The 555,518-nt window shown below is 40.0% G+C and overlaps 5 protein-coding genes, 4 long non-coding RNA genes and 1 pseudogene across 25 annotated transcripts; 5 read left to right on the top strand and 5 right to left on the bottom strand.

Moving 5' to 3' along the window:
- Positions 1-6,572: 6,572 nt before the first annotated feature.
- On the bottom strand, positions 6,573-46,978 carry SPNS3 (SPNS lysolipid transporter 3, sphingosine-1-phosphate (putative)). The gene is made up of 12 exons (XM_077163111.1): positions 46,731-46,978; positions 43,375-43,440; positions 36,435-36,571; positions 35,788-35,939; positions 35,014-35,080; positions 33,755-33,903; positions 32,788-32,940; positions 30,015-30,204; positions 14,224-14,289; positions 7,816-7,914; positions 7,516-7,687; positions 6,573-6,942 (listed from the first exon to the last, which is right to left on the bottom strand). The coding sequence occupies exons 1-12, from the start codon at positions 46,939-46,941 to the stop codon at positions 6,815-6,817; spliced, it is 1,590 nt and encodes a 529-aa protein (XP_077019226.1). The 5' UTR covers positions 46,942-46,978; the 3' UTR covers positions 6,573-6,814.
- Positions 46,979-69,630: 22,652 nt separating this feature from the next.
- Positions 69,631-73,012, top strand: LOC143686680 (small ribosomal subunit protein uS17 pseudogene; annotated as a pseudogene).
- Positions 73,013-91,433: 18,421 nt separating this feature from the next.
- Positions 91,434-108,752, bottom strand: LOC143688054 (uncharacterized). 2 transcript variants are annotated; one of them, XR_013177805.1, is made up of 4 exons: positions 107,580-108,752; positions 107,071-107,143; positions 103,014-103,100; positions 91,434-93,728 (listed from the first exon to the last, which is right to left on the bottom strand). It is a non-coding gene; the product is annotated as an uncharacterized LOC143688054 (long non-coding RNA). The 2 variants fall into 2 exon arrangements; XR_013177804.1 differs by lacking the exon at positions 103,014-103,100.
- On the top strand, positions 108,049-229,488 carry UBE2G1 (ubiquitin conjugating enzyme E2 G1). Of its 2 annotated transcripts, XM_077165598.1 has the most exons (7): positions 108,049-108,204; positions 180,471-180,506; positions 190,796-190,898; positions 199,855-199,952; positions 206,517-206,695; positions 210,093-210,216; positions 226,491-229,488. In XM_077165598.1, the coding sequence occupies exons 1-6, from the start codon at positions 108,159-108,161 to the stop codon at positions 210,177-210,179; spliced, it is 549 nt and encodes a 182-aa protein (XP_077021713.1). In that variant the 5' UTR covers positions 108,049-108,158; the 3' UTR covers positions 210,180-210,216; positions 226,491-229,488. The 2 variants fall into 2 exon arrangements, with proteins under 2 accessions (XP_077021713.1, XP_077021714.1); XM_077165599.1 differs by lacking the exon at positions 180,471-180,506.
- On the top strand, positions 108,743-172,117 carry LOC143688056 (uncharacterized). Its single transcript, XR_013177806.1, has 3 exons — positions 108,743-109,375; positions 161,029-161,174; positions 162,030-172,117. It is a non-coding gene; the product is annotated as an uncharacterized LOC143688056 (long non-coding RNA).
- Positions 229,489-231,392: 1,904 nt separating the features above from the next.
- Positions 231,393-341,340, top strand: ANKFY1 (ankyrin repeat and FYVE domain containing 1). 4 transcript variants are annotated; one of them, XM_077165592.1, is made up of 25 exons: positions 231,393-231,454; positions 252,811-253,003; positions 260,127-260,245; positions 283,728-283,863; positions 290,694-290,817; positions 291,909-292,058; positions 293,312-293,477; positions 313,363-313,567; positions 315,022-315,090; positions 315,317-315,516; positions 317,009-317,106; positions 319,860-320,088; positions 321,019-321,117; positions 321,369-321,522; positions 323,322-323,490; positions 324,296-324,414; positions 325,111-325,267; positions 325,964-326,164; positions 327,930-328,106; positions 332,046-332,193; positions 332,636-332,726; positions 333,036-333,160; positions 334,855-335,001; positions 336,493-336,583; positions 337,285-341,340. In XM_077165592.1, the coding sequence occupies exons 1-25, from the start codon at positions 231,445-231,447 to the stop codon at positions 337,415-337,417; spliced, it is 3,510 nt and encodes a 1,169-aa protein (XP_077021707.1). In that variant the 5' UTR covers positions 231,393-231,444; the 3' UTR covers positions 337,418-341,340. The 4 variants fall into 4 exon arrangements, with proteins under 4 accessions (XP_077021707.1, XP_077021706.1, XP_077021708.1 ...); XM_077165591.1 differs by having other exon boundaries at positions 323,319-323,490; XM_077165593.1 differs by lacking the exon at positions 231,393-231,454 and adding an exon at positions 232,063-232,930 and having other exon boundaries at positions 323,319-323,490.
- LOC143688052 (uncharacterized) lies at positions 338,649-344,307 on the bottom strand. The gene is made up of 2 exons (XR_013177803.1): positions 341,799-344,307; positions 338,649-340,500 (listed from the first exon to the last, which is right to left on the bottom strand). It is a non-coding gene; the product is annotated as an uncharacterized LOC143688052 (long non-coding RNA).
- Positions 344,308-345,334: 1,027 nt separating this feature from the next.
- On the bottom strand, positions 345,335-367,333 carry CYB5D2 (cytochrome b5 domain containing 2). Of its 4 annotated transcripts, XR_013177799.1 has the most exons (6): positions 366,595-367,333; positions 362,575-362,715; positions 349,072-349,258; positions 348,657-348,790; positions 346,577-346,697; positions 346,375-346,488 (listed from the first exon to the last, which is right to left on the bottom strand). XR_013177799.1 is itself a non-coding variant. In XM_077165597.1 (5 exons), exons 1-5 carry the CDS (start codon positions 366,848-366,850, stop codon positions 346,478-346,480), a joined length of 729 nt encoding a protein of 242 aa, XP_077021712.1. In that variant the 5' UTR covers positions 366,851-367,333; the 3' UTR covers positions 346,355-346,477. The 4 variants fall into 4 exon arrangements, 3 of the variants coding, with proteins under 3 accessions (XP_077021710.1, XP_077021712.1, XP_077021711.1); XM_077165597.1 differs by lacking the exon at positions 346,577-346,697 and having other exon boundaries at positions 346,355-346,488; XM_077165595.1 differs by lacking the exons at positions 346,577-346,697; positions 348,657-348,790 and having other exon boundaries at positions 345,335-346,488; positions 366,595-367,329.
- A 7-nt stretch (positions 367,334-367,340) lies between these two features.
- ZZEF1 (zinc finger ZZ-type and EF-hand domain containing 1) lies at positions 367,341-537,595 on the top strand. Of its 8 annotated transcripts, none has more exons than XM_077165584.1 (55): positions 367,341-367,806; positions 383,192-383,336; positions 386,337-386,531; positions 396,765-396,936; positions 397,933-398,132; positions 399,554-399,764; positions 408,056-408,172; positions 409,214-409,392; positions 410,805-410,903; positions 418,442-418,533; positions 419,365-419,513; positions 428,831-428,942; positions 430,002-430,217; positions 431,906-432,006; positions 432,502-432,671; positions 437,216-437,349; positions 444,058-444,125; positions 445,819-445,933; positions 449,151-449,310; positions 450,030-450,151; positions 450,260-450,382; positions 451,429-451,595; positions 451,679-451,760; positions 453,813-454,014; positions 455,088-455,236; positions 456,933-457,173; positions 460,150-460,229; positions 462,778-462,871; positions 463,632-464,100; positions 464,657-464,821; positions 467,532-467,651; positions 468,384-468,545; positions 470,603-470,732; positions 472,472-472,610; positions 486,475-486,640; positions 487,550-487,812; positions 489,352-489,521; positions 494,448-494,595; positions 497,162-497,343; positions 499,001-499,278; positions 499,863-500,037; positions 500,470-500,602; positions 503,241-503,449; positions 505,089-505,208; positions 506,763-506,954; positions 521,144-521,244; positions 522,566-522,701; positions 522,803-523,162; positions 525,509-525,652; positions 527,148-527,316; positions 527,496-527,594; positions 528,047-528,212; positions 531,411-531,564; positions 532,272-532,343; positions 534,161-537,595. In XM_077165584.1, exons 1-55 carry the CDS (start codon positions 367,453-367,455, stop codon positions 534,239-534,241), a joined length of 8,952 nt encoding a protein of 2,983 aa, XP_077021699.1. In that variant the 5' UTR covers positions 367,341-367,452; the 3' UTR covers positions 534,242-537,595. The 8 variants fall into 8 exon arrangements, with proteins under 8 accessions (XP_077021699.1, XP_077021701.1, XP_077021698.1 ...); XM_077165586.1 differs by having other exon boundaries at positions 444,055-444,125; positions 489,352-489,497; positions 534,161-537,594; XM_077165583.1 differs by having other exon boundaries at positions 444,055-444,125; positions 534,161-537,594.
- LOC143688051 (uncharacterized) lies at positions 411,551-447,037 on the bottom strand. 2 transcript variants are annotated; one of them, XR_013177800.1, is made up of 3 exons: positions 446,932-447,037; positions 431,339-431,486; positions 411,551-411,702 (listed from the first exon to the last, which is right to left on the bottom strand). It is a non-coding gene; the product is annotated as an uncharacterized LOC143688051 (long non-coding RNA). The 2 variants fall into 2 exon arrangements; XR_013177801.1 differs by lacking the exon at positions 411,551-411,702 and adding an exon at positions 429,437-430,248.
- Positions 537,596-555,518: the final 17,923 nt, after the last annotated feature.

Raw genomic sequence — 555,518 nt, 5'->3', positions numbered from 1 at the left:
GAGCCCCGGCCCCTGCCCCATACAGAGCCACTCCTGGCAGGGAAAGCCCACCGAGGACAGGGAGTTAAGAAAGGGCCTCCCCTCCGGAGGGCACAGCATCCCCAGGCTGCAGGCTTCCAGTTGTGCACATGGGAGGGCCAAAGCGTCAAGGGGAAGAGAAGAGGCGGAGTCTTATCCTTGCTCTCCCCCTACGTGCGGCAGAACCTTGGATAAGACCAAGTCTCTCTCTGGATCTCAGTTTCTCCATCTGGGAGTAGGTAGGATGGTGGGCTTCAGACTGTCTGGAAGTCTCTGACTGTTCCCATCCAGCCCCCACCCCCTTATGTGGGGAAGGAGTTTGGAAGGGGAGGGAGACCTGTCTCTCATACAGAGTGGGCAGGTAGCTTCTGTGTTCAGGCAGCTCTGACCCACCTCAGAGGAGCTGCGGCTCCGAGTAGCGCCCCCCCCATGGCCCTCCCCAACTCTCGTCTGTGTAGGGGCTTTGAAAGTAAAAGCTGGTACAAATAAAGCTCAGAAGACAGAGCATTAGACCTGGACAGAGCCTCAGAAGCCAAATAATTATTCCAGACAAGTCCCAGACCGTGGAAATAACCCCACCATGGATAGGCAACCAGTCCCAGTGGCAGGGTTGGGGCTGACCCAGGGCTCTCTGACACCATCTTATCAGGCCAGGAGCTTGGTTCTACTGCAGGCTGCTCCCGAACCCTACGTTGTCGGGCAGGCGCACCTCGTGAAGGTGTCGGTCTCGGTGAGTCATGGCACAGCTGATGGGTGTCACAGTACAGAGCACTACACACACACACTGTCTCTTGTGAGCAGAGTTCGTCCCCAAGCTGGTGTTTCTTGGCGCCTTCGAGGTGTATTTTAAATTCTGCGAAGTGACTAAAAATATGCTTCAGCGTGTTGGATATGAATGACTGTGACAGGAGAGTTAGGAAAACAGATTTCATTCTGAAAGTTGCCTTGCTGCCTCTTTCCAGCTTGCTGAGCTTGGGTCTGCAAAAACTGGATGGGGAGAAGTTCCACTAGGTGGCCTGAGATGGCAGGTGATTAACAAGCAAGGATAGACCCAGGAGCTTCATGCAGTTGGGCTGGGGCCCTGGCAACAACCCTCGTAACTGTGGGATGGTGCTAGCTGGAGGATGCTGCCCAGCTGTGGGACGCTGCCCAGCTGTGGGACTTTCTTTAGGTATGAAGGAGGCATACCCATAACTGTAAGGCCAATTCCAAGTTCCCTTCCCACACACCAAAACTCCTCAATGTTTACACCCACAGCCCTGCCCAGGGCATCCCATGGCCCTCATTTTCCACTGCTGGGTAAACCCTGGAACAAAGGAAGAGGGCAGAGTTTTGAGCCTTTCAAACCTGGGGGACCTCTGAGCTGCCATCAAGCAAGCCAGCCATCCCCACTGTGTGGGTTTTATTAGGGTTTAACTCAAAGGCAAGTGCTAGAGCAGTTCTGTGTGGGATAAGGGGCCACCAAAGGCAGGGTGATGAGTAGGACAATAAGCCCTTTCTGGCTACATGGGCCTGGGCAAATCATGGTGGCCTTCTGAGAGTTTCTTGCAGTATCCTGAGACCATCAGCTAAATAGGATTTGTAGGGTTCTTATTTATATTGCATTTCACAGGTGAAGACGCTGAGGCCAAGATCATATACCTAGTTGTGTCTACCTCTTAACGTAGTTCTTCCTGTGCTGCCCTGTAATGCTGCTCCTAGTTCCTCCAGAACTCATGCTGATGTTATCGCAATGTCCATCTATAGATCTGGCCTCACCTCTAAGCAACAGATTCATAGGTCCATTAGTCTTCTGCATACTGACTCGCAGACATCCCACAGGTACCTTAAGCTTGGCAAATCCAAAACTGGACTTATCGTCTTCTCCCCAATCCTTCTACAACCCCTGGTATCATTTAATAGCACTGTCATCCACTTTATCAAACCAAAATCCTGGGGATCATTCAGAACTCCTTCTCCCTCAATCCTACATCTAGGGCCTGTCATTTTCTCCTCTTTAATATGTACTAATATCCCCATTGCCAGTTGACCAAAATGTCTCCATCTCTCATCTGGACCCTTGTAAATTTCAATACTACCTGCCTCAACATCTCCTTCCAGTCTTTTCTCCATATTGCTTGTCAGAGAGATTTTCTAAATTACATATATGTTACCATAACTAACTTGTTCAAAATTTTTCCATAGCTCCAGCTGCTAATAGAATTAAAAAAAAAAAAAAAAAAACCCACCGAGTTCTCTAACATGACTTCCGAGACCTTTCATAATACATTCAGTTTCTAGCCTCAGATTCTGCTACCTGTTTCTCAAAATTACACTCCCATAACATGAACATGGAGCTCTGGAATTCATTCCCTGTTATTATACATCCCATAGCTTGGGGAAGTGGCAGGAATTGGGGACACTGGTCTGCAGCCCTGCCCTCCCCTCAACAGAAAAGCCTTTTCCTACTAGCGCAATGATGATTCAGGACCACGGAGAGCGTCACACTGCAACTCCACCCCCTCACCACCATTACCCCCACCCTTTGGTCGGGCTCTTCCTATGCTGCCTGCCTAGCTCACTCCTCCCACTTGTGGTCCTTGAGAAACCCAGCACAGATATGACTTCCTCCAGGAAGCCTTCCCTGACCCACCTGGACTCAGTCATTTCCTCCTCTAGGCTACTTGAGGAACTTGTGCATCCCTCCATCACACCAAACTCATTATGCTGATTGAGCATGTTTGTATATGAGTCTACCCCCACCCTGCAACAGACCATGCACCTTGAGGGCCCATCCCCTGTCTGATTCATCACCACGATCCAGTTCAGAGGAGATGCTTAGAGAATGTGTTTGTTGGTTGAACGTGTAAATGACATTTAGCAGGTGCCCAGGAAATACATGTTGATTTGCATCATGTATCTGTTACTCTGAATGACTCATAACCAGGCAGATTCTTCTCTTGGCCCCCTGGAAAAGGCATTTTCTCCGTGAATGACTCCACCCTCCATTGGCCTCCACCTGCCATTTGCCTCCACCCTTTGATTAGTCTCTCCTGCAGGTCACCACCCACGGATGGGGAGAGAAAACACCTCTCTGCTCTGCTGTTGCCAAGCTGAGTACTTGTTGGAGGCTCCTCAACCCCAAGCCTGGGTCTGCCTCACGAATTCTGCTCAGAACACTTCGTCTCTGCCTCTCTCTCCTGCTCTGAACAGATGGCTCTGGGTCCCTATTAATACAGAAGCTCCTGTTCTGTCATTTGAACATTTTTAACACTTTCTAAATTGTACCTGGCTCAGTCTCCTTTGCTCATGGACTCAGACTACCAGAGATGAAGAATCCCTTAGAGAACATCGAGTCCAGAGAGGGGTGGTAGCCTACCCAAGATCATTATAGCAGACACTGGCTTTCTGCTTTTTTAAAAAAATTTTGTTTTGTTTTGATTATCAGAACCCATTTCTCTTCCACAATACCCCGGTTTCCTGGTTTTAATGGAGCTAGAAATCAAGGCTTGGACTAGCCCAACTGGACTCTCTTTCCCAAGACTTTAAATCTTGAGTCGAGTGACAAAAGAATGGGGAAAATGTCTGAAACGCTGATGAAGACCCCAGATAAGACAGCCCAGGAGCCTGGAATCTCAGACCTTTCCATCAACTCTGTGAGTTCCTAACATACTCCCAGCAAGTCGCTTTCCTGCGAAAGATCACCAGTGTCTGTTGCATACAACCTTCCAACCCTAACTGAAATGGTCACACGTGCAGTCATACCATCTCCCTGGCTGACCCCTCCTCATAGGGGATAAGGCCTGACTCCAGCAACCTCTGGTTGCCTCCCGCCAGCTCTGTCTTTAGAGGCTGCATTAGACCAAATGGCCTCACTGGGCCACCCAGACTTAGAGGAAAGTCAAGCGCTGCAGGGAATGAATTAGGCAGACTGGTGTCTGGTGTTGCAGGGAAATAAGCAAGATTGGGGTGAAGGTCTGGACACACATGCTCAACCCTCCAAGCCTGAGGTTAAAGTTGAAGAACTTTTATCAATACCATATAAACATTCTGTGGTGGGTGGAATTATGTACCCCAACACATGTTCTTAATCTTAATCCACACCCCTGTGGGTGTGAACCCATTGTAAATTGGATCTTCTGAAGACGCTATTTTTAGTCAAGGTGTGGCAAACTGAACCAGGGTAGGCCTTAATCTGGATTACTAGAAGCCTCATAAAGAGAAAGCCACAGGGAAGAGCTAGACGTCATCAGAAATCAGAAGAGAGGGAGGTAGGAGAGGACATGGCCATGTGACATGAGGCAGAGATGCAAGCCAAGGAACCCCAAGGAAGCAAGCTCTCTAACCTCCAAAACATGACGCAATAAATTCCTATGGCTTACGTCAGCCCATTGTGGGATATTTGTGATAGCAGCTCAGGCAAACTGAAGCACACACCCTCGTGTACTTTCACACCAATAATAAAGAGCTGAATGCATGCACAGTGACCCACGCACCTGCATGCCAGATAAATACCTGGGAGCTGGAATGCAGAACGTGTCTGAGAAGAGTAATTAACACTTAAAGCAGAGGATAAAGCTTAAGGACTTTGTCCTGCCCAGCAGTGTTTTCCCCCATTGACATTCCCAATAAATACCTCTGGAGTATCAGGGACTGGAATTACCCAACAGGAGCCCTTTCTTTAATTTACCAGATTCCTCCACTCTGGCTTAAGCAGCCAAGCCTTTATGGGTTCTCACAGAGCACCCCTTGTAACCTTAGCCCTCCAGGCCTGGCCCCTCCTGGGAGGCAGGAGGTGGATGCTGAGTATAGCTGGGGTCAGCTGCAAAGGAAATGCTGGTCTGTGTCAGCCTTGGGGACTGCTAGCCTGGAACCTCTGTCTTGGGTGATAATAGCCTAGACCATTCCTTCCTGCCTGGACATTTCATCTCTTTCAGTCCCAGGAAGCACCAGCATTCCATCCAGCCACCCCCGTACCAGCAAGCACTTGAGCCTGGAGAAACTACTCTGGATTATGTGATTAAACTACCCTGGATTCATCCCTTCCTTTGCCCATAGGCTGTGTCCTTCAGCAGGAGCTCAGCTTGGCCTAAACAAGCATCTCCCTGAACTGCCTTGGGCAGTGAGAATGGAGGGCAGGAGTGGAGTCTGAGCCATTGGCTGACACCAAGATGGGCACCTGGTAATACCAATACCTATTAGTGGGATTGAGGCAAATGTGGTTTCTGATGTCGCTCCGAAGCCAGTGGGCTCTAAGGAGGTGGGGTGGCTAACATCCTGACTCTGGGGAAGCCCTTGCCCATTTCTGCCTCACCGTCTAGGAGCTGAGCCTCACAGGGGTCCCCTTAGAGCTGCTGGGAGAACAGTTCACAGCCTGGGTCTGGGCATCTATGGGCCTTGGCCCAGCCTGTGAGACCCATAGGAGGCCTGGGCTGCAAAAGCCACATCCAACACACCTCTGTATAGCAGGGGAGTCTGCAGCTCAGAGAAAGGCAGGCAGAGGCCTGAATCACACAGCCAGTGAATGTCAAGGGGGACGGTGGCATCCTGGCTGCAGCTCAGACTGGCTGCCTCCTTCCCAGGATATTCTCATGCAATCTCTTCCTTGCAATTGGGTCAGCCCAGTTCATGAGTTCCAAGGATCAAATGGTAGGTCAAGGAATTGGGCAGCCTGGTAGTACCAGCTCCCGAGGGAGGGCCGAGACTGGGGGGCAAGCATGGGGAGAGCTGGAGAGCCCAGCTCCTGGAGCTTGTCACAACCAACAGTACAATGAGGGGTAGGGAGCACACCCCAGGAAGCAGGGATTGAGCAAGCAAAGGTCAGGAGGTGCCCACGAGGCCGGTTGCTGCTCCTCCCACGGCTGTTGGGAGTCAGGCACGGCCTGGCACTGCGAAGGTGGTGCTCAGCAAGCAAACAAGTGACCTCCTGGCTGGGTACCAGGGGAGGGGAGAGAAGTTCATGCTCCCGGGTAGAAGGAGCATGCCCTCCTACTGCCGCCTACCTGGAAGCTGGTGAGCTCCCACAGGGCCCGCTAAGCCCAGCTGCTCTGAACCCAGTGGCAAGTATGGGTCCCCCAGAGCCATCCCTCCCTGAGAGCCGTGCTGGGGGAGGGCGGTCAGAGCGCGGGTGGGAGGGATGTGGAACAGGGCACAGCCGGGAGGATGTGTGCACAGCCACGTGAGCGCCTCGGCGTGGTGCCGTGGGCAGCAGTCTGTGAAGGTGTAGGCTGGAGAGCTCCTCTGCAAGGTGCCAGGGAACTTGGAGCATCAGAGTGGAAGTCTGTCTCCAAGACCACCCCCTTGGCACCCACCTTTTGTTCAGAGGGTGAATTCACTCGGAGGGTGTCTGGGTCAGACTGAGTCTGAGCATGTCACAGCTGGGAAGCCCAGCGGTGGGGACACGTACAGACCCAGGCCGAGCATCCCCCCCCTCATTCCCCCTACATCAGGGGGTAGCCCTGCATCCTTGGCCCAGACTGCCCACCTCCTCCTGCCCCCTTTCCACTCCCCCTCCCAGCAGAGGCACCCGTGAGGCTATAAATGATATGATCGTCTGAAGGCCTGAAATCCATGGGTTGTACTGACCCTGCTTTAATGGGGGCCCCCCATTAAAGCTGCAGAGCCCAGGCTGGGGTGGCCTAGAACTGAATGCAGGCACAGGTCCAGGCCCCCCATGGAGGGTGCTGACAGCTCAATTCCCTGCCTGGCCGCCGGGCCCTGCCAGCTCTCTGGCTGGGAGTGAAGACGCGGCAGGTGCAGCTCGGCCAGGGTCCTGAGCCACAGCCAAATGTCGGCAGAGGCGCTGCCACTGTTGGGTCTAACTGGGACCTGCAGGCAAGGTGGGTGAGGTGCCCTCGCTGCCGGGCAGGGGTCTCGGGTCCTTGGCGGAAACACTGGTGCCAGAAAGCAGGCTTTGGCTCTCTGCGTCCTTGCTGTCCAGATGCCCTGTGGGAAGAAAGAAACTTGTCCAGCCCCAAAAGAGGCCGGCAATGCTTTGAGTTCAAGCCCTGGGCACCCTCTTTCGTGAATCCTCCAAGTTCCGTTTGCAAAATAAATTCTGAATCCTACCGTTTCTCACCACCTTCACTGCCACCGCCACGGTCTTAGCTCCACCTTCTCTCTCCTGGGTCATCCACAGCCTCCGAAGTTCTCACTGCTTTAACTCTGAACCCTACTGTCTTCACTCAACACGGAACCAGAGTGATGCTTTCACACTGCAAACCTGACTGCCTTGCCACCCCTACCATGGAAACCCCACTGCAGCTCCCGTCTCACTCAGCACAAGGCCCAGGGCCCACCAGGTCCCTCACAGTGGGACCCTGTCCTGCTCTGCCCTCACCCCATACCACTCCCCCCAGCCCCCTTTGCTCCTGCTCCAGCCACTCTGGCCTCCTTACCGCTGCTCAAACACACCAGCGACACCCTACCCCAGGTCCTTTGCATAGGCTTTTCCCTTTGTCAGGAGCATTCTTTCCCAGGTCGCTGACTCACCTCCTCCCAGTGTTTGCCCTGATGTACCTGCACCAGACTGCAGGACCTGAGCCTGGTCTCTCTCCAGGTGCAGTGCTGTCAGCAGGAAGCAGCCGCCTCCCAGCGCAATGACGAAGGCACAGCACAAGAAGCTCTGTTGCAGGCTGAGGAAGCGCTGCAGGTAGGAGTCGGGGCGCCCGGCCCGCAGGGCACTGGCAATCTGCAGAGAAGGAAGGCTGGGTCTGCCAGGCCCACTAGGCCGACTTCCAGGGCTCCCCCAGACCCTTCCCATCCCCTCTTCCCCCCAACTCAGGCATGCCTGGAACCCGGCAACCCTTCCACCCTTACAAGTCCTGTGAGGTAGGGGCTGCCAGCGTCTCCCAGCACATGGCCCACGGTGATCTGAAGTGCCTCGGCCGTGCCCCGGCACTTGGGCACCACCACAGACTGCAAAACACAGGAGCACCGGGGAAGCTCCCCCAGTAAGGGTGGAGAGTGGGTGCCCACCACACCCACATGCCGTTCCCTACCTGCCGAGGACAAAGGCCTAGAGAGGGGATGGGTTGGCCAGATGAAGGGGGTAGGAGGAAGTGACTGGCCCCCACTACCTGAAACTCTCCCATTAGGGCACAATGAAGCCTCCCAGCGTCCAGGCTGTAGGGACAAGCTTGGCTGTGACAGGAGTGACGGGGCTGGGCCATCCCAGCTCAGGGCCCAGGAGGCGGTGGCGAAGGCCGGCGGGCAGGAGTAGGTGCACAGCCAGGGGGCTGCGCGTGGAGGCAGGTGGGGGCGGGTGGCCAGAATGGTACGGACAGCGCAGCCCTTCTCTTGGGAAGTTCAAGCCCAGGTGGGCAGAGACCAAAGGCAGCCCTGCCGGAGGGGCCCCCATCACCCCATACCCTGACAGTGCCGGTTACTTGGGGCGGGGGCGGGGTGAGGAGTGCAGCAGTTAAGATTAGGAATTCTGGAGTCAGACTGTCTGGGTCCCAATCCCAGGTACCCACCCAAGGTGTGTGACTCACTTTACCTTCCCGTGCCTCAGCCTCCTCTTCCCCCAAATTTAGAGATGTAAACACAGCTTACTTTGAGCATTAGGTTAATTATCATTATTAATCTGGTACCCAGAGGCTTTGTATAGACATCAGATCAAAATAACACCCTGTGACTCCAGGAGGCAGAATACTCCTGGGCACCTGCTTGTGCTGTGCCTTCTGCCCAGCGTGTCTTCCCCTCTCTGGGCCAACTGGGACTTCCTTCTCTGTCCTTCAGCACTTAGTTTTGGGGTCACCTCCTCTGAGAAGCCTTCCCCAAGGGAGTGCGTGTCACCCAGGACTGGTTGGGTTCCTTTCTTTGTCTGCTTCCTCTCACCCTCCACACTCTCCAGGCAGCATCTCAGTGGCAAAGCCTTTGGTCCAGTGGGGCACCAAGCACAGAGGGGACTGGCTGGGAGTTGCCACCCAAGTAAGTCAAGGGGAACTATCTGGAACATTGGTTCCCAGAGAAACTCCTGCCAGAACTCAAGGCTGCAGGAGGGCGGGGGAGGAGAGGGGAGGGATGGGGGAGGAGAGGAAGGGGTTTGAGCAGAAGCCACGCAGTGCAGCCACAGAGGAGCTTCCCAGTCCAGAGATCATCCCCAAGGCTTAAGTGTCCATAAAACTGACCCCTGCAGAGAATCATAATAATGATAATAATTGCTAACAGGTATTGAGTGCTTCCTCCATACATTTTATATTTGAACTCAAATAACCCACAAGGGAGATACAATTACTATCCACATATTACAGGCATGGAAACTGAGGAGGTTAGGTAACCAGCCCAGGTCATCCAGCCAGGAAACAGCAGGGCTAAGATTTTATCCCAGACTCTCTCCTTCCGGGGCCCGGACTTTTGACCACTCCACTGACACGGGTTGATGTGTTCATTACTGAACATTTGGAAAACGGAGAGAAGAGAAAAGAGGACAAGTTCCTCCCCAGTCTTGCATCTGCGTAGCACAATTATGGGTAATTGGCAGAGGGGTGGGGACGGGCACTCCAGACAGGGGTCGATCCCCGCAGATTCGGTGAGCGGGGGCCTGTGGGTGGGCAGGGGACCTGGTGGGTGCTGGCAGGATGGGGCTGGCCCCGGGCAGCCACTGAGCTGGTAGTGAGAGCAGCTGAGCCTCCCGCCCAGCAGCGACCTGCCAACCGGCCTGAGAAGGAACTGGCCACAGCTTTGCACCTTCTCCAAGTGCTTCCTTCTCAGCCCATAATTATGTGATCCCGCACAGGTGGCTGTGGGAAGATGGGCAGGCCCTACCAAACGGTGGGCCCTGGACATCCACAAAGGTTCACACTGCGGGGCAGGGGGCACTGCTTGGTCCCTGGGAGCCCCTTCCTCTCCCAGACCAGCCGCTGCTGCCCCCAGCCCGCTCGAGGACCCCATTGACTCAGGGGGCTGAGGCTGGACCCCACCCACAGCTAAAGAGCCCAGGGGGTAATTTTAGAAGTGAGAGGCTTTTGGGTTCCCAAAACTCCATGATGGCGCTCTTTAGAAACAGAAACACCTCTGTTTTGGGTTCTCCCTTCTTGGAAGAGCCGGTTCCTTTATAACCGGAGGCAGAACCAGCTTCGACCACAGGCCGCTGGCAGAAAGTGTGGGCGGCCCCCCAGATGCAGGCTCCCGGGTGGGTGCCTCCCCCTCCCCACTCAGCCCTCAAACCCAGACAGCCCTGGGAGCTGAGACAGGCGGGCGAGCGAGCAGACGGCTGCCTGTAGGCCATAGGGCTGAGCAGGGAAGCCCCGAGACTTGGAGTGGGGGGAACAGGGAGGGTGATAACCCTCCAGAGGATTTGGGAAAGTCCGCTGGGGAGGTGGGAGATGAGCCTGGTGCTGGAGTCCAGAACCCCAGAGCACAGACCTGGGAAGGAGGGAGCGTGCTCTCCCCCCTCTGCTCTACTCTCACTGCCAGAGGGTGGGGTGAGCTGGCTCTGTGCCTCCCTGGGGTAGGGCAGACAGACAGGAGGTTAGGAGCAGGAGACCCCCCGGTGGGTTTTGGGAGGCAGGGAGCTCTAGGGAGAAGCAGGCTCGGAAGACAAGATCCCAGTGTTGCAGGGACCAGGACTGGTCCTGGATGGCTGAGCCGGGCCAGGCTGGGGGTGGAGGTTGCCAGAGGCAGGTCTTAGCTGTGACAGCTTCCGGGAGGCTGGGGTTGCCTGGGATAAAGGGGGTGAGCTCCCCAGCACAGGGGTTTGTGAGTGGGGGCAGGACTGTGCTAGTTGGGATTTTGCAAAGAATTAACAGATGGGGAAGCTTAGCTGGGCTAGACCAGTGTTTCTCAAAGTGTACTGTGAGGAACACCTAGGTCAAAATTACATAGGAAGTTCCTTAGAAATGCAGATCCCTGGGCTCCAACACAGACCCACTGAATTAGACTGAGGATAGAAGGACTGGAACCTGAATTTGTAACAAGCACCCCGTAACCTCAGATAATTCTTATGCACAGTCAAGTTTGAGAACCACTGGCCCAGACAACCCCTGAGGTTCCTCTCCCAGAGAGAATCTGGATTCTCCAACTTGTGGACAGGTGGACCAGAGGCAAGACTGACCACCCCCACACCCCCTTGGAATAATCAAGATGCAATAATCAAATTCTGCCTATTTACAACAGAAAAGGCCCAGAGAAGTTAAGCCACTTGGTCAGGGTCACACAGCTAACAACTGGCAGGACTGGGAGTTAACATAGGTGGTCTGTCCCAGAGGCTTAGCTCCTGGGCTGTGCTGCCCTCTCACCCTCCAGCTCCACCTACATGCTCCCAATTCCCCAGAGACTTGCAGTCTCTCCACCCCTGTCTTCTCGTCAGCCCCTCTTGGCTTCCTTTCCAGTCCATCCTTGTTCATCGGAATGTGTCCCAGCTGTCATTCCCCTGCTCCCCCTGCACACACACACATGCCCCCCCCACCCCACCCCCGCCTTCTCACACCCTGAGGCATTGACTATAAGAAGCTAGTCTCCTACCTCCAGGAGCAAGGGCAGCCCAGTGCTTGGAGCCTCCTGCACTTCCTGCCACTCATCTCCTTCCCTGCACACTTCCTGTCCCGACACCTGGCCCTGTTTCCTGCTTCCTCGCTGAGGCTACGAATCCCCCAACCTGATCCTACCCCAGGAGCTCCCTCTCTCCACCCTGGATCCTCAAGGGCTCTCAGTGCTCCCTCCCTGCCCCCAGAGGCCTGCTCTTATCTCACTTCCCCCCCACCCCCCACAGGCAAGCACTGGGAATCGAACCGGGTCTTTGGCATGGCAGGTGAGAACTCTGCCACCGAACCACCGAACCACCGTGCCCCCCCCCATCTCACTTTTTAACAGGTAACACCAGTTTCCTGTGGTCCTCGATCAACTCCAGCTCCACCCTGTCTCTCCTGACTTCTCAACACAGCTTCTAGAGAGGTCTGTTCACACTCCGCGCCCTGCTTCACCAATCCCGCTCCCCTCCCGTGGTCCAACCTGCCATCTGCCCCTCCACACCCTGCAGGCCTGCAGAGCAGGGATGCACACTCGCCCACGCCCGTGTGTACACCCACAGGCACGCCCACATTCAGGCACTGGCGCCCAAACATGCGTCACACACTTACTCCCAGGCGCATCATTTTCTCTTTCATACTCATACCAAACCTCCAAAGTCTTTCGTGAAAATCAACCCTACAGCAGGCTTCAAATCTTTCTGGGCAGCACCTAACACGGTGCTCCTTGCCTACTTGGAATAACAGTAACCTTCTTGTGAGAGTTCTTACAACCTGCCACCGGCGTGTGTGTATGGCCACGCCCCCTTTCTTTGTTTGGAAAGCAACAATATGGATAGAAAGTGTTGTGTGCCCAGGAGCTTCAGAGAGGTGGGAAGGGGGTGGTGTGCAAAGAAGCTTTCCTGGGGGGCAGGAGGAACTGTGCTAAGCTGTGGGAGAGGAGGTCACCAGGTCAGAGAGGGAGAAGGAGAGTGGGCTGGATCGAGTCCAGTCCTACTCCCTAGGCAGCTCCCCAGCAGAGCCAGAAGGGTCAAGCTGTGGCTGGCTGGCCCCGCCGCATCCCCCCACCCCATCCCAGACAGACAGACAGACAGACAGACACACACACACACACACACACACACACACTCCTCATGAGCTCTCCCAGGTTAATCATTCTTGCAAACACAGACACTGGGGGACCCAGGCACAGTCTTCACATATCTGAGGGGCTGTCATGTGGAAAAGAGAGCAGTGCGGTGGGGGCAGGGGGTGGGCAGTGGGGGGCACGAAGAGGAACATGCAGGGGGCAGGTTTTAGCTCCATCTGCCTGATTGAGAAGGGGCTATGTTGGAGAGGGGGAGGCGTTCAGCTCCCTGTGCCCCAAAGTGGGTCACACAGAGCAGTTACCAGCGCTTTCCCTTTTATCAAGGGCTTTCCCACAGGCCCGTTCACCCTCTCACGTAGGTTATGATTAACCCTTTTTATAGACAAGGAAACTGAGGCCCAAGGCCACACATGGCAAGTCTGTGGCTGAGTCTTGCCTGGAGCCCAAGTCTCCTCTCTAGGAAGAGGGACAGAGAAGTCAGCCCTGCAGCTGGCACACCCACCCAGGAGCCACAGACAGTGTCTTCCTTGTCCACACTGGACCACGGGGGTGGGAGGATAATAAGAACATTGCATCAGAAAGTGAGCTCCCCATCAACAGCGGTATTCAAGCAGGCCTGCTTGGATAATTAAATGACTACATGTCCCCATGGCCAGGACTGCTTTGGGGGATAGAAGATGAGAAAGTGGAAGCCCCTGAATCACTATCGAAGGTCGTTCTCTGTGCCGAGCACTGGGCAAAATTCATTTCACTCTCACAAGACCCATGGAGTAGGTACTATTACCATCCCCATTTTCCACATAGGGAAACTGAGGGTCAGAGTCACAAAGTGACCCGCCTGAGGCTGCACAGAGAGTAAGCGGCAGAGCCTGAACCCCAGGTGGGCTTCGCAAGCCCAGCCCTGTGCTCCCACCCTGGGCCAAATCAGTTCTCAGTCAAGCGCCAGTACCTCTACTTCCCATGTGCACAGCACTGGACTGTGCCAGGGACCCAGGAGGCAGGAGCAGTGGTCTCAGGGTGTTCCCTGTGCTATCCACAAACGCATAACCCTTCACAATATTCCAAGGCCTTCCCTGCATGTCTCCCAGGACACAGGGAGGTTGGAAGGAAGCAGGGAGGGGCCATGCTGGACTCTGGACTTAGCAGAGTCACGTGGTCAGGAGTGTCAGGTCTCCATACAGCCCCATCGGGCCCCCAGCACTGCAGCCCATGACATGGGAGCTGGAGCAGCCTGGGCCCACTCAAGCTCAGCAGCTACAGTCCTGAAGTCAGGCAACACCATCTCACACCCCAGACTGAAGGCCCAGGAGCCTGCTTGGTGAAAAGGGCGATGGTAAAGAAAAGGGGGCTGGGGGGAGAGCCTGGATTTAAAAACCTAGGTTCCAGTCCTGGTTCAGCAAATTGGTGCGCTGTGTGATCTTGCTCCAGGAACCTGACATCTCTGAGCCTCCACTTGCTCATCTGCAAATACTAGTGATGGCCAGCAGAAATGTTGTGTGAGCTATATCAAAGAAGCCCCTGGTCCAAGGTAACTACCCTATGGTCACTGAAGCCCCTCCCTCCCCACAGGCCACTCAGTGGCAGAAGTCCAGCTCTGAGCTGGGCAGATTCCATCTCCCCCTGCTTAAGAACCTCCAGGATCAGCTCCCCCATCCTGACACCCACACTTACCAGCAGGATGTCAGCAACCACTGCCCAGTTGCAGGACAGAAGCAGCTCCCCAAGGGCCAAGAACACCTGCGGACAGAGGGCGGCCTGGGTGAGCCTCCCTGACCTCAGTCACTGACCCTTCCCTGCACTGCCCGCTGCTTGCTTGAGGTCTCTTCCCAGATCAAAGCTCCATAGAGGAAAACACCATCAAGGCACATTGGGCTGGCTGAGATCTGGAACTGATTTTCCAGTTCCAGCAGGCTTGAGGGTGGATGGACTGTCCCATCGGCCAGGCCGGTACCCGCGACCCAGAGGTGAGGGCCAGGCTCGAATCTGGGCTCAGCAATGGATGGCCCTCCAGGTCCAGCCCTTGGAGCCTACCTGAGGGACCCCAATAGGAGGAGGAGAAGGCTCACAAGCCCTTTGAAAGGTGGAGAAGCAGAACCTGAGGGGAGAAGCCCAGGGTCTGCTCAGAGCTCACCCTGCCATATGTTGCTTTTCCCTGAGGCCTGCATATGCGTAGGTGCCCAGCGTGTGCCAGACAGCCTGCTGGCCCAGCCACGCTCGCCTCCACCTGTCCCCCAGCCCAGCCCTGCGGACCGTCCCCCTCCCACAGCCTCAGGGTAGCCCAGGGAGGTGAGTAGGGCTAACAACAACCATTGCACAGACAGCGAAACTGAGCCCCGGCTGGGGCCAGGGCTGGTCTTCAGGCAAAGCTGGCCTGGAACCCAAATCTTCCAGCCCCTGGCCAGTGCCAACCCCTGCCCTGGGCGTCTTTGGGGCTGGAACAACTTTCTGTGATACCCCCTGCCCTGCTGCCAGTGTCCTCCAGTGACCACAGGCCACTGTAGACACATCTCATCCAGCTCCCTTGACCGCCTCACCCCCACCTCGTGTCCAGGGATTAGGGCAATCCTCATTCCCCTCACTCAAGAGCAGTTTAATAAGAAAACAAGATGGGGGGTGGGGTGGAATTCTCATTTCTCAGAGCTTCCAAGAGCTTATTGCTGGAGCAGAATTAGTCATTTCTAGAGTCACGGGGCTGTGGCAGGGGGGCAGCCTGGACTCTGGCACCAGTACCTGAGGTCCAGAGGCTCACGAGCCCCGGGCACAGGAAGCGAAGGCGCTCTCCCCGCACCCCTAAAATGCACGGGGCACCCTTCACTCTCATGACCTCTGCTAACCTCTCAGCCCCTGCCCCGGTAAGGCAGAAGGCAGATGGCATCACCCCCATGCCACAGTCACACGTCAGGCCGCTTCCCTCTGGCTGGCCCCCCATGCAGGGTGGGGGTGGGAGGCAGGCGGGGGCCGGGGAGAGCTCCGGGGGGCCTCCAGCACCCCCCGCGATGCCTGGATGGGAGGCAGGGGCTGGGCAGGGCAGGCGCCAAGCACAAGCCTGAAGGACGGACAGGATTAGGAGGGGCCAGAGGGACAGCCAGGCCTCGCCAAGCAGAGAACCCCCCGAGGGCAGGGGCAAGGGGGCCGCCGGGCATGCTGGAGACCAAATACGGCCCAGCTGAGGAGGGACAGCAGCTGTGAGTGTGCCCAGTCTAAACTGACTCCCTGTGGGTGCAGCTCTGGACCCTCCAAGGCCAAACTTGGGGGGTAAGGGTGGGCCCTGAGGGCAGGGCCGAGGGCCTGGGGCTGGGCACCCACAGGGGGTGGGAATCAGGAAGTCGCTGGCGGGCGGGTCCCAGGCGGGCCCCAGGCAGGCCGCAGACCTGCATTCCAGCTCGGCAGGCCCTGCCAACCCCGGCCTCCTGGGGCCACATGAAAGCCCAGCGCAGCTCGCCCCAGCCCAGGGCCCCTCCACCTGGAACGCCAGGCCGCTCCCCTCCCCGCCCCTCCAGCTTGCACCTGGCCCTGTTCCATCCACCCAGAGCCGCTCGCTGCTTGCGCTGCCGCCTCCCCTTCTGTCCCTCCCCGCACCCCCGCACCCACAGGACATACCGAACTATACCTTTTCCTTCCTCCATCTGGGGCAGGGTGGATCCCGACCCCGAAATAGAGCTAGCCTAAAGGGAGGCGGCAGCCACAATGGGGCCTTTCAGGCTGAGCCAGCCTCCCGAACATGCCAGCTTTCCTCGGACACACCTGGAAACCGGCACCGCGCCACCAACCACCCGGCAGCTTCGGGGGGCCGCCTAGGGACGGGCTGCCTCCTAATCCCGTAATTACTGTCCCCACAGGAGCCCGCCCTCGCTGCCTCAGCTCAAGGAGGGGCTGTCCAGCAAAGGGCTGCGGCCTCCTGGGGTGGATGGGCACCCTGAGAGGTCACCACTGCCCCCTGGGCCTCAGTTTCCCCAACTGTACAATGATGGCGGTACTGCCAACACCCCGGGCCTCTAAGGCCGGTAAAGCTCTTTTTGCTTGTCGCAGGCCGGCTGCAAACTGGAACTCCGACTTCAATGACTCCCATGACCGATCCAGACTTGGGTTCCGTAATTAAAAAGCAAAGCGAGCAAACACAAATAATGGTGATGAAAGAGGTCCCGGTTTGAAATAAAGTCACCGTGAAGAATTTCAGTAACGTCTTCAGAGCTACCCCAACATGGGCGTCTCAGCCCCAGGCCCCCCTGAATGGGGGCTGCAGGCACCTCCCACTGAACAAGTGCCCCCAAATCATCCTCGTCCCCGCCCCCCTCCCAATCATCTCCTTGCTGGTGGGGCTCACCCAGGGGCTCCTCCATGCCCCACTGGCCCTCATCCTGCCCCTCCGGTCACCGACACCTGCCCATTAAAATCCCTCCAACCGGCCCCCTCCGCTCAACCTCTGCTGCTGGTCAGGCCCAGGCCCCAGCCTCTCTCCCCTCCTCACAGTTTCCCTGCACTGACCCGCCCCCCAGCAGCTCCTGCGGCCCTTCCAATAGGGACATCTGACTCTGCCCCAGGCTCTTGAGAGCCCCTCCAGGCTGCCCTGCACCCTGACTCAGCCCCTCTCGGGTGACAGGGCCAGGGAGAGCTTCCGGAGCCCGGGAAATGCGCAGCCCCTCCGCCCTGGCCACGTGCACTTCAGAGGGAGGAAAATTCCTCCCTGGAGCTGGGCAGAAGCATGAACATGCCTGGCCTCTGCTGCCCCTGGCCAGAGAGGTGTGCAAACACACACACACACACACACACACACACACACACATGCTAACACTGTCACTCACAGCCACGCACTCAGGTGCTGCCCCACACAAGTACGCACATACACGGCCACACACGTGTGCCTTCCCGCACGTGTACACCCACATGGACGTACCTATAAACTCGCACCACGGCACACACACATATGCATGAAACAGGGGTGACTTCAAAATTTTCAAGTGTGAGGCAAGAGCACCACCAGCTGAACAGATGGCATCTGTAAACACCCTACAGGCTTGCTGGGGCGTCCTCACCAAATAACAGCATTATGTCCTAACATGGACATAATCTACGAAGAAATTTTTGCACACACAACCATACTTGTACACACGCATATACCTGTACACGAATGGGTATGTGCCCTCTTGGTCATGCACAGGTGTGCACATGTGTGTGCACACTCAGATCTTCACACACTCACGAATACCTCTCCTCAGGTATTCCCGCACACACAGGGTGGCATGAGGAAGAAGCAAGAAGGAAGACGGAGCATCAGCCATAGAGAAGGGGCAGCTCCTGTGGAGTGGAGAAAGGCAGACTTACTAAGTCTTAGCTTTTTGCCATCACAGCCTTCCAACTGGCCAGTAGTGACCGGTCCTGAACTGTATAGAATGCACTCTAAGCCCCTGGCAAGAAGAGAAAATGCAACCACCCCCCATGGGGTCATGGAGACGGTCAGAGCCTGGGCCCAATCCTTCTCATCACAGATCCACTCCTCACCCAGCATGGCTGAGCCAGTCAGGACATAGTCCTGGGGCACAGACTGGCCGCCAGCAAGCTGCCGCACCAGCTGGCACACTTTGCCCCTGGGCCTGCCAATCTGTAAGTGCAGGACGGGCATCAGGGCACAAGGGCACCATCTGGTTTCCAGGGGCCGGCAGCAGCCCCACAACCTGGCCGGCAGGCAGGCGGGGCGGGAGGCGGGGAAGGCAGCAAAGCTCTGGCTGGGATGGTGGGCTCTGTAAGCGGGCCTGCCGCCCACCCAAGGAGAAGCACCTGTTAGATCCTGGCAGGAAGGTGGAGCCCCAGAGGAAGGACAGTGGGGCCTCTCTCTGTCCCTCCAAGGCAGCCCTGGTAGAGCCTGGTCACTCCAGCCCAGGAAGCAAGGGAAAAAGAGCATCTCAGAGAAGCACCTCCAATGGCCAAGTCTGGGGGAGTGGTGGGAGAGGCTCCAGAGCTGGGACACCGGCACAGACCAACTGTCAGAGCTTCCCTGGAGACCAGCGTGGATCCCATAGCCATCCCCAGAATCCTTGGCTGATCTTGACTGAGTCTCTGCTGGATGCGCCCTGGCTGTTCCCTGCCAAACACCTTACAAGGCCCTTCCCTGGGCACCAGACAGGGCGGCTGCTGGGCCTCCGTCCTGGACCTCACTTAGAAGAAGGGTGGATCCCCTCTCAGATGACAGCTGTAGAGGCCTCAGTGACAGCCAAGCTGGCTCTGCGTAGTGTGCTGGTGTCCACACCTCTCCATGGGCAAGGAGGGAACACACAGTCATGAGCAAGTTTGGACTGGAAGGCACCTTTAAGGTCATCTGGGGGCAACTTCTGGGTAAAAGTGGAGGATTGAAATTGCATCATAAACTTTCCTTCTCTCCCCACCCCCCAAAAATATAAAAGCCAGTAAAAAAGTTAGGTTTTCACCAAAGAAAAGAACAAAATGTAATGAAATAAATACCATTAGCAACCAAGAAACAAATGATTCTAGAGTAGAGAGTATATTCCTTCTCAACTACCCCTCCCCAAAGCCTTTCACCAAAACCCCAAGACATGGAGGGAAATAAACTGAGTGCGGGTCCTTAGTTCTCACTTTTAACTGAGAGCCGGTGAAAAGCTGCCAGGAAGAAATGGGTAAAAGTGGAGAAAATGAACAATGACTGCAGTCACTGGCTCCATTCAAGACCCGAGTGTACCCCCATCCCAGGAGGGATGCTCCCAGTAATTAGGCAGAATGGGCCCTGTTATAGAGCATTTACCTAAATCCCTGAAGACAGAGTGGAGCTCAGGTGTCCTAACAAAGACTCCTCACTGCCTCACCTGAGCCCTGCAATTCCCTCCAGCGACAAAAAAAAAAAAAAAGTCTGTAGAAACTGCTGCCCAGCTCTGCAGCCTCTTTGGAGAAGAGAATGGTCCCAGAGAATTGTTCCCCAAGCTGGGAGAAGGCATTCAATATGTAAACCATGCAAACACACTATAGCAGGGGGGAGGAGGGGAGGAGAGAGGGAGGAAAAAAGGAAAAGGAAAAAGAAAAGAAAGGAGGGAGAGGTGGAAGGAAGAAAAAGAATCCAATCTAGACAGATGACAGGAGAAGGAGCAGAAGGAAATTACTTATAATTGCTTCAAGCTACTGAACAATAGTAAGAATATTAATCCAATAAAAAAAGAGCTCTAAGGTGAAATGAAGACCCAGTAGAATAAGATGAAAGGGATATTGCAGATCCAAGGAAATAAATGGGTGGGGGGGGACAACACTATTATAGAACAAATAAATGAAAAAATAGCTAGAAACAGAATAGACACCAATGAAAATAGAATTACTGATATTGAGAAAAGATTTAAGATAATTTCATTGACTAAAGATTAAAATAAAAAAGAAGAAGACAGTGAGAATAAAATCATTAGGAGCCAATGCTTAGGGAGACAGATAAAGACACAAGGACACTGAGCTGGGACAAGGGTGAGGCAAGGCAGACACCTAGGACACAAAATTTAGGGAAGACACTCACCCGCAGGGTTGTACAAAAGCAGAGTTGGCACCTGAGTGTGAATGCCACCTTAAATTTTGTGTCCTAGGTGTCATGCTTGCCTCACCCTATTGCAGCCCTGAAAATGATCCAACATATGTAAAAAAACACAGCAACAAATGAAAGGAAGAGATATGCATAAAGGTAAAATACAGGAGGGGGAGATATACAATATTGATTCAGCAGATAGTACACTGTTATGAGGAAATGTTGGTATTATATGGAAAATGTAACTTTGAGACATATCCTAGCTGTGGCAAGCCCCTTCTGACAGCCCCCAATGAGCCCCACCTCCTGTTATTCAACCCTTGGCATGATCTCCTACCCTTGAGTGTGGGCCAGACCAAGTGACTTGCTTCTAACAAAGAGAATACCACCGAAGTAATGGATGTCACATCTGTGATTGTGAAAGAATGTGACTGCCTTCTCATGGGACTCTATTTGCCTCCTTAGCCTGCAAGCTTTGGTGCAGCAAGCTGTCCATGTAACAAGGAGTCAAGTGCAGGCTCCAGCTAACAGCCAGTGAGGAACTGAGGGCCTCCATCCATCAAACCATAAGGAACTGAATGCTGCCAATGACCATCAAGTGATCTTGGTAGTGGCTCCTTCCCTGATCGAGCCTCCAGATGAGACAACAAATGCTGGGCCAAATACCTTGATTGTGGCTGTGAGAGAAACCTGAAGTAGAGGACCCAATTGAGCTCTGACCAAATCCCTGACCCACAGAAACTGTCAGATAAAGAAGTGTGTTGCTTTAAAACATGGAGTTTTGGGATAATTTGTTACCCAGCAATAGATAACTAATACACTAAGTCAAGCTATCGAATTTCAACAATAAATAATGAAATCTTAAGGTATACAGACAGAAAAGGTGAATCAACACTAAGGTTAAAAAATAAATCAGATTCCCCAATAAATCCCAGAGTGATTTGAACAGTGAATAAAAAAGTATTTGCAAAGTCCCCTTTGGGGAATGGTGAGAAAAGGGAGAAATTCAACTTCCCCAAGTTGAATTCTTGATATTCTCACAAGCAGCGCGGACAACCAAAGCTATAGGCTGAGCCCCCAGTCTTGGTGTTTGTCCATATGAAACTTAACCCCACAAAGGAGAGGTCAAGCCTACTTAAAATTAGGCCTAAGAGTCACCCCCAAGAGAGCCTCTTCTGTTGCTCAGATGTGGCCTCTCTCTCCAGCCAACACAACAAACAAACTCACCACCCTCCTCCTGTCTATGTGAGACATGGCTCCCAAGGGGTGTGGACCTTCCTGGCAACATGGGACAGAAATCCTAGAATGAGCTGAGACTCAGCATCAAGGGATTGAGAAAACCCCTAAAATGAGCTGAGACTCAGCATCAAGGAATTGAGAAAACCTTCTCAACCAAAAGGGGGAAGAGTGAAATAAGACAAAATGAAGTGTTAATGCTGAGAGATTCCAGAGTCAAGAGGTTATCCTGGAGGTTATTCTTATGCACTCAATAGATATCACCTTGTTAGTTAAGATGTGAGGGAGAGGCTGGAGGGAACTGCCTGAAAATGTAGAGCTGTGTTCCAGTAGCCATGTCTCTTGAAGATGATTATATAATGATATAGCTTTCACAATGTGATGGTGTGATTGTGAAAACCTTGTGTCTGGTGTGCCTTTTATCTACCTTATCAACAGATGAGTAAACATATGGAATAAAAATAAATAATAGGGGGAACAAATGTTAAAATAAATTTAGTTTGAAATGCTAGTGATCAATGAAAGGGAGGGGTAAGGGCTATGGTATGTATGAATTTTTTTTCTGTTTTCTCTTAATTTCTTTTTCTGAATAGATGCAAGTGTTCCAAGAAATGATCGTGATGATGAATATGCAACTATGTGATGATATTGTGAATTACTGATTATATATGTAGAACAGAATGATCAGAAGTTAAGAATGTTTGGATTTGTTTGGTGTTCTTTGGTATTTAAAAAAAATTTTAAATTAATAAAAAACAAACAAACAATAAATAAATAAATAAATCAGGCAACAACTCTGCAAGTCCCCCCTATATGGGACATGACATCCAGGGGTGAAAGTCTCCCTGGGCGACGTGGGAGATGTCTCCCAGGGATGAATTGGACCCTGGCAATGTGGGATCAACAACTCCATCCTGACCAAAAGGGGATAAAGAAGTGTAACTAATAAAGTATCAGTGGCAGAGAGAGTTCAAATAGAGTTGAGAGGCTACTCCAGAGGTTGCTTTTACACAAGCTTCAAGTAGACCTTGCTACCTATCATAACCTGCCAGCCCCCAACCAGGACTCTTCCAGCCAATCCTAAAGAACACCCAGGGCAATATATAAGATTCCACAAGGGTTCCAGGCACTAGAGTAATTTTCCAGAAACCTACAAACTCCAGATAAGTCCTGAAACCTAGAGGACCCAGCCTCTCCAGAACTCTCCAGATAGTTCCATCTCCCTACCCCATATTAGTGACAGCCCCTTCCAACATGAAAAAGTTAGAATGGCCATAGCCCAAACACCCCTAAAGAAAGGGATAGAAAGATCAAAGGTGATGGTGGAGTTATACAGAGAAGATAGGATTTAACAAATGAGTATGATTACTGAACCATTAAATTCATATCTCTTTTAGTCTCTAGTGTCTTAGAGCAGCTAGAAGTAAAAACCTGAAATTGTGGAATTGTAACCCATGTCAAACTCTGAAATATGTTCTACAACTAATTGTGGTGCTTTGAAATTTATTGCTTTTTTGTATATATGATATTTTTCACAAAAAAAGAAAGAAAAAAAGTTGATTATGGTGATAAAAAAAATATTTAAGCCCTCTAGCCTCCTATATTCTGGAGCAGCTAGAAGGAAAAATCTGAAAGGATTGTATGGTAGCCCATGACAAACTCTGGGATCTGTCCTGTAACTACTTGTTGAAGAGTGCTTTGAAAACCAATGCTTTTTTATTTCTTTGCTTTATATATATGTTATACTATACAATTTTTTAAAAGTTAAAAAAAATAAGTAAATAAATAAATTGGGCTAGTTCTATTCTCCAAGGCCATATTTGATACCAAAAGACAAATGCTTGCAAAGTAATGAGGGAAAGGAAATGTGACCCAAAAATGTTATATACAGTTAGATGTTGTTCAAATAAAGAGTTAAAGAAGGGAAGACAATCTCAACCATGAATGAACCAAAGAAAATATGTGTGGCCTTTTTGGGGGGAAATAAAAAGGCTGCTTAAATCACAAAATCTACCCAGTTAGGAGTTGAGGCAAAATTAGGAATCTGGGAATGGAGACTCTATATAAATTGATTGATAATGAGCATTTGATCTATTTAAAGATTGATCTACTGCAGACAAATAAAAGGATTATGCTTAGAAAACAGACCGTGAATGTTATTAACCTACAAAACGTAAAAATAATTTAACTAATAAATATCAGGAAGTTGGGGAAGAGAAGAAGGAAGGAGGTATGAGAAGGCCGATGTTCTCTTTCCTAGCTGGAATTCATTATACAGCCCAAAATTTCAAAATGAATTTAAAGGTTGATAATTCCTCCAATCTCACTTCAATTTATTCGAGTAAACTCAAACAAATCAATCAAAACAGTTTTATAAAAATTGTACTATAAGCAAAAGATCTGAATAGGCATTTCTCCAAAGAAGATGCACAAATGGCCAATAAGCTTAATCCTTAGATCCTTTCCTCTTTCCTATGTTCACTCCCTTGGTGATCTCATTCCATCTCCTGGCTTTAAATCACCACCTTGAACCTCTCTTTAAACTCCAGGCTCATATATCCAACTGCCACTTACCATGTCATTTATGTCCTAATAGGCAACTCAAATTTAGCAGGCCTAAAACTGGACTCCTTATTCTTGCCTCCATCCAAAACAAATCCCTGCTCCGCCCTCTCTCTTTCCCCTCTCTGTAAATGGCCACTCCATGCTTCCAGAGGCTCAGGCCAAAAGCCATGGAACCACCCTCGACTCCTCCCTTTTTGTCACACTTCACATCCAATCCGTCAGGAAATCCTGTTGATTCTATTTCCAAAATACACCAGAATCTGACCACTTCCCCACGCTTCCTCCGTAACTACCCTCATTCCAGTCCCTGCTACGTCACGCCTGTCTTGTTGAAAAGCTTCCTAATTTGCTTCTGACTTTCTCCAACTTTGCTCTGTTCTCAACGCAGCAGCCAGAGAGATTCTGTCCAACTTTATGGTAGATCTTACAAAAATGGTCCCCAATTCATCCAGTACACACACCCTCGCACAGTGAATCTGGGCTGGCCTCACAACCTGCTTGACCAATAAAGCAGAAACCAGGCTATGTGAGTTCCTGGGCTAGGCCTCAAGAGACTTTGCAGTTTCTGTTTCTGCTTTCTTGGAATGCAGAAGATCTTGCCTTAAGATCACCGTGTAAGTAAGCGGTCCAGCCTATTGGAGGATGAGAGGCCCCACGGAGGAGAACCAAGGAGTTCCGGTGGACACACAGACGTCGGTGAGGCCAAGCTTGGACATTCCAGCCTGGCTGACCGTCCAGGTGAAGACAGCCGCATGAGGGGACCCAGGTGAAGCCAGCAAAGAAACAGTCCAGCCAAACCAGGGAACCATAAGAAATAATAAAACACTGTTATTTTAAAGCCACCAAGTTTGGGGATGGTTTGTTATGCAGCAGTAGATAACTAATACAAATTATAATTCAGATCATTTCACTTCTCTAATGGTTTCCCCCTTCACTTAAATTTGAAATCAAAGTGATTATATGTCTAATGTCCTATGCAATATACAACGCCATCCCCCACTGCTCTATCTGCTATACCTTTCCCGGGCTTTCCCCACTCCAATCACATTTCCTCCAACACACCAGCCATCCTTTCAGCTCAAAGCCTTTGCACTTGCTGTTCCCTCTGCCTGAAGGACTCTTCTCCACCCACCCCACCCCCATATCTGCATGGCTCCTTCCCTCACTTACTTCAGGTCACTACTGAAGTGCCACGGTCTGGGTGAACCCTTCCCTGACCTCCTTGCACTGTCCCACCTGCTCTGCTTGTCTTCTTTCCCTGCCCTATTATTCGCCATGGGTCTCGTTCCCATGTAGCATACTATTTATTTTATATTTTTATTTTATCACATGCCTACTTCTGCCTGTTTTACTCAGTACTGCATCCCTAGTACCTGGAACAGCATTTGACACACAAGAGGTGCTCGGTAAACACTTGATAAATAAGTAAACATTGCTGGGACCTGCGTCCCATCCACCCGATCACGCCCCAAGGCTCTGTTCCCTGCAACCTTGGACACACCTGCTCCCTCAGCACCTGAGACTCAGTAGGGCTTTGAGGGTGAAGTCTTAAGCCCCAGGTTTCTCATCTATGGGCCTGGAAGGGCAGCATGCAACCAGAGGCTCACCTGGGAGGCAGCCCACATGCACAGACACTCTTTCCTGCAATGTCAGACATCATACAGTGGAGGAGTCCTTAGACATAGGGCGGATTTTATTTTCAAGAAATGTCCTCTGCAGTATTTCCTGCTGCCCATGCTCTTTCCAATCGCTGGGACTCCCAATAAAACGATGGAGTCCCTTTCCTCTCCCCTTGAACTTGAGCAGGAATCTATGGCTGCTTCTAAGAACTAAATGCAGCAGAAGTGACACTGCGTAACTTTTAAGTCCAGACCATAACAAGCAATACAGCTTCAGCTACTTGCTCTCTTTGGATGTGAGTCCTCGGGAAATAGTCACCATATCATGAGGAAGCCCAGGCCACACGGAGAGGCCACGGGTAGGTAGGTGTTCCAGCCCCAGCTAAAGTGCCACCCAATAGCCAGCATTCACTGCCGGACAGGCTAGCCAAAGCCAAGTGTAACAGAGATAAGTTATCCTCTCCAAGCCTGGCCCAAAATGCAATTTCAAAATAGATATTTTTATTTTTTAAGCCACTAAGTTTTGTTACACATCCATAGGAACTGGAACAGGCCCCAAAGTGCCTACAAGGAAACCAAGAGTTAAGTATTAGTACTCCCATTTGATAGCTGAGAACACTGAGGTTCATCGAAATCAAGGTCTTGCCCTAGGTCACACACTGAAGAATAGGGAATGGTGCCCAGGTCTCTCAGGCCCACCAGTGAGGGCTCTCTCCTACCCCACCCCTCCCCAGCTCTCCATCTGAGCACAAAGCCCACCAAGGAGGGACCGCCAAGATCCAGACATGTCCTCCAACTACCTGGCTGGCAATGGTGAGAAGTTTTGTTCTCTCGAGTCCCTGCCTCAGGCTCAGTTCCTCCTCTGAGCATAAACCCCTTCTTCTCTGAAGGACAGAAGCTCTCTGGGAAGAAGGCCAAGGAAGGGGTGTGAGCCAAGACCTGCTGTGTGTGTCTGGATCCCAATTAACAGCCGGAAAGTCCACTTCCCCTGCCAAGAGGACTGGAAGGTGGGAAGAGATGGAAGCCTGCACCCTTGCAGGTGGGCTCAGGGTATGAGCTTCCCCAGGGAAGGCCCCAGACCAGACTTTAAGTGCACAGGAAACCTCATTTGCGTGAAACACGTAGCACAACTTGGCCCTCACTTCAGGAAATTTGAGGGCAGCGTCATGGTGCTGCCAAAAACTCCTTCCCATGCAATGCAGATACGGCCACAAAGGCGGTGGGAACAAAGCTGTCCTCAGCTGCAAACACTCATGTGTGCACACATCCCACCGAATTACCTGTATACCCTGAAATACATGCGTGTGCACACTCGTGCACAGACTTGTATGCAAATCAGCACGTGGACACACTTGGATACATCATGGTGCATATATGTGTGCCCACATATGTGCACAAATTTGCATGAACAGGCATGTACACACACAAACAGATGCATATACACAGGAGTACACACATATATACACCCATACTCAGATCTGAATACATTCACACACCACTGTACTTGCACATTCACACACATGCCCACATTCCCATGGGCCCATCTCAAGATCTAGAGACCTATCAATCTCCCCAGGACTTACTCCTTCAGCAGCAGAGATAGTGAGGAGGGACTTTGGTTCCTGGAATTTGAGAAAGTTCCTGGATAAATGGATGGATGGATGGATGGATGGATGGATGGATGGATGGATGGAAGGAAGAGACTAAAGTGACACTTCCTATTTGGAAGCCTAACAGAAATCAATTTGCCAGCCCCTTTGCACCCCTTTTCTAATGCTGACACCAGAACTCCACAAGCCCTCGTGTTATACTTCATGGGGGGCTGCAGTCAGAGCCTGCCTATTGAGATCTCAGGAATGGCGCCATGTTCCCTGGACTCCAGGCTCTCGGATCCAACTCTCTACTAAACACCTCCACCTGGGAGCCAACCTCCTACCATCGTTCAGAATGTAGAAAACCAAGCTGTTGATCTTTCCCCAAAGCCTACTTCTTCTGCCTATCTCAATCAATGCCCTCTCCGTCCTTCCAGCTGTTAAGGTCAATAACTTAGATCTCACTTTTGGTTGTTCTTTCTCCCATACCCCAGATCAAATCTATCCAGAAATTCTGGCAGCTTTATCCTCAAAATATATCCTTAATACACTTCTCATCACCTTCACTGCTGCCTTTGGGATCCAAGCCATCACCATCTCTCACCTGGAGTAGAGAAGTAACCTAACTCTTCTCTCTGCTTCTGCCGTTGCTTCCAGGTCTATTCTAACAGAGTAGCCAGAGTGATTCTATTAAACATAAGTCGATAATGGGAAAACAAGAGACAGAAACAATGAAACTAAGAATCGGTACTTTGAAAGATCAAGGAAATTGACTTGGTCTGGGGACATCAAAGGAAATGTCCCCACCTTTCCTTGACCAAGAAAAAGGAGACAAGATGCATATGACTAAAATCAGGAATGAAGGAGGGGACATTATTATTGACCTTACAGAAATTAAAAGAATTATAAGAGCATACTATGCACAAGTCTAGACTACCCAATTAGATAACTTAGATGAAATGGACAAATTCCTAGAAAGACACAAATTACTGAAAGTGACTCAAGAAGAAATAGAAAATTTTGAAGAGACCTAAAACAAGCAAAGAGATTGAATTAGTAATCAAAACACATCCCAGAAAGAAAAGCCCAGGGGTAGGTAGCTTCATTGGTGATTTCAACCAAATGCTTAAGGAAGAATTAACACCAATCCTTCACAAACTCTTCCAAAATATAAAAGAGAAAAAAACATTTTCCAACTCGTCCTATGAAGCCATCATCCTACTAAAATCAGACCAAGACATCCAAGAAAACTACACACCAAAATTCCTTGTGTACACAGATGTAAAAATTCTCAACAAAAATACTAAAAAACTAATTCAGCAACACATGAAAATAATTATATATTCCTGATCCATGCACTTTCCAAAAATAAACACATAAACAAAAAAATTCAACAAATGGTGCTGCAATAATGGGATACTCACATGGGAAAAAAATGAAATGTGATCCCACCATACAACACACAAAAAATAAAATAATAAAAAATAAATTTTAAAATAATGATGATACACCATGAGCAAGGGGGTTTATCCTGGGAATGCAAGGTTGGTTCAATATACAAATATCAATCAATGTACTATACCATATTAGTAGAATAAAGGACAAAACCACATTTTCATCTCAACAAACTTAGAAAACACAAGCCAACAACAGCTTGGGCCCCAGGACTTCTGTCTCTGAGGGTGTCGATGCCCGTGCAGCCTGGCCTGGAGGGCAGGTCAACAACAGCTTTATTGTCCCCCTGGTTTGGTGGGTTTCCACCCACGACCAGACGCCAGAGCTCTTCTGGTCACATTCATGAATGAAAAAGTACGGGACATTTAAATGGTAACTTTGGATATGCTTCCAAATAAAGCTTCTATCCAAGCCCAGAAAATTTCACTGGGACGAGAGGGTGAGCTGCAGTCCGGTTTCATTCTGGACAAAGGATTACCTGTATCAGAAGTGATTTGGGCTGACTGTCCCTCCCTGTGGCAGGTACCCAAATGCTGGCCCAAGTTCAGGGTTGGATGGGCAGGGACGACCCAGGACCACAGGACTGGGGGAGGGTTCCAGCCCATCGGGCTGGGGCTGGGCTGGTACCAGCTTCCTGGAAGCGGCTACTGCTCCCTACCTGGGGAGACAGGCAGGGCTGGGGCATCGGGAACCAGGGGTATTGCTGCACACAAGGATGGTTAAGACCTGGTCCCTGCCCCTTTGTGCTTCCCATCTGTGGACACACCACACACAGGGGCTCACGGGGCCCCCGTGCACACAGAGCCGGGATGGAAGCAGAAGTGAGTTCTGCCCAGAGGGCCAAGTAGGGTGGGTGGGCCTTTGGGTTGGGTCTTGCAGGAGGATTTCGGGGCACCCAGAAGAGGGGAGCAGTACCTCCAGTGGTAGGAACGGGCATAAGCACAGCCAGAGGCACGGGCACTGGGGTCGCCAGTACAACCAGAGGGAGGAGCCGGAAGGGATGTGAAGGGATGAGGATCTGGAAAACTTGAGAGAACCATGCTGTCTTCAGGGCAGTGTCTACACTGGCTATGACCCTTCTGGACCTGTTCCTCATCTGGGCCCTGGGGAGACCTGCCCTGCTTCTTCTCAGGCTCACATGCCCTGGGAATAAATGCACGCCCAGGAAAGGGCCCGATGTGGTTATTTCAATTCAGAGCATTAACCAAGAGCTCAATGACACACTTTAGAGCTGGAGAGTCTTGGGTTCAAATCCCAGCTCTGCCCCTTTCTAATGGTATTAACTCTGGGCCAGCCCAGCTGATGGGATGGGTAACTTCATCCGAGCCTCAGTTTACTCATCTGTAAGATGGGGACAACACGATCTACCTGGAAGAAACAATAAACATAATGTACGGGAAGACCTGGCACGAGGCACAGCCTGTGCTCAGCACGAAATCCTCACCCTCTGCTGTGACCCACCCCCCCCCAGGGGCCCTCACTCACGTAGGAGGCCAGAAGGGTGGTGGGGGCCAGGACGAGAGCCAGGTAGAGGCAGGGGGCAGCAGCAAGCAGGCTGGAGGCGCAGATGAGGGGCTCAGCCCTCGGGTTGACTTTCTTGTACCTCCTCGAGGCCTCTGCCCCCAGTATGACCCCAATGATGCCGGTCACGACAGTCAGTGCCCCAAAGATCAGGCTGATGGGAAGAAAAGCAGAAAGGGATAGGTCAGTTGGGTGGGGTCCTCTACGCCCCCCCACCCCACCCCAGGTTCAGCCTCCTGCTCCTGGCTCATGGTCTGGTTCCTACAGGAATGTAGCTGTGCTCTGCTCTGACCTTCCACTGCCCCTCCCTCCTGACCACCGCTCCTGGGGTCTCGGGACACCCTGATCAGGGGCACTGCACCCCGTTCCCAGCCTGTCCTCAGGCAGCTGAAAGGTGCTCATCGAGCTTTTGTGGCCTCCCAAGCTGTGCAAGGAACTGGCTCAGCCTAGTCAAGTGACCCCAAATCCCAAATGAATGCCACCCAACTCCAAGCCCTGATCTGAACCAGCCTTGACAGGTTCTCCAGACCTTTGTGATACTTGGGATTGATCTTCAGTCAGCCAATCCAATTGGAGCCCTTCCACCGGCCTCTGAGCAGGAGGTGTGGTCAGAGGACTTGCCCTAGCATCAAGCCCTGCACTTCCCTCCTTTGGAGGGTCTCCCAACGCCATCCCCACAAGCCCTTCCCAGAATCAGAGACTCACAAAGCCAAGAGGGCACTTTTAGACTTGATCCCCTGAACAATGGCCTTGGCACTTGACAAGTGGTGCCCAACCTCTATTTACATGCCCCCAAGGATGGGCAGGTCACTACCCCACATTCCAATGGGTCAGCTCTCCCTTAGGCTGAGCTGGTCTGTGTCCTGCAGCCTCCTGCCCCTACCCCCCACCCTCACTTTTGGCCTTATTCTAGCCGAGCAGAGTGCATTAATAGCTGAGGACTGTGTAGAATTCCACACGGGGACCTTCTACCCACTCTGTTAGCAGGCTAAATAATGGCCCCCAAGATGTCTACATTCTAATCCCAGGAACCTATGAATGTTACCTTTTATGGAAAAAAAGAGTGGAGTTCTTTCAGATGTGATAAAGTTAAGGATCTTGAGATGATCCCAGTAGGCCCTAAATGCTTAAGGGGTTCTGACCATTCCTCCCCAGTCTCCCAGCATCTTCCCTTCTTAGGGCTCTCAGCACCTCAAATGAGGTATAGGCATGAAATCCCTAAACCAGATAAGGAATGCTGGTGAGCCATGCTTTTCAGCACCTTAATTTGCTGTCTGTAAAATGAATTGCCTCTCCCAGAGTTTAATTAGCAGATAATCAAAAAGTATTGGCAAAGTCCCCTGAGGGATGGGAGAAAAGATATGGAACTTCACCAACAGGGAAACCCCTGATACTGTTTCAAACATTAGAGACACCAAAATCAATAAGCCAAGCCCTTGATCTTGAGGCTTGCTCTTGTGAAATTTATATATGTTGTAGAGAAGCTTAATCTACCCATAGGTACGCCTAAGAGTTACTTCAGGAGGACCTCTTTTGTTGCTCAGATGTGGCCTCACTCTCTCTAAGCCCAACTCTGCAAGTGAAACCATTGCCCTCCCCCCTACGTGGGACATGACACCCAAGGGTGAAAGTCTCCCTGGCAGTGTGGGAGAGGGCTCCCAGGGATGAGCCTGGCCCTGGCACCATGGGATCGACAATGCCATCCTAACCTAAAAGTGGAAAAGAAGTGTAACAGATAAAGTTTCAGTGGCTGAGAGAGTTCAGATAGAGTCGAGAGGCTACTCTGGAGGTCAGTCATATGCAAGCTTCAGTTAGACATTGCTACCTACCAAAACTTGCCAAACCCCAACCAAACCCTAAGAACCCTAAGAACACCTAGGGCAATATATTAGATTCTGAAACAGTTCCATGCACTAGGGAAACTTTCTAGAAACTTGCAACCTCCAGATGGGTCCCTAGACCAGATAAATCCTGAAATGCAGAGGGGCCGGCTTCTCCAGAACATCAACTAGTTCCATTCCCCATATTATTACCAGCCCCTTCCAACATGAAAAAGTTAGAATGGCCATAGCCCAAATATCCCTAAAGAGTGGGAGAAAGATCAAAGGTGATGGTGGGGTTATACAGAGAAGATAGGGTGTAACAAACCAGTACTATTGCTGAATCATTCTATTGATATTTCTTTTAGTCTCCAGTATCTTAGAGCAGCTAGAAGTAAAAACCTGAAATTGTGGAATTGTAACCTACACCAAACTCTGAAATCTGCTCTACAACTAATTGTTGTGATGTGCTTTGAAATTTGTTTGCTTTTTTTGAATATATGTTTTTTCACAAGAAAGAAAAAAAGTAGATTGTGATGATAAAATAAATAAATAAAATGAAACCTATTGTAAAAAAAAAAAAAAGATTGCCTCACAGCAGACGAGGTTGCCCAAGGGCTCCGTCATCCCAAAGCACCCCCTCCAGTGCCTTCCAGCACCCTCCATGGTAGCCCAAGAGTGGCAAGACAGTTCCTGGGGCCCAGAGAGAGCCAGGGAGGGGTCTATGGGACTGGAGTCGAGCCAGAGCTAGAACCAGGGCTCCTGCCTGCCAGCCGGGTACCCGGGCCCTGCTTTCTCCACAGAACATCAAGTGCCCAGAAAGATTAAGTTGTGTGGCTCAGAGCCCCCAGGGAATTTCCTTGCTGGGTGTCCCCCTCACCTGGGCCAAATGCCCAGGACTCCCAGGGGCCCCTCACCTGTCCTGGCTGTTGCACGGCTCCTGGAAACAGGGACACTGCTCCCCATGGACCACCCGGGCCTCGAACAGAAACTTGGGGACCCAGAAGCCCAGGGCCCCAGTCACAAAGGCCATGGCTGTCACTCCAAGGGTTGACCACACGAAACTCCAGCTGTAAGAGAAGGTGCCCTGGCTGGAGCCAGCAAAGGGAGGGCCAAATGTGCCCGTCCACCCCCTCCTTCTCCTGGGTGTGCAGGTCGCAGCAGGCTCCAGCCCCTGGGTGCTCCCCAGCTGCCGCCTGAGCTCTAGCCTCCCCAACATTCCCTGAGGACACCTGCATCCCACCTCCACGCCTTCGCTCATACTGAGCCTTCCTCCATCCTCTCTGCAGGACCAGATCTCCTTCTCCTGAGGCCCTAATCCAACAGCACATTCTCCGCATTCTGCCCACTTCTTCCTCTGTCCCCTCAACTGGCCTATGACCTCGTAACAAAGAGACTTGCACACTGTCCATGCCCCACATTTTGTGTCAACCATGACACCCCAGGAGGGGAGGCAGTTGACTACCATTTGTGTCTCCCACCATGCCTGGACAGAGGATGACGCAGTCCCCTGATGCATGGAGCTGACTGATTAACTCCCAGCAACTCCAAGAAGCTGGCAAGGCCAAGGGTTACGTCCTTTGAGTAAAGTTGGAAAGCAAGGCTCCCAATCTAAGAGTAACCCAGGGTAGGTTGATGGCAGAACCAAGGCTGGACCTCATGCTGCCTGCCTCACTCCACATCCCTGTCCCAGGGCTAGGTGATGGGGGCTGAGTCCCAAGGTAGAGAGAGGCAGGTCCTGTTGGTGAGATGGGAATGCAGAGGAGAAAGAGGGCTGTGAACATTGGGGCAATCAAGGAGGACTCCCTGGAGGTGGTGAGAGGGAGGTTGGTGATGCTGAAGCAGGGAGCGGGCTTTTCTGCGGCAGGAAGCAGGGACACTCACTTTCTCCCCAGGTATCTGACATCCTCATACCAGCTGCTCCTCACGTCCCCGACGGCCACCTCCCCCTGCTTCTCAGCAGCTCCCCGGGGCAGGTCTGGAACCAGCAGGATGAGCAGGATCAAGGCCACAGCCTCCATGCAGGGCATGATCTGGGGACAAGAGAGCCCGGGAAGCTCAGGAGATGCTGGAAGCAACTGGCCGCAGTGCCAGCCACGGGGTCTGAGCTCTGGGGTCCAGGCTCATATGCAATATGCCCTTGCAGGATGGCAGAGATTCATTTTCTGGGTGCTGGTTATACATGGAGCTGACATATCACTGTTTCCTTCTCTCCTCCCCACTCCCACGGAACACAGTCTCTCTGAGAAGTGAGGACCCCCTGGGACCTGTCTGGCCAGTGCAGATGCTGCTCTCCCAATATCATTGGGCCTGAGACGGCTGAAGGCTGAATCTCTCACTACATTGGCCAAATGTTGAGTGCACTGGCCCCGGCTGCCCCGAGAACTACCCTTTTTTACTCCTGGCCCATGTCTCCATTTGCCACACCCCAGTTCTGTCTTAGCAGCCCCCTTGCTCAGAACCCAAGAATGGGGAGCTCACTACCTGGCTTGGGGAAGACTTTAAACAGCCCAGACCACGAGAAGGTTCTTGTTCAGGCCAAGCTCAGGCATGCCCCCCATGAAGCTCACCCACCCCAGGTCCCGACTCTGCTTTCCCTGGCTCAAACCTGTCAGCTCCCTTGGGGCAGGTGGCCTGGCAGGAGCCCACCCTCAGAGACCGCAGTTCTTCTTCTATGGGACTATACCCCTGCCCAAGTTTGATCCAGCGGTGGCTGATGCATCCCAACAGGGTCCCCTAGCAGATACTTTTCACATACTCCCAGGTGTCCTGCCTTTACTAGCTGAGTGACCCGATGGTGTGTCCTGGCCCAGAAACCTTCCATGCCTGTCCCATGAATCCTCATGTTTCGATAAGGTAGCATTTTCTAAGCCCACTTTACAGATAGGTAAACTGAGGCTCAGAAGAAGGGGGCCAAGTTGCTTGAGGTCATGCCACTGGTAAACTGAGCAATCAAGACTTAAACTCAGGCCCACAAGTTCCACAGCCCCAGTCCCATAAACCGCCTCAATGCTTGCATCTCCCGACATCTGACCATCCCCCATGGCGCCGGTCACTGTGCCAAATGGCTAAGGCCACCCAGGGCTGGAAAGTCCCTGCCGGCCCAGGGGAAAGCAGAGGGAAGAGAAGGAAGCCGGACTCACTCGGAGGGCCCAACGCCAGTTCCCAGTCAGCGTCGTCACTGCCGACCCCAGGATGTATCCCAAACCACTGCAACAAGGGAAATGGAAAGTGAAGTGGCAGGCAAGGAGGCAGGGCGAAGGCCCCAAGGCCTGTGGCCTGACCCGGAGGGCCCCCCCACCCCACCCCAGGGAGCCGGCCCTTGGCAGACTCATTGCCCTCTGCAAACATCAGAAGAGAGGCCCGGATGTCCACTGCCCTTGGGCATTTACCAGTGACCTCTGGCTCCTAGCCCACCCCCAGCACTGCCCCCTCCCCATATGAGCCCCACCCCTATTCCACCTCCCCCCACCCCAGGCTCCGCACTGCCTGAGTCAGATGATTTCAGGACACCAGGATCAGAGTTCAGAGGCCTGTCTGTAAACCCCACTGTGTGCTTCTCCGTTTTGGGGTGCAGGGCCCTGCTTCTACTGCAAGGAAGCATCACCTGCCAGAGCCAGCCCCGCCCTGAACAGATCACCCAGCTCTTTCTCACCCTTTCCGGGAGTGAGCTGATTGTATGGAGCAGCCTGATAGCTCTAATGGCCACCGCAGCTGTCAGTCAATGCGCTCGTTCCCATTTACAGATGAGTAAACCCAGGCTCAGAGAGACAAAGTGGCATGGTCTCCAAGGGGCAGAGTTGGAAGTCAAAGCTCAGCCCTCATGCTCTGACCTCTCTTCCCACAGCCCAGACTCTGTTTCGACTCTTTGGGCCTCAGTTTACCACCTGGGAAATGGACCCAGTGGTAATACCAACCTTCCCACAGGGATGAAGATGTAGAAGATGGCCAGCACCCGGGTCCGCTGGTCCCCCACGAAGAGGTCTGCCAGGACGGTGGGCGCAATGGTGGAGTAGCTGGCCGTGCCAGCACCCACCACTCCCCGGGACAGGAAGAAGAGCCAGGAATACTGGGTGAGTGGGCACAGGACCACAGTGAGTTCCAGAAATCACCCAAGGGGCAAGGGACGCCGGGATGTGACGAGGAGAGGGTGAGGGGACCAGGGCTCTTGTCCAGCTACACCAGGTTCCCCAAATCACACAGGAGCCTCCTGCTATTGCCTGCAGGCACCACCTCCCTAAGCCCAGGGGCGTCCTTCTCCTGGTCACCTTTGCTAACCAGGCCAGTTTTCCAGGACAGTAGCTGTCACTGCCACCACCACTCCCAACAGAGTCTGGCTGAAATGAAGCTACAAGTGGAGCCTCCTCTTAAGAAAGTCTAACCAGCTCTGGCTCCTGCCCAGGCCCCTGTCTACAAGCTGTGCCCTTACCTTCCCTCTTCCTGAGCCAGGAGCCTGGAATGGAGCAGAACCATCCCCATCCAGCTCCGATGGGATTGGACCACGAAGGAAGCAGGTGCGGGGAGGGGAGGTTCCCAAGGGCCTTACAGGTGTGTGGGCACCTACCTGGGGGGGAATGAAGGAGCTGGAGAGGCCAGCCCCTGACCAAAGCAGGATTCCCAAGCTCAGCGTGGCCTTGCGGCTGTGTCGGTCGCCCAGGTAGCCAAACACAGGTGCAGACAGCAGGAGGCAACTGATAAAGACTGGTGGAGGCATGACACAAAAGGGGCATGATGCGATGTGTGGGCAGATGGGCCCAGCAGGCTCAGAGAAGAGGTCTGGACCAGATGCCACAAGCTGGCACCAGACCAGTGGGTCCAGGGCACAAGAAGGAAAAGCTAAGGCCAATCTCTAATCTCTGTACAACCCACTCCCTACTACCCAGAGTGGGGACACCTGGGAAATGTGTGGGGACCTGGGCCCAGGTTCAAACCCCAGCTCTGTCCCTTGCTTGCTGTGTGACCTTGGGAAACTCACTCTACCTCTCTGAGCATCATTTGAACAATGGAGACGTTAACAACCCTTGTGAAGTTTTGTAGAGTCAAAGTGAACTATGGATCTGGCACCCCTGGTAGGGAGCCTGAGGTGCTCAATCAATGCCAGTTTCCTATCAGGATGTTGGACTGGTCTGATGTCTCACTCACACACCTGGTGGAGGGAGGGTGGCGGTAGAGGGGTGACAGAGGGAAAGGGCCTGCCTTCACCAGCAGATGAGCTTGGGTTAGAAGAAGCGCGTGGTTAAAGGCCCTATCCCAGGAAGCTGGGAATGGGTTGGTTTCCCCAAGTAGGTAAAACATTCCCCTGACACTAACAGTGGTATTCACTCAATCAATTTTTTAAAGTAAACCCTCACTAATATAAGCCACTGAATTAATGAATGCGGCTGGCTTTTCTGTGAAGACAAAGAAACCACCACGTGGTTGCCGCACAGGGAGGGTACCTGCGCACAAGGCTACATGCCTCAAAGAAAATCACCTCCAACCTTTGGGGAGGTGGGCTCACTGCCCCTGCCCGGCTTCCCGGCCACAGCCGGCAGGCAGAGAAGGGACTCTCAGGCCCTTCTCCACCACGTCCTCAGTCCAAGGGCCCCGAGCTTTTGAGGGCCCCATCCACGCTCCAGGTCTCCAATGTCATCCGAGCATAGATGATTGACATGTGCACAGCCCAATGAATGACCAGATTCTTCCCAGCTCAGATTCCAGCCCCTCCCACCCTCCCTGACCTGCTCTGGAATCCCTTTGAGCCATATGTGCTTGCCAGAATTAGGCCAGTTTTGACCTACAAAAATGGCAATTTAATATGGTTCCACTTAATACTTTCGCAGAGAATGATCTTTGATATCGAGAATAGGCTTACACACTCTCTTTCTCTCTAAGCCAACTCAGCAAGTAAACTCACTGCCCTTCTCATCTCTACGTGGGACATGACTCCCAGGGGTGTAAATTGGCAACATGGGACAAAACTCCAGGAATGAGCTGGGACCTGGCATCATGGGATTGAGAAAACCTTCTCGACCAAAAGGAAGAGGAGAAAATGAGACGAAATAAAATGTCAGTGGCTGAGAGATTTCAAACAGAGTTGAGAGGTTATTATTCTTATGCATTATATAGATAATCCCTTTTTTATTGTGTGTTGGAGTGGCTGGAGTGAAGTATTTGAAACTGTAGAGCTGTGTTCCAGTAGCCTTGATTCTTAAAGATGATTGTATAATGACAGCTTTTATAATGTGACTATGTGATTGTGAAAACCTTGTGTTTGATGCTCCTTTTATCCAGTGTATTGGCAGATGAGTAAAATAATAAGGATAAAAAATAAATAAATAAGGGGGGAGGGTAAAAAAATTGGGTAGATTGAAACGCTAGTGGTCAATGAGAGGGAGGGTAAGGGGTAGGGGATGTGTGACGGTTTTTTCCTTTTTATTTATTTTTCTGGAGTGATGCAAATGTTCTAAAAATGATCATGTTGATGATTATACAATTATGTGATGATATTGTGAGCCATTGATTGTACACCATGTAGGAACTGTACGTGTGTGAACATTTCTCAATAAAAATATGTAAAAAAACAAAACAATAGGCCTCCAGAGGAATTGTGTCAATTGACACTTGCGTGGAATATATGCCAGCACCCTTGCTGACATTTGATGCGATCCGTCATTTTGTTTTTGTCAGTCTGGTGCTTGAAAAAAAAGGTATCTGGCTGATATTTTAATTTGCATTGATCTTATTCCCTGGCAAACTGGTTTCTGGTTTGTGTGACGTGCCCATTTTCTATATTTTGGAAGTAAATTCTTCCTGTACTTTGTGTTTTTTTTTTTAAAATGTGATCTCTGGGAATTAAATTTCCTGGGTTGGAATCCCGGGTCCACAACTTCCTGAATCTCTCCATGCCTTCCTTTCCTCAACCATCAAATGGGATAGTAAGAATACCTCCCTGATAAGGTGATTGAGAGGATTAAATAAAAAGGACAATGATGACTGCTGAATCATTAAATTGATATCTCTTTTGGTCTCCAGTATTTTAGATTATCGATTGTAGCGATAAACAAATATTTAAGCCCTCTAGCCTGCTATTTTCTGGAGCAGCTAGAAGCAAAAATATGAGATGATGGTATGGAAGCCCATGACAAACTCTGGGATCTGTCCTATAACTACTTGTTGAAGAGTGCTTTGAAAACTCTTGCTTTTTTATTTCTTTGCTTTGTATATATGTTATACTATACAATAAAAAGTTTTTTTTAAAAAAAGGGCAATGAATGCTTTATGTAAATGCTCAATTAACTGTTACTGCATGGATGTGGGGTGGGTGTATTTATAGCTATCGTTGCATTTATAGTTTAATCACCATCACACAGAAATAAAATTATGATACAGTCAAATTTATTAATATGCCTTTATGGTGAGGAGGGGAGCGTTTCACATCTTGTGTATGCGTATATTCTTTACTCAAAGGTTATAAAAAATATTTCTCCAAATCTTCTAATATTTGTATGGTTTTGGAGTCAGGAATCCTTTACACTTTCAACATGATTCCCTGGGATGGGGAGACCTGCCCTCAAAGGGAAGGCAGGCACTCCTCATCCCCTACATCTCAAAATTCAAGTCATTTCTGTGGCAAGGTGGGAGTTATTAATGAGCACAGGGGTTAAGACATGGGCTTTGCATACAGGAACTGTTTAAAAAGTTGAAAAGTGATGAGATATCAAGTAGAGATATGAATGAAGCTGATCAGATGAAAACTAAGGTAAATCAGAATACCGGGTAAAGAATGAAATGGTCTAAACTTTACAACTTCAACTTCTGTGTGCGACTAAAGGGAGAGATGTTTATTTGGTGCAAAATTTATATTTTGGGTAGTGTATTTCCTAATTTAACTTGTATGGAAAGTTTAATTGAACACCATAAGCACATGGAACCTTGAATAGGGAGTGAGATTTTGGTGGTTTGTCCAGGTTGGTATGATGCCCCGATAAATCCCAGAGTGATTTGGCAGTGAATAAAGAAGGATTTGCAAAGTCCCCTGGGGGAATGAGAGAAAGGGGGAAATATTTGACTTCCCCATTTGAAGAATTCCTGATATTCTCGCAAGCAGTGGGGACCACCAAATCAATAGGCCGATCCCTTGACCTTGGGATTCACTCCTATGAAACATTTCCCTGCAAAGGATAGGCTAAGCCTACTTAAAATTAGGCCTAAGAGTCACCCCCAGAGAACCTCTTTCGTTGCTTAGATGGGGCCTCTCTCTCTAAGCCGAAAGGGCAAGTGAACTCTCTGCCCTCCCCCTTTATGTGGGACATGACTCCCAGGGATATAAATCTCCCTGGCAACGTGGGACAGAAATTCTGGGATGAGTCAGGACTCAGCATCAAGGAATTGAGAAAACCTTCTTGACCAAAAGGGGGAAGACAGAAATGAGACAAAATAAAGTGTCAGTGGCTGAGAGATTTCCAACAGAGTTGAAAGATTATCCTGGAGGTTATTCTGATGTGTTATATAGATATCCCTTTTTAGTTTATGCTGTATTGGAGTGGCCAGAGGGAAGTACCTGAAACTGTAGAGCTATGTTCCAGTAGCCTTGTTTCTTGAAGATGATTGTATAGAGCTTTTACAATATGACTGTGTGATTGTGAAAACCTTGTGTCTGGTATTCCTTTTATCTACAGTATGGGCAGATGACTAAAAAATATGGATAAAAAAACAAATAAGCGGGGAAACAAAGGTTAAAATAAATTGAGTAGATGGAAATACTAGTGGTCAATGAGAGGGAGGGGTAAGGGGTATGACGTGTGAGTTTTTTCTTTTTTTTATTTCTTTTGCTGGAGTGATGCAAATGTTAAAAAAATTATCATGGTGAGGAACAGACAACTATGTGATAGTATTGTGAGTCACTGATTGTACACCACGTATGGAACGTTTGTATAAGAATGTATGTCAAGTTTTTACAATAATATATATATATATATATATATATATAAAGACATGGGTTTTGGAGGCGGAATGCCTGGATTCAAATTCCAGCTCTGCCACTTTCCAGTTAGGAGACCTCCAGAGCGTCCCATAACCTCTCTGTGCCTCACGTCCCTCGTCCGTACAACAAAGGGGACAGTAATACCTGCCCCGTGAGATTGTTGTGAAGACTAAGTGAGTTAACATTGTAAAGCACTTAAAAAATTGGGCCTGCCATGCCATATTTGTTTTAAATATTAATTAATTGACAAATTAGTGAACTCTGTCCCGCCGCTTCTCTGCCGTAAGGGGCGGAGGTATCTGACCACATTTCCCTCGGCTCTGACCCGGCTCTGGATCTCGTCCTCTCTGCGCGCTGTGGCCAGGCAGCAGGGGGCGCTCTTAGGGCCCGATGGAAACCCACTGATTAAGTGCTGAGGACAAAGGGTCTTTAGGCCTCCAAGCCCACTGCCCTCTCCACGTACCACCCCAGGGCAGTGCATAGCAAAGATGCACTTTGCATCTTCTGCAAAGATGACCCCTTCCTGCATCTACTCACAGAGACACGTACGCACAACACACACACACACAGCCCCACCACACACAGCCCCACACTCATTACACTCATACACACACACATACTCACACAAGCACACTCCTGCCACATGCACACCCTCCCCCCCACATTCATGCACACACTAACTCATACATTAACATGCCCACACATACCTCCCCATCCCCACACCCATACACACATTAATTCACACATTAACACACTCACACACACTTCTCTCCATGAGGTCTCGCTTATCAGAGGCCTTGTATTCACCATGGTAAGAGACAGGGGAGGGAAGTGTTGACTCAACTACTATTATCTGTTGAATCGAGAAGACTGTGGGTGCTCAGCTGAGATGGACGCACTTTAGCTGCAGACCTGACTGGAAGATGTCCCCAGTCTCTCAGCCCCGAGACCCTGAAGCAATGCGCTTCTAACTTTTTGGCACACATGACTCTTAAAGTGATTGAAAGAACAAAGTGCCCCCTCCCACGTTTTCGGCAGCTATTTAAAATGTTTCTACTGTAATTTTAAATAGTTGCAAAGGATGCACTTTCCAGCATCAGGCTTTTAAATATATTTTCATCCAGATCCTTTGAGCAGATTGCATTCACTCATTCTACGGGAAATGTCCAGTGTAGGGGCTAATTAGCAAAGCCGGTTCTCATTTGCCAAAGCAAAGGGCCAAATCAGACTGACTTTCACTTTTTCATAGAAATGAATATGTTGCCACCTATCCCTGAGCCAACCATCTCAGTTGTGAATTCTAATTCACAGATAAAGATTAGACAGCCACACAGCGGCACAGTCAGCTACAGCTGGCGCTCTGCCACGGGTTTGCAGCAGGAGGAAATATCCCCCAGCCCAGATGCTCTCTCTGCCTTGCTCCTGGGGTGTCCCCACAGAAGCCAAGCATTCACGGAGGGTCTCTGTATTTGGTGTCCTGGAGGTTTTCTATACCCCAGGGCAGTGCATTGCAGTAAAATCTAGGGTGGGGGAAGACGTGTGCCCGTCTGCTGCAAACAGCAGAAAAGGTTGGTATAAAAGGAAAGGTGAGGTTGGTGGCTCAGGGGCAGAGTTCTCACCTGCCGTGCCGGAGACCCGGGTTCAACTCCCTGAGCCTGCCTGTGCCCCCCCCAAAAAAAAGAAAGGAAAAAGAGAAAGTTGGGGGGAGTGGGCAGGAGGAAGTAGAACCCCAGGCAGCCCACAGGCATGTTCTTAGAAAGTTCCATTCTAGGAAAGAAACACAGGTCTTGAGGATGTGGAAATGGAGCCTCTCTTTGCACTCATGTGCCCTCTGGAACGTGTCGTGCACCCCCGGGGCACCATACCGGGTTGAAGAGCCATGTTCCAAAGCCCCGAGGGACTGTTAGGAGGAGGGAGGGGCTGCGAGGAAAACCACATGTGTGCTAGTTACAGGCTGGAGCTGTGCACACACGGGTGTCATGTGCACACCCGAGAGGACGTGTGTGTACAGTGTGTGTCACCATCCAGACGCCCCTGGGGGAGAAGTTAGTGCCTCGTGACCCCAACTGTCCCACCGTGTAATAGGACATGCAGTAGCCCCCTATGGGCCCGTGTGTGTGTGTGTGTGTCAGTGTGCCAGTGTGTGTACATGGGCGTGAGCATCCTCGTGGACAGATTTTTCAGGTCCATGAGAAGAAGGCAGGAATTCTCAAGCCCCAGAGGACAGAATGAGAGACCACTGTCCCTGCCATGGTTGGACGCTCAAGACCCTCTCCAGCCCCACCCCACCCCCGCCGCTCTCCCTGCCACCCCCACACTCGAACCCAAAAGGCCTATTCAAGCTCTGGGTCTTGGCTCCAGCTGTCTCCTTCTCCTCCCCAGACAACCTTCATGCCCCATCCTCACCCATCCTCAGCACCCCTCCTCTGCTCAGCATTTCCTGGGAGCTGGAACTGGGCACAGAGCCAGATCTGCTGAAATCCCCTCCCCCAGCATGGGCCCCTAGTCCCAGGTCCAGGGGTGGGGACTGGCTCCTTACCTGTCTGAAGCAAACCAGCATTGCTATCGCTGATCTGAAAAAACTTCTGCACATCCAGCAGCACCCCTGTGGGCAGAGGGACAGTGCTCAGGAAATGGGCAGAAGCCTGGCTGGGCCCCTAAAGGCAGCCACCCCTGAGTTTGGGACAGGGCCACAGCTGACCACAGCTGACCCCCGGGCCAACTGTTCTGTCCCCTCTCCCACATATGTGTATAACCACATGCACACAGAGACCCAAGAGCAGCACAGAGAGGTGTGTGCACATCAGGCCCACACAGAGACAAGCGCCCAAAGGCTTAAACATAGCCATGCATATTTCCACATACATGCACTCACACACATAGACATGTGCTCGTGGAGACACACAGACATGCATGTATACATGGGAGCACACATGCAAACAGGCATTCCCAGAAAAATACACTTGCAGAGGGACACACACAGGAGACTGCACTAACAGGTCAGTAAACCCAATCTTGTGCATCCAGACACACACACACACACACACACACACACACAAACTGAGATGGACACATAAGGAGGCCCTCACAGGCACGAATGCCGATGCATGTGTGCAGGCATAAGCACACATTGAATGCACATGCATACAGAGGCACCCACCGTCCTCAGAGTGCCTGGCAGCTCCCCATGGCTGCACAGTGCTCAGCCACTCACTTCAACTACAGAGTAAACGTTGTTGTTGTGCAACCCGGCAGCTCTGCTCGTGCACAAACACTGGACATGCAGAGATATGTATATATGCATACAAGGGTGTGCACACAAATAGATACACGTGAGCTGGCCCGCACACCATGCAAGCAAATTCTACCAGAGGCATGTGCACGCGGCATGAGCATGCACATTCAGAGCTTCAGAGACTTACGTCCCCTGGTAATCTGTTCTCTGCCCCGCCTCCCTGAGGGTAGCAAGCTCCTGCTCTGCACCAGCCGGCTCTCTGCAGCTCCTCCAAGCTCTTGTTAAGATAAGGCTGGTGCAGTAGGCACTCCACCTAATGCAGGGAGAGGAAGGGGCCTCCAGACCCCGGGCCCTACTTCCTGAAATTCCCTTGGCCCCTTGGTGGTATAGTGTAGTACAGAAAGGGCTAGTTGGGGCCCACAGCCCCTGCTCATCTGCCATTATCACGAAGGAGGACAGTTGTCACTTCCATTTAATTATGAGATGGCTGAGAGGCAGGCCTGGGTTGGACACTGGCAGTTGCTATGAGGCTAGGATTGTCCCCATTTTACACGTGAGGAACAGAGGTCCCATGGCTCGCCTCTGGACACGCCCAGCTGAAACTGGAGGATCTGGGACTCGAACCCCAGCCAGAGGCAACCCCTCTCTTGCCCAGAACCAGTGGGGGGAAGCAGAAGCCCCCAAATGAGGGACTGCAGAAACACCCACCCAGTGGAGAAAAAGGCCTTGCCCCTCACCTCCAGCTGGTGAAGAAGGATCGAAGAACCAAAGAAGCAAAATAAGAGATTTTTGTGTAGTCATTTAATTTGGGTCCAATTGCTATAGCATCTGGGGATACAAGTCTGTATGTCTTTTTTCATCTTCTAATGTTATTCGTTACACAAATAAGCCCCATTTGTTGGGGGGAAAAATAGACAACACAGGTAGGCAAAATAAATAGCTAAATAAAAATTCTCTTTAATCACACTCATCTTCCACTGTTAGGAATGGGGGTTCGTCCTCTTGTCTTATCTCCTGCTGGGCCCCCTAGTGCCCAAAAGAGGCTGCTTCCCATGAGACAACGTTAGCTGCCCTGTGAACCTCCTGCCTCCAACAGTCCCCCAGGGCTTTGTGTGGTTTCACTTTTCCCATCCTGCCCCCCCATCTGAATGAGCGCCCAGTCTCGCTTCTCCCATATCCGACCGAGGAAGTCCGAAAAGGGAGGAGGCCTTGGGCAGGAGGATTTGGGGTCTCGCAGCCCAGCCGGTGTTCTTCAGGGTGAGTGGCAGGGACAGCTGAGACCCCCATAGGGATGGTGCCTCCGCTGCATCTGCCTCTGGCCTGCCTCCCCTCAACCCACACTCCAGCTCAGGCCTCCTCAGCTCTGTTCTGACCCATTGCAGTAGCCTCTGAACTCACCTCCCGATCTCATTTTGCCTCCATCAGGGCCTCAACCAAAAATAAGTTGGGAAATAAAATCAGGTTTGAGCCCTGATGGCAGCTCCTCGTCACCCAATGGAGAAAGTCCAAGCTCTCCACCCCAACATGCTCTTCTGAATCATTCCCTCCTTGCCCCGTCTCTCACCACCCCTGACCACAGCACACACTTTCACCCCGTGGGCTTGGCTCATGGTGACCCCTCTGTCTGAATGCCCTCCCCTGGCCCCGTCCCCGGCCTGTACAATCTTCTCAGCTCTCAAGGCCCAAACCAAATGCTGCCATCCCTGTGAATTCTGCCTGACCCCCCAGTCAACCGTCCTCGGGGTTCTGTCCAGCTGACACTCACCCCACACTGTCCTGTATGCTACAGGACATGTGGTCTGTCCCTCTGATCTCCTTGAAGACAGGGGTCGGGTCTGGTGATGTCTGCAAACCCCAGATTCCCATTCACGCCACAGCCACTCTCTAGGGTACAGAGTAGGTAACTGAAGAAGCAACGTCCTGGCCTCAGGGATACCCAGCCTCTGCAGGCCCCATAAAGAGCACCCCAGCCAGGGCAGTGCTTCCATCATCTGGCTGCCTCTCTCAGCCTTGCAGGATTCCAGTAAATGAGTCTCCCTCTGCTCCCCGAGATGCTCATTCCTGAGACCAGACAGAAACTACAAATCCGATTCCCCCACCCCCACCCCAGGTTCCCAGAATCCACCAGGGCTAATGCTCAATTGATTTGAATGAGTGAATGAGTGAATGAACGAACAATAGAGTGCCAGGAAGAGAAAAACAAGTTGCGCTCCAGTCGATCTTGAATGAGTGAAGGAGTGAAGGAGGGACAAGGATACAGGAGCAGACTGAGCCCTGAGGCCTGCAGGGAGGAAGGCACAATGTGCAGAGTCTGCAAGCATCAACCCTCCCAGAGACAGAACGACCTCCTGCCCGGGACTGGTCCAGGCTGCCTTGTCCTACACAGCCTCCCCTTCCCCCGCCCCATCCAGAATCTCCTGGAAGGCCCAGACCTCTCTGCTGTCCTCACCCTCCCACCCCCATGGCATCCCCTGCCCCTCATGCCTGCTGTGCCCCCTCTTAGTTGGGGATGCCTTGGGACCTTGGATGGGTGTCTCCATTCAGGAAGGGCTGAAACCTGTCTCCCAGGGTTAGAATACCAGAGAAAGGCTGCTGGACAGAAGGGCCCCCGCTCAGAGCCCCACAGATGCTGGTCCGGGGTGCCCTGCCCCCTCCCTTACCTGCGATGATGAACCAGTTCATGTAGTTTAAAAGGTTGATGTAGCAGAGCACAGCAGTGGCCAGGTACGCCCTCCAGCAGGGCAGGGTCCAAGGAGTGGGTGTGGCTGGAGGGGGGCCCTGGTCTGAGGCCAAGGCCCCATAGAGCCTGCCGGGCTCCCAGGGCCCTCCGAGCAACCCCTCTGCCCCAGGCTCCCGGCTCTCCGTGGACATCCCCGCAGCCGTGCCAGCCTGCAGCGCCTGCTCCAGACCAGGTGCCGGCACGAAGGCACATCAGCTCTGCAGCAAGCCACTTCCTGCGGGCTCCCAGCCTCCGACCTCAGAGCAGCTGCTCTAACTGCTGGGCCACTTATCGCAGGCTCCTGCGCTGCCCACCGCAGGCTCACGGGTGAGATTTCACCATCCGCTGCCTCCAAGGACGGCTGGAGGGGAAGAAGCCACCTCACGCCCCCCACCCCCACCCCCCTCCCGGTGTCCGGATGGCTCTGTGGCCCCCTCGATCTTAGCCTGTGGCTGCAGCAAGGAAGAAAAGCTTCTCGGGACAGGAAATAAGATGACTCTCTGAGCTTCCCGCTCACTGGAGAGAGGGCCGGGCTGCCTCCAGGAGAAGCGGGCTACACACAGGGGTCAGATCGAGCCTAGGTCAGATCAGGGAGGCCAGTACCGAGAGAGCAGCACAGGAACGCGATGGGAAGTAAGGGCTGGCGCCCGCTCAGTACCCCATACTTTATCCGGAGAAAGAAAGAACCGCCAGAGCGAGGCGCCCATGTGGAGATAGCCTGCGGGCAAAACCCATCAAGGGCTGCTAAATCTAGGGAGACTTTTTTGATGAGAGGCAGGATATTGACATGGTCTTAAAGTGCCTCTTTTACAGATTGTTCAGGAGTTGCAGGTGGAAAGGACAGCAACTGCACAGTAGAGAAATCAGTCCACATCCTGGCCTCACACCGTAAAGCAGCATCGCAGCCTAATGTAAACTGTGGACTTCAGTCACTAACGATGCAGCAAGATTGGTTCATGGATGATAAGAAATGTGCCACAAGATTGGTTCATGGATGATAAGAAATGTACCACACGCATACGAGACGTACAGGGAAAATTAGGGGTGGGCAGGGGAGCAGGGTCTCGGGAAGCTGTACTTTCTGCGCAGTTTTTCTGTCAGTCCTAACAGTGCTCTATAACTAAAGGTTAGTATTTAATAAATAAAACATCACCCCCACTGAAGGGCAGGTGGGCTTTGTGTGCCTCCAGATGGGATGTCCTGAGAAGGTCATAAGACTCTACGCAGTTTCCAGGCTGGGAATGTTTATCCTGAATTGGAAATGAGGAAACATCAGACAAGCCTTAAAAGAGGAACATGACTTTTTTTTTTTTAAAAAAACTGTATTATTAAAAAAAAAAGCGAAAACCAAACCCAAGCCCTAAAAGGCTGAGAAGGATGGGGATTGGGGTGGTGCATTGCGTTGTGCAGCCCAGTTTGGATGCATCTGTGGTCTTGGGCCGAACTGGCGGATGTGGATCGATTGTAAACGGGATCTCTTGAAGATGTTATGTCATTTAAGACGTGGCCCCACTGAACGTTTCAAATGGGACGTTCAGCCATATGACTGAAATCCTTTATAAGTAGAAAGAAATTCAGAGAGCGAGAGGCAGAGAGAAGCCAGGAGATGCAAGAAGGGGGAAGTCAAGGGAACCCGGAGGAAAAAGGAGAAGGCATGGCCATGTGCGTTGTCATATGGTAAAAAAGTCAAGGACCAAGGACGGTGGGCAGCCAGCCCCAGGAGGCCGCATGTCCTTGGGAAGAAAGCATTGCCTTGCCGATGCCTCAATTTTGGACGTCTCCTGGTCTCCAAACTGTGAGCCACAAGATTCTCATTGTTTAAGGCAACCCATTTTATGGTATTTGTTTCAGTAGCTGGGAAACTGTTTCAGATTAACAGAGGCAAAAGAGATATAAGTAAGTGCAAACCAGCGTCTCAGACAGGATCCTATACTGGTGGGAAATGTACATTATTGGATCCATTTTATCAATAAAACTGGCATGCAGACAGTAAGTCAGGAGGAAATACATCAATATTGGATTTACTGAAGCTAATAACTGTACTGTGGTTAAGTAAATGACTATCCTTAATTCTGATGCATTTAGGAGTAAAAGGCTATGATGCATGCAATTTGCTCTCAAATAGTTCAGGAAAAAATATGTATATATGTAAAGTAAGAAAACAGACGGGTTAACATGTTAATAATAGGTGATCTGGGTAAAAGGTATATGGGTGGTCTTTGTACTGTCTTGTAACTTCAAGCCAGTTGGAAATTACTTCCAAGTAAAGAGTTACTTGTACACCAGTTTTCATAGCAGCACTATTCACAATGGCCAAAAGGTGGAAACAGTGCAAATGCCCATCAATTGATAAAGAGATAAATAAAATGTAGTATAGCCATACAATGGAATATTATTCATCCATAAAAAAGAGTGATATTCTGATATATGCCGTGACAGGGACAAACCTTGAAAACGTGCTGAGTGAAATAAGCCAGTCACAAAAAGGACAGATGTTGTATGATTCGGCTTATATGAAATAAGAAGAATAAGCAAATTCATTGAGATAGAAAGTAGATTAGAGGTCATCAGAGGCTGGGAGTGGGGGGGGGACAGGAGTTACTGCTTTGTGGGTCCCTTAGTTTACCAAGACTGTTACAGTAAGTACTACAGATGGGTTGACATAAGCAATGGGGATTATCGTCTCATAGTTTTGGAGATGAGAAGCCCAAAATCAAGGCCTCGACAGGCTGTGCTTTCTTCTGGAATCTATAGGATTCCAGCCATCCTCCATCACATCCGTTCTCTCTCTTCTCGTACCTGCTGCTTTGATTTCTGCTGGCTCCTGGCTTCTACTGACCAACTGTATCCAAATTTCCTTTGCTTATAAAGACCCCAGCCATCAGGATTAAGGCCCACCTTAATCTAACTTGGCTTCATCTGCATAGGAACTTTGAAGATCCTATTCATAAATGTGACCATTCTTTAATTCATAATAACATCTTGAAAGGTCCTATTGACAAATGGGGCCAGGAACTAGGATTGAGAATGTCTTGGGGGGGGGGGGCATGATTCAATCTCCAACAATGGATATATAACATTTCTGTTTGGGGTGATGGAAAACGTTTTGGTCACAGAGGGAGGTGATGGTAGCCTGGCATTGTGGATGTAATTAATTTCACTGAACAGTACACATAGAAATCGCCAAAATGCCCACCATCACCCAACCAAAAGAAAAAAAAAAGTTAAAGCAAGCAAACCAAAAACCAGTCTGGTGACGGGCTATCAGTGTGGGCTTTGCAGTCTCAGGTCTGGGTTCAAATTCCAACTTTGCTACTTCCTCGCTGTGTGCCTTTGGTGAGTCCCTCACCACTCTGAGCCTCAGTTATATGGAGAGAATACTAGTAAGTGCTTTGAGAGTAATGGTGAGGACGAGCTCAGAGCACTGCACATCACATTCCTCGCCTAGAGCCTGGCCGGTGGGAGCACTGGGTGAGTGTTACTACTGTTTTTGTTGTTTGTGTGATGACAAAGATGACTGGTCCTTATCATCTGCCATGCAGTTCAACCACATGCCCCACGGGATGCTCTTGGTGAAATGAAGGGAAGTTCAGAATCGGGTCCTCCTGAGCACACAGGGGCAGGCTAGAGTCGTGGCGAAGCTCCTGCACCCCGGAATTACGCTCGCCACTTGCTGGCCATGTGATCTTGGGCAAAGGACGCAACCTTCCTGTGCCTCGGTTTCCTCATTTATAACATGGGGACAATAAGCGTATATATCTATAGGGTTGCTGTGGCTTAAATAAAATATTTGAAAAGTGCTGAGGGCTTTCTCTGACATTGAGAAAGTGCTGTGTAGGTGTTTGTCAAATAAAATGGGATTTTCCCTGGTTCACGTAGAGGAGACTTTGGTCTCAGCCCCTGCCCTCAAGCATTAGCACATGCGTAGGAACCCAGGCACATGAGTGCATGCGTACACACACATTCATGCAAACTGTACGTAGGAACCCAGGCACACACGTGCATGCGTGCACACACATTCATGCAAACTTCACGTAGGAACCCAGGCACATGAGTGCATGCGTGCACACACATTCATGCAAACTGCACGTAGGAACCCGGGCACACATGTGCATGCGTGCACACACATTCATGCGAACTGCACATAGGAGCCCGGGCACACACGTGCATGCGTGCACACGCATTCATGCAAAGTGCCCACAGGGTTGCAGTCGGTAGCACCAAGCTCGCCTCACAGTGGCTGGCTGTCATTTTCCAGGGTCTGGAGAAAAAACAGCAATTGAGGACGACAACGTTGCGTGTGATCCGGAGCCCTCAGTCCCCAGAGGAGGAAACGGGAAAGGGATGGATGGTCTTTGTACTACCTGTAAATCCTTCACCACAGGCGACAGCCCCTCCCAGGCACAACATAACCCAGGCTGCCTGGCACAGCAGAGCCTGCAGTTTTCACACACTTCCATAACACTTCCAAAATCACTTTCCCTTAAAACTGAATGTGTGCTGGCGATGACAGCACAATATTATGAATATCACGAACGGAATTACACCCAGAATGTGATTAAAATGGGAAATTGTGTATATTTATTATGACAATTAAAAGCGTAAAGCCAAAAAAGGTGAATGCGGTATTTTCCCCTGAATTGTATGCTTGAAAGTGTTTAAAATGAGAAATCTCATGCTGTGTGTACATGTTGCCACAATAAATTTTTTAAAAAAACATAGACTGGTACAATACAACATGCGAGCCCTAAGGTAAACTGTATACTTTAGTTAATAGTATAATTATAATAGTATCAGTTCATCCATTGTAGCAAATGTATCACAATTAATCAAAATGTTAATAATCAGGACGGGCCATGGTGGCTCAGCAGGCAAGAATGCTCTCCTGCCATGCCAGAGGACCCGGGTTTGATTCCCGGTGCCTGCCCATGTAAAAAAAAATGTTAATAATAAAGAAAACTTTGTGCGAGATGGGGGATATGGAATATCAGAACTCTGCACTTGCTGGATGATTTTTCCATAAGCCAACATGTATCTACTTTGCAATATACCAGAAACAGAATGGCTTTCAAAAGGGGGAATTTAATGAGTTGCTAGTTTACAGTTCTAAGGCTGAGAAAATGTCCCAATTAAAACAAGTCTATAGAAATGTCCAATCTAAGGCATCCAGGGAAAGATACCTTGGTTCAAGAAGGCCGATGAAGTTCAGGGTTTCTCTCTCAAGTGAGAAGGCACATGGCGAGCATGGCGTCATCTGCTAGCTCCTGGCTTCTGGTTTCATGAAGCTCCCCGGGAGGCATTTACCTTCTTCATCTCCAAATGTTGCTGGCTCATGGACTCTCTGCTTCATGGTGCTGCGGCATTCTTTGCTCTCTCTGAATCTCCCATTCTCCAAATATTTCCTCTTTTATAGGACTCCAGTAAACCAATCAAGACCCACCCAAATGGGTGGAGACATGTCATCACCTAATCCAGTTAACAACCACTGTTGACTAAATCACATCACCCAGGGAGATGATCTGATTACAGTTTCAAACATACAGTATTGAATAGGGATTATTCTGCCTTTATGAAATGGGATTTTTATTAAAACATGGCTTTTCTACCGGGCATACATCCTTTCAAACCAGCACATTACAACTGCCCAAAAAAAATAAAAGTAAGTAATAAATAAACAAATCAATTAGAGAGAACAGTACTTTTTAGAAAAGTAAATGTGGTGTTTGTAAAATCCAACATTCTAGATTTCTGGCTTCAGGGGCTTGGTCAAATAAATAATGGTATTTCCAATACGGTGGGACACCAGACCACCTTTTGCATGATGTTGGTCCATATCGATCTGAAAGGTGTTCAGGAGATGATGGTGAAGTGAAAATAAGAGGGTACAAAACAAAGGTACAGTATGATAAAACTAAGCAAAAGAAAGATGTGTGAAAGTTTGCGAGTCGACCAGCCACAATTCAACTGCACCCTTCCCTCATGACTCTGATTGACAGAGAAGCTCATTTGAGGTTATTTTTAGCAGAAGCCCTTCCAGAGGGGCTCCTGTCAGAGTTTAAATTTGTTTCCCCTTTTTAAACAAAAGTAATTTTCACAGCTCACAGAATAAGAAGTGAACAGAAATCACCTGGGAATCATCTCCAGCAATTCCCAGGAAGTTCTTTTGGAGGATGGGTCAGTAAGGAAGATGTGTTTGGCTACAGATAACAGAAGACCTGACAGCAGTGAAGCAAGGATGTTAAGTATTTCCCATGGTAAGAAGTTAGGAAGAATGTAACTTCAGGGTTGGTTAACTCAGAGGCACCATGACAACAGATTCCGATGTCTTCCATGTTTCCTCTCTGCAATCTTTACTGTGTTGGCCTTTGATTACTTTTCTATCACTGCCTAACCAATTACCTGAAAATGTATGGCTTTATACAATCATCATTCATTACCTTGCATGGTTCAGTGGGTCAGGAATTCAGGGTCTAGTCAGAGGGTTCTGGCCCAGGGCTCCTGTGTGGTTGCAATCCAATGTCAGGTGGTGCTGCAGTCAACTGAAGGTTCGACTGGGGCTTGAGGGCCCATTCCCAAGGTGACTGCCTCACATGGCTGGAAAGACCATGCTGACTGTTGGTGGGAGGTCTCTGTTGCTCTCCACCTGGGCCTCTCCACAAGGCTGCTTGAGCTTCCTCACAGTGTGGTGGCTGACTGCCCCAGGAGGGTAGTGATCCAAGAGAGACCAAGGCAGAAACTTCAAAGCCTTTTGTGATCTGGCCCTGTAGGTCACATGCTGTCTCAGTGTCAAGAGCTGCTATAATAATACGACAAACGGGTTGGCTTAAATAACAGAAATGTATTGATCCACAGTTTCAGAGGTTTTCTTTCTCCCGGGGTCCATAGCCTTCTGTCTGTCTGGCAATCCTTGGGTTTCTCAGCTTTCCCATCCCTTGGCGATATCCTCTCCCTTCTCTTCCAGATTCCCACTGACTTCCAGCTTCTGGCTCCTTCCCATGACTTTCTCTCATTCTGGTTTCCAGTTTCTTTCTCTTCATAAGGACTGAACCACCCTCCCTCAGTTGGGGCACACCTTAACTTAAAACAGCATCTTCTGGGCAGTGCAATGGTGGCTCCGTGGCAGAATTCTCAGCTGCCACGCGGGAGAAGTGGGTTCGATTCCCGGAGCCTGCCCATGCAAAAAAAAAAAAAACCCAGCTTTTTCAAGAGATCCTACTTACAATAGGTTCACACCCACAGAACACAGATTGAGAACAAGAACGTGTCTGAATTGGGGAACATAATTGTGCTGCTTTGAAATGATGTATGTCCCCTAGAAAAGCCATGTTTTAATCCTAATCCCATTTTGTAAAGGCAGCCATTTCTTCTAATCCCTATTCAGCATTGCATGTTTGAAACTGTAATTAGATCTTCTCCCTGGAGATGTGATATAATCGAGAGTGGTTGTTAAACTGGATTAGGTGACGACATATCTCCACCCACTTGGGTGGGTCTTGATTAGTTTCTGAAGTCCTATAAAGAGGAAACATTTTGGAGAATAAGTGATGCAGAGAGAGCAGAGAAGTACAATATAGTCACGAGAATCAGAGAGCCCATGAGCCAGCGACGTTTGGAGATGAAGAGGAAAAATGCCTCCCAGGAACTTCATGAAACAGGAAGCCAGGAGAGAAAGCTAGAAGATGACGCCATGTTCACCATGTGCCCTTCCAGCCAAGAGAGAAACTCTGAACTTCATTGGTCTCCTTGAACCAAGGTGTCTTTCCCTGGATGCCTCTGATTGGACATTTTTATAGACTTGTTTTGATTGGGACATTTCTCAGCCTTAGAACTATAGACTAGCAACTCATTAAATTCCCCCTTTTAAAAGCCATTTTGTTTCTCGTATATTGCATTCCGGCAGCTAGCAAACTAGAACAATAATTCAACCCACCACACACATCTTCACTTTTGCTGTGTGCTCTTGGCCACACAGGCCAGCCCTGATTCACTCTGGAAGGGACTACTCCCAGGAGAGGACACTCATTGAGGGTTATCTTAGAGGCTGGCTACCATATCCTGCATCTTGAAGCTGGCCATCTCATACAAAAGAAGGAAGGGGGTTTCTCCTGAAATGTATTCACAGGTCTTTATCAGGGAGGAAAATGTTTTCTAGGAATTTCCCCGCTGGTGTTCCCTCAGGATCCATTGAGTCAGGATTGGGTCCCATGTCCCTGTTCCAGCTGCAAAGCAAGCTGGGAAAGCGGGCATCCTGAGAGGCCGCCTCTGCCTATGAGGAAGAGGGGAAGGAAAATGGCATCGGCTAAGTAAGCAACGTCGTCCCCAGGTGGTTAAGCAGCTTGGAGCCTGAGAGGATCACCTGCCCTGCAAGAGTGACTGAGCAATCGCATTCCCAAGAAAAGGAGGTGCGTTTGGAAGACTTAAATGAGCTCCTGGTGCAGATTGCCAAGGATGAAAGGAAAATTGAAGTTCTGGACCTAGCAGGTGGCAGGTGCCCGAAGCTGTCTTACTCCAAGGCTCTTGAAGCTAGTGGGCACCCTAGCTAGTGAGAAGTGTACAGGAAAGAGATCTTCTGAGCACTTAAAGCCTTAAGGCTGGAATCTTAAGCCTGGGGCATCTCTAGCAAAGTTCTGCACGTTTTCTAAAAACCTTAGCATCATTCACCAGCATCTTGGGGACCAGATAGGACCAGGCTTCGATGGCGACACCATGTGGTCACGAGAAGCAACAGCAGGTATGAACTATTCCAGGAGTGGAAACTACACGTAAGCGCTCAGGGGTCCTTGGATAATTGAGGGTGGTCTCAAGGACCTCAGTTTCTTGCTAATAATGCACTGCAGGCTTGAGTGGTTAATTGGGAAAATAATAGTTGTGACTGTTTTGTATGTCAAATTGTGAAGCTGACACATTTATACAGTGCACACACACACAGGGAAAGCGTGGAAGAAAAAAATCCCAAAGGGTTAATGGAATTTATCTTAAGATTATAGGGTTACCTTCGGGGAATGGTGAGAAAGGGGGAAAATTCAACTTCCTCAAGTTGAATTCTTGATATTCTCACAAGCAGTGTGGACAGCCAAAGCTATATGTTGAGTCCCCATTCTTGGGGTTTGTTCAAACTTAGCCCCACAAAGGATAGGTTAAGCCTACTTAAAATTAGGCCTAAGAGTCACCTCCAAGAGAACCTCTTAAGTTGCTTAGATGTGGCCTCTCTCTCCAGCCAACACAACAAGCAAACTCACTACCCTACCCCTGTCTACATGGGACATGACTCCCAGGGGTGTGAACCTTCCTGGTAACGTGGGACAGAAATCCCAGAATGAGCTCAGATTCAGCATCAAGGGATTGAGAAAACCTTCTCGACCAAAAGGCGGAAGAGGGAAATGAGACGAAATAAAGTGTCAATGGCTGAGAGATTCCAAGCAGAGTCGAGAGGTTATCCTTACGCATTAAATAGATATCACGTTGTTAGTCAAGATGTAATGGAGAGGCTGGAGGGAACTGCCTAAAAATGTAGAGCTGTGTTCCAGTAGCCATGTTTCTTGATGATGATTGTATAATGATACAGCTTCACAATGTGACTGTATGATTGTGAAAACCTTGTGTCTGATGCTCCTTTTATCTACCTTGTCAGATGAGTAAAACATATGGAATAAAAATAAATAATAGGGGGAAAATGTTAAAATAAATTTAGTTTGAAATGTTAGTGATCAATGAAAAGGAGGGGTAAGGGGTATGGCATTCATATATGAATTTTTTTCTGTTTTCTTTTTATTTCTTTTTCTGAATAGATGCAAATGTTCTAAGAAATAATAATGATGATGAGTATGCAACTATGTGATGATATTGTGAATTACTGATTATATATGTAGAACGGAATGATCAAAAGTTAAGAATGTTTGCATTTGGTGTTCCTTGGTATTTTTAAAAAATAATTTAAAAATTTAAAAAAAGATTTCAGGGTTATAAGTGGATTTTTTCCCCCTTATTTGCCAATAGTAACATTGAACACTAACATAGCACTTACCATATCCTGGGTCCTGCTCACTCAGAACAGGGTTATAACCCCTGTGAAGTGAGTATGGCAATGATCCTATTTCTCAGATGGGAAACTGAGGCACAAAGAGGTCAAATAACTGCTCCAACTCTGTGCTCTTAACTTCTTTGCTATATTATCTCCCTGTCTTATTTTCTGCAGTGTACTACTGGGGATAATAATAATATAAAATGTGGTGGGATGTATAGCTTTTATAATCAGAAAAAAAGAGTGCAATGAAACAAAGCAAAATAAATAAACACTGCATGCCAGACATGTGGCCACAGGATCAGGGCTGCGGGTGCCACGTGGGTATAGCTACACCCGAGAGGTCAGGTATGCACGCCTGCAGAGGCCACGCCGCCTGGGCTCTCCTGATTTGGTGGCAGTTCTGAAAATCCCTCCTTTGCCTCAGAGTCTGTGAATACAGGGATCTAGCTCTCATGAGTGATGGGTCAGGCTGGGGGCACAGAGCTGGGAACCCGAGGGAAGAGTGGGAAAAAGAGGAGCGAAGAAAGAAAAGGCTAGGGGAAGAGGAAGTGGGCAGAGATGGAGACAGCTCCATCTCCTTGAGCTTTCCACACACACCCCATCCACTTCCTGCCCATGTTCCCAGAATCCTCCCAGAGGCCACCTCCTCCAAGAAGCCTGCAGGCTCGATAAGTGCCCATCAGTATCATAGTACTTACTGCTTGTTTTGGTTGTTAAATGCCACCGGAATGCAAGATGCTAGAAATGGAATGGCTTTTTAAAAGGGAATTTATTAAGTTACATGTTTAGTTCTAAGACCATAAAAATGTCCAAACTAAGACATCCAGAGAAAGATGCCTTGACTCAAGAAAGGCCGATGTCTACCACGTGGGAAGATCCATGACTGATATCTGCTGGTACTTGTTCCTGGTTCCATGCTTCCAGCTTCTGATGCCAGTTGTTTCCTCTCTAAGCAACTGGGAGCTTTCACTTAGCTTCTCTTGGGCACAACTCTGGGTTCTGGTTTGCTTAGCATCTCATGGGAAGGCATATGGTAACATCTACTGGGCTCTGCCTCTCCAAACGTCTGTTTCTAAGCATCTGCTCTCTTTGTTGGCATTCCAAGCATCTCCAAATGTCTGTGTCTCTGCCGGCTCTGAAGCAACTGTTCTTCAAGCATCTGCTTCTGAGGTTTCTCCAAAATGTTTCCCCTTTTAAAGGACTCGAGTAGAGAAGATGGCGGCTTAGTAAGACGCGTGGGTCTTAGTTCCTCCTCCAGAACAGCAACTAAAGAAACAGAAACAATACGAAACAGCTCCCGGAACCACGACAGAGACCAAAAAGACAGCGTACCCCATTCTGGAACGGCTGAACGGGCAGGGAGAATCCGCTGCGGTGAGATACCCGAGGGGCGTGCGTTTTCCTGGCCGGGGCGGCTGGCAACTGGGGTCCCCTCCACGCACGTGGCTCCCCGGTCTGACTGGGAACGTTGGATAGCGGGGCCCTCCCACCACGCTTGGCGTCTCGGGCCAGCTGGGCAATTTGGACCGGCACTCCCCCAAGCCGTGGCGGCCAGCGACCCCCCCTCCATGCATGGTTTCCCGGGCTGACTGCGAGATTCGGATTGGCAAGTTAAAGGAGCCACAGCATCTTTTACTGGTGGGACCCGCAGACAGACGAGCGCCACGAGCGCCACCTACTGGGCCGGAAAAGAAAAACAGAGCCCAGAGATTTCACAGAAAAACCTTTCAACCAGCCGGGTCCCACACCCAGGGAAATCTGATCAAATGCCCAGACACCAGCAGAAAATAATGGATGACGCTCGGAAAATTGAAGATATGGCCCAGTCAAAGGAACAAACCAATAGTTCAAATGAGATACAGGAGCTGAGACAACTAATGCTGAATATACGAACAGAAATGGAAAAACTCTTCAAAAACCAAATCAATAAATTGAGGGAGGACATGAAGAAGACATGGGCTGAACAAAAAGAAGAAATAGAAAATCTGAAAAAACAAATCACAGAACTTACGGGAGTGAAGGACAAAGAAGAAAAAATGGAAAAAACAATGGATACCTACAATGGTAGATCTAAAGAGACAGAAGCTACAATTAGTGAACTGGAGGATGGAACATCTGAATTCCAAAAAGAAACAGAAACTATAGGGAAAAGAATGGAAAAACTTGAGCAGGGGATCAGGGAACTGAATGACAATATGAAGCGCACAAATATATGTGTTGTGGGTGTCCCAGAAGGAGAAGAGAAGGGAAAAGGAGGAGAAAAACTAATGGAAGAAATTATCACTGAAAATTTCCCAACTCTTATGAAAGACCTAAATTTACAGATCCAAGAAGCGCAGCGTACCCCAAAGAGAATAGACCCAAATAGGCGTTCTCCAAGATACTTACTAGTTAGAATGTCAGAGGTCAAAGAGAAAGAGAGGATCTTGAAAGCAGCAAGAGAAAAACAACCTGTCACATACAAGGGAAACCCAATAACACTATGTGTAGATTTCTCAGCAGAAACCATGGAAGCTAGAAGACAGTGGGATGATATATTTAAATTACTAAAAGAGAAAAACTGCCAACCAAGACTTCTATATCCAGCAAAATTGTCCTTCAAAAATGAAAGAGAAATTAAAACATTTATAGACAAAAAGTCACTGAGAGAATTTGTGACCAAGAGACCAGCTCAGCAAGAAATACTAAAGGGAGCACTAGAGTCAGATACGAAAAGACAGAAGAGAGAGGTGTGGAGTAAAGTGTAGAAAGAAGGAAAATCAGATATGATATATATAATACAAAAGCCAAAATGGTAGAGGAAAATATTATCCTAACAGTAATAACACTAAAAGTTAATGGACTGAATTTCCCAGTCAAAAGACAGACTGGCAGAATGGATTACGACCCAGCAATACCACTGCTAGGTATCTACTCAAAGGACTTAAGGGCAAAGACACAGACGGACATTTGCACACCAGTGTTTATAGCAGCATTATCTACAATTGCAAAGAGATGGAAACAGCCAAAATGTCCATCAACAGACGAGCGGCTAAACAAACTGTGGCATATACCTACGATGGAATATTATGCAGCTTTAAGACAGACTAAACTTATGAAGCATGTAATAACATGGATGGACCTAGAGAACATTATGCTGAGTGAGTCTAGCCCAAAACTAAAGGACAAATACTGTATGGTCCCACTAATGTGAACCGACATTCAAGAATCAGCTTGGAATATATCATTGGTAACAGAGACCAGCAGGAGTTAGAAACAGGGTAAGATAATGGGTAATTGGAGCTGAAGGGACACAGACTGTGCAACAGGACTAGATACAAAAACTCAAAAATGGACAGCACAATAATACCTAAGTGTAATGTAACTATGTTGGAACACTGAATGAAGCTGCACCTGAAATATAGTTTTTTGTTTGTTTGTTTGTTTGTATCTTTTGTTTTTGTTTTTTCTTTTTCCTTTTATATATATATATTTTTATTAGTATTATTATTTTAATTCTCTTCTCTATATTAACATTCTATATCTTTTTCTGCTGTTTTGCTAGTTCTTTTCCTAAATCGATGCAAATGTACTAAGAAATGATGATCATACATCTATGTGATGATACTAAGAATTACTGAGTGCATGTGTAGAATGGAATGATTTCTAAATGTTGTGTTAATTTCTTTTCTTTTTTTTGATTAATAAAAAAATTTAAAAAAAATAATAAAGGACTCGAGTAAACTTTTCAAGATCCACCTTGAATGGGCAGAGATACATCTCTATCTAATCAAAATGCCATACTCACTATTGGGTGTGTCACAATTCCATGGAAACAATCCAGTCAAAGTTTCCACCCCACAATAAAAAAATTTTAAAAATCAGAATTAAAAAAAAAAATAGCTATCCCACAATATTTGATCAGGAAAAAGGACACGGCTTTTTTGGTGTACACAACTGCTTCAAACTGGCACACTACTCATTATTTGGATTTTCACAAGAGGAAAGAACAGGAGGCTCAGGTTTTAGTTCCAGCTTTGCTTCCATGTGACCCTTGTTCCTGCTGTACCATCTAGGCTCCCAGTTCTGTGGAAGACTACTGCACCACCAAGCCACTGGAGAGATGAGGCACTTGCAGCTGCCTAAGAAAGCAAGTGCCTGAGAAGTTCTCTGCCCCCCTCTTGGCCACATGCCCCTGGCAGCTAAGGCTAAGAGATGCCTGTGGCACCATACCAGTTATCTGTTGCTGCTTAGCAAATCACCCCAAAATTTGTTGGTCTTAAACAATAATAAAAACATATTACATCTCATGGTTTCTGTGGGTCAGGAATTCAGGAGTGGTTTGGCTGGGCACCTAGGCTCAGTGTCTCCCTTAAGCTTGCAGTGATATGCTTGACTGAGGCCGGAGGAAGACCTGCTGGCAAGAGCATTCCCTCGCAGGACTGGCAAGACCATGCTGGCTGTTGGTGAGAGGCCTCAGTTCCTGTCCACATGGGCTCCCCACAGGGCTGCTTGAGCATCCTCATGGTATCCAAAAGACCAGTGCCAACACTGCAATGCCTCCTATGACCTTGTCTTACAACACACTCACCATCCCTTCAGCCATATTCCGTTGGCCATTAAACAGATATCACTTGTTAGTCAAGATGTAACGGAGAGGCTGGAGGGAAGTGCCTGAAAATGTAGAGCTGTGTTCCAGTAGCCATGTTTCTTGAAGATGAATGTATGATGATATGGCTTTCACAATGTGACGGTGTGATTGTGAAAACCTTGTGTCTGATGCTTCTTTTATCTACCTTATGGACAGATGAGTGAAACATATGGATTAAAAATAAATAAATATTAGGGGGAACAAATGTTAAAATAAATTTAGTAGATTGAAATGCTAGTGATCAATGAAAGGGAGGGGTAAGGGGTACAGCATTATGAATTTTTTTCCATTTTCTTCTTATTTCTTTTTCTGAATTGATGCAAATGTTCTAAGATATGATCATGATGATTAATATACAACTATGTGATGAGAAAAAATGAATGTTCATATTGTATATTGATTGGCTTTATTAATAAAATTTTTTTTAATAAAAAAAAATTCAGCTAATAACAATGTTTAAATAAATCAACAGTAAAAAAAAAAAAAATCAGGCACTTGACAGTGCCCACTGAGCCTCCTGTACCCAGAATGGCTATTTCACATCGTCTCCTTTCTCCTCAAGTGCCCATACCCTGTGGCCCCTTCACTTTCAATTAATGCTTTTGCTCCATATATAATTCAGGGGGAGAGGGAAAGAAGTAGCAAACAAAAATAAACCCCTCGTCTTCCTATGGCTCCAATATCCCACCCTTCTTGCATCTCCCCACTCCCTGCATTCCGGGAGTTTCTGAGGAAGAAGGGACCCTACTCCCAATCAAAGGCCAACCCCTCCTCGCAGTCCGAGTTTCACCCTCAGGGACATTGTTCCTAGAATTCCCATAACTGTCCCTAATGGTCCCATTCCTCCAGCTTCAACGATCTCCCTATTGGAGACTGAATCACGATGCCCATGAAAGGCATGTCCAGGTCCCAACCCCTGGTCCTGAGGGTGAGGACCCAGTGTAAACAGGACCTTTGAGGATTATATTAATTAAGCACGGGGTGGGCCTTAATTCGATATGGATGAAACCCTAGAGAGCAAAGAATGTTGGGCACGGAGAGAGAAGCCACAGGGAGCAGCCGGAAGCCAAAGTCAACAGAACTCATAAGAGAGGAGAGAAGACCCCACCATGTGCAATGCCATGTAAGGAAAAGCCAAGGAACCCCAAAGCTCAGTGGCAGCCAACCCCAGAATGCCACGGTCTTTTGGCAGAAAGCATTGCCTTACTGATGCCTCGACTTTGGATTTCTCCTAGCCTCAAAATTGTGAGCTAGTATATTTCGCTGTTTAAGCAATCCGTTGTGTGGTATTTGTCTTAGCAGCCAGGAAACTAAGAATCCTCTTCCGTCTGCCTCCACTGGATGATCCCAAAGCAGAGTCTCAGGATGTACTCTCATCCATTGCTTTAAAAATTTCCCCTAACTCCCTCATGCCCCTCTAATCACTGTGTGCTTTTCTATACCCCTTCACAACACCACCTCGAATCTCTGCGCTCATGGTCTCTATTTCTTCACCTTGTATCCTCACCCCCTACCCCTTCAGCTGAGAAGGCTCAGGGTCTCAGCTTGTCAAGTCACCAAATGCCCTCTTTGCAGCCAAAATGAGTGGTCAGGCTCTGCCTTACTGCTTTTGGCCCCATAACTGGTAGACCCAGCTGACCCCTCCCTTCTCCAAACACCTTTCCGCAGCCTCTGTGACCCACATGCTCTCCTGTTGTCCTCTGAGCTCAGTCCTCAGGGCTGCCCTCTTCCTCTCCCCTCTCCCTGCCCCCAGCCCCTGTCGTCTCAGCAAGCAAGAAGACTTTAAAAGCCATCTCTACAACTCCCCAAATCAGGATCCTCCGCTTCAACTTCTCCCCTGAGCGTCAAACTTAAACTTCTAGCTTGACATCCCCACTGGGATGTGCAACTGGCATCCCAAATGCACAGCGGCCAAAACAGAATCCTCAGTTCCTCCTCCCAAGTGCCTCCCTCTTCCGGCTTCTCACACCTATTAACGTACCACCATGCGCCCAGGTGCCCAAGTCAAAAACTTCTTGGGTCCTCTCTTTCCTTCACTCCACACATCTGGTCCTTGAGCAAATCTTGCCAACCCTGGGTCTAAAACAGACCTTGAATCCATTCTTTTCTCCCCATCTCCTAACATCCTAGTCCGAGCCATCCGAACCACTGCGATGAGATCTTAACTGCTTCCACAATCTACACAGAAGTCAGAGTAGATGCAAAATGGAAACTACGTAGAGTCACTCTCCTGCTTAAAACAGTCCAGCGAGGGAGTCAATTTTCCAAAGACTCCCAACTACATGTAGAGTGAAATCAAATGCCTCTTGGCTTCAGGCCCTTGTGATCTGACCCTACCATTTCGGCCCCACATCACTTGTCACTCTCCCCCCTGCTCACTCTGTTCTGGCCACCATATCTCTCTGTCCCTCAAACATGCCAAATGTCCCCATTTCAGGGAATTTAATAATGCCATGCTTACAATGCCACACAACCAGTTTTTCTCTTCATTCATATATCGGCTCAAGTTCTTGTCACCTCCTTCAAGAAGCCTTCCCTGACCACCCAATTCAAAGTGGTCACCCATTCACCCTCTGTCCTAGCTCCAGTTTAATTCTCTCCATAGTTCCTATCACTGTCTGACATTTCTTCTTGTTTGTTTATTTTCCTTCCCCTCACCTGTCTGTCTTGTCGGCAGTTGTGTTGCCAGTGCCACAGTGCTTGACACTCAGGCTCATTCACATTTTATGAATTAAAAAAAGAATGAATTCCAACAGGTTAGCACTGTCCTGAGTCTGTACTGGATGTGCAGAGTCGAAGTTCTGCTTTTAAGATGAATCAGCGCCTTAATGGGGAGTAGCCATCAGGTGTCGCTAAAGACTAAGAAGAGAACCTTCTTCCCGGAACTGGAGCTCAGAACAATACCTTCCTGGGGCCCCCTGAAGTGATGGTCAGTAAGTCAGCCAGCCAGGCCCAGGCCCCAGGGTTGGACCCTGGGGTGTCTCTGGACATCTGCCCACTGGGTGTAGATTCACTTCCAGGGTCCTCAAGCTCAGACCCTTCCTCTGTGACAGAATCAGGGAGGGGAAAGGTTGACGGAAGATGGGCAGAGTCTCCCCTTCCCTCCCCCTCCCTTCAGTTCCCAAGAACCCTTCCCTGGGGACAGGGACACTTCTTCATCAAGAGCTGTCTTCACACTCTCCTCTAACAGGACGCACAATGCCTTACACCTACAACCAGGTGGAAATAATTGGATTCCTCAGAATTTCCCTTTCGGGGGCTGGGGGATCCCTAGAGTAACAGGGGAGATGTATTTTTCTAAACAGATATTAAAACCATTATTAGCCCAAGGGTTGAACAAAAATAGTCCCCAAGCCAAGCTTGGCCCCAGAGCCAAAGTTTACAAGATCCTTGGTTAGGAGAAACCCCAAAGTAAGCCTTTTGGCACCCCAGACATTTATCTAACAGAGGAGGCTCAGGAAGGGGCATTGACCTGTCTAAGGTCATCATTTTAGTTCCTTTATACAAAAAACACTGGATCAAAATGACAGAGTGAGAAACCCTGAAGTTTTGAATAACCAGAAAGAACTGGAGGCAACATCATTCTCAAAGCTAGCTCATGTTCTCCAAGGAGATCTGGTCCTTGTTCCAGAGAGGGCAGAATAACCCCCTTGCACGTACTAGGAGCACATATGTCTGGCCCTGTCATAGGACATATGTGCTGTGAGTATGTGCGAGTGGCCCAAGGGACTGGCTGTCCAGAACTTGCCCCGCATGTAGAATGCAGCTCACCAAGCTTTCCTACATGATGCTGTGGGAGAGCAGTCAAGTCACGGCCAGCTGGGGCAAGGGACTGCTGGCTGTTTCCTAGGGAAGAGGGATATTTGTACGTACATAAACTGGGGAATTCCTAGAGCCACATGTGCATACCCAAGACAAGGTATATGCTTGGAAAGGACCAGGAAGGCTCCTTTGCTTCAGCCTAGTGCTAGTCTCTAAACTTCTACTTACCCTTGCACAGGTCAATCTGCAAAGAATGGGAAAGCTGTTATATTGGTTAGGGTTCTTTAGGGAAATAGAACCGTAGGAGTTATCTGTAAATATTATGAGATTTTAAAAAAATTGTCTCACACAATTGTAGGGATGCACGAGTCCAAATTCAATAGGGCAGGCTGCAAGCTGGGAAACTCCGATGAAGGTTTTTGATGAATTCCCAAGCAGAAGGTGGCTAGCTGCAGTAGAAATGAAAATTCTCTCTGCTGACTGCTGAAATCACTTCTTTTAAAGCTGCGTTAGTCAGGGCAGTCTAGAGAAACAACACCAACAAGAGATATCTGTAAATATGAGATTCATAAAAGTGTCTCACACAATCATGGGGACATAGAGTTCAAAATCTGTAGGGCAGGCCATGAGCTGGTAGCTCCAATGAAGGTCCTCAAAGAACTCCCCAGGACAGGCTGGCTGGCTGAAGCAGAAAAAGAGATTCTTTTCTGAATTCTCCTTAAAAACCTTCGAGCGATTAAGCGTCACTCATTGCAGGAAACATTCCCTTAGCTAAGTGCAGATGGAAACCAGCCATGGATGCAACCAACATGCTCATGATTTAAACCCATGAAAGGTCCTCATAGCAACAGATAAGCCAGGGCTTGCCTGACCAGACAACTGGGCACCATCACCTGGCCAGGTTGACACATGAACCTGACCATCACAGTCCACCCCTTGTCAACTTGGTGGCTGTGCACATCACCTTAAACCATACTTAATCTCTAAATGGAAAACAATAGCAGACACATTTTTTTCTCACCTAACAATATTCATCTGTGGATACAACCAGTAGCACACTAAAATTCTCAAGAATAGGGTGCAAGTTCTTGGGTAATATTCACTCTTAAACTTGATATCCCACAACTTAAATACTATAATATGAACAATACATATGTCATATGGTAAAGGGAATAAAATACAGAGGAAAACAAAGATAATTGTTTGATGTACAAATACATAAATACTCAAAACAAAGCAAGGAAGGAATATTCATACCATCACAGCCTTCATTTCTGTAACTGGTCACATGGTCGTAGTTCATATTTATCACTCTTGCTTCTTCTACCCATTCCATCTTTCCTTTACCTTCAGCAAGCATCTCAGCTTGCCAGGATTCTTTGCCTCATGGGGTGACACAAACCTTCATTCTTGAGGTTTCTGAGCCATTGGTAGTCCTACCTGGATTGGGTTGTTGCAGTACTTCATTGAGTTTAATCACAGGGCATGGTAGTACTAAGAGACGCCCTAGAGGATCTCCTGTATTCCAGGAAAACTCTTCTTTACCTCTATTCTATAGTTGCAGTCCTATTTCCCCTTGATAGTCAGGGTCAATCACCCCAGCCAGTAAAGTAATCCCCCAAGTGGGAAGGTGGTAGTCTAAGCTTCAGGTTTTAACACAATCATTGCTGTATCTCCTGGTGGAAGCACTCCTCCTTCTGGAGCTAAAACCTGCAGACCAGCAGAGCTCAAGGTTGCAGGAATAGAAAGCAAAAATTTTCCTAGTAGGTCACTAGGGGTGATAGAGAGTGGTGCCACTCCCATTTCCATCCCTTGATTCCTGGACCCGTGAATCCCGGCTAAAAGAGAAACAGCGCTATAGAGTGGATGCTGATTCAGAGCATACACAGCCTCCTGGAAAACATTGCCCCAGTCCTGCAAGGTTTTACCTCATAATTGGCACTCTAGTTGGGTCTTCAAAAGGCCGTTCCATTGCTTTATCAATCCAGCTGCTTCAGGATGATGGGGAACATGGTAAGACCTGAGAACTCCACGAGCCTGTGCCCATTCCTGCACTTCATTTGCTGTGAAGTGGGTTCCTTGATCAGAAGCAATGTGATGTAGGATACCACAATGGTGGATAAGACATTCTATAAGTTTAAGGATGGTAGTTTTGGTAGGATTACATGCAGGGAAGGCAAACCCATATCCAGAGTATGTGTCTATTCCAGTTAGAACAAATTGCTGCCCCTTCCATAATCGAAGTGGTCCAAGGTAATCAATGTGCCACCAGGTAGCAGGCTGATCACCTCGGCGAACAGCACCATATTGGGGGCTGAGTGTAGGTCTCTGCTGCTGGCAGATTGGGCACCCAGCAGTGGCCATAGCCAGGTCAGTCTTGATGAGTGGAAGTCTATGTTGTTGAGTCCCTGAATAACCTCCATCCCTACCACCATGAACACTTTTTTCATGAACCCATTGGGTAAAGATAGGAGTTAACTGGGGAAAGAGGCTGACTGGTATCCACAGAATGGGTTTTTGTATCCACTTAATTGTTAAAACCTTTCTCTGCTGAAGTCACTTTCTAGTGCGCTTTTACATGGAACACAAAAATTTTGTATTTTTTGCCTGCTCAGAAATATCTATCCACTTCCCCAGACCTCTTTGTCACCCAATCTTCCAATCATGCTCTTTCTAAGTCCCTGACTATCCAGCAAACCACTGACAACAGCCCATGAGTCAGAACACAAACGCACCTCCTGTCAGTTCTCCTTCTAAGCAAAATGAACCACCAGGTACACTGCTCAAAGTTCTACCCACTGGAAAGACTTCCCTTCACCAGTGTCCTTCAGGAATATCCCAGAAAGGGGTTGCAAAGCTGCAGCTGTCCATTTTTGGGGTGGCATCTGCATTTTGTGCAGAACCATCTGTAGACTAGGCCCAAGTTTTCTCTTCCTCAGTCAACTGACTGTAAGGAACTCCCCCAAGAAGCTATAGCTCTGGGCTGGGAAAGAGAAGCTAATGTGGCAGGATGGGGCCATGGGCATTTGGGTCACCTCCTCATGTAACTTACTTGTGCCTTCAGGACCTACTCCAGCCCTATCTTTTATATACCATTTCCATTTTATGTTGGAGTGCTGCTATGCATGCCCAACTTCATGGCTTGTGGGTCAGACAACACCCAGCTCATGATAGGCAACTCAGGTCTCATGGTAATCTGGTATCCCATGGTTAATCATTCCTTCTCTACTAAGGCCCAGTAGCAGGCCAAAAGCTCTTTCTCAAAAGGAGAGTAATTATGTCCAATGGATGGCAAGGCCTTACTCCAAAGTCCTAAGGGATCCTGGCAAAGGCTCCAGACAGCATCTCTATGCACCACTGACACTTCCAGCACCATTGGGTCTGCTGGATCATATGGTCCAAGTGGTAGAGCAGCTTGTACAGCAGCCTGGACCTGTTGCAGAGCCTCTTCTTGCTTGGATCCCTACTCAAAAGTAGCTGCTTTTCTCATCACTCATAAATGGGCTGGAGTAGCACACCCAAATGGGGAACATGTTGTCTCTACAAGAGACCAGCCATGTATTATACCTCTTTTTTGGTCATAGGAGGAGCCAGATGCAACAGCTTATCCTTCACCTTAGAAGGGACAGCTCGACATGTCCCACACCACTGGACACCTAGAAATTTCACTGAGGAGGAAGTCCCCTGTATTTTTGTTGGATTTATCTTCCATCCTCTGACACATAAATGCCTTACCAATAAGTCTAGAGTAGTTCTACTTCTCGCTCACTAGGTCCGATCAACATGATATCATGGGAGGCAGAAACCATCAAGTTCTCCGAAGACAAGATTATGATATACAGTTGGAGAGTTGAAATACCTCTGAGGTATGGCAGTGAAAGTGTATTGCTGACCTTACCAGCTGAAAGCAAACCATTTCTGGTGGTCCTTACTAACAGCTATTGCAAAAAAAGCATTAGCCAGATCAATAGCTGCATACCAGGCACTAGGGAATGTGTTGATTTGCTCAAGCAATGGTACTCCATCTAGAACAGCAGCTGCAATTGGAGTCACCATCTGGTTGAGTTTTTGATAATCCACTGCTATCCTCTAAGACCCATCTGTTTTCTGCACAGGCCAAACAGGAGAGCTGACTGGGGACATGGTGGGAATCACCACCCCTGCATCCTTCAGGTCCTTAAGAGTGGCACTAATCTGCAATCCTTCCAGGAACCTGATATTGCTTCTGATTTACACTTTTGCTAGGGAGGGGCAGTTCTAGTGGCTTCCACTTGGCCTTTCCCACCATAATAGCCCTCACTGCACGAGTTAGAGAGCCAATGTGGGGATTCTACCAGTTTCTCATTATATCTATGCCAACTATGCATTCTGGAACTGGGGAAATAACTACAGAATGGTCCAGGGACCCCCTGGACCCACTGTGAGATGGACCTGAGGTAAAACTCCATCTATCACCTGACCTCCATAAGCTCCCACTCTGACTGGTGGACCAGAGTGACATTTTGGGTCCTCTGGAATTAATGTCACTTCTGAGCCAGTGTCTAATAATCCCTGAAATCTCTGATCATTTCCTTTTCCCCAATGCACAGTCACCCCGGTAAAAGGCCATAGATCTCCTTGGGGAAGGCCTGGAGGAAGATTAACAGTATAAATTTGTGGCAGTGTAACAGGGTCCTTCCCCGAGTGAACCCGGCCCTCCCCTCGTTCAAGGGGCTCTGGGTCTATGAAATGTCTCAACTGTGGGAATTGACTGAGGCATGACTCTCTGTTTTTGTAATTGAAGTTAGACTTCTGTTCACTTGACCTAGAGCTCTTCTGCTCATACAGCTCAAACAGGAATGAAGTAGACTGCCCATCTATTGTACTTCTAGGTACCCCATGGTCTACTAGTCAACACCATAGGTCTCTGCGAGTCAGAGTATTTTGACTTCTGCTTTGAGTCTGCTGTCCATTATGATAGCCACGCCCACCTTGTCTTTGGTAATTAAGTGCCACCATCTGACTTCTGCCAACTCGGTATCCAATCATCACCATTGTGTTTAAGGATTCCAGCTCGGTGACAGCAGTTTACACAGTAATATCTGACCTACAGAGAAAGGCGACTTCAGATTTATGGAGCTAGTCTCATAAATTTATTTCTCACAGTTCTAGTAAAAGGTGTATCTTCTGGACGTTCCTGGGATGTGTGAGCAGACCTTCCATGACAAATCCACTCTAACATTCCAATCTCTCTAAGCCTTTGGATCCCCTCATCTACATTATACCAGGGCAGTGCTGGCATTTCAATCTCAGGTCATGTCAGCCACCTTTTGATCCACATTTCGGCTAATCATCCAAACAAACTCTTAATGCCCTTTCTAACACCTCAAGCTACAACAATGAATGCCAAATCTCTGCCATATCAATAAATTCAGCCTGATCCAGCTTTATATTCCTCCCACCATTATCCCACACCCTTAATATCCATTGCCAAACATATTCTACTGATTTCTATCTATATAAATTGGAAAACTCATGCAGTTCTTTTGGAGTATAGTGTATTTCCTCCTGGGTGACATTTTGTACCTCACTTTTGGGGGCCTGTTGGAACTTTAGTCCAGTTATTGGTCTGGAAGAAAAGAGAGGTGGTGGGAGTGAGTGATGAAAAGAATTAGAAGTGTCTTTCAAGCCAATTACCTCAGAGCTTTCCTTGGCAGTTTCAGCTGGTGAAACAGGATTAATCTCTCTAGACAGAGGAGTAAGGAATGTTTCCCCAGGGGAGGTAGTTACATGGCTCACAGGCTGAAGTGTTAATCTCTTTAAATGGAGGTTGGGTGGCTGACTCTTCAGGGCAGACTGGAGATCTAGAAGCCATTTCCACAAGGCAGGCTGGAGGCAGACCTCAGGGCAGATCATTACAAATTTATTTAGAAAAGACCAGCAGAATCTAGGGTTTCAATGTCTCCATCAACTCATATCTCCCTATCCCAATTTTCACATCCCACTCCTTTCCAATTAATGCACTCACTTTGACAGCAGACACCCTGCAAAGTTGAGATTTCGTTTTACATTGTAAATCTGCTATTCTAACAATGAGACTCTGGGTCTGATTTTCAGAGATCTCAAGTCTGGGGCTACAAAAAATAAGACTCCTTCAGGGCAGTCTGTTCTAGTTTGCTAGCTGCCGGAATGTACCACACCAGACACGGATTGGCTTTTAATAAAAGTGGATTTATTTCATTAGTTCTTCAGAGGAAAGGCAGCTAACTTCCCACTGAGGTTCTTTCTTACATGGGAAGGCACAGGATGGTCTCTACCGGCCTTCTCTCCACGTCCCTGGGTTCCAACAACTTTCCCCGGGGTGACTTCTTTCTGCATCTCCCAAAGCCTGGGCTGAGCTGTGAGTGCTGAGATGAGGTATGCTGAGCTGCTTAGGCTGTGCTACATTGCAGTCTCTCATTTAAGCACCAGCCAATTAAGTCAAACGTCCTTCATTGCAGCAGGCATGCCTCCTAGCCAACTGCAGATGTAAATCAGCAACAGATGAGGTTCACATACCATTGACTCGTGTCCGCAGCAACAAAACTAGGTACGCTCACCTGGCCAAGTTGACAACTGAATCTAACTACCACACACTCATATGGCACTTAAGCTGCAAAGTTGAAGCCTTCAGCTCATCCCCTTCTTTTATAACTGTATCCAGAGTATCAAGGAACAACCAGCCAACATAATTATACCTTTTTTTTAAGGAGGTTTTTTTTTTTTTTAATTTGGGAGTACAGGGCCCAGGAGTCAAACCCGGGTCTCCTACTTGGCAGATGAGAATTCTACCACCGAGCTACACTTGCACAGCCCTAATTATACCTTCTAACTCCAAAAATTCTGTTAAAGTGTTAAAAACACTCTTACCCAGAACCCTGCCTCTATATAAGAATACTATTAGCAGAATCAAGCGGTGATATTTTGTGTATCTCTCTTTTCAACTCACCTGATGGACTGTCAGTGCCATCTTGATTACTGGAAACAGAGTCATTAGTGCCTTTAAGTCTAATCAGAGTAGAAAAGCAATTGTAAAAATGCATTTTTAAGATTCTGTTTCTCAAGAACCACCCCACCTCTGATACCAAGCTGTATTAGTCAGAGTTCTCTAGATAAACAGAACCAACAGGAGATATCTGTAAATGTAAGATTTATAAAAGTATCTCACACCACTGTGGGGACATAAGACTCCAAAATCTGTAGAGCGGATTCAGATTCGGGCCCAGGGTGGGAGAGCATTTATGGGGTCAGTCTGGGGACTTTAGGGGTACATCCTGGTAGTTCAGGAACCGATCATGCCTGCCAAAAGCAGCCGATTATCTTCCAAAAGGAGAGGGTCCTGCTTGGAGAAACTGGCAAAGAGAAACTCCCATGTTACTATAAGAATATTGGCCTGGGTTTCAAGACACCCAAGGAGGCTATTGAGGGACATTGATAAGAAATGTCCTTTCACTGACATCTCCATCCAAGGGCGAATCCTATCTGGTATGGTGACCGAGATGAAGATTCAGAGGACCCTTAACATCTGCCAGAACTACCTCCACTCCATCCACAAGTACAACCACTTTGAGACGTGCCATAAGAACATGTCCATGCACCTGTCCCCCCCCCCACACACACATGCTTCAGGGATCTCCAGATTGGCGAAATCTTCATCATGGGCAAGGGCTAGCCCCTGAGCAAGACCATGCTCTTCAACATGCTTAAGGCTACCAAAGCTGCCAGCACCAAGAAGCATTCCAGAAGTTCTGATACTGGACACTTCCTGGCCCCAGCTCAAGAGAAATAAAGTTTATTTTGCCACCCACCAAAAAAATCAGTAGGGCAGGCCACGAGCTGGCAGCTCCAATAAAGGCCTTCAGTGAACTCCCCAGGATAGGCTGGCCGGCTGAAGCAGAAAGAGATTCTCTCTTCCAAATTCTCCTTAAAAGCCTTCGGGTTATTAGATTAAGCAGCAGTCATTGCAGGAGACACTCCCCTTAGCTGACTGAAGATGCAATCAGCCCTAGATACAACCAATGTGCTCATGATCTCATCCATGAAATTACCTCACAGCAACAGATAGGCCAGTACTTGCATGAACAGACAACTGGGCACCATCACCTGGCCAAGGTGACTCATGAACCTGACCATCACAAAAGCTTTCAACTGATTGGATGAAATATTTCTCATCGATGAAGGCAATCTCCTCAGTTGATTTTAGATGTAATCAGCCATAGATACAACTTACTTATTGATGATTTAAGTCCACGAAAAGTCCTCATAATAACTTCTAGTTTGCAAGCTGCTGGAATGCGATATACCAGAAAGGGAACAGATTTTTAAAAGGGGGATTTATTAAGTTGCAAGCTTACAGTTCTAAGGCCGTGAAACTGTTCAAATTAAAGCAAGGCTATAAAAATGTCCAATCTAAGGCATCCAGGGAGAGATATTTTGGTCCAAGAAAGCCAATGGTGTTTAGGGCTTCTCTCTCAACTGGAAAGGCACATGGCAAACATGGCAACATCTGCTAGCTTTCTTTCCAGGCTTCTTGTTTCATGAAGCTCCCCTGAGGGCATTTACCTTCTTCATCTCCAAAGGACTCAGCTGCATGGGCTCTGAAGCCTTTTCCAAAATGGTTCCCTTTTAAAGGGCTCCAGTAAGCAAACCCCACCTTGAATGGATGGAGGCACATCTCCATGGAACCCACCTAATCAAAAGTTACTACCCACATTTGGATGGGTCACATATCCATGGGAACAATCAAAAAGCTCCCACCCGTTTCTATACACTAGCAATGAACAAGCTGAGGGGGAAATCAAGAAACGAATTCCATTTACAATTGCAACTAAAAGAATAAAATACTTAGGAATAAATTTAACTAAAGAGACAAAAGACCTATACAAAGAAAACTACAAAAAACTGTTAAAAGAAATCACAGAAGACCTAAATAGATGGAAGGGCATACCGTGTTCATGGATTGGAAGACTTAATATAGTTAAGATGTCAATTCTACCTAAATTGATTTACAGATTCAACGCAATACCAATCAAAATCCCAACAACTTATTTTTCAGAAATAGAAAAACCAATAAGCAAATTTATCTGGAAGGGCAGGGTGCCCCGAATTGCTAAAAGTATCTTGAGGAAAAAAAACGAAGCTGGAGTTCTCACGCTGCCAGACTTTAAGGCATATTATGAAGCCACAGTGGTCAAAACAGCATGGTACTGCCATAAAGATAGATATATCGACCAATGGAATTGAACAGAGTGCTCAGATATAGACCCTCTCATCTATGGACATTTGATCTTTGATAAGGCAGTCAAGCCAACTCACCTGGGACAGAACAGTCTCTTCAATAAATGGTTTCTAGAGAACTGGATATCCATATGCAAAAGAATGAAAGAGGACCCGTATCTCACACCCTATACAAAAGTTAACTCAAAATGGATCAAAGATCTAAACATTAGGTCTAAGACCATAAAACAGTTAGAGGAAAATGTAGGGAGATATCTTATGATACAATTGGAGGCGGTTTTATGGACCTTAAACCTAAAGCAAGAGCACTGAAGAAAGAAATAAATAAATGGGAGCTCCTCAAAATTAAACACTTTTGTGCATCAAAGAACTTCATCAAGAAAGTAGAAAGACAGCCTACACAATGGGAGACAATATTTGGAAACGATATATCAGATAAAGGTCTAGTATCCAGAATTTATAAAGAGATTGTTCAACTCAACAACAAAACGACAGCCAACCCAATTACAAAATGGGAAAAACTTGAACAGACGCCTCTCAGAAGAGGAAATACAAATGGCCAAAAGACACATGAAGAGATGCTCAATGTCCCTGGCCATTAGAGAAATGCAAATCAAAACCACAATGAGATATCATCTCACACCCACCAGAATGGCCATTATCAACAAAACAAAAAATGACAAGTGCTGGAGAGGATGTGGAGAAAGAGGCACACTTATCCACTGTTGGTGGGAATGTCAAATGGTGCAACCACTGTGGAAGGCAGTTTGGCGGTTCCTCAAAAAGCTGAGTATAGAATTGCCATACAACCCAGCAATACCATTGCTAGGTATCTACTCAAAGGACTTAAGGGCAAAGACACAAACGGACATTTGCACACCAATGTTTATAGCAGCATTATTTACAAATGCAAAGAGATGGAAACAGCCAAAATGTCCATCAACAGACGAGTGGCTCAACAAACTGTGGTATATACATACGATGGAATATTATGCAGCTTTAAGACAGAATAAACTTATGAAGCATGTAATAACATGGATGGACCAAGAGAACACTATGCTGAGTGAGACTACCCAAAAACTAAAGGACAAATACTGTATGGTCCCACTGATGTGAACCGACATTAGAGAATAAACTTGGAATATGTCATTGGTAACAGAGACCATCAGGAGTTAGAAATAGGGTAAGATAATGGGTAATTGGAGCTGAAGGGATACAGACTGTGCAACAGGACTGAATACAAAAACTCAAAAATGGACAGCACAATACTACCTAATTGTAATGTAATTATGTTAAAACACTGAATGAAGCTGCATCTGAGCTATAGTTTTTTTTGTATGTTTTTTTATATATTTGTTGTATTTTTTATTTTTATTTTTTCTCTATATTATCATTTTATTTCTTTTTCTGTTGTCTTGCTATTTCTTTTTCTAAATCGATGAAAATGTACTAAGAAATGATGATCATACATCTATGTGATGATATTAAGAATCACTGATTGGGGGCGGGCCGCGGTGGCTCAGCGGGCAAAGTGCTTGCCTGCTATGCCGGAGGACCTCGGTTCGATTCCCGGCCCCAGCCCATGTAACAAAAACAAAAAAACAAAATACAATAAAACAAGAAAATGTTTAAAGATGTTTCCCTTTAAAAAAAAAAAAAAAAAAAAAAAAAAAAAGAATCACTGATTGCATATGTAGAATGGAATGATTTCTAAATGTTGTGTTAGTTAATTTTTTTTAATAAATAAATAAAAAACTCCCACCCAGCAATACTGAATGAGGATTAAAGGACATGGCTTTTCTGGAGTTCACAACAAATTCAAGCCAGCACAATAACAATTAGGCATTACTTGTCTTTTTCTTTTCTTTTCTTTTCCTTCCTTCCTTCTTTCTTTCTTTCTTTCTTTCTTTCTTTCTTTTTTTTTTTTAGTGCTACCATGCAAGGAAAGTTTTGTGCTAACATTAGATGGAGACAAGTCTGAGGAGCAGATGCCTCAGAGTCTAGACTCCAGCTGCAATACATTAAAATATCAAAACGTCCAGGTTTCAGCAAAAGATCACAAAACACACAAAGAATTAGGAAGCAATGGCCCTGGCAAAGGAGAAGATTAAAGCATTAGAAGTCATCAATGAGGAAAATCAGATATATCAGACAATGATAAAATAGTCCTAAATATGCTCAAAAAACTAAAAGAAATTAGGAAAAGCATAGATGAACACCAAGAGAATATGCATAGAGAAATGGAAATTATGAAAAGGAAACAAACAGAACTGAAGACTACAAAAACAGAAATTTTAAATTCCCTAGAGGTGTTCAGCAGCAGATTGGAGTTGGCAGGGAAAAAAAACAGTGAACTTGAAAATAAGACAATTGAAATCATCCCCTCTGAGAAGCAGAGAGAAGAAAGAATGAAGAAAAGTGGACAGAACCTGAGGAACCTGTGGGATACCATCAAGCACACCAATGTATGCATTGTGAGAGTCCCAGAAGGAGAAGAAAGATAGAAAGAGGCAGAGAGAATAGTCAAAGAAATAATGGCCAAAAACTTCCCAAACTTAATGAAGGACATGAATATACATATACAAGACACTCAATGAACTCCAAATAGGATAAACTCAAATAGATCTATACCACGCCACGTTATAATCAAAGTGTCAAATGCCAGAGATAAAGAGGGAATTTTGAAAGCCACAAGAGAAAAGCCAAGTATCACCTACAAGGGAGCCTCAAGATTAACTGCCAATTTCTCATCAGAAACCATGAAGGCAAGAAGGCAGTGGAATGAAATATTTAAAGCCTGAAAGGAAAATATTGCCAACCAAGAATTCTATACCTGGCAAAACCGTATTTCAAAAATGAAGGAGAGATTTAGACATTCCCTAGATAAACCAAAACTGAGGAAGATCATCACCAATAGACTGACCCTACAAGAGATGTGAAAGAGAGTTCTGCAGGTTGAAGGGAAAAGACAATAGACAATAGATCAATAATGACCTCCAGTGAGAGTGAACAACATGGGTAAATAAAAATGACAGAACTTGTACTAGTTTGCTAAAGCTGCCAGAATGCAATATACCAGAAATGGAATGGCATTTATAAAAAGAAATTTATTAAGTCACAAGTTTACAGTTGTAAGGCTTTAAAAATGTTCAAACTAAGGCATCCAAGTAAGAAACCTTGGCTCAAGAAAGGCTAATGGGTCCAGAACACCTCTGTCATCTGGGAAGGCACGTGGCTGGCATCTGCTGGGGTCTCTGGCTTCTCATTTCAAACAGCTTCCCTAAGGGAATTTTCTTTCTTTGTCTCCGGATGTCTCTGCCTGTGTCTGAAGCTTTTTCCAAAATGGTTCCCTCTTAAAGGGCTTCAGTAGGTGACCCCACCTTGAATGGGTGGAGACACACCTCCATGGAAACCACCTAATCTAAAGGTCCCACCCATAATTGGGTGGGTCACATCTCCATGGAAGCAACTTAATAAAAAGGACCCCACCCAACAATATCGAATGAGGATTAAAAGCCATGGCTTTTCTGGGTACGTAACAGTTTCAAACCAGCACAGTACTATTGTATGTTTGGTTTGTAACCATACTTTTTACTTCCTACAGGATCTAAAAATTGGGACACCTAATGTATGAACATGTAATTTGTGACAAGAATTACAAAAAGGTGTGGGGACAGATGGTAGAGGAACATGTTTGTGTATACTATTGAAGTCAAATTGGTATTAATAAAAAAAAAGATTGTTATAGATTTAGGATGTTAAACTTAAACGTCATGGTAATTACAAAGAAAATGTCAAAGAATATGCAAGCTCACAGAGACATAAGTCAGAGCTTAGCTTGTCAGGGGTGGGGGACAGGAGGAACAGGTGTTAATGCATAAAAGGTGTAGGGTTTCTGTTTGGAAAGTTGGGAAAATTTTAATAATGGAAGGTAGTGAGGTGCTACAGCACGGTTCATGTGATTAATCCCACTGAATGGCATGCTTGGAAGTGGCTAAGATGGGAAAGTTTAAGTTATATACATGTTCTCACAATTAAGATAAAAAGAAAGAGCAACTAAAAAGCAATGACAATTAAATCAAACACATGATCCTGGATGGAATCTGACAAGGGAGGGGAAAAGACTCAAAAGAACATTACTGGGACATATGAAAAATTGGAATGTAGACTGTAAGTTTAGTCCAATGTTAAATTTCTTGAGCTTGATAACTACTCTTAAGGTGGATACGTACATGAATATTCTTGTTCTTTGGAAATGAGCATGGTAGTAGTTCAAGGAGGATGATGTAATCAACCTACACTTAAGGGTTCAGAAAATGGATTGATAGATGGAAGGATGGATAGATAGATCGATATAGATCTCTAGGTAGAATAATACGGCAAATGTGACAAAATGTTAAAATGGGAGAATCTGGGTATCTGGAGGGCAAGGGTATGTTGGAGTTCTCTGCATGGGGTTTGTATTACTTTTGTCAGTGTAAGTTTGAAAATTTTCAAAATAAAAAGTTAAACACACACATGAACACAATATGGTCAACAAACTGCTCAGTGTGTGAGTCCAAGAAAGAGCGCTGTTTGGGCTCTGAAAGGGCAAGAAGAAGGAGGGAGCTAGACACAATAGGAAATGCCTGGTGTATCAGGGTAACTCTTCTCAAGACCCCAAATCTTCAGTGAGGGCAAATTTGACCAGACACATCAAATGGTTCAAGTGGGCAGGTTGTTTATATATCCCTCTTCCCAGAACCCTCGTCCCATCCTGATTCCATCCAGCCACAAAAGAGAAGGCAGAGACCCTTTGGGAGCCACATTCTGAGCCAGGGCTGATGAAAGACCTGGGAAGACAGTTCCAGGGTCCTTGTCAACCCCCACCTGATGACAAGCAGTAGAGGAGCTTCCTTCAAAGTTGGGAGTGACCAGCTTGCTGGGCTCCAGGACTGTTCTCAAGAAGTCAACCTGGAAATAAGAAGGAAGAATAAAATCAAGGCTAATTCACTTTTGCTTTATATATGTATGTACATGTGTATATATAATAGCTTTATTGAGATATACTTCATATACTAGAAATTCACCCATTTCAAGTGTAAATTTTGGTGATTTGTGGTTTATTTACAGAGTTGTGTTAACCATCACCACAATCAACTTGAGAGTATTTCATCACTCCATAAAGAAACCCCATCCCCATTTTCCCAACCTTAGGCAACCACCAATCCACAGTCTGTCTCTATGGATTTGCCTATTCTGGACATTTTATATAAATGGAATCATTTAATGTGTCATCTTTTGTGACTCACTTCTTTCAGTTAGTATAATACTATCCAAGTTCATCTATGTTGTAACAGGTATCAGTACTTCATTCCTTTTTATTGCCAAATAATATTCCATCATATGAATAAACCACATTGTTGCTATCCATTTATGAGTAGATGGATATTTGCATTGTTCCCACATTTGGCTATTATGAAAAACGCTGCCATGAACATTCATGCATCCATTTTTGTGTGGACGTATGCGTTCATTTCTCTTAGGAAATTTTATGCTAGGAGTAAAATTGTTTGTTGGATGGTAATTCCATGTTAAACTGTTTTTTAAACAATTTTTATTGTGAAATATAACATATATACAAAAAACCAATAAATTTCAAAGTTCATTTTAACAAGTAGTTTTAGAAAAGAAGTTCCAGTTTCTTGTTTCATGAAGTTCCCAGGGGAGGCATTTTCCTTCCTCTCCAAAGGTCCCTGGCTGTGTAGGGTCTCCTCGTGGCTCTGATCATTCTGTTGTTATTCTCTGCTCTCAGAATCTCCCATCGTTTTCTTTTATAGGATTCCAGTAAACTAATCAAGTCCTACATAGAATGAGTGGAGACACTTCTCCATCTAAACAAGTTTAATACCCACAATTGATTGAGTCACATCTCCGTGGAGACAACCCAATTAGGTTCCCAACCTATAGTACTGAATAGGGATTAAGAGAAATGTTGGTCCCATAAGACTGATTAGGATTAAAACATGGCTTGTCTAGGGTACATACATCCTTTCAAGCCAGCATACCATATACCCTCCTATTATTAATTCCATGTTAAACTTTTGAGGCACTGCTAGATTGTTTTCCAAAGCAGTTGCACTATTTTACATCCCACGGCAGGGCATGAGGGTTTCAATGTGACCACATCCTCACCACTTGTTCTCTGTCTTTTCTACCATAGCCTTCCTAGTGGGTGTGGCCTCGTGTCTCATGGTTTTAATTTGCATTTCCCTTTGGCTAAGGATGTTGATCATCTTTCCCTGGGCTTACTGGCCATGTGTGTACCTTCTTTGGAGACATGTCTATTCAGACCCTGTGCCGGTTTGAAACTGACGTGTGCCCCAGGAGAGCCACGCTCGTTAGTCCTCAATCAGTATTGCCGGTGGGATCGCTTTTATTGTTTCCATGGAGATATGACCCACCCCATTGTGGGTGATAACTTTTGATTGGATGTTTTCCACGGAGGTGTGTCTCCACCCATTCCAGGCAGGGTTGGATGTTGTGGATATTGATTAAATGTTTTCCATGGAGATGTGTCTCCATCCATTCCAGGTGGGGTTAGATGTTGTGGATATTGATTAGATGTTTTCCATGGAGGTGTGTCTCCACCCATCCCAGGTGGGGTTGCTTACTGGAGCCCTTTAAGAGGGAACCATTTTGGAAAGTACCAGAGATCTTTGGAGATGAAGAAGGAAAATGCCCACAGGGAAGCGTTATGAAATGAGGAGAGAGAACTAGCAGATGTCGCCCTGTGCCTTCCTAGCTGACAGAGGTGTCCAGAAGCCAGAGACCCCAGCAGATGCCAGCCACGTGTCTTCTCAGCTGACAGAAGCGTTCTGGATGGTATTAGCCTTTCCTGGGTGAACGTAACCTCTTGTTGGTGCCTTAATTTGGACATTTTCATGGCCTTAGAACTGTAAACTTGCAACTTAATAAATTACTTTTTTTAAAGTTGTTCTGTTTCTGGTATATTGCATTCTGGCAGCTTTAATAAACTGAATAGATCTTTTGCCCATTGTTTAAATGGATTATTTGCCTTTTTATTTTTGAGTTGTGTGAGTTCCTATATATTCTAGAGACCAGTCCCTTATCAGATACATGATTTGCAAATATATTATCCCATTCTGTGAGTTATCTTTCACTTTGTTTCTTTATATATATTTGAGGCTATCACAACATACAACTTGAGAATTGTTTCATTTTAGTAGGTTGTTCCTATAACCATGATGCAGACCTCCTTGTTTTCCCCGATTAATACTTTTTGTCTTAAATATTCTTTTGTTTGATATTTGTATAGATACACTAGCTTTCTTTCGATTAGTATTTTCCATCCATTTACTTTCAACTTATCATATCCTTATGTTTTAGGAGTGTCTTTCGTAAGCAACATGGATCTGGAATTTTTAATCGAATCTGACAGCCAATCTGGCCAGGTTGGTGCCTTTACAATTTTTGCAACTCAGGCTAATCAGAGGTGCCTGCAGTCTGCCATGGGCCTGACAGGAGGAGAAAAAGAGACTGCTATTTATCAATTATTGGTTGTGTGCCAGCTCTGTGCTGCGTGCGTCCCACTGGTCGCCTTGCCCATCCCCACACCATGTTGACATGAATATCATAACTCCTAGTTTATGGAGATGGGGATTGAGGCTTTGCAGTTAAGTCACCCAAAGTCACACAGCTAGTGAGGGGCAGAGTCGGGTCTCATCTTCACCACCTACAGGGGCGTCCAGGACGCCTCCCAGTGAGGGCAGAAGTTCAGCTGTGCTTTGAAGGTCAGATTGTGAAATCTAGAGAAAGGAAAGTGTTTCCAGCAAAGGGAACAGTTGTGACCGGGAGCACAGATGACAGGGTCCCTGTGCCACTTTCCACACTCACTCCCCCCTCCCTCCCTCCTCCCCATCCATTTCACCTGCCCATAACACCTCTATCCCATTCCCAGAGCCCATCCACAGCAGGTCCAGGCTGAGGACTTCAGCAAAGGCTGGGAAACAAGGTGATTCCAATGGTGTGTAGGTAAATTGTAACAAACTGCTGAGTGGACATGGGGGCATTTGTAGCATTTGCCCGTTTCCTTGGTATGAATACTCCCATCATGCCAAGCTATCAACATGACATTACTAAACACGCACAGTTGGGAAGCTATATCTGCAACAGGCTCTCACAAACTGAGAGGAGCCAATTCCAGCACCACTTCCTCCTGGAGGCATCTGTTAGATGGAGTAGAGGTAGAGCTGCCAGAAACTGTACTTCCCCTTGGCATCTCTCCTCTTCAGATAGGGGCACAAAGGTAGATACAGCCTTATGGTAGTTAGGTTCAGGTGTCAACTTAGCCAGGTGAAGGCACCTAGTTCTGTTGCTGTGGACATGAGCCAATGGTACGTAAACCTCATCTGTTGCTCATTACATCTGCAGTCGGCTAGGAGGCGTGCCTGCTGCAATGAATGATATTTGATTTAATTGACTGGTGCCTAAATGAGAGAGTGCAACGTAGCACAGCCCAAGCAGCTCAGCATACCTCATCTCAGCACTCACAGCTCAGCCCAGGCCTTTGGAGATGCAGAAAGGAATCACCCCGGGGAAAGATGTTGGAACCTAGAGCCCTGGAGAGAAGGTCAGCAGAGATCGCCCTGTGCCTTCCCACATAAGAAAGAACCTCAGTCAAAAGTTAGTTGCCTTTCCTCTGAAGAGCTAATGAAATAAATCCCCTTTTATTAAAAGCCAATCCATCTCTGGTGTGTTGCATTCCGGCAGCTAGCAAACTAGAACAAGTCTATTAGATTGGAGAAAGTAAGGCTGGGACACAGCTTGAAGTTGCCCAGTATGTTGCTGCAGATAACCACGGCAGAACCGTTGGGGCCGTTCTTGAGGTCGAACCAGAATATGGACCTATAAGCAGTGATTAAAAAAATGTGATGCTTAAACAAGGTGCCCTGCGTTAATGATGAACATAACTGTGCCCTAAGCCATCAATTATAAATGGCTTCTCCCTGCCTCTGTTCTTCTGAACCTCATCCTTACCTCTGTCTTCACTGGCACAGGAACTTCAGCCTGCGGGGTCCCCACACGTGACAGGAGACAAATCTAGAAACTGGCTCCTGGGGGGTGGGGCAGACCCATGAGTATTATAGTGTACAGAGAGTCATGGGCAAAACAGGAAGCAAGCGGGAGGAGGCCAGGCGGATGAAGGCTCACCATCATCAGAAGTCAGGCGAGGAGGGGCGGAGCACAGGTGGAACAGGGGTGAGGGGAGGGGAACCTCAGAACCACCAGAAGGGCCCCTGCACCGTTCTGCCTTCCTGCACTGTTGGCCCCACTGCACAGAGGCTTGTGGAAGGCCAGGCGGGGTCTGGGTGGATGGACATTGTATTAGTCAGGAATCTCTAAAGAAACAGAAACAATGGGAGAGATCTGTAAATATGAGATTTATAAAGGTGTCTCCGCTACCATGGGAATGGAAGAGGCCAAAATCTGTAGGGCAGGCTGTGAAGCTAGGAGCGCCAATGAAAGCTCGCGACAGACTCCACAGGAGAAGCTCGCTGGCTGAAGAAGCAGTGAGTCTTTCTTCTTCCTTAAAAGCCTTCAACTTATTGGATTATTCCATGGGAGACATGCCTTAGTTGAGCACAGATGTAATCAGCCACAGGTGCAGTCAGCTGACTGATGATTTAATCCCCCAGCCTTCCGATTTATCAACCAGCCACAAATTATCCTTGCAGCGACGGTCAGGCCAGTGCTTGCCTGTCCAGACAACTGGCCATCATCACTTGGCCAAGTTGACACCAGAACCCAACCATCACAGACCTAGCACCCCAAGGGACCAGTACCCATCAGTTACCAGCTGAACCCATCACTCATAGAGTTTCTAGGCAGTTTCTTGGCTGCAAATGCCTAGGGTAGAGCCTAGGGGAGGGGCTCACTTCAGCTAGCCAGGGAGAGGCTGCTTTCTTAGAAAGGGAACTGGGACCACTGTGCTTCCTGGGGTCCCCAGGCATGGTCCAGCCTTTCCACTCGCCTTGTCCTCAGGACTCCCTCCCCTTTTCTTCCCCTCACTTCTCTTTTCTTGCCCAGTTTCCCTGCCCAGCACCGTCCATCCCTGGTCTGAGCACAATTCTCCCAGAGAATCTGTTAGCAGCCAGGTGCATGGGTGTATCTGTGAGTGTCCGTGTGTACCTGGAGTGCATATGCACCCTTGTGTGTGGTTGCACAAACCTGTGTGTGCCTGTGCATGTGTGTTACACACCCATGTGTGCCTGAACAGTCATGTGCACATGGGTATATATGCCCCCGTGTAAGCCTGTGTGTATGGACTGCAGAGCGGGATCTCGGAGCGCCCCCTTCCCAACCCTCCAAGCCCAGACTTAGTTGCCTCTGCTAGGCTGACCCTGTCCTGACATCCCCTTGTGATGGGGGAGCTGCAGGGCCTTCCTAGAAAAGGCCAGGAGGAGGGACAGCCAGGTGTAGTCCTTCCTGTGTCTATTCCAGAGAATGCCCTGACTCAGGGATGAAGGTCCCACCCCAGAGTGAGGCTGGAATTTTTGTTTTAATTTTTTTTCTAACTTTTCATTGTGAAAAATTACAAACTTAGAGAAAAGCTAAAAAAAAAAAAACGGGTGCAGCTTATATCCCCCATCCAGATTCGACACTTGTTATAGTTTCACCATATTTGCTCTGTCTCGTACACATGTGTGCGGAGGGGAGGTTGGCAGGACCATTTGCAAGTCAATCTCACCTGCAGACATCATGCGTTCCTCTGTCATAGCTGCCCCCTCCCCCCAATTTTGGTGGCCTGGTTAAGCCCAGAGGAAGAACCCCCCACCCCAGCTCAGTAGAGACTTGGGCCTCTGGGTTCTAAGTCCATCCTAATGAACATGATGGGAGTATTTACACCACTGAAATGGGCAAATGCTACAAATCCCCCCACACCCACTCAGCAAGTTTGTTACACTTTACCTACACACCATTGGAATCACCTTGTTTCCCAGACTTCTGCTGAAGTGCTCAGCCTGACTCTGCGGTGGACGGGTTCTGGGGATGGGATAGAGGTGTTATGGGCAGGTGAAATGCAAGGGGATGGGGAGGGGGGAGCGGGGAGTGAGTGTGGGAAGTGGCACAGGGACCCTGTCATCTGTGCTCCCGGTCACAACTGTTCCCTTTGCTGGAAACACTTTCCTTTCTCTAGATTTCACAATCTGACCTTCAAAGCACAGCTGAACTTCTGCCCTCACTGGGAGGCGTCCTGGACGCCCCTGTAGGTGGTGAAGATGAGACCCGACTCTGCCTCCATTCTCCAGGGAGTTTGTTAAAAATGAAGATTCTGATACAGGAATCTTCCCAGGTGATGCTGAGGACGACCCTCAACCTCACCTTGTCATATACTCTATGGGACTGAAAATCTTGCCCCCCACCCCCTTCCTTCATCAGCCCCTCTGCCCACCTGGCCCTCTCAGTGAAGACAGATGGGAGGGGGGCGTGGTGGCTCATGCAAACAGTTGGAGGCAAAAAATATATTAAGAACCACAGAGCCAAGCCACACTGCAGTCCCTTTCTTTTTAAGGTTTATATTGAAGTATATCAAATACAGTACACTGCACGCATCTTAAGTGTACAGAGCAATGAATTTTTGCCTGGGGATCTACCCACGCATATTGGTCTCCTGTGGCTGCTGTAACAACTTACCGCAAATATGATACCTAAAACAATGTTTTAGAGGCCAGAAATCTTGGAGACCAGAAATCCAAAATCAGTGTTACTAGGCTGAAAGTACGATGCTGGCAGGGCTGCCTCCAGAAACTTTAAGGAAGACTCTGTGGACTTCCTCCAGCTTCTGGGGTCTGCAAACACTCCTTGGCTTGTGGCCACATCCCTTCAGTCTCCGCCTCCATCAGCACATGGTCTCCTCTGTCTTATCAAACCTTTGTGTGCCTCTTATAAAGACACTTGTGATTGCATTTAGAGCCCACCACAGTAATGCAGGATGATCAAGAATCTTAACTTAGTTACATCTACAAAGGCCCTTTTCCTGTGTAAGGTAGCATTTACAGGTTCTAGAGATTAGGACTTGATATCTCTGCGGGCTATTATTTAGCTTAATATACCGTGTAGTGCAGCCACCACCCAGACACAAGATTCTCATCACCCCCTGACTCCCAAGTAACTGCTAGTCTGACAATTGCCTCTTTTTGAACTTTATACACTTACATGTATGTAAGTCTGCATTCTTTTGCTCAACATCATATCTGTGAGATTCATCCCTATGATACTGATCAAAAACAGTGTGTTCTCTGTTTTATGCATTCAAATGACCAATTCCTGAGACATGGGGTTCAAACAGAGAAATAGTTGATTGCCAAGTGTGAAGCCGGAGATCAGATGGCCTGTCGGCCCAGAAATCTGTCTCCCCAAACTGCAACAACTCTGATAGTTTTATAGAATCAAAATATTTTAGGATGATGAGCACAATTGTTCGAGATGATGGGGTTAGGGATGATCTAATTATTGAGCACGCACAGATTGATTACATGCTTGGCCACAGAAAAGTATGTAAGAAAATGACAGTCTTAACATGATGATGGCATGATTTCTAGTATTATAATGAGGTACAGGTCACTTCTAGGTTAAAGTTTATACCACTCTGCATGTCAGGCCAATTTTTGGTTAGATTCAGCTCTGTCCAGCAAGATAGTTTTTTAAATTGGGGTGGGTTCATTCTGGGCAGACTCAAGTCCCTTTATTAATAACATTAAAGGCTTTGGTGATCATAAAACTCATAAAACATCATAAAAAAAGTTGAAAAACAGGATAAGGGGGCACAAGTGGAGGTTAGCCACAAGATAAATTTTACAAACACAAAACAAAGACTATATAGTTATACAATCATTATCAGAGATCAAGGCAGCTCAGTTACAGTTCAGCAATTTCAGATATTTCCCCCTGGCTATTCTAATACACTAGAAACTAAAAAGAAATATCTATATAATGATTCAGTAATTATCATCATTTGTTAAATCCTAACATCATAGTTACACATATTGTGCATATAAGTAGCTGTTCTCTTTTTTCTTTCTAACTTTTTTTATTGTGTAATATAACATATATGCAAAGCAAAGAAAGAAAAAAAAGCAATAGTTTTCAAAACACTGTTCAACAAGTAGTTACAGGACAGATCCCAGAGTTTGTCATGGGCTAACATACCATCATCCCAGATTTTCCCTTCTAGCTGCTCCAGAATGTAGGAGGCTAGAAGGAATAAATATTTTTTTTATCATCACAATCAACTTTTTTTTGTGAAAAATAACATATATACAAAAAAGCAATAAATTACAAAGCACAGCACAACAATTAGCTGTAGAACAGATTTTACAGTTTGGTATAGGTTACAATTTCACAATTTTAGGTTTTTAGTTCTAGCAGGTCTAACATAATGGAGACTAAAAGAAATATCAATTTAGTGATTCAGCATTCATATTCATTTGTTAAACCCTACCTTCTCTGTATAACTCCACCATCACCTTTGATCTTTCTGTCCTACTCTTTAGGGATATTTGGGCTATGGCCATTCTAATTTTTTCACATTGGATGGGGCTGTCAATAATATGGGGTTGGGAGATGGAATTAGCTGATATTTTGGAGAGGCTGGGCCCTCTAGGTTTTAGGACTTACCTAGTCCAGGGACCCATCTGAAGGTTGTAGGTTTCTGGAAAGTTACCCTAGTGCATGGAACCTTCGTAGAATCTTATATATTACCCTAGATGTTCTTTAGGACTGGCTGGAATGGTTTTGGTTGGGGTTTGGCAAGTTTAAGTAGCCATTCTTTTAAAAATTTCTAGGTAATATTCCAAGACATGAATTTACAATTATTTATGCATTGTCCTGTCGATGGACATTTGGACTATTTCCAATTTGGGGCCATTCAGTAAAGCTGCTACAAACAATACTGCCCGTGTCTTTTTTTTTTTTCCCTCGCATGGGCAGGCACCAGGAATTGAACCTGGCTATCTGGCATGGCAGGCAAGAACTCTGCCACTGAGCCACCATGGCCTGCCCTGCTGCCTGTGTCTTTTGATGGACATAAACCCTCAGTTCTCTTGGGATATTCTCAGGAATGTATTTGCTGGATTGCAGGGTGAACTATGTTTAACTTTAGCAGAAACTGTCAAAATGCTTTCCTTGTACACTCCCCTGACACTGTATGGGCGTCCCAGGGGCTCTCAAGAAAGTAATTAGCATTCTTCATAAAATACGCGCGTGGTTTTAAGTAGATTTTATTGAGAGTAAGACCTTCTCTGGGAGTTAGATTACACACATACCAACCTCCATCTTGCAAACAGTCTAATGATATTTACCCAAATTATTTTTTAAATCCAGTTTGACAATGATTGTCTAATTTTTTTTTCATATCAAATGTTTCTGCCCAGAGAGAATCTGTGAATTGGATTTTTTTCTAAAGTATCTTTCTTAGCAGCAAATTTGAAATAAAACTTTATCAGATCAACCTGTCTTCTCAGCAGTTTTTACATGACTACACTTTTAGACAGAGCCACTTATGAAGGAAAGTGGTTTTAAAAAACGTTATATTTTAAAAAAAAAGTTGTGTGGGAGGAGTACCTGTATCCTCATCACTTTTTAATTTTTATTTTGTAGCTTTTCAATAGATTCCCCGATTTTCTTTTAAGCAGCTCCTGGAGCTCCGTAAGTCCAGGTGGCCTTAAACACACTCCCCACCCCACCCCCTGCTCCACATGGCACATGAAAAGGGGAAGAGAAACTCAAAATGCAAGTATTCAGTAGCCTTTGCCAACTGCAGGCTCAGAACTTGAGGTTAAGTGTCCGAAAGCATCCTGAGTCAACGGGAAGTACGGTTTGATTTACACAAATCTCATTCTGATCAAAATTTTCTCCAACGTCTTCGCCCTCCGCAGGTGTCCCAAGCCCCTCCCCTCCAGCTGTCACTAACCGCCTTCGGCTTTCTCCGCAGCCTGGCGGGCCTGGGCTCCCCGTTTCCTCCCATCCAAGTCTCATCCAGCCATCTTTCAGACACTCGCTGAGAGCACAGATTGGTTACCACCGTTTGGAATACAATCCAGCAGGAAGTGTCAGGAACTGTAAACCGTTCACACGTTCACACCCACTGGGGTATTACAGGCAGAGCTGGAATGGGCAACCCACGACGAGAGCTCTTTTGCCTGCCGCCCAGCTCTGCCTGCCCTGCCTGTGGGTCCATTCAGGTCCCTAAGCTAGAAGCTCCTGGAACTCCACCAGGGTGGGTCTGCCCTCTTCTGGCCCCCACCCCCACACCCAATGAGAGCACAGGAAATCTCCCAGGGCCCCAAGGGGTCCTATAAACCACTCTCTCCCCCATCTGCTTTCTCTGTCATTCTTATTAACGGCTGTGGACATCTTTGTTAACTGTAGAGGGCTATGCAAATGACCGGGGTTGGTATTGTTATTACTAAGAGGTTCTTGGTTGCAAAATCGCTTTGAATATTCTAGCACCGAGTCTGTTTCTGCAGCTGACTTCCTGGAGGCCTCCACTCTGTTGGCCTTTTTCCTTTTGTGTGAATTGAACCCCACCGCTAAAGCCTTCCTGCTTCAAGAGGGGGTGGTTTGTCAAGCTGCGTGGGGGGTGTGCAGAGAGCTTGAATTTTGGAGACAGACTGGCAAGGGCTGGGATTCTCCTTTGGCTCCTTAATTTCTGCTTGACCTTACAGAAGTCATTTTACCCCTTGGAGCCTCCGTTTTCCCACCTGGGAAAGGGGTGTGAACACCCTCTTTCTGACCTCACAGGACCAGGACCTGGACCTGTGCATGCATCAGGCAGCAGTGGCCATGGCCTCTGCTACGGGAGAACTGGTAGGGTTGCCAGTTTTAGCAAATAAACATACAGGACCCCCAATGAAATTCCAATTTCAGATAAACAACAAAAGGTTTTTTAGTATAAGTATGTTTTTATGCATGTTACACTAATAAACTATTCATTGTTTGTCTGAAATTCACGTTTCTCTGAGCATCCTGTATTTTTTTCTGACAGCCCTAAGAGAGACTAAAGAGCTTCTTATAGGCCGTCCAGCCACAAAGCAAAGAGCCGCACCTCACCGCCACCCTTCTATCCTCCAGCCAGAAGGGCAGAGGATCGAAACAAAGAAAGGAGCTAGACCCCAACTGGTAAACCAGGGTCACTGCCAGGAGGGCTTTGCGTCTCCAGCTCTTTGTTAATGATCTTCCAGGAAACCAGATTGTGTCACTGCAGAGTCTGGAGCGGGATACGCCCAGAGGTGGTTTAGCCTGATGTGGCCAGACAGACCTGAATTTGTCGTCCCTCATTTGGACATATGACCATTCCATGCCTCCGTCCTCTGGGAAAACTTTATCGGACGAACATTTTGTCCTCTGTTTTGGTCATCCCACAGAAGTTTACCCTCATCCTCGCGCCCCCACCCACCCCCGCTTATCCCGAGGCTGCCTGTCTCGCTCCTTCCTGGACCTCACCCGGTCAGCCCCGGGGCCACTGCTGACACATCTCAGGGTCCTTCCCCATTGGGTGGCTCAGACTTCAGCAGCTCTCGTCTTCAGGTGAGCAGCCTCCAATCCTCTCCTCACCTACCCAAGCCCTATTTCCAATAAAAGCAGGTCTCATCTTGCCATTCTCTGGCTGCAAATCCTTCTGTTCTGCATCAGAGGCCAAGTTCCAGCCCTCAGGAACAGGAAAGCAGGACAGACCAGGGTGTCTGAATAAAACATGACTCTTCCTTTTGCCCAGGAGAAACTGTTACTCATCCCAGGAGAGGGGCTGGGAGGGCGCTGCGGCTCAGTATGGGGAAGAGGCCACACCCCAGTCCAGTTGCAAACTGTCCTCCGGGTTTTTGTCTCAGATGCTCAGCCTCGTCCATAATATAAGAAATGTAAATTTAAACTAAGAGATACAGTTTTCCACTTAACAGACTGGCAAAACAAACATACCCAAAAAAGTCAACAACTAACCTACATGCTGGTGAAGCTGGGGGAGGAGGCACCTTCACACACCATTCGAAGAAAATTGGTACTGCCCCACTGAGAAGAAATTGGCAATATCTGCCCCCCCAAAATGAAATATACAAACTCCTTGTTCCGGCAATTCCACTTTCAGAAATTTATCCTACAGGTATACAGGTGCCCAAAGACATATATAATATGCACCAGTTTAGTCAATGCACTGTTGTTTTTGTAACTAAAGTTTGGAACCTACATAGGGGGCTGGTTAAATAAATTATGTTAAAGCCATGCAATTAAATATTATGTTACTATTAAAAGGAGTGATGTAGCCAGGTACCAAAATTAAGTGATCTCCAAGCTATATCATTGCATGCAAAAGCAAAGCGCAGAACAGGAAGTATAGTAAATAAAGTTTGTGATTTAAAAAATATTTATGTTTGTATATTACTCCTAGGGCCACTGTGACAAAATATCACAAACCTAGTGGCTTAAAACAACAGAAATTCATTGTGTCACAGTTCAGGAGGCTAGAAGTTCAAAATCAAGGAGTTGGCAGGGCTCCCTCTGAGACCCACAGGGGAGAATCCATACTTGCCTCTTCCTCGCTTCTGGTGGTTTGCCAGCCATCCATGGCATTCCCTGGCTGGCTAAGCAGCAGCACTTTAATCTCTGCTTCCATCACATGCGGCTTCTTCTCTCATGACTGTGTCTCCGTGTGCAAATTTCCCTCTTCTTATCAAACCACCAGTCATCCTGGATTTGGGCCTCCTTTTAACTAATCACATCTTTGAAGACCCAATTTCCAAAAGAGCCACATTCATGGGACTGGTGGTGAGGAGTTGAGCATATCTTTTGGAGGGACACAATTCAACCCCTAACAGTTTAATATGTCTCTGGACGAATAAATAAGGAAGAGATAACAATGTTGTCCCTAGGTGGGGGTATGGGAGACTGGGGATTGCCTTTTGAATTTTGTATCTTGTTCATGTATTTCATATATACATATATAGTGAGTGATATGTGTATATATTTATTTCATTTTTCATATCCATGTGCATATATGTAAATAATAAGGTAATTTTTCACCACAGTGCTCCACGAGAAAAGATGTAATGAACCTATTATATAGGAGCCCCTCCCTAGCCTCATTTTTCCACCTACAAAATAAGAGTTTTGGACCAGAAGACTCTATTCTTACAGTATTCCTAAGTTGAACAGTCAACAACCAGTTGATTCCCTGGCATGCTGGCCACAGGTGACATCTAATGGCAGGGGAGGGCAGACCGTTTAAAAGTGGCACTGATGAAGCCTGGATGCAGTGCCCATCACCTGACTGACGGGACCATTGCATCTGGCTGGGCCCGAAGAACCTGCCGGGGCCCTGCAGGCCTTGAAGCTTTCGGCTCCACAGGGCTTGGCAGCTTCTCTCCACCTCTGCCCAATGAGGCCCTTGGCTAAGTCAAAGATGGCAGTGGACAGGGTTCTGCTGGGCAGAGGGAAAAGGTGTGGCCTCCTCTCTGGCTGATGTCCTGGCCTTCCTCTTGTTTCCTCCCTACCTGACAGGCTCTGCCTGGGTTACCAGCCTGTCTGCTCAGCTCTCCCGTGCCATGTCAGTGCTGGGGCTCCACCCAGCAACTTTCCCTGAGCCAGGCCTCCCTTTAACCAAAGATGCCTGCATAGGAGGTGGGGAGACCTGATCCCGGCTGGCTACACTGAGTCTCCCCCAGCAGTGCCGTCAGGTACATGCAGAGTCCTGACCACACCAGGAGGACATCTCCCTACAAAGGAAGCCAGGATCAGTCCTGGGCTTTCCCCTAATGTTTGGAATCAAAAGGAAAATATCTGGGATTTGGAGGACTGAAAACTGGGACATGTTTCCTGCTCCTCATTCACTCTCCTTTCCTCCCTGGGGTTTGGAATTAGAGGACCAGAGTTCCTGCCCTAGACCACCCAGGCTCCCTGACGAAGACACTTCCCTTCTAGGAGTCTTATAGCCAGCCCATATGTAAAAAGAGGAGCTTGGGCCCAGAAAGCTGCATGTTAACAGGTGCCCCAGGTGGTTCTGATGCAGGTGGCTGGTGGGCAGGCTTTGAGAAACAGCCCTTTGGTGCATTTGCAAAAAGGATTTGTCTTTATAGTCCTCCTGAGTCATCCAATCAGAAGCTGAGGGTCCAGGTTGAGCAAGCGGGAGGCTGGGGCTTCTGGGAATGAGGCAGATGCTTCTCTTGGCTGGCCTTGACTCTGCAAGCTGCTACCATCATACAGCCTCTACCTGAAACCTGAGAAGGAAGCCAGTGAAAGGAGGTGAGCGGAGACAAGCAGAGAGAGATGGGAACCTGCAGAGTCCTGGGAACATCAACTGTACCCCAATAAACTAAGGAAGCCAGCCCTACCCTTAGGGTTAAGACACTCAATATACATCCTCTGCTTGTTTTAGGCAGTAGGGTTAAATGTTGAGGGATCCCAGCTGTCTGCAACCAAAGAATCCTAATGGATAAAGGACTCTAGTCACATTTTTAACAAAAGGAAGATGATGGGGAGTCATACCTTAAAAAGAACACATGCACATTCTTACCAGTGCAACCCGGGGGTGAGAGCTAACAAAGTTCTTAACAGCCTTAAGAGCCTCTGTTTCTTCATTTGTAAAATGGATGCAATAATACCTACTTTGAAGAACTGTTGTCAGGATGAAACCCAATAACCCAAGTAAAAAACATTGTTCAATAAATTTTTACAGTGATAAATGAACCTTGACTTTTCCCTCACACCATATAAAAAAATTAACTAAAAATGGATCAAAATGTAAGAGCAAAAACTATAAAGCTTCTAGAATAAAATGTGGGAAAACATTAGTGATCTTGGTTTTGGCAGAGATTTCTTGAATATAACCAAAAAATACAACCTCCAAAAGAAAAATATAGATAAATCACGCTTCATCAAAATAAAAAAACTTTTCCTCCTCAAAAGACACTGTTACAAAAATGGAATGGTGAACCACAGCCTGTGAGAAAACATTTGCAGAACATAGATCTAACAAAGGACTTGGATCTTGAGTATTTAAAGAACTTTTACAACTCACTAAAACAAAACTCAATTTAAAAAATGGGCAAAAACTTTTGAACAGATACATCATCAAAGAAGAGAAATGGATGGCAAATAAGCACTTGAAAAAGACACCATTCATCATTAGAAAAGTGCAAAGTTAAAAAAAATCACAATGAGGTCCCACTAGAATGGCTAAAAATGTTTTTTAACTGACCGTACACTGTATTGGTGAAGATGTAGAGAAACTGGAACTCTCATACACTGCTGCTGGAAATGTAAAATGGAAACCAGTTTGGAAAACAGTTTGGCATACAACCAACCCATCCATCCTCTCCTAGGACTCACCCAAGAGAACGGAAAACATGTGTCTGCACAAGGCTTCACGCAGTTTTATTGGTAATAGCCTGATTCTGTTTATCCCACGACAGTGTAAACATTACACCTTTTTCATCAAGAAAGAAACTAGATAAAAAAGAAAAACCAGCCCGATGTACCTCCCTCTTGATGGAAGTACCGAGAACCACATATGAAGTCAGTTTGGAAAGACATTGAACTGAATCTGATCAAATCTCTCGCTCTGACTACCACTTTACAGAAAATAGAGGGAACAGGAGAACATGTGAAATGATACCATGATGACGTAGTCAGTAAAATCCAGATCTTAGGAAACTACATAGGAACAAATGACCAGGTTTCTTCAACCAATATATTGCAAGGAAAGAAAAAAAACGTAGAGGGGGAATCTATAGGTTAAAAGAGTCTTAAGAAACTTATCAGCCAATCAAAAGATAGGGAGTTTATTTAGATCATAATTCAAACAAACTGTAAATAGTAATAATAGTAATAAAACAGTCTATAGATTAAAAGAGTCTTAAGGGATTTATCAGCCAATCAAAAGATCTGGAGCCTATTTAGATCATAATTCAAACAAACTGTAAATAGTAATAATAGTAGTAAAACAGTTGGGGCCATTTAAACACTGACTCAATATCTGGTGATACTGTTAATTTTTTGGATGTGATAATATTGGTATGCTTATGTTTATAAGAGTCTTTTTATTTCAGAGATATTGAATATTTAGAGGTGCAATGGTACCATATCTGGATTTTGCATCAAAATAACTTGGGTGGGTTGGGAGAGGAAATGGATGGGGGTATAGATGAAATAAGATTGGCTATGAAGCGATGCTTGTCAAACCTGGTGGTGGGTACATAGTGGTTGGTTACTCTATTCTCTCTACTTTTATATATGCAACAGTCAAAGCTAAGTAAGTGAAAGAAATAATAAATCAGCACTAAAGTTGGCCTACAACCAGCCCCCAATACCCACACATTCCCCACTCCCACAACAGTGAGTGACTACAAAATTCTTCTGAGTTTTCAGAGCTAAATTAATTGGGGGGGGGGCAGAGGGAGGGCTAGAGAGAGAGAGTACTTCTGATAATATAACGTTTGGATTTTCAAGGGCCCTTTGTGGATGCTGGCAATGTGCCCCTGCCTTAGTTTGGATTCTTCCAGGAGACCTGGAGATAAAGATTTGAATGCAAGAGGCTTAGCTGGGAGGTGATCCCAGGAAACACTTGTAGGGCAGTGGGACTTGAAGCAAGGAAGGGAAGAGCATTGTTAGGAGAGCACTGTTGCCTCTGCCGGCAATTGAGCTCAGTTCCACAGGGACCCATGGGAGCCAGCATAAAACAGGCCCTGTGGAAGGTCAATGAGCTGGGGTAAATAACCAACTCCTGTCAGTCAAGAATGGAGAACTGCGGGGGGTCAGGAAAGTTGTGTTAGTGCTCCTGCACTTTTGGCCAGCCGCGCTGGTAGACTCCAGGCAGAGAAACGCTCCTGCAGAGATGTGGAGGGTGGGGTTGGCAGTGTCCCCCACCTTGGGGAGCCCAAGACATCTGCTGCAGTTCTTCTGCAAGAATTACTGAGATTGTTGTTGATCATAGAATTGTATCGAGATACACATTTCCAGGGTGGGCCATGGTGGTTCAGCAAGCAAGAATGCTCGCCTGCCTATGCCAGAGGACCCGGGTTCAATTCCTGGTGCCTGCCCATGAAAAAAAAAAAGATACCCATTTCCAAAGTAGAGCTAAATAGGGCAAACAGGTGCAGGTATGCTTTTTTTTGGAGGATGAGGTGAGGTTTAGTTGCATACATTGAGTGTTTAGGAAGATTTTATCCAAGATGAATGAGCGTGGGCTTGCTTTTCTCATGCAATTCAGCATGCACTGTCCAGAAACAAGAGCTGTGCCAGGGAGAACACCAGTTCGAGATGAGTTCTGCGAAAAAACTGAAGTACAAATTCTATCTAAATCAGAATCTTTAAAGCACTGGGTTAAATGACTTTGATTTTCTTTGGGAATGACAGCCTCTTAAGGGTCAGATTTTTGTCTGCGTGTAGAGTATGAATTAGGTCCCAAGTGCTCCAAGATTGCCTTTCACCATGAGCTATTTCTCATTTGCACACCCCTGCTGAATGAATGAGTGAAAAATAAGAGGATCGATGACCGAATAAACGATTATCTGAAAGAGCGAAAAAGTGAATTTTCAGTTGTGTCAGGAATATAACAGGGTCCTCATAGAAGAGCATCCTTTGATCCCCCTGAAGTAAACAAACTTTAAAATGTAGGACCAGTTATTTAGAAATGTTAAGTTCAGCACCATAGCATCAGGATTTGAGCCATTAAGAAATCAATTCACAGTCTCTTCATAGCCATCAAACCGTGTTTCCTTTATTCTTGTGTGTGTGTGTGTGTGTCTGTACATGCACACGACTGTAAAAGAGTGGGAAGAAGGCCTTGGGATTCCAGAGGAGGGTTGATTTTGTGTCCAGGTGGGGATGAGATATTAGGGAAATTTAATGTTGACAATTATGTTTGTGTTCAGCCTTGAAAGCCAAAGCAAGAAGGGAATTTCTGAGCATTTGTTGCATGTCAAGTGCTGAACTTTTACCTACATTTCCTCATTTACTCATCACAGTAATCCTATGAGTTTGTGTTCCCCTTTTATTAGATGAGAAAACTGAGTTGGCAGGCAGCAGGTGAGGAGGTAAACATTTAGAGCCACCCTTTGGCCTCAGCACTGTCATTTGGGGGTAGGAGACAAAGGAGTGGATAGTTTCAGCACAAGCACTGCATGTCACGGGACAGGGTTGGGCAACTGCTAACATCCCAGAATCCTGGTAGCCCCAGAAGGGGCCTCTTCTGCCAGGAAGACAATGAAGGCTTGGTTGGCATCACAATGGCCAGAAAGAACACAGCTCCTTCTTGGGCTTCTACAGAATGTGCAGACTCCAAGAATCTGAGGGATTCTGTCCGTTGAAACAGCTGTGGATTTTGACTTGATCTGGTATGCACAGCATGCCCATGAACTTAGAAGAGTGGCATCAAATGCCAATGCCCTGAGCCACAGACCCTGGAAGGCCCCAGGCTGGGCTTGGCCTTTCTCACAGCACACTCAACTTTGGTCATCGTCACTCCTTTTGGGGTCACAAATCCACGCCCTGCATGAGCCATAGGCTTCAGTCATTGGCTCATGGAAGCTGACTTTTATGAAGAAATCATGTTTTTCTGCCCATGTCACCCATAGCACGCCATCAAGGCCACGCCTAAAACACACCCCTGCTGCCGGGAGTTATGTTCCAATATTGAAAAGCCACAAAGGGGTAGAGCAACTCCCAGGTATTTTGTGAAAGGAATCTCAGGTGGCTACAAATACAACAAATTCCATGATATACACTAATCTCTGTTCTGAAACATTTTCTTGCAGCACGTGAACGATTGAGTAATGAAGTTCCTAATAATGGGGTATGCAAAGACATTTAAAGAACCTTGTCTGAGCTTTCCCATCAATGTGAAGAATGAAGCCAATAAAACAGAATCTTCTAATTTATAGTATTGCTGCTGTTTCAGTAACAGGAGCCTCTGGTTCATTATTTCAACCCTTTTGCCAGTATCCTCAAGTCAACTCTCTTGCCCAGTTGCCTTCCTGTCAAACCAGCCCTGAATCATTCCAACTGCCCACCTTCTCTGTGTCTACATCTGGTCAGGTGAACGATGCAGGAAAAAAAAAACACCTGTTTGGGTAGACTGGTGCCACTATACATTTATTCCAATATGAACTGGACTCTCAAGGTTGCCTTGGCCGTCCTTCTTTGTTTCCCTAGTCAGTTCTTTATACTGTTCTCCATAGTGACTCTTACCCCTCCTCCCCTTTATCCTCATGCTCAGAACACATGGAAGAGAACTCCCCCAGCCTCTGCTTCCTCACCTACAAACTCACACCTGCATCCACAGGGTTCCTTCCTCCTTCTCTCTACTTATAAAGGAAGTATTCTTCTTCCTGCTCAAAGTCTACTTCACCTGTGCTCCGGGGCACACCCTCTGCCCTTCTTGAGGGACTTGCTCAGTGTATTACACCCTTATTCTCCTGAATCTTTACCTTTTTTCTTTCTACTGACTCCTGACCACCAGCATTCCAGTTTATTCTCAACTCCCTCATCCTAAAAAGCAATGTTCTAGTTTGCAAGCTGCCGTAATGTAGTATTACCAGAAACAGAATGGCTTTTAAAAAGGGGAATTTAATAAGTTGCAAGTTTACAGTTCTAAGGTTGTGAAAATGTCCAAATTAAAGCAAGGCTATAAAAATGTCCAATCTAATGCATCAGGGAAAGATACCTTGGTTCAAGAAGGCCAATGATATTCAGGGTTTCTCTCACAACTGGAAAGGTACATGGCAAACATGGTGATGTCTACTACCTTTCTCTACAAGCTTCTTGTTTTGTGAAGTTCCCCTAGGGGCATGTTCCTTCTTCATCTCCAAAGGTCTCTGGCTGTGGGCTCTAAAGCTTTTTCCAAAATGGTTCCTTCTTAAAGGGCTCCAGTAAGCAACCCTACCTTGAATGGGTGGAGACACATCTCCATGGAAATCGTCTAATGCAATAAAAAAGATAACACCCAGCAATATTGAATGAAGGTTAGAGGACATGGTTTTCCTGGGGTACACAACAGATTCAAACCAGCACAAACAAGCACCACCAAAACCCAACAATAAAAATCCCTCCTTCAGCCCTACTTTCTATCCATGGCCTTCTATCACTCAAGTCTCTGATAGTTAGATTTCTTGAAAAAGTCACTCTACACTCCTGTCAGGCTTCTACCCCCCTCAATTCTTTGGTCATTGTAATTACTAAGATCAACAACTTCCTTATTGCTAAAGTCTACAAAGAGCTGAGATGGGTAAGGGGCCAGAGCTCAGAGTGGGGGTGGGGGTGGGGGGGTGGCACCTAGAAGAGTAAGGACTGACCTCCTGGAGTCCTAAGCACCTGGGTCAGATGAGAAAGGGACACATTCTCAGGGAAATAGATCCCACAGGCTCTGGAATTCAAGGTCACAGTTTCTGGCCACTGCTTTGTGAAAACACCAGATCATGAAAGCTGAGGCTGGCATTCCAGCTTTGTATTGATCTCTGCTTAGGACTGGCTGTTGGGCATGGATGAGGGGTGGGAGGGTCCAGATCAGCAGTCAGGGGACCTTTAAGGAGACTGTGGCAGTCATTCAGGTTCAGATTAAGGCATGTCTATGGGAATGAAGAGGAGGGAACTGGTTCAAGAAAATGTAGGCCTGGGTGATGGATCAAATGCAGGGGAGTGGGAGGGGGAACACCAAAGTTGAGTGTCCAGTTTCTGATCTTGGTGACTAGGTACCATTTGTTGTGGCAGAGCAAGTCTGGGGAGTAGACCGTGAGTTCACATCAGGACAGTTTGAGCTGCCCATGGGATACTTCTCCACTTCCTAGCCTTACCCGAACCTGGCTGTCTTTTCTCTCATCCGCATGGATCTCAGGGTCAGCAGGTTTTAGCATATTCACCTTGTTCCCTATTGCTGATTCTCAGCCATGTCTCCTCCTTTTCCTGCCCCCAAACTGTAGTTATTTTTAGGTTAATGCCATTCGGCTATACCACTTGCCACTTTCCTTTAGAGCTATTATCTGCTGACCCTTTTACCAGTAATTTTGGCTCCTAGCTAACAGCCTTTCTCTTCAACCTATTCCAGCCCTTGTTCTTGGGGACTTAACAAGGGTTAAGTCTTGTTAAGACTTAACCACATGGTTGACCCATCCAATACACATGGTTGACCCATCCAGTACACCTGCCTGTCACCTTCTTGACTTCCTCTCTTCTGATGATCTTTTTAAAATTATTATTTTTTTTAAATAATCTTTTTACTCTGAATAACTTCAAACTTATACAGGCAGTTGTAAAACAGAACTCCACCATACCCCCCACCCAGGTATCCAGTTCAAATACATTTAACATCTTGACACTTTTGCCATATTATTCTGTCTCTCTCTCTCATCTCTCTCTCTCTAGTTATCTCTATCTTCCTGTCTATTTATAAACACTTGAGTATAGGTTGTATATATCATGCTCCTTGACCATGACATTTTCCAATAGTTTCATTACATTTCCTAAGAACCAGATTATTCACTTACGTAACCACCTTAACTACAGGTATCAAGTTCAGGAAATTTAACACTGATACAAAGCGTACTATCTCTATTCCAATTTTTTCATATGTCCCAATAATCTCCTTTTGGGCATTTTCCCCTTCATTATTGGATTCACTCCAAAATTATGTACTGCATTCAGTTGTTATTACCTCTTTAGGCTCTCTTTTTTAATTATGAAAACATATATACAGCATGAACCTTCCCAACTCAACCACTCTCAAGCATACAATTCAGTGGAATAATCACATTCACAATGATGTGCTATCCTCACCACCATCCATCACCCCAAACACAAATCCTGTACCCATTACCCCTTAATTCTCAATTATCCCTACCCTCCCATGGGGATACTTTCTGTCTCTATGAATTCGCATATTCTAGCTATTTCATATAAGTTCAATCATACTATATCTGTCCCTTCAGGCCTGGCTTATTTCACCAGCATCACCTCCAGTGATCTTCTGCTCCCACCAGCCAGCCACGCTCATGATCACGAGATATACTCACCACCCATAAACATGCCACACCCAAATTCTGGGTTTCAAGCCAACTGCCATAACTACCACTTCCTATCTGTACAGCTCATTCGCTTTAGTGTCCACACCATGCAATTCTTCAACCTCATCAAGACCCCATTTATGTACCTCTTTTTAACAATCCATCATCTTCCTTCTGCTTTTATTTCCTTCTCTATCCAGCTTAGAGAAAGATCCATTATACAATCACTTTCCTCATGTACCCTCAACAAACTTGCCTGTCTGTCTCCAACACTCTATTTTACTTGACTGCTAACACTTTATTGTGAATGAACCCAACTATCAGTCTCTCTGTGCTTGTACCTGAGCAGCTGATTACTGGGAAAAAAAAAACAATTCCACTGGACCTACTGGTTCTACTCTCAGTTCATGAGCACAGGCCTCACATTAGCACTCAACACAGAGATCTCCACTTCCTCACCTCATATTCAGCCTTCAGCCCACTCTGCTTGGTCTGCTGTCAGCAAAACCCTTCTATCAAGGTCAACAACATCCATGTTTCCAAATTCAGTGCATATGTCTCAGCTCTCATCTTTCTCTACCCGCAGCAGCATGTGACAGTTGACCATTCTGTCCTCCAGAGAAAATTTTCCTATATTGGTTTTTGTGGTGCAACACACTGGTTTTCTTCCTCTGCCTACTCTTTCTCAGCCTCCATTGTTGGTTCCTCCTACTCTCCAGACCTCCAAATATATGGTGGCTTCAGGGCTAATTTTTAGGCTTAAAACAAAAACAAAACAAAAACTCTCTCTATGCTCTGTCCCTAGGAAACCTAATGCTGATCTCCCCAAATTTATACGTACAGCTTTGGCCTCTTCTCCGAGCCCCTCCCCAAATTTATACATATAGCTTTGGCCTCTTCTCTGAGCCGCAGTCTTATACATGCACATGCTGATTTGACACCACCACCACTAGGGTGTCAAATAAACAGCTAAAAACTAACACATATGCCCACAAAACTGTTCCTTCCCTTCCTGATTTTGAAATCCAGCTGTTTGTTCCAGGAGTCATAAACCTAGGAGTTATCGTTGATGCTTTCCTTTCCTTTTCACTTGCTGGATGGTCAGCAAGCCCTGTTTTACTTCCAAAATTGATCTCAAACCCATTCCCGCTCTCCCCCCTCCTACTTCCACTTTATCACCTCTGCCTCCATCCTGGCTCAAGCCATCACCATCTCTTGCCTCACCTTCTATGAAGGCTCTCTGACTTGTCTTCCAGCAATCTCTTCTCTTTTCCATATAGCACCAAAGTAAGCTTTAAAAAATGTACATTAGATCATGCCCTTCCTGTGGCTTCCACTGCCGCTAAACTAAATTCCAAATTCTGCTGTGGTCAGTGAGGCCCACTGTGAGATGACTCCTGCCTCTTTCTCTAACCACCTCTCAAAGCCCCTTTTTCAGCAGTCTTCAACAGAGCCACTCCACATGTTGACCTCCTTTCTAGCATGTGGAACAGCTGAACTCTTTCATACCTCAGGGCCTTAGCAGTAGCCGCTTCCTCCGCCTGGAATGCTCTTCCTCAGAATCTTCAAATGACATCTTCTGTTTGTAATTCTGATCTAAACACAAATATAATCTTTTGGCTGAGGACTTCTCTAAGCACTTTATCTGGAAAGGACCCTTTTCTTCAATTATTCACTCATACTAATTTCTATCATAATACTTATCATAATGTAATGCTGACTTGGTTTTAATATTTGTTTACATTTTTTTCTCATTGTGCTCTCTCACTGGATGTTAGTGCCAAGCTCATAAGGACTGGGTCTTTCTAGTTTATTCCTGAACCCCAGGTGAAAGAATAACCTAATCTCTAGCTCACAGTAAGTGCTCAGTAAACATTTGTTAAATAAATGAATACAGAGTTAGACAGTTGGAGCAGATCTGAACCTCTGGTGAAACATTTGGGGTGGAGATAAATGTTTGGAAATTATTATAAAAATTAATCTTAATAAGCTAGCAATAAAAGGGAATCTCCTTGACTTGTTGATGGGTACTTTTTCAAATTTAAACAGATTTTTGGTACCAGAGAAGTGGGGTGCTGCTGCAATTTGCAAATACCAAACATGTTGAAACAGCTTTTTAAATGGATATGAGGAGGATTTTGGAAGAGTTGTGAGGAGGTTGAGAAGGCCTAGAATGCTTTGAAGAGAAAGTTGGTAGAAATGTGGACCCTAAAGATAACTCTGATAAGGCCTTAGGTAGAAATGATGCACATATTATTGCAAACTGGAGGGGAGGCAATCCTTATTTTAAAGTGGCACAGAATCTGGTGAAATTGACAACTGGTTTTGGATGGAAGGCAGATTTTAAAAGCCATGAGCTGGGATATTTAGCAGAAGAGATTTCCAGATAAATTGTGGAAAGTGTAGCCTGGTTTCTCCTTGCAGCTTATAGTGAAATGTGACAGGAAAGAGACAAGCTAAGAAGTAAACTCTTGGGTACAAAGAAACCAGAAATTGATAGTCTGGAAAATTCTGGGCTTTCAGAAATGGAGATCCCAGAGAACAGTGCCCAGGAACCAGTCAGTCATTTCAGAAAAAGCCAGGATTGGAGATGGAGTTATCCAGAAAGGACTTGTGGAGAGTCCTTTGGTCTGATGGCCATGATCCCAGCATACTGCAAAGCATACCAACAAGTGTTGTGGGACCTTTATAAATGGAACCACTGCCAGTATGGACTAAAAGAGACAGAAAAGGGACAGTTCAAAAGAAAAGTGACTTCAAAGGCAGAACCATGAAAGCTAAGGTCTGAAGTCAAGAAACCTCTAGCCAGGAAAGGGGACCCACTCAAGCACTTGGGGCGGGTAAGTTTGCCCCCAAGACAGAGGGTGGGCCTTCCAGCCTGTTCTGAAAGAGTTGTGCCCTAGATGTTGGAGAGGGTGGAGCACATTCCTTGGGGATTGGCGAGAGGCTGGCTATCACCACATTGTTCTGGAGGAGTTGAGCATGTGCTCCAGAGATGGCAGAGAGCCTGGGTATGGCCCCAATATTTGAAGAGAGCAGAGCCAAGAAAAAGGTGGTCTCCCCAATGCCCCCCAAGGTTGCATTTGGAGAGAGCTGGGCCACTGCTGCATAGGGCCTTAGAAAGGGTGGCACTGTTGCTTCCTAAAACTTTGAGGAGAAATGACTTTCAGACTTTGAAATCTAATGGAGTTTGCCCTGCTAGTTTTAGGTACTGTTTGGGTCTGGTGACCCCTGTGTTCCTTCCAATTTCTCTCTGTGGAAACGGGAATGCATATCCCATGACTGCCCTCCTTTGTATATTGGCAGCAGATAATGTGTTCTGAGTTTTATAGGTCCACAGCCAGAGGAAAATTTTGGCTTAGGACAAACCATGCTGTAGCTGACTTTGATGAGATCTGGTACTGTTTCTGACTTTGTATTGTTACTGAGATGGTTTAAGATTTTTCTGATATTATAATGGAATGAATGTATTTTGTATATGGAAAGAACATGTCTTCTGGGGGTCCAAAGGGTGGAAAGAGCTGTTTGAATCTGTTGTGAACCCCAGAAAAGCCATGTTCTTTAATCCTCAATCATTATTGCTGGGTGGGATCTTTTTTATTGTTTCCATGGAGATGTGACCCACCCAATTGTGGGTGGTAACTTTTGAAGAGATGGTTTCCATGGAGCTGCATCTCCACCAATTCAAGGTAGGGTTGTTTATCGGAGCCCTTTAAGAGGGAACCATTTTGGAAAAAGCTTTAGTGCTGACAGCCAGAGATCTTTAGAGATGCAGAAGGAAAATACCCCCAGGAAAGCCTTATGGAATTAGAAGAGAAAGCTAGCAGATGTTGCCATGTGCTTTTCCAGCGGAAAGAGGTATTCTGGACCCACTGGCCTTTCTTGAATCAAGGTATTTTTCCCTGGATGCCTTAGTTTAGATGTTTTCATGGCCTTAGAACTGTAAACTTACAACTTATTAAATTTCCCTTTTTAAAAGCCATTCATTTCTGGTATATTGTATGCTGGCAGCTTTTACAAACTATAATAATGGGCATTTGCAAAGAATATAACGGTATAAGACTTAATAGTGAGATATGGAATGCAGTCCCTTTAAAAATGGAACAAGACAGGGTAGGCTACTACCAGCTCAGCTAGAGAGCTTATGCAACTCAGTGAGGCAAGAAAGAGAAACAAGTTCCAAAAAGAAGAAATACAAATGCCATTATTTGGAAATGACATTGTTTATGAATGAAATGAAAATCATCCACAGATATATTATTAGAATAATGTAGAGTTTAGTGAGGTTGCTAGATCAACATAATAAAATCAATTGCTTAAAATAAAAATTTATAGGGCGGGCCACGGTGGCTCAGCAGGTAAGAATGCTTGCCTGTCAAGCCCGAGGACCGGGTTCGATTCCTGGTGCCTGCCCATGTAAAAAATAAAAAAATAAAAAAACAAATAAAAATAAAAAATAAATAAAAATTTATATAACAGGAAAATGGAGACTACCTCATTTTTCTCAACTTATCTCACTATTTAAATCAAAACAACCATCCTATGGTCACCAAGCTCAGTGTGAGCACAATAAATCAAAACAAAACAAAAAAACCTACATGTAAACTGAGGCATATTATCATGACACTTTAAATTACCAGCGATAACAAGAAAATTCTAAGAATATCTGGAAAAAAAAAACCCACCTTACAAAGGAACGAGAATCAATAGCAACATTGGATACTGGAAGACAATGGCCAGTGCTTTCATATTTTTGAAGGAAAATTATTTGGTTTTAAAAATGAAATTCTATACCCAGCTAAAGTAGCATTAAATCATGGTTGTTTAAAATACAGGCATTTTTGGACATATAAGGACTTAGAAAATTTGCCTCCCATATACTCATCAGAAGCTATCTGATATGTTTCAGCAAAAGAAGAGAGTAAACAAAAAGGTGTTGAGATCCAGAGGAGTTAAAATGGATTGCCTTTGGAAAGCAGGATTAGGAATGGGGAAGGGGTGGGACAAGACCCATTTATTTTTCACTCTAAGCCTTAATGTAGTGTTTATGAACTATGTATAGGCAGTACTTTGATGAATTAAATACTTAAAAAGAACAACTTCTGGTTCATAAAAAAGGATATTTTTGGAAGTAAATTTATGGCAAAACTAACAAAGCTTCAGGACCCATGTGTGGGCTGGACTTTGTTCTAGTGTGGGAGAGAAAGCTGGGTTGTATTCAGACAGCATTTCTGATAACCTGTCTACAGAGATCTCAGAGAAAGGGGCCAATTCTCCTGAGCCTGAAGTTAATTGTTGTGATTTGTTTTGTCATTCTAAATATTCAGTTTCAAACCTTGTTTTTGATTCTGTTCCTTAAAAAGGGTTCCTCAAATTGGGCAAACTTTAGGCCTCGCAAACCTGGGTTAGCTCCGGGTGTGATCCCAAAGGAATTAGTGGTACATTCCTAATGTTTATTTGTTCCTTTAAATTCTTGTTCTTGGGGGAAGAGTGAGGACAGTTTTTTGGGTAATTTTTATAATAAAAAACTGTTGGAATCTGCTTTCCCCCTGTTTGTTTACCTTACCTGGAGCCCTCTGATGGGAGGAACAGAGTTGTATTTCTGTGTCTTCTACAGTCAAGGTACATAAGAATTTAATCTGTGTTGAAGGAACAAATAAATTTGAGTGCGTTTTAGTAGTACTCTTCTTTCTGCTCCATCTCTTTATACAAAGCATAAGGCTCCGGGAATGGGGAATTTGAGGACAGCCAGCAGAGTAAGGTTGATTTTTTCCAAACCCTAGAAAAATGCCTTTCCGAACGACAGTCAGCTCTGTTATGTTTAAGCGTTTCGTACTTGGAGATGCGGAACGTCTGGCTTATTTTAAGATTCTGTGCATTCTTTCTGAAAACTGAATTAGTATGTATCAAGTCTCTGTTTGGGGGGTTCCTTAAAATGGGTCACACTAGCACTAAGTTCGGCTTTCTAACAATGAGCAATTTGCACGCCATGTGTGCAGTATTAGAAGGCTATTGGGTGCTCGCCTACAAGCGCGGCATCTACCACTGCTTTTAATCCCTTCATTCCCAGAGCACCTGCTTCAACCCGGGAGGCGGTGACTTGCCCTTCGCGACCTGTTTGTCATGGCGTCTGCGAGGCATCTACGAGTTAAGACCTCGGTACATAGCCGGGCTTCGACCTTCCCAAGATGGCGGCACCCGTTCTCCTGCGCATAGGGGGCGGGGTTGCGCTGCCGGGGGCGGGGCAGGGAGGCAGAGGGGTCGGGCTAGCAGGCGCACGGCTGCCGAAGCAGGCGGACCCAGTGCGCCTGCGCGGATCGGCCCAAAGCGCAGCCAGGCAGTGGCGGGGGAAGGCACCGGTGGGGCCGACAGGCGGGTTGAAGGAGGGAAGCGGGCGAGCGAAGTCCCAGTGCGCGCCGCGGCGGCCCAGGCACCCTCCCCTTCCGGGCGTGAGGCGCTGTGAGAAGAGCTGGACCGAACGGACTCAAACCGGCAACGCGCAGCGGCTATCGCGCCCCAGCCCGGCCTTTCTCGACTTCGGCGCTCGGGTCTTGGGGTCCCGGGTTCCTCAGCACACCCAGCTTCAGCCGCCCCCGGAGCCTGCCTCCAGTCCTTCGGAAGTCCCGGCGCCAGCCCGGGCCCTTGGCTGGGAGGATGACGGAGCTGCAGTCGGCACTGCTACTGCGAAGACAGCTGGCAGGTGAGCGGGTGGGTGGCGGGGCGCCGGGCCGGGCCGCGATCGCGGCGAGCAGCTGGTTGTTATCTCTTCACCTCCTCCCGGGACGGGCTCCCGACTGGCCAAGGGGGAGCGGGATCCGACAGCGAGCCTGGGTCGAGTCCCGGCCGTGCCCAGCACTTCTTCCCCGGCTTTCTTGAGGGTATTGGGGGCGGGGACGCGCCCCAGCCTCGGACCGGGGACGGGGCCTGGCGCCCTGGGGTAAACAGAGGGGGCTGTCCCTTCCCCCACTGTTAGGTGGGACGTTGCGGGGGAGGGGCCGTGGGTCCCCAGACCCGCCGACCCTCCTTGAAGGGGCGGGTCCCAGGCTCAGGTGCGGCGAAGGCCGCGGGACCTGGGGTCAGGAAGGAGCGTCTGGCCCCCGTACGGCTGCGGGTCTCCGGCACAGAGGAGAAGGGGTGTCCGATCCGTGGGCAGGTAGCGAGGGGTAGAGTGGGCCAGAGGAACTGGCCTCTGGCCGGATAGGTGAGGCACACAAAACTTCTCCCCGGGCAGCGTCCGGTCCGCGGAGTTGTGGCCGACAACAAAAGCGCCGGGCTCTGGGGCCTGGTCGCGGGCGCGCGGGGAGGCTGAGAACCTCGGGGGGTGTGGGATGCCGCCTCCCCTGCCTCCGCCTGGCACCGGCTCCGGCTGCGCCGCCAGGCTGGGGGAGGGTAGGAGCGGGCACACGGGAGAGCGGCTGCTGGCCGGCTCGGGGCTTTGTGTTCAGAGCAATTCCAGCTCCTGCGCAGGCCTGCAGACTCCCAGGACAGCGCCTGCAGTCTCTGGCTTGGGGCGGCGGCAGGGTCTGACCTCCCCAAGGATGTCTGCGTCCCCCCTCCCCCATTGTCCCGGCCTCCGGCCGTTTGCGGCTTCCAGGTTGACTTTTTAGGGGGTTGGCTCCTACTCTGCTAGGACTGTGTGAGCAGAGCATGCGCTTTGGAAACGTACGTGTGCGGAGTGTAAGGGGGGAGGCGGGTTGGTGGCTTCACAATGCCGCCCCACGTGCTGCCAGATTTAAAGAGAAATGAACCAGCAGTTACCCTTGCTGTCCAACGCCCAGCGTGTGTCATTCCCAGTTCTGGCTGATTTAACCCGGCCCGACTCTATAGCCAGTAGCCCCTAGCCCGCGAGAGAAACTAGAGGCTGGAAGGGGGTAAAATCCATTTTTGAAATTGATATGCTGTGAGGTGTCAGTTAAATCACCTTTAGGCCTTCTTAAGGAAAAGGTTGTCAGGGGCTGTTACAGATTGTACGATTAAGTTTATTATTAGATCATGAGCAAGGAGGTTTGGACAAGAATTAAAGTTCTGAATGATCGGGGTAGTTACTTGCAGTGAATGCAGAAGTTCTAGTGATACATATATCCATCACGAAGAATATATTGGAAAAGCAGTGGGCGTAAACAACTTTATTCCATCTTGTACCTGCAAACATACCTTACTTTCACGTGCACTTTGTTTTGGAGGAAGGAGTTAAGATTTTATTTTGTTTCCTTAAGAATTTTTTAATCAGAAGAGGTTTTTATTATGAAGTGAACTATTAAGCAGAGTTAAAATACTAAAACGGTCTTAAAACGGCACTCAACTCTTACATAATGGGAAAGATATACATTTTAAAAGATGTAAAAGAGGTTACGCAGTTATTAAGAAAGTGTAATTGTAAGTATGATTAGTAACAGTGTTAGCAGTAGCAATATTTAAAAACTATTACCCGTTTGTGAAATATTTCTAGATTTTGGTCACTTGGTTCAGTTTTGCAATCTTTTTCGACAAGATTAATCTCAAATATTGTTAAAACAGTTCCCAAATCTCTGTGTTAATGGCTAGCTTTCTGTTAGAGCACTCTAAAATATGCCTTAATGTTAGAGAAACAAAAATTTAATTTGTTAATTTTTCAAGACTTACTATAAAATTACTTTGCTGATTTACATTTCTTGTCTTTTTGATCAGAGATGATGGAAATGTTCCCAATAGTTTCTTAAAATTTTGGAGTTTACAAAATAGTAGGCCAATGCAGTCATTAGTAAGTGAAATGCAAAAATAGTAAGTTTATTGGCAACACTTGATATTGATAACTACATACCAAAGTAGAGGCCCTATTATATTTTAATAGTTTAATGTTTGAACTTTGTGGTACTTCAAATATCATTTTGGAAACAAGAAAGAATTGTAAACTATAATCACCTGAAATCATTTAGTGAACTTAACTTTTGGAAGGCCCAGTCATAAAAGCTTTAAAAATCTTGAAAGTATCGAATTGAATAGGTACCAAGCCTGTAGAGCCATTCTAGCTGCTAGAATTTCAGAAACTTACAACAGTGGCTGATTTATTGAACCCTTAGTCTGCCAGTTCATAATGATTTTACGAAGAGTTTATTGGGCGTTTTGTTTTGTTGCGGAGTTGAGCAAAATGTTTTTATTTGGGTTGCAGAGCTTCTCAATCTTGACATTACTGACATTTTGGACTAGGTTATTTATTGTTGTGGAGGGCTGTCCTGTCCATTATAGGATGTTTAGCAGCATCCCTGGCCTAGTCAGTTGTACCCCTCTCCCCTAATTATGACAACTAAAAATATCACCATTAGCGAATATCCCCTGAGGGACAAAATTGTCCCAGGTTGAAAACTACTGGGTTAAGATGTTTAAGTGAAAATTGTATGGCTGTCGTGTAGGAAGTAAGATTTATGAGTTGGGTACTGTTTTCTTTTTTGGGTATTTAAATTAGAGTATGACTTAATCCTTTGCAGATTCGACAGTGGATTCACAAAGATTAATTTTTAAAAGTTTTATTTTTTTGAAAAGGTATTATAAGCACTGGTTAAAAATGTAAAGAGTACAAAAAGGTAGTCATATTTATATGCCTTTCTACCCCTAACCTCATCCTTTTCAGAGAAGCAGCCGTTAATAATCTATGTGTCTTTTCAGAGATCCTGGTTTATGTGTTTATTTGGAGTAACGTTTATTGAGGCCTAAGAGGTGCAACTGTGTACTGACACTTTACATATATTAACTCATTTAATCCTCTCAGTTGGGGATTAGAGAGGTTAAGTGATTTGCCCCAGGTCACACAGGTAGTAAGGGGTGCTGCTGGATTCTCAAGAATTTGATTTTAGAGATTGTTTTTAATCATTAGAAAGATTGCCTCCCAGGGGGGAATAATTAGCACAATCATGAAATAGGGTTTTATAAATTTAAATATTCAAGGTTAATATACCATTAGCTACCAAAATTAGTTTTCCTATTTTGATAAAATTTATTGTACAGAGTAACACTAATTAAGATCTAAGTGAGATTCTTAAGGTAATCCTAAAAAAATATCTTTTAGCCTTTGTCAATTTAAGGCCATTAGTTTGCAGACTCAAGAAAACTTTTTGAGTTTAATGATAGTAAGAGTAAGCTTTTTGGATGTTGGTAGTGTAGTCCGAGAAAAAATTGTGGACTTCCTAGATTTATTCTCTATCCTAACCCTAATGACAAGCTTCTGTAAGGAATAAGAGGAAATTTTTATAAGATCATTTGAGTTTTCTTTTAACTCTCAGAATATAGATTTCCATTAGTTATATTTTCATAGACACCTGACATTCTAGAATAGGAAGAAGAATCCCTTTATGCAATAATATGAAATAATTGAGCTGCTTGTACTGTAGAAATCTTGATTGTGGATTTTAAAGTATTCTGGAAAATTCCAGAATCTGCATATCCCTGGTTACCCATGTAAGTAAGTTGCTGTGATAAGTTAGTTATATTGGGTCTCAGATTCTCTCTGATTACAGATTCTATCTGTAATAGAATCAGCTGGGGAGTCTGTTAAAAATAGAGATTCCTGGCCTCATTCCCAAAGAGTATTAGTCTACATATCATGATGGGGCCTAAGAATCCAAATTTTAAAGAGAGGCTTTGGGTGATTGTGAAGCTGTTGGTTTTAACCAAGGTATAAGGTGCCCCAAACTATACCCCCACACCCACCTCGGGTCGGGGACCTCCTCAGGTTAACCTAGTTGTTACATTAGCAGACTTGGTGTTTAAAGGATATTTAAGGAATACTCTTCTAAGGAGGAATTAGAAGGATTTAATATTTTTTATTGGCCTTTCTAGAATATATTGGGACTGTTACATAAACACAAGTGGAAATAGAGTAATTGATTGTTGACACCCTAGTGATAATTATTGGCTGATGAGCGTATTATTTAGGTATTATCCGGCATATTTAGAAATGGGTGGTAAGTCCTAAAGTAAAGTTACTTTGTATCAAATTGCTAATGGCTTGACAAAGTTTGGAAATTTTATATCTGGCAGTCATTATACTTTTGCAAAAATAATGCAGTATCCTATTGCAGAAATACTGAGTATTTTCACAAAAATGGCATAAATGAGACAATTTATTGACTGGAGGAGAGAATCAGATGATTTACACTCCTGGTAGTTGGGGAGAGTTAAGAAATAATTATTCATCTGATGTGTCATGCTACAGAATATAAGTAGTATTAAAGTTAGCTTTTTAGTGAATGAGTACATTTTTTAACATTGAGGAGTAAATTATTTTAAGTTACGATTTGTGTAATTTAGTGAATATTTTTGATATTAGAGCAAAATTTAGCTTTTTATTAGTGATCTAATTTTCTATAAATAAAATACCTCAAAATGAAATATACTTTTTAAAATTTATTTTTTATTATCAAACCAAAACAACATACGAACATGAACATTCTTAACATACAAATGTTCCATGCATGGTGTATATTCAGTGGCTCACAATATTATCACATGGTAGTATATTCATCACCATGATATTTTTTTAGAACATTTGCATCACTCCAGAAAAAGAGATAAAAAGAAAAAACTCATACATAAAATACCCCTTACCCCTCCCTCTCATTGACCACTGAAACATACTTTTTTACATTAGTCTTCTTTTGAGGGATGACTTCACTTTCAAAATCTAAAATATTTCTGAACATATTAAAATGTATACTCTATTTGTACTTATTTATTAGTATATTAGCACAATATACTGTATTTATTGTAAAGTGGTACCAAAGTATATAGTTTTATTATAGAGTTTACTTAAGTTAATAAATATTGCATTTTGTAGTACTTCCACATATAGTTGTGAAATTAGTATCAAAATGAGTTTCAATCCTTGGGTTATTTGGTTTTGGGTGCTTCGGGGCCAGGTATTTTTGGGGAGAGGAAAAATGCTTATTTATGGCAAGCTATAGTGAGGGCATATCTTTGATACAAGCAAGTAAACTATTAAGTGTCCTTTTAAGAGATTGTTCAATTTAGAATGAGTAATTTGGCCTCTCTTAAATGTTGAGGTATCTTTTTTTTTTTAGAATTTAAATGATCTCCTAGGGTCTATCTAGTGCCATCTTAAATTGATTCATAAGAAATAAAATTTTAAATAACTTTTCAGAAAAGAAAGCACAATATGTGTTTATGCAACAGCCTGGCAAGATGAATATAATGTACTTATATCTGTGTGTGGCATTCCAGGTATAGAAAAGTACAAATAAGAAAAAGCAAATATGTTCCAAATACTGGTAATGAACGTAAATTGGTATGAACAGATTAATTAGAGTAAGCAATAAATTTTTTTTTCCAGAAAAGAAGATGTTTAAGTGTTAAAATACAGCATTTAATTTATTTCCCCTACTGTAAGATAATATTAGGCTTATTAAAGTAAATCAGAAATTTTTATCAGTGCTATCTCATTGATGGATTCTGGTCTTAAGAGAAATTGCTGGGAAAAAGTTTATTGTTGTAGAGATGTATACCTTTCTTTATGAGATTATGTTCCAGAAAATTTGTAAAAAGTTAATTAAATGGAAATATTTTATCTTTTATTTAAGTTTTATATCAATTTCTAATAACTTTAAAGAAATATTAGCTATTGCTCTTTCTCTGCCTTTGTTAAGCCTTTTTTTAAATACCCCTCCATTAGTTAAGGATCTGTTAATAGTGCAAACGATAAATAACCTATTTAAATTTTACCAGGCAGCTGTTTTGGCTTTAATCTTGTCAAGCAAGCATTTCTTTTAAGGAACAATTTATAAAATAGGAATTTTTTTTTATGATCATTTCATTCCACATATATAATCAGGAATTCACAATATCATCACATAGTTGCATATTCATCATCATGATTATTTCTTAGAACATTTGCATCAATTCAGAAAAAGAAATAAAAAGACAACAGAAAAAAATTCATACATACCATACCCCTTACCCCCCTCCCTTTCATTGATCACTAGTATTTCAATCTAAGTTTATTAAATAGGAATTTTTAAAAAATGTCTTATGTGATGACACACACTATTTGGCTTTTTCTTTTTTTTGGAATTTGGCTTTTGAATGTGCTTACACTTTACCTGCATTATCATTTTCTTATTCTTATCTAAGGTACACTTACTTTGGCTTCTATTTCAAGACAAAGCAATGTTTGAATTCTTAGACATGATGCCAAAAGCATGATCCATAAAAGGAAATCTGATGGACTGGATGGACTTCATCAAAATTAAAAACTTTTGTTCTGTGAAAGACCCTATAAAAGGATGAAAGACAAGCTACAGAATAGAAGAACATATCTGCAAATCACATATCTGATAAAAGATTGTATCTAGAATATATAAAGAGCTCTCAGAAGTCAATAGTAAAAAAGTCGAACAGTACAATTAAAAAATGACCAAAAAATATGATCAAACATTTCACTGAAGAGATTAAGCAAATGAAAAGATGTTCAACATCATTAGACATCAAGGAAGTGCCAAGTTAAAACCAAAATGAGGTAGCATCTCACTCCTTTTAGACTGGCTAACCCAAGCAAACATAAAAATAGTTAGTGGTAATGTCAAATGCTGCCAAGGATGCAGAAAAACTAAATCTTTCATATGTTACTGATGGTAATATGAAATACTGCAGCCATACTGGAAAACAGTTTCTAAAATTAAATAAGCGCTTGCCATATAACCTAGGAGTTACACTCTCAGACATTTATTTCAGAGAAATGAAAACTTAACACAGAAATTTGTATGCAGATGTACAGAGTAGCTTTCATTAATAAAAGCTAGAAACTAAAAACCCAGATGTCTTCCAGCAAGTGAATGGTTAAACTGTGTTGTATACACACCATGGAGTACCACTCTGTAATTGAAAGGAACAAACTGTTGATATATAAAACAATAGTATGATCTCAAGAGAATTATGCTGAGTGGTAAAAGTCAATCTCAAAGATTATGTACTGTATGATTCCATTTATATAACATTCTTTTTTTTTTTATATAACATTCTTGAAATGACAAAATTATAGAGGTGGAGAATAGGTTACTGGTTTCCAGGGACGGGGTCCATTGGGGGGCGGCTAAAGGTGTTAGCTGGCATGAGGGAGCTTTGTGGTGACGGTCCAGTTTTGTATCTTGACTATAGTTAATGTAAATCTCCACTTGTGCTAAAATTGCATGGAGCTACACACACGCACACGCACACACAAAGGATTGTTGAAAGTTGAATAAAGTAGGTGGATTGTCCCATTGTCAGTTTCTTGGGTTTGATATTGTCCTATAGTTATGCAAGATGTTAGTATTAGGGGAAACTAGGTAAAGGGTATGTGAGACACCTCTGGTATTTTTTTGCAATATTCTGTGACTATATTTCAAATAAAGGAGTTTAAAAATTACCTGCAACCAAAGATTTCTTATAAATTCTTTTTCAAGGAGAGCACTCCTATTTTAAATTTACTATTCATAGTTAAAACATAGCAACGTAGTTTCCATATTTACACTTTCAAGAAACAGGAAATTAAAATAGAAAAATCTTTAGTTTGAGAGAAATTCGATCTTGATTTTAAATGATAGTGCCCAATTAAACTTCTTGTATTGGCATTTTGAAAAGGAAAGAAAGGGCCATTATGAAAGTTCGTATTGAATCCTTTATATACAGGTGCATTGAGAAATGCTGGTGGGGGGTGGGGGAGGGAGAGATAAGTGATGTGGTATACCTACCTTGAGGTGCTATATTTAGTAGGAGTTGACAGATATGTAAACAAAGTTATAATGCAATATAAGTACGTATACACATGTCCAAGGAACAGAAAGTAGCGCTGAGGAAGGAGTAATTAATTAGAGAGGGGGAGTATGGGGAGAGCTGGAAAGGCATCATAGGGAAAGGACTATATTTGAGCACAGCAGAATCACCATGTCGGTTCTCTTAGGTTATAAACTTAAAAAAACCCCAGCAACTTTGCATTTATCTACTACAGAGAGACCAGTAATTGGAATTGCTTTGCATGACAGAAAGAAATTGAAAGTCCACAGGTTAATAATGCCTGTCACATATACTTCATGGTCCTAGGACTTTTATATGTGGTCACATTCAGTTTTACATCAAAACTTTGAAGTGAATATTACCACTTTTTTTAGGTAAGGTAATTCAGGTTTAGAGAAATAAATAATTTTGCCAAATTAACCCTACTAAATGGTAATGGAACTGACAGAAACAAGTCTGTCTGCTGATGAAACCTGAGTGGTTTCTTTAACATTGAGGGGTGGGAGGGTGGAGTGTTCCTAGGCTTGTTTGAGTATCTGGTAAGACTTGTAGATCTTCTCCCCAGAAAAGTGCATACACAATTTTGAGTATAATTTCACCAATCATTCAATGAAATTCATTTAAACACGTCTGATGCTGTCTCTTACATCATTCATCCAGCAAACTTGATGTTTGTTGTGTGTACTATAGGGATACCAAATGAGTAAGGTTTTGTTCTTGTGAATCAGGAACTTGCAGTCTGTAGACTGCATGTAGACTGTAAGTCCCATAAGAGAGCGATTTTAAAGTGTTAAAGAAAGTCAGGGAAAGCTCAGTTCTGCTTGTCTGGTTTATTGAATGCTTTGGGGAGAAGTTGGTGGCATTTGTGCCTGACCTTAAAAGGATCTGTAAATTTTTTTTTTTTTAACATGGGCAGGCACTGGGATTCGAACCTGGGTCCTCTGGCATGGCAGGCAAGCATTCTTGCCTGCTGAGCCACCATGGCCCGGATCTGTAAATTTTGATATTAATAGGTTTAGAAGAGTATTAAAGACTGAGCCACAGAAAGCTTGTTTTTGAAGCATATCATTGTAGTTGGGAGTATATGATGAATTAAACTAGTAAGAACTGGTAACTGATGAACTAAACTAATAGGAAAACAATATTGGAAAGGTTGGTGTTTGTAGAAGACTGTAAAAATGCTAGGCATATAGAATTCTCTGATGAGGGAAGAAGTGATCTGATGAAAGTTGTGCTTTAGACCATTGCTTCTCAAATTATTTGTGGTAAAAGATCAGTTTTTAAAAATGTCAGATCCATTATGGACTGATACTTTAGAAGACAATAAATATGAATTACTAGGAAAATTAAATGAAAAAAGACCTACATTGGAGCCCATTTTATAATAGGCTCATCAAATATAAAATGATCATCAAATTGCTGTAAGAGTTTCTGAATGCCTACTCCAATTTATGTTTACTGTGTTGTGGATCAGTAATAGTTTGGTTGGATTGGCATTACTATATGGACCACATTTTTTAAAAATTTAGTTTATTTTGTATTATTATTATCAAACCAAAACAGCATGCAACATGAACATTCTTAACATGCAAACATTCCATGTATGATATACAATCAGTGACTTACAGTATCATCACTTAGTAGTATATTCATCACCATGATCATTTTTTAGAACTTTTGCTTAACTCCAGAAAAAGAAATAAAAAGAAAAAACTCATACATATCATACTCCTAACCCTCCCCTCATTGACCACTACTATTTCCATCTACTCAATAGATTTTAACCTTTGTTCCCCCTATTTTTTTATACCCCTTACTACTCCCTTTCATTGTTCACAAGTATTTTAAGTTATTCAATTTATTTTAACATTTGTTCCCCATATTATTTATTTTTAATTATGGACCACGTTTTGACTGAGTAGCACCACCTCAGTCAGGGTGGAGAATGACAAGGACAGAGATTTTTTTTTTGTCTCTCCAGTGATATATCTATCACAGGTGCCTAGAATGGTGACTGAAACAAAGCAGGTAATCGAACATTTATTGAGTGGATTAGAACTACCAAAAGAGATTGTTTTTCTGAGAGCATAATCACATAGAGAATAAATCTTCTAAGGTATAGAGTAAAATAATTAGTATACTTCCATTCAGTAAACATTTAACTTCTGTATGTCAGGTATTGGTCTAGGGTCTAGGGATAGAAAGAGTCATGTTAAAATCCTTGACTTGACAATATGGTGGGGAAAGACTTTGATTGATTGATTGATTGATTGATATTACAGTATATGTACTTCATCACAATAAGATAGACATTCTTTCCCTTTTTACATATTTTCCATTTACTTGGCTAAAGCATGGCTTTGATCAGATGATGCTTATTGAGACACCTTCATTGTCTGCCAGGTCCTTATTTTTCCCTCAGAGCAGTTTCTTAATGGACAACTCGACTCCACCTACTATGGACTATATACTTTTTCCTAACTCTTTATAATTTATAAATTCAAGATAGTTCCTTCTCTCTCTTTTTTAAGTTTTCTCCCCCCCACCCCCTTCATGTCTTTGAGGTTTCTCTCTGGTTCCCTACCTTAGGCTGTCTACCTAGGTGGCTGAGCACTCTTCAGAAAGAGGAAATGAATGAAGTTTGGTTTATTCACAGTGGTAAAACCCAGTCAGCTAGATTCATGAATGTCTGAGCCTGTACTTTAGCAGTGTTTAAATTAGATCTGCATTAGCGAATATAAAAATTAGTATTGATCCAATTAATACTTTCCTGCTTAGGTCCTAGGGTGCCGGTGGGGTCTAAATCACAAATACCTGTCTATTTCAAGGCTTATGGAGAGAGAAATGTACTCTGAGGCCTTCTTACATTTACTTTCACCCTAACTAGGTAGAGGATAATATTCTTTATCTTTATTATATTAAGCAGTGCCCAGCATGGTTTATATTGTCATCATTAAGAGTCTAGGACTTTAGGCTGTGCCACCTTCTTCTTTTTTTTTTTTTCAAACTGCTGTGAACTTTCGTGGTAATTCCTCCAGGGAAATAGTGTATTTTTATTTTCTCCTCTGGTTGTTTTTACATCTTTCCCTTAGGAGTATACTTTTGCTGCTGCTTCTGCCCTTAGCATTGGCCTGGTAGAAACGGAACAAAACTCATTACCCAGTTTGGTTTATATTTAACTATTGCGGGTGCATCAGTGACACTGATGAGGGTATTGTGCTACTTGCTACCTTATTTTCAAGGTTTAGGGGATGTGGTAAGACTATTGGGAAAGCAATACCCAGTGATGCCTTTTCTTTTTCCTTTTTTTTTTTTTTAATAAACTTTTAATCTCAGAACAATTTTAGATTTACAGAAAAATTCTGATGGTAGTACAGTAAGTTCCTATATATCCTGCAGCCAGTTTCCCCTATTCTTAACATCCTGCATTAATATGGTACATTTATCATAATTAATGAACCAATATATTGATACATTATTATTAACTAAAGTCTATTATTTTATTCAAATTTCCTTAGTTTTTACCTAATGTCCTTTTTCTGTTTCAGGATCCAATCCAGGGTGTCCCACATTGCATTTAGTTGTCATATCTTTGTTTCTTCTGGTCTGTGACAGTTTCTCAGTGTTTTGCAACATTTGCTGGGTTCTCCACTATAAAGTTACTATTTTCTCTTTTTTTTACTCTATTTGTAAGCTTCTCACTAAATTCAGCTCACACTTCCTGAAGGGGTAATATCTACTTAAAATTTTTGTCATTCTTCTGTAAAGAAGATTTATCTTTTCTCTCACATTTATTTGTTTATTCAATATTTATATCAGGATGGACTTGTAAATTTCTTTTGTACTTAGATTTGTAATCCATTACTATGTCATTGATTTTGTTTGTCAGATTGTTCCAGTTTTGGCCATTGGGAGTTCTTTCAGGTTGGCCCTCACTGACAATGTGAAACTAGCTCCCATCACCCACTATTTAAAATCTGTTTCAGGGGCGGTGTGACCTTGGCTCTGTGACAGAATTATCATTTGCCATGGCAGAGACCTGGGTTCAATTCCTGGTGCTTGCCCATGAAAAAAAAAATTCAGTTTCAAGTAAAATCTAAAATTGTGAAGCAGTAACCCATCTCAAACTGTTTTCAATGTACTTTGACATTTAATGCTTTTTTGTATATATGTTATATTTCACAATAATATTTTTATAAAATATTATAAATTTTTAATATATTTTTTATAAAAAGTTAAAAATCAGTTTATAATATTTTATAAAATATAAAATTTTTAAATAAATTTTTTATAAAAAAATAAAAAATCAATTTCAGAACTGTTGTTAATCCATACCCCTGTGGAAAACAACTTTACAGCTAGAATACAGTGTTTATGTGTAGTTCTTTTTGTCCTTATCTTTTCAGTTTACAGTCAGAATCATTTTCCAATTACTAGGTTAGCTCCATTTTTCCTCCTATTCGGTGAGGGTTTGTCATTTGTAATAAATTGTGTGCATTCATCGTGGTTGATTTTTAAAATTTGTTTTGCATTCATTTAAGTTCATTCTTTGGGATGTAAATTTCTATGGATTTTTATAAATTGATAGAGCCAGGTATCTACCATCTCAAGACTATGCAGATTAGTTTTGTCACCTGGATATTTCCCCTGTGTGTCCCCTTTATAGTCAACCATTTATCCACCCCCACCATCAGTCTATAGCAAGCATTGATCTGTTTTCTGTCCTTATAGTTTTTCCTTTCCCAGAATGCTGTATGAATGAAATCATATGATATGTAGCTTCTGGGATCTGGCTTCATTTACTTAACAGATTTCATTTACAGTTCATTCATGGTGCATGTCTCAATAGCTTGTTCTTTTTTATTGCTCAATAGTATTCCATTTTGTACTTTCCATTGTATATATATCATTGTACAGTTTATCCAGTTCTTTGTTGAAGGACAACTTGGTTGTTTCCAGTTTTTAGTGATTTTGAATAAAGTCACTATCAATATTTGTGTACAGCTTTTGTATGAACATGTTTTCAATTCATGTGGATAAATATTAGGAGTGCAATTGCTGGTTGAATGGTAAGACAGTTTAACCTTATAAGAAACTCTCAAAGTGTTTCCAAAGTGGCTGTACCACACATTTTATTTAAAACACAGTATCATCTTTATATGTTGTTCTTTATCTCGATTTTTAACTTAAGATAGTGTGGAATATCTTTCTATCTGGGTATGTAGAGACTTATTTTATTCTTTTATACTACCTGTACAGTATTTCATGGCATGATTAAATCATAATTTATTTTTTATTAAAGTGACTATTTAAATTATCAAAATATCATATATTCATAGTAAAAAATATAAGCTGTACCAAGGTGGACAAAATGAAAAGTCAGTCTTCCTTTCCCCCTCCCCCAACCTCTTCCATTCTCCAGAATGGAATTTAAAATTCATGCTTTTGCATTACCACTATAATTTATATGATACCTCTTAATTCATGAATGTATTTAACTTACCACTATGAAAAATAAAGAATTTAATGTAATGCTACTTCCCCTTCCTAATTTTTGTTATATATTTGTAGATTTTCTGATGGTTGTTTTTATTACTGTTCAAAAAATGGTTTATCAACCTTAATAGAATCTATTGACTCTCTTGCTGTGAAAGGTGAAGAAATTAGCTCATTCAATCTTCAGTGATGTTTTCTCCTCCCTCTACTTCCTAATTTTGTTAATTGTTTTAATAACAAATTATTTTCTATGCTTTAACTAGCCTAAAAAAGCACAACCAGGAGACAGCATTTATATGATAATATTAAAGTATATTATCAATATACTTTATTGATAAATAAAAGCACAAAAATGATGCTTTTGAATGTAAAGAGGAGATAAAATTCTCATCATTGAAGCTTTGCCACATGAGGAAGAATCTTTAAGTATCAAAGTCTTCCTCTCTTCTATTTTCACTTAATCTGGCTCATATTCAGCTACTATATTTCTCCTAATCCATACTGTCGTCTTTCCAATATTTCTTCTTAATTTTTGTAAACAGTGTCAGGATGATAAATTTTGCATCCTTGCATATTGAAGAATACCTTTACTTTATCTTTACATTTGATTGTTAGGTTATCTGTGAAATGAATTCGGGGTTCAAGGTCTTTTCCCCCCGGAAACTTGGATGCCATTTTTCCATCGTCTACAGTATCCAGATCGCTCATGAGAGGAATGAATGAAGAAACAACTTATGCCAGTCAGATTTTTGTTCCTGTGTAGATAACTTTTTGAAATTTTTAAAGATTTTTTTGGTATACTTGGTGCTCTAAAATTTTACCCATATGCGTCTCTAAGTAGATTTTCTTTCATTAATGTTTTTTTAGCTTACAATGGGCTCTTCTAATCTGAAAGCTTAACTCTGTCTTCAGCTCAGAAATTTCCTTCCGTTTTTTTTTTGTCATGCTCTATGTACCTTGGAACTCCTATTAGCCAATTTGAACGCTTTAATTTCTTTGTCTCTTTATGTATGTATTGCCCATCTATCATTTATTACTATATTGTGGAGATTTCTACTTTGATTTTGTGCTTTGCTCTTCAGCTGTTGCCTATTCTGTTATTTAGACTGTCCACTTTAATTTTCCATTTGGTTCTTGTATTTCGATTTTCAAGAACTTGGTCTTGCCTCTTTTTTATAGCAGTTTATTATTTTATTGAGGTTTAATTTATATGCCCTAAACTTCACTCATGTTAAGTGTATAATTTGGTGATTTTCGATAGATTTACAGATTTGAGCACCCATCATCACAATCAATTTTTAGAACATTTCCATAACCCCAAAAAGAAGTCTTGCCCATCTGCAGTTAATCCCCCTTTGAGCAAGCCTGAGGCCCCAGCAAGCACTAATCTACTTTCTCTCTCTATAGGCTTGTCTTTTCTGGACATTTCATACAGAGAGAATAATACCACGTGTGACCCTTTATGTCTGGCTTCTTTAACTTAGCCTTATGTTTTTAAGGTTCATGTTGTAGCATATATCAGCATCATTTTGATGTTGAAAACATCCTTTTCACAGGATGATATTGGAAGTTTTGAAAAACCAGTTGATTGGCTTGTTGACCAGTCTGTTGTGTGGGTTTCTTTGGAGACTCTGTATTCTGTTATATTGATGTATATGTCTATCCTTATGCCGGTATCAATTTCTTGATTATTGCTGTATAGTGGTAGTCCTCAAACATTTTGTTTATGAAAGTTGTTTTGGGTGTTCATGGTCTTCTCAGATCAGCTTATCAATTCCTACAAAAGAGCCTGCAGTAACTTTGATTGGTATTGTGATGAATATATGGAATAATTTAGGAGAATTGACATCTTAATAATGTCATCTCCTCCATGAACATGGTATATCTTTATTTATTTAGGTCTTTTTAAATTTTAGCAAAGTTTGTAGTATTCTATGTATAGGTCTTGCATCTGTTTTGTTAAATGTATCCCTAAGTATTCATGATTTAAAAAAAAACCCTGTTATAAATGTATTATTTAAAATTTATTTTCCAGTTCATTGCACTATATATAGAAATACAATTGATTTTTGTATATTGACTTGTACCCTGTGGCCTTGCTAAATTCAGTTATTATATCTAGTAGCTTTTTAAAAGTATTTTCCTTCAATTTTCCACAAACACAATTATGGTCTGCATCATTTTAGTTCTCCAATTTGTATGCCCTTTATTTATTTTTCTTATCACATTGACTCTGATATCTAGTACAGTTAATATTGCATAGGTGAGATGAAGTGATTTCTTCTTGATGTGATCTTTCTGTATCTGAATCACAGTTCTAGGCTCTGTTCTTGAATTCTTAGCTCTAGGGCTGCTGGTGATCAGTTCTGTTTCTCAAGGAGCCATACTGGAGGTTCTTTTTAGAACTCATTTTTTAATCCTTTCAATAATTTTATAACTACCTAATTCCTCATTAGATCTTTTCTGCTTAAAGTACCTAAAGTATTTTCTGTCCCAAATTCAGACATTCACTGTATAGATCATTCTAGGAGTCCTTGGATGCTATTTCTTTATGAGCCAGTAAATAATTAACATCGGAGTAGAAAAATGAATGTATTCTCACTACTTCCTTTGAATGAACTAGTTACAAATGTTTCCTCTGTAGAAGATGGGAAGACAACATTTCTGTTATATTGTCTCCCCATTTGGTTATATTGTCATCTAAGAATGGTCTAAATAAATAGTGGCCCTGCCATTTAGTTACAGGTTGCTGCTCACTCCCTGGGTGCACATTTTTACTAATAGTTTAATTCGGAGAGTAACAACAGAAAGTAACACTGTGCGAAGCCAAGTATTCTGTGAAAGCTTTATTATTTATTTTTAAATATTCAAGCTGGCATTAAAAATTTTTTTACTTCATTTTTTTAGAGCAGTTTTATGTTTACAGAAAAGTGTGCAGAAAGTACGGATTTTCCATATACTGCCGCTCCCCTCCCACTCTAGGGCATTTGGTATGAACTGCACTGACAGTGTTTTTAGTTACATTAGCCCTACTTTATGGGATAGTATGTGTAATAGAAAGAAGATTCAAAAATTTCTAAGGAGAAGTTGCTCTTGATTAGAGGTAGTTGCATTCTTTAGGTAAATATTTGAATGCTGACTTCAGATACTATTGGGTTTGAAAGACACTGGAGAAATTCTTCCTGTGGGATGTACGTTAGTGTAGTAGGGAAGACAGTCAAACCTAGTAAGTGCCATAATACAGGAGGAATATATAGCCAGAGGGTTTGGGAAAAGCACCACTGAGGAAAGTGATATCTAAGCTTGGACTAAACGATAATTAATAGGAACTAGCCAGGTGTTTGGAAAGGCCCTCAGGGCATTTGGGGAAACTGAAAGAGATCCAGAATGGTTGGGCAAGGGGTTGGAGGGTTGACAGGTGCCAGTGAAGGATATTAAGCCATATTTAGTATCCAGTGGCATAGTGTTCTCTTTAGTCACAAGGCCTCAGTATGACCCTTCAGGATGTCTGCTTTACCCTGGATTTATTGTTGGTTCGCCACATAGAATGTATGTAACTCCGCTGTAGGTATTTGACCATTGTGTGTAGTCTGAGTTTTCTACCACATGCAACCCTGCTAAGATAAATTGTATTTTTTGAGATTTGATGAAAGACTCTGTAGTCAATTTATTCCTCTAGTTCCAGCTTCTTAATCTGATGTCCGCGGTTGGATGTTATAGTCTGAAATGCTTTGAAATTGTATTCAAAATTCTATGTAGGTTTGATGGGGAGAGGAGAGGATTTGTTCCTTTCATATACATTGTCATAAGGTTCTGAAACCATCTGCCTGCTCTTTTCCCTGTTCTTTCTCCCCAACTGCAACAATGTTAAGCATCATTGTTTTGGATACTCTAAACTGCTTCAGCCTAGGTAGAGAGCTGCGCATCTAGGTGTGGAGGTATGCTGTCCGCCCTGTAAACCTCATTTTGGGTATTGTGAAGATGTTGCATTATAGTGTCATTGTTTATGGGGGCTGTCAGGAGTAAATTCATATTGTTGAAGCAGTATAAATCACTTTGATGAGAAAAATAATTTTTTAGCACTCAATTGTGTGACTGATCAGGTTTCCGTTTCATATCATCTGCTAGAAATTTTGAAGGCATTGAACAAATTATTCATCAAAATTATTAAGTGCCTACTGGTTTAGAACTGAAACTGTAGGCTGTTACCTTGTGAATATATTGGACTAATATGAATTTTTATTTTATTCACATTTTTGTTCCCATTTAATGTTCCTATCTTGTTTCTCTTATTTTGTATTTTGTGTATCTCTGTAAAGTACTCTGAACTTGGGGGCAAGGTAGGATATTTAAAAACAAACCCAACCTTTGGAAAAATTTATTTTGCCTTCCTATCTTTCCTTTCCTTATATGGCACATTTTTTCTTATTTGGGGATGTTCCTTTCTTTTCCCCATCTCTGCTTATTAAAATAAAGCCATCCTTTAAGGCTGAAGACAGTTCAACTTTTTTTTGCTGCTTAGAAGTTTCTGACGTCCTATTCCTTGCAAAATTGCTACAAATAACAGGTAACAAAATGAAATATTTGTCTTAAAAATAGCTTTTCTAGCATGAGGTCAAGGAGACCTAGTTTAGCAATAAGTAGCTTGTAGGACGAATACCTATATTGATCACCTTATGCATGTAGTCAGTGATTAAAAACAAACAACAAAAAACCCTAAACTCTCACTGGCTTAAGAACGCAAATATTTATTTATTTCTGTAGTCTCAGCTGATGTTGGCAGGAGTGTCTGCTCATTGAAGTATTCACTAATAGGACAGCCTCCATCTCAAATGTTGCCAGTCACTGCCAGAGAGAGACTTCTGAAAGCTTCTGCACCAGCAAGGAAATGAAATGCTCTGGCCAGAAGTGAATGGAGGCACTTGCACTCACTAGTCATTGGCCAGATCTAGTCATATGGCGCCCCCAACCAACTACAAGGGGCCTAAGAAATGTAATCTCCCTGTGTGCCTACAAGGAGGGAGAACCAGAAATACCTGAGAACCAGAACTAATGACAACTGCATGATATTGCTAGCAAATAGCACAGTACTTGGCATATGATAGGCACTCTGTAAATATAAGCTAAATGAATGGCAATGATCACATAGAAGCTAAATTTTAACCTTTGTAAGGGATAGAAAGAGAATTCCTGAATGAATGGCATTATATTAGGAGGCTAGGGCAGTCCTTTTTTTAAATTTTAATTTCTTTTAATTCTTGAATTTCCACAGTTGTATTTGCTTCCTCAAACATCTTTATTTTCTTTGCTTCTGGTCTGGTCCCTAATGGCCATAATTTATAGAAATGAGACTGCAGGAAACCACTTACTAGTAAAGAACCATAAAACTAAGTGTGTTGTATATCTAATCAATATATTTAGGATTATTTCAGTTTAAGTGTGGATAAATGTTCATACTTATTATTGACTAGCACTAGTATTTGAAGTTGATTAAATTAGTCTGAAGAATGATCTTTGTGTAAAATCTCCAAGTAGGTAGAAAATACACCTAAGATGAGATCTGAATTAGAGTTCAGATTAACATCAGTGAAGCAGATTTGTATTTTACGGATAATAATTTTTATAAAGAGAATAAGTTTTATAGCAGTAATGATCAGTGAAATATCAATGGCGCATAGAATTCTATTAGACAAGTAAAACTGTTTTATTAGTCAAGTTTGAAAAGTGCATCTTTAATTATTCAAGATTTATATCAAAATTATTTGATATCATCATCCATTTTGTGATTTTTCATAGCACCATAGGTTGTCTTCTTCATGTTCTTCCTTCCTCTTCTCAATTTGAGTCCCTGGACTCTGTTCTATTTTTACTTGTGGATCTACATACTGAAGCTGTCTCTGATTTCATGCTCTGAAGATCAACAAGAGAGCACTTCTCTTGTAAGATGAGAATTGTGCAATAGGTGACTATTAGAAGTGTAAACAAGTCTTAGTAAGTCAATCAACATTTATTGAGCAAGTTTTTTTTTTTGTTTGTTTCCTTATAAAATCAATGCTGATATCAAATGTCTCTTGTTCCTGTGACTAAAGATAATCTGATAAATTATCAAATTATCAAATGGCTGGCTTTTTGCAGGGTAATTGGTAGAAGTAATTTTTTTGGTAGTATTGTTGAAACTTTAATTTCTGTATGTTTAGTTCTTTTACTCTTTTTTTAAGGAATCAATGAAAGTAATATGTAGAATATTTACAAATTATTGGAAATAAGCCAGGACTGTTGAATTAAAAACAAAAATTTTTTTACAAAGCATTATTGTATCTTCATTCTCATTATAAAGTGAAAGTAGAACAATATTGTTTAAAATTCAAATTTAGTAACATGCTTTTTCAGGCTTTTAGAATCTGCTTGGGGCTTGGATTAGAAAGATTATTTGATTATTTGCTAGAAGATTACCTTTTGGCTAAACATTACAGAGAAAACCAAATGATACTTTTTTTCCTCAAAAGAAATAATGAACTAAGTTGCTTGTGTGAGGCTGAGACTTTTTAAAAGCCCAACTAGTTCAGTTATTGTACTTGTCCCTTCTGGGTCTCTGGCTCACCATGATATCATATAAGACTTTAATAATAATTTTGCAAGTCTGATTTAAAGATTTCAGATATATATGTTTAATCCATTTACAAGTTTCAGTGAATGGAAGTCGAAGTTGAAGCCTCCATAGAGCAAAACTTGTTTAAATTTTGAATTGTAGGAAATTTTTAAAGGCAGGTGAGGTATTTATTCCGTGTTTTTTTCTTTCTTTCTTTCTTTTTTTTTTTTCTACCATAAATGACGTCACTTTTACTTTTTTAAATTCTGGTTTGCCTGCATGCTCATGGTTTATTATTTGAAATAGGTAAGCTCAACCTTTATTTTCACCTTACAGGGATTTTGTTTCTTCTTAACCTATGGCATCCCTGCCTCCTATAAAAAACTCTGTGTTAAGGTAGGCTTATTAGGCTTGGGTAGATAGATATGAGAAACTTTTGTCTACAAGTTGGATAGCCAGTTGGGTACTTTATGTTCACTCTGTAGTAATGGGGAGAAAAGAGATAGAAAATTTCAGAAGGATGGCCCACGCAGACTGGTATGTTTTAGTAGTAATTTCTCTCTAAAAGGAACCAGGGCTCCATGGAGAAATGACTGATTCTAGGTCTAAGGCTGGAAATATTCAGAGTATCTTATATCAGAAAGCAAGAAAGCTATCAAAGATCACTGGGTAATCAATCAACTTGAAGGGATATCCCACTGGGATAATTTTGTCAGAAAAAAAAACAGTTTTGGATCAAAACACATCAAATATGTGAAAATCCACAAGTTCATAGTACCCGAGTCAAATAGAAGAACAATAAGACATCTTAGTGGTTACCTGTGGAAGATGCTAAAGAACCAAGCTTGTTCTGAGGGAAGGGGAAAGCATCAGGCATTCATCTTTCAAAACTTTCTTGGATTTCCAAATTGTTGATATAGAGTTTTTCCTTCTAGTAGTATTCCAGCCAGTAAATGAAGAAATGAGAGTAGGAATGTCACTGTTTTGCAACCTACAATGAAGTAATCTAGGCAATGGTTACCAATAATTGCTAAACCTTAGAAAGGCTGGCAGCATCTGAAAACATCGTAAAAAGAAGTACCAACCAGACATTTTGTGACTTCTGATGGGATACATTGACTTCATCTATGAAGTTTTCTTGCGAAAAACCAAGTCTGAATTTGATCAGTCCTCTAGGTCTACCAATTTATAGGAAACATTTAGAGGAGCATGTTCAAAGACACCATGGAAAGGTAAAATCGGTAAAGTCTAGATGGGGAAAATCTATAGGGTAAGTGTCTTGGTTTCTTCAACAATTAAATGACAAGAAAAGAAAAAGGCTCAGGGAACCTTTATTTCAAAGAAGAGACATGTTAACCAAATTGGGGATCTTATTTGGAGGTCTCCTGATTCTGACCAGCTATAGGCATACTTCATTTTGTTGTGCTTCACCTTACTGCACTTTGTACGTATTACAATTTTTTTCAAATTGAAGGTTTGCAGTCACCCGGTGTTGAGCAACTCTGTTGGCACCATTTTTCCAACAAGTTGTATTTTGTGTCCCTGTATCACATTTTAAGTAAGGTATGTATATTGTGTTTTTAGACATAATGCTGTTACACACTTAATAGGCTATAGTATAGTATAAACATAACTTTTATATGCACTGGGAAGCCAGAAAAATCATGTGACTCACTTTATTGCAGCAGTCTGGAACCAAACCCACAATATCTCTGAGGTATGCCTTTAATTGTAAAAATAAGACTTATGGAGGAAAAGGGAAAATTTGAGCAACTGATATTTGATACTTACAGATTATTGTTAATCTTTCTTAGGTGTGATAATGATAGGGTTATATTTTAGAGCATGTACTGAAATATTTACAGATAAAATTATGGTATTTGGGTTTTACTTTAAAACCTGGGTGGGGTGGTGTAGTGGTGGCTCAGTGGCAGAATTCTTGCCTGCCATGCTGGCGACCCGTTTTGATTCCCAGAGCCAGCTCATGTCAAAAAAACCCCACCAAAAACCAGGGTTAGGGGAGTGTGAGTGGGGATCTGGTCAAACCAAGGTGAACAATGTGTTGATATTGAACTGGAATTATGAATGGGTTCATGGTAGATTACTTACTATTATACTTTTTTGTTGTTGTTGAAAATTTGTTATTTTCAAGCAAGTCAAATGTTTTAATGATTTGGTCTTCACTGAATTACGTATAATTTAGTTTTATTTATATGAAGTAAATGAGGTTCTCCTAGTTGTTATATTTTTTTCTTGAGGTGTCTATTCAGACTAAGACCAGGAAAACTTTTTGGTGGTAGTATTTATAAACTGAATTATCTCTGAAACTTGAATTCATGCCTTATTTTCCAGAAAGGTAGGGTTGTTTTAAGTTTACTGAAAACTCATGCTTGCCTGTTGGCATGCATTTTAATAAGATGACATAAAACTACAGGATAAGATATGGTGCAGATATCTTGGAACTTCTGATTTATCTGAGTATTCAAGGAAAACCATGGATATTATATTAAACATAGGTGTGTTTTGGAGTTCGAATGAAAATTTTGCTTTAATTTTCAGGATTTGAAGAAATTTTATATTTTTGCATTATTTATGGTCCTCTGTAGATTGGGTTTTTGTTTTGCTACTTTGCTAGTTTATTTCTGTGCCTCATGATTCAGGTAAATAAATAAATAAATAAATGTTAGTAATAAGATTAAAATAACTTCTGAGACCCATTTCTTTAAATTTGATACTTGCCTTTAGTGCTAGGGTAAGTTTCATTGAGAACTTTTTTCATATTGCTTCTTATTGCAGTAGATTCCTTTATGTGTGGACAATTAGGTTGTTGCATGCTCAGATAGTGTTAATTGCTCTAATTACTCTTTTTGCTTGTTTTATTTTTATACTTATTCCTTGTATTAACTTGTATTACTATTGAGGATAACTGCCTGTGCTTTCAAAAAGTGAAGGACTTAGCAGTGGTTTAGAAACCTGCTAGACTACTGAGGTATTTGTTTGCCTTGGTATTTTTTTCCTTTTGGCTAATAGTCATTGCTAGTTTTTTCCAGAGACGTCTCCAGAGTTTAAGTCTCCAGAGTTCATATCTGTTGCAACCAAAGAGGAATTTACTAATAATGCATTTATTTTCCTCTGGAAAAAAGTTTTATAAGAAGAGTATAGAGAAATAGTCCACCAAGAGGTGGACTTGTTTTAAAGTTTTAGGGCATTTAAATCTTAGGATCATGTAAGAACTGTGTATTATATGGCATTTTCAATTTAAAGTGCTGAGATATCAAATTTCATCTTTAAATTTAATTCTACATTTTAAGCAATATTTATGAGTGCCTACTTTTCTAAGCATAGTAATACTTTCAAGAGCAGGACATGAAAATCTTGCTGGCACAGGTTTACATTTAGTGTGTGAAGACTTAATAAACTATAAGACTTAATAAACTATTAACAATGACTATTAGCCAAAAGGAAAGAAAGATAGATAAGTAAGAGAAACAAAAGAAATTATATATTAGGTAGCAATAGTGCCCTGGAGAGAAAATAAAACAGAGAAAGGGGATGAAAAGTTGGGGTGGAGCGTTGATGTCTTGGGGAACAGCTTACCAGGCAGAGGGATTAATAAGTACAAAGGCTCTGAGGTGATATGTCAGCGAACAGCATGTGTGATAAACCAAGAGTAAAATGTCCTTCCTGGTCAGTTTGGTACAATCTGTCAGAATACAGTTTTGTAAGTAGAGCTTTCAGGATTTCTTTTGGGGGGTGGTAGGAGTGGTGGAGGTGAGGCATGTGTATTAGAGAGAAAGTCAAGGTTGACTTCAAAGTCTTTGCCCTGAGCAATCGAAAGGAGTTGTTTGGCCTTAACCAAGACGGATTACTGCTGGAGAAGAGAAGTTACCAGGGACTCAGTTTCAAATATGCTAATTTGAATGGTCTATTAGACATTCAAGTAGAAGTTAAATAGGCAGGCACCTTATCATATATGTTCTGGAATTCGGCAAAGGGGTTTGGCTTAGAAACATAAACAGAAATGTTGTTAGCATGTAGATTGTATGTAAGCCATGAGGCTCGATGGATCCAGTAGGTGTAGATAAAAAAAATAAAAAGAGGGTTAAGGACTGAGTATTGGGACATACTAACATTGAGAAATTACTGGAAAGTAGTGAAGAAGTATGAGGGGAGCGATGAAGTGGTCAGTGAGGTAAGAGAAAAAACAGAATATGGTATGGTGGTCTGTAAGCAAAATGAAGAAAGTTTCAAGGAGGTAAGGGGATCATCAACTGTGTAAAATAAGAGAACAATTAAGATGAGGACTGAAGTGACTGCAAGATATGAATGATGACTTTGAGAAGGATAGTTTCAGTGGAGTGTGGGGGCAAAAACCAGATTGCTTTGAGCTTAAGAGAATAGGAGAAGAGGAATTGAAAACGGGGAATGCAGACGATCCTTAAAAGTAGTGCTGTATTATTTCTGTAGCAGAGAACATAAGCTTCCCTATAGTTATGCCCAAGAATTACTTCCAGAAAACCTCTTTTGTTGCTCAGATGTGGCCTCTCTCTCTCTAAGCCCAACTCTCCAAGGAAAACCATTACCCTCACACCTATGTGGGACATGACTCCCAGGGATGATCCTGGCCCTGGCACCTTGGTGTTGACAATGCCTTCTTGACCAAAAGGGGGAAGAGAATTGTAACAGAATAAGGTATCAGTGGCTAAGAGAGTTCAAATAAAGTCTAGAGGCTATTCTGGAGGTTACTCTTATGCAAGATTCAGCTAGATATTGCTGATTACCACAGTGTGCCAACCCCCAACCAGAACCATTTCTGTTAAGCCTAAAGACACCTAGGGCTCTGAGATTGTACAGAAGTTTCATGCACTAGATTACTTCCCAGAAACCTACAACCTCCACTTGGTTCCTTGGCCAGATAAGTCCTGAAACCCAAAAGTGCCAGCCTTTCCAAGAACATTGACTAGTTCCATACCCTTGTCCCATGTTATCAACACCCCTTTCCAACTGAAAAAGTTAGAATGAGCATAGCCCGCATACCCCTCAAGGTTGGGAGAAAGAAATACTTCTCCAGAGTAGTACAAGCCTCATTGCTTTGATTGTATCAGCATCTGATAAAAGTTGGAGAAGTCATAGCATGTTTGATGCTGAGGGGATTGAATTTTAGTAGAGAGAGAAGTGATGACACAGGAGAGGATAGGAATTTCTGAAGCATTGTCTTTGAGTGGGGGAAAGGAAGCAGGATCACTTACTACCCAGTTTGGAAGCCTTAGCTGAAAACATGGGCAGTTCATCCAAAAGTGATAGGAGAGAAGATAGTATAGTAAATATTTGGCAGAGATACAGGTAAGAAAATAGATCTTTGTAAAATGTGGCGAATTTTAGTACTTCAGCGAAAAAGGCTTCAGGGAGTAAGTATTTTGGGATGACCCTTGAAGATGGAAAATAGAAATTTTTATTTTTTATTACTGGTTTTTAATTGACAGGCCAAAATAACATGTACACATGAACATTCTCTGTTTTTTTTTTTTTAATTTAATTTGTTTTGTATTATCAAACCAAAACATACAAACATGAACATTCTTAACATACAGACATTCTGTGTATGATGTACAATCAAGGCTCACAATATCATCAAATAGTAGTATATTCATCATTTTTTAGAACATTTGCATCACTCCAGAAAAAGAAATAAAAAGAGTCATACATACCATACCCCTTATCCCTCCCTCTCATTGACCCTAGTATTTCTATCTACCCAAAAATATTTTAAGCTTTGTTCCCCCTATTTTTTTCTATACCCCATATCACTCCCTTTCATTGATCACTAGTATTTGTCTACTCAGTTTGTTTTAATATTTATTCCCCCTGTTATTTATTTATTTTTAATCCATTTTTTTCTCATCTGTCCATACTGTAGATAAAAGGAGCATCAGCCCAAGGTTTTCACAATCACACAGTCACATTGTGAAAGCTACCCCCTAAAAAGGGGTTATCTATATAATGCATAAGAATTACCTCCAGGGTAACCTCTCCACACTGTTTGAAATCTCTCAGCCGCTGACACTTTATTTTGTCTCGTTTCTCTCTTCCCCCTTTTGGTCTAGAAGGTTTTCTCAATCCTTTGATGCTGAATCCCAGCTTATTGTAGGATTTCTGTCCCATGTTGCTGGTGTGTTTTACACCCATGGGAGTCATGTCCAGTGAAGAGAGGGAGAGGGCAGTGAGTTTGCTTGCTGTGTTGTTTAAGAGATAAAGAAGCCACATCTGAGCAACAGAAGAGGTTCTCTGTGGGTGACTCTTAGGCCTACTTTTAAGTAGGCATAGCTTATCCTTTGCGGGGATAAGTCTCACATGAACGAACCTCAAAATTAAGGGCTTGGCCTATTGATTTGGTTATCCCCACCGCTTACGAGAATGGAAGATAGAAATTTTAATAAGGATATTTCAGTTAACACTATGCACTATGAGGTAGGAAAAATATCTGTACGTGGCATAAAATTAAATCCTAATAAGAAATTTCTTAAAGCACAGTTCTTCCAGTGGGTGCTTTGAATGCTGTGGATGAGATGAGATACGGTGGGAAAGCGACAAGGGTGAGAGGGAGAAACAGAAATAAACGGTGAAACAGAAATAAGCAGTGGTAGAACAAGCAACCATATAAATAGCTTACTTTTTTTGATTATGAAAGAGAATATACTTGAAATGGATAGGAATGTAAAAATGAAGGAAAAAAGACCGTAATCACTGAGAAAGATTCTGTTAACAATTCGATATGATTAAAATCAAATTTATTTTAGTAAAAATTCACAACATGGTAATCAAATTTTCTTAAAATAAATTTGTAATAAAAATAAAATTTCGTTTAAAATAAATGAGCACAAGGACCCAATAGAAAAATGGACATGGATATGTATGAATAATCTTACTTTGGAAAATTAGGGATCGCTTTGTAAATAATGAAGATGCCTGTTCTACTTTGCTAGCTGCCGAAATACAATATACTAGAAACGAAATGGCTTTTAAAAAGGGGAATTTAATAAGTTGCTAGTTTACAGTTCTAAGGCCAAGAAAATATTCCGATTAAGACAAGATAGTGCCAAGTTGCCCTCTATAAAATATTGTACCAATTTATGTTTTGTTTACAGTCAGGTGATTGGATGTGTTAGCTAATATCTTTGCCAATTCTGGTCAAAATTTATAGTCACTTTCCAATTCTGATGAGTAAAATGATATTTTATTGATATTTTAAAAAATAGTGAGGTTGAACAGTTTTCACGTGTTTATTGAATCTTTGATTTTACTCTGTGAAGACATGTTTAATCTGTTTTTGATTTTATGGTCCCCTTTACTTATTTAGGGATTAACTTGTCAAGTGTTGCAGATATTTTCCCCTCAGTTTGTCTTTTGGGTCCTGCCCCATTCCTCACTTATTTTTAAATCTTTTGGATGTTTAAAGCTTTTGAACAGTCAAGTTTTGATCTTCTTCATTTGTGGCTTCTAGGTTGTATATCTGACTTCAGACTTTTCCTAAGCCAAGATTATAAAAATGGTTCCTCCCCACTCTCCTGTACTTTTTTTTCAGTACTTTATGGTTTTATTATCTACATTTAAAGTTTTGCTCTATTTGGGCTTTTGTTATGAGAATTTAGGTAGAGATTTGGCTTTATTTTGCCAGTGGCTGACCTGTTGTCCTAACTTACCTTTTTTTTTTCTTTTTAATATTTTTATTGAGAAGTTTTCATACACATACAGTCTATACATGGTATACAACCAGTGGCTCACAGTATCATCGCATGGTTGTGTATTCATTACCATGATCATTCTTTGAACATTTGCATCACTCTAGAAGAAGAAATTAAAAAAAAAAAAGGAAAAAACTCATGCATACCCCTCACCCCTCCCTCTCATTGACCACTAGTATTTCAATCTACCCAATGTTTTACCTTTTTATCCCCCCCGTTTTGTATTTACTATCCCTATTTTTTCACTCATCTGTTCAGACCCTGGATAAAAGGAGCATCAGACACAAGGTTTTCATAATCCCATGTTTACATTGAAAAGCTATATAGTTAGACAGTTGTCTTCAAGAAATCAGAACTACTGGAATATAGTTCAACAGTTTCAGGTACTTCATTCCAGCCACTCCAATGCACCATAAACAGAAAAGGGATATCTATATAATGCACAAGAACAGCCTCCAGGGTAACCTCTTTGCTGTTTGAAATCTCTCAGCCACTGAAACTTTATTTTGTCTTAATTTGTCTCTTCCCTTTTTTTGGTCAAGAAGACTTTCTCAATCCCTTGATGCTGGGTCCTGGCTTAGGAGTCCTATTCCACATTGCCGGGGAGATGTACACCCCTGGGCTAACTCACCATTTTTAACTAATCCTTTTTTTTTTCCTGTAAAGCCATCAAATTCAGTATGTTCCAAATTCCCCTATGTATTTTGGTTCATTTGCGTAGTCTTCTGTTCTCTAGATCTTCAAATCTAATCCTTAGGCCAGATTATACTGTTAATTAGTATAATTTTAGGAAAAGTTTTCATGTGTAGATCATCTTATTTTACAGATTTAGTTTTATCAATTATGGGGACATAGATTAAAAGTCGATTCTGAAAGGCTTATAATAGACAGTTACCTTTGTTCCTTTTTACTTGGGAAGTTCAAGACCAATTTTTATGTAAAAAAAGTCATCTGTCAAAATTGAGATATAGTTGATAGATTAGATAAAAAGTATTGTATCAATGTTAAATTTACTGAAGTTGATAATGATAGGCTAGTTATCTAAAGAGAATTTCCCTGTTCTTAGGAAATATACACTAAAAGATTTAGGGGCAAAGTAAAGGGTCATGATGGAGGCAACTTTCTCTTTTAGATTTAAAAAATATGTACATGTACAGAGAGATGATAGAGAGCTCAAATCAAATAGAGTAGAAAGTTAAGAAACAGGTAAATCTGAGTAAAGGGTATATGAATATTTTTTGTACTAATCTTATTCTGGCAACTTTTCTGCGGGTTTGAAGTTATATCCAAATAAGGAATTTTTAAAAAATGAGATCAATTAAGTGAAAAAAGCAAGATTCTGTAAAATCTGAATGATATAATTTCATTGTGTAAATTATAAGTTATAAAACTTAGAGAGAGAGGCAAAATAGAATTACTTTTCTGGAAGTATTTGTGGAGTTAGTATGTGCTTTTTCCATAGCTAGAAAAATTTTCCCTAGGTACTCACAAGTCAAATGGTATAATAGCTGTACTTTGGTTTTTTTTTTTTTTTTTAGATCAAGTTTATAGTTTTTCATTTTTTTGTGTTTTAATTACATTTTTATATAGTGTTTATTTTTAACTTAAAATTGTATAATATAACATATATACAAAACAAGATAGGACAAAGTAATTCTCAAAGCACATTTCAACATGTAGTTACAGAACATATCCCAGAGTTTGTCATGGACTACCATTCCATCTTCTCAGATTTTTCCTTCTAGCTGCTCCAAAACACCAGAGGCTAGAAAGAATATTGGTATAGTGTTTCAGCAGCCATGCTAGTTTGTTAAATTCCATTTTCTCTGTTGTACCTCCTCCTTCAACTTTAATCCTTCTCCCTATTTATAGGATCATTGAGGAATGCCTCTTCTGATTTTTTCATGTTGAGAAAGGATGTCCACACTAAAAGATAGGGGGATGTAATTAATTGGTAATCCTGGAGAAGCTGGTCCCTTTAGATTTCAGGATTTATCTGACCTAGAAACCCTCTGGGAATTTTATATTCCAGGAAGGCAAACCTAGTACATGAAACCTTTATGGAATCTCAGTATGAGCCCTGGATGTTTTTAAGAGTCAACAGGAGTGATACTGATTGGGGTTTAGCAAACCATGTCTATTAGCACTATCTAACTGAAGCTTACCTAAGGGCAGCCTCCAGAACAGCCTCTTGACTCTATTTGATATCTCTTGGCCACTGATGTTTTATTTTATTACACTTCTTTTCCCGCTTCTGGTCAGGAAGGTGTTGCCAATCCCAGGGTGCGATGGCCAGACTCTTACCCTGGAGTCATGCCCCATGTTGTCAGGGAGGCCTGTACCATGTAGGGGGGGAAGGCAATGATTTTCCTTGCAGAGTTGGGCTTAGAGAGAGAGGGGCCACATCTGAGCAACAAAGAGTCTTCGTGGAAGCAGCTCGTAGGTCTCGTGATGAATAGTCTTAGCTTCTCCCCTACAGAAAAAGAAATAAAAGAACAAAAGAAAAACACATGCATCCTATATCCCTTGTACTCCCTCTCATTGACCACTAGTATTTCAATTACCCAATTTTAAAAAATGTAAATCTTATTTTCATTTTACTTGGTTCCGCATTCAAAAGGTACAGAAAAGTATGCCCTACAAAGAAGTTGCCCTCCTCCTGTCCCCCAGCCATCCAGTTGCCAGCAAGCACCCAAAATAACCGTCTTTTTGCTGATGAACTTAAGCCCCACCTCACCTTTTAAATCATGAAAAATTTGAAACCCACAAAAAAGTTAAAAGAGTACAGAAAACCCATTAACCTAGATTTTCAAATTGTTTGTTTTGCAACATTTGCTTTATCTATGTGTGTCCCTGTGCCTCTGTGCATACACACATATACATTCATTCATACATATATGCTTTTTTCTGAACCATTTGAAAGTAATAAGTTGCAGACATCATGTCCTTTTGCCCCTAAATATTTTAGCACGTCTCCTAAGACAAACAACTTTCTTCTCAACAACCATAATTTAGTATTGAGACAATAAAGTTATATCACATTTTACCAGTTATCTCAGTGGTATTACAATGGTTTTTAATTCTGGAATCCAACCAAAGACTACTGGTTTCATCTAGTTGGCACATATTTTTGGTCTGCAGTAGTCCAGATCATTTGTCTTGTAGAGTATCCCTCAATCGGGGTATGTCTGTTTCCTCATGATTAGATTCAAGCCAAACAGTTGTGGCTTGGTACTAACATTGCTTTTTCCCATTATTATTATTATTTTTTTAACAATTTTATTTTATTTTATTTTATTTTATTTTTTTTTAATTTTTTTATTAATCAAATAAAAGAAAAGAAATTAACACAACATTTAGAAATCATTCCATTCTACAAATGCACTCAGTAATTCTTAGTATCATCACATAGATGTATGATCATCATTTCTTAGTACATTTGCATCGATTTAGGAAAAGAACTAGCAAAACAGCAGAAAAAATATAGAATGTTAATATAGAGAAGAGAATTAAAATAATAATACTAATAATATATATATATATATATAAAAAGGAAAAAGAAAAAAAACAAAAACAAAAGATACAAACACACAAACAAACAAAAAACCATATTTCAGGTGCAGCTTCATTCAGTGTCCCAACATAGTTACATTACACTTAGGTATTATTGTGCTGTCCATTTTTGAGTTTTTGTATCTAGTCCTGTTGCACAGTCTGTATCCCTTCAGCTCCAATTACCCATTATCTTACCCTGTTTCTAACTCCTGCTGGTCTCTGTTACCAATGATATATTCCAAGCTGATTCTCAAATGTCGGTTCACATCAGTGGGACCTTACAGTATTTGTCCTTTAGTTTTGGGCTAGACTCACTCAGCATAATGTTCTCTAGGTCCATCCGTGTTATTACATGCTTCATAAGTTTAGTCTGTCTTAAAGCTGCATAATATTCCATCGTAGGTATACGCCACAGTTTGTTTAGCCACTCGTCTGTTGATGAACATTTTGGCTGTTTCCATCTCTTTGCAATTGTAGATAATGCTGCTATAAACACTGGTGTGCAAATGTCCGTCTGTGTCTTTGCCATTAAGTCCCTTGAGTAGATACCTAGCAGTGGTATTGCTGGGTCTTAATCCATTCTGCCATTCTATGTCTTTTGATTGGGAAATTCAGTCCATTAACTTTTAGTATTATTACTGTTTGGATAATATTTTCCTCTACCATTTTGGCTTTTGTATTATATATATCATATCTGATTTTCCTTCTTTCTACACTTTACTCCATACCTCTCTCTTCTGTCTTTTCATATCTGACTCTAGTGCTCCCTTTAGTATTTCTTGCAGAGCTGGTCTCTTGGTCACAAATTCTCTCAGTGACTTTTTGTCTATAAATGTTTTAATTTCTCCTTCATTTTTGAAGGACAATTTTGCTGGATATAGGAGTCTTGGTTGGCAGTTTTTCTCTTTTAGTAATTTAAATATATCATCCCACTGTCTTCTAGCTTCCATGGTTTCTGCTGAGAAATCTACACATAGTGTTATTGGGTTTCCCTTGTATGTGACAGATTGTTTTTCTCTTGCTGCTTTCAAGATCCTCTCTTTCTCTTTGACCTCTGACATTCTAACTAGTAAGTGTCTTGGAGAACGCCTATTTGGGTCTATTCTCTTTGGGGTGCGCTGCACTTCTTGGATCTGTAAATTTAGGTCTTTCATAAGAGTTGGGAAATTTTCAGTGATAATTTCTTCCATTAGTTTTTCTCCTCCTTTTCCCTTCTCTTCTCCCTCTGGGACACCCACAACACGTATATTTGTGCGCTTCATATTGTCATTCAGTTCCCTGATCCCCTGCTCAAGTTTTTCCATTCTTTTCCCTATAGTTTCTGTTTCTTTTTGGAATTCAGATGTTCCATCCTCCAGTTCACTAATTGTAGCTTCTGTCTCTTTAGATCTACCATTGTAGGTATCCATTGTTTTTTCCATTTTTTCTTCTTTGTCCTTCACTCCCATAAGTTCTGTGATTTGTTTTTTCAGATTTTCTATTTCTTCTTTTTGTTCAGCCCATGTCTTCTTCATGTCCTCCCTCAATTTATTGATTTGGTTTTTGAAGAATTTTTCCATTTCTGTTCGTATATTCAGCATTAGTTGTCTCAGCTCCTGTATCTCATTTGAACTATTGGTTTGTTCCTTTGACTGGGCCATATCTTCAATTTTCCGAGCGTCATCCATTATTTTCTGCTGGTGTCTGGGCATTTGATCAGATTTCCCTGGGTGTGGGACCCAGCTGGTTGAAAGCTTTTTCTGTGAAATCTCTGGGCTCTGTTTTTCTTTTCCTGCCCAGTAGGTGGTGCTCGTGGCGCTCGTCTGTCTGCACGGCAGTCGGCCCGGGAAACCGCGCGTGGAGGTGGGGGTCGCTGGCCGCCGCGGCTTGGGAGAATGCCGGTCCTAATTGCCCAGCTGGCCCGAAACGCCAAGCTTGACGGGACGGCCCCGCTATCCAACGTTCCCAGTCAGACCGGGGAGCCACGTGCGTGGAGGGGACCCCAGTCGCCAGCCGCCCCGGCCGGGAAAACGCGCGCCCCTCGGGTAGCTCACCGCAGCAGATTCTCCCTGCCCGTTCAGCTCTTCCAGAATGGGGTACGCTGTCTTTTTGGTCTCTGTCGTGACTCCGGGAGCTGTTTCGTATTGTTTTTTTCTTTTTTTTTTTTCTTTCCCATTATTGGTATGCTGAGTGTGATTACTTGGTTAAGGTGGCATCCCCCAGTTTTTCATTTTAAAGGTTACCTTTTTCCCTTTGTAAAGAGGAAATGATCTCTGGCATGATGCATTCAGACCTTGTGACTCCTGTGCCTCAGCCTCTCATCCAGTGATTTTGAGATTCTGTTGGTCATTGTCACCTGTATTTGCATTGGTAGTTACAAAATGTTGATTTTCTGATTTTATTATCCTTTCTACAATATACTTTTTAACAGTTAAAAAAATGTAATGCAATTTTATTTATATTATATATTCACATACCATGTAATCATTCAAAATGTACAATCAGTAGTTCACAGTATCATTATATAGCTGTGCATTTATCATCACAGTCAACTTTTTTTTTCTTTTTTTTGTGAAGTATAGCATACATAGAAAAGCAATCAATTTCAAAGCACACTGCCAGTTAGTTGTAGAACAGACTTCAGAGTTTGATATGGGTTGCAGTTCCACAATTTTAAGTTTTTATTTACTACTAGCTGCTCCAAGACACTGGAAACTAAAATAAATAGCAATTTGAAGATTCAGCAATCATGCTCATTTGTTAAACTGTATAACAAATGAGTATAACTCCACCATCTCCTTTGATCTTTCACCCACTCTTTAGGAGTATTTGGGCTATGCCTATTTCAACTTTTTCTTGTTTGAGGGGGCTATCAATACTGTGGGATGGGGGATGGAACTAGTTGATGTTCTGTAGAGGCTGGGCCCTCTGCAATTTCAGGACTAGGAACCCATCTGGTGGTTGTAGGAAGGTAATCCTAGTACATGGAACCTTTGTAGAATCTCGTATAACACCCTAGGTATTCTTTAATGTTGGCAGGAATGGATTTGTTTGGGGTTTGGCAAACTATTATAGATAGCAGTGTCTAACTAAGCTTAAAGTTTGCATAACAGTAGCCTCTTGACTCTATTTGGACTCTCAGCCACTGATGCCTTATTTTGTTATGCTTGTTTTCCTCCTTTTGGTCAGGTGGCATTGTTGATACCCTGGCACCAGGTCCAGGCTCATCCTAGGAGTCATATCCCATGTTGCCAGGGAGACTTTCACTCCTGGATGTCATGTCCCATGTAGGGGTAAGGGTAATGATTTCACTTGCAGAGTTGGGCTTAGAGAGAGAGAGGCCACATCTGAACAACAAAAGAGGTCCTCTGCAAGTAACTCTTAGGCATACCTGTAGGTAGGTTAATCTTCTCTGTTACATACATAAGCTTCACAGGGACAAACCTCAAGATCAAGGACTTGACCTATTGATTTGGGTGTCCCTACTGTTTTACTCAGTATAAAGGGTTTCCCTAGTAGTAAAGTTTAATAGTTCCATATTTTTTCTCCCATCTCTCAAGGGACTTGGCCAATACTTGTTGATTATCTGCTTGATGTACTCTGGGATGTGTCCAGGCATTACATTAAGCTATATGGGATTATACGCCATCATTCTTGTTCTGGGCTCCCTGTGTTTGGGTTGTTTAATTTATCTATCCAGACAGGTTGAGTTAGATTATATGCTACAGAAAATTTAGATTTATTTTTGCTTTATTCTTATTTCTCTTATTTGCCTTGAGGTTAGTTTTCTGTTCTTTCTCTAAATTGCCCAACTGAGTGGTTAAATCCTCAAGTTTTGCTCATTTTTGTTTTTTAATACAGGCACTTAGTGCAATAAATTTCCCTCAGCACTGCCTTTGCTTCATCCCTTAAGTTTTGATATGTTGTATTCTCATTATCATTCATCTCCAGATATTTACTGATTTCTCAGCAACTTATTCCTTGACCTACTGATTAAGAGTGTATTCTTTTTTTTTTTTTTTTTTCAGAGTGATTTTCTTTTTACTCGACATAATTTTTTTTGAAAAATTTTAGGTTCTCAGAAAAATGGCAGAGATGGCGCAGAGAATTCCATCTTATTCAGCATCTGCTTTTCCCTATTATTATTTCATATCAGCATGCTACATTTGTCATAATTAACAAACCAATGCTGAGGCATCTGTGTGAGCAGAAGCCTGTACTTCGCTCGGATTTCCTTCATCCTTGCTTCCGTCCTTCCTCTCCACAGTCCCAGCGAGGACCGGGCACTGTGCTCTGTTGTCATGTCTTCAGGCCCCCTTGGCCCAGGCTGCTCCTCAGACCTTCCTTAATTTTTTTTTTTAATTAATTAACGGAAAAAAAGAAATTAACCCAACATTTAGAAATCATACCATTCTACATATGCAATCAGTAATTCTTAACATCATCACATAGATGCATGATCATCGTTTCTTAGTACATTTGCATCGGTTTAGAAGAACTAGCAACACAACAGAAAAAGATATAGAATGTTCATATAGAGAAAAAAATAAAAGTAATAATAATAGTAAAAAAAAAAAAGACAAGCAAACAACCAGACAGACCAAAACAAAACAAAACAAAACAAAACAAAAAAATAGCAAAAAACCACAACAAACAAACAAAAAAACCTATAGCTCAGATGCAGCTTCATTCAGTGTTTTAACATGATTACTTTACAATTAGGTATTATTGTGCTGTCCATTTTTGAGTTTTTGTATCTAGTCCTGTTGCACAGTCTGTATCCCTTCAGCTCCAATTACACATTATCTTACCCTGTTTCTAACTCCTGATGGTCTCTGTTACCAATGACATACTCCAAGTTTATTCTCAAATGTCGGTTCACATCAGTGGGACCATACAGTATTTGTCCTTTAGTTTTTGGCTAGACTCACTCAGCATAATGTTCTCTAGGTCCATCCATGTTATTAGATGCTTCATAAGTTTATCCTGTCTTAAAGCTGCATAGTATTCCATCATATGTATATACCACAGTTTGTTTAGCCACTCTACTGTTGATGGAGATTTCGGCTGTTTCCATCTCTTTGCAATTGTAAATAACGCTGCTATAAACATTGGTGTGCAAATGTCCGTTTGTGTCTTTGCCCTTAAGTCCTTTGAGTATATTCCCAGCAATGGTATTGCTGGGTCGTATGGCAATTCTATATTCAGCTTTTTGAGGAACCGCCAAACTGCCTTCCACAGTGGTTGCACCATTTGACATTCCCACCAACAGTGGATAAGTGTGCCTCTTTCTCCGCATCCTCTCCAGCACTTGTCATTTTCTGTTTTGTTGATAATGGCCATTCTGGTGGGTGTGAGATGATATCTCATTGTGGTTTTGATTTGCATTTCTCTAATGGCCAGGGACATTGAGCATCTCTTCATGTGCCTTTTGGCCATTTGTGTTTCCTCTTCTGAGAGGTGTCTGTTCAAGTCTTTTTCCCATTTTGTAATTGGGTTGGCTGTCTTTTTGTTGTTGAGTTGGAGAATCTCTTCATAAATTCTGGATACTAGACCTTTATCTGATATGTCACTTCCAAATATTGTCTCCCATTGTGTGGGCTGTCTTTCTACTTTCTTAATGAAGTTCTTTGATGCACAAAAGTGTTTAATTTTGAGGAGCTACCATTTATTTATTTCCTTCTTCAGTGCTCTTGCTTTAGGTTTAAGGTCCATAAAACCGCCTCCAATTGTAAGATTCATAAGATATCTCCCAACATTTTCCTCTAACTGTTTTATGGTCTTAGACCTAATGTTTAGATCTTTGATCCATTTTGAGTTAACTTTTGTATAGGGTGTGAGATATGGGTCTTCTTTCATTCTTTTGCATATGGGTATCCAGTTCTCTAGGCACCATTTATTGAAGAGACTGTTCTGTCCCAGGTGAGTTGGCTTGACTGCCTTATCAAAGATCAAATGTCCATAGATGAGAGGGTCTATATCTGAGCACTCTATTCGATTCCATTGGTCGATATATCTATCTTTATGCCAATACCATGCTGTTTTGACCACTGTGGCTTCATAATATGCCTTAAAGTCAGGCAGCGTGAGACCTCCAGCTTCGTTTTTTTTCCTCAAGATGTTTTTAGCAATTTGGGGCACCCTGCCCTTCCAGATAAATTTGCTTATTGGTTTTTCTATTTCCGAAAAATAAGTTGTTGGGATTCTGATTGGTATTGCATTGAATCTGTAAATCAATTTAGGTAGGTTTGACATCTTAACTATATTTAGTTTCCAATCCATGAACATGGTATGCCCTTCCATCTATTTAGGTCTTCTGTGATTTCTTTTAACAGTTTTTTGTAGTTTTCTTTATATAGGTTTTTTGTCTCTTTAGTTAAATTTATTCCTAGGTATTTTATTCTTTTAGTTGCGATTGTAAATGGGATTCGTTTCTTGATTTCCCCCTCTGCTTGTTCATTACTAGTGTATAGAAATGCTACAGATTTTTGAATGTTGATCTTGTACCCTGCTACTTTGCTGTACTCATTTATTAGCTCTAGCAGTTTTGTTGTGGATTTTTCCGGGTTTTCGACATATAGTATCATATCGTCTGCAAACAGTGATAGTTTTACTTCTTCCTTTCCAATTTTGATGCCTTGTATTTCTTTTTCTTGTCTAATTGCTCTGGCTAGAACCTCCAACACAATGTTGAATAATAGTGGTGATAGTGGATATCCTTGTCTTGTTCCTGATCTTAGGGGGGAAAGTTTTTAATTTTTCCCCATTGAGGATGATATTAGCTGTGGGTTTTTCATATATTCCCTGTATCATTTTAAGGAAGTTCCCTTGTATTCCTATCTTTTGAAGTGTTTTCAACAGGAAAGGATGTTGAATCTTGTCAAATGCCTTCTCTGCATCAATTGAGATGATCATGTGATTTTTCTGCTTTGATTTGTTGATATGGTGTATACATTAATTGATTTTCTTATGTTGAACCATCCTTGCATACCTGGGATGAATCCTACTTGGTCATGATGTATAATTCTTTTAATGTGTTGTTGGATACGATTTGCTAGAATTTTATTGAGGATTTTTGCATCTATATTCATTAGAGAGATTGGTCTGTAGTTTTCTTTTTTTGTAATATCTTTGCCTGGTTTTGGTATGAGGGTGATGTTGGCTTCATAGAATGAATTAGGTAGTTTTCCCTCCACTTCGATTTTTTTGAAGAGTTTGAGGAGAGTTGGTACTAATTCTTTCTGGAATGTTTGGTAGAATTCACATGTGAAGCCGTCTGGTCCTGGACTTTTCTTTTTAGGAAGCTTTTGAATGACTAATTCAATTTCTTTACTTGTGATTGGTTTGTTGAGGTCATCTATTTCTTCTTGAGTCAAAGTTGGTTGTTCATGTCTTTCCAGGAACCCGTCCATTTCATCTAAATTGTTGTATTTATTAGCGTAAAGTTGTTCATAGTATCCTGTTATTACCTCCTTTATTTCTGTGAGGTCAGTAGTTATGTCTCCTCTTCCATTTCTGATCTTATTTATTTGCATCCTCTCTCTTCTTCTTTTTGTCAGTCTTGCTAAGGGCCCATCAATCTTATTGATTTTCTCATAGAACCAACTTCTGGTCTTATTGATTTTCTCTATTGTTTTCATGTTTTCAATTTCATTTATTTCTGCTCTAATCTTTGTTATTTCTTTCCTTTTGCTTGCTTTGGGATTAGTTTGCTGTTCTTTCTCCAGTTCTTCCAAGTGGACAGTTAATTCCTGCATTTTCGCCTTTTCTTCTTTTCTGATATAGGCATTTAGGGCAATAAATTTCCCTCTTAGCACTGCCTTTGCTGCGTCCCATAAGTTTTGATATGTTGTGTTTTCATTTTCATTCGCCTCCAGGTATTTACTAATTTCTCTTGCAATTTCTTCTTTGACCCACTGGTTGTTTAAGAGTGTGTTGTTGAGCCTCCACGCATTTGTGAATTTTCTGGCACTCCGCCTATTATTGATTTCCAGCTTCATTCCTTTATGATCCGAGAAAGTGTTGTGTATGATTTCAATCTTTTTAAATTTGTTAAGACTTGCTTTGTGACCCAGCATATGGTCTATCTTTGAGAATGATCCATGAGCACTTGAGAAAAAGGTGTATCCTGCTGTTGTGGGATGTAATGTCCTATAAATGTCTGTTAAGTCTAGCTCATTTATAGTAATATTCAGATTCCCTATTTCTTTATTGATCCTCTGTCTAGATGTTCTGTCCATTGATGAGAGTGGTGAATTGAAGTCTCCAACTATTATGGTATTTGTGTCTATTTCCCTTTTCAGTGTTTGCAGTGTATTCCTCATGTATTTTGGGGCATTCTGGTTCGGTGCGTAAATATTTATGATTGTTATGTCTTCCTGTTTAATTGTTCCTTTTATTAGTATATAGTGTCCTTCTTTGTCTCTTTTAACTGTTTTACATTTGAAGTCTAATTTGTTGGATATTAGTATAGCCACTCCTGCTCTTTTCTGGTTGTTATTTGCATGAAATATCTTTTCCCAACCTTTCACTTTCAACCTATGTTTATCTTTGGGTCTAAGATGTGTTTCCTGTAGACAGCATATGGAAGGATCCTGTTTTTTAATCCATTCTGCCAGTCTATGTGTTTTGATTGGGGAATTCAGTCCATTAACATTTAGTGTTATTACTGTTTGGATAATATTTTCCTCTACCATTTTGCCTTTTGTATTATATATATCATATCTGACTTTCCTTCTTTCTACACTCTTCTCCATACCTCTCTCTTCTGTCTTTTCGTATCTGACTCTAGTGCTCCCTTTAGTATTTCTTGCAGAGCTGGTCTCTTGGTCACAAATTCTCTCAGTGACTTTTTGTCTGAGAATGTTTTAATTTTTCCCTCATTTTTGAAGGACAATTTTGCTGGATATAGGAGTCTTGGTTGGCAGTTTTTCTCTTTTAGTAATTTAAATATATCATCCCACTGTCTTCTAGCTTCCATGGTTTCTGCTGAGAAATCTACACATAGTGTTATTGGGTTTCCCTTGTATGTGACGGATTGTTTTTCTCTTGCTGCTTTCAAGATCCTCTCTTTCTCTTTGACCTCTGACATTCTAACTAGTAAGTGTCTTGGAGAACGCCTATTTGGGTCTAATCTCTTTGGGGTGCGCTGCACTTCTTGGATCTGCAATTTTAGGTCTTTCGTAAGAGTTGGGAAATTTTCAGTGATAATTTCTTCCATTAGTTTTTCTCCTCCTTTTCCTTTTTCTTCTCCTTCTGGGACACCCACAACACGTATATTTGTGCGGTTCATATTGTCCTTGAGTTCCCTGATACCCTGTTCAAATTTTTCCATTCTTTTCTCGATAGTTTCTGTTTCTTTTTGGAATTCAGATGTTCCATCCTCCAGATCACTAATTCTATCTTCTGTCTGTTTAAATCTATCATTGTAGGTATCCATTGTTTTTTCCATCTTTTCTACTTTATCCTTCACTTCCATAAGTTCTGTGATTTGTTTTTTCAGTTTTTCTATTTCTTCTTTTTGTTCAGCCCATGTCTTCTTCATGTCCTCCCTCAATTTATCAATTTGGTTTTTGAAGAGGTTTTCCATTTCTGTTCGTATATTCAGCATTAGTTGTCTCAGCTCCTGTATCTCATTTGAACTATTGGTTTGTTCCTTTGACTGGGCCATATTTTCAATTTTTTTGAGCGTGATCCGTTATCTTCTGCTGGCGTCTGGGCATTTAGTCAGATTTCCCTGGGTATTGGACCCAACAGGTTGAAAGATTTTTCTGTGAAATCTCTGAGTTCTCTTTTTCTTATCCTGGCCAGTAGGTGGCGCTCGTGGCACACGTTTGTCTGCGGGTCCCACCAGTAAAAGGTGCTGTGGGTCCTTTAACTTTGTAAAACTGTCGCCGTCGGGGAGGTTCGCCAGCCGAAGCGGCTTGGAAGAGTGCCAGCCCGCCCGGGGATCCGAACACGGGGAGGGTCGCTGGCCGCCGCAGCCCGGGAGAGCGCCCGTCTGAATTTCCTAGTCGGCCCGGGGCGCCAAGCTTGGCGGGAGGGTACCGGCCGCTGCAGCCCGGGAGAGTGCACCGTTCCCAGCCGCACCGGGGAGTCACGTGTTTGGAAGGGACCCCCCCAGTCACCGTTCTCCGTGGGCTGGGGATTTCCGTTCCAATTCTCTCAGTTGGTCCGGAGGGCCACGCGTGGTGGGGGCGCCAGCCGCCGCGGCTTGAGGGGACCACCTGCCCAATTCTGCCAGCTGGCCCGGGAAGGAGGAAGGGAGGAACTCCGGCCGCTTGCTGCCCCGCCCGGGGAAGCCTGCACCCCTCGGTGATCTCACCGGAGCGGGTTCTCTCAGCCAGTCAGCCGTTCCAGGATGGGGTACGCTGCCTTTTTGATCTCTGTCGTGGCTCCGGGAGCTGTTCTGTATTGTTTCTACTCGCCTAGTAGCTGTTCTGGAGGAGGAACTAAGATCTGCGCGTCTTACTAAGCCGCCATCTTCTCTGGAAGTCTAAGAGTGTATTCTTTAATCCCCATATATTTGTGAAAGCTCTGGTTCTTTGGTGATTGTTAATTTCCAGTTTCAGAGAGTACTTTGGATAATTTCAGTCTAACTAAATTTATAAAGACTCAGGTTTGTTCCCCAGCATATGATCTGTCTTGGAGAATGTTTCATGTGTGCTAGAGAAGAATATATACCCTTGTGTTTTGAGGTGTTAAGTTCTATATTTGTTTACTAGGTCTAATTCATTTGCCCCATTGTTTAGGTTCTCTTTTTCCTTCTTGATCTTCTAGTTGTTCTATCTATATTTGTGTGCTTTGTTTTGTCCATTATTTCCCGAGACCCAATTCAAGTTTTTCTACCTTTTTTTGCTATTTGCTCTTTTGAGTGTTCAAAATCAGTTGTCCTTCCTTTAGTTTGATTATTCTTTCTTCTGTCTCTTCAAATCTGCTGTTGTGTGTCTTTAGCATGTTTTTGATTTGGTCTACAGCATCTGTGTGATATCTGCTATTTTTCTATTTATTCTTTCAAATTCCTCTTCTAGTGTCTCCTTGATCTCCTTTATGTCATTACCCATCTGTGGTGTTAGGTTCAGTTGTCAACTTGGCCAGGTGAAGGTGCCTAGTTTTGTTGCTGTGGACATGAGCCAATGGCGTGTGAAACTCATCTGTTGCTGATTACATCTGCAGTCGGCTAGGAGGCATGCCCGCTGCGATGAATGATGCTTGATTTTATTGGCTGGTGCTTAAATGAGAGAGCACAGTGTAGCACAGCCCAAGCAGCTCAGCATACTTCATCTCAGCACTTGCAACTCTGCCCAGGCCTTTGGAGATACAGAAAGGAATCACCCTGGGGAAAGTTGTTGGAACCCAGAAGCCTGGAGAGAGGGCTAGCAGAGAGCGCCCTGTTCTTTCCATGTAAGAAAGAATCTCAGTTGAAAGTTAGCTGCCTTTTCTCTGAAGAACTATATGTTAACTAAATAAATCCCCTTTTATTGAAAGCCAGTCCATCTCTGGTGTATTGCATTCTGGCAGTTAGCAAGCTGGAACACCATCTCATTTATTTTATTTAGTAGAGTTATATGAACACCTTTGAATAGTTCTTGCAACGTGTCTCCTCTGATGTTTTAATTTAGTCATGAGGCTGGATTATATCTGTCTGCATCAAAGGATATGCCCACGGCCCCAGATATGCTTAGTGATCTGCTGTCTTCATGGCATGTAAATATCTTGATTGGTTTACTTTGGAAGTTGATTTCCTTTAGTAGTCTAAAACCTTGTATTTGCAGGATGAATGTGGAGCAGGATGCAGGGTGCTGGGCAGGTCACAACAGTGCGGTGAGGTGATGCATTGCAGTGCAGGTATAAGTGCAGGTTGGGGATGCCCCACTGGTTGCTTGTGAGCATGGGCACTTGGGCAGGGAGGATGTGGCTGTGCAGGTGTAAGGGTCTGGGGGTGGGGCCGTGGTGTGTGCTGATCTAAGGCGCATGGTCTTTTGTGTGTATGTGCAGAATTAAGGGTAGTAGGTCGGCATTGCACCTACGTGGGCTCTGGGTGGATGTAGCCTAGCTGTGCAGGCCAGCACTTGCCCAGAGCTCGGGGGTGTGTCTGGGGCCTGTGGGCATGTGCAGATCTTGGAGGGCTGTAAACTGATGTAAATGTGTGCAGTGCTCAGGGTGGCTGGGGTGGGGTTGCACGACTGTATGGACTGGGGGCAATTGTAGCCTGGGTCTGGAGGTAAGCACTTGCATTGTTTATGTGCTGATGACCACCTGCAGGGGGCAGTGATAGGGAGGTAGGGCTCGGGAGAGGTGGGTCAAGACTGCACTTTTGCAGGAGAGGTGGGTTGGGCTGGGGCAGGCGTGCGTGAGGTTGGGGTGGGGGTGTGGGGTGGGTTTGTGTGCAAGGGGTTGGCAGGGTGGGGGTACTTGGAGTGTGGGGAGTGGGGCAGGTGATGGGGTTCAGGTGCATGTGGTGTGGGGTGAGTTGAGGGTCACTGGGCTGCACCAGTGAGGGTAGTGTTTTCAAGGAACGTGGCTTGGCTTTCTTCCTGGTCCCCGCCCGTCTCCCTGTCCCTGTACTTCTGAGTGCTCTGGGCTTCCGCATTAGACTGTTTGCATCAGCCAGAAAAAGAAATAAAAAGAAAAAAGAAAAAACTCATTATCCCATACTCTCATTCCTCCCTCTCATTGATCACTAGTGTTTCAGTCCACCCAATTTTTTAAATATCCGTTCTGCCAATCTGAATCTTTTAATTGTTTGGTTTAGTCCATTATGTTCAAGTTAATACTGTAAAAGCAGTTCTTGACTCTGCTATCTTATCCTTTCATTTTTATGTTAGATCTATATATTCTTTTCCTTCTCTGTCTTTTTATCCTTTAAATTACTGTTACTTCTAGGCTTCATTTCTGTGCTTCCTCAGCTCTCCCACTCCTGTCTTTCCTGTCTTTTTTTTTTTTTTTCCAGCTGATATAATTCCCTTTCGTATTCTTGTAGGGCAGGTCTCTTGTTGACTAGTTCCTGGCCCACTGTGGCCAGATGACTGGTCTCTGTCAGTGGGCAGCCCTGAGGGCAACGCTCCGGTGCCCCAAGGGCCTGCTCCCTCCCCTCACTCTTCTTCCCTCAGGTAGAGAATCTGGTCGATTCTGGGCTCCCAGTGGGTGCTGTCAGTTACGACCAGTGCATGGAGGTCTCCTCAGCCAGCAGCTGGGGCAGTCTGTGACTGTTTAGGGTATATGCCCAGGAACTTAATTAATGTCAAGGCAAGAATGTATTCCAGCAAGTAATGGCTTGAATTCAGACTCTGTCCCCTTCCCGTCTCTAGATAGAGAAGCCTCAAGCCAACCTGGCCAATGGATGACCTTCCCCAGACCTGCCAAACCCCACTGAGAGGACTACCTAACTCTAGTAGCTTCTTCATCCTCCTCTTTCCTCGTTCCCTCCCCCCATCTCTCTTCTCCTGTCCCCGTTATTCCTGTGCAATCCTAGGAAATTTTCTGCTGTCCACTTTACACTAAAAACAGCACTTGTTCAAAAGGTAGTGAGTGGCAGACAGCTTTCCTTTCATCATTGGATGATCAAAATGAGATGTGGAAATGATTCTTTAATTTTACTGATTTTAAAAATTGTTAAAAATTCCAAACACCTCAGTTTAAGTACCTGTATTTAATACAGGTAATTTAGGTCTTATGTGAGCAAATACTGAGCTCCTTTTGCTCCAAGACTGTAAGTACTAGAATCACTTTTTCAAATTTTACTCACCACCCTTGGGGGGCCCCAAGAAAAAGCCCTGAAATTTTGGTTGAGTGTATTCAGTTGAATTTACAGATTGATTATGAGAGATTGACATCTTTACAATACTGAATTATCTTTTCCAAGAACAAAATCTGACTTCCTACATATTCACATATTTCAGTGGACTTTTTAATGAGTATTGATTGTAATTTATAGGCTCTATGTTTTCTTTTAGGCTTGAGTTGCTAGTGTGGATAGAATCATTTTCAGCTTTTTTTTTAAAAGTATTTATAAGAAAGTTGTTGATTTGTTTAATTTTATAATTGGTCAGTTTGTTTTAATTTTCCTTTGATTTTATTATTTGTCCTAGCTGCATAATAATCATATTCAAATTTCCTCCTTCTGAGCGTTAGTCACAAGGTTTTCACAATCACATTGTCACACCTTAAAAGCTATATAGTTATACAATCATCTTCAAGAATCAAGGCTATTTTATTACAATTTTGACAGTTTCAGGTATTTTACTCTAATTATTTCAACACACCAAAAACTGAAAAGGGATATCCATATACTGCATTGAGAATAACTTCCACAATGACCTCTTGGTTCTATTTGAAATCCTTCAGCCACTGAAACTTTATTTTGTTTCATTTCTCTTCACTTTTTTTGTCAAGCAGACTTTCTCACTCCCATGATGCCAGGGTCAGGCTCATCTCTGAGAGTCATGCCCTACAAAGAGGGGGAGGACAATGTGTTCATCTGCATAGTTGACATAAAGTGACAGACCACATCTGAGCAACAAAAGAGGTTCTCTGGGGGTGACTTTTAGGTATTATAAGTAGGCTTGGCTTCTCCTTTGCAGAAATAGGTTTCATAAAGGCAAGTCCCAAGATCAAGGGCCTGGCCCAGCAAATTGGCAGTCCCAAATGCTAGTGACAATATCAGGTCTTCCCCACGTAGGAAAGTTTAATATTTCTGCCTTTCTCCCCAGTCCTTCAAAGGGAATTTGCAAATAATCTTCCACCCAGATTATTCTTGGATGTGTTGGGGCATCATACCAACCTGTACAAACAAGATCTCACTCCCTATTCATGGTTCCATGTAATTATGGTTTTGGAGTAAGCTGACCATGCAAGTTAAATTAGATCATGTGCTACCAAAAATGTAAATTTTGTACCAAATAAACATCTCTTCCTTGGTCTCACATAGAAACTGAAGTTTTAAAATATAGACCATATTATCCTTTATGCTTTAGTTTGATTTAGTTTAGTCTTGTTCAGATCTGCTTCATTCTTCTCTCTAATTGGAAGTCTAATCACATTTTTCAGTGTTTTTTATGGTTGCTTTATTGGGTAATGCTGACTTTCATAGCTGTAGAACTCTAGCTCTGAGTCTCAGGTGTCAATAAATACCTGAAGTTCCAGGGGAACTACAGGTTATACATAAAGAGCTTAGCTTCTCAGAATTTAGAAATAATAGCTACAAATCTGAAATAGATGTGACTGCTGTAACAGCTGACAATCTAGGGACCTTTACAGTTGGCCTTCCATGAGAACTTAGATTCTCAAATTCAGTTCTCAGAGTTTGCACATTACAGTTAGTCCATATTAACTATATTTATATGAGGTATATATGGACTATATATGAGGTATTATAATATTTGTCTTTTTGTTTCTGACTTATTTCATTCAACATATACTGAATTCAGTGTTCATTCACCTAGTTGCATGCCTCTCAACTTTATTCCTTCTTACATCCTCTTAGTAGTCCATATATCACAGTTTCCCCTTCTATTCCTCAGTCATTGATGCACTCTTAGGCCATAGTGCTGCCATAAATACCAGTGTGCAAATGTCAATTCCTATCCTGCTATCAGTTCCTCCAAGTTTACAACTAACTATAGGATTGCTGGATCATGTGGCATCCCCGTCCATAGCCTCCTGTGGTACCACCACAGTGCCCTCTAGAGTGGCTGCACCACTCTACTTCCTTAACAACCGTGAATAGGTACATCTCTCTCTCCATTTTTTCTAAGCTAAGTAAAAATAGCAGTGGTTCCCAGTATAATCACGTAGCCAAGCCTTCACTACCGTGGTCTATATGAGAACATTTCCATTTATTCTGCAAAGATTCCCATTTCCCCCTCCCCCTGCAATATCCCTTCCTCCCCCTGAATCAGCATTTAGCTTTGGCATATTACAATGTTAAATGTCAACTATGGACTCTTATTTTGCATTGATTGTATTCCCCTCATACCACTTTGAACCATCTCATTTTCAAATCTTGCAGTGTTGACATTTATTTGCAAAATACATTTATTATGCAAATAACATTGTTATATTTGTACATTTAATCACCATCGTTGTCCACTCTAGGCATTGCTAAGTTATACATCTCAGTCTTTGTCCTCTCTTTTCTTCTGATGTCATAAATGCTCCCAGCCCTCCTTCCTCAACCATACTCACGCTCAACTTTGTTCACTGTACTTATAATATTGTGCTACCATCAGATAGTATTGTGCTATCCATTTTTTGTTCTTTACAGTCAATTCTGTTGAACCTTCTATACTCTTTCAGCATCAAATGCCCAATCGTTACCCTCTTTCTGTCTCCTCTTAACCTGTTTTCTCAACTTTCTCAAAATTCTCCTGTTATTAGTTCACATTAATGAGACCGTACAGTATTTCTCCTTTTGTTTCTAGCTAATTTTACTCAGCATGATGTCCTCAAGTTTCGTTCATGTTGTTATATAACTTTGTCTTACTGCTATGTAAGACATTATATATAATATAATATGTAGGACAATGTAATATTCTGTCATAAGTATATGCCACAGTTTGTTTAGCCACTCATCCGTTGGTGGACATTTGGGCTGCTTCCATCTCTTGGCAATCATATATAATGCTACTATAAACATGGGTTGCAAATTCCTGTTCGCATCCTTCCCTTCAGTTCCTTTGAATATATACGTAGTAATGGAATTGCTGGATCATATAACAATTCTATACTTAGCTTCCTGAGCAACCACCAAACTACCTTCCAGAGCAGTTGCATCATTCCACATTCCTACCAGCAATGAATAAGTGTATTTCTTTCTCCAGGTCCTCTGCAACACTTGTTTTTTTTTGATAATGGCCATTCTAATAGGTATGAGATGGTGGCTTGTTGTGGTTTTGATTTGCATTTCCCTACTAGCCAGTGAGGTTGTGCATCTTTTCATATGTTTTTGAGCCATTTGTGTCCTTTTTGGAAAAGTGTCTGTCCATGTCTTTTGCCTATTTTTTATTTGTGTTGCTTGTCTTTTTGTTGTCAAGTTATAGAATCTCTTTATATATTCTGGATGTTAAACCCTTATCTGATATGTGGTTTCTAAATATTGACCAAGAGCATTCTTAATGCTATCTGTATGTATTGGTTTCGTGAAATGGTTAGGAAGTTTTCTATTTCATAGAATAGTTTAATAAAGGAATAACCTTTGGAAAAACTTAGTATGAAAAAATCTAGGACTGGTGTTCATTGGGGAGATGGCTTCTTGACAGTCGCACAACTCTTTGAAGTTTATTTGTTTTTGTTTCTATTTGATTCCATTTGACAATTTGTATTTTTCTCGAAAAACATCTTTTTTAGCAGTATTTAAAAATTAGTGACTTAAGATTTACTGGAAACTTATTTCCCATTTATTTGATTTCCCTGCATCATCTTATTCTTTATTTTTCAGTCCTAATTTTATATAGTTATGTTTTTTTAGCTTCACTAATGGCTTCTGTTTTCTAATTGCATAGAGAAATTTCTTTTTTGACTTTTTAGTTCATATATTTTCTAACCTTGATTTGAATGCTTTTATACACTTAATTTAACTCTTTTTAAAACATATTTTTATTGAGAAATCTTCACACACATGCACTCCCTACATGATGTACAATCTGTGGCTCACAATTGTTGCCTATTTATCACCATGATCATTATTTTAACTCTTGATCTTTTGAAAGAATAAATCTGTTTGGGTTTGTTAAGGCTGCTGGAATGTAGTATACTAGAAATGGAATGGCTTTTAAACAGAAAATTTATTAAGTTACAAGTTTACAGTTCTAGGGCTGTAAAAATGTTTAAACTGAGGCATCCAGAAAAAGATTCCTTAGTTCAAGGAAGGCTGATCTGGGAAGCTGCGTGGCTGGTGTCTGTTGCTCCATATTCCCAGTTCTGTTGCTTCCAGCTTCCGATGCCAGGGGTTTCCCCTTTAAGCATCTGTGGGCCTTCATTTAGCTTCTCTGGGACACGATTCTGGTTCTGGCTTGCTTAGCATCTCCTGGGAAGGCACATGGCAGTGTCTGCTGGGTTCTGCATCTCCAAATTTCTTCATGTAGGCATGTACTCTCTCTGCCAAGCATATCCAATTGTCTGCGTCTCTGTTGATTCTGAAGCAGCTGGTGTCTCCAGAGGCTTCTGCCTGTGTCTGTAAATTAGCTAATATAAAATTTTATTCTCAGAACACAAAATGTTTCCCCTTTTAAAGGTCTCCAGTAAACTAATCAAGACCCACCTTTAATGGGCAGGTTCACATCTCCATCTAAGCAAAAGGTTATATACCCACTGTTGAGTGGGTCAGTCTCCATGGAAACAATCTAATCAAAGTTTTCCAATATTGAATCAGAATTAAAGGACATGGCTTCTGAGATACATAACAACTTCAAAACTGCCACAGGATCTTCCTCTGAATATAGCTTTATTTGTGTATCAATTTTTTTAATAGGTAAAAGTAGTTTTCTTACAGGAATTTTTTTTTTTTTTTTTTTTTTTTTAAAACATTTTCTTGTTTTATTGTATTTTGTTTGTTTGTTACATGGGCTGGGGCCAGGAATCGAACCGAGGTCCTCCGGCATAGCAGGCAAGCACTTTGCCCGCTGAGCCACCGCGGCCCGCCTTCTTACAGGAATTTTTAATAACTTATTTTCTAGGTAATCTGTTTTTAGTTATGTGTTTATTCTTATAGCATTAATATTTAAAAATGATATCTCTATCAAATAAATTTTTCAGGAATGTTGTTTTTTTAAAAAATATTCTGTACTTATATTCTTGTATGTTTGATAGTCTTTCAGTGACTTTCACATTGAATAAAATTTTGGCCTGTTATGGAATTTTCTGGCTGTATATCCTTTTCCCAGTTGTTCAGTAGATACAATTCCATTAACTCTGGCATCTAAGGTTCCTGTAGAGAAGAAGTCTGGGGTCAGCCTGACTTTTTTTTTCCCTTTGTAGGTCACCTATTTCTTCCTGGGTATTGGTAGAATTCTTTCCTTATCCTTGAAGTTCAGTAACTTCATCAGGATGTATCTTGGTCTTGGTGTGATTCTCTATTATAGTTTCCTGTTACATGGTAAGGCGTTTTGATCTTTGTATCCTGGAATATTTTCTTATATTTCTTTTACTATGTTTTCATTATTATTTTTCTTTCCTTAAGGAACATTGGTTTTATGATGATTTTTCGTTTTCTGTCTTCCATTTCGTTGCTTTTCTAAATGCTTTTTTTTGTTCTCTTCTGCCATGTTCTATGTAATTTCTCAAGATTATCTTTCATTTCATAAATTTGTTTTCATCAATATCAAGTGTATTTTTCATATAAATGCGATTTTCATCTTTCCAGGGGCTTCAGTATTTCACTCAATTTTATTATTTTTTTTATGTCTGCAAGGTGCCCTTTCAACTTGTCTCATTTATTTCTCTCTTTAGAAAAACTTTACATCTTATGGAAAAACAGGTAAAAACCACATTGGTCTTTTATATTAGAAGATTGGTAAAACCAGTTGTAAATTAGCTAATATAAAATTTTATTCTCAGAACACAAAACAAATGTTTAATAAAATTGTTTTATCAAGTTGTGCTGTAAATGAACTTTATAAATGGCATGAAATATGGCTGATATTCATTTTCAGAGTTACTGACATTTCTTTTTGCAGTTAGGTTTCTTTTGTAACTCACAGAATTCTGTTTTTTTGCCATGTGTGTTTTCTGTATGAGGGAGAAGTGTTGCATGATTTTTTTCTGTTACTGACTGAAATTCTATTGAAGATTTTTTCGTTCAGTAACTTTTACTGCAAAATGAAAAGAATCATTTAAATCATTACTGACAGAAGCTCTTTTGTGTGCCACAATAAAAGAACTGCTATGTGAATTTCACCTGAAAGTTGGTTTATTCTTTATTTTATTTTGAAGAAGCTAGGTAGTCAGCACTTGACTCTTTGATCTCCATTCAGATTGAAGGAAATGGTGAATATTCTGAACACATGCAAGTTGTGATTACTGAGAATGAGCCTTTGTTCCTTGTAAAGAAGGCATAAGACTTTTGCACTTAAAACATCTTAGCTGTTCGGGGACAGATTTTCCCAGGAGAATTGTATTGTTTTGTTTTTTAAACAGTGACTGAGATAAAAGCATTCTTTATGTTATTGTTGCTGGTAACAAAGGTTATTTTCCTTATTTTAGTGGACTTGCACATTCAGAGTATGTCAACAACAACGTCAGTATTGCGAATAGCCTCAATTTGATATTCCAGGCTTAAATCATAAGAACTTATCCTCATCAGTTAAAACGATCAGTTTCTTAAGAGTTTCAAACTGTTGTACTTGGTTACCAATAATGTGGCTTCTTCCTAGTATGATGTATTTTTTAGGTAACCATTAATTCAGCAAACATTTACTCAGGGCCTACAAATGCCCGGGACTGTAAAAGGTGCTGGGGCTGCATTAGTAAACAAACAAAAATCCATGCCATCTTAGAGTCTTCATGCTAGTGGGGGTGAGGAAGATGAACAAAAGTAATAAAAAGTTCTGAAGTGCTAAGGAGAAAATAAAAACAGGGAAAGGAGATTAATAGAGTGTGTATGAGGGTGTAGGATTATCATTTAAAATAGAGCGTCATTTGACCAAAGAATTAAGTGAGGGAGTGAATCAGCAGAGGGTCGCACAAGTACAAAAACCTTGAAGTGAAGTCAGACTTGAATACTGGAGATGAGAGAGAGCAGTTAGCTAAAGTCAATTGAACATGACAGAGAGACTAAGGTTTGAGAGGTAAGCTGGTTAGTTCCAAAGACCTTGAGGCCATCACTATGAGTGAGAATGGAAAAGCCTTTGGAGTAGGGACATGATCTGAGTATACATTTTCATAGGGTCATCCTGGTTGCTGAATTGAGAATAAACACTCAATAAGAAAGATATTTTACATAGTACCCCAGTACACACATATAAAGACACATTTGGAAGTGAAATGAAAGTTTCACCTACAGTACCCCTATTTCATTTTTCTTTTCTATTCTGTTAAGAAAAAGAAATGCTGATTATGTCTTATTAGATCTATTTCACGACTGTCTGACATAGCTGAAAAACACTGCCAAATAACAGATAGCCTCTGATTTAGTGAAAAGGAAGTAAACTTTAGAATGTTATGTATTAACGGAAAGTGAACAAAGTGTAATGTGAAAAAGAAAAGTCTTAAAATCAGTACTGTAAAATGCACTTACTTAAAAAAAAATCAAATTAAATACCATTTATACAAAAGGCCTAATAATGTAGAGTCCCGTTCCAGAGGCAACTACTTTAAAAAAACTTTTAGGTTCAAATTTCCTGGGTCTTAACTCCATGTTTCTAAATAATATGCTTATAGTGTTTATTTTTTGATTTATCAACTTTAGACATTATCTGTTGACTTCTTGCTATGACAGATGTTTTCAGTCCCACTTCTCACTACTGACCTTCCTCGTACGACGGTCACTGAACTGGCGCCTCTCTGGGGTTCCACCCAGAAGATTAGCCTCCCTTCTTCGCTGCAGCCCCCTCTGTGAGTATTTTGTTCTTCTGCTCCCTCCACTCTGCTTAATCAGTTCACGTTCTTCCATCTGTTTTTCATCTTTCAGAACCATGGGCAATCTATCTACTCTTTAAAAAAATTTTTTTAAATAAATAATTTTGTAATTTCTTTAGAAAAATTTATTTAAGTCTTTAGGAGGGAGAAGAGATAAGCATATGTGCTCATACTAGCACCTTGAATTGGAAACAGGTTAGAAGATTAGGGCAAAATTTTCTTTTTAAAATATGTGTTCGTGTATTTTTAAGGGTTGGATATATTTACGTTATTTTATCTTAAAAAAACACATTATAAATATTCTCATTTCATAAAACACTTTTGTAAAATACTTTAAATACTGTTCTTTTATTTACTGGTACCATAGTAGTCCTCCAATTTTGACTTTTAGATTTTTAAATTATAAATAATTATAAATTATTTAAATTATAGCCAGTACTTCTGTGGATTTTCCTAATGATATTTCTCTTAGGATAAATTTCTAGGAGTGGTCCTTGCTGAGTCAGACATTTTTTGAGATTCTTAATAAATATCGCTTTTAACCTTCTAGAAAGATTATATTAATTTATATTTCCACTATCATTGTATTAAATTGCCATTTCTGCACTGTGTTCTTAGAACTGTGGGGGGCTTTTAAAAATATTATTTTTAAATTCCCAAGAAGGTTGAACACTTAAAATTTTGTGTGCAGTGTCTTTTGGTTGCTTTAGAGATATGTAAGATCCATTGTTTGCCTTTTACTATTTTATACGTATTTTGAAAGAGAAATTCTATTAATTTTTTATTGTTCCATTAATTAGGCTTTCCTTTGTTTTCCCCCTTTTCTTTAAGCTTAGAATGATGTTTTCCATTCCTAAGGTCAGTTAAGACTATGGGAATTTTGAAGAAAGCTTTGAAGTGGAGGGAAAGTATATGGAAGAAAGTTTTGACAACAATCAGTTGGCCTTTGATTTGGATTGAGAAAATACATCATAATTTAGGTTTTGAGTTGTTGCTGCCTCCAGTTAAGATCAATTGCCTTGTCTATAGAAGTTGTTAAGTATTTAAACACACCATGAAAGTGCTTTATAAAGTGTAAAGCTTTTTTGATGTATAAGATGTCATTACTGCTAATTCATTGTTCTGGATAATCTAGCTAAACTAGTCTTTCTACACAAAGGGGATGATATGTAAGCTTTCTCTTGATAAGTCATGGGATGTCTCTAGGGAATTTCTTACCATTTGGCCTACTTCCACTAGAAAGTTCTGGAGATAATTTAGTCCTTTTGGGGAAAATTAACTTATTAATTTTGGACTAGGAGAATTTTACTGAAATTTTAGGCTATTTATGAGCAGCAGTATATTATAAATGTTGAAAACATATCCTCTATTAAATGTATCTTACTATAAAACTCTGTTAGGTCATGAAAATAAAACGCCTCCAATTAAAAAACACACACACATATCCTCTATAAAATCTAAATGGCAGTGAACTAGGCAACATAGTCAGATTTTATTGGGAAGAGATAAATTGTTTTATGAATTGACTGCAAGAAATAGATTAATATTATTTTGAAGGGATGCTTATTTTCGTGGTTGCTGAAATATCCTTAATCATTAGAAAAATGTCTTGAATTTTCAGTGTATTAAAGTCTCTAAACTATAGAAATGATATCTTGTTTCTGAAGAAGTTGGCTAATAGAGAAAAGAGATGATTTCAATCTCATTTTACCAGTACACAGCCACTTAAGATTTTGGTGTGTTTTCTTCAGCCTTTTTTATATGAATTGGTTTATCTATTTTATAATCATATGTCTGTTACTCCACTTAATGCCATAAATGTTTCCCATTTTACTACAGTGTTGTCGTCATTGTCATTTTTAATGCAGAACAAGAGCCCATCAGTCTTTTGTATACGTTTTAAATTCCAATTTCCCTGTTGAATTTCCTTTATAAATCTGAGCAAATAAAAAGAAGTAATTTCAAGGTTGTCACATGAGTTATTGGTACCACAAGCTGATATAAATTATTTTGTAGCAGTGAGAGTAGACATTGACATAGAGGAATGAAACAAAAAGCAAAGAAGTAAGTATGAGAACATCCATTTGTTTTGTTTCATCACCCTTCCCTCTTTAATAGTCAGGGTCCATGCAGTGACTTCAGAACAATGTCTTAGATTTTACTATATTTCTTGTTAGACAAAACATGCATTAATTCATTTGCCATTTATTATGTCTATTAAACCATGCAAGATGTTAAAAGCTCTTCGGTATGTATAAAGTTTAGTAATGTTTTTGCTGCAAATCCAGTGTCTCTACTTTGAAAAGCATAAAATGATTCCACTTTGTACATTTATTTAAAAAATTAATTTGTGGAAAATATTTCTTGCTTGTCTTTTTAAAAAGTAAAGCAAGATTAGATTGTCTTCATGTGCTGGTTTTAGTTTTAATTTTGATAGTAAATTGGGAGAACCAGACCAGCTGTAATTTTTCTAGTCTTTGGCTTTCCGTTACCAGTCATTAAAATGGTGGCTTACAACTTGGTGAAATTTGATGTCCCTTCCAAACCTAAGTCTGATTTGTTAATGCATTTGGACCCATCTATTGTATGGGTCTTTAACAGTGAGTATGAGGGTATTGGCTCGCTTGAACCTTACATGGACTAAAGTGAGCCTCTCCTCTAGGAAAAGCTCTACAGAAAACAAAGGAAAAAGTGTCCCCATGAAAGAAAGAGGAGATTTGTTTTCATGGGTCACTTATTTTAAGGCAAGGATGGCAAGTGTTTCATCTGCGTACCAGATTTTTTGATTAGTTATGGCTGCCTGAGTTGAGAGAAAAGTGCTGAACTAGAGCATGTTAATCAAGTGGTTTTGATAGCCAGTGTCAGAAGATAGTACCATGTTATTCGGGATGCAATGGGAAGAATTTGGGTGTGTGTTATTAGATAGGGATGATTGAACCCTCGGGATATGGGAGAACAGGATTTCTAGGGCCTGGAGGTGTAGCTAGAGTAGAGAATCTTGAGTGCCCAAGTCTGAAAATATTTTATCTGAGAGACCAGTTAGAGACTAAATCTATACTCTGTTTTGTCCAGGATTAGGAAAGGATGGGATTAAGAGTAAAGTGGATATTACAATTAAATATCTACAAATAAATTTTACTGCAGATGTGAAAGATGTATGTATGCTAAAAGGTATAAAACATCGCTGAAAGAAATGAAAGAATAGTTGTATAAATAGTGTGATATCCCATGTTAATGGATTAGAAGAGGTAAAATTGTTAAGATGTCAGTAACTCCCCAAAGCAATTTGCAGATTCCACACAATCCTGAAAAAAAATTCCAGCAGCCTTTTTTGCAGAAATGGAAAGACTAATCATCAATTACATTTGGAGTTGTTAGGGGCCCTGAATAGCCAAAACAATCTTGAAAAAAAAGAACAAAGTTGGAGGACTCAACACTTCCTTATTTCAAAACTTAGTAGAAAGCTGCAGTAATCAAAAGAGTGTGATACTAGCTTGAGGATAGACATAGACCAATGGGTAGAACTAAGAGTTCAGAAATATATGCACATATCTATGGTCAACTAATTCTTAAAATTATTTTCCTACTTATTTTTGGCAACAGTGCCAAGGCCATTCAATGAGGGAAAGAATGGTCTCTTCAACAAACAGTGCTGGGAAAACTGGATAGCCATATGCAAAAGAATGAAGGTGGATTCCTCCCTCACACCATATACAAACATTATATTAAAATGGACCAATGACTTAAATATAAAAGCTAAAATCATAAAAGCTCTTAAAGGAAAACAGCAGAAAAATCTTCAGGCTCTTGTATTTGGTAAAATGGATTTTTAGATGTGACACCTAAAGCAAGAGCAACAAAAAAAAGTAGTAAAATTGGATTAAAAAAATTAAATAAAAATTTATGTGCATCAAAGGACATTGTCATGAAAGTGGGAAAAAAAAACCCTACAGAATGGGAGAAAATATTTGGAAATCATACATCTGGTAAGAGTTTAATATCTAGGATATATAAAAATTCCTACAACAACAACAAAAAACATGATATATAAATGGCTATTAAGCACATGAAAAGCTGCTCAACCAACATTATTAGCTATTAGGGAAATGAAAATCAAAACTATATAGTTACACTGTTGTCTTCAAGAATCAGGGCTATTTCTTTCTCTAAATCGATGCATATGTACTGAGAAATGATGACCATATACCTATGTGATGATATTAAGAATTACTGATTGCATATGTAGAACGGAATGATTTCTAAATGTTGTGTTAATTTTTTTTAATTAATAAAAAAATTAAAAGAAAAAAAAGAATCAGGGCTAGTGGAATACAGTTTAACAGTTTCAGGTACTTACCTCTAACCACTCCAATACACTGTAAACTAAAAAGGGATATCTGTATAATGCTTAAGAAAAACCTTTCAGGATAACCCTTTGAATCTGTTTGAAATCTCTCAGCCACTGAAACTTTAATTTTGTGTCATTTCTCTCTTCCCCCTTTTGGTCAAGAAGGCTTTTTCAGTCCCATGGTGCCAGGTCCTGGCTCATCTACATCATCATGTAGTGGGGGAGAGCAGTGAGTTCACCTGTAAGTTGGCTTCAAGAGAGAGGCCACATCTGAGCAACAAAAAAGTTCTTGGGGGTGGGGGGGTAGGAGCGGGGTATGACTGTTAGGCCCTTCCCTTTTACTTGATAAGGGATTTTTGAAGATTTTAGTCTACTTGTCATGTAAAATGTCTTACATTGTGGATTTGTCTGATTGTTTTTTTAAGGCATTGTTGGACTTACTCTCATATCTCCTGTATTTTCTGCAAACTGAATGTTAGGTCTAAAACCCTGTTGTCCAATAGAAATATTTTGTAAACCGCAAGTGAAAGCCTAAAATGTAGTTTAAAATAATCTGATAAACACATTTTAAAAGTAAGATTACTTTTAATAATATATTTTATTTAATACCATATTTCTAAGATGTTACTATTTCAACATCTAATCAATATAAGTAAATTATAGATATTTTACATTCCTTTTTTTCACACTAAATTAAAAATTTGGTGTTTATTCGGCACTTTCAGTACATTTCAATTCAGATCAGCTATAATATATGTCCTTGGAAGTCCTATGTAGCAAGTGAATTCTGTATGGGACAGCATACATCTAAAGGTTTGATTTGATTTAGTGTTAACTTTATTTTTACCAAGATTATATCATAGGTGATGCCCTATGTTATGTGATATATCACAGAAAGAGGCATACCTATTGTTGGGTTGCGCTGCTATTAGCTTGACCACTTTCTTTGTTGGCAACTGTCAGATTTTTCCATAGTCAGGATATGTATCATTTTCCCTTTTGTATTGGTATATAATCTGGTAGTCTGTGGTGTGATGCTTGGCTACCATACTAATCTGTTTCCTAGTGATCTTTCACTTAATGGGTTTAGCCTCTGTTTATGATCCTTACCTGAATTTTTATATTATGGTTTGTGATGAAAACATGGTGAAATACACCTATATTTCTGGTTTACCAGGGATTTTTATTTATAAGGCATTTTAAATGTCAGTTACCTAATTATTTAACATTAATAAACTCATTAATGGATGCATTTATGTTGAACACACAGGATCTCATAATATATACTACATTATCAGATAGGAATTAAATTTTCTTTCTGTACTGTAATGAACATGTACTATAATATAAATAAGCCATAGAATAATATGTAAAAGATAAGCAGTAGATGCAAATAATATTAGCAAAATAAAATAAGGCAGTTTAAAAAATGGTAACCAATTAAAAACCTACCTGTTACTCTTGTTGTGTGATAAATGAGTATGAGCTGATGAAGTGAGGTTCAGTTTGTCTAAATGCAAGGAGCTGTTGAGAATAATTTTTTCTGTCTTGAGACTCCATAGGGGAACAATTACAAGCTACCCTCAAAAGCAGTGGAATAAAAACAAAAAAAAAAGCAAAAACAAAAAACCTGCAAAATTCTGACCATGCAGAATTCTTTTAGTATTCCCTTTGATTGTGATTATATAACTCAACATGAGATTGACTGTACTTAAATTGAGTTTTTGAACGTTGTGTTTCTGCTCTTTATGGAATTTAGTTGTAACACCAGTCATTTTGTCAGCATCATCTAAAGCAACTTTTGAAGATTTAGCTTTGAATATTTGGGCTCTGCTTCTTTTTATTCCTTCTAAAAATGAGCTTCAAGTTAAATATTGTCCATGAATTCCATGTAATAGGCCATTGTACACATCAACATTTTCTTCATTACCATGGGTTTATCAGAGTATACCAACAAAGGCTGTAGCTTTATATCTCCTTGAAAGTAGTTTTAGCCTGATACTGTTTGTCTTATGAAATGAAAGTTTAAGATGGCATTTGTTTAAAAAAAAAGTCCGTTTTCACTGATGTTATTTGCTTTTCAGCATTATTGTCTTGATTCATAATTTCTGTAGTTCACTGGGGAAAGCTTGTGGCAGCCTCACTGTCAGCAGATGCTATTTTACAAATGACATTTAACTTAGGTACTCTTGCATTGTTCTTTTTTTCTGCACCTGAAACTTTTATTTATTATATTATTGGCTTTTTTTTAGGTTGGATTTTTTTTAAATCATCACAATTGACTTTTTCTTTTTTTGTGTGAAACAACGTATATACAAAACAAATTTCAAAGCACATCACAACAGTTAGTTGTAGAGCAGATTTTTGAGTTTGGTATGGTTTACAATTCCACAATTTTAAGTTTTCACTTCTAGATGTTCCTAAGATACTGGAAACTAAAAGAAATATCAACATAATGATTAAGCAGTCATGCTTGTATGTTAAACTCTACCTTCTCTGTGTAATTCTACCATCACCTTTGATCTTTCTCCCACTCTTTATGGGTATCTGGATTATGCCCATTCTAACTTTTTCATGTTGGAAGGGGCTGTCAGTAATATGGGATAGGGGGATGGAACCATTTGATGTTCTGGTGAGGCTGGTCCCTCTGCATTTCAGAACTTACCTAGTCCAGGTACCGATCTGGAGGTTGTAGGTTTTTGGAAAGTTACTCCAGTGCATGGAACCCTTGTAGAGTCTTATATAACGCCCTAGGTGTTCTTTAGGATTAGCAGGAATGTTTTGGTTGGGATTTGGCAAGTCATGATAGGTAGTAGGGACTTTTACCCCTGAATTTCATGTCCCATATATAGGGGAATGGTCAACGATTTCACTTTCTTGCACTGTTCTTTAATCTCATACGATTTAAGATTTGCTTTGTAACTCAGCTTTTCCACTGAATTCCTCTCTTTCCTCCATTTCTACCTTTTTTCACACCTTTGAGATAATAAATGCCAATTTTTGAATCCATAATAGTGCTCGGTAGCATCCCATGCTGATTATCATCTATTTACTATAAACATAATTCTCTAATTTCAGGTAGGCATCATGCCATGCCCAACCAATATTACTTTCATCATTTTTATTTTGCTTTCATAGAAACAGATTTATGTTTGGGCTCCCTAATCTAAATAACTTTCATCATTTCCAACTTTTCATGTATGTTTTTTTTTTTTTGGCTCTGAGGCCCACTGGTATTTTCATAGGACATCTCATTGTCTTAGATTCCATTTTGCTTAATGTGTAGAAGATTACAATAATATATAACATGCCTTTCAGTAAAGACTTATTGTACCTACACACAACAAAGTTCTCTCCTTTCACTAATGTGATTGTAATGAGAAAAAGTACATCCAAATAAAGTAAATAGTGATTGAGATTAGACAAATGTGAACTCATAGTATCTCTTTAGGGAAGGTTTAAGGAGGAATTTAAGGTATAATGGGGAGGTGAGACAGAGTGTTAATTAGCAGTATATCACAGGTATTTCCATATAATCACATCCGTTACTCTCTGTCTAGAAGAAACCCTGAATTGGAATCAACTCGGCCTGCTTCTTAGATTATTCTTAGATTTCTTATGCTGAGATGGGTTTTGGGGTCTACTTAAAGGGAGATAGTGGAAGAATACGCAATCATACTGTTTTGATGTACATTTGTTGTGAGATAGAATGTCTTATATTTGTATTACCTATTACAGTTTTGTCTTTGTTTTGTGAATCCACATAATACATGTACTAAAAGTAAACTAACTAAAAGTATATATATAAATATATATTTTTATATAACACTGTCAAATGTTGGCAGTATTTTCTTTTCTCATTTAAATACACATTTTTATATAGAGAAAGCTGTTATTCTGACTTGTGTTACATTTGAGTTTCATGCTATGTTTAATCCAGCCAAAGAATATAAAAATATTGAACTAAATTATTTTAGTAATATGTATTTTATTTTTAAACAAAATATCTTACACCTAGATGTAATTAAAAAATACATATATATTTTTATTAAACCTTAACAAACATACATTCTTGACATACAAACATTCTATACATGGTGTACAATCAGTGGCTCACAATATCATCACATAGTTGTGTATTCATCTCCATGATTGTTCTTTTGAACATTTGTACCACTCCAGCAAAAAAAATAAAGAAAACAGAAAAAACTCACACATCCCATGCCCCTTACCCCTTCCTCTCATTGACCACTAGTATTTCCATCTCCCTAATTTATTTTAACCTTTGTTCCCCCATATATTTTTTTATCCATATTTTTTACATAACCTAGATGTAATTTTGATGTATGATGTGATGTAGATTTGGACTTACCTCTTCCCTCTGCTTCTATGGATAATCCTGCAAATTTGCAGAGTCTGTCTTTTTCTAGCATGTTCCATTGATCTGTTTATTCTGGTAACTTTCCTAGATGGTCTTAATTACTCGGTTGTAAAAACCGTAAAGCTTTCTGTTTCATTTTGAGTCTTTCTATAACTCTGATACTAAAATTTGACAGAGAGCACGGAAGCATACTCTGAACCATCCCAGTATAGATGCCAACTTCCTTTCAGTAAAATTTTAGCAAGTAGAAACCAGCAGAATAGTAAATGACCAATGGGATTCTTTTTAGAAATGCTAAGGAAATCTATTACTCTTACTGTTAATACTACTAGTGTATGTATACTTTAATACATTAAAGAAGAAACGGTCCGTGATTATGGATCAATAATAAATTTTTGTTCAAAAGACATTTGTAAAAGTTGAGCTTCCATTACTAACCTTAAAAAACAAGACAAAAACAAACAAACAAAAAACCCAAAAAAACTTAGAATCCTAGCGGAAGAATGAAACTTCTTTAATGTAACATATAAATTGTTTTTGGAAACCAACGGTAATTGTGTGTGTGTGTCTGTATGAGTGTTTATGTACAAAAGGAATTCCTTTTAAAATTAGGAATAATAAAAAGATTCATTATACTGCTGCTTTTATTTTTTTGGCAAAGTTCTAGCCAATGCAGGAAAATAAGACAAAAAAACAAGACAAATAGTAGAAATAAACTGTACAATTTTATGACAATTACCTGCTATAAAAATATAGGAGAATCAACTGAAAGTTGATTGATTGATATCTGAATATAATATTTATTTTAAAATCATCTGCTATAAAAATACAGGAGAATCAACTGAAAGTTGATTGATTGATACCCGAATATAATATTTATTTTAAAATGGTAATAATAAATGAATTAAGAAAGATGTAAATCTAAAAAAATTAGGTAAATGACAAGAACGGTCATTTAATTGTTAATTAGCATATAAAATAAAGTTCAACTTTAATATAATTTTTTTCCTACTTGTCTAGAATATAAAATATTCTCTGTAATTGCTGCAGATTAAAAGCAACCTAAATAGAAAATTGACCCAATAAAATTTTAACACATATATACTCAGTGAAATATTGTACTGTTGTGGTATAAGTCTACATAAACAATTACTTAAAAATTTTCTATTTACTTACTCTTCATCAGTGATGAAGACTGGGGTGCAAGCAAGCACAGGACGGTTTTGAATGTCTTAACTTCTGGAAATTTTTCATTGATAATTAAAAATTAAATTTGACTGAACTGATGGTACTGGCTTAATAAACTAACATAGGTTTTTTTTTTTTTCCCTAAGAAAAGAGAGTTAAGGACAAAGCAAGAGACTTAATCAGAAGATATTTTCTTGCTTTAATATATTTTGTGTGGGGTTTATTATGGTTGTTTGATCTTATCATTGATTTCAATATTTACAGTTATTAAATGTTAAGATAACTAAAGTGTTGTGCAAGGTTTTATAAAAGTTGGCAGAATTTAAATTGCTTTGATACTGTGGTAAACAGTTTTTGCTGTCAACTTCTACATGCTAGTGTCTCAACTTTGTATAATAGTTGGCTGCTAATTTAAGTAAGTGATGAGAGTTTAGATTCTGTAAATATCAGGTATATTTGACTGTAATTCCTAAACAATTCTGTTACTTTGCAACTTAAGAATTTATCAGGAAAATGGGGGTAGGAGGTTAGTGGATCAGGAGATGACATGGTTTAATGAATGTGTGATCCTAAATGTCACCTGATGACATAAGCTACTGCATTTGATTTCTTTGTGAAATTATTTTCTTTCTTCCCTTTAAAGACCATGAAATACATTTAAGCCAGACCACTAGTTAGTATAACAAATTGGGATTTTCTGTTGGCTAGATGTTCAGTGGTTACCTATACTCTCTAGCATTATGCTTCTTTCTGTTTTATTTTTGTCTATATCTTTGACTATGTATCAAACATTTTATTTGGGCTTTGTATAATATTTTCTTAATTCTTTATTGCAACCATAACTATATTGAAAAGATTATGTGCAGGTAGGAAGTAATTTTAGAAATAGAGGATTGAAATATGCATGTCATTTATAAATTTTTAATTGTTTGCATTAGACTGAAAAAAAAAAAGCCAAGGTAATGTTGGAAAAAAAAAGATTGAACTACAGATGTTTTATTACTATAAGAGATGAATTCCTAACATGGTCCTAAAGTTGAGAGAAGAAAATTATGAAAATGTCTAAAATGTTTTGAGTATTTATTTTTTGGCAGAACTCACTTCTTTCTGTCCCAAATGAGGAAATACACATGTGCACACACACGTACACACCTTCCTACCCATCTCCCTACTCCCTTCTGTTCCCTCTGCTATGTTCCTTTCTCCTGACCACATGTTTCTAGTTCTTTTTGTTAGTTTGTTTTTACATTATTGGTATTTATAATTTTTTTCCCCTTTGCAACAATTCCTGGTGGTTTCATTTTAGGTTATGTATTTACATGAGTTCGGTAATAACACCTGCCCTTGTGTTTTTTCATTACAGAATTCTTTGATTCACTTCCCAGTAATTATTTCAACAAGTGCTACTTAATCTAAATTTTTCAGTACTTGTAAATTCTTATTGCCATCATATTTGGACCTCTTCTTTGGGTTTTAAATTATTTATATCATACTTTTCCTTAGAGTTCTGTAGTTATTCATGTTATTATTATCTGTTGAGTGCTGTGGAAAAATTTGAGGCTGTCCTGATTCCATCCACCTACCTATATTTGACTTGCCTTTTTTTCTGCCCAAATGCCAATGGTATTATTTATTCTTGAAGTTCAGTACCTTTCACTGAAAAGTTTTGTTGGTGTTGTTTATCTGTACCAGTTTTTCTTTGGTTTTGGATTGTGTTTTCAGTCTGCATGTTAGCTATTTATTACAGGAAAGTTTTATATATTTTTAATGGCATTTTTATATTCTCATGTTTAGGGATACAGATTTAACTTATGTTCAAGTAAATATCATTTGTCTTTTACTTTAAGGTATGATTTATTAAAGTTATGACTCATTTGTTTTTAGTTTTTAAAATATCTAACATGACACTCATCCTTATCTTTATTTTTTATTTCTATTTTCTAAGCCCTTACTGCTTGCCTTTAAGGCCCCCTGTTTCTTTATAATGTGTTATTTCAGGTCGGTTTTTTTTTTCTTTTTTGAGATCTTATTTCTGTAATTTTTTTAGACCATTAAAAAAAAATCTCCCTGTTTATATGTATTATTGGATGGTGGAAGTGAATTTGAAGTGAATTGGGACAGAGATTCAATAATCTTACTGCTGTGTTAGAATTTTGAATGTGAATCTATTCACGCAATTGAGAACAACAGTGGGACGGTGAGGAGGACACTTCACTTTGAGGTTGTGGAAGCCATGGGAGCAAGTCAGTTTAGAAAAATGTAAATTTTTATATATTGAAGTAGGGTAACTTGTCTAGTTTATTGTGCACAAACAAGTAGACAAAGAGATAAGAGCAGTTAATAGGTAAGTAAATGGAAATTAGCTGTTGAAAAGTTTATACCCAGGAACCTCAATTTAATGTGAGCAATAATTAAGAAAATAAGGATGAAGTGATAAATGAGTCTCACACACTCCACGCCCTTCCCTATCCCTTCCACGAAGTCCTGTCCCTGCCATCTCTGGCTGAGAATCTCTTGTATCCCTCTTGTGATTGGTCAAGGGCAAATTGAAGGTTGAGAACCACTACTATTATGGTATTAGAGGTGAAACTGACTAGAGATAGTAACCACCTGGGATTTAAGCTTAAAAATATGACTGAAGGGAGGAGACACATCTTTGTTGGAAGTGACAGAAATTGAAATAGAGTAAGTCTAAATAAAAAAGAAAACTTTAAAAATTTATGGAAGGGCAGGAGTGATACCAGGTGTAAGAAACTGGAATTCTGTTGGGACCTCTCTTCTTATTGCTTACTTTTGCTTATTTTTGATTCTTTCTTACCAGCTTTCTCTTTGAGATGTGAAATGTGACTCTTGGTAGCTCTCAGGCTTTTGTATCACAGATTCCTCACAAGCTGAACTTCCCCTCTCCCTTAATTCCAAATTGAAAACTACTCTGGAACACCCCATTTCTTGGCTTAATTCAGATATCCACTTTCCTGTGGCCCTGGAATGTGGGGTCTTAGCTTGGCAGCTCCTACTAGAAACAGTTGAAATTGATGTTTAGGAGTGTTTCCCAAAGAACTATTTCCTAAAGAAGTAGTTAGGTGTGGCTTGTCCTTGAGATTCTAAAGAACATTGACTGAATTCCTCTTATATCATGTAGTCTAAAGAGCAGTTTTAAAAGAAGAAAACGGACAACTAATGTTTATTGTTTCCTAAGATAGGACTGTCTTTTGCATATGCAGTATCTCCTATATGTCTTAAAATATTACATTGTTTTGTTTTTTAACTTTATTGTATAATATAATGTATATATAAAGCAAAGAAAGTAGTTACAGGACAGATCCAGAATTTGCCATGGGCTACCATTCCATCATCTCAAATCTCTCCTTCTAGTTCCCTCTAGAATATAGGAGGCTAAAAGGAATAAATATTTTTTTATCATCACAATTGAACTTTTTTTTTCTTTTCTTTGAAAAGCAACATATATACAAAAAAGCAATAAATTTCAAAGCACAGCACAACAATTAGTAGTAGAACAGATTTCAGAGTTTGGCGTGGTTATAATTCCACAGTTTTAGGTATTTTCTTCTAGCTGCTCTAAGGTACTGGAGACCAAAAGAAATATCAATGTAATGATTCAGTAATCATAGTCATTTGTTAAACCCTCTACCTTCTCTGTATAACTCCACCATCACCTTTGATCTTTGTATCCCGCTCTTTAGGAATATTTGGGCTGTGGCTTTTCTAATTTTAGTCATGTTGGAAGGACTGTCAGTAATATGGGGTAGGGAGATGAAAGTAGCTAATGTCTGAAGAGGAGGGACCCTCTAGGTTTTAGGACTTGTCTGGTCCAGGGACACATCTAGAGGTTGTAGGATTCTGGAAAGTTAACCCTAGTGTGTGGAACCTTTGTAGAATCTTATATATTGCCCTAGGTGTTGTTTAGGATTTGCTGGGATGGTTTTGGTTGGGGTTTGGCAGGTTATGATAGGTAGCAGTGTCTACCTGAAGCTGACCTCCAGAGTAGCCTTTCGACTATATTTGAACTCTCTCTGCTGCTGATACTTTATTAGTTACACTTCTTTCCCCACTTTTTGACAGGATGGAATTGTTCATCCCACAGTGCCAGGGCTGGACTCATCCCTTGGAATTATCTCCCACGCCACCAGGGAGAATTTCACCCCTGGATATCATGTCCCACGTAGGGGGGAGGGCCATGATTTCACTTGCTGAGTTGGGCTTAGAGAGAGTGAGGCCATATCTGAGCAACAGAAGAGGTCCTCCAGAAGGAACTCTTAGACATACTTAGAGGTAGGCTAAGCTTCTCCAGTACCTACATAAGCTTGGCAAGAGCAAGCCTCAAGATCAAAGGCTTGGCCTGTTGATTTGGGTGTCCCTGATGACAAACACAGTATCAGGGGATTCCCTGATGGTAAAGTTAGATAGTTCCATATTTTTTTCTCCCATCCCTCAAGGGACTTTACCAATCCTTTTTTGGTTATCTGCTGAATATATTCTAGGATGTATCCAGGCATTACATTAAGCTATACAGGTTTAAAAGCCCTCATTCTTATTCTGTTTTTCAGTTATTCAAATGAGCTATGCAGACAAGTTGAGTTAAATTATGTGCTACATAAAATTTAGATTCTGGGCAAAATAAACCTTTCTTCCTTTGTTCTCAAAGAGTAGGTACAGTTCTAAAATATAGACAATGCTACATGGGTTTTATTGTACTTGAACTTTACTGGTGAGAAAAATGTGCTGAGAAAGGAGAAGTAACTTGTTTAAAATGATGAGGTCAGTGAGAGAGTCAGGATTCAAATCCAGATCTGACAGACATGATGCCGTGTTCTGTGGCCAAAACTATAGCCCAGTTTCTCTATTATGAAACGAAATTTATTCAGAAGGTGAAAAACCCCTGAATACTTTTCGTTTGATGATCAAATTTATATGTAAGGAATAGGTACGATCAAACTAGATTGATGTTTTTGTAAAACTGGACTATATTTTGAGGGCATATCAGTTTCTGTGCTTTTAGAAATTCTTGTGTCAATTTGGCAGAGATGTATGTATGGTGTTCTAGTTTGCTAGCTGCCGGAATGTAATATACCAGAAACAGAACAGCTTTTAAAAAGGGAAGTTTAATAAGTTGCAAGTTAACAGTTTTTAGGCCATGGAAATGTCCCAATTAAAGCAAGTCTATAGAAATGTCCGATCTAAGGCATCCAGGGAAAGATACCTTGATTCAAGAAGACCAACGAAGTTTAGGGTTTCTCTCTCAAAAAAGGCACATGTCAAACATAGTCAGGGTTTTTCTCTTGACTGGAAGGGCATGTGGTGAACACGGCATCATCTGCTAGGTTTCTCTCCTGGCTTCCTGTTTCATGAAGCTCCCTGGGAGGCATTTCCTTCTTCATCTCCAAGGGTTGCTGGCTGGTGGACTCTCTGCTTCATGGTGCTACAGTGTTCTCTGCTCTCTCTGCATCTCCCCTTTTCTCCAAAATGTTTCCTCTTTTGTAGAATTCCAATAAACTAACCAAGACCCACCCAAACGGGTGGAGACACATTGCTGCCTAATCCAGTTTAACAACCACTCTTGAGTGAGTTACATCTCTGGGGAGATGATCTAATTACAGATTCAAACATACAATATTGAATAGGGATTATTTTGTTTTTATGAAGTGGGATTTTGATTAAAACATGGCTTTTCTAGGGTACGTACATCCTTTCAAACCAGCACATATAGTGATGGCATTGTTACTGTATTTGAAATATATGCTACAATATGGCTTGGGACTTAATGTTGAAGAATGCTTAGATAATTTTTGAAGAGATAAGAGCAAGGTGAAAGCGTAGTGGAATTCCTTAAGTGATATTTTAGAAATGTGTTCCAGAATTCTGCCACGCAAATTTTGAGAAGAGCGAATTGGCAAAATAATTGCAGGATGTAATCTCTGACCTGTTTTGCTAGTCTGCTCTGTATACCTTATGTTTTTGAAGCAAGTAAAATAAATTCATCTAGGTTGAAATTGGTTTGTATTAGAAAATCAGTTAGCCCTAGCCTATGACATGATATAAAAGGAAAAAATTCTAAATTTTAGCAAACTTTTTAAGTCTACCAGAAATCTGTGAAGATGATCACATAGGAAATTTAAATATAACTTTTTAGTTGCTTGCTGATAGGTTGCTTTTTTTTTTCCGATATGGATCACCTAATGGGAAAGCTTGGAGGAAGTGAGTGTTTTCTCAGTTAACTTTGGTGAAGAGGTTTGTGGCCAATTATGTTTTAAAGGAATGATATGATAAGGTCAAAAGTATTTATTTTTATTTTGTTTTATCTAGGGCAAAAGTATTTGACAAACCATCTCAATCCTTAAGATGAATAGTTAGATAGTATCTGGATAAAAGGTTCTATCTGTGATCCAAAAAACACAAAATGAAGCAGACTAAAAATAGCCACTCTACAGAAATGTACCTTATAGCTAGATGGGTGTTATATAAATGAAACTTGACAGGAATGCTCCTTCCCTGAGCAGACCACAACCAGTCAGATACAAAAGAAAATCAGTGCTAGGCTATAAATATCAGGTTGTATTTGTCTTTGTAGCAGTTAGCTTTAGTCTTGGTAAAGTATATTTATAGTTAACGTAGCTTGTTTCCTCAGTAGTCAAATATAAAATAACATGTAGTGGGGTCTTTGAATATTGTTACTCTGAGATCTTGTATTTTTGTTGAGGCTCAGTGAAGGTTTATTTTCATGTAATGATTGACAAAATACCGTAAAACATTATTTTAGACTACACTGAACTTGTCTTTTAATGTCATTATTTTTTAATGTTTTATCGAGAATATTTTCAGGCTTATAATACTAAATCAGGCAGATTAATATAGTGAATTTCCATATATTCACCTAGCCTCAACAGTTAAGAATGTTATTAAGAAACAATCTTGTTTCATCTCTCTCTACCCCTTTCCAAATCCCAGATATCATCATCTGCCTGTAAATATTTATTTCTAAAAAAATTGATGAAAACCCAGTACACTACCATTACCACTCTTAAAGCCAATAGTAATTTCTTAATATCATCTAATATCTAGTCAGTTGTGTCATGAATGTATTTAAAATTTGACTTTAGTTCTCTCTTTTGTTACTCTTGTAGTATATTTGCCGAAGATTCCAGGTCTTGTCCTTTAGAATTTTCCACAGTGCATGTAGATTTTGCCGATTGCATTTGTGAGACTCGGTTAAATCTATTCTGGATTAAGCCTCTAGGCTTAATCATGTTCAGGTTGTGAGTGAGTGAGTGAGGTGAGTTACTTTGTTACTTTGTAAGTGGTGGCATGTTCACTTATCAGGAGACACTTAATATCAGGTTCTATTTCTTTCTATTCCTGTGTTAAAATTGCAAAATGGCGGTATTACCATTTTCCATTTTTTTTTGACTGGAGTATTTCTGTAGAAAAACTGTTCATTTGATCAAATTGCTTTTACTATTTGATTATTTGATGATACAATTTGTATAGGAAAGGTAGGAAAAATCTTTTTTGTATTCACAATAATGAATTGGTTTACTAGCATCTTATAATAATAATCAGTGAGTTTCTTGTTTTTTTTTTTTTTTTTTTTTTTTTTTTTTTTAGGGAGGAAGGGAAGGAAAGACAGAGAGAAGGAAGGAAGGATGGAAGGAAGGAAGGGAGGAAGAAAGGGAAACATCTTTAAACATTTTCTTGTTTTTTTTTTATTGTATTTTGTTTGTTTGTTTGTTTTTTACATGGGCTGGGGCCGGGAATCGAACCGAGGTCCTCCGGCATGGCAGGCAAGCACTTTGCCCGCTGAGCCACCGCGGCCCACCGAGTTTCTTGTTTTTGATACCACAGTTATGAACTTATGGATTTAGACATTTGTGTCTAGATCCTTTGTGGTTATTATCTGTATCAATATTCAGATTCTCCCACATTTGGCCATTGGGAGCCTCTTCACATTGACTCTAGTATATTTTTTTAAATTTTTTTTTAATTTTTATTGAGAAATCTTCACACACATGCAGTCCATACATGGTGTACAATCAGTGGCTCACAATATCATTACATGATTGTGTATTCATCACCCTGATCATTTTTTAGAACATTTGCATCACTCTAGAAAAAGAAATAAAAAAGAAAAAAAGAAAAAACTCATATATACCATATACCTTACCCCTTCCCTTTCATTGACCACTAGTATTTCCATCTACCCAATTTATTTTAACCTTCATCCCCTCTATAATTTATTTTTTTTAAACTGTATTTCTTTTACTCATCTGTCCATGCCCTAGATGATAGGAGCATTAGACGCAAGGTTTTCATAATCACATAGTCATATTGTAAAAGTTAGATCTTTACACAATCATGTTCAAGAACCAAGGCTATTGGAAAACAGCTCAACAGTTTCAGGTATTTCCCTCCAGCCACTCCAATACACCATAAGCTAAAAAGAGATATCTATATAATGCATAAGGATAACTTCCAGGATAACCTCTCAATTTTGTTTGAAATCTCTCGGATACTGAAACCTTAGTTGATCTTATTTCTTTTTCTTCCCTTTTGGTCAAGAAGCCTTTCTCACTTCCATAATGCCAAGTCCCAGCTCATCCTGGGAGTCCTATTCCACATTGGCAGGGCAGTTTACACCCCTGGGTGTCATGTCTCACATAGGGTGGAGGGCAGTGAGTTCACCTGCTGAGTTCACTTAGAGAAAGAGGCCACATCTGAGCAACAAAAGAGGTTCTCTGGGGGTGACTTTTAGGCCTAATTTTAAGTAGGCGTAGCCTGTCCTTTGCGGGAATAAGTTTCATAGGGGTGAATCCCAAGATCGAGGGCTCAGCCTGTTGATTTGGTTGTCCCCACTGCCTGCGAGAATATCAAAAATTCTCCAAATGGGGAAATTGAATATTTCTTCCTTTCTCCCCAGTCCCCAAGTGAACTTTGCAAGTACTTCTTTTTTCATTGCCCAAATTACTCTAGGATATATCAGGGCATCATACTAACCCTGTACAAACCAACAAGATCTCATGCCCTATTCAAGATTCCATGTACTTATGCTATTCACCATAAGTGGAAGAAAAGGACTCTAGTCTTTTTGACAAGACTGTAGTATTTTTGATATCTTCATTTTTATCTGGTATGAATGAGATGAGATTGGAACACTTCCTGTTCCAAATTTGGAATCAGCCTTTTCTCTGAAGAGCCCTAGTCCTTTTCTTATAAATCATATTTAGAGATCATATTTTAGACACTAGGATTGCTCATTGCTACTAGGATGGTCATTTTTTTCCTAGAGCTTTTCAGTGGACAGAGCTAAGAAATAATTTTTTTTTTTTTTTTGCATGGGCAGGCACTGGGAATCGAACCTGGGTCTCCAGCAATGCAGGTGAGAATTCTGCCACTGAGCCACCATTGCACTGCCCAAGAAATACATATTTTAAAACTGTCATTAAATTCGTACTGGAATGAACTCAGAATTGAAGTTTAGAACTATGGGGATTTTATTTTTCATATGCTTGCCCAATTCTGTTATTCTTGATAATGAATCTATTTAAGGAAGTCTGTGTGTCTGCACATGCATTATTTTCCACTGCTTACGTGTCCAGATCACTACTCTTCAAGGACGTTTGTCTCTGATTTCCTCTTTACTCATGGTGTGTAGACCACTGGCTCATGGTGAGTTTCAAATTCATAGCTTTCATTTAGTAATCGTGTGACGCTCCAGGATTTATGAGACTTTTAAATTGAAGGATCACATGCATCTAGGAAGCTATGTAAATGTTACACACAGGACCTCAGTCCCTACTACCCGCACTCCTGTCCCTCTCATGGCTTCAGTTTTCAGCATTGTTCTGATAATTTCAAATTTCTGTCCTTAGCCCTCAAATTTTTAAAAACAAAGTATTTATGCTCCATAAGCATTTAAAATTAAACCCATCGTTTCCTAGCCTCCCCCCTCAAATCAGCACCTCTTCCTGTGTTCTCCATTTCAGTGAATGAACAGACTCCCAACTAATTCCACCACAGAAACCTTTGCATCTTTTTTTTGTATCATTTTTGACTTGTTACTTTAACCCCCACATCACCAAGTTTGGTTGGTTGATTCTGTTTCTTAAATATGCATGTTTTTTGTCACTATTCTCACTACCATTTATTTCAGTTATTACTGTGTAACTACTGGAATAACTTCCTTTTTGGTTTCTTTGTCCTCAACCTGACCTTATTCTATGTCATCCTCCATACACTGCAAAAATAAGGTTTATTTTAAAAATTGTGGTAAAATATGCATAACATAAAAATCGTTTAAAGTGAGCAATTCAATGACATAATTATATAATTTTCCCACTCTTTATTTCCGGAGTATTTTTATCATCTTGAATGGGAACTCTGTACCCATTAAACAACTCACCTATTCCCCTATTCACCCAGCCTGTGGTAGGCATTATACTGCCCTTTTTTTGTCTCTATGAGTTTGCTTATACTGAGAATTTAATATAATTGAAATATCATGTAATATTTTCATTTTGTGTTTGGCTTATTTCATTCAATATGATGTATGGTGTATTCAAGGTTATTCCATGTTGTAGCATGAATCAGAACTTCGTTTTTATGGCTCAATAAATATTCCATTGTATGTTTATAACACATTTTGTTTATTCATTCATCTGTTAATGGACATTTGGTTTCTTCCCACTTTTTTGGATCTTGTTAATAATGCTGCTGTGAACATTGGTATACAAATAACTATTTGAGTCCTTGTTTTCAGTTCTACTGGATAAATATCTAAGAGTAGAATTGTCAGGTCATATGGTAATTCTATGTTTACCTTTCTGAGAAACCCACATAGTATTTTCCACAAAGAATGCACCCGTTTGTATCGCCACCCACAATGCAGGAGGGTCCCTATTTCTCAGCATCCTCACCAAGACATATCACTTTTTTTTTTTTAATAGTCATTCTAATTGATGTGAAGGGATATCTCATTGTGGTTTTGATTTGCATTTCCCTGATAGTAAATAATATCGATGAGTATCTTTTCATGTGCTTAATGGCCATTTATGTATCTTCTTTGAAGAAATATCTATGCAAGTCCTTTACATATTTTAAAATTGGGTTATTTGTCTTTTTGTTATTGAATTATAGTAGTTTTTATTTATTCTGGATATTAAACCCTTATCAGATGTATGATTTCCAATTATTTTCTCACATTTTTTAGGTTGTTTTATTTCTACTTCAATGATAATGCCCTTTGATATGCAAAGGTTTAATTTGATATTTATAAAATACAACTTTTATAAAAGCCCTGGTATTTTTCCTCTATGTTTTTTTTTAATTTTTAAATTTTTTGTATGTTTTCTTCTGAGTTTTATGATTTCAGCTTTTAGATTTAAGTCATTGGTCATTTCGATATGGTTTTTGTGTATGGTGTGAGGTAGGGATCCACTTTCATTCTTCTGCATATGGCTATCCAGTTTTCCCCGCACCCATTTGTTGAAGAGACCATTCTTTCCCCATTGAGTGCCCTTGGCACCTTTGTTAAAGTCTATTGGCCATAGGTGTGTGGATTTATTTCTGAGCTCTGTGTTTTATTCCGTTGGTCTACATCTCTTTGTATACCAGTATTGCACTGTTTTGGTTTTTGTAACTTTGTAGTAAACTCTGAAATCAGAGAGTGTGTGTCCTCCAACTTCTTTTTTCAAGATCGTTTGGCTATTCAGGGCCCTTTGTGATAATATATGAATTTAATGATTGGCTTTTCCATTTTTGCAGAAAATGACTGATGGAATTTTGGTTGGGATTACATTCATTCTGCAGATTAGTTTGGGTTGTATTGACGTATTAATAATATTAAGTCTTCTAACCCTTGAACATGGAATATCTTGCTGTTTATTTAGGTCTTCCTTAATTTCTTTCAACAGTGTTTTGTAGTTTTCAGTTTTTACTTCCTTGGTTAAATTTATTCCTAGGTATTTATTCTTTTGGATGCTATTGTAAATGGAATTGCTTTCTTAATTTCCTTTTTAGATTGTTTGTTATTGTTATATAGAAACACACCTATTTTTGTCTGTTGATCTTATACTCTGCAATTTTGCTGAATTCTTTTACTAGTTCTAGTAGCTTTCTTCTGAATTCTTTGGGAATTTTATATGTAGGACCATGATGATGTAACTGAGAAGTTAGGATTTAAGGGTTGATTATGATTATTGAATTATTATATAGGTATTCCTTTTTACTTTCCTGTATATTGGAGTAGATAGATGGAAATGCCTGATATCTTTGAACTGTAGCTCAGCTGCCTTGATCTCTGATAAAAGATTGTATAGACTTTATCATGTGTCCTTGTGATTGTAAAAACCTTGTGACTAACCTTCACTTGTACATATTTATCCAGTTTTTGACTTTAGAGTCCTGTGATCACTAAAGATAGCCCCTAATATTTATTAATGAAGAGTCTTGGGTCAGCGCAGAACTAACCCACCCTAAGTCCAAAATTATCTTGATCACAGAAACTGGATCTAACCAAAATGGACCCACCTGACACATACAATAGCTTAGACTAACCTGTAAGTCACCTATACCTCATCATAATAGTAAAAATCATGCCCATCATTATATTAAGTCTGCAGTTTTCAGTCATATGTTCTGTGACTAAACATGTAATCAGTCTGTGCATACTCAAAAAATAGATCACCTCTAATTACATTATCTGGAGCCATTGTGGTCATTATCCTAAAATCTGTCCATCTTTTAATGCTAGAAAACTGTCAGAATTATTGCAGTTCGGGGATTCAGAAATTTGGGCCAGTAGGCCAGCTGATCTCCTGCTTTGTGCCTAGCAATAAACTTGTTCTCCTTTTGAAACCCATGTGTCTCAGGAATTGGTCATTTGAGTGCATCGGGCAGAAGAATCTACCACTTTTGTCTGGTAACAATGACATGGCATCTGCAAATATAAATAGTTTTACTTTTTCCTTTCCAATTCGGGTCCCTTTTATTTCTTTTACTTGCCCGACAATACTGTACTGTAGTACAGTATTGACAGTAGTATCGGCTGGCATCCTTGTCTAATTCCTGTGCTTGCAGTTTTCACTGTTAAGTGTAATTGGTTTATAATGTTGTTCAAATTCTCTTTTCTTACTCATCTTCTATCCAGAGGGTCTACCAGTTATTGAAGGTGGTGTATTTAAGTCTCCAATTAATATTGTAAAATTATGTTTTTCCCTTCAGTTTTGTCAATTTTTGCTTTATGTATTTTTGGGGTCTGTTGTTAGGTGTATTTATGTTTATAATTGATAGTGCCTGCTGGATTCAACATTTTATCAATATATAATGTCCTTTGTCTCATGCAACCTTTTTTACTTAGTCTTTTTTGTCTGACAATGGTGTAGCCACCTGGTCCTCTTGATTACTGTTTGTGTGGAACATTTTTTCCCATTCTATTGTTTTAATGGTTTTGTGTCTTTGTTTTAAACATGAGTCTCTTATTGACGGCATTTAGATGGATCATGTATTTTTTTCAATCTTCCAATCTCTTACTTTTCATAGGAGAGTTTTAATCATTTGCATTTAATGTAATTACTGGTAAGGAAGGATTTACTTCTGCTTACGTTTAGCTGTTTGTTTTGTATATGTCTTGGATAGTTTTTGTTACTCCACTACTCCATTACTAATTTTTTTTTGTATTTAATTGTGTTTTTTTTATAATTTGCCAATTAAAATCCTTTCTTTTTTGCTTTTCTCTAAAGTTTTAGTTGCTTTCTTAGATATTTACCTTTGTGGTTACAATTCACACCTTAAACTAGTAACAATGTAGTTTGAATAATATCAACCTAGTTTCAGTATATAAATGCTTTAGTCCTATACATTGCCGTTCCTCTCCCTTTATAACATTGTCTTAGATTATGTCTTTAGACATCATGTGCTCATTAACATAAACTTTAATTATTGTATAACACATTTACCTTTTAAGTTACGTAGGATCAATAAAAGAAATTGTAAACCAAAAGTACAGTAATACATGATTTTATATGTATGTGCTTAGCTTTACTGGTATTCTTTATTTCTTGCCTAGAGTTCTTTTACTTCAGCCTGGAGAGCTCTTTTTTTTTTAATTAAAAATTTTTTTTTAAATACCAAAAAACACCAAACAAACGCAGACTTTCTTAAAACTTTCGATCATTCTGTTCTACATATATAATCAGTAATTCACAATATCATCACATAGTTGAATATTCATCATCATGATCATTTCTTGGAACGTTTGCATCTATTCAGAAAAAGAAATTAAAAGAAAACAGAAAAAAATTCATACATATCATACCCCCTACCCCCCTCCCTTTCACTGATCACTAGCATTTCAAACTAAATTTATTTTAACATTTGTTCCCCCTATTATTTATATTTATTCCATATGTTCTACTCGTCTGTTGACAAGGTGAATAACAGGAGCATCAGACACAAGGTTTTCACAATCACACAGTCACATTGTGAAAGCTATATCATTATACAGTCATCTTCAAAATCATGGCCTCTGGAACACAGCTCTACATTTTCAGGCAGTTCCCTCCAGCCTCTCCATTACATCTTGACTAACAAGGTGATATCTATTTAATGCATAAAAATAACCTCCAGGATAATCTTGCGACTCTGTTTGGAATCTCTCAGCCATTGACACTTTATTTTCTCATTTCACTCTTCCCCCTTTTGGACAAGAAGGTTTTCTCAATCCCTTGATGCTGGGCCTCAGCTCATTCTACAGGTTGTCTCAATCCCTTGATGCTGAGTCTCAGCTCATTCTAGGATTTCTGTCTCACATTGCCAGGAAGGTCCACACCCCTGGGAGTCATGTCCCACGCAGAGAGGGGGAGGGTGGTGAGACTGCTCGTCGTGTTGGTTGGAGAGAGAGGCCACATCTGAGCAACAAAAGAGGCTCTCTTGGAGGTGACTCTTAGGCCTAATTTTAAGTAGGCTTGGCCTCTCCTTTGTGGGATTAAGTTTCATATGAACAAACCCCAAGATTGGGGGCTCAGCCTATAGCTTTGGTTGTCCACACTGCTTGTGAGAAGATCAAGAATTCAATTTGGGGAAGTTGAATTTTTCCCCTCTCTCACCATTCCCCAAAGGGGACTTTGCAAATACTTTTTTATTCACTGTTCAAATCACTCTGGGATTTATTGGGGCATCACTCTGGACAAACCAACAAAATCTCATGTCCTACCCAAGGTTCCAGTGTACTTATGGTGTTGGAGAACTCTCTTGAACACATCTTTCAGGATAGGTCATTTGGTTATGAACTCATTCAACTTTTGTGCATTTTGTAAATGTCTTAATAATGACCTTAATTCTTGTTTTTCCCCTTTACCTTTTTATTTGGAAATAATTTAGTACTTAAAGCACAGTTGCAAAAATACTACAAAACCTTTGCAAGGAACTCCAACAAACTCTGTCCCTTGATATCCAGGTCTCTTTACCTATCTAACTATTTTCCTATCAGTTTCTTAACATCTCAGAATAGGTTGTCATGCTCCTTGAGCATAGTACATTTCTTAAGAACAAGGCTATTTAATTATGTAGCCACCTTAAATATAGTTATCAAGTTTAAGAACTTAACACCGATATAAAGCTTTCAGTCTGTATTCTCATTTTGTCTCAATGATGTCATTTTTTAGGCATTTTTTTACTCCATTATTTGATTCAGTCCAAGATCATGCATTGCTTTTAATTTTCATTGTCTCTTTAGTCGCTCATTTTAAAAAAATGGTAGAAACATATATACAACAACTTTCCCATCCCAAGCACTCCCAAACATATTGTTTAGTAGGGTTAATTATAGTCATAGCATTTTGCTAGCTTCACCACCATCCACTACCAGAATTTCCTAACACTTCAGAGAGAAACTCTATACCCATTATGCATTAACTCTCTACCCCTCCTGACCTGTATTCTGTTCTCTGTGTATTTGTATATTCAAGCTATTCCATACAAGTGAAAGCGTATATATCTGTTCCGTGGTATCTGATTTATTTCACTCAACATGATGTTTGTAATACACGTCCATATAGTGACATTTATTAGGACTTCTTTCTTTTTTTTTTAAGAGAAGTTTCAGATTTACAGAAAAATCATGTAGAACATAACAGCATTTGCTTCATTCCCCTTTCCTCACACACACTGTTTTCCCTATTATCAGTACTGCATTAGTGTGTTACCTTTGTCACAATTCATTAAATAGTCTTATTATAATTATATTATTGACTAGACCATAGTTATATTAGGATTCACTGTGTTGTATTTTTTTTTTAAATCTTTATTCTTAGTAGCATATGTACAGGCTAAAATTTCTCCTATTAACCACATTCAAATGTAAAATTTAGTGCTGTTAAATTCATTCATAATGTTGTGGTACCATCGCAACATCCATTACCAAACCTTTTCTACCACCCCAAACAGATCTTCTGCACCTATTAAGCATTAACGCCCATTCCCTTCCCCTACTCTCACACCTAATAACCTATATTCTAGTTTCTGACTCTATGATTTCAGTTTATTCTAATTATTTCATATCAATGAGATCATACAGTATTTGTCCTTTTGTGTTTGACTTTGTTTGTATTCAACATGATGTGTTAAAGTTCATCGTGCTGTCACGTGTCAGATCTTCATTCCTTTTTATGACTGAATAATATTCCATTGTGTGTGTGTGTGTGTGTGTGTGTGTGTGTGTGTATGTAGTACATTTTGTTTGTCCATTCATCTGTTGATGGTTACTTGTTGCTTCCATCTTTAGGCAGTTGTGAATAATACTGCATGTACATTGGTGTGGAAATATTTGAGTCACTGCTTTAATTTCTTTTGAATCTACCTAAAATTTGGGATTGCTTGGTCATATGGTCATTCAGTACTTAAAACTTTGAGAAATGGCCAAACTGTCTTCCACAGCAGCTATGTCATTTTACATTTCTGCCAACAATTAGCAAGTGTTTCTATTTTTCCACATCCTTTCCAACACTTTTTACTTTTTTTAAAAATAGTTGCTGTTCCATTGGGTGTGAAATACTACACTATCATGGTTTTGATTTGGGTTTCCCTAATGGCTAATGATATTGACTATCTTTTTATGTACTTTTTGGCCATTTGTATATCTTGTTTGGAGAAATGTCTATATAAGCTTTTTGTACACTTTTTTAATGGGTTGAGAACTTGAAATTCTGAGTATTATTTTGTTGTAACTCTGGAAATAGAATTCTCCCACTCCTTTAGAATTGCTAGTTTTTTACTTGTTGAATACTGTAGCCATCTGTCTGTGACTTTTCTGAAAATTAAGTTTTGTTCCCAAATGGGGAAAGAAAGAAAAAAAAATAGGATCCTCTCTCTTTAAGAGTGCTACTTTAGCCTATGGGTTTTGAAACAATGACCACCCTCTCTTCTGCCACCCCAGCCTTCCACCATCAAAAACAGTAACCAGGTCCATAAGAACATCCCTTCCTCAATTTTGAAGATGAGGTCCCTATTGCCTATCCTGCAGCCACACATATACTGTCTGCTATGTGGTTGGGGTGATGGTTGCGTCTATATGCAAGGTGAAATTCACCAATCTTTACCAGTCTTTCATCCCACTCTCCCCTGTATGCTACAAGTGTTTCATTAGATTCCAGAGTCTAAAATAGTTGATTCAGACAGTTTCTGTGAGTTCACTTGTTTTGCTAGAAGAACCAGTTCCTGAAGCTTCCTGCTACATCATCTTCCCACAATCCCTGCAGGTGTTTTAAAATGTGAATTTCAGGAGGTGTCACTTATTGTTATAAAAAATTAAAAGCAGTCAGAGGTTCATCATTGCCTATTGGATAAAATCTAAACTTATATGGCTTATAGAGGCTCTGAATTCTGCCTTGTTTCAACTGCTCCCACTTTGTTATAGTCATGTACTGATCTCTGTATTTTAAGTTTTTATACATGCTCCTCTGTCTAAACTTTGTACCTATCCCCATCTAAATCCTTTATTTTATCTAAGAAGTTTCTTTTCTTTTAGAAGCTTTTTCTGACTCATGATTGTGAATTATATGGGAAACACAGACCTATTCAAACTCCCAGCAAGTCCTAGCAAGTCCTTTCTGAACTACTCTCCCTTCTTAAACCTGCTTTGTCCCATTTCCCAATTTGAGCCAGTTAGCATTCAGCTTTCCTGGCAGGTTAAGCAACTGGTCATTTTGGTGATGGTGGATATATATGCTCACTATTATAAGTATGATGGTTTCTGTTGGGGGTTGAATCATGTTCCCCACAAAAAGGCATGTTTAGGTCCCACCCACAGTCCTATGGGTGTAAACCTTTTGTAAAATAGGACCTTTGAAGATATTATTAGATAAGCTGAGCCCAAACTGAATGAGGGGTCAGTTAATCCAATATGGCTACAATCCTTATAAGCAAAGGGTATTGGACAAAAAAGTAGAAGCCACCGAGAGCAGCCAGAAGCTGAACATCAAGGGAACCTGGAAGAGAAAGTAGAAGACGCTTCCTTGTGCATTGCCATGTGACAGAAAAGCTAATGATCCCCGAAGATGGTCAGCCCCAACCGGCTAGCAAGCCTGGGAAGCCAGTTTTCCAGCCTCTGAAACCATAAGCCAATAAGTTGCTGTTGTTACACCAACCCATTGTATGGATTTGCTTTAGCAGCTTGGGAGCTAATACAGTTTCCCAGGTGTTTACATGCATCAATACTTATTAAGTTGTATACTTTAAATATGGGCAGCACACTGAATGCCAGCTATATTTCATCACAACTGAAAAAAAAATCTCCACACGATCTTTCCATCACCATCACATTACTAAGGCCTTTGTCTCACTCACTCTGGGAACTGTTTAGATTCCATACCACTCTTCTTCCTTTAAGGACCCTCTTGGCCTGTGTTCCTCTGATTCATTAGGTGGTTGTCTTTGATCTTGGCTCTGGACCTCCAGCATCCTCCGTCTGTACCAGAGCACCATGCCAAAGAAAAGAAAATCCTTATGATATTACTGCCATTCCCATAGGTTCCAGCTGTTATTTTAATCCCTTCCTTTGTGATGGAAGTGGTAGCTGGCAGAGAGGCCAACAAACATGGGCAAGACACATGGGGTTTTTGCTCTTTCTGGGCTCAGAGTCTAGGGGCCCTAGACTCCAGGGCCACACATGAATACCCACTGTAGGCATGTATCTTCAGGATACATAAAGGTATGTTAAATAGATATACATGCAAAGTCTAATGAAAATCTGTTAGACCCTCTATTGGTATTTCTTAATAGTAAACTCAGAAGACCACAACTGAAGAATGATCAGGAGTCCTCGTTTGATTTCTCATTTCCCATCGATTCTCTGTATCTGAATCTCTCAAAATGCCTGGATATCTGCATTTACAAACTTACATAAAGACACTATAGGGCTACTTAGAATGTAATGAGTGTAGGTAGAAACTAGGGTAAAAGCAAGAGGATAGTAGGAGTTGGTCTTCTGGATAGTTTGTTTAACCCAGGCTTCCTTGTGTTATAGGAATAGGAATGTTTTGGCCATTAGGTTCCTGGTAAGACATATCCATTTAATGATTTAGAATTTATAACATATGTGCTTGTGTTCTATAATTTATCTGGTGCAAATTACATGCCTAGAATTTTTTTGATCAAAAATTTCTTTTTCTACAGAACTCAACAAAAATCCAGTGGAAGGCTTTTCAGCAGGTTTAATAGATGACAATGATCTGTACCGATGGGAAGTCCTTATTATTGGTCCTCCAGATACTCTTTAGTAAGTATAATGGAACTGGCGTCTTCAAAATGGAGCTCTATTAATTGATTGAAATGTAAAATATAAACTATTTATGTTAATTGAAATATAAACTCAAATGTCATTATTCTTGAAGAGCAGTGAAATGCCTGTATTCACAACCAATCTGTACTGAATTTGATTGTTTAGAATTTTTGTTTTGCTTCAAGATTTAATTTCTAAAATCTGTTGTGTTCTTATACATATAGTTCTCAACTGAATATTTCTGGATATCTAGAGTAAATTTATTTCAGAAATTCTGTGATGTTTTATGTGAATAATATATATTTCTTTACTTGTATCCCAGAAATTGGAGAATTAGTTTCTCTGTTGGAATATTTCTCTTTCTCCCTCCTCTCTTCCTTTGTGCTTGCTGTGCTTTAACCTCCAAAGAGGTTATGATGTTTCATAAGTTTGAGGCTGGAAGGCTTTGCTGTTCTTAATACTTTATCAGTTTAACTAAAGTATATTATTGCGTATTTCAGAGAGATTTCATTCACAACGTATTTTATACATCGGTGTCTTAAGAAGACTGGAGAGAACTTTCAAAAGTGTATTTTTAGTGGTTTTCTAATCAGGTCTCTACAGAATACTGATCAGAACCAAGGTGTTTTGACCCTAAAATGATGTGCTTGTGTTCTATAATTTATCTGGTGCAAATTACATGCCTAGAATGTCAATGGTCACCTCTTCTTAGTTTATTAAAGTGATTGTTGGGGTGCAAGATAATCTTTTACTGAGTACCATTTGTTGAACCAATGATTTTAATATAGACAACAGGATGTAGTGGTTACAAAGAACAATAGAAAAAGAGGGATGGAATTTCTTAAATAGTTCATGTAATACATTTCTATATTCAAAATATTATTTTCTGCTCATATTGTATGTAGAGTACTTCAATTTATTAGTATTTAATTTTTTTGAGAAGCATCTTGGTTTCCTGGTGTTTGTGATTAGTGAAGGTTCAAAACTAGTAATGTATTTCACACTTTTTTTTTTTTTTAACATGGGCAGGCACCGGAAATCGAACCCGGGTCCTCTGGCATGGCAGGCAAGCATTCTTGCCTGCTGAGCCACCGTGGCCCGCCCTATTTCACACTTTTTATAGAAGTTAAGATGTTGGGAAAAAAAGGAAGTGACCTCTTTAAAACCATACATCTGAGTTATAGTAGGGATAGTTTGTTTCTTGGATACTATACTTCCTCATTTAACTTTGGTCCTTCTTGGTACTAAGAAGGCAGAGATTTGGATGCATTAGAATTTTCTCTGTGATTGTCAAGTTGTTGTTTTTAGGTTTTCTAAGATAAAATATCTTTTCTCCCCCATAAAATGGCTAATGGACAAGAAAATTCAAAGCTATTTATATACCAGGGTATATATGAAACATGCAGGGTTGACCTGTATTGAAGATGTTTGGGTTTCCTCTAGACTGTGAAAATGATTTATGTTTGTCACAATTATTGTTCAGCAAAACTTTTGCTAATTTATTTCCCAAATATATGTTTGTACTGGTAATAGCAAACTGAAATAACTCAATTTGTGCATTCTATACATTAGAGTAGATAATAGTTGCCATTTGTTCTAGTTTGCAAGCTGCTGGAATGCGATATATCAGAAATGGAATGACTTTTAAAAAGGGGAATTTATTAAGTTCAAGTTTGCAGTTCTAAGGCTGTGAAAATGTCCAAATTAAGGCAAGACTATGAAGATGTTCAAATGAAGCCACCAACAAGAAGTTACCTTCACTCCAGACAGGCCAATGAAGTTTGGAGTGTCCCTTTCAGCTGGAAAGGCACATGGCAAAGTCTGCTAGCTTTCTCTCCCGGCTTCTTGTTTCATGAAGCTCCCCTGGAAGCATTTTCCTTCTTCATCTCCAAAGGTCTCTGGCTGGATGGGCTCTAAAGCTTTCTCCAAAATGGTTCCCTCTTAAAAGGCTCGAGTAAGCAAGTCCCAGCTTGAATGGGTGGAGACACATCTCCACGGAAAGCATCTAATCAAAAGTTACCATCCACAATTGGGTGGGCCATATCTTCATCGAAACAGTCAAAAAGCTCCTACCAAGCATATTGAATGAGGATTAAAGAACTTGGCTTTTCTAGAGTGTACAACAGATTCAAATTGGCACATCTTTGAAAACCCACATAACATCATTTAAAAGCAAATTTCTTATCAAAGTCTGCTGTAGAAAATCATACATAACACCTTCTCTATGAGCCTGATGAAGTTTAGGCCTGTTCTTTTACATTTTTATGCACAATACATTGCATGAAAAATTTACTCAAGGGAGACACAGTGACATTTCAAAGACAGAATCTTGTTACCCTTACAGTAGTATGAGACAGGGAGAGAAAGTCTATATAAAGGATTGATTGGGGATCCAATCTTGAGCTTCATTTCTAAGGGCCACACTGGATTCTTATACTTTTTTCATGCAATGGTGAAGAATATCTCTGAAATCAGACAAAGGTGGTGGATTCTCTGCCCAATGTGCAGGTTGATTGCATGCTTAGTTACAGAACACAGACACAGTGACATTTCAAAGACAGAATCTTGTTACCCTTACAGTAGTATGAGACAGGGAGAGAAAGTCTATATAAAGGATTGATTGGGGATCCAATCTTGAGCTTCATTTCTAAGGGCCACACTGGATTCTTATACTTTTTTCATGCAATGGTGAAGAATATCTCTGAAATCAGACAAAGGTGGTGGATTCTCTGCCCAATGCGCAGGTTGATTGCATGCTTAGTTACAGAACACATGTAAGAAAATGACAGCATTAATATGATGATAGACATGATTTTTAGTATTATAATGAGATAAAGATCACTGAAAGGTCAAAGTCTAAGCTGCATATGTCAGGTGGGCCAATTGTGGTTAGATCCAGTTTCGATTATAAAGATAACTTTGGATTTGGGGTGGGTTAGTTCTGGGCTAACCTAAAGCCCTTCATTAATAACCGTTAGGGACTGTCTGTATTGATCAGAAAACTCCAAAGTAAAAAAACCTGGTACAAATTTATATTTTGACTAGTGCATCTCCTAATATAACTTATGTAGATAGTTGGTTGAACAACATAAGTAATGGAACTTTGGGTAGGACATGAGATTTTGTTGGTTTGTCCAGGTGATGCCCTGATGAATCCCAGAGTGATTTGATCAGTGAGTGGAAAAATATTTGCAAAGTCCCCTTCAGGGAATGGTGAGAATGGGGGAAAACTCAACTTCCCCAAGTTGAATTCTTGATATTCTCACAAGCAGTGTGGACAACCAAAGCTATAGGCTGAGCCCCCAGTCTTGGGGTTTGTTCATATGAAACCTATCCCCACAGGGGATAGGTCAAGCCTACTTAAAATTAGGCCTAAGAGTCACCCCCAAGAGAACCTCTTTTGTGGTTAGATGTGGCCTCTCTCTCAAGCCAACACGATAAGCAGTCTCACCACCCTCCCCCTGTCTATGTGGGACATGACTCCCAGGGGTGTGGACCTTCCTGGCAACGTGGGTCAGAAATCCCAGAATGAGCTGAGACCCAGCATCAAGGGATTGAGAAAACCTTCTTGACCAAAAGGAGGAAGAGTGAGATGAGACAAAATAAAGTGTCAATGGCTGAGAGATTCCAAACAGAGTCTCGAGGTTATCCTGGAGGTTATTCTTACACATTAAGTAGATATCACCTTGTTATCCAAGATGTAATGGAGAGGCTGGAAGGAACTACCTGAAAATGTAGAGTTGTGTTCCAGTAGCTATGTTTCTTGATGATGATTGTATAATGATATAGCTTTCACAATGTAACTGTGTGATTGTGAAAACCTTGTGTCTGATGCCCCTTTTATCTACCTTGTTGACAGATGAGTAGAACATATGGAATAAAAATAAATAATAGGGGGAACAAATGTTAAAATAAATTTAGTTTGAAATGCTAGTGATCAATAAAAGGGAGGGGTAAGGGGTATGGTATGTAAAATTTTTTTTTCCTGTTTTCGTTTTATTTTTCTGTTGTCTTTTATTTCTTTTTCTGAATTGATGCAAATGTTCTTGGAAATGATGATAATGAATATGCAACTATGATAATATTGTGAATTACTGAGTGTATGTGTAGAGTGGAATGAGCATGTGTTGGAAATGTTTATGTTTCTTTCTTGTAATTTTTTTTTAATTAATAAAAAATTGAAAAAAAAAACCTGGATAAAATGGGTACAAGTGAGGGTCAGTTACCAGGTTTTTACAATGACAAGAGCAAAAAATAGAGGCTCTCATCATCAGAGATCAAGGCAGTTGGATTAAAGTTCAGAGATTTCAGGTATTTTTCTTTGTCTGCTCTTAATGTATGAGAAATTAAAAGAGGAGTATCTAAGTAATGATTTAGTAATCTTAATCATCATCATCTTAATCATCTAATTTCTCAGGTTAGCTTTATATTATTAGCAAGTTTCTATATATTTGCATACTTTCAGCTTCACTAAATGAGAACCAATTTTTAATATATATTGTGCTAATTAGTAGGCCATTCCTTCACCAGTAAAAGCCCATTTCTGGTATTAAGTATATATTTTAAAAAGAGATGTGGGTAGCAGAATTATTTGTGGCACTGTCTCTGGAGTATGTACTTGCTGATGCAACCACTGCATTTTGCCTTCCTGTTTAGAGTGCCTGCAGCACCCCGCTATACTTAAACTCACCTCACACATATTTTTAACATATTGTAACTAGTGAAGCCTTAAAGCAGTTGACAGACACTATAATAATCGAATTTTGCTCAGACATTATAATACAAAATTACTTGGATAGGATTCCTTTTTATTGGTAGCCTTTTCTGATATGCATGTCCTGAAAGTTATTGCATTCTTTTTAAAGCCCTCAAAAAACAGAAGCACTATTTAAGATATATTGTGCCTTTTTCTTTCCTTTTTGGCAGTTTCTTTCTTATGTACATTATGAAAGAGTTGGAATTTATCCTGTGTCCTAAGGACAACATGTGACCACTGAAGAATATTTATTAGGGTGTTGGCAGTTAGATTCATGTTATAGAATAGGTTTCAAATTGTTAAGCATCATCATAACTTTGGGATTTTGAATTTTATTTTGGCTTACTTGTATTTTATTTATGCACTAAAATTTCTTTTTAATAACAGATAATTTCAAAAGAAATCTTTGTCCATTCTGATAATCTCTCTCTACTGGACCAACACTAGTTTATCACCAGGTATAGCCTGTCAATGGCCTTGTGGGGGTCCACAGATAGAACTATAAATGGAATAGGACCACATGGCTAGTTTAGAGTACCTAAGGGCATTTTAGACAGATTGAAAATTGTGTACTTTTAACCTTTAGGACAGTCTTATTAAATTTAACTGATATTTGAAAGCTGGGAAATAATTTAAGGGACTAAGGCAGTTTTTCATGATGGAGATTTTGATCATTTACTATGGTGCTTTTGAGTAGATCTAATCAATTGAAATTAAGGAGCCTAGGATAGCTAGCTAGCTTAATGTTATTGAGAAATAGCTTTACAATAGAAATAAACTGCATGGGCTTTGTGAGAGCTGTTTTGATGTATTTGTTTGTTTGTTTGTTTAATTAGGGATGTTGTAGGCTTGTAGAAAATAGAGTTACCTTTTTCGTGTGTGTGTGTTTTTTTTTTTTTTTAAAGGAAAGACAGAGAGAAGGAAGGAAGGATAGAAGGAAGGAAGGAAGGAAGAAAGGGAAACATCTTTAAACATTTTCTTGTTTTATTGTATTTTGTTTTTCCGTTTTTTGTTACATGGGCTGGGGCCGGGAATCGAACCGAGGTCCTCCGGCATAGCAGGCAAGCACTTTGCCCGCTGAGCCACCGCGGCCCGCCCTGTGTGTGTTTTTAAATTTATTGTTATTAATTAAAAAATTAAGAAACCAAATAAAACATAGAGTTCCCTTTTAACACACACCTGCCTCTGTTTTTAACACTACATTAGCTGATGAAAGAATAATATAATTGTACTATTAAAGTGCATGGTCTACATTAGGGTTCACTGTTTGTGTTACACAGTCCTGTGGTTAAAAAAATTTTTTTAAAATTCTGTAACATTTATACAACCCAAAATTTCCCCTTTTAACAATTTTCAAATATCTGTTTTGTAGTTTTTGCTTTCATGCTGTTTTTCCCACAACCCATAATCAGAAATATTTTATATTAGGGCCTAGTGCATACATATGTGTATGCAGGTTTTCCCACAACCCATAATCAGAAATATTTTATATTAGGGCCTAGTGCATACATATGTGTATGCAGGTTTTCCCACAACCCATAATCAGAAATATTTTATATTAGGGCCTAGTGCATACATATGTGTATGCAGGTTGCTGAACAGAGACATGTATTTGGCTGATATTAAAGAAACAAACTGCTTGTGATAAATTCCCATGTTATCTATTCTCTTTATATGTTGGGAAAAAAAAGTTTTTTTAGACCCAGTTTGAAAAACTACTAGTCCATATAATTATTATATCCTAAGACCAGTGTTGGCACTAACTTATACAGTAACATAGCTTACTGCACTAACTTATCTCAGTAACATAGGCTGAGAAAGTAAACACTAACCTCTTATCAGCGTAATTCATTCTTCACTATAGCCTTTCCATTCTCCATTTCTCTTAGGTGTTCATGTTTTTTTCCCTTCAGTAGGTAACTTCATGAATTATGTAAATAAAGGGGCTAAGACTGACATAAACTGCCATTTTTCTTCCTTTCTGCTCTTGGATATCAGTAATATAAATCTGTTTTTCTTCTGTGTGAAAAGAAAAGATGTTCCTTCTTTTTCATAGTTAAGCCCTCTATTGCCCTTTTTTTATTCCTGTTTCTACCTAATTTTGGTGTTATTCTTTCTTTAGTATTCCTAGGCTTTCTGCCAGTACGTTTCAACCTTCTTGACAGATTAGTTTTTTCCTCTTTTAAAGCCCTCTATTTGTTCAGTTTCTCCATTTAGTTACCATCTTTAACTATTAAACTCTTAACAGATTTTCCTGAGGATTATGATTATGCTTTGTTACCTCATTCTTTCCTAAATTATATGCAGTCTTTTAAACTGTTTCTTCCATCAAAATTGTATTATCAAGGTGAGTAGCTTTGCATTCCAATCTAGTGGCCTTTCTTAAGTATTCAGAATTATTTGGTATTACTGATAGTACCTCTCCTTTTTAAGCTTAACTTCTCAGAATCTTGCTTTTACGGTCAGAAAAGACAATAAAAATTAATACTTGCTTGTGATTAAAAATGCAAATAGTATGTACACAACAGAAAGTAGATCTCATGAACCTGCCCTCCAGATTTAATCACTGCTATACATTGGTTCATGTTTCCAGATATTTTTCTGTTTGTGCACAAACATGCCCCAACTTTTTCTTCTTAAAAACAAATTTGCAGGCGGCGCAATGGTGGCTCAGTGGCAGAATTCTTGCCTGTCATGCTGGAGACCCGGGTTCGATTCACGGTACCTGCCCATGCAAAAATAAATAAATAAATAAATAAATAAATAAAGCAAGCAAGCTTGTTCTATAGATCCTCGCTCCCCCCCCATTTAACAATTGATTGTTCATATCATTCTGTGACAGTACTAATTCCTGAAACTTCTTTGTATTTTACTTCTGCCTCTAGAATGCAAGTTCCATGAAACTAGTGATCTTCTAAGGTCTTGACCTCGGATGTGTTCTTTCACAAAAGAATAGTGCCTGGCACATACTCAGTACTCATTGCATATTTGTTCAGGCAATGAAAACTATTTAATGAGTTAAGAATTTTATTTTTCATTGAAGTGAAGCAATTATGATTATATACCCTGCTCTGATATGTAGCTTACAGAGAACGATGAAAAGAATCGGGTATGAGAATTGCCATTTCAATAATGAAATGAAAAGGGACCTCATGGCTAGTTTAGATCGAATGGTCAGGTAAAATCTTTCTCAGGAGGGAGATACATTTAAATTAAGTTGTAAATAACAATCAGAAAACAAGGGGGGAAGGATATTTCAAACAGAGAAATGTACCTTGATAGTACTAAGACCTTAAGGCAGGAGTCTTGTCATTATTGCTCCTTTAGATTGACTTGATCTCTTTGGTTTTAGTTGTTAATGTATACACCTTATATATAGTTCTTTTGACGGTTCTTCAAGAACTTTTCTAGCTAGATGTCAGTGATGTGGAGATGCACTGTGCAATATGGTAGTCACTAGCCACATGAGGCTATTAAAATTGAATTAAAAGTTGAGTTCTTGTGTTGTATTGGACATATTTCATGTGGCTAGTGGTTACCATATTGGGCAGTGCAAATAGAAAAGATTTCCAGTGTTGCAGAAAATACTTTTGGATGGTATTACTCTAGAAAGTCATTAGGATATATACTTCTTGAGGCCAAAGACTTTATATTTTGTTCACTGCTATACTCCTGGATCTGACACGAGTGTAGAATAAATAAATATTTGCTGTATGATTAAATGAATGGATGAATAGAAGGTCATCATCACATCTTATTCCAGACAGAGAACAACAAAATATGCATAAGTTCTTGAGATGAGAAAAAGCTTGGTGTGTGCTTGAGGAACTGTAAGAAGATTGGCTGTCATGGAGAGAAAAGTGGTTGTGATGAACAGAGAAATGGGCAACTTGAGCACTATAGGCAATGTTAAACCTTCTGAATTTTGTTATAAGTGCAGTGAGGAGTGACAAAAAGGTTTGTAGCATGGTAGTAATATGATCTTCTTATCCAGGTGTCTTTTTAACAAACTGTTTCTTTCATTTTACCAGCTCTTTTGAGAGTTTAATAAGGTGATATTTTATTAAGTAATTATCCACTTGAAATCCAGATTATTCATTTACTTTAATTTTAGTGTTAATGCTAGCATCCTTGTTGCCTACTTATAAGCAGAAACTTATAGGCAAAAATTTGTTTGTCTGTCTGTTTTTTTTTCAGTGAAGGTGGTGTTTTTAAGGCTCATCTTACTTTCCCAAAAGATTATCCCCTCCGGCCTCCTAAAATGAAATTCATTACAGAAATCTGGCATCCGAATGGTAAGTTTATCTAGTTTTCCTTTTACATTTACAAATCTGATGGCTTCTCATTAAAATTTTCATGATCAACAGGAAAGATTTTGTTTTCAGTGAAATTCCTTTGGAACTGTTGTACTTAGTTCATTGTATTTATTGTGCATATGGCCTGGTGCTAGGGTCTTTAAAAGAATAACGGACATTAAATGGAAAAAATGATTTTTAAATTTATTTCCTTTATTTTCAGCTCTTTTTGAGATTCATGATGTTCCAAAATAGAAGTAGGGTTTCTGGGTAATATTCAGCATTAACAGAGCTCTTATATTTGAGGAAATAATTTTCAAGGTACTAGGTACTTCACAGGCTATCAGAAAGAGCATGGAGATCTGGATTTTCTATTTATATTTTCACATCTTAGCTTTTAGACCATGGGTAACTCTACTTTTTAATCTACATTCTGAGTATAAAAAAGGTGACCAATAGGGTCAAGTATGATAAACAGTCATATTTTTAAAAACGTGTAAATCATCCAGTAGTGCTGTGCATGAAATGGTGACATTAACTTTTTCACTCAAAGATTAGCTACTGTTTAAAAGCCACTTTGTGAGCCAAAGGTCAGGCTAGATAAGCTGCATTTATACACTGTCCCCCTGAACTTTTGCTCTTGTTTTGTATGATAGAGCTGGAAAAGATTTCTTTTCTGACTAGTTTGAGTATGCGTAATCAGAGTTGTCTTTTTTTCCCCCTTATCATCAAGACTCCTGGTTGCAAAGAATAGAAATTGATTAGTATTAATTTAAGCAAAAACTAGTAAGAGTAATGAATGAATGAGTGAATGAAATAAAGGATTTATCAGAAGTATGTCGAGTGTATTGTAGAGCCCATTGGCTTAAAAAACAGATGGGTATTTTAAGAGACTGGAACTGGCAAAAAGAAAACTATTGGGAACCAAGGGGACTACCATATTTCATTGCATCTAAGACAGAAGCGATTATAAAAAATATGTTTTTTGTACCAGTAAGAAGGGGAAAGATATTTCTAATAATATAGTTGTGATAGAGACAGCATTAATGATAATCTTATATGATATATGGATGCATGAATTGCTTTGATTGTTGCTTTGATATTTTTTTCATCTATTCTAGGCTTTTGACAGTTTTTCCTGCCTTTACTTGAATTATGTAATGTGTGATAGGAAATATTTTTGCACCTATTTTAAAAGTAGTGAAGCCTCTTTGAGCCTTAATTTCTCTTTTTGGGAAATTTAATTAAGCGCATGTATGTAAACAAATATTTGGGGCTTTTTTTCTATTAAGAGGAAGCATGGCAGTGGTCTACATGGCTTAAGAGAACTGAGGGAAATCAGTTTTGTTTTGTCTTTAAGGTAGAACAGACTCTTGTTTTTATATGCCATAAAAGAGAATGCATTAGAGAGGAAATGATCAAGACTTGTTTTAAGGGAGCAGATAATTTGTAAAGAGAGAATACCTAAAGAGATGTTGTGTGTGGTAGGGATGGCAAGTACCATCCTAAATTTAGACTTAGGACGGATTGAAAAGTCGTTCTGAAATAGGAATGGGAGGGAAACCTGGATAAGCAAGCAAGTACCTGGGTACCCAAGCAAGGTTAAGCAAGTATTTGGATGTCTGCTAGACATGGTACAAAGATGATTAATGAGTTTTGGTCTCTTTCAGTACAGATAACATGGTTTATATAATGGGGGATAGATATGTAAATATAATGATGAAATTATGAGATAATAGTGATGTATGTATAAAGGTGTTTTGGTAACAGAAATGAGAATCAGAACAACAGAATTCTAAATGGCAAATAGCCCTGACTTGGACTTTGTTCTTTAGGCAGTGGGGAAATCATTAAATTAATGTGTTTAAAACGGTATATTAGGTTCATTTTGATTATATTTTCCTTCTACAAAGATTATCTTCATGGAGGAAGAATTAGAAGGGAAAGCCAGACTGATAGCCAGGAGGCAGAGGATTTCATCAGTGGTTCAGATAAGAAACAATCAAAGCTCAAACTGAGAGTAGTGGCAGGAAACATGATTTGGTTACTCTCACTTCTTGACTACCAGATGTGGGTGGTAATGCAGAGATGAGAATTTAGAGTTGTATGGCAATTCAAAAAAATAATTGGAGAATCAAAACACAATGAGATACTACTTCACACACATTAGGATGACTTCCATCAGAAAAAGAGATGACACATATTTGCTAGGATATGGAGAAATTCTGGTCAGAATGTAAAATGGTATAATCACTTTGGAAAATAGTCTGGCAGTTCCTCAAAAAGTTGAACATAATTACATATGACCCTGCAATTCCACTCCTAGTTATATAACCAAGAAAACTGAAAACTTATATCCATACAGAACTTTGTATACTAATGTTTTATAGTAGTGAAAGAAGCCAGTTACCAAAAAATCACAATGTATGATTCTGTTTTTAAGAAATGTCCAGAAGAGGCAAATTTATAGAGGCATAAGTGCATTAGTGGTTATCTAGGGTTAGGGAGAAATAGGACATGATTGATAATAATCAGAACAAGAATTTGTTTTTGGGTTGATGAAAATGTTCTAGAATTTATTGTAGTGGTGGTTATATAACTATGAAGCCATTAAATGGTACATTTAAATGGGTAAATTATAAATAATGGTACATATAAATGGGTGAATATAGGGTTTATGAATTATAAATTATTCAAGTTTGTTAAAAAATACTTATTGGATAAAGATTAACTTTGTGTGGCTTATGTGCATTCATTTTTAGACTTGTTTTTTGTGGAGTACACTTATGCCATAATTACTTAGGTAATTAGATGAAACTAGTCCATGGCTCAGCAGTGAGCTCAAGACGTTGGTAGTTACTGGCATCTAGATGACCAATAACATTGTGATATAATGAAGAAGTTAATTTACCCAGGGAGAAAATAATGTTGGGAATTAGGGCAACATCACAAATCAAACTAAGGAGAAGGAAGACTAGAAAGTGACTAAGAGAGAGAATGGTTTAAGAACCAAAAAAAGAAGGGGACAAAAAAAAAGGGGGTATCATAGAAGCCTAGGAAGGAAAATATGTCCAAGAAGGTACCATCAACTTTATCAGTTGTCTTGGCCCAGAAAGCTTGATTTTAGACAGATAAAAGTGCCCAGAACGTGAGAACGGGGAGAGATTCAACTTCCCCAAGTTGAATTCTTGATATTCTCACAAGCAGTGTGGACAACCAAAGTTATAGGCTGAGCCCCAGTCTTGGGGTTTGTTCATATGAAACTTAACCCCACAAAGGATAGGTCAAATCTACTTAAAATTTAGGGCTAAGAGTCACCCCCAAGAGAGCCTCTTTTGTTGCTCAGATGTGGACTCTCTCTCCAGCCAACAAAACAAGCAAACTCATCACCCTCCCCCTGTCTATGTGGGACTTGACTCCCAGGGGTATGGACCTTCCTGGCAACGTGGGACAGAAATCCTAGATTGAGCTGAGACTCAGCATCAAGGGATTGAGAAAAACCCTAGAATGAGCTCAGACCCAGCATCAAGGGATTGAGAAAACCTGACCAGAAGGGGGAGGAGTGAAATGAGACAATGTGTCAATGGCTGAGAGATTCCAAACAGAGTGGAGAGGTTATCCTGGAGGTTATTCTTACGCATTGAGTAGATATCACCTTGTTATTCAAGATGTAAGGGAGAGGCTGGAGGGAACTGCCTGAAAATGGAACTGTGTTCCAGTAGCCATGTTTCTTGAAGATGACTGAATAATGATACAGCTTTCACAATGTGACTGTGTGATTGTGAAAGCCTTGTGTCTGATGCTCCTTTTATCTACCTTGTCAACAGACGAGTAGAATATATGGAATAAAAATAAATAATGGGGGAACAAATGTTAAAATAAATTTAGTTTGAAATGCTAGTGATCAATGAAAGCGAGGGGTAAGGGGTATGGTAGGTATAATTTTTTTTTTTCTGTTTTCATTTTATTTCTTTTTCTATTGCCTTTTTATTTCTTTTTCTGAATGGATGCAAATGTTCTAAGAAAAGATGAATATGCAACTAAGTGATGATATTGTGAATTACTTATTATCTATGTTAATTTTTACTTCATTTAAGTTTTTTTAAATTAATAAATAAATTTAAAAAAAGAAGTCCCCAGGGCAATATGTTATCTAGACCACCTTTTGAGAACAGTCACAGTGTCCTGGAAGGGGACAGAATCCAGTTTCCAGTAAGATAGAAGAGTGAAAAAAAAAATTGAGTGCAAATAAATTTTTCACATTTTGAGATGCATAGTCTCAAATAGAAAGGCTGTACATTGTTCAGGTTAGTTTTAATATGGATGAAAAGTATTTTCTTGTCAGTGTTTTATGCTGAGACTGTTAGCTAACCATTTATAGAGAAATCAATTTAGAAATTTTATTCGCACCAGACCGCAAAGGGAATTGAAAAGCTAAATGGAATAAAAAGTTAAAAGTGATTTAAAAAAATAGAAGTGAATATAAATTATTTGATGGATATATAGATATTTGGTGGGTGTTGGGGCAGGAGCTTTCTAGTTTTAAAAGCAATAGATAATGAAAGACTGAAAAACCAGACTAAAGAAAAAAGATGACTAACTGTAATTCTTCATTGGATCTTGTAGAACAAAATAAAACCAACTATAAAAAACATTAGGGCATTGAAATGAAAGGAAAAAGTAACAGCAAATAATTACATGGGGAAAATTAAGAAACAGTTTGGCAATTAAAAGAACTAATGTATTTATGTGCATTAACGACTTATGGGGTCAGGCCATGGTGGCTCAGCAAGGCACAGTTCTCACCTGCCATGCCAGAGACCCGGGTTTGATTTCTGGTTCCTGCCTATGCAAACAAAACAAAAACAAACAAACAAAAAAACACTTATGGGAACGTAGAAAAATAAACAAACAAAAAAGAAAATAAAACTTATTGGGGGTACAAGGGTAGTTCAGTGGTAGAATTCTTGCCTGACATGTGGGACATCCAGGCTTGATTCCTGGCCCATGCACGTCCCAAAACAAACAAACAAGCAAACAAAATAAAGAAAAAACAAACAAAAATTCAACAAATGGTGCTGCAATAATACAATACATGGAAAAAGAATGAAATGTGATCCCTGCCATACAGATACAAACAAAACAAACCAAAACAAGAAAAACTTATGTACTTGAGTACCTAAGTGGGTAAATGATAAGAACAGATGTTTCACCAGAGAGAAAATATGTATGTTTTTTTACCTGGAAAATCTTTACTCTCAAAAGTATTTTTAAAATGAATTAACAAACAAACAAAAAAAATCATAAAAAAAAGAAAAAAAAGTGAATTAAACCAGATTTCACTTATAAAATTCAAAAATTGTCAATAAAAATATCTAATCTTGAATGAGAAGGCAATGAAATAATCACCTCATATGTTGGTCTCTGTGTAAATGATACAATCCCTTAAAAATGTAATTTGGTAATAGATACTAAGCAAGACACTAAGCAAAAAAAACCATTCTAAAAAAAATTTATGTTAAAAAAAGGGATGTTAAATTGATTCTCTGATAGAATTCTATACAAACATTTAATACTATGTTTTGAAAGAAATGACTTGGGATAATCGTTACGATTACTGTGTAATGTAAAGAAGACTTAAAAAACTGCTACTGTATAAAATTTTGTTACACTGTTATAAGTTTTGTTGTCACTATACTTTCCTTTTGATCTAGCTATTCTGTTTTAGTTAGTAGCTTTTACTAGGAGGTTGGGATAGTCTGGAAAGAGGAACTATATAATTATAGAAGAAGCTCATGAACAAGACGTTGAAAGCATGGACCTTATTTTACTTTTTTTTTTATCATGTCAAAGTCAGATACAGTTACTTCAACATTTGTCTCCTAAAATTAAGGGTATTTTCTTTTTATTCATACTACTGTAACTTGTGGCTTAAATTTTACAGCAGAGTTATAGAAAAGGGGCTTTATGAATGACATGTACATTGAAGAATTTTCACTGGCAATATGAAATGTTCTTTTTGTGGATCTGAGCGCACTCCTTTCTCAGAAAATATAATTTTGCCTTTTTGTTATGTAAAAAGTACATTATGGTATTCCCCCCTTTTTTTTTCTGAGGAAGACTCTGGATCCCTGACTTTCATCAATTTAAATGAATAAATTACTGGGGAAACTAGGACACCATTACATAGAAATTCAGTTTTTAGAATTTGGGACTGTATATTTCCTGCAAAGTGAGAGATAGATCCAGTAGTTGCCATTTATTCATTTATGTTGTGTTTCCTGAGCACCTTTTACAAGCATGCTAAGTATCTTGAAGTTTTATACAGAAGAAAAAGGTAGTGTACATTCCTAGTGGGTTTGTAAGGTGGATCATGTATATTTGGTAAGTATATGGTCTTTCTAAAAGGTTAGCAGATTCCAATTTGGGAATTAATTACCATATATGTTTAATGTTTTATACAGATGCTGTGAGAATCAAGAACACATTTGTAATACATGTGTTTCGTATGTAACCAAATTAGTGATATTTTAAGCAACAGGATTTTATTCTTTGATTTTTCAGTTGATAAAAATGGTGATGTGTGCATTTCTATTCTTCATGAACCTGGGGAAGATAAATATGGTTATGAAAAGCCAGAGGAGCGCTGGCTCCCTATCCACACAGTGGAAACCATCATGATTAGCGTCATTTCTATGCTGGCAGACCCTAATGGAGACTCACCTGCTAATGTCGATGCTGCGGTAAGGTGGCCTGTACACCCCTCTTACTACCCCACCACTCCAACCAATAAAAATCAGCTGGAACTACAACATCTATATGTGTATATCTGGTTAAGCTCCCCCCTTCATACTTGAATACCAGAATAAGTACATTATCTTACTAACTACAAACCATTGTCATACCTTAGAAAATTTAAGTCCCTATTAAAGTCTATATTATATTACTGTTCCTGGTCTTGCACCACAAATTCTACAAAATTAATTCCAGTCTTTTTCTTGAAACCTACTTTTCTCTTAGCCAATTAGTTGTCTCATATTTAAACCATAACTTTCTTGTAAACAGTTTTGTTTACCTTTCTTATTTGCATTTTCAACTCTTGCATTTTACATATCAGTTATCATTTCTTCATTTTTTTTTTTTTCTTGGAGCTCTCTCTTGGATTCCTCCATCCTCTAGCCCCAAACTAGATTGACTCTCAGCCAGCCTGCTACTTAGCTGCCTTTCTTGGATTTCTCTGTTATTACTCTTCTGAATTGAATCTTCTGTTTCTTGGAACCCCTTCTATTTTTCGTGGTTGATGTGCTCCTTTTACTATATTTCATCTTAGAGTGCTGTCTTAGAAAGATATGTCTGAATTAAATCCTGAGGCCTTACATTATAGAAAAAGTTTTAATCCTTTCCATATACTTGATAAATACACTGTTTATAGTATTCTAGGAGGGAAAAATCAAATTTCAACAAAGTTTATCTTTTAGCATTTATTGTTGTTCCTGTTGAAAAAGGTTGATGTTACACTAAGTCTTCATTTTTAGGTGACCTCTTCTTTTCTTTCTGCTTCCCTTTAGGTTCTTTCTTCTCTTGATTCTTGGTTTTCTGAAATCTCAGTGTTGCATAACCTGTAAGATTTTTTCATCTTTGCGGTTGATGTATATTTCTTATTGAAGACTTCAGCTCCGGGAAATTTCTCTTTTCAATTTCTCTGAGGATTAAAAAAATATATGTTTAATATTCTCTCTTTTTTTAAACTTGTTTTAATTATTACCCAGATTGATCCTGTATTTTATTGTTTTCATCTAAATTAGTCTAGATTTTGAATTTTCCATTTAATTTTCATTTTGACAGTATTTAAATTTTAAAAGCCTGTTCTTTTTTCCATCAATTCCTTATAGTCTTTTATCGCTGTTTAATGAATAGAGTAGTTTCTTGAATTTTGGGAGAGTTCTAATTAAAGACTTTTAAAAGTTACCTCCTGAAGTTTCTTTCTTTGAGATCAGTTTTTCTTTTTTGTTTTGAAGGCAGCTTCACTCTCGACTTTCTATATAGCTATCCATTCATGATTTAAGAAATAAGGTTCTAGGAATGATTAGAGCTTTATGTATATGTATCTGTGGAGCAGATTGGAGTATTTGTTGAAAGGCAGGTTTCACTCAAGGATGTGTGAAGTCGGTTATTAAACTGGAGGGTATGGGTTAGAGGGAGATGGTGCCGCTTAAATGCCAAAATGAAGAGTAATTATTTTTGGTACCTACACCCATACTAGCAAGCCCTTCTTTAGTATAATTATATAAAACCCAAATATCATTGTTATTATTATCATTATCTTAGTAAGGTAAGTTTTAATACTGGCTAAGGGAGTCAGGCTGTTGAATATACAGGTTTTCAATTAGTCTGTTTTTAACCCTTCTTCTTCATTCAGGCTGTTCTTAGATCTGTCAAATTTCAGCTTCTTTAGGGTTCTCCTAAATAGGTCCCCTTCCTCCTTTGCCCTAGTCCCGTTGAAACTTCTAAAGGCTGCTATACTTTCTCTTCTTTGCTGTGTTTCAGAACTCAAACTTTTGGTTTTCCAGAAATTTATTGCCCCACCCTCCCCTACTCCCCCATTATTGGATGACTTCCCTGTCATTTTCTTTGTTATTTGAGGTATAATTCTGGTATGCTCATTTTAATGTGGTCTCAGGATAGAAAGAAGATAAACTTACTGCTGTATTGAATTTATAGGTTCCCTGTATGTAAGATGGGCATGATAACATCACCTATCTGGTAATCTACAGTGTGTGGCAAAATGGACTCAACAAATTGTAGCTATTCCCTACTCTGGAATCACCATCTATCAATCTACTTTTCCTCTAGAAGTCATCCTTGTCCAGTCTTGTATCAGCCACCAGAAAATGTCATTTATATTATATACATCTCTAAATTCCTGTTCATTTCTCTGCCATCAAACTGGGTCCTTTTCCTTTTCATCTCTTACATTATTGTAGTGACATCTGATCTGATCTCCCTGCTTTCAGTCTTAATTTTCTTCCTACAGTGCTGTTCTTGGGTGATTTTTTCCCTTCTTCTTCAGTTTGTCCTTCTCCATGACTGGAATTGCCCTTTTCTTAAAAATGATGAGGTAATTGCAGACAATATAATATTTTATCTATAAATACTTCAACAAACATCTCCAAAAGATCAGGATATTCTCCTACATAATTATAATAGCATCATACCTCACCAAATTAACTGTAAATGTTCAGTTTTATTCATGTATTCCTAATAGTCCCCCAAAGGGTTCAAAACTACTTCCTTTCCCAGACTCCATGATAACTGACAGACTTTCCTGTCCTCTAGGGTAAACTATTTCTCTTCCTCCATAGTTCCATAGTAATCTGTACACACAAATATAATAGTTCATCTCACAATTTATTGTAATGATTGGTTTTCTGGTATGTCTTGCTCTGAGGTCAAAAATTGGTTTTTTACCTTCCTCTGAAAGGATATGATGATTCTATGTAGATGATATTCAAAAAAAGAAAAGAAAAGAGAAAAGACCAGGCAATTTTGTGGGAATTTATATTTACATGTAAAAGCATTTCTTTTCGAATAAGTTTCTTATGCGAAACTATGCTTAGTGCTGCTTTGTGTTCCATCTTAATGGTCCTGGCAATAAAAATGATAGTGTCATTTGTTTTGGTTTGTTTGTTTTCCCTTTTTTGTACTAGAAATAATACTCCATATCATCTCAATTGAGCCAGGTATTTTTCCACCCATGAACCTTATATAGGAGGCACTTTTATGTCCATTTTATTCTCTGGTTGCTTTCAACAGGGAGAATTGGTAATCCTTCAGATATCCTGATTGTCTTATTTGCAAATGGTGGCTTTCTTTTCAGTATAATTCAAAACCATTAATACTCTTGGTGGCTTTTTCCTTTTATTAAGAGAATTCTGTTTTTATAGTTAATTTGAATAGGCTATTTCTGCTCCTCTATTCCAGCACAGTGCCTTGCAAAAGTCTTTTGACTGTTTTTTTTTTACCTTGTCTATTTTTAAAGTGTACAAATTACCAAAGAACTGCATTCAATATTAAAGTTAGTATTTGAGATTTTAAGGGGAATTTGTATAAAACCATTTTATATTACTTTTATTTCTACAGAAGGAATGGCGGGAAGACAGAAATGGAGAATTCAAAAGAAAAGTTGCCCGTTGTGTAAGAAAAAGTCAAGAGACTGCTTTTGAGTGACATTTATTCAGCAGCTAGTAACTTCATTTATATCAGGGTAAGTTCATTTTAAAAATGATTTTAAAGTTTTTTAAAATCATGATTTTCAGTTTTTTATTTTCTTTTAAGAAAGATCATATTTCATAATATATTGCCAAGACCATTAAATATCTTCCTTTCTTGTTTATGTCCTTGTTAATTACTTTTTTTTTATATCCTTGTTAATTATTGATAGGGCCAGTAGGGAAAATTTCCCAATTAATTATAACATCTGACTGCAGTTTATCTTAGGTCTAAGGAGGAATCAAAGATAGCAGGCACCTATTTGACTTCAGAGTAGGACACAGTCTAGATGAATTGACCACACATGTGACATTTCAGTTCTCTGGTTTCTTTTTAAAAAATCTAATATTGAAGTGATAAAAACTATTTATGGGGCGGTGCAACAGTGGCTGTGTGGCAGAATTCTCACCTACCATGCCAGAGACCTGGGTTTGATTCCCGGAGCCTGCCCATTCCAAGAAAAACAAAAACAAAAACAAAACACTGCAAACTATTTATAAAGTATATAAAGAATCAAATTAATACAAAAGTGATATTTAAAATTTAAATTTAATTAAAAAATTAAATACTGGAGTGATAAAAGCTATTTATGAAGTACGTAAAGAATCATGGTATATCCTTGTACCCAACATATATATATTTTGGGGGTGCATGCTCTGGGAATCGAACCTGGGTCTCCTGCATGAAAGGCAAACATTCTACCACTGAACCACCTGTGCATCCCCCACCACCTATTTTAAGATAAAGAACGTTACCTTTTTACATCCTGTTCTTAACTTTCCAGTTCTTCCTGTGTTTGCCATTCCTTTTCTTCATAATTTTACCAAGTTTTATTCCTAAGCAGTGTCTTGCATATATTTGAACTGTATATATGTGGAATTATAGTGTATGAGTTATTTTGTGACTTTTAGTAGTCATCGTTATATTTTTGACATTGATCCATGTTGTGTGTTGCTATATTTAATTTATTTTCATTATCATATAGTATTTCATGAAATGAATTATCTCTCTATTTGATTCTCATTGTGTTATTTTCTGATTTGAATGTAGTTGTTTTTTGTTTTGTTTTGTTTTACTGTTACAAAGACTGGCTATACTTCATTTCTTACTGCACAGGTACTACAAGAGTTTCTCTAGGGTGTACACATAGGGGTAGAATTGTTGAGTTAAATGTACATACACAAATAGTTTTTTTCAAAGTGTTGCATCTATTTATACTCCTCTTGGCAAATACAAGGATTCCATTTGCTCCTTAGCTGCTCCAACATTTGATATTATAAGACATGGGCAAATTTTTAACCCAGAGGATTAAATGTCATGATGTCTTTATGTGCATTGCCCGTGTTATCGATGCAGTTGTATATGATTTCATATGTTTGGCCATCGGTGTTTACTCTGTGAAATGCTTGTTCAGGTATTTAGACTATTTTTCTGTTATGTTGTTGATTTGTAGACTTGTCACTTCACTTTCTTTACTTTCTTAGTGGTATGTTTGGATGAGCCAAAGGTTCTTTTTTTTTTCCCGTGTGTCTCCTTATATATTTGTGTAGATATTTCTGTATCTATACATGAACACACAGATGCAGATAATATGATGTGTATATCATAGGGAATTTTTTTTACAACTTTTTGTGGGGGATGGGAGGGGTAGTGCATGGGCTGGAAATCAAACCTGGATCTCCCTCATGACAGGCACATACTAAATTCAATTTCAGTTGGTTTAAAAGAGAGGTGTAACAATATAAAACTTTGTCTTAATGTAATAAACTGCCATTACCAACCCCCAACCTTCAGCAACCACCACCCCGATAAGTCAGCAGCCATCAACATTGAGACAGGACCTTTCTCCAGCAAAAAGTTTATGACTTGCTGAAGGCTCAGATTAGCATTTTTAGCAATAAAGTATATTTAATTAAGTAAAAAAAGGAAAAAAAGAGAGAGAGGTAACAATATAAAACTTGTAGGAGACAATATGGAACAATTGTGGTTTTGATGGCAGGGAAGGAAAGGATTTCTTAACTAAGACACAAAAAGTAAAATCCATAAAGGAAAAGATTTCCCTCAGCTACATTAAAAGCAGGAACCTCTGCTTTGTACAAGGGTAATTCAGTGATATAATTCTTGCCTGATTCAACTTCATTTCCCTCTGTATGTATTACTGTTGACCTCACCAGTTCTTAACACGTCCATTCTTTCACCACTGATGTGCAGTGCCAGTTATGTTATAAAATCACATTTCCAGGTATGTGTGGATTTGTTTTTGGGCTATTTTTTGTTGGTTTGTCTATCTCTGAACCGGTGTCACACTGCCTTAATTTTTGTTATTTTTGTGATTAAATGAATCAAATGCAAAGGGTGGAAATTAGAAGTCAGGCTAACGTCAGTCTATACACTGCTCGTCCTGTTTTCATTTTTGCTATCTCTAGTTTCTGCTAAGAGTTGTCAGTACTTTTAGACCTCCTTTTGCAAGAGTTGTCAGTACTTTTAGACCTCCTTTTGCTAATCTGAGGCTTAGTGTGCTGAAAATTAAATTTCTTTCTTGTTAGCACCAGATATACTAACAACCTATCAGTCTTCCAATTATTTCTGTTTTTCACCATCTTGTTTATACCTATCTAGTTTATTTCTGTTCTATTTTTTTAACTTTTTTATTAATTAAAAAAAATTAACATACAAAACATTAAGATATCATTCCGTTCTACATATACAATCAGTAATTCTTAATATCATCACATAGTTGCATATTCATCATTTCTTACAACATTTGCATCGATTTAGAAAAAGAAATAAAAAGACAACAGAAAAAGAAATAAAATGATAACAGAGAAAAAAAAAATTATACATACCATACCCCTTACCCCTCGCTTTCATTTACCACTAGCATTTCAAACTAAATTTATTTTAACATTTGTTCCCCCTATTATTTATTTTTATTCCAAATGTTCTACTCTTCTGTTGATATAGTAGCTAACAGGAGCATCAGACACAAGGTTTTCACATTCACAGAGTCTCATTGTGAAAGCTATATCATTGTTCAATCATCATCAAGAAACATGGCTACTGAAACACAGCTCTACATTTTCAGGCAGTTCCCTCCAGCCTCTCTGCTACATCTTGAACAACAAGGTGATATCTACTTAATGCATAAGAATAACCTCCAGGATAACCTCTCAACTCTGTTTGGAATCTCTCAGCCATTGACACTTAAGTCTCATTTCACTCTTCCCCCTTTGCTCGAGAAGGTTCTCTCAATCCCTTGATGTTAATTCTCAGCTCATTCTAGGGTTTTTCTCAGTCCCTTGATGCTGAGTCTCAGCTCATTCCAGGATCTCTGTCCCACCTTGCCAGGAAGGTCCACACCCCTGGGAGTCATGTCTGACGCAGAGAGGGGGAGGGTGGTGAGACTGCTTGTCATGTTGGCTGGAGAGAGAGGCCACATCTGAGCAACAAAAGAGGCTCTCTTGGGGGTGACTCTTAGGCCTAGATTTTAAGTAGACTTGACCTAACCTTTGTGAGGTTAAGTTTCATATGAACAACCCCCAAGACTGGGGGCTCAGCCTATAGCTTTGGTTGTCCACACTGCTTGTGAGAATATCAAGAATTCAACTTGGAGAAGTTGAATTTCTCCCCACTCTCACCATTCCCCGAAGGGGGCTTGCAAATACTTTTCCAGTCACTGATCAAATCACTCTGGGATTCATCGGGGCATCACCCTGGACAAACCAACAAAATCTCATGTCCTACCTGAGATTCCAAGTACTTATGACGTTCAATCAAACTATCTACATGAGTTATATTAGGAAATACCCTAGTCAAAATATAAATTTTGTAACAAATAAACATTTTTTGTTTTAGTCTCACACATAAGGTGACATTTTAAAGTATTAATTATCATCTGTTTTCAGCACCCTGCAATAATGACATTCCTTTGTTCTTCCTCATGCAAAAACATTTTTAAAATTTGTACATTGTACATTTCACTATTATACACTCTAGGCATTGCTAGATTATACCATCTCGATCTTTACCATCTATCTTTCTTTCTGATTTTATTTATGTCCCAAGCTCTCCTCCCTCTATCATTCTCACATGCAGCTTCACTCAGTGTTTTAACATAATTACATTACAGTTAGGTAGTATTGTGCTGTCCATTTCTGAGTTTTTATATTCAGTCCTGTTGCATAATCTGTATCCCTTCAGCTCCAATTACCCAATATCTCACCCTATTTCTATCTCCTGATGGTCTCTGTTACCAAGGAAATATTCCAAGTTTATTCACTAATGTCAGTTCATATCAGTGAGACCGTACAGTATTTGTCCTTTTGTTTCTGGCTAATCACACTCAGCATAATGTCCTTAAGGTCTATTCATGTTGTTACATGCTTCATAACTTTATTCTGTCTTACAGCTGCATAATATTCCATCTTATATAAATGTCACAGATTGTTTGGTCAACTGTCTGTTGATGGACATTTTGGCTGTTTCCATCTCTTGGTAATTGCTAATAATGCTGCTATAAACATTGGTGTGTAAATGTCCATTTGTGTCTTTGGCCTCGTGTCCTTTGAGTAGAAACAGCATATAGATGGGTCCTGTTTTTTAATCCATTCTGCCAGACTATGTCTTTTGATAGGAGAGTTTAATCCATTAACATTCAGTGTTATTACTGCATGGGTAGTACTTTCTTCTGCTATTTTGCCTTCTGGATTTTATATGTCATATCTAATTTTCCTTCTTTTTATCTTTACTCATAGTCTTCCTTTCTACACTCTTCTTCACACCTCTTTCTTTTGTCTCTGTGTCTGTCTCTAGTGTTCCCTTTCGTATTTCTTGCAGAGCTGGTCTCTTGGTCACAAAGTCTCTCAGTGATTTTTTGTCTGAAAATGTTTTAATTTCTCCCTCATTTTTGAAGGACAATTTTGCTGGATATAGAATTCTTGGTTGGCAGTTTTTCTCTTTTAGTAATTTAAATATATTATCCCACTGTCTTCTCACCTCCATGGTTTCTGCTGAGAGATGTGCACATAGTCTTATTGGGCTTCCCTTGTATGTGATGGATTGCTTTTCTCTTGTTGCTTTCAAGATCCTCTCTTTCTCTTTGACCTCTGACATTCTGATTATTAAATGTCTTGGAGTATGTCTATTTGGATCTATTCTCTTTGGGGTACGCTGCACTTCTTGGATCTGTAATTTTAAGTCTTTCCTAAGAGTTGGGAAATTTTCAGTGATAATTTCCTCCATTAGTTTTTCTCCTTCTTTTCCTTTCTCTTCTCCTTCTGGGACACCCACAACACGTATATTCCTGTGCTTCATATTGTCTTTCAGTTCCCTGAGTCCCTGCTCATATTTTTCCATTTTTTTCCTATAGTTTCTGTTTCTTGTCGGATTTCAGATGTTCCGTCCTCCAGTTTTGAAATTCTATGTTCTGTCTCTCGAAATCTACCATTATAGGTTTCCGTTGTTTTTTCATCTCTTCTACTGTGTCTTTCATTCCCATAAGTTCTGTGATTTGTTTTTTCAGACTTTCAGTTTCTTCTTTTTGTTCTTTCTTTGCCTTCTTTATATCCTCCCTCAATTCAATGATTTGGTTTTTGATGATGTTTTCCATGTCTATTCGTACATTCTGAATTAATTGTTTCAGCTCCTGTATGTCATTTGAATTGTTGGTTTGTTCCTTTGACTGGGCCATAGCTTCAATTTTCCCAGTGTGATTTGTTATTTTTTGCTGGTGTCTAGGCATTTAATTACCTTAATTAGTTTATTCTGGAGATTGCTTTCACTTCTTTTATCTAGGGTTTTCTTGCTGGATGAATTTGTTGTCTATCTGTCCTTTGATATTCCATTCAGCTTTATCTGGACCTTTAGCTTAAGTTTTGTTTAACAGAGTAGAATTTTTCAGTTCTTGTTTTCTTGTTTCTTGCCCTGCTTGTGTGATGCCTCTCCCCCCCACACACTTAGGAGGGTCTACTTAGATATTATAGACCCCAGCCAGATTTTCCCAGACCAAACTGGCCTCCTATCAGGAGGAAAGAGTCACCTGTGTCGGTTTTCCCTGAGGGTGAGACCCAGCAGGTTGAAAGACTTTCCTGTGAAGTCTCTGGACTCTGTTTTTCTTATCCTGCCCTGTGTGTGGCGCTTGTCTGACTGCAGGTCCCACCAGCATAAGATGATGTGGTACCTTTAACTTTGGCAGACTCTCCCTACTGGGGGTCTGGTGGAGACAGAGGAGAGGTTGTGGGCTGGTTTTAATGGCTTCAAATTACCAAGCCCTGGTGTCTGAATTCCTTGATGGAGGGATTCCACCTGGTGGGGCTTCACCCCTCCCCTGGGGAAGGCACAAGCTCTAGATAAGCCCCCAAAAGAGCTCCCTTCTGCATATGCCTGGGGCAGCTGCAGCCTGAAAAATCCTGCCGCTGTATCCAGAAGCAGTCAAGCCTTTGTAGATACACAGCTGCAAAAACCTCTCTTTCCTTCTTTTTTCCCCCCTTTTTCTGTCAGTCCTGCCCCCTTGGTGCTGGGGCAAAAATGAGCAACCTCCGCTTTGATCAGGTTCACCTAAGCTGGGGGCCTATTTTTAGTAGTCAGAATTTGTTAATTAGTTCCACAATTGGCGTTTGATTGTGCCCAGTCCCTGCTGCTGGTCAAGTCCTTTCCTTTCCCCTCTGAGAAGCGGCCAGTGGGGGAGGGGCGCTGGCCACCGCAGCTTTGGGAACTCACCGTTCTGGGGGGTTCTCGCACCGGTCCAGCTGGTCCAGACTGGGGTACACTGTTTGTCTGGTCACTGACGTAGCCCCAGGAGCTGTTCTGTACTGTTTCTGGTTATTTAGTAGTTGTTCTGGAGGATGAACTAAAATGCACACTTTGTTAAGCCGCCATCTTGACCCGGAAGTCTTCTGTTCTATTTTTGATAATAATTCTTTCCGTATTTCATTATCATTACATCTTATATCACCTTCACATCTTAGTCGGTAGTCCTTGTATTTGGTCTTCCCCCTTCTTTTTTCCATTCACTTACCTCCATTGTAGATATAAGAACTGCCTTAGTCTCCTGATATTCAGCATCTTCTACACCTGCCTGCATCTCATCCTGGATAGCCATCCTAGACGTAGTTGCCATTTTAGTCTTCACAAGACTCCACTATTGTATTGTTCCTTCTCAGGAACAACAAAGGTCCTCAGGACTTGTTTTCCTTACCCATAGCTGTTTTCCTGTCAGAAAAGAGCTTGGTAACAACAGAGAACTGAAGAGGAGCAAAATAAGCATATTGAAGCCTAAACTTATATATATATTGCTTTATAAATTTAGGAAATAATCAAGAAGTTTAATATATTTACCTTTATGGTATATTGTAAATTAATTGAAGAGTACTATTGAAGCGTTTCAAACAAATAATGAAGTGTTTCAAGTTATCTGCTTTTATAGTAGGATTAGAGTTCATTTATTTTCAAACAATACATATACATGTCTTTTAAGTCCACTTATTAAGATTAAAGGAAACTTACCAAGAAAATATAGACCAAAATAATGTTGGATCAAAATACCTCATTGCATAGAATAGGTTAATTAAAAGCAATATAATACACTGCTAATGATGCAACTAAACTAATAATTTATAATTAAAGAGTAAGAAAGCAATAATTATAAATCTTGACTAACATAGGTCAGCACTGTTCACATATTGATAACAGAGCCTCCTTAGAAGTTACAAGTCCTAGAGATAATTTTGTGCGTGCATTGTAAGAGCAGAACTGTGTGAGAGCTAGAGTTCTTGGTAGAATAGTCTTAAATGTAATTGTTAACAATTAATTTTATTGAATGATTAAGTTTAGTTACCATTCCTAACTTACTTTTTTAGGTTACTATTAAGCTCAGATTTGGGTGTAAGAAAATGTAGTCCTTTGTACTGTGTGTTTTTCACTGATAAGAGCTGAAAAAAAGAATTCATATTTTATCATCGATTTGAAGCTTCTCAGGAGGATCCCTCTTGTCCAGATAGACAAACATTCTTTGGAAAACATTGCATTAATGAATGAGCAGAGTTCTTAAACTATCATTCAAGTACCCAGTGTGTTTCTTGTCTATTGTATGTAAAAATACCTAGAATTTTCCCAGTTTTCCTTGTATGATCCTCTTTCTTTCTAAAATGCATCCACAATTCATTCTAGTATTTCAGTACCAATGAGCTAGTTCCTATGCCAGTAATAGTCTGGAATATTTGTCTTTTGTATTTTATATGTCATATCTAATTTTCCTTCTTTCTACCCTCTTCTCCACACCTCTCTCTTCTGTCTTTTTGTATCTGTCTGTAGTGCTCCCTTTAGTATTTCTTGCAGAGCTGGTCTCTTGGTCACAAAGTCTCTCAGTGATTTTTTATCTGAAAATGTTTTAATTTCTCCCTCATTTTTGAAGGACAGTTTTGCTGGATATAGAATTCTTGGTTGGCAGTTTTTCTCTTTTAGTCATTTAAATATATCATCCCACTGTTTTCTCGCCTCCATGGGTTGTGCTGAGAAATCTACACATAGTCTTATTGGGTTTCCCTTGTATGTGATGGATTGCTTTTCTCTTGCTGCTTTCAAGATCCTCTCTTTCTCTTTGACCTCTGACATTATGACTAGTAAGTGTCTTGGAGAACGTCTGTTTGGATCTATTCTCTTTGGAGTGCGCTGCACTTCTTGGATCTGTAATTTTAGGTCTTTCATAAGAGTTGGGAAATTTTCAGTGATAATTTCTTCCATTAGTTTTTCTCCTCCTTTTCCCTTCTCTTCTCCTTCTGGGACACCCACAACACATATATTTGTGCGCTTCATATTATCATTCAATTCCCTGAGTCCTTGCTCATATTTTTCCATTCCTTTCTCTATAGTTCCTGTTTCTTTTTGGATTTCAGGTGCTCCATCCTGCAGTTCACTATTCCTAACCTCTGTCTCTTGAAATCTACCATTGTAGGTTTCCATTGTTTTTTTTCATCTCTTTTACTGTACCTTTCATTCCCATAAGTTCTGTGATTTGTTTTTTCAGACTTTTGATTTCTTCTTTTTGTTCATTCCTTGCCTTCTTCATATCCTCCCTCAATTCATTGATTTGGTTTTTGATGAGGTTTTCCATGTTGGTTAGTTAGTATATTCTGAATTAATTGTTTCACCTCCTGTATCTCATTTGAACTATTGGTTTGTTCCTTTGACTGGGCCATGTCTTCAATTTTCCTGGTGTGATTTGTTATTTTTTGCTGGTGTCTGGACATTTAATTACCTTAGTTAGTTTATTCTGGAGATTGCTTTCACTTATCTTACCTAGGGTTTTCTTGCTAGATGAGTTTGTTGTCTGTCTGTTCTTTGACCTTCAGTTCAGCTTTTTCTGGACCTCTAGCTTAGGTTTTGTTTAACAGAGGATAATTTTTCAGTTCTTGTTTTCTTGTTTCTTGCCCTGCTTGTAAGGTGCCTTTTCCCTCCCCACGTTTATGAGGGTCTACATAGGTAATGTAGACTCCAGCCAGGTTTTCTCGGACTAAACTGGCCTCCTATCAGGGGGAAGGAGTCACCTGCATCAGTTTTCCCTGAGGGTACGACCCAGCAGGTTAAAAGACTTCCCTGTGAAGTCTCTGGGCTCTGTTTTTCCTATCCTGCCCAGTATGTGGTGCTTGTCTGCCTGTGTGTCCCACCAGCAAAAGATGTTGTGGCACCTTTAAGTTTGGAAGGCTCTCCCTGTTAGGGGCGTGGTGGAGACAGAGGAGAGGTTGTAGGCTGGTTTTAATGGCTTCAAATTGCCAAGCCCTGAGTTCTGAATTCCTTGAGGGAGGGATTCCACCTGAGTTGGGCTTTGCCCCTCGCCTGGGGAAGGCACAGGTGGGAGACAGCCCTGAAAGCAGTCCGTTTCTGCCTATGCCTGGGCCAGTTCCAGCCCGAGTAGTCCCACTGCTGAATCCAGAGGCAGCTAAGCCTCCGTAGAGACTGCCACAAAAACCTCCATTTCGTCCCTTTTCCTCTTTTTCGGTTAGCCCAATAAGTGACCTCCGCCTTGACCAGGTTCGCCTGATTGGGAGCCTATTTTTAGTAGTCAGAATTTGTTAATTAATGCCACAATTGGTGTTTGGTTGGACTCAGTCCCTGCTACTGTTAGAGTGTCTTTCCTTTCCCTCTGGGAAGCCGCCTGTGGGGGAGGGGTGCCAGGTGCCGCAGTTTGGGGAACTCATGGTTCTGGGGAGACTTGCAGCCGGCCCAGCTGGTCCAGGCTGGGGTACGCTGTGTGTGTGGTCACTGTCATGGTTCCGGGAGCTGTTCTGTACTGTTTCTGGTTATTTAGTAGTTGTTCTGCAGGACAAACTAAAACACGCACCTTGCTAAGCCACCATCTTGGCCCCCGGAATATTTGTCTTCCACTTCTTTGGCCACTTATTGAGATGAGGCTCATCTTAAATTCCACTTCTTCGGTGAAGCAATTTTTCTTGACCCCCAAAGAAATTATTCCTTTTCTGATTGTTGGGACTAACTGTCTACCTTTCACTCATTTATGAACTTGAAATCTTTTCTCATTACATATGCTAGGCATATTTGGGAAGTAAGAACCCAGTAAGTACCTGAATCCAACTGTCTTTGAGTTGAACTAAAAGTGAGATTATTTGAAAATTGGATGGAAAAATCATATCAAAACCTATTACATTTAACAAATGTCTTTCTAAAAATGGGTCTTTGTATTCATATACCTGATGCACAGAATATGGTATGCTGTTGGCAAACAAGTGTTTGAATAAATTGGTCAGTGTTCCTTTTTTTGAGGTACACATATAATCGTTAAATGTCATTGTTGTTACATAATTTTTGTGTTTTAGGTCATATCATAGAAACTTGCTGTGCTAAATTTAGCCTATCACTCAAACTTTTCTTAAAGGCTAGCTTTTTTCATGACTTGTTGGCACACATTTTCTGTGCATACTCTGTGCCCTTCATCATGTAATAGGACATAGATGTGAAATAAAACCCATAATAAACACTTGAGAAGTGTACCGTCTGCTTGGGTTTAATGAGTAATCTTACTGAAAGTAAAATTAATTTAAAATTGTTTAAATATATCTTTATCTGTTTCAAAATCCATGACTTATCTGTTTTCTAAAAATGGAAGTATTATAGATGTTACTAGACCCATACTTTTTTTTGTTTGTTTGTTTACTTTTTATTAGTTTTATACCTTGTCCTGTGTAGAGATTGGTAATAAATAGTTTTACCTATCTTCTAGAAATTCATGTGTGGGATGGGAAGAAGAGAGAAAGGAAGAAAAACAGATTCTTCCTTTCCCACAGACCAGCAACATGGCTACATGCTATACCACTGGGCGAGGAGACTATGAGTCTTTTTATTTTATATCAAGGCTACAGACTGTATTAGACTGTATTAATGCTGTGTAACAAATTACCCCAATTTTACTGGCTTCAAACAACATTCATTATCTCATAGCCTACGTGTGTCTGAGTGTGACTTAGTTGAGTTCTCTGGCCTTGGGTCTCTCACGAAACTGCAGTAAAGGTGTCTGCTGGCCCTGCCTTATATTAAGGCGCAGCTAGGGCTGGATCTGCTTCCAGGCTCATGCAAGGGGTGGTTGGCAGGATTCAGTTCCTCACTGACTGTTAGCTGGAGGCCTCCCTTAGGTCTTTGTACCATGGGCCTCTTCATAGGTCAGCTTACAAGATGGCAGTTGTTTTCATCAGAAGAGAGCAAGTGAGAGGGTAAGCTAGATGTAATGGATATTATAGTCTCTTGCCCGGATTCCTCCCCTAAAGAACCAGTCATATCCCACGCTCCTGGAAATGTTGCCTGCTGATAAACTCATAGCTGAGTTCCTTTTGAGGAATTGCCCTTAGCTAAAAAGAGATGACTTGCCTGGGTTAGTCTCCTTTCCTGCGTATCCACTAACTGGTCAGTTGGAGGGTGAGAAAGTTTGGTACAAAGGCTTGGAGCACTGCCTCTCTTGCCTCAACTTGACAATTCTCTGAAAAGCAGTTCAAGTACAATTCATTTCTCACTCTTGTGTCTTGCCAGAACTAAGTAGAAAGTTGCTATCAACGCTTTTTCTTTTCTTCACCTTAGGACAAAATTTGAGACCTTTTAGGTGCCTTCTAGCAAGTCATTCCAATTAAGAACATCTTGGATAAACTAAGCATGTACATACATCTTGGATAACTGAAAACATTATAAATATTCTACCTACCCATCCACCCATCCACCCACCCACCCATCCATCCATCCATACATCCATCTATCCATCTATCCCTAAGCCCTTCTCTTTTCACCACACTCTTGCTTTTAGTCCACAGTCTTTCTTCATATTAGAAAGCAACTGCAGTACCACTCTAAAGAAACTCCTGTCTCTTCTTCTGTTAAATTATCACCCCTCCAAAGGATGAAAAATTCCTGCTTAAAATCCCTCTGCTCGAACTAGCACCAACAGACTTCTTAGAGAAGCATGTATTCACATTCTCCATATTCTGCCAGTCTTCAAAATTTGGCTCATTTTCTTGCCTCTCCACAGAAAATTGGCCTACTAAGGACACTAGGGACTGCCTGTTTGCCACTACTTAATTTCAATTTTGATTCTTAATCTCTGTAGTATTTGATACTACTATTATCCCTCCTAGAAATATTATCAACTTTTACCTCTGTCTTATTTCCTTCTTTCCTTTATCTAAATCTGATTGCTACCTTTAGAGTTTCTTTTACTCCTTTTCTTTACTCTTTGTGGTTGTTCCTCTCTTTCTTTCCTCACTACTTCTATCCCCTAGTTCCCAATTGCAGGAAAAAGCAGGCATTACAGAGAATTTGTAATACAGATACTTCTATATATGAGGAAAAGTGAATCTCTTGCCCATCTCAGCCTCCCAGTTCTACTCCCGGAAGTAAACACTGACAATACTTTAATCTTTCATAAATTGACACCTTCCCCCCACCCCCCACCATAGACACATACACAAACAGGTATATACATGTGTGCTTTATATTTATATAGTATAGTACTTGTGTAAATATATCATGCATTCTGTACTTTTTATTTACATTTATGTCTTGAGATTTTGCTAGCTCAATATAACGTACCTGTTCCCTATTTAACTGCTGCATAATATTAGGAATTAAGAGTTATACCTTGAGATGAGTGATAACATCCAGAATAGGTGGAACCCTGAGTTCATTTCAGTTTATGCTAAGGCTTAATTATTAATCACTTAACATTTGCAAAGGCACTGTTTTCTTGGAGAGGAAGAGTATATATAAGGTACAATAAATACATGATTCTGATAATAAATATGTAAAGAACTTTGAAAAATAAAGAACTTTTTGTCTATCTCTACCAGGCATTAAAAAAAAAAAAGGAAAAGAAACGGTTAAACAGCGTCAAGAGCTCCAGTGGGAGTAGAAGTGGGCGTGGCATAGAGGAGCCAGTACACAAGTAAATATTTACAGGTCATGCCAGAAGTTTAGATGTAGGGCTGCTGGGTGAGATTGGAAGTCTCCAGCGTAGAGATGAAGCGTCATTTGGAAGACATGAGAGTAAGGGCTAAGTACAAGCAAGGTCTTGGGCAATTTCCACATTTAGGAGAGAACAAAGAAACAGAACCGTGAAAACATGGTCACAGGGAGAAGAGCTAGGAGAATGAAGTATTACAGACCTCAGAAAGGAAGTGGGGGTGTATGTGGCCAGGAATATGTTGTTAAAAAAAAAAGTTCAGTTTTTGGGAAATAGACAGTAAATTGGTAAGGAAGAGTGGTCTTTGTTTAGTAGTAGACTGAGGGCAGTGTAGGATGAACTGGAACTGTTGTTAGCTTCTGTATGAAAGTTAACGAGTTAAATTTCCTTGATACTATTTTCCTTAGGAACTACTTTCACTTAAGAATATGAATGGTCAAGATTTTTTTAGTATCTCTGCTAAGAAAGAGATTACTTTTATTATTCTCTTTGATATTAAATAATGGTTTCTATTTGGAAGCACACTATGTGTTATGTATTTTTTAGGATTTTTTAAAAGATTAGGCTGTGTGCCCTGATAGGAAAGGAGTGATTTGATTCTTGATTTAGAAATAAATGTAACAAGACACTCAAGTCCTTTGGAGGTAAACCATCTCCAGATTTGTAGGTTAAAACCCAGGAATTGGTAGGAGAAGGTTTGAAGCAAAGGTAGATATTTAAATTCCTTCATATAAGACATACAGTTGGTAGTATTTCACTTAATAACAAATGTGTGCAATTTTAACAGCAGACAGATAATATTTTTAAGTTAGAAATGGGATATGCTTAAAAAACATAAGTGATTGTCAGGTAAACATTATGTAGAGAGTTATTCAGGTAATTGTTTCCACATTTATCTTTCTAGAGAAAAGAAAGACAGTACGTTTTCTGTACTGAGACCTTTTCTCTGTTTAGAATCATCATCAGTATTTTCCTATTCCTGCTGAAGAAACTAATGCTATATAAAGCTGGGTCCTCACTATTAAAAGACTGGTTTCCCGATTGCAGGAATTTAATGACTTTATGCACTCAGTCTTTTCTGGGGGGTTCTCTTTAAAACCTCAGAAACTGTTTTTCAGTGTTTCTTTTGTGGCCTTGAAATTTCTCACAGGTTGCGTCATGGGGGAATGATTACTGAATGCTCTAGCTATATGCAGTTCTCATTCAGGCCTGAGGGATTGATTAGCCAGGGATTAATTTGGGTGTGGTATTGTTTTTGGAAAAACATTCAAGTAAGACTACCTAAAAGTTACAATACCTACTCCATAATAATGTCTCTTGAGTTTCAGTGTATATCTTTAGATTTTCTAATGAAATACGTACGCACATGCATGTGTCTGTATAAATGGTGGAAACTGACCCTAGTGAAGATAATATATTCAAATTTGATACATTTCATGCTTTGCTGGGGGACATTTATAAAGAAATTTAGCAGTAGTTCTACTTCTTCATCATCTGTACTAGTCTAAATTATGAAACAGGCACATTTAAGGTTGTAGGTTGGCCTACAACTTTCTTTTTACTTAGAATCAATGTTTGGCATGATTCAATTAGGGTGATTTTAGGATTGATGAACCCATTCTGTGCTTTAGAAGACAAATAGAATTTCTATCATATCTGACCTTAGTTGAATAGTTCTTATGACTATAAATATATTTGGCTTCTTTGTCAGGAACTTAAAATTATATCCTTTGAATTCCCAATCATCTTCTGTTTGCATTGTGCTTGGCAGCAAATACACATTTCTAAATTCCTTGGAACACTTGATCTAAAGAGGTCATACATGTTTCCTTTACTGCTGTACCCCATCTCCCATACAAGTATTCAGTATGTACATTAACATAATAAAGACTCTGGACCATCCACTGGTTAAGTAACATTTTCTAAATTTTCTATTTTTTACTTGAGCCCAGTGTTTCCCTATTTTTTCGAGCAGAAAACTGACACTTATTAACTGTGTGATACTATATAACATTTCTCTGCAAAAAGGAAAAAAGAGGACTACTTCATTTGATGATTGTAAGCATTAAATGAGAAAAATTGGGGAGGCTTTTAGCATGCTGCTTGGTAGGAGAGTAATAACCATGAAATTAGATGGTAGTTGATATTTTTTTGGATGTGGTTCTTGAACTTGCTGTCTAATTGAGTGCATGAGACCAGCAGATACAAAACATTTGGAAAGCTGTAATGCAGATGGGGTGGGAAGCTCCAGGAAAAAAATAGATTCAGATTGAATTTAAAGGTTTAGATGGAAATTAGAAAGTTTAAAAGTATGGCAATATTAAATTGCTTCTCTGAATATCCCCAAATGTTTGTAAATTTCCAGATAACTTGACTTTTAAATAATATTAGCATTTAAAAAACTCTATATATAATATAAATGGAAAGACATTTGGAGTTTTGGATTATCTAAGTCAGTGTTGTCCAATAATAATCTAAGTCAGTGCTGTCCAATAAGATTTTCTGTGAAGATGGATTTATTCTATATATACCGCATATCATGGAAGCCACTCACCATATGTGGCTATTTAGCACTTGAAATTTAGCCAGTGTGACTGATGAATTAAATTTTTAATTTTATTTAATATTAATTAATATAAATTTAAAATAAAATAGCTGCATATAGCCACCATATTGGACAGCACAAAAGTGAGCTTAAAGTGAAATTAAGAATTAGTTTCCAAAGTAATAGAGTACAAATAAAAAATTTCTAATTGATTAGTTTATTCTTTCATAATTCATAAACTAATTGTATAATGCTGTTTGTTTTATTGTAGGTCTCCAATTGAGAAACATGGCACTGTTTTTCCTGCACTCTACCCACCTATTGCTGGACTTCTGATGTAACAAGTTGGCAAACACTGGCTGGAACTGGGCTGCAATAAAACATGCCAGTTATCAATGCTGACAAGAGCCTAACAAGTGCCAACTTACAGATGATTACGCATTTTGAATTCTAATGAACTGTTTTAACCTTCAGGAAGAATTGTAAAGACCTGTACATAGCACAACATGATCCGGATAATATATATACTGTTCATGTACATCCACAAATACACCTTGTACCAAATAATGCTTTCTTGTAGTAGAATAAGAATCGTGTAAATTCTAAAAGATTTTAGCAGGTTTTCTTTCCCTATTCATTGTTTCTTATCAGTTTTAAAGGACTCCTTAAAGCATGTCAGATGAAAAGCAATTAGGATTAAAAGTTTCCATTTAATTTCCTTTTAAACCATTGAGGCTTCATTAAACTCTTTTCACTTACTAAACTTTTGTATCTTCTTTGTTTTGACACACTGCCCTTTGCTTTATTCCTTCTATCTGCCAGCAAGTTCTCAATCATCTATTCAAATACTGAAATACTAAATAAGCAATTACTTGATTTTTTATGATGACTTCAGAAGAATGGTCATCACTAGGTGCTTTGTCCCTTTTGTATTCTAGTTGCACCCATCTCTTGGATTGGATGTAGCAATAACATTTTTGGCTATTGAGAGCTCTTGAATCCATCATTACCCCCAAGAACTAAAAAGCATTGATTCTGAATTCAGTATATTGAAATTTACCCCAAACAATGCAAAATTCTTATTTGGTTTCATTTTTGCCCTCCAGTTGCTAATGTTAAGGTTGGATAAATAAAGCATGCACAGCTATAGGCTTTCTACTTAACTTCTGGATTTGCTATTAAAAATGCTGTTTACTCTCATACCTTTCTCCTTGGCCCTTCCTAACTCTTTGCCTCTATTCTTCTATACTGCAGATTTTTCTCGCCTATTGTACAAAGAAATTGTGATGTATATTTTCATGTAATTTGATTTTGAAATTCTGTCACCTTATGTAGTGAGTTCTTCCAAAATATAATTTTTTTCCAATAATTGTCAAGTTGTTGGCTTTTATTGTATTGAATGAAGGTTATAATCCTGAATGCCAGAGAAGTGCAGTTTAGAAAAATCTCAGGTTGATTCCTTATGCAAACAAAACTCAATACTTGAAAAATCATGTGGCCATGGCAGTATATGTATTGGGTTATACCTAGATTCTTATGTGAATCTAAAATCATTAAAGGGGTAAATGGTTTGCTATTTGACATGTAGCGTCTATCTCTGACATAGTACAGATGAATTTGATTAATGTTTGAGCATAAATATATTTCATATCATACAGTTTTCTAAAACAACTTCAGAAAATAGAAATATGAGCATATGCAGTATTAAAGATAGGGCTAGGCTCCTCTGTTTGTTGTGGGGATGGGAGTGGGGCATATAAGGTATAGCACTTGAGGCAGTACCAAATGGAACATCATGTTTGTGAGAATCGATGAAAACTGGTGCATCTCTGCTCTGTAGAGTTTGGAGAAGTGCTTTGGCAGAAGAGGGAAAGGATTCCTGCCAATAGCCTAGGCCTCTACAAGCTTTTCAGGACCTTTTTAAGCAGAAGTAAAATGGTTGAAGGTTTAGTCCACAATAAGAGAGGATTTTTCTAAATCTCAGTATGTTCTCTACTCTAAAGCATTATAAAAACCCATCAGTGTGTAGTAACTAAATGTGAAATTGTTTTATTTGATTTATTGGAGTCCGATTTTCTTCAGAACTTGGTTTGTGACTTGTTTTTTTCAAAGACTCTAAAAATTGTTACCCCAAAGTACCAGCACTGTACACCTACCTGGGACTTGGAATGTAATCCCTTTTACTCTTAAATCAGAATTCATTCACATGGTGGTTGTTTGTGGCAAAATGGAGTCTGAATTTTGCTCTCCTGTTGCTGTAATTCTGCTAGTAATCTGTCAAATCAAAAGGGGATTTGGTCCTCCTGGGAGTAGCAAATGACTTAGTAACTCAGGGACAACTTATTGGACATAGAGTGCCACTTTAATGCAGTTACTTTGGTATAGCCACATGTTTTTTTAGGGCTAGATCTAGGGGAGAGGAAGGGAAAGCGAGGAATGAGTGTACCTTTCTTCATACCCTTTTCCACCTGGTGCTCTGACGGTGGAACATACTGAAACACAGACCTAGATGTCATGACTTCTTTTCCTCTGTGAGAGGTGTCATCTGTGCCTTTTTCAGTGTTCATCTGACAATGTAAATTTAAATGCCTCTACATTTGGTTTTAAACCCCAGTCAGGTGACACTGGTTCAGTGCCTCATCATTAATGTGAGGTGATTCCTCTCTGCTTTAGGAAAAGATGTTTGCCCCTAACTTTGTGCCAACCGTCAGTAACATCTCTATAGTCTTATGGATTGTCGAACTGCTGACTGTTTCATAAACTTATTCCAAGTTCTTAAAAGGTTTATAGATTTCAGTCTGTCCTTGTAATGGGATAGATGATTTCAGTGGCTTTCTTGGCCTCCTTGTGAATTCAAAATGAAGTTGGTTTCCTTGTCATTATTAAGGTCATATCTTTATTAGGTTATTCCACTAGTTCTGTGATCACTTGAGTGTCATAGTACCTTTAATGGCCTTCATTCTTGGTTGTGAAATTTTATTTTATATGCTTATTTGCCCTCTAAATCTGCCCACTTTGGGCTTTGGTTCCTGTGTATCTTTGCCCGTCTGGTGTCCAGTCGGTGGATTAACCTTTTTTGTACCGCCACTTCTCAACATCTTTGAAATTTGACATAATGTTGCTTCATTCCAGTTTTTTTTTTTAGTTCTGTAATTTGTTGATTGTATTTAACTATTGTGAGTTCTGTTGTGATGTTTACTGTATTGTAAAGCACCTCGATCATGTGATGGGTGCTCTATAAATCAATAAATGATGACTTAGAGGCTGTATCATGAGCTATTTTGGTTTTAGGATGCAGGTCTCAAAAGCAAGTTGTGGGATTCTTTCTATATAAACAGCACATGGTGCCAAAGGGTCCACAGGGGAATCTTGATAAATAATTTAAAAACTTTCTTTAAAGAAGGAACCAGAGGGTGGGAAGCTAACTTGACTTTCTACCTGATACAGTGTTTTCACATTTCCAATGCAGAGACAAACAGCATTCTTATACCTTCTGTGCATGGTGATTCATTCTTAAATTGAGTGCATGTTAGAGCTTTCCTGGGGATTTTGTCTTTGGACTATAAAGATAAGCTAAAGAGCAAAGACCCCAGACTGAACTGGAAGAAACCATGGATACCACCTCAGTCACCACCTTTCCTCCATTAAGCAGATGGGGAAACTGGGCCCAAATATCTGCCCCAGGCTCAATAAGTTAGTAGTGAAAGAAGCAAGATGGAGTACCTTCAATTTTTTTTTAAATAGAATATTTAATGTACAGCTTTTCATCCATCTTCATACAGATTTTTTTCAGTATTAGATTTCGGAAGGTTGTTTGTCTTGACATAAGTTGCTAATGCCTATTAAGCTTCATCCTTATAAGCTCTGAAAGAAGTACATGAGGCAGACCTCTTAATCAGAGCTGGGTTAGAAAAAAAATCCTCTGGGAAGATGGGGTATCATTCCCTGAGTCAATATCCCTGCTAAATATATTTGGAATAAAACTATTGTGGAAGGGCCTAGATGCTATCCCTGAATTTTCATTATCAGTTTTATTCAGAATCCTCAAGATACATGGCAAAACAGTCTTATATGTTGCTTCAGATGCAAGTGAACAGGTTTTTGGCTGTGCCTGTTGAAGAAGGACCAGTTGATTCCCCCCTCCCTCTCATAAAGACAGGGCTGGTATCAAGTTTTAATTCCACGTTTTCTGGAAGGATGCACACTCCAACAGGATTCAGTTTACAGAGCAAATTATTTTTTCCAAACTAAGGTACGTCTGGTTACTCAGTTTCAGATGCGTAACCTGGCTTAAAAGATAGGATTAGTTTTTTTGGTTTATTGAGTCAGCACATAAGATTGGTTTTTAGTGAAATGATTAAAGCATTTTGAATCCTGTCCATAAAGAAAGAATAAACTGAATAATAAAAAGGTTTTCACAAAAGACAGCAGTTCTTGTTGGGTATAGGAACTGAAGAGAAAGTCATAGGGAAGATAACTTGCTAAGCAGTATCCTTTAGCAGTAGGTCTTTAGTGACATTTCTTTTGTTGCTAACAGCACTAGAGTCGAACTTATTTACTAAACTCTACTTTGTGGCAGGCTTGTGCTAGGTGTGTTTCACAAAGGATCTAGTCAAATTCGTAACAGGATCCTTCAATGTAATAGTTTTCCATGAGGAAATCTGCTCAGATTTATTGCCGAAGTTCTAAAACAACTAAAATGCATGACCAGGAGTCAATTCCAGGACTTTCCCTACATACAGAGGGCCAGTTACCCCTAGTTTCCAGATAAGTAAACCAGAGATAAGGGACATTGTCTTTTCCAAGGCCACAAAAGAGAGTGTACATGTTGAGGCTGCTACATGAACCCAGTTCATTGGGTTACCAGTGTAGTGAAACCCTTCCCATTAAACTATCCTGCTGAATCCCCCAAAAGAATATCATTCACTGTCCATCCTTTCTGGTGTCCTATCCAGGGCGTGCGATATGGCAGAGTTCAATCAGCCCTTGCTAAATCTCGGGCCTAGAAAGCACCAGGTGAAGAAAGACAAGTCTCTCTCCTTCTTGTGCCCAGTCATCCCTTCCACTTTCATTCACCCTTGTTTCCTAGTCTCGACTCCTCGTTTCCCCTTCCCATCCTTCCGCTCCTAGCCTCATGTGTCTCGCGAGATTTGGTGCCTCCGTTGCACACCGCCCCAGCTGAGAGGCGCACTTCTCGCGAGGCTGTAGGCAGGGCCGAGCCCGACATGGCGGAAGGTAGGGTTTTTGTGGAGCAGCGCGGGAAGGCGCGGCGCGGTGGGGGAGGCTGCTGGCTGGGCGAAGCAGCCGTAGGAGGGAACGGCCGGGCGTGGTCGCATGGGGGCACAGCGGGTCTCGCGAGTCTTCCTTCCAGCCTCTTCGGGGCTCCACGGGCCGGGGTCTCGAGCGCTGTTCCTATGGCAACGCCCCTCGCCGGGGTTCGGGACAGCTGCGAGCCGCGGAGCAGAAGCTGGGAGGTCCTCGGCCGGGTCTGAGTGCAACGATGGAGCTCCTGAGGGCGGCAGGGGAGGCTTCTTTGATGATCGGTGGTGCTGGGACGGCGGGGGAAGTAACCCTTGTTAGGAAATCGAAACTGCTTTCCTGGCACATCCCGCATCCGGAAGGGGTGCATCCCTGTGCTGCGGAAGCGCTTGGACTTTCCTGGGGGTGAGTGGTGGCGGAGAGCCAGGACAGTAACCGGCCAGCGCGCCCAATGTGCACGCATTGTAGCTTCTGGGCCCCCGACCGCCCTCAGTCGCCCGACCCATTCAGGCGACTTTTTCCCCAGGTGTGTAGATAAGGACACAAGTAGGAGGGTTGCTTGATAGAGGGATTTGACCAAGGTCGCACTGCTTGTAAGGAGTGTGCTAAAGCCAGACCTTTGCTACTTTCCCTCAGTCCAGTCCAGAGCGCTTCTCTGGTGCTCTAATTATGACACTGCAGCTGAAGACAATTTGGTCTCTCAGATTCTGCCTCCCTTAACCTAGCAGCATTAGACTCCTGCATTGTCAAAACCGTATTGTATCCAGGTCGGGGAAACAAGGCCCAGGGATGGGCAACTACTTGCCCGGTCGAAATAGTGACAGCGTTGGACCTGGCCAGTGTGTTTCTCCTGTTCGCTGCAATATTGGAATTGGAATCAAAATTGGAAGTTTAACTTCATGTTCGTTGAATGACTGCAGTGTGACTTTTTGTGGTCTGTCTTCTTGGTTTTGAACTAAGCTGGACTGATCCCATTTTAACTTGGACAGCACGTGACAGATTGCTAATGCAGTTTTCTCTATTGCATTAGCCATCAGAACAGTCTTGTGAAGGTCCTCTGTAGATTAAGAAATTAAGGTCAAAGTTGTAGGAATAGGTGGGACTGACACCTAGTTTTCTTCACTCTTTCTACCACTTAGACCCCCTCCAGTAATCCAGGGAGGAAAACATCAGATGAATAAATTAAAAGCAGAGGAAGAAGAAAGGGAACAGAAACAAAGTTAAAGCATCCCCTGAAGTTAGTTTTTGGTGGTGTTTTACCCAGCAGGCAGCCAACGAAATTGAGTTTATTGTTCAGCAATGAGGTCTTTTGTGAGGTAATGGATAGCCCAACCCTTTTACATTAGGAAGGGAAGTTGAGTGTTTGGGGGAGTACATTTCCAAAATTGAATTATGGATAACAACTGGTATTTCATTCAGCAGTTTTCTTGTGAGCACCTGCTGTATTTTGCGGTGAGGTTCCAGCCAGGAGGAGTTCATACTGGTTGAGTTCAGCACTCTCATGATTATTCTGCTTTGAGATATGTATTAGGGTGGCCTTGTCAGACATCTGACCGATTGAGTATGCACCCTAAGCAATAGAACAAAACATCCTTTCAGGATGAAATTGATATTGAACAAATCCTGAGGCACGGGGATTTCAAAAGGAGAAAAGAGTATATTGCTAAACTCAGGGCAGGAGATCAGATGCTTCTGGGCCTAGAAATCTGTCTCCCTGAGTCTTAGGATTTCAGGGCTTTCATGGATTCAAACAAGGTGCATCCATTACAGTAATAATTATAAGCAAACAAGGTGAATCCATTACAATAATAAGTATAAGGAACTACAGTTTAGAAATGTAAAGAACTGACTCAGAATCTTTCATTAACGTTGGGGTCGTCTTTGTGATTATGGACTCTAAAGTTGTAAAACAGGAATGGAGGGTGCAAGGTGGGGCTGCTAGTCATGAGGTTTTTACAATTTGCAGTTTGGTGGGTTTCAGTAATTCCAGGTATTTCCTTTTGGCTATTCTGTAATATACTGGAAAGTAACAAAATGGCATCTATATGATTCAGTCATCATAATTATTTATTAATTTTTAATTTCTTGGTTACAGAATTCTCAAGAGAGGATAAGTAAGCACAGTCGTGAGGTTCTCTGATTTAGCAGTTTTTCTTTTACTTTTTTTATCCAAGTTTTTTGGTTTGTGCTCTTGTTTAAGCTTTTTAGAAACAATGTTGCAAACTTTTAAAAATTTATTTATTAATTAAAAAATTAAGAAACCTAATAAGTAATCAGTAATTCACAATATCATCACTTAGTTGCATATTCATCATTTCTTAGAACATTTGCATCAATTCAGAAAAAGAAATAAAAAGATAGTAGAAAAAGAAATAAAACAAACACAGGAAAGAAAGAAAAAAAAAAAGATTATACCTACCATACCCCTTACCCCTCGCTTTCATTGATCACTAGCATTTCAAACTAAATTTATTTTAGCATTTGTTTCCCCTATTTATTTTTATTCCATATGTTCTGCTCTTTGTTGACAAGGTAGATAAAAGGAGCATCAGACATAAAGTTTCACAATCACACAGTAACATTGTGACAGCTGTATCATTATTCAATCATCCCCAAGAAACATGGCTACTGGAACACAGCTCTACATTTTCAGGCAGTTCCCTCCAGCCTCTCCACTACATCTTGAATAACAAGATGATATCTACTTGATGCATAAGAATAGACTCTGTTTGGAATCTCTCAGCTATTGACACTTTGTCTCATTTCACTCTTCCTGTTTTTGGTCGAGAAGGTTTTCTCAATCCCTTGATGCTGAGTCTCCACTCATTCCAAGATCTCTGTCCCTCTTGCCAGGAGGGTCCACACCCCTGGGAGTCATGTCCCATGTAGAGAGGGGGAGGGTGGTGAGACTGCTCCTGGTGTTGGCTGGAGAGAGAGGCCATGTTGCAAGCTTTTTACTAAGAATTGAGTCGGGCCTAATGGGCCAATTAGCTCATTAAACTGAAGTTGCTTGATATGTAAAGGAAGGAAACATTAGCTAGAAAATGTTTTGTGAAGGTTTTACATGTTTAATACCCCTAGTCAGAATTGTAGCAATACTGATTTAAATATAAACAGATAGCAAAAATGTGTGTCATGTTAACAGTTGGGTTGTTTGTAAGCTATACTATATGGGAACGTCCCTAATTGGTGGTTGGTTATGGTATGAATGTCTAGGAAAGATAGATAGAAACTTGAGACACTGTGTATACATAACTTCTTATGACTTGCTTAGGAACCAGCCTTCTTTCCTTACATCCATCCATGGCTATTGATAGATATGGCTACCCCCATAATCTAAAACTTGCCTTATTCAGGTGAACTGCTTCAAAGGTCTTCTAAGGGTGGTGCGATGGTGGCTCAGTGGCAGAATTCTCGCCTGCCATGCCAGAGACCCGGGTTGGATTCCCGGTGCCTGCCCATGAAAAAAAAAAGTCTTCTAAGTCATCTGACTTTTTTTCCCCCTTGTCCTTGTTTTCCCACAACTTATTTCCATAGTTTGTGTTCCCTTTAAAACATAAATCAATCCTGTCTCCCACTCCCAACAATATACCTGCCCCATCCCACTCCCATGGTTCCCCGTAATCTTCAAATATAACATGGTTTGCCTTATAGATAACTCTATAACCTTATTTCCTACTTTTTCCCTCATTCGCGGCACTCCTGCCACACTAACTTCCTTGCCTTTCTTTGTACGTGCCTACATGCCTACCTTTGCATATTTGTCCTTGCAGTTCCCTTGTCTTACCCCATTTCTCCATAGGGCTGGTGAACTTTTATTCATTCAGGTCTCTGCTCAATTGTCATCTCATTAGAGATCTTCCCTAATTCTTTTTTTCTTATTCCCTCACTGGAATATAATTCCCATGAGTGCAGGGACATTTTCTGTTTTGTGTACTGCTGTATATATTCCCCCAACTTAGAATCATGCCTGTGATTGAGGGAATGGATTATTGAGTCTCATGTACAAGCCTCAAGAAAAGCTGCCTGTATATGTTCTCTTGTCAAGTCAGCTGGCTGGTCCAGCTTTCACTGTGCTCTGAATAATGTCAGTCTATTGGGTGCTACCTTACTTATTTTCATCCTGCCCATTGTAGTCTTAGCAATTAAAGTATAGTGCTTAAAAGCTCAGACTGTGTAGTTGGAAATGGGCTTATAAAGTGTGATCCAGGGCAGGTCAATTAATTGCACTCAGCCTTAGTTTCCTCTACTCTGAAAGGGGGATAATCTCTATCTCACAGTATCTGTGAGGATCAAAAGAAATAGTGCAAAAAGAATGCTTAATACAGTACCTGATGTTTTGACTCTGCCAAGATGCCTTTCCTTTAGTTTCTTCTTCAGCTATTCTCCTCGTCTCTCCCTCAGTAAAATAAAGGTGAAAAGTGGAAAAAAAATGGAAATTGTTTATAGAACAGAGAGGTGTTCAGGGACTTTTATTAGTTTAATGGAATTTGGTCAGCAAAATACTTTTGACAGTTGATCAGCTTTGAGATAATCCTGAAGAGTTTACAGTGTTGTGGGGATCAAAGAGACAAAGTGATCGTATTCAGGATATTTTCTGTGTACTATAGTTGCCACTAGCCACATATGGCTATTTTCATTTAATTAAAATTAAATAAAATTAAAAATTCGTCTCCTCAGTCACTCTAGCTCCAGTCTAAGTGCTCCATAGCAAATTTATAGAACATCATTGCAGAAAGTGCTGTCGTACAGGCTGTTCCAGATAATGCTTAATCAGTGTGGGCTGGTAGAAATAGTGAGAGAAGAAACTTTGCTGTTTCTAGTTTTGAATTTATCCCATTATTTATTGTTTCATTCATTCAAAAAATGTCCCAGGCCATTAGTAATTATGAAATAGGTTGGAGACTTCCCAAAGCACCATCCTTTTCTTTACCATTCCTTTCTTTTTTCTTCCTTTCCCCCCCTTTTTTTTCCACTTCTGTCACCAGCAATAACTGGTAGCTTTCTCCTTGGGGATGTTTTCACAAAGAAACACAGTTTCACTGCAGGTCTGTGAATGTGTCAGAGCCCAACTACTGAATCATGCTGAGATGTGCAGGGCCAGATACTGGGGAGGCTGTAGTTGAGGCCTTATTAATATTTACATTCATGAGAAATTCCTGTATGCTATAGACCTTGAGTTTCTCTTTTGTTGAGTCTGAGTAGGCTGAGGGCCTATTGTATTTATAAATCCAATTTATTAATAAAGCATGTAAGAAGGAGGATAGGATGAGCATGGAGTAGAGTAGAGGGAGAAGTAGTGGATGGCTTAAAAGAATAGCTAAACTTAGAAATTATTCACAAGAAACTCAGTAGTCTAGGAGGGGAGATAAAACACTTGTGTGAGAGACTGATTATAAGATGAACAGTGAAAAATACATAGGCGTTACTTTGAAAATTTAGAATAGGAAGGTTTTTTTTTCTTTGGAAGCGGTGGGAAGTATGCTTTGGATGGTCAGGAAAGGCCTTTGCTGCCAAGTGTTTGAGCTAGGCTTTGGGTCACAGGTAGCTACCCAAAGCTATCAGCCATGGTAGTGACAGCTAGAACTGTCTGAGGCATATTGAAATGACTACAGTGTAGAGGATGGATTTGGGAGGAAGGGAGACCAGAGAGAAACCTGGAGCAATTAATGACTTGTTAGGTAAGAGGCGTTGGGACTGGTGAGGACTGATGTGACAGAGATGATAGAAGGTACTTTTGAAACCTTTCAGTGTTTTGCTCTGGATGAATGGGATTATGGCTGAGGTATTAGTAAGAAGAGGAGTAACAGATTTGAGAACAAATATCTGGACCTCCAAATATTTGGAACATACTTTTCCATGCCCAAGGTGTCTAGGTGGTTATGTCTAGCAGGCACTGTGAAGTATTCCCAAGCAGTCACGGCTTTGGGGTAAAAATCAGTTTGTTAGCTAATAATATTTGTTGAACACCTCCTATGAAACCAGCCCTATGATCAGAGTGATAATACAGGATGAAGCTTCCCCTGCCCCCAGTGTAATTTTATTGAGATACATTCATATACTATATAATCCATCCAAAGTATATAATCAGTGATTCACAGTGTCATCACATAGTTGCGCATTCATCACCATGATCAATCTTAGGACATGTGCATTACTCCAGAAAAAGAAATAAAAAGAAAAAAAGAAAATCCCAAACATCTCATACCCCTTACCATCCCCCCTTATTGGCCCCTAGTATTGCATTCTACCTGATTTAAAGCCATATAATAAAAGTAAGTTAACTAAGTGTAGTATTGTCAGAGATAAATACATAGATCAGTGGAACAGAATAAAACATCCATAAGTAGAACCATCCACACACGTAGCTGATTTTTTTGTTGTTGTTGTTATATAGCAAAACAGCTCAACAATGTATGGCATTTCCTTCTAATTTAATACACTAGAAACTAAAATAAATGTGTACATAATGACTCAGTAATCATAGTCATTTGTTAAATCTGTGTTTCTCCATTATACCTCCTCCCTCTCTCTTAATTATTCTCTCAATTTTCAGTGTTATCTGGGCAATGACCATTCTAACTTCTTTGTGCTTGAGGGGGTGTCAACCTTATGGGTTAGAGGTATGAAATTATTAATGTTCTTGGAGAGACTGGTACCTCTGGGTTTTAGGATTTATTTGGCATATGAACAATCTGGAGGCCTTAAGTTTCTGAAAAAAATAAACTTACTAGGTAAGATGTTTATAGACTTTTAGATAGACCTCATGGTATTTAGGGTTTTCAGGAATAGTGTTGGTTGGGGCTTGGCATACTGTGACAATTTCCAACATCTAACTGAAATTTGCATAAGGGTAACCTCCAAAATGACCTCTCGACTCTATTTGAAATCTCTTAGTGACTGAAACTTTATTTTGTTCCATTTCTTTTTGCCCATTTGGTCAAGAAGGTGTTCTCAATTCCACAGTATCAGGGCCATGCTCATCCCTGGGTCATGTCCCAGGTAGGGAGGAGGGTAGTGATTTTATTTGTAGAGTTGGCTTAGAGAGGCCACATGTAAGCAACAAAAGAGTTTCTCTGGGGGTGACTCTTAGTAATTATAAATAGGCTTAGCTTCACCATTGCAGAGATAAGTTTCATGAGGACAAGCTTCAAGATCAATTGGCTTCTTAAACTGGGAGTCCCTAATGCTTGAAAAAATATCAGGAATTCCTCAGGTGAGGAATATTAATAGTTCCACATTTTTCCCCAGTTCCTCAAGGGCACTTCACAAATACTTTTTTATTTTCCACCTGGAATGCTCTGGAATATATCAGGGTATTACCTTGTCCTGTACAAAATAACAAGATCTCATTCCCTATTCTAGGTTCCATGTAATTAAGTTGCTTAAGTAAACTGACCAGACAGGTTAAATTAGATAGTGTGCTATATAGAAAATTTAAATTTTGTACAAAATAAACTTTTCTTCCTTTGGTCTCAGGTAGAAGTTGAAGTTTTAAAATACGGACATCATCCTTTACTTTGTATTCTGATTTACTTTTGTCCTAACCAGATTAATTTAATTTACATCTCTAATTGAAGTCTGATCTCTTTTTCAGCTTCTTTAACATTTACTGTATGGAGTAATGCTAACTTTCAGAGCTGCAAAGTTCTGAGCCTCATGTATCCTGCAGATACCTAAAGTTCCAGGGAGCTACCAGGTGATACCCAAAGAGCTCAGCATCTCACAATTTAGAAATAATAGTTTAAACTCAGGGTTAGATGTGTTTGCTGTAAGAGCTTACAGGTTCTTACAATGTAGGAACCTTTACAATGAGGCTTGTTGAGCATTTCATATTCATTAGTCATCTCTTACCCAATCTCTGCCCATTTTCTATCCCTCATAACCTATGCTCTCAAATTCAGTTCTCGGAGTTTGCTTGTTATAGTTAGTTCATATCAGTGGGACTGTGCAACATTGGCCCTTTAGTCTCTGGTGCATTCCACTCAGTACAGTGTCCTCAAAGATCATTTACCTAGCTGCATGCTTACTTCATTCCTTACTGCAGCTGCTCAATATTCCATCATATGTATATACCGTAGTTCATCCCTCTGTTCATCAGTCAATGTACCCTTAGGCCACCTCCATCCATTGCAAATTATGAATAATGCCACCATTGACACCAGTGTACAAATGTTCAATTGTGTCCCTGCTTTCAGTTTTTCCAGGTATACACAGGTGAGGTTTTGAACAATGTACAAGTCACTCTGCTGATTTTAAGACACAGGTAGACAAGACTTACCAGAGTTGAATTTCATTTTTATTAGGTGTGATCTATGCTAGGGATGATGGAGTGAGTAAGACACAGTTTCAGCCTTAATAGCATTTCCAGAATGGGCAGGGAAGGGAGGGGCAAAGGTTCTCACCTAGGCACGCATATTGTGCATTTTCGGTTTACTGATTCTTTTCTTCCACATTGAGGAGTAGTGGCACCACCAGCCAACCAGACTCTAGAATCAACAAACTTAGACCTAACACTATAGTCAGTCAACACATCCTGTGGATACTATAAAGTTGTCTCATTTATTCTTTCCTCTCTATTGTTCTTCCATTAGTTCAGACTAGTGGTTCCCAACCCTGAGAACCCTGCACATTAGAATCACCTGGGGAGCTTTTAAAAACCCTGGTTTATGCATTGCCCAGCTTTAGTGATATCAAAATATCCCCCAAAACATTTTTTCAAACTGAGTATTGAATAAAATGCAAGTTTTATTGAATCATTTTTTAAGTGTTTTTCTCAGTTTATTATTTACTTTTTATTTTTTATTAAAAAAATTAACAAACAAAAATATTAACATATCATTCCATTCTACATATACAATCAGCAATTCTCAATATCATCACATAGTTGCATATTCATCACTTCTTAGAACATTTGCATCGATTTAAAAAAGGAAATAAAAAGACAACAGAAAAAGAAATACAATGATAACAGAAAAAAAAAAGATTATACATACCATACCCCTTACCCCTCACTTTCATTTATCACTAGCATTTCAAACTAAATTTATTTTAACATTTGTTCCCCCTATTATTTATTTTTATTCCATATATTCTACTCGTCTGTTGATATGGTAGATAAAAGGAACATCAGACACAAGGTTTTCACAATCACAGAGTCACATTGTAGAGCTATATCATTGTTCAATCATAATCAAGAAACATGGCTACTGGAACACAGCTCTACATTTTCAGGCAGTTCCCTCCAGCCTCTCCACTACATCTTGAACAACAAGGTGATAGCTACTCAATGCGTGAGAATAACCTCCAGGATAACCTCTCTACTCTGTTTGGAATCTCTCAGCCATTGACACTTAGTCTCATTTCATTCTTCCCCCTTTTGGTCGAGAAGGTTCTCTCAATCCCTTGATGTTAATTCTCAGCTCATTCTAGGGTTTTTCTCAGTCCCTTGATGCTGAGTCTCAGCTCATTCCAGGATCTCTGTCCCACATTGCCAGGAAGGTCCACACCCCTAGGAGTCATGTCCCACACAGAGAGGGGGAGGGTGGTGAGACTGCTCGTCATGTTGGCTGGAGAGAGAGGCCACATCTGAGCAACAAAAGAGGCTCTCTTGGGGGTGACTCTTAGGCCTAGATTTTAAGTAGACTTGACCTAACCTTTGTGGGGTTAAGTTTCATATGAACAACCCCCAAGACTGGGGGCTCAGCCTATAGCTTTGGTTGTCCACACTGCTTGTGAGAATATCAAGAATTCAACTTGGGGAAGTTGAATTTCTCCCCGTTCTCATCATTCCCTGAAGGGGCTTTGCAAATACTTTTCCACTCACTGATCGAATCACTCTGGGATTCATCGGGGCATCACTCTGGACAAACCAACAAAATCTCATGTCGTACCTGAGATTCCAAGTACTTATGGCGTTCAATCAAACTATCTACATAAGTTATATTAGGAAATGCATTAGTCAAAATATAAATTTTGTAACAAATAAACATTTTTTGCTTTAGTCTCACACATAAGGTGACGTTTTAAAATATTAATTATCTGTTTTCAGCACCCTGCAATAATGACATTCCTTTGTTCTTCCTCATGCAAAAACATTTTTAAAATTTGTACACTGTACATTTCACTATTATTGTACACTCTAGGCATTCCTAGATTATACCATCTCAATCTTTAACATCTTTCTTTCTGATTTCATTTATGTCCCCAGCCCTCCTCCCTCTATCATTCTCACATGCAGCTTCATTCAGTGTTTTAACATAATTATATTATGGTTAGGTAGTATTGTGTTGTCCATTTCTGAGTTTTGGTATCCAGTCCTGTTGCACAGTCTGTATCCCTTCAGCTTCAGTTACCCAATGTATCATTTTTTTAAAAAAGAAATATAACAGTACATAAACTAGATGAACAATAAGGTCATCTTTCCTGCCCAAGAAGTCATCTTTTCCTGCCTTAAAGTATTACCTTTGACTGAAGTAAAAGGATTTGTTTTAAAGTTTGGTGAAAGGACTCTGGAAATTTGTCAGAGCATTCAGATTTTGACAGTTACAACTGCTAGATTAAAAAAAAAATGTAATTGCTAGATTTTTAAAAGGCTACAAGTCAAAATATAAAGTATCTCTTAGCACATCATATTTTTAATAAAACCAGATCTTTGATTTTGGTAAGGAAGAAGGGTGCTGACTGGCAGGATACTCCTGACTCTTCTCAGTTCTTCGCTCTGTTTTCCAGATGGCATTGCTATCTTGCTATCTTCTTTTCTTTCCCCTTCCCTGCTCCTTTTTGTTGGGGTAGGGTGTGAACTTGAGTTCTCAACAGTAAATATATCCGCTCATCATTTTCTTATTCTCTACTGAACAATTTTCCTATATTTAGAACTCCTGATTAATGAATATTCAGTAACCTTATGAAAGAAAAATTCCATTGTCAAGTTTAAAAAAGTAGTAGTGGTAGTAATTAATCACCACTCTGGAGCTTTTTTTATTTCTGATGCCAACAAGGAAGATAGTATTTCTAGGAAGGTGATACTTTAATGAAATATTATATGTGAAATACCTTACCGACTGTACGCCTGGAACAAAAGATTTTTCTTGTAGTTTTTAAAATAAGATGCTATCACAACCTTAAAAGTCATTTATTTTATCTAATGGGCATAGTTAAAGCAGAGTAGGGATGAAGTCATTTAGTCACTTAAAGGATTACACAGAAAACACTGATTCATTGCTGAAATTGTGGCTATAAAGTAAGAAGTATATAAGTGTAGTGGAAGGTAACGTCAGGGGTTTGTTACTCTAAGAAGACAATGCATACAGTGGAGTTAAAATTGAGGTAGACAGGGAGAGTAGAAATCACATTTAAGATTGGGAAATGGCAAGAACATATTTAATTCTCAAATTAATTAATATATCTTTGTTTAAAGTCTGGACATTGGAGCTGAATGTCAGTGTGCTGCAATGCGATGATTGTGGGCTTTGCTTTAAAACCCTAAATCTTGAGTCTGTCTCCAGATATCTGGTCCTGGGACCCAACTGGAGGTTGTAGGTTTCTGGACAGTTACACTAGTGCATGGAAGCCTTGTGGAATCTTATATATTGCCCTAGGTATCCTTTAGAATTGGCTGGAATGGTCCTGGTTGGGGTTTGACAGGTTATGATAGGTAGCCATATTTGAGCAACAAAAGAGGTCCTCCAGAAGTAACTCTTAAGCATACTTATAGGTAGGCTAAGCTTCTCTGCTACCTACATAAGCTTAAAAGGAGTAAGCCTCGAGATCATGGGCCTGACCTGTTGATTTGGGTGTCCCTAATATTTGACACAGTATCAGGGGATTCCCTGATGATAAAGTTAAATAATTCCATATTTTCCCCCCATCCTTTGCCAATCCTTTTTTGGTAAGCTGCTGAATATATTCTAGGATGTATCTAGGCAATACATTAAGCTTTACAGAATTAAAGGCCCTCATTCTCATTCTGTTTTTCAGTTGTTCAAATGAGCTGCACAGACAAGTTGAGTTAGATTATGTGCTGTGGAAAATTTAGATTCTGGACAAAATAAACCTTCCTTTGCTCTCAAAGAGTTGGTGCGGTTCTAAAATATAGACAATGTCTTCCTTACCCCTGTATTCTGAAGTACTTTAACCCCAACCTGATCAACTTTGTTCTCATCTCTGAATATGAGGTTTTATATATATACATAAAACAGCCTCGTGAAATCCAGAAATAATAATTACTACTCCGGACTTAATGTGCTGAAGTCCAGAAATAATAGTTACCACTCTGGACTTAATGTGTTTGCTATAAAAGCTTACAACGTAGACTCCAGTTTACTTATACGTATTTTCTAGAGGAGACCATTACCATTGCTGTTCTTTTGTCTCTGGCTTATTTTGCCTCACCAATGTCCACACATTCATTCACATGGTTGCATGCCATATAACTTCATTCCTTTTTGTAGCAGCACAACATTTGTTCATAAGTATATACCATCATTCACCAATCTACTCAGTCAGTGTATCCTTCAGCCATCTATATTCATCAGGCATCATGTGTAGTGCCCAAAGTCCATAGTCCATCAACACTCTCAATTTTAGATAATTTAATTGTTCCCAAGAGAAAGAAAACCAATAAACACACCCTCTCCAAGTAGGAAATCTAAACCTCCTCTTAACTCTTGTCCTCCTCCCATTATTTGCCTCTGCTGTTGTTGTGGTAGTGCTGATGTTTTCCTTTTAAATATAGCCCATAGCATGCAATAGCAGTTTTACTCCTATACCCTGGACTTAAATAGTCTTTGTACATGAATCGTACCTTTGAAGTAGTTCTTGCAAGAACTAACATATTTTTAGTGTTAATCAATGGGACACGTAGGTCTATACAACCCTTTTCAATCTTGTTCTTCTTCAATATAGTAATATTACTTATAGACCCACTAGAGAGCCACCTTAACTTCTGTCTATTCCCTTACATTGGAGTTCAACTTCATTAGCTAGCCGTTCACCCATCTCTAGTGTCTAGGTTTCTCTAAATCCCCTGTATTCTGTATTGTAAGCCCTCGATTTTACCTTTATTGTGGTCATAAAAGTGGAGTCATACAGTCTCTATCCTTTTGTGTCTGGCTTATTTCACCCAGTATTATGTCCTCAAGGCTCATCCATCTTGTTATGTGCTTCAGGACATCATTTTGTCTTACTGCTGCATAATATTCCATCATATGTATGTACCATATTTTGTTAACCCACTCATCTGTTGATGGGTGTTTGAATTGTTTCCATCTTCTGGCAATTGTGAATAATGCTACTGTGAGAATCGGTGTGCAAATGTCTGTTTGTGTCACTGCTTTCAGCTCTTGTGGATATATACCAAGTAGTGCTGTTGCTGGGTCATGGGGCAACTTGATATTTAGTTTCCTAAGGAACTGCCAAACAGTATTCTGTAGTATCTGAACCATTATGCATTCCCACCAGCAGTGCATAAGTGTCCCAGTTTTCCACATCCTCTCCAACATTTATAGTTTCCTGTTTGTTTAATAGCAGCCATTCTTAGAGGTGGTATGTGTTATCTCATTGTAGTCTTGATCTGCATTTCCCTTATAGCCAATGAAAATGAGCATCTCTTCATGTGATTTTGAGCCATCTGTATTTACTCTTCAGAAAAATGCTGTTCTAGTTTGCTAGCTGCTAGAATGCAATATACCAGAAATGAAATGGCTTTTTAAAAGGGGGAATTTAATAAGTTATAAGTTTACAGTTCTAAGGCCATGAAAATACCCCAGTTAAAGCAAGTCTATAGAAATGTCCAATCTAAGGCATCCAGTGAGAGATACCTTGAATTCAAGAAGGCCAGTGACGTTCAGGGTTTCTCTCTCATGTGCAAAGGCAAATGGAGAACACGATGTCATCTACTAGCTTCCTCTCCAGCCCTCTTGCTCCATGAAGTTCCCCTGGGGGTACTCTCCTTCATCTCCAAAGATTGCTAGCTGGTGGGCTCTACTTCATGGCTCTTGTCATTCTGTCGTCATTCTCTGCTCTATCAGAATCTCCAACTTTCTCCTAAATGCTTCCTCTTTGATAGGATTCCAGTAAACTAATCAAGACCCACCTGAATGGGTAGAGTCACGTCTTCATTTAATCGAGTTTAATACCCACAATTGATTGAGTCACACATCTATGGAGATAACCCAGTCAAGCTTCCAACCTGTAGTCCTGCATAGGGATTAAGAAAACAGTTACTCCCACAAGTTTGCTTAGGATTAAAGCATGACTTTTCTAGGGTACATATGTCCTTTCAAACCAGCCTATTCCTATCTTTAGCCCATTTTCTGATTGGGTTGTTTGTTCTTTTGTTGTTCAGCTTTATGATTTCTCTGTGTATACAGGGATATCAAACCTTTTTCCAATAGGTGATTTCCAAATATTTTTCTCCTATTGAGTTGGCTGCCTCTTCTCCTTTTTGGCAAAGTCTTTTGAGTTGCAGAAGCATTTGATTTTGAGGGGTTCTCATTTATCTATTTTTTCTTTTGTTTCTTGTGCTTTTGAGTATAAAGTTTAGGAAGCTACCTCCTATTATTAGGTCTTGAAGATGCTTCCCTATATTTTCTTCTAGAAGCTTTATGGCACTAGTTTTTATATTTAGGCGTTTGATCCACTTTGAGTTAATTTTTGTATAGGGTGTAAGATAGGGGTCCTCTTTTTTTCTTTTGGCTATTGATATCCAGTTCTTTCATGCCTATTTATTGAAAAAGACTGTTTTGTCCCAGTTCAATGGATTTGGGGGCCTTGTCAAAAATCAGTTGTCCATAGACTTGGTGGTCTATTTCTGTACTCTTGATTTGATTCCATTGAACAATGCTTCTATCTTTGTGCCAGTACCATGCTGTTTTGACTATAGTGGCTTTATAATAGGTTTTAAAGTCAAAGAGTATTAATCCTCCCACTTCATTCTTGTTTTTTAGAATGCTTCTAGCTATTCAGGGTCTCTTTCCCTTCTAGATGAATTTGGTAACTAGCTTTTCCAAGTCTTCAAAGTAGGTTGTTGGAATTTTGATTGATACTGTGTTGAATCTGCAAATTAATTTGAGTAGAATTGACATCTTAACCATATTTAGCCTTCCTATCCATGAGCAGGGAATGTCTTTCCACCTATTTAGATCTTTGATTTCTTTTAGCAATGTAACGATATTTTCTGTGTACAAGTCCTTTATGTCTCTAGTTAAGTTCATTCCTAATACTTTTAGTTGCTACTTTGTTTTATTGTATTCTGTTTCTCCGTTTTTGTTACATGGGCTGGGGCCGGGAATCGAACCGAGGTCCTCCGGCATAGCAGGCAAGCACTTTGCCCGCTAAGCCACCGCGGCCCGCCCTTAGTTGCTACTTTGAATGGAGTTTTTTCTTAACTGACTCCTCAGTTAGGTCATTGCTTGTATAATAGAAACATTACTGATTTTGCACATTAATTTTATATCCTGCCACTTTGCTGAATTTGTTTATTAGCTCAAGTAACTTTGCTGTAGATTTCTCAGGATCTTCCAAGTATAGTATCTTGTCATCTGCAAATAATGAAAGTTTTACTTCTTCCTTTCCAATTTGGATGCCTTTTATTTCTTTGTCCTGCCTGATTGCTCTAGCTAGAACTTCTAGCATAATGTTAAGTAGTGGTGACAGTAGGCATCCTTATATGAAAAGACGTTAAACTTCTTTTTCCCCTTTTGGTCAGGATGGCATTGTTGATCCCCTGGTGCCAGGGCCAGGCTTATCCATGGGGGTCATCTCCCATGCGGCCAGGGAGACTTTCATCCCTGGATGTCATGTCCCACATAGCGAGGAAGGCAATGGTTTCACTTGCAGAGTTGGTCTTAGAGAGAGAGAGGCTACATCTGAGCGACAAAAGAGGTCCTTTGGAGGTGACTCTTAGGCATACTTATAGGTAGGCTAAGCTTCTCTGCTACATACATAACCTTCACTAGAGCAAGTCTCAAGATCAAGGGATTGGCCTAGTGATTTGGGTGTCCCTAATGCTTGGCACAATATCTAGGGTTTCTCCAGTGGTAAAGATTAATAGTTCCATAATTTTTCTCCCATCCCTCAAGGTAATATGATGTTTTCAAAGTTCTTTTAAGTTGTAGAAGTGTGTAATTTCAGTACTTTGTTCCTTTTCATGACTGAACAATATTCTATGTATATACCACAGTGTGTTTATTTCTTCATCTTTTGACAGACATTTGGGTTGTTTCCACCTTTTGCTGTTAGGAAAAATGCTGGTATAAACATTTGTGTCAAGTCTTTGGATATATGGTTTCATTTCTCTTGGGTATACATACGTAGGAGTGGAATTGCTGGGTCGTATGGTAATTCAGTTTTAACTTTTTGAGGTACTGCCAAACTGTTTTCCATAGCAGTTGTACCATTTTACATTTTCTGTGTGGATTTTTTTTTAAATTAAAGCTATCCTAGTGGGTATAAAGTTGTATGTCATTGTGGTTTTGATTTGCATTTCCTTAGTGACCAGTGATGTGGAACATCTTTCCATATGCTGCTTGACCTTTGTTTATCTACTTTGGAGAAATGTCTGTTCAAGTCTTCTGTCAATTAAAATTTTTTTTTTATAAAAAATTGAATTGTATTTCTTTATATATTCTGAATATTAACCCTTATTTTCTCCCATTCAATAGATTGTCTTTTCCCTTTTTTATGTTCTTAAATGCACAAAAGATTTAAATTTTGATGAAGTCTAATGATCTTTTTTTCCTTTTGTTTTGTGCTTTTGGTGTCAAATCTAAGAATCCATGAAAATTTACCCCTTCTTCAAATGAGAAGAAAATGTTTTTTTCTATGAGTTTTATAGTTTCAGCTCTTTTAGCCTGTTTTTCAACCAATTTCTGATTGTTTACACATTTATAAAGAATCAGGTATTGGGTAGTGTGTTGGAGGGGTTATGACATTGAGGAGAGGAAAGGAATCCTGTTTTATAAAATTGTATTTTAATTGTTAAAGTCAATTTATCATTTACTTAGTGGGCATCTATCAGATCCTGTGATAGGCTGTGAGATGCAGACATGAATCCTTTCATATTGGAGGAGGAGATCAGATATGATAAGTGAGGAGGTGAATTAAAACCATAGTAGAGATGGTAGTACAGAAGATAAGAAAAATTCCCTGAGATATTTAGGTGAGAAAGTCTATCATTTTTTGCTGAGTGTTGGGATAGAGTCAGTCTGTGTGAGTGAACAGGAGCCATCTAACCTTACTCTCACATTGCCTGTTTGGGTTACTGGGATGGATGGTCTATTAGTTTTTAAGCTGCTGGAATGCAATATTCCAGAATTGGAACGACTTTTGTAGAGGGAATTTAATAAGTTACAAGTTTGCAGTTCTAAGTCTATAAAAATGTCCAAAGTAAGGCATCCAGGAAAAGATACCTTAATTCAAGGAAGGCCGATGGGTTAGGAACACTTATGTCAGCTAGGTAGTCACATGGCTGGCATCTGCTGGTCCCTTGCTCTTGGGCTCCATTGCTTTCAGGCTCTGTTCCTATTGGGGTTCCTCACTTTGCTTCTCCAGGGTTGGCTTTCATTTCTTGGCTTCCCTTGGCTCTCTCCAGGTTCTGGTTTGTTTAACATCTCATGGCAATGTCTGCGGTGCTCCAAGCATCTCCAAACATGTATGTCTCTGTTCTCTGAGTGTTAGCATCTGTGTCAACTCTGGGCTCTGAAGTTTCTGTCAGTTTTGCTCTAAGTTCTCTCCAAAATGTTTCCTCTTTTAAAGGACTCCAGTAAACGAATCAAGACCTACCTGAAATGGGTGGAGTCACTTCTCCATCTAATCAAAATGTCACACCCATAATTGGGCGTGTCACATCTACATGGAGAAAAACTGAAGTTTCTGCCCTACAGTATTGAATCAGGATTAAAAGAAAGGCTATATCCACAAGATTGAATTAAGATTAAAACATAGTTTTTCTGGGGTACATACTTTCAAAGCACAGATGGCATTGTCATTTATTAGCATGGAGACTGTAGGAAGGAAAAACAAATTTGTTTGAAATTTTGATTTAGGCATAGTGAATTTGACATGCCTGTGGGCCTACTAGGGAAAAATGTCTTTTGGTAAGATGGATAATAAGTGAAAGAAAGAAATCTGGAGTAGAAAGACAGAATCAGAGCCACAGAAAGATGACTGCTGAAAGAAGAGAAGAATGGAGAAAAGTGTCATGCTTTGTGGTAGAAGTCTAGGAGGAGAACAGCTGGCAAGAGTCTATTGGATTTGGCATTTAGAAAGTCATTGGTGAGAGGAGAGTGTTGGGGGCAGAATGAGGAATGGCAGGTAAAGCAGGTGAGAAAATGTGTGGGAGCTAGAGATGGAAGGGGCAGAAGTTGTTAGATGTGGTATGGAAGGAGGGTTTTGCTTTACTACATAGAGACTTGATCAAGTTTATGTGTTGATGGGAAGTACCCAATTAAAAGAGAGGTTGTAGTTGCTGGAGAAGGGGTGGCTGATGATAAAGTAAAGATCCTGTGCTGGTTTGAAACTGTTGTGTACTCTGGAAAAGCCATGTTCTTTAATTCTGATTCAATATTGTTGGGTGGGCTTTTTTGATTAAATTGTTTTTCCATGGATATGTGACTGACTCAGTTGTTGGTGAGATATTTTGATTAAGTGATTTCCATGGAGATATGTCTCCACCCATTTGAGGTGGGACACTTACTGGAGTTCTTTAAGAGGAAACCATTTTGGAAAAAGCTTCAGAGCTGACACAGACAAGAAACTTTGGAGACACAGAAAGAAAATGCCCCCAGGGAAGCCAAGAGAGAAAGCTAGCAGATATTGCTATGCATCTTCCCACCTGACAGAGAGACCCTGAACGTCATCAGACCTTTCTTGAGACAAGACCTTTCTTGAGTCTGGATGCCTTAGTTTGGACATTTTTATGGCCTTAGAACTGTAAACTTGCAACTTAATAAATTCCCTTTATAAAAGCCAACCCATTTCTGGTATATTGCATTCTGGCAGCATTAACAAACCAAAATAGGCCAGGAGGAGGAGGAGGAGGGGAGGGTAATGGGACTTGGAGCATAGGTGGATGGATTAAACTTGGTAGGGGAGGGATACTTTCTCAGAGAAAACGTGGGGCATGTTGAAGTGGTTGCTAGTAGATCGGGAGTTTGTGGCAGTAGCTCAGTTTTTTCAAATTGGGGTCAAAGACACTGGCTGAGACTGAGGCAATTTGGGTGGAATGGGAGATGAGCTTGAGAGCAGAGTCAAGATTTGGCATGTCTATTGTGGACAGTAGAGGAGTGAAGGGACCAAGGCCCAGAGGATGACTGTAGCAGCACTCTAATTCCATAGTTGGAGACTGATTTATGTAGGTACTGATCTGCGTAGTGCATGAATCCTCAGTCCCATCCTCTTTTAAGACTACAGTCCAGATAAAAAAAAGAGAGATTTCATGGCTGTTTACTTCCTCAGGAAAGCCTTCCCTGACTGCCTAAGCTAAATTGCTTTATTTATAGGCCCTCGTAGTGTTGTTCTTTCCTTTTAGCACTTATTATAGTTGTAGTTTTGCATTTAGTTTTGTGATTGATTTATGTGAACTTTTCCCAGTAAACTATAGGTGCTGAAGAAAATGTCTGCTTTTGCTTACTATTGTGTAGTGTCTGGCACTTACTAGATGCTCAGTAAATGTTTGTTGAATTCAATGGATCAAATACAGTGGTTCTCATTCCTTTTATTGCCTCAGCACACCTGAATTATGACATGCTTCCATCTGAACTGTTGATTGACCATCCTGATCCTTGCCTGATGGACGGCTGAGATCAGGTAGTATGGGGTAGTGGTTATTAAGATCATCGGCCCTAGAATAAGAAAGCCTGTGCTCACCCCAGTCTTGGGGTTTGTTCATATGAAACTTAACCCCACAAAGGATAGGTCAAGTCTACTTAACATTTAGGCCTAAGAGTCACCCCCAGGAGAGCCTCTTTTGTTGCTCAGATGTGGCCTCTCTCTCCAGCCAACACAATGAGCAGTCTCACCACCCTACCCCTCTCTACGTGGGACATGACCTCCAGGGGTATGGACCTTCCTGGCAGCGTGGGACAGAGATCTTGGAATGAGCCGAGACTCAGCATCAAGGGATTGAGAAAACCTTCTCAACCAAAAGGGGGAAGAGGAAAATGAGACAAAGTATCAATGGCTGAGAGATTCCAGAGTCCAGAGGTTATCCTGGAGGTTATTCTTATGCATCAAGTAGATATTATCTTGTTATTCAAGATGTAATGGAGAGGCTGGAGGGAACTGCCTGAAAATGTAGAGCTGTGTTCCAATAGCCATGTTTCTTGAGGATGATTGACTAATGATACAGCTGTCACAATGTGACTGTGTGATTGTGAAAACCTTGTGTCTGATGCACCTTTTATCTACCTTGTCAACAAAGGAGTAGAACATATGGAATAAAAATAAATAATAGGGGGAACAAATGCTAAAATAAATTTAGTTTGAAATGCTAGTGATCAGTGAAAGCGAGGGGTAAGGGGTATGGTAGGTATAATCTTTTTTTTTCTTTTTCTTTCCTGTGTTCATTTTATTTCTTGTTCTATTGTCTTTTTATTTCTTTTTCTGAATTAATGCAAATATTCTAAGAAATTATGAATATGCAACTAAGTGATGATATTGTGAGTTACTAATTATGTATGTTGATGTTTTATTTTTTTTCTTAATTTTTTAATTAATAAAGAAATTAAAAAAAAAAAAAGAAAGCCTATGCTCATATCCCAGCCCCACCTCTTACCAGCTTTGTAACCTTGGGCAAAATTTTAATTTCTCTGTGCCTCAGTGTTCTCATCTATGAAATGTGGCTAGTAATGTACCCGCTTCAAAGGGTTGTTACAAAGATGGAATGAGAGAATGCATGTAAAGCTTTTAAAACAGTATGAAACATGTAAAAATTAGTTATTACTATTAGTGGTTTGAAAAGGTCTCTTTGGTCATTTTGATATCTTTTTGTCCTTGACACTTAGCTCTTGCTCTGCAGTAAAGGATTTGCAGTGCCTGTGTCTGTCACCATCTCTGTGTGCATCCATTCATTTTCATGTATTGAATATAAAACTTCAGGAAAACTTTGAGAGGAGAAATCTCTGGACCACGATGGTCTGTCTGCTTAACTCAGTGACCAGAGCCGTGAAACAAAGCCATTCTTGGACCTATAGGAGTATCACTAAGAAAGAGTAGAAATATCATGTGGCTAGTTACTTTGGTAGCCACTCTGTCTGTGGTATCAGGAAATAGTGAATTGTGCCTGTTTTATGCCATCCATGGTCAACTTAGATTCTTTGTTTTCCTTACAGAGGAGGTGGCCAAATTGGAGAAGCACTTGATGCTTCTCCGACAAGAGTATGTCAAGCTGCAGAAGAAACTGGCAGAGACAGAGAAGAAATGCACTCTTTTGGCTGCACAAGCTAACAAGGAAAGCAGCAGTGAGTCCTTCATCAGCCGCCTGCTGACGATCGTGGCAGACCTCTATGAACAGGAGCAGTATAGGTGAGCTCCTGGACGTGGGGCCTGTCTGGGGAAGCAAGCCCTTTGGCTGTATTCCTGGGCCACATTGCAACTTCTTTCTCATTGATTTCCCCAATTTATTTCTGTCTAATGAGGATATTAGTGAGCAAAGCATTATTCTCTAGAAAGTAAGCTCTTTGAGGCAAGGGTCTTTGTCTTGTTTACTGCTTCAGCACCAAGAATGGGAGTCATGGTGATAGCATAACTAATGCAAAAATGAATTAAATAAAGCTTATGTGTCCTAGAATTCAGAGCAGTCATAAGAAAATAAATCTTAGAACTAGTGGGCAGTATAGCATGAGGCTGAGGGTGGACTCTGGAGATGCACAGTTTATATAAGAAGTTCTATTGGCCACTTAATTGCTATATGATCTCGAGATATATAGCAAGCCTTAATTCCTAATCTGTAAAATGGGGATAATAATACTTACTTTAGGGTTATTGTGAGGATTAACTTAATAAGTACAGGTAAAGCACTTAGAACAATGCCTGGCACATAGTAAGTATGCAAATGTAAGCTGCTAATCTTAAGTGATTTTGAGTTAGATGTTAAAGTTGGGTTGGAGTTAATAGGTAGAGACAGTGATACTATTAGTAGGGAGAGTGGCTGAGGAAAGGCTCAAAGATAGGAAAACGCTGAGAGTTTAGGGGTCAATTTAGGGTTCCTATTCATGCAGGGGAGCAATGGGAGAGGTGAGAAAGGTTGAGTGGATTGCACTGAGATGCCAGGGTGAAGAATTTGGATTTGATCCTGTAGGAAGAGTGGAACAGATGATTTTGAGTGTGGGGCTCTCATAAACTAAGTAGTTTTAGAGAGATTAGCCTGAAAAATATCATATAGATGAAATTGTAAAGAGATGACAGACAGCAGGGAGAACAGCTGGAATGTTGTAAATAGTCTCCAGACCACAAATGATGAAGTATTGAATTGGGCTGGTGGCACTGGATGTGGAAAAGAAACATGGGCTTGGATATGCATAGTCGGAAGGATTTAGCTATTAGGGAGATGAATGATTAGACTCAGTAAGATGGAGTGAAATTTCTAAGTAATTTATGACATATAAAATAAATAAAAAAAAATAGATGTGCAAAAAAAAAAAAGCTGAGGATTAAAAAAAAAAAATAGATAAAAATCCAGGACTACCATGTATCAACTTAATCATTTCCAAAAGAAAGAAAATGTTGATGCCAAAGTAAGTAGGAAGTATGTACTTAATAAAGTAAAGGATAGTTCTTCAGATTGAATAGATTTCTCGTAAAATTTAATTCATTGCCTCCGTTTTCTTTTTCCTGTTTTTCCATGGGCAAGTGAAAACTCTGTTCCCTACTGGCTCAGGGAAGACTGACATATTTCTATTAAAGACATCCCTCTTGCTTTCCAAAGCTTTTCCCCATTAGAACTCCTGTCATTTACTTTCTCAATTACTTACCAATCAATTGCATTCATTATCCTGTAGTCTCTCTAGGAGTCAGTGGGAATGAGACTGGGTAGTTTCCCCTTCTTGCCACCATTTTAACTAGTCAGCTGTGGTATGATCTCATGGTTCCTAGTGGTTTCTCTTCAGCTTCTAAAACCTGCCCCTGGGGCAGTCCACAGTGGCTCAGCAGGCAGAGTTCTCGCCTGCCATGCTGGAAACCTGGGTTCCATGATTGCCAGTGCCTGCTCATGCAAAAAAAAAAAAGGTAATAAAACCTGCCCTTTATATAAAGAAGGTTAGATGACTGTGTTATTTACAGTTGAATTTTAAGTGGTGAGTGGAGCCTTCAGAGAGTACTGAGCTTTTGAGTTTAGGTAACTGAAATTGAGAAATCAATTTCTAAAGCAGGCACTCTTTTTACCAAGATAGGAAAACAAAATTCGAAAACCTTTGTCCCGTAAGCAAGTATTTTGTTGAAGAATTTTAATAATGTATTTAGTGAATTTCAGTAACTGGAGTTAACTGAAGAGTAGGTTTTATATTGGGAAGTGTGGAAGAAACTATATATTTATTATTGTTTTCTCTAATTTTTATTTGCAAACACTATATCCACCAAGCAAAAACTCCCTTTTTCCCTCCCTCCCCTAGTAATCTCTAATCTACTTTCTCTCTTTGCAAATTTGCTAATTCCAAATATCTCATATAAGTGACAACATACAATGTTTGTTCTTATATATCCTGCTTAATTTCACTTGCACATAATGTTTTCAAGGTTCACCCATGTTGTGGTAGGTCTCAGAACCTCATTCTTTCTTATGGCCAATGGTACATTTATTTTTACTTAGGAGAAGTTTTTGTTCCATAAAGTACTTAAAAATAATGGTTATGTGGAGTTATTTGCTATGTTCATTCTTTTACCAACCAACCTTATGATTTTTTCTATTGAAATGTTTGATTGAGAAACTTTAACAATAAGCTCTATTTTTTTCTCCAGTAACAACATCCTAGTATCCATATTTTATAAGGAAATACTTCTTAATTGACTTACAGAATAAAGTTTAAAAGATTACTAGATTCTTAATTGTTTCTACATAAGGTACTCATTGGTTTGACTTTTAATCGTATTTTAATTCTATTTAATTGTATTTTAGAAATTATTATTAGAATATCAATATTAGAATATTAGAAATACTAAATGAAAATCTTAAGTTTTTTCCATTTGGCATGTCAGGCCACAAAAAGTAGAAAACACCTTGACCTCACATTCATGAGTAGTGGTAGGAATTTCATGGAAACATTCATTTTTATAATTTTATGGCTAGAAGTCAGACTTGTAGCCAGTGCAGTCAATGAAAATGCATTTAAGTTATTAGAATTTAATACTTTTTAAATAAATCTAGAGTTTTAAAATTATTTGTACTTTGCAAATAACCAGCTTCTTATTTTCATTAAAAATTTTAAACTTTGTCATAGAATGTGAGACAGAGTTTTGTTATGTCTTCTTGCTGAATTGTTCCTCTTATTAATGCATAGTATCCTTTGTCTCTTTTAACTGTTTTACATTTGAAGTCTCATTTGTTGGATATTAGTATAGCCACTCCTGCTCTTTTCTGATTATTATTTGCATGAAATATCTTTTCCCAACCTTTCACTTTCAACCTATGTTTATCCTTGGGTCTAAGATGTGTTTCCTGTAGACAGCATGTAGATGGGTCCTGTTTTATTAATCCATTCTGCCAGTCTATGTCTTTTGACTGGGTAGTTTAATCCAATAACATTTAGTGTTATTACTATACGGGTAGTACTTTTTTCTACCATTTTGCCTTTTGGATTTTATATGTCATATCTAATTTTCCTTCTTTTTATCTTTACTCATAGTCTTCCTTTCTACATTCTTCCCCACACCTCTGTCTTCTGTCTTTTCGCATCTGTCTCTAGTGCTCCCTTTAGTATGTCTTGCAGAGTTGGTCTCTTAGTCACAGATTCTCTCAGTGAATTTTTGTCTGAAAATGTTTTAATTTCTCCCTCATTTTTGAAGGACAATTTTGCTGTATATAGAATTCTTGGTTGGCAGTTTTTCTCTTTTAGTAATTTAAATATATCATCCCACTGTCTTCTCACCTCCATAGTTTTTGCTGAGAAATCTACACATAGTTTTATTGGGCTTCCCTGGTATGTGATGGATTGCTTTTCTCTTGCTGCTTTCAAGATTCTCTCTTCCTCTTTGACCTCTGACAGTCTGTTTAGTAAGTGTCTTGGAGTATGTCTATTTGGATCAATTCTCTTTGGGGTACCTTGCACTTCTTGGATCTGTAATTTTAAATTTTTCATAAGATTTGGGAAGTTTTCAGTGATAATTTCCTCCATTAGCTTTTCTCCTCCTTTTCCCTTCTCTTCTCCTTCTGGGACACCCACAACACATATATTCATGTGCTCATATTGTCATTCAATTCCCTGAGTCCCTGCTCATATTTTTCCATTTTTTTCCCTTTGTTTTCTTTTGCTTGTTGGATTTCAGATGTTCTGTCCTCCAGTTTGCTATCCTATCTTCTGCCTCTCGAAATCTAACATTGTAGGTTTCCATTGTTTTTTTCATCTCTTCTGCTGTACCTTTTGTTCCCATAAGTTCTGTGATTTGTTTTTTCAGACTTTTAATTTCTTCCTTTTTGTTCATTCCTTCCCTTTTTTATATCCTCCCTCAATTCATTGATTTGATTTTTGGTGAGGTTTTCCATGTCTGTTAGAACATTCTGAATTAATTGTTTCAACTACTGTATGTCATTTGAATTGTTGGTTTGTTCCTCTGGGCCACATCTTCAGTTTTCCTAGTGTGGTTTGTTATTTTTTGCTGGCGTCTAGGCATTTAATTACCTTAATTAGTTTATTATGGAGATTGTTTTCATTTCTTTTACCTAGGGTTTTGTTGCTGGATGAATTTGTTGTCTCTCTGTTCTTTGACATTCAGTTCAGCTTGTTCTGGACCTCTAGCTTAGGTTTTGTTTAACAGAGGAGAATTTTTCAGTTCTTATTTTCTTGTTTCTTGCCCTGCCTGTATGGTGCCTTTCTCCCCCCACCCTTAGGAGGGCCTACTTAGCTATTATAGACCCCAGCCAGATTTTCCCAGACCAAACTGGCCTCCAGTCAGGAGAAAAGAGTCACCTGCATCAGTTTTCCCTGAGGGTGAGACCCAGCAGGTTGAAAGACTTTCCTGTGAAGTCTCTGGGCTCTGTTTTTCTTATCCTGCCCAGTGTGTGGCGCTTGTCTGCCTGCGAGTCCCACCAGCATAAGATGATGCGGGACCTTTAACTCTGGCAGACCCTCCCTGCTGGAGGCGTGGTGGAGACAGAGGAGAGGTTGTAGGCTGGTTTTAATGGCTTCAAATTACCAAGCCCTGGTGTCTGAATTCCTGAAGGAAGGGATTGCACCTGAACTGGGCTTCACCCCTCCCCTGGGGAAGGCACAGGCTCCAGACAAGCCCTCAAATGAGCTTGTTTCTGCTTATGTCTGGAGCAGTTGCAGCCTGAGAAGCCCTGCTACTGTATCCAAAGGCAGTCAAGCCTTTGTAGAAGCACAGCCACAAAAACTTCAATTTCTCTTTTTTTTCTCTTTTCCTGTTAGCCCTGCCCCCTTGGCGTCGGGGCAAAAATGAGCGACCTCAGCTTTGACCAGGTTCACCTGTGCTGGGAGCCTATTTTTAGTTGTCAGAATTTGTTGATTAATTCCACAATTGGCGTTTGGTTGCGCTCAGCCGCTACTGCTGGTAAAGTCTCTTTCCTTTCCCCTCTTGGAAGCAGTCTGTGGGGGAGGGGTGCCGGCTGCCATGGCTTGGGGAACTGGCGGTTCTGGGGAGGCTTGCAGCCGGTCCAGCTGGTCCGGACTGGGGTGTGCTGTGTGTCTGGTCACTGACATGGCCCCAGGAGCTGTTCTGTACTATTCTTGGTTATTTAGTAGCTGTTCTGGATGATGAACTAAATCGCACACTTGCTAAGCTGCCGTCTTGGCACCTCTCCCAAGACAGAGTTTGGTATTCTGTTTTAGGTTGATTATTAATTCTATTTATTTATTGGTTAATAATGTACTATGTTCAAGTTTGCTAGCTGCTGGAATGCAACACCAGAGATGGATTGGCTTTTAATGAAAGGGGATCTGTTTCCTTAGTTCTTCAAAGGAAAGGCAGCTAACTTTCACCTGAGGTTCTTTCTTACCTGGGATCTCTGCTGGCCTTCTTTCAAGGCCTCTAGGTTCCAACAGCTTTCCCCAGGGTGATTTCTTTTTGCATCTCCAAAGGCCTGGGCTGAGCTGAGCTGCAAGCACTGAGATAAGGTACGCTGAGCTGCTTTGGCTGTGCTACATTGAGCTCTCTCATTTAAGCACCAGCCAATTATATCAAACATCATTCATTGGAGCAGGCATGCCTCCTAGCCGACTGTAAATGTAATCAGCAACAGTTGAGGTTCACACACCATTGGCTCATGTCCACAGCAATAGAACTAGTTATCTTCACCCTGCCAAGTTGACACCTGAATCTAACTACCACATATGTTAACAGTTTATAGCAATTTGGAATAATAGTCTGTTACTCTTGTGGTCTAGCATAAATAGTTGCACTTTGGTCTGTAATAGAACCAGAATTGTTGATACTCTTACATGGCAATAAAGTGTGTTCTAGGCAGCACTCTTTAGGGTTAAAAGTGTCTGGATCAAGCATTACTTAAAAACAATTTTGTTTGAGAAAAACAATTTTGTTTGAGTTTCATTTTAATTGACTCGGTTAATGCTCTGTAATACATTTGCATATTTAGTTTCTTAAAGGCTTCCCAACCTAATAAATGATATTAAAAGGGAATATGAAAATAAAAACATATGAACACAAGCAGGATGTTCATAATTTGAGTTTGTAATCAGCTTTGGATTGCTGCCAACACAGCTATGAGGCACATGCTCCTATCAGCCCAGTGGGGTCATCCTTAAGTTTTTGTTAACTGCTCAAATGCTTTCCTCCATTAGTGTTACCACTTCAGGTTAAACATGAATATTTATTTGGAAAGCTCTTTTTATATAATGGTATGTCATAAATACGGAAAAATGTTTTGAAAAAAAATTTTCTCCCCACCCTTTTTTTCTTTATAAATGGTTGAGTAAAAACTGGCCAAAATTAGATCCGGAATGATTCTAGTTAGATCAGGGAGTCCATGTATTGAATTTGAATTTCATATTCTTGATGGTTTTTTCAAGGCTATCTATATCTCACTTGAACATTATATGGAGCACATCAGTGCTGTGAGAGATGTCATCACAGTCTTAAAGCCTTCTCTGCCTGTTGATTTATCATGATGTATTCTGCATAAAAGCTTTTCTAGTTTTTATATGAATATTAATCATCCTATTAAACTTGTAGGCTTATACCATAAATGTCCCATTAGGGGATGTTTTGAAAGCAAAACACATACGAACAAAGCTAGAAGTCAGAAATAGAAAATATATGTAGTAAATTTGTGTAATAACATATTATAAACTTAACCTATCAGAATTCAGTGCTAGCACATAGAAATGATTTTGCTGTGAAGTTTTTCTTTTGCGGATATGTGTTGATTAATCTATACCTATTTATTTATCAGCTGTGAATCCTAACTAAACGTAGTTAAGTTGACATTTCTCTTTTTATATCTGTGGATATTTTTCTTCAGTGATCTGAAGATAAAGGTTGGGGGCAGGCACATCAATGCTCACAAGTTTGTTCTGGCAGCCCGCAGTGACAGCTGGAGTCTGGCCAACTTGTCTTCTACCAAGGAGCTGGACCTTTCAGGTAAGCCTCTGACCACATGGGGACTCAAAACTGCCAGCAGACAAACTCTTAGGAGAAGGTGATAATGCCCCACTTTGAAATATTTGTGATTTAATGGAAGTAGAATATTATTCTTATCAATTGATGGTGACCATGAACTAGTTAAATGATTAGTGAATCAGTAGGGTGTACTTTTGAGGATGCAATGGATACATCTGTTTTATGCCTGGCTAATGAAGAAATCTGTAAATATTTGAGTATCTCCACTGTTCTCATAATTTATAGATTATAGATATCTGTCCAAAAACTCTTAAATATTATGGCATATTAGAAATAAGGAAACATATTTTCCTCTACTCCAGGAAAAAGTCCTGCTCTAAAATTGCTTAAATTTTAGTAATAGTTGCCAAAGTACTTTTCCTGGTCTATGAGAACTGAATCCAGAAGAAATAATTCCTCTGTAGAAAAAGAATATTCTTTCTTTAACATCAAAAGATGACCATCATTGTGACCCTTTGATTGTATACTTTGGATGGATTATATGATGTGTGACTTTATCTCAGTAAAATTGCGTTATAAAAGAAGACCACTGGTAGTTTAACATTTAGAGTTTGAGTGGTTACATTCAACTCTCATGTTATTATCTAATTCTTTTATGCCACATTATGCCATGTAGAATTTAGGCAGGTATGGTGATAGGTAGACGTAAAAACATCTTTTTTTCAAAAGTTGACTCCAAGATCAACTTTTGATTAGATTTCAGAGAAATTAGAATCCTTTTAGGTTGTTCGTGGCATTGTAAAATGGTGCAGCCATTATCGTAATCAATTTGGCAGTTCCTCAGAAAGTTGAAAACAGAATTACCATATTATCATATAACCCCACTTTGGGATATATCCCCAAAAGAATTTAAAGCAGGGATTTGAATAGATATGTGTACACCAGTTTTTGTGGCAGCATTATTCACAATAGTCAAAAGATAGACTCAACATAAATGTTTGTTAACAGATGAATGGATAAACAAAATGTGGTATATACATGCAATGGAATATTATGCCGTTGTAATAAGGAATGAAATTCTGTTACATGCTACCACATGAATGAATATTGAAGACATTATGTTGACCAAAATAAGATAGATGCAAAAAGACAAATAGTGTATGATCTTGCTTATATGAAAAGCCTAGTGTTTCACTTTGCTAAAGCTGTCAGAATGCAATATATCAGAAATGGGTTGGCTTTCACAATGGGGTTTTATTAATTTGCAAATTTACAGTTCTGAGGCCATGAGAATGTCCAAATTAAGGCTTCAATAGGATACCTTCTTTGAAGAAATGCTGCTGGCATCTGGGAAGTCAGATGGCCATTGTCTGTTTGTCTTTCTCTCTAGGTTCTGGCTTCAATGGCTCTCTCAGCTCTCTCTCTGGATATTTCTCTCTCTGTTCTCTCAGGTTTTTTTCTGTCTTTTATTCTCTGACAAAACATTCCTGTAAAGAATTAAGACCCACCTAGAATTGGGTGGGTCACATCTCAAGTGAAACAACCTAATCAGAAGGTGCCATCCACAGTAGGTCCGCAAGAATGGATTAAAAGAATATAGCTTTTTCTGGGGACATAACAGCTTCAAATGTAATTAATAAAATTAATACCATTGAATTGTATACTTGCAAGTGGTTAAAATGGGAAGCTTTGAGTTGTATATATGTTACTACAATAAAAAGTAAACAAAAAAATGGATAAAATGGGCAAATTTAGCATTTTATGTTTTACCACAATAAAATTTTAAAAGGATAAAAATCAAAATTTTGATTTAATTCTATTGATTTTAATGAGAATTATAACATATGGTGAGGAGAATACCAAGGGTTAAGCTATAAGATACTTTCAGAAGTGATTGGGTATATGAACGTTCTCCCGAATTATATCTTTGTTCAGTAGGTTCGCCTATTCAGAACATACTGTTTTCCATGTAATAATGCTAGAAACACAGAGATGGCTTTGGCATAGTCCTTTCCATAATGAAGCTCATAATGTCTTGGAGGAAATAGGCTACTAACAAATCATTTCAGGCTCGAGCCATGAATATAATAATATAGTTGTTTGATGTATGAGGTACAGAAGAGACTAACTTGGAAAGATAAGGTAAGTGTCACAAAGGGAACTAACTTCTGTGCAGTGTTCTAAAGGATAATTAGGCAATTACCTCATGAATTTAGGGAGCAGATGTCTAATGCTTGTTTTACTATGAGTGAACTGTGTCTCTAGGGTTTAAACTGAGCTCCATAATTCAGAGTTGTAAACATGCACACATGTATGCATGCACACGTGTGTATCCATGCCTGTAACTGTGGTGTCTGCTTGAGAGACAGCCTTTAATGCATGAGCACCAGCGTATATGATTGAATTCTCTAGGCATTGTTTTTCATTTTAAAAATATAATTTTTTTGAGTCCATAAATCTTTGGCTTCATATATAACAGGACTGTGGATCACCGTGATGTTCTTCTGTTTATGAACAGAGTGATGCTGTTCATAAAATTCATGGTAGGGTCTTCATTACATGAACAGCTAGTGTACAAAGTGTAGAAGAGATAATAATATGGGCAACATTCACCTATGTTCAGAACAGTTAAGAATAAATTACCATCTTTTGATCTATGTTATCAAAAATGGATGATCCTAGTTGTTATGAGGCTCGAAAAGTTGGTACTCTTGGGCATTGCTTGTTACATTGTGGGTGGGTGTGGTAGTCTTAGAGTGCAGTTAGACAGTTGTGCTGTAAAGTGTTCTTTTTTTACCTTGCCATCTGAATTCTGAGATTCTATCATAGGTAATTCAAACAGCATAGATGTTCATTGTAGTTTGTATTTATAACTGAAATATTAGGAATGGAACCAAAATCAATGAGTGGGTGAAATGAAATATGACTCCTCCATGGAATAAACAAAATTGCATAAGAACATAGAAAATTGCATTTAGATATCAAAAGCCTAATTTAAAGATGTTTTGATTTGTGCTGAACTTTTTAAAGTATATCATAATATAAATGAGAAGCTTTAACTCAGGGACTGTCTGGTTACAAGATTGCTTCACTTTGAATCAAGTTTTATAGAGTTTAGGAAAGTTTATATTAATACCTTTAACTGTCTCTGGATTCTCCTCCCATTGTAAATAATATGAGAATGGGTTGATCCTTCCTACAGGGTTTACTTTCAGGGGTGACCCACTACAAAGTAAATGGTTTTTTTGCTTTGATAGATTTTGAAGCACATGTCAAGATAGCTGATAGCAGAGTCTGTGGCAGCTTTACTTTTCTCTATAAAATTTATCTTTGAAGGTTGTGATGAGGGGGGGTTCCAAAGTTATGGTGGCATAGGCAGTTTGGACCAATTCATGCTTAATTACCTGTTTTGTGCAGTAGTCCTTTCCACATTGCCTTGGCATAGGTGAGACTGCTTAAACGTGGGGTGACAGTAACTGAAAATGCCTGGTAAGCCCATGCTGTGCCATACCTGGAAGCAGTTACTGCATGACTTGCCAGCAATTTGAGGGAGATTGGAAATAGGCTCTTATATACAAATGTATAAACAACACAAAAGTTGTGTTTTGAATGGTTGAATTTTTCCACACTAACAGATTAGATTAAAATACTTTTATAAATTCATTGGTGTTTTGTTTCTCCAAAATTATTCTGTTCATATGGTATATGTTGCATGCCGGGCACTTTTCAAAGTGGTAGGGATATAGCAGTGAGCAAAATTAAATTTCTGCTCACGTGGAACATGCATTCTTAGAAAGATTCAGTTTCCAGGTGCCACATTTTTCTTTTGGGGTTCTGTCTAATGTTATTTCTTAAAATAAAAAACAAAATTATTTCTGCTATTAATTATCATAAGAATTTTAGCACATATTGTTGAACAGGCTTTTTTTTTTTTAATCTTTCTCCTATTCTTTAGGGGTAGTTGGGCTATGGCCATTCTAACTTTCATGTTGGAAGGGTCTGAGAAAGCTTGATTTTTAATGGCTCCATAATATTCCATAGTATGGCTATATTCTGTATTTATTTAACTTAATATTATATATCTGTTTCCACCTTTTTACCATTAATACTATTGTTCTGAATACAGTGTACATATACATTTTATTGCATCTTATTTCTGTAGTGATAGATTCCTAGAAGTAGGTCTAAAGGGCCTGAACATTAAAAATTTTTTCCCTTTTCTATTATGGAATTATTTCTCATTCTTTTCATTTATCTGTAATTGTACAAGTAATATGGAAACGCATTCTGGTAAAACATTCAAATAGTACAGCGTCAAGTATATCCGTCCTTCCTCCCACTCCAACCAAAGTCTCATGTCTCTCTCCAAGGACATTTTTATAGCTCTAGATGAACAGTACCAGATTATTTCCCTGAAAGATTTTACCAGTTTATATGTCCATCACCCCTGCATGGGTATCCATCTCATTGCTCCCTCTCTTGAATTATTATTATTTTAAAAATATTTTTATTGTATACAACATACAAACATTCTTGACATGGTTACCATCAGCGGCTCACAATATCATCACATAGTTGTGTATTTCTGCTGTTAATTAGTATAAGAATTTTAGCATACATTGTTGAGGTTATGGCAGGCATCCTATACCAAATATTTAAAAACTTTGGATCTATGAAACTTGTATTAAATCATACCTTGTTCAAAATTTTAAAATGTTTTGCTGTTGATATGAAGCACTGACAAGGGCCACAATCACTTCTTTAGGATTCTTGCTATAAATGTGTAACTTCAGTCTGTCATAAAATACATTAGACAGGTACAAAGCAAGGAACATTGCACAGAATAAATGCTAATATGCTTTAAACATATCAAGGTCACAGAAGACAAAGAATAAGAAACTGTTACAGATTGGAGGAGAATAAGGAGGAATAAAAACTAAATGCATTGTGGAATCACAGATTAGAATCTGGACCATAAAAAGGATAAAGATTTAAAAGGTACAATTTTTTTCTTATTTTAAGTGTCACAATATAAGTTTGTAAAGATGCTGACTCATTAACTGGGAAGAGAAAGAATATAACTGTTAGCTCAACACAGTGTAACAAAACCTTGAGGATAGGAGGAAAGTATTGTATTTACTTTGTGGAATAAAGCAGTTTGCTTCAGACAAATGAGTTGTTGATAGCCTTTCTATAGCTTTTTACCAATAACAGCTAATATTAATGAAAGATTCAAATGCATTAAAATGGCTATTTTGAAACTAGAGATTTCTTGAATTCTATTGCCAAAGATTTTAATGGTTCTCTGGAATAAGAGCCTGTACAGTGAGTCAGCTCTCCTGGAATGTGTCCTGGGTCCTTTCAGGCCATTCCAGAGAGCAGAAATCATCCTTTTCTTTCTTCCTTTTCAGTCTGGTTAGGAAAGGTGTGCACTGAAGCACCACCTGGGAGGTTGCAGTGGAAAGAGCATAGGTTCTGTGCTGAGGCACCTCGAGGTGTTAGAGTAAACACATGTAGGGGAGCTGTGTGATATTTTAAATTTTCAAGAAAAACAGTTCTCTGCTGTATTTGTTATACAACACATGAACTACAAACTCTCGGGGTTGTTCAGTTTCAATATAAGATGATGCTTTGCTCTTTCTGATGGCATCCATGGTAGTTTTAAAATAGACCCACAGATTCTTTGATATTCCTCTCTTCAAACGTGAAGCTTAGTTTACCTCCTCTTAAGTCTGTTTAATAACTCAACACTAATGCCTAGAATGTGGCAAACATGACAGCATTTTACTTTAGTGATAGAATCATAAAAGGCATTGTGGCATCCTCCTAGCTTTCTCTTTTGGGTTGCTAACTTTGGGGGAAGTTAGCTGCAATATCACGAAGACGCTCAAACAGCCAACAGCTATGTGAATGAACTTTCTTAAAAAGGATCTTCCAGTTTAATGACTGCTGCCCTGGCCAACAGCTTAACTGCAATCTCATAAGAGACCCTGAGCCAGAAATCACCCTGCCACTTTGCTCCAGATTCCTAATCCACAGAAACTATGAGATCACAAATATTTGTTATGTTAAGGTGCTAAATTTTAAAGTAATGATAACTATGTCATATCTTTGCAAGGCTGGGTTTTCAGCAGTCATGATAAAAAGCAAATACCATGAAGGTCATGGTGGGATAAGTAATGAGGTACCAATTTTGACCTGATTCCAACGTTTGAGAAGCTTGCAGTGTCTAGGTATACACATCCTATTTTTTTTTTTTTTTACTAGTAGGATAATTTTTATTTCCATTACATTTTATTTTTATAGAGATTTTATATTATTATTTCAATCACTTTTAGTAGTAATATCATTTTTTCTTTGATTTCTTCATTGGTGGGCATCAGTATGACTTCACTCTCAGCATATACTGTAGTGCCTTCTTTTGATTCTGGGGCTTTCTAAGGTTAAGGAGTGCTTTGTTGTTGTTCTTGTTTATGTATTCTGGTTCTTGCATTTCATATTTTTATTAAATTCTTATTGTCTCCCCCTTCCTTTTTTTTTTTTGTTTTTGTTTTTGTTTTTGGTGCATGGGCTGGGAGTCAAGGCTGGGTCTCCCACATGGTGGGCAACCATTTCTCCAATGAAATACCAGTTCATCTTAGCCTAGATTGTAATAGACCCTTCCATTGAATTACATCCCCTACAAGAGATCCAGACCTTGATTTGATGAAGAATAATGACAAAATGCAAAAGGAGGAAACCTGGAATATAAACCAAGTCAGTACAATACTTCATAAGAGTGAATGAAGGAAACACACTTGCACAATAACCATATCAAGAGAATCAAATGCCCACAACAGAACAGAAAATCTGAAAGCACATTAAGATCCAAGCAGAGATCTTGGCCAAACAACCAAACCAAAATTCAAGAGGGACTCAGAATACAGAACAACTATTCAAGTATATTTATGAAGAAATCAAAGATATCAGGAAGACACCATAAGAGTATAAGAAAATTCAGATTTCTTCTAAATTTTTTCTATGTAATTTCCAGGTTACACAGAAAAATGGCAGAACTCACAGAAATGAAAGATACAGTAGGCCAAATTAGAAATATACTAGAGACATGTTAGCGAATCAAAGAAACAGAAGGAACAATAAGTGATCTAGAAGATAGTACAATTGAACTAGAGTGTACAAAAAAGCAAAAGGAAAGAAAGATGGAAAACATGCATCAAGAATGTAGGGAAATGATTGAAAAGAGGCACAAAATATAGTAATCATTGACATCCCAGGAGGAGAAGAGAAAAGGGTTGGGAAAGTTAGTTGAATTAGGGAAAACTTCTCAACACTTAAAAAAGACAAAAATATGCAAGTCAGAGATTCCTAATGAACTCCAAATAGAGTCAAGTCTGAAAAGGCCTACACCAAGACATATACTAATCAAACAGTCAGATGTTGAAGAGTATATAAGGTAAGGGACCTCTTTCATTCTTTTGGCTACTGATATCCAGTTCTCCCAGGGCCACACCTTGAAAAAACTGTTTAGTTCCATTTCAGGGGATCTGTGGGTCTTGTTGAAGATTAGCTAATGACAGATTTAGTGGTTTACTTATGTGCTCTTGGTTTCAGTCATTAGTCAATACTTCTATCTTTGTACCAGTAACATGCTGTTTTGACCATCGTGGCTTTACAATAAGTTTTAAAACCAGGAAGTGTTAATCCTGCCACTTTATTCGGTGGTGACGGGGGGCATCCTTGTCTTTTGCCCAATCTTAGATGGAATGCCTTCAGTTTCTCTACATTGAATATGAAGTTGGTTATGGGTTTTCATATCTGCCGTCTATCATATTGCCAAAGTTACCATTGATTCATACCTTTTGAAGTGTTTTTATCAGAGAAGGATGTTGAATTTTTCAGATGCTTTTTCAGCATCAATCAATATGGTTGTGTGGTTTTTCTCTTTCTTTTTGCTAATGTGCTGTATTAACTGATTGTCTTAGATTGAACCATCCTTGCATTCCTGGTAAAAACCCCATATGGTCATGGTGTATAATTCTTTTCACGTGTTGTTGGATTGGATTTGCTAGTATTTTGTTGAGAATTTCTGCATCTATGTTCATTAAAGTGATGACATATAGTTTTCCTTTCTTGCAGCACCTTTACTTAGTTTTGGTATTAAAGTGATGTTAGCTTCATAAAATAGTTTAGGTGTGTCCCTGTTTCCTTTTTTTTTTTTTTGAAAAGTTTGAGCAGGATTGGCATTAGTTCTTTTTGGAAAGTTTGACAAAATTCCCCTGTAACACAATCTGGTTCCTGGGCTTTTCTTTGTAGGAAGATTTTTCACAACTGATAGAATGTCTCTTCTCAAGATTGATTTGTTACAATCTTCTATTTCTTCTTGAATGAGTATAGATTGTTCATGTTTTCCAGGAATTTCTCCATTTCATTTAAGTTGTCTAGTTTGTTGGCATATAGTTGTTCATAGTATCCTTTTATGATTTTTGTATTTCTTCCAGGTCTGTAGTAATGACACACTCTCCCCCAACACTGCCTCATTTTAGATTTTGTTTATTTGTATCCTCTTTTTTTTTCAGTCTTGATTTTATCAATTTTCTCAAACAGTGAAATTTTTGCTTTTGCTAGTTTCTTCCACTGTTCTTTTGTTCTCCAGTTCATTTAATTCTGCTTTAATCTTTGCTAATTCTCTTGTTCTATTTGCTTTGTGGTTAGTCTGATCTTATTTCTAAAGTTCCTCCAGGTAAGTAGTTTTGTCTTTGATTTTTGCTGTTTCTTCTTTTTTAATATAGGCATTGAGAGCAATAAATTTCCCTCTCAGAACAGCCTTTGCTGCATGCCATAAAAGTTCTGATAAGTTGTATTCTCATTTTCAATCATTTCCTGATAGCTACTGATATCTCCAGCAATTTTTTCCTTGATCCACTGATTGTTTAAGAGTGTGTTGCTTAATCTCCATTTATTTGTGAAATTTCTCATTCTTTGGTGGGTATTGATTTCCATCTTCATTCCATTGTGATCAGAGACAGTGTTTTGAGGAATTTCAGTGATTTTTCTTTCCAGAGATGGGGGACACTGTAGACAAATAATTTTTGGGAGAGGGTCAGAAGCATAGTTTGGACATGATGAGTTTTTAACGCTTGACACATGCAACAAGCATATGTTTAAAAGACAGCTCAACAGATTGGACTGGATGTCAGGGCAGTGGACTGGACTGAGGTGAGCATTTGTGAAGAATCTGTTTGTAGACTATAACCCAATTTCGAATATAAATGAAACATTTACCTCCAAATCTGACCAAGACTGAACCATAATATAAAACCAGAGGGAAAGGCACTGCGTTGGTGGCATAGTGGCAGAATTCTCGCCTGCCATGCCAGAGTTCTGAGTTCGATTCCCAGTTCCTGACACACCAAAGACTGGTTCCACCAGACCCAGAGCCACTCGAGGTTTCTGATTTGAACAGAGGCATCATCCAACTTATGTTTGTAAAAAAAGATGACTCCTGGCTGCATTGAAAATAGTCATCAGTCTCAGGAGCTCCCTGGTCCACAAACAGGAACCACGTGGCACAGCACGTGACTGCGGACTTCCGGGAAAATGGCGCCCCGGGGCGGAGATAGCGCCCTCCTGCACTGAGAAAGCAGACGGGGCTGAGGGCCTTCGGCAGCTTCGGAGAGGGGAGGAGGGTGTCTGACGGCAAGAGCCAGTGGGGATGGGTGGAGGCTGCCGCGGGAGGGAGCTCACCGCCCTCGCGCCAGGCTGACCCAGCTGCCCGCCGCGAAAAGGCCAGGACAGGGCCCGGGGAGGCAGGCCCGACCCTCCACCGCGGGGACTGGTCCTCAGGCTGGACGGAGCTCCCAGCCCGGCCATGGGAGTGGACTCCCACAAGCAGGGACCTGGAAGGTCAGCCAGCACTAACAGTCAGGCGGGCCCAAGTCGATGGCTGGCTCCTCATTCGGCCTGTCAGAAAGCGGCCAACCGGCGCCTGGCCAATCCCATGGGCCTCCATTCCCTGTGGACTGGGTGGGTGGGGCTACACATCGTATTAATAAGTACTTGTTAAGAATGAAATTATATTTTTCCTTTCTTTTTATATTTCTATTTTTTTCAAACAGTCATTAAATTGTTATAAAATAAATTCTTACTAAGTTGTTTAAACTTAACTATTTGAACAGAACCATTAGGTATTTCTTTTGCTCTAGGTGAGGGCACTGTGAAAAAATTTGGGGGACTGAGGGTAACATGAACAGATAAAATAAGGGAATTTCTGGCATAAGCTTTGAACTCTGCTCTCTTGGTTCAAACCCCCAACTCTGCTGTTCTGGCGGTGGAAATGAAGAGCGCAAGTTAATTAGCCTGTCTGTATATCAGCTTTTACCTGGGTGGAACAATGCCTCATAGGGTTACTGGACATATTTAAAACAGGTAGTGCTTCCCAGACTTAATGTGCGTGGGAGTCACTTGAAGATCTTCCTAAAATGCAAATTCTGATTTGAGAGATCTGCTTGTTATTTATTTATTTATTTTGGGTACATGGGCTGGGAATCAAACATGGGTCTCCTGCGTGGCAGGTGAGAAGTCTATCACTGAAGCACCCATGCACCCTAGTTAGAATACAGACTATTAGTTGTTGGTTTTAGGCTAAAAGTGGATGATGGCAAAGAAAAGAGAAAGGAGTTAATCAGTGGACAGGGGAATAAAGGGGGCCGCAATTGTTTAACAATTTCATGATATTGGAAACTATAATATGTTTCTTGTTACCAAGAAATGTTCTTTGTGCAAAATACGGATAAGAAAGAAAGAAAGAGACATAAATAGCAAGAACCTCTGGAGAGCCCTCCTGACCAATTGGAGATTGTTCCAGACAAGGGAATATTTTCTCTTGAGTTCCAAAACATCTGTTTTGTCTGTGCTTATATCATAACCCATATTCATTCCTAATGTTGTTTTTGTGTTTTTGTCTTCAATGTTTGGTTAGACTTGCCAAGGTTGTTTGTTGAGTTATTCCAGATTTTGTTTGGAATGATTAATTGTACTTTTAATTTTTACCTATTTTTAGCCAACTTTATTTCTTTTTACCTTTATTAACTGTTTCTTTGACATTCCTTTAAACATTTCTATGGTTGAATTGTTGATTTATTTTGTCTTGTATTCTAATAAGTTTAAGACTACGATTACTTTGACAGGGTAACTCTGGCTACCCAAATATTTTGATAGGCACTGTTTTTAATTTCTAAATAGTTTATTGTAATAATATCAGCAGCAAACTTTTATATAGCAATTGCTGTATCAGGTACTGTGCTGATGCTTTACATGTATTAACTCATTTATTTTTAGAACAGCATTTTCAGACAAGTACTATTGTTTATTCCCATTTTATAGATGAAGAAACTGTGAAGCACAGCAGTATTAAATAACTTGCCCAAGGGCACAACCTAATAAATGTTGGCGCTATGGGGTTGAATGCAGGTGATTTGGCTTCAGAATCTATGCTGTTAACCACAGTGCTGTGTTGCATCTCACATTTGGTTTCTTTTCATCCAACTTTGTTGAGGTATAATGGAAATGTGATAACCCATATTAAAAGTGTACAATTTGATTAGTTCTGACATATGAATACATCTGCAAAACTGTCATCACAATCAAGATAACAACCATTTCCATTTGCCTCAAAAGTTTTTTAAGGTCTTTTTGTAAGCCATCTGTTTTTCAGTCCACATGCCCAGAGAAGCACTGATTTACTTTATGTCACTGGGATTTGGTTTGCCTTTTCTAGACTTTAGTAAAAAATGGAAATGTCATAGATCCTATCATCCCTTTTGTCTGGCTTTTTTCACTCAGCATAACGTTTTTGAGATTTATTCAAAATGTTAGTATGGGTGGGCTGTGGTGGCTCAGCAGGCAAAGTTCTCGCCTGCCGTGCTGGAGACCTGGGTTCAATTCCCAGTGCCTGCCCGTGAAAAAAAAATATATATCTTAATACATTTTTATGTTTCAGTTATTCCTTATTAGTGCTGAATAGTATTCCATTGTATGAATATGCCACAATTTTTTGTATGTGTACCTGTTGAAGGACATTTGGGTTGTTTCCAGATTTTTGACCCTTGCAAATAACATTACTGTGTTCAAATATATGCAGATCTTTATACAGATAGATATATGTTTTTTTCCTCTTAGGTAAATAACTAGCAGTGAAATCATATGGTAGGTGACTGTTTAATGTCAAGAAACTACCAAACTGTTTTCCAAAATGGTTCTACTATTTTATATCCCACCAGCAGTGTATATGAATTATAGTTTTTCTACATCCCCCCTAACACTTAGTATGGTCTTTTTTTTTGTCAATTTTAGCCATTCTAATGGTATAGGGTGCACTGAGATTTATTTTGCATTTCCCTGGTGACTAATAATGTTGAGCATCTCATGTATTACTGGCCATTCAGTATCTCCTTTTAAGAAAATTTTTGCCTATTTTTTTTAATTGGGTTGTCTGTTTTTTGAATTTTGAGAGTTCTGTATATAATCTGGATACAAGTCATTCTGAAAGCAATTATCCTTCCCTTGTCCATAATCTCAAGGAGAAACAATTTGATTCTTTATCATTATGTATATAATGATAGTTGTCAGTTTTTTTGTAGATATTCCTTATCAGTTTGAGTATTCCTAGCTTTCTGAGATAAGTTGTCTTTAATTGATGTTGTATTTTGTCTATTTTTAAATACTTTTAAAAATATCTATTGAAATGATTACAGTTGTTTTTTTCCTTTATGCTGTTAATATGAAGAATTACATTGATTTTTCAAATGTTAAACTAATTTTGCATTCATGGGTTAAACTCTACTTGGTCATTATTCTTTTGATATATTACTGGATTGAATTGCTAATATTTTGTTAAGGATTTTTACAGTGGTAATCATGAGGGGTATTGGTATATAATTTTCTTTTTGTTTTGTAATAGCTTAGGTTTAATTGTTAGGGTTTTATTTGCCTCATAAAAGGTATTGGATGGCAATCCCACAACTTCTATTGTCTGAAAAAGTTTTATAAGATTGGAATTACTATTTTTTTCTCGAGTGATTGATAAAATTTGCCACTGAAACCATTTCAGTCTGGAGTTTGTTTTTTGGGAAGGTTTTTTTTTTTTAACTTTTTATTCTGACAGCTACAAAAATAATGCAAACCTTTATAACTCCAACATATCGCTAGCACGCCCTCTCCCTGCTCAATACCCAGATCTACCAATTTTAACATTTTGCCACATGTCATATCATTCCATCCACCTATCCATCCATCCATCACTCCATTTTCTGAAGACTTGATTAGCTTGTGTATATCATGCTCCTTAAACATTAATAATGCTAAATACATTTCCTTAGAACAAGGATATTCTTTTATGTAATCATTTTTTTTTTTGCATGAGCAGGCACCAGGAATCGAACCCAGGTTTCCGATATGGCAGGCAAGAATTCTGCCTGCTGAGCCACCATAGCTCACCCCTTTTATATAATCCTAGATACAGTTATCAAGTTCAAGAAATTTAACATTGACATAAAGCTTACATTCTATATTACAATATTTTCATATACCCTGATAATGTCCTGTTCCTCCTACCTTGCTAAATCCGTTCAGGATCATGTATTGCATTTGTTTTAGTTTGCTAAAGCTGCTGTAATGTAATATGCCAGAAATGGAATGACTTTTAAAAAGGTAATTTGTTAGTTGCAAATTTATAGTTCTGAGGCCATAGAAATGTCCATAGTAAGGCATCCAGAGAAAGATACCTTAACTCCAAAGAAAGGGCCGATGACGTTAGGGTTTTCTCTTTCATGTGAGAAGGCACGTGGTGGTGTCTGCTAGCTTACTTGACCATCTTTTTCATATGGCTTCCCAGGGAGGGGTGCATTTTCTTTCAGCACCCCGAAGGGTGCTGAAAGATACTCCTGGCTTATGGGGTCATTTGAATTTTACAGTCATTTGCTTAAATAGATCAAAAGCTGATAAATGTTATAAAATTTTCCTAAAAGTACTTGTTTGGAAAAATTTTTTACTTTCTCCTACTCTGGTCAGTGCTCTCTGACTACCCTTTTTCCACTGGCTGTTTAGTCTGAGTCTCAAAATGGATTTATTCTCAGAATGTTTTGGAGATAAAGGAAAGAGTCAAAACAGGAATGGGAAAACTTGGAGATAACTTGAGCCTCTTTTATTTGAAATATTTAGGGGTACCAGGAAATCCCAGCTGAAGGTGATTTTTAAAAGTTTATTCAGGTTTTAGTTTGTCAGTTCTTCAGCTTAAGTTTATTGGTTTGTACAATTGATGGAGAGTTATTCAAGGAAATCAGCCAAGATTTGTTATTTTTTTCCTCTTAAATTAATGTTTTTGTTAAAAATTATGGTAATATATATACAGTACAACATAAAATTTCCTATTTCAGCCACTTCCAGACATACATTTCAGTGACCAAATTTTAAAACAGTATTAAAGAAATGAATACAGAGAAGATGTTTGAGGGTAGTGCTATTGAGAATTCGTCAGATAGGAACAACCTGCCTTCCCAAGACAGTGCTGTATAAGAGGAGTAGCATGTGCTTTAGAGTTTATGGTGACTTGGAAAATCATAGGCCTACATATCTTTTCTTCTCGTTAAGTTGACTATCAAGGTGCACGGGTAGTTCAGTGGTAGAATTCTCATGTGCTGTGCAGGAAATTCAGGTTTGATTCCCCACCCATGCACCCCCTACACACCCTCATCCCCCCCAAAAAATGTTGTGAACAGAATTCCCTGTTATGTACATATCACATATCTACCTCTGTGTGTGCTATGTATAAATATAGAAATACATATATATATAGGGAGGCATAAAAAAAATAGTTGACTACTAGCATATTAAACCCAATTTACAATGCTAGTGTAGAAATTCACTCCACTCTTAAACTCATCCCTTAGTTGAAGAACCTCTTCTTCAAGTAAATTGCTTAAGTAAATGTAATTAGACTCCCTGTCTGCTTTTGAAATTTTTCTCTCATAAAACATTTAAAAGGTGTTATTAGTACATTATTGAGTAATAAGGAAAAGAAAAAAATAAAATTGCTATTAGCATTTTGGTGAATTTTCCCTCGCTTTGTTTTTTTATTTTTTATTTTTTACATGGGCTGGCACCAGGAGTTGAACCCAAGTCTCCGGCATGGCAGGTGAGAACTCTGCCACTGAGCCACCATGGCCTACCCTCTTCATTTTATTTTAACCATGTCTTTTTTTTCTTTTAATATCTGGTTAGTTGTTTAAGGAGGTGGTTGTGAATTAACCTGGTTGCAAATCAGGAACCTTGAATTCCACTCGCATGACATCACTCCTCTGAGCTTCAACTAATGGAGAAGAGGATAAAGCAGTTAATCAGTGATTACCTAATTACTGAGTTAATAGATGTCTGTGGTCCATGTTGCGCCTTAGCCCTATTTCCAGATAATCAAGAACTGAATATGATTTTAATCCCATGTTTCTTAAACCTTAGAATGTATCAGGATCAGTGGGGGCTTGTTAAAACACAGATTACTTATTGCCATATTGAAGGTGAACATGATTGAAAGGGGTTGTATAGACCTATGTGTCCCACTGATTAACATTACGAATATAAGTAAGTTCTTGCACCAACTACTGCAAAGGTATGAATCTTCTCCAAAGAGTGTATAAGTTCAGGGTAGAGGGGGAAGACTACTGTTGCGTGCTATGGGCTGTGTTGGCAGGAAAACATCAAAGTAGCACAGCAACAACAGGGGTAAATAAGGGAGAGAAGGGACAAGGTTAAGGGGAGGTTTAAATTTTCCATTTACTGAGAGTGTGTTTATTGGTTATCTTTCTCTTGGGAACAGTGAAACTATCTAAAATTGAGAGTGTTGATGGACTTTTGACTGTGGGCGTTATAAATGATGCCTAATGAATGGAGGTGGCTGAAGGATACACTGACTGAGAAGTAGGTGAATGATGGTGTGTGTGTATATATATATATCTATACATATATGACTAAATATTGTGCTGCTACAAAAAGGAATGAAGTTGTGAGGTATGCAACATTGTGAATGAACCTTTGGGGCATTTGGAGAGGCAAAATAAACCAGAAACAAAAGAGCGAATTTTGTATGGTCTCATGTAGAAAATGGTTATAAGAAAACAGGGGCCTAGATTGTAAACTCTTATAGCAATCACATATAGTCCATAGTGGTAATTGTTATTTTTGGATTTTGAGAGGCTCTTTTTTTTCTTTTTTTGAGATGTTATTTTATATATATATATAACCTGGTACTTAGAGATAAGAATGAAGTTGATCAGTTGGAATTAAGGTAATTCAGAATTCAGGGGTAAGGAAGTCATTGTATTTTAGAACTTCATCTACTCTTTGACACCAAAGGAAGAAAGGTTTATTTTGTCCAGATTTAAATATTCTGTAGCATATAATCTAACTCAACCTGTCTGGATAGATCATTTAAACAGTCCAAACACAGAGAGCCCAGAAAAAGAATGAGGGCCTTTAATGTACTTCCTAGATACATCCAGAGTATATTAAGCAGATAATCAAAAAGTATTGGCAAAGTCCCTTAAGGGATAGAAGAAAAAATATGCAACTATTAAACTTTACTACCAGGGAAACTCCTGATACTGTGCCAAACATTAGGGATACCCAGATCAATAGGCCAAGCCCTTAATCTTTTTTTAAAAAAATTATTTATTAATTTAAAAAATTTAACAAACGAACTAAAACATTGACATATATAATCAGTAATTCACAATGTCATCACTTAGTTGCATATTCATCATTTCTTAGAACATTTGCATCAGTTCAGAAAAAGAAATAAAAAGACAACAGAAAAAGGAATAAAATGAAAACAGAAAAAAAAGATTATACATACCATACCCCTTACCCCTTGCTTTCATTAGCATTTCAAACTAAATTTATTTTAACATTTGTTCCCCCTATTGTTTATTTTTTTCCATATGTTCTACTTGTCTGTTGACAGGTAGATAAAAGGAGCATCAGACACAAGGTTTTCACAATCACACAGTCACATTGTTAAAGTTATATCATTATTCAATCATCCTCAAGAAACATGGCCAAGCCCTTAATCTTGAGGCTTGCTCTTGTCAAGCTTATGTATGTAGCAGAGAAGCTTAGCCTACCAATAGGCTAAGAGTTACCTCTGGAGGACCTCTTTTGTTGTTCAGATGTAACCTCACTCTCTCTAAGCCCAACTCACCAAATGAAATCATGGCTCTCCCCCCTGCGTGGGACATGACATCCGGGGGTGAAAATCTTCCTGGCAGCATGGGAGGTGACTCCCAGAGATCTGAGCCTGCCTCTGGCCCCATGGGATCAACAGTGTCATCCTGACCAAAAGGGGAAACAAATAATGTATCAGTGGCTGAGAGAGTTCAAATAGAGTCGAGAGGTTATTCTGGAGTTCACTCTTAGAAAAGCTTCAGCTTGACATTGCTACCTATCATAACTTACCAAACCCCAACCAAAACCATTCCTGCCAATCCTAAAGAACACCTAGGGCGTTATATAAGATTCTATAAAAGTTCCAAACACTAGGGTAACTTTCTAGAAACCTATAAGCTCCAGATGGGTCCCTGGACCAGATGAGTCCTGAAAGAGAGACCAGCCTCTCCAGAACATCAACTAGTTTCATCTCCCTACCCCATATTACTGAGAACCCCTTCCAACATGAAAAAGTTAGAATGGGCATAGTCCAAATACCCCTAAAGAGTGGGAGAACGATCAAAGGTGATGATGAAGTTATACAGAGAAGGTTTGGTTTAACAAATGATATGACTACTGAATCATTATATGGCTATTTCTTTTAGTCTCCAGTACCTTAGAGCAGCTAGAACTAAAAACCTAAAATTGTGGAATTATAACCCATACAAAACTCTTAAATCTGTTCTACAAATAATTGTTGTGCTGTGTTTTGAAATTTATTGCTTTTTTGTATATATGTTATTTTTCACAAAAATGGAAAAAAGGTTTCCGGGTCAAGATGGTGGCTTAACATCGTGCGCGTTTTAGTTCGTCCTCCAGAACAACTACTAAATAACCAGAAACAGTACAGAACAGCTCCAGGGGCCACGTCAGTGACCAGACACACAGAGTACCCCAGTCTGGACCAGAAGGACTGGCTGCGAGCACCCCCCAGAACCGTGAGTTCCCAAAGCGGCAGCGGCCAATGCCCCTCCCCCACAGGCCGCTTCCCAGAGGGGAAAGGAAAGGACTTTACCAACAGCAGGGACTGGGCACAATCAAACGCCAATTGTGGAACTAATTAACAAATTCTGACTACTAAAAATAGGCCCTCAGCTTAGGTGAACCTGATCAAAGCAGAGTTTGCTCATTTTTGCCCCGGCGCCAAGGGGGCAGGGCTGACAGAAAAAGGGGGAAATGAAAAGGAAGGAAACAGAGGTTTTTGTGGCTGTGTATCTACAAAGGCTTGACTGCCTCTGGATACAGCGGCAGGAATTTTCAGGCTGCAACTGCCCCAGGCATAGGCAGAAGTGAGCTTTTTGGGGGGCTTATCTGGAGCTTGTGCCTTCCCCAGGGGAGAGGTGAAGCCCAACTCAGGTGGAATCCCTCCATCAAGGAATTCAGACACCAGGGCTTGGTAATTTGAAGCCATTAAAACCAGCCCACAACCTCTCCTCTGTCTCCACCATGCCCTCAGCAGGGAGAGTCTGCCAAAGTTAAAGGTACCACATCATCTTATGCTGGTGGGACCTGCAGTCAGACAAGCGCCACACACAGGGCAGGATAAGAAAAACCACACAAGCAGGGCAAGAAACAAGAAAACAAGAACTGAAAAATTCTACTCTTTTAAACAAAACTTAAGCTAAAGGTCCAGATAAAGCTGAATGGAATATCAAAGAACAGATAGACAACAAATTCATCCAGCAAGAAAACCCTAGATAAAAGAAGTGAAAGCAATCTCCAGAATAAACTAATTAAGGTAATTAAATGCCTAGACACCAGCAAAAAATAACAAATCACACTAAGAAAATTGAAGATATGGCCCAGTCAAAGGAATAAACCAACAATTCAGATGATATATAGGAACTGAAACAATTCAGAATGTACGAACAGACATGGAAAACCTCATCAAAAGCCAAATCAGTGAATTGAGGGAGGATATAAAGAAGGCAAGAAATGAACAAAAAGAAGAAACTGAAAGTATGAAAAAACAAATCACAGAACTTATGAGAATGAAAGACACAGTAGAAGAGATGAAAAAAACAATGGAAACCTACAATGGTAGATTTCGAGAGACAGAACATAGGATTTCAAAACTGGAGGACGGAACATCTGAAATCCGACAAAAAACAGAAATTATAGGATAAAAAATGGAAAAATATGAGCAGGGACTCAGGAAACTGAGACAATATGAAGTGCATGAATATACGTGTTGTGGGTGTCCCAGAAGGAGAAGAGAAGGGAAAAGGAGGAGAAAAGCTAATGGAGGAAATTATCACTGAAAATTTCCCAACTCTTATGAAAGACTTAAAATTACAGATCCAAGAAGTGCAGCGTACCCCAAAGAGAATAGATCCAAATAGACATACTCCAAGACATTTAATAATCAGAATGTCAGAGGTCAAAGAGAAAGAGAGGATCTTGAAAGCAGCAAGAGAAAAGCAATCCATCACATACAAGGGAAGCCCAATAAGACTATGCGCAGATCTCTCAGCAGAAACCATGGAGGCGAGAAGACAGTGGGATAATATATTTAAATTACTAAAAGAGAAAAACTGCCAACCGAGAAATCTATATCCAGCAAAACTGTCCTTCAAAAATGAGGGAGAAATTAAAACATTTTCAGACAAAAAATCACTGAGAGAATTTGTGACCAAGAGACCAGCTCTGCAAGAAATACTAACGGGAACACTAGAGACAGATACGAAGACAGAAGAGAGAGGTGTGGAGAAGAGTGTAGAAAGGAAGACTATGAGTAAAGGTAAAAAGAAGGAAAATTAGATATGACATATAAAATCCAGAAGGCAAAATAGCAGAAGAAAGTACTACCCATGCAGTAATAACACTAAATGTTAATGAATTAAACTCTCCAATCAAAAGACATAGTCTGGCAGAATGGATTAAAAAACAGGACCCATCTATATGCTGTTTCTACTCAAAGGACACGAGGCCAAAGACACAAATGGACATTTACACACCAATGTTTATAGCAGCATTATTAGCAATTACCAAGAGATGGAAACAGCCAAAATGTCCATCAACAGACAGTTGATTAAACAAACTGTGACATTTACATAAGATGGAATATTATGCAGCTGTAAGACAGAATAAAGTTATGAAGCATGTAACAACATGAATGGACCTTAAGGACATTATGCTGAGTGTGATTAGCCAGAAACAAAAGGACAAATACTGTATGGTCTCACTGATATGAACTGACATTAGTGAATAAACTTGGAATATTTCCTTGGTAACAGAGACAATCAGGAGATAGAAATAGGGTGAGATATTGGGTAATTGGAGCTGAAGGGATACAGATTGTGCAACAGGACTGAATATAAAAACTCAGAAATGAACAGCACAATACTACCTAACTGTAATATAATTATGTTAAAACACTGAGTGAAGCTGCATGTGAGAATGATAGAGGGAGGAGGGCTGGGGACATAAATGAAATCAGAAAGAAAGATAGATGGTAAAGATCGAGATGGTATAATCTAGCAATGCCTAGAGTGTATAATAATAGTGAAATGTACAATGTACAAATTTTAAAAATGTTTTTGCATGAGGAAGAACAAAGGATTGTCATTATTGCAGGGTGCTGAAAATAGATGATAATTAATACTTTAAAATGTCACCTTTTGTGTGAGACTAAAGCAAAAAATGTTTATTTGTTACAAAATTTATATTTTGACTAGGATATTTCCTAATATAACTCATGTAGATAGTTTGATTGAACGTCATAAGTACTTTTAATCTCAGGTAGGACATGAGATTTTGTTGGTTTGTCCATAGTGATGCCCCGATGAATCCCAGAGTGATTTGATCAGTGACTGGAAAAGTATTTGCAAGCCCCCTTCGGGGAATGGTGAGAGTGGGGAGAAATTCAACTTCTCCAAGTTGAATTCTTGATATTTTCACAAGCAGTGTGGACAACCAAAGCTATAGGCTGAGCCCCCAGTCTTGGGGGTTGTTCATATGAAACTTAACCTCACAAAGGTTAGGTCAAGTCTACTTAAAATCTAGGCCTAAGAGTCACCCCCAAGAGAGCCTCTTTTGTTGCTCAGATGTGGCCTCTCTCTCCAGCCAACATGACAAGCAGTCTCACCACCCTCCCCCTCTCTGCATCAGACATGACTCCCAGGGGTGTGGACCTTCCTGGCAAGGTGGGACAGAGATCCTGGAATGAGCTGAGACTCAGCATCAAGGGACTGAGAAAAACCCTAGAATGAGCTGAGAATTAACATCAAGGGATTGAGAGAACCTTCTCGAGCAAAGGGGGAAGAGTGAAATGAGACTTAAGTGTCAATGGCTGAGAGATTCCAAACAGAGTTGAGAGGTTATCCTGGAGATTATTCTTACGCATTAAATAGATATCAGCTTGTTGTTCAAGATGTAGCAGAGAGGCTGGAGGGAACTGCCTGAGAATGTAGAGCTGTGTTCCAGTAGCCATGTTTCTTGATGACGATTGAACAATGATATAGCTTTCACAAGGAGACTCTGTGAATGTGAAAACCTTGTGTCTGATGCTCCTGTTAGCTACTATATCAACAGAAGAGTAGAACATATGGAATAAAAATAAATAATAGGGGGAACAAATGTTAAAATAAATTTAGTTTGAAATGCTAGTGGTAAATGAAAGCAAGGGGTAAGGGGTATGGTATGTATAATCTTTTTTTTTCTCTGTTACCATTTTATTTCTTTTTCTGTTGTCTTTTTATTTCCTTTTTTAAATCGATGCAAATGTTGTAAGAAATGATGAATATGCAACTATGTGATGATATTAAGAATTGCTGATTGTATATGTAGAATGGAATGATATCTTAATGTTTTGTTTGTTAATTTTTTTTAATTAATAAAAAAGTTAAAAAAATGGAAAAAAGTTTATGATAATGATAAATGCACAGCTATATGATGATATTGTGAACCATTGATTATGTATTCTGGATGATTGCATGATATATGACTATATAATATATATCAATAAAAAATACATAATTAAAAAAACATAGATTATTGGGTCTCACCCCCGGAGTTTCTGAACAGTAGGTCTGGGTTGGAGCCTGAGAACTTGTTAGAAATTCTAATAAGTTAAGAACTTGTTAAAAATTCTAATTCTAGCATCTCAGGTGATTCTAATTCTGCAAACACATTTTGAGAACCATTTGTATAGAACACAATTTCGAGTTGTTTTCTGATCATCACTCCCTAATTGTCATTAATTAAAAGTTGACTCTAGTTGAAATCTTAGTTTAGATATTTTATCCTATGGTTTTCATCACATATTCCCCAACTTCCTGTATAGTTTTCATTTTTAAAAAAATCACATAAGTAGTATTATTAATATTCATTAATAAAAATTAGGAAAAAACAAGCCAACAGAAAAATTAGTTATGAATTCTATCAGAGTTGATATTTTAGTGTAGATTCTTCCAATCTCTGTCTCTGGAGATAGATGTGGCTAGATATAGATACACATAAATAGAGATAAGAAAAATGAGATAATTTAATATATCTATTTTAGCTTATATTGTTTGATATATAGTGAATATCTTTTTATATGGATTTAAGATCTATGTATTTTTAATTGCTGCAAGATTTTCCAATGTGTATATATACTATTTATTTAATCAGTTCTCCATTGTTAGACTCTTAAGATTGTGTTCTAGTTTTTCATTATTAAAAATAATGAAATGCTGAGTATCTTAGAATGTACATTCTCTTTGTTTGCCCACTTATTTTCTTAGGTTAATAATTTGCATGTATAACTGGAATATGAAAGGTTATAGACTTAAAAATCTTTGTTACTCAGAGAAACAAAAAACGTATTCTAGTTTAAGTTTTTATTTGGTTATCGATAAGGTTTATTGGCTATTTTAATCTATTTTTTGTGAATTACCTATTTATAGCTACTGCCCACTTTTCATTGTGTATCCATCTTTTTATTTTTATTTGTAATGTTTTTATTAGAATGTACATTCTTTTTTATATGTTTCAAAAGTTTCCCCCCAGTTTAACTTTTCTCTTTGCTTATGGTGAGTTCATTTCCCCCATCTACTGCCCCATGCAAAACTTTGGGATTCTTCTGAAGAAGGATGCGGCTCACACTACTTAATCACCATTTTTAGTGGGTGTGTAACATTTTTTTTCTCTAGGATATGCCATAATTTTCTTCATTAGCTTCAAGTTTTAAGAGTTCCTCAAGAAGGCTTAAGTGTGTCATCTGGAGTTTTGTTTTTCAGTTTCTCTTTCTACTTTCTTTCTTTAACAGATGCTAATCCGGAGGTGACAATGACAATGCTTCGCTGGATTTATACAGATGAGCTGGAGTTCAGAGAAGATGATGTGTTCCTGACTGAATTGATGAAACTAGCTAATCGGTTTCAGCTACAGCTCCTTAGGGAGAGGCAAGTCACAGCAGATATATTCAAGCACCTCAGATGGTGGTGGCTGAGCTTTAATTATGCCAAGCCTTGGGAAAACAGCTTCTTCTGCTAATGTAAATAACTTTTGCAAGGTGTTCTTTTAAAGGCAATGATGGGGAGAGAATTTACCTCCCTTGCTCTGTGTTATCTTGTAAGCTAAATTTTGCCAAAGCTTTTAGGTGTTCTCTTTTTTTGTCCACTGGTCTTTTACCTAGCATTACATAATTGTGTGCATTGATCTCTTTTTTTCACTGGTCTTTTACCTAATGTTACATAATTGTGTCCAATCCCTTTGGATAATGGATTATATTATTTCATATAGGAAATAATATATTCCATTGTCCAGACCCTCAGATTGTCCCTCCTCTACCATTTCCTTTGTCATTTTATTTTACTCAGATGAAATCCATGGTCCTGTTCTCTTTGTTGAAAGTATATTGCCATCTGAATTTAACGTGAGAGTATAGTTCAATAAGTTTCCTAAGCCAGTGTTTTTGAGATCTCATTTAAGTTAGTGCTTTTTAGGTTTCTAAGGAAATAACATATTATATTTTTTATATTGCATTTTCTCTGTTGCTCTCACAAGTTGGCACTTTGAAAACAAAATATTCACCAGTTAAAAATACTCTTGAGTTTCTGTTGGCTGTGTGGACTTTGGTAGTTAGCTTGGTTGATGGAGTGTCTTTTTACATCTTTTGTGTTCTCCTGGGTGGTGAAGGGATCAGCCATCAAGAGGCACTCCACTTATAGTTGTGCTTGCTCTGTTTTCACTGTGGCTGATGTTTCCCTCCCACTGTGCCTAAGAACCTGTAATTGATGTGGACTTGAGTGCTTTTTTTTTTTTTTTGGTGAGGGGGCAATAATCGAACCCCAGTCTCCCGCAGGGCAGGCGAGCATGCTACCCCTAAGCTTGGGTGCCTTTTAACCTGTAAACTCAATACTTAAGAAAATGGCAAAGATTTGTAGGCACGTAATAGTGTTAGTTTAGCAGAGCTAACTTTACTTGGAATTAATCTTTCGTTCATTCTTTTTTGTTAGTTTTGGTGAGTTTTTGAACCATCTGAGAGTGAGGAGTAACAATGATTTTAATTAGATTGAGTGTGACTTATATCTTTATTTTTTTTCAGATTTCTTAAACTTTCTCCCATTGACTTTGTCAAACTTGCTAATAAATTAAATTGCTTTGATAAAAATGTCCAGGGTTGGAGTAGTTTAGATAATTGTAATTTGTGCAATGAATTATTTAATTAAAACATTTCTTATTTATTGAATGATTAGGCTTCCTAAATATCAACATTACCAGGTGCTCAATTTTGTACTCTTAGATGTGGGTATTATGGGTTTTGCATGGGTAGGCACAGGGAATCAACTCCGGTCTCTGGCATGGCAGGGGAAAACTGTGTCCTGGTTTTTGATGAGAGTGTGGAATGGAAGAGATCCATCCCAGGTCTCAGAGTGCCCACTTCTGACTGCAGGAGAAATTGCACTTTTGAGATTAGCAGTTAAAAATGAAACAGGCATATATATATATATATATATATATATATATATATATATATATATATATATATATATATATATATATATATATATGCTCCTTTTTGTAGCATAGAGAGCTCAGTGGTTCTGGAATTCTGTCATCAATTTGATGAAAATGAAGTTGGTTTGGTAATTATTAGGAAAATTCTACAGTTTTTTTTAAAAAAGAATTAATAGTTTATGCTAAAAAATGGCAGTTACTGATATGATTTTTTCTTGATTATAAAAGTATCATGCATGAAACATGGGAGGATATAAAAAAGGAAATAAAAATCATCTTTAATTCAACTACTGTTAACCTTTTTTGTTTCCCTTTGAGTTATGTTTCTATGTCTCTCTCACACATACAAAGGATGAATACCAAAGCCAAACAGGGATTTGTAGGGCACTTAAGTTCATTCTTGATTTTGTCATTTAAAAGTTAGGTTTATTGTTTTTGTGCATCTGCGTACTTTTCAGACTTTAAAATTAAAAACATATATTAACAAAATTATCTTAAGAGAAAAGTTAGTCTGTTTTACTATTTTTCAAAAAGAAGAAGATATGAACTGAGAATCTGAATTTTTAAGTAGAATTACATGTTCTTCAGTTGGGAAAATATGTAGTTACTATTTATGGGCTGTCCAAATGGTGACTGGCACTCTGGGAATCCCAGAGTTTATTGAAAATGAAGTGACTGCCAGTTTTCACAAAACATCTGTTTTCATGAAATATATTCAAGTCCCTGGGTGCTATGTCATTTGGCAGTAAAAAGGAGAATGGCATTTCTAGACTGTCAGCATTTGCTTGTAAAAGTGCTTTGTAAGGAGCTCTGCCATGGCTCGTATGCCCTGAGATTATACCATGGATTAGGCTGCCTGATGTCAGGATGTTAGGATGGCAAGGCCATGAAATTTATCATTGTAAGAAGAGTAAAAGTTTCAAATATCTGAAGAGAATTTTTCTCCTGGAATCCTCTGATTTCATAGCTGAGGTCAGAGTGACTTTGTCAAACATTGCTATGGTGTGGTATGAGTTTGGGGAAGTCAGTGGTACAGAAAACTCAGGCACAAAAGTGCAATACTGTTACATGATTTAAAAGTGCCCTGGGAGAGATGCTTCTTTAAACCAAGTCATCTGTGTTAGTTAAAAACAAAGCACCTAAACTCAAGTCTTAGTACAAAACAAGTGCCTCCATTTTCTACTAGATAGAGAAATGACTCTAAGATCTTGGTCCTAGGCTAAGGTCCCATTTGTGAGGTTTTGGGAGTCTGTTCCTTATTCTTCCCAGGTTGTTCTCATGACCTTTCTCCCTTCTTCCCCCACCTACCATCCCCAATGGGTCTTTTTCCACTTCTGTTACCTAAAGCTTACCTCTAAAAATTGGGAATTATCTGTTGGCCGATGGGCTATTCTTACTTAGAATAGTAGTGAAACCTATGCATTCTATTTCTTGAACTGTACATTTTCCTCTTACACTTTTCCCGTTTTCCCCTAGTAGAGAAATTTCAGGCCTTAAAGAAGGAAGAAAGAGTAGGAGGACCTCAGACTTACTGAGCATACCTATTATGTGCCTCATATATCAGTAATTCACAATATCATCACATAGTTGTATGTTCATCATCATGATCATTTCTTAGAACATTTGTATGAATTCAGAAAAAGAAAACAGAAAAAAATTCATACATGCCATACCCCTTACCCTTCCCTTTCATTGATCACTAGCATTTCAGTGTACTAAATTTATTTGTTTATTTATTTTTATTAATTTTTTAATTTTCTAAAAAAATATAACAACAAACACAAACATTCTTAACTTTTGATCATTCTGTTCTACATATATAATCAGTAATTCACAATATCATCACATAGTTGCATATTCGTCATCATGATAATTTCAGAAAATTTGTATCAATTTAGAAAAAGAAATAAAAAGCAACAGAAAAAAATTCATACATACCATACCCCTTACCCCTCCCTTTCATTGATCACTAGCATGTCAATCTAAATTTATTTTAATATTTATTCCCCCTATTATTTATTTTTATTCCATATGTTTTACTTGTCTGTTGATAAGTAAATAAAAGGAACATCAGACACAAGGTTTTCACTATCACACAGTCACATTGTGAAAGCTATAGCATTATATAATCATCTTCAAGAAACATGGCTACTGGAACACAGCTCTACATTTTCAGGCAGTTCCCTCCAGCCTCTCTATTACATCTTGATTAACAAGGTAATGTCTGTTTAATGTGTAAGAGTAACCCCCAGGATAACTTCTCGACTCTGTTTGGAATCTCTCAGCCATTGACAGTTTATTTTGTCTCATTTTGCTCTCCCCACTTTTGGTCTAGAAGGTTTTCTCATTCCCTTGATGCTGAGTCTCAGCTCATTCTAGGATTTCTGTCCCACATTGCCAGGAAGGTCCACATCCCTGGGAGTCATGTCCCACATAGACAAGGGGAGGGCAGTGAGTTTGCTTGTTATGTTGGCTGGAGAGAGAGGCCACATCTGAGCCTCTTGAGATTTTCTTGGGGGTGACTCTTAGGCCAAATTTTAGTAGGCTTTGCGGGGTTAAGTTTCATATGAACAAACCCCAAGATTGGGGGCTCACCCTATTGCTTTGGTTGTCCCCACTGCTTGTGAGAATACCAAGAATTCTCCACTTGGGGAAGTTGAATTTTCCCCCTTTCTCACCATTCCCCCAAGGGGACTTTGCAAATACTTTTTTATTCACTGTTCAAATCACCCTGGGATTTATCAGGGCATCACTCTGGACAAACCTACAAAATCTCATGCCCTACCCAAGGTTCCCTGTACTTAGGGTGTTCAATTAAGCTGTCCACATAGGTTATGTTAGGAACTGCACTAGTCAAATATAAATTTTGTGCCAAATAAACATTTTTTGCTTTAGTCTCACACGTGTTAAAATTTTAAAATATTAATTGCCATCGATTTTCAACACCCTGCAGTATTGATATTCCTTTGTTCTTCCTCATGCAAAAACATTTTTAAATTTGTACATTTAATCACTATCATTATATACTCTAGGCATTCTTAGATTATACCATCCCAGTCTTTATCGTATATCTTTTCTTCTGATTTCCTTTGTGCCCCCAGGCCTCCTCCCTCTATCATTCTCGCATTCAGCGTCATTCAGTGTTCCAACATTATTTTATTATTACAGTTAGGTAGTATTGTGCTATTCATTTCTGAATTTTTACAGTCAGTCCCGTTTGTATCTCATCTTTTGCTAGAGAATGTATAGTATATAAATATATATAGTTTACCTTTATCTTGAAAGATACTCAAAGATCCTCCAAACCTCTCAAATAGAGTCACCCTTATTTCACAGCCAAAAAGACAAGAAAACAGAGATGTCAAATAATTTAACCTCTAAACTCAGTGGATCTCAACCAAGTCTTTCTTACCTCACAGCTCATTTATACGCTTTTCACTACATTGTGCCCTTGTGATCAGAAAAAGGGCTTTTTGGGGGGCTTTGGGACAGGAGAAACAAAATGGGATGTCAGGGAAAACCCCTGAAAACATTAGGCCTCTGTTTTGCTGTTGAATATGAACTGATTTTTAGAGAGCTGTGGAGCATGGGAGATGAAAGGACCATGCCATGGCCTCCTTTCCCATTTCCCTGGCTCTATGGGGTCTCACTTTACCTACCCTATGGGGTAAAGGAAGCATAGGTTTTCTAGGCTAGCATGCGGTGGCTGCTTTGTGCCACTGGAGACTTTGTATGAAGTTTCTGTTCCCTGATGTAGTTAACTGTTCTTTTGTTAGTGAATGTGAAAGAATCATTTTGTTGTTATTGTTACCAGGCTTTGTTTATACACTGTAGTCAGTTTTACTGAGTTGATTCTTTTTCTAAAAGATATTTTTATTTTATTCATACACAGACAGCCCATACATACTATATATCAGTGGCTCATGATATCATTACATAGTTGTGTATCCATCACCCTGATCATTTTTAGAATGTTTGCATTACTCCAGAACAAGAAATAGAAAGAAAACACTCATACATTCCTTACCCCTTACCCCTCCCTCTCATTGACCACTAGTATTTCAATCTATCCGATTTTTTACCCTTTATCCACCCTGCATTATTTATTTATTTTTTATCCTTATTTTTTTTGCTCATCTGTCCATACCCTGGATAAAAGGAGCATCAGCCATAAGGTTTTCACAATCACACAGTCACATTGTAAAAGCTATATAGTTATACAATCATCTTAAAGAATCAAGGCTGTTGGAACACAGTCCAGCAGTTTCAGGTATTTCCCTCTAGCCACTCTAATACACCATAAACTAAAAAGGGATATCTATATAATGCATATGAATGGGTTAACCTCCAGGATAACCCTTGACTGTGAAATCTCTCTGCCACCGAAACTTTATTTTGTCTCATTTCTCTCTTCCCCATTTTGGTCAAGAAGCTGTTCCCAGTCCCATGATACCAGGTCCCGGCTCATCCCCGGAGTCCTGTCCCACGTTACCAGGGAGATTTATAGTCCTGGGAGTCATCCCACATAGTGGGGAGGGCAGTAGGGTGGAGGTAGCATGGGTCTTCTAGGCTAGCATGTGGTGCCTGCTTTGAGTTGACTCAGTTCAATTGTTTCTATACCTTATACATATTTGGGGTGAACTTTTTTCTTTAAATAGCCTTATTGAGATATAATTCACATATTATACAATTTACTTTTTGGGTGGACTTTTAAGAAAGTACTTTTTATTGAGGCATAGAGCCTCATATTTGAAACAATTTCTAAGTGATGTTGATTGCATATGTATAGTTGTGCTAGTGAGAACTGCAATTGTATCCTATACAATTACATATCAAAGGTTTGAATTTCATCAATTGTGGATTTGATATTACAGTTGCCTGTGTATATAATCAGTGAGTTTCATTGTTACTTTTTTTTTTCCGCATGGGCAGGCACCTGGAATTGAACCCGGGTCTCTGGCATGGCAGGCGAGAACTCTGCCTGCTGAGCCACCATGGACCCCCCCCTCCATGGTTACTCTTAAGGCAGTTGGAACGATAGGCTCAACAAGTTTATTTTCAAATTATTTTGACTCTGACCAGTATTGAGCAATGTAATATGATAATGGAATTCTAGTACTTTTAAGGGATGGGAACCCTGCCATAATTTATTCATAATTGTTTTGTTTAACCTTATGCCTTAGTGTTATTCAACATAGCTCATCAGTGCACAGATTATTGTTTTACTTTGTTTCTCCTAATAATACTATTCATCGTTAATATTCTCTTATAGATGTGAGAAAGGTGTTATGTCTCTGGTAAATGTCCGGAACTGTATTCGTTTTTATCAGACCGCGGAGGAACTGAATGCCAGCACACTGATGAATTACTGTGCAGAAATCATTGCAAGTCATTGGGTGAGTGAGAGATTAAAGTGTTTGGATGGAGCAGTCTTGCTGCAAGTCAGAAAACCTGGGCTTGGAACCTAGTTCTATGGAAAATTACCTCTCTGGGACCTAGTACCTTATTGTCACAAAACTGAAGGTTAACCAGTTGGGTTAGAGGATCTGTGAGATTCCTTTCAGCCCTAAAATTCTTAATAGTTCAGTGATTTCAGAGTGGAGGGGCAGAAGATGAGTCAAGTCAGAAAACGGGGTTGGTACAAAGTGACATCTGCTTCCCCCGCCTCTACCTTCCACATCTGCAGAAGCCACAGCTGAGCCATGGGAACAGCAGGCCATTTCCGCGCTTAACTTTGCTTTCTGAGTCATGTAGAGAACATGCAATTTAGATTCATCCTTCTTAGGTAGTTTTCATAAAGAACAGCTTTTGCATTTGTTTGTATTTTATTTTGCATTTAAAAAAATTGAGACCACTGCTGTGTTTTATAACTAGTCTATGCGAATTGTCCAGTATTCATCAATACTGTGAGAAGAGTCTTGGTGTTTCAGAAGAAGTGTCTAAAGAATTGGATTTTAAAGAGTTGAAACAGGAGTGGTAACCTTCCCCAAATAGTTAGAAATATAGAGATCCACAATAGCGGAGACCAGCTGTGACTCTTTGGAGTGAGTTATTTGTGGAAGTTCCATTTGATTCTGTAATTGCTTCTGTAGTTTATTTGGGGGTGGGGGTAGAGCTCTTTTCTCACCTGGAGGGCTTTTCTCATGGTTTAGTTTTGGCTGGTTGCCAGTGTTTCATGTGTTTGAGCATCTCATTTAGAGGCAGAAAAGTGCTGTGGTCAGGCGCGCAGGCCCTAGAGTTGGATCTTTTCATTCCACATCCTGACTCGGCCATTTACACACTGTATAAACTTGCCCGAGTTTTTAGCCTCTTTATACTTTGCTTTCTTTGTGTGTTAAATGGGATGGGGTTTTTGTAAGGATCAAATGAGGTGGGAAATGTAAAGCCCTTAAAGTAGGTCCTGACATGGTCTAAGGGCTTAATAAATGGCCAGTTGTTGTTATAGATAATGGAGCTGTTTTATTTTCCACTCTTTTGTAATCCTTAGGATGACTTACGAAAGGAGGATTTCAGCAGCATGAGTGCTCAGTTGTTATACAAAATGATCAAATCCAAGACTGAGTACCCACTACATAAAGCTATCAAAGTGGAGAGAGAAGATGTTGTCTTCCTCTATCTGATTGAAATGGATTCACAGGTACTGTAAGCACTTTTTCAAATTTGTCACACCTTTTTCCCAAACTGTTCTTTGCTTGGATTGCTCTATTATGCTCCTCACTTCCCTCTGAGAACTTGCAGTCTTTAACAGCCATGTTTCTATGTGAGGTCTTCAGGGTGATCTGAGCTTTTTCAGTCGTGCGTCTCAAAATTCTTCTCCCTTGCTCATTGCCCTATTCCAAAGCCATTTTTACATTTTTAGGTATTTGATATAGAAGTACTCCACTTCCAGGTATCAAAGTCTGTATTAGTTTGTGGTAACAATTTACCACAATATTAGTGGCTTAAAACAATACAGATTCTTTTATAGTCTTGTAGTCTTATAGTCTTGTAGGTTGGAAGCCCAGTACAAGTCTCCTTGTACTAAACTCAAGGTGTCGGCAAGCTGCATTCTTTTCTGGAGGCTCTAGGGGGAAAACCGTTTCCAATTCATTTGGGTTGTTGGCAGAATTCAGTTCCTTGTGGTTATAGGACCAAAGTCCCTGTTTGCAGAGGCCACCACGTTCCTTGGCTGTGGCCCTTCCTCTAACTTCAGTGGCGGGTCTAGTGTTTCTCATGTTACATCTCTCTAACCTCCCTCTTTCACTTATAAAAACTTGTGTGGTTAGATTGGGCCCACCCATATAATCCAGGGTAATCTTCCCATTCCAAGGTCCCTAACCTTAATTGCATCTACAAAGCCCTTTTTGCCATGTAGGATAACATATTTACAGGTTCCAGGGATTAAAACATGGAGATCTTTGGGCAGCCATTATTCTACCTACCACACAGTCTTAGATGAAATCAGTTTACCTTGACAGACAGGAGTGTAGTATATTTTATTGTGGGTGTTCAATGTGTTGGGAAGGAAGTAAGCTGCTAGGAAGAATTAAATAGTGAAGCCATAATCTTTGATGAAGACGCTGACTGTACACCATAGAGCTCTCTGAAGCTCCACCCTGGCACTTGTGCTCCTTCAGCACTCTATTTCTGTGTCCCCTTGGGTCTTCATATTGTCCTCTGTGTTGTTTACATCTCTTCTGATCCCCACTAATTCTCTGCTCCCTGAGAGGCTTGTGCCCTGAGGAAGCCTGATAGAAATTTGTAAATTCACTTGAAATTTGGGAATAAGCAGCTTTATAGCACTAAAATTTAACGTTTATATACAAGAAGATAATAGTGATTGTACAGAAAGACTAAGATTGGTTGTATTCTCTACTGCCTGGATGCTAATTTATAAATATACCTGTGCAGCTCCCTGGGAAGCTGAATGAAGTGGATCATAATGGAGATCTTGCCTTAGATCTAGCCCTTTCCCGACGACTAGAGAGTATTGCCACCACGCTGGTTAGTCACAAAGCTGACGTGGACATGGTAGACAAGAATGGCTGGAGCTTGTTACATAAAGGAATCCAAAGAGGTAGGAAGCATTTTTTTTTTTTTTTTGATTTAATGTCTTAATTTTTTTTTTTTTTTTTACATGGGCAGGCACCGGGAATCGAACGCGGGTCCTCTGGCATGGCAGGCAAGCATTCTTGCCTGTTGAGCCACCGTGGCCCACCCGGAAGCATATTTTATATTTCTCTGAGGGCAACTTTGCTTTTATACAACCAAATTTTAAAGACTCCCTAACCCTGTTCCAGAAATTCCCAAAGCCTTCTTGAGTCCGTACTCACAGGTGACAGGATTTAGAATTTGTGATCATTGGCTCACAGGAGGCCCTGGAGACTGTGGCTTGTATTAGGCTGTTCATAGTGCCAACAGGGCCCCAGTAAGAAAGACTAGAAAGACTCAGTACTTCTACAGTAAAGACCTTTTACTTGTAATTCATTGGTTTGTTTGTCCACTATATTACTTTCTCCAGGACTGATGCTAGGAAGATTCTACTTGTATTAGTTACTGTAAGAAAGGGAAAGTATCAAAATCACAGTGTTTAAACATATTCTCACATTCAGGTTTTTCACTTTTGCAGTCTGAAAATCTCTTCATGGCAAAGTGATAAAGTTTCATTTTGTTGTAGGAAAGCTATTTTAAATTGTAGCTGTATTTTGAATACTTTGTTATTAGTAATGGGAAGAATATGGAAATGTCCAAATTTAAATCAGGACATTTTAATCTTAACAGATTAACTTTTCATAGGAGAAAAGGCACCAGTTTTTGTTTTGTTTTTCCCACAGCCTTATTAATTTATAAATCCCAGCTAGGTTCTGCCTGAACTCAACTTTGCAGCATCCATTTTTGGCAGAGAGAGGAGCATACATAGAGGTGGCATTCCAGTGTGACCTGAAGCTTTCAGTGTTCCGGCATGGCATGAAAGCTTTCAAAGATCCCAAAGCCTTAATTTTGTAGGGGGATAGTTGAATTGATTGAAGTACTTGGCCATGGACACTTTTTTGTTGTTTACATTTAGAGATCAAAGACAGAATATCTGGTTCCCTCACATCTTGGTCATGGACATTTTATCTTTCTGATTATGGTTTATTATACTCCTATATTCTCTGCTACATTTTTGCTATATACAAGTTGTTTTCATTTGGTGGAATGTAGTTGCTTCAAGATGTACTCCTATTGTGGCTGTGGCTTAGCCCTTTTTGGGCAAAGGTTTTAATATAAATATCTTTTTAAGCTGTGTATTAAGAGTGTGAGCTTGCTGGCTGGTGGGGAGGAAAATTTTGCTCATCGTAAGGAAGGAAATCCTTAGAGTATGTCAGTGTCAAGAGCAGATGCATTTTTCCCAAGCACCACTTTGTACTGTGCAGAGCCACTAGTTGCTTAGCGCTGGGTGTGTGATCAGTGGGGAAAGTTTTTACCACAGTGGGAATTATTCTTTCCCATACTGTTTAGTGTCTGCAGTGTTTATTTTGGAAACAAATATGCTTGTTACTAAAAAGAAAAACAACCTCAGAATTATGTTTCTTTTCTCTTAGGGAGTTAAATTCTTATGTTTGATGAAAAAACATCTTTGACAAGTTGTTAAATATTTTGGTGATTGCTTAGTTACGAGTACTGCCAAGAATTGGTGATACATTTCTGATGCTTATTTTCAGATGAGTTACTCTTCCACTTTGAGTTTATCATTCACCTGCAAGCATGTGAGTTACAATGTTGGTATAATAAACGTGATTGTTGCCCACTTTGTAAAGAGCAGCATGGTGTGGTGGACAGTGCACTGGCTTTGGAGCCATTTACTTTGTGGGTTTGGACAAGGTACTGAACCACTTTGAGTGTTCTTTTCCTCATCTATAAAGTGAGAGTCATTTCTGCTCTACTAGATTGTTGGGAATATGAGAGACAGTATTAGCAGCACACTTCAGTACAGTGCCTCCCTTGTGATCAGTCCAGTGGCTCTCGCAGCTCACTTTACCTAGTCCTAGCTTTGAAGGACCAAAAGCAGCTCTAGTGACTGCAGGAATTTTCTCATCTTTCCTCCTTCCACTTCAGCCATCTGTCTATTGACCTTCTCAAATTAGTAAATTGAATAATATACTAAAATTTAACTGTTAACCTTACTTCGTAAGTTCATTGTTATATGAGTGAAGCTCTTTGGTATATGGTTCTGGACCACACCTTAGATTCTGCATCAGTTTAGTCAGTTATCATCCTGTTAACTTATGTAGCTGACTGTCTAAAGAATGCAATAGGTAGCCAGTGTCTGTGGGTGAGTCTGTGTAAGGGCTGCATATGTTCAAAGGGATGCCATCTCTTCTGATTAGTTTGATCTGAGCAAGAAGAGTAATCCCTGTGTTTTTAAAAACCTAGTTCTTTTCTGGACTTTTTTTTCCTTAATGGCAACATCATTCAACGGGCTTTCTTAAATAGGATGCTTCTTTCCAATTATTTGTATTATATTTGAAAATGATGCCACAAGTTGGAGCAGCATGAGCTATAGTTTGTGTTAATGGCTTCGTGAAGGTTTTTTTTCCTTTTTTTTTAAAAACACAACAAACATGAACATTCTTATATGTTGGTATGCAATAAAAAACTTACAATATCATCACCATGATCATCTCTTAGAACATTTGCATCAATCCAGAAAAAGAAATAAAAAGAAAAAAAACTCATACATACCTTACCCCTCCCTCTCATTGACCACCAATACTTCCGTCTACCCAATAGATTTTAGCCTCTGCTTCCCCTATTTTTTTCTATACCCCTTACCACTCCCTTTCATTGATCATTATCATTTCAATCTACTAAATTTATTTTAACATTTGTTCACCTCATTATTGATTTATTTTTAATCCATATATTTTACTCATCTGTCCATACAGTAGATAAAAGAAGCATCGGACACAAGATTTTCACAATCACGCGGTCACATTGTGAAAGCTATATCATTATCCAATCATCTTCAAGAAACATGGCTATTGGAACACAGCTCTACATTTTCAGTCACTTCCCTCAAACCTCTCCAATATTTCATGAAGGTTTCTGGCTGTCCCTGAATAAAGCTCCACTTGGGAAGCTGAGTTGAAAGAAAAATTGTATGTGGATTTTTTTTTCAATGTTAACTTTTTTATTAGGAATATTGTTATGTAAATTAATGCCTTATTTACCAGGCAGTTTCCTTGTATAAAGTGATGAAATATCTGAAAGTTTTAAGCATCAAATCGTTTTTTTTTTTTTTTTTTTTTTTTTCACATGGGCAGGCACCGGGAATCGAACCCTGGTCCTCTGGCATGGCAGGCAAGCATTCTTGCCTGCTGAGCCACCGTGGCCCACCCAGCATCAAATAGTTCTTAATTGAACTGTTTTGATGGAAAGTTTTCTAAAATTTATTATACATTTTCTTATAGACAGAAACATAAATGGTGCTTTTGGCATTTTCTAGTCCTTCTTTTGTTTTTCTCTTTGATGTAATTGTCTTTTTCCTTTAGGTTTTTTTGGTTGTTGTTGTTAAATCCTGTCTTAACTTTTATATTTCTACTTCTCTTTAAGTAACATATATACATAAAAGCAATAAATTTCAAAGTACCCCACAACAATTAGTTGTAGAACAAATTTAAGAGTTTGGCATGGGTTAAATTTCACAATTTTAGGTTTTTAGTTCTAGCTGCTCTAAGGTATTGGAGGCTAAAAGAAATATCAATTTAATGATTCAACATTCAGACTCATTTGTTAAACCTGACCTTCTCTGTATAACTCCACCATCACCTTTGATCTTTCTCCCACTCTTTAGGGGTATTTGGGCTATGGGCATTCTAACTTTTTCATGTTGGAAGGGGCTGTCAGTAATGTGGGATAGAGGAATGGACTGGTTGATGTTCTGGAAGGACTGGCCCCTCTGTATTTCAGGACTTACCTGGTCTGTAGACCCATCTGGAGATTGTAGGTTTTGGACAGTTACCCTAGTGCATGGAATCTTTATAGAATCTTATATAATTCCCTAGGTATTCTTTAGGATTGGCAGGAATGGTTTTGGTTGGGGTTTGGCAAGTTATATAGGATATCAAACCTTTGTCTGATGTGTGATTTCCAAATATTTTCTCCCATTAAGTTGACTGCTTCTTTACCTTTTTGACAGAGTCTTTTGAGACACAAAAGCATTTGATTTAGAGGAGTTCCCATTTATCTACTTTTTCTTTTGTTGCTTGTGCTTTGGGTGTAAAGTTAGGAAGCTACCTCCTATTACTAGGCGTTTGATCCAATTTGAGTTAATTTTTTTATAAGGCCTTGTCAAAGATCAGTTTATCATAGATTTGGTGGTCTATTTCTGCATTTTTGATTCGAATCCATTGGTCAATACTTCTATCTTTATGCCAGTACCATGCTGGTTTTTTTTTTTTTTTTTTTTTTTTTTTTTTTTTTTTTTTTTTTATTTTTATTTTTTTTAACACCCACCCAAGTGGGTGGAGACACATCTCCCTTAATTCAGCTTAACAACCACTCTTGATTGGGTTGCATCTCCAGGGAGATGATCTAATTACATACAGTATTTTTTTTTTTAATTTATTTTTTTTTATTAATTAAAAAAAGAATTAACAAAACAATTAGAAATCATTCCAATCTACATGTACAATCAGTAATTCTTAATAACATCACATAGTTGCATATTCATCATTTCTTAGTACATTTGCATCGATTTAGAAAAAGAAATAAAAAGACAACAGAATAAGAATTAAAACAATAATAGAAAGAAAAAAAACAAAAAAAACAAAAACAAAAAACCTATACCTCACATGCAGCTTCATTCAGTGTTTTAACATAATTGCATTACAATTGGGTAGTATTGTGCTGTCCATTTCTGAGTTTTTATATCCAGTCCTGTTGTACAGTCTGTATCCCTTCATCTCCAATTATCCCTTCTCTTTTTTTTTTTTTTTTTAATTAACGGAAAAAAAGAAATTAACCCAACATTTAGAGATCATACCATTCTACACAAGCAATCATTAATTCTTAACATCATCACATAGATGCATGATCATCATTTCTTAGTACATTTGCATTGGTTTAGAAGAACTAGCAACATAACCGAAAAAGATATAGAATGTTAATATAGAGAAAAAAATAAAAGTAATAATAGTAAAATCAAAACAAAACAACACAAAACAAAACAAAAACCTATAGCTCAGATGCAGCTTCATTCAGTGTTTTAACATGATTACTTTACAATTAGGTATTATTGTGCTGTCCATTTTTTGAGTTTTTGTATCTAGTCCTGTTGCACAGTCTGTATCCCTTCAGCTTCAATTACCCATTGTCTTACCCTGTTTCTAACTCCTGCTGAACTCTGTTACCAATGACATATTTCAAGTTTATTCTCGAATGTCCGTTCACATCAGTGGGACCATACAGTATTTGTCCTTTAGTTTTTGGCTGGATTCACTCAGCATAATATTCTCTAGGTCCATCCATGTTATTACATGGTTCATAAGTTTATCTTGTCTTAAAGCTGCATAATATTCCATCGTATGTATATACCACAGTTTGTTTAGCCACTCTTCTGTTGATGGAGATTTTGGCTGTTTCCATCTCTTTGCAATTGTAAATAATGCTGCTATAAACATTGGTGTGCAAATGTTCATTTGTGTCTTTGCCCTTAAGTCCTTTGAGTAGATACCTAGCAATGGTATTGCTGGGTCGTATGGCAGTTCTATATTCAGCTTTTTGAGGAACCGCCAAACTGCCTTCCACAGTGGTTGCACCCTTTGACATTCCCACCAACAGTGGATAAGTGTGCCTCTTTCTCCGCATCCTCTCCAGCACTTGTCATTTTCTGTTTTGTTGATAATGGCCATTCTGGTGGGTGTGAGATGATATCTCATTGTGGTTTTGATTTGCATTTCTCTAATGGCCAGGGACATTGAGCATCTCTTCATGTGCCTCTTGGCCATCCGTATTTCCTCTTCTGAGAGGTGTCTGTTCAAGTCTTTTTCCCATTTTGTAATTGGGTTGGCTGTCTTTTTGTTGTTGAGATGAACAATCTCTTTATAAATTCTGGATACTAGACCTTTATCTGATATATCATTTCCAAATATTGTCTCCCATTGTGAAGGCTGTCTTTCTACTTTCTTGATGAAGTTCTTTGATGCACAAAAGTGTTTAATTTTGAGGAGTTCCCATTTATTTATTTCCTTCTTCAGTGCTCTTGCTTTAGGTTTAAGGTCCATAAAACCGCCTCCAGTTGTAAGATCCTTAAGATATCTCCCAACATTTTCCTCTAACTGTTTTATGGTCTTAGACCTACTGTTTAGATCTTTGATCCATTTTGAGTTAACTTTTGTATAGGGTGTGAGATATGGGTCTTCTTTCATTCTTTTGCATATGGATATCCAGTTCTCTAGGCACCATTTATTGAAGAGACTGCTCTGTCCCAGGTGAGTTGGCTTGACTGCCTTATCAAAGATCAAATGTCCATAGATGAGAGGGTCTATATCTGAGCACTCTATTTGATTCCATTGGTCGATATATCTATCTTTATGCCAATACCATGCTGTTTTGACCACTGTGGCTTCATAATATGCCTTAAAGTCAGGCAGCGCGAGACCTCCAGCTTCGTTTTTTTTCCTCAAGATGTTTTTAGCAATTCGGGGCACCCTGCACTTCCAGATAAATTTGCTTATTGTTTTTTCTATTTCTGAAAAATAAGTTGTTGGGATTTTGATTGGTATTGCATTGAATCTGTAAATCAATTTAGGTAGGATTGACATCTTAACTATATTTAGTCTTCCAATCCATGAACACGGTATGCCCTTCCATCTATTTAGGTCTTCTGTGATTTCTTTTAGCAGTTTTTTGTAGTTTTCTTTATATAGGTTTTTTGTCTCTTTAGTTAAATTTATTCCTAGGTATTTTATTCTTTTAGTTGCAATTGTAAATGGGATTCGTTTCTTGATTTCCCCCTCAGCTTGTTCATTACTAGTGTATAGAAATGCTACAGATTTTTGAATGTTGATCTTGTAACCTGCTACTTTGCTGTACTCATTTATTAGCTCTAGTAGTTTTGTTGTGGATTTTTCCGGGTTTTCGATGTATAGTATCATATCGTCTGCAAACAGTGATAGTTTTACTTCTTCCTTTCCAATTTTGATGCCTTGTATTTCTTTTTCTTGTCTAATTGCTCTGGCTAGAACCTCCAACACAATGTTGAATAATAGTGGTGATAGTGGACATCCTTGTCTTGTTCCTGATCTTAGGGGGAAAGTTTTCAGTTTTTCCCCATTGAGGATGATATTAGCTGTGGGTTTTTCATATATTCCCTCTATCATTTTAAGGAAGTTCCCTTGTATTCCTATCTTTTGAAGTGTTTTCAACAGGAAAGGATGTTGAATCTTGTCGAATGCCTTCTCTGCATCAATTGAGATGATCATGTGATTTTTCTGCTTTGATTTGTTGATATGGTGTATTACATTAATTGATTTTCTTATGTTGAACCATCCTTGCATACCTGGGATGAATCCTACTTGGTCATGATGTATAATTCTTTTAATGTGCTGTTGGATACGATTTGCTAGAATTTTATTGAGGATTTTTGCATCTGTATTCATTAGAGAGATTGGTCTGTAGTTTTCTTTTTTTGTAATATCTTTGCCTGGTTTTGGTATGAGGGTGATGTTGGCTTCATAGAATGAATTAGGTAGTTTTCCCTCCACTTCGATTTTTTTGAAGAGTTTGAAGAGAATTGGTACTAATTCTTTCTGGAACGTTTGGTAGAATTCACATGTGAAGCCATCTGGTCCTGGACTTTTCTTTTTAGGAAGCTTTTGAATGACTAATTCAATTTCTTTACTTGTGATTGGTTTGTTGAGGTCATCTATGTCTTCTTGAGTCAAAGTTGGTTGTTCATGTCTTTCCAGGAACCCGTCCATTTCCTCTAAATTGTTGTATTTATTAGCGTAAAGTTGTTCATAGTATCCTGTTATTACCTCCTTTATTTCTGTGAGGTCAGTAGTTATGTCTCCTCTTCCATTTCTGATCTTATTTATTTGCATCCTCTCTCTTCTTCTTTTTGTCAATCTTGCTAAGGGCCCATCAATCTTATTGATTTTCTCATAGAACCAACTTCTGGCCTTATTGATATTCTCTATTGTTTTCATGTTTTCAATTTCATTTATTTGTGCTCTAATCTTTGTTATTTCTTTCCTTTTGCTTGCTTTGGGGTTAGCTTGCTGTTCTTTCTCCAGTTCTTCCAAATGGATAGTTAATTCCTGAATTTTTGCCTTTTCTTCTTTTCTGATATAGGCATTTAGAGCAATAAATTTCCCTCTTAGCACTGCCTTTGCTGCGTCCCATAAGTTTTGATATGTTGTGTTTTCATTTTCATTCGCCTCGAGGTATTTGCTAATTTCCCTTGCAATTTCTTCTTTGACCCAGTCGTTGTTTAGGAGTGTGTTGTTGAGCCTCCACGTATTTGTGAATTTTCTGGCACTCTGCCTATTATTGATTTCCAACATCATTCCTTTATGGTCCGAGAAAGTGTTGTGTAAGATTTCAATCTTTTTAAATTTGTTAAGACTTGCTTTGTGACCCAGCATATGGTCTATCTTTGAGAATGATCCATGAGCACTTGAGAAAAAGGTGTATCCTGCTGTTGTGGGATGTAATGTCCTATAAATGTCTATTAAGTCTAGTTCATTTATAGTAATATTCAGATTCTCTATTTCTTTGTTGATCCTCTGTCTAGATGTTCTGTCCCTTGATGAGAGTGGTGAGTTGAAGTCTCCAACTATTATGGTATATGAGTCTATTTCCCTTTTCAATGTTTGCAGTATATTCCTCACGTATTTTGGGGCATTCTGATTCGGTGCGTAAATATTTATGATTGTTATGTCTTCTTGTTTAATTGTTCCTTTTATTAGTATATAGTGTCCTTCTTTGTCTCTTTTAACTGTTTTACATTTGAAGTCTAATTTGTTGGATATTAGTATAGCCACTCCTGCTCTTTTCTGGTTGTTATTTGCATGAAATATCTTTTCCCAACCTTTCACTTTCAACCTATGTTTATCTTTGGGTCTAAGATGTGTTTCCTGTAGACAGCATATAGAAGGATCCTGTTTTTTAATCCATTCTGCCAATCTATGTCTTTTGATTGGGGAATTCAGTCCATTGACATTTAGTGTTATTACTGTTTGGATAATATTTTCCTCTAACATTTTGCCTTTTGTATTATATATATCATATCTGATTTTCCTTCTTTCTACACTCTTTTCCATATCTCTCTCTTCTGTCTTTTTGTATCTGACTCTAGTGCTCCCTTTAGTATTTCTTGCAGAGCTGGTCTCTTGGTCACAAATTCTTTCAGTGACTTTTTGTCTGAGAATGTTTTAATTTCTCCCTCATTTTTGAAGGATAATTTTGCTGGATATAGGAGTCTTGGTTGGCAGTTTTTCTCTTTTAGTATTTTAAATATATCATCCCACTGTCTTCTAGCTTCCATGGTTTCTGCTGAGAAATCTACACAAAATCTTATTGGGTTTCCCTTGTATGTAATGGATTGTTTTTCTCTTGCTGCTTTCAAGATCTTCTCTCTCTCTTTGACCTCTGACATTCTAACTAGTAAGTGTCTTGGAGAACGCCTATTTGGGTCTAATCTCTTTGGGGTGCGCTGCACTTCTTGGATCTGTAATTTTAGGTCTTTCATAAGAGTTGGGAAATTTTCAGTGATAATTTCTTCCATTAGTTTTCCTCCTCCTTTTCCCTTCTCTTCTCCTTCTGGGACACCCACAACACGTGTATTTGTGCGGTTCATATTGTCCTTGAGTTCCCTGATACCCTGTTCAAATTTTTCCATTCTTTTCCCTATAGTTTCTGTTTCTTTTTGGAATTCAGATGTTCCATCCTCCAAATCACTAATTCTATCTTCTGTCTCTTTAAATCTATCATTGTAGCTATCCATTATTTTTTCTATGTTTGCTACTTTATCCTTCACTTCCATAAGTTCTGCGATTTGTTTTTTCAGTTTTTCTATTTCTTCTTTATGTTCAGCCCATGTCCTCTTCATGTCCTCCCTCAATTTATCGATTTCATTTTTGAAGAGGTTTTCCATTTCTGTTCGTATATTCAGCATTAGTTGTCTCAGCTCTTGTGTCTCATTTGAGCTATTGGTTTGTTCCTTTGACTGAGCCATATTCTCAATCTTTTGAGCGTGGACAGTTATCTTCTGCTGCTGGCGCCTGGGCATTTATTCAGATTTCTCTTGGTGTTGGACCCAGCAAGGTTGTAATATTTTTCTGTGAAATCTCTGGGTTCTGTTTTTCTTATCCTGCCCAGTAGGTGGCGCTCGTGGCACCCGTTTGTCTGCGGGTCCCACCAGTAAAAGGTGCTGTGGGACCTTAAACTTTGGAAAACTCTCACCGTCCTGGGGGTTCGCTAGCCGAAACGGCTTGAGCCGGCCCGGGGTCCGAACGCAGGGAGGGTTGCTGGTCGCCGCAGCCAGGGAAAGAGCCCGTCCGAATTTCCTAGTCGGCCCTGGGCAACAAGCGTGGCGGGAGGGCGCCAGCGGCAGCGGCCCGCCCGAGAGAGTGCACGTTCCCCGGGGGTCACGGGTTTGGAAGGGGCCTCCCCCACCCGTCACCGTTCTCCGCGGCCTGGGGGTTTCTGATCCAATTCTCTCAGTTGGTCCGGGGGCTGCGCGTGGTGTGGGCACCAGCCGTCTTTGTTTCAGGGGACCGCCTCTCCAATTCTCCCAGCCGGCCCGGGAAAGGGGAAGGGAGTAACTCCGGCCGCTTGCCACCCCGCCCGGTAAGGCCCGCGCGCCTCGGCGATCTCACCCAAGCTGCTTCTCTCAGCCAGCCAGCCGTTCCAGGATGGGGTACGCTGTCTTTTTTATCTCTGTTGTGGCTTTGGGCGCTTTCTGTATCGTTTCTACTCCCCTAGTAGGTGTCCTGGAGAAGAAACTAAGATCCGCGCGTCTTACTAAGCCGCCATCTTCAGTACCATGCTGTTTTGACCACTGTGGCTTTTTAAGAAATTTTAAAATCAGGGAGTTTTTATTCTCCCACTTCATTCTTCTTTTTGGGGAATGTTTTTAGCTATTCAGGGTCTCTTTCCCTTCCAGGTGAATTTGGTAACTAGCTTTTTCAAGTCTTCAAAGTAGGTTGGTGGAATTTTGACTGCTGCAGTGTTGAATCTTTAGATCATGTTAAGTAGACTTGACATCTTAACTACGTTTAACCTTCCTATCCCTGAGCAGGGAATGCCTTTCCATCTGTCTAGACCTTCTTTGATTTCTTTTAACAGTGTTATGTTCTTCTCTGTGTACAGGTCCTTTACATTTCTAGTTAAGTTCCTTCCTAGATACTTGATTCTTTTAGTTGCTATTTTGAATGGAATTTTTTTCCTTTATTGATTCCTCAGTTAGGTCATTGCTTGTGTATAGAAATGTTACTGATTTTTGTGCAATTATTTTATAACCTGCCACCTTGCTGAATTTGTTTAGCTCAAGTAACTATTGTAGATTTCTCAGGATTTTCCAAGTATAGTATCATGTTATCTGCAAATAATGCAGATTTGGATGCCTTTTATTTCTTTTTCCTGCCTGATTATTCTCGCTAGAACTTCTAGTACAATGTTGAATAATAGTGGCAACAGAGGGCATCCTTGTCTTGTTCCCAATCTTAGGGGTAAAGCTTTCAGTCTCTCACCACTGAATATGATGCTCGCTATGGGTTTTTCATATATGCCTTTTATCATGTTAAAGAAGTTACCTTTGACTCCTACCTTTTGAAGTGTTTTTATCAGAAAAGGATGTTGAATTTTGTTGAATGCTTTTTCAGCATCAATCGAGATGATCATGTAATTTTTCCCTTTTGATTTGTTAATGTGCTGTACTACATTAATTGATTTTCTTGTGCTGAGCCATCCTTGCATTCCTGGTGTAAACCCCACTTGGTCATGGTGTATAATTCTTTTAATGTGCTTTTGGATTTGATTTGCTAATATTTTGTTGAGATATTTTACATCTATATTCATTAGGGAGATTGGCCTGTAGTTTTCCTTTCTTATAGCATCTTTACCTGATTTTGGCATTAAAGTGATGTTAGCTTCATAAATTGAGTTAGGTAGTGTTCCTTTTTCCTTATTTTTTTTTTATAAGTTTGAGCAGCATTGCTGTTAATATTTGAATGTTTGATAAAGTTCCCTGGTAAAGCCATCTGGCCTGGGGCTTTTCTTTGTAGGAAGATTTTTGATGACTGATTGAATCTCTTTATTTGTGATTGGTTTGTTGAGATCTTATATTCCTTCTTGAGTCAGTGTAGCTTGTTTGTGTGTTTCCAGGAATTTGTCCATTTCATCTAAGTTATCTAGTTTGTTGGTGTAGAGTTGTTCATAGTGTCCTCTTATGATTTCTTTTGGTTCTGTGGTAATGACTCCCTCTCATTTCTGATTTTGCTTATTTGCATCCTCTCTCTTTTTTCTTTGTCAGCCTTGCTAGTGGCCCATTGATTTTATTGATGTTCTCAAAGAATCAACTTTTGGTTTTATTGATTCTTTCTATTGTTCTTTCTCCCATTCATTTAATTCTGCTCTAATCTTTGTAATTTCTCTTCTTCTGTTTGCTTTGGGGTTAGTTTGCTGTTCTTTCTCAAGTTCCTACACGTGAGCAGTTAAGTTGTCAATTTTTGCTCTTCTTTTTAATATAGGTATTTAAAAAAAATTTTTAATCATGAACAACAAACAAACATACAAACATTCTTGACATGGTTACAGTCAGTGGCTCACAATATCATCACATAGTTGTGTATTCATCACCATGGTCATTTTTTGATCATTTGCATCTCTCCAGCAAAAGATAAAACTCATACATTTCTCATTGACCACTAATAAGAGGCATTTAGGGCAATAAATTTCCCTGTCAGTGCTGCCTTTGCCACATCCCATAAGTTCCGATATGCTATATTCTCATTTTCATTTGTCTCCAGATAGCCACTGATTTCTCTAGCAATTTTTTCTTTGACCCACTGGTTTTTGAGTGTGTTATTTAATCTCCATGTATGTGTGAAAGTTCTTGTTCTTTAGTGGTTATTGATTTTCAGCTTCACTCTATTGTGATCAGAGAAAGTGCTTTGGACAATTTCAATGTTTTAAAATTTATAAAGGCATGTTTTATGCCCCAGAATATGATCTATTCTGGAGAATGTTCCATGAGCACTAGAGAAGAATGTATATTCTGGTGTTTTGAGGTATAATCACCTGTATATGTCTCTATTTCCTTGGTGATCCTCTGGTTGTTCTGTCTGTAGAGGAGAGTGGTATATTGAAGTCACCTACTATTATTGTTGAAATGTCTGTTGTTTCCTTCAGTTTTGCCAGTGTCTGTCTCATGTACTTTGGAGCTCTTGATTGGGAATATAGACATTTATGATTGTTATTTTGTCTTGGTTAATTATCCCTTTTACTAATATAGTGTCCTTCTTTGTCTTTTATGATGTCTTTTCATTTATAGTCTATTTTATCTGATATTAGTATAGCTACTCCTGCTTTCTTTTGGTTTCGGCTTGCATGGAACATCTTTTTCCATCCTTTCACTTTCAATATATTTGTATCCTTGTGTCTTAAATCAGTCTCTTGTGAGCAGCATATATTTGGATTGTGTTTTTTAATCCATTCTGCTAATCTGTTTCTTTTAGTTGGTAAGTCTAGTCCATTAATATTCAAAGTTATTACTGTAAAGTATTTCTTGAATCCACCATCTTATCCTTTGGATTTTATTTGACAGATCTATATATTCTCTTCCCTCTTTCTCTTTTTATCCTTTGGGTTACTCTTACTGGTATTCTTCAATTCTGTGCCCTCCTCCAGATCTCTCTCTCCCGTCTTCTTTTTTCAGCTGGCAGAACTCCCTCTAGTATTTCTTGTAGTGATGGTCTCTTGTTGACATATTCTTTCAGCCTTTGTCTGTCTGCAACAATCTCTCCCTCAGACTTCTTGGCTAGAAGTCTTTCTCTTTCAGGATCTTAAATATATTATACCACTGCCTTCTTACCTCCATAATGCCAATTGAGTAGTCTGAACTCAGTCTTATGTAATTTCTCTCGTATGTAGTGTATTGTTTTTCTCTTGCTGCTTTCAGGATTTTCTGCTTCTCTTCAACATTTGATATACTGATTAGTATGTGTCTTGGGGTTGGTCTATTTGGATTTATTCTATTTGGAGTTCATTGGACTTCTTTGATTCACATGTTTATGTCTTTTATAAAGGTTGGGAAGTTTTTCCCCATTATAGTCTCCACTAATCTTCCAAGCCCTTTTCTCTTCTCCTGGGACACCAGTGATTCTTGTATTTGTGCACTTTATTTTGTCCATCATTTCTGTGAGATCCAATTCAAATTTTTCCATCTTTTTTGTCATTTGCTCTTTCGGGTGTTCAAAATCATTTATCCTGTCCTCTAGTTCACTTATTCTTTCTTCTGCCTCTTCAAATCTGCTGTTGTGTGTCTCTGGTATATTTTTTATTTGGTCTACAGCATCCTTAATCTCTGTGATATCTGCTATATTTCTATTTATTCTTTCAAATTCCTGTTTATGTTCTTCTAGTGTCTTCTTGATCTACTTTATGTCAATAGCCATTCCACTGATTATATTTAGTAAAGTTATATGAACATCTATGATTAGTTGTTACAAAGTCTGTGTTTCCTTTGGTGTTTTAGTTTGGTCATTAGACTGAGCTGTATCTGTCTGCATCATCATATGGTTAGTGATCTTCTGTTGTCGTCACAGCATATAAATATCTTGATACGATTTCTTTGGATGTTAATTTCCTTCAGTTGTCTAAAATTTTTTATTTGTGGGACAGGTGTGGAGCAGAATGTGGGGTGTGGGCAAGGTCAACAATGTGATGACAGGTTGCGGCGTAGCTATATGCACAGATCAGGGACTCTATAGTGGTACCTTTGAGTGTAGGATGCAGGTCGCTGGCTTGTGGACGTGCAGTGCAAGGGCCGTGGGGACGAGGTGCAGCTCAGGTAGGCCTTGGAGCACAGGATCAGGGTGCTGCACGGGGGACACAGAGATAGGGCACAGCAAGAGATGGATGAGAGTGCTGAGCAGATATACTGGGGCTGGTATGTGGGCAGGATGCGTGTGGGCATGTAAAACATACAGGTCATGGGTGTCAGGGTGTGGGATGCAAGGCACAGGGAGGTTGGTGGGTGTTCTAGTTTGCTAGCTGCTGGAATGCAATATACCAGAAAAGGAATGGCTTTTAAAAGGGGGAATTTAATGAGTTGCTAGTTTACAGTTCTAAGGCCGAGAAAATGTCCCAGTTACATCAAGTCTATAGAAATGTCCAATCAAAGGCATCCAGGGAAAGATACCTTGGTTCAAGAAGGCCGATGAAGTTCAGGGTTTCTCTCTCAAGTGAGAAGGCACATGGTGAACACAGTCAGGGCTTCTCTCTTGGCTGGAAGGGCACATGGCGAACACGGCATCATCTGCTAGCGCCTTCTCCTGGCTTCCGGTTCCATGAAGCTCCCCGGGAGGCGTTTTCCTTCTTCATCTCCAAAGGTTGCTGGCTGGAGGACTCTCTGCTTCGTGGTGCTGCAGCATTCTCTGCTCTCTCTGAATCTCTCATTCTCCAAAATGTTTCCTTTTATAGGACTTCAGAAACTAATCAAGACCCACTCAAATGAGTGGAGACATGTCATCCCCTAATCCCATTTAACAACCACTCTTGACTAAATCACATCAACCAGGGAGATGATCTCATTACAGTTTCAAATATACAGTATTGAATAGGGATTATTCTACCTTTATGAAATGGGATTTATATCAAAACATGGCTTTTCTTAGGGGGCAAACTTCCTTTCAAACCAGCACAGTGGGTGTGGCCTTGCACAGGGGCAGGGGTCTAGTGGGGCTGGGATGTGGCTGTGTGAGTGTGTTGGAGTGGGGCAGAGGTTACAGAGGTTGTGAGATGTGTGTCAGGTGTGGGTGATGATGGGTGGTCGGGGCCCTGGTGTGGGTCTATGGATGCAGGGGTGAGGTAGGGGTGCCCCTTGTGCAGGGCAGAGGGTATGTGGCACACATGTGCCGAGAGCACTTGCCAGGTGTGGGAGAAGGGCACTTTACCATGGGATGGGGCAAGGGTGTGCACTTGTGCCGGGCAGGGTGGGTAGGGTTTTCTTTAGGTTTTGTACCCTTTGGCTGACTTTTTTTTTTTATGTAAAAATCTCATTAATTTTCAATGTAAAATTAAAATTTTTGCCCAGAGTATATATATCTGAATAAGTTTTTATTTATGAGTAAAAAATTCTTTATCTTGGATCTTATTAATAAGATAACTCCAATCTAAAAGCAATAGTTCTTTTGAGGGCTTAAGATATAAAATGTTTATTTGTTTTGTTTTTTTCATCAGACCTTGTATCTGAATCCAACCATTGATATGTTTTCCTATACCCTTATTTCCTTGTGCAGTATTGCTCATTTTATCTTCCGCAGTATAAGTTTTTATAAACATATCTTTTCATTTAGCTTTATTCCCAGTTTATTTCTTAGTTTGAAATATATGCCAAGCTTAAATGCACATTTTTCCCCCAGCAGCATTCTGTACCTCAGGTTTTTTCATTAAGACTCTTGGTCCTAGAAATCCTAGAATGAGCTGAGACTCAGCATCAAGGGATTGAGAAAACCTTCTCTACCAAAAGGGGGAAGAGTGAAATGAGACAAAGTGGCAATGGCTGAGAGATTCCAAACAGAGTTGAGAGGCTATCCTGGAGGTTATTCTTACGCATTAAGTAGATATCACCTTGTTATTCAAGATGTAATGGAGAGGCTGGAGGGAACTGCCTGAAAATGTAGAGCTGTGTTCCAGTAGCCATGTTTCTTAAAGATGACTGAATAATGATACAGCTTTCACAATGTGACTGTGTGATTGTGAAAACCTTGTGTCTGATGCTCCTTTTATCTACCTTGTCAACAGATGAGTAGAATATATGGAATAAAAATAAATAACAGGGGGAACAAATGTTAAAATAAATTTAGTTTGAAATGGTAGTGATCAATGAAAGCAAGAGGTAAGGGGTATGGTATGTATAATCTTTTTTTTTCTGTTTTCATTTTATTTCTTCTTCTGTTGTCTTTTTATTTCTTTTTCTGAATGGATGCAAATGTTCTAAGAAATGATAAATATGCAACTATGTGATGATATTGTGAATTACTGAATATATATGTAGAAAGGAATGATCATATGTTAAAGTTTTTGTTTGTTGTTAATTTTTTAAATTAATAAATAAATAAATTCAAACAAAAAACAAAATGTGATACCAAAAAAAAAAAAAAGACTCTTGGTCCTAATGATTCTAAGTTTTCTTTCCACTTCCAAAATGGTAGTGGCTTCCTGTAGGACATTTTTGTTCTACTGCCACTGTATTGTTCTTTACATATTCCCTCCTGCACTGATTCTCTGTGAGATGCTGTTTGTTTACACAACATTTCAGGACATATCAAGAACCCTGCTTTTGTACATGTATATAAGGGTAGCAGAAGCCTGCCCCAGCCCAAGCTCCCTGATGTGCATATTACCTCTTATTTTCAGGGCTTTAAGGACATCATATTACAAAGACATCTAAGCTTTGGCCCTTTGCACATGATGGTAAAAATTTCTCCCTTGCCCACACCCAAAAATTTTGAGTCCGAAGAAAGGAAACATTTCAGGAAAGTGGGTAGTTTGAGAACTTCACCTAAAGTTATAATTGGTTGGAATTAGCGCGAGCCTGTTAAAGTGGAATCTAACAATCCTGAACAGTTAATTCAGTTCCTTCCCAAACTGTTCCCCAGTGCCTGTTTTGTTTAAGAAGTGGTTGTGGTGAGATGGGGGGTGGGGGTGGGAGGTACAAAATAAATCAGACCTGGGCCTGTCAGTGCCTGAGGGACCTGCTGAGCCCACTTTACCTCAGTGCCAGACCCCACCTTTTCCAGCACAGTGCCCCCTGGGAGAAAGCTCAGAGCAGATGGGAAGCACAAGAAACCAAATGGTTTCAAGACTTCCATGTCCACTGAGGCTCAGACGAAACCTATATATTTGTGTGAAAATGAGCATAGGAATATGTAATAGCCTTAAGGCCATTACCATTTTCAAAGATCCTAAGTCCTGTTCTAGTTGTTTGGACTGGGGAAATGTAGCTGAAGAAGATGAAATGATACTGCAATATGTAAAAGAAAACTTCTCATAAGTGGTTTGGAAGAGAGAAAAAAATCATCTGGTACTGGGAGTTTCTGGGTTAAGGAGTTCTACAGCTACATTACTAGCAAAATTAGAAACAGATGAAAATGTCTAATGAGAAGACAAAAACAGATCAACTATGATAGAACACCACTGCCTATGATTTATTTAGTAAAGAACTTCCAGGGTACCTTCTAGAACCTGGCATTCATCCCAAGACCCCCAACAAATTTAAGAAGTATGGTTGACAATTGTGGCACCAGTGTATCCAACTCTTGAAGGTTGCTCTGCATTTTGGGGATTTTCCAGTTGAAAAAAGAATATGTTTTGCAAGAAATTGATCCCGTAGACCTTGGTGAAATGAAGACCAAATCTTCAGAAAGTAGGGATCACTCAGATATGTGCTGTCAAGTGGAGGATATGTTTGGGTTGAAAGCCTGTCTAATTGGTGCCACCTGGAGGCTACTGAGAGAAACAGATTCCAGCTGGGTGAAGACCAGCAAAGCTTTCTTCACGCACTAGTAACTAGATGGTTTCTCTGTTCATCATTCATTGTCTTATGATGAATTGTTATTCTAGCTTTATTTTCTTAAGAAACATTAAGTTTGCGTATAGTGAATGTTTCTGCGTGTTTTAAATTGTGAGTGGGCACTTTAAGAACTCTTACACCAGACTTCATTGTTTCATCCCTAGCAGTCTTCAGGGTAACTAACTCCAGGTATTCTTCAGCTGGCTTCCCAAAACTATTTTTAACATTAAATTGCTCCTTGACAGATTGGTTGGTTCTGAATTTAACCATGTATTCATGGTACCAATCTAAAGTCAGTTTTTCTTTATTGATATTGGACAAAGTATTTTCATAGTTGGTTACTTTTATATTTTTGCATAAGCTTAATTCTTGCCATTTTGTAAAGATGGCAAGGTAATCTTTTCTTCATACAGAGCACTGAATAGTCAAAGATAGTAAATTAAGCTGTTAAAATTAATGAATTTTATGTAAGTTATTCTGTCTTAATTTGGTATTTGAAAATAGTCCTAGTTAGACTTTATAATACTCCAGAAAGTAAAGCAATGGACATGGTAGAGATACAACCAGTTAATTATCATGAAATTTTTGTAATTAGCAGTGTGTAGAGATTTTCTCCTTCAGGTATTCAGTTGTAAACGTTTTGTTAAGACTTATGTTTCTATGTAATGTGAAACTGTAACAAGAAAAAAAAGAATTTTTATAATAGTATTAAATCAGACATGGTCTTAATCTGAACAGGAGCCTGTATGCGAGTGAAGTAGATTATTGCTAAATGTAGCTTAGGTACAGACTGTGATCAGAAAATGGCGGGGGGTGGGGGAGCAAATTTTGCTGGGGGGCAATCTTGGAAACCCTTTTTGAGAGATGACCAGAGGAAGTTTTTGAAGGATAAAAGCTTGATATTCTCAAATGTGAAATCATGTTGAAATGAGAAAGCAGAATAGATGATGACATAATCAGAAAGTGAACAAAGCCATTTGAATTAGAATATGTTACTCCATAATCTCATCGATGAGTTTTCTCTTACAGGTGTCCCAAGAGGTTCCTTCAAACACTCACAGTTGTCCCTCTTCTGTGTCTCAGTTATTGACTGGTGCTCTTTTGAAGACGCATTGACCAAAATAGCTTGCCTGGGTATTGTTGTCTGTGACCATTTCTTCTATTATTTCTTTTAAAGGAGATCTCTTTGCTGCCACTTTCCTCATTAAGAATGGTGCCCTTGTCAATGCTGCCACCTTGGGTGCCCAGGAGACACCATTGCACCTTGTGGCATTGTACAGTTCAAAGAAACACTCAGCAGATGTGATGTCTGAAATGGCACAGATTGCAGAGGCCCTGCTGCAGGCTGGTGCCAATCCTAACATGCAAGACAGCAAGGGCAGGTAAGTTGGGGATCAGGTAGGCTATGCCCTTAGCACTGTTCTCAGAAGGTCACTTTATGGTGGCGTATAATTAGCAGGCAGAAATGTCATATTCTGTAGTTTAGCATTATTTAGTCAGATTTTTATTGAAGTCAGAAACTCTGATTTACTGTACAAATGAGAGGCAACAGTAAGGTCAGAGGCAAGCAAGGAAAACATTTCAATCCCAGATAATTGAGGTCTTTGAATTTACAAGCAATTTCCAGCATTTTCATCTTAGAAGGAACCAGTGTGGTCATCTACTCCAACTCTTCCAAGGAAGAAATGTTCTACCAATGTCTTTGCTAGAATTGCTTGGATACTTTGAAGAGGAGCACACTATCTCAAGGAAGTCTGTTTCGTTTCTGTGAGGTCTAACTGGTAGAAAATTCTCTCTATTAAACCCAGGTCTAACCTTCTTGTAAATACTCACTCTTCACACAACTCTGTCTGCCCCATTTACCACCTTCTCCCATAGGATAGCCTTTCACATATTTATAGTAGTTATCTTGTTCCTTTGCCCTTGCCCAGAAGTATTTAGTTACAGATTCCTTGTGATTTAGAATGTAAAAAGGGGCTACTTATGTTTGGGACAGCAGTGTGGAAGGCTTTTGAAGAGGGTATAATCTGAATTACTAACAAGAGGTGGAACCAGTTCTCATAAAAGCAACTATTTTATATGTTTGAAAACTCTCCAAAAATAGAAAAAAAGTTATCTGAGGTTATCAGAATAGGAAAATAGAATTGGTAATGGATAAAGTACTTAAATAAGATACATCTCCAAGAACTCTCAGTATCATGTGATTATTACTTTATTTCCCAAATTATTGCATCCTTTTTGCCGTTTGATTTTCCCCCCCCAGCTGCAGTTAATCCTTGCAGTCTGTGTGTCTGAGATAGATGCCAGCATGGGGGCAGTCTCCTTCAGGACACTTTAGGTCTAAATAAAAGTAGCAAAGATGGTTAAATGCCACATTAACCAATCACTAGTGAAAGTCGAGTCTTACCTCTTGCCACTCTGAGTTTATAACAGAGAATTATGGGGAAGAAGAAAATTTCTTTTCAGAATTGGTGGAGGATGGGTAGGTGAAAATAAGCATACCTATAGTTTGTTGTTGTTGTTGTCGTTTTTAATTGTACATACATAATCAATAAAGGGAAATTATTGAATTGGGGAATATTTTATATCTCTTCCTTTTACTGACTCTTGTCCTTTTGACCGCTGAATAAATGTTAACGTATAAGTGAATCCATTTTCGTACTTTGATATTTGGTCCTGGTTTTAGAATATGGCTTGCCAGGATAGAGAAGGATGCTTACTGAAATGCGACATTTCTTGTGATTGGCTATTCTACCTAGACTTTAGTCACCTCCTGCTGTGAGTAGTCCTGATGTGAGCCTGTCCTGAATTGACACTTTTTTTTTCAATCCTGTAGGACTCCGTTACACTTGTCCATCGTGGCCAGGAATGAATATGTATTCAATCCGCTGCTGCAGTGTAAACAGTACGTAGGCAGACATGGAGAAATGAAAAAGCAGTTTTGGGGGTGGGATTGTAAGTGAAAAGTAATTATTTTAAAATATCTTTTTAGAGTTAAAATTTCTTTAAAGTAAACGTAAAATAAAAATTTGTCATTCAAAAAGTATTTAAAAAAATAGAATGAGACCGTGGGCAGTACAGTGTGTTTGAAGAAGATTCTATTTGTTGTTTACATTGCTTCCTGATTTCAGACTAGATCTAGAACTGAAAGACCACGAGGGCAGCACAGCTCTGTGGCTGGCAGTGCAGTACATCACTGTATCTTCTGACCAGTCAGTAAACCCCTTTGAAGACACCCCTGTGGTCAATGGAACTTCGTTTGATGAAAACAGCTTTGCAGCCAGACTCATTCAGCGTGGCAGCAACACTGATGCCCCTGATACAATGACAGGTAACGCATAGATGTCTAAGAGGTAATGCTAAAGTCTGGAAGTTCCGTGGAACAGTATATAAATGTATTTATACTAGTATTTATTAGAGAAATTATAGTTACACAGAAAAATCATGCTGAAATTACAGAGTTCCCATATTAAACCACCAATCCCCATCACTAACACTTTGCATTTATATGTTATCTTTGTTACGTGAAGAAAGAGTATTGCACTGTTAACTGTAGCCCATATACATTACATTAGGATTCACGTTTATTTTTTATTTATTTTTATTCTAGTGACATACAACCTAAAATTTCCACATTAAAGTATATAATTCAGTGCTGTTAATTACACTTACAATGTTGTGCTACCATCACCACCATCCATTACCAAAACTTTTCCATTAACCCAAATAGAACCTCTGAGCCCATTAAGCATTAACTCTCTATTCCCTACCCCTAGCCCAGCCCCTGGTAAACCCTGTATTCTGGTTTCTGACTCTATGAATTTATTTATTCTAATCATTTCATATCAGTGAGATAATTCAATATCTGTCCTTTTTGTGTCTGGCTTATTTCTCCCAACATCATGTCTTTAAGGTTCGTTTATATTATCCTATGTATCAGAACTTCATTCCTTATTACAGCTGAATAATATCCCATTGTATGTGCATTCCTCATTTTGTTTATTCATTTATCTTTTGATGGATACTTGGGTTGCTTCTGTCTTTTGGCTATTGTGAAAAATATTGTTATGAACATAGATGTGCAATCTGTTTGTGTCCCTGCTTTCAGTTCTTTTGGGTATATAACCAGAAATAGGTTTTCAGGATCACATGGTAATTTATACTTAACTTTCTGAGAAACTGCCAAACTGTGGTAGGGAGGGATTTTAAAAACAGGAGAGGAAAAAACCCAAAAAAAACAGAAGAAAGACATTTTGTTTTTTTCCCTTTTATTTTTATTTATTATAGGAGTGATGGTGCTACACTAAGAACAAACATATTTATAGTCCTAGGGATTACACTTAAGTATATAGGGGCGTTTGTATCTTTGACATGGTCATCTAGCCTAGTGGTTCTCAGCAGGGGATGGTGTTTGATTGTCACCATTAGGGTGGAGGTACTACTGACATTGGGTAGTCAGCGGCCAGAGATGCAGCTGATCATTGGCCACTGAACAGAGCAGCCCCTACAATAAAGAATTACCTGGTCCAGAATGTCAGTAGTGTCACTGTTGAGAAACGTTGTTCTAACCCAGTCCGGGGAAGGACATATAACTTTCTTCTGATCCTGGTGTTGGCTGGTGATAAACCAGGGAAGAATGAATGTCTCCTTACTTACAGGCCAACTCTTTGCTTCAGAGTGCCTGTGTCGACTGCAATTATGCTTACATCCGGTGTGGGTTTGCCATTTGTGGCAAGTAAGGGGAAGGACAGGGTGTGGTGCATTGTGGAACTTGACCTCATTTTTATGCAAATGGAAAAATGAATGTGCCCATTTTTTTCCAGGAAATTGCTTACTACAGCGGGCAGCTGGAGCAGGAAATGAGGCAGCAGCTCTTTTCCTGGCAACCAATGGTGCACATGTCAACCACAGAAACAAGTGGGTAAGTGTGACAGGGCATCCACGGGAAATGGTTTTGAGCTGTGGAAGGAATGGCAGTGTTAGATAAATAAGGAAAAATGAAATAGATTCTTTTTCACTTCTTGTCAGGCATCTGTTTAAAAAACAAACCAAACCAGATTCATTAATGTATCCTCAAATATTGACTGAGGCATTCATTCAGCAAGCATGTCGTAGGTAGCAGTGGTGTATTAGCCCTGGCCTAGATACCGTAGACTTGGCAGTGTAATAGAGACTATCAGGCATTTTATAGATGAGGGATTAATACTGATTTTACAAGGTTTGGTTAAGATGAAAAGAATTGATACATATATAAGTACTTACTAGCCTAACATTCAGACACTGGAAATCTTAAATATTTTACTTAAATATTTTCAGACAGGGAGGATAATTTCAAGATCACATTCATTCTGCGATGACTTTGTGTTAGGAACTTTAAGGATATTATCCCTTTTAATTCTCACAATGGAGCTAGAAGCAACATTTGTTGTTAGGATTGCAGAATGTTTTCCATTTTTATAAATCCCTCCTTTCAGGGGTTAAGTGGCTCATAAATAATGAAGCCAGTATTAAGACTCAGGTTAGGATTTGTAATTGTAGGTTCTCTCCACATTGCTGAGTAGGACAATAAACAATAAACTTATTATATGAGACAGATCAAAAGTGCCTTGGAAGTTCAGGGGAGAGGGGTGATGACAACATCGTCCTTTTCCACCATAAAATCTGCTAACTTTCGAACCCCCACATGGCTTATCCTCCAGCTAGAATGGATAGGGTGTCCCTATACTTATCTTTTTTTGGGATCTGGGTCTCATCCCTTCTCATCTTCTCAGTGATACTGCTCCTACTATTGTGTATCTCTGTCTCCATCTTCCTGTTTTTCCTCAATTTTGCCTGCTCTTCATTTCTGTTAGCACATAGACTTGATCTCCTCTCTCCTGACTTTTAAAAATCCATCCTTGAGCCCACCTTGTCTACCAGCTACTGTCCCTTCTCTGATATTCTTCATAACAAAACTGGGTGAAACCTAAGATGTAGAGGCACAGGGGGACCTGACTTGAAAGCCTGTGACAGCCACACTAGAGAAGGACCAGGAATTCTGGCTTAAGGTGTTTGGACATTATCCTCTGGGCAGGGAAGGTCCACAAACGACAGAAGGTTTGGGGCAGTAGAGCAGTATGGCCGTTTTAGAAATGAGAAAGCTGCCTGGGATTGCTGGTGTGTGGGATGTACTGTGGAGGTTTAAGCTGGAGCAGGTGGGAATCATCTAAATGAGTAACGAGGTATCCTGATTTCTATCACTGGTTTTAGATCCAAAGGGACAGGTTTCAGAGAACTTGCAGAATTACAGTCAATAGGACTTGCCTGTTATGGCTGTCAGAAGTGAGGGCAATTGGTGTGGCCATTAAGAGAATGAAGGAACTGATCAAGAGGGAGAACTGGTCTGGAGGGAGTGAATTCAATTTTGCAATTGTTGAACTCCTTTCTAAACATTTAAGTATTCGGGTGGAGCTGACTAGCAGGCAGTGGAAAACTTAGTTGTGAAATAGGACCGGAGACTCGGGTTTGAGACTCCCCTGCTTGTTTTGCTCTGGAAGCTACGGGAATGGTGGCACACTCAGTAAGAACATGTAGGGCGCAGGGCTGGAGCAGAAGATGGCCCCAAGGAGGAGGATGTACTTGTGAAGGCTCTCACCACAGTTAGGATACAACCCTATGGGGAGAATGGGGGATGGGAAGAGGGCACATGGGGTTAAGGAGTAAAGGAGCGACAAGACCTATGGATAATGGACAATGCCTGAAGCTGGACAATCAAGAGGCGGCAATAAAAAACATTAGGTAGAAAGATGGAGATTACAGAAACCCAGCTGAAAAACTAAAAGTGGTTCTCTCTAAGAAAGGAGAATTCTTTTAAGGAGAGGGGAGGGGAAATCTTGCTATTTTTCATAACAAGCCTTGCAGAACTCTGAGTCTTTTAACAGTGGTGGTGTGTAACTTTGATAAGAGTAGGGTACTATTTGTATGCACATACATATACATATATACACGTGTACGTACATACGTGTATCTCTGAATGAATGGTCTGCCACTATAGAGAAACATAAAGCTGGTAATAATGGTTCTTTTAGGGAAGGATAATTGGGTGATGGGGTTGAAGCATAAGAGACTTCTCACTGTATATTCTTGTACCTTTTGAATGCTGAATCAAGTACCTGTAATGCTGATTTAAGTTTTTAATTAAAAAATGGGAGATGGGTACATCTTGAACAGAGTTCCAGATGAGGTTGATACAAGCTGGTCAAGGGACCAGGGCTTAGTATGCTGGTGGAATGAAAAAGAAGTGATGGTCAAGCTGCTACCACTTCTTATCTTTGGGGCTGTGATTGTGAGGCCCTCCCATTGTCTACAAAATTTATTTTGGTGATACTTGGAGAGTTTGTTAATTTTAGTACTGTATTAAAAAAAAGCTTACTTTTGTAAGCTATAAAAACAAAGTGAAGGGAGGGTTAGGAGGTTTTTGCAGAGGAAGACAGGAAGCCAGGGCGTTTGGGGGGTGGCTGGGAAGACATTGAGGAAAACTAAAGACAGCACAGGGAGAGGGGAGGAGAGGAAACCAGGAGGAGGAATGGGGCAAAAGCTGTGGAGGTCACCTGGTGACGGCCTGAGTTTCCACACTCCTGTTGTCATTATCCCCTTCTCTAAGTGCTCAGATTGGGGCCATTTGATTCCATGCAGGGAGAAACTCCACTGCACACAGCCTGTCGGCATGGCCTGGCCAACCTCACCGCAGAGCTCCTGCAGCAAGGTGCCAACCCAAACCTGCAGACGGAAGAACCTCAGCCTTTGCCAAAGGAAGCTGCATCTCTGACCAGCTCCACAGACAGTGTCTATCTGCAGACACCACTGCACATGGCAATTGCCTATAATCATCCAGATGTGGTGTCTGTCATCCTGGAACAGAAAGGTGGGTCCTGGGAAATTCCTGCAGATCAGGTTGATTCATGGACAGCAGTTTTGAATGGCTAATTAGAGTTGATGTTTTTTCCATTAATGAGTCTTACATAACCAGTTTCTCAACATCAAAAACAAAAAATCCTTTTGGGTCAAACTAGATAAGCATTAAGTCTGAGTCTTGACTACTGTGTTTGTTTCCGGGATGAGGTGTGCATATTTCACTTATTGGGTTAAAGAGTTAGAACCTTTGGCTCTACCATCTCTTTCATTTTGGGAGCGGCTTCAGGCCAGTTTAGTGTAAGGCAAACAAAGTCTTTGCCTTGGTGTTGAGAACTCTACTGCTGTAGGTCTTTTGTGAGCCTCCCTGGCAGGTGAACCATAAAATGGAAACAGAAGTGGGGGGGGGGGGGTACAGGAAGCACTTTCAGTGGAGGAGGCCACTTTCCCTTAAAAAGTCACCCTCAAATTTTTCTCTTCTGTCCTGAAATTTATTTTACCCTTATCTAAGTTCTTGTTAGGGCCAGCATTTTCAGCATTATATTTATGGAAGGAAATGGGGTTTCAGGCAGAAGGTATCTATTTCTTGGTCCTCGTGGGATTTTTAAGATTTTATGTTTTAGACAAACATCCTCAGTGCATTGTTTTAATTCTCTTTGTAATAACCCAGTAATTAGAGTTTGTTTCCATGGTGAAGTCTGTTTTCCTCATGTGAGATTTGCTGTTTTCGGCTTTAAAAAAATTCATTTTCTCCATAAGCTGTGCTCTAAAATATCAAACTTACAGGTCTCCATTCCTCACAAAAAGATCTATCAGTTCTCTTTGTATAGAAATGATGACATTATAGCCAGTCAGTCAGTTTGCACTCTTGTTTTTGTGAGTGCTTTCAGTGTGATCCATGGGACAGTGAAATCAAGTGTGCTTTTCCTCTTTAAAACTTTAGCCAATGCTCTTCATGCCACCAACAACTTGCAGATCATTCCGGACTTTAGCCTCAAGGATTCCCGAGACCAGACGGTGCTGGGCCTGGCCTTATGGACTGGTAAGGCTGTGCCACAGGCTGCTGATGCCTGTTAGTGGGGAGGGGAGAGAGACAGAGAGTGTGGGTGTGGGTGGTGGAGGGGCAGGGTTCATCACTTGGTTGTAAAATACCCTCTCTGTTTGGGTTAACCCTGTAATATCCAGTGGCAAACTGCTGACTTTGAGAAATTGAGAGAATGTGTTTGTTGTAGTAAGATGTTAAGGAAGTAGGAAAAGCTGAGCATGCATTAATTGGGCTTGTTTGTTTCCCAGGCATGCACACAATTGCAGCCCAGCTTCTGGGCTCCGGGGCTTCTATTAATGACACCATGTCAGATGGGCAGACCTTGCTGCACATGGCCATACAGCGGCAGGATAGCAAGAGTGCGCTCTTTCTCTTGGAGCATCAGGCAGATATAAATGTCAGGTAGGATGAAACAACCACTGTAACACCAGGTTACATTTACTTGAATGGGTCTAAAGCACTGCCTTGCTTGTGGAAAATATTTTTGCTCCTTATTAAATAAAGGAAAGGGAACAATGGCTCTGAAAAATGCATTGTTGTAACTGAATATAATCAGTAGACTCTTGAGGTGTAGACAGGGAGCCATGCTTTGCTCTTCTTTGACCCTTTTGGGACTAGTGCACGCTGTTGCACAAACCCCATTACAAAGGATAATTGAAAATCAGTGACTTAAGTAGGAATTTTGTTTGTGATGAAAACCATTCCAGCAAATGAGCTATCAAGACTTGAGGGGAAAAGACACACAGTTAAATTTTTGTGATTGTATTTGCAAAGGAATTTATTTCTGTCTCCAATGTCAAGTGACGCTGAATGAATGAGTGAAAGAAGTATTTTATTAAGTGGTTATTTGGGGGACGTTTTATTAGGATGCTATTAAAAGCAGCTATATGGAACATCAACACAAAAAACATCTATTGAACACCTACTGTTGGTCCAAATACTATGTTAGAATCTGAGTATTCAGAGTTGAGTAATATATAGTCTTTGCCCTCTAGAAGCCCACAATACGGAAATGCAGTCAATCCTCAAGATTCACAGATTCCATATTTGCAAATTGAACTGCTTGCTAAGATTTATTTGTAACCCCAGTATCAATACTGGTGGTGCTTTCACAGTCATTCGCAAACAATGAGTGGAGGAAAATTTCAGTTTTCAGACACACACATTCCCCACTGAAGATGAACAGGGCAACACTCTGCCTTCTTGTTTCAGCTCTCATACTATGAACAGTTGTTCTTTTTCACATTTTTGTGTTTTTTTCTATTGGTGATTTTGCTCTTTACAATAGCCCCCAAGCATAGTGCTGAAGTGCTGTCTAGTGTTCCTAAGGGCAAGAAAGCTGTGATGTGCTTTATGGAGAAAATATGTGTATTAGGTAAGATTTGTTCAGGCATGAGTTATAGTACTGTTGGCTGTGAGTTCAGTGTTAATGATTCAACAATGTATATTGAATAAGGTGTCTTTAACAGAAATACAATTAAACAAAGCTATATTTTGATCAACTGACAAAAATGTTGAGACCAGAGGCTCCCTGTATTTTCTCTGGGAGCAATGGCTCAGTATTCATTAATTCAGTTTTGGAGCAACTTTATAGAATATAACCACTGTGAATAATGAGAATTGACTGTAATTCTGTATACCAGATATTTCCTTAAGTGTTGAATATTAGCAATCATGTTGTAAGTTACATGTGTAAGTGAAGAACCAGCCCTACTATGATTTGGTGATAATTTGGCATTCATATGCTTCTATAACTTTTGTTTTTTCATTTTTCCAAAATCATGCAGTACCTCTTCTTGTTACTTTTAATGGGAGTTGGTTAAAATGCTTCTTTGATAAATTGCAGAAGATAAATATGTTATTTTCCTATTTGTATTGTAATTTTCCTTATATTTGAAGACTCATGAATAAAAGTTTGAATTAGAGAAAAAAAAAGCAGCTATTATGCCCTTAAAATTTCAACATGCTGGGATGGTGGTCACTCCTCTGGATGCAATAGGGTTGTATGACTACATATTTTAAAAGACAGAAGGGACAGATATGCCAATGACAGGTTTAATTTCCCTGAGAAAATTCAAATGAGTATGAGTGAAGTGTGTTTAAGGGATACTGTGGATTCAGGACTCTGGAATGCCTGGAAGGGCAACTTTATTTTTTGGCTCCAGCTACAAATTCTGGGTTTGGTGTTTATGTCCCAGCAGGACTCAAGATGGGGAGACAGCCCTTCAGCTGGCCATCAAAAATCAGCTTCCCCTTGTAGTCGATGCTATATGCACCCGGGGAGCAGACATGTCTGTACCAGATGAGAGGGGAAATCCCCCTCTGTGGCTCGCTTTGGCAAATAATCTGGAGGACATTGCGTCGACTCTGGTGAGACAAGCACCACTTGAACCTCTGTTTATAGATGGGAATATTGTGTGCCAGTGATGCACTTTGTATCTGTGTCACGATCACAAGGGCAAAATTAGTGATCTGTCAAGTAACAAATTAGGTCAAGGAGGAGCAGCTGAAAGTCATGTTTAAGAAATCTGCTGTTCAAATGTAATCTTGGCCAAAACCTTCATTTATGTTATCTTTACCAAGAAAGCTACCAAGAAGGAAGAGAGCTGAGGCATTTCATCAGGAGTCTTCTCCTGGGAGGTGATAATTTCTCCTGCTCCTATTATCACCATAGCAATTAATTCCCAAATCTCAGGTTTGTCTCTCTTGTTCAGAAGACCAGCCTCCAAAGAGGAGGTAAGCTGGAAGTCTTCATTTAGCTGTGAAAGGTCTTCAGTGTGACTCTAAGGCATTTTGCACCTGGGGGTTTTACCCAATTGTTACTGAGATTACCTGTTAATTACGGGTGTCTGTTATGGGGAGTTTGTCAGGTGCGTGTGTACACTTCCACCTGTGTGTGCTTTCTGTCCCTTCTAGAACATAGCTTTTCAGGGCAATAATTAAACACATTTATAACTTTCAAGCGCCTCCCATAGGGCTTAGTGCAAGAGCTTATACTGAGCAGATTTTAGTTTTTGTAAAACTAATGAATAATACAGATTAAAGTAATTATCAGTTAGTTATCAACTATCTTGCCTGAAAAATGAATCTAAGAATGTGTATAGCGCTCAGAGATGGTAATGAGACTTGTCATCTTTGCTAGCAGTGTTTGTGAGTATCCTATGTTTTTGTGCAGGTCAGACATGGTTGTGATGCCACGTGCTGGGGTCCAGGACCTAGTGGGTGCCTTCAGACACTTCTGCACAGAGCCATTGATGAAAACAATGAGGCCACTGCCTGCTTTCTTATTCGCAGGTCTGAGAAGCCCAAGTATCTCTTTAAGTCTTCTTATTCAGGTTAATGGAAACCAGCTCTCTTCTTATATGCCCATAGTTGGCTTGACTTTCATAATTAAGACTATTGAGGTTTGAATGTCATATCAGTCAAGGGCTGGGCTCACTTGTAAGGGGAGGGGTTCATGTGCCTGCATCAAAGAATCTAAAAGCCAAGCCACCTTTCTGCTTGGGGAACTGCAGGGTCTCCTATTCAGAGGAGCTGTTCCTCAGACAAGTTCACACCATGAAGCCAGGAGGCTGGGATGAGGAGACCGGATGGCCTCCATAGATAGCTCCCAGCTATAGGCCCTCACAAACATGCATAAGCCGCAACAGATTCCATGGCCCTTTTAGAGTGCAGAATGAGGTTCTGGTGGGCAGTATTATTCAGGAAACCTTTAGAGCAGTGTTTCTCAAACTTTAAATGAACACATATCCCTGGGACAGTTTTTATAATTCTTGTGCCTAAGTTGTCCCCAAGACCAATTGCATAAGAATCTATGGGAGTGTGTTCCAAGTGTCGGTATTTGCAGCTGAGAACCAAAGACAGTAATTCCTGGCAGCAACATTTTTGTAGGGTTAGATGAGGCTGCTGCTATGAATTTAGCAGCATGCTTGTAGCTATGTGGAAACCTGGCTCTGGAAGCCTTCCTCTTATTTCCTCTCTTCCTTTCAGTGGCTGTGATGTGAATAGTCCCAGACAACCAGGTGCTAATGGAGAAGGTGAGGAAGAGGCCAGAGATGGACAGACCCCCTTGCATTTGGCAGCCTCGTGGGGGCTGGAAGAGACAGTACAGTGTCTTCTAGAGTTTGGTGCGAATGTAAATGCACAGGTATGTGGAGTTACTAGTTTCCAATGAGATGGTTACCTCAGAATTAAGAAAAATTTTTTTATGGCAAGGGATCTTGCAGATTCCACAGTTCCAGGCCTTTCCTTTACCCTGAATGGGGCCAAGGTGCAGGCAGAGGAAGTAACTGGCTCTGACTCTTACAACCTGCCTGGTACTATTAATGGTTTTAAGTTAAGATTTTTCTTTTTTTGTGCCTGCTGTCCTTACTATATCATGAGAAAGGTTTCTCTTACTATTATTCTTGCCCTCTATTTCCCCTTTGTTACAGATTTTCATTGAGAGTTGTTCAGTCCCGAGGTGGGTACTGTGTTTAGGAAAATGTTACAGTGGTTCAGTTAAACACCTCTGAGCTATGTTCCTTGATGCTTTTTGATGTTCTAGCCTGTGAAAATTTATACATGTGCCCTGTAGTCAGATCAAGAGTATATGATTTTGAGCTCAGATTGATTGCAGATCTCCTAAAACAAATGTATTTCTGCTGGCCCCAGTGTCACCATGGGTTGGCTGGGAATGGGTTATAATGGGGAGTGGTTTCTAGTCATTGCTGAGGTTTGGCCTCTTTGATTTCAAACACAAAGTGGTAGTATTGATTCTCATAACTGAACCTTGATTTAAGTTATTTACCTTCATGTTTTTCTCTTTCAATTGGACCTTGAAATCTGTCCCTTGTCCCCATAGGATGCAGAAGGAAGAACGCCTATCCATGTGGCCATCAGCAACCAACACAGTGTCATCATTCAGTTGTTGATTTCTCACCCTGATATCCACTTGAATGTACGAGACAGACAAGGGCTGACCCCCTTTGCCTGCGCCATGACTTATAAGAACAACAAGGCAGCCGAGGCCATCCTCAAACGAGAGTCTGGGGCGGCCGAGCAGGTGAATGACCAGCACCTGACATTCTCCACATTGCTCTGAGCACAGCACAGCCTATTATGTGGAGACTAAACAGATGTCACCAACTAAACAGGTCTCTTCTATATAAGACGTTTGTTTTGAAATTATAACCCCCTTTCTTAAAATTTGGCTATTGAGATGTTCCTTTCAGTGTTGTTGGGTTTGCATGATAGCCACCTGATAGTGCCACATTTTGACTGGAATGGGAGATTGCTAGGTCTGTAATTCTGTGGTATGAAAACAGTTTATTTTTGGCTTTTGCACGGTTATTTAATTGCCCTAGTAATGAATGTCTTGAAAAGATTTAAATTGAACTTGAGCCTGTGTTGTGATGTTGGACCATTTTCTGAGTGTTTTAGAGGAATTAAGATGTTTTCATTTGGGCGTGCCACAATGGCTCAGCAGACAGAGTTCTCACCTGCCATGCCGGAGACCCGGGTTCGATCCCCAGTGCCTGCCTATGCCAAAAAAAATGTTTTCATTTATCTTAGCAGGCTCAGGCATCCTTGTTTTTTGGGTTCTTTATCAGCTACTAAATCCATATGGTATATTTGTTGACCTTCTACAGCACATTGGGTGGAAAATGACAGCAACAGCTGATTCTGAGGTAGGAGCTCGGATGGTTTTATTAAGTCAGTCTTACAGAAACTTGGTTGGAAGCTTTGAATCTCCAGCCAGCAGTTAGAGTACTATGAAGACTTATGGATAGCCATTTATGAAGGTAAAAGGAAAGTTTGATGCTTGAATGAAATGGGAATTGTAGCAGGTTGAAGATGATTGCTTGGTTTTCAGACTTCTGTGCATCACCTTTCTTTAGCACTAGCATAAGAAATGTAAAGGTGTTCACCTCGTCCCTGCTCAAGACAGTTTTAGTATTTATGAATGGAGATTAAAATCATCTCATATTTCCTCTCCATTTAGTTTGAAAGTGGTACTGTTGATGAAAATCCTTTGAAGATGAATTGCTTGCCATACCAGCACATGCTGTGTTAGTGTGTGTGTGTGTGTGTGTGTGTGAGAGAGAGAGAGAGAGAGAGAAGGTGGCGGTGAAGTGTGTGTGGTATGTTGATGTCTCCTTCACTGTCAGTCATACTAATGACAGCTCTTGACAGTTTGCCATGTGGCTTGATCTGAGCGAGCTTCTGTCTGCTTTACTTCAGTGGAACAAAGTTTGGGACATATAGCTGGTTGCCTCCCTCATTGTATATTATCCAGTAACTCAATAGAAGGAAATTTTATGAAATCAGGAAGCCTTTGTTTGAGTGCTCAGGGATCAGGCTGGCATTGCAGCTGTGGTGTTAGCATCCTGGGTGCTTGTTCTAGCCAAAGCAAAGAGATTCCTAAAGTTAGCCTCCACATTCTGCTCTCTCTGAACATCACAATGTGCTGGTCCTTTCCTTTCCCTGTCCTTTAGGTGGTCTCTTTTATGACTTTTCAGGTCCAGCTCCTGCTGTAGGAGGATCTCATTGCTAGCTTGATGTAGTGGCTCCTTTCCTCTGACCATATGGATGTGACCATGCGCATGTGTTCTCATGCACAAATATTTAGAGTGGGTCTGGTCTCTCTGGGGGTGGAGGGTGTGGGGTTGGTTGGTATTTAGTGTTGGTTCTTGGGAGGGAGTTTCCTACAGCTTCAGGCAGGGTTATATCATGATGTCTCCAGGGGTCAGAGTGGCCCACAGAAGCTCAGGAGAGACACTCTTAACAAAGGAGCCTACTAATATTTTGGTCCCTACTTATTGCCTTAGGTGGATAACAAGGGCCGGAATTTCCTTCACGTGGCAGTTCAGAACTCTGATATTGAAAGTGTCCTGTTTCTGATCAGTGTCCAGGCTAATGTGAATTCCAGAGTGCAGGATGTTTCCAAGTTGACACCTTTACACCTGGCTGTCCAAGCAGGCTCAGAGATTATAGTCCGCAATTTGGTAAGTGATGCAGAAACTGTGATACATCTAACATGTGTGCAAGGCATGTTATAGATTATATGCAGAATTTCTTATCACAGGTATTTGCCAGGTATTGTGAAAAGCCAGTGGAAATGTGGGGTACTAGGCCAATACACTCAGGAAAACGGGTGTCAGTAGGCAGCATATCTAAGTGCCCAGTGGGCTGCATTCCAGCAGAGCTGGCAGGGAGCCATGAGGGAAATCAAGCTTAAGCTGGCAGAGTCAGGGTAGAGGAGGGATTGTAAAAGGGGAGGGAGGTTCAGGATTCCTACTCTCTGCTAGGCATTAAACTAATGCTTTCAGCTGGGCTATCTCTCTTACTGCTCAAAACAATCCAGAGGGTGGGTGTAAGGGAGAGTGACTTCATTCATTTAAAAAAAAAACCAAACAAACAAAAAAACAGATTCTGAAGGAATGCTGTTCTCTATTTTTAAATTTGCCCATAAATTATCAGCTTTGTGTGTATTTATATATTTGTGTTTGTATCTTTAATATCTTAATAGCTAAACATCAGTAATCCAACACAGGAGCTTGGCATGTTAGTCACTGTGCAGCAGTGTAATAAAATATAATGTAAACACTAAATTCTGCTTTGACTTAGTAGTTGAGATGCCAGTGTTTTTTTTGTTTTTTAATTTTTATTGTGGTAACGTGTACACATAAAATTTCCCACTTTAAACACTTTCAAGTATAAAATTGATTGGTATTATTATATTCATAGTGTTATGCCACCATTTCTATCTGTTACCAAAACTTTTTCAGCACCCTAAACAGAAACTCTGTATTCACTAAACATTGCTTCCTGTTCCACTCCCACCACACCCACCATCCTTCAACCCTGGGAGCCTGTAATCTACTTTCTGTCTCTACATTTGCATATTCTAACTATTTCATATCAGTGAGATCATACAATATTAATATTATCCTTTAGTGTCTGGCTTATTTCACTCAACATGATGTCTTCGTGGTTTACCCATATTGCATGTATCAGAACTTCATTTCCTTTTGTGGCTGAATAATATTCCATTAATATACATGCCACATTTTGCTCATCCATTCATCTGTTGATGGACATTTGGGTTGATTTTACCTTTTGGCAATTGTGGGTAATGCTGCAATGACCATTGGTGTACAAATACCTCTTTGAATCCCAACTTTCAATTCTTTTGTTATATATCTAGAAGAGGTGCCAGGTCGTATGGTAATACTGTACCTAACTTTTTGAGGAACCACGGAATGGTTTTCCATAGCAAATGCACCATTTTACACTTCCACCAACAGTGTGCAAGGGTTCCTGTTTCTCTACATCTTTGTCAACAGTTGCTGTTATCTTTCTCTCTCTTTCGCCTTCTTATATGTGTGAAGCGGTATCTCACTGTGGTTTTGGTTTGCCTGTACATAATGGCCAATGATGTTGAACATCTTTTCATGTGCTTATTAGCCATTTGTGTATCTTCTTTGAAAAAATGTCTATTCAAGACCTTTGCCCATCTTTTAACTGGTTTGTCTTTTTCTTGTTGACTTGTAGGAATCCTCTATATATTGTGGATATTAATATCAGATATGATTTCCAAATATTTTTTCCCATTGTGTTGGTCGTCTTTTTACTTTCTTGATACTGTCTTCTGATGCACAAAAGGTTTTAACTTTGAAGTCCAGTTTATATATTTTTTTCTTACATGCTTTTGTTATAAAGCCTAAGATGATGTTTATTTCCTTTGATTTTTATTCTAAGAATTTTGTAGTTTTGGCTCTTAAATTTAGGTAATTGATTCAGTTTTTAATGGATCCAAATGTAGTTAATTTTTGTATATGGTGTGGAGTAGGGGGGTTGTCATTCATTTTATAAAGGTTGAAATTTAGGCTCAGAAAGGATGTTCTTTCCCCAGGGTTATTAACTAGTCAGTAGTATAGGTGGGATTTTAGCCATTTCTCTTTGGCTCCAAAGTTGGCTTTTTCTAGTACAACATTATGCCGCCTGGACAGGGGAAGGGTCTGAGCGAAAATGTTGTCACCAAAAAATGCATATAGTGAGTTTTAAGTAGAAACATTTGATTGGAATTCAAGTAGAGAGCAGTAGAAAATGTTTTTCAAGAGGCAGGTAAAGACCAGATTATGGAAACTCATATTTCCAACAAGAACTGTGAGCATCCTTTATCTTTTAGGCAGTGGGGAAACCATTGAAAATGGATTTGCCTGTGAGGACCGTGGTCCAGAGCAGACACCAGGGCTCCATGTCACCTGGCCCGCCCCAGAGCTCACAGCTGCTGGTGCCCCCATCAGCCCAAGGTGTGCACTGCAGAACTGGCCACTGGGACACTTGATCAGCCTTGGTATCCTGGCATTTTTGTTTTTGAAAGACACTTTTTAGAAAAGCCTTTATGACCTGATATGTGATTGAACTTTGAGAGCATTTAAGGAAGATGCCTTGGGGCTGGGGTATGAGGGTGTGGGGCTAGAACTACCAATAATGAGGCCGGGGTGAGGCAGTGGCTTGGAGAATGATTTTGTAGGCAGATCAGAGGGACACCGGGGACAGATTCAGCAGAGGTGGACCCCCAAAGTAGTAGGGAATCAGGCTGCACGTTCATCAGTCTGTCTGCCACCCTGAGCGCTTCGGGCACTTTGTGAGTCCTGGCCCCTTCCCCAAGGTAATGCCCCTGCCTTAGTAATGCCTGACCTCACAGGTGCTAGGAGTCCTAGAAACATCTGATCTCCCATGCATCCCTGCAGTCCTTGCTGTATGGGCTGTCATAGATTTACATTTGATCATATTCACATCTGAAACAATGCCTTTGCCCAGACCTCTGCCCCCTACTCAAGTTAACCAGCCTCAGGCTTAGCTCTGATCCCACCACAGTACTAATGGCCATGAAGGTCATTTGACTGTATGTCCTGTCTGGTCCAATGAGTGGTTTGATTGGACACTCAGAGGTTTGAGGAGGCTGGAACTCAGAAGTCAGGTGCAGAACCAGACCAGCTTCCAGGTGCCTGGATTCTCACAGAGGCTGGTGCCTGCACATTCAGAAAGGGACCAGGAGTGGCTTCAGACTTCCAGGGGAACAGATTGGATTCTGATTACAAAATACGGATTATTTTCTTGTTAACAGCAGCTGTCAATGAAACTTTGTCAGAAAGTGGATAATAAATGAACTTCAGTTACTAAATGAACAGATAGACAAGATGTTATTTAAAGTTCCTACCTGCCTTTGCTTCTGTAATTCTTATTTTCTGTCTTTTAAAAAATAATATAAAAATAGTCCATGCTCATTGTGAAAAAACTTGTAGCACAGAGAGATAGAAAGCAGAAAGCATCTCCGTTTCACCTCTTCCCTGAGTTTGGTATATATGGTTTTAACACTTTCAAAAATGTATGTATATATATATATGTATGTGTGTGTATGTGTGTGTATCTATATCTGTTTTTATCTTATCTATAACTCTTAAGTGGTATCATGATATAGTTTTCTAACTTGCCCCTTTTTTAAATATGTTATAGACATCTTTCCATGATAATACATAAATACTTATCATCTTAATGGCTACTTATACAATTGTTTGACTGTATTATAATTTTTATAACCCAATCCTGTTGCAACCAGGTTTTATTCTAATGGGCAGTGTATATCCTTATGTAGTACACTGAATATCACCACACTCCTGGGCAGTTTTTTTATCTCCTAAAGTCTTAGAAGTAGAATTTCTGTGTCTAAAGGAATGGCTAACATTTGGATAAATTATTGCTGGTTTCCCCTAGGGGAAGGTTTTGCAGATTTACACCTCACCAGGAGTGTATGAGAGGTTCTTTGCTTCTTCAGTTTGCCGGCTAGGCAAATCAGCAGAGAGGCAGGCTGTAGGCCCCTGTAAGTGGGACTCTGATTGTGGTAGAGAGGCTGCTTATGCAGGCAACTTCAACAGCTTCTTGCAGGAGCCAAAGTGAATGAATTAACCAAGCACCGCCAGACTGCCCTTCATCTCGCTGCCCAGCAGGACCTTCCTACCATCTGCTCGGTCCTCCTGGAGAATGGAGTGGATTTTGCTGCTGTGGATGAGAATGGAAATAATGGTAATTCTTGGTCTTTCCTCTCTGTCCAGAGCCAGGTGCCTTGGATGCAGGTGTGCTGCACACCCTGGGTCTGCTCCCCACCCCCACGCAGGGTTCAGCTTTTATAGGACCACAGCTGGGACAGGAAATGCTCTGAGCTGGGCATCTAACCTGCCATGGACCAGGCCCTGGGCAGCCCCTAATCTGATTGGTAACCCTAGACACCTCCAGTGGCTTCTAGTGATACCATGAAACCTCATCTTTGGATGATGGCTAAAACAGAAAGCCAAAACTCACGAGGTTGAATTTATGACTCATTCTTGGGAGGTGGTGAAGACTAGAAAGGATTGCTCTGTGGTTGCTCTGAGTCTCGCTTAGAGGAAGGGTTGGCAAGGGTGAGGGAGAGTTGAGTTCTTCTGCGTGTGCTCCTGGGCTTGCACACTAACGCCCTTTTCCTCCTCAGCACTTCATCTGGCTGTCATGCACGGTCGGCTCAACAACATTCGGGCCCTCCTAACGGAATGCACTGTGGATGCTGAAGCCTTTAATCTAAGGTGAGTGTCTGGCGTGTCTTGTAGAAATGCATATCCTGGGCTCCATGTTGGCTGGCCTCCCCTCCGAGCTGGTGGCCACTGTGCTTCTTGTCAGCCCCAGGTGCGTGCTGCAGAAGTGGCCACTGGGGCACACGACCAGCTTTTGGTGTCCTGACATTTTTGTTTTTGAAAAACACTTTTAGAAAAACTTTTATGAACTGTTTTGTATCCTTTAGATTTGTCTAACATCATAGTTCAGAAAGTTCTATCTCATTTGTGTATGATGACCATGGCAGATACATACCTAATTTTTCCAACTTGTTTTATCAGAGGTCAGTCACCACTGCACATTTTGGGACAGTATGGCAAAGAGAATGCAGCAGCCATCTTTGATCTCTTTTTAGAGTGTATGCCTGAGTATCCTCTAGATAAACCAGATGCGGAAGGAAACACAGGTATGTAATAAAGGGTTTGTATATCTCATCTTACCTGTGCTCCTTGCTGCCTGGAAAAACAAGAATCCAGACATATGTCATTCTTCAAGGGCCTTAAGCTCATTGCATTTACACTGGGCTCTCAGAGCCTCTGCCATAGATCCCTGTCATAGACTTTGACAGTGTCTGATTTTAGGGCATTTATCACATCTGAAGTGTATCTGGTGCTCCAAAGTAACACCTATGTCCAAAAAAGCCCGTCCACCTTGTTTTTATTGCCCTTGTCTGCCTTTTGTTGGGTCAGCCAGGGCCCTGCCCAAGCTCTCAGGTATTAGCAGAGAGGTAAAAACGATCACCTCAGAGGGGCCTCAGAAGGAAGAACTGTTCTGGAGTTTATGTTGACATGCTTTGAGAAAGTGACAAGCTATACAATACAGATATAAGTGGTGCCTTCTTACTGAGGAGGATAAATGGGCCTTCCTAGTCATGTTTTTCTAGCAACCCAGGAATCATTGTATTCATTTATATAGCTTTCAAAGCTTTTTTTGAAGTCTTTTTGTATTCACTTTCTTTTTAAATCTGGACAACAACCCCATGAGGTAAACAGTGCACATAGGTAGGTGTGTCTCCATTCTTCAGGTAAGGAAGTCATGACAAAAAAAAGAACAATACAATGATGCAATCCAGACCTCCTGCCGGGCCCAGGGCTCCCTGAGCATCCCTTTGCTGCTGCAGCACTCCTACTCCTTCACCCTCAGGCCAGGAAGAAATGCAGTCACCAAAGGATAGCCTGAATTTCTGCATGGAACCAAATATGTTATTACCAGTTCTTGGCTCTGGGAAAAAATGTGATACATGAATGTATTTTTTAAGCTGAGCTGGCAGGTGTGGGCTTGAGTTTCAGAGGAGTCTGCTCCTTGGTGCGAGCCATTGGGCCCAGCCGGTATTCCTGCGAGCACCATTCCCAGGAGTAGGTTAACAACTGGCAGGCAGGATGGAGGGCAGCACAGAAGGGAGGTGCTGTGTATCTTGGCTTCCGACTTAGACCTGAGCTCAAATCCTAGCCCTGTTGTATTGGAATGGGGTAACTCCAGATAAGTTTTGTAACTCTGCCCGTTTCCTCACTTGATAATGGGAATAACAACCCTCATCTTACTGGATTGTTTTTGATAATTAAAGGAAAGAATTGGAATAGAATGCATGATGAGGTCAACAAAGGGGAGCTGCTGTCACCTGTGTCAGTAGAGAGGACCAGCATGACGGCCTGGCTAGGGCCTGTCTTCTGACTAGGCTTGTGCCTCCACAAAGGAGAGTGTCTCGGGGCTGGAGAACTTCCCGAAGCATGCTTCCCATGCCGGATTTCCTCAGTGCACACTATTCACAGGTCTTTAGATTTAGTTACATTATATAAAAAGAGCTTGATTCTTCATGGTGAAAAGAGTGTTTTGTGCCAGAGGAAGGCAACTGAGACAACTGTATACTTTTTCTTCAGTGTTTTATTACTCCTTCAGTTGTCTTGTAGCTGGAACTCTGAATGGGAAGGAGTGTCTTGTGGGCTGGTAACTGAGACTGTTCTGGAGCTGGAGCTGCTCTGAGGTCTCACTAGAGCCTCAGAGGGCCCCTGTGGGTCTGTAGGGACTTACTTAACAAATGTCCCCAGCAGGGCAAAGCTGGGACCAGGTAGGAAGAAGTCCTATTGTGATTCTGTTTTCTAGTGCTGCTCTTGGCATACATGAAAGGGAATGCCAACTTGTGCCGTGCTATCGTCCGATCTGGGGCTCGCCTTGGAGTGAATAATAACCAAGGAGTCAACATTTTCAACTATCAGGTTGCTACTAAGCAACTTCTGTTCAGGCTTTTAGGTGAGTGACCTTCTTTTTGCTTTTCATGGCAAGCACAGTTACAATGGTGATTTTTAAATCTCATGACTGACTTGACTATGATCTGAACTAGTCATTCTCCAGGCACCATTGGAGATTTTTTTCTCTGAATGGGTTGAAGGGATTTTAAACGATAGTGGCAGGGCTACTATTAGCAGCCTCTTTTCAGAGTTCTCCACATTAGGGCCTCTGCTGGTCTCCCATTTCCCCTGAACCCATCAGACATCTACAAGCTCCAGGTAGGTCATCCTTCAAATGTGCCTTCTGCTTCAGCCCCCAGTGAAGCTTCCTTTTCTGGGTACCTTTTCTGGGCAGGAGAGCTTCACTCTTGATTTCATATTTGCAAGTCTTTACTCCTCCTACTGACATGGTAGAAAGAATCAATGCCCTGAAGTTCTGCCATGACACAGGGTTCTCCCATCATCCCTCAGTGACTACAGAATAGGAGTTGTGAGTCCCCTGGTACAGACAGAGAAACAAGTTCAGAAATACTCAGTAACTGTGTGATCTTAATGTAGGTGACTTGCCGAAGGCCACAAAGCTGGTTTGCAGCAGAGGCAGCATGAAAGCCCAGTGATATTATGATTTGAGTTTACTGTTATTTTCCCTATGCCATGCATGGCTCAGCTCTTTAAATAAGAGCCCAGAAGAGGTGCCTGGCACAGTGTTGGCCTGTAGACTGAGTACTCTGTCATGATGGACTCATGTGTGCACCCCCCACTGCTTCCCCACATCCCATAAGCTCATTCTGCTTCTGTGTAATGAACACAAAGAACAGGGCCTGGCACATAATTAGTGCTCGGCAAAGAGTAATGAGTGTTAACTACATTGATAGTTCTCTACTCTGTGTTTCTGGGAAGATTAATATAGATATAAAGTCTGTGCTGATGTATATTTAACCCCAACCTGAATGTTCCACAGCTTCCTCAAACTCAAAACTGAACTCATCTGCTCTGGTTCTTTCTTTTATGTCTCTTCTGCTGGCGATCCCTCCCTTAACTCAGTCACTCCCTCAAGAAACCTGGGAATCACCTTCATCTCCTTCTTTCTCCCTCTGACCACACCACCCATACCCCCTACCCCCAAGATTCTGTGCCTTCTTGGTTTCTCTGGTCTTGGTTCCCTCCTCCCTGTTCCCCTTAACATTTGGCTCCCACCAACTTTTTGAGCTGTGTGGTTTTTGTTCTCTCCCCACCCTGCCTTACACTCCAGCCACCCTAGTTGCATCTGCCTCCCTCCCAGACACTGCTGTTTCCTACCTTGAATACCATTTCTCTCTTACCTAGTTTTCTTAGCAAATGCTGATTCTCCATCTTCTCCTCTGCAGCATTCCCTGACTTAGCTGGAATATATTGTTCTGTCATTCCTCATGTCATCCTGCAATATTTCGCTTTGTTTATTCTCTGGCTGTCCTTTAAGCTCTAGCACAGTCACTCCGGGCCATGAACTGGTCTCTGCCTGCCTGTGTTACAGATATGCTATCCAAGGAACCTCCGTGGTGTGATGGCTCCAACTGTTACGAGTGCACTGCCAAGTTTGGAGTCACAACTCGCAAACATCACTGGTAAGATTCCCACCTCACTTTTCTGAGGAGCAAGGGGACTTTTGCTGATGTTATGGCTTTCTTCCTTTTCAATGATAAGCCTTGAAGTTACCTGGGCTCACTGAGCTGTGAGGTGAGGTAGCCCTGGACTCTCCTGAGCAAACTTCATCAAATGCATGGATGAGAAACATGGGACTTGTGCAGACCCAAGGATCACACTGAGAAACAGTGATGTGGGTGAGACAGGGATCACTCAGATGGGTGGCTTTCCTGCTGAGTGCTGAGAGTCCACAGATCCCAGGCAGCCTCTAGGCCTTACACCATCTTTCCCAGGCTTCCGGCTTATAGCCAAGCAGAGATGACCTCCTGCCCCTACAGTGAGCTTCTAGCCCAAGGACTAAGGAGCTGATTCCACTAAAACAAGACTGTTCCAGTGCTTATGCTGAACTGCTCCTGATTTCTGAAGAAGAGCTTTCTAAAGTATTATTTTAACTTTATTATTGAGTAGAATTTTGTTTTCATGGAATACAGGCTATTGATGAATTGGTATAACTTGGCTGGCAAATGGCAGAGGTGACTTCAGGGTTCTGGCCATGTCCCCCCTCACCCCTCTCCTTATCTGCTGAGGGTGCTCTGGGTGTCGTGGGTATCTTTGATGCTGCAGGAAGCAGTCTGCTCTATAGTGGCCATCTCACACCTTTTTTTTTTGTTTGCTTCCACAGTCGTCACTGCGGACGTCTTCTCTGCCATAAATGCTCAACTAAGGAGATTCCTATTATAAAGTTTGATCTGAACAAGCCTGTTCGAGTTTGCAACATTTGCTTTGATGTCCTGACTCTGGGTGGGGTCTCTTAGTGTGCACCCAAGGGGGTCCAGGCCACGGCCCTGGTCCCCTCCCCAGCAGCTCCCCTGCTCGCCAGCCTGCCCCACCCAGAGCAGGAGCTGGGGGTCATCTTCCTGCAGCAATAGACTGAGACAGTGAAGGCCTATGGTTTGATAGAACCCGTTTCAAATGATTCCTTATGATTGTCCTTGTGTCAGACTGTGATCGATTTCTCTAGATGTCTCACTAATTGGATTGGACCATTTGGCTTCAGTGGTAAATGTATATGAATTAGACCCCATTCTGCTGGCAGCATATAAGGACACGTCTAAAACCATTTTCCCTCCCAGTAGCTTAGTATCTGTCGCAGAGCATTCCTGAAGTCTTCCTGCCTGGACAGAGTCACTAGGCTGACAGAATAGGAAGCTGGCATCTGGCTGCTCGATGACAGCTGGCTTTACACTCGGGCAAGTGGCTGTGGACTTTCCTGTACAGCATTTTCATAAAGATGATAGGATCCTCTTGCCCTGAAGTCTTTTTTTTTTTTAAGTTAGCTGTATTTTTAGTGAGCTACCCCTTTTAAAAAAGGTGAAATCTCTCTAAACAGGGTCCAAAGATGAGAGCTGAAAAATTGTGGCCTTAACAACTGAAAGCTTTACCAGTGTTCATGCTCCCAGGCTGTCAGGAGTGCAGTTTGGCAGCTTGACACCTCCTTGACAGCATCTCATTCTCTCATCTTGCTGTGTCCTGTCTGTGGAGTCCTCAGTCACTCTGCCACTAGAGCGTGCTGGAGGAAATGCACTTTTATTGTGCCACACACTTTTTATATAGCCGTTTTATTGGTGATTCCAATTTAAAAACACATTCAAAAATACCCTCATACATCCTTGTATCAGTGATTCTAATAATCATCTTTGACCGGACCTCAGTTTACATTAAGTCTTAAAGGAAAAACTCCTGCAGAATGTCACTTGGAGCAAAAGATCCACACAGGCCAAGTGATGAGTAGAGGAACCAAAAAGGCTTCAATCCTGGGGACCTCAGGCTCTTTGACAATGAGTGCTTCTTGCCGAAACCTTCCCTGTGGTGGCGTGAGTGTTGTTGGTCCTCGACCCCAGCTCTGTGTAGCGTGCCCTGCCCCACAAGAACCAGCAGCCACAGGCGCTGGCCAAGAATGTGCTGACCCCGTTTTGGAAGGCTGAATGAGGTCCCTAGAGTTGTTGGGCCTTAGTCACTGCTGGTACACGTGTTAACCCTGAGGTGTTAAACTTATAAAGGTTTTGGCCAGTTTTTTAAAAATGCACATTTAAAGAGAAACTTCTACCACTGCTTTAAGAAAAAAAAAAAAAAAAGACCTAATATGAACAATATGTGTTGTACAGTTATACTCAGAGATTAACAGTCTCAATCATATACATTGATTTTTTTTCAGACATTCAATAACCACTACATTTTTTTTTGCATTAATTAAGTTTGGATATCTGTGTAAAAGGGACTAAATATTTTTTACAACTGCCTGTTTTTTTGTTTGTTCATTTTCATTCTTGGATAGTAGTATGTCTTATGTTGCTGTAGATTTATACATTCTACTGCCTAAATATGTGTGTAAAATGGGCTGACAGACCAGAGTACTACTTTAAGAAAAAATATTTCCGTGATTTATAAGATACATATGCTTTTTATGTTAATATGAGCTTGAACACAATGTTTAAAAGAAAAAAAATAATTAGAAGAGTTCCCCTACCCCACCCCCAAAGTCTGTGACATACTTCCTGTAGAACTTTTGTAGAGTAACTCAACTAGTATGGGAAGACATTGACCATGCAAGGCCTGTGGTCAGTTTCCCTTTTCTGTTGCCCGAGAAGAGCCATGAGGACGTAGGCTTAATTAGATGTCCAGATTCTTTAAGTGGAAACAAGATAATTATTGTTCAGATATGAATTGAGGTGCGTGGTAGGTTTATACTTGTTCTGTTACTGTCCGTGGTGGAGAGGGGAGGATGAGAATCTAATCAGGGAATAAGCTGATTGTCCTGCCTTTGCCCCAGCATGCAAATTTCAGCCAATCTTGCCTATAATTGCACTTAAAATCTCAAGATCATGTACAAAATATGTTGAATCAGCTTCTGGGATTTCCTTTTTCAGCTATGGTACTGACCAGCTATGGATTGGGGAACATTTTGTGAGTCTTGGATTGGCCTAAGGGTGCATTCTTGTAGACAGAGCAAAGGGTCCTTCCAATTTAGGAGATCCTCCCCAGCGCGCTGATGACCTCTGGTCTGAGCTCAAGAGGCTCCTGAATGGCTGATGCCCTGCTGGGGTGAGACAGGCTCTCCAAGTGTTAGGTCGTAACTACAAAACTGCCGAGCCATTCTTGTTCAATTTTATCCAGTAGCTTAAATACTTGTAGCAAAAACCCAATTTTATTCATTCAGAAAGTTACCACTTGTAAATGAGTAGAGCGGGAAGAATAAACTTTACCGAAACATAATTTGCTGCATCAGTCAACATTGTTATGCTGAATTAGCTTTTAACTGCCTCTTGCTCATCACTAGATTTACTATACAGTGTATTCTTAACAGTTTTTTAAAATTTTGTCTCAAGAGGAAGGTACAAACCATGTGCTGTATACAAATCGAATTGCATATCCTAACTTGCTATGATTCTCTAACAGGAATTTCTCACAAACTTAAGTGCCTATACACTTAGGACATTTTAATCTTCATTTACCTTTCTAGTGGTGTCTCACTGAGTGATGTATGAGAACCATATTCCATTAGAGGTTTTTGTCTGTGCATTGTCAACCTGTTACCAGTTTAGTCGATGCTGGATTAGATTGCTTGCTTCACTTGCCAGTCTCCAGGAATGGGATCCACATGAATGACATTGGAGCCGTGAGTCACTCATGACCATTCCGTTCAGCTACTCACTCTTCACTCTGAACGGGGTCCCTGCATGGAGCTCATCATGTGGTGGTCTCACCACTCTTCCTGATTCATGCTCCTTTACTGTTGTATTGAATGTTACTATGCTCATCTTGACCACAGGCATGGAATGGAGGGAGAGCCTTGGTGGGGTGGGGGTGGAGAGCCTATATCTCCATCTAGGTGTCTTATCTGGAGAAAAAAAGAATACTTTTGAAAAACTATGTAATACTTAGATCTAAAAGGCAAACAAACTGCCAACTTGACAGTAATACAAGCAAGTAAAAATAAAGCTTCCATGAGAGAGACACAGTTTACAGAGTTTACAGTTCAAGACTGTGAAGAAGCTCCAGAAACAAGCTTCTTGCAGGGCCTGGAATTTATTTCCCTCAGGACAGGCCCCAGCAGAGCTGGGAATGTGGCGGGCAATCCCAGCTCCTCCTAACCTTTCAGGTTAGGAGCACTAAAGCTCCCCACCTTCAGCTGCACTCTTGAGCAGAGGGACAACTACTATGAAGGGATTTGGAAGCTGCATTCTCACATTGTAGAAGTAATTCAGTGAACAGCTAGCTGACTGTTTGACCAGATATTAATTATACACATTAAATTTCCAGATGTTATCATAGATGCCTTAAAAGACATCCTTTGGGAGATCATTGCCTGTACAGTTCCCTTTTTGTGTGGCATATTCAATATATTAACCTGTTAATACTGGTAAAATTGGTTTTCTGTAGCTAGGGAGCCTTGAGTTGGCAGGCATCTGAGTTGGCTATTCCACAACATACTTGGCTGGGCATGCCATGTGAGACCATGAGGAGGGGCAGAGACTGTAGGCACAACATGGGTCGATCACCTTGGCTTCCTGGCTTTATGGGCTGTACTCATTGTGGGACGACAGCACTAGATAGGACCATGGCACTTAGAAGCATTGTTTCTTTGGGGTCCATGTAATGGAAATGTATTTTTAAATATTGATATTTGCATTTTCTGTAACAATTCCTTATAATAAAATGAGGTAAAATTGTGTTTAAAGTTAAAGTATCAATAAGCATTAAAAACAAAACAAAAACCTCCTGACATGAATAAATTTCTTTAGTAGCTACCTCTAGGAAAGTTTGAATTCCAGCATTTTTCAGAAACTATTTACAGCCATCAAGAAGTAGGTATTATAGGCATAATGACCAGCTGCCTGGATTTACTGTGCTCTTGGCCTACACTTCAACTCATAGTGACACGCTATAATTGCAGCTGCAGTCTCTGTCACCTAACCCACTGTAGCTCTCCAGATGACCCTGGCAATTCCCTCTCAGACTTCACAATTTAAGAGCAACTCAAGTGGATCCACTATGGTGAGCTTTTTGCTGGCCGAGATTAGAATGGAGGAGAACTGGCTCTAATGAGGGTACTAATGAGGCTTAGGGACTTGCAAATTAAAATCTAATGGCCCATAAAGCCCCTGTACAAATCATCAAATGTAGGTAACCGCTTACTTTACCAGTCCTCCATCTTCCTTACCCCTACTTCAGGCCGGCTGTCATAATATTTCACATTCTTCTATAGTTTTTCTCGTAATCAGTAGGTGTTAAGTGCTTCCACAGAACAAGTCCAAGTAGTCCTGCCAGCTGTCCTGAGACAAACAGCGCTCACCACTCTCACTGGTCATAATGGGGCACTATAAACAGGAACCAGGCATGCATCAACTTCCACACATTTCTGCCCAGCCAGGGGAGAAATCCGGATTTTAATTCTGCTTTGTCATTGATTCGCTGGCAGTGTTGGGAAAGTTTCATCATTTCCATGCCTACATCTACAAGATGTAGGTGACCATGGTCCTTTCTAGCTCAGAGGGTCCCCTCTCGTGAGGGCTGATGGGAGTAATGTCTCCTGCCTGCTCGAAGGAATCAGGGGCCTTTGGCAGTAGAAAGTGCTCTCACACAGTAGTCCTCTTAAGGGGTGCCCTCAGATTTCTGAACAGACAGCCCTACACTTCATGGGACCTAGCTTTTGGAACACAGCTCGTCCCCTAACAAAGTGAGCAAGAGATTACGGTTGTGGTCTGAAACAACTCCCTTTGTTTTGCAGTCATGCAGTGGCTGAACTGTGGCCTAAAAATTCCAGAATCTTCAATTTTAGTTCTGTTTGTAGAAAACTGGAATCTTAGAATTAAAAGGCAGATGTTGAGATTGCTTCAAGATAGTAGGGGACATCAGTCCTGCCTGCCCAGCCTTTGCTTTGGCACCTTGCTTGCTGGTGTGGCCAAGAGCAGATATGGGTACAAACTTCAGCTGTTACGTGATGCCTTTTAAAATTATTAGAAGAGGAGAGAGGATATTTATACACCCCTTCTGGGCCATAAAAGTGGAGGTATCTTAAGACTGGGCACAAGACCTGGCCCAGCATAGTTTTAGCCAACACATAATAGTTTTATTTCCCTCTGCCGGGAATTCCCACTGTGTCCCTCAGCTTGAGCTGACTTCTCTGTGGCTCCATTAGGGAGGAACTGCCATCTTCTGCCCTCAGTTTTGCCCAGGGCCACTCTAATGGAGGAAGGAGAAGCATTTCTCCAGTAACCACACTGCAAAGTGCCTAAGATCTTTAGAACTGACAGCCTATTCTTGCTGAATGCCTTTACAATTGACCCACCGCCCTGATGTGAGGAAGATTCTTTATCATAAGTAAGGTAAGTGTGGCTTCCCAAGAGAAAATGAATTCACATTAAGGAACCGAGCAAGCTCCTGAGGCTAGCTAAGTTTACCCTGGAGCTTGGATTTAGGGGCCTTGCATCAGTCAGAGGTCAGGCCCTTCTAGGTTCCTCCAAAGGCCACATCTGGCTGGAATGACTGTAAATGGACCTTGTTTTGCTCTTTCAGCTTGGTTTTGGAAGGGTGTGAACTTCTCTGGACCTGGCCTGCACACTGTTCCTACATCCCTGCCCCAAGAATGAACACTGGGTGCTCTAACCAGGTCTTCTACTGTCAGACTATCAACTCCTTGAGATTCACTTGATCCCCCTCCCCTGACCCCAGCATGATGCTGGTATATAGCAGGTGCTTGGTAAATATTCACAGAATGACTAAAAGAGAAGCCAGAGGAGTAGCTGAAACTAGTTCCTGATTAGCCTGGAGTAGAGGGATGCTTTCCATTAACAGAGAAGCCTTGGGCACTGAGCTCAAGAGCTGTCTGGAACAAGGTACTAATTTCAGCTCTCCTTTCTGCCTACTTCTGCTCCAAGGAGGGCAGAGACATACAGAAATATGAATCCTGAGTTCTAGGCTTAGCTCCATTGCTTTGTGATTCCAGCAAGTCACATGAGTTCTTTGAGCCATGGTTATCTCATCTCTAGAAAGCTAACTGTGCACTTAGCACAGGCTATAGAACTATGGATACAGGGGATAGAAAACTGAGTAGCCCTGGATCCCTGTCCCCAAGGAGTCTGCTGTCCAGAAAGAGAAGCTGATGAGGAAATTAATGGTTATGGTACACTGTGATTTATGTTATTGCAGAAATAGCACTGTGTGCCGTGGGGACCCAGGGAAAATACAACTCAAGCCAACTGCTGGGCCAGTGGTTCATGAAGGCTCCCAAAGGTATTGGTTGAGCTGAATTTTGAAGACGTAAGAGGTGGACAAATGGAATGGAGGAAGAGGTGTCATGCCAGTCAGAAAGTATAGCTTGTAGGAAGGCATGTGGGCATTATCAGTGAAATGAAGCCTGAGGGAGAAGGGTGCATGTGGGGCATGGGGGTGGGAAAGAAGTTAAGAGATGGACCAAGGAGGACCCTGTGGGCTAAGCTGCTGATGAGTTAGCACTTGATCCTCAGATATGGGAAACCATTGATGAGGCATAAATGAGGGATGCCATCATCAAGAGAGATGACCCCAGTAGCAGTGTGGAAGATGGTTGAAGAGGGTGGGACTCCTGCAGCAACCCAGGTGAGAAATGACAACCTAAACCAAAGGAAGAGCACTGGGCATGGACAGGGGGGGATGAAAGGAGAGAATTAAGAGTTGAATTGCCAGGACTTTGGAGACTGGTTTGGGAGGGGAGAGGGAGTCACTGCAGATAATTGCCAAAATTCTTATTTGATGTGATGGGGTGTCAGTGGTGGTGCCATCCACTGGCAGAATAGAGGAATCATGGGACGGGAAGATGAAGATTGAATGCCAGAAAAGTGGGGTTGGTGCTCCTTACAGAAAAGCTGTCTAGAGTAGAAATGTTGAGGTGGCAGCTAAAATAAGAGAAGAGCCCATGGGAAGGGGTTCATGGAGGAGAGGAGGCTTTTAAGGAGATTGAGAAGGAGTAGTGAAAGGGAGAAAAGGGAAATCAGGAAAAAAGCAAAGGGACAGTTTCTTGGAGGATTTCATAGCCAACAGTGTCAGATGTGACAAAGTCCATGTAAGAAAGAATTCAATGTGACAACTGGATTTGTCAATACAGAATTTATCTGGCTATTGAGTAGAACAGGACAAACGAGGTGACTGTGTTGTACAGGGAATCGGTGGTGAAAAGCAAAAGTAGTGAGTATAAGCAGCTTTCTCAACAAGCTTGGCTGTGACAGGAAGTAGATATGGTAGCTACAGAAGATTATAGGGTTGAGAGTTTTATTTATGCCATGAGGGATGTGAGACTGTTTACTGCATATTGGGGGAAAGCCAGGAGGCAGGGAGAGGTTAAAGGTACAGGAGGGGCAGATGAGGAGCCAAGAGTCAGAGTGCACGATAAGGAACAGCTGGGGTCAGCAAGGACAGTGAGCCATGAGAATGACAGTGAACGGAGACAGCTTCCATTTTCTAGTCATTCGAATTTGAGAAGTTCTGTAGTAGGATTAATGATGGGAGAAAAAAAGAGGAAGGCTAAGAGAACAGTAGTAATAATTAGAATAATAGTTGCAGGGATTAGGAAGAGTTGAGGTGAAGCCTCAGATGAGGAGAAATTATGAGGCTATAAGCAGTCTTATTTTCTTAACTGTAAAACAGGAACATGCCTTGCCCCCACCCTCGCCCCTACCCCACCCCTCACATCTACTACTCAAGTTAAAATCCAAGAGGTACTGAAGTTTCTTTGTCAAATGTAGATGAGAGATGACTTTGAACCTACACCCCACTGGACAAGGCCACTATTAAGTTGGGGCTGTTTGTACTGGCATCTGCAGACTTGCCCAAACTTTGATATTACACTAGCAAGCTACCATACCTTCTGCTCAAAATGCAGACTTCTCCCTTTAATAACACACCACACCTGATTTTAAGTGTTTAAGGAGAGAACATATCCTGACTTTATTCAAAGGCATCTGGATTTGCTGCAACCAAATAAATAAAAGTTTTTCCCTTTCCAGAGTTAGCCTATTATATTTTATCACCATCACGTACTGTATTGGCCTGGCTCCAATCAACACAGTGTGGCTTTTGCATGTAAATTCAAGTTTGCCTTAGGGTAGAGGTCTTAGAAGAAAGGTCAAAAAATTAGAGGGCACAAATTTAACCAGGGAGAAACTCAGAGTAGAGTATGTTGATATTGTATACTTTATGTGGCTTCTTGGGTTGTGTCTGCATGATTCTGCTCAGAGCTGTTAGGGAGTTATGTAGCCTCTTTTTGCCAGTGCTCTGCCCTGACAAGTTTGGGAGAAAATGAGTTACAGGCAGAGCCAGGTCTCCTGGCAGCTGATCCAAGCCACCTGGGAGCCCACAGAAATGTGACGCTATTGGAGCCCAGAACCTTTTCTTGTTTGTCCAGTTATTATTGACAATGGGTCATATTTATGTCCATTAATATCTGAGGCACTGAAGGAAGGTGGTGAGTGGATCTAGAAGAATAGTGACATCAACAGACTGACCTGTACCAGGCAAGTCACCAAGCTCTGGCCTCGGTCACCAGAACGGTGGGCATAAGACACAGTGGGGTCAAGGGCCCATGAAGGTTCTGGGCAGAGCTCACTGTGTGTTTCAATGTAAAAGGACAACAGCTTACAGTGGGAAGGAGCATGTGATGGCTAGGGGTGGGCAGCCTGCATACTCCCTTAGGTTGGGGTGGTCCAAGTCCCCACGATTTCTGTGTGTAGGATTGTCCGGTGACTGGTCACTAGGGGGGCCAGATGTTCTCACACACACGCAGTGCGGTTCCTTGTCACCTGGTTTATACAGCTTCCTGGGTACGCCAATCCAGTCTCGGTTCACTCCTCCACTAAGGAAAGAAGGAAAGAGGACTTCTTAAAAGCATAGATTCATGAGTCTGGGAAGAGATGAGGAGGAAGCAGTGAGCTAAGACTTACGAAAGTAGAAGCCATTTCATTCCCCATCTTGGTGTTTTCCTAAGGCGGCTGTCTGCAGAGTTAATGCAAGCCATCGCGCTGTCTCCTAACTGTCATCTTCTGCACAGCACCAGTGCCCCTTCTCCAGGCCAAGAGAAGAGTCCATCATTCCTTTCGTTGTGTTCCCTGCATCCCTGCTCTGCACCTTCCTGGGAGACAGCACCCCTGCTTTGGTGGTAATAGCTGAGGTAGATTTCCCCCACTGGCCTGTGAACTTCTCAGAAATAATAGATGGGTCTAAGTCACGTCTCCCTTTTCCACTACATCCTAGCCCAGGGCTAAGTCTTGATATTAGGATCTGAGGCCTTTGGGTGGAGGTGAACACCTGAGGGAAAAATCCATTTGGGGCCTTTCAGGCCTGGCCAGATAGGTCAGCCCTTCACATATGGTGTAGTTGCAGGCTGCCCTGCCCCCTGCACAGATCCAGTCCTCAATGTCACCAGGCTCCAGGTATGGATGGAGAATATAGCTCTGGCCCAACATAGCCTAAGCAATCCCCTGGTCAGAGGTACCAGGACTCATCTTATGGAACTGAGTTCATTCTCCAGTGCTCTCATAGGCCTTGCAAGAAGAAAATGATATTTTTGAAATTCATGCCCCATATATGGTCCAGTGCCTGTGACCAAACATCACTTGCTGTCAGAGAAGCTGTCACCCAGTTAGAAATCATCCCACTTAGCTTAACCACAGACAAGGCTGTCAGGGCACTGTAGTGTCTCCCTTCTTTCAACTACCTATCCACCCCATCATCAGTGATCCTTACTCAACACCAGGCTAAGAACTGAATGACAGGGGGTGCATGGGTAGAACAGTGGCAGAATTCTTGCCTGCCATCTGGGAGACCAGGGTTCTATTCTCGGTCTATGCACCCCAAAAACAAAACAAAACAAAAATGTTGTGAACAAAATTCCCCATGATATACATATCACATATCTGTCTCTCTGTGTGTATGTATAGCAATACATATAAATGTAGGGAGACACATTAAAAAAAAAAAAAAAAAAAAGAAGTGAATGACATCTGGCCCGTGCCTTTAAGGATAATTTCTAATGGGAGATATACAAGTAAGTAGAAGACAAGAATTCAGCCTGAGGCACAGGGATAGGGCCCCTAAATTCATTGGATGAGTCTGTAAAGGCTTTATGGGAAAGGCAGAGCCTAAGCAACTCAGTCATGAAAGCAAGGGCTATGGGGGAGGGAGAGGCAGGTTCTCCAAGGAGCAAACTCACATACCTGAATGCAGGCCTCTGGGTACCGGCCGATCAGGGAACAGTGCTTTCTGAGGCCACTTGCTTTCAGGCTTATGTCCCAGGAACGCCTACCTTGTCCTAACTGGACCCCCTGAAATGGGCAGGCCAACCTCTCATAACTCCCCTTTTTTGAGACATGATGACAATAGAGAAGCTGTCTTTTTAAAATTGGTGGCCAGGAGGAAGGGTGCTTTCCTTTCTGCTATCCTCACCCGTGCTCCCCTGAATTGAGGCAGAGGAAATGTGTGATGGATTCTTTAACTGGAGAGAGTGGGCCACTTTGGCTGTCTGTTCTCATTCATACAATCAATCAACCTAATGAGAGTAAGCAGGTAGATCTCTCTCCCTGCTGAGATGGTGGAGCCACATGGCTGAGCATACAGGGGCCCTTCTCCGTTTAGCAGGAACTAAGCTTTCCCTGCCCCTACTCTGGGAGCAGCACTGTTACTTTGAGGCTCCTGAGGCTAGGGATGTTTGTCTAAAGGCTTCCACTGTCCCATTTCTAGAGCTAAAGGAGGTTTGAGGGATTCAAGTTGCACTTTGAGCCTAGGCTGGCCTGATGGTTAAAGAGGAAAAAATATTTTTCCTCCCACTTCCCAAACCAAACCTGAAATAATCCCAGTGGCATCATTTCTAATCAGGTTTACTTCACTTTTTTATTCTTACAGGAAAAGACTTTTCCATCTAACCTATGCTGCCTTGTGGTCAACCAGGAAGTACTCAGAATTTGCAGTGTTTTAAAAACAGCACCTCTGGGGATCACTGCAAACGTCTTTCTCCCCTCTCCCTACCTCCTGTAGGCAGGAAAGATTTGTGTTGACAAGCAGGAAACTGAGGCCCTTGAATGGCTGAGTAGGCAAAAGAAGGCAAGAAATAGTACTTGTGCTTTCTGGTTCCCAGGCCCAGGCCTCCTTCAGCAGAGTCTCTGGGGAATTAAAAAAGTAAATAAATAAAAATGCCAAGGTCTCAACCCCACCATTCTGATTCAGTTGTCTGGGGTGAAGCCCACTATCAGTAATTTTTAAATTCCCCAAAGATTCAAATATGGAGCCAAAACTGAAAATCACTGTCCAGAGCATGTGTAGTTTTAAAAAAATTCCCCTGGGTAAACAGTCAACTCAAGGCTTCACTGAATAATGCATATAGGATGACCTAGGAGTTTGATTTTGGGGAAAGGAGGATAGGGGCAAAAGGAAGCCTGTTTACCTCTTTTGGGAACACCAGAACCGGCTGCCCCTGGTTGAGCTCCACTCAGCATTGCATGGAGGAAACTTCTGTTTCTCTTTCATTTCCTGTTTATTTGCCTCCAAACCTTTGATAATCATGGCTTCTACCTGGGCCAGTTCTGGGGTAGGGAGCCCATCTTCTCCGTAGAACCGTCCTATCACCTTTCCTGTGATGACAGGAAAGCTGATGTCAGAGTGACAGTGGGAGTGTGGCACAAACAGATGTTCAGACTCTTCATCAGCTGTGAAGCTCACTCCCCGGGGGGTGCCGTGAGCACTCTACAATAGCCTGTTAGGTGCTTATTTATTGAGACCTCATATAGGAGGGACTTTTGGTGTCTTCTCTTCCAGACTCGCTCAACATCTTACAAGGCTCCCAGACAGAAGCATTCCTGTTCTAGTTGTAGTCCCCCAGTATAGAAATTACAAAATCTTTGACTTCTAAACTTCAGTTCTCTAAGGGTGGAACCATGTGGAATTAATTTCCCCACAGCAGGTACTCAATAAACATTGGAGGAATGAATGGCTTATAAGCTAACATTTTTGTGGCGTAATTCTTCCCAACATCAAGTTATTCTGTCTTACCGCGTTATACTGAGCATTTTCCGTGTCAGGCATATGCTGACATTTTTTTGAAGTTATTACATTAGAACAATGATTGAATTAATAATTAAATAACATTTATCATATATTATAATTGTGAGTTTAGATAGTTCAGATTTATGAAACTGTTGTACAGTTATCCCATCCACATTGTAGGGGATTAGAGGCATGGCGCCCCCTTGATCTGGAAAATCCATGGAACATTTTTTGGCCTTCTCTTCGCACCAGAGACGGCGGCTTTGTCAGGGTTTTCTCTGATATTCTCTATGACTCTCTCCATTGAGTAGCTATGTGTAGTGTGTCTTGAACATCCAGGCTACCCCTTGCAACAAGAGGTTCTGGCTGGCCTGGAGCATTGTCCAGAAGCAATAACACCTTAAAAGGTAATCCCTTGCTGGCAAGGTATTTTCTAACCTTCAACACAAAACACTGCTGGAACCAGTCAAGGAAAAATGATTTGGCCGACAGTGCTTTCTTACTGAACCAGAAGAAAGGCAGATGGTACCTGTCCTGTCTTTTCAGAGCTTGAGGGTTAGCAGCTTTCTATATCAGGGCTGCCTTTATTATGAACTCTATGACATTGGCATAAAAGAGCAGAATTACCTATCCCCTGCAGCTTTAAAACCCGGGGCTTCCTTCTCTTCTTGGCCAACATATATCCTCTGAGGCATTTTTTTTTCCCAATTTAGGGCAGTTTGATCAACATTAAGTAACTGTTCCGGTTATAGCCTTTCTCTTCAATCAGTTTCTTCATGGTTTCAGGAACGTCCCTAGCTGTCTCTTTTTATTTTTTTTAATTGTGAAATATAACATGCATATAAACAAAAGAAAGAAAAAACAATAACTTTCAAAGCACACTTCAATAAGCAGCTACAGAACAGATTCCAGACCCTGTCATGGGTCACCATTCCACCATTTCAGATCTTTCCCTCAAGCTTGTCCAAAGCATTGAAGGCTTGATACAGAACACTCAACCATGGTATTGGTGATTGATGTCTGTAACAAAATGCAGTCTGAGCCAATTTTTGTTGCTGATAATTGATGGTGGTATATTCATTCCAGATAACCATACAGTAGGTGGCTCAGAACCTTCTATTTCAAGGTAACCATATTTTTCTTCTATTTTGAAACGAGTAACTATAGGTGAAATGGTGTCTCCAGGCTCTGCTACAATGGTCCAAATGCAGTCAGCATTATTGTGTATTCATTAGAAAAACTAAGGCTCGAAATGATGCTACTGGATCCTCTCATTGTTCCCCGACATGGATCCTCAGAACTATAGTTTTAATATGATAAAAGGATACAAATAAGAAGAAGCCAAAAGAAGAGACGAATAAGTTCAATTCTGGGAGGGTTTTGAACATAAACTTCCATGTCGTCTCTACACACAGTCATTATCAATCATGGAAGTTCTTTGGGGCTGGCTTCCAGTGTCCTGAGTTTATATGGGGTTCTGTTATGTAGGCATGACTGATGAAATCAATACCTACATGGATGAACTCAATCTCAACCCCTTTTCTCTTACAGAGGTGGAGGATCACTAGCTGTCTCTTTGGTAGATGCTGTCCCTCTTGCATAGGCTAAATCTTTAAATTTTTCAAACCAGACTTTGCTGGCTTAAAAATCCATATGGGTAAACACTTCACCTTCATTTTCCTTTAGGAAATCATATAAGGACTTAGCCTTTTCTTGTATCATACCAGACTCTACTGGAATGCCTTTTTTGCTTTGTTTTTCGCAATGCCTTTTTCATAACAATCCTGCACCCAAAGTAATGTTGCACTTTGTATATAAGAGAGATGCAGGTCTTGTGGTTTATGCAAATGATTTGCAATTGCTGATGCAGCTGTAGGTGCAGCCTTCACATATTGTCTGGGGCTTCTGCAAAACTCCCAAATAATTCCCATTTAATTTCTTATAATGACCCGTGATATACTGAAACCATGACGGGGGAATTCATGATGTGGAAGGGATAACTGTATTACATTTCGGGAGGGAGTTTTAAAAACTTTTTATTTTGATGTAAGAATAGTTCTCAGTTTGCTAAAGCTGGCGGAATGCAATATACCTGAAATGGATTGGTTTTTGCAATGGAGATTTATTAGTTTTCACATTTACAGTTCTAAGGCCATGAAGATGTCCCAATTAAGGCATCAACAGGACGATATCTTCTCTGAAGAAAGGTCACTGGCATCCAGAGTTCCTCTGTCAGACAGCAAGACATATGGCCAGCATCTGGTCCTTTCTCCTGAGTTCCATTGCTTTCAGCTTCTGGTTTCAGTGGCCCTCTCAGTTCCTTCTGAGGCTTTTCTCTAAGCTTCTCTGAGCTCTCTCTGTTTTTTATCCTCTCGCGAAAGACTCCAGTAAAGGATTAAGACCCACCTTGAACTGGGTGGGTCCATCTCAATTGAGACAACCTAATCAAAAGGTCCCACCCACAACAGGTCTGCATCCACAAGAAAGGATTAAAAGAACAAGGCCTTTTCCGGGGTACATAACAGCTTCAAACCAGCAAAAACAGATTTACAGAAAGTTGCAAAAATAGTATTGGAGAGTCCTAGGACCCCTCACCAAGCTTCCCCCAAAGGTGATATCTTTCATAATTATGATACAATATCAAAACCAGAAAACTGACATTGTTACAATACTGTTAAACAGACTTCAACCTCATTCAGATTTTACCAGGTTTTAAATGCACTTGTTTGTATGTGGGTTTCTATGCAATTTTATCCTAATCTTAGATTCATGTGACACAAACATAACAATTCTTTTTCTTTTTCTTAACTTTTGAATTGAGGTATAACTTTCACAATGTAAAGTGCATAAATCTTAAGTGTAAAGCTTGGTGAGTTTATCCATATATGACCCAGATCAAGAGGTAGCAAGTCCCAGCAATTCCCAGTTAAGATCACCTCCCTCTGATGTCTATCCCCATGGAATAGTTTAACCTGTACTTGGACTTCATGTAACGGTGTTTTGTTCTGAACCTGGCTACTTTTAAAAAAAATTTATTTTTAATTGTGGTATAAGATACTTAACATAAAAATCATTTTAATCATTTTAAGTGGACAATTCTTTAACATTAAGCATACTGACAATACTGTATAACTTTCACCACTATTTCGAGACTATTTTCGTTACCCGAAGCCAAAACTTATACTCATTTAGCACTAGCTCCCCATTTCCCCTTCCCTCCACCCCTGGTGATCATTATTCTGCTTTTTGTCTTTATGAATATGCTTTTTCTAAGTATTTAGGGGGGGTTTCAATTCCTTTTTAAATTTTTTTATTTTAGTAACATATATACAGCCTAAAGTTTTCCCCTTTAGCCACATTCAGATATATAAGTCAGTGGTGTTGGTTATATTCATAATGTTGTGCAACCATCACCATTATCCACCACCACATCTTCTATATCACCCTCAACAGAAATTCTGTACCAAATTAAGCTTTAACTCTTGCATTCCTAGCCCTTCCCAGCCCTTGGAACTTGTATTCTTGTTTCTGACTATATGAATTTGCTTATTCTAATTGTTTCAGATCAGTGAGATCATACAATATTTGTCCTTCTGTGTCTGGCTTATTTCACTCAACCTGATGTCTTCAAGGATCATTCACATTGTAGCATGTACCCGGCACTTCATTTCTTTTTATGACTGAATAATATTCCACTGAATGGCTATACCACATTTGGTTTATCCATTCGCTGTTCATGGACACCCAAGTTGCTTCCACCTTTTGGCTATTGTAAATAATGCTGCAATGAACATCAGTTTACTAATATCTGTCTGAGTCCCTGCTTTCAATTCTTTTGGGTGACTATGTAGGCATAAAATTGCTGGGTCATATGGTAATTCTATGCTTAACTTTTGGAGAAACCACCAAACTGTTTTCCAGAATGGCTGCACCATTTTACATTCCCTTCAACAAAGTATGAGGGTTCCTATTACTCTACATCCTTGCCAACACTTAATAACAGACATCCTAGTGGGTATGAAGTGGTATTTCATTGTCGTTTTAATTTGCATTTTGCTAATGGCTAATTATGTTATTTTTTCACATATTTATTGGCCATTTGATTATCTTCTTTGGAGAAATATCTATTTAAATCTTTATCCTATTTTTTAATTGGGTTGTCTGTCTTTTTGTTGTATTGTAGTTCTTTATGTATTTTGGATGTTAAACTCTTATCAGATATATGGTTTTCAAATATTTTCTCCCATTCTATAGGTTGTCTTTTCACTTTTTGTTCTTTGTTATGCAAAAGCTCTTAATTTTTATGAAATCCATTTAATCTATTTTTTTTCTTCTGTTGCTTAATCTAAAAAATCCATTGCCTACTACAAGGTCCTGAAGATACTTCCCTATGTTTACTTGTAAGTTATTAATATTATATTATTTACCTCTTACATTTATTTATTATTATTATTTTTTATTTACCTCTTACATTTAATTCATTGATCCACTTTGGATTACTTTTTGTTTATGGTGAGAGGTAGGAATCCATATTAATGCTTTTGCATTTTGGTTTCCAGCTGTCCCAGCACAACTTGTTGTAGAGGCTACTATCTCCCCCAGTGAATGGACTTGGCACCCTTGTTGAAAATCAATGGCCACAGATGTGTGGATTCATCTCTGGACTCTCAATTCTATTCCACAGGTCTGTAAATCTGTCCTTATGGCTAGTACCCACTGTTCTAATTACTGTAGCTTTGTGGCAAGTTTTGAAATGAAGAACTGAGTCCTTCAACTTTTCTTTTTCAAATAATTTTGGATATTCGGGGCCCCTTGCAATTCCATATAAATTTGAGAATCAGCTTTTCTTTCTGGAACAAAAAAATAAACAAACAAACCCTGCAGGAATGTTGATAAGGATTGCACTGGACTTACAGATTGCTTTAGGCAGTATTGACACTTTAAAATATCAAATCTTCCAATCCATGACACAGGATGTCTTTCCATTCACTTAGATCTTCTTGAATTTCTTTTAGCAACGTTTGTACAAGTTTTCAACACAGAAGTCTTTTACCTCCTTGGCTAAATTTATTCCTAAGTATTTTAGATTCTATTGTAAATGGCACTGTTTTCTTGATTTCCTTTTCAGGTTGATCACTACTGGTGTAAAGATACCCAACTGACTTTTACATGTTTACCTTGTATCCTACAACTCTGCTCAATTTGTTTATTAGTTCTAGCTTTCTCATGGATTCTTTGGGATTTTCTGCATATAGGAACATGTCATTTGTGAATAGGGATAATTTTACTTCTTCCAATTTGTATGCCTTTTATTTCTCTTACTTACTTGATTGCTTTGGCCAGAACTTTCAGCATAATGTTGAATAAAGTGGTGGCAGTAGACCACTTGTCTTGTGCCTGATTTTATGGGAAAAGCTTTCAGTCTTTCACCACTGAGTATGATATTTGCTGTGGGTTTTTCATAAATGTCCTTTATCATGCTGCTTATCATGTTCTATTCTTAGTTTTCTCAGCATTTTTATTATGAAAGGATGTTGGATTTTGTCAAATGCCTTTTCTATGCCAAGTGAGATGATCATGTGGTATTTTTCCTTCATTCTATTAATGGGATGTATTAATTGACCTTCTTATGTTGAACCATCCTTGCATTCCTGGAGTATGTCCCACTTGGTCATGGTGTATAATCCTTTTAATACACTATTGGATTTGGTTTGCCAGTATTTTATTGAGGATTTTTGTATCTACATTTACAAGGGATATTGATCTGCAATTTTCTTTTCTTATGCTGTCTTTATCTGGCTTTAATATTAGGGTAATACCTCACAGAATGAGTTAGGAAGTAATCCTTCCACTTCTTTTTTTGGAAGAGTTTGAGAAGAATTGATCTTAAATCTTTAAATATTTGGTAGAGTTCAGCATTGAAAATATCTGGTTCTTTCAGGTCAGGATTAAGGTAATTCAGAATACAGGGGTAAGGAAGACATTGTCTATATTTAAGAACCTTAGTTACTCTGAGACCAAAGAAAGAAAGTTTTATTTTGTCTGGAACCTAAATTTTCTGTAGCACATAATCTAACTCAATCGTCTGGATAGCTCATTTAAACAATCGAAACAAAGGGAGCCCAGAATAAGAATGAAGGCCTTTAATCCTGTATAGCTTAATGTAACGCCTGAATACAACCTAGAATATATTAAGCAGGTAATCAAAAAAATACTGGCAAAGTCCCTTGAGGGATGGAAGAAAATATATGGAACTTTTAAACTTTACCACCAGGGAAACCCCTGATACTGGGTCAAACATTAGGGACACCTAAATCAACAGGCCAAGCCCTTGATCTTGAGGCTTACTCTTGTCAAGCTTATATATGTAGTAGAGAAGCTTAGCCTACCTATAGGTTTGCCTAAGATTTATTTCTGGAGGATCTCTTTTGTTGGTCAGATGTGGCCTCACTCTCTCTAAGCCCAACTCACCACGTGAAATCATGGCCCTTCCCCCATGTGGGACATGACATTCGGGGGTGAAAGTCTCCTGACGGCATGGGAGATGACTCCCAGGGATGAGTCCAGCTCTGGCACCATAGGATCAACAATTCCATCCTGACAAAAACGGGGAAAAGAAGTGTAACAAATAAAGACTCAGCAGCTGAGAGAGTTGAAATAGAGTTGAGAGGCTACTCTGGAGGTCACTCTTACACAAGGTTCAGTTAGAGATTGATACCTATCATAACATGCCAAACCCTAACCGAAGCCATTCCAGCCAATCCTAAAGAATACCTAGGGCGATATATAAGATTCTACAAAGGTTCCATGCACTAGGGTAACCTTCCAGAAACCTACAACTTCCAGATGGGTTCCAGGACCACATAAGTCCTGAAACTTAAAGGACCCAGCCTCTCCAGAACATAGCTAGTTCCATCTCCCTATCTCAAATTATTGACAGCCCCTTCCCACATGAAAAAGTTAGAATGGCCATAGCCCAAATACCCCCAAAGAGTGGGAGAAAGATCAAAGGTGATGGTGGAGTTATACAGAGAAGGTAGGGTTTAACATATGAGTATGATTGCTGAATCAGTATATTCTTTTAGTCTCTAGTACCTTAGAGCAGCTAGAAGTAAAAACCTAAAATTGTAGAACTGTAACCCATACCAAACTCTGAAATCTGTTCTACAACTAATTGTTGCACTGTGCTTTGAAATTTGTTGCTTTTTTTGTATATATGTTATTTTTCACCAAATGAAAAATAAAGTTGATCGTGATGCTTAAAAATATATATATTAATTCCTTCTAGCTTCCAATGTTCTGGAGTAGCTAGAAATAAAAATCAGAGATAATGGTATGGTAGCCTATGACAAATTCTAGGATCTGTCCTGTAACTCCTTATTGAAGAGTGCTTTGAAAACTACTGCTTTTTTCTTTCTTTGCTTTGTATATATGTTATACTATACAATAAAAAAAGCTAAAAAAAAATCAGATTACCAAGAAGACAAGATAGTAAATATCACAAAATATATATGTATATCTGGTTCTAGACTTTGCTTTGTTGGGAAGTTTTAAATTACTGATTCATTCTCTTTACTTGTTATAGGTCTGTTGAGATTTTCTATTTCTTCTTGTATCAGATTAGGTAATTTGTATGTGTGTCAGTTTGAATGTGTTATAGACCCCAGAAAAGTCATGCCCTTTAGTCCTCATTCAATACTGCTGGGTGGGAGCTTTTTGATTGTGTCCATGGTGATGTGACCTACCCAACTGTAGGTGGTAACTTTTGATTAGATGGTTTCCATGGAAGTGTGTCTCCACCCATTCAAGGTGTGGTTGCTTACTGGAGCACTTTAAGAGAGAACCATTTTGGAAAAAGCTTTAGAGCCCATGCAGTCAGAGACCTTTGGAGTTAAAGAAGGAAAACACCTCCTGGGGAGCTTCATGAAAGAAGAAGCCTGGAGAGAAAGCTAGCGTATGTCACCACGTTCACCATGCGCCTTTCCAGTTGAGAGAAACCCTGAACGTCATCAGCCTTCTTAACCAAGGTATCTTTCCCTGGATGCCTAAGACTGGACATTTCTGTAGCTTTGCTTTAATTTGGACATTTTCATGGCCTTACAACATATAAACTTCCAACTTAATAAATTCCCCCTTTTAAAAGCTGTTCCGTTTCTGGTATATCACATTCCACCAACCTGCAAACTAGAACAGTATGTTTCTAGGAATTTGTCCCTTTCATTCGGGTTTTCTAATTTGTTGGCACATAACTATTTATAGTACCTCTAATAATCCTTTGTATTTCTGTAAGGCCTATAGTAATCATTCCTGATAGTAGATACTTCTTTGTCTTCCTGTGTCAGTCTGGTCAAAGTTGCTTTTATTGATCTTTAAAAAAAAAAAACACCTTTTGGTTTTGTTGATTTTCCATATTGTTTCTCAATTCTCTAGTTCATTTGTCTCTGCTCTAATCTGTATTTCCTTTCTTTGACTACCTTTGGGTTTAGTTTGCTCCTCTGCTTCTAGTTTCTTAGGAAGTGAGGTTATTGATTTGTGTTCTTTCTTCTTTTCTAATATAGGCATTTTACAGCTATAAATTTTCCTCAGTACTGCCTTCGCTTCATCCCATAACTGTTGGAATGCTGTGCTTTGGTTTTCATTCATCTCAAGATATTTCCTAATTTCCCTTGTGATTTCTTTTTTGACCCATTGGTTGTTAAATAGTGTAGTTTAATTTACCATATATCAGTAAGCTTTCCGCTTTTCTTCTGTTTTTTACTTCCAGCTTTATTTCATTCTGGTCTAAGGAGATACTTTGTATGATTTCAAATATCTTAAAATCTATTAAGATTTGATTTGTGGCCTAACATATGGTCTATCTTGGAAAACGTTCCATATGCACTTCAGAAGAATGTGTATTCTGTTGTCATTGGGTTGAGTGTTCTATGTATGTTCACTAGGTCTAACTGGTTAAAAGTGTTCAATCCTCCATTTCCTTATGGATCTTCTGTTTAGATGTTCTATCAATTATTTAATGTGATGTAATATTACTTTAAATATTACTCCTTAAATTGTCAAATTTTGCTTCATATATTTCTGGAAGTCTGATATGAAGTGCATATATGTTATAATCACTATTGTATCTTCTTGCTGAATTGAACCTTTTATCAATATATAATGTCCTTATCACATATCTGCCTCTGTGTGTTTTTGTATAGATTATGTAGAAATGTAGAATGTAGTTCTGTAGAAATATATGCATATAGGGAGACACTTAAAAAAATAAAAGAAAAAATTATATATATAATGCCCTTTTGTCTATTATAATCTTTCTTAGTTATAAGTCTATTTTGTCACACAAAAATATAGTCACTACAGTTCTCTTTTAATTATTAATTGCATACACTATCTTTTGTACCATTATACCTACAGTGTCTTTTTCTTTGTATCTAAGGTGAATCTATTATAGACACATATAGATAGATCATGCTTTTTCATCCAATCTACCAATCTTTGCCTTTTAATAGGGGAGTTTAACCGATTGACATCTAAGGTAGTATTTGTGAAGGAAGGATTTACTTCTGTCATTTAGCTACTAGTTTTTTGTATGTCTTGTTTTTTGATCCTCAATTACTGTCTTTATTTTATTTAGTTACTTTTCTGTAGTGTAGCATTTTGATTCGTTTCTTCTTTCCTTTTTTCTCTATAGGTTTTAGTTATTTTCTAGTGGTTAACATTGTAATTATCATGAACATCTTAAACTAGTAACAGTGTAGTTCAACTACTACGAAGGGTATACAAACTCTCTACTTCAATATATCTCTGTTCTTCCCCTTTTATATTGTTATTGTCTCCAATTATATCTTTATATAGTGTATGCTCATTGACATCAATTTTAAATGCTATTCTGCACATTTGCCTGTTACATGATATAGGGGAGAGGGAGTGTTTTAGTTTGTAAAGCTGCCAGAACACAATAAACCAGAAACAGAATATAAGAGGGAATTTATTAAGTTACAAGTTTACAGTTCTAAGGCCATGAAAATGTCTAAATTGAAGTAAGTCTATAAAAATGTCCAAATTAAGGCACCAACAAGAGGTTACTCTTACTCAAGAAAGGCCGATGAAGTTCAGGGTTTCTCTCTCAACTGGAAAGGCACATAGCAGACATGGTGACGTCTGCTAGGTTTCTTTCCAGGCTTCTTGTTTCATGAAGCTCCCCTGGGGCATTGTCCTTCTTTACTTGAAAGGTTTCTGGTCACGCGGGCTCTCACGGTTCTCATGGCTCTATAGTATTCTCCAAAATGTTTCCTCTTTTAAAGGATTCCAGTAAACTAATCAAGATCCACCTGGAATGGTTGGAGTCACATCTCCCTCTAATCAAAGGTTAATACCCACAATTGGGTGTGTCACATCTCTGTGGATATAGTCTAATCAAGTTTCTAACCTACAGTACTGAATAGGGATTAAAAGAAATGGCTGCTTCCACAAGATGGATCAGGATTAAAACATGGCTTTTCTAGGGCATATAATCCTTTCAAACCAGCACAGAGAGCCAAAACAAAAATACAACAATATAGGACTTAATATTTACCTATGCAGTTACCTTCACAAATGTTCTTTATTTCTTCTTATTGATTTGAGTCTTGTGTCATTTTATCTCAGCCTGAAGGACTCCCTTTAGCGTTTCTTGCAGTGTAAGTATTTTAGAAATTAACTCTTCCAGTTTTTCTTTATCTGTAAATGTCTTAATTTCTCCTTCATTTTTGAAAGACAATTTTGTCAGATAAAGAATTCTAGTTGACATTTTTTTCTTCTTCAAGGACTTTAACTATGTTATCCTACCATCTTCTGGCCTCCATGGTTTCTTTTTTTTCTCACATGGGCAGGCACTGGGAATCAAACCCGGGTCTCCAGCATGGTAGGCAAGAATTCTGCCTACTGAGCCACTGTTGCACTGCCCCCTGGCCTCCATGGTTTCTGATGAGAAATTGTTAATCTTATTGGGGATCCCTTTTGTGTGACAAATTACTTCTCTCTCTGCTGCTTTAAAAATCTTCTCTTTGTTTAAGAATTTTGATAACTTCACTATGTGTCTTGCTGTACTCTGTTATTACAATCTATCCTGCTTGGAACTCACTGAACTTCCTGGATGCACGTACTCATGTTTTTTATCATACTGGGAAAGTTTTTGGCCATTATTTCTTCAAATTATTTTTCTGCCCCTTTCTCTCTTCTCTTTATGGGAATCCAGTGATGAGTATTTTGGTATTCTTGGTGGTGTCCCAGGGATGCTTAAGCTGTTCATTTTTCTTCATCATGTTTTCTTTCTCCTCCTCATACTGGATAATTTCAATTTTCTTGTCTTCAAAGTCACTGATCCTTTCTTCTCCCTGTTAAAATCTGTCATTATATCTATGAATTTTTCATTTCAATTATCATACTTTGTAGCTCCAAAATTTGTTTGGTTCCTTTGGTGGCTTGGAAATATGCATTCTAGGGAAACATGTCCTTAATCTTAATCCATTTCCGTGGCTGTGTACCCTGTAAATAGGACTTTTGATGAGGTTACCTCAGTTAAGGAGTGGACCAACAAAATCAGGGTGTGTCTTAGCACTACTACTGCATGCCCTATAAAGAAGGCCATAGAGAATTTCTGCCTACAGTAATTCTGGGAGGTATGGTCAAGTAAGAGGGCATAGCAGAGTGTACCTGACCTAGCTGTGTAGGTACAACCTGTCCAGTCTTTAAAACTTGTATTCCAAACAGCACTTAAATTTGTGTGTCCAAGATTCAGCTCTCTCAAGTCCAATTCCCCATCCTGACTTTTTTCATTCTATTTATGTCATCTCTGGCCTCTGTTATCTAGATTTGGAATTTTGGCTCGCTCTGACTTCTTCCCATCACAATATATATTTCCCTTTATTAATTTCCAATCCAGTAGCAAATCTTATCAGCTCTACTTCTAAAAAATTATGCTGATTCTATCTATTTCTTTTCATTTCCACTGCTATTACCCTAATCCAATCATGGACTATTGTACACCTTCCTACAATTCTTTCTCCACAAAGTAGCTGGAGTGATCTTTTTAATACATGAATTGTATCATGTCACCTCCATGCCTGCTTAACACCCTCCAATGACTTCCTAAAGCTCTCAGATAAAATACAAACTACTTATATCAAAGCCTCCAAGGGCCTACAATAATTTGGCCTCTGTTTGCTTCTTCAACCTCTTCTTAACCTACTTCCTCCTTCATATACTGTGGGCTTCACTATATGGTTTCTTTTCTATTCTTTGCTTAGTTGTTCCCCATCCCAGGTATTACAGTTCCCTTTGCCTGAAATATGCTTTTCCAGATGTCAGTATAGCTAATTCTTTCTCACTTTTCAAGTCTCAACTTAACTGTCCTCTCCTCCAAGAAGGCTCCCTGACCATCCACTTTAAACACTAGCAATTTAATTTTATTTACAGCCCAAGCTGTAACTGTCAGATAGACATAGACTAAATTTTTTTCTCCTCAGAGGGCAAGATAAAAGGAAATTTTCAAAATTGCATCCAAATCTAGGCTTTACCCTACCCTGGTTATATGCTGAAGCCAGATGCCTAATGTACAGTGAAACAGAACTGCCCTCTTGAAGCCGTTGTTCAAGAATGGAACAGGCAATTACTGAGTTTGGGGCAACAGAGGCCAAAGCAAATGGTCTTGCAATCCTCTCCAAGAGTAAGAATGAGGGAAACAGGTGCCCCATCCATCTCCTTCTGAGGCCCACTGCTACACAAACAACCAGACTTTAATATGAAAACCCATAGTTGTTTTTCAGTTTTCAATCTTCAGTGCAATCCCCAAAGAATCCCAGTCCCCTAAACAAATAACAACAAAAAAATGCAAGGTAACCATATGAAATCTATGGGAAGGACCTACCAATGAATTTGTAATTCTCCTCATAGAATGAAAGCCAATTTTGAAGTGTCAGCATATCAGAAAATGACAGGTCAGATATGTCATCCAGAAGGCCTGCTTCAGAGTAGTCCCCAGTCACAAATGCTCTGGATGCATCTCGGCCTGTAGGAGGGAACGTTTCCAACAGGTTAAGTTGCAAATCACCTATACTGTATCAACTCAAAAATCTCTTTTCTGGGAAACAGTCCCTGAAAACTCCCACCCCTCACCCACAGACAAGCTAGCACCCCCTCCTCTGTGACACGCTCCTAGGTCTTAGCCACACATTTCTCTGGCATTTGTCACATTATTTTATTTACTTTCAGCAACATTTAACACAGCTGACCATTTCCTGTGGTTTCCAGGACACTACACTCCTGGTTTTCCTCTTTCCTCACTAGCTACTCCTTTTCTACGAGCCCCAGGGATGCATTCTTGTCCCATATCCTCTCACTTAACACTTTCATCCACTTCCATGGCCTAAAATACCACCACTATTCTAGGGATTGCCAAATTTATATCTTTACTTTAGACTTCTCTCGAGCTCCAGACTTGTATATCCAACTGTCTATCAATCAGCAGTTAGCTCTCCCACAGACACCCCAAATTCAAAAGGCCTACACTGAACTAATGGTCACCAGCACTCCCCGTCCAGGAAACCTGCAGCTGCTTTAGTATTCCCTATTGCAGGAAATGTCATAATATCCCCAAAGTTGCTTGATCCAGAAATGTAGTGCTTGACGCTTTCCTCATCCCCCACATCCAATCAGCTCCCAAATCTAAAGTAGTTCCTTTACCAGTCTACCTGCCTCCATCTCTGCTACCACTAACGAAACCCAAGCTATCCTCATCCCAATCTGAAATAGTATAGTGAGCTCCCTGCATTAATTCTTGCACACAACACTTAGGCTAATATATTGTGTTTCTCCATACAACACTTGGGCTGATATTTTAAACACAAATTGTAATGTCATTCCTCTGCCTAGAAATCCTCAGTGCCTTTTCTTTGTCCTATGATAGTGCCCAAATCCCTTAACGTGTGCTTTGGCACCTTGCAGCATCCCCTACTGGCCTTACCACTTGTGTCATTGCTCACTGTGTTTCAGCCAGGCTGGACTTCAACACCCAAGCTCTTCCTCACCTCAAGGGGCCTGCCCATGCTGTTGTGTCTGCTCCTACAGCTCCACCTGGTTATCACCTTCTTACCCTCCAGGTTCTTCAGGACAACTTCTCCGATTAAGTCCCCTTTCCCAACTACCCCTGTACTTCCTCCTCTCTTACAACTCCCCACCTCACCCTAGGTTAGAGCCTTTCATAACACCAGTACTCTTTCCTTTTATTAGTCATCACAAAAAATAATTCATTAAATGTGTGATATCTATTTAACGTCTGTCTATTCTACTAGTCTATAAGTTTTATCAGAGGAGACAACACGCAGAACTTATTTAATGTTGATTCCCCAGCATCTGATACAGTACCTGATCCTTTAAAAATGCCCAATAAATAATGACCATACATTTATGGCCAATTAATTTTCAACAAGGGTAGCAAGACAATTCAATGGGGTAAAGAATAGTCTTTTCCACAAATGATGCCTGGACAATTGGATATCCACATATAAAAGAACAAAATTGGACCTCTATTTCACATCATATATTAAAAATTAACCTAAAATAGGGTGATGCGACAATGGCTCAGTGGCAGAATTCTCGCCCGCCATGCCAGAGACCCCGGTTCGATTCCCAGTGCCTACCCATGCCAAAAAAACAATTAACCTAAAATTGTTAGCAAAAAGCAAAAGCTATATAGGCTAAATCTTCATGACCCTGGTCTCAGGAAATGGTTTCTTAGATACAACACCAAAAGCACAAGCAACCAAAGAAAGAAAGAGATAAATTAGACTGCATCAAAATGATCTCTGGTGAGGGTACAGTATCCAGAATATAAAAATAATTCTTAATCCAACAATAAAAAAATTTTTTTAAATGGACAGAAGATCTGAACAGGCATTTCTCCAAAGAAGATGTACAAATGACCAATAAGTAATGAAAAGATGCTCAACATCATTAGTCATTAGAAAAGTGCAGATAATCAAAACCACAATGAGATCCTACTTCAAACTCACTAGGATAGCAATAAAAAAGATGGACAATAACAAGTGCTGGTGAGGTAATAAAGAAATTAGAACCCTCATACATTGCTGGTGGGAATGTAAAATGGTGTAGCTGCTTTGGAAAACAGTTTGGCAGTTTCTCTAAAAGTTAAACAAGTTACCATATGACCCAGCAATTCCATTCCTAGGTATAATATCCAAGAGAACTGAAAACACACATTCACACAAAAATTCATTTATGAATGTTGATAGCAACATTATTTCTAATAGCCAAGAAGTGGAAACAACACAAATGCCCATCAATTGATGAATACACACACAAAAAAAAAATATGATAAAGCTATACAATGGAGTATTATTTGGCCACAAAAAGGAATGATATACTAATACATGAATGAACTCTGAAAACATTATGCTAAGTGAAAGAACCCAGACCAAAAAGGTCACATACTGTATGATTCCATTTATATGAACTGCCCAGAATTAGGCAAATCCATAGAGACAGAAAAATCACTAGCTGCCAGGGACTAGAAGGGGAAAATGGGGAATGACTACTAATAGGTATGGGTTTCTTTTTGGAGTCATGAAATGTTCTGGAATTAGATAGTGACGTTTATACAACTCTGAGACTATACTAAAAATCCCTGAATTATATAACTTAAGAGGGTGAATATTATGGTATATGAATTCTATCTCAATTAAAAATAATAAAAATATTGACTGGGTGGAAAAAAATGAATAAATGCACTTATCTCATTCCCTACTGAACTAAGTGGGCAAAAGGGAATATGTTTTAGACATTCCTAGTTCCACAGCTCTTGGTACATGACAGGGCACATGGTAGTATTCAATAAATGGATGGGGCACAAAAGCACACACTAAGTCCTCAAAAAACTGGCTTACTAAAAATAAAAATGACAGTTAAGCACATTGCAAATGAAAAATAATCTAAGAAATGGAACGTTGTATGCCCACACTTGTGCAGGCAGCCGAGAGAGCTACATCTGCATATGGCAGAACAGTGCAACAAATGTGCTCTCAATTGGTAGGGGAAAAAAAACCCCTTGATTTCAGTCCCAGCTCCACTTCTAATTCACTGTGTAACCCTGGCTAAGTCCCTTTCCATTCTGGACTGTTTGAGGAGTTTGGCAAGACCAACCGGACTTAATTCCTTCCCTGTCAATGCTTCTATTTCCTAATTTCTCCCTGGAAAAAGGGAAGTGAGTTGTAAAAGTCCTAGAGGCAGCTCTCAATTCTTAGAACATAATGACAAATGGAAAATGCTTATTTAATATTAGCCTAGTTACTAGCCCAAGGTTTGCCCTGCATTTTCAGTTGTTTGTTCTTTTAATCTTGGAAGTAGATTTGCGGGCTGCTATTCTGAGTCTAGGTCCTGCCGGTACTTGTGAAGACCGTAGGTAAATCACATCCCTTTATCCCCTCACCTGTAAAATGAGACGGCAGAGTAAGTTTGATGAAAGTTCTTTGGGGGCTAACATATGCACAATTTTGTGCTAAGTTCTGAGAGACTGTAAAGGTGACTAAGACCTCTTCCCCGCACTCTAACCTCACAATCCTTTTTACGGAGGGCAGACAACTGCTCTCCGTACTAGGAGCAAGAACGACTCAAATTAAACGCACTATTTTAAGGGGAAATTTGGGAAACCGAGAGAAAGGTTACTTAGGGCCGGGGCATACTGAAGAAATGTCTAGAATTAGTAGGGAGACTGTTCAGACATCAGGATAGGTCAGCCAGGCACGGCCCGCCAAGTTGGTCTGATGGAATTTGTGGGGTAAAAAGCAAATGAATAAATGAATGAACGAACGATACGCAGGCGGCTACTGGCCCGCAGCGGAACAGGAAAAGACGTGAGCCGCCTCGCTGATACCTGCGAAGCCGCTATAGTGGGCCCCAGGCTCGTAGTGCTTACGGCCAGAGGACACGTCGTAGACGCGGCCGAGCAATGCCAAGTAGAGGCCCGGGTCTCCCGGGCCGCCGCGGTAGCGGGCCAGCTCCTCCGGTATGAGAAGGCGGAATCTAGCGTGGGGACTCCACCAGTCCATCAGCCATGCTGCCACCACCGCTGCCACCACCACCGCTACGGTCAAGCACAGCAAGAGCCCACATCCGCGGCGCCTCAGCATTTAAAAAGCTGCAATCCCCTCGCACCTCCGAAATTGCCTCTTCTCAGCCCACAACTAAGATGGCGGAAACGCCGAGCGTGACGTCACCGACACGATGCACTTTTCCTTGTTCGCCTTTCACTAAGGGGGACATTGGAAGATTGAGGAAGTCGTTTATGATAAGAGGCTCGCTTCCTGACTCCAACTCCTTCTCGTATTTTCCCAGCAAAGCTTGTCAAAATGGAGGGATGCTGAAAAAGTGGAGCAGCGAAAAGCCTTCTTGGGCCGCAGCTTGGCCGCCCCCAAAAAAGATGGCGACAGAGGAGGCTGCGGAATGACGTAAACGTTATGACAGATGCGCCCTTTTGAAAATCAAGGTTTCACCCTTTGCTCCTGCAGTCCTCCCCTACCTCTCCGTGGTCTTGTAGAATATGCTTGACGGCGCCTTTGCGACAGTAATCCACGCTTGTCGGCAAGGAAGCCGGAAGTCGCAGCTGGCGCCGTCGTCCCCTCCCCGTACCCGCCCCCTGGGTGCCGTCGGAGGTTGACAGGTCGAGGCTGGGAGGCTGCGGTGGCGGCGACGGCGGCGGCGGCACAGCCGGGCGCCTACGACTGGAGTCCCCATGGGGAACGCTCCAAGTCACAGCAGTGAAGACGAAGCGGCAGTCGCCGGGGGCGAGGGCTGGGGCCCGCACCAGGACTGGGCCGCGGAGTCGGGTACGACCCCGGGTCCCGGACCCGTAGGCCCGGCGCTGCCGCCAGCCGCGGCGCTGCTGGAGCCGGCCCGGCTGCGAGAGGCGGCGGCTGCCCTACGGCCTGCGCCGCCCTGCGAGTCGCTGGTGTCGAGGCACCACGGCGCGTTGTTGCGCTGGCTGGAAGAGCGACTGGGCCGTGGTGAAGAGTCTGTCACGCTGGAGCAGTTCCGGGAGCTGCTGGAGGCTCGCGGCGCTGGCGGCTCGGGCGAGCAGTTTGAGGAGGTCAGGGCCGGCGGGCGACGGAGGGAGCGGGGAAGGGCGGCTGCCCAGGAGGGCGTCAGTAGGTGGGCGGTGGCTTTGGAGAGGCCAGGCAAGAACCCTTAGGGTCTGCAGGTTCTTAGAATAGGAGTGTGAGTGTGCGGGAACACATCCGGGGCGCTTGCTAAACTGCTCTCTAATCTTAGTTTGGGAAGCCCAAACCAGGCTTGCTCTGAAGATCTTTACAAGTCCAGATATCTTTGCATATTGTTGTACTACAGATATTTGTGCTGTTGCCTGGCGCCGAATCAGTTATTCTCTGGGGCCCCTTGTAGGGAAAAGAGGTGTAGAAGATTGAAGCAGTGGCATTGAAAACCATTCTGCTGTATTGGCTTCTGGAAGTTTTTGCAGAGCACCTTCTGAGTCTAGTGTAGGCATCTAATAAACGTGGAAAGAGAATAAAGTATAGTGGAAAAACTCATATTCTAAAAGTCATTCACAGCACGCAAAAATGAGGTTTTCCAAGGCACATGTTTTAGATTCTTGAACCATTTATGTTTTACGCATTTAAACCCCCATAGAACTTAAACTGATAGCCAAATACCAGGTTTTCTGTGAATATTTATGATTACACAATTTTTGGTATAGTTACCAACATTATCTCTACTAAATCATTAACAAAGCAAATTTTGGTTAATAGTCTGATCCAAGGTCACCCCGTGACTACAGCCTGAATCTCATAATTTAAAAAAAAAAAAGTTTATGTCTCACAACCTCCTTCTTTGGGGCCCTATTTTTTTTTAACTTCATGAGATTTTTGACCAAAAATTTACTTATTTGTGAAAATGGCTAAGCCAAGTAGAATTTCTTCAGTGTAAAGAAAAGGTGAGTACATAAAGCTGTAAACTGACATGCATTTGTCATGCCAGTAAAAGGTGTTGTATGCTTTAATTTTTTTATTTCATTTTTTTTAAATCTCAAGAGTACACATAATACTTTCCATTCTTAGTGAGTGCCTAGGTGTATTATGAGAATATGAAGTATTGGTAAAAAGAGCGTTGCTGAGCCTTGCTCAAGGCATTTTTGCACATTTCAAAATTGTCCAGAGTATAATGGAGAGAAACAGTGTTTACATTGTGAGAATGTCTTGCAGGACTAAAGCTGCAGGTGGAGTCTGTAGAAATCTTGAAATTTAAGGCCAAGAAATCCTCAAGTTATGGTCCAGAAATCTTTAAGGGCTATGGCATTATTCATTTGTTCATTGAGCAAATATTTGTTCGACATACACTGAGTACCAAGCACTTGAATGATAGTGGACAAAGCAGATTCTTGCTCTTGAAGAATGTGTAGTAGTGTGGTAGAAAAGACAGACATTACCCTACCTAATTGTACATGTAGTGAGTGTGATCCAGTAGGGTGTGTGAGGAATAAATAGCAAGAGTGTTTAGCCTCATCTAGGGAGTCAAGGAATACTCACTTGAGATAGTAGGGTAAAATCAGTTCAGATTTAAAGGGTGAAAAGTAGCAGACAACAGACAGGAGCATGTAGCAGTGTTTCAAGCAGAGAGAATTACACCAAGTTCCAAAGTCCAGAAAATGGAAAATCTGGGAGAAGTCTGATTTTTTGCATTAAGATTTTTAAAAAATGGCTTCACGGGACAGAAAACCCAGTATATCACTGGTTTATATAAAAAAGAAGTTTATTTCTTTCTTATTTAAAAGTCCAAGTAGGCAGTCCAGGGTTGTTACAGCAGTTTCATAATGGTCAGGAACCTGGGCTCTCTCCATCTTGTGCTGCTATCCTTTGCAGGCATCTTCTACTCTTCGATCCAGATGACTGCTCCAGCCATCATTCCCACATTCCAACTGGCAGGAAAGGGAAAAGGAAAGGAGTGGACCAAACCTTCTCACTTAAGGGCATAGCTTATATTCCATTGGCCTGAACTTAATCACATGTCTCCATTTAGCTGCAAGGGAGGCTGGAAAAGATCTGTATTCCATGGCCATACAGTCAGCTGAAACTCAGGATTTAATTACTGAGAAAGAGGAGAACAGGTATTAGGTACATATAGCAGTTTCTGACTGATATAACTAGATCATAGAATGCAAGAGAAGTGAAATGAGGCCAGAGAGTAGATAGGGGCCAAATCATACAAATCCTTTGCAGTCTCTACTAAGGAGTCTGGAAACAGTGAAGCTTTAAGCAAAGTGCCATGATGATTTTGGCTGCCTTGGAGAGATCCAGCTAGAAAAGGGTCAGAGTGGACCCAAGTGGACTAGTTAAGAGGCTGTTGTGATAGTGCAGGTAGGAGATTTGGTGACTTGGATTGGTATGGAGGTAGTGACAGTGTCATGAATCAGAAGTTCTTAGAGAATTCTTGGATGTGGATGGAGGATTAGAAGGAGAAAGAAATCAAGAATGAATTCCACATTGCTGATTAGAGTGATTGGAAAGATGATGATGCTGTTTATTGAGAAAGAGAACATTTTCCAGAAGGGCAGATCTGGAGAGGGAAATTGAGTTCAGTTTTAGCCTTATTAGTTACTGTGTCCATAATATGCTGAACCGAGATTTCTTGTAGACAGTGGGTGTATGTGTCTGAAGCTTAGGAGAGAAGACTCCAAATGAATTTGTACCTTGAGGTTTTATGAGAAAATATCCACATTGTTTCCACGTATTCTTACCAGTTGTTTTCTTTTCTCAGGGACCATGAATAAAAAGATTGCACTGAATAAGAACTTTCTAATGGGTAGTCCACAGACTATTTAATATTTAGCATAGTTAAATCCAGAGGCCATTCAGCCGCTGGAACTTAAGAAATATATGGGAAGTAAAAGTTGTGAATGATTGTACCTTTGTATTAAGAAACATGAAATTGCATAAGTCACATATGGGGCAAAATTGAACATTAGGGAGTCTTAAGCACTGCAGCAAAAACTGGTGATTTATAAAATGTTTTGTTATTTTTAATTTTATAAAAATCCCTGGAACAGTCTAGAGCTATGTGCCAGACTATTCAGTATCCATACACAGAACTCACAAAGGGTGTGCTTGAAAGTTTTTCACTTCAGTATAATTATCTCACCTCACAGACATCATTTTCAAATACCTGGTGCTTTTAACTTACACCAACCTTGTGGAGCAGGTAGAATGGTAATGGCCATCAAATTCAGGGAATAACTAGGACTCAGAAGGATTCAGTGACTTACCTAAGTAAGAATAGAAATTAAGTTTTGACTCTGAAACTCAAATGTGCATCTTCTGACTCCACATTCTGTGCCCTTTGTCCTTCACAGAAATGATTCTCTGTAATTATTCTTTATTTTCAAGAATACATAATTAACTTTAAAATTTTTTCCTTCATGACAACTGGAGACACTGGAGCAACTGAGCAAGAGAGGGAGGTCAGAGAACTGTGAGTTAGGGGAGCATTCTTATGTCCACACCCATACCTGAGTACCCAGGGGTTGGAAGTCTCCATGACAAGGCTCATCCAGCCTGTCTGCTTCTCTTCTTCGGTACCTAGAGGTGGCTGGATGATCTGCTGTGTCATGGTTAGGGACAGGTGTCAACTTGGCCAAGTTGTGGTACCTGTTCATCTGATTGGGCAAGCGCTGGCCTGTCTGTTGCAATGAGGACATTTCATAGGATTAGGTCATGATCACGTCAGCTACATCCACAGCTGATTCCATTTGTAATCAGCCAAAGGGGAGTGTCTTCTGCAATTAGTGATGCTAAATCCAATCATGGGAAGCCTTTTAAGGAGGACTCAGAGGAGACAGGTTGCATTCCTGCTTTGGCTGGTGAGCCTCTCCTGTGGAGTTCATCCAGGCCATCCATTGGAGTCATCGGCTTCGCAGCCTGCCCTGTGGATTTTGGACTCTGCATTCCTACGGTCACGTGAGACACTTTCATAAATTTTATATTTGCAAGTGTTCCTTGTTGATTCTGTTTCTCTAGAGAACCCTAACTAATACAGGCTGCAAAAGGACAGTGGGGCTGGAAGGCACAGCTGTGGGTGGCAGTGGAACAGTGGTTATCACCACAGGTTTGGGCTGCAGTGGTGGCTTCCGGTGGGCAGGGCTTTACCTGCAGAAGGATGAGAGGTGGGAAGAAGGTAATGTCAGGATCACAGGCCTTGCTCTTTAGGGACCCCCGGTGTTAGGAGGCCCCATTACCTGAGGAGCCATCAGGATATGGGCCCATGCTGATCTGGACAGCTCCAAATGGTGGAGCTTCTCCCAGGAGGTACCCTGGAGGACCTGGGGACTCTATCTTCATTTCTAGTATCTCCTCTCTTATGAGGGCCTGTGTGAGGCATTGCAGAGAGATATGAGTCAGGAGGTGTGTTGAGGAGCGTTGAAAAAGATAAAGTTCTCATACCCCTAAGAGTCAAGAGAAACTCACTGGAGAACCTGGGTGGGAGGAGAGGAATCTGATGCTCACCTGGCTGGGGGACTCTGCTGAGAGCAAAGAAGCCTCAGAGTTGATGGAGGAAGATGGAGAGACAGGCTCTGTCTTGGTCTGTACATCTGCGGCGTGACAGGGTAAAACAAAAAGCTGAATATCGGATAAATGCTAAAGGGGAAGAAGGTTAAGATAGGGAAATGAGAGACATGGTCATAGGCGAAAAGACAGAGGTTCAGAGAGGTAAAGTGGTAGGGCTAGGTTTTGAACCCCAGCCTCCTGGATCCAGAACACACATTATTAACCACTTTGCTAGTTTACTTCTGCCATGTTGCATTTGATGCTGAGCACAACTCCCTTTCTGGAAATCCTCTCTGCTCTCTCTACCTCCAAGATACTTTACTCTTTTCTCACTGCAGTGTTCCCTTGGTGTGATGGTTTGAAGCTGTATGTACCCCCCAAAAACCATGTTCTTAAACCCAGTCTATTCCTGTGGGTGTGAATCTTGTAAGGAGGACCTTTTGATGAGGTTGCTTCAATTAAGGTGTGGCTCATCTCAATCTGTATGGGTCTTAAGTGTATTATTAGAGTCCTTTGTAAGAAGAATGAAATTCAGACAGAGAGAAAACCACAGGAAATAAGATGCTGAACATGAATGGAACCCAGAAGAGAAGGGACAGAGAAGGAGACTCCACCATGTGCCTTTTCATGTGGTAAGCTGAGGACAAAGGATCACCAGTAGTCAGCCATGGAACACCACAGTCTTTGAGGAGAAAACCTCACCTTGAGGATGCTTCAATTTGGACTTTTTTCCTAACCTCAAAATCATGAATGAATAAATTGCCATTGTTCAACCTGAAAAAAAATTTTTTTTCCTTCATGCTGTTTGCTAAAGCTACGGAATGCAATACACCAGAAATTGATTAGCTTTTATGAAAGGGATTTATTTAGTTACAAATTTACAGTTCCTCAGAGGAAAGGCAGCTGGCTTTCACCCTAGTTCCTCTGTCACATGGAAAGGCACATGAAGACGTGTGCTGGCCTTCTCTTCCAGCTTCTAGTTTCAAATGGCTTTTCCTCCTGCATCTCCAAACATGTGGGTCTGTGCAAGCTGTGAGCACTGAGCTCTGCTGAGCTGCTTCTCTGTCTTCTGACTCTACCTTTTAAGCCTCCAGCTGATTTAATTAAATGTCACTCAGTCCAGAAGGCACTCCCTTTAGCTGACCACAGATGTAATCAGCCATAGATGAATTTACATGCTGATAATTTAAGTCCACAGCAACAGAACAACTGGGCACCATCACCTAGCCAAGTTGACACCTGAACCTAACTACTACACTAAGGGAAGCCTTGGATGTAATCCATATTGGAGAAAAAACATGTATTTTTCTTGAGGCCTATTTATCTATATTAAATTTGGAGGGGGTGAGGAGAATTGGGGCTTGAGTTGGTATTAAATTTGGTGACTCTCCCTGGTTAGTTGAGGAGGGCAGGTCTGATTCAAGGTGAAGGCTTAGCCAAGGTTTTAAAAACCTGATTGTGATCATCTCACAGTGGTTGTCTTGTCTATAAGTTAGGAGCAATTATATTAGTAATACCCAAAGAAAATAAGTATTAGCTGTGTATTTGATTCTGTGCTATAAAAATAAGTCTTAGATGTGGGTAAATAAATGCTTCTGTGCATTAATTCTACATCTAAGTTTATGAAAATGTATTTTGTAATATTTTTATACCACCTAAGTGTTTTTGTGAAATAAAATGTCTTTACAGGAGCAAGAAAAATGAAGAATTCTCTTTATTTTTATGAGAGCTAGCATGGTAGAGCGGGTTATTATTGGTATGCTTTATTTACTGTCATAATTCTATATTTCCAAGGTTATATGGAAGGTTATATAAGGTTCTTTGGCCTCCTAATTTGCATGGCCATCCATGTCCACTCAGATTCCTTTGACCTTAGGTGCTTAAGGTGGTGTCCTGAAATAATTCTCAGAGTAGTACCATGGACCAAAGTCTGAATTATTATCATTTTACAGTGCGGTCACACCTTCTCTCATGATTGGTGTGGTCCAGGGAGAAGGACTGTTTGGTTTGCTCACAGGGAGTGATATTGAATGGATCTTTGTGTAGAAGAAGACTAGGGCTAAAATTAAATTCTTATTTGATATCAGAGATTAGAGATTAGATATTTGTGCTCTTGATACACTATGCTAATCATGTAGATTCTAGGGCAGAAAAAAGTGCTGAGCTCAGGGTGATAAAAGATGGTTTCAAGGTAATAATTTAATATGAGTGGGTGTTACTGTATTAATTTGCTGACTTTGCTATTCATTGGGTGGTAAGCCTGAGGGGAGGACCATTTTTTCTTCTCTATTTATTGTCTTAGCACAGTCCTGGCTCAGAGCCAGTGCCCAGTAAGTATTTTTTTCTCCCAGTGGTACCCTCAATTTGATTTAACAGAATGAATAAAGTACAGACCTCACTTGCAAACCTCATATTTATAGTCATTCTGTAATCTTTTAATGATAGATAAGACTTTTTTCTTGATGTCGAAGGAAGCAGTTAAATATGGTTTTAGTGAAAACTTGAAAAGGTTCTTAGTCACTGTTGGGTTTAGAGGAAATTTGGGAAAAGCCCTAATGGTCATCTTGGTAATATCATGTCAAAAGTATTAATGAACTAATTTAGAATCGCTTTTAGCCCAAGACCAGTGCAGATAGAATTATGCAGGTGTGAATGTCTATGTTTTTGAAACAAAGTGTGAGAGACATGTATGTGTACTATAAAGATAACATCTTTATGTTATCTAAGCAGACCTGCAGTCTGTGTTATCTTTATAGTACATACTATAAAGATAACACAGACTGCAGGTATTGCTTCCCCTCAACTTGGAGCATGTTAGAGCTCTCCACTGCCTGTGGGATGAAATACATATTCCTCTGAATGGGTTGTAGGCCACAGGCTGGCCCATCTCCTCTGACCTCATCTGCCTCTGCTCCCTTGCACAAGCTCTGTGTGCTAGCCAGTAGACACTTGCTTCTCTCAACTCTTTAGGATTCCCCACTTTGGCAGCCTCACTTGCTCAGGAACTAACCTGCCTTGTGGCATGACTCAGGTGGCTTCTCTTAAAGCTATTTCCAAACCCACCCCTGAGGCTCCTACATTGCCTGTTTTACCTTACTCTGCAGCTATACCGTGAGGTCCCTGAGCCACCCACCTGCACAACTATACACAGTAGGCCAAAGTAAGTGATGCCATTGGTGGTGATGACTCAGTGTAGATGAATCCTCTTTTGATCTTGGGTGACTTGGAGATTTGAGAGTATTGTATGCTTTGCTGTGGGGGAGATGATGGTATGGCTTCTTTGGAGAAATTCACAGTCCAGAAGAGCTATGGAGGAAAGGTCATTACTCTGTTTTACCTTTCCCTGGTTTCCAAAATACCACCTCATCATGGTGCTGTCTTGCTCCCCATGGCCTTCAGAATCAAATCTGAGTACTAGACTAACATTTAGGTCCTTGCTACCTTTCCATCCTTACCTCCAAGTGCCCTTCAGCCAGTCTATTCCATTTACTGTTCTCCATGTGTGTGAAAACTTTGTTCTTAGCTTCTTTTCTGCCCCCATCAGCCCTTTGCTCCATCCTCAGCCCTATTCATTTTCAAAGACCAGAGAGAAGTACTTAACAGTAGCATGGAGTTTGGTTTGGGAAAGACTTCACTAAAGAATTTGTGTGGTAGAGGAGAAAAGGAATATTCCAGTTGAAAGGCATAGCATGTACAAATATACTGAGGTGAGAGAGAGCATGGCATATTTCAAGAATGATACTCCTTTGGCTTCTAGCCTAGTGTCTTTTGTTTTTTTAAGTAAAGGAGCATTCATTTTCTCCCCCAACCATCACTTTTGCTTTCTTCTTGTGCAGTCAAATTCCTTGGAAGTGTTTCTGCACTTATTTGTCTAACCCTTCATTTTTAATGAATAAGTAAATACTAGGGGAGGGGGCAATAAGGGGTGAAAAAAATGGGTAGACTGTAATACCAGTGGTCAGTGAGAGGGAGGGATAAAGAGTATGGGATGTGTGGACTTTTTCTCTCTATTTCTTTTTTTTTTGGAGTGATGGGAATATTCTAAAAATAATCATAGTGATGAATACACAACTGTGTGATGATATTGTGAGCCACTGATTGTGTACTTTGGATGGACTATATGGTGTGTAAAGATATCTCAATAAAAATATTTTTATTATACCTAATGAGAAAAAGTATTGCATTGTTTCATGAAACTTTTATATCACTTCTGTGTGTACTGGGTGATAGTGTTAAGTGTGTTTCTTATAGTGCATCAGCTGATAAAGCATGAGAAGCACTGCTCTGAGATTTGTTTGCAATCCAGAGGGATCCCAAAAGGGACAGCCAGAATGGGAGTGAGACTAAATCCATACCAGATGGAGAACTGGTTGAAGAAATGGAGGGTTTGGAGGAAATTCAGAGGACCTGATGACTGTTCTCAATAATCTGGAGTACTGTCTTGGGGCAGAGAGATCAGATGTCTTTTCCGAATGACCCCTGAAGTTGGTAACTTTAGGGAGCTAGGTTTCCGTTCACATGGGAGAGAGAATTGTTGCTCTCAGAATTGGCTAGAGCTTTCCATCACTGATAAGTGAAAACAGAAGGTGGGAGACCACTTGCAGAGACATTGGGCAGGTGGTTCAGATAACACACCAGCACATATTTTAAGAGACTTGTAGGTCTCTTCCAATATGAGAACTTATGTAGATCTGGGATGATCTGTCCCCTCCACCCTGAGTGTTCTCCAGTGGCCTCGTGATGCCCTTAGGATAAGAGCTGAATTCCTTAGCCTGCTCTTCCAGTTGCTCTATTCTAACTTTTGTCCTTCTCTTCATGTCCTTCCAGCCACACCAAATGGGTGCTCTTTCTCATAGCCCGCCATGCACTCTGTCTCAGTGATTATCTACTGTTCCCTCTACTGAGGGAGGCCTCCACTCTTCATATGCTTGCAAATTCTTGCCTATGCATTAAAGCTCAGTTTAAGATTGTTTTTTTTTTCTGGGCCATTTTCCTTCAATGCGCCTCCCTATCCTGGCTGCTGAAGTACCCTCTTTGCTCAGAGAAGAGCGGTTTTAAGTCAGACAGACCAAGATTCAAATACACGTTCTGTCATTTACCAGCACTTGCCATGTGGTCTTGAACAAAATATTGTCCCTCATCAGTCAGATGGGAATCACATTAGTACCTACCTTTAGGGTTGTTAAGGAAAATATGAGCTGATCCATGAAAAGTGCTTAGAACTCTGCTTAGTAGTAAATGCTCAGTAAAAATTATGATGTTTATATTCTTACTTCTGCTATAATTATCACACCTATCGTGTTCCTGTTGTTGGTTTACTGATCTATCTCCTCCTAGACTTTGAGGGTGAGGATTATGCCCTACTTACCTTTGTATATACAGTCGAGCACAAGGTCCAGTAGATAATGCCTGCTTATCAGATCAGGTATTGTTGAATTAGTGCATGAGTATGTTGAATCCTCTGTTCTGTGAAATCCTGTGAAACAAACTAGGTGCTAAGTGTTAGACTTTTAAAACATGAATGTTTCTATAAGGACAGTTTCTGAGCACTAGGAAATTATGTATTTATTTGGTGAAGCTTAGCAAAGCTGTCCTGGTATTTTTGGGCAGCCAAAATGTCTTTGATCTTTGCTTGAGAATTCTTTTTATCATATTCATTAACTATTGACAGACCAACGTCTTCAAAAATAGAAAAAATGTTACTTTTTGTAGCCTTGGAATTGTTATTAGCAATAAGTGGCAGGAGTTGTGCAGGAAGTTGTGAACCATGTAGCACTTAATTTGCAGGAATTTTTGGTGGCAATAAAACGAAAGAGATGCTTTGAGATTTAGAGAGAGTGAGCCTCACATTAAAATTTTTTTTTTCTTTATTAAACATAGCAGCATACACAAACATTCTTACTGTATGATCATTCCATTCTCTTTTTTTGTATATTTGTCATCATGATCATTTCTTAGAACATTTACATCAATGCAGAAAAAGAAATAAAAAGAAAACAGAAAAAAATTCATACATACCATACCCCTTACCCCTCCCTTTCATTGATCACTAGCATTTCAATCTACTAAATTTATTTTAATATTTGTTCCCCCTATTATTTATTTTTAATCCATATGTTTTACTTGTCTGTCTACAAGGTAGGTAAAAGCATCAGACACAAGGTTTACACAATCATACGGTCACATTGCGAAAGCTATATGCAATCATCTTCAAGAAACATGGCTAGTGGAACACAGCTTTACATTTTCAGGCAGTTCTGTCCAGCCTCTCCATTACACCTTAACTAAAAAGGTGATATCCATTTAATGCATAAGAATAACCTCCAGGATAATTTGTATCAATTATTTTGTATCAATTTTGTATTTTGTATCAATTATTTTTGTTTAACATGATATCCAGCCTACATTCAAATTTATACACTTGGCCCAGAAATGCCCTTTTAAAGTTGTCATATCTATTGTGTGTAAAATTTTATTTAGAGGGGAAAAGCCACTTAAAAGAAGGAAAAAAAAAAGGTTTAAAACCACTCATCCACATACTCTTTGAGACCAATGGAAGAAAGGTTTCTTTGATCTGGAACTGAAATTTTCTGCAGTGCGCAATCTAATTCACCCAATTGTAGAGCTCATTTGAACAACTGAAACACAGGGAACACAGAATAAGAAAGAGGCCCTTTAATCCTGTATAGATTATTGTAATGCCTGGAAACATCCTAGAGTATATTAACGAGATAATCAGAAAGTATTGACAAAGTCCCCTAAGGGAGCATGGAAAGGCTATGGAACTATTAAACCTTACCATCAGGGAATCCCATGATACTGTGTCAAACTTAGGGATACCCAAATCAGTAGGCCATGCCCTCGATCATGAGGCTTATTCTTTTGTCGCTTATGTAGGTAGCGTAGAAGCTTAGACTACCTATAGGCATGCCTAAGAGTTATCATTAATTTAACCCCCAATTCTCTGCCAGTTGTCTAAATCTCCTCTAAACACAAACATTCAGTATATTCAAGCACATTAGTGTTCTATCAATTTCATCTTCTCAAAGACTACATCCTTCCAATCTGCTTCCATCAGTACTTGTTATTCTCTAGATCTGCACACGTACCTTAGACTCTCCATCAACCTGGTGATCATTTTTTCTCTTGACAGAATCCCATTTTCCCCCTTTCTTGGTATATTCCTTCCTTCTAGAGGACCACATTCCTAGTGGCTATCTGAAAAGGGAGACATTAAATAGTACTTTTTTTTTTAGACCTTTGCAGGTACAAGAATGTCTTTATTGTACTCTCATATAGCTGATGGTGTTTGGGCTGAGCGTAGACTTGTTGGGTTAGGAACAATTCCCTGAGAATGTTGCACGCACTCCTTCCATTGCCTTCTGGCTTCCATTCTGATTCTTGGCCTTTGACATGGAAACTGTTCTCCCAGGAAGTAGGAACTTCTCTTTCTCCTTAGTGTTATGCAGTTTCCTGTGATGTACTTTCATCACTGTGCAGGGTATTCAGCCCCTTCAGTCTCCAGAATTCATGTCCTTTAGTTTGGGGAATTTATATTGAATCATAACAGTTGTGATTTCCTCCCCTCCATTTTCTTTGTACTTTCTTTCTAGAACTTTTATTATTTGGATGTTAGACTCCCTAGACTGGTCTCCCGATTTTCTATTTTTTTTCTATCCTTGTTTCCATCATTTTGTTTTTTTGCTCCATTTTCTGGGCAGTTTAGTTAACTTCTACTTTCCAGTCTTTCTGTAGAGGTTTTCATCCTTCCATCTATTTATTTTTTTTTTCATATGGGCAGACTCCGGGAATCACACCCAGGTCTCTGGCATGGCAGGCGAGAACTCTGCCACTGAGCCACTGTGGCCTGCCCTCTTCCATCTATTTTTAATTTTGAATTTTTTTTTCTGAGTGTCCTGCTTTTAGTAATAGTATCCTGATCTTTTACGATCACAGTATCTTTTTTTTATTAGATGGTGATTGTTGCACAATTCTGTAAATATGGGAAAATATTAAAAACCACTGAATTGTACACTTTCAAAGGGTGAATTTTATGGTATGTGAGTTATAACTCAGTAAGCTGGTATTAATATATCTTTTTATTTCCCTGAAGATAATAATAATCCTTCTGAACTTTTTCTCCTTCCATAGTCTTTCTTTTCTTCAAGTTACTTTGTGCTTCATGTTAAAGCTTTTCTCAAATGTCTAGTGATCCTTGGCTCTCCACTGTTATTAAGAATGGGGACTCAAAAGCTGGATGCTTTTGTGCCTGGCATATGCTTTTCTACCAGGCATATGCTTTTCTACCACTGAACATTATAAGATGAATTGGCTGGGTCCTTTCATTGGGAGAACCCCAGTGAGATTAGATCTATTCTCTCAGGCCCATCAGGATCCCCAGAGAAGACTTGTCCAGTCTCCTGCCTAGAGGTATGAGACTGGCTGCCAGCATTCCAGGAACCCTAGAGGAAGGTTGAAAGTTTTAACATTTAGCATGTAAATATTAATCCCCCTAATTTTGGTGTAGTATTCCCACTTTCAGCTGTGCCTGGTATCTCTTAATCCAAGACTTTGTATGAATCTCATCAGAAAATCAACCTCCAGGCTTCTGCCAAGACAGGGGAGGAAAGCTAGGAGTGTTTGGTGTTTTATTTTATTTTATTTTTTTTAATAGAAAATTTTAAATATAAGAAAGTAGAAGAGTAGGGTGGACTCCCACATGCCCTTTCAGCCATTTTCAACAACTACCAACCTCACCCACTTTATCCTCCCCTTACCTATATTATTTTGAAGCAAATCTTGATTTATGTAATTTCATCCATAAATATTTCATTATGTATCTCTAAAATATAAAAACTCTTAAAAACGCACATATACAATTCCATTATAACTCCGTTCCCCTAAAAAAAAAACACAATAATTCTTTAAGATCAGCATTTATCTAGTCAGTTCTAACGTCTTTTGAAAATAGACTTTTAATTAATCCCTTACCTCCACTTTCAGCAGTGCTTATTGCTATTAATGCCTAAGTATTTTGGGAGTGTGGACTGTAGTATAGATCAGCTTACTTCTCAGCTTTGCCCACTACCAGCTTAGGATTCCATCTTTTTGTCGATTAACCTGGTTACTATTTGTCCATCTCTTCCCAGCTTCCAAAATTTTGTTGCTGTTGTATCATCTCCTATTCTCTTTGTCCTTGTGGGTTTATGCTTAAAAAGAAAATTCCTTTATATATTGTCTTGTGGGATTTCAGGAGGAAGCAGAGTTAAATGCATTTGTTCAGTGTGATGGCTGAACACTCCTGACAACTTGTCCAACTGTTGCTCTGACATCTTGAGGGATGGGATGGGCATTCTGTTCCAGAGCCTCCAATCCATCTTTATACCCCACCGATGACAGACAAGTCCGTCTTCATGATCAGTCTGTCTTTATGATTAATTCCTTTTCCCTCAAAATTCTATATAGTAATATGACCTTAATTTTAACTGCCACTTTCCTCCGTCCCATGACAGTGCTTCAGTCTTTGAAGCAGTCTTCTTTTCTCTGCCCTAAAGATTCCATGGCCCTTCCATTGTTTCTCACAGTGGTTCAGACAGGTCACCACGGTCTCTTCTCCTCTAATCTTTTCTGTTTCATTCCCTTTTGGTGTGTAACTTCGATTTTTTTTTTTTTTCCATGGGCAGGCACCGGGAATCAAACCCAGGTCTCCGGCATGGCAGGCAAGAACTCTGCCTGCTGAGCCACCATGGCCTGCCCACTTCAAAATTTTTTAAACTCAGTTTTCCTGATTGGATCTGATCAGAGTAGAACAAGATAATATCTTCTCTCTTGAACATTATACCTTGATCCTTTGATCCTTTTAATTTTTTGGATAATCTTGTTGGGTCGAGGAGATAACTAAAAGAATATGGCAATCTTTCTCTCACATGTTGTTTCTAAATTCTCTTTCCCCCATCCTGTATTTATGCCCATGATTTTTGGACCCAAATACAGGAATTTGCATTTGTCTTTATTAAACATTGCCTTGTTCTGCAGTTTCTGATGGAAATGGGGTGTTCCTGTCAGTCATGAAATCTCAATGAGATGTTTCCATATTTCATGAAAGAGGGAAATAAGGAAAAGGGGCAGGAGTTTAAGGATGAAAGAGGATTATTTAGAAAAGAAGCTAGAAGGATCATGAAGTATTTTGTGGTAAGGAGAATCTGTGAAAGAGTGTCTCAGCTGCTGGAAAGAAGTGATTGGTGAGGGAGACTATGAAGATCTAATAGAGGTCAGTTAAGTGAGGAAGTTCTTGTAGGATGTGAGAAAGAATGGGGTCAAGGACACTGGAAGAGGAAACACTGCAGGTTAGAGCAGAGGCAAAAGGAGAAGCACTTTGAACTGCTAACGTGCTTTCACTGAACTGGGTCTCTTCAAATATCTTTTAGTCCAGGCGGAGGCCTATGAGTTTGGTAATATTTGCTCTGTCTTTTAGATTGAGGGCACAAAGCTTATACAGGTAAAGAAATGTGTTCACACAGCCAATTAGTGACAGGGTGGGATTCAAGCCAAAGTGGTCAGGGAGCAAGTTAGATTATGATTAAAGGTTAGTGAAAACAGGCCCGTTAAGTGGATAAACCACGTTAGCTCTCTTGTCCAGAGTGTTTAAAAGAAAAAGTGTAGCTAATCCTTGTGGTAGTACTTCAAGCAAATTCTCTCCAATACCTGCTTAGTACTTGGTACTTGCAACCAGCTGAATATTTTTGTAGTGGCTGCTTTCTTCTAAGATTATTTGGAGGTGGGGGCCTGAAGGATCTCCCTTCAACATATATGTGTATATTACTGATCTTGAGAATTAAAAAAAATTTTTTTTTCAAGGTTTGGACCAGGCCTGATCCTGTTAGGGAGAGACCTGAGTTTCTTGTGTCTCTTATCTTGTAGGCCTTTGCACAGTTTGATGCTGAGGGTGATGGTACAGTCGATGCTGAGAACATGTTGGAAGCCCTTAAGAATTCCAGTGGAGCTAATCTTCAGGGGGAGCTGAGCCATATCATCAGACAACTGCAAGCCTGTTCTCTTGTTCCAGGTAAGAGTCTCATCTGAGTGCTGGATGCTGAAGAGTGCTCTCTTAGAACCAGAATATGCTTTGCTGTGGCACAGATTATAATTAGGCAAACATGTAGACACCATGAAATAAACCATGCTCCTCAAAGAGTAGTCATTAGGTAAATGATATGCATTAGTGTTCCGTGTAACTTCTCTCTTTTATTCCCCTCTATCATGATGGTTGAGCATCTACCATTTTTAACAAACCTTTGTTATGAAACCACCTTCTTTAGTAGATCTCTTGATTTCACTCTCACAAGAAGCCTTCCCTGGCCCCTATTTTACATTTTCTTAGCATCCTGCATTTCTGTTTTGCAACATATTAATATTGTAATTAATGACTCAATTATTAGTTAAATGTCTGTCTTCATGCCTATGCTGTGAGCTCCATTAAGACAGGAACCCTCTCTCTCTCTTTTTTTTTTGTCTCTCTTATTTTTATGTCCTCACATTTAGCACATTTTTTGGCACGTGGTAGACTCTCAGTGAATATTAATTTTTTTTTAAAGCTGTCACTCTGAAATTACAATAAAAATAAAAATAGCTTAAAAGTAAGCAATGCTTCTATATTGTACATATTAAAAAACTTGGCCTACATTTTTGTGTGATTTATTTTGGTGATTCAGACTTACATAACGACAGAATCAATAAAATTACACTTTTTTTTTCAGTAAGACAATAACTGAGTTTGAAAGGAAAGAAAAAATGTGTTTATTAGCCTCAGATAAAGTCAGTTTATCTTACCCAAGAACTTATTGTGTTCTTTGCCCCTGATGCCATGCTTGGTGTAGTTAGGGCAGCAGTTTGATTGCTCTTGAACTCTCTGGCTTGCTACTGAGCAATGTGGTGAGTTAGGGAAGGATATTTTCTGTATCTTATTGAAGAATGTGTATTTCTAATCTTCCCCAAATTATTTTTAATTATGTAATATTTAAAAAACATTATAGGTGGCCTAAACATGTTAATTTTTTTCCTACTTTTGTGGCAGTTAAAATTATGCTTTGAATTCAGTTTAGCTAACTTATATCTTGGAATTTACTTATCACTCTCACCTTTGCATCACCAGCAGGAGGATAGGATCAGGCAACTTTATTTGGACACCTCAAAGAGATTTTTTGGGAGGAAGGGAAAAGGGTAGAGACTAGGGTCCACCAATAGTGATCGTTTAATGGTGCAGCTGTTGCCCAGTGCCTGTGGGCAGAGGGGGAGTTGAGGTTGAAAAAGATTTAGGGTCCAGCTCCTGAGGTGCTTATATACTGGACTCATGACTTAGGACTTTCTCAGTCAGCCTTTTCAAAATTTTCTGTCAGCACCCATCTTAAAGGAAATATTTAATCTCAGGTTTAGGTTGAACTTTTGTAAGCTTAGGTCTCCTCTGTGGTGAAATTTCATGGTGTCCTACTCTTTCTCTCTCTTAATCCTTCTTGCATTGTGTTATTATTCCCATCTGTCCATTCAAAGTGATTAAACCATTCTTTTTGTACACTGTAGCTTGTTCCTTTTGTATCTGGTATTGGTGCTTAAGTATTTGAAAGAGAGATAGTATCTTCACCTAATTCATTACTTATTTCAGCTTATGAAAACATGTTACCCATTACAAGAACCTATTTTTTGATGGGTGCTGAGCAATTTCGTGCAGCATCAACAGTGTTGTAAAACTGGGATTTAGGTATTGTGTGGGAGTCTGCTGAGGAAAAACGGTCTGTAAAAAGAGAGGGAAGGGATGCAAAGACTTCTGAGTCTTTAGAAATCAGACGGTATCTCTAGGATTTAGATAGGAGGCATAATCAAAATGGGCTGCTTCAAGTGAAAAATGTCCTTACAGCCTCATGTTTTATCTTAAAAATTAAACAAAGTTTCATTCTGCTGTTATGATATATCTGTTTTCCTGTTAAAAATAACTTCCTCTAGGGCTTCTGCAGTCTTGGTGCTGTTTACACGAGTGTGTTCATATTTTAAAAATTTATTGAGCTGTTCCATTATAGGTACATTTCATTATATTATTCTTTATTAGAAAGATAAAAAAATTTCCCCCCAAATCTACAGGTGTATTTTAGTTCATATATATCCTCTCTTCACTTAACCCTAGCACGTCTCAGGATTATGGGCATCTCAATTCAAGGCTGATTAATGTAGATTATGAGGAACTATCAAAGAATTTTAAACAGGGATAGACATGGTCTGCTTTGTATTTTTCCAAGATTACCTGGATTAATGGTACGTTGGAGGCTGCCAGGCTGAAGGCAACCAGGGAGCCCCTTAGGAGAGCTGGGTAGGTGTTCCATGAGAGATGACAGTGGCCAGAGGGCTAGATGGGTGTGGCAGACTCAAGAGATGTCACACCAGAGAGAAAAAACTGGAATGGTACAAGGAGTGCTGGCAGGGAAGGCAAGGCTGCCTTCCTGATCCTGCCCTTTATTTGTTAACATCTTGGTGGTTCACCTGAGTCTCACTTTCCTCAGTTGTAAAACAAGGATGCTAGTACCTTCATGCCTATCCCATACCTTGTTGTGACGATCAAATAAAATGATGAATGTGAAAGTACCTTATAACCTTTAAAATACCATTGGAAATTGTGGTAATGGTAGTGTTTATATTATTTTCATTGCTTTATGTAGCTTAGTATAAAAGTAGTTATACTTTTAATCTCTGATGGAGTAAACTATATTCCTAGCCCACATTCTATATGAAAAACTTCTTTAAAAATTCCTTGTCAGTGCAAAAAAAAGAAAAAACTCCTAGTCAGTGATTATATATTTTTAAAGTTTGGATTGAAGCAAATAATCATTATTCTAAGGCATCTAAAGTGAATTAATTTTTAAGTTGAGATCAGTAATTGTTCATTTCTTAAAAACATTTTTAAATGATTAAGGCTGAAATTCCTATTGTTAATTCAGCCAACTTAGATAAGCCACCAAGCAGGGGATATAGAAACTATTATGGTGTGTTCCAAATACAAACATGGATTTTGTCTCCTTAGGTTTCATAGACATATTTTCAGAGCTAAAAGAGGGCCTGGACATTCACTCTTCAATGATACTGCGTTTCCTGCATCGTAATCGAATCCCTAGCACAGTGATACCTTACCCAATGCTGGACCACTGCAATAATATGTGCACCATGAGGTCTTCTGTTTTAAAGGAGTCTCTGGATCAACTTGTGCAAAAAGAAAAGGGTATGTATATGGGTTTTTTCCTGAAAATACTTTACCATCCTTTCATTTAAATATAGTATTTATTAATCCTTCTCCCTGCATTTATTTCTGAAAATACAGCAGTGACCAATTTGTAACATAAGAATGGGTCCCTGTGATCTTTTTTTTTTTAACATGACTGGTTTTTCTCATCATTCAGGTCTCTACTCAGATGTGACTGCAGGGAGGCCTTTCTTGACTGTTCTCTGTAATGCCCCTTACCACCATCCTCCACTCTTGGTCACTATCACTTTGCAGATTTAAAAGTCTAAATAGCACTTATAACTGTCTGCAATTGTAGCATTATTTATTTACTTGTATTTTGTATGTCTCCCTTTGCCTGCATGAAATTTGTCTTGTTCACACTTCCTTGTCCTTTGCATCTGTAGGTAGCAAATAGTAGGGTTCTTTTTTTAAAAAAAATATTTTTATTGACAAATTTTCACACATATGCAATCCATACATAGTGTTTAATCAGTGGCTTACAATATCATGATCATTTTAAGATCATTTGCATCACTCTAGGAAAAGAAATAAAAAGAAAAAACTCATACATTCCACACCCCTTACCCCTCTTTTTTATTGACCACTAGTATTTCAATCTACCCGATTTATTTTACCCCTTATTTCTCCTATTATTTATTTATTTTTTATCCATATTTTTATACTTATTTGTCCATATCCTGGATAAAAGGAACATCAGATACAAGGTTTCAAAATCACACAGTAACACTGTAAAAATCATAGTGTACACAGTCATCTTCAAGAATCAAGGTTACAGGAACAAAGTTCAACAGTTTCAGGTACTTCCCTCCAACCACTCCAATATACCATAAACTAAAAAAGGATATCTATAAAATGCATAATAATAACCTCTTATGCATTTCCAGGATAACCTCTCAACTCTGTTTGAAATCTCTCAGCCACTGTAACTTTATTTTTATCTCATTTTTCTCTTCCCCCTTTTGGTCAAGATAGCTTTCTCAATCCCGTGATGCTTGGTCCTGGCAAATCCCAGTACTTCTGTCCTACATTGCCAGGGAGATTTACAGCCTTAGGAGTCAGGTCCCATGTAGAGAGGAGGGCAGTGAGTTCACCTGCCGAGTTGACTTAGAAAGGCCACGTCTGAGCAGCAAGAGAGGTTCTTTAGGGATGACAGGCATAATTATCAGTAGGCTTAACCTGTCCTTTGCAGGATTAAGTTTCATAGAGGCAAACTCCAAAATTGAAGGCTCAGTGTGTTGATTTGGTTGTCCCCACTGCTTGCGAGAATATCAGAAATTCCCCAAATAAAGAAGTTGGATATTTTCTCCTCAGTCAGCCAAGGGACCTTTTCAAATACTTCTTTATTCACTGCCTAAATTACTCTGGAATATATCAGGGCATCACACTAACCTGTACAAACCAACAAAATCTCATGCCCTATTCAAGATTCCATGTACTTATGGTGTTCAACTAAACTGACCTTATAAGTTAAATTAGGTAGTACGCTACCCAAAATATAAATTTTGCACCAACCAAACATCTCTTCCGTTGGCCTCACACAGAATTTGAAGTTTTAAAATATGAACGATATCATCCTTTACCCCATATTCTGATCTACCCCAGTCCTATCCAAATCAGCTTCATTCATATCTCTAGTTGAAGTCTGATCCCTTTTTCAGCTTTTTAAACAGTTCCTGTATGGGGTAATGCTGACTGTCATAGCTTCAGAGCTCTAATCCTGAGACTCAGGTGTCACATAAATACCCAAAGTTTCAGGGAATGACTATGTTGTATACAAATAACTCAGTATCTCAGAATTTAGAAATAACAGTTACAACTCTGAATATATGTGACTGCTGTAAGAGTTTACAATCTAGGAAACTTTACAATAGGCCCCAACCTGATAATCCATGCACTTGACTTTAGTTCTCTGAGTTTGTATATTATCGTTAGTCCTTATAAGTGAGACTGACAATATTTGTCTTTTTGTTTTTGCCAGTCATTCAACATACTGTCCTTAAGGTTCATTCACCTAATTGCATGCCTCACAACTTCATTTCTTCTTGCAGCCTCTTAGTCTCTTGTGTGTGTACACCACAGTTCCACCTCCCCTTCCTGAGTCATTATACCCTTAGGCCACCTCCATCCATCGTGAATTGCGAACACTGCTGCCATAAACACCAGTGTGTAAATGTCCATTCACACCCCCACTCTCAGTTCCTCCAGGTCTACACTGAGCAACGGGGTTGCAGGATCATGTGGTGTCATGGTCAGGTTTATATGTCAACTTGGCCAAGTAGTGATACTTGTTTGTCTGGTTGGGCAAGTGCTGGCCTGTTTGTTGCTATGAAAACATTTCATAGAATTAAATCATGATCACATTGGTTGTATTCACAGCTGATTCCATTTGTAATCAACCAAGAGGAGTGATCTTCTGCAGTGAGTGATGCTTAATCTAATCACCGGAAGACTTTTAAGGAGGATTCAGAAGAGACAGGCTCTCTTCCTGCCTCAGCCAGGGAGCCTCTCCTATGGAGTTCATCCAGACCCTCCATCAGAATCGTTAGCTTCACAGCCTACCCTACAGATTTTGAACTCTATGTTCCCGTGGTTACTTTTATAAATTTTATATTTATGAATATTTCCTGTTGATTCTGTTTCTCTAGAGGACCCTAACTAATGCAACTTGATACCAGGAGTAGTTCTTAAGAAACAGAATCTTAGAAATGAGTTTTTATGAATGGTTTTCTACGCTGTCTGGACTCAAAGGCACTAAGGACTCTGATTCCCATAATCAGAATGACACTGCCAATCCATGGAGTGAGTTGGCAAAAGAGATAGTCAGAATATCACCATTTGATTCTTCGAATGCTTTGCTTGTATGAAGCCAGACTCTGGGGGATAATGTTTTTGACATCTTTACGGAGTTTTGTGGAAATAGGAGGTATAGAGATGTTGGCTGGTTGTTGTTAGATACACAGGATACATTAATAAGTGAGAGGGATGGGTTTAAGGCTTCAAATGAGAAGCTTAAGTGCCATCTGACAGATGTAGAAGTTTCTATGAGTGTCCTGAAGGAAAATCTTATTTCCTGTAGCTGTAGACTTGAGAGCTCTGAAATCAGACTCAGAATTGTATTGTTAGAGTAGCAACTTCACAATGTAAACTGAAATCTCAGTCTTGCATGGTGTCTGCTGTTGAAGTGAAGGCATAGATTGGAAAGGAGTAGGACCCTGAAAAATGGGATGGCATCGTATGGATTGATAATGATGTCAGGGCAAGGTTGAAACCCTAGGTCATGCTGAATTTTCTCTAGATAACCCTGTAATAGTCTGCTCTGAGGACATAGCCGCCCCACCTCCAGCCTGCCTGAGGAGTTGGCCACCCAACTTCAGCCTGAAGGGATTAGCTCTAGAGTGGTTAATCCTGTTTCACCAGATGAAACTGCAAATGAATGCCCTGAAGCAAATGGCTTGGAAGGTATTTCTAATTCTTTTTATGACCCAGCCCCACCACCACTCGTTTCTTCCAGACTTATAACTAAACTAAAGTCCCAACAGGCCCCTAAAGGTGAGGTACAAAGTATCACACATGAGGAGGTACATTATATTCCAAAAGAACTGTGTGAGTTTTCCGATTTATATAGACAGAAATCAGGGGAATATGTGTGGTAATGGATTTTAAGGGTGTGGGATAATGGTGGGAGGAATATAAGGCTGGATCAGGCTGAATTTATTGATAAGGGTCCACTAAGCAGAGATTCTACATTCAATGTTATAGCTCGAGGGATCAGAAAAGACATTAACAGTTTGTTTGGACAGTTGGTTGAAACATGGATCAAAAGGTGGCTGATATTACCTGAGGTAGAAATGCCCTGGTATAATGTAGATGAGGGGATCCAGAACCTTAGAGAGATTGGAATGTTAGAGTGGATTTATCCTGCATAGCCTGATCTTACACCCCAGGAATGTCCAGAGGATGCACCTTTTACTAGAACAGTGAGAAATAAATTTGTGAGACTAGCACGATCATCCCTGAAGAGCTCTGTAATTGCACTTCTCTGTAGGTCAGATATTACTGTGGAAACTTCTGTCACTGAGCTGGAATCCTTAAACACAATGGAGGTGATGGGATCCGGAGTTGGCAGAAGCCAGGTGGCAGCACTTAATCACCAAAGACAAGACTAGATGTGGCTATTACAATTGACAGCAAACTCAGAGCAGGAGTCAAAATAATCTGATTTGCAGAGATTTGTGGCATTGTCTAGTAAATCATGGGGTACCTAGAAATGCAATGGATAAGCAGTCTACTAAATTCTTGTTTGAGCTGTATAAACAAAAGAGTTCTAGGTCAAATGAACAGAAGTCTAACCTAAATTACAAAAACACAGAGTTACGGCCCCTTAATCAATTTCCAGACTTGAGACAGTTAACAGACCCAGAGCCCCTTGAATGAAGGGAAGGCCTGGTCCCTTTGGGGGAGAACCCTGTTATACTGCCACAAATTTATACTGTTAATCTTCCTCCAAGCCTTTCCCAAGGAGACTGATGGCCTTTTACCAGGGTAACTGTGCATTGGGGAAAAGGAAATGATCAAATATTTGGGGGATTATTAGACACTCGTTCAGAAGTAACATTAATTCCAGGGGACCCAAAACGTAACTCTGGTCTACCAGTCAGAGTGGGGGTTAATGGAGGCCAGGTGATCAATGGAATTTTAGCTCAGGTCCATCTCACAGTGGGTCCAGTGGGACCCTGAACACATTCTGTAGTTATTTCCCCACTTTCAGAATGTATAGTTTGAATAGACATACTGAGCAATTGGCAAAATTACCACATTGGCTCTCTAACTCGTGCAGTGAGGGCTGTTGTGGTGGGAAAGGCCAAGTGGAAGCCGCTAGAACTGCCCCTACCTAGCAAAATAGTAAAGCAGAAGCAATCCTGGATTCTTGGAGGGATTGCAGAGATTACTGCCACTCTGAAGGACTTGAAGGATGCAGGGGTGGCGATTCCCACCACATCCCCATTCAACTCTCCTATTTGGCCTGTGCAGAAAACAGATGGTTCTTTGAGGGTGACAGTGGATTATCGTAAGCTCAACCAGGTGGTAGTTCCAATTGCAGCTGCTGTTCTGGATGTGGTATCATTGCTTGAGGAAATCAATACATTCCCTGGTACCCATATATACCTGGTATGCAGCTATTGATCTGGCAAATGCTTTTTTCTCAATAGCTGTTAGTAAGGACCACCAGAAACAGTTTGCTTTCAGCTGGCAAGGACAGCGATATACTTTCCTTGTCCTACCTCAGGGGTATATCAGCTCTCCAGCCCTGTATCATAATCTTGTCCTCAGGGACCTTGATCATTTCTCCCTCCCTCAAGGCATCGCACTGGTCCATTATATTGATGATATCGTGTTGATTAAACCTAGTGAGCAAGAAGTAGCAACTACTCTGCACTTACTGGTAAGACATTTGCGTGTCAGAGGATGGGAAATAAATCCAACAAAAATACAAGGGCCTTCTATCTCAGTGAAATTTCTAGGTGTTCAGTGGTGTGGGACATGTCGTGATATTCCTTCTAAAGTGAAGGATAAGTTGCTGTATCTGGTCCCTCCTAGAACCAAAAAAGAGACACAATGCCTAGTTGGTCTCTTTGGATTTTGGCAACAACATATTCCTCATTTGGGTGTGGTACTCCAGCCCATTTATCGAGTGACCAGGAAAGCTGCGAATTTTGAGTGAGGACCTGAACAGGAGGAGGTTCTGTGACAGGTCCAGGCTGCTGTAAAAGCTACTCTGCCACTTGGACCATATGATCCAGCAAATCCAATGGTGCTGAAAGTGTCAGTTGCAAATAGAGATGCTGCTTGGAGCCTTTGGCAGGCCCCTACAGGAGAGTCACAATGCAGACCCTTAGGATTTTGGAGCACAGCCTTACCATCTGCTGCAGATAACTACTTTCCTTTTGAGAAACAGCTTTTAGCCTGCTACTGGGCCTTAGTAAAGACTGAATGCTTAACCTTGGGCCACCAAGTTACCATGAGACCTGAGTTGCCTATCATGATCTGGGTGTTGTCTGACCTACCAAGCCATAAAGTTGGGCATGCGCAGCAGCACTCTATTGTAAAATGGAAATGGTATATAAGAGATAGGGCCAGAGCAGGTCCTGAAGGCACAGGTAAGTTACATGAAGAAATGGCCCAAATGCCCATGGTCTCCATTCTTGCTACATTACTTTCTCTTTCCAAGACCAGAACTGTGGCCTCCTGGGGAGTTCCTTAACAGTGAATTGACTGAGGAAGAGAAAACTTGGGCCTGGTTTACAGATGGTTCAGCACAATATGCAGGTACCACCCTGCATATTGTAGCTGCAGCACTACAACTGTACCCTTTCTGGCATGTCCCTGAAGGACAGTGGTGAAGGGAAATGCTCCCAGTGGGCAGAATTTCGAGCAGTGCCCCTGGTTTTTATTTTGCTTGGAAGGAGAAACTGGCCAGAGGTGCGTTTGTATATTCACTCATGGGCTGTTGTTAATGGTTTGGCTGGATGGTTAGGGACTTGGAAAGACCATAATTGGAAAATTGCTGACAAAGAGGTCTGGAGAAGAGGTATGTGGATAGACATTTTTGAGTGGGCTAAAAACATGAACATATTTGTGTCCATGTGAATGCACACTAGAGGGTGACTTTAGCAGAGGAAAGTTTTAATATTCAAGTGAATAAGATGACCTGTTCTGTGGATACCAGTCAGCCTCTTTCCCCAGCAACTCCTGTCATTGCCCAATGGGCTCATGAACAAAGTGGTCATGGTGGTAGGGATGGCAGTTATACATGGGCTCAGCAACATGGACTTCCACTCATCAAGGCTGACCTGTCTATAGCCACAGCTGAGTGCCCAATCTGCCAGCAGCAGTGACCCACACTCAGCCCCCGATATGGCACCATTCCCTGAGGTGACCAGCTACATGGTGGCATGTTGATCATATTGGACCACTCCCTTCATGGAAGTGGCAGCGATTTGTTCTAACTGGAATAGACACATACTCTGGATATGGGTTTGCTTTCCCTGCACGCAATGCTTCTGCTAAACTACCATCTATGGGCTTACAGAATGCTGTGTCCATCGTCGTGGTATTCCACACAGCATTGCTTCTGATCAGGGAACACACTTCACAGCAAATGAAGTGCGGGAATGGGCACATGCTCATGGAATTCTCTGGTCTTACCATGTTCCCCATCATCCAGAAGCAGCTGGATTGATAGAATAGTGGAATGGCTTTTGAAAACTCAATTATGGTGCCGTCTAGGTGACAGTACCTTAAAGGACTGGGGTAATGTTCTCCAGGAAGCTGTGTATGCTCTGAATCAGCATCTGCTGTATGATACTGTTTCTCCCGTAGTCCAGGAACCAAGGGGTGGAAATGGGAGTGGCAGCACTCACTATTACTCCTAGCGATCCACTAGGAAAATTTTTGCTTCCTGTCCCTGCAACCCTGAGCTCTGCTGGTCTACAGGATTAGTTCCAAAAGAGGGAGTGCTTCCACCAGGAGAAACAACAATGATTCCATTGAACTGGAATCTAAGACTGCCACCTAGTCACTTTGGGCTACTCATGTCCCTGGATCAACAAGCCAAGAAGTGGATTGCATTATTGGCTGGGGTGATTGACCCTGGCTATCAGGGGGAAGTAGGACTGCAACTACGCAATGGAGGTAAAGAAGAGTTTTCCTGAAATATAGGAGATCCCCTAGGGCGTCTTTTAGTTCTGCCATGCCCTGTGATTAAAATCAATGGAAAACTGCAACAACCTAATCCAGGCAGGATGGGCAATGGCTCTGAAACTTCAGGAATGAAGGTTTGGGTCACCCCACCAGGCGAAGAACCACGGCCAGCTGAAGTGCTTGCTGAGGGTAAAGGAACAGGGAATGGGTAGTAGAAGAAGGTAGAGATAAATATGAACGACAACCACGTGATCAGTTACAGAAGAGGACTGTTCATGTTTTTTTTCATGTTTTCATGTTATACTATTTAAGTTGTAAGATATCAAGTTTAAGAATGAATATTACCCAAGGGCTTGCACCCTATTCTGGAGATTTTTAATGTGTTTTTGTTATATGTAAGACAGTTGAGTATTGTTAAGTGAAAGAAAAAATGTGTGTTTTATTGTTTTTTATTTAGAAATTAGGTATGGTTTAAGGTGCTGGGCATGGCTGCCAAGTTGACAAGGGGTGGACTGTCATGGTCAGGTTCATGCGTCAATTTGACGAAGTGGTGGTACCTGTTTATTTGGTTGGGCAAGTGCTGGCTTGTCTGTTGCTATGAGGACATTTCATAGAATTAAATGATCACGTCGGCTGCATCCACAGCTGATTCCATTTGTAATCAGCCAGGGGAGTGTCTTCTGCAAGGAGTGGTGCTTAATCTAATCACTGGAAGCTTTTAAGGAGAAAAAACAGGCTCTCCTGCCTCGGCTGGCAAGCTTCTCCTGTAGAGTTCATCTAGACCCTCCATTAGAATCGTCAGCTTCACAGCCTGCCCTACAGATTTTGGATTCTGCGTTCCCACGGTTACATGAGAACACGTTTATAAATTTTATATTTATGAATATTTCCTGTTGATTCTGTTTCTCTAGAAAACCCTAATACGTATGGCAACCCTACCCCTATACTCCTGTGGAACCACCACACTACCCTCCGAAGGGACTGTACCTCTCAGTTTCCCTACTGACAGTGAATAGTTACATCTCTTTCTCTACATTTTCTCTAGCACTTGTTTCTCTCTGTTCTTTTTTCTTTTCTTTTTTTTTTTTCATTGGGCAGGCACTCTCTCGTTGTTTTTGGTTTTTTTTTTTTTTTTTGGTACATGGTCCGGGAATCAAACCCAGGTCTCCCTCATGGAAGGCGAGCATTTGACCACTGAACCACCCGTACACCCCTCTCTGTTCATCTTTAAACAGTTTTATTCACATGTCATGCAATCCAACCTAGATATGCAGACAGACCTTCACCACCATAATCTGTCTGAAGACATTTCCTTTTCTTCCACAAGGAATCCATACCCCTCTCCCATGCTCCCCACCTGTTGACATTTAGTTTTGGCATAATACCTTTGTTGCATTCAGTGGAAGCGTATTACAATGTTACTGTTGACTATAGACCTTAGCTTGCATTGAATGCACATAGTAGGTGCTTTAATAGAGTATTTGTTGAATACATGAGGGAAGCCACTACAGGTTCACTTAGTGATGGCAGTAAAAATCGATAATATGAATAGACAGGCCCATGGAATGTAATAGTGTTCAGATATAGACCCAAATACACGTGGGAATATTGTAACAAGTGGATTAGGGCAACTGGTAAGCCGTTTGGGGAAAAAAAACCCTAAATTTTTACCCATTCTATTCACTGAAATAAGTTTCAGATAATCAAAAAGTTCAAATAAAAAGGAATCTATAACAGTTCCAGAAGAAAATAATTCTACTTTATAAAAATCCTGATATGGGAATGCCTTTTTAAGTAAGACATGAAATCTAGAAACTACAAAAGAAGAGATTAATAAATATCAATGAAAATGTAGTTCCATACAAGCAAAAAATATCAGAAACAAAGTTAAAAGACAAATGACATTCCAGGAAACAAAAATATTCGTTAAGATATTACAACTAACTCAATTATTTTTACTAATTCTGACCTTGGGCAATTACTTAATTCTCTGTCTTAGATTCTTCATCTGTGCAATGAATTAATACATAGACAATGCACAGAACACTTCCCAGCTCATACTAATATTGGCTATTGTATGTCTGTATGCTGTATGTGTTATAATGTATATAAAATACATGAATTGATAAGATTACTGATCCAGTAGAAAATGGAAAAGGGTACAACTGGGCCACACTTTGAAACATAAGTGCCTTACAAAATTTCATTCATAAATAAATGTAGATTCAAAGTATAATACACCATTTTCTTCTCTTGGCATTTACAAATATATTAGCAATTGAAGTATTGTACTATAATAAAATAATGGGGCAGTCCTTTCCCAATTTCTGCTTTATATGTGATCTTTGGAAGCAGACTTTTTTTTTTATCATGGGCATGGAAGCAGATTTTAAGGCATATTAATTTTTCTTGGACCAATGTGCCAAGCATATTCCTGTTAGATATTTTAAATGACTTTTTTTTCTGGTGAAAGAGATGTCATATGATAAATGCTGGTTTTTCCTACAGAAAGTCCTGGAGATCTAACTAGAAGCCCAGAGATGGATAAGCTCAAGTCAGTAGCAAAGTGCTATGCTTATATCGAAACATCGTCCAACCCTGCAGACATTGACAAGATGACAAATGGAGAAACATCATCTTACTGGCAGTCGGATGGCAGTGCCCGCTCCCATTGGATTCGGTGGGTGTTATGACATCAAATCTCGAGTGAAAGTCCAAGGAAATTACCTGCTTTCTTTTTCATAGCCTATTAATGTTTTAAAAAAATGTATTTTTTTAAATTTGGAATGTTTTATACTTAACTGCCCAGTATTTTTCTTATCATAAGTCCTGTGAAGATGCTTTAAGAATCGATTCTTAAAAGAATCATGTCAAAAGAATCATGTAAAATTATATACCTAGTTCACAGTTTCATAAACATGGATAAATTCTTTATTTGGAGCATAAAGAATTAAAGGAGGAAATAGCATTGACTAATATTTTATGATACTGATTTCAGATGTTTTTCACTAGTTTCTCAGGAAATTTAGTATCACGAGGGACAAATACTTTTCTTATATGAGGTGTGGTTTTACTTTTTAAAATCTTTCTACACATTTTTAAACTCTATTGTATGAAACTGAGTTGGCCAGTTTAGAAGAGGGGATTGTGTGATTCGGAACCCTTGAGTGAAATTGATGACAGTAAACTGGCATTTCCAGAAGTTCTGAAACTAAAATTTTTACCTGTCCCTTTTGAAAATGGGCTAAATTCAGTTGGTGGAAGATAGAAATAATTGTCTTGTTTTCTTTTGAAATATATATTTTGACCTTCAGCCATCTATCCAATTTATAGATGAGGGAATATACTTAGTTCTTGGTACTCAAGATAGAAAATTTGGATGCAGTTTGGGATTTATTTCTTGCCAGGTAAAGAGATTTCATTAGGAAGTACATACTGTATTTTCATGCTTGTCTAGTAGCTTCAGATTATCAATTAATCTTTAATTGAAACTCCTTTTTAGGGATTGAAGAATATCATAGGTACTTTGAAACTAATGACTAGCATTTCAAGCTAGTTGCTGTTGAGAGAATCAGTCTTTGGGTATATTAAATATAAGATCTTTGAGATGAGACTTGTATACTCTGCCAGCTCCCAATCTATAAAAACATTTATAGTCTGGTCTTTATGTTTCCAGATTAAAAATGAAGCCAGATGTTGTGCTTCGGCACCTATCCATTGCTGTGGCTGCCACTGACCAGAGCTACATGCCGCAGCAGGTGACAGTAGCTGTGGGGAGAAGCGCCAGTGATCTTCAGGAAGTCCGAGATGTGCACATCCCCAGCAACATCACTGGCTACGTGACGCTGCTGGAGAATGCCAACATCAGTCAGCTCTGTGAGTCAGCCAAGATGCATCCTGCCCTTCTAGCTAAGGAGGTGGGAGGGAAGAAAGAAAAGTAATGTTTTTTAGCACTTTCTTTGTATAAGCTTTGTCCTAGGAGGACCTCTCAAATGGAGAAGCTGTTAGTTTTCTTTCGAGATTTGATTTGCTTCTCGTGATGGACACACAAGTACTCATTATATCTAGTCAGTGCATTTAAAAATTATAAAAAAGCAGTAGAGTCTTTTTTTTAATTATAAATATTTTATTCTTGTTTTCTTACTGGACAATTAGAAAAATATAGATAAACAAATTACTCAAAATTCCACTACTTAAGGATTGTCACTCTGGATACCTTGGTGTGGATTTTCTAGAGCTTTTTTTTCCCTCAAGTTTGTGTACTTATGTATGTATGTGTTCACACACGCACACACACATATACACATTTTTTTCCCAAAAAATACATCTGTCTGTATATATATATCTGGACATATCTTTTGCAAAAATGGTAATATTCTATGTATGTTAATTTGTAATCTACTTAAAAACGTGTTTTCCTATCATATATTCATGTACACTTTTATTTAGTGTTGTAAGAATATGCTTTAATTTTAACCAAACCTTATTATTGAACATTTAGGTTGTTTCCAATTTTCCGCTATTATAACCTTGCTTCACATGTAGCATTTTGGAAATATTTCTTTCCAGGCTTATTTCGTTCAGGGAGCTGGAATGCTTCATGTTTTGTGTCATTTCTTCTAATGCTTTCCTGGGCCAAAAAAGTGTTCTTACATTGTTCAAAGGAACTGAGGCCTAGGGAGGTGGAGTCTTTGTGTCTCACCCTAGGCAAAAAAAGTAATTAAGCTTGTAGAATAGAAGCTTCTTGCCTTATACTATGGTGGTCTTTTCTCTAAGTTGTGTCGTTTTTAACTTTTCACCTCCTCTTCAAACCAAATAAGAAATTCTGACACACCACTTAAAAGTGAGTTATGTATATGTCATCTATTTGGACTCGATTATTAAAAAAATTCTCACAACTCCTCATGATCCAGCTACTGTTTTACAACTCAATGCAGGTTTCAGAACTCTAGGAAAAAAATCTAGAAATTTTCTTATGCATTTAATCAGGATTTTTTATGCTCTTTGTGTTAATTTTCAATACTCATAAATTCCTAGGAATCTTTGTGATTTCAAGATTTACACCACCCTTAATTTCACACATTTTTCTTAATACTTACTAGATTGGGCAACACGTTTCTGAAAAATCTATTTTTCACTTGTTCCATTGCATACATTATTTTTGTCATCGGAGTGTATCTTTAGAATTCTCTTTTCAAAATGTAAACTGCTATTTTGCTTTTAGTTTGAAGCCTAGCATTTATTTGCTGAAGTAAAGATGTTAATTCACTACTGAATTTCTTGTTTGTGCTTGACAGATGTCCAGATTAACATAAAGCGTTGTCTTAGTGATGGATGTGACACTAGAATTCATGGTCTGAGGGCTGTTGGCTTTCAGAGAGTGAAGAAGTCTGGGGTCTCTGTCTCAGATGCCTCTGCTATATGGTATTGGTCTCTGCTGACATCCCTGGTGACGGCTTCCATGGAGACAAATCCAGCTTTTGTCCAGACAGTACTGCACAATACCCAGTAAGTCATTCTCTGTTTTCCAGCCCCAGTCAAGTCCTCTCATTCTTTGGTAATACTTTTGGGAATGTTACTGAGCAGCCATCTATCATCATGATGTGGTAAAAAGCTCAGTGTTGGTTCCCCTTTTGTTTCCTACTTGTACCTTCCAGTTTCATGCTGCTGCTTTCTTTGATGTTCTGACTTCATAGACTTTTAGAAAGTGCCCATTCTTCCCACTTTTCCTTGCACAGTTCCTCCAGCTACCTCCCGTGTCACCAGCTCACTAAGTGCACCAGTCTTGTGCGGGTATCATACGTGCTGCTCCTGTTTCTTGTCCATTGGGAAATAGTTGCTCACATTTATGTAGCACTTTATACTGGATAAAGTACTTTCAGATATTGTATATTATTTTACCTACTTATATTTTGAAATATACCTGAAAAAATTATCCCTGTGTTATAGGTGAGGAAATAATATCCTTCCCCAAGGTCACACAAGTAGGCAGAGGTGGATCAGTTTGAAAGTAGGTCTCTGGACTCCAGGTTCAGGGCTCTTTTCACTAACCAGTGAAATCTTTCTGAGAATACTAAACAGATTTATTTTTAAATGTAGAACACTTTTGAAAATTTTCTTTCAAAAACTATTAGGGCAAAAAGCCAAATGGTAACATATACGGCAAAATAACTAGCATCAATATAAATGGACTATTAATATTGTATATAGATTCAGTAATTGATAATAGACTGTGTTAGTTTAGGCTATCAAAGTATCACACAAAAAGATATTGTTAATGTTTTCTTCTCTAGATGTTTTTGAGATTTGTTGGTGCTATTAAGTAAAACTTTTCAGCAAATAACACTGCTGGCAATGCCAGGTCTGAAGGGTAATATTTGATCATGGGGCTCCCTTCCCGTTAAAAAAAAAAAATTTTTTTTTAAACAATTTCAAGCTTAGACAAACACTGCACATGCAATGCAAAGAACTTTTCTTTCTTCCTAAGTCGTTTAAGAGTGATTTCCCAACCTGATGTCCCATCATCCCCCAGTACTTTAGTGTGTATTTCCTAGAAACAAGAACATTCTTCTACAACCATCAACATCAGGAAATTAACAATTATAAATATTACCATGTAATTTTCAGACCCTGTTCAAAATTTTCCTCAATTTTATCACTTGTCCCGTTAATGTCATTTATAGTACAAGGATCCAGTCCAGAATCAAACTTTGCATTTCATAGTTTTTGTCTGTTTTAGTTTCCTAGCTGCTAAAATAAATAAATACCATGCAGTGGGTTGGCTTGACAACAGAAATTTATTGGAATTGATGTCTTCTGGCTGGTCAGCAATCTCTAAGGTTCCTTAGCTTTTCTGTCACAATGCAATGCACTTAGCGGCATCTTATCCTTTCTTTTCTAGGTTCCATTGACTTCCAGCTTCTGGCTGCTCCCTGCGGCTTTTCTCTCTGTGGCCTTCTCTATAAGGTCTTCAGTAATAGGATTATGACCCATGTTTTAACTGAATTAACCTCATCTATTTACAATGGCCTCACACCTACAGGAATGGGTTAAGATTAAGAACATGTTATTCTGGCGTACATAACTCCAAACCACCCCAAAAAGACATACATGTTCTTCCCACAGACAAAATACAGTCGTTCTATCACAATGTCCAAAAAGCTTCTGGATATAAAAACTCAGAAATGGACAGCACAATACTACCTAATTGTAATGCAATTATGTTAAAACATTGAATGAAGCTGCATGTGAGGTATAGGTTTTTTTTTCTCTCTATTATCGTTTTAATTCTTATTCTGTTGTCTTTTTATTTCTTTTTCTAAATCGATGCAAATGTACTAAGAAATGATGAATATGCAACAATGTGATGATATTAAGAATTACTGATTGTACATGTAGAGTGGAATGATTTCTAAATGTTTTGTTAATTTTTTTTAATTAATAAAAAAAAAAAGCTTTAAGCCATTTTAGAACAATGCTAAGTCCAAAGTATTATCAGAATAAAGTCTGCATGTGGTCCATCCTCGAACAAAATCCCTCTATCTTATGGACCTGTGAAACCTAGAAAACAAGTTATTGCTCCCTATATATAATGGTAGCACAAGGATATCAATAAACATTCCCATTCCAGAAGGGAGAACTTTGAAGAAAAACAGGAATCATGGGGCCCAAACAAGTCCAGCAGGACAAACTCCATTAGATTTCAAAATCTGAGAGTCATCTGTAGGTAAATTTGCCCTTTGGGCTGCCAAAGAGCTGTCTCACCCTTTCCCAGTGCTTGTACAGCTGCCATACTTTCCCTGAACTCTGGGGTGCAGGCCCCATCACCTCCAAGCACTGGTGGTGGCCAGGCTCTCTGCAACCACTGGGGCATAGGCCCCACCATCTCTGAGTATTGGGGTGGCAGCATTCTTCCTGAACAGTGGGTTCAAGGCCTGCCCTGTCCACATATTGGGGTAAATGGCCTGCCTCCTTCAAGCACAGAGATGGACCTGCCCTTTCCACACATGACTGGGCCGGCACTCTGGGCCCAAGGAGATCTCTTCAGTCCAGAGCTTGGTTCTGTGATTCTGCCATTGAAGACATTCTTCCTTCAATTTGTCCTTTCTCTGTCACTTTTAGTTCAAGTTGGTAGTGCTCCTGTTCATACAAATTTTGCTAAAACCTTGATAGCTTTGTGTGCAGTTCACATGGGTCCAAACCATTAGACCGTAGAACTTTCCCAGGTCTCTCCTAGATAATTGCATTTGAAATTCTAGCTTCCACTGAAATGGCTGACTGGATCCATGTTCAGCCACACCTTCTTTAACAAAGCTTTGTTCAGTTAAACCTTCATGTGGAGTCCTGTCTGGGGACTCACTTCTCCAAAGCTTAGGGAGGTCCTTGATAGAACCGCTTCTGGCCCTAGTCTCAGAGCACACTATCTGGATAGGCTCAGAATTTTCCAAATCATCAATTTCTAGTTTCTTTGCACTTAAGAGTTTGATTCTCAGCTTATCCCTTTCCTCTTGCATTTTACTATAAACTGCAAGGAAAAGCCAGGCTGCACCTTCCACACTTTGCTTGGAAATCTCCACTATATATCCAAGTTCATTGTTTTCAAGTTCTACCTTTCTTCCAACATTAAAATACAATTTTACCAAGTTTTCTGCTACTTCATAACAAGGATGGCCTTTCCTCCAGTTTCCAATAACATACTCATTATTTATTTCTAAGGCCTCATGGGAAATACTTTTAATGCCTAGATTTCTACCGGCAGTCTCTCCAAAGTGATCTAGGCTTTTTTTGTCAAGCACTTCACAATTCTTTCAGCCTCTACCCATTACCCAATTCAAAGATATTTTCACATTTTTAGGTATTTGTCATAGTAACACCCGACATTCTGGTACCAAAAACGGTTTCGGTTCCTGGATGCTAAACAAATGCCACATAGTGGCTTAGCAATAGGAATTTATTGGCTCACAGTTTTAGAGCTAGAAGGCTTGCTTCCTCCTGAGGTCAGTGTCTTCTGGCTGGCCAGCAATCTTTACAGTTCCTTGGCTTTTCTGTCTCATGGCAATAAAAATGGTGGCGTCTTCTCCATATTCTTTGAGTTTTCACTGACTTTCACCTGACTGCTCCCTATAGCTTATCTCCGTGGCCTTCTCTTTATGGGGTCTAGCGGTAGGCTTAAGACCCATCCTTATTCAGTCAGGTCATGCCTTAACTGAAGTAACTTCATCAAAAGGTCCTAGTACAATGGATTCACACCCACAGGAGTGGTTTAAGACTAGGAACATGTTTTTCTGGGATACGTAACTCCAAGCTACCACATCTTCAAGTCTGGACACATTCCTTAGTCTTTCCTTGACTTCCATGACCCTTGATACATTTGAAAATTACAAGTTGGTATTTTTTAAGAGTATCCCTTCAGCTTACATGATGTTTCATCATAATTAAATTTAGGTTTTACATCTTTAGCAGGAATATCATAGAAGTGATGCTGTGTTTCAATTTCAACCTGTCAGGTGGTGCACAACTTCAGATTGTTGGTGATGTTAACTTTGATTAAAGTAGTGTCTGCCAGATATCTCCACTGTAGAATATTTTTTTTCCTTTTGCAATTAATAAATATTTGTGAAAAGGTACTTTGGGACTATGTAAATATCCTGTTCTTCATCAAACTTTTGTATTTATTTATTTATATCAGGCTAGGCTCATGGATTCCTAATATATTCAGTTGGGTTATAATCCATTATGATTTTGTTGCTCAGATTGTCCCAGATTTGGCCAGGAGGAACCCCTTCAGTCTGACTCATGTTACCTTTTGACATGCCCTTATTATTCTTGGACCACTTTATGACATAATGAGATATTCCAGGCTTATCTTGAGCATTATCTTGAGCATTCCCTTCCTTAGTCCTGAGCATTATCTTGAGCATTCCCTTCCTTAGTCCTGGAATTAACTATTTCTCTAAGGTTCCCTGATTCCTTTTAGTGGAGAATGCTATTTAGAATCCAAACTCATTGCTATCAGTGTGCTGATTTTCCCAGGCCTTCTCAGTGGATATAACTACAAAATATGTATACATATAAATAACATACATACATGTATTTCTACCTATGTTTTTTTAATACTGAAAACTATGAATTTATACTGATGCCTTCAGTTCTAATCTAATACTACAGCGTTCATTCCATTTTCTCCTTTTCCATATTTGTAACTCCCTTCTCTAATAATGAGAAACCTGGCTCCTGTTATCTTTAATATATTTATTTATTTTATCAACTCCCGTGGATCCTGCCCCTGTATGCACACTCTCCTTATCCCACTCAGGCTCCAACACCTTTGGTCGGGCCACTGCTGTGACCACTTTATGCTTCTTGAGTTCCTATGCCCTGTACCCAGACCACCCTCCTTGCCTGACTCACCTCCTACACTCCATGCAGGATGTCCTGTTGTGCAGGTACCGTTCTCACTCTGAGTCACCACGGCTTCCCTCTCAAACATGTGTGGATGCCTTCCTTACATAGCCCCACCTCATGGCTTATGGATTAAATTGTTCAGGAAGGGAAAGAGAAAGAACTTTATGTCTTATTTTTCTGAAGAACTGCCAAGTCATTGAGGGGTGAATATACTTTTTAAGTTTATATCCCTGCTTATTTGTACTCATGCCTGCAATGATATTTTGTACTAAATATCTGCAATGATATTTTCACTCACTCCTGACTTTTAAAAGATCAGCATTCTAGAACTATTTTAAAATAAAAAGTTTATTTTAAAAAGTCAATGAGAAAAGGGTGGGCAGTGGTGGTTCAGTGGCAGAGTTCTCACCTGCCATGCCAGAGACCTGGGTTTGATTCCTGGTGCCTGCCAATGTGGAAAAAAAAATGTCAGTGAGCAAAAGAATATATTGAAACAAAAGTATCTACTTGTATCATGGAAATAAATCCAATAAGTCATTGAATGCCTCTCATGTACATCAGTGACCTCCCTGGTTACCTGCCTCTGAGTATAGCCCCTATGCTGGCACAGCCCGAAGATTGCTGGTTTGTGTTTGTTTTTGTTTTAAATTTGTTTATTAGTTAAAAAAATTAACAAACCAAATAAAACGTTAACATATATAATCAGTAATTCACAATATCATCACTTAGTTGCATATTCATCGTTTGTTAGAACATTTGCATTAATTCAGAAAAAGAAATAAAAAGAAAATAGAAAAAGAAATAAAATGAAAACAGAAAAGAAAAAAAAAGATTATGCCTACCATACCCCTTACCCCTCACTTTCATTGATCACTAGCATTTCAAACTAAATTTATTTTAGCATTTGTTCCCCCTATTATTTATTTTTGTTCCATATGTTCTACTCGTTTGTTGACAAGGTAGATAAAAGGAGCATCAGACACAAGGCTTTCACTATCACACAGTCACATTGTGACAGCTGTATCATTATTCAGTCATCCTCAAGAAACATGGCTACTGGAACACAGCTCTACATTTTCAGGCAGTTCCCTCCAGCCTCTCCACTACATCTTGAATAACAAGATGATATCTACTTGATGCATAAGAATAGACTCTGTTTGGAATCTCTCAGCTATTGACACTTTGTTTTTGGTCGAGAAGGTTTTCTCAATCCCTTGATGCTGAGTCTCCACTCATTCCAAGATCTCTGTCCCACGTTGCCAGGAGGGTCCACACCCCTGGGAATCATGTCCCACGTAGAGAGGGGGAGGGTGGTGAGACAGGCTCGTTGTGTTGGCTGGAGAGAGAGGCCACATCTGAGCAACAGAAGAGGCTTTCTTGGGGGTGACTCTTACCCCTTACATCATGATCCCTTTCTTGATCACTAGCATTTCAAACTAAATCTATTTTAACATTTGTTCCCCCTATTATTTATTTTTATTTTTAGTAGCTGAAAAGAAAGTGAAATAACAGTTCTTCTGTCTAAAATCCATTATCAATCTATATCACCTGACCTCAAGAATTGTGGGGAAAATGAGGAGTGATCCTCTCATCAGCCAGGATAAATGTTTCAATAGGCTGAGCCCCCAGTCTTGGGGTTTGTTCATATGAAACTTAACCCCACAAAGAAGAGGTCAAGTCTACTTAAAATTTAGGCCTAAGAGTCACCCCCAAGAGAGCCTCTTCTGTTGCTCAGATGTGGCCTCTCTCTCCAGCCAACACAACGAGCAGTCTCACCACCCTCCCCCTCTCTACGTGGGACATGATTCCCAGGGGTGTGGACCTTCCTGGCAACGTGGGACAGAAATCCTAGAATGAGTTGAGACTCAGCATCAAGGGATTGAGAAAACCTTCTCGACCAAAAGAGGGAAGAGGGAAATGAGACCAAGTGTCAATGACTGAGAGATTCCAAACAGTGGAGAGGTTATCCTGGAGGTTATTCTTACCCATTAAGTAGATATTTTTATTACGTATATTCCTCTCATCTGTTGACAAGGTAGATAAAAGGAGCATCAGACGCAAGGTTTTCACAATCACACAGTCACATTGTGAAAGCTATATCATTATACAATCATCATCAAGAAACATGGCTACTGGAACACAGCTCTATATTTTCAGGCAGTTCCCTCCAGCCTCTCCATTACATCTTGAATAACAAGATAATATCTACTTGATGCATAAGAATAACCTCCAGGATAACCTCTGGACTCTGGAATCTCTCAGCCATTGATACTTTGTCTCATTTTCCTCTTCCCCCTTTTGGTTGAGAAGGTTTTCTCAATCCCTTGATGCTGAGTCTCGGCTCATTCCAAGATCTCTGTCCCACGCTGCCAGGAAGGTCCACACCCCTGGGAATCATGTCCCACGTAGAGAGGGGGAGGGTGGTGAGACAGGCTCGTTGTGTTGGCTGGAGAGAGAGGCCACATCTGAGCAACAGAAGAGGCTCTCTTGGGGGTGACTCTTAGGCCTAAATTTTAAGTAGACTTGACCTCTTCTTTGTGGGGTTAAGTTTCATATGAACAAACCCCAAGACTGGGATCTCAGCCTATTGGTTTTTTTGAAATGTAGCAATAATATTTTTCAGAGAGTCACATGACTGTTATAGGATAACTGTTGTTGTAGAGTTTTGAGTTATTTTTTTATATAGTCACAGTATACCTTCAAGTTGCTCGTGGTACACTCACTCATTTAGCATAATTGCTGGCATGTAGTAAGGACTTGGTAATTATTTGTTGTATAAACTTGTTAAATGGCTGCTAGTCCAGAGAAAGTAAAGCTCGTGTGGAGTTCAGAAAGATAAATGTAAGAGGAAATGAGAAAAGAGAGACATTAAAACAGACATTAGGCAGAAAGGCCAAGAAACACATACAGGAATAAAAGTGACAGATACTGATTTTTTAGAAGAAAACAAAAGTCATTATGCATCTTTGGATATCATAGGTTTTAAGATCCTGTGTATAACGTGAAATTTCTAGTGTGCCACTACTACTACTCAGGGGTCAGTTTTTTCCATTCAGAGCTTCACGATTTTTCTGTAGAGTATATGTGTCTCTCACTCAAACAATTGCTTAATTACAGAAATTTACAGGCACTTTAACAAAGGAAAATGGAACTTTTAAAAGAAAGAAAGAAAAAGCGAGACCCTATTTAACTATCTGGCACTATTTGAGTCCTGGGGGAAAAATGTTAGCTTATGTTGTATACTTTATGATTCCAAAACAAGAAATAAAAGATCAGGTTTTCTGTAGCAGTACTGTCTGTTTCTTTAAGAGATTGATCAAATAAGCTTTTAATAGTTTAATTTTTGTTCAATATTATACCTGGTTTTATTCTGATTTTATATTTTATACTTCTAGGAAGGCACTGCAGCACATGCCTCCACTTTCCCTCTCACCAGGATCTACGGATGTCTCAACTTTTCTGTCTCCCAATGTTCTGGAAGAGGTAGACAGTTTCCTTATAAGGATAACTAGGTAAAAACAAGGTTGATGAGGTGAACTTGGTGTGGGGGTTGGGGGTATATATGCTTATTAAGCTGTTGATAAAAAAATTTTTAATCTTTTAAAGGTCACCAGTAAAAATATTTTTATTTTTAGTAGCTGAAAAGAAAGTGAAATAACAGTTCTTCCTTCTAAAATCCATTATCAATCTATATCACCTGACCTCAAGAATTGTGGGGAAAATGAGGAGTGATCCTCTCATCAGCCAGGATAAATGTTTCAAAGTCCATAATGCAATGCCTTTCAGTTCATTTGTGTACCTAAACCTTGGCCATTACTCAGATCCTGCTCACTTTTACACACACATCTGTTGCCATTACTCAGAGCCTGCTCGCCTTTATACACACATCCATGGCCATTACTCGGAGCCTGCTCACCTTTACACACACACTTGTGGCCATTGTTCAGAGTCTGCTCGTCTTTACACACAAAACTAACAAGATTGATGAACTGTAGAACTAGGAGAGAAGGGATCACTTACTGCAGGGACAGTCATTTTTTTCTCAGTGAGCCCCTGAGAACATTACTATACTGGGGGGACAAATGGATCCAGATATTAGGAGTTTCAAAAGTTTCTGTATAATGTCTGAAAAATGGCAGAGAAATATGACGTGAAGTAGTTCTAAATAAATTTTTGGTGCTTGAAGAAATAAACTCTTAACTCTCCAGCCAAGCCAACTCATTTCCTAAGGCTTCCTAATAGCAGAGGCCTATAGCAGCAGCTTATTTGTTTTTGGTTTATTTGAAACCCATTTATAGCATTTGATTTGTTAAAATCGATATTAGTACTAGTTAATATTTATAGATTAATGTTATAGATTTAGGAGGTTAATTCCCAGGTCCTCTGGGTTGATTTAATTTTTCCTTATTTTAAGGGAAATGCAAAACTATTTGTGATAAACATAAAGTATATAACAAGTTAATTTTACTTATGGTAACCAATTGCAAGGGATTTGAACTACCTCAGTTTTGTTATATTCTTAAGAAGTGAAAAGTTTTTGTCTTTGTTTATAGCTGCTCTTCCACCCCAGAGGTGGAACTGACTCTTCTGGCTTTTGCACTAGCAAGAGGAAGTATTGCTAAAGTGATGAGCTCTCTGTGTACCATCACTGACCACCTGGACACGCAGTATGATGCATCATCCCTCATCTTATCCATGGCATCAGTGAGGCAAAACTTACTCCTTAAATATGGTAAGTGACCTATGAATGATGGAAATGCATCCTCAGCATGTGACCTCCTGACATCTTCCTGTTTTGGGGGGATGGTTTGTGATCTGGGTTCTTATAGTTATACCATCATTTCTAAAGGAACATATCTTCTGAATCACACTTTCACTGGGGTTGGTAGGGAGAATGAGGGTTCTGATTCATTTGTGGCAGCATCAGCAGACGAGGACAACTAAGTATCCTTTAGGCTGTTCTCCTGAGATTTACTGACCTAATCACTTAGGAAATTTGATCACAGCCATCCTTGGTGAAGTTCACGAGTCTCTCATTGTAGAGACTGATAGAGTTGGGAAGGTGGAGTGCTCCTTATCTGGAGCCATGTCATGGTTCAGAGACCACACCCCTCTGCATCCTTACGACAGTGGATCGGAAGGACATTATGTATACTGCCACTGCTTCCCCTCCTGTGCCCAGTGTCAGTCCATCTTAGCACTTCACTACTAACCCAGGATGGGCTTTCTAATCCTTCTCGATAGAGAAGCCCATAGAGCAACTCCCAAATGACTATAGTCAGCATGTGAGGAACAACTTATTTGTCATCTGGCCTCTAGTGGTAAAATTTTTGCCCGTAGAGTATTATATTAGTTTCTATCCTCTTTAGTAATAGAAGCATTACTGTGATATTTCTGATTTGATATTTGTACCTTTGTCTTTGATATGACTTAATTTATTTTTTGTTTAATTTTTAAAGTCAGACAAATTAGGTCTTGTAAATTCAGTTTTCACCCCTAAATTTGGAAAGATTTTTTTTGGGGAGTGGTAGCAGGTATGGCTGAATGGGAGGGATAGGTAGTGTCTGGAGGCTAAAGTGTTTTCCATTCAGATTAGTGGTTATACTGGATAGAGAAGAAATACATAATGGGAGTGTATGTTATTGGTAATTTTCTAGTTCTAGGTTGGGTTATAGAATAATGAATATTCATTATACTGTTAAAGCAAAAGAAAAAAAGTTCAGATCATTATGGCAAAAGTTGATTTTTATAATCTTAAAACTTTCAAAAATTGCCTGGAGAAGTTTTAAAGGAATAAGACTCAAAACAGTATTTATATACTGAAATGCAATTGCAGTAAAAATTATTGACTCCCAGACAGTATCTGAGGAAATACTTCCCTCCTCCCCCAAATATGTTGAGTCTATGGTAGTAATAAATTTTATAATGTGCTTTGTTTCTGAATAGTGATGGTTCTAGAGATCTCTCCTTGGAACCACCTGTCTTCCAGGAAAGCACTAAAGGTGGTGTCATCTTTTGTCTAATATTACTTCTCTGTTTGGTCAGCAGTCTGGGTAGTCAGACACTCCATCTCCACTGATAGGCATGCTTGTTTTCATTTCTATGTATTGCTGGCTTAGGGCTTTTTCTTTTTATTTTGGTCAGGCAAACCTCTCCAGTTGACTCTTCAGGCATGTGATGTCAAAGGAAAAGAAGATAAGTCGGGACCTGAAAACCTCCTTGTTGAACCATGGACTAGGGATGGTAAGTGGTATATCTGTCCATTTTTAGTGAATGAAAAGACCCGAGGTATGCTCAGTAAACAGCTGCATGAGATTGCATTAGGGTATTTGACATTCTCAGGTGCTACTTCAAATTGATCTTCAGTAAGCTATATTTGTATGGTTTCTTTATCATCTGTCTAAGTGTTAATAACCTGCAACAATTCACAAGTTTTGGGAAACGAAGACTCCTCTTGAAATTTAAAATTACCCTCTTTTTTTTTTTGGGTGCATGGTCTGGGATTCGAACCCAGGTTTCCCACATAAAAGGTGAGCATTCTGCTACTGAACCACTGTGCATCCTAAAATTACCCTCTTTTAACAATTTTTAAGTTCAGATTGTTTCTCTACTGTTTTCTGTTTCTGTTTCTTTTTCTTTTTTTTTTTTATTTTTATTGTAGTAATATATAGACAGCACGAAATTTCCCATTTTAAGCACTTTCATGGGAACAATACAGTAATATTACTTTCATTTACAGTATTGTGATACCATCTATTACAAAATTTTTTTATCACCCCCAAACAGAAACTCTGTACCCTTTAAGCAATAACTCCCCATTCCCCCTCCTTGCCCAAGGCCCTAAATCCCTCTAATTTATTTCTGTCCCTGTGAATTAGAATATTCTAAGTATTTCAAACAATATTTGTCTTTTTGTATCTGGTTTATTTCCTTCAATATGATCTCTTCAAGATTCATCCATGTTGTAGCATGAATCAGAACTTCATTCTCTGGTGGCTGAATAATATTTCTTGCTATGTATATACCACATCTGCTGTGTTTTCTGAAAGTATTAAGAAACGTGGTAGGTTAATGGCACTATACTGCTGAAAACATAATTTAATAAGAAGGGTATGCATTACCTCCAGAGGGTAGATGAGCTCTGAATCCCAGAGGGGCCAGCCTCTCCAAGAGTATCAACTAATTCCATCCCATTAACTTATTTTATTGACACCCCTTTTTGATATGAAAAAGTTGGAAAGGACATAGGCCAAAGATCCTATAGAGTGGGATTAGGATAAAAGAAGAAAGAGGAGTTATAATAGAGAAGATAGGATTTAACAAATTATTATAAATCCTGAATCACTGTAATGATAGTTCTTTTAACCTCCAGTGTTTTGGAGCAGTTAGAAGGAAAAACCTGAAACTGTGGTATGGTAACCCATGCAAAACTGTGAAATCTGTTCTGTAGCTTCTTGATGGAAGGTACTTTGAAAATTACTGCTTTCTCTTTTTTTTGTACATGTTAAATTCACAATAAAAATCGTTAAAAAAAAAAAGAAGCTATGTCCAAATATTTGAGTTGTCTGGGAGGAAGTCTCACTCCCTAGTATCGACAAAATAATTGCTGATGTATTCTTCAGAATTTTGCTATAGGCTCTTTTCTTCATCCTGGGTGTGTTTGTGAATCTCTTTCTCATCCATCCTTTTGGGTAGCTGGTTAGTCTTCTGTGTGTGTCCCTTTTCTACACACTGTATGCTTTGAATATCACTGATTCAGTAAAGGAATTGGAATGCACCAGAGATCATCAAGTATTTAAAGGGATTTGGTTTAAATCCAAATTTGTTTGGGATTTGGTTTCCCTTGCCTTTCCTTACAGTATGCAGACCTCATACATTCTCATAGGTTGTGTCTTTTTTTCCTATGTTCATTCACAGTACCAATGAAGCAAAGACCCCTGGGTGGGAAAACATGTTTTTCCCAGTTGCGCCTATTCTCCGTAGAGGTCCTTTAGTATCTCTTATAGGGCTGGTCTAGTGGTAACAGACTCCTTTAGCTTTTGTTTGTCTGAGAATGTCTTAATTGAATCCCTCATTTTTGACAGATAGTTTTGCTAGATGCAAAATTCTTGATTGGCAGTTTTCTGTGTGTTTAAATTTGTCAGCCCCTGCTTTCTTGCCTCTACAGTAGCCAATGAGAAATCCTTTGTAGGTGACATGTTGCTTCTCTCTTTTGGCTTTCAGAATTCTCTCTTTATCTTTGACATTTGACAGTTTGATTATAACATGGTGTGATATGGGTCAGTTTGGGTTTATTTTGTCTGGAATTCATTGAGTATCTTGAATTTGTATAATCATATCTTTCATTCAATTTGGGAAGTTTTCAGCCATTATTTCTTTGAATAGTCTCTCTACCCCTTTCTCTCTCTCCTCTCTTTCTGAGATTCCCATAGTGCACTATTGATACAATTGATGATGTTGCACGGGTTGCTCAGATTCTGTTCACTTTTCTTCATTCTTTCTTCTTTCTTTTTTTTTTTAGTTTATTTATTAATTAAAACAATTAAGAACAAGCAATAACATTAACATATAATTCCATTCTACACATATGTTCAGTAATTCTCAGTATCATCACAGAGTTGCATAGTCATCATTTCTTAGAACATTTGCATCAATTCAGAAAAAGAAATAAAAAGACAACAGAAAAATATAACAAACAGAAAAAAAAAATTTTACAGGCCATACCCCTTACATCATGATCCCTTTCTTGATCACTAGCATTTCAAACTAAATCTATTTTAACATTTGTTCCCCCTATTATTTATTTTTATTACGTATATTCCTCTCATCTGTTGACAAGGTAGATAAAAGGAGCATCAGACGCAAGGTTTTCACAATCACACAGTCACATTGTGAAAGCTATATCATTATACAATCATCATCAAGAAACATGGCTACTGGAACACAGCTCTACATTTTCAGGCAGTTCCCTCCAGCCTCTCCATTACATCTTGGATAACAAGGTGATATCTACTTAATGCATAAGCATCACCTCCAGGATAACCTCTCGACTCTGGAATCTCTCAGCCATTGACATTTTGTCTCATTTCCCTCTTCCCCCTTTTGGTCGAGAAGGTTTTCTCAATCCCTTGATGCTGGGTCTCAGCTCATTCTAAGATTTCTGTCCCACGCTGCCAGGAAGATCCACACCCCTAGTAGTCATGTCCCACATAGACAGGGGGAGGGTGGTGAGTCTGCGTGCTGTGTTGGCTGGAGAGAGAGGCCACATCTGAGCAACAAAAGAGGTTCTCTTGGGGGTGACTCTTAGGCTTAATTTTAAGTAGGCTTGACCTATCTTCTGTGGGGTTAAATTTCATATGAACAAACCCCAAGACTGGGGGCTCAGCCTGTAGCTTTGGTTGTCCCCACTGCTTGTGAGAATATCAAGAATTCAACTTGGGGAAGTTGAGTTTTCCCCCGTTCTCACCATTCCCCAAAGGGGACTTTGCAAATACTTTTCCACTCACTGATCAAATCACTCTGGGATTCATCAGGGCATCACCTGGACAAACCAACAAAATCTCATGTCCTATACAAAATTCCATGTACTTAAGGTGTTCAATCAACTATCTACGTAAGTTATATTAGGAGATGCACTAGTCAAAGTATAGATTTGTACCAAATGAACATTTTTTGCTTTTGTCTCACACATTAGTTGAAATTTTAAAATATTAAGTACCATCTATTTTCAGCACACTGCAGTAATGACATTCTTTTGTTCTTCCTCATGCAAAAACATTTTTTTAATTTGTACATTTAGTCACTATCATTATACACTCTAGGTATTCCTAGATTACACCATCTCAATCTTTATCATCTATTTTTCTTTGTGATTTCATTTATGCCCCAGCCCTCCTCCCTCTATCATTCTCATATGCAGCTTCATTCAGTGTTTTAACATAATTATATTACAGTTAGGTAATATTGTGCTGTCCATTTCTGAGTTTTTATATTCAGTCCTGTTGCACTATCTGTATCCATTCAGCTCCAATTACCCAATATCTCACCCTATTTCTATCTCCTGATGGTCTCTGTTACCAAGGAAATATTCCAAGTTTGTTCACTAATGTCAGTTCATATCAGTGAGACCATACAGTATTTGTCCTTTTGTTTCTGGCTAATCACACTCAGCATAATGTCCTTAGGTCCATTCATGTTGTTACATACTTCATAACTTTATTCTGTCTTACAGCTGCATAATGTTCCATCCTATGTAAATGTCACAGTTTGTTTAGCCAACTGTCTGTTGATGGACATTTTGGCCGTTTCCATCTCTTGGTAATTGTTAATAATGCTGCTATAAACATTGGTGTGTAAATGTCCATTTGTGTCCTTGGCCTCGTGTCCTTTGAGTAGAGACAGCCTATAGATGGGTCCTGTTTTTTAATCCATTCTGCCGGACTATGTCTTTTGATTGGAGAGTTTAATCCATTAACATTTAGTGTTATTACTGCATGGGTAGTACTTTCTTCTACTATTTTGCCTTCTGGACTTTATATGTCATATCTAATTTTCCTTCACTCATAGTCTTCCTTTCTACATTCTTCTCCACACCTCTCTCTTCTGTCTTTGTATCTGTCTCTAGTGTTCCCGTTACTATTTCTTGCAGAGCTGGTCTCTTGGTAACAAATTCTCTCAGTGATTTTTTTGTCTGAAAATGTTTTAATTTCTCCCTCATTTTTGAAGGACAGTTTTGCTAGATATAGAATTTTTGGTTGGCAGTTTTTCTCTTTTAATAATTTAAATATATTATCCCACTGTCTTCTCGCCTCCATGGTTTCTGCTGAGAGATGTGCACATAGTCTTATTGGGCTTCCCTTGTATGTGATGGATTGCTTTTCTCTTGCTGGTTTCAAGATCCTCTCTTTCTCTTTGACCTCTGACATTCTGATTATTAAATGTCTTGGAGTATGTCTATTTGGATCTATTCTCTTTGGGGTACGCTGCACTTCTTGGATCTGTAATTTTAAGTCTTTCATAAGAGTTGGGAAATTTTCAGTGATAATTTCCTCCATTAGTTTTTCTCCTCCTTTTCCCTTCTCTTCTCCTTCTGGGACACCCACAACACGTATATTCATGCACTTCATATTGTCTCAGTTTCCTGAATCCCTGCTCATATTTTTCCATTTTTTATCCTATAATTTCTGTTTCTTGTCAGATTTCAGATGTTCCGTCCTCCAGTTTTGAAATCCTATGTTCTGTCTCTCGAAATCTACCATTGTAGGTTTCCATTGTTTTTTTCATCTCTTCTACTGTGTCTTTCGTTCCCATAAGTTCTGTGATTTGTTTTTTCAGACTTTCAGTTTCTTCTTTTTGTTCTTTCCTTGCCTTCCTTATATCCTCCCTCAATTCATTGATTTGGTTTTTGATGAGGTTTTCCATGTCTGTTCATACATTCTGAATTAATTGTTTCAGCTCCTGTATGTCATTTGAATTGTTGGTTTGTTCCTTTGACTGGGCCATAGCTTCAATTTTCCTAGTGTGATTTGTTATTTTTTGCTGGTGTCTAGGCATTTAATTACCTTAATTAGTTTATTCTGGAGATTGCTTTCACTTCTTTTATCTAGGGTTTTCTTGCTTCATGAATTTGTTGTCTATCTGTTCTTTGACGTTCCATTCAGCTTTATCTGGACCTTTAGCTTAAGTTTTGTTTAACAGAGGAGAATTTTTCAGTTCTTGTTTTCTTGTTTCTTGCCCTACTTGTGTGGTGCCTTTCCCCCACACACACTTAGGAGGGTCTACTTAGATATTATAGACCCCAGCCAGATTTTCCCAGACCAAACTGGCCTCCTGTCAGGAGGAAAGAGTCACCTGTGTCGGTTTTCCCTGAGGGTGAGACCCAACAGGTTGAAAGACTTTCCTGTGAAGTCTCTGGACTCTGTTTTTCTTATCCTGCCCAGTATGTGGCATTTGTCTGACTGCAGGTCCCACCAGCATAAGATGATGCGGTACCTTTAACTTTGGCAGACTCTCCCTGCTGGGGGTGTGGTGGAGACAGAGGAGAGGTTGTGGGCTGGTTTTAATGGCTTCAAATTACCAAGCCCTGGTGTCTGAATTCCTTGATGGAGGGATTCCACCTGGGTGGGGCTTCACCCCTCCCCTGGGGAAGGCACAAGCTCCAGATAAGCCCCCAAAAGAGCTCACTTCTGCCTATGCCTGGGGCAGTTGCAGCCTGAAAAGTCCTGCCGCTGTATCCAGAGGCAGTCAAGCCTTTGTAGATACACAGCCACAAAAACCTCTGTTTCCTTCTTTTTTTTCCCCCATTTTTCTGTCAGTCCTGCCCCCTTGGTGCTGGGGCAAAAATGAGCAACCTCCGCTTTGATCAGGTTCACCTAAGCTGGGGGCCTATTTTTAGTAGTCAGAATTTGTTAATTAGTTCCACAATTGGCGTTTGATTGTGCCCAGTCCCTGCTGCTGGTAAAGTCCTTTCCTTTACCCCCCTGGGAAGCGGCCTCTGGGGGTGGGGCACCCGCCGCCGCAGCTTTGGGAACTCACGGTTCTAGGGGTTGCTCGCACCGGTCTAGCTGGTCCAGACTGGGGTACACTGTGTGTCCGGTCACTATTGTGGCTCCAGGAGCTGTTCTGTACTGTTTCTGGTTATTTAGTAGTTGTTGTGGAGGACGAACTAAAATGCGATGTTGTTAAGCCGCCATCTTGACCCGGAAGTCCTCTTTCTTCTTTCTGTTCCTCAAACTGAATGATTTCACTTGTCTTACTTCTAACTCCAATTTTGTGTTGAACCCTTCTAGGGAATTTTAAATTTCTGTTCCTGTAGTATTTAGCTCTGTTGGGTTTTTCTCATAATTTCCATCTCTATATTCATATTCACTTTGGGTTTATCTGTAATTTTCATGATTTCCTTTAGTTCTTTGTCCATGTTTTCCTTTATCTCTTTTTGTATATTTAGGGCAATTTTTAAAAAGTCTTGGTCTAATATGTCCCTGGTCTGTTATTCCTTGTTAGTAGTTTATAAAGCTTTACTTTTCTCCTTTGTCTGGGCCACCATTTCCTGTTTCTTGTATTTTTCGTAATCTTTTGTTGAAGCTTGAACATTTCCATATTTTAATGTGTTATTTCTGGAATTTCAGACTCTGAGTTATCTGTTCCTTAAGCTTGTCTCCAGCCAGTGTTTATATGGAATATTGGCTGTATTTCCATGGGTCATAATTTTTATTTATGTGGACAGGAATCATTTGCATTGCTATTAGCATTCTGTAGTTTACAGAGTAGTAAAATAACTCAGAGACAGTGAAAGGTGAAGATAAACCAAAGACAGGACACCCAGTAATCTTTTTTTTCCTCCTTATTTCAGTCTTTCTTTACATGTTCTAGAAGCTGTCTCATTCCTTTCTCAGCCTCTAAGCTTACCTGCCTTTATCATGCCAGACAAATATCAGTCATAGATTTAAGATTGGCCCAGGAAGATCACTGATTATATCTAGTCTTTTTCTCCAAATTGAAGTTGCAATATTTATAAACTTTTTATTTCTTTATTTTTGGCTGAGAGCAGGGCTGCCTGTAAGTTGAAGAGATTATATCTGGCTGGTACTCTACGTACTGAGAGGTTTATCACTGGGGCTGCTTCTATCTATAGGACAATTTTTTTTCTAATTTCCACAAAGTTACCAGGTATAGTAGTTACGCCTTTGCCTCAAAGGATATAATTTGTTTTTGTTGATCTTCTTAGTTCATAGGGTTATAACATGTGCCAGTCACCTAACTTTAGTTTTTCCTTTTTTCAGGTTTTCTTACAGAGACTGGAAAAACTAGAGCAAGTACTATTTTTTCTTCAGGAACTGAATCGTCCTTCCAGGTTACCCAGATCAGAATTATGGTAATTCTTTTTTTTTTTTTTTTTTTTTTTTTTTTTAAAGGAAAGACAGAGAGAAGGAAGGAAGGATAGAAGGAAGGAAGGAAGGAAGAAAGGGAAACATTTTTAAACATTTTCTTGTTTTATTGTATTCTGTTTCTCCGTTTTTGTTACATGGGCTGGGGCCGGGAATCGAACCGAGGTCCTCCGGCATAGCAGGCAAGCACTTTGCCCGCTGAGCCACCGCGGCCTGCCCAGAATTATGGTAATTCTTAAGCAAATTCTTCCAGGGTTACTACTTTTTTTTTCTTTTAGGTAGGATTGCATTTTGTTCAGGCTGTCCGCAATCCTATTTGCTCTGTCTTTAAAAGAAATCCGAATCATCTCAATGGATGCAGAAAAAAACATTTGAAGAAACTTCAACATGCTTTTATGATTAAAAACCCTCAAAATAATGGGAATAGAAGGGCACTTCCTCAGCCTGATAAAGGGCATTTAAAGAAATGGGATTACATTTTAGAGGTCCATGTCATTGGTTTTTTCATTTAATATGTAATAATTGTTTACTATGCATTCATAGCATGTAGTCCTTTGCAGGTAGTGGGGGGCACAAAGATGAATTGAATAGATCAAGCTGTGAATGATGTCAATATAACAATTAAGAAAGGTAAAGAATCATTTTCTCATGTCAAATGGAAAGCAATTTTCTTACTTTTCCAAAAGGACTTAATGTACTTGAAATACTGTTTAATTATTTTAACTTTTAAATTAATGCTGTTTGAATTTAACCTATTATTTGGAAACAAAGCAGCTGCAGAGCTTTTACCCCTTACAAATTCTGATTTCTCTTTCTAGGTTCGACGTGGAGGCATTGGTGCCCAGTGTGGTTTGGTATTTGCCTATAACTCACCTTCTGAAAAGTTTCACGCAGAAGAACACTTCAAAAGGTTTGAAAAATATGACAAATGGAAGATTCAGGAATTCAGGCAATTTGTAAAAAGCAGGTAAGGAACAGAGTAAAAATCTTTATAGTTAATAACAATCTATACTTTCTCTTATTAGTAAAATATGCCTTCTTGTCTTTATAGGAAAGATGCCTCTCACCTTTCCTCAGTGGCCATAAGCGTGTATTGCTTTCTAGCATCGTATGTGAAGATGTAGATGTTTTAGACTTTTACTCAGTCTTTCCTATGACCAGGAGCATGCATCTTCAAAATGGCTCAGTAATGATACATGCATGAATTATGGACAACCTAAGGGCTTCAGTCTTACTCAGCTTCAGGGAAATCTACTCATATTCCAAGGCTCTCCCCACATCACCTTGCCCTCGTTTCCTACTTTTATTGAAAATACTTATTAAGCACCTACTATGTGTCAGGTCCAAAGCTAGGTGCTTGAGATACACTAATGGACAAATCAGCTCAGTCCCTGCTTTATAGAGCTCACTGTGTAGCTCAGAAGACAGAGATAAAACTTGCAGATCCAGCAGTGTGATGAATGCTATGATAGGAGAGGTAGGGGTTCAGGGAACTTCTGCCTCCAAGACAGAGTTCCTCACCTGGTTAGTGAGTGTTTCTTGGAGGAGGTGTTGTTTACAATGAGAACTGAAGGGTAACGTAGAATTAATTAGCCACTTGAAGAGGTAGAATGAGTGTCCCACACAGAAAAGAATATGATGACTCAGAGATGGAGTGTGTCACATTCAAGGAACTGAAGAGACCCACATTGTGAGGTAGGTGTGGTGAGAGATGAAGCTGCTGGAAAGCTAGGAAAGGGCCAGATCATTAACAGTCTTTATGTCTCTGTTTTGGGGTTCACATGATATCCTTAAAGCAATGTGTTTGTGTTCTCTTGGGGGTGGGGAGGGATTGAGGCATTTCAGGAAGAGCAAGGAGATCATATGTGTGTTTGAGAAGTCTCATGTCTCGCTCTGGAGTATATTGTGTATACCATAGGTTGGAAGAGAGAAGCATGAAGGCAGGGCACAATGAGAAGAGTCTGTCACTTTCACCTAGATATGCCAGAGGTGTGGGTGCCCTCAGCTAGGGCAGCAGTTGCAGTGGTGGAAAGATGTGGACAGATTAAAGAGACATCTAGGAAGTAGATGCAGCAGGACCTGGTGACTGGTTGAATGTGAAGCAGCTGAAGGAAGAAGGCTTAGACAGCAAAGAGTTCTGGATTTTGGCTTGGACAGGTGGGTAAATTGGTAGAGAAATCTCTTTCTCTAAGATAGAGAATACCCCAGGGAAAAACATATCTGTGGGGAAGATGAGGAACTCAGTTTTGGTTGTATTGAATTTGGGGTTCTAGGAAGGCTTTGAGATGTTTTTCTAATAGTCCATTGAATAAACAAGTCTGAAGCCTGGGAGAGAGGTCTGTGCTGAAGGTACAGATTGGAGAGACATGTAAATGATAGTTTTTAGTGTGAGATTAGAAGACATTGTTCCAGAAGAGTATGTGTGGACTGGGAAAGAAGAAAACTTAGGTCAGCCTGCCAACAGAGAAAAGGAGGCTGAGAAAAACAGCTTGAAAAGCCAGGACTATGGCATCATGAAACCAAGGAAAGATAGTGTTCCAAGAAGTAGGGAGTGGGCAACGTGGCCAAATGTTACCCAGAAATCAATAAGTTAAATCTAAAAGTGTATCTGTTGGATTTAGCTGTCGAGGTCATTGGTGCTCCTTGGACAGTGTCACCTACCTTGTTACTAGTAGTTAAAACTGTGCAGTTGAATCCTAGACTTGCTGTTTATGCTGTGTAATTCACCACTGAGGTTAATAGAAGCCTTCAAATATCTTGTTAAAGTGCAGATTCTGGGGTTGGGCTTGAAACTCTTTCCTTTCTAGCAAGCTCCCAGGTGACATGATGCTGCGGTCTAGAGACCACACTTCAAATAGCAAGGTTCTAGATAATTCCCCCTCTATGCTGGAATTCATTCAGGGGCATCCCTGACGGTTGGTTGTTTAGTCTTTCTGTGAATACTTTTAATAATGTATATCTCACTGCATACCAAGGAACTCAGTTATTAGAACATGCTCTGTTGAAATCTACATTTGTAATTTCTACTCAGTGGTCTTAATTTCTACCCTTCAGACCAATTAAAACACATCTCCCTCATTCTAAAGTCTCCTTCTCATCATACACTTAGACCTTTTTATAAGATATTTTTCTTTTTCAATAATAGCTAGAGATTATACTTCTTTTTTTTATATTTTATTGTAAAACAGCATACAAACATACATTCTTAACATACAAACATTCCATACATGGTGTACAATCAGTGACTCACAATATCATCACATAATTGTATATTCATCACCATGATCTTTTTTTTTTTAACATTTGCATCACTCCAGAAAAAGAAAGAAAAAAACTTACAAATACCATACCCCATACCCCTCCCTCTCATTGACCACTAGTTTTTCCACATACCCAATTTATTTTAACCTTTATTCCCCCTATTATTTGTTATCCATATTTTTTACTTATCTGTCCAAACCCTAGCTAAAAGGAGCATCAGACACAAGGTTTTCACAATCATACAGTGACATAATAAAAGCTATATCATTATGCATTCATCTTCAAGAAACGAGCTACTGGAACACAGCTCTGCAGTTTCAGGTACTTCCCTGTAGCCAATCCAATACACCATAAACTAAGAAGGGATATCTATATAATGTATAAGAATAACCTCCAGGATAACCTCTCGATTCTGTTTGAAATCTCTCAGCCACTGACACTTTATTTTGTCTCATTTCTCTCTTCCCCCATTTGGTCAAGAAGATTTTCTCAGTCCCTTGATGCTGGGTCCCGTCTCATCCCGGGATTTCTGTCCCACATTGCCAGGGAGGTTTACACCCTTGGGAGTCATGTCCCACGTAATGGGGGAGGGCAGTGAGTTCACTTGCCCCGTTGGCTTAGAGAGAGAGACCATATCTGACCAACAAAAGAGGTTCTCTGGGGGTGATTCTTAGGCCTGATTTTAAGTAGGCTTAGCCTAACCTTTGCAGGAATAAGTTTCATAGGGGCAACCCTCAAAATCGAGGGCTCAGCCTATTGATTTGGCTGTCCCCACTGCTTCCTAGAATATCAGAAATTCTCCAGATGGAGAAGTTGAATATTGCCCCCTTTCTCCCCATTCCCCCCAAGGGGACTTTGCAAATACTTCTTTATTCACTGTCCAAATCACTCTGGAATTTATTGGGGCATCACACTAACCTGGTCGAACCACAGAATCTCATGCCCTATTCAAGATTCCATGTACTTATGGTGATTGCACTTATTTTTAAGTATCCTGTCCTACTCTTGGAACATATTGAAATAGCTCTTTTTCCCTAAACTTGCTGTCAAATAAGAACTTTCACATCTTATATAGGATGATTTTTTTTAACCTAAATGCAGGCCTATATACTGTTCCCTTGATGATTTTAGCACCTAGTTCCACCCTGACCCAAATCCTGATTTGGTTGCCCTACATTTTTAGCAATCCTTTTTTAGTTTGGAAATCAAAACATTGATGTGCATGCTATCTATTTTCTTTTTTAAAAAAACTTTTATATTGTTAAATATAACATATATACAAAGAAAAGTAATGATTTTAAAAGTATACTTCAATAAGTAGATACAGAACAGATTCCACTATTTCAGATTTTTCCTTCTAGCTGCTCCAATACACTGGAGGCTAGAAGAAAATTTTTTTCTTTTTTGAGAAAAATAACATATACAAAAAAGCAATAATTTTCAAAGCACAGCACAATCAGTTGTAGAACAGATTTCAGAGTTTGGGATGGGTTGCAATTCCACAATTTTAGGATTTTACTTCTAGCTTCTCTGAGAAACTGGAGACTAAAAGAAATATCGATATAATGATTCAGCAATGATACTCATTTGTGAACCCCTACCTTCTCTGTGTAACTCCATCATCACCTTTGATCTTTCTCGCATTCTTTAGGATATTTGGGCTATGCCCATTCTAACTTTTTTTTGTTTGTTTTGTTTTTTGTTTTTTTATTCCTTTTTTAAAAATTTTTTATTAATTAAAAAAAAATTGCAAGCACAAACATTCCTAACACATACACTCAGCAATTCACAATATCATCACATAGTTGCATATTCATCATGATCATTTCCCAGACATTTGCATCAATTCAGAAAAAGACATAAAAAGACAACAGAAAAATAACAGAAAAAAAATTTTACATACCATACCTCTTACCCCTCGCTTTCATTGATCACTAGCATTTGAAACAATTTATTTTAACATTTGTTCCCCCTATTATTTATTTTTATTCCATATGTTCTACTCATCTGTTGACAAGGTACATGAAAGGAGCATCAGACACAAGGTTTTCACAATCACACAGTCACATTGTGAAAGTATATCATTATACAATCATCATCAAGAAACATGGCTACTGGAACACAGCTCTACATTTTCAGGCGTTCCCTCCAGCCTCTCCATTACATCTTGATTAACAAGACGATATCTACTTGATGCATAAGAATAACCTCCAGGATAACCTCTCCACTCTGTTTGGAATCTCTCAGCCATTGACACTTTGTCTCATTTCCCTCTTCCCCCTTTTGGTCGAGAAGGTTTTCTCAATCCCTTGATGCTAAGTCTCAGCTCATTCTAGGGTTTTTCTCAATCCCTTGATGCTGAGTCTCCGCTCATTCCAAGATCTCTGTCCCACGTTGCCAGGAAGGTCCACACCCCTGGGAGTCATGTCCCACATAGAGAGGGGTAGGGTGGTGAGACTGCTCGTTGTGTTGGCTGGAGAGAGGGGCCACATCTGAGCAACAAAAGAGGCTCTCTTGGGGGTGACTCTTAGGCCTAAATTTTAAGTAGACTTGACCTATCCTTTGCGGGGTTAAGTTTCATATGAACAAACCCCAAGACTGGGGGCTCAGCCTATAGATTTGGTTGCCCACACTGCTTGTGAGAATATCAAGAATTCAACTTGGGGAAGTTGAATTTCTCCCCATTCTCACCACTCCCCAAAGGGGGCTTTGCAGATACTTTTCCACTCACTGATCGAATCACTCTAGGATTCATCGGGGCATCACTCTGGACAAACCAACAAAATCTCATGCCCTACCTGAGATTCCAAGTACTTATGGCGTTCAATCAAACTATCTACATAAGTTATATTAGGAAATGCATTAGTCAAAATATTAATTTTGTAACAAATAAGCATTTTTTGCTTTAGTCTCACACAGAAGGTGACATTTTAAAATAGTAATTACCATCTATTTTCAGTACCCTGCAATAATGACATTCCTTTGTTCTTCCTCATGGAAAAACATTTTAAAAATTTGTACATTGTACGTTTCACTATTATTGTACACTCTAGGCATTCCTAGATTATACCATCTCAATCTTTAACATCTATCTTTCTTTCTGATTTCAATATGTCCCCAGCCCTCCTCCCTCTATCATTCTCACATGCAGTTTCATTCAGTATTTTAACATAATTATATTACAGTTAGGTAGTATTGTGCTGTCCATTTCTGAGTTTTTGTATCCAGTCTTGTTGCACAGTCTGTATCCCTTCAGCTCCAATTACCCAATATCTTACCCTATTTCTATCTCCTGATGGTCTCTGTTACGAACAAAATATTCCAAGTTTATTCCCTAATGTCAGTTCATATCAATGAGATTATTCACTAATGTCAGTTCATATCAATGAGACCATACAGTATTTGTCCTTGTTTTTGGCTAGACTCACTCAGCATAATGTTCTCTAGGTCCATCCATGTTATTACATGCTTCATAAGTTTATTCTGTCTTAAAGCTGCATAATATTCCATCGTATGTATATACCACAGTTTGTTTAGCCACTCGTCTGTTGATGGACATTTTGGCTGTTTCCATCTCCTTGCAATTCTAAATAATGCTGCCATAGACATTGGTGTGCAAATGTCCGTTTGTGTCTTTGCCCGTATGTCCTCTGAGTAGATACCTAGCAATGGCATTGCTGGGTCATATGGCAATTCTATATTCAGCTTTTTGAGGAACTGCCAAACTGCTTTCCACAGTGGTTGCACCATTTGACATTCCCACCAGTAGTGAATAAGTGTGCCTCTTTATCCACATCCTCTCCAGCACTTGTCATTTTCTATTTTGTTGATAATGGCCATTCTGGTGGGTGTGAGATGATATCTCATTGTGGTTTTGATTTGCATTTCTCTAATGGCCAGGGACGTTGAGCATCTCTTCATGTGCCTTTTGGCCATTTGTATTTCCTCTTCTGAGAAGTGTCTGTTCAAGTCTTTTTCCCATTTTGTAATTGGATTGGCTGTCTTTTTGTTGTTGAGTTGAACAATCTCTTTATAAATTCTGGATACTAGACCTTTATCTGATATGTCGTTTCCAAATATTGTCTCACATTGTGTAGGTTGTCTTTTTACTTTCTTGATGAAGTTCTTTGATGCATAAAAGTGTTTAATTTTGAGGCGTTCCCATTTATTTCTTTCTTTCTTCAGTGCTCTTACTTTAGGTGTAAGGTCCATAAAACCACCTCCAGTGATAAGATTTATAAGATATTTCCCTACCTTTTCCTATAACTGTTTTATGGTCTTAGACCTGATGTTTAGGTCTTTGATCCATTTTGAGTTAACTTTAGTATAGGGTGTGAGATACAGGTCCTCTTTCATTCTTTTGCATATAGATATCCAGTTCTCTAGGCACCATTTATTGAAGAGACTGTTCTGTCCCAGATGAGTTGGCTTGACTGCCTTATCAAAGATCAAATGTCCATAGAGGAAAGGGTCTATATCTGAACACTCTATTCGATTCCATTGGTCAATATATCTATCTTTATGCCAGTACCATGCTGTTTTGACTACTGTAGCTTCATAATATGCCTTAAAGTCAGGCAGCGTGAGACCTCCAGCTTCATTTTTTCCTCAAGATACTTTTAGCAATTCGGAGCACCCTGCCCTTCCAGATTAATTTGCTTATTGGTTTTTCTATTTCTGAAAAGTAAGTTGTTGGGATTTTGATTGGTATTGCATTGAATCTGTAACTCAATTTAGGTAGAATTGACATCTTAACTATATTTAGTCTTCCAATCCATGAGCACGATATGCCCTTCCATCTATTTAGGTCTTCTGTGATTTCTTTTAACAGTTTCTTGTCGTTTTTTTTTTTGTATAGGTCTTTTCTCTCTTTAGTTAAATTTATTCCTAAGTATTTTATTCTTTTAGTTGCAATTGTAAATGGAATTCGTTTCTTGATTTCCCCCTCAGATTGTTCATTACTAGTGTATAGAAGCACTACAGGTTTTTGAATGTTGATCTTGTATCCTGCCACTTTGCTGTACTCGTTTATTAACTCTAGTAGTTTTGCTGTGGATTTTTCAGGGTTTTCGATGTATAGTATCATATCATCTGCAAACAGTGAGAGTTTTACTTCTTCCTTTCCAATTTTGATGCCTTGTATTTCTTTTTCTTGTCTAATTGCTCTGGCTAGAACTTCCAACACAATGTTGAATAACAGTGGTGATAGTGGACATCCTTGTCTTGTTCCTGATCTTAGGGGCAGTCTAACTTTTTCATGTTGGAAGAGGCATTCAGTAATATGGGGTAGGAAAATGGAACTATTTGATGTTTTGGAGAGGCTGGCACTCTACATTTCAGAACTTACCTGATCCAGGGATCCATCTGGAGGTTGTAGATTTCTGAGAAGTTATCCTAGTGTATGGAACCTTTGTAGACTCTTATATAACGCCCTAGGTTTTCTTTAGGATTGGCTGGAATGATTTTGGTCAGAGTTTGGCAAGTTATTGTAGATAGCAATGTCTAGCTGAAGCTTGCATTAAGAGTGACCTCCAGAGTAGGTCACTCCTCCTCTCGACTCTTTGAACTCCCTCAGCCACTAATACCTTATTTGTTATACTTATTTTTCCTCTTTTGGTCAGGATGGCATTTGATCCTATGGTGCCAGGGCCAGACTCATCCCTAGGAGTCATCTCCCACGCCACCAGCAAGACTTTCACTCCGGATGTCATGTACTATGTAGGGAGGATGGCAGTGATTTTACTTGTAGAGTTGGGCTTAGAGAGAGAGAGAGAGGCTACATCTCAGCAACAAAAGAGATCCTCCAGAAGTAACTCTTAGGCATAGCTATGGGTATCTTTCCTTTTTTTTCAAAGGGTCCTCTAGTTAGATATTAATCAGTCAGCATATTTGGGGGCCAGGATTAACTATTTGGCTGCTGGGTCTACCTCAGAGTACTGGCACTCAGCTATTTTTTTTCTCCATCCTGCTTGCTATCTGATGGTATTCTCTAATACCCTGACAGGTCTCTCTGTCTCACATATTTCCTTGACTCCCAAAGAGTGAATTAAAAATCATTAAACACACATTATTGGTGAAATTCAGTGTGGTTTTGGGATAATACAGAACACCCCCTCTCCCTTTGGTTTTGGGGTTCAGTATATTCTAAAAGGTTTATACCAAGAAAGACTTATGTTAAGAAGAGAGAACATTTTTTCTGTCTGTAGCAGAACCTGTTCTGGGTTCTTTATGTTTTTCCTCTTCTTGCCATAACCCCGTTTGCTTATCTGATCCATACACTTGTGTGTTTCTAGTTTGTCAGCTGTATAAAGTTTTAGGGTTGTTATTTGAAAATAATGGTGGACTGCCTTTTTGTCCTTCCTAGTTATTTAATTCCTGAAAAGGGAGTAGCATCCGAATATCTGTTTTTTTTTTTAACGACATGGCTCACATTTGTGTTTTTGCAACCTCTAGGCTGGAATGATTTCCTGGAAAGATTTAAGGAACAGGAATATTGAAGCCTGTGAAGGTTGAAGTTTTCCTTTTTTGGAACTTCAGAGTCTAAGGGCAGACTTTTACCTTTCATTTGGTGCAAGTAGCCCAAATAGCAGGCTAGTCATATACACAGACCTGGAGAATGAAATCTGAACTTCTCCTTTGGTTCTTTCCAGAAGGACACACCAACTATTGCATTGTACTTCACTCCTGGGTTGCTCACCTAAGGTGCCTTGATTTTATGTTTCATTCTTCATATAAGCCAGTTATCTAGAGAAGCAAACTTTCTCTTTGGTTCTAAGACTATATCAATGTATTTAGTGCTGATATAATTTCCATTTCATTGATGAGGAACCTGAGAAATGGAGAGGCTATTACCACCAACTACCTAGTATGTTCAAAGAAGTACCAAGTGTCACACCTATCATTGATTGTTAATTGACAAGCTGTATTTATCACATCAAATGCCAATTAGATGATACCTTATTCTTTATACCCTTGAGAGGTTTAGAAAGAGGGAAATGTTTTGTGATTACCCTGTGTTTACAGGATTGGTTGCTCATCTGATGACCTTGGAGAGGATGATCCTATTGGCTGGTTTGAACTAGAAGAAGAGTGGGATGAAGCAGATGTCAAGTTGCAACGGTGCAGAGTTGCCAAAGTAAGCATTAGTGAGTTGTGGCCTTCATGTGTTTGCCCATTCCTTCCCTTTCGTTCACTAAGCATTATTAAGAGGTTGTTGTGTACCAAACCCTTTGCAAGTACCAGAATCCCAGAAGTGAATCAGTGGGAGAGACAAAAGAATAAGACTTTGTGAAATGGTCTGTTGTAAAGGGGCATATAGGGAGCTGTTAGAGCCCAAAGGAAGAACAGCTAATCCAGCCTGGGATTCATTTGTGAAGGCTTCCCCAGAAAGGTGGTGGGATGCCAAGTGTTAAATGTTTGGTAAAGCCTTTATTGTTATCCAGACCAAAGTGTGGAGAAGGGCATCTCAGGCAGAGAGAACAGCAAATACATAGGCATAAATGCCAGAGAGAAAGAGCACCATGATGTGTTTCCATAGCAATGAAAGGAAGAGTAATTATCTGACAACTTAAAATACTTTTACTCAAGTATAGATCTTAGTAAGAAGCTTAAATAAGAGAGTTAAGAATCATCTTTAGGGCTTATACATAGTAGGTACTCAGTAAATATTAAACGTTTAAGTAATGGGTTCTGAAAGGCCCTTGACAAAGGTCCTTGCAGATAGTTTGCACACAAATTTGGCTTTGAAAATGGCCTTAGCTTTGAGCAGACAAGTCTGTGTCCTGGGCTCCCAGTGCACAGGTTGTGTATATCAATTAGGGGCTCTGAGATGATTCCTTAGGGCTGACTGTTTTCATCCTATGCCTGATTTCTGTTTCAAAATAACTGTGCTACAGAGCAACTGTGTTTCTCTTATTCATCCTTTCTTACCCTGTTTTTTCCTTTGAAAGGGAATAAAGCTGCTTCATTTATTTTAATCTTTTCTAAAATCTGACATCATTCAGCATTTATATTGCATTTTTTTCTCCTTGTTGTAGATGTTGGGCTTACATTTTGTGTCTCCAGGGCTTGGCATAATGGTACCTAATACATTTTTGAGAACATAGAGGACCTTCCCGGAAAGGTCTTTATCTCTGCTTAATCAATGTCCAGGGATTCTGAGTCCATCTCTTTAAATTTCTCTTGTCCTTTATAGTATTTGATGGTGAAGTTCTTGTGCACCCGTCAAGAATCAGCAGAGCGCTTGGGAGTACAGGGCTTGAGCATTAGTGGATACCTCCGCCCGGCAAGAGCAGAAGCAGAACAGAGCGTTATCTGTGCTCACTGCAGAAAGGATGCAGAAGAGGGTGTATGTGGGGCCACGCTGCTCCTCAAGACCCTTCAGTTCATCCAGCAGCTCACCCATGACCTGGTAGTGTTTCCTCAATTGTTACACTTCAATCCTTTAGGGAAAATGAACAGTGGTGTTAGGCGAAATGAACGCCAGCTAATGAAACTAGGCCCTGTTCAAGCCATGCAATACAAATGGGTACTGTGGGCATCATACGGCTGTGATGACATGGGAAAGGCAAGGGTAGTGAGATGTTGGATATTTATGGCATCGTTCAGTGGAAGACTAAGTGGTCTATGGCTGTGGTGGTCAGGTCTCCTTGAACAGACCTTCAGACTAATCTTAAAAGATTTCTAACCCATTGTTGCTGGTGGTAGATTAGGAGACAGCTCATGGGAGTTATGTCTTCTCTAAGTCCTAGGGGAATTACTACTATAGTGTATGGTTCTATTTGCTTAATAAAAGTACAGAAATACCCTTTATTTACCAAATTCCCTTACAAATAATGTCAGAATTTGAAATCATTATGATATTGACTTTTGCAATCTTTTTTTTTAACTTTTTATTTCAAAATACTTTCAAAGTTGCAGGATAGCTATAAAAATAATACAAACCCCATATAGAGAATGCCAACATACCTCCACCCCCCAAAATACCACATTTGCTGTATCGTTTTATCTATCTATTTATCTTTCTATTTATAAATCCATTTTCTGAACCCTTAAGTGTATACATCATACTCCTTGAATACATAATGCTTCCAGGTACATTTCCTAAGAAGAAAGACTTTCACTTATGTAACCACCTTAAGTATAGATATCATAAAAAATTTAATATTGATATAAAGCTTACAGTATATATTCCAGTTTTTTCATATTTCCCGATAATGTTCATTTGAATCTCTTATCCTCCCTTGCTGGATTCCATGCTGCATCATATTTTGCATTTAATTGCTATTGTCTCTTTAGTTGCTCTTTTCTCTCTCTCTTTTAAAGTTACGAGAACATATATACAGCATAACCTTTCCCATCTCAACCACTCCTAAGCATACCATTCAATGGGACTAATCACAATCATACGGCTGTGTTATATTATAGAACACTCACCACCTTCCTTTGCTATATAACTGCTTTTTAAAAATAAAGTAAAAACTCATTCAAAGGAAGATTCTGACAGCCATCACCAGAAGGAACATGGCTTACCTCTACAATCCAGTGGGCTTCTGGAGCCCTCTCTCTCATGTGATATACCAGAGTATCCACTCTGACCTTCATTCTTCTTCAGGGCACACTCAGAGGCTGCTGACTCAATTTATATATGGTTCATTTGGTCTTTATTATTCAGGCACTCCTATCATACCAGAAAACAGCAAATGAGAGAGAGATCCTTAGGAGAAGTAGATGGATTTACAGCATAATTCATACCTCTCAGCCTGCATGTAGGGAAGGGACAAACATACTGCAATGAAGTCCATAGGGTAATCATCATCAAGAAAAAATTGACTTATGTTCAGGGAGCCTTATGGATATGTGGGGTCGGGGGGTCAGAGGGGAAGGAAAGTTAGGTGTACACACACATTTTTAGAAAGCGTCACATCAAAAATATTTCTTTATAAACTTTTTGGTAGTAAAGAGAAGGATCAGTTATATGGGAATTTCACTCATGGGGAACCATGTCATCTCCCAGCAAAGAGAAGTAAATGAAGCATTGCAATAGTTTTCTAAATGCATTTTTTAATTTTATTTTTTCTGGTCTTTATAATTTTTTAGGTGCAACAAAAGGAGAGTGGCTTAAAATATAAATCTTTTCTGGACTTTGCGGGTCTTGATTTACAAATCTTCTGGAATTTTTACAGTAAATTAAAGCAAAAGTAGGTCAAAATTTATTATACTGTGATAATCATATAAACAAAACTGAAAACAATGAGTTTTGCTTTTCTCAACGGACAGTTTTTTCTTCTGTTTTTTTTGCTTCCTACTACTTTATGTTCTTACAATTTGAAAGATTTGGTTACTATTGAAAGTAACACCTCACATTTCTGTAATGTATTTTATTTAGGTGATGTTTTCATAAACATTTTCTCATTTGCTTATCATAACCTTGGTGGTGAACAGGGCAAGTATTAAAAGCTGAAGAGACACAAGATCAGAAATTGATTCCCTTGCCCCACAGCAGGCAGAGTCAGACTGGGTCTATGCTTTCACACTCCTAGTATAGTGTTTTGCCCATTCCACCTGTTTCCTCTTGGTTTGCATTCTTTTTAGCAAGACTGATGTCTACGGGAGAGTCCTTTGTACGGTTGCATGACTTTGGAGGGGAACCACAACATGTCCTTTTGTTCTCTGATGTTCTTTGTCTTTTGTAGCCTGAGGGAAGAATGCATCTGTGCCCAAACCCTGCTTCTGCAGCTCCTCCAGAGCTGTTTCTCAGTCCTGCAGGGAGATGCACTGTCTGTCTCTGAGAATGAAAAGGCTCCAAACCAGAGCCCTGAAGGGGTGGAGGCTGCCAAGGAGCTCTACACGCACTTGTGTGAAGGTAGGAACAATGGTTTTTCTGTAATATGACCCTGTGCTAGTAACCTGCTCATAGAGAAGAGGTGATTCTGTGGTCGTGCTAGCTCAGGAAAGGGATTGCTTCTGTGGAAAAGAATTATTTCTTTGATGCTCTTTTTTTTTTTTTTAACATTTTTAATTGTGAAATATAACATATATACAAAAAAGCAATAAGTTTTAGAGTACATTTTAACAAATAAGAATGTGCTTCAAAGTTTTGTATGGCTTACAGTTCCACAATTTCAGGTTTTTCCTTCTATCTGCTCTAAGACACTGAAGACTAAAAGAAAAATCAACATAAGGATTCAGCAGTCATACTCATGTGTTCAATCCTATTTTCTCTGTTATAACTCATCCTTCTCCCTTGATACTTCTCCGAATTTTAGGTATATTTGGACTATGCTCATTCTAACCTTTTCAAGTTGAAAAGGGGTGTTGACATTATGGGATTGAGGATTGGAACTAGTTGATGTTCTTGGACAGGCTAGCTCCTCTGGGCCTCAGGACTTAGCTGGCCTAGGAACCATCTGAAAATTGCTGTTCTTTCTCTGCTTCCTCCGGATGAGCAGTTAAATTCTCAATTTTTGTTCTTTTTTAATGAAGGTGTTTAGAGCAATAAATTTACCTCTCAGCACCGTCTTTGCTGCATCCCGTAAATTCTGATATGTTGTATTCTCATTTTCATTTGTCTCCAGATATTTACCAATTTCTCTAGCAGTTTCTTCTTTGACCCCTGACTGTGTAAGAGTGCATTATTTAATCTCAGTATATCTGTGAAAGTTCTGGTTCTTTCGTGGTTATTTGTCAGTTTCATTCCATTGTGATCAGAGAAAGTACTTTGAATAATGTCAGTCTTTTAAAATTTATAAAGGTCTCTGTTCTAGTTTGCTAGCTTGGTTCAAGAAGGCCAGTGAAGTTCAGGGTCTCTCTCTCAAGTGGAAGGGTACATGGCGAACACAGAGTTTCTCTCTGATCTGGAAAGGCACATGGCAAACAGGGCATCATCTGCTAGCTTCTTCTCCGGGCTTCCTGTTTTCATGAAGCTCCCCGGGAGGCATTTTCCTTCTTCATCTCCAGAGGTCGCTGGCTGGCAGACTCTGCTTCTTGTGGCTATGTTGTTCTGCTCTGCTCTCTCCGAATCTCTTTCATTCTTCAGAATGTTTCCTCTTTTATAGGACTCCAGAAACTTATCAAGACCCATCCAAATGGGTGGAGACATGTCATCACCTAATCCAGTTTAATAACCTCTCTTGATTAAATCACATCTCCAGGGAGATGATCTGACTGCAGTTTCAAACATACAGTATTGAATAGGGATTATTCTGCCTTTATGAAATGGGATTTAGATTAAAACATGGCTTTTGTAGGGGACATACATCCTCTCAGACCAGCACAATCTCCCTTTCAGAATCTCAAATATGTCATACTGCTGTCTTCTTGCCTCCATCATACCTGTATGTATTAAATTGCTTTCCTCTTGCTGCTTTCAGGACTTTATTTCTCTTCAGCATTTGACAGTCTGATTAGTATGTGTCTGTTTGGATTTGTCCTATTTGGGGTTGTTGGGATTCATTGATTTGCAGATTTTATTTCTTTTATAAGAGTTGGGGAATTCCCCCCATTATCTCTTCAACTAATCTTCCTAGCCCTTTGCTGTTCTCCTTCTGGGAGACTGATAATTCTTATATTTGTGTGCTTTGTGCTGTCTGTCATTTCCCTGAGATCCAATTCCAATTTTTCCATCTTTCTTGCCATTTGTTCTTTTGTCCACTAAAATTAAATTTTCCTGTCCTCTAGATCACGTATTCTTTCTTCTGCCTCTTCATATCTGCTCTTGTATATCTCTAGTACATTTTAAATTTTGTCTACATTATCTTTCATCTCTGTACGATCTATTTTTTCTATTTATTCTTTCAAATTCTTCTTTATGCTCTTCGAGTGTCTTCTTGATATCCTTTATGTCATTAGCTAGCCCACTGAGTTTGTTTAGGAAATATGTATGAACATCTTTGATTGGTTGTCTAAATTCTGTTGTCTCCTCTGGTGTTTTAATTTGTTCATGTGGCTGGGCCATATCTGCCTGTATCTTCATGTGCTTTGTGATTTTCTATTGCCTTTGAAGAATTTGATTGTCTTGTTAAGGTTACTTTGAAAGTTGATTTCCATCACTTGTCTAAAGTTTTGTATTTGCTTGGGTTTGTGCTCATGGTCTCCTTTTATACTTGGTTTGTCAGTAATTCCCCACCAAGCAAAGGCCCAGACCTCATGCAGGGGATGCAGCTGTACTTGAGGAACTATTAGACAGAAATGTGTCTTGCCAGACTGCACATTTCGTTTCTTCCCAGCAGATGGTGCTCTTGGGCCTCTTCCCCTCAGGGCCACCTCTCCATGACTGTAGCAGCAGGCTGAGCTGAATGAAGACTCAGTGCAATTTCAGCAAGGTCTACTGGTCTCAGTGCATGTTGAAAGCCAACCCTGGGGCTGGGGGTGGGTGGGCAGTGTGCACATTGGCAGAGACTCCGCCTGTGGGCCTGATGGGTCTGACAGCCCCCAGGTTCCCACTTAGGATGGCAGCTTGGTGTGGTATAGATCAGGCACGGCGTGTCTCACTTCCTTGTCCCTGCCTCTCCGTCCTTGTATGCCCAAGTTCTCCTGCCCTCCGTGTAGAATGGGGAGGGGTATCAGCACCCAATGAGTGTCTTTCATGCAGTTGTCAGACCAGTTCCACTCTGCCTCACCACCCCCCCCCTCCCAGGGGGAGTGCCCCCTGTCTCTGCTAAAAAACCCAGGTGCCCACAGTGGCCTATGCACGGCTGGATGGTTTCTGTACGCAGGGAAGGCAACTCTGCTGGTTCCCAGGTTCCCCACAGGGAAGATCTCCCAAGCTAGCTGCAAGGGTAGTCTAGAGTGCGGGGTTGTTCTGCTCCTTTGGGAGCCACACTTTCCTGTGCGCCACTACTTGTCTGTGGTGGGGTTATAACCAAGCACACTCGTACCATTCTCTCCATCCCAAATTTTCCACTTGTTCTTCCAGGACTTCTATATGTACTGTAGAAGACAATCTGTGGTCATTCTTACTCTGAATCTGCAGTCCTGTTTGTTTTTCTGTCACTTCTCTCATTCCCCAGAACAGGGGCGAACTCAGCCTATTCTTTTCCACCATTTTCTGGAAGTCTCCTTGATGCTCTTTTGAATTGCTTTATTGTTTATTTATTGAATAAGTTCAAGTTTTGTTCCTTCCTGAACTGACTTCTCTTCCTTCTGGTTTCTGATACATAGTTATGTTAGACTGAGTGTCCAGCCTAAACATTAGTTAAGACACTGGGATGAGGATAATAGATTGATAAATTGAGGAGAACACTTGCAGAGTTAAGTTATTTTTATTTTGCCAATTTGTATCTTAAAAGTTCAAGGATATATGGGGTAAAGAAATGAAACAAAGTTTCAGTGGGCTAGGAGATTTCAAATAGAGTCAGAAGATCACTCTGGAGGTTACTCTTATGTAATCTTCAGCCAGATATTACAAATTGCTACAGTATGCTAAGCCTCAATGAATAGTGTTCCTGAAAACCCTAAACAATACTCTAGGCCCTAACTAAGACTATGAAAAACTTTCTTCATAAGTTTATTTGTTCAGAAATTTAAGGCATCCAGATTGTTCCTATGCCAGAAAAGCCCTCAAACCCGAAAATTCCAGTATTTCCAAGAACAACAACCAGTTTCATTCCCCTACGTCATAAGATCAACACCCCTTTCCAGTACAAATAAGTTAGAATGTCCAAATAGCCCTGAAGAATGAGAGAGTGATTTGGTGCGAGGGAGGAGGTGTAACTGAGAAATTAGGATTTGGCAAATGATTATGACGATATTTCATTTCATTTATATAGATATAGAGATATTTCATTTTAGCTTCTGGTGTATTGGGATAGCTAGAAGAAAATACCTGAAATTGTTGAGCTGGGTCCCGTAGCCTTGATCTTTGATAATGATTATATAACACTATAGCTTTTGTCTTGTGACCATGCGACTATAAAGGCCTTGTGACCGACACACTCTTTGCCCAGTGTGTGGGTAGAAGAGAATTAAATAAAGACATAAATATATATAAAATATGGGAGGAATAAGGGGTATGGGATTTTGGGGTGTTTTTATCTCTTTATTTGGTATAATGAAGATGTCTAAAATTGATTGTGGTATTGAATGCACAATTATATGATGATGTGAGCCATTGATAGTATACTTTGGGTGGTTTATATGGTGTATGACTATATCTCAATAAAATTGCATTAAAAACAAGGATATAATAAAATAAAAATTGACACATATAGTCTCTGCTTTTAGTCAATGTAAACAAACACACACAATATAATTTCCTTACATTGCCTAGCCTGTGCAGAAGTATTTCTTTGTTATGGCATTAACTACACAGTCAAGAATAGGGATTTGATCAGCTAGTTGTAGCAAATATATATTGTAAGTGAATAGATAGAATATATTAAAGCTGATTCTATTGTACATTTTTATCAGTGGTGGATAGGATGGATGGAGACTCTGTGACCATGGATATATTAAAACAGGAAGTTAGGAATACCCTTCTCAGTGGAGCTGCCATCTTCTTTCCTGATCGACAGACCCGGCGGAACCATCTCTTCACCATGATGGTAATTATTTACATTACAAAGATGGATTCTATTCCTGAGGCCTACTAGTATGAAGTTTATTAATTTTTGTTTTCTCTGAATGTACATCAGTTTCAGTTTCCCAAGTATTTATTTAGTAACTACTATATAGGAAGCTTTGTGTGGGACACACAGATATCTAAGGATTTAGCACTGTACTCAAGGTAGGAATGAGGATCCCAATCTCTGTTTATAACCCATTGTTTCAAACAGTACAGTAGTCCTCATTTTTATGACTTACCTACAACCAAATTTTCTTTTTAACATTTTAACTTTTTATTAGAACAAGTACAAAAGTAGACTGAATAGTACAATGAACTCTTCTCCTTCTCTTCTTGTACCATGTATCCATCACTCAGTTAAAGGATTATAATTCAATCTAATCTTGTTTCATCTATAATATACCTCACCCTTTCTCCTCCTCGATCCAGTATTATTTTAAAGTAAATCCCAGATGTATTTTATAAATAAATCCCTATATATGCATCTAAAGATAATTCAACCAAGTTTTAACCCCAACTGATTCTCCTCACCTTCTTAGACCTGTTCTCCCTGTTTCTCAGACATTAGAACAAGGGGATGAAAAATGCTTCCAGTATTTACAAAGTATTATGTTACCAAATAGAATATCCTATACAAAGATCCAGGTTTATTAATTCTGAAAGAGATATTTCTAAATGAAAATGAATGAGCGCCATTAAAAAAAAAGAATTAAAATGTAGAGCAAAATAAAAATTTCTCTCTCTAAACCATACCATAAACAGTAAAGTAAAGGAACTTTAGTGGTTCCAATGTTATGTCGATGGAAGTACATGCAGGGCACCATTAAACCAAGGAAATAATCAGATACAGGTGTACAAGAAAGCAAAATAATAGACCAATATTACTTATAAACATAATTGGAAAAATCCAAATGAACTTTAGTAAACCAAGTCAACAACATAGTAACAAAATTATAGCCAAATTGGATTTACTCTAGGACTGCACGGATGGTTTAACATTAGAAAATCAATAAATGAAATCAGAGAGGAAAAATCATAGCATAAATGCAGGAAAAATTAATAAAATTCAATTCTGTGGTTCTTTGAAAGGATCAGTAAAACTGACAAACAGTTAGCTAGACTGACAAAGTAAAAAAGAGAGAAGATGTAAATAAAATCAGAAATGAAAGGGGGAGCATTACTACTGATACTACAAAAATAAAAAGAATCTAAGGATTCTAAAAAATAGAAGAGGAGAGAACAGTAACTAACTCATTATATAAAGCCAGCATCATTCTAATACCAAAGCCCAGTAAAGATCCTACAAGAAAAAAAAATTTAGAGAAATTTCTCTTATGATATAGAGGCAAAAATCCGCAACAAAATACCTACCGATTGAATCCAACAGGTTGAAAGAATTATACACTATCATCAAGTGATTTTTATCCCAGGTATGCAAGGGTGGTTTTAACATATGAAAATCAATTAATGTAATACACTACATTAACAAAATGAAGGGGAAATACACATGATCATCTCCATTGATGCCAAAAAGGCATTTGACAGAATCCAACAATTCTTTTTTGATAAAAACACTTAGAAAAATAGTAATAGAAGGAAACTTCCTCTACCTGATTAAGAGCATATATGAAAAAAACACTGCTAACATCATAAACAATGGTGAAAGACTGAAATCTTTCCCTCTAAAATTTGGAACAAGGCAGAGATGCTCGCTGTCAACCACTGTTAGTCAGCATTGTACTGGAAGTTCTAGCCAGAACCGTTAGGCAAGAAAAAGAAATGAAATGCATCCAGATTGGAGAGGAAGAAGTAAAACTTTGACTACTTGCAGATGAAGTGATCCTGTATTTTAAAAATCTCACGAAATCTACAGTAGAACTACTAGAGCTAATAAATTCAGCAAGGTGGTGGGGGTACAAGATCAACATGGAAAAATCAGTAGTGTTTCTCTACTCTAGTAATGAGCAATCTGAGGCGGAAATCAAGAAAAAAAGTCCATTTATAATAGCAACTAAAAGAATCAGCTATCTAGGAATAAATTTAAACAAGAATTTTAAAGGACTTATACCCAGAAAACTAGAAAACTTTGCTAAAGGAAATCAAAGAAGAGTTAAATAAATGGAATGACATTCCACGCTCATGGATTGGAAGACTAAATATTGTTAAGATTTTAATTCCACCCAAAATGATTTACAGCTTCAACACAATCCCAATCAAAATTCAACAGTCTACTTTGCAGAAATGGAAAAGCTGGTTATCAAATTTATTTGGAAGGGTAAGGGGTCCTGAATAGCCAAAACCTCTTGAAAAAGAAGAATGAAGTAGGAATACTAACAATTTCTGACTTTAAAGCTTATTACAAAGCTACAGTTGTCAGAATGGTATGGTTCTGGCACAAAGATAAATGTATAGATCATAGAATCCAGTTGAGAGTTCAGAAATAGACCTTTACATATATGGCTAGTGGATTTTTGACAAGGCTGCCAAGTCCACTCAATTGGGAAAAGTCTATTCAACAAATGCTGCTGGGAGAACTGGATGTCCATATGCAAATAATGAAGTAGGGCCCCTATCTAACACATACAAAAAATGAACTCAAAATGGATCAAAGACCTAAATGTATTAACCAGGACTATAAAACTCCTAGAAGAAAATGTAGGGAAGCATCTTCAGAATCTTGTGTCAGGCAATGGTTTCTTAAACTTTAAATCCAAAGCCCAAACCACAAAAGCAAAAAAGATTAATGGGACCTCATAAAAATTTAAGTTTTTGTGCATCAAAGGACTTTATCACAAAAGTGAGAAGACAGCCTACTCAATGGGAGAAAATATTTGGAATCCACATATCTGATTAGAGTTTAATATCCATAATATATAAAGAAATCCTACAGCTCAATAAAAAGACAAGCAACCAAATTAAAAAATGGGCAAAAGACTTAAATCAGTGTCATGGTTAGGGACAGGTGTCAACTTGGCCAAGTTGTGGTACCTGTTCATCTGATTGGGCAAGTGCTGGCCTGTCTGTTGCAATGAGGACATTTCATAGGATTAGGTCATGATCACGTCAGCTACATCCACAGCTGATTCCATTTGTAATCAGCCAAAGGGGAGTGTCTTCTGCAATTAGTGATGCTAAATGCAATCATGGGAAGCCTTTTAAGGAGGACTCAGAGGAGACAGGTTCCATTCCTGCTTTGGCTGGTGAGCCTCTCCTGTGGAGTTCGTCCAGGCCATCCATTGGAGGCTTCACAGCCTGCCCTGTGGATTTTGGACTCTGCGTTCCTACGGTCACGTGAGACACTTTCATAAATTTTATATTTGCAAGTGTTCCCTGTTGATTCTGTTTCTCTAGAGAACCCTAACTAATACAATCAGCATTCCTCCAAAGAGGATATACAAATGGCTAAAAACCACATAAAAAGATGCTTAACCACATTGGCTATTAAGGAGGCATAAATAAAAGCCATAATGAGATACCATTTCCTACCCACTAGAATGGCTACTATTTTAAAAACTGGTCATTACTAGTGTTTGAGAGGGCATGGATAAATAGGATGTACATGCATTGCTAGTGGGAATATAAAATGGTGCAGCCTCTGGAATACAGTTTGGCAGTTCCTCAGGAAGCTAAGTATAGAACTACCATATGACCAGGCCATCCCTATATTAGACATACACCCAGAAGTATTGAAAGCAGGGACTTAAACAAATATTTGCTCACCAGTGTTCGTAGTGGCATTATTCACAGTCCCCAAAAGGTGAAAGCAACCCAAGTGTCCATCAGCTGATGAATGGATACATAAAGTGTATATACACACAATGGAACATTATTTAGCATTAAAAAGGAATGAAATTCTGGTTCCTGTGACAACATATATGAACCTTGAAGACATCATGTTGAAAGAGATAAGCCAGGCACAAAGGACAAATATTGTATGATCTCACTGATATATGAAATAATTAGAGCAAGCAAACTCAGAGTTAGAATCTAAAATATAGGTTTCCCAGGGCGGGGCGGGAGGTAGGGAATGGGGACTTAATGCTTGACTTGTACAGATTTTTCTATTTAGGTTGATTGTAAAGTTTTGGACATGGATGGTGGTGATGGTAGCACAATATTGTCAGTATAAATAGTAGCACTAAAATACATGTATGTGGTTATGGTTAAAAGGAGAAATTTTGGTCATATATTGTTATTAGAATAAATATTAAAAGATGAAACACAGAACTGTACAACACAGTGGACCCTATTATAAGCAATGGACTGTAGTTAATAGTAGTTATAAGTGTTCATTCATGAATTTTAACAAATATATTGCACTTATGTAAGGTATTAATAATAAAGATGGTAGGTATATGGGGGAAAAAATCACAACCTAATGTAAACCATGGAATATAGTTAGTAGTACAATTATAATATTCTTTCATCAATTGTAACAAATGTACCACACTAATGTTTATTGTCAGTAATTGGGAGGGGGGATATGAGAACACTGTATCTTTTGCATGATTTTTCTGTGAATCTACAACTTCTTTAATTAAAAAAAAGTTTTGTTTTAATTATTTTTTTTAAACATACAAAAATGAACATTCTTACTATATGATCAGTCCATTCTTGGTATATAATCTATAACTCACAATATCATCACATAGTTGTATATTCATTACCCTGATAATTTCTTAAAAACACCTGCATCAATTCAGAAAAAGAAAGAAAAAGAAAAAAGACCTCATACATACCATACCCCTTAACCCTCCTTCTCATTGATTGCTAGCATTTCCATCTACCCAATATATTTTAGCCTTTGTTTCCCCTAAAAAAAAAATTTTTTAAGTGCTCTGCAGGTTGCACAGAGGTTTATAGAAATAGAAAAAACAAAAGAAACATAAAATGAGATCCCTGTTGCCAAAGGTCTATAGTCTATTTAAAAGTGACTGCCACAAGGAAGAACTGACCCATGGGCATTTAGCTCAGGGAATCATGTTGAATCTAAGTAATTGAAGAAGATTTCAGAGAGGAGGTAGGACCTTTATTTCACAATATGGGCAAAATTTGTGTATTAGCTTGAGGGATCTATTCTCACAATGTGAATACAACCTTTGAGAGTATCGGCTTACTTGACACGTGAGAAGGGCTTTGTCCTATTTGTTTGCTGGAAGTATTTACCTGGCAGCTGAGCAAGTGATTTTTTTTTGCTAGCATGTATCTCACCCAGAAAAATAGAAAGAGGAGGTAGGCCCTCTTGAATGACATCATTGTCTATTAGAAAAGCACCCCAGCCATTTTCTTCTTTGCCCATCCCTTCTCACAAAAGTCGTAAGGTTACATTTTCCCTCCTGATGCTGATGATTTAAACAGCAGTGCCATCTCTTTCTTGTGCTAAGCCATTTTCTCCCCAAGTAATTGTTTTCCTTGTGACCATATCTTAATTCCCTGACCCTCCTATGCCAGGCCAGCTCTTGAGTCTTAAATCTCCTCGAAAGCCATGTCAGTTCTTTGCATAGCAGTAGGTCTTCAATACATTTCAGTACTCCCCCCAAAGGAGTCCAGTAGCCCCACCAGGAGTTGTGATTCATGTATCTGTCACCATAGGCTGTTAACTACAGGATAAAGGGAAAGCTATGATCCTGTTGAAAAACAAATCAGGAAGCTCATAAGAAATGCTCTCTGTCTCTGCTTTTGCTTTTGGGGTGACGGGATTTTCATTCTTACTTTTCATTGATGAGAAGTATCCATCTTTTGTAGGTCATTTTCTTAAACATTTGCTTTAGGGCTTCCTGATTTTAAACATGGCAGTGAACAAAAATAAACCTGCCATTTTCTGTTTAGACAGTGTGCTGGTTTGAAACCGTTATGTACCCCAGAAAACCCATATTCTTTTACTCCTAATCAATTTGTGGGGGCGGACTTACTGTTTAAGGTTGAACCTTTGATTAGGTTGTTTCTATGGAGATGTGACACACCCAATTGTGAGTATGACTTTTTGATTAGATGGAGATGTGACTCTGTCCATTCAAAGTGGGTCTTGATTAGTAGTATTACTGGAGCTCTTTAAAAGGGGAAATATTTTGGAGAAACCTCAGATGCAAGCATTTGGAGATGTAGAGGAAAAATTCTAGAAGGACCACAGGATCTATGAGAGCTATTTGAAACCAGAAGCTGGAAGAGGAACCCAGCAGATATTGTGCCTTCCCATGAGATGCTAAACAAGGACCCACAGTACTGAAAAGCCAGAATCTGGAGAGAGCCAAGCAAAGCTAAGAGAAGAAATCCAGCATTTTCTTGAGAGAAGCTGAGAAAAGACCAGCAGATGCTGACCATGTATCTTCTCATATGACAGAAGAAACCCAGGCACCATCTGGCCCTTTCTTTGCAGTCAAGGTATCTTTTTCTGGATGCCTTAGTTTGGGCATTTTTATGGCCTTAGAACTGTAAACTTGTAACTTAATAAATCCTTTTATAAAAGCCAATTCATTTCTGGTATGTTGCATTCCATCAGCATCAACAAACTAAACAGATGGGTGTTTCTGTTCCCCCTCAAGACTAGAACAGGTTTTAGTTGAGCTGCAAGGTATCTACTGACCTCACCTTTCCTCTTGCCTAAGAACAGTGGTAAAAGTGGCATTTCATGCAGCCTTAGCTCTCTTGAATGGATTTTCTGAATATGTGATTTCTGGTTTTCTAGAAGAATGTCACTGAGCAGGAGCACAAGCAGTCTCTGCAGCTTACTTTCCGATCACTGTGCACATATTTTAGGTAAGTTATCATTCTTTTCAATTGTCAAATACTTCAAATCTTTGCAAAGTCGTTTTCTTTAGATATCTTTTCCTTTCATGTACTTTTGAAGTAACCAATACTTACTTCTGCTTTGCTAGAATACCAAGTTTCAGGACTAAAATATCACTAGGCAGGAATGAATAACTAGTGATAGAATAATAATCTTGTTGAGAGCTTAATCCAAATCTCAGTCATTATAAGATAAATTAGAGTTGAACCAATGTGTAATCTCTTTGAACACTGCAGGTTTTTAAAAGATTTTTATTGTATGGTATAACATATATACAAAGCAAAGAAATAAAAAAGCAATAGTTTTCAAAGCACTCTTCAACAAGTGGTTACAGGACAGATCCCAGAGTTTGTCATGGGCTACCAAATGATCCTCAAATTTTTCCTTCTAGCTGTTCCAGAAAATAGGAGGCTAGAGGGCTTAAATACTTTTTTATTATCACAATTTTTTTTCCTTCTTTTTTTTGTGAAGAGTAGCATATATACAAAAAAGCTATGAATTTCAAAGCACAGCACCACAATTAGTTGTAGAACATATTTCAGACTTTGACATGGGTTACAATTTCACAATTTTAGGTTTTTACTTCTAGCTACTCTAAAATACTGGAGATTAAAAGAGATATCAGTTTAATGATTCAGCATTTATTCATTTGCTAAGGCCTATCTTCTGTGTATAATTCCACCATCACCTTTGATCTTTCCATACCTCTCTTTGGGGTTGTTTGGGCTATGGCAATTCTACATTTTTGCTATTGGAAGGGTCTGTCACTAATATGGGGTAGGGAGTTGAAACTATCTGATGTTCTGGAGAGGCTGGGCTGGGTTTCAGGACTTATCTGGACCAGGGACCCATCTGGAGGTTGTAGGTTTTTGGAAAGTTACTCTAGTGGCCGGAACCCTAATGGAATCTTATATATTGCCCTAGTTTGAATACTTCCGTTTTTAAATGATTTTTGAAGACAAAACTGAAGCCAAAGGATTTTGGAGTCTTGTACTTAAGTCTAAAAAACCAACTACATTAAAACCCAACTGCAGAGGCTCAAAATGGAAGGGCCATAGTTTAGTAAAAACAAGTGTGTGGCAAGTAACAATTTGGAGATTTTTACATGCTTTGACTACCAAAGAAGCCAATGGGTCCAGAGGTTTTATGTAGATAAAAACTCTTGAAGGAGAAAGAGAGCTAATAGCTCAAGCTGTTGTCTGCGAGCCAGGCTATACCTGAGATGGATGGTGAACTTAGCTATATAAAAATGTGTTCAGAGTCGAGTACCAAGGATGATGAAAAAGCCTGAGGTTGTCATGTGAAGAACATTTGAAGACACTGGGAATGTTTAGTCTGGGTTTCCAAGTTAGCAGTCTTTAAATATTTTAGGGACTGTCATAAGATTAAGTATATTTCATAGTGATGGTCAAGGTAATTTATTCTATTGATTTATTCCTTAGGATCTCTTCAAAGAGCCTGAGAATTCATGAGTCTGTGCTTTTCTAAGACACAGTGACACAGTCCAAGCCAGGACCATGGCCTTTCTTCCTGATTTATACTCTCCCCTTACCATAGAGTTGACCCTAAAATTTTTAGATGCTCTTTTTGGGCTTTTTAAACTAGAAAGCATGAAAAGCCCTTCCAGAAACCAGGTGTCATGACTACTTTGCATCCTTACAGTGATAAGGATCCAGGCGGCCTTCTACTTTTACCTGAGAAAAGTGACCTGGCCGACATGAACATCAGCGAAGTGCTGACGGTTATGAACACTCTCCTCTCTGTTGCTGCTCGAGAGGTAACTGAGGGGCGCCTCCCTGTCTTCTTTGCCTCATCCTTTCAGGAGCACATGACATAGTAGTAACTGAGCTTTCCCTTTCAACTCTGATTTATGCATGAATGTGATTTTGCTACAGTGACCATTACAAATGAGCATAAAGTTTGCCCAGCCTGCTTTGGTTCCTCATCACCCAGCCCGCTGCAGATGAAAGGCACACTTCCTTCTCTTAATAAGTACATACAAGTGCTCATGTCAAGTTCCTTAGAGAAAGGGGAATGGAGTTTTACCAAGTTCCCTCAGAGTGTCAGTCATTAAGCCTAGCATATAGATAGTTATTAGATAGTCATGGTATGAATTTTGTGGAAAACTGCTTTACTTTTTTTTAAAATAAAGATTATTTACAGGGCGGGCCACGGTGGCTCAGCAGGCAAGAATGCTTGCCTGCCATACCAGAGGACCTGGGTTCGATTCCCAGTGCCTGCCCATGTAAAAAAAAAAAAAAAGATTATTTACAAATTAGCAGGCTCATTAGATCTGAAAATATATTCTCTTTTTCCCATGCTAATGAATTTTTTTTAATTTTGCTTTTTTTTTTTTTTCCGGTTTAACATGAAGGATTTTGTTTCTCCAATGTAGTCCATACACCAACTGGATCAAAATTACCTGGGATATTTGAAAGAATTTTGGATTTCTCAGCCCCACCCTAAGCTATTAATTTAGAATTTTACAGGATACGGCTTAAGAATCTGCATTTTTACTAAGCACTCTAAGAGATTCCAAAATGAAGTGGTTAAACTGGGAAATTTGTGTTGTATATATGTTCTACAATTGAAAAAAAAAAAAGCTTAAATGATAGAGCCTTTGTACTGGGAGTCAAAGAACTATCTTTTTGAACTAAATATGGGTACCAGGAAATTAGAGCACGTTTATGGTGGGACAATCCAAACCACACCCTTAAGGTATTTCATAGCATCTTATATCATGTGGCTGAACTTAGTGCCTTTAAAATATCTTACATTTTTGTGAATGCTTTGTGGTTTTCAAGTTGCTGTTAGAACCATGACTTCATTCACTCCCAGCTGCCTGAAGTGATCAGCCAGTCAGTGATTATCTACTGTTAGCTCATAAAGACTGTTTGGATCTAACCAGGTTAGAATTTTCCAAGGTAACAATGAGGCTAACCAATCTTTAAACTCGTGTTACTTTAAATCCAAAGTTCTTTTTATTCCACTATCATGTCTGCATTCTTTAAGGTCATATCTTGCCTTCATTTTTATAAGCCCAAACTTTATTTTTGATAAATATTATTTTCTGCCATCACTTACTTTCTCCTTTGTTTACTTCCTGCTTTCTCTCTTATTTCTAGACTCTTCTGCCCATCTCTTGAATCTTCCCTAAAATTATCATTCCAATATGCTCATTTATATTTACTTTCTGCCCCAGTTATTGATGGCTCAGACTAATTTCATCTTTATTTCTGCCATTCCCCATATCAAACCTTTCTCCTGGAGTGTCTCTGAATTCTACATGTTTCTTAGACTCCTGAAACCTTATCTAAGCTCTTGCCCTCACCAGTATTTCTTCTACAGTCACATCATCATTGCCATTGGGCTGACAACATTAGTGTTCTCACCTGTTTTTCGTCAGTACTAATTCTACCTTTCCTGTGAGGAGTTGTTATGTACTAGAGCCAGTTCTAAAACCCAGGCCATTTGACTCTGAGTTTTGTCCTCTGTCCACTAGATCAGATTTACTTAAGATATATGAGGGGAAATGAGGTAGCATTTGTCCCATAATCATTACCGTTTGGAAATCAAATATTTGTCCGTTCTTCCCTTTCACTTGCTTGTGATACAGAGTAAATTATAGATTTCATTTAACCTCCAAGGCCTAGGTATCACTGCAGCAATTGAGATATTTCCTTGAATAGTTTGTTTTATCTTTCAGTAAAAGACATTTATGGTTATACTTAAGAGAAGAGTTAGAATTTTTTTAAGTGGTTAGAAATATACCTAGTCTGAAATTTTTTCATAAATATTTTTTCAGCAAATATTCACTGAATGCTTGCTGTGCGCCGACACAGGAAATGTAGTGATAAAAGTCCTTTACCCTCAAAGAGCACAATCTTAAGGAGCAGAAAAACATGTAACCAAACATTTTAATAAAAAGCTGTAAGGGCCATAAAAGAGGTAAGCATAGGGTCCTGTGGGTAATAACACGAGCATATCTAACCCTACTTGATAGAAATGGGGAGTGGATTTAGGAAAGGGTTTTTGGAGGAATGGTGCTAGAGTTCATTGTGAAACCATCAATAGGATTTAACTAAGCAAAATAGAGGAAGGGAATGTTCCAGGTAGAGGGAGCAGCATATGCAAAAACAAATAAACAACGACAAGATGGGGAGGAGCAAGTATTTGAGAATGATAATGGCTAGGCATTGAGCATGTTTAAATTGTGGTTCTTGTGGGGCATCAGGTAATGGGACCTGGTTGGACGCTCAGGAGATGAGTCAGTGCTGAAGGTTGAGATTTTGCCATCCTTATGGACAAGTGATAGTTGAAGCCATGCATGTAGATGTCATCACATCACCCATGGACATTTTGAGGCACGTCAGCATACAGCTGAGAGAGTATGTAGTGGTCAGAGAGGCGGAAAGATGTTAAATTTTTGTTGTTGTTGTTTTGTTTTGTCTTTTTACTTTTTATTGTCCCATTTTTAACCACTTTCAGGTGTACACTTCAGTGATATTAATGACATTCACAATATTAGGATACTATCACCAACATCCATTACCTAAAATTTTTCATCATCTCAAACAGACACTGTACCCTCTAAGCAGTAACTTTCCATTCCCCTTATCACCCAAAGAATTATTTTTTGAGGTTGAGAGAGATTTAATTGAAGGCTCAGGAGAAGGAGCTACAGAGAGAGGGGATTGAAGATGGAAGCTAGATAGAGAAGAGACAACCAGTGGGATAAGTTTCCTGAGATGGCGGGAGCAAATGGCATCAAGAATTAAAAAAAGCCATTTACAAAAGTTCTAAAAAGCTGGAGGGCAAGAGAGGAGTTTTCATAATCTGTCTTTCTTGATTACTCAGGGTTGAAAGCACTTCCATGACTATTCCCCATTTCCCTCATTTTTTGCCCATGACAGAGGCTCTCTCAGAGTTTACCCTCAGCTGTACCCAGTGAGTGGCATTGTTGTGAACACTTCCTCTTTGTCTCTTCCTGATAGTGTGAGCTGCTGATGCTCAGTGGGCCCCAAGGGGAGGTTGGCTCTGTGCTCTTCTCCCTATTCTGGTCCGTCCAAGGCAGCCTGCTCTCCTGGTGTTACCTGCAGCTGAAGAGCACAGACACCGAAGCCAAAGATCTTGCCATTGATCTTATTGAAAAATGTGAGTCTCAATATAACGTCCTTGAAAACTGATAGGTTTGGGGGTTTTGACCCTTTGTGTGTATACTCTATTCTTTAGTAACTCATACATCGAATATGCATTTGTTTTTCTTTCCTTTGTTACAACTCAGACCTGTCTTGGTGGAGGCAGAGAAGGATGGGATATTTCTTCTCAAAATAGAATTCTAAGGCATGTTCCTTTTCCAACATTTTCTGTCTGAACATGGTAGTATACCTAAGTATTTTTATTGTAGAAATCCACAGCTTAAACATCACTTTTAAAACCATTTAACACTCTTAGATGATGTCTCACTTTGAATCACTGCCAAAAAACAAAGTCTTCAACTTTAAAAATTTAAGGTGGAAGCGCTACTATAATCTTTGCTAATTACTGAAAATATTCAGATTTGTGTCACATACCCTAAAAAAATTAGAGGAAACACATCAGGTTCTGAGAAATCATATGTGGAAAATTCAGTTACATCAACCTGGTCTCAGTAGCTGTGACAAAAATGCTTAGAGTATTGAGGTATGTCCCTTAAAGCTTGGCCCACTGGATTGGCTTACCAAATGCATGGACTCATTGTAAACAGGAAAGAGGAGGAACTGAACACTGGTTAAGCTGCCATGTGACTTCACTGGCACATAGAAGTGATATCTACTAAGCAAGTGATAGTTCTACCATATAAAATATTACTTATTTTCTTTATATTTTGGTAGATGTGGAACAGTTTCTGGCAAACACACGAGTACTCCTGGAATCCCTTTTGTCACAGTACAGTGGAAAACTAATAGTTGAAAAATTATGTAATTCAGTGTTTTCAATGGCAGCTCGTCAACTGGTAAGAAAAAGTGGCAGCTATTTATAAAAAGCTGGAAGAAGGGTTGATGACTTGCTCCCCAGACAGAGTCTGAGGTGGAAGCTCAGTGCTTCCTCTCCTTTTTTTTAGGTAATTTTTCTGCTGGATTTTTGTACTTTAGACATTTCACATTGCACACTTTTGAGAGAATTCAGTACTCTAACAGAACTGTTAAAGAAGCTCTGCAGTGACCCTGAAGGAGGACTGAATAAGGTAATTCTAGTTGGCATTTGAACCTATTTTGTATCTTCTCTTAAGTTATGTCACCATACTCAGTGAAACATGCCACCAAATTCAGATGTACACACATAAATTGCCTCTGGAAGACACCCTTTATTTTCATCAGTGGCTTTGTAATAAGGGTGAGTGCCAGCTCAAGTGGGTTTGGCATGTCAACATTAGAAAGGAGACACAGAAAGGAAGTTTACATTGATTAATTTCATCATTGTTATAATATATAAAGTTGTATAAAGACCATGTAAGTAAATAGCCAGATTGAAGTCTATAAGAGTAAATATGTGTTGAAAGGCAAAACTAGAAGGTCTGGTATTTAAAAGAATTTTCTCCCTTACATGAGTTTACAATTCATAAAGATTTTTCACTATCTTGTGTGACACTCAAAATAAGCCTAGGAGAATAGAAACGGCATATGTTAAAAGCTCTATTTTTTAGGTAAGAAAACAAAGATTCATAAAATAAATAAATAAATAAATAAATAAGTAAGTAAAAGAGAGCAAGGTCTCAGATTTACCAAATTCCCAATAATTGCTTTTTTGTTTGTTTGTTTTTTGGGGGTGCATGGGCCAGGAATCAAACCCAGTTTTCCCACGTGGCAGGCAAACATCCTATCTCTGAACCACCCGAGCACCCCTCCAACAATTACTTTTTAAGTGACAGAGTTGGGACTAGATCTAGAAGATTGACATCTTTAAACTCCTAATTCAGTCCTTTTTCCACTGGAAATTCATACCTAGTAATGATTTGTAAGAAATCATTCTGTCATCATTAAAAGATATCATGTTAAGCTAATCACAGCTACTGAAGTGTAATAAAAACCACATGTCCCCTATGCTGAATGAGAAATTATGTTGAGGTATATATACATTGGTGGGAATGTCAGGTGTGTCTTTTTACCTGTAAAATGATTTGTGTAGGAATGTTAAACCCTATCTGGGGTACTAATATAAAAACACAGCTTACTCTATGTGTATGGCTATAGAGTGGTGACAGAGTTTTTCTTGGCTGGTTTGTTTGCATAGCTGGATGTTGAGACTTGGCAACAGGAGCAGCCAGTGGTGTTACATACATGGACAAAGGAATCTGCCCATAATTATGAAAACAATTCCCATGATGTATCTGTCTTTGTTAGTCCCGGGGCAACTTATTTTGAAGTAGAATTTGATGAGAGGTGTGAAACTGAAAAACGGTAAGGCCCAAATTTTCCTTTTCACTAAGCAATAATGGATTGAAAATTAAATGTGGAAAGTAATAAAAATTATACTTTCACAGGTATGATTATCTGGAATTTACCGACGCTAGAGGTGGGAAAACACGCTATGACACAAAAGTTGGCACTGATAAATGGCCCAAGGTGAGTGATATTGCTAGAAAGAGGTGAAATATCTGTTTCTGTACCAATTTTTCTTTTGTCAGCCCTCAGGGGCAATAAAGATATCATCTTCAAAGGGAAGCATTTATATTGTACTTTTTTTTTAATTGTAGTTTTACAGAGCAATCATGCATAAAACACTAGATTCTGATATACCACCCTATTATTAACATCTTGCATTGGTGTTATACATTTGTTACAGTTGATGAAAGTGCATTTTTATAATTGTATTAACTATAGTTAATAGGCTTAACGTAGGGTTTTTTATGTAGTGTAGTTCCATGGATTTTTAAATAATTTTCATTCTGTTACCATATATACAACCTAACATTTTCCCTTTTAACCACATTCAGATATATATTTCAGTGCTGTTAATTGGGTTCACAGTGTTGTGCTACAATCACCGCCAACCATTACCAAAATATTTCCATAGTTCCAAATAAGAACTCTGTATTTTTTAAGCCTTAACTCCCTATTTCTTATCCCCACCCCACCCCTGGTAATCTATAGTCTAGATTCTGACTCTGGGTTTGCTTAGTCTAATTATTTCATGTCATTGAGATCATGCAATTTTTGTCCTTTTGTGTCTGACTTATTTCACTCAACATGATGTCTTCAGGGTTCACTGTATGGTAGTATATACAGCACTTCATTCCTTTTTGTGACTGAGTAATATTCCACTGTATGCATTTACCGTATTTTGTTTACTGTTTACCCATTTATCCATTGAGTTGCTTTTACCTTTCAGCTATTATGAATAATGCCATTATGAACATTGATGTGTAGATTTCTGTTCAAGTCCCTGCTTTTATTTCTTTTGAGGTATATGCCTAGAAGTGGAATTGCTGGTTCCTATGGTAGTTCTACATTTAACTTTTTGAGGACACATCATACTTTTCCACAGCAGTTACATCATTTTATATTACCACCAACAATATGTGAGGGTTACTGTTTTTCCATGGAAAAATACACTTGTTATTTTCCATTTTTTAAATAACTATTCTAGTGGATATGATGTGATATCTCATTAAGGTTTTGATATGCATTTCCCTAAGGGCTGATGATGTTGAGCATCTTTTCATGTGGTATTGGCCATTTACAGATCTTCTTTGGAGTAATGTCTATTTAAGTCTTTTGACAATTGGGTTGTTTGTCTTTTTGTTGCTTATATTGTGCTTTTGTAAAAACTGATGTCAGGGTTCTGAAAACTATAACCATTGCCTATTTTTGTAAATAAAGTTTTGGGGGGACATAGGCACACCTGTTTTTTTGTTTGTTTGTTTATTTGTTTTGTTTTATTTATTTATTTTTTGCATGGGCAGGCACTGGGAATCAAACCTGGGTCTCTAGCATGGCAGACAAGAACTCTCCCTGCTGAGCCACCATGGCCCGCCCAGCATACCTGTTTGTTTATATATTGTCTATTGCAGCTTTGGCAGTACAATGGCAGAGATGAGTAGCCATAACAGACCCTGTAGCCTGCAAAACCTACAATACTTATTATTTGTTTTTCTTTTTTCCGGGAGAAAGTTTCCCAAACCTTGCTATAAATCAGTGTTGACCAAATCAAATAGACAGTTGTGATCCTTAGTGAGGAAGGCTGGTGGATCTAGGATGGCCCAGAATCATAGTAGTGAAGTTCCAGAAATACACTTCACACTTAGTTCTGTATGATATCCTGGGTTGGAGGGTTAAGTGCTGCCTCAGACCACCTTCTGACTGTGTTCAGGGGTTGATTGGGAACAGAGGAATGGGTGAGCAGGATACTATCTGCATAGGTTGTGGGCAGGTAGGCATCCCAGGTTTAGAAAGTTGACCAGCAGTTTTCTGCTAACTTTGCTTCTTCATGAAGTTCATTTGTGAATTTTCTGTTTTATTTACCCCTTTATACATTTCCCCTTTCATAGTTTTGAACTTACAGTGGGAATATAGACATTTTAAATTTAGAATTTTTGAGTCACACAGAACATACTTATTACTGAAACATAGCCTTCTCAAATCTGTTTGATCTCATGGCTTTTTTGTTTTCTCTAGAAAGTGACCTTTAAAGCTGGTCCTCAGCTACAGTTCCTCTTTCACTCTGACAGCAGTAACAATGAGTGGGGCTACAAATTCACTGTTACTGCCTATGGTTTGCCTGATGTCGCCGTGTCTTGGGGTTTGGACTTACAACTCCTTGTTTCCCGACTGATGGGACGCCTTGCTTCCCAGTGCATGGCACTCAAGTCTACGCATCGTAAGTCCGCATACCTATTACTTCTCCTCTCCCTCTCCTTATAAACGCAACGAAAAGCAAGGTGCATACGCGATGCACGCTCTCTCTCTCTCTCTCTCTCTCATTCTTTCTCTCTCTCTCTTTCATGCATGTTGTCACCATGTAATGGCATAACAAAGGTTTTTGATAATATCTCAAACCAGAGCAGATTGTCCACTTGACACCATTGTCATTAAGTTTCTTGATTAGAACTCTGGAACAAAATACAAAGGATGCTATGGAGTCCCTCTGTGGAAGATAAGTTGGGGAAGCAGTCATTTTTTAGCTTTATCATCCTTTTTAAAAGGTGGAATTATGTATACTTCAGAAAGCAGAAGTATAGAAAAATTAACTGTATGTCCTATAGCAATCTATGATTATTTAAATATGTAAATATGAATTTTATCTTAAAGTAATTTGTTCAACTTAGTTATTAAATTCACTCAAGGAACAAGACATAATAGAATAAGCTTTCTAGATATTTTATTTCTATATCATTTTAAAAAATTTTCTGATTATAAAAGAATTACATGAAAAGAAAAGCCAAAGAAATAAAATTATCCCTAATCCTAAAATCATTCTAATACCCACAGATAACTATTATTAGCATTTTGGTTTATTTCCACCTGTTCTTTTTTTCTATGCCTATTTATAAATACATCTATGATGGGTGTTTAATTGTTATTTTTTACAAAATTGTGAACATTTTCCCATAATTAAATATCCCTAAATGCCACTCTGTCATGTCCTAGAGGTGGTTCATATTCTATTTTCAACTTACTATAGATTGGTCATTTCAAACATACTTTATAACTGAGGCTGTTCTACAAATTGGCAGCATTTCAAGACTTTCTTATGATTTGGCTTAATTTGTCATGTGTTTATAAAGTATCAGAATTACATTCTGGTAAATGTGGGTGAATTCCCTCAAAGTTTTAATAGTGTACAAAGTTTGTGGGGTGTTTTTTTTTTTTTTAACTTTTTCTCTGATACTTAAAGATTCTCAATTCATTAAGGAAAAAATGGAACTCTCATAAGCTTTCTTCTCTTTACAGAGTTAGGAAGTAATATGGCAGTACCTCAGGCAAAAATGACCTTAGTGCTAAACTCCCCCTTATGGAAACCTGTCTTCAGGCATCAGATTTGTCCAGAATTGAAATTAGAAGCAAGCTGGCCCACTCATCCACAGCAGGATAGTAAGGAGGTATGTACTCTTCTGTTGTTTTTCTACTTGGAGTGAAAAATGTTGACTAATATTTATTACTTTAAATTATAAATATATGTTTTAAAATCTTACCACCCCCCACTAAGATGTTAGCTCCATGAGAGCAGAAACTGTCTTTTTGTTCAGTTGATATCCTCACTGTGTACCACAATGCCCTGTGGTATTCAAAAATATTGAATGAATGACTCTTCAGTGAAATGTAATAGGTGTTCAGTAAATTGCGCTTAGTAGAATGAGTTATCAAGCAAAAAAGTTCCTATTCCTAGGGTCAGCTGAGGCAAACTTTAAATGATTTGTGCTCCCCCTTTTGTTCTCCTTAGAAATGTAGCACATTATGTAGGTATATAGTGTTTTAAAAATTGAACTAGCTTGTCCTCTGTTTTTTCGTCTCTCCTTCCTTCTATCTCTGTTCTACTACTTCTGCTCCCTCTATCCCTTCCCCTCCTCCCCCATCTAAGTTTTTTGATGAATCTAGTGGCTTTTCCTCAGCTTTTATTCTCCTTTACCTCTCTGTTAAATTTGGCTCCTTCAAACCCTTTCTTCTTTTGATTTCATGACAGTCCACTGTCTTCTCTTACATCTAGCTGGTCCATCTGCTTCCTTTATTGCCCTGTCTTGTTCCTCTTTCTCTAGAAGGTAGGCTTTTTTCAAGACTTGATCCTTCTTTCCCCTGTCTCCAGTCCCCTCAAGACTTCATCCACTCTACTCTCTTCTGCTGTCATCTCTGTGAATAATTTCTAATATCAATTTCCAGCCCTAGTTCTTCTCCCAGGCTCCAACCATGTATCTTCATTTCCCTGTTAGGTATTGCCATGCCGTGTCCTGTGAAAACCAGATGTCTGCCCTAACTGCTCTACTTCTTTTGTTGTCTTTATTGTTTCTCCAGACTTTGAGCTGCTGCTCCGTAGCATCACCTTAATCCCCACCCTGTCCTCACCCTTCCTTCCAGTCAGCTGCAAGCCCTATGGTTTCTTCCTTGTGATGTTCATCTCTTTCCGTTTTCTCTGTCTCCATCTTTATCCAGGTCCTCATCTTGCACCTGCATTATTACAGTGGTACCTACCAAGTTTTTTTTGATCACTGCATTATCTTGTCATTCCACTGCCAAGCACCATTAATGGCTCCCCGTTGCCCACAGGGTGAAGTCTAAACTCCTCAGTGTGACAGTCAAGGCTCTCTACAGTCTCCTTTCACCTTACCTCTCTGCCTCTAGTTCCCATCACTCCCCAGCTGAGACTTCAGGCCAGGTCAGTCTCCCCACTGTCCTTCCTGATTCTTAACTGCTGCTAATGGTTGTGTTCCTCAGGCCAAACCTGCCCATCCTTCAGGGTCCAGCCCAAAGCCCATATCTGCCAGGAGGCTTTTCTTAATTACTTTAACCTTCCAGGAACTTTCTCCTTTGAATTCTTAGCACTGGGCATCCCTTCTAGGCATTTGGCACTTGGTAATCCTTTGCTTTGTGATAGTGCTAGTTTTAATGCTTTTAATGTTTTATTTATGTTTACCTTTTTTTTTTTTTTGAACTTGTATATCTGTCTGGTCTCCCCAAAATAGATTTAAACTTCCTGAGAGTATACATCATGTTTTATACTTCCGCTTTGGCCTAGTAAGTGCTCAATAAAGTTTGTTTTTTGAATGAATGTGTTAAACGTGGTGGTTCTCTTTTTGTTCCCAGGTTAAGAACATCCCTGATGATCCATGCTGCAATTTTCTTCTTGATTTTGCACAGTCAGATCCTACTCAGATCTTTTGTGGGCCATATTCAGAACTTTACAAAGGATTCATACAGGCATGTAGAAAACAAGCCCCAAAGACAGATATAGTTGCTGGTTCCACTATTGATCAAGCTGTGAACGCCACCTTTGCTGCTCTGGTGTATCGCACTCCAGACTTATATGAGAAGCTGCAAAAATATGGTAACTTATATTACAGGGAATATTTTTTGTCTGAAGCCTAATTGCTAAGTTTTAAGAAACCCTATCTTAAGTAAAAATTATGTTTTAAGCTGCTGTAAACATATTTCTGCAACTATAAACTTCATCTGTTATTCTTACTTTGCCAGTCAGAAGATTCATGGCCAATTTATCATTAGCAGATTGTAATATGTGACTTTTAATTAGCAGATAATTTGTCTTTATCTCATAATTCTCAAAGCTGCCAAGAGGTTTAATGGGAAGAAACTTTAATTTGAGCTCCAGTCGCAGTTGAAAACTTCATAGTTGTTCATAGGTGATAGCTTCAGTTTATCAAGCAAACTTTTTGGGCCTCAGTTTCCTTATCTGAAAACAGACTTTGATTTGATTAGTGTCCTAACATTCTAAGAAGTTCCACTTAAAACTCAGATATTTATGTCATGGAACATGCTAACAGCCAAGGAAGAATATGTAGGTATTAACTCTTACCTTTAGATTCACAGCTTCTTTGTAGCATCAGCCAGCTCTTTGCTTATATCCCCTAGGTATACCATCTCTGTATATTTACCATATAGAGAGTCTGCACCAAACAGGACCCAAAGGGAAGGCAAGTCTCTCTCTTTATGCTCACACTCAAACAGGGAAAAAGCATTTAAAACTTTGCCTAAAGATGAGCTATGGGTTTTCTCAAGTGATTTGACAGGACATATGTTCTTTCCACAGTGCAGCTGAAATAATCAGAAACAAATGCTTCCTTCTGTTAGAGTGGAGATTTGAGTTTTGCTGATATTATTGTTATTATGAATATTATTATCACTACCACCTGTGTTGCTCAGTCCTTTGGATCTCACATTGCAGAGTTATTTCCTGATTTCTAAAACATCCTGATTCACTATCAACTCCTAATATCTTAATATCTTCTTAATAGCGGTTAAGAAGCTGCTCAGGTAAATAAAACTACATTGAGGCATGAGTGATTTATGGAAACAAATGTCATATGGAAGAGTATATCTCTCCACTAAGGGATGGGGTCAGATGACCTACTGTATGACTTTGGGGAAAAATTTAAAAATTCAGCGTATCTTTTTGTGATCTAACTTTAGTAAGAAAGCTGAACAATCTTTGTTAACCTCTGAGAAATTTTAGTAGAGAGATAAAAGTCTTATGGGTTAAGAGCTGAAAAATAAAAGGCTTCCTGCTAGGGGAAAGTTCTCCCAGCTCCTTTTCTAACCATGTTCTCATATCAATGCTTATTTGCAGTAGAGAGAAACAGTCAAATGTGGGAATTAGAAATACTTAGTTGTATGCAGGTTTTTACTGGAAATACCTTCTGACTTGAGGGAGGCAGTGTGTCTCCATTCTTTTTGTCCCTATCTATAAGATGCAGATATCATGTCTAAGGACTATTCACAAGCTCTGTAAGCGCTCGTGACCTCTTTGAGAATGGACTTTGTCTAGCTAATTTGTTCCTCTTTGAATGTCTAAAAATTGGCAATGTTTGGGGTTGGAAATTTAGTGGAAGAGTTATTCAGCTAGACTCTCCACTTCATGAGATCAGGGCAGGCATTGTATTTCTGGGCCCAGCACACATTCTGGGTAGTCAGTAAATGTTTACTGCACTAGACATTAATGCAACAGAGAGCATCAGACTGTTCTAGTTTGCTGTTGTTTGGATTTTAGAGGAAGAGAAGGGCCTCATAGGTCTTTTTTTTTTTAAGAGAAAAGCTTTTTTGGCTTATTTTTCTAGTTATAGAATGATATTTATTATAGAAATGTAACACAGTAGAAAAAAGCTGTAAATAATTATCGGCTACAATCTTACCACTTAAGAATATCTGTATTTACATTTTTTTTATGTATTTACCTGGCCTTTTATCTAGGCATGTACATGTAATTACACACACACATGCATCATACTCTTTATAAATGATAATTTTGATTATACTGTTTTAAAACCATTTTTTGTACTTAGAATAGCATGAAATTTTTTCCATGTCAGTAGTTATTTTTTACTTCACTTTTTTCTATTTAGAATTTTTATTAATAAAACCAATCAACATACAATATGAACATTTTTTATCACATGGTTGTATATTCATCATCATGATCATTTCTTAGGACATTTGCATCAATTCAGAAAAAGAAATAAAAAGAAAACAGAAAAAAATTCATATATATCATACCCCTTACCCCTCCCTTTCATTGATCACTAGTATTCCAATCTACTAAATTTATTTTAACATTTGTTCCCCCTATTATTTATTTATTTTTGATCTACATGTTTTACTCATCTGTCCATAAAGTAGATAAAAGAAGCATCATACACAAGGTTTTCACAATCACACAGTCACATTGCAAAAGCTATATTGTTATACAATCATCTTCAAGAAACATGGCTACTGGAACATGGCTCTACATTTTCAGGCAGTTCCCTCCAGCCTCTCTGTTATGCTTTAACTAAGAAGGTGATGTCTATTTAATGCGTAAGAATAACCTCCAGGATAACCTCTCGACTCTGGAATCTCTCAGCCATTGACACTTAATTTTGTCTCATTTCTCTCTTCCCCCTTTCATTTTACCTCACTTTTAATGTTTGCATAATATTTCCATTTCAGAAATTGTTAACGAACATTTGGAATTTCTGAAATTTAACTCTCAGTTTTTCTGACAATAATTTAACAAATAATTTAAACACTACGCAGGGGAACTTACTCCAAAAATAATGCACAGAAATTGCTGGTAACTATAGCAATGGTGAAGTGATAAGACATTAAGGAAAAGTTAGTAGTAATGCAGAGAACCCGTTACAGGTATTTTGTCTTAACTAACTTTTTTTTTTCTCAAGCCCATATTATTGCCCCCAGTGGTGTTAGGGAAAGACTTTTTCTATGCGTTAGGAAGTTTTGAAGATACTTAATGTTTCAAGTAGTGACTTGTGTTAACTGAACATAATCTCTTTGCATCTCCTACTTTCCCCAGTAAACAGTGGGGGCAAAGCAGCGCTGAGTGAGGAGTTTGCACAGGTGTATTCCTTGGCTGATGGGATTAGAATATGGATGGTAAGATTTTTCTTCTCATCTGATTTTTATATATTTTATCATGGAATTAAGGTAACTAGCATTCTTCTCAAGAATGTAACTCTAGGATTATTTTCTTTTTAATAAAAATTGAAGGATATGAGTATATATAGAATGGTTTATAACCCTTGGAATCATTATTTGGTGAGTATTGAGAATGTTCAGAGTAAACCTAGTTCAGTTGAGCCCCATTTATATCCTTCAGTAACCCCAGAGGCCCCCTCCATTGAACCCCCGAGGCAAAGAGTAAAGGCATTGCTCTAGATACTAGGAGACCATTAATAGTTTTTGGCAGGGGAGAGGACTGCCAGGTCTGTGTTTTAGAAAAGTTGTTCTGCAGCGTTGTTTGTGATAGCAATAAACTGTAAGAACCCGATGTCCATTGGTAAGAGAATGGATGAAAATATAGTATATTTATATGATGGAATACTGTATTGTAATTAAAATGAGTGATATAGATATATATGTATCAGCAAGGATTGAATGATGGATTCAATGGATGAATCTCAAACATGGTAAGCAAAAAAAGTAAGATGCAGAAGAATGCATATGTATAGTTCTACTTATAAAATTTAAACATGAGCGAACTAAATTTATGTTATGTGCATAAATATATAGTAAAATTATATACATGGAAATACTAAACACCACATTCAGGAGAATTGTTATTTCTTAAGTGTGGAGATAAGTATCTTTGTTAGTGTTATTATTCTTTATGTATATGTATCAGAACTATTGTATAGAAATTGGAATGCAAGTGAGAAGGAAAATGAGATTGAAAGAGAGAAACTAATGTGGTGGTTGAGGTGAGGATGGCTTCTGATATTTTGGAGACAATTAACGAGAACTTGTGATTGATATTGGTGGTGAACAGGAGAGAGGAATTTAGAAAGACTCCTAGTTCCTGGCTTGGATCACTTGATGGGTGGTAGAAGCATTGATCAGGGTGGGAAAAATGGTCTTGGATCTGGGATTGGGGAGACAAATTCATTTTGGGACATGTTGAATATGAGGATATATCTAGGTTATCTGAGACATCTAGGTAGAGAGTTAAGTAAATGAAAGAATCTAAATGTGTGATGCTTCAGAGAAATACCAAGGCAAGAATAAAGATAGCGTCAAAGAACTGGTAATTGCTTTTTAAAAACAGATGGGTTTATCTGGGGACAGGCAGTCTTGAACAGAATCTACACTGACTAGAACATTGTAGGTGCCAGTGTATACTGATAGGTACATGGAAACCAAAATGAACAGGATCTCTCAAAATAAACTGAAGGGCATCATCATCACAGTGTTGGGAAGAGAACCAGAAAACTGTGCTAAGGCAGTAGAAGAATTTTAAGGGGAAAAAAATATCTAATTATGTCAGCTACCAGAGTTCAAGTAAAAAGAATTTGACAGTTGACAAGTTACTATTGTAGGTCATAGCCCTGGTTTAACATAAGACAGACTGCTGAAAGTTGGATAAGATGCCCGCCTTCTTCCCAAGACCTTGGCCTCTCATGCATTGCATGTGACCTGTGTGAGCTATCAGCATTTGGCCCATGCTACAACCATTGCCTTGTCTGGTACTAGAAATACCATTCTCTATCCAGAGTGTGTGTGTGTGTGTGTGTGTAGATCTCAGCATCCGTCAAGGTGTTCCATCATTCTGGGTAGAATAGAGATCAAATTCTGATCTATCCTGTGTAGCAGATCACATGTGTAATTCAGAAAGACCCTTCACTTCTCTAGACCTCAGCTTCTTTATCTGTACCAGGCAGGCTTCAAATCCTTTAGCACCAGTGTTTCAGAATTTTTTAAATAATAAGGTCATAGGTACTGCCGCCTCCCAAAAACAAATAGTCAAAAAGAAGGTAGCTTTGCAGATACACTTTTAGGTAGCTTCAGAGCCTGGAAATGCTCTTTCGCTGCAGAGCTTGTCTGGTGCTTGTCAAGTGGATGGAGATGACAAAAGCTGTAGAAAGCTATAAAGTACACCATAGTGTTGTAGCGCGAAAACCAGGAGCGAGGCTGCAGGCCTCCAGGAACATTCCACGAAGTTAGAACAAGCTGAGACTAAGGATCTGCAGTTTCAGGAAGCAGGTTTTATTAGCTCGTGCGCACGAGGGCCCAGCTGAATCACCTCAAAAGTCTGAGCCCCGAACAAAAGGCAACCTTAGCTTTTATAGACTTTTTGACATGATAAAGACAAGGTACACAATTGGCTGATTTAAGTTGAGAATGGCCCAGAGCTGAACAGTTGAGGGGCCCCCACCCCAGGAATGTCTTCTTTTGCCTACGTGCATCTTTACCAGTTCCTGAAGGCTAGGGGAGGGGGTTTCTATACCAGGAAATGTGCCTTATCTCACTTGCCTGCAAGGAGAGGGGGTTTGGGGATTTTCCACAGAGAGCACAGCTAAACCAGAAAGAAGGCAAGGCCTGCCTGCTACAGTCTCAGCTCTGTGCTTTTGAGGTAGTTTCTTGTGCGTGCCCTTGCTAACCTGACATCTGGGACAACATATTTATGTTTCTTGAATCTTTCTCCCAGTTAGAGATGAAACAGAAATCCTTGATGGGCCTGGGAAATGAGATAGAAGAGAAACACGACTCAGAAGCAAATGAGGCAAATCCTGAGAGCTTGGGTGAGTGTGCTAATTTCAGCTGTCTGTACTTGAACTTCTGCTTTCATTGCCAAATCTAGAAAATCTGTAACTTATCTTCTAGATTATTTTAGTTGAAGTTGTGTTAGCTAGAGAACATAACACAGGTACGTAATGTAGTTTCAAAGATGTATCACAAAGAAAATTCCAGAAAGAAATAAGTGTTTTTGACATGCTCCAAATGGAGCATCTTTCTGTTTACTTCTCTTAGAAGGTCTCAGGTGCTCTTTGACCTATGTCTTGTTATGTTTTCAGATCATGCTCACACTGACTGAATATTCAGTGAAATTAAGGAATTGCTTTTATTTTAGATGTGATGATGATATTATGGTTATATTATTTTTAAAAACGCTTTAAAAAAATAGAGAAATATACTGAAGTTTTTACAGATGAAATAATGTGATGCTTGGGATCTGATCCATGGAGAGGGTGTAGGCAAAACACATTTGGCCATGAACTGATAATTACAGAAACTCAGTGATGGGTACACAGAAGGGTCCTTATACTATTCTGTATATATTTGAAAATGTCCATAATAAAGCTTTTTTTAAAGTGCACTGATAGTACTGAGGACATCTTGAGTTGTATATTGAGATGAAATGTGAGTCTTTTCTGTCAGTAGATATGTTATATCATTATATTTCTCATCCTAAGTAGGTAACATAGAATGTTTTCTCTCTGAAAATAGGCAGTAAGTTTAATTTTGATTTTAAAATTATCTTTCTTGCTTTTTTGTATTCAGCAAAAGAATGTATTCAGAAGAGTCTTCTATTACTAAGATTTTTGCCCATGGGTGTAAGCTCAAAAGAAAGTTGTGACAAGTTAGTGACTACAGATGAAACCGATCATCTTCAGCCACTTGACAAGCGCCAGAGGACAAGCTCTGTGGTGGAAGAGCATTTCCAGGCTTCATCATCTCCCACTGAAGCAGCACCCCCTGCTGTAGGAGACAGGAGTCCTGGTTTGGATGTCCAGGCTCAGCTGCTGCCCAGCAGAGACCCTCGCACCACGGAGGTGTCCTCTGCCACTATTGAAGAGCCCTCGTCACCTTCCACACCTACCCGGCGGCCTCCCTTCACCCGAGGGCGACTCCGGCTGCTCTCCTTCCGATCCATGGAGGAGGCCAAACTGGTGCCCACAGTAAAAGAGAAATACCCTGTGCTGAGGGACGTCCTGGACTTCATTAAAGATCAGTCACTCTCGCATGAGAGGTGAGCCAGAGTCAAAGTATTTTTTCACTTAAGATTTGTACATTATACTGTATATAATTATATCTCAGCAATGTACTGTTAGCATAAAAAAAAGAAGCAGAATTTCTTTTAGTAGTGGCTACTATTTGTCTTACTTTATTAACCCAAGCAGAAATTTAGGATTTGATATTTTCTACAAAATCATTTGTTAGTGGGCCTATACCTATGGGAGTATTGTGTGTTTTAATTTGCAATAGTAAAGGAATTTCCTATCCCAAGAATTAAGGTGTTGCCTCTATGGGAAAGTAAAGATGTCAGAGTTCCTTTTTCATTCATTTACTTTTTAATATGGGTTGTCAGGTCTCTAGCCAATTCGTGTGAACCAATTAGTAATGCTGCTAAGTAGTGGCTCAAAGTACGAAAAAGGTATTGATATTCTTCCTGAATGTCTTCCTGAATGTCTAATACCTCACAATCATATTTCCTTTTTATTAATAGGGGATTAGAACTTGGGTGGAGGTTATTTTTCTTTGTGCTTCAGAGTTTTCTGGTGTTCCTGATTTAATTCTGTCTCCAGTGTTATAAAGGTTCTGTCCTTGAGGAAAGCCCAAGCCCAGAGCATTCTCGAAGTCTTGAAGATAATTCAGTGTTGTACAGAATCCCTGGGGCAGCCTCACTGCTTCCATCCGCCTTACATACTTTTCCTGTTCGAACTTCTGACCTGCCAGAAAGAGTTTTCCAAGTAAGCACGTATTTCAAGTCTATAACATTTTTTTTTAAATCCTAATTGTCTTCTAAAAACATTAACTCCTGCCTTAATGGAGCTTATATTTTAGTGAGGAGATACAGACACAAAATAAAAATATAAACAGGTAGCAGATCGTGCTACCACAATGTGGAGATTGTATAAAGAATGATCATTTTGATCATCAGGGAAGGCAAGCTGATAAGATGACATATATACCAAGGGATGAATGACCAAAAGGAGTCAGTTAAAATGGGGGGTTGGGGAGATGGGGCTGGGGAGGTGGGGTTGCAGGGAACAGTTGCAAAGGTCCTAGGGTGTGAAATTAGCCCGAAAGAAAGCCAGTGTGCCTGAGTATGGGGCAAGAGTGGAAAGTAGGATGAGACAGGGTCAGAAAGTTATGCAGGGCCATGTCCTATTAAGCTTTGTTGACATGATTTAAGGTGTTTGGATTTTCTGTCTTGTAGATAGGAAATGATTGGAGAATTTTAGCACAAGTGTGTCCAAGAGGGACACACTTTAATTTATATTTTTTAAAGCTGCCTTTGGCTACTGTGTGAAAAAAGTGGCAGTCAGAGGTGTTTGGAGACCATTGTAATAATCCAGGCAGGAGATGGTGGGTTTTGGACAAAACGGTAGTCTTGAAAATGGAAAGGGAAGGGTTGGATTTGGAGTATATTTTGGTTGTAGAATTGTCAGGACTGATAGATTAGATGTAGAGGATAAATGAAAGAAAGAAATCATGGAGTAGGGGAGTGGAACTAGGATTTTGGCTTGAGTAGCTGCATAGATGGTAATGCATTTTTTTGCATTGAAATATTTGCATGTACCATACAGTCCATCCAAAATGTGCGAGCATTGGCTCACAATATCATCACATAGTTGTGTATTCATCACCATGATCAAATAATACATTTTAGAAAATTAGAAAGGAAACAGATATGAGGGAAAATCAGAAGTTCTGTTTTGGCCATGTTAAGTTTGAACTTTTTTGAAATTCAGGTAAAACGTCAAGAAAACAGAGATTTGAGTAAATATCTGGAGAGAAGTCTGGGCTTGGGGCAGAATTGGAAGCCAGAAGCGTGTAGGTAAAATTTAAAACCATGAAACTAGATGAGTCCATCTAGAAAGATAAGACCATATAGACAAGAAGGAGCCCAGGATGAGCCGCAGGGGTACTTAATTACTTAGAAGTCAAGCAAAAGAAGAGGAGCCAGCTAAGAAGATAAGAAGGAGTGATGATTGTTGTAGAGTTAAAACCAGAAGGACAGTGGAATCACAGAAGCCAGATGAAGACTGGATTTCAAAAAAGATGGAAATGGCCCATTGTTTTCAAATCCTGCTGCTAGAGCCAGGGGAGCCAGGGGGTTGCAAACCCAGTTGGACTGGTTTGAGAAGAGATTATGGGATGAAAAAATGAAGAGACCACAGACATTTTTTTTTAATTGGCCTTAAAGAGGAGTAGGGAAAAGAGGCAGTAACTAGAAGGACATATGGAGTAACTGAGGGGTTTCAAGAAATAAGCATATTTGTATGCTAGTGGGAATGAGTCAGTATTGAGGGAAAACCTGATACAGGTAGAGAGGGAAACAATTACTTGGGTAGAGAAGTTAGCCTTTGATAAAACCAGGGAGACTATATTAGGATTAGGAGGAGGGACCAATAACTGTGAATAGAGGTGAAAATTGATTTGGTAGTATAAAAATGAGGGAATCCCTATGGGATCATTTCTTTTTGGAAAAAATAAAATGTGCTAATAGTCATCAGCTTTAAAGGTTTTTAAGGAGGTAGTGGCAGTTTAAGGAGAAGTTAGAAGGTTTGAAATAGCAATAAAAATTGAGAAAGCTCGTCTATTAGATTGCCTATTTTGTTGCTTAAAGTTGTAAATTTAAATTGATACTAGTCAGCTTGGTTGTGTGGGGTTTTCTCCAGCAACATTCAGCTGTTTTGATATAGGTATAAGATTTGTCAGCCAGGAACGAGGCAAGGGAGTTAGCGTTTGCTAGAATGTGACAAGCCATGGAGTCCAAGCATGACAGGAGTAGTAGGTAGTGAACATAGAGTAGTGTTCTGGGTTGGAGGTCTCTTTGGGTTTGAAAGAAAGGGCTGTTGTGGGAATCCTAAAGTAGATGAGTAGAAGGATGAAAAGTTGGGATCAAAGTGGGATGCTCTCAAGTCAGTATTTCAGAGGTAATGTACTCACTGTATGACAAGGTCAAGAAAGTGACTGTCTGACTGGTATGGCTAATGGGATGAAAGAGGAAGAGATCATTGGATGTGAAGATGTCAGAGTGATAGATAAGGAACTGGATGCATCATTCACACAGATGTTGAAGTCACCAAGGGGACCAGGATTGAGATCATCAGTGAAGGGGGATGGGGCACAATTGTGTGGACTGGATTAAATGAGGTAATTTGTGAAAAATACTTAACACAGTAACTGACACTCAAGAAGCAGTGGAAAAGGTGGCTTTTCCATTAACAGATAAATCATCATCAGCTACCTACTCCTGTTGGGCATCTCTTTTGATCCATTCCAGTGGATTTGCCTGCTCTATTGTCCATTATTTTCTAAAGTGGATATATTTGTATTTCCTTCGGTTTCTGTGCCATTTTGTTCTGTTTATTGCTGTTGTCTTTCTTCCATGAAAAGAATTATTAAGTAAATGATGTTCTGATAAGAAGTCATGATTTCCTCTGTTTCTAGTTATTTTGGACACTTGGAAGGCTGTGGTACAGAGCTGCACAAAGAAATTCGAGACACTTACTACAAACTGGTTCTCTTTTTGGTCAGAGCGATTAAAGGATTCAGTGGCATAAATGACAGGTATTGGATAACTTTATAATTTCTGAAGAAGAAAATATATTTTGTTTTTTTTTCTCATTACGAAATAAATACATGTTCAATGTTGAAATTACAGAAAAACACAGAGAATAAAATGAAGATAACTTGTAATCGTACCATCCAGAACTAAACACTGTTGTTAACATATTGGTATACTTTAGTCCAGACTTTTTTTCTATATGGTGTACACCTTTTTTTTGACAGGGATGGGTCTTAATATATCTAAGAATTTGTAGCCTGTTTTCAGTTTTTGATGTATAATACACAGTGGATTATGTTTTAAAACTTGAGTATAAAGTTGTTTCCCAGTCTCTTTAGTGAGTGGCTTAGATATAATCCTTAAAGCAAATGGTACTTCTGTAAATCTAAATTGTATACCTTGACTCATCTTTGGCCAGCCCTAATCTTTTTGTTTATTAGGAGATGGTTTTTTTACTACTCAGTCCTTTACCATAAAATGCAGCCTATAGAAGTCCTGGCAGGATGGAAACCATACTTTATGCCTTTCAGAGTTCTTTTGCTTAAGCTGTTCTTTGAAGAGTGTCTCATGGGGCATGAAGAATTTGAAAGGAAATTAAAGGAACCCAACCTGCAATCTGGAGTTCTCTTCTACTTCCCAATTAGAAACAGTCCCAGCCACTGATTTCCATTCTTTCTGTTGTCTCTTTTGGTAATGAGCAGCCTTGATAATTTTCACCTTTGTGGACTCTTCAGGTCCTTGCTGCCTGCCTTATCATGTGTTCAGACAGCACTGCTTCATCTTTTGGATATGGGTTGGGAACCCAGTGATCTTGCCTTCTTTGTTGATATTCAGTTACCAGATCTCCTCATGAAAATGTCACAAGAAAACATCAGCATCCATGATAGTGTGATCAGGTAAGAACACAGTCCTGCACTCTGCAATCCCTAAAGTAGATTATAAAATACAGGGATCATAGCCTAGGGATTGAGAGCATGGACTCTGGAGCGAGACTGCCTGTGCAATATCCAGCTGTGTGACCTTGGGGAAGTTATTTAACCACTCTGTGCCTCAGTTGCCTCATTTTAGAGCCAGACCTAGGAATATACCTACCTCATAGGCTTATTATGAGGACTAAGTGAATTATATTTTTAAACGTTTAGAACCGTGTCTGGTACATAGCGGTGCTCTGAAAATGATTGTTGTTGGTGGTGGTGTAAACTCTGAGGATGAAAGTCATCTGCATTTCCTGTAGTGCCTAGTATATAAAGCTTGAATTGTAGGATCATTTTCTGCTTTTTTTGTTTCATATATATATATGTTTTCAGCCACTGTAACCTATTTAACATTATAAAGATATATGGAATAAGCAAAAATAGTGTGCAAAAGTTTTTTTTTCTTTCTGTTTTTGACGAATATCTCTCTACCTTGCTCAAGTCCACTTACCCATTAGCCACTTATGTGTACAGAAAAGAAAGGAGAAGAAAAGCAAGAGTTAGGAGAGAATTAAGAAGGAATGAATGAATAAGTCAACACTAGGACAATTATCACTCTCTCAGAGTAGACATTTGGGGTAAAGGAGATAGACCCAAAGCTGTCTCTGTGTTTACCTGACTTTGGCCATTGCTCTGCTGCCAAAGGGCACTATTGGCAGAGGGAGGGAATACGGAACTGGGGTGGGAGTGAAGAGCAGAAATGGGGAGGCATCAGCATACTGGCTCTTCAGCTGTCAGTCTAGTTAATGTTTCAATCATTGCTTTATCAGCATCTGCCTAGTTTAGTCTTTGGGGATGGGGCCACACCCTTCCTTACCAATTGGCACCTAGCCCAAAGCTAAGTATGAAATGATTTTTAAAAATCAGTTTTTTGGAATGCATGAATGGATAAATGTGTACTTGTTGATTAGTTCATATTTTGAGAATGTATTTTGAATTTGCTATTGAAAAAATCCTTCTGTTTTTTCTGCTTGCTAAAATGAACTATAAACTGAAATTATAGAAGTTGATAATTTTGCATATGAAAAGATTCCTTTGGATTATCTTCCTGAAAACCTTCATTTGAAATGTAGAAACCGAGCACCAGGGCTGATGGTGTTTCGAGGTCTTACAGCAGTTGGTGATAGAGTCAAAGCAACAGGGTCTCTTGACTCCCTTCTCATAATTCTGCTATGATGTGCTAAGCATGTGAAAATCTAAACTTTAAAAAACTTTCTTTGGCCCCAGTGCCTGCCACTTAGTAGGTTCACCACAAATAGTTATAGAGTGAAATTATGCCATATAGGTACAGCCTTTCAAGCCCTGATTCCTCTCCCATAATGTCTGCTCTAGAAAGACCTCCTCTTTTTTATTGGTGTATAGCTATCAAACTCCTGACATAGCCCAGAGGTTTGAAAAACAAACTGACCTTTTTCCCCTCAGAAGCTTAAAAATAGTCTATTTAAAAAAAAAAAAAAAAGATTGTATAATGATACAGCTTTCGCAGTGTGACTGTGTGATTGTGAAAACTTTGTGTCTGATGCTCCTTTTATCTACCTTATCGACAGATGAGTAAAACATACAGAATAAAAATAAATAATGGGGGAACAAATGTTAAAATAAATTCAGTAGATTGAAATGTTAGTGATCAATGAAATGGAGGGGTAAGGGGTATGGTATGTATGAATTTTTTTCCATTTTCTCTATTTGTTTTTCTGAATTGATGCAAATGTTCTGAGAAATGATCATGATGATGAATATACAATATGTGATGATATTGTGAATTACTGATTATGTATGTAGAATGGAATGATCATATGTTAAGAATGTTTGTGTTTGTTGTTATGTTTTTAAAAAATTAATTAAAAACAAAAACAAAAAGAACAAAACAAAAGAAAAAGATTTATATATTAGACCCATAGAATATAGAATCTGCTAACAAACATTTTTCTTAGTTATTGGGAGAGGCATGCTTTTCTCTTTTTATGTCCTTCTTTCAGCCAATGGAGTGAAGAAGATGAGCTTGCTGATGCCAAGCAGAATTCAGAATGGATGGATGAGTGTCAGGATGGCATGTTTGAAGCCTGGTATGAAAAAATAGCCCAGGAAGATCCAGAGAAGCAGAGGAAAGTAAGACCTCTCAACAAGAATGATCTGAAGTGACTTGTTAGGAATGTGGAGAGGATAATCTGCCAGGGGCAGTGCCAGCAGACCATTTCCCCAGAGGACTCCAGGTGGCATTCCGTACTTTAATGAGACTGCTGTCACTCTATTTGGTCTAAAGACCACTCTATTTGGTCTTTAACCTGAGGGGCAGTGAATCCTGATTTGATCATACTCAAAGAGGGACTCCCTCCCTTAGAATTGGGCTCACGGAAAATTGGCTCATGTGGCTGATATATTATCATAGATGCCAATTTATTAATTTACAGTGAGAAATAAAATCACTGAAGGGCTTGGACTCTGGTGTTCCAGTGCAGCACATTCTCTTCTTATAGGCAAGCCATGTGAGAAGCCACATTTTAATCAGCAGCTTAGGCATGGAAGCAGCCATATATACCCAGAATCAAAGTTACATGATTCAGACATGTGAAGGCATCAGGCTTAGACAGCCTGCCATCTCCATCATCACATTAGATGTTATACCTGTCACTGGCATCTTGTTGGTGGCTTCTTTGTGCCAGGTATCTGATGCCTCAGATTTATTCATGTCTATCTATTGAGTACCTACTATGTGCCAAGCAGTCTGTTCCTACTGCACCTCTGTGGGGCTTGGATGGAGCACACCAACTTTGCCTCTGTGGCTCCTTTTTCTCTCTCAGAATCTTAATGGGAGCCATTCTACAGTTTTAAGGTGACTTAGCATATTTGCTCTGGTCTCCTGCATGTTGACTTACTGATTTATTTCCCTCATTTTCCAGACCCTAAAGATAAACTGTACTGTAGCCTCTAAGTCCATTCCAGTGAAACAGTTTGTTTGCTCATGAAGCAATGGCCTTACAATCTCCCCCTAAATTTTTTCCTTTTAAGTACCAGAAAACTGCCCCTTTTGTGCCCTGTATCTGTGAACAAGTACCCCAACCAGAAATTTGAATATTGTTCTTGACCCTTCCTTTTTATTTATCCTCATATCCGGTCTGTCACCAAGGTTCCTCACTTCTACCACTTGAATACCTCTCAGATTTTCTGACTGCGTCGGTTCCACCCTCATTGCCTGTCATGGTGTTACCTTAACAGATTCTGTCCTGGTCAGTCTTACCTCCTTCACACCATTCTTTGTTCAGCAGCAGAGGAGCTTTTAAATACTCAAATTTGATGACATTGCTCTTCAACTTAAAAACTGCCAGTGACTCAGACTAACATTTAAGCCCTTTCTACCTTCAACTGTTTATTCCCTTTCTGTACGCTATTCTTCATCCTGAATTATTGCCGATTTCGTGAACTCTTGTCTTTCCCCCATTTGGGCGTCCTCTAGAGCTTCCTGTTCATTCTGTTTGGCATGCCCACCACCTTCACTTCCACCCAGCTAATTCCTGTTCATCCCTCAGGTCTCAGCTGAGGAATGATTGCCTTTGGAAAGCCTTCCCTAACCTACCCAACACCCGTTGTTATCCCTCCTCTCTGTTCTCTCAGCCTTGTGAATTTGCCTAGCAAAGACCTTATCAGACTGTACTCTCATTGTCTGTTTGCTTGAGGTAATTCCTGACTAGACACTGAGCTCATTTCATTTTCTGATCCTAGCACCCAGTAGTATAATGCCTGGAAAATCATAAGTACCCAATAAATACCTATTGAAGGGATGAATTGATTAATGAGCAGTAGCCACATTAGAAAGTCTGTTGGTTAATTGTGCTTATTTCTCCTTACAGATGCACATGTTCATTGCCCGCTACTGTGACCTGTTAAATGTGGACATCTCTTGTGATGGATGTGATGAAATTGCCCCTTGGCATCGCTACCGGTGTCTACAGTGCAGCGACATGGATCTCTGCAAAACTTGCTTCCTAGGTAAGTTTCACAGACTAGTATGCCATATCCAAAAGTTATATTTGTTTCTATTTTCTGTGATCTTCTCATTTTTAAAATTTGCATTACACTAAATAAAAATACTGCCTAGTGGTATTCTCTGACTTATTGGCAAAGTAAAAAAAGACTCTTTATTTGGTCTTCTCCTGGCTTAGTGGGCAATGTAGAGGTAGCAGGAAAGAACCTAGGTTTAGGGAAGGAAGACCAGAGTGAAAAACTGAGTGAGAATGTTCAGAAAATGAGAGATGGTAAGGCATGAAGTTTAGGTATTTGGTACAAACCTAAAAGTTCACTCACAATGAAGATTTTTGTTTGAATTTGGTATTTTGTGGGGGTGGCACACTATAGACTTGAGAATAGGGGAGTTGCATAATCTGAATATCATATAGGGAACATATCTGCTTGTGATCATGAAAGGAGGCTTTGTGGCATTAAGGAGATAAGCAGTCATCTTCGTGGTTGCAATTTTGGTTAAGCCTATGACTGTGGAAAGAGAGAGAAAGGGGTATTTCTGACAACTCTCAATTTTAGTAGATCCTCAGCATTCCTCGGGGTTTTATCTTAAGATCTTTACAGATTCCCAAATTAATGAATACCACTAGAGCATATAATTTCCCCATAAAATATAGTAAAGTATGACTGGAAAATTTAAGGGAGCTCTTCTTTAATGATCCAGTGAATACAGGTCTAAAATCATTCATGAGGCACTTAAAATAAATTATACCAGCAGTGTAATAATTTTGCACACTCATCATCGTTATTTATAAACTGGCACTCTTTGTGGAGTCTTTTTACAAGGAAGTCATCCCCCATCCCCTCCAGTTCCTAAAATTACTGTCACCCATTTCCAATAGAGAACAACAAAGCTATATTAAGTGTAGGCACTTAAGGAAGAAGAGGATATCTGCTATGTTCATTCACTACTTAAATAACACCACGCACCAGCCACAGAGAGTACATGATACAGTTTCATGCCTCAGTACGCTGACAAATGACTGCATATCATGAAGCTTCAGAATCATTTGAGAAGAATTAAAACTTGTGAAAGCTGAATTTCAGACTTGTAAAAGCTTAGTAAAAGTTACTGTTCATTAACCCTTTTGTCACCCAGTTAAGATGAGACTACTGGTCCAAGCCCCTACCTACCTAGTTATCTAAATCACTCATTTGAGAACCTTCTTCTGATAAGGACCAAATCATGGTGTGTTAAAGCAGGAATGCATATGGGCACAGAAGTCTTGTCTCTTTTTCACTGCACTGTTCTGTAATATCTGTGATGACCCTGTGGCAGCAATTTTACTCTCCAAGTGACAATTGGCACCATTTCCAGATGTCACCTGGAGTCAGTTTTGGTTGTCACAACCTGGTGGGGAAAGGAGGGCAATTACTGGTATCTAGTGGGTAGAGGCCAGAAATGCTGCTAAATATCATATAATGCACAAGACAGCCTCCTGTAACAGAATTATCCTGCCCATCAAGAATGCCTTTGATGTTTACCTTAATGTGATTTCACTGGGATAAATGTATCTGACAGGGAGAAAGGCATAGAGGCACCCAGTGGGATTTGCCACAGAACCTGCCCACTCCCCTTCTTCCTCCATCATATAATGCATAAGACAGTCCCCCACAGCAATTATCCTACCCAGAATGTCAAGAGTGCCGCGATTAAGAAACCCTGCTCTATGTCATAGGTGGAGTCTTTTCAGAGGGAGACAATGTTTAATTTTTCCCACTAAAAGCTATGCTTAGTCCCCAATCCTTGGTTCCTCTTGGTTTGCTCAATTCCATCGTTAGAAAAATCTATGGTCCCTAGAGTAAAAGATGCAATTTTTTTTCATCTGCAATATTACTTCTTCTGAATAAGTCCCTGACTTTGATGATTTATACATCTAGCCCATTAATAAATACTTAGCATCTACTATGCCAATTCTGAGTGACAGTGGGAAATAAGAAGGACATGCTATCTTCCTTCTTGGTCCCCATACCATTTGCATTTTAGAGAGATAGCAAGCAGACAGCTTCTATATCGTTGCTACAATGATGAGTGGTAGATGCTGTGATGGGGAACATCTAGGTTCTCTGGGGCCACAGTAGGTATCTCTACACACCAGGCATTGGGGAGTAACTCACCTTAGAAGTATCTCTTCTCTCATAGTTCCTTAAACTTTTCATTTTCCCTATACACTGAACATTCAGATGGGCCACCTGATGGCCTGCTCCCTCTAGTCCCTGAGTTCCTTGATAGAGCCCTACTATCTTGCCTCAAGGTGGGTGGGAGAATGGAAGAGGACTACAAAGATTTGATACATTTTAAAAGTATTTTTATTGAGAGATATCCACACACACAAGTCCAACCGTATTATACAGTGGCACACAATATCCTCACATAATTGTGTATTCTTCCCCATCATCATTTTTAGAACATTTGCATCACTCCAGGAAAACAAAGGAAGACCAAAAAAAAAAAAAGAACTCATACATTCCATACCCTTATCCCTCCCTCTCATTGACCCACAGTGTTTCAATCTACCCAATTTTTACCCTTTATCTCCCCCTATTTTTTATTTATTTTCTTTAAACTTTTTTTTATTGTATAATATAACATATATACAAAGCAAAGAAAGAAAAAAACAATAGTTTTCAAAAACTCTTCAACAAGTAGTTACAGGACATATCCCAGAGTTTGTCATGGGCTACCATACCATCATCTCAGATTTTTCCTTCTAGCTGCTCCAGAGTATAGGAGGCTAGAAGAAATAAATTTTTTTTATCATCGCAATCAACTGTTTTTTTTCTTTTTTGTGAAAAATAACGTATATACAAAAAAGCAATACATTTCAAAGCACAGCACAATGATTAGTTGTAGAAAACATTTCAGAGTTTGGTATGATTACAATTCCACAATTTTAGATTTTTACTTCTAGCTGCTCTAAGGTACTGGAGACTAAAAGAAATATCAGTATGATGATTCAGTAGTCATACTCGTTTGTTAATCCCTAACTTCTCTGTATAACTCCGACATCACCTTTAATCTTTCTGTCCCACTCTTTAGGGGTATTTGGGCTATGGCCATTCTAACTTTCTCATGTTGTAAGGGGCTGTCAATAATATGGGGAGATGGAACTAGCTGATGTTCTGGAGAGGCTGCGCCCTCTAGGTTTCAGGACTTATCTGGTTCAGGGACCCATCTGGAGGTTGTAGGTTTATTGAAAGTTACCCTAGTGCGTGGAAACTTTGTAGAATCTTATATATTGCCCTAGGTGTTCTTTAGCATTGGCTGGGATGGTTTTGGTTGGGATTTGGCAATTTACAATAGGTAGCAATGTCTAACTGAAGCTTTCATAAGAGTGACCTCCAGAGTTGACTCTCAGCTCTATGTGAACTCTCTCAGCTGCTGATACTTCATTAGTTATACTTCTTTTCCCTCTTTTGGTCAGGATGGCGTTATAAATCCCACAGTGCCAGGGCCGAACTCATCCCTGATAGTCATCTCCCATGCCACCAGGGAGACTCTCACCCCTGGATATCATCCCACGTAGTGGGGAGGGCCATGATTTCACTTGCCCAGTTGGGCTTAGAGACAGCGGGACCACATATGAGCAATAAAAGAGGTCCTCTGGAACTAACTCTTAGGCATACCTATAGGTAGGCTAAGCTTCTCCACTACATACATAAGCTTCACAAGAGTAAGCCTCAAGATCAAGGGCTTGGCCTGTTGATTTGGGTGTCCCTAATGTTTGGTACAGTGTCAGGGTTTTCGCCCGTGGTGAAATTTCATAGTTCTATATATTTTCTCCCATCCCTCATGGCACTTTGCCAATACTTTCTGATTATCTGCTTAATATATTCTAGGAAGTATCCAGGTATTACATTAAGCTATACAGGATTAAAGGCCTTCATTCTTATTCTGGACTCTGTGTGCTTCAATTGTTCAAATGAACTATCCAAACAGGTTGAGTTAGATTATGTGTCACAGAAAATTTAGGTTCCAGACAGAATAAACCCTTCTTCCCTTGGTCTCAAAAGAGTCAACTAAAATATGGACACTGTCTTCCTTACCCCGTGTTCTGAATTACCTTAATCCCTGATGAACTTTATTCTTATCTCTATGTAGCAGGTTAGACGTATATAAAACAGCCTCTCAAAATCCAGAAATAATAGTTAGCACTCCAGACTAAATGTGTCTGCTATAAGAGCTTATAGTCTAGGCCCCTATTTTCTTATAAGCATTTTCTCAAAGAAATCATACAATTATTGCTCTTTTGTTTCTGGCTTATTTTGCCTTACCAATTGTCTCACAGGTTCACTCACATTGTTGCATGCCTCATGACTTCATTCCTATTTGTAGCAGCAAAATATTCGATCGTATGTATACACCATCGCTTGCCAATCTGCTTCTCTCTCAGTACATCCTTCAGCCACCTGCATTCATTAGGCGTCACGTATAATACCCAAAGTCTATCAACACTCTCAATTTTAGATAATTTCATTGTTTCCAAGAAAAAGATAACCAATAAACACACCCTCACCAAATAGGAAATCTAAACCTCCTTTTAATTCTTGTCCCTCCCCCTATTATTTACCTCTGCTGTTGCTGTGGTACTGCTGATGTTTTCCTGTTAAATATAGCCCATAGCATCCAATATCAGTTTTGCCCCTGTACCCTGGACTTAAACAGTCTTTGTACATGAATCATACCTTTGTAGTAGTTCTTACAAGAACTTACTTATATTTCTAGTGTTAATCGGTGGGGCTCATAGGTCTATACAACCCCTTTCAATCATGTTCACCTTCAACATGATAATATTACTTATAGACCCACTAGAGAACTGCCTTCACTTTTATCTGTTCCCTTACATTTGAGTTTAGCCTCATTAGCTAACTGTTCACCCATTTCTAGTGTCTAGGTATCTCTAAGTCCCCTATATTCTGTATTATAAGCCCCCAATTTTTTTTATTGTGGTCATAAAAGTGGAGTCATACAGTCTCTATCCTCTTGTGTCTGGTTTATTTCTCTCAACATTGTCCTCAAGGCTCATCCATCTTGTCATGTGCTTCAGGACATCATTTCGTCTTATTGCTACATAATATTTTTCATATGTATATACCACATTTTGTTAAACCACTCGTCTGTTGATGGGCATTTGGATTGTTTCCATCTTTTGGCGATTGTGAATAATGCTGCTATGAGTATTGGTGTGCAAATGTCTGTTTGCATCACTGCTTTCAGCTCTTCTTGATATATACCAAATAGTGCTATTGCTGGGTTATAGGGCAACTAGATATTTAGTTTCCTAAGGAACTACCAAACTGTCTTCCATAGTGGTTGCATCATTATACAGTCCCACCAGCAGTGCATAAGTGTCCCAATTTCTCCACATCCTCTCCAACATTTGTAGTCTCCTGTTTGTTTAATAGCAGCCATTCTTATAGGTGTGAAGTGGTATCTCATTGTAGTCTTGATCTGCATTTCCCTTATAGCTAGTGAAAATGAGCATCTCTTCATGTGCTCTTGAGCCATCTGTATTTGCTCTTCAGAAAAATGCCTATTCATATCTTGGGCCATTTTATAATTGTGTTGTTTTTTGTTGTTGTTGCATTTTTTGTTGTTGTTGTTGTGTTGTATGATTTTTTTATGTGTACAAGATGATGTGATTTCCAAATTTTTCTCTCATTGAGTTGGCTGCCTCTTCACCTTCTTGACAAAGTCTTTTGCGATGCAGAAGCATTTGATTTTGAAGAGTTCCCAATTATCTGTTTTTTCTTTTGTACTTTGGGAGTAAGTTTAGGAAGCTACCTTCTGTTACTAGGTCTTAAAGTTGTTTCCCTTCATTTTCTTCTATAAGCTTTATGGTGCTAGTTCTTATATTTAGGTGTTTGGTCTACTTTGAGTTAATTTTTATGTGGGGTGTAAGGTAAGGGTCCTCTCATTCTTTTGGCTATTGATATTCAGTTCTCTCATGCCCATTTATTGAAAAGATTACTTTGTCCTAATTCAGTGGCTTTGGGGGCCTTGTAAAAAATCTGTTGACCATAGATGTGGGTGGTCTATTTCTGCACCCTCGATTCAATCCATTGGTCAGTACTTCTGTCTTTGTGCCAGTACCATGCTGTTTTGACCACTGTGGCTTTATACTAAGTTTTAAAGTCAGGAATTGTTAATCCTCCTACCTCATTCTTCTTCAGAATGTGTTTAGCTATTCGGGGTCGTTTTCCATTCCAGTGGAAGCATATTACAGTGTTATTGTTGACTATAGACCCTAGCTTGCACTGATTGTACTTTTTCCTATATACCATCCATGTTCACCACCTTGCGATGTTGACATTAATTTGTTCTCCCTCATGCAAAAGCATTTTTATATTTGTACATTTAATCACTATCATTGTACACTCTAGGCATTCCTAAGTTATACAGTCTCTTTATGTTCTATCTCTCCTTCCGGTTTCATATGTGACCCCAGCCCTTCTCCCTCAACCATGCTCACATTCAGCTTCATTCAGTGTACTTATATTTTTGTGCTACCATCAGGTATATTATGCTCTCCATTGCTGGATTTTTACAGTCAGTCCTGTAACACATTCTGTACTCCTTCAACACCAAATGTCTAATCACTACCCTCTTTCTATCTCCTAATAACCTAAATTCTTAATTTCAACTCTTGAAGTTCACTGATTAATGTTAGATCATATTAGGGAGACCATACAGTATTTGTCCTTTTGTTTCTGACTAATTTCATTCAGCATAATGTCCTCAAGGTTCATTAACCTTGCTATGTGCTCCATGACTTTAATCTGTTTTATAGCTGCATAGTATCTGTTCTCATTTGCTAGCTGCCGGAATGCAATATACCAGAAACAGAATGGCTTTTAAAAAGGGGAATTTAATAAGTTGCTAGTTTACAGTTCTAAGGCCGAGAAAATTTCCCAGTTAAAGGAAGTCTGTAGAAATGTCCATCAAAGGCATCCAGGGAAAGATACCTTGGTTTAAGAAGCCCAGTGAAATCAAGGTCTCTCTCTCAAGTGAGAAGGCACATTGCAAACACAGGATTTCTCTCTCATCCAGAAAGGCACATGGTGAACACGGTCAGGGTTCCTCTCTCATCTGGAAGGGCACATGGCAAACACGGTGTCATTTGCTAGCTTCTTCTCCTGGCTTCCTGTTTCATGAAGCTCCCCAGGAGGCATTTCCTTCTTTTTTTTTTTTTTTTAATTTTTTATTAATTTAAAAAAAATAAAAGAAAGAAACACAAGCATTCTGAATATATGCTCATTCCCTTCTACATATATCATCAGTAATTCACAATATTATCACATTGTTGCATATCATTATCATGATCATTTCTTAGAACATTTGCACCAATTCAGAAAAAGAAATAAAAAGACAGTAGAAAAATAAAACGAAAACAGACAAAAAATTTTACATACCATACCCCTTACCCCTCCCTTTCATTGATCACTGGCATTTCAAACTAAATTTATTTTAGCATTTGTTCCCCCTATTATTTATTTTTATTCCATATGTTCTACTCTTTTGTTGACAAGGTAGATAAAAGGAGCATCAGACACAAGATTTTCACAATCACACAGTCACATTGTGAAAGCTGTATCATTACACAATCATCATCAAGAAACATGGCTACTGGAAGACAGCTCTACATTTTCAGGCAGTTCCCTCCAGCCTCTTCTTTACAGCTTGGATAACAAGGGGATATCTACTTAATGCATAAAGAATAACCTCCAGGGTAACCTCTCGACTCTGTTTGGAATCTCTCAGCCATTGCCACTTTGTCTCATTTCACTCTTCCCCCTTTTGGTCGAGAAGGTTTTCTCAGTCCCTTGATGCTGGGTCTCAGCTCATTCTAGAGTTTTTCTCAATCTCTTGATGCTGAGTCTCAGCTCATTCTGGGATTTCTGTCCCACATTGCCAAGAAGGTTCACACCCCTGGGAGTCATGTCCCATCTAGACAGGGGGAGGGCAGTGAGTTTGCTTGTTGTGTTGGCTGGAGAGAGGGGCCACATCTGAGCAACAAAAGAGGTTCTCTTGAGGGTGACTCTTAGGCCTAATTTTAAGTAGGCTTGACCTTAACCTTTGTGGGGTTAAGTTTCATATGAACAGACCCCAAGACTGGGGGCTCAGCCTATAGCTTTGGTTGTCCACACTGCTTGTGAGAATATCAAGAATTCAACTTGAGGTTGAATTTTGCCCCATTCTCAACCATTCCCCGAAGGGGACCTTGCAAATACTTTTCTGCTCACTGATCAAATCACTCTGGGATTCATCGGGACATCACTCTGGACAAACCAACAAAATCTCATGTCCTACGCAAGGTTCCATTACTTATGTTGTTCAACCAACTATCTACATAAGTTATATTAGGAGATGCACTAGTCAAAATATAAATTTTGTACCAAGTCAGCATTTTTTGCTTTAGTCTCACACATAAGTTGAAATTTTTAAATATTAATTACCATCTATTTTCAGCACCCTGCAGTAATGACATTCCTTTGTTCTTCCTCGTGCAAAAACATTTTAAATTTGTACATTTAGTCAGTATCATTATACACTTTAGGCATTCCTAGATTATACCATCTCAATGTTTATCGTCTGGCTTTCTTTCTGATTTCATTTATGCCCCCAGCCCTCCTCCCTCTATCATTCTCACATTCCGCTTCATTCAGTGTTTTAACATAATTGTATAACAGTTAGGTAGTATTGTGCTGTCCATTTCTGTGTTTTTATATTCAGTCCTGTTGTACAATCTGTATCCCTTCAGCTCCAGTTACCCAATATCTTACCCTATTTCTATCTCCTGATGGTGTCTGTTGCCACCAAAATATTCCAAGTTTATTCACTAATGTCAGTTCATATCAGTGAGACCATACAGTATTTGTCCTTTTGTTTTTGGATAATCTCACTCAGCGTAATGTCGTTAAGGTCCATCTATGTTGTTACATGCTTCATGACTTTATTCTGTCTTACAGCTGCATAATATTCCATCTTATGTATATGCCACAGTTTGTTTAGCCACCCATATGTTGATGGACATTTTGGCTGTTTCCATTTCTTGGTAATTGTAAATAATGCTGCTGTAAACATTGGTGTGCAAATGTCCGATTGTGTCCTTGCCTTCCTGTCCTTTGAGTAGAGACAGCATATAGATGGGTCCTGTTTTTTAATCCATTCTGCCAGACTATGTCTTTTGATTGGGGAGTTTAATCCAATAACATTCAGTGTTGTTACTACACGGGTAATACTTTCTTCTGCTATTTTGTTTTCTGGATTTTATATGTCATATCTAATTTTCCTTCTTTTTACTCACAGTCTTCCTTTCTACACTCTTCTCCACACCTCTCTTTTCTGTCTTCGTATCTGTCTCTAGTGTTCCCTTTAGAATTTCTTACAGAGCTGGTCTCTTGGTCACAAATTCTCTCAGTGATTTTTTGTCTGAAAATGTTTTAATTTCTCCCTCATTTTTGAAGGACAGTTTTGCTGGATATAGAATTCTTGGTTGGCAATTTTTCTCTTTTAGTAATTTAAATATATCATCCCACTGTCTTCTCGCCTCCATGGTTTCTGCTGAGAGATCTACGCGTAGTCTTACTGGGCTTCCTTTGTACGTGATGGATTACTTTTCTCTTGCAGCTTTCAAGATTCTCTCTTTCTCTTTGACCTCTGACATTCTGATTAGTAAATGTCTTACAGTACGTCTGTTTGAATCTATTCTCTTTGGGGTACGCTGCACTTCTTTTATCTGTAATTTTAAGTCTTTCATAAGAGTTGAGAAATTTTCAGTGATAATTTCCTCCATTAGTTTTTCTCCTCCTTTCCCTTCTCTTCTCCTTCTGGGATACCCACAACACGTATATTCGTGTGTTTCATATTGTCTTTCAATTCCCTGAGTCCCTGCTCATATTTTTCCATTTTTTTCCCTATATTTTCTTTTTCTTGCTGGATTTCAGATGTTCTACCCTCCAAATCACTAATCCTATATTCTGTCTCTCGAAATCTACCAATGTAGGTTTCCATTGTTTTTTTCATCTCTTCTACCTTGCCTTTCATTCCCATAAGTTCTGTGATTTGTTTTTTCAGACTTTTGATTTCTTCTTTTTGTTCATTCCTTGCCTTCTTTATATCCTCCCTCAATTCATTGATATGGTTTTTGATGAGGTTTTCCATGTCTGTTCATATATTCTGAATTAATTGTTTCAGCTCCTGTATGTCATTTGAATCGTTGATTTTTTCAATTCGTTGATATGGTTTTTGATGAGGTTTTCCATGTCTGTTCATATATTCTGAATTAATTGTTTCAGCTCCTGTATGTCATTTGAATTGTTGATTTGTTCCTTTGACTGGGCCATCTCTTCATTTTTCCTAGTGTGATTTGTTATTTTTTGCTGGTGTCTAGGCATTTAATTACCTTAATTAGTTTATTCTGGAGATTGCTTTCACTTCTTTTATCTAGGGTTTTCTTGCTGGATGAATTTGTTGTCTGTCTGTTCTTTAACATTCAGTTCAGCTTTATCTGGACCTCTAGCTTAAGTTTTGTTTAACAGAGGAGAATTTTTCAGTTCTTGTTTTCTTGTTTCTTGCCCTGTTTGTATGGTGCCTTCCCCATACACACACACTTAGGAAGGTCTGCTTAAGTTTTATAGACCTCAGCCAGATTTTCCCAGACCAAACTGGCCTCCTGTCAGGAGGAAAGAGTCACCTGTGTTGTGTTCCCTGAGGGTGAGACCCAGCAGGTTGAAAGACTTTCCAGTGAAGTCTCTGGGCTCTGTTTTTCTTATCCTGCCCAGTATGTGGTGCTTGTCTGCCTGCAGGTCCCACCAGCATAAGAAGATGCGGCACCTTTAACTTTGACAGACTGTCCCTGCTGGGGGCGTGGTGGAGACAGAGGAGAGGTTGTAGGCTGGTTTTAATGGCTTCAAATTACCAACCCCTGGTGTCTGAATTCTTTGAGGGAGGGATTCCACCTGAGCTGGGCTTCACCCCTCCCCTGGGGAAGGCACAGGCTCCAGACAAGCCCCCAAACAAGCTTATTTCTGCCTATGCCTGGGGCAGGGGCAGCCCAAGAAGCCCCGCTGCTGTATTCAAAGGCAGTCAAGACTTTGTAGAAACACAGCCACAAATACCTCTGTTTCCTTCTTTTTTTTTTTTTCTTTATCTGTCAGCCCTGCCCCCTTGGCCCCAGGGCAAAAATGAGCAACCTCCACTTTGACCAGGTTCACCTGAGCTGGGGGCCTGTTTTTAGTAGTCAGAATTTGTTAATTAATTCCACAATTGGTGTTTGGTTGGGCTCAGCTCCTGCTGCTGATAAAGTCTCTTTCCTTTCCTCTCTGGTTAGCCACTTGTTGGGGAGGGGCGCCAGCCGCCATGGCTTTGGGAACTCACGTTTCTGGGTAGGCTCACAGCTGGTCCAGATTGCAGTACGCTGTGTGTCCGGTCACTGACATGGCCCCAGGAGCTGTTCTGTACTGTTTCTGGTTTTTTAGTAGTTGTTCTGGAGGACGAACTAAAATGCACACCTTGTTAAGCCTCCATCTTGGCCCAGAAGTCGGCATTTTCCTTCTTCATCTCCAAAGGTCGCTGGCTGGTGGACTCTGCTTCTCATGGCTATGTTGTTCTGCTTTGCTCTCCCTGAATCTCCTTCATTCTCCAAAATGTTTCCTCTTTTGTAGGACTCCAGAAACTTCTCAAGACCCACCCAAATGGGTGGAGACACACCTCCAGCTAATCCAGTTTAACAACCACTCTTGATTAAATCACATCTCCAGGAAGATGACCTAATTACAGCTTCAAACATTCAATACTGAGTAGGAATTAGAAGAAACAGCTGCCTTTACAAAATGGGATTAGGATTAAAACATGGCTTTTCTAGGGTCCATACATCATTTCAAACCAGCACAGTATCCCATCAAATGTATATACCACAGCTTGTTCAGCCACTCATCCATTGATGACATTTGGGCTGTTTCCAAATCTTGGCAGTCGTAAATAGTGCTGCTATAAATATTGATGTGCAAATGTCTGTTTGTGTCCTTGCCTCTGAATATATGTGTCCTCTGAATATATGCCTAGTAATGGGATTGGATCATATGGTAATTCTATACTTAGGTTCCTCAGGACCTGCCAAACTGCCTTCTAGAGCATTTATACCATTTTACATTCCCACTAACAGTGGATAAGTGTGCATCTTTCTTTACATCCTCTCCAGCAACTTGTCATTTTCTGTTTTTGTTTTGTTTTCTTTTCTTTTGTTAATGGCCATTCTAGTGGGTGTCAGATGATATCTCATTGTGGTTTTGATTTGTATTTCCTAATAGCCAGTGAAGTTGAGCATTTTTTCATGTGTCTTTTAACCAGTTGTATTTCTTCTTCTGAAAAGTGTCTGTTCATGTCTTTTGCCCATTTTTTAATTGGGTTGTTTATCTTTTTGTTGTTGAATTGAAAAATATCTTTATATATTCTGGATACTAAACCCTTATCTGATAAGAAGTTTCCAAATATTGTCTCCCATTACATAGGCTGCCTTTTTACTTTCCTGACAAAGTTCTTTGATGAACAAAAGTGTTTAATTTTGAGGAGATCCCATTATCTGGTTCTTTTTTCAATGCTCATGCTTTGGGTGTAAGTTCTAGGAAACCAACTGCTATTACAAGATTTATAAGATATTCTGTACATTTTCTCCTAAGAATTTTATAATCTAACTCTAATGTTTAGGTCTTTGATCCATTTTGAGTTAATTTTTGTTTAGGGTGTCAAGTATGGATCCTCTTTCATTCTTTTGCATATGGATATCTATTTCTCCAAATACCACTTATTGAAGAGGCTGCTCTGTCCCAGGTGGGTTGGCTTGGCGGCCTTATCAAGAGATCAGTTGTCCATAGATGAGAGAATCTATTTCTAAACACTCATTTTGATTCCATTGGTCAGTATATCTGTCTTTATTCAGTACCATGCTTTTTTGTTGTTGTTGATGTTCCTACCATGCTTTTTTGACCACTGTTGCTTTGTAATTTGCTTTAAAGTCAGGTAGTATGAGACCTCCCGTTTCATTTTTCTTTCTCAAGATATTCTTAGCTATTCAGGGGACCCTGCCCTTCCAAATGAATTTGGTTATTGGCTTTTTCTATTTCTGCAGAGTAGGTTGTTGGGATTTGAATTGATATTGCATTTAATCTATAAATCAATTTGAGTAGAATTGACATCTTAACTATATTTAGTCTTCTAGTCCGTGAACACAGTATGCCTTTCCATTTATTTAGGTCTTCTGCGATTTCTTTTAGTAATTTCTTGTAGTTTTCTGTGTACAGGTCTTTTTACTTGATACTTTTTAAAGTTCTTCTCTCACTCCTCTCCTCTCCTCCTTCCAATTCTCCAGCACCCGAATGTCATATAGATTGCCATTTATCTGGTGATGAAAAAGCAAGGGCAAAAAGCTGACACTCCCCAATACTTGGATTTGAGGAATATGTCATCAAATGCTTAATATTTGTCAGAGGAGGAGTCATGGGAGATAGCTCACAAGTAGTATGTGGGTTTGTTTCTGCCAAACAGTGGTCATGATGGGAGTTGGTCAATTCTTTGATCAGATTCACTGCTATTCTGGAAAAGAAAGGGGCAGGGGCAGTCCACTGTTCCATTGCCAGAGAAGTTCTGTGCATTCCTATGCTCAGAGCCACTTGGGCAGAATGCCCTGGTCTCCAGAGGATGCCTGTGGCACCTGCTATTCCTGAGCAATAAATTGAAAACAGCCCTTGTGCTAGAATTGTTTGGGTTGGGAAACTAGCCCTTCCAGGAGCCCTTTTCTCTGTTTTCCTCATACTCCTGTTTTCTTTCCCCAAGGTGGAGTGAAGCCTGAGGGCCATGGGGATGACCACGAAATGGTCAACATGGAGTTTACTTGTGACCACTGCCAGGGTTTGATCATAGGCCGGAGAATGAATTGCAACGTGTGTGATGACTTTGATCTTTGCTATGGATGCTATACAGCAAAGAAATATTCCTACGGGTATGTCTCAGGTGATCTGTAGCCTTCTCTTTAAAATATTCCTTCATTTTCTGAAGGGGCTTCTTACTTTCTTTAAAAAGAGTTTTATTATAAAAGTTTTCAAATATACCTGTAAGTAGAGACTAGTATAGTGAATTCCCATATCTATTACCTAGATTCAACAATAAGGAATATTTTACTGCATGTGCTTAGTTTATTCCTTCCTGGGTTTTTTCTTTTTTTCCTTTGTTAAAGTATTTTGAAGCAAATTCCAGACATCAAGTTATTTCCCTCCTACATATTTCATATGCATCTCTAAGTATTATGGTCATTTTCTCTCATAATCAAAATATTATTATCATACCTTCCAAAATTCATAATGTGGTATTCTTGCTTGGCATAGTTTCCATAGATTGTCTTCTGGGAGTTGTGAAATCCTAAAATGGTATCTGCAATGTTTGTGATTGTTCATTATCTGGGAAAAAGGTCCATAGTCTCTCTAAATTTTCAAAGGGTTCTGTGATCCGTAAGAGGTTAATAACCACAGCTTTAGAGGGGACTAGTGCCCAGTCATGGCCATACACATGCTCCCCTCAGCCCCTCCTCTCCTCTTTGGAGCCTCACAAAGGCTGGCAGTTTTGTGTTTTTGTTTTTGTTTTTTTTAAATATTTTTATTGACGAAACAACATACAAACACAAACATTCTTAACATATGAACATTCCATACTTGGTGTACAATCACTGGCTCACAATATCATTACATAGTTATATATTCATCACCATAATAATTTCTTAGAACATTTGCATCACTCTGGAAAAAGAAATGAAAAGAAAAAACTCATACATACCATACCCTTTACCCTTCCCATTCATTGACCACTATATATTTTGATCATTCTGGCAGTTCCTAACAGTGTCTTGCCTTTGCAGCCATTTGCCAACCCACAGCATCACAGCCCACCCGATGGTGACCATTCGGATCAGCGACCGGCAGAGGCTCATCCAGCCTTACATCCACAATTACTCCTGGCTGCTCTTTGCCGCTTTGGCTCTTTATAGTGCCCACCTGGCCAGTGCAGAGGATGTGGATGGGGAGAAGCTGGACCCCCAGGCCCGCAGCAGTGCTAACATCCTGCGGGGCCAGTGTGTGCAGCTTGTCGGGGCCTGTCTGATGAAGGCTCACCAGGGAAAAGGTGATGTTTTTCATGCACGGAAACCCTCAGCTGCTTGTGAACCCCCATATACAAATTACCTAGATTCAGATGTTATGAATTGGCTGCTTGTGAGGAAAAAACCCTGGTAGAAGTGAAATACTGTGCCCTGCTTAGAGCCACAAAGAACAGTTTTCTTGTGCAGGGGCTCACCCTTGTGTGGTACATGATTTTAAGTTTCCAAATACATTTGAGAGAAATGCTTGCATGATAGTTGCATATAATTTCTCTAAAATATTTACATGAAGATGTAAAAATAATAATTATAAAGACTTGATGTGTGGGTGGAGTGTTTAGCATTTGAATGTATCAAATTTAACTTTGCTGAAGGACTCCTGGAGTGTAAATTGGCTTCCACGCAACTATTAGATGAGAGCTGTTTACAGGTAAAATAGTTGGATTAACAAAATATCTAGATAATTTTTACTTTACTAAGGATTGCTAGAGAAAAAATAACTTGAATAGCATTATAGGCTCCCCATTCTAATAAACGTTAGGAAAATCAGACCTGTATTAGGTAGCAGGTGAGTAGTATTAGTGTTTTAGAGCTATTTTATCATCTGTATGCCAGTAGTAATTTAGAAAGCTAGTTTGTGGTGCTACTATAAAAACTTTAATGTTTACAATTTTTAAAAATTGGTACCCGATAGGCTTGTTTTAGTTTGCTAAAGCTGCTGGAATGCGATATGCCTAAAATGGATCAGCTTTTATAAAGGTTTTATTAGGTTACAAGTTCTAAGGCCTTAAAAATGTCCAAATGGACATTTAGAGAAGAAACTTGACTCCGAAGAAAGGCAGAAAAACATCCAGGATTTATCTGTCAGCTGGGAAGGCACATAGCTGGTGTCTGAGGTTCTTACTTGGCTTCTCTGTGGTAAAACTCTGGGTTCTGGCTTGCTTAGCATCTCATGGGAAGGCACAAGTCAACATCTACTGGCCCTTTGCTTGTGGGTTTCACTGCTTTCAGCTCCTAGCTCCTCTCTAAGCTTCTGTCTCCAAGCATCTCGAAGTGTCGGTGTCTTTGTCTCTCAGAACTCTTACCCTCTCCGTGAACTCTCTTAAAAACTTCAGTAAACTAATTAAGACCTGCTCTCAATGGGCAGTCACATCTCCATCTAATCAAAAGGTCATATCCACAATTGGGTAGGGCACATCTCTATGGATATAATCTAGTCAATAGGTTCCACCCTAAAGAATAGGTCTGCCCCCAAGATTGGATTAGGATTAAAAGACCATGACTTTTCTGGGGTACGTAACAGTTTCAAGCTAGCACACCTGTTTTATCTTTTGTCTTCTGTTGTTAATAAAGTACAAATAGCTCACTAGTCGAACTTTCACTCTCTGAATTTGGAACTGAATAGCTTGGATAGCCAGGGATGTTTGAATTGAGTGCTCTTTGATTGAGTTTGTGTAGACCTCAGCTATCTATTTCCAGATAATGGCCAAGTCATTTATGGCATTTGCCAAGACTAATCCTTACTATCAAGCTTTTAACCGTTCTCTTATTTCCTTCCCATATAGGACTTAAAGCTCTAGCTCTTCTTGGTGTATTGCCAGATGGTGGATCTACTCCAGAAAATCAGGTCCTACCGGTCACTTTACCCACCTGGACACCAGAGGAGCAGCTAGAAGGAAAAACTGTCCAGGCTGCTGAAGAGACATCAGAGGCAGGCCCTTTTGTGTACTACAATGTAAATAACAGTTCCTTACAGAATCACAGGTTGATCCCTAAAGGGAGAACCATTCGCACAAGACAACATAGAGTAGTTAAAACCCAGTCTGCCTGGATTCAGATCTCTGCTCTGTTAGACTTTGGGCAAGTTACTATCATCTTTTTCCTTCAGTTTTCTCAGCTATAAAATAGGGATGGTAAAAGTAATACCTTTTGCATAGGGCTGCTGTGAGGATTCATTGAGTTAATGTTTACGAAATGCTTACAACATTATTATTCTTAATAATATCAGGGTTAACTATTACTATTACCTGCCTCCTGGTTCTTTTAAAAGAACTGGACAAGATTATGCTTGGAAAGAGTTTAGTTCCAGGTCCATGGTGAATTCTGTGTATGTAGCTGTTTTTATATTTAGTCAGTGAAAAGGTGGTATTACATACTTATTATTTATCAAGTAGTCACAGTAACTAGATAGTAGTTACATATAAACAGAAGAGCCTTTCAGGGTCTAGACCTAACCTGTGATGGTGACACTAAAGATTGTTTTATGGAAGGGTATATAATTTCTGTTATGCAGGCTCCAAGCTTGAGTTTCTATTGTAAATGCCCCTGACTTTACCCTAGCAGCCGCTGATATTTCTGCCATCTGTCTCTGTCATGTTACTAGTTCAAGGGTCCCCACTTTGTGGTTGCAGCTTACTGGGACCCCTTGTCATTTAACGGAAGACAAAAACAAAGATTATTGGCAGAAATTTGAAAAAATATTATTTCCTTGTACAGCCAAAGAGCCAGCAGGACTCAGGCATCGTAATGTTTCAAGCCTATCTCTGAAGTGTCACCATTACCACAAAACCCCTCCTCCAGGCAGCACCACAGCCACCCATAGATTATGGTGGGGACCAAGAGAACATTATTAGGAGAACCAGGATAAACCTGCAGTCTTCATCTTTGAATCTAGGAGATATTTGTTTCTTCTTGTGAACTTTCAGCATCTTATGACATGCCACACATGAGCTCTGAGGGATCCAGGCTTTGTGAGACTTCTTGAAGCCTGGGTCATTCCCACAGATGCAGAGAAAATAAAAGTTATATCCCTGCATATCAACTAGGAGATGCTATTCTGCATAATATGTGTGATAGCTTTGCTGTACAAAATAAACAACATAGGACAGGTGCACACAATGAATATATTTGTTTTTGGTATAATACTGCAATGTCTCATGAGTTTATGTTATGCAGTTTTGTTTCTAGGGAGTTCTCTCTTTGCAAACAAATGGTCAGTTATATGTTTTTCAATTTATATTTCCTTTGGTTCTAATTCGTAGATGAATTCCTTTGGAATGTATATATTACCTTAATCTTTGAGTGGGTGGCTCAGAGCACCCCTTCATCTCCTTTACCATCTCTCTCCTTTTATCTATATACTATAGCAAGGTTCACTATTGTCAGAAATGCTAAATAATTGTTTACCTGTTGCCCCTCCCCAGAATTTCCAGGGTGGCATTCTTTGTTTTGACCCAATATCCATCACTATTCTGGGAGCCCTGATATAGTCTTAGAGGAATAATAATTTAAAAGTCTGTTTCTTGAGTCCAGGGGCACATGCTGAAAGGGCTTTCTCCTTAAGAATTCACCAGTGCGATAATTAGGTCAGCAAGAACCACTATGCAAAGTGGACCCTGAAGGTTATTAAATGGCCTGGGCCAAATCAGGGTCCAGTTTGTGTGATGTGGTTAGTTTCTGAATTAATTGGAAAGCCATCAGATATAGCTTGTCACGAATATCAGAAATATAATCATATGAAATGTTATCAAAGAACACAAGATGATACAGTTGATCAAATCTCACCCTATTTGGTCCAAACTGGACAAACTGGACCTTAAGTGCTGGTAACCATGTCATCAGATCCCTAAGAATATGAACCAATGTAGCTGGAATTCTGTGCAGTATAGAAAACAAAAAAATCACAGAATGAAGTAAGAAAATCAAACTAAGGAGTATATTCAATTATAATTATCTTAATAAATGTAAATTTATTCTCACATATTTTCTTCTTGGCTTATGAATTCTGAAATCCAATTTAAAAATTAGCATATAAATTCCAAGAGATTAGCCACCCTAGTTAGCCAGGCAGTTGTAATCCAACTAAATGGCCATCCGTCCCCTACTGTACTGAATTTATTCACCTCTTTGGAGAACTTTTTCCCAACTCTTACTAAGCATTCTCCCCACAAAAGACAAATCTCCACTCATTTTCTCCAGACCAGAGAAATTACTAGAAAATGGCTAACTTTCCATTCTGCCACTCCCTTAAATGTTATTACTAAGCTGCAGCTTTGGGGCAATTTAGTAAACTGGTCACAGTTCCTTCTGCCTTTCTACTTCATGGGGAATTCCAGTGTGTACTTACTATGAAATATTTCCCCTGAATTTGAAGGGAAATGCCATTATAGCTGCTGCTGTTTGATCACTAGTTTAAGGACATGCTAGCCAGATATCTCTATTGCAAAGATATATATTTTCCTCTGAGTCTAGCAAGTAAAGGAGGTATAAATCAGCCATTTTGGAAACTGAAATGGCTTTTTTTGTATACTGTATGGCAGGGTCACATTTCATTATTCTTCCATGTGAGTATCCCGTTATTGGAGTGCAATTTGTTGAATTTTTTGTTTTTTTATTTGTTTTGGGGGAAGTGCATGTGGAAACTGGCTTTTTAAACACTCTTTTTTAACAGAAACCTTTACAGTTCTGTTTTAATCTCTGCCCCCGGGGAAAGCTTTGCCCAATAATATTTTCTGCTATTTATGAAAGGGAAGCTGGACATATATTTGTTGGTGTAAGTGAGAGACATGATGAAAAATCTCAACCCGTGGGCCCAAGAGCATTGTTTTTTCCTATCATTTAGACTTTTTCTTTTTTGTGTGTGGTGGCAGGGGAGAAGGGTTGCATGGTCCAGGAAACAAATCTGGGTCTTCTGTGTGGAAGGCGAGAATTTTTTCTTTTTTTGCTATTGAAATAACCCTTTTATTAGACACAGATTTTTCCTTAATATCTACCACTCTTGTATACCACTATGAGTGTACATAAAAAGCAAAGTACAAGTGAAATAAATTGGTTAATGTATTACTAGTATCCTTCACATTCAGAGTTTGGCTCTCCAGAATCAGTTTTTTATAACACTTAAATATGAAAATTTAAAAACATACAGAAAAGGTGAGAGAATTTTACAGGGAGCTCCTGTACACACACCACCTAGATTCTCCCATTAACATTTTATTATATTTTATCACATATCTGTCCCTCTAGCCAGCAATCCTTATATTTTGATGCATTTCAAAGTAAGTTACAGACAACAGTACACTATAGACATTGTCCTAAATACTTTAGCATGCATATCACTAGCTGGAGTTCATTATTTGTTTGCTATTTTTCTCTTTTGAAGTAAAATGTACACACAATACAATGCACTGACATTCTCTGAGTTTTAACAAATGCATACACCTTGTTATCTAAATCCTCACCAGATACAGAACATCACTCACCTTAGAAAGTTTCCTCATGCTCCTTCCCAGTCAATCCCTGCCCCACCATTGGCAAGCACAGTTCTGCTTTTTTTCAACCATTGATTAGTTTTTCCTATTCTAGAACTTTTTATAAATGGAATCATATGCTATATGCTCTCGTGTGAGGCTTTTCACTCACTTTCACAATTCATCATATTATTACATGGGTCAGTTGTTTGTTCCTTTTTTTATTGTTGAGTAGTATTCTATTGTATGACTAGAATTCCTTTTTGACTAAGAGTCACCAATGTCTATTTGGAAAACAGATATTAATGTACTGACCTCTGTTGTTAATACATCCTCCCTTTCTCTATTTTTCTAAATATTTCTAAATATCAGAATATATATGTTTTTGTCCCAAACCATTTGAAAATAAGTTGGCGACATCATCTTCCTTAACTCCTAACATTACACTGTGTAGTTAAGAACAAGGACATTCTCTTATAGGACCATAATACAAGTATACAAAACCAAGAAACTTAACGTAGTTAGTGTTTAATCTATAGTCCCTGTTCAGATTTTGCTAGTTATCCCAATCATGACTTTTATAGCTTTCCTTCCACTTGGTCCAGGGTTCCCATGGCATTTATTTGTCCTGTCTCTTTAATCTACTTTGTCTTTCTTGACTTTCACACTTTAAAAAAGTATAGACCCCTTATCCAGAGAAGGCAGAAAAGTTGGCTACCTTCCAAAGAGTTCTGGCATTCCCAGACTTCTTGAAGATGGGGTCCCTCTGCCATGCACGGAAGACTTCCCGAGATACTTAGATTCCATGTATAAATATGCATGGCAACAAAAAGCTCTTTGAGGGACCAGGGAGTACAGGTGATCATTGGGTGATGCTCAGCATCGCCTGAGGAAATGTAGGCTGAGGGCTGTCATTCTCCCTATCTGGATGGTTCCCCATCAGACACCTATCCCAGAAAACATTCTTGACTGGGAGACTCCCCTTTGCAAGTTTCATTACCAAAATGAAATTCTCAAAAATGCATCTAAGCAGTCAGCTTAGTGTAATAAATCCACAACTTTTTATTTTTCCCAGTGGAAAAACTTTCCATAGTTGACTTCTGAACACTACATAGAATTTACTAGATGTCTATAATGCAGCCATCACTTATGCAGCCTGCAGGCTCTGACTAGAGGTATTGAGAAGATGTTTGGTCAGATAAGATGAGGGATATGATGCAGTGATTAATATCTTAATATAGAGTATAGATTTATCATAAGAAATGAGTGATTTTTTTCTAATTCTATATCCCATTTTCTAATGGAATTCAAAAGTTTTTTAGTCTGTAAAGGCTGGTTGGCTAAGTATTTAAAACTTGTATTATAATATTGATGGAGTAAACTTTTGTTACCAAAAATCCGTAATTCATTTTTAGGGAAAAGATGTTCATAAGGAAATCCAACCTTTAGATTGCAAGCAAAGAAACAAGACAGATGAAAGTGTACCATTAATTAAGGATCCTTCATGCCAGACCCAAATTTCAGACTCATCTGCAGATACTAGCATACCTTCGAGACTTCCAGGTAAAGGCTATTAACTTGATCTCTTATATCTAAAAATTTACACACATGTATCCCTGAGCTGCTTGTTACACAGAGTTTAAAATTGGCTAGCAAACAAGGTGCATGGTTTCTCATTTCTATGCTGATTATGCTAATAATACTTGGAAAGACATCTCTACTTCACTTTGCTCTCCTACCTTATTTATTCCCCAAATTTACTGAGTATTTTCTATGTGCCACACACCGTGCTAGGCTCTGGGGTTAAATCTGGGACCAAGACAGATAAGCACATATGTCCTGTCCTTAAGGAGCACACACTCTAGGAGGGTTTAAGATGAAGGTGCAGGTAACTGTCACTTGACGCTGAATGTGAGCTACTTGGAAGAGAGGTGTGAGTGGTTGTTAACAGTGATTGGAATCTACCTGGAACAGCTTATATCCACATAAAGTCTTATAAAGGAAGGGATACAGGGCAATTTGAATATGCTAGAATCTGCTGTGGGGAAGGACATCATGGTAGAAAGAACAACATGAGCAAAGACCCCAAAATGAAAAACTACCAGACAGACTAAGGAGGAAGTCCCTTTTGGCAGGTGTGTAGGAATGGAGTGGAACACTGGAAGGTGAAACTGGGAAGGTATGGGGGGACTCTGCTGTGGAGGGCCTCCAGTGCCTGCCTGATAAGATTGGGCCTCTAGGCCTGCCTGAGGCTCACAGTGACAAGGTCAGAAGTGTGTTTCAGGAAGATTAAGAGTGGTAAGCTGGAGGTGCTATGGGCTGAAGAGACTGGAAGCAAACCTCAGCCTCCTCCTTGTGGCAGCCCAACGTGAGGCAAGCTCTTTCCCATCTGCCTACTCTGATGAAGGCAGGGGTGAACACCCAGCATTCTGCTCTGTGTGGCTCCCATTCTCAGAAGGGGCTAGGGCTTATCTCTTCAGTACATAAAAGTCTAGATTCCAGCAAACAGTTTGGCTTTGCATGTAAGTCTGGGTCATCAAAATCTAGTTGGATTCTCCTGAGGATCACATCCTAGTTCATATGCAGTTTTTTCAATTCACAAGTATTCAGCAAGTGACTTCTATGTTCCAGAAACATTTCTATACATTTATGGTACAGCTAAGTGCCTAGAAAAAAATTAAACAATACAGAGAGTAAACGATAAATAGAAATAATATAGCATTTTGGCAGGTGATAAAAGGCTGTGAATACAAAGGAGCAGGGTAATGGAAATGGGAGGGCAGTAGAGATGGGGGAATGTTAGGGAGAGCAGGCTAAAAATTCTCAAAGGGTCATCAGGGAAGTTTTCCTCAAGAAGGGGATATATGAGCAAAGACTTTTAAGCAATAGGCTTTTTTAAAAAAAATTTTATTGATAAAACAATGTACTAGCACATACATTCTTTTTTTTTTTTCAAAAGGGAAATTTAATAAGTTGCTCATTTACAGTTCTAAGGCTGAGAAAATGTCCCAATTGAAACAAGTCTATAGAAATGTCTAATCAAAGGCATCCAGGGAAAGATACCTTGGTTCAAGAAGGCCGATGAAGTTCAGGGTTTCTCTCTCAAGTGAGAAGGCACATGGCAAACACAGTCAGGGCTTCTCTCTCGGTTGGACAGGCACATGGCAAATACGGTATCATCTTCTAGCTTGGTCTCCTGGCTTCCTGTTTCATGAAGCTCCCCGGGAGGCGTTTTCCTTCTTCATCTCCAAAGGTCGCTGGCTGGTGGACTCTCTGCTTCATGGTGCTGCAGCACTCTCTGCTCTCTCTCTGAGTCTCCTCTTTTTTTTTTTTTAAGTCTTTGTATTTTTTTAAGCTTTTTATTAATTAAAAAAAATTAACACAAAACATTTAGATATCATTCCATTCTGCGTATACAATCAGTAATTCTTAATATCATCACATAGTTGCATATTCATCATTTCTTAGTACATTTGCATCGATTTAGAAAAAGAAATAAAAAGACAACAGAAAAAGAAATAAAATGATAATAGAGGAAAAAAAGACTATACATACCTTACCCCTTACCCCTCGCTTTCATTTACCACTATTTCAAACTGAATTTATTTTAACATTTGTTCCCCCTATTATTTATTTTTATTCCATATGTTCTACTCTTCTGTTGATATAATAGCTAAAAGGAGCATCAGACACAAGGTTTTCACATTCACAGAGTCTCATTGTGAAAGCTATATCATTGTTCAATCATCATCAAGAAACATGGCTACTGGAACACAGCTCTACATTTTCAGGCAGTTCCCTCCAGCCTCTCCACTACATCTTGAACCACAAGGACTAGCGCATACATTCTTTTTTTTTTTTTTATTAATTAACGGAAAAAAAGAAATTAACCCAACATTTAGAAATCATACCATTCGCGCATACATTCTTAACATACAAACATTCCATATGTGGTGAACAATTAGTGGCTCACAATATCATCACATAGTTGTATATATTCATTACCATGATCATTTTTGGAACATATTAAGCAATAGGTTTTTAAAGGTCCAGCTGTACTTTCTGTAGCAGAACAGAAATGGTGCAGTTGTTTACTTGCACCCTCACTCACCTCTTTGTACATTTGTAGAATCTCTGACAAAATCTGAAAGCTTGATATTTTACAACTCAGATGCTAACTATTTAGAAGCATCATCTCAGAAGCCAGTAGAAGAAAAGGCAGTTACTTCAAGCCCTGAGCAAGTGTTTGCTGAGTGTTCCCAGAAGAGGATTTTGGGATTACTAGCAGCCATGTTACCTCCTTTAAAGTCGGTAAGAGAAATGACAATTTGTTTTTTAAAGGAGAGGGTGGTGTTATGCATAAAAAAATTTTTTTTGGAAAGATATATCCTGGAACAAACTTAATAGCAGCCATCTGTGTATCCTTGGTGGAGAGAGTTATAAATGATAATTATTTTCTTCTTGGTGTCTCTCTCTATTTTATAATTTTTCATATACTACTGATGGGAATGTAAAATGGTACAGCCACTTTGAAACCCATCTGGTGGTTCTTCAAGAGGTTAGACATTAAACTTACCATATGACCCAGCAGTTCCACTTCTAGGTGTATACTTGAGAAATGAAATCACAAAAGCTTGTATACAAATGTTCATCACAGCACTATTCATAATGGGAAACAAACCAAATGTTCATTAACTGATAAATGGATAAGCAGAATGTAATTTATCCGTACAATGGAATATTAATTACTCAACAATAAAATGTAATAATGTCCTACGCTGGGTCTCTCCACTCATGGATGTCTTCTTCAGCACTCCTGGGTCTGTTCTCCCTGTGCCAGGTTGCTTTAAGTTGTCTGCACCCATTGCAGGCTGCTAATCCATGGCAATGCTCTCCTTGTCCCTCTCAGACTCTGACTCCTGATGCCAGACTGAACTTCCTATTTGGATGTGCTCTGACTCCCCTTACCTGACCATTCCCCTTCATGGATGCCCTTCTCACTCCACTCGTGCTGTGACACCCACGTTGCACTGCCCTTCTCCATAGAAACCTTCTCACTCTGCTTGGGTTCTGACCCTACACTGGACTCCCCCTATATGGCCGTCTTCCTCACTTTTCTTAGGTTCTTCCCCTCCAGGGGGAAGCCTGCTTGAGACTAATTTTTGATTTCCAAGAACTTTATTCTTCAGTTGCTTTGTTTTCATATTATAGATTTAGTACCTTGTTTAATCACACTAAGGATAACTCAAAAATTTTAAATGTTCTCTCCAGTTTTGTGTTTTTTTCCTATGAGGGGAAAAAAAGTGGGGTAACTATTCAGAAATATATGTACCAGCTTATTTATTTAAGAGGTATAAGAATAATGAAGAATTAGAATCAAGCAAAGTGTTTATCAGTAGCAAATCTATTAAATCAATTAGGTTTTTAACTATAAAATGCAATAGTGTACAGCCATTAAAATAATTGAGGAGCTCTGTTTGTATGATATTAAGGGAAAAAAGTTAAGTTGCAGGGGAATATTTAAAAAAAGAAAAATAACTTAATTTTTAATTTATTTTATATATATAATATGTAGATCACTGTAGAAAAAGGTTTAAAGGGCCAGGCCATTCATCAAACTATTGGCAGTTTGTTATCTCCTGGGCATTGGCAAGGGGATGAATTATAGGGAACCTTAACTTTTCTGAATTATTTGAAATCTTTTATAATGGACATATCATGGGGGGAATCCCCCCCAATTTTAAAGTCTATGTTTCCGGATAAAAAAACAAAAAGAAAACATTAGAAGTAGGATTGCAAGGTGATACCTAAGAATGCTTATTTTACATTTGATTGTACATATGATATTTATTGAAAGCCACTGAGAAGATCCTTTGGCAGTGGGCTGGTTATAACAAATTAGAGTAGTTAGTTGACAGTGGTTACATGTTTTTTAGTGTTTAACAGGTTTTTCTTCTACTGTTGGCAGGGTCCCACAGTCCCCCTGATAGACCTGGAGCACGTCCTCCCACTCATGTTTCAGGTTGTCATCTCAAACGCAGGCCACCTGAATGAAACCTACCACCTCACCCTGGGTCTTTTGGGCCAGTTAATCATCCGCCTTTTACCAGCAGAGGTAGATGCTGCAGTGATCAAGGTCCTGTCAGCCAAACACAACCTGTTTGCAGCAGGAGACAGTTCCATCATGCCTGACGGCTGGAAGACCACTCACCTGCTCTTCAGTCTCGGAGCTGTGTGTCTGGACAGGTAGCCATGGTTCTTATGTACCCAGCTACCCCTACCCTACCCCATCTTGGTGTTCACTGCATTGAGACACAGTCTGACTAATGTTTATTTCAGTGTGCTGCAGTGCTATTCTCTGGGAATCGTTTTTGAGAATAGAATTGGTTTTATTAGCAAATTTATTGTCATCTTAAAAATAACATAATCACTACACCAAATCTGGATAACAAAAATGAAGAAAAAAAATCACCCTGACTCATACCTTATTATATGGCTTGTGCTGTTTTAATATATTTCCTTCCAGACTTTTTTCCTGCAAGTGAATGTGTGTGCACACACCTGTGGACATGTGTGTAACTTTTGAAGATTTTTAGAAATGTGGTTGTAGAATGAGTAGATAAATAACAAAGCCTTTTTGTTTTGCTTTGTTTTTTTATTTGCTATTATGTGAAAATTATCATTCCAGTCATTCTAGTAGTTACATGTAAGCCGATTAGTGAATGGCTCTTTGTCATGCCTCTGGGTCTGCCTTGGAGTGACCCTCCAAGGCAGACCCAGTGTTTTAGAGCCCTACTGCATTGCCACCTAATGGGGCTCTTACCTTCTAGCCGGGTAGGCTTGGACTGGGCGTGTTCCATGGCAGAGATACTGCGGTCACTCAACAGTGCCCCTCTGTGGCGTGACGTCATTGCCACCTTCACAGACCACTGCATCAAGCAGCTGCCTTTCCAGCTGAAACATACCAACATCTTCACCCTGCTCGTGCTGGTCGGCTTTCCCCAGGTACATCACTATAAAGACTTGGTCACCCCATCCAGACCCCATCATACACATCAAAGTCTCTATAATATAGATCTTTTTCAGTTTTTGTATAATTTGCCTTTACAGTATGGTTTATTTTTAAGATTATGGAGTGGTTTGTTCAAATTAACAATGAACTTCAAAGTACACTTGTGTTTCACTTAGGCATCTGCCTTGATCTTCTTTCTAATCTTCATGTCTCAACCAATTGGGAAAATGTGGACTATAAACACATGGCTTTATCTAGCAGGTACTTCAGCCAATTTTGTACCAGTCCCTTTGGACCTATCCTTGTGTGCTTGTTGAAGACAGTGGCAAAAGCAGAAGGGGCTAGGCTTGTGCCTAATTAATTGTTCTTTCAAGTCTCAATGCACTGTTGAATTGCCTTTTCTGTCTCTCTCTGTTGTGTTCTAGGTTCTCTGTGTGGGGACTCGCTGTATTTATTTGGATAATGCCAATGAATCCCATAATGTGATCGTCTTGAAGCACTTCACTGAGAAGAACAGAGCTGTGATCGTCGATGTAAAAACCCGGAAAAGAAAAACAGGTCCCGAGCATAAATAAATTTTCTAAGAATGAAAGAAAATTGTCTAATCCCTGTATAATCTAAAATTAATGAAGATACCTTGATTCTTTCCCCTGCATGTTATTTTTTTTAAAGCAAGTTATAGCTCCCTGAGCCTCTTTTTCTTCATCTCTGAAATGATGTGTTTGAATGGGATAATTTTCTAGACCCATTTCCTCACTGTTATTTTGTGCATATGGCTCTGTGTTTTAGTTAGCCAGATATTTAAGTTCTGAACATTTAATTTCTCCATTTGCCTGTGTCATTTGTTTTATAATGGGTATTTTAGGTACGTTATAGAGTCAGGTAGCTACATGAATGTGAAATAACTCAGAATAATTGTGTTGGCATTCATGTAATTTTCCATTTTGTTTTATCAGTAATACAATGAAAGTATTCTTCTGAAGCAGTCTGCTTTTTCGCTCAGCTTAAGCTTCAGGTAGTGTGTGTTCTGTTTTGTGTATAGCGTGGAGTAAAGGTCAGGGTTCTTTTTTGCATATGAGCATCCAGTTGTTCCAGGACCAATCGTTGAACAGACTATCCTTTCCCCATTGAACTACCTTGGTACCTTTGTTGAAAATTGACCATATGTGTGTGTGTGTGTGTGTCTATTTATGGGTCTCTAGTCTATTCTGTTAATCTATATGTCTGTCCTTAATCTAATACCAACTGTCTTGACTACTGTGGATTTATAGTAAGTCTTAAAATCAGGTATGCAGATCCTCCAATTTTGTTCCTCCTTTTGAGAATAGTTTTGGCAGTTTTCGTCCTTTGCCTTTCCATATAAATTTTAGAATCAACATGTAAATTTCTGTGAAAGAGCTTGCTGGAATCTTGATTGGCATTGCATTAAAATTGTAGATCAATTTGCAAAGAGCTGACATCTTAACGAGATTGAGTCTTTTGGTTCATGAGCTTCTTGGATCTGTGGATTTATCCACTCTTCATCAAATTTGTAAAAATTTTTCTTTTTGTCTTCAAATAATTTTTTCTGCCCTCACACTAGGATTCCAGTTATACATTTGTATGGTACCCCTTACTGTTATACCATGTGTCACTGATACTCTGCATTTTTTTCATTCTCTTTTCTCTCTGTGCTTCATTTCTCATAGTTTCTATTATCGTGTCTTCATTTTCTTCCTCCACAAGGACTAATCTGTTATTAATCCCACCCAGTGTACTTTCATTTTAACTATTGTGTATTTTAATCTCTAGAAGCTCCATTTAGTTCCATTTCTCTCTTCATCATAATACATTTTCTTCTTGAACATTTGGAGTATATTTATAATAGCTCTTTTAATGTCTTCATCTTCTAATTCCATCATTCCTTTCATTTCTGGGTCTGTTCCTACTGACTGATTTTTCTTCTAGTAATGGGTCATATTTTCCTGTTTCTTTGGATGCTTGGTAATTTTTTTTTTTTTTTAATGTATGATTTTTGAATGGATGCCAGACATTGTGGATTTCACATTGTTGATGCTGGAGTTTGTTGTTGTTGTTGTTGTTGTTGGCGTGGCCAGGCACCAGGAATCGCACCCAGGTCTCTGCCTACTGAGCCACTGTGGCCCGCCCCACTTTGTTTTGTTTTGTTTTGTTTTTAGGTTTTGGGCTTCCTTTTTTGTTGTTCCTTTAAGTAGTGTTAGATTTTGTTCTGATGTGCCAGTAAATTACTTGCAATCCTTTGAGTCTTGCTTTTAAGCTTTGTTAAGATGAATTCAGAGCACCCTTTTAGGGGTAATTTAGCTCCTAAAGCAGTATGCTTCTGAGGATTTACTCAGTGCCTGTATAGTTTGAAGTCTTTCACTCTCACTGGTGGAAACACAAAATATTCCCAGTTCTTTGTGAACTCCAGCAGTTGTTTTGCCTACTGATTTTTTGTAGTTCTTTTCCCCACCCTAGATAGTTTCTTCTCACCTATGTGCAGATCAGGATTCAGCCAAGACTCATGGTGAACTCTCTGGGGATCTCTGGAGCTCTCTCTCTGTACATTTCCCTTCTCTGTGCTTTTCTGCCCCATAAATTCTAGCTGCCTTGACTTCCCTGAATTCTGATCTCTTTTGTTTCATTTCACTGAGACTGCTGGACTCTGTTTGGGTCTCTGTTACCTGCCCTGAAGCCTGGAAACTGCCTCTAGACAGCTGGTGCTATTGGAAGGCTCACCTTGTTTGCGTCTCTTCTCTCAAGGATCATAGTCTTCTTGTACTACTTGTTGCCCAATGTTTGAAAACTGTTGTTTGATATATTTTTTCAGTGTTCTGATTGTATAAGATGAGATTGTAAATCTAGTGCCTCTTATTCCATCATGTTTGGAAATGGAAGTCTTTTATGTACTATTTTGAGGAACTCCTTTAATACTTTTGGAGACAACCCACTGTGCACAGTACTAGGAATGTGAATTTTCTATCTCACTAGCTTGATGGATATGTGGCCAGTACCATTTTTCTGTTCACCTATAAGCTGACCTTAAATACTGTGGCTATGATTAAAGTCAGGGAGATTTATGTTTGGGGGGTTGTGGTTTTTGCTTTAGTAGGACATATTACTGGGAAAGAAACTTAGCTGCAGGAAGGATTGGCTTTACTTTTGTGTTTTTCTCTTCCCGTCTGACATCATGCTTCAGTAAAGGACTACCAGCTGGTTCAGAAGGGGGGAAATCAGGAATGCAACAACTGTCAGACACAACTGAGCCAGTACTCTCAGCACTTTGCCTTCATCGCCAGTCACCTTCTACAAACCATCATGGGCAGCCATTGTCCTGAGGCAGTGGAAGCAACTTGGGTCCTGTCCCTGGCCCTTAAAGGATTATATAAAACACTGAAGGTAAGTGAGGTGAGTGCTCACTTTGTCAACACATACACTAAAGGTAATGGTACACTTCTTCAGTTTGGTAATGAATCCGGCCGTGATTTTAACATCTTCATGGAATTAACTAGGAGTAAATGTCATCTGATTTTCATGGATGTCAGTTATAGAATCTTGAGTATTTTCGGTATGTTAGGGACTTTGCACACAGATAGCTTTAAGGAGGACAAAAAGACTTTTCCCAATTGTTTGGTTCACTTTGTTTTTTCAGGCACTGTTTCATGGTTGGGGACATGACCTTAGAATATGAGTTTTTAGCAGATCAAGGGAAAAATGGACCAAAAGTTTCAAACCTCCCTCTCCAAACCACAGCTCCTTTTGGTTCACCATGGGATAAGATGAAGCAAGACTTAGGAAAATTAGGATCCTATCGGATCTTTGAACAAGAGGTTTGGCAAATGGGGCGGGAGAAGGCTGATAAAGAACTGGGCAATGTTTGACCTAAAGATGAGGAGCCTTGACTTGAACATGATTCTTTACTTCTAATACCTGAAGGATATTGGTGGGGAGGAAGGATCTTCTTCCAAGGAGAGGCCTTTCAGCTCACTTTTAGGATGATTTTCTCAACAGAATTGTCCATGAGAAAAGGAGCTAACCTGAAGTTTATGAGTTCCTTGTCTTTGAAATGTGCTCATTAGCAGCTGGATAACCATGCTGTAGGGAGGTCATAGAGAGGATTCAGGCATCCTAAGAAGACTTGATTAAATGATATTTTTGCTTTGGTCTAGCCCTGAGCATTTGTAGTTTTAGGATTGAGCCTGTACATCTGTTTGTTTATTTCATGGCATTTATCCCAATCTATTATTATTTTATTCATTTTCATTATGGTAAGAGAAAAATTAAACTCCCTGAGGAAAGAGTCCTTCATTCAGTAAATGAATCCTTCATTCAGTAAATATGTATCAAGCACGACCAACTGCCAAATGAAACTGAATATGTTCTGTTACACTGGAAAGAAGGTCTATGCTCCCTCATGGAACTTACAGTCAAATTGGCAAGAGGGACAACGGAAGACTACCATGAGTCAGAAAGAGTTTTTCTGAGAAGGTGAAATTTTGAGATGACAGATAAGGATTCAGGCATGAGAAAAACTGGGGAGAACATTCCATGAAGAGATGGTAATAAGCTCCAAGCCTTGAGGCAGGAACAGCATAGTTGTCATGGAGCAAAAAAAAACAGGGGTGCAAGAGGACGCAAAAGAGGGAGATAAAGGCAAAGAAGCAGGCAGGGAGTCTTGTAGGACCTTATGAGCCGTTATTAGGGGGTTACATTTTAAGACCAAGAGCAGTGGGAAGCTTTTAGAAGGTGGAGGGTAGGAGAGTGACATAAAACTCCTGTTCTTGGCATAGGATTTAGCATATAGAATGCTCTAGCCTTCAAAAGTATTTGTTGAGTGAATAAATTAGAGTTATTGACCAGAGAGTGAGTTATAACTAAGATGCAGAGTTTCATCCATTCTACTGCTATCTAATATTCTAATATTTTCGCCAGAAGGTGAGCTTGGGCCATCAGTTGAGACTGGGCTCTGAGAAAGGCCTGTATCTGCCCAAGTGACCCTGACCTTCACTCTTAGGCTGTTGCAAATCATTCTCTTTCTGCTTGACAGGCTCACGGGTTTGAAGAGACCCATGCTACCTTCCTTCAGACTGATTTGCTGAAGCTCCTGGTGAAAAAGTGCAGCAAAGGGACTGGCTTCAGTAAAACATGGCTCCTCCGGGATCTGGAAGTAAGGGACAAGGGCAGCTCTCTTACCACCTTGTGTGCACATTCACTGGCCTGGGCAGTTGAAGTTACAGTATCAGCTAATTACAGTATCAGCTGTACTTGCACCCTGTGTGTTTTTTTAAGCCATACTTTACGTCTATCTTCCCTTTCAGAAAAAGGGATTATTAAACTGTCCACTTGGTCAGAGAAAATGAATTTCATATGTTCAAAGAACCTGGGAAGAGAACTATTTTATGGAAACACATGATTGAGCAATATATTATGGTAATAAAGTGAACCCTTGAAATATTATTTCCCTTTAAACTTCCTTTGGACTAAAATAATTTTCTAAATTGGTTCTAACTTATGTTTATTTATATAGGACTTTGGTTGATAATTTTATTACAGTTTCCCCTAGGCCTTAAGATTTTTTCATATTGGAATTGCTGTGGTTCCCTCTGGACTTTCTGTGCGCTAGGAAAGGCTGCTGCTATGTGGGAGCTGGTGAGCCAACTGTTCTCAGGCACACACAGTTCTGAGCTTGAAGAAGGAGCACTTAGGTGCCGTAAAAAGGATTTGGTTAGATATAAGGATAAATATGCTAAAACATATGAATGTATAACCTTGAGAGCATTTGAACTCTTGTCCTCAGGAAACTTTTTTTTTTTTTTTAATAAGCAAGTGAGAAAAGTTTATTGAAGAAAAAGAAAGTTCATACTTGAGGGGTGATCACAAGGTGCTCAAGAGAGAGATGCACCTCAGGAAACATTTTAAATTTAAAATGGGTTTTATTTAAATAATAGAACCACACTGCAGAATATTTAAAATACAGAAAAGAAAGAAGAACTACAAATTTTACCTCTCAAACACAGCTGACATTAACATTATCCTTCTTCTATTTTTTTCCTATGCATCTGTTTTATATATGTAAATTTAGATATTTGATGAGCATGGTGTTTAAATAGAGTTCATCTGATGAACGATTATCTAAGTTGCTACATAGTTTTTATAGCCACCATTTTTAATGTCTGCCTGTAATACATGAAGGTTGTTTTCAGTTTTTTTTGCCATTATTAATGCCTCACTGACCATATTGTGAATATAACATTTTCCATATTTTGCATTGTTCTCAAAAGATGAATTACTGAGTCAAAGGATATGAGCATTATAATTGCTCTTTACATTTCACAAAAAAATGTGTTCTAAAAAGATATTATCAATTTACACCATCAGTGACAAAATTAATAAACAAGGGCGGGCCACGGTGGCTCAGCAGGCAAGAACGCTTGCCTGCCGTGCCAGAGGACCCGGATTTGATTCCCAGTGCCTGCTCATGTAAAAAAAAAAAAAAAAATTAATAAACAAAAAGTCTCTTACAGTTTTAGCTAGCATTTCTCTGATTACAAGTACATGTTTTCTTGTTGGCTTACTAATTTTACATTATTGTGTAAATTCTGAATGCCATTTTAAAGTTAGGTCAAAATTTGTCTACCAAGGGTAGATGGTTAAAGAACATTGTAATCGTCTCACCTGCTAAATACGCAGATTCCTTTTACCTTACTTTCTTTCTTTGTAGATTTTGTCCATCATGCTGTACTCCTCAAAAAAGGAAATTAGCACATTGACCGAGCATGGAGACCTAGAACTGGATGATCAAGGGGATCAAGAGGAGGAGGTGGAGCGGGCAGTCAGTAGCCCCAGTGAGCCAGAGCAGAAGAAGCTAGACCCTCTCGAAGGCCTGGATGAGCCCACCAGGATATATTTCTTGGTATGTTCTTGCTTCATCATGTGGCTTGAGCAAGGGATTCTGAGGAATGGGTTATTTTTACTTGGACTGTATTTCAGCCTTCACTTGAAAATGCTTTGGTGTGATGTCCTCAGAACTTACTTCCTAAAGACTCAGTCTGTATTGTGCACAGATGATCCAGAAGAACTGAAAAGCCCTTCCAAGAGTAGTTCTTAACATTTTGAGGTCATGGACCCAAAAACTTTAGATCCTCTCTTCCATAAAATACACATCTAAGTGTTAGTGTAAAATTTTACATGTAATTCTGAGGGTTTACTAAAGCCCGTTAATGAACTCCCAATGATAGCCTCCTGACTCAAGTTTCTCAAAAATGCCTTCTCTCTTTCCCTGTATGGACCACTCTTTTTTTTTTAATTTATTTATTAATTAAAAGAAATAAAGAAACAAAATAAAACAATATACATAATCAGTAATTCACAATATCATCACTTAGTTGCATATTCATCATTTCTTAGATCATTTGCATTAATTCAGAAAAAGAAATAAAAAGACAATAGAAAAAGAAATAAAACGAACACAGGAAAGAAAAAAAAAAAGATTATACCTACCATACCCCTTACCCCTCGCTTTCATTGATCACTAGCATTTCAAACTAAATTTATTTTAGCATTTGTTCCCCCTATTATTTATTTTTATTCCATATGTTCTACTCATCTGTGTACAGACCACTCTTACAAGGAATGTTGTGAAAATAGCTGAAGGCTTGGGTTTCAGAGGGTATAACTATATGAAGAGTAAACAGAGTATGGGATGGATGTTAGAAAAGCAAATACTGCTAAAAAAAACAAAAACATCTCTAAAGTATAGTACTTAGATTATGTGCCAGTTGTCAAACTCCAGTGTGTGAAAGCTACAGAGAAGTTTGCAAAGAGTACAATGTGCCAGACAGTCGTTGACTATTAACATTGTATTTTGTGGGCGTAATATTTCTTTTGATGTTTCAGAGTTTTCATATCCCTTTCTGTTTACAATAGCATTACAGATTTTTTTTTTTTATTAATTAAAAAAAGAATTAACAAAACAATTAGAAATCATTCCAATCTACATGTACAATCAGTAATTCTTAATAACATCACATAGTTGCATATTCATCATTTCTTAGTACATTTGCATCGATTTAGAAAAAGAAATAAAAAGACAACAGAATAAGAATTAAAACGATAATAGAAAGAAAAAAAAACAAAAAAAAACAAAAACAAAAAACCTATACCTCACATGCAGCTTCATTCAGTGTTTTAACATAATTGCATTACAATTGGGTAGTATTGTGCTGTCCATTTCTGAGTTTTTATATCCAGTCCCGTTGTACAGTCTGTATCCCTTCATCTCCAATTATCCCTTCTCTTTTTTTTTTTTTTTTTTAATTAACGGAAAAAAAGAAATTAACCCAACATTTAGAGATCATACCATTCTACACATGCAATCATTAATTCTTAACATCATCACATAGATGCATGATCATCATTTCTTAGTACATTTGCATTGGCTTAGAAGAACTAGCAACATAACCGAAAAAGATATAGAATGTTAATATAGAGAAAAAAATAAAAGTAATAATAGTAAAATCAAAACAAAACAAAACAAAACAAAACAAAAACCTATAGCTCAGATGCAGCTTCATTCAGTGTTTTAACATGATTACTTTACAATGAGGTATTATTGTGCTGTCCATTTTTGAGTTTTTGTATCTAGTCCTGTTGCACAGTCTGTATCCCTTCAGCTTCAATTACCCATTGTCTTACCCTGTTTCTAACTCCTGCTGAACTCTGTTACCAATGACATATTTCAAGTTTATTCTCGAATGTCCGTTCACATCAGTGGGACCATACAGTATTTGTCCTTTAGTTTTTGGCTGGATTCACTCAGCATAATATTCTCTAGGTCCATCCATGTTATTACATGGTTCATAAGTTTATCTTGTCTTAAAGCTGCATAATATTCCATCGTATGTATATACCACAGTTTGTTTAGCCACTCTTCTGTTGATGGAGATTTTGGCTGTTTCCATCTCTTTGCAATTGTAAATAATGCTGCTATAAACATTGGTGTGCAAATGTCCGTTTGTGTCTTTGCCCTTAAGTCCTTTGAGTAGATACCTAGCAATGGTATTGCTGGGTCGTATGGCAATTCTATATTCAGCTTTTTGAGGAACCGCCAAACTGCCTTCCACAGTGGTTGCACCCTTTGACATTCCCACCAACAGTGGATAAGTGTGCCTCTTTCTCCGCATCCTCTCCAGCACTTGTCATTTTCTGTTTTGTTGATAATGGCCATTCTGGTGGGTGTGAGATGATATCTCATTGTGGTTTTGATTTGCATTTCTCTAATGGCCAGGGACATTGAGCATCTCTTCATGTGCCTCTTGGCCATCCGTATTTCCTCTTCTGAGAGGTGTCTGTTCAAGTCTTTTTCCCATTTTGTAATTGGGTTGGCTGTCTTTTTGTTGTTGAGATGAACAATCTCTTTATAAATTCTGGATACTAGACCTTTATCTGATATATCATTTCCAAATATTGTCTCCCATTGTGAAGGCTGTCTTTCTACTTTCTTGATGAAGTTCTTTGATGCACAAAAGTGTTTAATTTTGAGGAGTTCCCATTTATTTATTTCCTTCTTCAGTGCTCTTGCTTTAGGTTTAAGGTCCATAAAACCGCCTCCAGTTGTAAGATCCATAAGATATCTCCCAACATTTTCCTCTAACTGTTTTATGGTCTTAGACCTAATGTTTAGATCTTTGATCCATTTTGAGTTAACTTTTGTATAGGGTGTGAGAGATGGGTCTTCTTTCATTCTTTTGCATATGGATATCCAGTTCTCTAGGCACCTTTTATTGAAGAGACTGCTCTGTCCCAGGTGAGTTGGCTTGACTGCCTTATCAAAGATCAAATGTCCATAGATGAGAGGGTCTATATCTGGGCACTCTATTCGATTCCATTGGTCGATATATCTATCTTTATGCCAATACCATGCTGTTTTGACCACTGTGGCTTCATAGTATGCCTTAAAGTCAGGCAGCGCGAGACCTCCAGCTTCGTTTTTTTTCCTCAAGATGTTTTTAGCAATTCGGGGCACCCTGCCCTTCCAGATAAATTTGCTTATTGGTTTTTCTATTTCTGAAAAATAAGTTGTTGGGATTTTGATTGGTATTGCATTGAATCTGTAAATCAATTTAGGTAGGATTGACATCTTAACTATATTTAGTCTTCCAATCCATGAACACGGTATGCCCTTCCATCTATTTAGGTCTTCTGTGATTTCTTTTAGCAGTTTTTTGTAGTTTTCTTTATATAGGTTTTTTGTCTTTTTAGTTAAATTTATTCCTAGGTATTTTATTCTTTTAGTTGCAATTGTAAATGGGATTCGTTTCTTGATTTCCCCCTCAGCTTGTTCATTACTAGTGTGTAGAAATGCTACAGATTTTTGAATGTTGATCTTGTAACCTGCTACTTTGCTGTACTCATTTATTAGCTCTAGTAGTTTTGTTGTGGATTTTTCCGGGTTTTCGACGTATAGTATCATATCGTCTGCAAACAGTGATAGTTTTACTTCTTCCTTTCCAATTTTGATGCCTTGTATTTCTTTTTCTTGTCTAATTGCTCTGGCTAGAACCTCCAACACAATGTTGAATAATAGTGGTGATAGTGGACATCCTTGTCTTGTTCCTGATCTTAGGGGGAAAGTTTTCAATTTTTCCCCATTGAGGATGATATTAGCTGTGGGTTTTTCATATATTCCCTCTATCATTTTAAGGAAGTTCCCTTGTATTCCTATCTTTTGAAGTGTTTTCAACAGGAAAGGATGTTGACTCTTGTCGAATGCCTTCTCTGCATCAATTGAGATGATCATGTGATTTTTCTGCTTTGATTTGTTGATATGGTGTATTACATTAATTGATTTTCTTATGTTGAACCATCCTTGCATACCTGGGATGAATCCTACTTGGTCATGATGTATAATTCTTTTAATGTGTTGTTGGATACGATTTGCTAGAATTTTATTGAGGATTTTTGCATCTGTATTCATTAGAGAGATTGGTCTGTAGTTTTCTTTTTTTGTAATATCTTTGCCTGGTTTTGGTATGAGGGTGATGTTGGCTTCATAGAATGAATTAGGTAGTTTTCCCTCCACTTCGATTTTTTTGAAGAGTTTGAAGAGAATTGGTACTAATTCTTTCTGGAACGTTTGGTAGAATTCACATGTGAAGCCATCTGGTCCTGGACTTTTCTTTTTAGGAAGCTTTTGAATGACTAATTCAATTTCTTTACTTGTGATTGGTTTGTTGAGGTCATCTATGTCTTCTTGAGTCAAAGTTGGTTGTTCATGTCTTTCCAGGAACCCGTCCATTTCCTCTAAATTGTTGTATTTATTAGCGTAAAGTTGTTCATAGTATCCTGTTATTACCTCCTTTATTTCTGTGAGGTCAGTAGTTATGTCTCCTCTTCCATTTCTGATCTTATTTATTTGCATCCTCTCTCTTCTTCTTTTTGTCAATCTTGCTAAGGGCCCATCAATCTTATTGATTTTCTCATAGAACCAACTTCTGGCCTTATTGATTTTCTCTATTGTTTTCATGTTTTCAATTTCATTTATTTGTGCTCTAATCTTTGTTATTTCTTTCCTTTTGCTTGCTTGGGGTTAGCTTACTGTTCTTTCTCCAGTTCTTCCAAATGGATAGTTAATTCCTGCATTTTTGCCTTTTCTTCTTTTCTGATATAGGCATTTAGAGCAATAAATTTCCCTCTTAGCACTGCCTTTGCTGCGTCCCATAAGTTTTGATATGTTGTGTTTTCATTTTCATTCGCCTCGAGGTATTTGCTAATTTCCCTTGCAATTTCTTCTTTGACCCAGTCGTTGTTTAGGAGTGTGTTGTTGAGCCTCCACGTATTTGTGAATTTTCTGGCACTCTGCCTATTATTGATTTCCAACATCATTCCTTTATGGTCCGAGAAAGTGTTGTGTAAGATTTCAATCTTTTTAAATTTGTTGAGACTTGCTTTGTGACCCAGCATATGGTCTATCTTTGAGAATGATCCATGAGCACTTGAGAAAAAGGTGTATCCTGCTGTTGTGGGATGTAATGTCCTATAAATGTCTATTAAGTCTAGTTCATTTATAGTAATATTCAGATTCTCTATTTCTTTGTTGATCCTCTGTCTAGATGTTCTGTCCCTTGATGAGAGTGGTGAGTTGAAGTCTCCAACTATTATGGTATATGAGTCTATTTCCCTTTTCAGTGTTTGCAGTATATTCCTCACGTATTTTGGGGCATTCTGATTCGGTGCGTAAATATTTATGATTGTTATGTCTTCTTGTTTAATTGTTCCTTTTATTAGTATATAGTGTCCTTCTTTGTCTCTTTTAACTGTTTTACATTTGAAGTCTAATTTGTTGGATATTAGTATAGCCACTCCTGCTCTTTTCTGGTTGTTATTTGCATGAAATATCTTTTCCCAACCTTTCACTTTCAACCTATATTTATCTTTGGGTCTAAGATGTGTTTCCTGTAGACAGCATATCGAAGGATCCTGTTTTTTAATCCATTCTGCCAATCTATGTCTTTTGATTGGGGAATTCAGTCCATTGACATTTAGTGTTATTACTGTTTGGATAATATTTTCCTCTAACATTTTGCCTTTTGTATTATATATATCATATCTGATTTTCCTTCTTTCTACACTCTTTTCCATATCTCTCTCTTCTGTCTTTTTGTATCTGACTCTAGTGCTCCCTTTAGTATTTCTTGCAGAGCTGGTCTCTTGGTCACAAATTCTTTCAGTGACTTTTTGTCTGAGAATGTTTTAATTTCTCCCTCATTTTTGAAGGATAATTTTGCTCGATATAGGAGTCTTGGTTGGCAGTTTTTCTCTTTTAGTATTTTAAATATATCATCCCACTGTCTTCTAGCTTCCATGGTTTCTGCTGAGAAATCTACACAAAGTCTTATTGGGTTTCCCTTGTATGTAATGGATTGTTTTTCTCTTGCTGCTTTCAAGATCTTCTCTTTCTCTTTGACCTCTGACATTCTAACTAGTAAGTGTCTTGGAGAACGCCTATTTGGGTCTAATCTCTTTGGGGTGCGCTGCACTTCTTGGATCTGTAATTTTAGGTCTTTCATAAGAGTTGGGAAATTTTCAGTGAAAATTTCTTCCATTAGTTTTTCTCCTCCTTTTCCCTTCTCTTCTCCTTCTGGGACACCCACAACACGTATATTTGTGCGGTTCATATTGTCCTTGAGTTCCCTGATACCCTGTTCAAATTTCTCCATTCTTTTCCCTATAGTTTCTGTTTCTTTTTGGAATTCAGATGTTCCATCCTCCAAATCACTAATTCTATCTTCTGTCTCTTTAAATCTATCATTGTAACTATCCATTATTTTTTCTATGTTTGCTACTTTATCCTTCACTTCCATAAGTTCTGCGATTTGTTTTTTCAGTTTTTCTATTTCTTCTTTATGTTCAGCCCATGTCCTCTTCATGTCCTCCCTCAATTTATCGATTTCATTTTTGAAGAGGTTTTCCATTTCTGTTCGTATATTCAGGATTAGTTGTCTCAGCTCTTGTGTCTCATTTGAGCTATTGGTTTGTTCCTTTGACTGAGCCATATTCTCAATCTTTTGAGCGTGGACAGTTATCTTCTGCTGCTGGCGTCTGGGCATTTATTCAGATTTCTCTTGGTGTTGGACCCAGCAAGGTTGTAATATTTTTCTGTGAAATCTCTGGGTTCTGTTTTTCTTATCCTGCCCAGTAGGTGGCGCTCGTGGCACACGTTTGTCTGCGGGTCCCACCAGTAAAAGGTGCTGTGGGACCTTAAACTTTGGAAAACTCTCGCCGTCCTGGGGGTTCGCTAGCCGAAGCGGCTTGAGCCGGCCCTCGGTCCGAACGCAGGGAGGGTTGCTGGTCGCCGCAGCCCGGGAAAGAGCCCGTCCGAATTTCCTAGTCGGCCCTGGGCAACAAGCGTGGCGGGAGGGCGCCAGCGGCAGCAGCCCGCCCGAGAGAGTGCACGTTCCCCGGGAGTCACGGGTTTGGAAGGGGCCTCCCCCACCCGTCACCGTTCTCCGCGGCCTGGGGGTTTCCGATCCAATTCTCTCAGTTGGTCCGGGGGCTGCGCGTGGTGTGGGCGCCAGCCGTCTTTGTTTCAGGGGACCGCCTCTCCAATTCTCCCAGCCGGCCCGGGAAGGGGGAAGGGAGTAACTCCGGCCGCTTGCCACCCCGCCCGGTAAGGCCCGCGCGCCTCGGCGATCTCACCCGAGCTGCTTCTCTCAGCCAGCCAGCCGTTCCAGGATGGGGTACGCTGTCTTTTTTATCTCTGTTGTGGCTTTGGGCGCTTTCTGTATCGTTTCTACTCCCCTAGTAGGTGTCCTGGAGAAGAAACTAAGATCCGCGCGTCTTACTAAGCCGCCATCTTCCAAGAAGTCCCCGCATTACAGATTTTATAATCCATGTGTTAGTGCTTATAATTTTAATATACTTTCTTTTTTTTTTGAATTTTAAAACATGAACTACCATCTATTTTCAACACCCTGCAGTATTGACATTCCTTCGTTCTTCCTCATGCAAAAATATTTTTAAATTGCGCTTTTAGTCACTATTATTATATACCGTAAGCATTCCTAGATTATATCATCTCAGTCTTTATCATTTATCTTTACTTCTGATTTCATTGTGCCCAAGCCCTCCTCCCTCTATCATTCTCACATTCAACTTCATTCTGTGTACTAATATTATTGTATTACAGTTAGGTAATATTGTGCTATCCATTTCTGATTTTTTTGCAGTCAGTCCTCTTGTACAATCTGTATCCCTTCAGCTCCAATTACCCAATTATCTACCCTATTTCTATCTCCTGATGGTCTCTGTTCTTAACTGTAATTCTCCAATTCATTCACTAATATTAGTTCATAGTGAGACCATACAGTATTTGTCCTTTTGTTTCTTGCTATTCTCACTCGGCATAATGTCCTTAAGGTCCATCCATGTTGTTACATACTTCATAACTTTATTCTGTCTTACAGCTGCATAATATTCCATCATGTGTGTATACCACAGCTTGTTTAGCCACTCATCTATTGATGGACATTTTGGCTGTTTCCATCTCTTCGCAATTGTAAATAATGCTGCTATAAATATTGGTGTGCAAATGTCCGTTTGTGTCCTTGCCCTCATGTCCTCTGAGTAGATACCTACAATGGTATTGCTGGATCATGTGGAATTCTATGCTTAGCTTCCTGAGGAACTGCCAAACTGCCTTCCACAGCAGTTGTACCATTTGATATTCCCACCAACAGTGGATAAGTGTGTCTCTTTCTCCATATCCTCTCCAGTACTTGTTGTTTTCTGTTTTATTGATAACGGCCATTCTGGTAGGTGTGAGATGATATCTCATTGTGGTTTTGATTTGCATTTCCCTAATAACCAGGGAAGTTGAGCATCTTTTCATGTGCCTTTTAGCCATTTGTATTTTCTCTTCTGAGAAGGGTCTGGTCTGCTCCTGTCTTTTGCCCATTTTGTAATTGGGTTGTCTGTCTTTTTGTTGTTGAATTGAACAATCTCTTTATATATTCTGGATACTAGACCTTTATCTGATATATCGTTTCCAAATATTGTCTCCCATTCTGTAGGCTGTCTTTTTACTTTCTTGACAAAGTTCTTTGATGCACAAAAGTGTTTAATTTTCGGAGTTCCCATTTTATTTATTTATTTCTTCAATGCTCATGCTTTGGATGTAAGATCTAGGAAACCGCCTCCTATAATAAGATCTATAAGATATTTCCCTACATTGTCTTCTAAAAGTTGTATGGCCTTAGATCTAATGTTTAGGTCTTTGATCCATTTTGAGTTAATTTTTGAATAGGTGTGAGATATGGATCCTCTTTCATTCTTTTACATGTGGATATCCAGTTCTCTAGGTACCATTTATTGAAGAGACTGTTCTGTCCCAGGTGAGTTGGCTTGACTGCCTTATCAAAGGTCAGTTGTCCATAGATGAGAGGGTCTATATCTGAACACTCTATTTGATTCCATTGGTAGGTATATCTATCTCTATGCCAGTATCATGCTGTTTTGACCACTGTAGCTTCGTAATACACCTTAACGTCAGGTAGTGTGAGTTCTCTGACTTCATTTTTCTTTCTTAGGATATTTTTAGCAATTTGGGGCACCCTGCCCTTCCAGATAAATTTGGTTATTGGTTTTTCTATTTCTGTAAAGTAAATTTTGGGGATTTTAATTGGTATTGCATTGAATCTATAAATCAGTTTAGGTAGAATTGATATCTTAACTGTATTTAGTCTTCTAATCCGTGAACACGGTATGCCCTTCCATCTATTTAGGTCTTCTGTGATTTCTTTTAGCAATTTCTTGTCATTTTCTTTGTACAGGTCTTTTGTATCCTTAGTTAAATTTATTCCTAAATATTTCATTCTTTTGTTGCAATTGTAAATGGAATTTTTTTCTTGATTTCCCCCTCAGATTGTTCATTACTACTGCATAGAAACACTACAAATTTTTGAGTGTTGATCATATAACCTGCCACTTTGCTGTACTCATTTATTTGCTCTAGTAGTTTGCTTTGGATTTTTCAGGGTTTTCAACATACAGTATCATATCATCTGTAAACAGTGAGAGTTTTACTTCTTCGTTTTCAATTTTGATGCCTTTTATTTCTTTTTCTTGTCTAATTGCTCTGGCTAGAACTTCCAATACAGTGTTGAATAACAATGGTGGTAGTGGACATCCTTGTCTAGTTCCTGATCTTAGGGGGAAAGTTTTCCGTTTTTCCCCATTGAGGATGATGTTAGCTGTGGGTTTTTCATATATTCTCTTTATCATGTTGAGGAAGTTCCCTTCTGTTCCTATCCTTTGAAGTGTTTTCAACAAGAAAAGATACTGAATTTTGTCAAATGCTTTTTCTGCATCAATCGAGATGATCATATGGTTTTTCTGCTTTGATTTGTCGATACAGTGTATTATAGTAATTGATTTTCTTATGTTGAACCATCCTTGCATACCTGCAATGAATCCTACTTGGTCATGGTGTATAATTCTTTTAATGTGATGCTGGATTCGATTTGCAATAATTTTGTTGAGGATTTTTGCATCTATATTCATTAGAGAAATTGTTCTGTAATTTTCTTTGATTGTAATATCTTTGTCTGGCTTTGGTATGAGGGTGATGTTGGCTTCATAGAATGAGTTAGGTAGGCTTCCCTTCTCTTCAGTTTTTTTGACGAGTTTAAGCAGGATTGGTACTAATTATTTCTTGAATGTTTGTTAGAATTCACATATGAAGCCATCTGGTCCTGGACTTTTCTTTTTTGGGGAGCTTCTTAATGACTAATTCAATTTCTTTACTTGTGATTGGTTTGTTGAGGTCATCTATTTCTTCTTGAGTCAATGTTGGTTGTTCATGCCTTTCTAGGAAGTTGTCCATTTCATCTACATTGTCTAGTTTGTTAGCATAAAGTTGTTCATAGTATCCTCTTATTACCTCCTTTATTTCTGCAGGGTCAGTGGTTATGTCCCCTCTTCCATTTCTGATTTTATTTATTTGCAGTCTCTCTCTTTTTCTTTTTGTCAGTCTTGCTAAGGGTCCATCAATCTTATTGATTTTCTCATAGAACCAACTTCTGGTTTTGTGGATTTTCTCGATTGTTTTCATGTTCTCAATTTCATTTATTTCTGCTCTAATCTTTGTTATTTCTTTCCTTTTGCTTGCTTTGGGGTAAGTTTGCTGTTCTTTCTCTAATTCTTCCAAGTAGACAGTTAATTCCTCCATTTTTGCTCTTTCTTCTTTTTTGATATAGGCATTTAGGGCAATAAATTTCCCTCCTAGCACTGCCTTTGCTGCATCCCATAAATTCTGATATGTTGTGTTTTCATTTGCCTCGAGATATTTACCAATTTCTCTTATAATTTCTTCCTTGACCCACTGGTTGTTTAAGAGTGTGTTGTTGAGCCTCCATATATTTGTGAATTTTCTGGCACTCAGCCTATGATTGATTTCCAGCTTCATTCCTTTGTGATCTGAGAAAGTGTTTTGTATGGTTTCAGTCTTTTTAAATTTATTGAGACTTGCTTTGTAACACAGCATATGGTCTATCCTTGAGAATGATCCATAAGCAGTTGAGAAAAAGGTGTATCCTGCTGTTGTAGGATGTAATGGTCTATAAATGTCTTAAGTCTTGCTCATTTATTGTATTATTCAGATTCTCTGTTTCTTTATTGATCCTCTGTCTAGATGTTGTGTCCATTGATGAGAGTGGGGAATTGAAGTCTCCAACTGTTATGGTAGATGTGTCTATTTCTCTCTTCAGTGTTTGCCTCATGTATTTTGGAGCACTCTGGCTCAGTGCATAAATATTTATTATTGTTATGTCTTCTTGTTTAATTGTTCCTTTTATTAATACATAGTGTCCTTCTTTGTCTCTTTTAACTGTTTTACATTTGAAGTCTAATTTGTTGGATATTAGTATAGCTACTCCTGCTCTTTTCTGATTGTTGTTTGCATGAAATATCTTTTCCCAACCTTTCACTTTCAATCTGTGTTTATCCGTGGGTCTAAGATGCTTCTCCTGTAGACAGCATATAGATAGGTCCTGTTTTTTAATCCATTCTGTGAGTCTGTGTCTTTTGATTGGGGAGTTTAATCCATTAACATTTAGTGTTATTACAGTAAGGGCAGTGCTGTCTTCTACTATTTTGCCTTTTGGATTTTATATGTCTTATCTAATTTTTACGTTTACTAATAGTCTTCATTTCTATACTCTTCTTCACACCTCTCTCTCCTGTCTTTTCCTATCTGTCTCTAGTGCTCCCTTTAGTATTTCTTGCAGAGCCGGTCTCTTGGTCACAAATTCTCTCAGTGATTTTTTTTTTGTCTGAAAATGTTTTAATTTCTCACTCATTTTTGAAGGACAATTTTGATGGATATAGAATTCCTGGTTGGCAGTTTTTTTCTTTTAGTAACTTAAATATATCATACCACTCTCTTCTCGCCTCTGTGGTTTCTGCTTAGAAATCTACGCATTGTCTTATTGGGCTTCCCTTGTATGTGATGGATTGTTTTCCAGATTCTCTCTTTTTTCTTTGACATCTGACATTCTGATTAGTAAGTGTCTTAGACTATGTCTATTTGGATCTGTTCTGTTGGGGTACTTCTTCATTCTGTAATTTTAAGTCTTTCATAAGAGTTGGGAAGTTTTCAATGATAATTTCCTCCATTAGTTTTTCTCTTCTCTTCTCCTTCTGGGATATCCACAACATGTATATTGGTGCACTTCATGTTGTCATTCAATTCCCTGACTCCCTGCTCATATTTTCCCGTTCTTTTCCCTATATTTTCTTTTGCTTGATAGATTTCAGATGTCCTGTGCTCCACTTCACTAATCCTATCTTCTGCCTCTTGAAATCTAACATTGTAGGTTTCCATTGTTTTTTTCATGTCTTCTACTGTGCCTTTCATTCCCATAAATTCCAATTTGTTTTTTCAGACTTTCAATTTCTTCTTTTTGTTCGTCCCTTGCCTTCTTTATATCCTCCCTCAGTTCATTGATTTGATTTTTGATGAGGTTTTCCATGTCTGTTAGAACATTCTGAAAATTGTTTCAGCTCCTGTATCTCATTTGAATTGTTGGTTTGTTCCTTTTACTGGGCCATATCTTCAATTTTCCTAGTATGATTTGTTATTTTTTGCTGGCACCTAGGCATTTAATTTCCTTAATTAATTTATTCTGGATATTGTTTTCACTTTTTTTACCTAGGATTTTCTTGCTGGATGACTTGTTGTCTATCTGTTCTTTGACATTCATTTCAGCTTATTCTAGACCTCTAGCTTAGGTTTTGTTTAACAGATGAGAATTTTTCATTTTTATTTCTTGCCCTGCCTATATGGTCCTTTTTTTATCTTCCTCCCCCCCGCCCCACCCCCACCCCTTAGGAGGGTCTACTTAGGTATTATAGACTCCAGCCAGATTTTCCCAGACCAAACTGGCCTCCTCTCAGGAGGAAAGAGTCACCTGCGTCAGTTTTCCCTGAGGGTAAGATCTGGCAGGTTGAAAGACTTTCCTATGAATCCTCTGGACTCTGTTTTTCTTATCCTGCCCAGTATGCGATGTTTGTCTGCCTGCAGGTCCCACCAGCATAAGGTGATGTGGTACCTTTAACTTCAGCAGACTCTCCCTGCTGGGGACATGGTTGAGACAGAGGAGAGGTTGTAAGTTGGCTTTAATCACTTCAGTTTTCCAGATCCTGGGGTCTGAATTCCTTGAGGGAGGGACTCCACCTGAGCTGGGCCCCTCCCCTCTCCCTGGGAAGGCGCAGACTCCAGACAAACTCTCAGACAAGCTTAATTCTGCCCATGCCTGGGGCAGTTGGAGCCTGAGAAGCCCTGCAGCTGTATCCAAAGAGTAGTCAAGCCATAGAAACACAGCCACGAAAAAAAGAAAAAGAAAAATCCTTTTCAGAGCAGGACCCCCGTTCCTCAGGTTTGCCAGTCAAGAACGTAAGTTGGTATGTTGCTTTGTGTATCTCCAGGTCCTATGTATCCCCGCCTTTCCTTCAGAGCCCAGACCCTTTCAAATATTATGTGTGGTTTTTTTTTCTTTTTTCTTTTTCCATCAGCCCTGCCCCCTCTGTGCCGGTGCAAAAACTAGCATCCTCAGCTTTCATCAAGGTTCAGCTGAGCTGGGGGCCTATTTTTAGTAGTCAGAATTTGGTAATTAATTCCACAATTGGAGCTTGGTTGCACTCAGCCCCTGCTGTTAGTACAGTCTCTTTTCTTTCCCCTCTGGGAACCAGCCTGTCAGGAGGGGCACCGGCTGCCACAGCTTGGGGGACTCACGTTTCTGAGTGGGCTTGCAGCTGGTCCAGCTTGTCCAGACTGGGGTATGCTGTGTGCCCAGTCACTGGTGTGGCCCCTGCAATTGTGCTGTACTGTTCCTGGCCATTTACTAGCTGCTCTGGAGGATGAACTAAATCCTACACCTTTCTAAGTCGCCATCTTAGCCCTGCAATCTTGTATGCTTTCTTTAATGTTCTTATATTTTAAACTGTCATAACTTTTGAAATATTGTTTTATCACTTCCGAGTTCATGTCATCAGTATTGTACTTGAAGCACTTTTGTCTCCCTCTTGCTTCTTCCCTATGGCCTTCAGATGGCTCACGACGCCCTCAATGCCCCTCTCCATGTCCTCCGGGCCATATTCGAACTGCAGATGAAGAGGACCGATTCTTTCTTCCTGGAGGTTCAGAAGAGGTAAGGAATGTCAAGGTGAAGCGGAAGTGCAGCAAGTGAGAGAACGCTTGAGGGCAGGGACCATTCCCATTCCTTCAGAGAAAGCTGAATGAACAACTCCTGAAAGTCAAAGAAACAGATGTGGAAGTAGTTTTTAGTTTTCATAAAGTGAAATGAAAATTCACCAATACCACATTGCATGGATCATTTTTGAAATGTGTTTTATTTGCTTTTGGAAAACATTGCCATCATGGTCTGCCTCTTAAGCTCATTTTATGGATGCAGAAATTGAGAAAAGTACCAAGATTCCTCTCATATGTAATCCCAGCAAGCAGACAGTGCAGATGAGTACCTTCTGCACAAGAGTTTTCGTTTTCACTACTGTAAATTATGTTCCTGGTTTGCCTTCATGAATCATTATAAAATTAATGGTATTCCCTGTCTCTTGGCCAGGAAGTTCAGAGTGAGTTTTTGGGCCCAGCACTTAAAATTGTGTAGAACTTAACAAATCTGCATTCTAATCTCCTCCTCTATCCCCTAAATCCTACTTTTTTATTTCCTATTCTAATTTATATCAAAATCTAATGTTCCTTTAAATTTTTATTTCATATTTCTATTATACCATGTTTGTCATATATTGGCTCAAATCCTTTGTGAGATGAAGCAGTTTTGCATTAATCTAGAGCACACTCAAAGCTTCTATAACTAAGAAACCTGGATGTATCCTGGATCAAGGAGGATAGAAGTTAGTTTTTCTCTCACACAACAGTCTTGAGGTAGATAGAAGTCCAGGACAGGTGGGCAGCTCTGCACCAGAAGGTGCCCTGGTGATCCCACAGGTTTTGTTCTCATCTGTGTGGTCAAAGTTAGCTCATCACCACCACCTCTCCAGCCCAGAGGAAAGGGCGAAGGTAGAAAAAGGAGCACATCCTGGAGACAGTTATCTGGGGGAGCCCCCCGGAAGGGCATTCATTACCTCACCCACACCGTTGGCAAAAACCTGTTGCATAGCTGCATCTTGCTGCATGGGGGGCTGGGAACTCTCGCTAACTAGGTGATTATGTGTCCTGCCAGTATGCCAGGGAAATTTGTTTCTAAAAGACAGACTGTGAGAGTGGCTCTTGGGGGATAATTTAGCATTTTCTGCCAAAAGGGCATGCAAGAGCATCTGTGTGTGTGAATAAACAAAAACTATGGATCCAAATTGCAAAATATGGACAGTGATACTATAAGTGCATAACAGGAAAATAACTTGAATCAACATTTCTGGCACACCTAAGTACAGGTTAAACTCCTGCCTTTCTATAATTTACATACCCAACTTGGTGCCCCTTTTCTTCAGGTTTGATGGAGATGAGCTCACAACAGATGAGAGGATACGCACTCTGGCTCAGAGGTGGCAGCCCAGTAAGAGTCTGAGACTAGAAGAGCAGAGTGCAAAAGCTGTGGATACAGACATGATCATCTTGCCCTGCCTGGTATGTAGCCTCCTCCTTTGAAACAAAATTTCTGCTGCATTTCCCTTCCCATTCTTGTGAGAAAACCAGGCCTCTGTAATGTTGGTCCTTTGGGTTTGCAGTCCCGGCCAGCACGCTGTGACCAGGCCACTGCTGAGTCAAACCCTGTGACCCAGAAGCTGATCTCCAGCACAGAAAGTGAACTGCAACTGAGCTATGCTAAGCAGCGCCGCAGCAAGAGCGCTGCCCTCCTGCACAAGGAGCTGAACTGCAAGAGTAAGAGGACTGTCCGTGACTACCTTTTCCGCGTGAATGAGGCCACAGCCGTTCTGTATGCCCGCCACGTGCTTGCATCCCTGCTCGCCGAGTGGCCTGGGCACGTGCCAGTGAGCGAGGACATCCTGGAGCTAAGTGGCCCTGCCCATATGACCTACATTTTGGATATGTTCATGCAGCTGGAAGAAAAGCAACAATGGGAGAAGGTAGTTAAGTGGGCCAAGCTTGGTACTCACTCCATCAGGCCCCTTCTCTCTCCCTCCCTCTCCTATCTTTGCTGCCGCAAGGTCTTGGACCCAGTTTCCTCTAGCGAGCGCCTCCCTGGAGTGAGGTTTCCTCGGTGACTTATGCTTCCCAATAGGTATGAATGCAACAAAGCTAGGTCATTGTGGAGCTCCTCCTAAGCATTGGCCTAGAGCTGAGCGCAGAGCCTAGGACACACTCAGTGCTCAGGGAATGTTTGAAATAATGATCTATGAAACCTACCATTGTACTTTTGTGCTTTTCCTTTTTTGTTTCATGTTTACATGAATTCCCTAGCTAGCCTGTCTCTTCTCATCTCCCCTAGGGTCTCACATAGTGCTATGACCAGGTGACATGGTTAATTAGGAATCTCTGATAACCTATTCCTGTAATACAGGGAGCCTTCCAGTGAGGTTTTTGTCTTTTATAAACCATTGTTTCTAGACTGTCTGCCCCAGATCAGGTAACCCCTTCCAGCACCTATATGCTTGTATTACATTGTGATCCTATGAGGTATACTTTTTTTTTTTTTACCTTTTTTTATTGTATAGTATAACATATATTTAAAGCAAAGAAATAAAAAAGCAATAGTTTTCAAAGCACTCTTCAAAAAGTTGTTACAGGATAGATCCCTGAGTTTGTCATGGGCAATACAGTCCTCTCATTTTTCCTTCTAGCTGCTCCAGAACATAAGAGGCTAGAGGCTTAAATACTTTTTTATCATCACAGTCAACTTTTTTTCCCCTTCTTTTTTTGTGAAAAATACGTATGTACAAAGAATCAATAAATTTCCAAGCACAACACCACAATTAGTTGTAGAACATAGTTCAGACTTTGATGTGGGTTACAATTTCACAATTTTAGGTTTTAACTTCTAGCTGCTCTAAAATACTGGAGACTAAAAGAGATATCAATTTAATGATTCAGCATTCATATTCATTTATTAAGTCCTATGTTCTATGTATAATTCAGCCATCACCTTTGATCTTTCCATACATCTCTTTGGGGCTGTTTAACTATGGAAATTCTAAATTTTTGCCATTGGAAGGGTCTGTCACTAATATGGGGTAGGGAGATGGAACTATCTGATGTTCTGTAGAGGCTGGGCTCAGTTTCAGGACTTATCTGGACCAAGGACCCATCTGGAGGTTGCAGATTTCTGGGAAGTTACTCTAGTGCCTGGAACCATTGTAGAATTTTATATATTGTCCTAGGTGTTCTTTATGATTGGCTGGAATGTTTGAGGTATACTTATGTAGGTGAAGAAATGAAGCCCAAGGGATGCTTATTCAATAGCCGGGCTGGCGTCTCACCAGCGGCTATTGCATTCTCTTAAGTCTAGTCCTGTAGTCTTTAGTTTCAGTTTGAATGTTGGAGGCTGTTTTGTTTTGTTTTTAAATCAAATCTTCAACTTGTTCTTTTAAAATAACACTGGGTCAGCAAACCTTCATTAGGATAGAAGCATCTCTTCATCTCCTGCTGTGTGAAAGGAGAGGGCCCATCATAGTCAAGAACTTAGAAGCCCTGGACACTATTTCCAACTCACAAAACAGAAAGTTTTGTCAGTATCTTCCCAGTCTCCAAGGGCAGAAATCTTAACTTACATATGGTCCCTTTTTTCATCCCTATCCCCTTGTCACCCTCACACACTCTTACACTCTCATACCCCTCACACACATACACACGCCTCACATGATTCGTCAGGGATTCATTAGGAAGTTTATTTATCCTCTGTAATCATTAACTAGCCCATCTGAGGCCACCAATTCCTAAATTTCCTAGATCTTTTCCCATCCTCACAACTCTGGGGATCATTGACAGGTCTGTCTTCACCATATCTCTCACTTGAAAGCAGCAGAAGGGGCCAGTTTTGTCCCTATTAGTCCCTCCCTTGAACACATCCATTCCCTGTTCTTGCCCCCTGGAGCTACTAACTGGGCACCTCACTCTGGACACTTGTCACATTGTGCTACAATTATTTATCTGTATGTCTATCCTCCTGCTAGGTTGGGAACTCTTTAGGAGCCAGAAGCATCTGTGATTGGTTTTCTTAACTCTCTCAGACCTACTTGAGGCAGTAATTATTTTGAAAGGACTAGTGTCTTGGTCTGCAATAGGCCTCTTCCAGTGAGAGGCAGCTGATGGGGTTGGTTTGAGGAGAGGGGCAGGGTTACCAAGATGTGCTCAGGGTCTGATGCCAGCCCTTTGGAGGGGCCTTGGTTGAAACAGACCCTTTCTTCATTGTGATTGGGCAGTTCTGCAGCCTGCCACTGGCAAGTCCTGACATTCCCTGCCTTGTGTCCCTCCAGATCCTGCAGAAGGTGCTCCGAGGCTGCCGAGAGAACATGCTTGGGACTATGGCCCTAGCTGCCTGCCAGTTCATGGAAGAGCCTGGAATGGAGGTGCAAGTGAGGGAATCGAAACACCCATATAATAACAACACCAACTTTGAGGTATGACCCAGGGTCGGCCATGCCCACACAGCCTCAGGCTGTGTGGCCAGCAGGACCTGCTAGGGTCCATGGAGTAGCAGGTTCATGAACTCCCCCAGCAGCCCTTTCCCTGATTTCTTCCTTGGACTAAGCTGAACTGTGTCTCCCTGAAGCCAAGGATTCTGTAAACCAAGTCTTTTCTCTCCTGAACTTTCTTGTTTTATTTAATAGGAAAAAAATGAGCCACCTGGCGGCAAACTCTTCCAACAGCAAGCTCCTTACAGTGTAGTCCTCGCTTTCTCAGGCAGTGAGTTTGAGTGTGAGTCTTGCTTCAGCCCCTGCTCCCAGACCTTCTTCAGATGACTCAGCCATGCCCTTGGAGACTCCCAGGGGCATTACTGAGAACCAGAAAGCCTCATTTTCCATTTTTAAATGTGTATCTGAACAGAGGTAGAAGCTTGGATGAGGCAGAAGTGAGTCAGCCCTGATTATTCTCATTGACTTAATGCCACCTTAATGTCTTAAAATGTTGAAGCTGACAGAACTCCAACAATGTCCAATTTTTTCAGCTTCTCAGTGGAAGGCACCTTGCAGCAACCATAGTTGCTTGGTTGTTGGTCACCTGAGATTTTGTTTTGAATGAGTTTTAAACCTCCTCCCTATCTTCCTTCTCAATGTCTTCTCTCCCTATGTTCCCAGGCTCCACCCTGCCTACCCTGGCCCCACATACCCACATTTATGCAGCCACCAAGTTCTGTTAACTCTACCCTAAATGAGACCCTCTTATCTTCTTCACTACCCCCACTCTCTTCTCCCTTCTCTGGGGTTCCTTTCACTATATCTTTCTGGATTTCTGCCTCTGGCCTTGCCCAGCTCTGGCCTGCCAGGTCTTTCTCTGGCTTAAAGCCTCCCCATGACCCCCTGTTGTCCAGATGAAGTTTAAATGCCTCTTTTAAGCCTTCATTTGTCCCTGCCAACCTCTCCAGGGTCACATCTCGTCCCTCTGCCCTTTCCCAAGCATATATGCGCACAAAGTTCACTCTTTACCCCTGACACATCCAACTACTTGCTGTTTCCTAAACACATAGGTCTTCCCAGTGCTCTGGTCCGTTTGCCTGAATGTACCCTCATGTGCTCACAACACCCTCAACTTCACTTCCAGCCACTCCTGTCTCCTCTCCCCTGTCTCCCAAAAGACCTCTCTCCTCCTCCTCCTCCTTCACCAACCTGCACATCCCTTTGTCATACACCCTATTCTGCTCTCTCCATCTCCAAAGCCCCTTCTTAAAGCCAGCACCTCCAGCCCCACTCTGCATGTGGGGCCTTCTCACTAGGTTTGCCCATGGACGAGCTCCTTTTCCCAGCAAGAATGAGAGCTCCTTGTGGCAGGGACCATGGCATACTTATTCTAACCTCTGGTTCCGATGACAGACCTTAATATGAGGCAAGCCCTCAGTAAATATCCAGTGAACAGTAATGATAATAATGATGGAAATGTTCTGTTTCCCCTCCTCAGGATAAAGTTCACATTCCAGGTGCAATCTACCTCTCAATCAAATTCGATCCTCAGTGCAATACAGAGGAAGGCTGTGATGAATTAGCCATGTCCAGCAGTAGTGACTTCCAGCAGGATCGACACAATTTCAGTGGGTCTCAGCAAAAATGGAAAGATTTTGAACTTCCAGGTAGTAAATCAATCCTTTGTTGTATGGATTCTTAACATTAAATGTTAAAACTTAGTATTGGGAAGGGAAATTATTGGAGGATTTAAAAATAGGTTTAATATATTCCACCAGAAACACCTAAGTTTCCATTTCCTCTTGCTCCAATTTCCTGACCTGATTCTGATTCTTTCATGACCCAGGAGATACTTTGTATTACCGTTTTACCTCTGACATGAGCAACACTGAGTGGGGCTACAAATTCACTGTGACGGCCGGACACCTGGGGCGGTTCCAGACAGGTGTGTGCTCTGTTCTTTTGTTTGCATGATCCACCTGCCAGGGACACTGTGGGGCTAGGTACCATTATTTCACTGGCCTTTTTTAGGATCAAAGCAAGTACTTTCTCTAAGACGTCAACAAAAAATTGTCTCACAAACCCCACATCTACCACTCTTGAATAATATGGTTGGCCAATTGTAAACTTGAATGGCGACATATGAGTCATTCTGTCAGGGTCTAAAAAAACTCTTGTCTTCGTAGAATTTGCCAGGGCATTTTGTGAAGAGAGTGAATTGAAAATGTTGTTCCTATGTTACTTTTACAAAAGGCTTAATTTCTGGAAAATTTAAATGATCGTAATTGTTTCACCCTATTTATTAAAACTTGAGCAGTTTATAAAAATTATAATTCTTACTTTACACAATTGTTAGAAATTATTTTTAAAATGTCTATGTTTTGGGGAATTGGCCAGGATTCGAGATTTTGAAGCAGATGTTGTCAGAAGAAAGAGTTGTACCTCACCTCCCATTGTCCAAAATTTGGGAATGGCTGGTGGGCGTGGCCTGTCGCCAGACTGGTCATCAGCGATTAAAAGCCATCCATTTACTTCTGAGGATTGTGCGATGCTGTACCCACAGGTAAGCTGACAACTGATTGGGTCATCTGTTTGTTTACTTATTCAGCACACATTAAATAAGCACTTTCTGTCTTCTGGCCCCCTCCCTCAGTGGGGAAGACAACCATGAAAATATCACCATAGTTTGGCAGGGGGTTGCTGGGATGGTGGGAAGCATGGGGTAGCTAGGTGAAGACTACACAGATATGGTCAGGTTTCAGCTGTTGTTGAAGGATGTATAGGAGTTCCAGAAGAAGGGAATAAAGTGTACAAAGGCACAAAAGCATCATGTGCTTAGTGGGTCTGGAGGGCTGAGCAGTTTATTTGACAAATTTGGTTGGTTTAGAAATAGTTGTAGAGTTGAATTTGATGATCATAAAGTTAACACACCCATGGAATCACTGTTTAAATGAAAAAATAAAAAATTAAAGGCATCCCAGTAGTTCCTCTTTACTTCCTATCCCAGCCACAACCCACCCCTCTTCCCCAAGGGTAAGCACCATCCTGATTCTTGCCTGTTTTTGTACTTGATATAAAAATAGGTATGTTTGGCTCTTTTGCTCATTTTTATGGTCTGTGAGACTCATCCAGTCTTTCATTTTCGTCAGTGTATAATATTCCATTATATGAACATATCACAATTTATTTATCCATTCTATTGTTGATGGTCATTTGGGTTGTTTCTAATTTTTTGCTATTACTAACAGAGAGACCGTATAAACATTCTTGCGTGTCTTTTGATGGATATGTTTATGTATTTCTTCTGGTGGAAATACTGGGCCTTAGGGTTTGTATATATTCAGCTTTAGTAGATTCTGCTAAACTTGTTTTCCAAAGTAATTATAATAGTTCACAAGATTGTCTTGGCTGTTTGTTTTTTTTTTTGGCCACTTGAATTTCCATAAAAAATTTAGAATTATTATAATTAATTTCTATGCATACATGGACATACAAACACACAATCAAAAAGAGATTTTGATTGACTCTTTAGATCAGTTTGAAAAAATCAACATCTTTAGAACATTTAGTTCTCTAAACCACAGTCATCATTTATGCCTCTGTTGTTTAGGTCTTATTTAACTTCTGCTAGTGCTTTGTAGTTTTCTGTGTGAGACCTGACATATTTTGTTAGATTTATTCCTAGGTATTTAATTTGACGCTACTATAATTAGTATTTAAAATTTTTACTTTTGTTTTTGTTGATGTATAGTTATTTTTGTATATTCTCCTTGTATCTAGTGACCTTGTTAAATGTATTGAGTTCATTTGTAGATTATTTAGTGCACAGTCATATCACATTATTAAACTAAGAATGAGTTTAATATCTTCCTCTTGATCCTTATAACCTCTGTTTTCTTGTTTATTTTTGCCTGTTGGCACTAGCCGGGACCTCCAATACAATATTGAATAGAAGTAGGCATTGCAGACATAATTGTATGGTTCCTCATCTCAAGGAAAGGAGTTGGCAGTTGTTTTAGTGCTTAAGTGTTTAGTGCTTAAGTGCTGTACGCATCATCCAAGAGATTAAAGAAAAGAGAGAAGCAGTAAAAAATAAGTCCCCACCTACCTTGCCCCAGCCCCCACCTGTTAGGAGTTTCGTGTTCCTATTTCCTGCACCATTAAGGCACACAGACCCAGAGAATGCTGGTCAGAGTGGGGTGGACAGTATTCAGGATAACAGGCTGTATTCTCAGGTAATATGGAGCTGTCATTAAAAAAAAAACAGATTCTCCAAGTCAGGATAGAGAAAGCAATAGCTCGTGCGTTCAGTCCGTGGGCTAGTGGAAGGAAGGGATAGAGGAAAGCTGGACGTGGCTGCTGGTACCACCACTTCCTCATCTGCAGACATCAGGGGCCACTAGCCCCACATGGACTTAGCTCTGTCTTTTGAGAGTGGCATCCAGTGAGAAGTTTCTGGCCAAATGATATGTATGAGACATTTAATACCTCTTGTCGTCAGAATGGTAGCCTCTTCCTAGCCCCATTGGGGATCCATTCCAGCACCATTTGCTGACTATCACCGGCCTTCCTTTCAGTGGGGACACTCCTATCTCCACCGAGCCCCTTACCCTGAGAAATGTCTGAAATGCCTTGCCACTTCTGTTGTTTCACATTTGCTTACCATAGAGATCCTAGAGAAGTGCTTACTTTGTGGGCTTTGCCCAAAAGTCAGTTCGAGAGCAGACAGATGGGAAAGACCCCAAAGGGGAAGATGGCAGGAAGATGGCAGGCAGGCAAACTGCCACCGGTGGTTTTCTCAGCCCCATAATGCAGGTGTATTTTACTTTATACTGTAAGGACTTTCCTGAAAAGCCAGCTGTAAAGCTCTCTCTTTAAATCAAACCAAATTTTCCCTTTAATTTTATAAAGATTTAGTGATCTGGAGCAAATTTATTGGCTCCAAGATTACATTTAAATGTATAAAATTATTTTTCAGGCCATACTTTAAAGAGAAAAAGGAAAATTTAAGATTGAATATGTAAAAAACCATAAAGTAAGCCTCAGAATATTGTTTCTTTCCTAATTTTTCTCCTCTAATGAATATTGTACTAGAATTAAAGCACAGCCTCTCTCCAAGTAAAAAAAAAAAAAAAAAAAACAACCATCAGTCTCTCCACCAGGGTGTAATTGAAAAAGAGTCTGTTTTTCTTAGGGGAAGGATTTCTAGCCTGGGCAACCTTGCAAGCATATTTCTTGTGTTTCATGAGCCTAAGATCATGGCAGTAGTCACTGTTATCTTTTAAATATTTCTTTTCACAGATTACAAAAGCAATAGGCAATTGTAGAAAATTTAGAAAACTGATAGGAACCACTACTTCCACCATTTTTTTATATATATATTTATTGTTGTGTTTGATATGGTTACATAGCACTGTCTGTGCAGTTTTTTCTCTTGTTCTTTCCCACTTAACATTTATTTTGAGATTTTTCCACTGTCAGTGGAAGTTCTTCAAGACCATTTTTAAAGATGCAAAGTAATTTGCCATGAATGTCCTTCAGGGTCTCCTGTTTCCTTGAAGTCAGGTTTTGAGGTTTAGTTTCTGTTCCTTGCCTTGTTTGCTGTTGGTGAATATTTTTGGCTGTTCCCCACCCCTACCCCCTATTTTATAATCACTTTATTAGATGTGGGAGAGGAAGAGTCTGAGCTGTAGTTCCCAGCCATCTGACCCTGGCATGGTCTACTGTAAACTGACCCTCCTCTCCTGCGCTCCTCCTGCAGTGACCTCTGTGACCTTGCGCTGCTAAAACCCCTGTGGCAGTTCTTTACCCACATGGAGTATAGCCTGTTTGAGGACGTGACGCAGCCTGGCATCCTTCTTCCCCTGCACCGTGCCCTCACCGAGCTCTTCTTTGTTACCGAGAACCGTGCCCAGGTGAGGGTTCTGAGCAGGGTGGCCCATATCTCTGTGAGCGGAGGACTCTGTTCCCTCCGCTACTCAGAGCAGCAGGCAAGACCCAAGCTCACAGCTCTGTCCTGAGCTGTGGTGTGCCACCAGTGTGCTGGTAGCCGTGCACAGGGAAGCAGGGTTGACCTAAAGTCTGAGGTCCTTTCCTCTCTACTGCTCTGGGAAGCCCTCAGGTCAGCACCAAGATTGTTTATTTTGTCAGGCCTAAAGCCAAAAGGGGCGGGGGAGAGGGGAGTGCCTTGGACCAGCCCTTGACAACAGTGAGTTTTGGAAAATAAAATGGCTGGGTTCTTTCTTCTTCTTTTTTTTTTCTCCCTTCAACACAATAAACTCATTGAATGTGAGAGATGAAAGGGCCTTTCAGGGTTCTGTGGTTCACCCCCTCATTTTATACATGTGGAAACTGACCCTAGGGGCTTGGGGTCCCTTGCCAGGTTCCCCTGTGGATAAGGAGCAGAGCCAGGCCTGAAACTAGGCACCCCAGCTCCCTTCCCGGCCTGGCGCTCATTCACTGTTGACTTAGGTGGCACTATGAGGTGTGGGACAGAGCAAGCCCCATTAATCCAGTTGCAGCTTCTGTTCTAATGGGTGTCTACTCAGCTGTCGTCTGTTGAGGCTGCACTGGGCTTCCGGCCCTGCTGCCATTGCTCACAGGGCCTGTTTTCTCTCCTCAGGAGCTCGGCTTGCTGCAGGATTATCTGCTGGCCTTAACCACTGATGACCATCTTCTCCGCTGTGCAGCACAGGTATTCTCTCTCCCTCCACAGAGCCAGATCTCAGCACTGTTGCCCTGTGGCAGGACCACAGCATCTCCCATTACCCAGAGTCTCTGAGCATTGTGTGATGAGGACCAAATCCACCCAGAGCTTACATGGAATTCTGTTCCAATTCACTAATTTCCTTCAGGTTTCCCAGGAGAACAGTTGAGCCAACTATCAGTGTCATTCATATTAAACTGTGGGGTCAGAGACATTAGCAACAATTTATGTGTCTTTAAAACCAAAACAACCAATGCTTTAATTTACAGCTTGGCTGATCTCTGAAGTTTCCATAGAGTTAGGGTTCAGACCTTTTTTGGATCTAATTTGCTACCCTGGTAGGAGAGACCCTCTTCTAACAGTTCCTTGATCTCAGACCCTTTTACATTTTTAAATTGTTGAGGAGTCTAAAGTGCTTTTTGTATCTATGGATATGTACCATATTAGAGATCAAAATGGAAAAAATTTAAAACATTTATTAATTAAATTTAAAAATAGCAGTAAACCCATTTCATGTTAATATAGATATTTGTGAAAAACACTATTTTTCTAAGCAAAAAATTTTGAGAAGGGTAGCATTGTGTTAAATTTTTGCATATCTCTTTAATGTCAGACTTAATAGAAGACAGGTAGATTTGCAAATCTACTTCTGCACTCAGTGTTTTTTGTTTGTTCTTTAATACAGTGTAGCTTTCCATCTTTTTTATCTTACATTAGCCTCTGGAAAGAATGTGATAGAATGAAAGTGAAAAAGGCAAAATAATATCTTTGAATTATTTTGAAAATAGTTTTGACCTTGTGGACCTCCTGAAAGGGCCTCAGGGTGATACCCCAGTCCCACCCCAACCAGGGCTCCAGACTGCACTTGAGAACCTCTGACTTAAAGAATCCTCACATATCACAGAGCATGTGCTCCAATCTCTCCCTTGCACAATGGAAAACTGAAACCCAGAGAAGAGAGAGATTTGCTCAGAGTCCCACTTGAGTGGGCATCAAACTGGGAGTGAGCCCCCACCACCACCAGGGTGCCATACTCTTCCTTGAAAGTTTTCTCATTGAACTTAGCTGTCTTCTGAAAGAAATGGCCTCCTTTAATGATGCATATCAAATACGGGAGAAAAGTTTGTGTGAATTCTCCCGAGACCTAGACAGGGCAAAAGTTCCCTCCTTCCTAACAAATACCTATCAGTATCCCCCCATCACCACTGGTTTGATGACTCATATAACTAATTTGTATGTGGCCATTTAGGCACAGAAAGCTCAACATGGTGGTGTTATGGGGGCTTCTCCCTCTTCCCTGTCCCTGTGTCTGGCCTGTTGCATCCTTACACTCACTCCGACTCCCCTGAGCTGGATCAGAGTCTTGCTACTTCCCACTACCTCACCCCTTCCCCCTCCCAGATGCCCTCCCCTCTCCTGCTGCTGTCCATATCAACGTGAGTCTCAGTGTGACTGTCAACACATCCATTTCCCAAGAGCCTGCCCCTCATTATTTGTCGTTTCTTTCCACTAAAGAGCTTCCCCAGACACCCCCAGGAGATGGTGTCCTCTGTTTTCACTAAACATTATAACTGCCCGTCTCTGGTGGCATTGATGACTTCTGCCTTATGTCAGGAATTTTCATGTGATTACTATAGCTTTTTATCTCACAATCTAGACTGTCGTCTCCCAGGTGAGGGGAACTGTCTGGCCCATCTCTTCTACCCTGCAGAGTGCTCAGTTGACAGTCTTGTTCAGTCAGCACTTAATGAATGAACAGTGTGTATGGTCTTGACATTTGCCAATACTCTTTCTCCCTCCCACAGGCTCTGCAGAACATTGCTGCTATCAGCCTGGCCATCAACTATTCAAACAAGGCGACACACCTCTGGAATGTTGAATGTTAGCCCTTGGTACTATGTGCATGCAACTGCCTAATCTGTCCACAGGGATTTGAGAGCAGACATCTAAACTCATTCAGGAAAACACCTATGGTGTCAGTGCTCAACTCTGTGAGCTCCCACTTCTGCTCCAATTAGAACACCAAACAGCCATGTCTCCAAGAATTTCCAGTATCACAGACTAGCAAACATTCACATCACAGATTAGCACATGTGCACATACCATAGCATGTCAGAATAAGCAGAAGAGTACAGAGTTACTCATAAAAGACTGGTAGAAGGCCCTTCAAAAAGTTGTTCAGAGACCAGCCTGGTCTGTCTATGCAGAAGCCATAGACCCAGGAAGGCCTGGAACCAGCCTCTCTGCAAAGGTTCCAGGCTCAGTTGAGCAGGAACTGCCTGCATTTGTCCTTTGGGTCAGGACAGAGTCTACCCAAAGCTGCCTTTCTCAGCAAGACCTACAGTGATAGTTGGCCTGGCATGAGAACTTCTCTTTTACTTTTTGCTTCTTGAGAATGGTAATCCAAACCAAAACTGGCAAGAGCCTCTCCTGGCTGCCTGATCCCCAAGCATACAGCATGTGACAGGATGCTGAGCAAGCACCCTGCACAGCCACAGCCCATCCCAGAGAAATCCTTGGGAGAACAAGTGCCCTTGGGGGCAGTCAGCAGGCTGCCTGTGTGCATCTGTCCACACAGCGGCTTAGTACATCACCTTCTTTTAGTTGTTATTTTAAGACATTTCCACCTCATGTTTTTAGAACAGAACCATACTGACCACCTTGAGAGGGCCTTAGCGAGAGTGGCCAGTGGAATACTTATTTCAGGTGACGAGATTGATTTCTGTGAAAGCAGCAGAACATAGGGAGTATTCTTTAGCTTCTGTACTTAAAGACCTAAAGTGTTATCAGGGGAGATCTTATTTTGGGATTTAAAAAAAAAATTATTTCTACCTGATGATCGTCAGTGATCATCATACCCACTTCTGGTATTCCACATGGTTACTGGGCTGTCACTTGTCTAGCAATAACTACATTTGCTCTAGTAAATGCTGTTTTAAATTTTTCTTTTTCTGATTTTAGTCTTCCCCTGAAGTGCTAATTATTAGCTTTGGTGTGTAAAGCAGGGTTGGCCAGTGGGCTCTGCACAAGCCTTGGTGGAACTTGTCAGAATGAAAAATGCCTGAGGCAGCTGCTGTTTAAGGGTCAAGGTCTGGGCCAGAAGCAGGGCCCAGTATACAGGCCAGACTTGACCAGGTTAATAATGCCTTGGCCCTGTTGGCCCCTTGACCTCTGAAGACCCCTCTGCAAGGTTTTCCAGAATCTGGATTGGAAGGGCCTGAGGTGTCAGATACTGACCCAGAGGGCTTGTCCCTTCTGGGTCAGGAGGCAAAGGTGCAGTAACCTTCTGCAGCCCAGGAATTAGATTCTCAGCCAACTCCCAGGAAGCATTTGGAGCCATCATGGGTGGGAGACTCCAAAGGAGACAAATAAATGGGGCAGGTCCTGAAACTTGGTGACCTCTAAGGCCCATCATTCTGACACCAGACATTGGAACCCAACCCAGTTAATGCAGCCCTGGGCCTGGCCTTGTCCCTACATGGATGGGACATGATTACAGATGCTGCCTGCTCAATGAGAACCCCTTTCTTGTCTCTTGCTGCCTGCCAAAACCGTCCTTCCTTTGTGAGCTGCCTGTGCCCTCAGAGAGGATCCCACTTTCCATTCCACCACAACCCTAGTAGGTTTCATGATGAGGAGTTTCCCAAGAGGGAAATCAGAGAGAACAAGTCTTAGTGCTTGGGAGAAGAGGTCCCCACCACTAGAAGATAGATAGGGAGATAGTACAACTCACTGCTAACCTCACTTACCACTTACACCCCCCATAGCTCATACAGATTCTGAGTAAAGCAGAGGCAGACAGGTAAAGCAGGTGGCATTAGTCCCCTCATGAAATTTGTCACCATTCTGTTCCCCACTGTCCATAAGGAAGATAAAATTGTAAATAAACACTGGACTCCGCATGGCTTCTCCCCATGCACCCTCTTTGCTGTTTTGGTCACTTGGTACTTCAGTTTGCATAGAACCAAACTAGGTTTTCCCTTGATGCAACCGTTGCCTTCTTCTGGCAAATCCCCCTCCCCTGGACCCCAGCCTCCCACTGCCACCTCTGCTTCCAGCTACTGGGTGATGCTGCAGAGCCAGAGCCTGCTCCCTTGGCCTGAGCCAGGCACAGGCCTCCCTCTGCTGCTGGTCTCCAGCCGGAGCCGGGAGTGTCGGAATGGTTTCCCAGCAAGACCAACATCCCTTTCATCCTTCTTAGGAGACAGGACTGCCTGGAATGAGGTAGAACTGCTAGGAATAAAGATGTCATGGAAAAATGTGCCTAATCTATAAAGAAATTCTGTTCCAAATCATATATATTGTACAAATAGCCACTGTTCCTAATGAGAGGAGTGACTTATTTTCATCATCGTTTTTAATTTGTTTTCTTAGGGGTTTACAATTTTGAATTTTTCTTATTCACTTGGAAAGGAAGAATTTTGATTATATCAACTGAGATAGTTCAGCCTGTAAAAAGGATGTTAACTTGTGGGTAAATATTCAAATGAAGAGAAATATATTGTACAAATTCTATATAAAACAAGCATTGTTGTGTGTGGACTCTTTTTTCCCCTTTTCTCTCCTAGCTCTTGTGAAGATTATACTTGGAATTTCTACCAAGCCCAAACTGATGAAATGTATAGAATCTTGAGGCCTCAGGGTTGAAAGGAATCGGAAAGGTTTTCTAGCCCCTCCTCCAAGTGTTTCTTGAACCCCATTACCCATACCTAGCACCCTGAGCCCTGGCAGCCCTCCTTGAGAAAATACGCCCTCCCTCCTCAGCTGCCCTGGGGCCCCAGAGAGCTCTCCTCCTCTCTTCTTCTCAAGCCTACCACTAACATTTTTGCCATCACCCGCCTCACTGAAAAGCAGATCTGGAGAACTCAGCTCCGTGTTCCTCCATTGGTATGCCAGCCTCTGCTTGGCTAGGAAGCAGGTGCACAGGTACAGAGGATCCCTGCTGAGACTTATGGTGGGTAAACAAAAGGTCACTGAAGAACTGAAGAGAAATGTAGACATCTAACTGAGCCTTTTCATTTGGTAAAGACATAGAAGCTGTGAAAGATCAGCTTGGAATTGCACAGGAAGTGGTGGTAGAACAGGGCCAGCACAGTTCTCCTGCTGCCCATCCACAAAGCCATCAGCCCAGCATGCAGGTGTTTCTTCATACAGCATACAGTCTGCAGGCTGCTAGGGGTCAGGCCTCATGTAAACCACCCCACTAAAAACCCAGGCTCTAAGATTGACACAGCCATAACACACTTGCTTACCTCCCTGTCGTCTCCTACCTACTCCCCTTCATCCCTGTTAACAGAATCCGATTTTTTGCAGGCCATGACTGGGGATACTTAAATATCAAGAAAGATAGGGCCCTCTGGTAGCCTGTGGAGAAAGTCACGATTGATTTAAATCACGCTTGATAATCCTATTTCCCTTTGCTAGATACTCACTTTTCTAGCCCCGCTGGCAGTTAGGTGACTGGATGACCCAGTTCTGGCTGAAGAGAATTAAGCTGCAGTCTGCTGGGAGATTTTGCAGAAATAATTTTTCCACTGCCCTCTCTTCCACCCTTGCAGTACCATGTGCGGGCATGATGCTCAGCATTCCGCAGCAGTCTCGCAGCCATCATGTAATAAACATGTGGCTGGAAAGCCAACACTGGTGGAAAAAAAATAAAGGACCTGACTTCCTTAATTACATCATTTGTGCACCAGAATGAATTGTGGAACTAGTGACCTCCAGACATATTTGTGTGTGTGTATGAGAGAGAGTTAATGTCTCTGGTTGTGTGGTCTGGTAATTTCAAAGTATTTTTTCTGGCCTCAGTGGAATGGAACTAGAAATCAGTAACAGGAGGAAAACTCACAAATATGTGTAAACGACATACTCTTAAATACCCAGTGAATAAAAGGAGAAATCATGAGGGAAATTAGAAAATACCTTGAGACATATGAAATAAAAACACAACAAACAAAAACTTACGGGATACAGCCAACACAGCAAGCAGACTCACCACCCTCCCCCTGTCTATGTGGGACATGACTACCAGGGGTGTGGATCTTCCTGGCAGCGTGGGACAGAAATCCCAGAATGAGCTGAGATTCAGCATCAAGGGATTGAGAAAAACTCTAGAATGAGCTGAGACCCAACATCAAGGGATTGAGAAAACCTTCTCGACCAAAAGGGGGAAGAGTGAAATGAGACAAAGTGTCAATGGCTGAGAGATTCCAAACAGAGTCGAGAGGTTATCCTGGAGGTTATTCTTGTGCATTAAGTAGATATCACCTTGTTATCCAAGATGTAACGGAGAGGCTGGAGGGAACTGCCTGAAAATGTGGAGCTGTGTTCCAGTAGCCATGTTTCTTGATGATGATTGTATAATGATATAGCTTTCACAATGTGACTGTGTGGTTGTGAAAACCTTGTGTCTGATGCTCCTTTTATCTACCTTGTCAACAGATGAGAGGAACATATGGAATAAAAATAAATAATAGGGAGAACAAATGTTAAAATAGATTTAGTTTGAAATGGTGGTGATCAGTGAAAGGGATCAGTAAGGGGTATGGCCTGTAAAAATAATTTTTTTTTCCCGTTTGGAAAAAAGAAAAAAAAAAACTTACAGGATATAGCAAAGGCAGTGCTAAGAGGGAAATGTATATATGTAAATTCTTTCATTAAAAAAGGTCTCAAATCACTAACCTAACTACACCTTAAGAAACTAAGAAAAAAAAAAGAGCAAACTAAACCCAAAGCTAGTAGAAGTAAGGAATAATAAAGATTTCAGCAGAGATAAATGAAATAGATGATAGAACAACAATAGAATCAACAAAATTAAAAATTCTTTAAAAATAAACAAAACTAACATTGTTAGCTAGACAGACCAAGAAAAAAATAAGACTCAAATTACTAAAATCAGAAATGAAAGACATTACTATCAACTGTATACGAGATTGTAAGATAATAGTTTGAACAACTGTATGTCAACAAATGGGTGAGCCAGATGAGATGGACAAATGCCTAGAAACACAAACTACGAAAACTGACCAAAGAAGAAATAGAAAATCTGAATAGACCTCTAACAAGTAAGGAGATTAAATTAGTAGTCAAAACCTCCGGTAGTAGCCAAGGTTCTCAAGGGAACAGAACCAACAGGAGATGTCTATAATTAGGAGATTTTGTTAGAGTCTCATGCAACTGTGGGGATGCAGAGTCCAAATTCCATAGGGGAGACTGCAAACTGGCAACTCCAATGAAGGTCTTCAATGAATTCCCCAGGAGAGGCTGGCTGGTTGAAGTGGAGAGAGAGATTCTCTCTTCTGTTTTCTCCTTTAAAGCCTTGAATTGATTAAATTAAATGTCAGTCATTGTGGGAGACTCCGCTTAGCTGACTACTGTAATCAGCCTGGATGCAATCACCATGCTGATTATTTAAGTCCCTATAATACCCTCACAGCAAGTGTTTGCTTGACCATACAATTGGGCACCATCATTTCACCAAGTTGCAAATGAACCTAACCATTACACCTCCCAGCAAGGAAAAGCCCAGCACCAGATGACTTCATGGTGAATTTTTACCAAACATTCCAAGAACAATTAATTCCAATATTTTTCAAACTCTTTCAAAATTTTGAAGAGGATTCTTAACTCATTCTTAAAGACCACTGATACCCTTATACTGAAACCACACAAATTCCAAGAAAAGAAAGCTACAGATCAATATTTCTTATGAATGCAGATGCAAAAATCCACATAAAATGCTAGCAAATAAAATTCAGCAGCATTTTAAAAGGATTATATTCCATGACCAAGTGGGATTTATCCCAGGAATGCAAGAGTGGTTCAATATGACAATCAATCATTGTAAAACACCACATTAACAGGATAAAGGAACAAAATCAAATGATGAGTGTGATTGTGAAAACCTTCTGTCTGTTGCTCCTTTTATCTACCTTATCAACAGATGAGTAGAGCATATGCAATAAAAATAAATAGTAGGGAAAACAAGTGTTAAAAAAAATCCAATGATCATCCCAATTGATGCAGTAAAAAGCATTTGACAAAATCTACACTCTTTTTATGATAAAAAGACTCAGAAAACTCAACCTGATAAAGGTCATACTTGAGAAGTCTTCCTGTAGCTAACAACGCATTCAGTGGTGGAAAAACTGAAAACTTTTCTCTAAGGTCAGTAACAGCACAAGGATGCCTGCTTTTGCCACTTCTACTCAACATAACACTAGAGATTCTAGCCATAGCAATTAGGCAAAAGAAAGAAATGAAAGAACTCTGAACTAGAAAGAAAGAAGTAAAACTCTCTAGTCTCAGAAGACGTGATCTTATATCTAGAAAATCCAAAAGAATCCACAAAAAAATTCTAATAAATTCAGCAAAGTTGTAGCATACAAAATCAATACAAAAGTCAGCAATATTTCTATACACTAGCAATGAACAATCCAAAAAAGAAATTAAGAAAACAACTCCATTTACAAAGTATCAAAAAGAATAAAAATTTAGGAATAAATTTAATCAAGGAGGTACAAGAGTTGTGCACTGGGTTGTATAGCAAAACATTGCTGAAAGATGGTTCCTAGGCCAGATAAGTCCTGAAACCCAGAAGTGCCAGTCTGTCCAAGAACATCAACTAATTACATCCCTCTATCCCATACTGTCAACACCCCTTTTCAACATGAAAATAGAATGGGCTTAATCCAAATATCCCTAAAGATTGGGAAAAAGATCAAAGGAGAAGGTGGAGTTAAAATAGAGAAATTAGGTTTAACAAATTGATATGACTGCTGAATCATTATAATTATTATATATTTTTTTCAAACTCATATATATATATATATAATGGAAGACTTAATATTGTTAAGATGACAATCCTACCCAAAGTGTTGCACTCTCTATCAAAATCCCAATGGTAAAAAATTAAATTAAAAATTAAAAAAAATCCCAATGGCATTTTTTCCAGAACTGGAAAAACCCACACTAAAATTTATATGGAATTTCAAAGAACCTGAAATGGCCAAAACAATCTTGAAAAGGAAAAACATAGTTGGAGAACTCACACTTCCCAATTTCAAAACTGACTACAAAGGTACAGTAATGAAAACAATGTGGCACTAGCATAAGGATAGGCATATAGGTCAAATGATTTTTTTTTAATTTTTTTTGTGAAAAATAACATACAAAACAATAAATATCCAAGTATATTTTAACAAGTAGTTATACAACAGATCTTAAAGTTTGGTATGGGTTAGTTTCAAGATTTTTCATATTTTCTTCTAGCTGCTCCAAGACACTGGAGACCAAAAGAAATATCAATATAATGATTCAGCAGTCATATTCATTTGTTGAATCCTATCTTCTATATTATCCTCTTCCTTCTCTCGTTTTTTTCTTTTTTGTGAAAAACAGCATATACACAAAAAAGCAATAGATTTCAAAGTACATTGCAACAATTAGTTTTAGAACAGATTTCAGAGTTTGGTATGGGTTGCAATTCCACGATTTTAGGTTTTTATTGCTAGCTGCTCTGAGGTTCTGGAGACTAAAATATCAATATACTGATTCAGCACTTGTACTCATTTGTTAAACCTGACCTTCTCTGTATAACTTCACCATCACCTTTGACCTTTCTCTCACTCTTTATGGTTATTTGAGCTGTGGTCATTCTAACTTTTTCATGTTGGAAGGGGCTATTGATAATATGGGATAGGGGGATGGAACAAGTTGATGTTCCAGAAAGGCTGGTCCCTCTGCATTTCAGGATTTATCTGGTCCAGGGACCCATCTGGAGGTTGTAGGTTCCTGGAAAGTTACCCTACTGCATTGAACCTTTTAGAGTCTTATATAATATCCTAGATATTCATTAGGATTGACAGGAATGGTTTTGGTTGGGGGTTGGCAAGTTATGTTAGTAGCAATGTCTAACTGAAGCTTGCGTAAGAGTGACTTCCAGAGTCTTGACTCTATTTGAACTCTCTCAGCCACTGATCCCTTACTGCTAGGGTCAGATTCATCCCTCGGTGCCAGGGCCAGACTCTTCCCTGGGGGTTATCTCCCATGCTGCCAAAGAGACTTTCATCCCTTGGATGTCATGTCCCACAAAGAGGGAGGGCAATGGTTTTACTTGTAGAGTTGGGTTTAGAGAGAGTGAGTCCACATCTGAGCAACGAAAGAGGTCCTCTGGAGGTGACTCTTAGGCATACTTATAGGTAGCTAAGCTTTTTCGCTAAGTACATAAGTTTCACAAGAGTAAGCTTCAAGATCAAGGGCTTGGCCTGTTTATTTGGATGTCCCTAATGTTTGACACAGTATTCAGGGTTTCTCCTGTGGTAGAGTTTAATAGTTCCATATTGTTTCTCCCATCCTTCAAGGGACTTTGCAAATACTTTTTTTTTCCCCATTGCTCATTTTATTTCAGCAACCAGCTGTCCCCAGGGGAGGAATGCTGATGCCAATACTTTTTTTGATTATCTGCTTAATATACTCTGGCATGTATCCAGGCAGTACATTAAACTATACAGGATTAAAGGCTCTCATTCTTATTCTGGGCTCCCTATGTTTGGATTGTTTAAATGATCTATCCAGATAGGTTGAGTTAGATTATGTGCTACTGAAAATTTATGTTCTGGACAAAATAAACATTACTTCCTTTGGTCTCAAGGAGGAGTAGGTAAAGGTCTAAAATGCAGGCAATGTCTTCCTTACCCCTGTATTCTGAATTACCTTAATCCTCACTTAATTGGTTTTATTCTTATCTCCAAATAAAGGTTGTGCATATATAAAACAGCCCCTCAAAATCCAGAAATAACAATTACCACTCCAGGCTAAATGTGACTGCTATAAGAGCTTACAGTCTAGGCCCCAGTTTTCTTATAATTATTTTCTAAATGAGGTCATACAATATTTGCTCTTTTATTTCTGGCTTATTTTGCCTCGCCAAATGTCCCACATGTTCATTCACATCATTGCATGCCTCACAACTTCGTTCCTTTTTGTAGCAGCACAATGTTTGATCATATGCATACACCATTGTTTACCAATCTACTTCCCAGTGTGTCTTTCAACCACCTCCACCTACTGGGCCTAATGTATAACATCCAAAGTCAACAGTCCATCAATTTTGGATAGTTGCATTGTTCCCAAGAGAAAGATTGCCAATAAACACACTCTCACCAAATAGAAAATCCAAACCTCCCCCCAGCTCTTGTCCCTCCCACCATTATGTTCCCGTGGTATTGCTGCAGTACTGCTGAAATTTTCCTGTTAAACGTAGCCCATGGCGTGCAATAGCATCCCCTCCCCACCATATACCCTGAAATTTTACACTCTTTTATGCAAGATTCATACCTTTGCAGTAGTTCATATAAGAACTTATTTATATTTGTAGTGTTAATTAGTGGGACACATAAGTCTATACGACCCCTTTTAATCACATTCACCTTCAATACGGTAGTATTACTTATAGACCTACTAGTGAACTGCCTTCACTTCTATCTATTCCCTTACAATTAAGTTCAACCTCATTAGCTAACTGTTCACTCATCTTAAGCTTCTGTGTATCTCTAGGTCCCCTATATTCTGTATTATAAGCCTCCGACTTTACCTTTACCATGGTCATAAAAATGGAATCTCACAGTATCTGTCCTTTTGTGTCTGGCTTATTTCATTCAGCATTATGTCCTCAGGGGTCATCCGTCTTGTCATGTATTCAGCATGTCATTTTGTCGTACTGCTGCGTAACATTTCATTGTATGCATATACCACATTTTGTTAATCCACTCATCTGTTGATGGACACTGGATTGTTTCCATCTTTTGGTGATTGTGAATAATGCTGCTATGAACATCAGTGTGCAAATGTCTGTTTGTGTCACTGCTTTCAGCTCTTCTGGATATATACTGAGTAGTGGTATTGTTAGGTCATAGGGCAACTCAGTATTTAGCTTCCTAAGGAACTGACAAACTGTCTTCCATAGTGGTTGCACCATTATACATTCCCACCAGTAGTGCATAAGTGTCCCAATTTCTCCATATCCTCTCCAACATTTGTAGTTTCCTGTTTGTTAATAGCGGCCATTCTTAAAGGTGTGAGGTGGTATCTCATTGTAGTCTTGACCTGCATTTCCTTTATAGCTAATGAGAATGAGTATCTCTTCATGTGATTTTGAGCCATCTGTATTTGCTTTTCAGAAAAATGTCTATTCATATCTTTACCCCACTTTAAAATTGGGTTGCTTTTTCTTTTGTTGTTCAGTTGTATGATTTCTTTATGTATACAGGATATCAAACCTTTATCCGATGTGTGATTTCCAAATATTTTCTCCCATTGAGTCGCTTGCCTCTTCACCTTTTTGACAAAATTTTTGGAGGCACAAAAGTGTTTGATTTTGAGGAGTTCCCATTTATCTATTTTTTTCTTTTGTTGCTTGTGCTTTGGATGTAAAGTTTAGGAAGTTACCTCCTACTACTAGGTCTTGAAGATGTTTCCTTCTAGGAGCTTTATGGTACAGGCTCTTATATTTAGGTGTTTGATCCACTTTGAGTTAACTTTTGTATAGGGTGTAGGGTAAGGGTCCACTTGCATTTTTTTGGTTATTGATATCCTGTTCTTCCATGCCCATTTATTGAAAAGACTATTTTGTCCCAGTTCAGAGGATTTGGGGGCCTTGTCAAAGATCAGTTGGCCGTAGATTTGGTGGCCTATTTCTGCACTCTAATTCGATTCCATTGGTCAATATTTCTATCTTTGGGCCTATACCATGCTGTTTTGACCACTGTAGCTTTATAATTAGTTTTAAAATCATGAAGTGTTAATCCTCTTACTTTGTTCTTCTTTTTTAGGATTTTTTTTTTTTTTTTAGCTATTTGAGGTCTCTTTCCCTTCCAAATGAATTTGGTAACTAGTTTTTCCAAGTCTTCGAAGTAGGTTGTTGAAATTTTTATTGTTACTCCATTGCATCTGTAGACCAATTTGGGTAGAATTGATATCTTAACTATATTTAGCCTTCCTATCCATAAGCAGGGGCTGTCTTTCCACCTATATAGATCTTTGACTTCTTTTAGCAATGTTATGTAGTTTTCTGTGTACAGGTTCTTTATATTCCTAGTTAAGTTCATTCCTAGATACTTGATTCTTTTAGTTGCTATTTTGAATGAAATTTTTTCCTTAATTGACTCCTCAGTTATGTCGTTGCTTGTGTATAGAAACATTACTGATTTTTGCACGTTAATTTTATATACTGCCACCTTGCTGAATTTCTTTATTAGCTCAAGTAAGTTTGTTGTAGATTTCTCAGGATTTTCCAAGTATAGTATCATGTGATCTACAAATAGTGGATGTTTTACATCTTCTTTTCCAATTTGGATGCCTTTTATTTCTTTTTCCTACCTGATTGCTTTAGCTAGAACTTATAGTACAATATTGAATAATAGTGGTGACAGAGGACATCCTTGTCTTGTTCCCAATCTTAGGGGGAAGGCTTTCAGTCTCTCTCCATTGAGTATGATGCTGGTTATGTGTTTTTCATTTATGTCTTTTATCATGTTGAGGAACTTACCTTTGATTCTGATCTTTTGAAGTATTCTTATCAGAAAAGGATGTGGAATTTTGTCAAATGCTTTTTTAGCATCAATCAGGATGATCATAAGATTTTTTCCCTTTCGTTTTGTTAATGTGCTATATTACATTAATTGATTTTCTTGTGCTGAACCATCCTTGCATTCCTGATATAAACCCCATGTAAACATGGTGTATAATTCTTTTAATGCATTATTGGATTCGATTAGCTAATATTTTGTTAAGAATTTTTGCATCTGTCTCCATTAGGGAGATTGGCCTTTAGTTTCCCTTTCTTGTAGCATCTTTACCTGGTTTTGGTATTAAAGTGATTTCAGATTCATAGAATGAGTTAGGTAGTGTTCCTTTCCCCTCAATTTTTTGGAAAGTTTGAGCAAGACTGTTAGTTCTTTTTGTAATGTTTGATTAAATTAAATTACCCTGTGAAGCCAACTGGTATAGGTCAATTGATTTTTGTTTGTTTTCTTTTTTGTTTTTTTGCATGGGCAGGCACCAGGAATCGAACGCGGGTCTCCGGCATGGCAGGTGAGAACTCTGCCTGCTGAGCCACCATGGCCTGCCCAGGTGAATTGATTTTTGATAATGGTGCCAAGACCATTCAATGGGGAAAAAATAGTCTTGTCAATAAATGATGCTGGGGAAACTGGATACCCACATGTAAAGAATGAAGGTGAACTCTTTTACCTTATTCCATATACAAAAATTAACTCAAAACGGATCAAAGACCAACATTTAAGAACTAAAACAAACTATTAGAAGAAAACATAGGACCAAATCTTCATGACCTTGACTTAGACAAGGGTTTATTTTTAGCTGTGACAACACAAGCACATACAACAAAAGAAAATTTAGATAAAAATTAAAATTTTTAAAAAATTAAAATTTAGAAAAAAATTAAAATTTAAAACTTTAATTTTAAAATTAAACCAAATTGAAAGTACTACTGCAGAAACGTCAATCCACAGAATGGGAGAAAATATTTAGAAATCATATATCTGATAAGGAGTTAATATACAGAATATATAAAGATTTCCTACAACTCAACAACAAAGACAACCCAGGTAAAAAATAGGCAAAAGATTTAAACAGACATTTCTCTGAAGAAAATGTACAAATGGCCAATAAGTACTTGAAGAGCTATTCAGCATCATTAGTCATTAGGGAAGTGAAAATCAAAACCACTTCACTGACTTCACGCACCACACTCACTAGGACGGTGGTGGTAATCATAATAATAAATGGAGCGTAATTGTTGGCAAAGATGTGGAAAATTCGAATCCTCATGCATTTCTGGTGAGAATGTAAAACGTGCAGCCATTGCAGAAATCATTTTGGCAGTTCCCCAAAAAGTTTAACATAGGCCTACCCTAAGGCCCCAGAATTTTATGTTTAGGTATATGCCCAAAAGAATTGAAAGCAAGAATTCAAATAATGCTTGTTCACCAACATTTATAGCAGTATTATTCACAACAGCCAAAATGCAATGTACCAGGAATAGGTTGGCTTTTACGATGGGGAGTTATTAGCTTGCAAATTTACAGTTCTAAGGACATAAAAATATCCAAATTGAGGCATCCACACCTTGATACCTGGACTCTGAAGAAGGGCTGCTGACATCTGGGACACTTCTGTCACATGGGAAGGCACATGGCCAGCATCTGCATATTCTTTGTTCCTAGGTTTCATTGCCTTCAGCTCCTTGTTCCAGTGACTTCCTCTCTCAGTGTCTATGGGTTCTTTCTTAGTATTTCCGAAGCTATTCTCCCTCTGTGAGCTCTAGGTATTTCTTTCTTTTATCCTCATAAAGAACTCCAGTAAAGGATTAAGACCCACCTTGAATTGGGTGGGTCACATCTCAATTGAAACAATCTAATCAAAAGGTCCTACCCACAATAAAGTTTGCACCCACAGAAATAGACGAAACGAATATGACCTTTTCTGAGGAACATAGCTTCAAACCAGCATAGCTGGAAACAACCCAAGTATCCACCATCAGACGAATGGGTAGACAAAATGTGGTTTATACATAAAATAAAGTATTATTCAGCCATAAAAAGAAATGAGATTCTGATATGTGCTACAAATGGATGAACCTTAAAAACACTATGCTAAGTGAAATAAGCCAGACACAAAGGGACATATATTGTATGATTTCATTTTTATGAATATCTAGAATAAGCAAATTCATAGAGACAGAAAGCAGATTAGAGGTTTCCAGGGGTTGGAGAGAAGGGGAATGGTTAATTATTGCTTAATGGATATACAGTTTCTGTTTGGGGTGATGAAACATTTTGTAAATAGATAATGATGATGGTTGCACAATACCGTAAATGTAATAAATGCTGTCAAAGTATATACTTAAAAATGGTTAAAGGAAAATTTATATATATATACACACACACACACACACATACACACACGTATATATACCCACAATTTCAAAAAATCTTGTATCATGCCACTCATCTTAAAACACATCACTGATTTTCCAGTGCTATCAGCATAAAACCCAAACCCTTTAGCATGGCATGTACTGCTCTGCCTGGTTGTCCCTCTGACTCTCACTTCTATTTCTAATTTAGTGCCTATATTAGTTTCTATTCCTATGTAACAAGTTACCAAAACTTAGTAGCTTAAAACAAAAATCATTTATTATTTCACAAGTTTCTGGATCGGGAATCCAGGTACCGCTTAGTTGGGTTCCTCCAACTCAAGGTCTCTCAATTAGGATGCAGCCATCTCAAGACCTGTCTGGGGTGGAAGGATCTCTTTCTCTTGTGTCATTGCTGGCAGGCTTCACTTCCCCGGGGACCAGTTCCTCGCCATGCTACACGGGCCTCCCCATAGGGCTGCTCCCAACATGGCAGCCTTCTTCCCCTCACGTGAGTGATCCTAAAGCGAGAGCATCCAAGACGCAAGTCTTAGACTTTTTGCAACCTAATCTGGTGCCTTAATCTATTTGTTTTAAGCAGATCGGTAAAACCAGCCCACACCCAAGGGGATGAGAGTCCACAGGAGCACAAATTCCAGGGGACAGGGATCAGTGGAATTGGCTGCCTGCCACAGCACTGATCACAATGTGTACATATATTGACTTGTGGTTTCTATTTTATATCAGCACCTCCCTATTAAACTCTATGCTCCATGGAAGTAGAGATAATATCCTTTTTGTTCATCACTGTATGTCCAAATTATAGCACAGGGCCTGGCACTCACCAAATATTGGCTGAATGAATGAATTTATAAATATTTTCTTTTGAATACACATTGAAAATGTGTGTCAGAATAGGTAAGAAAATGTGGCATGGTTATCTCTGAGGAGTGGGTATAGGGAGTAGAGAGGAGGAAGGCTTCCCTATTCTCTTTTTATCCCTCTGTACCATTTGAATTTCTAATCATGAGTAAATGTTATTGTCATAATAAAAGTAATAATACGGTATATACATATGATGGAATATTACACAGCTGTAAAACAGAATAAAGTCATGAAGCGTGTAACAATGTGGATAAACCTTGGGGACATTATGCTGACTGAAATTAGCCAGAAACAAAAGGACAAATACTGTATAGTCTCACTAATATAAACTAACATTATAGTTATATAATAACATATAGTTAGTTTATATGTTCATAATGAATGAACTTGGAGAGTTAGATTTAAAAACACAGATTATCAGGAGATAAAAAGAGGGTAGAGATTGGGCATTTGTTGCTGAAGGAGTACAGAATGATCAACAGGACTGATAGTAAAAATTCAGAAATGGATACTATCTGATTGTAGCACAATAATGTAAGTACACTGAATGCACCTGAATGTATGATTGAGGGAGAAGGGCTGGGGGCATGTATGAAACCGGAAGGAAAGATAGAGGATACAGACTGAGATGGTATAACTTAGGAATGCCTACAGCGGACAATAATGGTGATTAAATGTACAAATATAAAAACGTTTTTGCATGAGGGAGAACAAATGAATGTCAACATTGTAAGGTGTTGAAAAATGGGATGGTTTACAGGAAAAAATACAATCAATGCCAGCTACGGTCTACAGTCAACAGTCAACAGTACTATTATAATATGCTTCCATTGAATGTAACAAAGGCATTAGGCCAAAACTAAATATCAACAAGTCAGGGGTGTGGGGAAGGGGTATGGATTCTTTGTGGAAGAAAAATGTAACAAAGTCATGGGTTAGGTTGGGGCCTATTGTAAAGGGTTGTAGACTGTAAGCTCTTACAGCAGTCACATATAGTCAGGAGTTGTAACTGTTAATTTCTAAATTCTGAGATACTGAGCTATTTGTGTATAGCCTGGTCATCCTCTGAAACTTTGGGTATTTATTTATGTGACACCTGAGATTCTGGGTTAGAACACTGAGCTATGAAAGTCAACATTACTACATACAGCAACTGCTAAAAAAGTTGATAAAGTGATCAGACTTCAATTAGAGATGTGAATGAAGCTGATTTGGATAGGACTAAGGTAAATCAGAATACTGGGTAAAGGATGATGCGGTCCATATTTTAAAACATCTGTTTCCGTATGAGACCAAAGGGAGAGATGTTCATTTGATACAAAAGTTATATTTTGCATAATGCATTATCTAATTTAACTTGTATGGTCAGTTTATTTGAACACCATAATTACAAAGACTATTGAATAGGGCATGAGATCTTGTTGGTTTGTACAGGTTAGTGTGATGCCCCGATATATCCAAGGGTAAACTGGGCAGAGAATAAGAAAGTATCTCCAAAGTCCCCTTGGAAGATTGGGGAGAAAGGAAGAGATATTCAACTTTCCCATTTTGGGAATTCCTAATATTCTCACAAACAGTATGGGCAGCCAATTCAATAGGCAGAGCCCTCAATCTTGGGGATTGCCCCTATGAAACATATTCCTGCAAAGCAGAAGCTAAGTCTACTCCCAATTATACCTAAGAATCACTCCCCTCCCCAGAACCTCTTTTGTTGCTCAGATGTGGCCTATTTCTCTCTAAGCCAACTCAGCAGGTGAACTCACTGTCCTCCCCCAACCCCCACATGAGACATGACTCCCAGGGGTGTAAATCTCCCTGGCAATGTGGAACAAGACTTCTGGCATGAGCCAGAACCTGGTATCGTGGGAATGAGAAAGCCTTTTGACCAAAAGGGGGAAGAGAAAAATGAGATAAAATTTCACTGGCTGAGAGATTTCAAAAAGAGTTGAGAAGTTATTCGGGAGGTTATTTTTATGCGTTATATAGACATCCCTTTCTAGTTCGTGATGTTTAGGAGTGGCTGAAAGGAAGTACCTGAAACTGTTGAGCCGAGTTCCAGTAGCCTTAACTCTTGCAGATAACTGTATAACTACATAGCTTTTACAATGTGACTATGTGATTGTGAAAACTGATGTCTGATGCTCCTTTTATCCAGGGCATGGATAGATGAGTAAAAAAATAAGGATAAAAATAAATAAATAATGGGGAAATAAAGGGTAAAAAACTGGGTAGAATTAAATACTAGTGGTCAATGAGAGGGAGGAGTATTTATTGGGTATGGGATGTATGAGTTTTTTCTTTTTATTTCTTTTTGTGGAGTGATACAAATGTTCTAAAAATGATCATGGTGATGAATACACAACTACGTGATGACTTGTGAGCCACTGATTGTATACTATGGATGGACTGAATATGGGTGTAGACTTCTCAATAAAAATACTTTTTAAAAAGAAATAAAATTAAGTTAAAAAGTGATAATAAGCAAATGGCCCATAAAATCATAAAAATAAAAGACAATGGACAAACTGGGAATATGTACAACACATACAGAAAGAGCTGTTTCCCATAATCTATAAGGAACCCTTAAAACTAGTAAGATAAAAATGGACCTACCAAGAAGAAAACAGGCAAGAGTAAGGAACTGATGCTTCCCAAAAGAAAAATTACAAATGACCAATGAGCTAATGACAGAATCACCTGCACAAGTAATCAAAGAAATGCAAAAAAAAAAAAAAACAAGATTCAAATGCTCACCTCCCAAACTGGCAAAGATTGAAAAGAATGATCAAGCTAAGTGTGGTTGAGTGGATGAGCTTGGGTGAGCCTGGGTCCACGGCTCTGGCTGTGCTGGAGCGAGCAGCGCTCACAACGTGGGTGGGTCAAAACCTTAAAATAGTGAGCCTTTTGCCCCCGTGCTCCATTCCTAGGAATTCATCCAGGGACTAACTGGCCATCGGGGAGACATGTGCACCTCCATGTCCCTTATGACACTGGAGCCCCTGGAAACCTTGGAAGTGCCCACCTTAGACTTAAATGGGATTAAGTACTATGCAAATGCTTAAAAATGATTGTGTAGATATGTATTTATTGACACAAGAATGTTCATGATATATTAATAAACGAAAGAAGTTATAAATAATGTCAACCATCCCATTTACATAAGAAAAAGATACATTTTTATCTATAGACAAAGGTGTGACAGAATTTGCAGTAAAATGCTAACACTGGTTATCACCAGTGGTGAGATTATGGGAAATTTTCTTTCTGTTTTTTGGCTTATCTGTATTTTGAAAAAAAATTTTTTTTACAATAAACGCATAGTCGCTGCGTAATAAAAAGAGGAAATAAAGCGTTTTTTTTTTTTGATGTTCTATTGTGAGAGGTTGGTTTTTCAAGATTTGTTTTTAAATTTGCCACAGGGTTTGGCTTTCTGGGCTCCAGACTGGAATATGCAGCGGGTTTCCTGCTTGGGGAATTATGTTTTTCCAGGTTGCCTGAGAGGCACTGGGAGTTCGGAACAAACAGGAGCTGCCCTGTTCCCACGGAGCCCTGACCCTGGGGGGTACCACACAGCCCTGGGCACTGAGCCCCGCAGGGAGACCTGCCACCCTGGCCAGGGAGCTTGCGAGCCCAGGCCTCACGTCCCACTCCACATCAAGCGCATCCAAGTCTACGTGCTTGACTCTACGGGTATTTACATGAGTCTCCAAGGTTCTAGCACATTCTCACTCCTCTAATAGATGATTTTCTCTCCCAGGGGCTCACAGCTCCAGGTGTAGGCATGTGACCCAGACCCGGCCAATCAGAGCCTTCCATTCCCTGTTGCAGGGATTGGTCCAGGATTGGGCATGTGACCCAGGCCTGGCCAATCAGAGCCTTCCATTCCCGGTTGCAGTGATTGGGCACGTGACCCACGTCTGCCAGGTGAAATTCGGTCCTGGGATTTTGGATTTCTGCGAGGGAGTGAAGTTCTCTCCCTTCTGGGGTTGCTGTGAGAAGGGTACATCCACCTGGAGCTGTTGGCCCTCCTGCCACCCTATCAAGAGCCTGCATAGGACGAAGTCCATCAGTATTTTGCCTCTGGTATGGCCCCTATGAAGTCAGCCAACCCGCACTTTGAAGTCGAATCAGTAGTTTCTCGTTTTTGCCCAGCCACCCTGAGGTGGGTTTCTGTTACTTATAACCAAAAGAGGTCCAATTCCTAACCTAGAAGCCAGGTGCTGTGTTAGGCCCAGAGATGCAGTGGGATTAAGTACTATGCAAATGCCCAGTCTCTGTCTTAGAGGAGTTCAGTGACTGGCTGCCTCCTGGCAGCTGACCTGGCCTGGGGTCTCCCCACCGGCCCCACCCAGCAAGCCAGCCCTCTGGGTCCCTCCATCCACAGAATCCTTAGTTGACAGAAGAACAAGAGCATAAGCTCTCATTCCCCCAGAGTACCCAGCTTCAAACGCCAAACCCCTTAATGTTTCCCACTGTAGCTTAAATTGTGTGTAAACTTTGCATCTCAGCCATTATGTTTTTTAAATTTCTTTATTAATTAAAAAAATAAACAAAATAAAACATACATAATCAGTAATTCAAAATATCATCACTTAGGTGCATATTCATCATTTCTTAGAACATTTGCATTAATTCAGAAAAAGAAATAAAGACAATAGAAAAAGAAATAAAACGAACACAAGAAAGAAAAAAAAAAAAGATTATACCTACCATACCCCTTACCCCTTGCTTCCATTGATCACTAGCATTTCAAACTAAATTTAGTTTGAAAAGCTATAATGTTTTAATATTTAGGGAATGTCTTCTCCAAAAAAATCTTTGAGTGAAAGCAAGATACATTCAGTTTATCCTGTGACTTTCAGATACTAGAAGACTTATCAGATTTTCTCCCATTCTGTGGGTTGTCTTTTCGCTGTTTTGATAGTGTCCCTTGATACACAAAAGTTTGTGATTTTAGTAAGTACAGTTTATTTTTTTCTTTTGTTGGTTGTGCTTTTGGTGTCATATCTTAAAAAACCATTGCTATAACCAAAGTCATGGGGATTTACTTCTGTTTTCTTCTAAGAGTTGTAGCTCTTAAATTTAGGTCATGATTCATCCTGAGTTATTTTTCATATGGTGTGAGGTAGGGAGCCAACTTCATTCTTTTGCGTGTGTCCCAACCGCATAGACTCCTAGAGTGAGCATCTCCCAGGTCCCCTGAGAACTTTGGGAGAGGGCACATTAACCCCATTTTGGAAAGAATAAATTTGTTAAATGCCAGGCCCACTTAAGGTCAGGATGGTTTGCTCTGGGAGGATGGGGAAGGGCAGACTAGGAGAAGGGAATGTCATGAGTAAAGACAAGACAAGAGGGCAAAGGTGGAGGGGAAATAAAGTGGGGGGAAGGGTGGCTGGAAGTGAGGGGACTGGGAGAGGCAGGCTGGCTGAGAGGGGGAGAGAAAGTCCTCCAGTGGCCAAAGGGGAAGGGTCAGCTCATCCAAGAGCCCAGAACTGGGGTTGGAGCATGGCCAAGCTAGGATGGAAGAAGCCTGGAAGCTGGGCCCCCTCTCCCACCCCACTGAATGGGCCCTGGAGGGTAATGAGCCTCAATGGGTAATGGGGCTTTGAGTGCCCCAGCTAACTGTTCTCAGTTCCTGGGAAAATAATTGGTCCCAACTCTTGCTTCAAAACAACAAATGTTAGCATTTCAGGACGACACAGTGCAGTGGTCAAGCATGCGAATTTTGGGACGTAATTGTCACGGTTCCATTCCTGAATTTTCCTTAAACAATGTGTGATCTTGGGCAAGTAACCTAACCTTTCTGAGCCTCTGAGCCCCTGGATAAATTGTCAAATGAGGAAAACCTCAGAGGGTTCTTGAGGGGTGGAGGATAAAGTGAGTTAAGTCATGCAAAATTCTTAGAATATATTTTGCATGTACTGAATGCCAAGTGAGTATTAGCTAATACCTTATGCCTAGGAAAATCTAGTATATACCCAAGATGTTTAACAACACTTTATAGTTATTTCCATATTTAGATCTTTTTTTTTTTTACAATCAAGGTCGTTAAATTTATGAGCAAAAAATTCAACAAAGCTTAGGATTTGTGTCTTGGTTTTGTTCTTGTGTTTTGTTTTGTTTATTTGTTTTGTGTCTTGGTTTTTTAACCCGGACCTGTACCTGGCCCAGAGCAGGAGGCTGAGGGCAAAGGCCACGTTATTGGTTTGACCCGAGCATGGCCAGGCTGTGCTTGGCTGGGAGCCAGCTCCAGCAGGAAACACTTGCTGCTGGGAGTCGGGACTCTTTGTGTCTGGGCCTGCTGGGGCTAGGGCTGTCGGGGCTGCTGCTTCTGGAAAGAG

The sequence above is a fragment of the Tamandua tetradactyla genome, chromosome 6 (genome assembly GCF_023851605.1).
Source record: "Tamandua tetradactyla isolate mTamTet1 chromosome 6, mTamTet1.pri, whole genome shotgun sequence".
Classification (NCBI taxonomy): Eukaryota; Metazoa; Chordata; class Mammalia; order Pilosa; family Myrmecophagidae; genus Tamandua; species Tamandua tetradactyla.
This window is presented reverse-complemented; position numbering and strand designations above follow the sequence as displayed.

Bases quoted from the DNA above. Each gene is read 5' to 3' on its own strand.
- UBE2G1 (XM_077165598.1), top strand. From the start codon at position 108,159: ATGACGGAGCTGCAGTCGGCACTGCTACTGCGAAGACAGCTGGCAG. The intron at 190,899-199,854 runs GTAAGTATAATG...TTTTTTTTTCAG, and splicing joins GGTCCTCCAGATACTCTTTA to TGAAGGTGGTGTTTTTAAGG. The intron at 199,953-206,516 runs GTAAGTTTATCT...TTGATTTTTCAG, and splicing joins AGAAATCTGGCATCCGAATG to TTGATAAAAATGGTGATGTG.
- ZZEF1 (XM_077165583.1), top strand. From the start codon at position 367,453: ATGGGGAACGCTCCAAGTCACAGCAGTGAAGACGAAGCGGCAGTCGCC. The intron at 464,822-467,531 runs GTAAGCACGTAT...CTCTGTTTCTAG, and splicing joins TGCCAGAAAGAGTTTTCCAA to TTATTTTGGACACTTGGAAG. The intron at 523,163-525,508 runs GTAGTTAAGTGG...GTGTCCCTCCAG, and splicing joins AAAAGCAACAATGGGAGAAG to ATCCTGCAGAAGGTGCTCCG.
- SPNS3 (XM_077163111.1), bottom strand. From the start codon at position 46,941: ATGTCCACGGAGAGCCGGGAGCCTGGGGCAGAGGGGTTGCTCGGAGGG. The intron at 30,205-32,787 runs GTGAGGGGCCCC...TCTTCCCATCAG, and splicing joins CCGTGCAACAGCCAGGACAG to CCTGATCTTTGGGGCACTGA. The intron at 7,688-7,815 runs GTAAGGGTGGAA...CCTTCTCTGCAG, and splicing joins GCCCCTACCTCACAGGACTT to ATTGCCAGTGCCCTGCGGGC.
- CYB5D2 (XM_077165595.1), bottom strand. From the start codon at position 366,850: ATGCTGAGGCGCCGCGGATGTGGGCTCTTGCTGTGCTTGACCGTAGCG. The intron at 349,259-362,574 runs GTAGGTCCTTCC...CTGTCATCACAG, and splicing joins GGAGAATTACAAATTCATTG to GAAAGGTGATAGGACGGTTC. The intron at 346,489-349,071 runs GTAAACAGGCTT...TTCTTTCCTTAG, and splicing joins TTCTGGTGTTCCCAAAAGAG to TGGAGGAGTGAACCGAGACT.
- ANKFY1 (XM_077165591.1), top strand. The intron at 332,194-332,635 runs GTAATTCTTGGT...TTTCCTCCTCAG, and splicing joins GGATGAGAATGGAAATAATG to CACTTCATCTGGCTGTCATG. The intron at 333,161-334,854 runs GTATGTAATAAA...TCTGTTTTCTAG, and splicing joins AGATGCGGAAGGAAACACAG to TGCTGCTCTTGGCATACATG.